At 42.5% G+C, this 522,904-nt stretch overlaps 5 protein-coding genes and 1 long non-coding RNA gene across 54 annotated transcripts; 3 read left to right on the top strand and 3 right to left on the bottom strand.

The window, feature by feature from the left end:
• Nucleotides 1-845: 845 nt before the first annotated feature.
• On the top strand, nucleotides 846-19,905 carry HELLS (helicase, lymphoid specific). The gene is made up of 22 exons (XM_072131043.1): nucleotides 846-1,005; nucleotides 5,610-5,728; nucleotides 6,374-6,496; nucleotides 7,536-7,589; nucleotides 8,106-8,142; nucleotides 8,470-8,525; nucleotides 8,621-8,662; nucleotides 8,781-9,005; nucleotides 10,751-10,933; nucleotides 11,108-11,251; nucleotides 11,334-11,530; nucleotides 12,623-12,719; nucleotides 12,822-12,983; nucleotides 13,558-13,706; nucleotides 13,795-13,933; nucleotides 14,768-14,851; nucleotides 14,925-15,044; nucleotides 15,994-16,110; nucleotides 16,493-16,652; nucleotides 17,913-18,009; nucleotides 19,425-19,501; nucleotides 19,623-19,905. The coding sequence occupies exons 1-22, from the start codon at nucleotides 969-971 to the stop codon at nucleotides 19,700-19,702; spliced, it is 2,499 nt and encodes an 832-aa protein (XP_071987144.1). The 5' UTR covers nucleotides 846-968; the 3' UTR covers nucleotides 19,703-19,905.
• Nucleotides 19,906-25,654: 5,749 nt separating this feature from the next.
• Nucleotides 25,655-68,328, bottom strand: PDLIM1 (PDZ and LIM domain 1). 4 transcript variants are annotated; one of them, XM_072131053.1, is made up of 9 exons: nucleotides 68,015-68,328; nucleotides 52,234-52,385; nucleotides 45,376-45,460; nucleotides 36,857-36,927; nucleotides 35,621-35,929; nucleotides 33,972-34,123; nucleotides 32,125-32,184; nucleotides 30,284-30,395; nucleotides 25,655-25,919 (listed from the first exon to the last, which is right to left on the bottom strand). In XM_072131053.1, the coding sequence occupies exons 1-9, from the start codon at nucleotides 68,108-68,110 to the stop codon at nucleotides 25,733-25,735; spliced, it is 1,224 nt and encodes a 407-aa protein (XP_071987154.1). In that variant the 5' UTR covers nucleotides 68,111-68,328; the 3' UTR covers nucleotides 25,655-25,732. The 4 variants fall into 4 exon arrangements, with proteins under 4 accessions (XP_071987154.1, XP_071987155.1, XP_071987156.1 ...); XM_072131054.1 differs by lacking the exon at nucleotides 32,125-32,184 and having other exon boundaries at nucleotides 68,015-68,321; XM_072131055.1 differs by lacking the exons at nucleotides 35,621-35,929; nucleotides 36,857-36,927 and adding an exon at nucleotides 37,176-37,366 and having other exon boundaries at nucleotides 68,015-68,305.
• A 10,271-nt stretch (nucleotides 68,329-78,599) lies between these two features.
• On the bottom strand, nucleotides 78,600-326,360 carry SORBS1 (sorbin and SH3 domain containing 1). Of its 39 annotated transcripts, none has more exons than XM_072130583.1 (40): nucleotides 326,230-326,360; nucleotides 283,290-283,348; nucleotides 247,956-248,026; nucleotides 207,995-208,071; nucleotides 189,214-189,266; nucleotides 188,878-188,946; nucleotides 184,009-184,044; nucleotides 181,646-181,741; nucleotides 179,233-179,346; nucleotides 176,284-176,310; nucleotides 176,083-176,195; nucleotides 172,243-173,010; nucleotides 171,464-171,808; nucleotides 170,662-170,800; nucleotides 168,984-169,013; nucleotides 163,421-163,596; nucleotides 161,453-161,516; nucleotides 146,681-146,755; nucleotides 143,296-143,349; nucleotides 142,869-142,998; nucleotides 140,935-141,049; nucleotides 134,993-135,076; nucleotides 131,474-131,539; nucleotides 118,812-118,904; nucleotides 113,726-113,763; nucleotides 107,820-107,989; nucleotides 105,530-106,948; nucleotides 104,058-104,143; nucleotides 101,146-101,313; nucleotides 99,190-99,236; nucleotides 98,229-98,343; nucleotides 98,027-98,152; nucleotides 96,498-96,692; nucleotides 93,692-94,387; nucleotides 92,189-92,299; nucleotides 89,414-89,512; nucleotides 86,330-86,389; nucleotides 85,722-85,912; nucleotides 83,509-83,621; nucleotides 78,600-82,657 (listed from the first exon to the last, which is right to left on the bottom strand). In XM_072130583.1, exons 5-40 carry the CDS (start codon nucleotides 189,221-189,223, stop codon nucleotides 82,590-82,592), a joined length of 6,306 nt encoding a protein of 2,101 aa, XP_071986684.1. In that variant the 5' UTR covers nucleotides 189,224-189,266; nucleotides 207,995-208,071; nucleotides 247,956-248,026; nucleotides 283,290-283,348; nucleotides 326,230-326,360; the 3' UTR covers nucleotides 78,600-82,589. The 39 variants fall into 39 exon arrangements, with proteins under 39 accessions (XP_071986684.1, XP_071986683.1, XP_071986686.1 ...); XM_072130582.1 differs by having other exon boundaries at nucleotides 283,285-283,348; XM_072130585.1 differs by lacking the exon at nucleotides 247,956-248,026.
• Nucleotides 172,677-173,525, top strand: LOC140106273 (uncharacterized). Its single transcript, XR_011850756.1, has 2 exons — nucleotides 172,677-172,811; nucleotides 173,399-173,525. It is a non-coding gene; the product is annotated as an uncharacterized lncRNA (long non-coding RNA).
• A 112,929-nt stretch (nucleotides 326,361-439,289) lies between the features above and the next one.
• On the top strand, nucleotides 439,290-461,457 carry ANXA7 (annexin A7). Of its 2 annotated transcripts, XM_072130962.1 has the most exons (14): nucleotides 439,290-439,450; nucleotides 448,117-448,168; nucleotides 449,078-449,243; nucleotides 450,194-450,484; nucleotides 451,115-451,155; nucleotides 451,680-451,697; nucleotides 453,254-453,359; nucleotides 453,450-453,544; nucleotides 455,488-455,601; nucleotides 455,810-455,980; nucleotides 457,317-457,487; nucleotides 457,711-457,786; nucleotides 459,246-459,358; nucleotides 461,057-461,457. In XM_072130962.1, exons 2-14 carry the CDS (start codon nucleotides 448,118-448,120, stop codon nucleotides 461,177-461,179), a joined length of 1,536 nt encoding a protein of 511 aa, XP_071987063.1. In that variant the 5' UTR covers nucleotides 439,290-439,450; nucleotide 448,117; the 3' UTR covers nucleotides 461,180-461,457. The 2 variants fall into 2 exon arrangements, with proteins under 2 accessions (XP_071987063.1, XP_071987062.1); XM_072130961.1 differs by lacking the exons at nucleotides 439,290-439,450; nucleotides 451,680-451,697.
• Nucleotides 461,458-465,649: 4,192 nt separating this feature from the next.
• Nucleotides 465,650-499,518, bottom strand: PPP3CB (protein phosphatase 3 catalytic subunit beta). Of its 7 annotated transcripts, none has more exons than XM_072131049.1 (15): nucleotides 499,305-499,518; nucleotides 487,781-487,981; nucleotides 487,030-487,154; nucleotides 486,237-486,348; nucleotides 485,321-485,466; nucleotides 484,054-484,193; nucleotides 483,897-483,974; nucleotides 483,702-483,796; nucleotides 481,184-481,309; nucleotides 480,810-480,887; nucleotides 477,542-477,568; nucleotides 475,342-475,426; nucleotides 472,949-473,046; nucleotides 468,920-468,949; nucleotides 465,650-467,601 (listed from the first exon to the last, which is right to left on the bottom strand). In XM_072131049.1, the coding sequence occupies exons 1-15, from the start codon at nucleotides 499,318-499,320 to the stop codon at nucleotides 467,432-467,434; spliced, it is 1,527 nt and encodes a 508-aa protein (XP_071987150.1). In that variant the 5' UTR covers nucleotides 499,321-499,518; the 3' UTR covers nucleotides 465,650-467,431. The 7 variants fall into 7 exon arrangements, with proteins under 7 accessions (XP_071987150.1, XP_071987146.1, XP_071987149.1 ...); XM_072131045.1 differs by having other exon boundaries at nucleotides 499,272-499,518; XM_072131048.1 differs by lacking the exon at nucleotides 468,920-468,949 and having other exon boundaries at nucleotides 499,272-499,517.
• Between the last annotated feature and the right edge of the window lie 23,386 nt (nucleotides 499,519-522,904).

Consider the following 522,904-nt stretch of genomic DNA (forward strand, 5'->3'; position numbering starts at 1 on the left):
TCTTAGTGAAACGCGCCGGGTAAGTAAATGTGCCCCAATGACAGCTAGTCTGGAGTAGACCCCACGTAGCCCCCTTTTGCTGTGACAGCCTAAAAGGGAGCTATCCCTATAGAGGTTCCAATGCAGCATGGTGAAGGTCCTAGAGAAGGTCCTGCTCCCCTTCCTAAGAAGACTAAGTGATGATAATACTGGATTTGACCACAGAGAAGAGATGCAGGAGCCATGTATTACTGATAAGTCTGGGGGTCATAAAGATAAAAGGTTGAGGGTAGCGTGAAGGATTGATCTCTGACCACCATAACCTCTCCCTCTAGTGTAGCACCTATCCCTCACCCAGACGATGACCCCGATTCTCCCTAATGTTGTGCCCGTTATATAGAATGCAGGCTGCCTAACGAGCCCAAGTGAGAGGCTTCTTTTACTAGTGACACTTGACCTTTGTCTCTCTTCTGTGGAATTCCCAACAATATATAATTTTTAAGCACATTAAAATGGCTGGAAACTAGGTCAACCACTTGTGTGAACTGGCTTTAAGGTGTACAAAATGTACTCCACACACTATAACCATATAATATTATGGCTAGTAACTCGGTAGCGCCCGCCTATGCTCGTGCAGGTGACAGCCTCTCATGGGGGACACTACACATCACACACCCCTCCCTCTATAACTAAATCCTAATCCTGTGAAGCCGAATTCCCGCGCTTTTTTTTCTGCCTTTCTCTCAGGTATTTCCACTCCCTCTTTCCCCCTCCCCCTGCTCTCCTCCACCAATCACACTCGCTCAGGCTCCGCTCTCGCGTTGTTTCCATTCACTTATCGCGATATTTGCGGCGCTGTTCACGGCCGCGGCACAGCACATGAAAGGCAGTGGGCGTCGCTATTGAGACTTGTTATAGCAGCAGACCGGAGGTTTTGGCGCCAGTTCTGATTGACAAGATTTCCCGCTATACTAAGGAGCAGCAGCAGCATGCCTGTGGAAGAGTTGTCCTCCTGCGAGCAGCCAGGTAACTGTTCACACTTCTGCGGTTATGTCGGTTTTTTGATAAATGGAGTCGTTTTTATCTGTTGATAACCATGAAATATGATGAACACAGGGAATGTCTGTGCTTCACCTCAGCCAGCTCCTTTGTGCTTATAATATACTGACTAGTTATTTCTGTTTCTTGACTCCAAAACGGCAGAGCTTAGTGGGCTTATGTTCACATTGTGCGGTTTTGTAGCAATGAGTTTTTTTTATCAGAATTGACTGAATTATTTACAAAAGTTTGCTATATTTCCATAAGACTATAATGGAGTCTTCAGTTATTGTCTGGTTACACAATTGCTGTTTGGTGGATACAATGTTTATTGAATCTTCCATGTTACATCATAAACAGCTTTACCAATCTGACCGATCCAGATAGGACAGTGATGGCATACCTTTTAGACACAGAGTGCCCAAAATACGACCAAAACCCGTGTATTTTTTGCGACAATTTAAGCAGTAACTTATTACTCACAGGTTGAAATTGTATAGGCACCTGAGGACACCAATACAGTAGAAAGAAGAAGTTTGGATTATCATTGTAGCTTCCTTCTAGGGTCCTGGGCTGCGTGGGACTGTAAGAGGCCTTGAGTCCTGCCTGGTGAACCCTGCCCTGGGGTGATGGTGCGGGTGCCCATAGAGAGGGCTCTGAGTGCCACCTCAGGCATCCGTGCCATAGGTTCCCCACCATTGAGATGGGCACTAGTGTGTTTGTAGTTCCAGCGCACGGCATTTGATTGCATCTGTTACTTTTCACGTGGTTATACTGACATCACTACAGTGTTACAAATATAATAAAGTGATTCACAGACCAAACACTAGTGACCTCTACAGGCTCTCCCTGGTAGTGTTCTTGAACTATACTAAGGCTTCTCCTGTCCGTACATGGTGAATAATCATGAACTAGCAAATGCCATTGATTTGTAGATTTATTTATTCATTTTTTTTATCTTTAGTGTTGTAGTTCACTAATAGGGTTAGATTTGATTAATTTTATTCGGCTGACATAAATAAAGGTTAATTTTTAGACCAATGGGTTTCAGTGACGTCCTTAAAGGAAACCTACCACTTGTAGTGGCAGGTTTCCGATGGAAATACCGGGCACCAGCTCAGGGTGAGCTGGTGCCGGAGCTTATTTTAGTTAGTGTTTAGTGTTTTTAAACGTTATAGCTGGCGCAGGCAGGTACCCGCTCGGCACTTGCCGTGCATGCGGCTCTCATTCACTTCCTATGTAGCCGCGTGCACGGTAAGCGCCGAGCGCGTACCTGCCTGCGCCGGCTATAAAGTTTAAAAAGTGTTTTAAACCGCGATACTGCGGTTTAAAACACTAACTAAAATAAGCTCCGGCACCAGCTCACCCTGAGCTGGTGCTCGGTATTGCCATCGGAAACCTGCCACTGCAAGTGGTAGGTTTCCTTTAAGGACCTTTTTTGTAAATAATATGGCAACAAGAAGGGAACTAATCTGTTCAAACAAAATACCTTTTACTATTTATTTTTGAGCTGTGGGTTGGTTCTGTGTGAGCAAAGTCTGTTGCAAAGTTGAGAAATGGGTGGCGATCCTGGAGGAAGGAGTATCTAGTTAAAGGAAATCTGCCATCAGATTCAAGCATGGATAAACCAGGGACTCGTAGATCCAGTCACTGGGACTGTGTTAATATTCTTATTTATCCATGGCCTCTTTCTAAAATCAACGTTTAAAATTTTATGCTAAAGAGCCAGCAGGTCTCAGGGAGGGCATTACCAGAACCCCTCTGTTCTGCAGTCTGTAATGCATCCCAAGGACAAACGTGCATGTCCTGTTGCTTGTGAGGGAATGGCCAGTGTACCCCGGACTACTGGCTTAAACACACAGAAAGTACCCTTGTATTGTTTCTTAATGGGAAAAACCCACCACTCATACGTCCTTTCTGGAAATGCCCTAAGGCAGTGAAGGGCAACCTTTTGAGCTTGGTGTGTCAAAATTCGCCAAAAAACCGAGCATAACTCGGGTGGTGTGTCACCTTGAGAAAAAAAAACATAATTTTGTGATATTTATAGTTTAAATAACAAATATGTATAATTATTTAACTTCTAGGGTACTTTAACCCTAGGTTGTCTAAGTGATCCTACCATGTACCAGTATGGCAGTATATGGGGATTTTCCACATCATCTATTTATTACAATGTGCAAATCGCACACTGTAATAGATCGTTTCAATCAGACACGTGTGAAAAGCATAGTAACCTGCAAACTTTGTCATGACAGTTCACAGGTTATAGCTGTAACGATGTCTTGTATGTATGATGAGAGTGGTTGTCCTCCCTCATCCCTGCTGTGGAGATGGTCAGAGTAGAGGTGACCTATCACAACAACTCCCCCCAGCACAACTATCAGGAGCTGCAGAGGAGTTTCTGGAGTTGATGGTTGGGTCACCTCTCCTGGTGCTGAGCCCCGGGATGATACCTGTGCTGACTGGAGACACGAGGCACAGCTCACACAGGGGGAAGGGCCGGCCCAGTGGAGGAAGAGGAGGAGGAAGTGCTGTGAGCTCAGTGCATGGCAATCTCTCAGCCTCCCGGCTACTTCACCTGGCCTTGTAGGAGCCGAGGATGAAACTTAACTCTCCGGCAGCCGCGTGTCAATGAAAATGGCTGGGTGTGTCAGCACTGACACGCGTGTCATAGGTTAGCCATCACTGCCCTAAGGCTATCTACACATGCATTGCAGAAATGGAATCCTACTTTGGAAACTGTAGCAGATAAGTTATATTCTGACAATCTTAAATCTGCAACATACATTGGTGCATGACACCTCATGTGCAGAGGGCCTTTAGGTATATTCGCATATATCTGTGCTGTCCATCAGCAGTTTCATGCTTGAGCCAAGAAAAACTGATCACCACCTGCTGCACCCATAGGGTAAGTATGTGCATCATTTTTGCTGGCCAGGGAACATTCCCTTACATATTAAAAGGCAATTAACCCCTTATGGACACGCGCCATAATAGTATGGTGCGCAATGGTTGTGGGTACAGGGTGAGGGCTGAGCCCTCTCCATAGCCGGTAAGTCTTTGCTGCATATTGCATGATTGGTGGTAGCTTTGCCCTGTCATCGGGAAGCGCCGATCAGTTGCCATAACAGTCTCGGGTTTTCCAAAGACCTGAGGCTGTCTCGTTTTAACCCTTTCATTACAATGTGCAATCAGCACATACTGTAGTGTGGCAGTATATGGTTGGATCGATCAGACAGCCTAGGGTTAATGTAGCCTAAGGAGTCTGAAAAATCGTAAAAATTAAAAGTTTTAAAAAACCTAAATTCAAATTGCCCTTTCCCTAGTCATAAAAATGGTAGCAGTGAAAAGTCATCGAAAATAGCACACAATGACACCACCAACAGCTCTGTGCACAGAAGCATGAGTTATTAGTGGCAGAAGATGACAAAAACATTTGTTATCCAGCAACCAACAGGCACCAGATTTCTCTGCGGTCCCGTTCACCCTGGACCTTGTATATAAGATGACGGCTGATGACTGGGTCAAGCGACAGCAATCCCATTTATTATACAGGCAGTCCCCGGGTTACATACAAGATAGGGTCTGTAGGTTTGTTCTTAAGTTGAATTTGTATGAAGTCAGAACTGTATTTTTTTATCATTGTAATCCCAGCCAGAACTTTTTTGGTCTCTGTGACAATTTGATTTTAAAAATGTTGGATTGTCATAAGAATCAGGATTAACACTAAAGCTTCATTACAGACGCCTGTGATAACTGTTACAGCTGATCATTGTAGCCTAGGACTAAAGTACAATAAATTACCAATATCCAGAGGTCCGTTTGTAACTAGGGGTCGTATGTAAGTCAGGTGTTCTTAAGTAGGGGACCGCCTGTATTTTGTTCTATTCCCTTAAGAAGGATGGCTTGACCATTATATATTCTTTTACCTCATGTTACCCCATCATCCTCATAAACTGTAAGCTCTTGTGAGCAGGGACCTCACTCCTCTTGTTCCATATGAATGTTTGTGCTTTGTCATGTTTTATTATGTTTGTATTTGTCCCCTATGATTTGTAAAGTGCTACGTAATATGATGGCGCTATATAAATAAATATTATTATTATTATTATTATTATTAATATAAAAAACCCCCTTTTTTTTTTTGTTAATGTATGAAAACTTTATAAAACCTATACAAATTTGGTATCCCCATGATCATGCCGACCCAAAGAATAAAGTAGACTTGTCATTTGGGGCGCACAGTGAAAGCTGTAAAATCCAAGCCCACAATAAAACAACGGAAATGCATTTTTTTTTTTTCACTGCATTTGAAATTTATATTCCCACTTCCCAGTACACGGCATGGAACATTCAATACCATTACTATGAAGTGCAATTTGTAACGCAGAAAACAGGCCGTCACAGAGCTCTTTACGTGTAAAAATACAAAGTTAGAGATCTTTGAAGGTGGGGAGTGAAAACTGAAAAAAACAAAGGCAAGGTCATTAAGGGGTAAAGAAGTTTTTGTGGTTAAATTAAACTTTTTGAATTACTTTTTTCTTGTAGAAATGTTTGAAAAGGCAGTTTATAATGTGCCATTCTTCCCTTAGTTTCTCCAGAATCTGAGATGGATTCGTCACTTGATGGATTGATAACTGCAGATATGATAAAAGAAGAAGAAAAACTGGAGAAGGCAGCTGAAGCGGCAGAGCAAAGGATGTTGGAGAAGGTTAGTAAAATGTTTCTCTGGTCTCAAACTTGACTTCACAAGGATTGCCTATCCTACCAACTCTGGATTTTATGCATTGTATAACTTTGTAGCATGGTATTGAATGGCTTGATGCATAAACAACTTGCCTCTTCATTCATTTGGTAAGAATGGGAACCCCATGCTTGTGATCTCTGGGGTTCTTAAGTGACAAGTTAATAGCGAACCTTCATCTCTAGGGAGTGTCTCAGTGATGGAAACCCCACAGATCAGAAGAACAGGGACCTGTTGTACCCTGAAACAACGAGAGATGCCATACTCGACTTTATCCATGGAGATGAATACAGCAGTCTGTGCATCCACTCTCGTCATCTTTGGGTACAATGGGTCCTTGATTGGTGGAGGACCTAGTGGTTGGACTCCCACAAATCAAATTTGTATTTCCTAACCTATGATTATGGGATAACATCCAAAGCTGATACAAATGTCATTACAGAATTTCTTTTCAATTTTGCCTAAATGAAATCTCAAAAAAAGAGACAAGGCGAGCCTTCCATGATTGGATGCAGTCACATAAATTAAAATGTAAATTTAGATGAAAACTGGTCTAATGTTATGAATTTTTTTTTTTTTTTTTTTTTTAATCCTTCTGCTCATCTTGCACAGGCTCGTGTGTCTTGGGAAAGAGATTCTAATGAAATGCGGTTTAAACGACTTCAGCATTTACTAGAGAAAAGCAACATTTATTCTAAATTCCTTCTGACTAAAATGGAACAGCAACAACAAGAGGTATGCTACCTATGAGTATAGATATATGTAGAGTATTTTAATTACAAACTATGTTTTAATGAAAATTGTATATTTGCTATACCTGCATCTTTAGTTTTCTACTCATTCTTGAGCATCAATGAGTAGCGCAGCATTGTTTTAATCACTTCAAATGTGGAGCTCATTCACGTGAGCATTGTTTGCATTGTTCTGCTGTCAGGGTGGAATCGATGGCAAACTGTACATTGGACATGTGAATTGGGCCCCTAAACATAAGGTGGTGAATTAAAGGAAACCTACCACTTAAAAGTGGTAGGTTTTACACGCATATACATGGCACCAGCTCAGGGTGAGCTGGTGCCGGAGCATATTTTTGTTAGGAGAACAAAGCCCCTATTGCAGAATTATAAGTTATATTAATTTATAACTCTGCGCACCACACTTGGGCACCGCGCACCATGCCCGTGCGTGTGCCGCATTCTGAAGTGCTGGAGAGCGGTGACGTCACCGAGCTCTCCGGCACACGCGTGCGTGCGCAACTTGGCACAGGGAAACAGGCCGTGCTAAGTTGCGCAGGCGCGCGTGTGCCGGAGAGTTCGGTGACGTCACCGGCTCTCCAGCACTTCAGAATCCGGTGCATGCATGGTGCGCTGTGCCCAAGTGCGGTGCGCCGAGTTATAAGTTAATATAACTTATAATTCTGCAGTAGGGGCTTTATTCTCCTAACAAAAATATGCTCTGGCACCAGCTCACACTGAGCTGGTGCCATGTATATGTGTGTAAAACCTATCACTTTTAAGTGGTAGGTTTCCTTTAAGGTATATCTACTACTAGGCTTGCTTAGGAATCCAGTTAATAATGTGTCTGCATTCATCACAGTGATGGCACAGGTGCAGAATAAACACTTCTACTGTGCATAAGACACAGCTATCTGCTAAAGATAAAGGGTTATCAATATTTGTATGCTAGAAAACACTATGTTGGATACTGTCTGGTTCTAGCTGTAGTATTCTGGTGAATTATTGGTTTCATTTGTTTTTCCCCCCATGTATTTACCTAGGAGATTATAAGGAAGGCAAAACTAGAAAAAAAGAAACTAAATCAACCTGAGAAGGTATTGCAAATACTCGGCTATAAATATTTGTTTAGTGTTAAATTTTCATAATTTGGTGATTCTTGTTTCCTAAAAGCGTTTTCTTTAACTTAAAGGGGTTGGTCTACCTATATGAGAAAACAGATTTTGGTTCAACTGATGTTTAAAATAAAATGGTATCCATTATGTGTGTACAATAGGGGTATTGCATTTGAACCCATTATACCTCAATGACAGTGTACAGAAGCTTGACCCCTCCTCATAGATGTTGTGTAACATAATCACAGCTGTTAATCCAGATTTTGCAGTCAAATGAGGCATTGGCACCTAAAATGTCTGGGAACTTTGGGCATTACCATATTACCCACACCCATAGAAGATATTGCTGGCTGTTGTTTGAGTGATAGGGCCCGAAAGTAATAGGTTATTTCGTATCAACTCTAGTACATAAAAAATATCCTGGAGAAAATATGTTATATTATTTAAAAATCCTTTTAATGTGTGTTTTTTTTTTTTTTTTTTTGTTTTTTTTTTCAGGAAGAAAAAAAGTCCACATCTAAAACTGCCAAAACAAGTGAGCTTACAATGTTCCTAGTCGGGTTTGTAGAATTTTCTCACATGAGCTTATTAGATCTCTGTATACAGAGAGAGAAATCTAAAAATCATAGTTGCAAGTTGCCACTGTGCTCCCTTACCAATCAAATGGGAGGTCCCATTGTATTGGTAACTGTTCCTCTTTCAAAGTATATGTCCCATTAAACCCTCTACAGGGTATTGGCTTTGGCTTAAGGTCCCTATTTTTGCAGACATAGTCCATTATTGTCGGTATATGTGCAAGCTACTTAATGATTTTGGATTATAGGCATTGTATAGTAAAATTGGATATTTTTATTTCTTTCAGCAAAGAAAAGGCAGCGGGAAGAAACTTACAGCATTTCAGATGTTATGTCCAAGGAGGTAAGCTTAATTTCTTTTTCAGTTTTCACCTAAATGTTGTAATGTACACTTATGACATACATATTGACAGAGGTAATTTTGTATCTTTTCTTAAGGACATAATTTCTGCATCCAAAAAATGCAAGCAAGACTCTGAGGTATGTAGGCTGCACTGGGATTCCTTCTGTCTAGTCAATATTATTCCCCAATCATATTGTGTATAGTGTATCATTTTTATTCCCCTTAATAATCTTTATATTCCCCCAATCCTCACAGGATGATGTCGCTTCCAACAAATTAACTGCAGAAGACCTGGAGCGAAATGGAGATTCCAACTCTGTTATTAAAGACCGGCTTTCCCAAGCTGTGAGACAAAGTGCTAAACATCTTCTTGATCCTGAGAGAAAAGTGAATGGTCAGCCAGTTCCTTACCAGCAGCCGAAGTACTTCATTGGTGGTATAATGCGCTGGTACCAAATAGAAGGCATGGAGTGGCTCCGGGTAACTTTGACTTGTATTTCCATAATCGTAGTATATTGATATATACATTTTCAAAAAGTGTTAAGTAAAGATGCCGTTCAAAAGAGCACACTGGCTGTTTGTGTGAAAGTAGCCTTACAGCAGTGATGGCGAACTTTTTGGAGACGGAGTGCCTAAGCTACAACCAAAACCCACCTGTATGTCGCAAAGTGCCAACATGACAATTTAAGCAGTAACCTATTGATCCCTGCTGTATCACATGTTTTAATCGAATTGGTGTCCTGAGTTCACCAATACGATAGAAAGATGGAGAAATTTGGATTGTAACTTCCCTCCAGGGTCCCCTGAAGAGGAACAATCGGTTGACCCAGAGCAGGAGCTCAAATGACAATCCATCTCTATTCACACATTCTTGCTCCTCCTGTAGTCCTGGCAGCCAAGGATGTCACTTTAAGATAGTGTGGAGCATGGCACAGCATGGGCTGTATTGGACCACAGGAGAAAGCCTGGAATCATATCTGGCAAACTCTGTTGGGATGAAGGCCTGGCTGCCCACAGAAAGGGCTCTGAGTGCCACCTCTGGCACCCTTGCCATAGGTTTGCCACCACTGCCTTAAAGGACATCTACCACTAGGATCAAGGATTGTAAACCAAGTCCACTGACATACTGGTGTGTGTCATTTCTTGTAGGCTCCACTTTTTCTTTTAGGCTTCCAATGTCTGTTTTTTCAGGAAAAAAAAGCTTTAAAGGGCACCTACCACCACGGTTCTACCTATAAAGGTAGATCGGGTGGTAGGTGGATGTAAGGGACGTGAGGATTAGCTCTTTTTAGCGCTAATCCTCACGTCCCCGCTATTTTTTACTAAACTTACTTACTTATGCGGCTACTGGGGCGGACACGAGGCTACACAGCGCGGCTACTCCACGCTCCAGTAGCCACGTTACTCCTTCTACCCTGTGTGTGCGGCGCGCAGCATCGGACAAGCAGGAGTTCTGCGCAGTAGCTCCGGCCTCGGAGCTGTGGCTACTCAGCCGTGGACCTGCGTTCGGGCAGGTCGCTAGCATGCATGTCGGGCAAGGGCGCGCAGCTATGAGGAGCTGCGCACCGAACACACAGGGCAGGAGGAGTAACGTGGCTACTGGGGCGTGGAGTAGCCGCGCCGTGTAGCCTCATGCCCTGCTACTCCCCGCCCCCAGTAGCCGCATAAGTAAATTTACATATTAGTGGAATAAAGTTACGTAAAAGTTAGCGGGGACGTGAGGATTAGCTCTAAAAAGAGCTATCCTCGCGTCCCTTACATCCACCTACCACCCGATCTACCTTTATAGGTAGAATCGTGGTGGTAGGTTCCCTTTAAACGACATCTACCACAAGAATGAAAGACTATATGCAAATGAGCCTGAGCGGCTCCAGGATCCATTAACACCTATGGAGTCTGGAGCCCCTCAGACTCGTTTTGCATAATTTCAAAACCCTTGTTTTGTAAAAAAAAAAAAAAGGGCATAAGAATAGCAGATACTGCCAGAGGGGGCACGTGCCAGTATGTCAATGTGCTTGGTTTACAATCCTTCATTCTGGTGCTAGATGTCCTTTTTAATGTTGGAAACATTTTTTTTTTTTTTTTTTTTTCCCCAAGTGCCAAGTTTGTGAAACTGCAACTCCCAGCATGCTTTGTTCAATTTTGAAAACTGCTGAGCTAGTCAAAAGCTCTTTATTTTTGCTCAATGTATCATAATCTAATGCCATTTTTATTTTTGTTGACAGATGCTTTGGGAGAATGGTATCAATGGCATATTGGCTGATGAAATGGGTCTTGGAAAGACTGTGCAGTGTATTGCCACCATAGCAATGATGATTGAACGAGGTGTCCCAGGGCCTTTCTTTGTCTGTGGCCCTTTGTCTACTCTACCAAACTGGTTGTCAGAATTTAAGCGTTTTTGTCCTGAGGTAAAAATAAACATTATTATTTTTTTTTTCTTTTCTTTTCTTCACACGGGTTTAATTATTGGTAAACTTGTACCATAGAGGAAAGTTCTGGTGTTTTTATAGGCAATAACATGAAAGATACAAAGTGCTGGTTACATTTTGAATGAAAATAATGTTTTGTAACATCTTTGGCAGATTCCTGTACTTTTGTATCATGGAACACCACCGGAGCGCCGGGAGCTGGCAAAGAGGATAAACAAACGTGAAGGAACTTTGCAAGTTCATCCGGTCGTAATCACTTCTTTTGAGATTTCAATGAAGGATCGCCAAATTTTGCAGGTACATTCACTTGCAAATTGCCGCTTTGGTTGAGTCTTCAACTTGTGTTTGACTTTTTTTTTCTTTTTTTTTTCCCTTATAGCATAGATCCTGGAAGTACATGATTTTGGATGAAGGACATAGAATCAAAAATATGAACTGTCGCCTCATTAGGGAATTAAAGCAGTTTCGGTCAGACAACAAGCTACTTCTCACTGGGACACCGTTGCAGAACAATTTGGCAGAACTTTGGTCTCTCCTCAATTTTCTTTTACCTGAAGTTTTCGACGATCTCAGAAGGTGAAAACCTTATATTGCTAGTGTGACATAATTACTGTAAAGTGGAAATCCTAGTTTTCTCTTTATGGTTATGCATCATAAAGAGCTGCAACTTTGGGCAAGGAGTGGAAAAGGTGGCATTGGAGAAGTCCTTCAGCTCACTTGCAGGAGGCCCCGAAATGCTGTTACGAGCAAGTGGATATGTGTGTTTGATTTTTATAGCTTGTAGCATCTTCAAATGCGCAGTTGTCTAGATTCAGAAGAACAGATTATAATATATACTTTTTTTTTTTTTTTTTTTTTTACGCTAGTGCAACAAAAGGTGGGGCAGGATTTATATGTATGGGTCTTGGCTATTGACAACACTCCCTTCCATAGAGAATATACAGCTGCCATATTCCTATGGCTGTCTGTATGTAGAAAGCACTTTACAAAAAGTGTCATCAATGACCGGTAAATTGTAACCCAGAATTTACTACTTTTGCAAGGCACCGGAGAGTCTATTGTGGAAATCAAGCTTTAATATACCAACAATCGCATATAGAAACAACTAACGGTCTGCAAGGGAATGGCCTAGAAATTCCTTAACTGCTTACATTTTGCAGCATATATCCCTCAGAGAAGTCAAACTGTGTTTAACATGCCAACAGATGTCACTGTAAGGTAAACTAACAAACTGTCTCCTTGGCTCCGTCCAAAAAATTTTTTTGGACGCTTAGTGTTACAATTGTGCTATATCTGATGACATCTGGTTTGTTATGAATGCAGTTTGTAACTTATTCAAGGAATCTATGCTGCAAAATCTAAACAGTTACTAAGGGATTTTTATGCAATCATTATTTTATTTATTTATTTTTTTTTGTGGTGTGTTATAGCTGGATTTCCACAATAGACCCTTTTGTTGCCTTGCAAAGTAAAGTCTGTGTTCCAATTTATTGGGCATCACTGAATTTTTTTTTTAATTTGTAAAAGGCTACAGACAGTTGTTCTAAGGACTTCAACACTTTAACTGTGTCCGCTTAATAATATCAATGTCAAATCACAACCCTAAAAGGATTTTTTTTTTTTTTTTTTTTGTTTTAATTAACTTTTCTTCTTTCTCTTCCCCTTTAGCTTTGAGTCCTGGTTTGATATTGCTGGTATATCACAGAATGCAGAAGACCTTATAGCTAAGGAAAGAGAACAGAACATTTTGCATATGCTGCACCAGGTATTGAATGTTTGCACTCTTATGAAGAAAAAAAGTTGTTGCATAAGACAAAATATTTCTAACAGCTTTGTTGCAGAACTGATATTTTCTCTTTGTAAATAGATTCTTACACCTTTTCTATTAAGAAGACTGAAGAGTGATGTAGCATTAGAAGTTCCTCCAAAGAGGGAAGTCGTAGTGTATGCTCCACTAACAAAGAAACAAGAGACTTTCTACACAGCTATCGTAAACCGGACTATTGTGCAAATGCTGGGAAAGGAGAAGGTACATGATTTGTGGCTTTATATATATTTTTTTTTTTTTTTTGTTTAGAAGAACCCTTTCCTACAACTTTATCACCACTTTCTAAGAAGTTGGCATGTATGGAATAATTTATCTACTTGGTGGCAGCTACAAACAGTCTCACCTTTTTAAGGCGGTGGTCCATCCGCTATGTTTAACAATAAAGTTTTCCCTTATTCACTGCAATGGGGATAAGTTGGGGGTGGGGGGTGTTAGTGTTGGGACCCCCACAATGTGCCGGGTGCCCTCAAATGAACAGAGCAGTGGGTTGCACAGGGGGCCTGCTGTTCTAGTCATATCTGGCGCTGACTGCGATTTGTCTACCAGTCTAAGCTATTTCGGTGAGTACCATAGACTGGAGCTGCGGTACTAACCTGCTGCAATCATTTGGGGTCAAACACTCACAAATTCTTTGTTAGTCACACAACTGGGACAGTCATGATCATCAACTTTGATTTTTCCTGAACAAAGCCATTAAAAGCTCATTTAAGCTCAAGGCAAAAACATTTTATTTGTCAAGCTTAAAGGCTTTCTCTTCTGATATTTAATATTGTAGTCTTCAGAAAGCTTAATTGTGGATTCCAAAGGAAGAGGAAGAAGGAAAAGTCGTAAAGTAGTGAATTACAATGAAAAGGAGACTCCAGATGAGATTGAACTACTTATTAAAAACATGATGAAGCAGCCGGTAGAAGTGGAGAAAGAAAGGTACGCTTCTGGATATAGCGGTGCAGATTCTGTAATTGGAGATGGGTTAGTTCAGCCAATTCTAAAATTGACTAATCTTCACCCACAGTCTTGCAATAGATGTTGCCATGCCAGTAGATGCAGAGGTAAAACTGCAAATGAGAAACACCATGATGCTACTACGAAAATGTGTCAACCATCCATATCTGATTGAATATCCTCTTGATCCATATACTCAAGAATTTAAGGTAAGGGGTTTTTGTTTAATGCTAAAATTCTAAGGGTCATGTCATTGGCCAATGCATGATTTGCCCTCACTACTGCCTTTCCTTAATTTTACATCTTGACTTTGTTTCAACACTCTTCCCTCCATTGAATAACATTTTATGGGAAGTAATTTGTTTGGATGCAAATTGGTGAAATAACCCCCAAAAATACAAATTTGGGGGTCTCATCGGTATTGTAATGGAATGAAGAAAACTCATTACTTGCTGAAAAACCTTGTGCCCTTGAAAGGGTTTTTCATTATACTTTAAGCAATACCTTAATCACTGACAACCTTCATTTTTGCTTTATAAGACTTCACCTTATTTAGAATTTTTTTTTCATACAATCCATATAAGCTGAAAGTAAAACCATAGCAAATGTAGGCTGTAGGCTTCGTCATGGTTTTATGACTTTAAAGAAGACCTGTCGGGTCAATAAAACACATATTAAAGCAAGCAGCTCCCTAGCCCTCCACCACTTTTTGGTACGTTCTGATAAAGCAATAGATTGAACAGCGCTGAACTTGGGAAGTGGTCTGATAGGACCTAGCTTACAGTGGTTCGACGTATTCATGAGGGGGCAGTCAGTGGCACTGCTCTCTACAACTTCAGGGGCACAGATCAGAAAGAGTGTGATTTGGGTCATCAGGAGTGCCTGGGGAGGTGAATACACTTCTTTAAAAAAACAAAAACAAACCCTGCTCCATCCCTCCATTTCCCCCCCCCCCCCCCCCATCTCAAGCAAAACCTTCATCCATATAAAAATCATATCATGGTGCTGAAACACTAAATCGAATTTGTTCTTTTTTACCCCAGGTAGATCAAGAACTGGTCAATAGTTCAGGAAAGTTCTTAATCCTTGATCGTATGCTGCCAGAGTTGAAGAAGAGGGGACACAAGGTAAGAAATCGGCTGTAAGACTAAGGTGTGTGTATCCTCCTCCCATTTAATTTTATTTCTACCTCTTTTATAGGTATTGATGTTTTCCCAGATGACCATGATGTTGGATATATTAATGGACTACTGCTACTTTAGGAAGTTTAAGTTTTGCAGGCTGGATGGATCAATGTCTTTTTCCGAAAGAGAAGAAAATGTAAGACGCTCCACATAATTGTATCTCGTTTCCTCCATTTTTTTAATATACCGTATAAGCTGAGTTTTTCAGCACAAAAAATGTGCTGAAAAACCTCGCCTCAACTTATACACAAGTCAATACATCACTTAAAAAAAAAAAAAAAAAAAAACTTTTATACTCTCCCTCCAGCGGCTCCACTTCTGGCTTCCGCGCCTGTCTTCTTTCTTCTGTGCCATGTGTACTGCTGACGTTTTACTATGCGCCGGGCGGGAGAAAACATGAAGCCAGAAGAGGAGCCGTGCTGACATCGGGGAGCCGTTATAGTGGTCATTAAAGGAAACCTACCAGTTAGAATGGCAGGGGTAAGCAGTAAGTACCGAGCACCAGCTCAGGGTGAGCTGGTGCCGGTGCTTACTTTCGATAGTGTTAATAACCGCTATATTGCGGTTTTAACACTGTTTAAACTTTAGAGCAGAAGAGGCTTCGGCGCTGCGTGCGGACGATCGTGCCTACATAGGAAATGCCGGAGAGGTTGCGACCGCGCGCAGCGCCGAAGCCTCTTCTGCTCTAAAGTTTAAACAGTGTTAAAACCGCAATATAGCGGTTATTAACACTAACGAAAGTAAGCACCGGCACCAGCTCACCCTGAGCTGGTGCTCGGTACTTACTGCTTACCCCTGCCATTCTAACTGGTAGGTTTCCTTTAAGTTAATTTGCAAACTGAATGGAAAATATATATTACTATGCAGTACAAGTTTTTATTACTTTAACCCTCTCAAAACTAAAAATTGCTACTATTTTGTGTATGTGGAAGTCGCCATCCTTTGGCATTGGGTCTAATTACTCATACATGGACCCTAACTTGGTCAACTTCATATGGATGCACTACAGCTTTATAACGTTCTGTTACATCATAAATTCTAAGCTGGATAACTTAACTTTTTGTAATTTTTTTTTTTTTTCGAAGATGAGAGAATTTAACACTGACCCCGAAGTGTTCATTTTCCTGGTTAGCACACGTGCAGGAGGGCTGGGAATCAATTTAACAGCAGCAGATACGGTTATCATTTATGACAGTGATTGGGTAAGTGTTGTGGAAGTATGGCCTGATCTGTGTCTACCACGGTTGTTAGACTGTTTTGCATCATAAATCTATATGATGCAAGGACTCCCTCCACTGCCCTGTCCTTAATAACTGACCTGTGCATGAGTTGGGGCCTTGGCATAAGTGCCTGGAAAAACCACCTTTAAAGACCTGTGATAAAATTGTATTAACCAAGTTTCTTTAGGAATGTATATGAAGTTAGGCATATGCAATTTGAAATGGGTAAAACGGTGCTTAAAGAAAACTTGTTGCGGAGTAAACAAAGCGTAATGACATGTGAAATGGTCCTTATTGAATACATTTAACATTTTGCATTCTGTAGAATGAAGTTGTGATTGTGTACACTTAACATTCTCTCTAGAACCCTCAGGCAGACTTACAGGCTCAGGACAGATGTCACCGCATTGGTCAGACAAGGCCAGTAGTCGTGTACCGGCTGGTGACGGCTAATACCATTGACCAGAAAATTGTAGAGAGAGCTGCTGCTAAAAGGAAACTAGAAAAGTTGGTGATTCACAAAAGTAAGTTTGACTTTTTTTATTAGTTGTATCCTTAACTGCTTCCCTGTTTCATTTTAACCATATTGACGTCTGTAACTTCATACTTTGGCGTAAGGTGTCCTTTTCTGAGATACAGGCTGACATTCTTATGTGCTAGGTAGTTGGCTGGCTAACTGTATGCGGGTGGAAGCTATGACAATTCATTTTCAACCCTAAGCTTATGTTTACTAATTTCGAAAATCTTCCGGTACTTCACATCTTGGAAAAGTATGTCTTCATTGGGGCATTTAAAATACACATCTACACCACAAAAGAATAAGACTGACACATTTCGAGCTAACTGCTATAGTCATAACAAGAAGTAGATAAAACAAACATTTTAACATACAATAAATAAATTCCTGACCAATAAACAAGCAGATGACATAATTTCCTTTGCACATTGTTCAGAAGGACCGAGTGGATGGAAAACACAAAATGGATACACTGATTGTGCTACAGTACTGTTTAGACAGAAAAACAAGCAAGTATATAAATAGTAGATTTTCGTATAAATCTTTGCAACGTCATTTATCCTGAACTTCATATCACTATTCATATATCCACCATTTCATTATGTATGAACTAGAATTAGGAACTCTATAATCGCGCTTGCGTTACGCTAGTTCTCATGTTTTGATGTAAATCAATGACGTTGGATATTATGTATAAATCTTTTCAAAAATCTATATACTTGCGTTTTCTGTCTGAACAGTACTGTAACACATATTTGGTGAATGTTGGTGAATCCATTTTGTGTTTTCCATCCACTCGGTCCTTCTGAACAATATGCAAAGCAAATTATGTCATCTGCTTCTTGTTTATTGGTCAGGAATTTATTCATTGTATGTTAAATGTTTTATTCACTTCTTGTTATGACTAAGAGCGGTTAGTTTGAAATGTGTCAGTCTTATTCTTCTGTGGTGTATACATGGATTTTAACGCTCCAATAAAGTCCTACATTTCGAAGATGTGAAGTGCCGGAAGGCTTTTCTAAATTTGGTGATTTATACAAGCGCCGCCCCGGTGAGCCTACCGTGCACACACTTCCTGGATGGCTGTTGATTGAGCTGGCGTTGGAGATTTGCACTCTGTGCTAAGCTTGTGTTCGGTTCAATAGATTTACCTAGTTATAAAGGGCCTCTTCTTGCTTGGCCAGCTTATACTAGAGTGTGTACAGCACTGTTCTGGAGGATTGTTAATTTTTAATCATTTACTTTTTTTTTTTTTTTTTTTACACAGATAAATTCAAAGGTGGCCAAACTGGGATGAATGTGTCCAAAAGTTGTCTGGATCCTAAGGAACTGCTTGAATTGCTCAAGTCTCGGGATCATGAAAGGTAGAAATCTATGAAGTCCATGCTATCTGATACTTCCCAATACCGACACATCTGAATCTGAGAAAGCTGCCGTTTTGAAAGTTTATGGCAGTGTGGGGGGGTGTGTGGTTTTTTTTTGTTTTTTTTCCCTATGCCCCTGGGGACCCTCCTCATTATATATACAGGGCACAAAGGCTATTACCTTGGGTGAGCCTGTGTGGATAATCTCCAACAGAGCAGCACTGTACTCCTGTTTTCCCCAGAAGTCACAAGGATGACATGTACGTGTCACTTCATACAGTGGTAAAAAAAAAAAGTTCACACTCATAATGTAAAGTAAATTTTCCATGAAAACCCATTATGATAAACAATGGACACTAGATCCAGGCACCATGACTGTGCTAAACTTCTATTTGTTATCCACGGCTTTCTTCTAAAATCGACTTCTAAATTGATGCGAATGAGCCTGAAGGGCTCTGGGTGGGGAATTAAGAGTCCTTCCCACGTTCCTGCTGCAGCAAGATTACATCGGGCAAAGTGAGTGGAAAGTGCTGGCGGGAAGCACAAACAGCCTTTGAAACTACAGAACATAAGGGGTCTGCCGCTCCCAGGGCCCTTCTGAATCATTAGCATTGCATCTACCCAGTAGTGTGTTGGGTTAACCCCTTAATGACAACGCCTCAAAAGGCTTTTAATACCAGGCATTTTTAGGAACTTTTTTTTCTCTCTGCTCTTAACTGAATACTTTGTAAATCTTTCATAAAGCTGTACTGCTAAAATATACATTTGAAAAAGTATTCTTGCAGAAACTTAAATTACAGGCAGTCCCCGGGTTAAGAACAAACCTATGGAACCCATCTTGTACGTAAGTTGAATTTGTATGCAAGTCGAAACTGTATATTTTATAATTGTAGTTCCAAATTTTTATTTTTTTTTTGACAATTGGAGTTTCAAAATTTTTTGCTGTAATTGGACCAAGAATTATCAATAAAGCTTCATTAGACACTTTTAAACTGATTATTGCAGCCTGGGACTATAATAAAGCATCCAGAGAGCTTCCCCAGAGGTCACAGTGGGCAGAGGGGTCCGTCTGTAACTATGGGTCATCTGTAAGTCGGGTGTCCTTAAGTAGGGGACCGCCTGTAATTCGTCATGCCAAACTCCAACAATCCTCACTTGGAAATATTTTTAACATTCATTTTCTTCCAGTTAAAAAATTGAAAACAGAAAACCTTGCCATAGTCACCTCTGTTTTGCCCCAGACCATATGTTGTATATAAAAACCACCCCCCACTCTAGGGCATTAATTTATAGTGGTCATAATGAGTTAATTTGGAAACTAAAAGGAAAAAAATGTATATTATGCAGTACAAGTTTTTGTATCTTCAATAAATTTTATTTATTTATTTATTTTTTTTCCTTCTTTCAATAATCAGAGAAGTGAAGGGATCTAATGGAAAAGCAATCAGTGACAAAGACCTAGAGCTTTTGCTGGACAGAAGCGATCTTATTGGTAAGTAACTTTTTAGGATTCAACTTGTAGTGTGTTTTGCTTTTGTTTTGATGTTAATTTCCATTGACAAATGCCTTGTATATAAAAAAAAATGTAACAAACCATCTTATTTTCTTTACAGCACAAATGAAAAATAACCAACCACAAGGAAAGAAGGGGCTCTTTTCCATTGTAGAAGATGCTGAAGAAGTCGAAGTGTGACTCCTGCTTTTTAACAACATGCTAACTAAGACAAATTAGTGATTTTTAATTTTGAGCGCTTGCTTATTGAGACTTTTTGAACCTAGTAAACCTTTTGTTCTTTTGGATTGGTGTAATTGCACTTTTATTGCCTTAATCTTCCTATGGAAGTTATTTCTTTGTTTGTATGTTGAAAGCTAATAAATAAATGTTTAATATTTCAATTCCATGTGATTTTCATGCATTCCAACCCCCCCCCCCCCCTGTAGAATGTAGCCATAGTTGAGATGGAACCTCCCTGGGGATGCTGTGATGCTACAAATGGCTCCTAGTTATCATGTTGCCCAGTATTTCTGCCCTTTGAGCTGGCTGCCATTGGTCAAGGGTGTACGTATGTGGAGGGGGGAGGGAGGGGCGGTTCTAGAACAGTTGTCTGATGACCGCCACTTCCCATGTAGGCGGCGTCCTGAGTCTCTCTCCCTGTGCAACAAAACAGCATCTGTGCTCCAGTTCTGGTGAAACTGGAAGTGTGGTGCTTACTGGGGTCCCAGGTGACGGGAGTTTTGATAAGCAGGAGCTTGCACAATGGTTACCTTTTTTTCCACCTCCAGTCACAGAATCCTTCTGAATCCTTCTGAAGTGCATTTCTGCCTATTTTCTTCTGGCCACGACCTGGTTTGTATCCTTTTTCACCACTACCTGCTCTGAGTTTAGATGAAGGGGAAGAGTCTTTTGATTTGGTTAGGGACCCTACTATGGTATGATTGTTGGTTCCTTTATGGTGGTGAGTATGGCATTAACCTGGCTCAAATAAATTGGTTCTGATGGCATCTTATGTATATTGTATTCTAGAGGGAAGAGACCCCTTGTAGAAAGTCTTCCTTGCCATTCAAGGACTAAAGTCCTTAGGGACCCTATGGATAAGCGGGCAGAAAGTTTTCATTGCTCATGTGAATCCTCATGGGCAGCATTTAAAGGGAACCTACCACCACAAATCTACCTATAAAGGTAGATCGGGTGGTAGGTGGATCAATGGGACGTGAGGATAGCCCTTTTAAGGTCTAATCCTCACATCCCCACACTTTTTTGTTAACTTTTATTAGACTTTTATGCAAATTTACTTATATGGCTACTGGGGCGTGGAGTAGCCGCATCTGAGGTTACACGAGGCGGCTACTCCACGCCCCGGTAGCCTCTTTTCCCCTCCTACTCACCATCTTCGGCGCGTAGCTGCGCGCCCTCGTCCAGCGATCCTGCCGTGTGCGCATGCGCAGAAGAGCAGGCCCGCGACTGCGCGGTCACTGCTCCGAAACAGGCGCAGGCCTGCTCTTCTGCACATGCGCAGACGGCAGGATCGCCGGACGAGGGCGCGGAGTAGCCGCCTCATGTAACCTCAGATGCGGCTACTCCACGCCCCAGTAGCCGCATAAGTAAATTTGCATAAAAGTTTAATAAAAGTTAACAAAAAAGTGTGGGGACGTGAGGATTAGCCCTTAAAAGGGCTATCCTCACGTCCCATTGATCCACCTACAACCCGATCTACCTTTTTATAGGTAATTGCTAATTCTTAAGTTCCAGATCATTATTAATGTGGCTTGTGCAGCTAGAGGAGAAAGTAAATAACTGAATACCATGAGCCACTGTTATGCAGAGGTCTTCTGAGATGAAGTAATGTCTGCTTTTAGCTGTTTCTTCAGGAGGGTCGCTAAGATTATTAGGTAGGTTGTCAGCATTTTCAAACACTTGATAGAAGAGCACAATGGCTTACAAGCTGGAATTGGGACTTGACCTAGACCAACCAGCTGTGTACAGTGATGGCCAAATGTTTTGCGAATGACACAAATATTATATTTTTCACATGATCTGTTGCCCTCTATGTTTTTATCACGTAGAGAAATGCAAGTGCAATCATTTTATGAGTAACAAAAGCTTTTATTGACAGAATGAGTTACTGCAGCAAGTCAATATTTGCAGTGTTGCCCCTTCTTCTTCAGGACCGCTGCATTTTTCCCTGGCAGCTCTCATTCAAGTTCTGGACCAAATCCTGACTGATAGCCATCCATTGTTGCACAAATGCTCGCATTTTATCACAACTTCTTGCTTGTCTCTTAATGATTGACTACAAGTTTTAAATGGGATTGAGATCTGGGGAGTTTTTTAGGCCATGGACCCAAAATCTCTGTTTTGTTCCCTGAGCCATTTGGTTATCACCTTTGCTTTATGGCAAGGGTCTCCATCATGCTGGAAAAGGCATTGTTGATCACCAAACTGCTCTGGGAGAAGTTGCCCTTGGACGGTTGGGAGAAGTTGCCCTACACATGAATGGTTGCAGGATGCTTTACAGTTGGCATGAGAGAAGACTGGTGGTATCACTCACCTTGTCTTCGCCAAACAAGCGGTTTCCCAGATGTTCCAAATATCTGAAAAGGGATTCGTCAGAGAAAATGACTTTACCCCAGTCCTCAGCAATCCACTTCCTGTACCTTTTGCAGAATATCAGTCTTCTCTCCAGAAAAAACAGAGACAGTGGCTTCTTTGCTGCCCTCCTTGACACCAGGTCTTGCTCCAAGAGTCTCGGCAGTCTCACAGTGCGTGCAGATGCTCTCACACCTGCCTGTTGCCATTCCTGAGCAAGCTCTGCACTGCTTGTAGCCCAATCCCGAAGCTGAAACACTTTTAAGAGACTATCCTGGCGCTTGCTGGTCCTTTTTGGCAACCAATGGAACCTCTCTCCTTGAATTCCTTGATGATGTGATAGATTGGTGACTGAGGTGCAATCTTTCTAGCTGCGAAACTCTTCCCTATTAGGCCATTTTTGTGCAATGCAATGATGACTGCACGTGTGTCTTTAGAGATAACCATGGTTAACTGAAGAGAAACAATGATGCCAAGCACCAGCCTCCTTTTAAAGTGTTCAGTGGTGTGATTCTTACTTAATCATGACAGATTGATCTCCAGCCCTGTCCTCCATCACCACCCGCACCTGTGTTAATGGAGACATCACTGAAACAATGTTAGCTGCTCCTTTTAAGGCGCCTGCAATGAAGTTGAAATGTGTTTTGGAGGGAAAGTTCAATTTCTAGGCAAATATTGACTTTGCAATTAATTGCTGTTCACTCTTTATAACATTCTGGAGTATATGTAAATTTCCATTATAAAACCTGATGCAGTAGTTTTTGTTAAAATTAACATTTGTGTCATTCTCAAAACTTTTGGCCATGACTTTAGTATTCCCTGTGAAGGGAACTTTGTTTGCTTTTTCCAGTACCCTGTCAAGAGTGGAGCCAGATAGGAAAATACAAACTTTCCTTTCTCCATTTTTTTTTTTTATATATTTTATTCCAAACTATAGAGACATAGGGCAGTGGTTGGAAAATCTTTTAGGAGAACAAGGGGCTTTGTTAAACCAACCATCTGACTTCTGGCATCATTGCTGGTTTGATTTGCTGACATCCAGGGTGGGGCAGGTTCTCTGCTTTTATCCAGGAATAGAAGAGGATTTCAGGGAGTAAGTGGGCCTTAACTTTCTTCCTTCTTAAATTATCTTTCATCTGTTCCTCCTCCTCTGTTTTTGGGCAGATGGTAGGTGTTCTCCTTATGGAGGGATTGGCAATTAAGGCCACCTTAATGGCGTGTGGAGACTAGTGTAGATGCTATCCTAGGGAAACAAGTATGTCCTACAAGAAGTCTAAACCTGATGTGGGATTAAGCCAAACCAGTATATCAATTCTAGACTTCTTGTAGGTCATACTTGGTGTTAAGGGGGCTGGTAAGGGGTATTCCCACAAATAGAAGTTTCTTAAATATACTTAGGATAACAAAATAATATTCTCTAATTCAATGTTGAGTTTCAGATATATTTCCAACATGTCTATCAATCCTGGTGTAAACAATTTTTAGTTGCCTCTGGTTTCTGATCCTGGATCTTCTGAGTTGGCAGCTATCTTGCCTGAGGCTGTGAAGAGTTGAGCTTTTCTTTCTCTTGTCATTCCAGGATGAACTCGCATTGATACACTGACTCCCTGCCAGCAGCCAGAGAACTACGAGCAGATAAGTTCTTTATTCAGGGAGGGGTATAGTATGATAGAGCACAGCTGTTTGTGTCATTGTGTGTAATATGCATCTCTTGGATCTAATCTCTGATCTGTCTCACCTTTGTGTTAGATACTAGTACAATGTTTGTATATAAACCTGTACCCTGATAACCTAAGCACATTGGGGGACATTTACTTAGAGTGTCGGTGTCTGCATTGGCTTTGTTACCGACCTGCTCTCGGAAAGAAGATACACATTTAATATTGTAGAGCTGTGCAGAGACATTTCTGTCCCCGAGCCCATTTTCTGTCCCCGAGCCCATTTTCTGTCCCTGGGACCAAAATCTGTCCCAAGCACCAGAAATGTGTCCAACAGTCCCTGCTAGACCAGTTTTCTTTTGGTCTACTTTCCGCCAGTTTACAGCGCCCAAAAATGGCTGTGACACATATTAATTCTGTCTGAGTTTCCACTCCGCCAAAGCCACGCCCCTTTTCGGAGAAGAGTCGGAGCAGACGGAAAAAGTCATTTTTTCTGTCCCCGACAGCTAATAAATAGGTCTGAGAGCAGAACATGTGGTGAGAGCGCCACAAAACTGGCGGAAACGCCATAGTAAATGTCCCCCATTGTCAGCACACAGGAGTCATAATCTGAACTTGCCTTCAGCACTCTTCAATGGCCCCGGCTTCTTTTGTCTTCTTCAGAATGGTATGTCTATGCTCTCTGCTGCGCACATCTGCTGTGATGCAACAGTCTCATTGGCTGATGACACGGCAGAGAATATAGACGTGCCTCTGCCGGAAATCAGAAGAAGTTGGAGTTGCGGGGTGAAGAGTGCCGGAGGGAAGTTTCATTTTTTTATGGGGCCTCCGCTGTGGACATATATGGGGGGAGCCCTTCTGGAGGCATCCGATTATTATTATCCGATTGGAGGGCTCTGTTGTGGACATTTCATTAATGGTGAGGAGGCTGCTGCTGGGCATGTTGTAAAATTGGGTACCTCTGTTTACACTTGCGTATATGTGGTATGTATATTTTTCCTAACTGTGAAAAGCCCAAAGACAAGGATACTTAATAGGTGTGTGGGGGCTATAGAAAAAGGGGTATTGTCGCCTTTTCTGTAAATGTCTTCCAGGGTTCACCCTATGATCCCTCTTCATACAGCATCGGCACCGTACATGTATTGCGTAGAGCTTGAAGGAGTTAATTTCCTTATTAGAGAACCTTCTAAACCTATTGAGGACATTTCAGAGGTTAACTCTTAAGACGGTTTTTCTAGTGGCTATCATTTTCACTTTTTTTTTTTCAGTCCACCCCCCCCCCCCTCCCTTGGGAAACATGTGACCTTTTCAAATATATGAATAACTCCCCACACTCAGGATTGGCTGTAGAGGAGCAGGGGGCGTCGCTAAGCCAACTGATGGGTGTTTTCATATATTTGAAAAGGTCACATGGAGGAGCTGTTCCCCAAGGGTGGGGGGGGGACTGCTCCTTTCCAGCCCCTCCCATTTGGCAACTGCCTAGTCACACAGCAGATGCTAATGAAAGGTACAATATAACATAACTTTTTTTTATGTAAAACCAATTTTTTATACAAAAAGACTTTGGCAGTGTATGTACTATGCTCTGTGGGGACTGGGGGAGTGCTAAAAATGGGTCTCCTGGTGACAGGTTCCCTTTAACAAGAATCACACTTGTAACTATTTCTCTATCCTGTATATAATACGCAGTATGTATATAACACCCCTGTTTCACTCCACCAAGGCACCTCTGTACAGTTATGTAACAATAGACACAAGTCTGTAATAAAGATTTTCTGTATTGAATATCAACAAAAGCAAAGATGAAAAAAACATCATAGATGTTGGTTTGAAATGAAAATCGTGTAAAAATTTCCACATCCCCCTCCCTCTCCCAAGATACTGTACTAATTTTCTTAAGAAGCTTTACTGCAGACATTCATGTTTAGCATTGAAACAGGCTACAAAATTTCGCTCATCAGCGCTGGAGACGGCAGGTTTATTTTGGGAATACTGTAACCACGTCATATCCTTCAGGCGGGGTCATACGCTCCCGGGCATGCTTTTCACAGTACATCTTATCTTCCACAAAGAAATGCCCCTTTTGTTTGAGATTCATTCCACAGTCCGTGCACACGTAGCACTCGGGGTGACGAGGCTTGTCCCGGATCTTCACAAAAATTCCCCTGCGAGGCAGAAAAAAAATAATTTTTTTTTTAAATCTCTGACTGTGCAACCATGTTTTCTACCTGTAGAGGGAGCTCACTGCGCAGGGATGTGTACAGCTTTCCTCTATACTGCTCCCTCTATGGAAAGCATCTTAGGAGGTTCTTGTACAGGTGACCTGCCCTGTTATATGGAATATAATTAATCATATTTTCTCTTATGGGATTATTATTTAATGGGTCAAGCGTTAAACAGCCGGGATCTCAGTTTTTCAGATCCCGGGTGCTACTGCCGAGCCTGGTTTGTGATGACACGGGACCTGATCTCCTGAAATTATCTTCTGATGTGCCGACGCATTGAGGAGGATAGTCAGAGCATTGATATGTGACTGTGGGACTAGAGAATCGGTAGCACCAAGCAGTGGAGACCTTTAACCCCTTCAGGGCGCAGCCATTTTATAGCTTAAGGCCAGGGCCGCACCTGCCATGAGGTGAGTTGAGCATCTCGCCTCAGGCGGAGCGCCTCCTGCTCAACAAGGGGGCGGCACCGTGCTCCACACGCCGGACGGGACCGCGTTGCAGCCCTCAGTCCGGCACCTTTCTCTCCGATGCTGCTGGCACCTTGCACCCGCCCACCGCCGCCACCTTGCGCCCACCCCCGCAGGCACTGATGTTCCGCCCCCCCTGCCGGCCTGCATCAAACTCCCGCATGCCGGCCGGCCAGCGCCACTTTCCAGCCGGGGACACCGTTCTCCCAGCCGACAATGTGCTCCCGCCTCCCATTACCCGCATACCTCCGCTCCCGTGTCAGCCCTGCTCCGCTCCCGTGTCAGCTCCACTCCCCTCCCGTGTCAGCCCCGCTCCCTTGTCAGCCCCCGCTCCGCTCCCTTGTCAGCCCCCGCTCCACTCCCTTGTCAGCCCCCGCTCCGCTCCCGTGTCAGCCCGGCTCCGCTCCTGTCCCCCCCCCCCCCCACTCCAGGCTCTCGGCTCCCTGCTCCGACGGCCCCCACTCAAGCTCCGTGCTCCCTAGCACCCCCCCTTCACCGGACCGGCTATCGAGTCCTCCCGCTCCCGGCTTCCCCACCGCGACACCACTGCTGCAGGACTGGGCGCCGAACACAAGAACACAACAGCGAGGTAAAGTAAATTTATCTTTGCATGTATATATGTGTGTATATATATGTGTATATGTGTGTATATCTATGTATATATGTATGTATATATGTGTTTATCTGTGTATATATGTATATGTGTGTATATATGTGTATTTGTGTATATATGTCTGTATTTGTGTATATATGTCTGTAGTTGTGTATCTGTGTATATATGTGTGTATGTGTATATGTGTGTATGTGTATATATGTGTGTATGTATGTGTGTATATATGTGTATCTGTGTATAAATGTATATATCTGTGTATAAATTATATATATATATATATATATATATATATGTGTGTGTGTATATGTGCTGTATCTACTGTTTTTATATGTGTATATATGCAGCATTTGTGATATTTATCAGGGCTTCTATTTTGTTCTACGTGGTGGTACTCTGTATGCATTTTATACTACTTGGTGGTACTCTGTGTCTATTTTATACTACATGGTGGTATGCTGTATGCATTTTATACTAAATGGCGGTACGCTGTATCCATTTTATACTACATGGTGGTATGCTGTATGCATTTTATACTAAATGGCGGTATGCTGTATCCATTTTATACTACATGGCGGCACGCTGTATGCATTTTATACTACATGGCGGTATGCTGTATGCATTTTATACTACATGGCGATATGCTGTATGCATTTTATACTACATGGTGGCACGCTGTATGCATTTTATACTACATGGTGGCACGCTGTATGCATTTTATACTACATGGTGGCACGCTGTATGCATTTTATACTACATGGCGGTACGCTGTATGCATTTTATACTATGCGACACGCTGTATGCATTTTGCATTGCTTTATTTTTACACCAAACCAATATGATGGATCTGGTCCTGACACTCCCTGATATATTACATATATGGGCGGGGGGGGGGGGGTGCCTCTCAATGGCTCGCCTCAGGCAGCAGACAGGCTAGGTACACCCCTGCTTAAGGCTCACCCCCATTATATTTTTGCATTCTGATGTGTCGCTTTATATGGTTATAACTTTCGAACACTTCGAAATTATTTTGTTTTCAGGCAGATAGTTTTACCACCTGAATAAGTTGCTGAATAACATTTCTCTTATGTCTGCTTTATGTTTTCATAATTTATTTTGATGTCTCGCAGCTTCCAAATGAAACATCAGTTTTCTGTATTTTCTAGGAGATTTCAGAATTGACTTTTTTGGGAATCATTATTGTTTTTAATGAAATTTGAAATATGAAATATATATCAACCCATTTTCAAATCTGCACCCCTCAAACTATCAGAAATTGCGTTTAGGAAGATTGTTAAGCCCCTGAGATCGTCATAGTAATTCTGCGAGGCGCGGAAGAGAAGGAGGGCCCTGCTGCTGCCAGTTTTGTCCAATAGAACTTAGTAGATTTTAGTTTCCCTATTGCCGCCCTTTTGTAGGCTATAAAATTTTAGTTTTTCCATTGGTGGGAAATTTTATCACTTTTTATTGCCTTTTTTTTGTGGGATGAAATAGGTAAAAATAATTTTTGGTGGGTTTTTAACAGGTTTTTTTTAATGACTTTCATTGTGTGGGTTCAATAATGACTTGCCTTGTATACTCGAGTAAAACTCACTACGCTTATACTCGAGTCTATGAAAAAACAACAACTCACCTTTCCGATGCCCCCCTGAAGGTCCTCTTCTGTCTTCAGTCATCCCACAAACCATGACTTTTTCCGCTTGCTGACATCATAGTGTGTACACCGCCATCAGCACACACTATGATGTCAGCAACTTGAAGACAGAGTAGGAGTGAAAGATAGAAGAGGACCTGCGGTGGCCATCTGAAAGGGGAGTACAGAGTTACAGATCGATGCCCCCCAAAAGACCAAGCAAGGGGGAAAGACCCCTGGTCAGCAGGTTAAATGCCACGGTCCTGCTGTTACACTGGGGTGTCAGCTGTTAATTACACCTTAGAGTTTAAAAGAGAGGTTCTAAAAAGTACCCATGGTCAGGAGAGGAAAAGTAGTGTGTGGTAATGCAGGGGTTAAATGGGGTTTAACCCCATTCATCTCAATACAGCTGAGCTGAAATACCAGCACAAACCATGGTCGGGTGGGGTGTTTTTGGAAGAAATCAGCTGTGTTTTAAACCTCCAGGCAACCCCTCTAAAGTAGCGTTCACACTTTAATGTTTCTTTTTACAAAAAGCAATGTAATTAGGCAAATCTTCTCAGCTCTTGTTTGTTTGGTGTTTCAAAACGCAATGTAAACACAGCGTTGACTTTATGTTAATGCATGTGTTAACATTAGCATTTTATTAACATTTCCTTTTACAAAACAGTGTTTTAACATAATGGGGCAGATTTACTTACCCGGTCCAATCGCGATCCAACGGCGCGTTCTCTGCGGTGGATTCGGGTCCGGCCGGGATTTATTAAGGTAGTTTCTCCGCCGTCCACCAGGTGGCGCTGCTGCGCTGATAAGCATCGGAACGCACTGGAGTTCACCGAGCCGGGCTGAGTGAAGGTAAGTGCAAGCTCCGCGACAGATTATATATTTTTTTTAAATGCAGCGGTTTTTCCGAATCCGTCGGGTTTTTGTTCGGCCACGAAACGAAAATCCCGGGGCAATTCTGGGGAAATCGGCGCAAATCGGAAATATTGTCGATAACATGTCGGGAAAACGCGAATCGGGCCCTTAGTAAATGATCCCCAATGTGTTAAAGGTCATCTACCACCAGAATAAAGGATTGTAAATCAAGCACACTGACATACCGGTGTGTGACCCCTCTGAAAGGATCCACTCTTTTTTTAGCTTTGTATGACCTTTAATAAAAGAGCAGATTTTGTCAGAGGGGGCGCACACCAGTATGTCAGTGTGCTTGGTTTACAATCCTTCATCCTGGTGGTAGATGTCCTTTAACATACACATTAACATAAAGTCAACACTTTTGTAAACACAAATTTTAACAGTAATGTAATTAGGCAAATCTCCACATTTACGGTGCATTTTGAAACCCAATACATGTGAAAAAAAACAAGAGGATAAGTCAGAGATAGGCTGACTGGCTGGAGTGATGGAATAATCAGGCAAACGGATAAGCTAATAAAAGGGTAGTGTACAACTTCTAGGGTATTGTACATGACTGCAATGACTGTTGTGCTTTTAACTTTGGATAAGTATTGCAGTGAGAAACCTGTGCCCTAATTATGAGGACAACATAGTAAGACATGATTAGTTATTGATAAACTCAGACTGTACTTACACAATCCCATTCCCGCAGTGATCACATATTGGCAGTTTCTGGCCACTACCGACTGAGGCCGCCACTTTGGTGGTAGGTGGTCTTACACTACGGAAGCCAGAAGGTTTCTCTCCTGTTCCAGCAATGAAAAGAATATAGTTAACCCATAGGTGCACAATAGCAGCAATAGATTTGCATTTTAACAAGTGAAATCTGTCGGCAATGCTTTTGAATTGTGATTGAAGAAGTTGTAGAAGACAGTATATATTAGGGTAGCAGTGACCAAGACCACAGAAACAATAAGCAATATGCTTATTGTTTCAGCAAACTTAAAGGTGGTGTCCACTTTCAGCAAATAATTGCTGTGTGTATGTACAGGCAGTCCCCGGGTTACATACAAGATAGGTTCTGCAGGTTTGTGCTTAAGTTGAGTTTGTATGTCGGAACTGTATACTTTATCATTGTAACCCCAGTTAAAATTTTTTTGGTCTTCTGTGACAATTGGATTTTAAAAATGTTGGTTTGTCATAACCAGGATTAACAATAAAGCTTCATTACAGACACCTTTGGTAACTGTTACAGATGTTTATTACAGCCTAAGGCTAAAGTACAGTAAATTACCAACATCCAGAGGTCCGTTTGTAACTAGGGGTCGTCTGTAAGTCAGGTGTTAAGTAGGGGACAGTCTGTATATAGATAGATATTGTTTGTGTTAAAAAAAAAGTTACACACTTGCTGTCATTCTATAGGAGGATTCATTGTTTACTTTTATTGGATATAAATCAGCCCCTGGTCATGTGATATCACACAGGTGCATGTCTCGTTAGTATCACAAAGTAATCAGAGATGTGTGTTCCCACGCGCCGCGCACCTGTGTGACATCACATGACCATGCTGAATGACTGAGGATTGGATACAGCAAATATTTTTTTAAAATTATATAACTTTTCGTTACACAAACAATATAAATCACAGGCAGTCCTCTGGCTTCTTTAGGTTTGTATGTAACTGGTGGCTACTTCTGACTTGCATAAAAGTTTGTAAAAAAAAAAAAAATACAATTATTTCACAATTGTAACTCCAGACAATTTTTTTTTTTGTCCCTGTGACAATTGGATTTTCAAAATTTTGTGCTGTCATCATGTCATTATCAATAAAACCTCATTACAGACACCTGATCACACCTGATCACAACTGATCATAGCAGCCTGGCACTGAAGTAATAGCATCCAGAGAGCTTCACCAGAGGTAGGCAGAGCGGTCTGTCTGTAAGTTGGGTGTCCTAAAGTCGGGGACTGCCTATATTTTGCTAAACATAAAAAGGTAGACACTACCTTTAATTTGATATTGCCTGTTTTCAGTGGCGTAACTAGGAGAGATAGGGCCCCCTAGCAGGCTACTGCATGGGGCCCCCTTCCCACTTAAAAAAATATACATATTAGTATACTCACACATATAAATACACTCATGTGCATATACACATACATACAGTGCCATATGCAACATGCTCACATACAGTGTATACAAACACCATCAGGTCGGATGACGGGGCCTCCTGACACTGCGGGCCCCATAGCGGCTGCTATGGCTGCTACAGCAGTAGTTACGCCCCTGCCTGTTTTACTGGTTAGTTTTTAGACAGTATTCTAATATTCATTAATTTTATTACAATTTTTTAACATCTGAAGTATATTGCAATTTGTCATACAGAGAAACAGACCTCGTCACTGCCATATCATATACACTGTACTGTCTTCCCTTTATATAGACATCATGCAATGAACCATAGGAATAGTGCACATGCTGACAGAAGTGAGCAGCTTTCACAAGCATGTGATGGAGTATTGCTCCACATCCTCTACCTGCATCTATAAAGTGTCCACCTGCAGGGCCTGTGAATACAAGTTCTGTGCCCTCAAAATCTGGCAACAGAAGAGAACGGTAAATCATTGTAACTATTATTACATACATCCTAACTGGAAAGAACTCGTGTGTACAGATAATTGATGTCAGAATATTCTCTCATTATCATTTATGGGTAAATTTAAATACTAATAGTATTTCTCCTTATATTCAAATGACTTATAAAAATATAAAGGGTGTGTACGAGATAAGAAAAACATGGGGTGTCCCTGCAATTGCATCTCAGTATATTTCACATTAAAGAAAACTCCAGTCAAGGCCAATTAATTGAATAATACATTGTACAGGGCTTGAAGGGAGAGCATGATGCATTTCCATTGTATTCCTAGAACCTGGAGTCATCCTCATAATTTAGGAAGGGAGAATTCATTGAATCAGATGTAAATAGACCTTTAAGGGAACCTGTGGATTAAGGTACACAATCTAACAAAAACTTGTTATCCAAGTCAGTGGCAGGATCACAATGATGTCTTATATGTTGGTAAATTCAGCTTATGCCGGAGAAGAATGTAGGTCATTTGTCTATAGCATTCAAAGGAGTCACAGGGGTGGACTAATGTCTTAATATAACATGACTTCTCCACCCTCATGACTCCTTAAAGATCATTTGTAAAGTTTCAAAATTATTTTTCTGGGTAGATCCAAGTCTCTTAGAGTATAGGACATCATTGTGATCCCTGTCCTGGATAACTTCTAGGAGGAGGTTTGGGGCTTAAATCCTCATGACCGGTTTCCTTGAATCAGAATATTTGGACAGGAGGAGTAAAATGGTTGATGGGATTAGAAGATAAAATGAAGGGGATAATCTCCTTTAGTAGGACTATAATAGGTTGAGTTCTGGCCATTTAGGGAATCAAAAGAAGAAACAACCCATGATTATATGAATTAATTGATTTTGTATAATACATTGAATTTAAAACATTTTATTTTGCACATACTCAAAGGTAAAAATATTATTAAAATTCGTAGAGCAGAAGATCCCCACAGGCTTTGGTTCTAGAACAGACTGGATCTTCTAGTATCCCATCCATTCCCTCCAGAAGAGAAGGTTGGAATTACTCCTGGCATCAATGTAAAGAACTGGGCACCCTACCAGCTAGATGGGCCGCTTATGCAACTGTGCATGTTACACATCAGTAGCAGTAAACAGTTAAATATTCCCCTGTTTCTAGGAAGAGAGGAAGTTCTTGTCATGGGGCAATTATTCTAGGGAATATTGCTTAAATATTTATCAAAGTCCCTGTTCTGAGGCCTTCATCATGTTCAAGGAAAACTACCAGTAAGTTTAACATAAAAAAATTACAAAATACAAAAAACTACACAGTGTAGTGTTCTTCTGTAATCTTGACAAGCTAGGATCACCTGGAAAAAAGACTTACAATTAGCAGACCAGACCGCGGGGACAAGATGTCCTGCGCTCCGGGCTGCTAATTATTGACGACTCCTGCGTGACATCACCTCCCTCTCCCATGCTGGGAGAGGGCGGTATCTATCTTGCAGGAGGAGTGAATTCACGCCTTTTGTGTGACGTCACTTCCCTCTCCCAACATGGGAGACAGGTGCGAGAGGCATAAATACGGTAATTAGCATACTGGAGCACCGGACATCTTGTCCCCGTGCTATGGGCTGCTAATTATAAGGCTACATTAACACAAATGTATGCGACCCCCTACCCTCTCCGCTGCAATGCATGGCGCACAGGGCCGTAACACGGGGAGAGATACATATATACATATGTCTTGAGACGGCCCATTTCTATTAACCAAGTCATTTAGCGTCAGCTTACCTTTTTCATCAGTCTCTAAAATATCTTGTAACACTAAGAAGGAGGCAGATTGTCTTGGAGGTTCATTTGACTCCTGATTTTCTTGCAACATCTTGTAAACCTCAGAATCTTTTTCAATGCCTCGAACATTGGCTGGTTGTTGTGGCTCTGCACTGAATCGGACATAAAAAAGATGATCAAAAGTTTTAGTATACTGTATATATTGTTTTTGTGCCTCGCAGAGGTTACATTTAACTGGTTACAAATGGGTCTTCTACTTAGTGGTTTGTGCCTGGTGTGACATTATGGAACTGAAAAACTTTTAAAAACACAGCGTCTCCACTATGATATTTCATTTTTTGAAAAGAAATTTTTTTTAAAAAATTAGCTTTTGATTGATTTGTAATCTCATCAAACCTTTAGGTATTTACAGACTGATCATTACTAGTATACTGGAAGTGAAAAACATTTATGTAGAAATACAAAACTGCATTTTATTAAACATTTGCATATTGATGATTTTGTTACTTACTTGTTACTCATTACATGTAAACATTAATTTGGGGATATATTTCTGGTTGTGCATTGCTCTAACTGTGTAACTATATAGTGAACAATTTTCTGTCTGTTGGACACAATAAACCAATATTTGAGAGCATGAATGATGAGGGAAGGTCCAAATGTGTTGGAGTTGTAAAACTGCATATCCACCTACTATAGTCATGGCAAATACAGAGCTAATCATTGTGGATTTCAATTTTCAACCTAAAATCTGCTGCGAAAATCTTCACCAGAAATTGACATACTAAGATGTAAACATAATCCGTTTCCATCCTCAGGGACATTACACAGGGATTTTCTAGATAGCTTCTATTAGTCAAAAGTTACAATATTTGTTATTGCTATTTTGGGTAATAAGGATTTCCCTTCCTCATTAATGAGACTTAGTATATTCGAGACTGTGTATAAAATGAATTTCACGGAACGAACACAGTTTTGTCCACTGTATGGAGTTGCTTCTACACAGTAGGACAGCAGCTCGGATTTGTGGAAGGGACTCCTTGCATCATATATCACTATAATGCTCTGAACAGGGGCATAACTTGAGGGGGTGCAGAGGTTGCGGTTGCACCCGGGCCCAAGAGGTTTAGGGGGCACTTATGGTGTCACTTTCCCATATGAGAAGACTATTACTATAAACCATACATTATAGTCGGGGGCCTGGCACAGTCTTTGCACTGGGGCCCATCAGCTTCTAGTTACGCCACTGGCTCTGACACCCATCCTTGGCGTTGTGGTTGATCTATGAAATCCAGCTAGTGCATTGTCATGGATTCATGGGCAAAGCATGTTGTGTTTCTCTGCCCTTAATCTATACTTTTCCCTATTGGATTACGACGGAATCTTGAGTCCTGAAATTCACCAACAATGTATCATACATAACAGAAAAAAAGCTTAAAAACATGCATATTTGGGGAAAACAAATGACATGTTGTACATTTTATATGCATTGCATGGTAGCACATTGACACAACAAGCACATGACATTTACACTGAAAAGCAGAGTCGTCTGTGATACGAGTATTACAGTGTTATAGTGAGAGGTAAGCACTGCCAGTCCACAACACACAGCATGGTGCCAGGTAATGGTGCACACAGGCAAAGGTTACCTGGAGTAAGTTGGGTTAATGGAAGAGATCTGTCCCTGCAATGTATCCACAATGTTTTCCTGGGAATAGAGCTGTAATGGGGAGTTAAACTGGTTGTGGGTGACTTTGAGTCCAGGAATATCCACTTCCACAGGACTGTTAGGACAGATCTGTGCTGCTTGTTTTAAGTCTTCGGGTACCACTCGCACTTGATTTGGGATAGAAGAGGTGCTGTGCCTCCTCTGTATAGGTCCAGGGTGAGTACGTGACTTGAGAGGGTTATAGACAGAAGCAAGGGGAGCTTGAAACATGGCAGAGGGAGAAACGGGACTGGAAATTCAGTATTCGGTTAAAGATCAAACACAGAGAGATGTTTAAGACAATCGGGGTAAGAGAAGGAAGGAAATTTAAAAAAAAAGTTAGTAATGTGATTACAGTTGGACACAGCAATTAATTTTTCTCTAGATCCTTTCTAAAGACCCTTAATAAAGTCAACCCTCTGGTTAAGATGAGTTATGGGAGCCATTCAGTCTGAATGAGCTATGATCAAAAAGTACAAAATTACTAAAAAAAATTATTTTATATTTTAAAAGGAGTATCACAGAAATGTCAGTAGTGCCAACTACAAGCACTGATATGCTCTATACTAGGTTAGAGGGAAACTGACAGCAATTTTGACCAAAGAAAGCTGTCAACTGTGTTAGCAGCTCTGGAGATGTGTGTATGCTTTTGTGTGTTTTGCTAGCAATAGCAGGACTCTGAAAAATACATTTTTATTCCAGGATTGTAGCTGGATTCTACAGCACAGTTACTCAGGTGGGGTGATGTGATGGGTTCAGCGAAGAGATATCACACACCAGAGAGCTTCAGAATCCAGCTACAATCCTGGAATATAAGTGCATTTTCACAATCCCACTGCAACTAACAACACACACAAATTTTTTTTCCCGAGCAGCTACCCAACACTTTCAGCATTTTGGGCCATACAGATGCCATTTAACTAATGTACACTTAAATGGGAAGAGGGGAGAAAGTTGCTCTCATACACCCCCAGTGGCGGATTCTCTCCCCCAAAAGATAAGAGAACGGGGCATTGGTTGACTATGATATTTAGAAATTCAGTCTATAGCCCAGATGGCAAAAACTTTAAAAACTATATTTTTCCGACTATTCAAGCCCATTAGAAGATGGCATCAATCTAGCGCAGCTGACTGGCCTATTGTAAACGTGTAGCAGATTGTTTTAAGGAGAAAGCACCTGATGGAGCCTGTTGGAGATTTTAGTGGCTGGTAAGTCATGCTGAAAGCACGCTGAAATTTGACAGGTCTCTGGTAAATGAAAAAAACATACGGTTAGTTTTCCATCCGTCAGTCATCTGCAGAAAGCTTAGGAATTAATAGGAAGAAAAGGTCAGGATTAACTGCATTTATACACAATTCATACTGCAACAATACATTGCCAAAAAAGGAAATCACATTGTTAACCTCATTATAAAAAAAAATAGACGCCATATTAAGATTGGAGGAAATATACTTTACATCGGACAGTCCAATAGCATCAATACAAGGATACTTACACTTGACTTTGCACTGGGGCACCAGAAGATTTGGTCTCCAATGTGTTATTGAAGTTTTGGATGTTGTCGGAGGAATAGAGGCCGGCTGGGTTGTTGTACTGAGCAGTGATCACTTTGGGGGTGTTGGAAGCGGAGGCGGCAGTGAACGGCAGAGCACTTCGATTGTGTGCACCTCCTATCTGTTTTATTTCCTGCATGCAAGGGGACCAGAAGGAAAATCAGAAGTGTCTCTAACATGCATGCGTGGAGTGACAAGACAGCCAGAATTCATGCAATGCACAACACCATGACTCCATTTATCAGCCAGTGAAGGAGGGTAACCCCATGGAAGACTCACAGACCCATCACTTTAAAATAATCACATAAAAAGGGCACCAAATTGATTCAAATAGAAAATGACACTATATAACAAGAAGGTAACTCCTCTTTTGACAACACAGTTGCCTGCACTACAGGCAATAGATGATATCAGAACTTATTTTTTAGAAATCTCTCTGTAGAGATCAATGAGTCACCTCCAGGCCATTGCTTTTTATGGTCAGGAGGTTGGTGTAACATATATCGCAAAATGCTGTTACCAGAGATCTTTATATATTTTTTTATATGTATACTATGAGGGCAAATGAATGTGTGCATTTTCTGGGCTGCACAGAACGGGCTAGGATCCTGTTACTTGTGGCCTATCTGACTTCGTGCCCCCACCGATGGCCATAGGAAGACGGACCTGCCCCATCTTTTATGGTGCGGGCAGTTGGCACGTTCCCAGGCTAGTTAGGCACGGTGGCTATTGGTGCATGCACCGGGATTGTGCCCAATACAGGCAGTCCCCGGGTTACGTACAAGATAAGAACAAACCTACAGAACCTAAGTTGAATTTGTATGGAAGTCGAAACTTATTTCATATTTGTAGCTCCAGACAAATTATTTTGGGTCTCTGTGACAATTGAATTTAAAAAAATGTTGGATTGTCAAAAGAACCAGGATTAGCAATAAAGCCTAATTGCAGATGCCTTTAATAACTGTTATAGCTGTTTATTGTAGCCTGGGGTTAAAGTTCAGTAAATTACCAATTACCAGAGGTCCGTTTGTAACTAGGGATCGTCTGTAAGTCAGGTGTTCTAAAGTAGGGGACCACCTGTAGAAGGATGTAGGGCTGTGAGTTAGCCGCAGTTTATACAGCTAGATCACAGTCTAAAACAAATGTCATGTGCATGAGGCCTTATGTTATGCTTCCCTTAACAGGAGAAATGGTGTCCACTGATTTGGAAACTGATGCAATCCTATGGGAACTCAAAGTGATGAGCATAGGCACATAACTATATTATTTACATATGTCTATATACATAAACTCCAAAGACTGCGGGCTATACATGTAGGTCATTATGGATCAGATATTTGTGGAACTGCATAGCCCTTTGATGGCTTTAAAACAAGTATATAGATATATATGATACAAGGATAATACGATATGGCACTGTGGTCTTGTGTGAAAGCAGGGAGTCCTTGTATCATATATAACTATTTACTAAGAATGTAGGAAACTGCACTAAAAGTGCTCTGCCTGTGTATTATGCTTGGTGCGACAGATTCATTAAGAACGTGGGCCAGAAATCATGAATCAGGCACTTCTCTGCACTGGCCTGACAGAGTTCACCAACTTTTTTTGTGGTGCACCATTAACATAGGGCAGTGATGGCGAACCTTTTAGAGACCGGGTGCCCAAACTACAACCAAAAACCACTTATTTATTGCAAAGTGCCAGCACAGCAATTTAAGCAGTAATTTATTTCTCCTTGTTCTTTGACAACTTTCAATCGTTCAGCCTCCTAAAGACACCAACGCAGTTGAAAAGAGGAGGGCAAATTCCCCTATCATTGTAGGAAGATTCTTTGAGTCCTGTCTGGTGAACTTCATTCTAAGGTTATGACCTGGGTGCCCACAGAGAGGGTTCCGAGTGCCGCCTCTGACACCAGTGCCATAGGTTCGCCACCACTGACATAGGGCTTGCAACAGACTTGGCATGTTAAATCAGGCGCCCGGTCCGACTGGGCCGTGGAACGCCCCCTAATTTGTGTCACATGGAGACTAGCACGACAAAAGGGTCGATGCGACACAATAGCGGCGCGGACACTTCTTAGATACCTGTGCAGGCAGTTTTCACTACAAAGAAAAACTGAAAACTGGTGCAAGGCCCTTAGTAAATGTGCCCCATTATGCATTAATTTTGTCTCCATTTTCAAGATATCTGCTTGCAGTTATGTAATAGAAACGTTCTGACTGACACCATTGTTTTCCACAGCGTTTCTACCATACAGCTTATGTCGGAGGCACATGCAGTAAAGGCTACATTCTTAAAAAGAGAAAAGTTGCCTTTTGTCAATTTTAAAAGTACTTTAAGTTTTTCCAATTTGTCTTTGGCATACAACATTTCTACCTGCAGAGACACTTATGTACATGAAAGGCTTAAAATGAACGTCTCTACAAGCCGCGGTCTCCTGACATTCCTTACCTATGAGGCAATTATGGCTCCGCTACATGAAACAATAGTCCTGTTATATCTTGTGCCGGCTACTCCATTCTTATCACACCTATCTGACACACCCTGGTTATTACATCATGTCTCTCAGGAAACTGATCAACAAGGACAAATACAGCAGAACATGACGCAGCCTCAATCACAGCTCCGCCATTAGCACTGAGCTGCTGTGTATGGGAATTCACAGGAAATTACACAGTAATAAACGTTTAGCCAAAGTCTCCAGTAAAAACTTGTATTGTCTATGTTACTGGCTGGTGATAAAAGCTGAGAGGTCACAATAAAGGCCTCTTCAGTATACAAGTATTAGCCCTGGGGAAGGGGGTATTATCTCGTGAAGCCTACATTATTGTCATCTTATGCCATAAATACCTGAAAAGTGCAGATCCCTTCTCAAGTGCCCTTTCTTATCTTGAGTCCATTAACGCTGTCTACTTTGAGACCACTGCAGGCTTGATACATTTACAAAAGCATCTCCTGGCAGACACAGATTAGTGGAGCAAGTCTCAATTAAACTTTATAATTTACCCCAATTCCAGTGCATTTATACCATAACATGGCTTTTTTATAGTGTCCACCCTATACTAAAGCTAATGTTCTTTATATTTATTAGTTATCTAATAGTATGGTTTCTCAAAAAAATTAAAAAAAAATCAGGTCAAACTCAAAGCAGTCCAAACCAGGAGGTCATTGAAGCTGTGATTGACTTCCTGGAGCCCTTTCCAGAATGCTCCAGTACTTCAACCAAGTCACAGCAGAAGTTCTGCCAAGACTAGGAGGCTCTCAAAAGTAGCCCCCCTCCTGGAGTTCCGGGAAGACTCAGACCCCTCATGCTGCACCAGGGCTCTAGAAGGGCGGCTACTTTTTGAGAGACAGAAATTCTGCTTTGACCATGACAAGACACCAGGCCTTGCTGGACTTGGCTTCAGGAGGAGAGATAATGCTTCCTAAACGTCCTGGTCTCACCACTCTGACCTGGAATCACCCCATTTATTTTGCCAAGTCCATACTCAGGGTATAGAAAAACTGGGTAAGTTTGGGGTTTTGTGGTAAAACTGGGAGGTAATGAAAGCTCTATCCAACCTTCTGTAGCCCTTTCCAGCATGGTCTATTTCCTCGTCTCGGTCACGCAACATTTTCTGTCAAGATAGGGAGACTCTCAAAAGGTAGCTGCCCTTACTGAGCTCTGACATCGCCCAGGGGAATGGGTCCGCCTCCTAGAATTCCAGAAAAAACACCGCCTGGCAGAGAGAACACCTGGGAACAGCAGCTCTGGTTCACCACCGGGAGGACCGGCTCCCTCAGGCTGAGTCAGGGCTCTAGTATGGGTGGCTACTTTTTAAGGACCTGGTCTTTAGAATACAGATTTCTTGATGTGCATCTGATAGACTTGAGTTTTATAAGACACAGCCGATCTGGATTGGCAGAGCTTTAAGAGTAAGTAAAGATCAGCATCCTCAACCAATTATGAGGGTCGTGTCTCAGACTACTTCAGACTTCCTGTACGCACCACAGCTAACCCATAGTCACAGATGATAGCTTTAATGAAAACTTAGGTGAGCATTAAGATCTGTGAAAACTAAGCAGAAATCAGACATAAAACTCCATGTGCACCTTCCAACTCCATAGTGAGGTGAGCATCCACAAAGCCGGGCAGAAATAAGACCTGCCCTATCTTTTGCGCTGTGGCCGACCATGCACCATCAATGGCCACCATTTGCAGACATGTGCATGGAGGCTTATATTATAAATAATAGCCAATAAATAAAAGTATTATTATTATTTCCTTCTCAGTTCATAGCTGGTCAGTTTTCAGTGTATGTGACGTCTGTAACGTATTCTATTATTGGAGTAGAAGTTCTTATTCTTGAAGGGAACCTGTCATCAGGAGCCCTTTTTCTGGCTCCCCCATGGCTCCATAGAGATAAGTGTACACAAATAGTTTTTATATTAAAACTGGCTTTTTCCTGAAAAAAAAAAAGATAAGTTTGACCTTTCTGTATGCAGAGCTGTGTCCCTAGGGCCATGGGCGTGGTCAGCGAGGAGAGGGACAGACATGTATTACGTCCTGAGGGGTCTAGGAGATATGGGGGACATAGGAGTGGCCAGTGAGGAGAGGGACAGACATGTATTACGTCCTGAGGGGTCTAGGAGATATGGGGGACATAGGAGTGGCCAGTGAGGAGAGGGACAGACATGTATGACGTCCTGAGGGGGGAAGCGATGGGGGGAGGAGATATGCAGGACATGGGAGGTTTTTGTTTTATTTGAAATTGATGCATTACGGAATGGTTTCCGGAGGGTTGGCGGGAACCACTCTCACTGGCCACTCCCATGGGATTAGGGACACAGCTCTGCATTCAGAAAGGTAAACTTTGATCTTATCTAACCTTTTTTTTTTCTTTTTAAATCCAGTTTTATTCTAAAAACTTTTTGGCAATGTGTGCACTATTTTCTATGAGGGCATTGGGAACCTGATGACAGGTTTTCTTTAAATATTTGACATGAATTCTTTAATAATAGTCATGTTGCCATTTTTAGTACCTTAAAGGTCACAGACCATTTGCCCTGACGGAGGGTATTTTAATCCTCTGTATTTTAAGACAAGTCCTGTGTTATGTGATAATGGTACGCATGTGTTATTGTTACTTAAAACATCTGTCAAAATGAAATTTTCTTACGTCCTGAATTGCAAGCAACCAAGTCCTACCATTTCTTACCAGTGAATTCCATACAATATTTGCTAACAGGTTATTTCTTTTGACATAATTAAGAAATACAATATCAAGAGACGGGTCAATTGTTACAACGTGTCCTCCTACTATAATGTATTTCATTAAGAATTTGTGTAGAACTATAGCAGAGACATATTCGGCTACAAACTAGAAAAAATGTTTTCCATTGTATTGTTGAAAATATAATTTATGCAAAGCGTGTTCATTAGACGTAAACGCTAACCTAGGATGACATTGTCATTTGTGTTAAAAAAAAAATTGTGATTGTATTTCTCTTGAAAACACACCATGACATCAACTTCTGACTGTCAGAAGGACTTCTCTTCTATGTAAGTTACATAGAAAACACAGAAAAAAATTGAATATGAGATTGTCATTGCTGCGCTGAATAAGTAAGGGGCACACATACAGTCCAGAAGAGGTGTATAATAGTTCTTGGTCAAAAACAGAATTTCCTTGTACAAAACCAATATCAAGTGCTGAAAGGGTTAAGCATTTGTGAAAAGAATATTAGCAATGACCATACCGACAATCCCATTCCATACAGAGCTTGTGCCATGCATGTAGAAGCCATTTATTCTGCATATTTTAGAAAATAAAATATATATAGAGAGGGGATTTTAATGTAAGAAGGTAAGAACCAATATAACATGCCAGCAGCCACCCCTCAACATGCATAGTGCAACTATAGTGTCTGCATAGGTGGTAATGATAGTTGTAATTATTCTCACCATGTTAGAATAATCTGTAAAGGGGTTGCACCTAGTTTGCAGGATACGGGATAACAAGTTGATTGGCGAGGGTCTGGCTGTTGGGACACTAACTACCGTATTTTTCGGACTATAAGGCGCACCGGATTATAAGGCGCACCATCATTAAATGCCTGCTAAAACGTCTAGGTTTATATAGAAGGCACACCGGATTATAAGGATGAATGACCAGCAGGTGGCAGACCTGTGCACAGTTCAAGGCAGCTGCTGTCTGTAAGTATGGTTCATATATAAGGCGCACTGGACTAGAAGGCACACCTTTGATTTCTGAGACAATCTAAGGATTATTTGTGCGCCCTATAGTCCGAAAAATACAGTAATTAGGAGAATGGGACTCCCAGTGATCCAGAGAACAGGGGTCCTGCCACTCCATTTAGGAGTATGGAAAGGCGTGAAATTGCTGTAAACAACACTCAGGCACTCACCGACGGTGAATGCAAGTGCTATGCTCGGCAATTTACAACACACTCATACTATTTAACGAAGCAGCATGTTCGTCCCGTCGCTCCACCCATTAGTGAATTCTGGATAGCCTTTCTCTGCATTGCGGGGTCCCATTCCTGTGATTGAAGTGAGTCCTAGCCGTAGGAACCTCTTTGGTCAGTTTGTTATCCACAGTCCTGTGGATAGAGGATAACTTGCAAACTTGATACAACCCCTTAAATATACAGAATTCTGAATTATTCATTCATTCTAGTAGTCAATTGATTGCAGGGTTACGTTTGCACAACTCCATATATTTGCGAGGTCATTTAAAGGGAATTTTTCACCATGAATATTCAGTCTCATCTGCAGATAGAATGTCTTACAGCAGGAGAAGACTCAGACTGGCCTACAGGATAACAGGTAAATCTCTCGGTGGGTCCAGCATACATCATCACTATCCACCATTAAGGTATCATGCTTTTGGTAGTATTCCAAATAAATGAAAGTGTCTGTAAATAGTCATCTATACTAGAACAATATACCGTATATACTCGAGTATAAGCCGACCCAAGTATAAGCCGAGGCCCCTAATTTTACCACAAGAACCTGGTAAAAACCTATATATTTTTTTACTCGAGTATAAGCCGAGTTTGGTTTTTCAGCACATTTTTTGTGCCGAAAAACTAGGCTTATACTCGAGTATATATGGTAGTCCTAAAAATTTTTTGATTGGTAAAATGAAAGACAATGAGATGGAAGCCCATCTGAACTTAATTCAGCCAATGGCATACTTTGGGCTTGGTTGGTGGGCATCATTTTACTCATCGGAGACTTCTGTTTTTTTTTTTTTTTAATTAAACTGATCCTATTATGGAGCAGAACACGGAAGACCCCAGATAGATTGGATTATAGATATAACTGCATTTGAGGCATTGCTTCTAGGGTTTAATATGTTACCTCACAGAGTTTTAATCAAGGTGCAAAATAGAGTAACTATTGGTCTGACAGACAAACACATATGGGGGAAATTTATCAGAAGTGTCTGAGGTAAAACTGTGACAGTTGCCTATGGAAACCAATCAGAGCTCAGCTCTAATTTTAAAAACAGCTGTGGGAAAATAAAATTTGAGCTGTGATTGGTTATCACGGGCAACTAGAACAGTTCTGCTCTCAGATACTTCTAAAATCTCCCCATAGTATAGTGTCTACCTGTACTGCCACACAGGATCACCACATGTGCATGGGCCTGAATGGTGTCCTGCAGTATTAGAAATATAATCCAGGCTTTTCATTTCAGTCATCAGAATGTGAAGATTAGTGGAAAGCAGCTGTTATCGCCATAGTAGATGTGAGCAAGGTTTACACTGTGCTAAGTCACAGCTGGGCCTCATATAAACACTGGATCATTAGGTAGGAAATGTACAATTGACTCAAACCAGCGTGACGCACAACTATACGGACATGTATATACATCAACTCAAGTGTAGAATCCATCATTCACCACAAACAATGACTGCACAACCTACAATGAGCTTCAGAGTCCTCTTGCATTGTTACAGCTGAACTGGTAGAACGTAAATGGTCTTAAATAATAATAAAAAAAAGAAAAGTTGATTCATTTACTGAAAAACTACGACCAGCGCCCGATGCTCTATAAATTTCACCATGCTTCTGTTAATATTGCCCAAAAAAAGGTTGCCTGAAAATACCACAGCAAAGGGTTAATGATGTACCTGAGGATTTGTCGCTAAATTCATCTTATATGGGTTTGTTTTGCCTTCTTCATTTACAAGAGGTGACCAGATTTTAGACTCAGTCCTAGAAGTATATAAAAAAAAAAAATAGATAAAAATAAGGCCATGAAATACATTGTAAAGAATTACTTTTAATTTTATGTATATAACTATAATAACAATAATAACTCTTTATTTATATAGCACACACAGCGCTGCACAAAGCATGACAAATCAGTCCCTGTCCCCATGGGGTTCACAATCTAAACAAACTTACAGTGTGTTTTGGAGTGTAGGAGGAAACCGGAGGACCTGGAGGAAACCAACGCAAACACGGAGAGAACATACAAACTCTTTGCAGATGTTGACCTTGGTGGGATTCGAACCCAGGACCCCAGCGCTGCAAGGCAGAAGTGCTATGCACCATGCCGCCCATATCTGCATATAACCAAAATCCGACTGTCTTGTGGTTGTATGATCACATAACACGTTAAGGCATTTATAATTGGGAGTCAATAGAGGGGGACTTGACTCATCATAACTTACTACATTGTGCCCTGCAGTATATATATTGTACCTACTGCACTATCCTATGGTTTTATATCTCAGATGCTTCCAGTTTCACCACAATCCTTCTCCTGGGACAAGAATTCTCACTTAACATGGAGGAATTTTTTATTAGTCACCAACGGGTCAGGATTTCTCAGATTTCTCTCTATATACATGTTAACAATATAAAATATTAATATTATCGACTAGAGTGACCATCAGGGAAGAGTCAGGAGAACTGCATGCTCAACTGATGGTCTATCAGTCCAGTGAAATTAACAGGTTCTGCTCTGGCTACTGTAATGGCCAACTTTTGCATACACGCACACAATAATATGATCAGCCATGTTCTGTCCATGATCTATAAAAAACACACCTGAGAAATGGCAATAATGTGCATGGAACCACAATATGAAAACGGTTTCATGCGGTCAGACAACCTGTCTATGTACGCTTGGGAACATGCCAGCAGGGCTATTTGATGCACACAACGGGGCAGATTTACTTACCCGGTCCTGTTGCGATCCCGCGGTGCGTTGTCCAACAAGGACAGGTCTGCTGCGATTCATTAGGAACGTGCGCCCGAGTTCCTGCATCCGTCACTTCTGCGCCGGAGTTCACCTGCTTCTTCCCAGTACTTGTAAGTGCGTGTCTTGCGACATAATTCTAAATGTTAAATCCCGTGCGTTGTCCGAATCCGTTGGGTTGTCCAACGGCCATGCCCCCCCATTTCTGTTGCATACACGTCGGCGCCGATGCGCTGATCTGATCGTGTGCGCCAAAATCCCGGGGCAATTTGGCACAAAGTGGAAATCGTCAGGAAACCCATCGAAAATGCACTCCGTGGACCCTTAGTAAATGAGCCCCTGTTTTAGGTCCCTTTCCTGCAAACAATTTTCTTGTACTAGTGTTGTCTGGTGGACAGAACTCTGACCCATTGAACCTTTGCCATCCTAGTGCTATCAGTTTTTCATTCCCAAATTTCAAGGAAGTAAATCTGAGCTGTGAAAATCTGACCACACTAGTATTACAAAAACGCATGGCTAGATAGTGCTAGGTCTGAAACCTGACCAAACTCATGGTATGGTTTTCACTGACCAAATTCTGACAATTTGACACTTGGTTTGTTGGCAACTGGCCTTGTTTTACTGTAGACAATCTTGTGGGTTAGTGCTAGAGTTTGTTTCTCAAGCGTTCTTTCCAGAGTGACAAGCAATGGGAACGAGGAGAGTAAAATACCAATGTTAACATTCGAAAAATAAGCCAGAGTGATAAATGACAGGATGTCTTGGAATCTAAAGGAAAAAATATAGTTCAGTGTAACGGCTTATTTATAACTGAATTACTGAGCGGTGCCAAGTCATAAACAGTCTCCAGAATTCCATGAGAACAAAAAATGTTATCTGTCAGAAGAAGAGAAAATTTAAGGGACCTCTACCGATTTTTTTAAAGGCTATGCAAAGGAGCAAATAGCAATAGTATTCTGATGTTAGATCTAATGTACAAAAATATATATGGTAGTGCCGGTTCACATCCATTTCACGAAGGGAACGGCAACAATCAGTTGTGTACAAGCCAAACATGCTAGAGGATTAAGCACCTAGCACAGATTGCTTCAACCGACCATCACCCACCTACCTAGATGGTCACAAGGAGAACCATTTTCAGCAGCACTAGCCAAAATTGCCCACTACCACTCTGTAGAACTCTACAGAAGATACTAAAAATGGCTGAAAATGGGGAGGGCGGGACTGGGGGTCTGCCGTTTTTGCAATTAGTGGTCTAAATGCTGAAATCTAATGTAAAACTGACATTGTTGGATATTTCCCAGAAGCTAACTAATACACCCTACAGTATTTTTTTCCCTTTACTTGGCTTTATACTCCAGAAAATAGAAAACATAACTAATGAGATGAAACTGCTACCATGTTTTGACACAGATTAAAAAGAACCCGTCAGGCAAATTAACCCCCTAAACTACGGTAAATATATTTTCATAAACTGCCATTAGAGAGCATTGCCTCTATCCCTTCATTGTCCCTCTACATGCCTGTAAACCTAAGCAATGAGGTCCTAAAGCTGTATGCAAATGACCTGAGAAATGTCCAATGAGATTATCATATTCAAGCTGTCCAGCTTATTCATAAGTGGGCGGCACAGCCACACCCCCAGGGCTTGACTAACAGCCTGTATAATGATGTGAGGTATAATGGTGTAATGGCTCCTCCATGTGCTTCCTGATGCTGGCGCCCCCTGCAGCCTGTGTGTGTATGAGATACTCCTATACACATGACTGATAGCCTGTATAATGGTGTAATGGCTCCTCCATGTGCATCCTGGTGCTGGCGCCCCCTGCAGCCTGTGTGTGTGTGTATAGGAGAGATACAACTGCTCCAGGCAGCCAAGTTATAGCAGAACATGTCAGGAACTTGTGTAGCCGATGTCTGTGTCTCTGTGTATTAGGAGGATGCAGCATGTCAGAAGATAAAGCACAGACACCAGCAATGCTTTACTATACATTACACACAGACATGAGCAGGGGGAGGAGAGGGGAGGGGTAACAGGGGTGACATCACTGCCTCTGACCATGTGACCAGCCTCATTTACATAATAAAGAGAATATGATTTTACAATGATTAATGTATGAATTGACTAAATAAAGGCTGGGATGGATCCTTGTGAGGTGGTAGTGGTGACAGAAATAGTGACAGAGACCTGATATCCTTTAAAGATGGATTGATTGATTTATTTACTATCAGTGTTAATGATTATAATTAATAGCTTATATATGTCCCCGCTTCTATGTTTTGTCTGAATGGTGTCCAATCAGTAAAGTACCTCTAAACATCTGTCTTTCATCTGAAGTAGAAACTGCATCCCACGTGCTGATCCCAATTTCAAAGAAGGTGCTCGTTCTTGCTCTACACAACAAAAGCCAGATATCCGTGGTCCAACAGATAAGTATTCCCCTTAGAGTAACTGCCGTGGATCCTTCAGTTACGTATCACATGTTATTCAAGCACCATTGCTCCATAGGAGGAAAAGATCACCACATCGTGTAGTCGAGTACACTTTAAAGGCGAACCTGTCACCAGTGACCCTCTTTTCGCCTCCCCCATGCCCCCACAGACAATTCATAGCATATCCCCAAACAGTTTTTATAATTTATAAAATTCTGTAATTTGTGGGTAATGATATAACTTATAATAATAATAATAATAATGAAATAATAACTTATATTAAACTTTACCTAGCTCTCTGCCGGCTGTGTCCCCTGGGCGTGTTCATCACACAGCACAGAGTCCCTCCTCCTCCCGTGTAAATTGCTCTTCTTCCTTTAAAAAAAAAAAGCCTCCTCCTAGTCACTGCCGATTGTCAGAAGAGGAAGCAGAGGCGGGGCAGGCCGTGACTGGGAGGAGTTTTTGTTTTTTAAAGGAAGAGGAGCATTTTACACAGGAAGAGGAGGGACTCGGCTCTGAGATGAACACGCCCAGGGGACACAGATGAAAGGAAGCCAGGTAAAGTTTAATAAAAGTTATCATTTGATCCACAAATGACAGAATTTGAATTAAAAAAAAACTGTTCGGGGATATGCTATTAATGGTCTGTGGGGGCGGATAAAAGGGGTCTCTGGTGACAGGTCTCCTTTAATACATTACACTCTCCAAAAAATGAGGCCTTGTATAAAATCAAGATTTCATTCCATGGGGGAGCTTGCTGTTCTTAGAATACAAGCTTGATTTCATACAAAGCCTTCTAAACACTCTTTTTATTGTGAGTATAATTTATTAAAGCTACTGAAATATTTTATATGTGTACTCGATTACACTATGCGGTGATCTTCACCTCCTATGGAGTAATGATGCTCGAATAACATCTGATCCAGAACTGAGGGATCCGCGGTAGCAGACGACTATCTCCTTCTCCACCACGTGGAATGCAGTTTTTACTTCAGATGAAAGAGAGGTAGTATACTAATTGGACACTATATATATATATATATATATATTATATATGACTATATGTTATATACTCAATTCCAGTGTTAGTTTGGTGGACACCCCCCAGCTCTGTTCTGTTAAGTGAGGAGCGGTAATTGAGAATGCGGAAACAGTCCGGTAGCCTATTATTGGTTTTAACTGGTACAGGCGGTCCCCTACTTAAGAACACCCGACTTACAGACGATCCCTAGTTACAAACGGACCTCTGGATGTTGGTAATTTACTCTACCTTAGTCCCAGGATACAATAAAGTCATATAACAGATATCACAGGTGTCTATAATGAAGCTTTATTGTTAATCCTGGTTATGATGACAATCCAACATTTTTAAAATCCAATTGACCCCAAAAAAATGTCTGGAGTTACAATGATAAAATATACAGTTCTGACATACAAATTCAACTTAAGAACAAACCTACAGAACCTATCTTGTATGTAACCTGGGGTCTGCCTGTAGTTAACTTTTTTTTTTCATCTCTGTGCGTTTTTTCCACAATATAATGATACAATATAATGATTATTAGCCTTTAAGGCAGTAATACATAGGACTCCACCTATAGACCATGCACCATAGTCCTATACAGGTTTCTAAGCCCATTACAGTCTGGAGTTCTCTGCACCATGCGGACTACACCTTTGTTACACTCATAAATAAATTTCTATTGCTTCATCGAAACACATACAATCCCAGAACAAACAACACATGGCTGGGATAACGTCCATAATAGAAACTCTTACACACTGTTTATCAAGTGCATATAACCATAGTAACAACAGACACACAATAGGTGCAGCGTATAAACCAAACTCTCCAGTGATGTATTCTGTTCCAGCCACAGGGTGTTATACAGCATATACATATATGTATATATATATATAGATCCAACAGGTTGGGTTATAAGTTATTTCAGGTATTTCTCGCAATAGATTGTCCCTTTTGAAGTGTTGGATAACATTTAATTGACCATTATATAATGTGTTTGTAGCTTAACTTAAAAGGGTATTCCGTTCCGGAGATTCTCATTTCATTTAATTCATCTGCCATATACATCTCTTCAATAGGATGTGATTTAAAAAAAAAATTATCCCGTGTGAATATAATTTCACATAGAAACAAGACTGTTGTCCTTGGATACAACCACTGCGCTACTGGAATGATTGAACATAGAAACAAATAGTTTTTGAACATGAAATGTCCGGGAGTTACTGCATGTCCCACAACAGTCCTATGATAATGAACACTGAATCCAAATGGTCGGGCGCCTCGATAGCAAATGTGTGGCCACCGAGTCTAGACTGGGGGAGTGGTCGTATCCTAGGTCAACTCTCTCATTTCTAAGAGAGACAACATGGCTGCATTTAGGGGAAGTTATTTTCACACAGGTAAATGTTTTTATAACATCCAATTGAAGAAATATATGTGTGTGTATATATATATTATATATATATATATATATATATATATATATATATATATATATATATATATATATTAGATATATGGTACATTAAATTAGGTGCAAATACCCAGATGGGAATACACCTTTAAGAGTTGCACCAGAGGGGCCTTAACATTTCACTTTGCCATACAAACATACCAGCACTTATTAGGGGCCTGGCATCTTCAAGCAACACCTCTGTGTATATGGCCTCTTACCATAACCTCTGTAAGAGCCATGCATTCATATACTAAGATTCCTCATATACTGGCAGTCCCCGGGAATATGTACATGATAGGTTCTGTAGGTTTGTTCTTAAGTTGAATTTGTATGTAAGTCGGAACTGTATATTTTATAATTGTAACCCCAACCAAATTTATTTTGGTCTCTGTGACAATTGGATTTTAAAAATATTGTCATCAGAACCAGGACGAACAAAAAAACTTAATTACAGATACCTGTGATAACTGTTATAGCTGCTTATTGTAGCCTGGGGCTAAAGTACAGTAAATTACCAAAATCCAGAGGTCCGTTTGTAACTAGGGGTGGTCTGTAAGTTGAGTTTTCTTAAGTAGGGGACCGCCTGTACTTATTTTACCAGGCCTGGAAAATGAAGATATATTCCTAAAATACATTTAGAATAATCGTCATGATTTTATGGGCTCTTATCCTCCGGAAGTAAAGCTCGGGATTCAACTATTTGCTGCACTTAGATACAATCATCTCCTGACAAGTCATGCTCCTGCGTGTCATGGGGGGGGGGGGGGGCACAGGAATGTACAGACTCGTGTTATTACATGACTATAAGCCATGAAATCAGAAAGACATAGTCATTGTAACTCAAGTAGGGTTATAGTTATCATGGATACCTGCTTATTGTGAGGCAGAGGTCATCTTCACATCCTTTGATTTTGTTTTGTGCCTCTAAATGTGTCATCCCATCTGTATTTTCTCCATCAATGGCTGTGACAACATCTCCGCTACATATATCAGCCAATGCAGCCTTACTCCCCGGCGTCACCTAGAATGAAGCACAATAACCACATGCATAAGTATATAGAGGAGATCTCTGTTGAAAATAATAATAACAATATTTATTTATATAGAGCAATCATAGTTCGTATCACTTTACAAATAATGTTGTATCACTTTACAGTCTATGAGGATGAGGGGGTGACACAAGAACTTACAGTCTATGAGGATGAGGGGGTGACACAAGAACTTACAGTCTATGAGGATGAGAGGGTGACACAAGAGCTTACAGTCTATGAGGATGAGGGGGTGACACAAGAGCTTACAGTCTATGAGGATGAGGGGGGTGACACAAGAGCTTACAGTCTATGAGGATGAGGGGAGGACACAAGAGCTTACAGTCTATGAGGATGAGAGGGTGACACAAGAGCTTACAGTCTATGAGGATGAGGGGGTGACACAAGAGCTTACAGTCTATGAGGATGAGGGGGAGGACACAAGAGCTTACAGTCTATGAGGATGAGAGGGTGACACAAGAGCTTACAGTCTATGAGGATGAGGGGGTGACACAAGAGCTTACAGTCTATGAGGATGAGGGGGTGACACAAGAGCTTACAGTCTATGAGGATGAGGGGAGGACACAAGAGCTTACAGTCTATGAGGATGAGAGGGTGACACAAGAGCTTACAGTCTATGAGGATGAGGGGGTGACACAAGAGCTCACAGTCTATGAGGATGAGGGGGTGACACAAGAGCTCACAGTCTATGAGGGTGAGGGGGTGACACAAGAGCTTACAGTCTAGGAGGATGAGGGGGTGACACAAGAGCTTACAGTCTATGAGGATGAGGGGGTGACACAAGAGCTTACAGTCTATGAGGATGAGGGGGTGACACAAGAGCTCACAGTCTATGAGGGTGAGGGGGTGACACAAGAGCTTACAGTCTATGAGGATGAGGGGGGTGACACAAGAGCTTACAGTCTATGAGGATGAGGGGGTGACACAAGAGCTTACATTCTATGAGGATGAGGGGTGGACACAAGAGCTTACAGTCTATGAGGGTGAGGGGGTGACACAAGAGCTTACAGTCTATGAGGGTGAGGGGGTGACACAAGAGCTCACAGTCTATGAGGATGAGGGGGTGACACAAGAACTTACAGTCTATGAGGATGAGAGGGTGACACAAGAGCTTACAGTCTATGAGGATGAGGGGGTGACACAAGAGCTTACAGTCTATGAGGATGAGAGGGTGACACAAGAGCTTACAGTCTATGAGGATGAGGGGGTGACACAAGAGCTTACAGTCTATGAGGATGAGGGGGGTGACACAAGAGCTTACAGTCTATGAGGATGAGGGGAGGACACAAGAGCTTACAGTCTATGAGGATGAGAGGGTGACACAAGAGCTTACAGTCTATGAGGATGAGGGGGTGACACAAGAGCTTACAGTCTATGAGGATGAGGGGAGGACACAAGAGCTTACAGTCTATGAGGATGAGAGGGTGACACAAGAGCTTACAGTCTATGAGGATGAGGGGGTGACACAAGAGCTCAGAGTCTATGAGGATGAGGGGGTGACACAAGAGCTCACAGTCTATGAGGGTGAGGGGGTGACACAAGAGCTTACAGTCTAGGAGGATGAGGGGGTGACACAAGAGCTTACAGTCTATGAGGATGAGGGGGTGACACAAGAGCTTACAGTCTATGAGGATGAGGGGGTGACACAAGAGCTCACAGTCTATGAGGGTGAGGGGGTGACACAAGAGCTTACAGTCTATGAGGATGAGGGGGGTGACACAAGAGCTTACAGTCTATGAGGATGAGGGGGTGACACAAGAGCTTACATTCTATGAGGATGAGGGGTGGACACAAGAGCTTACAGTCTATGAGGGTGAGGGGGTGACACAAGAGCTTACAGTCTATGAGGGTGAGGGGGTGACACAAGAGCTCACAGTCTATGAGGATGAGGGGGTGACACAAGAGCTTACAGTCTATGAGGATGAGGGGGTGACACAAGAGCTTACAGTCTATGAGGGTGAGGGGGTGACACAAGAGCTTACAGTCTATGAGGATGAGGGGGTGACACAAGAGCTTACAGTCTATGAGGATGAGGGGGTGACACAAGAGCTTACAGTCTATGAGGATGAGGGGGTGACACAAGAGCTTACAGTCTATGAGGATGAGGGGGTGACACAAGAGCTTACAGTCTATGAGGATGAGGGGGTGACACAAGAGCTTACAGTCTATGAGGATGAGGGGGTGACACAAGAGCTTACAGTCTATGAGGATGAGGGGGTGACACAAGAGCTTACAGTCTATGAGGATGAGGGGGTGACACAAGAGCTTACAGTCTATGAGGATGAGGGGGTGACAGAAGAGCTTACAGTCTATGAGGATGAGGGGGTGACACAAGAGCTTACAATCTATGAGGATGAGGGGGTGACACAAGAGATGTAAATATTTCAAACAATGTGGACACACTGTTCCTAACTAGTAACTTCATTGGGTCTCAGCTGTCCTAAGTACAGCGGTGTACTTAGAAGTAAGGGTCCCACTACTATTATTATACAGGGAAGGAGGGCTTGGTCTTTTGTTACCCATGTGGGTAATCGGCCAACCATCTAATGGTTACGGTTGTTGGATTTCAACTTGCACAATGTTTATGGGTTCAGATGTATGAGGTGTCAGACCAGGCCAACCATAACCTAACTTTGTAAAAGTGCACATTGTCTTGCCACTTTTAGGCACAGTTCACACCTATATCTAAACATTCTGTTAGTCTGTTTAAGGAGAGAATAAGGGAAACTAAAAATGGAAGGTGAAGTGAAGGTCTTCTATTCACCAAAGACTTTAATGGATCATCTGTTACAGATACAATCGGTCCCCTACTTAAGGACACCCGACTTACAGACGACCCCCTAGTTACTGACAGACCTCTTGGGATGCTTTACATTGATCCCAAACTGCAGTGATCAGCTGTAAGGTGTCTGTAATTGAGTCTTATTGAAAATAAAATGATTACCAGAAAGCATGGCAATTGGAGAGCAGCCAGAGGGGCAACTTAAGCCTCTGTTAGCAGCTAAACACCTGCACCAGATACATCAAGAGGCCGGGGCCTTTTTAAGCAGCCTAAGCTGCCCAGTCAAAATATGGAAAACCCAGTGAATTTGATTGACTGATGATTTAATGTGCATTGGACTCTTCAAACTATCTCTAAAGAAAATTTGGGTATGTTGGGAGATATGCACGATCTCATAGGGGCCCAACATGGGCTTCTTAGCATATTATCACTAAAATAAACATGCATGCTTAGCTGTGCCGAGCATGCAAGTATAAGTCTGCTTTAGATTTATGTAGAACCTTTTCTATTATTGTGCACACAGGACACATCATGGATAAGATTCAACAGGTTATTTCTAAACCATCCCATGAAATTAGACCCAAATAGATCCAAATGAAGCAGTTTTCAGCTATTTTGGCAGATCTATCTTCTCCATGAAACCAGTAATTCTTAGGCACAGCACAGAGGCACTGCTCAGGCTTCCCGACTGTGATGGATTGGGATCTTCCAGTTAGACATGGAAATTTCCAAACATTGCTTTCTACGGCTTTGTTGTAACCTGTATTGTATGTCTTAATATGGAGCAAAGCAGCACGAACAGCGTCTGCACCAAGTATAGTCTGACTAATATACAGAAACAGCAGGGTTTCCCTTTCCTAGGGTCACACAGGGACAATATGAAAAACCACCAATTACAAAAAAAAAAGTTTAGTTATTTAGCATTTTTAATATACCAAGTAAATTATCTGATGCTACAGACCCACTGACTTACATGTAGTGTGATTCCATATTGAGTTATGGACTGCGCTATATCATCAAAGTTCACAATCAGACCTTATGTTTAGAAATAAAGCACTTCCTAGAAGGGGAGCCAGGAGGTGGAAGGTGGAAGACAAAGGCTGCTATGGTGATATAGGAAATACCGGCCAAATAACATCATCTGTGCCACTCGCACGCATACACAATCTACTGTAAATGCAACTGTATATTTTAAGAAAATGTCCTGCTGGACATTACTGCATGCAAAGTCTAATTACAGGGAATTTCAATTTTTTCCAAATTTTTAATAATGCATCTCTACCCGGACTGTGCTCTTGCCTCCATTATTGTAATCAGATGTCCAAACACCCAAAGTCCCTTTACTTAGCTGATAAGTAGGCATGCAGAGAGATGGACCCCCACAAATAGTGATTGCCTATCCAGGGCTGCCATCTAAGGGAATAGTGGGGCAGCAGTCAGGAACCTGTCCAGGGAGGGCCGGTCCCCAGTGACCCAGTATCCCGCCCTCCTCTTTACTTCACATTGTACAGTGGTGGAATATAACCTGGAAGAACACAGGTCCTGAACTGGATCTCACCTTGTAGCTTTAGCAGATGAGCATGGGAGCCACTGTGAAACACTGTGACTTGACTCCTGTGAGGGACACTGTGACTGTTGGCTAACGCGGGGTAATTTAACTATTAGCTACTTTATGACCCCTGTCACTATATTGAATACTGTGTGTGCAGATGCAACCACATTGGCTACATTGGGGGCAGTATAACTATATTTGCTACTTCTGGAGCACTGTTACCATAGTACCTACTGTGGGGGCACTGTTATTATATTGGCTACTATACTAATGCGGTAGTAATGTCACTATATTGTGGCACCGTTGTGGCACTATTGATTTATTGGCTAATGTGGTGGCATTGTTACTTAATTTGCTACTGTGTGGGGTACCATATTGGTTGCATTGGTGACACCGGTACTATATTGGATACTGTGGGGACACCATTTCTACATTGGCTACAGTGGGAGCACTGGTACTGGGACACAAAGCATGTCAAATTGGTCCCTGTCCCCATGGGGCTCACAATCCAAACAACCTAACAGTATGTTTTGGAGTGTAGGAGGAAACCGGAGTACCCGGAGAAAACCCACGCAAACACGGAGAGAACATACAAACTCTTTGCAGATGTTGACCTGGGTGGGAATCGAACCAAGGACCCCAGCGCTGCAAGGCAGAAGTGCTACTCACTCAGCCACCATGCCGCCCTTACAGTTAGTTATGGTCAATCCTAATCCTATTAAAAGATAGAAATATAGTACTGTAGTAATATTTTTGAAACCTTATTGCGACAAACATTTCATAAATATATAGTATCGTTGAATAGGAGAAACTTGTCATATTTTCAGGGTAAAATGCTTCCCTCACCTCTTAGTTTGGCTCTTATCATCTTTCCCCCTATCTGCTTTTCACTCTTAACAAAAAAAGCTCTGTTGAATTCCCCCATGCTTTCAGGATAGACAGTAGCACCCTGAGGTGTCAGAATACAGAGAAGTCTATCGAGAGGGGAAGGGAAGCAGCGAGGCACAGCAGAACATATTATTTGCTTTAAGATGTCCACACAACTACTGCCAGACATCTCTGCATGAAGTTCCTATCCCAGGACAATGGAGGATCGGGCATAGATATACAGTATTTTTCGGATTATGAGGCGCACCGGATTATAAGGCGCACCATCAATAAATGCCTGCTAAACCGTCTGGATTCATATATAAGGCGCCACGGATTATAAGGCGCTCCGGATTATAAGGATGAATGACCAGCAGGTGGCAGACCTGTGCACAGTGCAAGGCAGCTGTTGTCTGTAAGTACGGTTCATATACAAGGCGCACTGGACTATAAGGCGCACCTTTGATTTCTGAGAAAATATAAGGATTTTTTGTGCGCCTTATAGTCCGAAAAATACAGTAAGTACTGTCCCATCATATCATAGCAGGTGACAATTCACAGCATAGATCACGTAGTACCACTAGCTATTGGTGGCAGTCTTATTGCCGCCCACAATCACAGCTGTTTGTCTCCTCTGGAATAAAATATTTGCTATGGATACAGTTAAAGGCATCCAAGTAAATTGCAGAAAAACAAAGGCCAAACTTTTCAATACAAGAATGAAGTGTTCAGCAGACCAGGCCGATCTTATCAGAAACACAAATAGCTTTTCCACAAGAACATTCCTTTGTCTAATCAGAGAATGTTTTCCGATCCAGGAACGGACCCAAACTTCTGAGAACTGCTTGCGACACATTGGAAATCATTACAATCTGGGAAAACCATCTTCAAAGTCTTTCCTTGTATTTACTGCTAAGGTCAGCTCCTAGTTGTCATGTTCACTACACAGGAGGTTCCTTAACAAGCCGAGGCTATATCCTAGAAGATTGCATTGCATAGATCTAGGACTAGTATGGGATGACTATACATGGTTATGGTGTTAAGATTCTGATCCAAACAATAACTACTGTAAGGGAGGAAAAAATCCACTCCAGGATTTTCCTGTTCGATTTTTAACGCAGATTTTGAAGTGGTTTTTGAAGTTGGGTTTTTAGCTCCTACTAATCTTGGTGAGTGTTACATGCAGATTCTGCCAGAGAAGACTTTTTATACCAGCAGAAAATATCAGCAACAAACCAATTTAAAAATAAGGCAGGAATTGCATTGTATCTGCAGTTTGCATTTCCACCTATGTATGCAGCTGTTTCCATTTCCGGTTTGATAGATCACAGAACCCAATCCTGATGAATGATAAGATTCTTATCCTTAATAAGACACCAGAAGTATGTCCCTACGTAGAGTATAGATCTGAAGATGGGTCATGTGAGTGACACACCCCCTGCAACCTCTAAACTTGACTCCTCTGAGGCAAAATATGACTCTTCTCCGCTCATTTTCACATTATTTTAGAGGAGATTTTTAGTTAAAAGGGATAGATTTCACATAAAAGAGGGAATTCTAGAAAAAACATTTGATACCCTGCCTTAGGGGGCTGCTAGTTTAATGGGGTAAAATCCGATGATCGCGATTCCCGGGAGCTGACGCATTCCCTTTAAACAAATCTGTAGGAATCAGGAATTTTCTATAATACATTACGGACATTACAGAGTTCATTTATCTTTAGTCAGGACATTTGTGCATGTCTTTTTTTTGCTTTTTATGGGTTTTGGTCTGGTTTCATCTATCTTAGAGCGTGATATATCAGGCATCTGTGTCTGTTAATTTTTTTTTATTTTTAAAGTCGCAGATTCTTCTGTAACCCTCTTCTAAACGTGTGCCTGTGCCTGCTCTGGACTGGAGTATCTGTAATTTGTGCCAAAATTTGGCCTTTTTTGTGTCTCCATATCTGGATTTTAAAGATATATAAGACGCAATACTGAGGACACGGCGCATCTAACTTTGTTGGGCGAGTGGAAAAGTAAATTTGGCCTTTTTTGTGTCTCCACATCTGGAAAAGAAAAAAAGTTTGGCTACAATATGTAAAATATAAGAGAAAAAAATAAGAAAAAAAAAAGCCAAAGTAAAATGACCCCCATTAAGTTTCAAAACAGACTTTATAAAAAGAGAACTAAAATACCATAAAGGGGCAGGGGAGGACGGAGTCATCCTCTTACGTTCTTAGATCAATGCCACTTGAAACATCAAGGTGCAATAATACGGCTAAGTAAATAAATAAAGACAGCAATTTACACTACATGGATGCGATGACTGCACGGATTGTGTGCTTAGAAGGTTGTGGGGTTAACGCAAACAAGTTTCACATTGTCATGAGCATAGCTGAGGAGCTATTGTCACTCTTCCTGTTTGTCACCGTGTACTGAACATTGTCACTTTTACTGTTTACTCAGTGACTCAGAGCTCCATGTAATGCTGAGCGGATCTGAGAATGGCCGTAAAGAAACCTGCAGCTGGGGCATGACATCAATTCACCTTCCAGGTGAGCTCATTGTCTTGCATTAGCCTCTTCTCATATACATTGTGCTAAACTAAACTAAAGTCACTCAGTATCAGAAAGATCTGAATGCAAAAACACAAAACCCATATATTATGTCAAACTAAAATCTAGGATTAAGATCTTTTATCCATGATTACAGAAACGGTGTGTAAATGGCTCCCCAGATCCTTACACCAGCAGTTGGTATATGGTGGGTCTCAACAGCAAAAGGCAGGATTGAAGTGGTGGTCACCATGAGGTCTCCATATTGAAAACTAACCATGGTCTAACCCCAAAAAGAACCTAGAACTTTCTCTAAACATGACACAGAATGGTTTCTGGGACACCAAATTCTCTCCTGCTAAACTACTGGAAATGGACCGGGCATTGGAAGAGGTATGTAATGAAGGTGCCACCTGTGTCTGGATGATGGACAACGAAACTGTGGGAGAAGCTTGAGCTTGTTGTCCTCCCCACGTGCTGTCTGTCTGAGCCTTCTGGAGTCTGTCCCCCATGTGTGCCAAGTCCTCACACAACCACTGTCCCCAACACCTTATAGAGCTAGATGCCAAAGACACCGCTAATTCTTGGCCATGAAAAAGACCATTCACATTTGTTTTTAACAGCCAATTTGCATCCGATCTTTCATGAAGAAAATGGATGAATCTCAAGACTGTATCCAAGCAAGGATCAATTTTTAACAGATGGCACTTGGATGCCATTTGAGACCCATCCGTATTTTCACTGATACCTTTGACTTTTATTGGACAATGGATCAGTGAAAACAATTTAGACTAGGACTTGCTCTACTTTTATACAGAACATGTGAAATAAAAAGCATTGCATTTAGTGCAGCCATTTGCATTCTCAGAATCTGTCCACTGGGCAAAATGCTAAAGGGGTAGTCCCGAGATTAAAATACATGACTGCTTTCTTTTAAAAACAACAACACATCTGACCATGGTTTCTTCCGGTATTGCAACTCAGCTGTAAAGAGATGAAAAGGGTTAGTTGCAATACCATGCACTATCCAGGGTCAGGTGAGGATATGCGTTTGGAAGAAAGCCACCATGTTTTTCAACCTCTAGGCAACCCCTTGCTCAGACCGCAGGCTGCCTATGCCAGGGGGGCTGGAGGACTGGCCGTGCTCTTTACCTTTAAGAGTGTGGCCCCTCCTGACCCCCTCCCACCCCTCCGTCATCCTGGTCATGTGGCCAGCTGATTCCGCTACTTGGATATTGCCCAGGATATTTGTGCAGGTTCTCAAAAGGCAGAACAGAGAAGGGCCCGCCATTCTGCCCAACTCAACCTCCTTTAACAATTTTTCTGCAACCATAAACTCATTATCCCTAACTGATTTAAGATTGCCTGACAACATCAAACCGTCATGTGGCACAAAGGGGATAATAAAACCATAGGTGAAACCATCAAGCAGCACTTTTGCCTCCCGCCTCAGATGGTAACGGTCTAGCCACAGCTGTATCTTTTGGATATGCACTGGGGTCCCCCCCCCCGGACGGAGGTAGCAGGTTTTGAGGGGGCTCTTTGCCTCCTAAAGCAGCGGAGGGCTGAATGCGCCCCGCCACATATGGAGCATTCGTGTTTGAATCTGCAGGAAGCAAAGAAGCGGCTGTGGCCTTCGTTGAAAAGCCAGCAGGATCCCGGACGTTTTGAGGCCGCCCAGGACTGTGAACCCAAGAAGGCTCCCGAAGGGATTCATCATCAACAAATCCTTGGCCGAACCGCCGTGTAGCTTCTGCGCAGTATAGATGGTATCCAAGTACACAAACAAATCCTGCGTGCAGGCAGGCTTCTGCTGAGCTACAATACTTGCCATAACCGCAAAGGCCTGTAGCCAGTTACTGAAGGTCCTAGCGATCTTCGGCTTTTTATCATCGGATATTTATTCCTGAGCGCGGAGCTAGCCCAGCCTCTTTGGACTGCTCCGCGCACAAGAGATACCCATCCTCCCTCCCTAATTTATATTTTGTATTCCCTGCTTGTATTTCTAATGTATGGTCGTTCCTATTTACTGCTTGTTCTGTTTTTAGTTTTAGTGTTCAACGCTATGTTGTTGTTGGTAGTCACAGCTTGGCCTGTGGTGGAATCTTGACCCTCTCGGCTTTTAGCTAAATCACTTAACGGACCAACAAGGATATGCCAGGCATGCAAGGTGAAGTTTAGGGAACGGGTATGGGTTCCCCACAGGTCTGTTTAAATTAGATATTGTTAGTAATAGAGCTGTGACCGACCCCCACCTTTTTTTCTAGCATAAGAACATAGGATGTTGCATATAAATACACACACACATAAAGCATGTGAATTGTAGGAGTGTAACATTTTATATATTCCTTTACATAGATTCTGCACCCATGACCCACTGTTATAACTACGTGTACAATGTTAATGAATTGTATTTACAAGAAGGATCTGACAACCAGATGTGATTTCTCAGGCCCGAGAAGTCTGGATGTAAAAAAAAGCAACATTGTGCAATACAAACAGAAACAGATCACACAACACAATTCTGTAGGAGAAAATATAACCCTTCGAATGTTTTCACAAACACAGTGAGCAAACCTATAATACTACGAACTGACTGCACAATACAAGTGCAGAGGGTACAGAGGCAATCACTGTAAAGACTAAAACTTAAGTTCAGGGTTTCTGGTTGGATTAGACAATTATTTTGTGATTGCTTATTCTATCTAGTAATAAATACAGCGGTGGCAGACATAGCAGCCGCTATGGGGCCCGCAATGTCAGGGGGCTCCGTCATCCGACCTGACACAATAAAGAATGGAGGATGTGCACCATTATATCTATATTGTACTGCACAAGTCCAGCATAATATGTATATAACATTTACTTTATATCTGTGATGTGTATATGCAGTATCTATATACACTGTATGTGAGTATGTTGCATATGGCACTGTATGTATGTGTATATGCTGTGTGTGCACATGAGTGTATTTATATGTGATTGTAACTTGCATGTGTGAGTTTACTAATATGTATATTTTTTGGGAAGGAGGGCCCCATGCAGTAGCCTTCTAGGGGTCCCTGTCTTTCCTAGTTACACCAGTGATCCCAATAGTCTAATCCCAATGACCCAACGATGCTGGGTTCTTCATATACTTCATATTGAACTTTATATTATTTATATGTTTATGAATTAACTTTGATTTTAAGGAAATGTCATTGCTTTATTGGTTTTATATACAAGCGGTCCCCTACTTAAGGACACCCGACTTACAGACAACCCATAGTTACAGACGGACCCCTCTGCCCCATGTGACCTCTGGTGAAGCTCTCTGGATGCTTTACTATAGTCCCAGACTGCAATGATCAGCTGTAAGATGTCTGTAATGAAGCTTTATTGATAATTCTTGGTCCAATTACACCAAAAATTTTGAAACTCCAAATGTCACTGGGGCAAAAGAAAAAAAATTGTCTAGAACTTCCATTATAAAATATACAGTTTCGACTTACATACAAATTCAACTTAAGAACAAACCTCCAGACCCTATCTTGTATGTAACCCGGGGACTGCCTGTATAATAATCAGCATATTTATCAATTATTTACCTATTTGATTATAGGTTTCCCACTTGGGTCTTGTAAAATACTATGTATGTATTGTATATGTATATATATATATATATATATATATATATATACACAAAAAAGGAGAGTCCGAAGCAGCACAGGTGAACTAGGGTGCAGCAGCCGTAGGTCCCCTGGCCAGGGTCCGTTTAGGTAGATGTAGGAAAGAGGCAGCACTCCAGGGTACCTGGAAACGGGTGAAGCTTTATTCCATGTGCAACACTCACATGTATATATCTGCATTGACAAATGGATAATCCCTTACTTAAGGACACCCGACTTACAGACGACCCTTAGTTACAGACGGAGCTCTCTGCCCACTGTGACATCTGGTGAAGCTCTCTGGATGCTTTATTTTAGTCCCAGGATGTAATCATCACCTGTAAAGTGTCTCTAATGACATTTAATCGATAATCCAATTGCCACTGGGGGAGAAAAAAAATTGCCTGGAGCTACAATTATAAACTATACAGTTCTGACTTACATACAAATTCAACTTTGGAACAAACCTATGGAACCTAACTTGTACGTAACCCGGGGACTGCCTGTATATAGCTTTTATTGTCAGGCCTTGATAATCTGCTGTAGATTTAGTGTGTGGATCTGTGTCCGGAGCTGCTGAATTCATTTTCATACTCATTTAAATATGGTTAAACAAAGATTCAGGATGTTATTAGTTTTGGGGGATTGGCTTATTTATTCATAGAGGTTCTTCAAAAAACAACACTGGATTCCAAAATTGTCTAAATAGATGGTACAAGTTGTATCTCTGTACAAGATTGTATCCATACTTTGGTAATATTGGTAATCCATTGGTTGAGCGTATTGTTTTCTTAAAATACCGTAATAGTTGTATGGATCTCCTCAGACAATTTTAGACTACAGGCAGTCCCCGGGTTACGTACAAGATAGGGTCCGGAGATTTGTTCTTAAGTTGAATTTGTATGTAAGTCGGAACTGTATATTTTACTATTGTAGCTCCAGACAAAAAAAAAAATTTGGCCCCAGTGACAATTGGAGTTTAAACATTTTTTGCTGTAATGGGACCAAGGATTATTAATAAAGCTTCATTACAGACACCTTACAGCTGATCATTGCAGCCTGGGACTATAGTAAAGCATTCAGAAAGCTTCACCAGAGGTCAGAGGGGTCTGTCTGTAACTATGGGTTGTCTGTAAGTCAGGTGTCCTTAAGTAGGGGACCGCCTGTATAGGTCCACTGGTTTGGGATGGAATAAACCTTAGAGGGGAACTTTAATCACTCCAATTTCTTATGCCAGTGTCTCTGTCAGGTGGGCGTTTTTTGACAGTAGCAGGTACCATGGCTCCACCCACCTGACCAATTGCTTGGAAAAACTGGGGGCTAGAGACCTATTGGAACAATGTCCGCCTCTGTACAACACTGTAGAATATGTTGGCATTATATATGAAATTAGACCTTCAAGACAACCACCAGCTTGTACAGTAGCTCTGTCCTCAGAAGCTCTACCTTTACTTTTGCCTTGAACTCATCCTTATAAATCTCCCGCCATGTGTTTTAATGATAACATGTACTAGCTAATAAGCCCATAAAATGGAAGATAAACTTGTATCACCTCTACAAGGTTGTTTTAAAGTCAACAATCAAGACATCACAACACAAGATTACGTTATTGTTTTGGGGTGAATTATAGGACATCTACCACCAGGATGAAGGACTGTAAACTAAGCACACTGATATATTGGTGTGAGCCCCCTCTGGCAGGATCTGCTCTTCTTTTAGCTTCTTATGCCCTGGTTTTTTTTAAAAAAAAGGCTTTTAAAATTATGCAAATGAGTCTGTGGGGCTCCTGGCTCCATAGGTGTTAAGGCAGCCTGGAGCCCCACAGGCTCATCTGCATAAGCCTATTATTTTTAAAAACAAGGGCATATGAAGCTAAAAGAAGAGCAGATCCTGCAAGAGGGGGCATACACCAGTATATCAGTGTGCTTGGTTTACAATCCTTCATCCTGGTAGTAGATGTCCTTTAAACCAGAATTGTAGCGCACCTCGCCCAGTATGTCACTTCATGATATTCTATGCTAAAGGCAATGGTGATAGCAATCTGTGTATGAATTTAGAGGTATACAGAGGTACAGTAACCGCAAAGGGGATGCACAGAACCTCAATTCAGTCATATTCATGGATGAAAGACTAAGAGATTTTGCACATTACCAAGAATTGTACACATGATATGTCTTGTCCTTTTTGATAGATTTGTACTTCTGGGCTTGCAAAACTGATGAGCTCACATGGATCTCTGCCAAATAATGTATATTCCTAAATCACCTTCTGAAATTCAAGATTACAGTGAAGACTCTGACTTCCGGAACATTTTGGGACTAGTAAAATATAAGCCCCTCAAACTATTGTTTGCTACTTTATTACTCTGCAAATTCTGATTTTGTTTGTATTTGGACCCCCCTAATCTGTAAAATACCGCCAGACTTGATTTCACTATATAAAGGTTTATTATTACATATGTAAAATTATGCGGCCTGCCACCTCATCCAATACCATGAGAGGGGTCAGAAATGACGTAGCACAGTGCACCTATTTAATACTCAGCTATGAGAATGTGAATGATAAGCAAACAAACGGATCAGCAATTTCCATTGCTCCCATAATAATGCATGCTGCCACTTCATTCAATATGTTAGAATGGGACCCAGTTGTATCATGAAAGGTGGGGGTCGCAGCAGTAAAACCCCCACCAAGCATATTTTTATCCCCTATACTGGGGGTAAGATATATTCACATACATACAGGGGCGTAGCTACAGTGGTAGCAACCATAGCAGCTGCTATGGGGCCCACAGTGTCAGGGGCCCCATCATCTGACAAACTAAAAAAGTGGAGGATGTGCACCATTATATACATATTATGCTGTACATATATGTGATGTATATGCGCTGTATGGTGTGTAACGAACACGAGTATAGAAATAAGTATATTTTTGAAGTGGGGCCCCATTCAGAAGCCTGCTATGGGGCCCTGCCTCTCCTAGTTACGTCACTGCATACATACAACATATTATGGCCATAGACACTGTATAGCCAAATGCTATAAGTGAATCCATAAATATCAGCATTCCCTATATCCACAAGTTGTGTGTGGAGGAGCAATTCAGTCCCCTTTACTTTAATGCAATACCAGAGACACAACCCATGGACAAAAATGGCGCTTTTTTTTTTTTTTTCTCAGGCCACTTACACGTGTTGCATTTGCTTTCAATCCTTGTTTGTGTGTATATATTATATATACAGTATCATACCACTTTATTCTCACTGCATGATAACCACACATGATAAGGGATTCATACTGGTGAGGTTCCGTTGCAATGTTTCACAACAGTCAGCTAAGACATTTTCATAATATGCAGATATTCTGTTGCAAAGATTCTTATAACAGCGCGAGATAAACTTCACTTGTATTAAAATAGGTTTGTACAATATTATCCGTAGGGCTCAGCACAGTTTAGCTGGGTCATTGCCTTTATGTCCATTTTGTGTCTCACAAAATGTCTTAAAATTGTCACATCTGACAATTTGTCATTTTCCCACTTTTCATTGACAGACAACTTACTCCAGGTTTATCTTGGGTGTGTATCCAGATGGAATAGACGGATTGAGGGTGATGCCACACATGGCGTTTTGAAACATGCGTTTTGCTTAAAAACGGACTAAAAACGGATTCAAAATGCCATGTGTGGCATCACCCTTATCAAGCGTGGCTTTCCAAAAAGTCACCCCAACAGCCCCCATGATAAATCTGTTGTGCCAAATACAGCGAAAGACTCTCCAAAAAACTGCAAAGAGGTCCTGCCTAATGGGAAATCTGCCTGACTGTGTCATTGGTTTGGATAAATACGTTCCCCATGACACTTTACTAATCTATCCGACTATTTAAACTACATCTAACAAAGTTTTGTAGCCGATTTGGGGAGATAAATGTAATGAATAACACCCTTCCAGGAAAATAGGTGCCTTCAGCAATTCCACAGTCGTGAATACCGGTCTCTCCCCGCCCTGTCAGTGCATTGTATAATCACCAGGTGTCCGCAGTGTCACGTAACCTTATAATGGACGGTTTTACACAGAGCTGATTGCGAAATTCTGGCCACATTTACAATTTTGCATATTCACAACCTTAAAAGAAGAATACACCAACTAATAGATTATGGAAAAGTAACTTCATTGAATCCCCCCCAGAGGTGCAGCTGTTAGTAAGGCAGACACTTACCCTGGAAATTGTTAAAGGTTGTTCAAAGTCTTTTCCTCCCACCAGCCTGAATCCCCAAGGTGCTGGCCCTTTAATCGTGATGCGCTTAGTTGCCATTATGAAGCTGCAGTGAATATATAGCGAAGGTTTCCTTTCTTTCAGTTCCTTCCAGGCACAAGCTGTGGATGTCCCTGTACAGCAGGAGCTTTTCCTGATTACTGAGGCTCCAGCACTCAGGGGTGTGGTGTCTGACAGCCAGGAACTCCCATACAAAGCTATGAGGCTCTACACAGGCACTGGATGTATGGGACTCTCTTTGTTTTGGGATGGCCCCGTAACATCCCCTCCCCTCTCTGACACCGCACTGTTTCCTTGTATGGAAGAGCAGGGATCCCAAACCCAGGGAATGTTTACTCAACTCTGCATTCCTGCTACCTCCCCGACACATGAGATCAGGAGCCATTGCTGCACCTACCAGGCACCCTGCCCAGCCAAACACCAGGGGACATCATCACAATCTGGGATACTGAGAAATATCACCAGCTACATTCTGCTCAGTCTATAAACTGCCCATATAAAAGGATGAGCAAAAAAACAAAAAAAAAGAAGTAAAATTAATATTGTAGAGATTTAAAGAGAATTTTTGATACATAATGTGCGATCAACCACAGCGATATACAGTAGCAGCGTAGTGGATGGGGTTTCTGTCAATGTAAATGTGTGTGAACCCAAAACATGGAGCTGTGTTCTAGCACTTACCGTAGCATTAGGCTGTAAGCTCTGAGGACCAGGGATTTTATTGTGCTTTTTATTGTAGAGTCTTAAAATCAGGACCTTGTTACATTACAAATTGCTTTGTTTCCACATCTTTACATATATACAGCAATCTGCTGCAGGACAGATGTGATCCAGGATGGTCAGGGAGTAATTGTCCCCCCCCCCGAGATTTAAAAAAAAAAATCCCAATAACATTGATACGAATAATCACGGCTGCTGTACATGCAGTTTTCTTTTTGCAGTTTTCCCACTTGAATTCTATGGTTCCAATGAAAAGAAAAGCTGGAGAAATCCTGGGTAGAGATGTGCAAACCCAATGTTCGCATTCAGCCACGTGACCCAAACATAATGCTAGATTGGCAGCTGAACATCCAATAAGGCAAATTGTCGCCCATTGCAACAAGCCTTGGCTATGATTGGCCAGGCTAGTTTCAATGGGCGTGAGTTTGCCAGATTGGCTGATCACCGCCAATCCGGCATTTTGTCCCAGCGGATTCCGAACATCGGGTCAACTCATCTCTAATCCTGGGTCACAATTAGTGGAGGCTTGCTAGGGTGATGCCACACGTTCCATTTTTGGACTTTTTAAAGCATGCATCTTCAATCCATTTAAAAACGTATCCATTTTTGACTGTTTACCAAGGTTTGGCTCTTGATAAACAGGTTCAAAGCAGCCAAACGCATGGTAAACAGTAAAAAAATGGATGTGTTTTAAAAAAAAACATGCGTTTTAAACGGACTGAAAACACGTGCTTTAAAACAGACCAAAAACGGGACGTGTGGCATCACCCTTAGAGTTGAACATTCACAATTGGAAAGTGTTTTTCTAGGGGTGTGGTCTTCATAAACAATATGGCATCAAATTAGTAAGAACTGAAAAGCTAACGACGAATCTGGATAGGGGGTGGTTTTGTAAAGGAGAGGAGGTTTCACTGTATAATTCTGCCATATAATTTCTGCTGTCACGTACTTACCTCACTGGAATAAAGGTTAAAAAGGGTATTACCATAGATGACTGCCCTCCCACACTAATTTTTTTCCTTACAGCGGATTGCTGCCATTCCCTCCACATAAAGCAGACAGTCCTATGTCATACTTTATACAGGACTGCCTGTTATCTATGGAGGGAGAGGCAGCAGTCCTATGTTAGTTTCAGAATAAATGAATAGATGATGTTAATGATATTTTAGCTTGAGGATCTTTGGTGGTCCAGGTCACTAATGTCAACCCAAATACAACACCAGAATCAAGTATAATACATCCAAACAAAATAAATAGGGCGGCACAGTGGCTTAGTGAGTAGCACTTCTGCCCTGGGGTCCTGGGTTCGAATCCCACCCAGGTCAACATTTGCAAATAGTTTGTATGTTCTCTCCCTGTTTGCCTGGGTTTCCTCCGGGTACTCCGGTTTCCTCCCACACTTCAAAACATACTGTTAGATTGTGAGCCCCATGGGTACAGGGACCAATTTGAAAAGCTTTGTGCAGCGCTGCGTAATCTGTGTGCGCTATATAAAGAATTATTATTAAATACGGTGTCGTCTAAAGAAATATTTACAGCTCCAATTACATTTTAAAAATATTCAGAGTGCCCCTAAATAAAACATACACAATGATCCCATATTAAAGGAAAAGTAAAACCACTTACCTCTCCTGTCCTCCTCCTCAAGCTACATTCAGATCATATCCAGTGATTGATGAAGATGGGATGATGACACATCCTCACAATTACAATTTTTAATCAATTACAATTTTTCCACACAATGGTTTAACACAGGGTAAGGCTGTTAAAAACATCTAGCATACCCCCCATTCATTACCCCATAAACATTTTGCATTCAACCCCATTCTTTACAATGGGCAACACGGCCATCCATTTTAATAGCCATATTGTGCAACGTACCATGCCATGAACAAGACGTAAAAAATATACAGCATGTCCTATTTTCTCATATATTTCCACTCAGAATGCCCCATAGAAGTCTATAGGAACGTATAAAATACGGGTTGTATATATGCGTACACCGTATGCTTCCGTATATATGTGCAGTATCCAGAGAGGCCAGAACGAGTGGGAGGCGCATTCTGTCAGCCATCCATCATTCTTAGGTCGGTTGCATGCGAGCAAGTTTGTTCTGACTGTGGGATTTACTGGCCCAACCATAGAACAGTTGAAATTCTTAGTTCAGATCCGGTAAATCCTGCAAACACACGAAACAGGTTTGTCAAAAGAAACTCACTCTTGTCCAGCTGTCCTTGAACGGGCGATTTATGGAGCGAACAAATGCAGTTGTGGCTTCAGTTTACCCTTTCAATCCGAAGAATGTTAATTCATTGAATTTTGACACTTGACGACCCCCACCCCACCCTCATCACCGTCTACACTCAGGTCACTCTGCAAATTTTTCAGAACATTGCAGAATATTTTCTTATAATTTATTTATGAATTGATATCAGCTGTGGATTAAAAATCTGCTGAACGTCGAATTTTTGATGCTGAGTCACAGCAGATTCTTCCTCAGTCTCAGTGAAATCTAGACCAAAATCCACTATTATTCTGCATATTTGTATTCACTGCAGAATTTTTACATGCACATCTTGTCCCTGTACTCTAAAAGCTCATGAAGGGAATACAGTAGATGAGGTTATGGAGGTACCATGGTCCATACTATCCGCCTGTTAGTACTCTACACTACAATATGGAAAACACTGGTAAGTTTCATCTGCTCTTCTATCGGGTAACAAGGATGAGAGCAGATTCCCTCCGGAGACATTGTATTGTTAGAAGACAGGGGGGGGGAAATTGTCTCAAGGGGGGTGGAAAAGGATGAGATCAGCTGCAGACAAGACATAAAGGCTTTGGAATGTCAGATATTGGCTAGTTTCTGTTAGAGTCTTAGCACCATGGGAGGCATTTATAAAACCTTTTTCGTTTTCCTTTCTTTTTTTGTGACTTTTAAACATTTTTGTGCCTTTTTTGATACATTTGTTGTTGTTTCACAAAGTATGCCATGTTTTTGTTTTATGTCAAAGTGGAGCGCCTGATTTCTCATAAGTTTCCAAATGTGGATGTATAAAAAGGTCACAAATTTTGGTGCAATTGCGAGTCACATTTTTTTCCCCGCAAATAATCTCCGTTCCAGAGCAGGCGTAGGAAAGGGGTTTAAACTCTATGCCAGTTTTCAGACAAAAGTCTCAAAAAATCCCACAGACTTACCTGCCTCATATATCAACCAATAAGATACATCCTTACAAAAAGTCCCAAAAAGTAGACACGTTTCCAGACTTATGTTTTCCCTCCCCCATGTTTTCCACATTAATTTTACAGACATTTTGCAAGCAACAGAAACTGACCACAATCTCCTGGTTTCTTTTTCGGTTTTACGCCGTGTTTTCGCTCTGGTAAGGGGAGGGGGTTAACCTTTTAGCCACAGCCCACACAATAATCAGCAGCAAAAAATGGACAAGCTACAGAAATCCTTTCTGTTACATACTTTTTACTCAGCACGTGGATGGAATTTGGATAAATCCCACTTAAATGTCACTGCATTGCATGCATCACGTGGAGACTACGTGTAGATTGGACAACACTGAACATAGGAAATAGTTCTGCAGCGCTAGGGCCTATTCCCTTAGTATATACTAGAGCTGCCTTCTCAGGGGAAATCACATCCAGCCATACATATTGGGGCTCATTTACTAAGGGTTCGCGGACCGCATTTTCGTCAGGTTTCCCGATGATTTCCGATTAGCGCTGTATTTAACAGGCTTTCACACGCCACAAATCGGGGGGCGGGCCACCGGACAACCCGACGGATTCGGAGAACGCACAGGATTTAACATTGTAAATTGTGTTGCAAGATCACCACTTACAAGCACCGGGAAGAAGAAGGTGACCTCCGGCGGACCTCAGCAGGGAAGCAACACATGCAGGATATTGGGCGCACAATGTTGGTGAATCGCGCCGGACTTCATATTCGTCGGACCGTCCGGATCGGGGATTGCGACAGGACCGGGTAAGAAAATGTGCCCCATTGTTGTCTGTAGCCATTTGGTCACCATCCACAGATATACCATTAGTATACACCATATACATGAGAATTCTGTGCAATATACCCCTTTCTTTTCTCTGTATGTCACATAGTCAAACTTCTGTTATGTTGGGGCATACAGAAACAGAAGTTCCCCTTAAATGTGTATAGGTTTACCATCATCCTTATCTAGCCTTAGGTTTCCTTTACAGCTGCTCTGTTAGGAAACTGATAAAGTAGCTCTCAAGTAGTTCATACAGACATACACTTTATATAGTATGTATGACTAGGGAACATAAAAAAAAACAGACAACTTCACCGACTACTGGGATAAACTGCACTGATAATATTGGTAGAGGGATACGATATAAACAACCAGAACAATATATGGAGTGGGGTGACTGGCTGGACTGAGGCTCCCTATTATATATGTAATAGGGAGCCATTCAGGTGCCAGAAGAGCCGGCTATTATTAGTGAGCAGAGCCTAGCAAGAAGAGCCGGACTTCCCATCACTAGCCAGCACCCTTCATTGCATCATGTGACGTTGCTATACTTCACCAATCCAGCCAAGCGAGAATTTTTTACATTTATTTTCAAAGAAACATCTAATAAATCTGGCTTATGTCGGCTCACCAGACACAACACATCCACGTTTCCAATTACTCATTCAAAATATACATTGGAAATTCTTTTATAAGCACAAAATCTATTAAAAATAGGCTACATTGCTTCTTGTTATCATTAGTGAAGTAGCTTGGCAGTTCTTTCATTGGGAAGCCTGTTGAACCATAGTGTAGTCACATGTCCAAAAGAAAAGATCATGACATTTTTGATCAAATTGAGGAATCTTTCCAGCAGGCAATTATGTCAGCTTAAAAGAGCAGCTGCAAAAATGCCTTGTCATAGCAGCAGACAAGTTTTTGAAGCTGCTGGTGCCTCCAATGTCCCCCGAACAACACGATGCAGGGTCCTTCAGAGGTTTGCAGCTGTGCGTATCCTGTGGACCTCCTCTATCCACTGCACACAAGCAGAAACGTCTCCAACGGCCCAAACAATACATGATGAGGGGCTTCAAAACTGTTTTGTTCACCGATGAGAGCCGTACAACGCTCAATGGTCCAGATGGATGGAGTGGAGGATGGCTGGTTCATGGACACCTCATGCAAACACGGCTTCGGTGCCAACAAGGAGGAGGTGGAGTAATGTTTTGGGCTGGAATCATGGGGAGTGAGATTGTCGACCCCTTTAGGATCCCTGAAGGGGTAAAGATGAAGTCCATAATGTATGTGGAGTTTCTCAAACAGCACTTCCTGCCATGGTTCAAGAAGAAGAACCGTGCATTCTGCAGCGAGATCATTTTCATGCATGATAATGCGCCGTCTCATGCTGCAAATAACACATCTGCATCTCTGGCTGCTATGGGCATAAAAGGGGACAAATTTATGGTGTGACCCCCATGCTCCCCTGACCTCAACCCCATTGAGAACCTCTAAAGCACCATCGAAAGGACTATCTATGATGGCGGGAGGCAGTTCATCATCCAAAAACTGACAGAATTCAAATGGACGAGAGAGTTCAGAAGCTCCTTTCGAACAAAGGGTCATAATGCTCATAATGTCACACATGATAATTTTTTTCGTTCTTAATAAAAATGAAAAGGTTGAAAAACAAGGTGTATACTAAACTAACAAATGTGTAGCAGTGTCCGAATACTGCGGACACCAGCAACATTGAATTTTACTTCACAAAGGCCAGACACCTCGGTGACACGTTTCTAACATTCACCGCGACACCAAAAAATTGTAAAAAAAAAAGTCTGCTCACTGATAGCAGCATGTGAGTCCTGGTCCGTGCTGAAGATCCCTCCTGGACTGGAGACGAGACACGATTGAAACTACCTATGTCCGAAATATAAGACTGCTCACGGTTATGAGGTTTCACCATCCATTGCATTGTATCTAAAAGTCAGAGACGAGCGACGCATGTGCAGCGTCTGTCTTCCCTTGGATACTAGAAAGAACCCGCGATAGTGGTGTGATGTAGGTGGTCAGGGGTGTGCGAGGCATTTGTCGTTCCTAGGTTACCAGCGAGAAGCTCTCAGCGGCAGGAACCTGTAGTTGAATAACGGCAAGTGATGGTAGTAACCCTAGGACGGTGTTCACCCAGATATTTATAAGGACAACGCTAATTTGGAATTAGCACAGGTAATTTTGTTTTCTGTTATATGATATATGGATACATATACAACCACAGATAGATAAAACACAATGAATATGACAAGCAATTGCTGTAGTAAGGATGAAAGGAAAAGAATAATCAGATACAAGATATGAGATAGAGGTTTTCCTTCTTGCCTGTTACTAAACTGTGTTTATTTATATTGTAGTCGGTATTCTTGTTGTTTTTATATCAGATTCTTTTTAACCAATACCAAAACTATGTTGCAGACACGCTTGCAAGAAAGGGAGGAGTATTCTGAACAGGTGCTGTAATCAATGGAAAGCTAGTCAGCCCTAGTGTGTGTGTGTGTTTCTGATTAGTTGTAACACAGTCATGAGGAAGAACGCATAGTGCCTTTGAAACGCGTCACTGAATATGCAATTTTTAAGCTGTAACATGAAAGAATTGTAAAGGGATCAAGGTCCACAAATAAAGTATGAAGTTTTATCTCACAAAGATTTGAGTACAAGTGTCCTGTTTGCTGGATCAACAAGTGTGAGTTTCATTCACCACGACACCTTGTGCCTTTCTACATGTGGTATGCTGGTATACTTACCCACACAATATGCGAGATGTATCAATCTGTCCACACAGAAATGCCTTGCGCCACATTTACAGACAGTTTTAAACCACCTTCAGACAGTTTTCCAACTTGTCCGAAAAAGCGGTGAGTCCTCAGAAACTTGGGGGTGTGGCCTGATAGAAAATGGCTCATGCATCAGAAAATTCTGTATTGTGGTACAACCAACTAGATGGTGCAAAGTACAACTCACCAGTCTTAGCCCTTATTCACGGATACCGGGCAAGAACAGGGCCGGGAGGAGGAGGGGTGAGCGTTTGTCACCACTCCTCCCTCAATAGACAGGGGCAGCGGCTGCCGGAGCCATTGCAATCTGTGGGGGCAGTGATCTGGTTGCAAGTCGTGCGACTAGATCAAGGCCCGCAATGCGGACGTGTGAATGTATCCTAATACTGCACCAGATAATCATCCAGCATCAGATTAATCTGTAGCAGCAGAGATCTGTCTAGTTCTACTCTGCACTGGTTTAATGATCGACATATTTATACATCTCCTCCGTTATATGCAGGTATGATCATAAGCTCTGGTCATGATGTATATAACTACTACATAAAGTTTATGAAATGCACATGGTGGTGCCACATAATTCTTGATAGGTGGGGGAATCTGGTGGCCGCATGGTTCATTGTGTGAATCTGTAAATTAAGCTTTTGAAACATTGGGGGCACATCTACTAAGGGTCCGGCGGACACATTTCCATCGGGTTTCCCAAATTTTTACATTTTGCGCTGAATTGCCCCGGGTTTTTGGCGACACAAATTGGGGGGGGGCGTGGACGTCGGACAACCCGGCTGATTTGGACAAACCGCGGAATTTAAAAATCAAATTGTGTCGCAAGATCAGCACTCACATGCACCGGGAAGAAGAAGGTGAACTCGGCGGACCTCAGCGGGGGAAGCAACACAGGCAGGAAATTGGACGCACGATCTTAGTGAATCGCAGCAGCTCCGAATCCTCGTCAGACATTCCGGATCAGCGGCGTCAACGGGACGGGTAAGTAAATGTGCCATTTTGTATGTACAAGTCATAACCCTGCTATGAACTGCACGATGCAGTGCCAGTAAGACAGTTATGCCTTGTGTTGGATATGAATTTTTAATAGAATGCAAAATTTTAAAGATATGGATATTATCAGCGATGCCGGGATGATTTAGCTTCTGGGCATTGCTCTTTTTGCCAAGAATTGTGGCATCATCTTTAATTGATGAATTTGTCACCAATCAGGTCAATGATTCTGAAGAATGGTGAATTAAGAGATTCCCTTCACAATACATCCCCCCTTCCTAATAATGACACCAGCACATCTCCTGCCATAAGCTTCTCACACAGAACTGTCTGATGAGCATGTGATTGCTAGAGAACATAACGGATTTTGTACGGCCCAAAGGCAAGATGTGTTCTGACTCTGTAAACATATCCTGTTCCTTGTGACTTCTCATACAAAATATCTACATCTCATCAATATTTATACGGCTTGTATACAAATACCTATAACATTGCTTATTGTGCTTTAGGTGAAGAGTATGTCAGCAGTAAAATATCATTGAGGATCTCACTGAACCTGAATATACAGAGAATTAAACAAATATTTTAATTGTCCAAAGTTTTCTTGATGGGGTCACAGTTGCAGGGCCCCCCACTGATTGCTAAAGCAAAGGGCACATCCATTCACTGTGCTGCCTTGTACTAGTTTGACTCTTGTCTGGTTCCCGTTGGAAAGCAAAATATGTGGAATGGATTCATAGAAAGTTGAAAGAAAAGAAAGATTTTCCTTTAACCCCTTAACACCACAGCCCTTAGCAGTTTTTGAGCTTCTATTTTTTCCACTCCAAACTCCATAACTCTTTATTTTTCCGTGTACACGGCTGTATGAGGGCTTGTTATCCGTGGGAAAAATTTGACAAAAAACACAGTTGCCCCATTTTATGAGGGCTTCTTTTTTACGTTTTTTAACTTTGTGGTTCAAATGACACCGCCCTTTTATTCTTCACAGAGTCAGCACAGTTACTGAGAAATTGCCATATTCTGACACGCATAATGTTTATATACTTTGTTGTACAGAGCTGCGTAAGGAGTCATTTTTGTGGGGCGAGCTGACATTTTTTGGAAACCATTTTGGAGAAAGTATTTATTGATTACTTTGTATACAAATGTTTGTGTGTGGAAATTGCAAAAAAAGTGTTAACCCCATAGGATAATAAATTTTATATTTTGACAATGTCTAACAATTTTATGATTTTGTTTATTTTTATTTGCCATCTTTATTTAAAATGTTATTAGTTTTTTAATTTGCAAATTTTTTTTAGGTCTCCCTGTCTTCTATTTTCTGTAGTTGCTGTGAGACATACTCCAGTGTGGACTGTTGAAGCACCATGAAGTCCAAGGATATGGTTCATAGATTACTGTATTTTTCGGACTATAAGGCGGACTATCTCAGAAATCAAAGGTGTGCCTTATAGTCCAGCGCGCCTTATATATGAACCGTCCTTACAGACAACAGCTGCCTTGAACTGTGCACAGGTCTGCCACCTGCTGGTCATTCATCCTTATAATCAGGTGCGCCTTATAATCGGGTGCGCCATATATATGAACCTAGACATTTAAGCAGGCATTTATTGATGGTGCGCCTTATAATCCGGTGTGCCTTATAGTCCGAAAAATACAGTACTAAAATAGACACCAGGAGGATTACCTTTTTTTCAGTTGTGTTACTGTGGCCATTTTTGCAAAAATGACGAGAAATGCGGCCATATTGTTTTTTTACCTTTAAATTAGCATCTTATAAATGAATGGGGAAACTATAATTCAGTTATTAATGAATCATTCTGACATAAGGCCTATTCAACACTTTCAGCGCTGTTAATGTATTCATTTGCTTGTGTTTTTTAAAAAAAACTTTTTTTTTTACATCTCATGGCTAATCTGTCTTATTTGATAATCGGGCACCAGTGTCATCTTTGGTTAACCATCACATCGTAAACAACAAGGGACAAGACGTATTGAATGCTTTTTATTATGATTCAAAATATAATGCACTGCAATAAGAAAACAACACAACATATGTTAAAGTGAGGAGCAAAGTGGTCACTCTATAAAGATGTATGTGTTTTTCGCCTATAGAGCCCAATAGGTAATGACTAACGTTACAGTGTGGTTCCCGATTCTTAACATAGTTAGAAATACTGTGGCATAAATGCATCTGCAGGAATAAAATATTAATAAAACAATGAAAAGTTTTTCTTAAAAAGGTGGTCAGTGTCTTGTCTTAATCATGTAATAGATATTTTGTGCTAAACACACTGGGCCTCATGTATAAAAACTAATGCAGAGAAAAAAAAACAGAGGTGTGGCCTAAGGCAACCAATCAGACATCAGAAGCAGTGACCTGATTGGCTGCCTCACTTTTTGTCCCCACTAGTTCTTATGAATCAGGCTCATACGGTGAAGTTATAACAAATCTCCTTCATTTAAATTAAAAACTTCAAAAAAAAAAATAATAATAATAATAAAGTAGCGCCTCCCGTGTTCCAGCTGCTGAATTTTTCCTCTTCAGTCAATTCTCTTAAATTAAAATTAGTTTTTTTTTTTTTTGTTTCTATACAAGATAACGTACATGTTCTTTACAAAGTCAAATATACATATTTACAGTCGCTAACCTCTTAGAAACCAATTTGATGTGTACGTAACATGGCAAAAAAAATAATCTTTAGTACTAGGAACACAGATAATATATATATATTTATGTATATTTATCAAAACATATTGCTAGTCATGCCAACATAGCTTTGTTAATAAATCGGTAGAAAAGCGCCAGCAAAAAAATACTCATCTTACATTATTAAATATACCTTAATATGACAAAAGGACATTCTAGAACTGCAAGGTGCAAACCTACAGTGTAGCTTCACTTGTCCAAAAACTTTTTATATGTGTGTACAGTATGTGACAGCATCACGAAAGCCGACATGGCAGAACTGCCTAACTTCTCTGGACTTTCTAAACCGGAACCTGTCATCTCATGTTACATCTATACTCTAGATGCGGACATCATTATACAGTATATAATAACATACATTGTTTTACTTGTCTTACATCTATACATAGAGCAGTGTATTTGCTGCAAATTCTATGTTAAATACCGATTTGCTGCAGAGGTGACGCAGAATTTAGCGTAAATTTGCAGAGCAAAATCATGCAGCAAAACCTGTAAATTTCAATGGTAACATCTCATTCACTTAACCAGTACAACAACCCATACGTAGAGATGAGTGGATCCGAAGTGTATTTTTGGGTTTGGTGTTCATGTGCGTTCCTCCCGACCAGGACATATTTCCTGGATTAGCTACCAATCCAGCAAATTAACACCTCTAACAACTAATCAATCTGGTAATATGTCCTGGTCGGGAGGAACACACAGGAACACCAAACCCAAAAATACACTTCGGATCCACTCATCACTACCCTATATGCAGTCATTGAATACAGGAATACAGCATACAGGGCAAATTTAGCTCCGAAATCTGCAGGATTGTAAATGCATCTCTTGGTTTGGACACCTGTAAAGTAAAACCTGTGGGCAGTAAGTACAACATTGTAGCTTCTTGTAAAGTGTGTAGTTTAGGAGAACTCCTTATGTTTGATTCAGAGTCTCTGTATCATATAATAAAAAAGTCTCCTAGACAATGACAAATTGGGAGATGGCAAGATATGATCATGTTCACATTCTTCAACTCATTCTAGTACAATGGACAGTAAGCTGAAAGTGTACCTGTGCTCTACACGCCATAGAGGCAGCCAGTGTTATACTTAATACTAAATACTGACCATTTATAGCAAGCTACAAGACTGCCGGTAGGTGGCTTTAGTAGCTGGTATTGTTCCTTGATATGGTAGACATGGAATGGTAGGGATTCCAATTATATGTGATAAAGAAAAATGCGTCAGATATTTGGTGGTCTTGATTTTAGTTTTACCATAATGAGATGAACACGAGGAATGTAGCAGCGGGGTTCACTCCTATAGGTATAGATGCACCGGAGGTAAGTGGGTGCTTGTCAGTGTTCCCAGCGCTCTCTAGAACACTTAGGTATTTTATATTGAAAAAAGGCTGTATTAAAAAAAGTCAGAGACAACACTCTAAATACGGACCAAATGTTCTTACAAATGTAGAATCCCCAGCTATACTCTGTGTGATCTGTACACCTACAATGGAAAATTTGAATTAGCACCCGCCGGGCACCAAAAAAATGATATTCCCCTTGCTACACCATCCAGACCAACTAAAAATACTGTAGAGAGACTCTCTAGTAAAACCAGAAGGGATATTGCTGGAATATATATGGTATCCATTGAATGTTGCAATAACTATAAAAGGCAAAACAGCTACAATATAACATGCCTAAGGCGCCTTACACCCTTAGTGGGTGTGATGTGTGCAGCTTGTATTACACTCGTAGAATGTGCTGGCTGGAACGTCCGGCCCGGTCACCGATCAACCGGAACCGAACTCAGCAGATCAGTTCTGTTCTGAATGGCAGCGCTCAGGCCGATCATTGCAGCCAGTACACGACGCATCACACTCACCAGTATGTAAGGGGCCTAAGGGAGAGCTTAAAGGAAACCTACCACTTCGGATAGGGCTTATAAGCAGCACATGCCATGCACCAGCTCACCCTGAGATGCTGCACGGCATGTGCTGCTTATCAGCCCTATCCGGAGTGGTAGGTTTCCTTTAAATGCATTCGCCACAAGGTATATACTGGATGTACCGAATGCTAGTACACCTTGTACAACAGCTATAGATCTAATATCTTACCAACCCAATCACCAGTTTAGGCAAGACGCATATGTAAAGTAAGGATTAGACATGCTCCAGTAATCACAACATGCACATACTATTGTAGACTATTCCAAGATGGAGAAATCCAGCGTGATCCAAACATCTTTCCATCCAAAGTTTTGGGCCCATCTCCTGAACTTGTATAATGCATACAGACACTAAATAGTGAGTCTGAAGAATCTCTAGAACATCTGGCCTCTATCTACATGACTAACCTTCTGCAATACCTAAGTTTCTCACTGTCTATATACTTGGACTCAATATGTAATACGAATGTTTGTCTCACATCCAAGAACGAAAAAGTTTGGGAACTTGGGGTAGTAGATGTTTCTTTTAAACATGAACACCCACCTACAGCCTGGTAACTCGGTCTCCTATAACATAGAATGTAACGATGACCAAATCATCTACTTGCTGCTCCAATGACCGAAAAATAGTGATTCCCACCATCATGATGACTATGGAACAGAAGTGAAATGTCCATTGCTCATCCTCTTGATTTAATTGGACATTTTTGTAAAATATGGGTCCAACGATACAACTTCTACTGATTCTGCGGTGCTGAAATGTGTGACCCCTCTATCCATATCTTCCCATGTAGGAGCCCTGGTGGTGTAGTAGCAAAGCATTGCCTGATGGCATGTGTACATCTGTAGCAACTCTGAGATACAATGTATCTCCTACTATGTGATACTAAAAAAGATATAAGCAAAATATACATTTTTTCTTTCATAGAAGTGATTGCAATTGCACATTGTTTAAGAAAATAAAACTATGGTGGCCTTGAGCAACCATTCTGTAGGCTGGCGCTTATCAGTTTACTGAAATAGAGGATCATAGAGAAAAATAAAAACTTTTCCATTTATAAAATGGCTGCCCGCACTACGTGTAGAAGACAGGTACACTTTCAGTACAAGATAAGTATCAAATGATAGATTTTCTGCTTTAGTGAAAAAACCATAAGGCAAAGTACTCTTCAGTGGCCGATTAACCCTTCTGTTGCCTTCTGTTAGATATTAGTACTTCTCGGCAGTACTGTCACATGTAAACCTCTTTGTGTAGAACCACATAGTTAATACATTCAGCAACGGCCTTCATGTAGCATAATACCAAGCAGCTTTAGTACTCTGTAGCCGTGTTCTGGATTCTCAGTAAAACACCGATTTAACATAATTGCCCGGAAATGTGCCGAACATCTTTGTTCTTCTGGATGTACCTGTGGAAGGATGAAAGAAAATCATTACATGTATGTTGACAATTTAACCACTCTTCTTACTTCAACAGGGTCATGGAGAAAATGCCCAACAAAAATCTGCCCCTTGATCTCATCCGAGTCCAGTTCAGAGAACTTCCAGAAAAATGCATATAGAAATAAACATGTGGGACCAAGCTTCATGCCTTAGGCCCCTTGACCATAACCGTATATGGCGGCCGTATGATAGCTGTATGCACGCCAGGATATGTTGAGCACTACGTGCGTCACCATACCACGCAGTCACCAGAAAAAAAGTGCGTGCTCTGTCTATCGACGCAAGAATGGTCCGGCAGTACAGCCCTTACGGAGAGGGGAGGGTGAGCAGACATTTTAACCCCTGATAAAGCAGACATTAGATGCTTATACAATGCTGGGAATGTGAATATATTTAATATAGCGCATGACTTAATTTCCAATGGAGGATACAGTCACTGTAGTATAAAGCAAGGAGCGGGTGTCCCCACATGACAAGATTTTGGAGGAAAATACAGACAAGGGGAACAGTGTGACTGTCTGTTATCTACTGATATCTTCCTGAATCGCGCCGGACTTCATCCTCGTCGGACCGTCCAAATCAGGGATCGTGACAGTACCAGGTAAGTAAATTTGCCCCAATATATAAATGAAAATGCTCCCATCCCTAAACTGAGATACCCATCTCTTCCAAATCCCTGATACACATGCATACCTGGCAGGGCCAATCAGTGCTTGTGTTGTTACTGATAAAGGGGATAAAGACATTTAATCGTATCCTCCATCTCTAAAATCCAATATTATTGAAAATAATATTAATGCTATGTGAGTGACCTTACCTACAAACCAGCCATCATCACACTTCTCCATAACATCAACAACATCTCCTTCTCTGAGCTCCAACTCATCATCATTTTGGGGTAAGTAACTGTACAAAGCCTGATAGGTAAACCTAGGATGTGAAGCAAACAGAAACTTTCAAATAAGGCAGATAATGGAAAAGATCATGTAATTCAATGTTACACATATTCTAGAAAGAAAATCACACCATTCATGGGATCCATAGATTGCTCTATTCTCAATTTACTCATCAGGTTACCCAAAATATTATATGTCATTTCTGAGGGGGGTCTAATATTAACATCAGCACTGACACTTCCTAAATGAATCTGAATGTGGGGAGCCCATAATGACCCTTGATGATCGGCTGACCAGCGATTGACGATCATCCTCTGTCTAGGGTTCGATGACATAAAAGTCTGAGTAGCGGAAAATCTAAAAACTCCTTTAGCAAACATATGAGGTAGGGTGTAATGTGATCAGTTACTACAGACTGATGTAACCCGAGTGTCTGAACGTTTTATGTGTTCGATAGGAAGACCACCAGTAACACAATACAGGGCTACCATAAATAACCCAGGCATTTCATATACTTTCCAGTAGAGAATAATGGTTTGACAAGCCCCTAATCTCGCATACCCCCAGGCAGCTGTGCGAGTATCCAGCATTTCCCGGCTGCCTTTCCTCTAATCTCTTCCACTCACTGAGACACATTCCTGCTGTGCTCACGTAGGTAATGGAAACAATGAGGCTAAATAAAAGGCATGCCATAGCGACTGCTTCCCAGTGGTATCTCCTATCCCACACAGAGGTGAAAGGTCAGCCCATGCAGGGTGACATCATAGATTTTTTTGTTGTTGTTGCGGAAATATTACATATCCAATGTAGAAGATGATTCAGCCCCACTGGAATTCAGTACTATGTTTAAGGTCATCTATCAGTGGAACATAAAATGTAATCAAATAAAATACCAAAAAAAATAAATAAATAGGAAGACCAGTTCACATCTCCGTTATTTTTATTAGTCATTTTGTATCAGTTATTGTGAGCCAAAAACAGTAGTGCAGACTTCACAGAATCAAAGTAAAATAGAAGGATTTGCACCAGTTTTGTGGGTTCAACCGCACCCGATTTTGGCTCACAATGCACAAATCTGATCACCAGTAAAGGGCGTTTTCTCATTATATCCACAGGATTCGATCTCTGGGACCAGCACCTATCTCAGGAATGGGGTCATCTGGTCTCCTTCCCGCAGCCAAGATGAAAGGAGAGTGTACTGCCTATGCTTGGCCACTCTCCCTTCAACTCAATGGAAGCAATGAAGATAGCCAGGAATATATGCTTGGCGCACCCATAGAGCTGAATCTAGAGTGGCCTTTAGATAGGACACAATGTACAATCTGTTCAGCTCCTCCTGCTCTATACCATGCTGCCTTTAGATAGGACACTATGTACAATGTGCTCAGCTCCTCCTGCTCTATAACATGCTGCCTGACGAAAGTCCAGTGTGTACAATCTGCGGTGTTCATTCTGCTATATAACCTGCTGCCTGCAGATAGGATACTACATATCAAGAGGGAAGATTTACTTACCCGGTCCATTCGCGATCCAGTGGCGCGTTCTCTGCGCTGGATTCGGGTCCGGCCGGGATTTATTATGGTAGTTCCTCCGCCGTCCACCAGGTGGTGGTGCTGCGCTGAAAAGCAGCGGAACGCACTGGAGTACACCCAGCCGGGCTGAGTGAAGGTAAGTGCAAGCACCGCGACAGATTTTTTTTTTAAATGCGGCGGTTTTTCAGAATCCGTCGGGTTTTCGTTCGGCCACGCCCCCCGATTTCCGTCGCGTGTATGCCAGCGTCGCTGCACCACAATCCGATCGAGTGTGCCAAAATCCCAGGGCAATTCAGGGGAAATCGGCGCAAATCGGAAATATTCGGGTAACACGTCGGGAAAACGCAAATTGGGCCCTTAGTAAATGACCCCCAATGTGCTTGAAAACATGCTACCTTCTGATAGGACACTATTTTTTTACCCCTGAAAAAGCACCGATAAAAGAGCTGTAATTTGGAGATTTGGAAAAATAGACATAGCTGCTTCCCATGATATCACATAGTGTTATCTGGAGCTACATATAGAATTGTATGTAAAATGAGTGTAATAACAGATCTATACATCAGAAAGGATACAAACCAAGTACATGGATGGAAACTTACGCATCTTGCGGCGTCTGACTCCTCTCTAAGCTGTCCCTTCTCTGCTGAGCCTGAGGTTGCTGGGAAATGATGAAACATTGTTTATTGTCATAGGAAGACACTTTGTGTCGATAGTCAAAGGGGTGAGAGATAGTACTGCAGTAACGGACTGATTTCTCTGCAATGCTTATAATCTCATTGCAGACAGCTTCCTGCCGACAGTCAACAAGAGAAAAGAGACAGCAAAAAGATGGAGACATTCCAGACAAGTCCAGTATGTAAGAGAAGTGGAGATCCCATAAGTCCATGTAGTGGAGTGCAGAAGTATCCCAAGGGTAAGCATGGAGAAACAGGCAAGATACAGAAGAAGGGAGAATTTAGTACAGATATACAGTAGATACAGTGCAGAGCCTGATGCAGTTAGCATGTTGCTGTTAGAAAATGCTCTTAATCTAGCAAAGAAATGTCGGTCATGCAATATTGCAGTGAGTTAGGATTCAAGGTGCAGGCGTAGCAGGAAAGAGAATATTACTTGGACCGAGAAACAGAGACACACGTGTTAACACAGACGGGAGTCAAATCAATGCACCGGTGGCCGCTCCGCAGCGGGCGCACCAAGGATCTCTTACCACATAGCTCTTTTCAGACTCTGTGAGGTCTGGTCCTGTGCTCAGTGTATGATGAGGTTGCTGTGGTCATCAAGCAAATTATAAGGGACACATTTAGCATGGGTAATCGGGTTACAGGGAGACACAGAAAGGCACACAATAGTTTGAATCTAAGACATTTCCAATCCAGTGGCTGCTGAAGGAGGGGAAAAAGTTTTTGTGGCTTTATGACACGCCATATACCAAATCAGGCCAATATTTGCTAGGCTCGATATTTGGTCCTGGTTTAATACTTTTGGTTATTTCATTTCTTCAGTGATTTTACTCGTCAGATTTGGTTAACATTGTGCCCCAGTATTAAACTAGAATGTAGAACTAAATGTCCATAAGGAATGAGTGACCATAGTGGCCATTATTTTCAGAGCTGGTACTGGTTCACAGAATCTGGTCACTTAGAGGGGTTGTCCGACTATATTAAAAACTCTACAGGTGGGCTGGGGAGGGCTGTTAAAAAAGATAAACCTTTACTTACCTCCTCTGGCGCTCCCGGTCTCCCATCAGAGCCATGCCCGTGTTTGTTTAAAGGGGAACGGCACTTCTGGTGGCCTGGCACGCTCACTGTCCCCTGTCCCTGTGCGGTATCAAGCTCTGGAACAGGTGCCATGTCCCTTTAAACAAACAGGAGCCCGGCTCTGACAGGGTCTGAGCCGGTGTTGGAGACCTGGAGCACCAGAGGAAGTCAATTTTTTTTAACAGCCCTCCCCAGCCCATCTGCTGGGTTTTTAATATAGTCTGAGAACCCCTTTAATATCAGGCAAGAGATCATTTGTTGTAGCCATAAGTTTAGGTGTCTCTTCATCTAAAACTCATTCTGTGAAGACTTAACAGTATAGTTAACACTCTAATATAGTATTATAGAAGAGGTGGGATAAAAGCACAGGTCCATCAAGTCCAATCTATAATCCGGTGTTGATCCAGAAGAAGACAAAGAAAAACTCTACGAGGTTTACTAGACAACACAAGTATCAAGTAGCCTTTAGTAACTTGTGAGCCAGTGCACCACACACAATGCCTCTTAGACACTATACTTGACAGAGGATCATCTTGAGTCAGGAATAAACCAATATTATTTAAAGGAAGAAGCAAAATGCAAAAACAGTAAAGACATAAAAATGGTGATGTAAAACAAAGATTTAGACAATGCAAATACACTGCAGACAAGCAGAATGAGCCATGTGCAGAAACCTGCAATATCTTGGATTAAAGTGGAGAATGTTATACCAGACACAAGCTATTAAATGTAAAAAAAAACCCACAATCTATGGTCTGACTCTCCATGAAAAAGAAGTTTCTTTATTTTGAACCTCGTAGTCCACATCACTGGTCCTTGGCATTGAATCGCAGAAGACACTGTAGACTTCATATGGTAAGTTCTGCTTGTCTGCTGTTTTATTTAGGAGTAAATAGATGATGACCTCATGACATAACCTTCAATACTATAGAATGTGACTTCTAGGCACCATATGTGTAGCCACAAATGTAATCCTCATGAGACAGATGTATGAATAAAATGTTTGGGTTGTAGGATGGCATTTTGTATACAATACAAAAGTAACTCAATCTTGATGGGAAACCTGTCACAAAGAAAATCCTTTCCAACCTGCAGACAGCGTGTCAGGAGTTTAGTAGAGTAATATAAAAGTTCATGATGGTCATAGTCCAGCGAGTTGCTCTACTGGACTGATGAATATCTCTGTATTGCCTCCACTCATGGTGAATGCTATTACTCACCAACTCTCTCTACCCAATAATACACTGAATATTTCCACACAAAACCATATACAAGCTCAGCTCCTCCTGCTCTATAATATACAGCTTACAGATATGACACTATATACAATCTGCTCTGCCCTTGCTGCTGTATAACATGCTGGCTGCAAACAGGATACAGTATACACTCTGCTCATCTCCTTCTGCTCTATAATATTCTGTCTGCAGATAGGATACCATGTAAAATCTGATCAGCTCCTCTAGCTCTATAGAACACTATATACAATCTCCCCAGATCCTCCTGCTCTATAACATGCTGGCTGCAGATAGGATACCATGTAAAATCTGATTAGCTCCTCTAGCTCTATAGAACACTATATACAATCTCCCCAGATCCTCCTGCTCTATAACATGCTGGCTGCAGATAGGATACCATGTAAAATCTGATTAGCTCCTCTAGCTCTATAGAACACTATATACAATCTCCCCAGATCCTCCTGCTCTATAACATGCTGGCTGCAGATAGGATACCATGTAAAATCTGATTAGCTCCTCCAGCTCTATAGGACACTATGTACAATCTTCTCAGATCCTCCTGCTCTATAACATGCTGGCTGCAGATAGGATACCATGTAAAATCTGATCAGCTCCTCTAGCTCTATAGAACACTATATACAATCTCCTCAGATCCTCCTGCTCTATAACATGCTGGCTGCAGATAGGACACCATGTAAAATCTGATCAGCTCCTCTAGCTCTATAGAACACTACATACAATCTCCCCAGATCCTCCTGCTCTATAACATGCTGGCTGCAGATAGGATATTATATACAATCTACTCAGCCCCTGCTGCTGTATAATAAACTATATACAGATTCAACACTATGTAATCTTTTCAGCTTCCCTGCTCTATAACATGCTGCCTGCAGATAGTTCCATGTGACAAGTTTCCTATAAATGAATATTTGAGATGCATTACAACAATGGGCAGATTCTTACGGAGAACACCGGCTGAAGTACTGTATAAAATCTATATGGAGCAAATAGCATCAAAAAAGATACAGAATACCTCATCCCCTATAACAAAATAAATGACAATGATATATATGTACTAATATAAGCTCGTGAAGCTCTATAAACATATAACACTTAGCAGAGCAATCCCAAGTACGTGGGAATCTATATTTCAGTATATATTGTGCCCTGATTGTATCCAAAAAATTGAAATATGTCAGGAAAATTCTTAAACCTGTAGTAAGAAGTAGTAAGAAGTAACAGTATTGCCTTAACAATAGCTTTAAATTGGGAACATAAATGTAATTTTCTTGGCCTTACCACAATAGAATTTGAGTTCATGGTATTAACCGGGGAGTCTGTAAGTCTTACAGGACTTTTAGGTGTCGGTGCGGTTTGTTCACCGTCAGATCTGCAGGGCTAATGAGATGGTGTAAAAGGACAAAAGATGCAATGAGAATGAGATGGAAAATGAATGCACAATACATAGATCATGTCATCGCCCAGCGTTCGCCAGAAGCCACACAAATCGCACAGCAACCACTCTATGCATGCAAGAACATCATGTACAACAGGAGGATGACCAATACATAACACTAAGCAAGGGCTCTCATGTCCAACATAGCAAAAATATACGATCAGGTTGTGGAATATCACTTTACTGTAAGGATTTCCTGGTAACCCCAGGATGACACTAATTAACAAGGTACAGCAATAGCTGAAGCTGAGAGTAGAGAAGATTGCTTACTGCTGGGGGTTATTACTGGGTTATTCCAGAAGTAACATATATGTCTACAGTATACACAAGACATGGAATATAAGTAAAATAATATACCACTTAAATACGACCAAATAATAAAAAAGTCCAGATCCCCCACTCAGCCCACTATAAAAAGAATTTCACCATTGCATTCAATGATACATGAATAAGTCTCAACAAACAACTAGCATATATAATCAGTAGCTGGATATTGAGACTTGTATATTTGATCTTAAACTGCCACGTTCTGACTTTGACATCCCGTCTATCGATGTAGATTATGGAATATTTTAGATCCACAAAATGACACATTGTTCATTATGTATGGTACAACTCTACGTAAAGGGAACTGAAGTACAAGAAGAAGGACCATATATACTCGAGTATAAGCCTAGTTTTTACCTAGGCTCTACCAGGTTTTTGTGGTAAAATTAGGGGCCTCGGCTTATACTTGGGTCGGCTTATACTCGAGTATATACGGTAAATGTTGTATTCTAATGATCATTACAACCAATAAAAATAAACACTCCCGGAAGTCCAATAGCAGCCACATGTGGAAGCTGTTACAGTGTTACAGAAGAACAAGCTAAGGTATATCATGAAATGATGCCCCCTTTCTTTTTTGTGGTTTTGTTTAATTTGTATATTGTTTAATTTGTGCATTTGTCATGTCTTGGATTTTTATAACAATTTGACATCTACGAGATTACAGCATACTAGGGGTACGTATTCCTTTTGTAATTATATTGCTGTCTATTTTTTTTTTTTTTTTTGTAATTGTAGAAACTCAAGAAATATTTAAAGGAAATCTACCATCAAAATCAATGGCCTCCTTTCTAAAATCAGCTTTTAAATTATGCAAATTAGCCTGTAGGGCTCCAGAGGGGGTCCCACCTCCCTCAGTTATTCTTCCTTCTGTGCCTAATGTAATGTCACACAGTAGGAGAGGGGGAAAGTGCTCCTGAACAGTGTAACAGTCTGTGAAGCCAGAGCATGGAGGGGATCTGGTAACATTTCCCAGAGCCAGCCTGGCATATTAACATAATTTAAAAAGTTGATTTCAGAAGGAAGCCATGGATAACAGATAAAAGAAGATTACTGCAGTCCCGGTGCCTGGATCTATTAGTAAGTGCCCCAGGGTTATTATACTGGATTTATATGGTAGATTGACCTTCATTTGAAAATGTAGCATTCAATTATCTAAAAAATATAGCATAAAATCATAATACATTCTTATGCTTTTAAAACAAACTAATATATAATAATAATAATAATAATAATAATCTTTATTTATATAGCGCCATCAAATTACGTAGTGCTTTACAAATCAATAACTTTAAGAAATACAATTCCTTAGATTATACATTCAGATGGTGTTTCTCATCAATCTGTAGAAGCGAAAACAGAGGAACTTCATAATTTGAGCAATTTTTTATAGAAGCAAACATGTCAGGCTCCCCTAATGCTGCCTATACCCTTTACATATCAGATACTCCTGATATATTTGCAGATACATCACATTGGCTTATCTATTATGGGCACAAAGGTTCAAGCACCTTAAAAACTCCCATACACATTATCTATCTACTTCTAGACTTTCCGGAATAGGACATTTTTAAAAACCTTGACGATGGGTCGGTCATTTGTCTGAACAATGCGATTCTAAGATTTAAACAAATTCTGAGATTCATACAAACTGAAATGTCCAATGAGCATTCAGTCACTGTATCTCAAGGATGCATTGAAGATAAGAATACAAACAAAACCAAGAGATCTTTAGGACTGTAGCCTTCACCTTTAACCCGTCAGCAGGTGAAGGTCTCCCAGGCCATTTCTATCCCCACAATCCTACAGATTTCATTTCCAATTCGTTGGTCTAGCCCACTGGTGGTGAACCTATGGCACCGGTGCCAGAGGCGGCACTCTGTGGGCACTCAGGCCATCACCCCAGAATGAAGTTCACCAGACAGAACTCAAAGAATCTGATTGAAAGTTGTCAATGAACAAGGAGAAATAAATTACTGCTTAAATTGCTGTGTTGGCACTTTGCAATAAATAAGTGGCTTTTGTTTGAAGTTTGGGCACTGAGGCTCTAGAAGGTTCACCATCACTGGTCTAGCCTATGGAGGTTCACTGTTAGACAAAGTCTCCTCTAGAACATAATGTTAACATCCTTCATGTTCCGGATATTATATTAGTATGTAGATCAGCATGAGACCCTCTGCTTGCGCCAGTCTTCAGGGTTGTTCATGCCGATAGCGGTTACAAGGGAGCGCATGCAGCTTGTGAGCAGGTGTCTTATGATATTCAAGCAGCAAGCTACACAAATCCATTACCTGTGACACACTGACCCTGCCTCTAGTTCTGGGAGGTGGCTGATTTGTGACAGGACAGGAGGACAGTGCAGAAGGATAGACAGATGAAGAGAGTGGCATTGTGTCTGTGGTCTTCAAAGGAGAGAAAGCTTGTCAGATAGATTTTATAGTGCAAGTCACCTTTATATGTTATGAAAAAAACAAGCACAATAAGGTGCACCAACGTCTATGCACAACGGAGACATTCGGTTCATGGATAACTAGTGTTTTTGGACACTTGGGTCGCCTCATTGTTTCCATTGAGCCAAGACAAAAGGTGACCTTCTACGGTTATAGTGTTAGGCCGCATTCAAAGTGACTTTTCAGAAAAAAAATTGGATTGTTGCTTCTTTAACCCAATTGTATAAAATGAGACATTTTCCCGCATTTTGTATAACCATTTATTCACAGTCCTATTTCTCCATGTTTGATACGAGAGATAAATATTAAGTGCTGTACCAAAGGGCTGGGACTACAAGCGCTAAGGTCACAATATGGAAAATCAACAGTAGCTTTGCCCAATTTTTTACACATCAAGAATTGACCAAAATTCGGTGAGATTTTGTGTCAAAATCACTTTTACTATTTGCATTGCAAAGAAAGGTACATTGAAGAGTAGCTGCCCACAACTCTGATGTGGAGCCAGCCCAAAGTTAAAATATAGGGGCTCATTTACTAAGAGTCCTGCGGCCGCACTTTGGTTGGATATTCTATCGATTTCCGTGTTACGCCACATCGCGCCGGGGATTGTGTCGCACGCGATAGGATTTTGGTGCATCGGCGCCAGCTTTCACGCGACACAAATCAGGGGCTGGCCGTCGGACAACCCGGCGCATTCGGACTACGTGCGGGATTTAGCATTTCAAATTGTGTTGCAAGACAAGCACTTACAAGCACCAGGAAGAAGGTTGAACTCCGGCGGACTTCGGCGGGGAAGCAACGGATGCAGGAACTCGGGCGCACGATGTTGGTGAATCGCACCAGACTTCGCACCATACGCATCGGGGATCGCGACAGGACCAGTTAAGTAAATGTGCCCCATAGTCTCTATTCACATCTGCATTTTTCATGGCAGACTTGCCAGATTCAGAAATGCGCTTGGCTATAATGGGGTCAGTCGAGTAGCCTCTGCCCTCCCATGACTACTAGGAGGCAAATGTTTTACAGCATGGTGTGACCCAATAATTTAGATATTATAACTCGTATAAATGTATAGCTATTTATAATGACAATTTGTTTTACATAAAATGATCAATGTGAATGGGCTGTAACACAACATGAACACTACAATTAGTTGGCAAGACACACACATTGGCTTCTAAATGTTGTAAAATTACTGGAGGTTACTGGAGGTGAGAATTAAGGGTTAGTAGAAGAGATAATGTGTTATATAGAGCAATTCATATAGAACTATAAAGAAAGTCACAAAACCTGAAACCTCACTCTGATGCACATGAGCGGAGAGCACACACATGCGCCATGTACCTTCATGGGACTGCCCTGAGATCTTTTCAAATCCTCCTGGACATCAGTGATGCTAAGAAGGTCCTTACAATACTCATCAGAGGAATGGGGATTTGTCTTAGTCTGTGGCCCTGCACTTCTCTTCATACATTGCATTGCCTGTGGGTCTCTTATAGTATCACTTGATGCTTTCCAGTTCTCATGCTCACCATTTTCTATTGAACATGCATCACTCTTGGACGTGTGCTGACTACGTAAGACGTCGGTGAGCTCTGAGATCAAGATATCACGAGGCGCAGCCATCTGCACTGGAGAGCCTCCATAACTGGAAGCTGAAGCCACAAACTTCTCATCGCTGTGCGGAGAGATGACATAACTAATTCTAGTAGAAGATTGTGGCCTGGAGGGGTACGTGGCCACTGAAGACAGGCCGGAGTTTGGGGTGGATCTACCAGAGGCATTACAATAGTGGAGACTGACAGATGGTGTTAGAGACAATGTAGGGCTGGCAGCGGCTGATGGAGTTATGTAGTCTATGGTACAAAGCATGGCGTCGGGTAATGGAGGAAGTGGAGGGGTCGAGGTATATCCGCTATTACGGGAAACACCCATTGTGAGTGAAATCCATTCAGATGTGATAGCCTGCACTTCTGGAGAGAAAGCTCTGCGAGAGGCATGAGGTGGTGTAGTGGTGCGTGGCCTGGCATAACTAGGAGACTTAACAGAATAAAAGGAAAGAAACAGAAGAAAAAAAAAAACATAAAAGAGGAAGAATGTAATGGGAAAAAAAAGGATAAACAAATATATCACAAATGATTGATTTCACTTGCTTTCTTGGGAGACGTCTCAATGGTCTCAAATTTCCATGAGCAAAAGATCAAAGTCTAATAGACAGAATAAGAATAAGCTGCAATGCCATGGTCATCCACCAGATGGAATATATGACTACAATCTTCTGTGTACAGTATTTTGTACATTACAGTTAAGTCATCATTGGGCTCAGGGTTCACACCCCTTATTGGTATTATAATTACAATACTGTGTAATATCCCATATAAATTGCATAGTGATAATTTCCAATAAGGAATTATGTAGGCTAAATAAATCTATATCTGCACATACTCTAAAATATACCCTCTACAGGTTTATCTGCTATTCTTTTAGACAAACCATGTATACTTCCATGAGAACCCTCACCCTCATACTGAATCTAGCAAATATATATAGTGGGTACAGAAAGTATTATTTTTCATTCTTTGTTTCATTGCAGCCAATTGACAAGATCCAAAAAGTTCCTTTTTTTTGCGCCTTAATATACACTCTGCTCTCCATATTGACAGAAAAAAAAGCCCAGAAATGTAGATATTTTTGCTAATTTGTTAAACAAGAAAAGCTGAAAGATCACATGGTCATAAGTATTCAGACCCTTTGCTGTGGCACACATATTTAACTCACAACCTGCCAATTTCCTTCTGATCCTCCTTGAGATGGTTCTACTTCTTTATTAGAGTCCGATAGGCACACACCTGTGCATGTCACGGCACATGAGAATCATTAGGTCTAAGGAACTGCCCAAGGAGCTCAGAGACAGGATTGTAGCAAGACACTGATCAGGCCAAGGTCACACAAGAATTTCTGCAGCACTCAAGGTTCCCAAGAGCACAATGGTCTCTATAATCCTTAAAAAAGAAGAAATTTGGGAGGACCACAACTCTTTCTCGACCTGGCCGTCCAGCCAAATTAAGCCATCATGGGAGAAAAGCCTTGTGAGAGAGGTAAAGAAGAACCCCAGGATCACTGTGGCTGAGCTCAAGAGATGCAATAGGGAGATAGTTCCACAAAGTCAATGCAGTCCTCCACCAGTCAGGGCTTTATGGCAGAGTGTGCTGACAGAAGCCTCACCTCAGTCCAAGACATATGAAAGCCACATACAGTTTGTAAAAAAAAAAAAAGAAGAACATTGAACCTTATAGTATTAATTCAAAGTGGTAACCATGGAGAAAACCAGGCACTACTCATCACCTGCCAAATACAATCCCAACAGTGAAACATGGTGGTGGCAGCATCATGCTATGGGGGTGTTTTTCAGGGACAGGATGGCTGGTTGCAATTGAAGGAAAGATGATGCGGCCAAGTACAGAGATATCCTGGATGAAATTGTCTTCTTGAGTGCTCCAGACCTCCGACTGGGCTGAAAGTTCACCTTCCAACAAGACAATGACCCTAAGCACAAAGCTAAAATATCAAAGCAGAGGCTTCAGAACATCTCTGTGTCCTTTCCTGACTGACCCAACCAGAGCCCTGACCTAAACCCAATTGAACATCTCTGGAGACATGTGAAAATGGCTTCCACCAACATTACCCATCCAATCTGAGGGAACTGAAAAGGATTTGCAAGAAAGAGGCAGAGGATTTCCAAATCCAGGTGTGAAAAACTTGTTGCATCATTTCCAAGAAGACTCCTGGCTGCACCAGCTCCATAGGTGCTTCTACTCAACACTGAGCAAAGGGACTAAATACTTATGATCATGTGATATTTCAGTTTTTCTTGTTTAATAAATTTGTAATAAATATCTCCATTTCTGTTTTTCTGACAAGATGGGGTGCAGAGTGCACATTAATGAGCAAAAAATAATAACTTTTTTGGTCTTATCAATTGGCTGCAATAAAACAATGAAAAATTTAAAGGGGGGTCTCAATACTTTCCGTACCCATTGTAACTACTTATAATGTTGACCCAGTGCTGAAAATATATCTAAATCAACAACTGGAAAAGATGTAATATTTGATGCACTCTGATATTCTCACTGCAGATAATGATACATACCTGAGGGGAAGCACTTGTGCTTCTGTTTGGAGAGTATGAATATGGCAGATCCATATAATCAGGTGCATTCTTTACACGTGGCCTCTTCAGGACATCTACATAAGTCACTGGAAATATACCTTGACGGTTAGTTCCAGATATCTTCCCTTCATACCAATTTTCATCCACCCTGCGGATCAATGTTATCCTTTCACCCTGCAAAGTTAAAACAAAGTATCAACTTTTAAGAAATGCTGAAGGAACTGTATGAAGTCATTATTAGGATAACTAATGGGACCCTGATGCAAAAAATGACATTATGATGAGAGAATATAAAGGGGTTGGCCACTTTACCGCAACTTTCTTTTAATATGTGTGTACATGGGGGTAGGGGGAGGGCAGGATATTGGGTAAATTACTACTATACACAATATTAAAAGTTCGGCACCACTTTCTTGATATGTAAAGTGAAGCCTCTTTTTCCTCATCAGCCAGCTACTAGGTGGCTAAAAGAGGTGTGGTTTTTCTTATCCCATCCAGCCTGGAAAACTTGGCATATTTTCCCAGAATCCCATAGTGGAGAATCCAAGGCTATAAGACTCCACACATCTACATGGTGGCCTTAAATGACAGTCTCCGTAAGGAGAACTCTGGCTGATGAGGATCAGGAAGTAGACATACCTGTCCATAAAATGGCTGCAGATGGAGGTCATGTGATCCCTATCTGTCCATGAACAATCGCCCTGCCACGACCACGATCTTATGTTCATGAATACTATCATAAGTTCCTGGCAGGGCAATTGTTCATGGACAGAGATCACATGACCCTCCATCTGTGGCCATTTCATGGACAGGAATGTCTAGCTGATGAGTTAAAAGAAAGAAAGCTTCAATTTCCATATCAACTAAGTGGTGCAGAAAATACCCAAGATCCTGCCCCTCCCCACTTGTACACCCAGTTCAAAGCATATGAGGTACAGATATATTGTTCATTGTATGGTAATTTATTGCATCATTTCTCCCTGATGATGACACAATGCTCCATGGAAACGTACGCAAATTTGCTCTTCTCCAGAAAGGTAGATGCCCATTACCTCAATGTCTAATACATTCAAAAGGACTAAGTATAAAAGCTAAGCCATAATCTCTTCCAAATGGAAACTTTTTTAGGCTTCACCTCTGTACTCCAAGTACAGGCCAAGAATGCATGGACCTTATTGTTTCAATGAGATGCCAGATCTTTGCTTTATATCCCCCACATTGGTTCCAAATCGTATAAAGTTATGAAAAAGCACAATACATCAATGGTTTAGAGAAACAAGTACCCGACAATTCCAAAAAAAATGGATACCTAGCCAATCACCAACCTTTAAATACTTCAAAACAAGCCATGGAAAGGGAATAACTTATTGACATGGAGTTCTGCTAGCCTGGTGCAGAATTCCAAATTATGTCCAGCAAACAATCTGTCCATTGGAATTTTCACTATAAATTTCCCAATCTTTCCACCCAACTGTTTAGTTTTATCAAATTAGGTTTCCATCCACTACCTTTTTGAAGGACATTTCCACCACAGTATCTCCATGAAAGTTAAACTTGGCGACAGCTTCTCCATATTCCAGAACTTGCACCGGTGGAGGTTTCTGTGGCTGTACTTTCTCGGTTTGTGGCAGTATCTGAAATAAAGAAGTTATAATATAAGAAAACGTCAAAGAATATTGGCATGTGAATCATGTATTGGAATGGACTTGCCTCAATATAAGATATAGGGAAGATTCCTGTCCTTCCATGGTGCTCTCCTTCAAACCAGTTCTGATCTATCTGCTTGTAAATATAGACGATATCCCCCTTCTGGAGAGGCAGCTCCCTATAAATAGGGGTCAAATGGTTTGTGAGTATTATATGATGGCTTTTTGATAACTTTTTGGAAGCGCTGTACTACACATTTATATCAAATTTAGGTTTTTATACTCCATAAAAAAAGAAATTACTCTGGATCATCTGTTATTATAACTATAACTTATTGTGTATTTATTGCGTATTATTTTTGTTCTTACTCCTAGAAATATGAATATATTTACTACTAGATGTTATTCTCATCATAGGAGTCTACCACTGGCTGAACCAATTAGGCAACATTGGGGCTAAAACATAGGCTTACGCTTCATGGACCATGAACTGGCTAGATTTCATGGACCAAACACAGTACAGGCAGTCCCCGGGTTACGTACAAGATGGGGTCTGTAGGTTTGTTCTTAAGTTGAATTTGTATGTAAGTTGGATCTGTATATTTTACAATTGTATCAGTTATAGCTGTTTATTGTAACCTAAGGCTAAACTACAGTAAATTGCCAACATCCAGTGGTCCGTTTGTAACTAGGGGTCGTCTCTTAAGTCTGGTGTTCTGGGGACAGGACTCCAAGCATCTTAGTGATTCAAATATACCGTTCCTTTAGCTTTTTATAATTTTTTTTTTGATCATTGTGATTTTCTCATAAAATACTTTACCTACCCTTGTACCAATCTACAAAAACAAATTTTGAAAACTCACAGAAAAACTTTTCAGATTATCATCAGAGGTTATACAACGCAGTCTGCCCTTATATTCAACTTGTCCTAACGTCAACCAAAAAGCCAGATCTTCTGCTGGCCTCCTAGGCTTTGCACATAAGATGAGAAGACTACACTTTCCCTTCTCCTCTTTCATACTTACTTCGTAGACTGTGCTTTGAAGTCAAACTTTGCTTTTGCTTGTGTCATCTATAAATAGGATAAAATGGAATGGACATAGTACATGTTAGAACAGCATACCAAACTATGAAAACCCAGGGATGATGCCACTTCTAGATATTAAGAGTTGATTTAGTGTGAGCTCTTAGTAGAGACAGAAATGTTCAGAGAAAATTAGCTCTTCTGGAGACACAGCTCATAGAATATTGATGTTTCATTAACATTTTGTGACACACGGAGTAAATTGGATATTTTAGTTTGAGGTGCTGTTATGTTAATAATTTCAGGAGATAATTAATAGAAGAACAACGCTTTCATCAGTAGAATTTACATAATAATGTAGAATTTATCCCCTTAATACGTTTCCCTTCTCCTACAATCCGGGGAATTTATGGCTGGATTGGGGATAGAGAAGTTGTATCAAAGCAGATACAAAGTAATGGCGTCATTAATGCCCATGATCTCTGACACTGCATAAATAAAATGAATAATGTATGGGAGAAATAAAATATTTAGAATTTATATAGAAGATGTATGGCCGCCATAAGCAATTCATTTGGGATACTGATAAAGAGAAGTTATCGTGGGTTTAGACTTTGTAGACATCATGGGAACTGACTATACAATGAAAGTTAAACTTCTATTAGCAAATTCGGATGCTTAATGTTCTTCATGGAGAAGCATATGTCTCAGCGGTAATTTCCTCTTAGTAGAAAAAGTATTATAGGCAATATGTTTTCTTATTTTGTGTTTAGTTTCAACATTTTCAGGTTCTTTTCATATTGTATTGTATATATTTTAGGGCTGGTATTTCAAACCCTTGATGGAAACCCTTACAAGGCATGAAAAAGTCACCCGTCGCAACAAAGAATTAGCAACTTTTTGCCCCATGCATGGTAGGGAACAAGCTAGGGCCATGCACTGGCCAGCTTCATTTTGTATAACCTGGTGAAATCCTACCTGGTGTAGATTTCAATTCCGTGTACAAGTGCTGCAGTGGGATTACTAAGAGGTCCAGGTGCGTCTATAATTAAGACAATGCTCCAGTCTTATTACATTGAACCCATTGGGGCTCATTTACTAAGGGTCCGCGGAGCACATTTTCGTCGATTTCCGTTTTGCGCCGAATTGCCCCGGGATATTGGCGCATCGGCGCCGTCTTGCACACAAGAGAAATCAGGGGGCGAGGCCGTCGGACAACCCGACTGATTTGGACAAGGCGCAAGATTTAACATTTAGAATTGTGTCACAAGGCACACACTTACAAGCACCGGGAAGATGAAGGTGAACTCCCGCGGACCTCGGCGCGGAAATCGACGGATGCAGGAACTCGGGCGCACAATCTTAGTGAATCGAAGACCCGAATCGTCATCGGACAACACATCGTGGGATCGCAACAGAACCGGGTAAGTAAATCTGCCCCAGTATGTCCAATGAGCAACATTTGTTAAAGTTTCATTAACATTCATGTGAATCAACACTTTCTGCTCTTTGTGTGGGTACAAAAGTTACAATCTGGTTAAAAAAAAAAAAATTACATGAAAATGTTATAAAAATGTTTGCACAAAATATTAAAACATATTGCAATGAGTAATCGATGACTTTGAACAATAGTTAGATTTTTAGACAACACAGATTGGTCAGTTTGTTAGTAGGTCACAATATATTAAAAAATAATTAGAAATCACATAAGAAAAAAAAAAGATTTTGTGCCATAAGGATATAAAAGTAAATGATCTATGGAATTCATGCAGTGGACACCCAAGCCAACATGCTGCTATGTAAGAAGAGTCCTCTATCACCCGAAGCTGGTGCAAAGCAAATACATAAAAGAAAGCTGATGGATGGCAATGGCTAGGCTACTAATGACTGGCTCTATGGTAGGGATGTGAATGGAAGATAATGGCCAAGCAGCAGTTTAATGTTTTACAGAACAGACCTCAGACCGAGATCTCCTTTTTGCTGAATCGTCTACATTTAGGAGGTCTCCAAATCGTTCATTAGTGATAAACTGGTGATGAGATGGGACAATCCCAGTGTGCCTCCTAGCAGCAATATCAGCTTCTTCTTGCTCACGCTTAAGTCTTCTCTGATCCTCTAAAAGTTTCTAAGATAAAAATGCCATTATTGGGCTTGTGAATAACTAGCTGTCAGCATAGTTATGGGCAACAGGACGAGCAGCAAGGGTTCAAACAAAGAGTAAAGACGTTATTAACCAATTCTTTCGCGACACTGTCTCTGACCCATAGCAGTGGTAGATGGAGCATCATGCAGGGGAGTTCCCATTGCCTTGGAAAACATATCCAAAGTTGCACCTGTAGACTTCTCAAGAAAGTGGCAACTAGACCACTTCCAAATCTGCTGATGCAAAACTCGGCAACCGGACCACCCTGTCTAACACCGCAGCTTCTACTTTTGAGAAATGACCAAAGACACTTGAAAATATCACTGTACCCAAAAAAAAAAATTTACAGCTGTTACTGTATGATTACCTTCAACTAAGGCCTCACCGCATAACCCGTTGTATATGTAGACCACAACAACGGGCCATTGGCTGCTCACACTGCTAATGCCAATAAAAAAAGACTGGCACTTTTATGGTGTGGCAAGGCATGATGCAAGCCTGGCCAAGTCTTACCAGGATCAAAGGGATTTTCTAGCTTTAGGCCACTGATCACCTAGGTCAGTGATGGATAACCTCTTAGGAGGCAGATTGCCCAAACTACAGCCAAAATCCCACTTATTTATCACAAAGGTCTGACACAGCATTTTAATTAGCAACTTATTGCTCCCTCCTCTGCCACCGCTTTCAATCGTATCTTGAGGACACCAAGGGTCCTCTTGAACAGGAACATTTTCAGGCCAGGAGCTCCAATGATAACCCAGACCTCTCCACACCTCCTTGCTTCTCGTGTAGTTCCAGGGAGCCCAGGAAGCTTTGCTTTAAACCCACATCGTGGACTACCCAGGACTGTAGGAGGTGCCATTGAGTCACTCAACCTGGTGGCAAACTTTGTGCTTGGATGACAGCCTGGGTGCCCGCAGAGATGGCTGCCAAGGTAAGACACTCGGGGGGCCCCCACCAACAAGCAGTGGTACCAAAGTCAATAAAGAGACAGTACTTCCTTCCAGCTTAGTCGTGTTGTGTCAAATGCTGGAGGCATCCCAAGGGGACCACCACCATTAATATGGTCAAACTGCAAAACCCCTTTAAAAAGGAAAAAACGCTGCTAAATTGCAATACATATAGAAGATGGAGGCTTCACAGTGAGCCAGTCATCATACATTCTCATTTATTTCTTTGGTCATTAGACAATTTGTAGAAAAAATGTAGAGAATCGCTGCAACAAATGCATTTTTTACATTTTTGTTTTGTTAATACCTACCCTACTCAAATGTACTATCTTACAATGTGGATAAATATTTTACAATTTATGTTCACATTCGACAGAGGATGAGACAGGTGTACAGAGAAATAAGAGATTTTGGCCTCCAACGACGAATGAACAATAAGATCATAGAACCAGGTTTGAGATTTTACAAACTGTAACCTGTCACCAGAGACCTCATTTCCACTAAAGACAGGTTTCAGAAGCCCATTTCAGACATTGCAAATATGTCTTTCTGTCTTTTTTGTGCATTTGCATTGCAATATAATTGTGTGTTTCAACTTACCTTGAACCCTCACAGAATCCTGTTTTGAGTAACAGTTTTATTTTGGTTTGGATGCATTTAAAAACTTGTCTGCTACTCACTCCTCAGTTCTCAGCCCCCACCTGTGTGCTCCAGCTGTACACAAGCAGAAAGGTGGGGACTGAGAGCTGAGCAGAGTCTGCAACACAGACAAGTCACTTGTTATTTTTTAAATGCATCCAAACCAAACCAAACCTGGAACTCAGAACAGGATTCTGTCAGGGTGCAAGTTAAATTAAAACACACAATTAGTTTGCAATGCAAATGCATAGTGTGTATAGTATGTATATATTGTATCTATACAAGTGCATAAATGTTTCTGATTGTAACTCACTTGTGTGAGTATACAAATATGTATATTTTAAGGGTGAAGGGGGAGGGCAGAAGGTTGCTATTCGGCCTGGTCTCTCCCATTTACGCCCCTTGTTAGCACTGTCTAAATGTAACTGGTAGAAAAACTTGCATCGCCTGTGGATTTTTCTGCTGATTCATGGTAAGACTGGTCATGTGTATTCTGGCCATTCTGGAGACAATGTACTTGATGCAATGTGTCAGGTTTCCATAGTATCTTGTATAGTCATGTAATACAACCAATATATTATACATACTGTGAATGCATCAGAATATGGGTCCAGTATGCTGCATAATCCAGACCCGATTTTATAACAACAGTATTGACCCGATAAAAGCAGCAATTCATCTAACCTCTGAAGAACACTGGGGTTAATAATTAAGAGCTACATACTGAGACGGACCTTCACCCATGAAATCCTCATACATCTGTTCCTGCTCTCAATACACATGCACACAAGAGTCAGTTCAGGAACTCTAAAGGTCCTGCAACCACAGATTAACAGCATGCAGAAGGGCACATCCTACATTCCCCCAAAAATCTTGATTCTTGTACAATACATAGGAAATGTAGGGGCTATTATATTCATACAGTCCAAGGCCCAAGGCAGTCCTAATCCACCCCTGCACATGAGGTATAGAAAATAGTATCTTCACTGTTCTATCAGCTTTACAAATAATAAAAAATAAATAGTATCACTTCAGTTTGAGATCGAATCTAAACATACATGTAAATATCATGCTACAAAAGTATCATACCAGCCTCATGCACTTGTATGTAGCAATAGTTCAGAATGGGAAGAGTACCTCTTTGCTGTCATAGCGCCGTCGCACATATTCTTCCGGGTGATCCATGTATTCGAGGGGGGTAAAATGTCTTGGAGATTCTGAATCTACTTGGAAAAAACAATGCATTTTTAATTAGGGCAATGAAATGTTAATGCTGGTAGCACACAGATGCCGAGAAAGCACACAGGACAGTGTAAAACCATTCCTAAATAACTATTTCACTGCAACCAAACTCTTCATAATGCTTGTTTGTGATCCCGCTATCATTGATTCAAACAGCATGAGAAGGGTTAAGAACCGATGGAAAGAAAAATTGACACAACACTTATGATGCAGTCTCAAACAGGACAAAACTGAATCCAGCAATGAGATGTCAAAATGGATAAAACTAGTTTTGGGAAATTATTTCTGCAGTTCACTTTGTTGGTTTTAACAAAATCTAGTCTCCTTTATTTTTGGGTAGACAAACATATATTAAGAGCTTAAAAGGGGGTTTCCAGTTTTACTGAAAAGGTTATACTGGGAGGTGTTGGTGGACATCAACAGGGACTGAGTTCTACTTATCGGCAGTGGTCATGTGACCCCCGTTCCTCTCATCTGGCTGCAGGGACAGGGAGGAGGAGGGAGGTTCCTTATCCAATCAGTTCCTGCTATCCAGGAATTTTCCAGGAGGACAAAAAAGGGCAGTCTGGTATAATACAGGAGCTAAAGTCATTGTCCCAAGATCACGTCTTGCTTCTGATTGCCGTGCCGAAGCCTCCACTACGGTAATCAAAAGAAGGGGGATCCCATGTTCCACATTCAAATGAAGCACATACTTTGTTGCTCCATTCACAGTATACAGAACCCATATAAATATATCCAAACTCAGCTCCTTTGATAACCATCAAACTTTAAAAAATGGAACAGCATGTGCATCTTCTATTCCATTCAAAGGGAGATAAAACCCAGTTTTCATAGTCTGTAAATGACAGTGTATCAGATATGTAAAGGAGAAAGACTAAGGAAATATTTGGTAGAAGCTAAAATGGAATATGTACAAAGCTACTTTCGATGAAAGGCTTGAGAATATTTAAATATTTCTTTACACTATTGAAATATAAAACTTTATCAAGAGACTCAAAGACATTTGGAAAGAGCGGACTTCTATTTCAGTGCAGTCCTAAGTGAGACGGCATTAAAAAGTATTCCCTAAAAATTTGGTGAGATTTATTGCTATACAAGGCTGTTTCAATCTCGAGGTCACTTTGTCAATAGCCAAAGAGTTGGCTTTGTAGTGATCTGAAATGTATCCATAGCTGAATAGACAAAAGTGTTTACGTTTCTTTTAGCATTGCACTCGAACAAATCCATGTACATGTCAGCTCAGAAGGAACACAGACGGGAAGCACAGATGTGGATTCAAGAGGAAATGAAGGTGGATGACAGGTAGAGATGGTCGGACACAAAGATGAAGTGTCACATATTGGAAAGATGCAGAAAAACTCCACCTCCAGTGACTGCTCCACCATCACTCGGCTGATTGTTGTTTGAATCCAAATCGTAACATAAAGGAAATGAGACAATATCTCCATTATTCAGAGAGTCAACACAATCATGTTCTAGATTAGCATTATCATGATCAAAATTGTTAACGTTCTGACAGTTCAGTCTTTCCACAATCTCGAATGAAGACTGTCGGGGAGGAAGACAAGGCTTCTCGTCAACTGATGGCTTAAGTAGGTGATCTACATGGCTTTTCTTGGATGGCTCAATAACGTTACAGTTTTTTTCTGAGGTATCTGAAGACTTTTTCGGACTGTCCTGTAGTGGCTTCTTTAATTTAAAAGGAAGTGGGCTTATTAGATAGATATTTCTTTGAATTATCTGATGCTCGGTAGATTTTGAGTTCTTGGCCATTTTCTTCTCATGCCTCCGAATGGTAGTAAACCTGGTGTAGGATGCCGGGCAGGAGCTCTTGCACGTGTTCATTTTATATTTTTGGGGTGGTTTATTAGTACTGTTGCAGCTGTCATTGGAAGTGTTGGAAAGGTGGTCAGTCTCATCTGTACACACGGAAAGAGTATCGACTAAAGCAACGTCACTGAGATCAGAGCTCATCTCTTCTACGTTACTACTAGGGGTGGAGGTCTTGTACAGAGGCAGCTGCATGTTTGCATCTTCAGTTTCCTTCAATGGACTCTCGAGAAGAGACTCCACAGAGCAAGCAGCCACCACTCCTGTTCTTGACTGTGAAGGGGTAGGGGATACACTTTGTCCATTGGATAAATCCAAGGAAGGCATTGACCGGGATCTTTGAATTAGTTGCTCGAAGGCCGTTACACGAGAAGATACTGTGTGCTTGGGGACATTTCCAGATGTTCCAAATTTAAGAAGGGCTCCATGCTTTCCTTCCTGCTCAAAATGGTTAGCAATATCTCTGACGTTGGAACAAGACAACGCATTTTGCAGTGAGGATCGGTTAATGTGGTGCATGTCGCGGTACATCATGTTGAATTCTGCGCCACCTGACTTGAGATTGGATGTGAATGAACATTTTGAAGTGTTCATGGTGTACTCTTGCAGGCTCATGGCACTGCCGGATTTTACCTTATAATCCTTGTAGGATTTCCCCAGCATATTATCTGGACTTCCTTGCCTTAAGCATGTTTGTTTGTTAACAAAAGATGAAGGTTCCAGCAAGTTCTCATAGCTCTGTGCTTTCTGCTGTGGCAGAGATGTGCTTTGCTTGTGCCGGGAAGGGTCCTGAGCAGGAGCTATAGGTTTGAATCTAGATGGTAGGATTTCACCTATACATGCTTTTGCAGCTGACAATGATGACTTCTGCTTATACAAGCTGCCTAAAGAATTACTACCACTACATGTTCGCTTGTTTAATGAGGAATGAGAAAATACATGAGCATTCCCACCTGCGGGGTCCAGATGCAAGCATGAAGAATAGAAATAAGGCACTAGGTTAAGGTTGCAATAATTATAGTATGCATGAATATGAAATCAACACTGAAAAACAACTGATCAAAACTACATGTTGAGATTTGTCTCAAAACTGCAAAATACTTCCCTACATTTTTAATTCAGAGATGTACAAGTCAGGTCTTCTAAATGACAGGGCCGATGCCAGTTCCCACTATAATTTGGGTAAATATGTTTTTCATTTATCAGAAGAAGTTGGACTACAAAGAGGGGACATCTTTGAATTTGTTACCTGCTGACCTACATACATTTAAAGCTAGCTTCAAATCCATAGCATTCCTCAAATTAGGGTTTGGGTAGACATTTAACATCTATCTTGCCATATTAAAGAAGTGTATAGAAAGGGGTGTGTGCGAAGGAGGAGTTAATGGGAGAAACACCAAATCTAATTGTCGTCCTAAAAACAATATTGACATGGCCCACAAGTTTTGATTATTGGGTTTTAGGACACCACTAATTGTTGGAACAAGGGAACAGAACCACTAATTTGTGTTTGCTCAAGGATAGCCTTAGAGCATTATTATTTGGTGACTTGTTGATGCATCACTTTAAGAGGGGCACAGATTCAAATATTAGACATACATAAAATCACCACACCGGCATACAGTAGATATTTTTAGTACAGTGTATTTGTTTTTCAAGGTGAGATATCATCAGCATTGCGACTTTGATTTCTAAAGAAAACTTAGTCATATTGACCTATGAAATCATCTCTATTATGAGTCCTGTTCATATGTAAGTAACTGTGCTGTGTTACACCCAAAAGTAAACCTGATAGGGTCACATAGATCTTTCTGCTTCACGTACCTTTATTGGAGGCAGAGCTGGAGGGGCGTCTGTTCAGGCCGCTCAGTCCCTGGAATGGAATATCTCCTCCTTCTAACACATTTTTGTAGATCTGCCTTTCATTCTCCGAGAGCGGAGGCTCTGGGGAGGTCTCTTTGGCCTGGCTGAAGTTGTAGCTAGGTGTGTATGAGCTGCATGAAGACACAAAAACATGAACGCACAGTGAGACAGGACTTGTTTCCCGGTGATTTCAACAGTGAAGAGATTTTTGGCAAATCCTATTATCCAGTTCATTAGTGTTTGTTTAATCGCTTTCATAATCTGGAAAGAATGCAAACGTGTGAAAGCAGTGGAGGTAAAGGTGCAGCGCCTCTGCAGGTCAAGTGCATTCACAGCACTGCTCAGATTTATGGGTCATGTTCTACTAAACTAGAAATTTTACTTGCTAACGCATAAATGGAATTTATTACAATTTTGCAAAACGTTAAGGAAATGAACTCAAAGAGCCACAAACGAGCTTGTGGAGTTGTGACATCAAAAGTGGGTTTCAAAACTGCCATGACATCACAACAGTGTTTGTGTCATATAAGCCGTTGTGACATCGCAACGGTGATTCATTGTCCAAGTAATGCCCCTGTGACATCACAAGTGTTTTTAGTTTAAAAAAATTGCGGTGACATCTCAACCTCTGTGGTCTATACAGGCGGTCCCCTACTTAAGGACACCCGACTTACAGACAACCCCTCGTTACAGACGGACCCCTCTGACCTCTGGTGAAGCTTTCTGAATGCTTTGCTATAGTCCCAGACTGCAATAATCATCTGTAATGTGTCTGTAATGAAGCTTTATTGATAATCCTTGGTCCCAGTACAGCAAAAAATGTTTAAACTCCAATTGTCACTGGGGACAAAAATTTTTTTGTCTGGATCTACAATTATAAAATATACAGTTTCGACTTACATACAAATTCAACTTAAGAACAAACCTCCGGACCCTATCTTGTATGTAACCCGGGGACTGCCTGTATATTGTTCTTTCATACTGCTGTATGTTAAACTAAAATTTGATATATTTTTTTTCATTTATACAGTATGCCATTTAGTGTAATCTTCCTGGGGGTTCAGCAGATACACATTTATTGTTGGATTGCTTTGACTCTCTACAGGGACTACAAACTCTAAAGTCAAACTTTCATCACATGATGGTCATTGACACCTTCACTCCTTTTACATCCCCACAGATAAATGGGACCATAGACATTTAGAAGGACACTTATGTCCCACCATTCACAAAAAGTATATTTAGAATATGGCCTAGTACTCACCTGTTTCAGAGGCTTCCACTATGCCCTTCTGTTATCATAGAGTATAATGGAAACCAAATACAGAAGGTGAAGACCTTCCATTCAGCTTCAATTACCCATAGGGTTTTATGTATCAAATAGCAACTTCCATTATAATTCCATTGGGCATTACCATTCTCATTAGGTCGCGTTTTTTACTACTGTCAGGATAATGCGAGAGCAAGAATATAGAAATACACTATTTCCATATTTACTGTCTACTTTGGCTAAACCGCCCTCAAATCATAAGTAGTCACAATTGGCTACACATTTATCCTGCAACTTCTAAGTAAGTCAATGGGGCACATTTAGTTACCCGTCTCGTTTACGAGGCTGATCTGGAACGTCCGACAAGGATTCAAAGCTGCCGCGATTCACTAAGATTGTGCGTCCAATTTCCTGCATGTGTCGCTTCCCCGCTGAGGTCCGCCGCAGTTCACCTTCTTCGTCCTAGTGCATATAAGTGCTGATCTTGCGACACAATTTTGAAAGTTAAATTCCGCGGTTTGTCCGAATCAGTCGGATTGTCCGATAGCCACGCCCCCCGATTTGTGTGGCATGAAAGCCGGCGCCGATGCACCACAATCCGATCGTGTGCATCCGATCGTGTGAAATATTTCGGAAACCCGACGGAAATGCGTCCGACGGTCCCTTAGTAAATGTGCCCCAATGTTTCATTTATAATTTATTATCTGTCTATTACACATACATATAGGTTACACATTTTACTCTACTCTTACTAAGCACTTTCATAGGGATAGTAGTTGCTAGAAATACAATTATGTCGAAAGACTGTAGTCAACTTTCTAGAGAATGTTTTTAAAAAACTGACTTTACATGGAATTTACATGGTTTGTCCTCTGCAGTCAGAAGTATATTTTCATATATGTAAGATTGCTCTGTCCCTTTCAGTGTGAGATAATTCATCCGTAGTGCGTATAAGCTGCTCAGAAGGTTGATATCTCTTGATTTACACTGAATAGAATTGAACAGCAGGCAGTGTATGAGAATACATGAAGACTACAGATGACAAATGAGCAAAATGTTGGGTAAGAAACAAGTCCAATTGGTTTATCTCACGATACAGACAATGCCATAAGATACAATACAATTTACCCAAATATATGATTGTCAATAGTTAATATTGACAATTATTATTATATCCAAATTAAAATAGATTAACTTTTTTTTTTTACATTATTCATATAGAACATTCTTAATATGGAGTTCTGGTCATCAATCTTAATGGGGGGGAATTCTGGAAGGCAAAATTAATGCAGCAGCTCTGTTTTACACCCTAAACACGGCAGATTGGTCTGGTACATGACCTCTCAACGCTTTGCATGATATAAAAATGGATCATTACTATAAGTTTATGAAAAGCCTCAGTGCCTTATGTGAAGCTAAAAGTCCCAGTAGTTGCGCATCAAAGTGGTTTTAACTCCAGTTCTTGTCATAGTTTACAAATCTTGCTCATTTTGTCTAAATGATTTAACGCTGCCAAACCCACACACATTCCAGAGCTGGCAGATACTTTAGGAATTAGTAACACGCTGAACATTGTAGCATTTACAACAAGCAAACACATTAGATAGAAGCACAACAGATATTACCTGACAGCAACCCCACCCAACAGCAAGCAGACACTGCCTTATACAGCATACACCAGCGCACACGTTACATAGGTCACTCATACACGGACAGCCACTTCTCTATTTATAGCTAGTTTTAATACATTCCTGTAGTGCAGTCAGCCGGGGAAATCACTAAAGGTTCTCCTTGGGGGGTATAAATGGTGTTGTTGCTACATTTGATGAAACAAATGGAATGTAGTTAAAGGAATTTTGTAGGGAAATGAAAATGTTACTTTTTACAACTAAAAAGGGCCCCAACATGATAAAATGTTAAATCTTAAGACACTAGGTAGTAAAGTACAGCTGGACAGCACCTGGACTGGAGAATCAGGGGATTGGGAATAGGTGGGACTAGTAACCAGCGCCATAGACTTGACCAGGGTAGCTTTCAACACATTGGTGCACCCTGGATACTAAGGCGGGCTTCACTTTTTGCAGAGAGAAAAACCATATATACTAGAAATACTATGCAAAGTTAATTTATATAGGATATACAGGTCCCCGGGTTACGTACAAGATAGGTTCGTTCTTAAAGGAAACCTACCATTTCAAATGGTAGGGGTAAGCTGTAAATACCGAGCACCAGCTTAGGGTGAGCTGGTGCCGGTGCTTACTTTCGTTAGTGTTATAAGTGCTATACAGACAGTCCCCGGGTTACATACAAGATAGGGTCTGGAGGTTTGTTCTTAAGTTGAATTTGTATGTAAGTCGAAACTGTATATTTTATAATGGAAGTTCTAGACAATTTTTTTTCTTTTGCCCCAGTGACAATTGGAGTTTCCAAATATTTGGTGTAACTGGACCAAGAATTATCAATAAAGCTTCATTACAGACACCTTACAGCTGATCATTGCAGTCTGGGACTATAGTAAAGCATCCAGAGAGATCACCAGAGGTCACAGTGGGTAGAGGGGTCCGTTTGTAACTATGGGTTGTCTGTAAGTCGGGTGTCCTTAGATAGGGGACCGCCTGTATAGTGTAAGTGCTTGGTACTTACAGCTTACACCTACCATTTGAAATGGTAGGTTTCCTTTAAGTTGAATTTGTATGCAAGTTGGAACTGTATATTTTATAATTGTAGATCCAGGCAAAAAACATTTTTGCCACACTGACAATTGTGATTTCAAAATTCTTTGCTAGAATTGGACCAAGGATTATCAATAAAGCTTCATTACAGACACCTTACAGCTGATCCCTGCAGCCTGGGACTATAGTAACATCCAGAGAGCATAGTGGGCAGAGGTGTCCGTCTTTAACTAAGGGTTGTCTGTAAGTTGTGTGTCCTTACGTAGGGGACCGCCTGTATGTAGGAATGCTATGCAGAGCTCATATATATGTAGGAATACTATGTCGAGCTCATACATAACATATACAGTATGTAGGAATACTTTGCAGAGCTCATATAAATTGAATATATGTAGGAATACTATGCAGTGTCCATATAGTTCTGTAGTTTTTATTGAAACGCAGCCACATCTACACATGGTCTGTGTCTGGTACTACAATTCAGGTCCATTTACATAAATTGGGATAAGATGCAGACATTGCCCGCAGACAGGATAATGTGTCTGGAAACATTGCAGCCATTTTTTCTAGTTCTGGAAAATCACTTTAATTGACTTTCTATGCATCTAAAATTAGTTTGAGAGACCCACTTTGCTCTGTATGTTAACTTAACCCAACAATTTCTAATAAATTAACCACTTATCACATTTGTATGGGGATAACCAAGGGTGTAACTTGAGGGGGTGCAGAGGGTGCGGTGGCACCCGGGCCCAAGAGGCTTAGGGGCCCATAAGGTCTCACTTTCCCATATGAGAAAACTATTACTATAAACCGTACATTATAGTCGGGGGCCTGGCACAGACTTTGCACTGGGGCCCATCGGCTTCTAGTTACGCCACTGGGGATAACCCATCCCAGGGAAAAGAAGAATCTGCCATGCTGTCCCCAATAATCTGGTTTCCCATTACTAGGACGCTACAGCTATTGACTTCTACATCTGTATCTGTATGGGCAGCTGTAGTCATCTTTACAGTGGAACAGAATATGTAAGGACCATATAAAATAAGAGAATATAGAAGAATATAATTGAATTGTTTCATTTACAGAACTTTACCGAAACAAACCATAACTTCTAAATGACACAATCCAGAGTGGAAAGTGTTAAAATGTAAGAAGAAGAAAAATCCACCCTGAAGTGATATATATGCAAATCCTGAAGATATTCTCTGCATAACTTAAGCTTTTAACAGAATGATTTACAGATCACTCAGTGCACCCCCCCCCCCCACCCGATTACGGAGACTGAAACCCCTCCAAAGTCTTTTAGGGATTTAATATTAGGTCAAAACATAGTGAGATCATCTGATCTGCTCCATATCCACCACTGAAGGAGACTTTTACAGTCCCTGTCAATCACAGAAGAAAGAACTCCATCAGGTATGAAGCCCTAGATGTAGCAGAGCCGAGTCTGTCATTAGATTTGAGGCTCTACTAGTGATTTGCAATTATAAAAATTGTGAATGAAAGTCATTTACTAATGCAATTTAGCAGAGCTGAGTTTATCAATAGGTATTGAGCAATTTGACATCTTAATGTGCGAACTTTGTTGTAAAGAGGGATATGGGTTTACCTACAGAGCCAAACACAGCACCCAAACCAAGGTGAAAAAAAATAGATTTTGCCCTATACATATACATTGTTATTACATCATCAGTATACAAAGCTAATCTGTAAATGTATCACAAGTGGCATCTACAATCAACAATGATACATGATAACAGCAGAATTGTATAATTAACCCATTGCATGCCTCAGGACAGATCTGATTATTTTGATGACCTATATACTAGATGGAAACATGAAACTGAAATGTGTTCATCTCCAAATAGGAATCACATAATGAAGCACAGAAACATAAATCTAGGCGAGAAATCATTCCCACTTACTAGGATGGAAGCTCGTCCGGGCGGCTCACAGCTGCATTCTGTAAGAATCCAAGAAAAAGTGGTCATTCAGATGGAGAAGAGCAGACAATATCCCCTAGAAGGCTGTGCATTTTGCCATTGTACCTCCATGAATGTATGAAAACTTTAGCCAGCGCAGTGTGCGCTCATGTCTGGAGGCAGCCAGCATTCAGGGCAGTCGCTTTTACAATGACTAGTCGCTTTTCATGTCTGTAAATGAGTCACTGCCTACAAAGCCAGCACAGGCAGATAAGCAGCTGGTTTAAGAATAGCAAGCCTGGAATTGTTTTCACACTCTTTCCTTGGAGAGGTGCAATCCCACATCAGAGTAAGACTCATCAAATCTGCAAGTGTAAAATCAGGTCTCTGCCATGGAAAATTATGCAGGGATGGCACCTTCTTAGGCGTTTCCCCCCCCCCCCTAACCAAGTTTCCTCCTTGTATGTAATAAGGGGATTAATAAAAAAAAAAAAAAATAGAATCATAAATAACTGATACATTGTGTATTTTTATAGGAGTAGAATCTTAGAAAGAATGAAGATACCTTACAAATGTATAATTGCTTAAATTTAAAAGGGATATTCCCATTTCAGCAAATAAATGTTATCGTTTGTATAATAAAAAGTTATACAATTTCCTAATATACTTTCTGTAGCAAGTTTTCTAGATTTCTGCTTGCTGTCACACTATATGAAGCTTCATTGTTTATTTCCAGTGGACAGAAATCGGACCATGGTCACACAGGTGCACGGCTCGTTAGATCACACAGGTGCACGGCTCGTTAGATCACACAGGTGCACGGCTCGTTATATCACACAGGTGCACGGCTCGTTATATCACACAGGTGCACGGCTCGTTATATCACACAGGTGCACGGCTCGTAAGTATTACAGAGAGTAATCACAGCTGTGGGTCATATGCATGTGTGACCATGGTCAGATTTCTGTCCACTCGAAGTAAAAGCTTTCTATAGAATGACAGCAAGCAGAGATCTAGAAAACCGCGAGGAATTGATACAGAAAGTATATTGGAAACATGCTAATTTTTCATCATGCATACTATAACATTAATTTGCCAAAATGAGACAACCCCTTTAACTCTATAAGGAGTTCTGTAACTAACTCAGTTTTCAGGTTTTATTGCAATTATCCACAGGACTGTACCCCCCAAACCCCTGTGTCAAAACAATGTCCATATTCCTAAGCAATGACTGTTACATTGGCTCTTCTGTGGGATAAAGTAGATCATGTGCCCCCTCCATAGACGTCAATGAGCCTTGGTCACCCATGACCATGTTACTATTTTAGCAGTTGTTATACCTTGGGCCACTTTTTTGTTGATGTGTTGCCCCTTCTGTTTCTTATAATTGTCTATTTGCCCTGGTTTTCTATTCTTTCAACCTTGAGACTAGACTGTTCACAAGATAGAAGGCCGGCTGCACCCCATGGAAACAGACTTATATGTTGGTCCATTCCCATGGACTGAACACATAGCACAGGACGGGTATCCTTGTATCATATAGAAATATGATGTAACGGCGTTGCAGTTCGCTTGCCAGATAGGGAGTCCTTGCATCACATTTCTGTATAATGCAAGGTCTCCTAGATCCCATCTATCTACTTAAAGGATACCAATTATTATGTAAATATTACTTTTCTTTTTGATTATTACTATGGTACTATGGACCAATTTACTATGCTTTGTGCAGCGCTGCGTAATCAGTAAGCGCTATACAAATAAATAATAATTATTATTATAGGTTGGAACTGATGGATTTGCATCTTTTTCACCTCTGTCGACTATAAGACCATATTTTAAAAGGTTATTCCTTTAAATGCAAATATAACCATTACACCGTCTCCATAAGTAGTAGTTGTATGTAATTAGTCCCTTACAATCTATTATTCCCATGGGAAATATTAAAGTAACCTTCAATCAATACCATGATGCTGTAAAAGGTGTTGGGCAAAGTATGTGGACTGAATCTCTTCAAACTCAGAAGATTCTCAAGGTTTCCAGTGCTAGGAATACAATGCTTTGTTCAATGTGTTATGAAGAAAATCACCAGCTGAATACTTTACTAAACAAATTAAGTCAAAGTAACAAATATGAGGGGAAAAAAAAATCTAAATTTTATAGTCCTGGATGCTGTACTATGCTGCATGATTTTGCTATATCAGGGTAACACATAGGAGTATATGCAACACCTGAAACCTGGAGGCTCTCGTAAGGCCCAAAAGTGTTTACCTTTCTGTTAGTTTTAGCTTGGTTCTAGTTTAATGTGTACTCTGGAGCAATGTGGGCTTTACAAGCTCAGTACACTTTAACTCTATGTAAACATTAATATCCTAATTGTATGTATGTGTGTATACATATGTGTCTATACTGTACTGTATATATGTGTGTATAATATGTATGTAGGTATGTATATGTGGTGTGTGTATACTGCATGTATGTGTATGCGGTCTGTGTGCATATGGTGTCTATATGCTGTATGTATATGCTGTGTCTATATGCTGTATGTATATGCTGTGTCTATATGCTGTATGTATATTTATATAAGTATATGTGTGTATAATATGTATGTAGGTATGTATATGTGGTGTTTGTATACTGTCTGTGTGCATATGGTGTCTATATGCTGTATGTATATGCTGTGTCTATATGTTGTATGTATATTTATATAAGTATATGTGTGTATAATATGTATGTAGGTATTTATATGTGGTGTGTGTATACTGCATGTATGTGTATGCGGTCTGTGTGCATATGGTGTCTATATGCTGTATTTATATGCTGTGTCTGTATGCTGTATGTATATATGTGTGTATATAGGAGTGTAAAAATGTGTATGATTGTAACTCACATTTATGAGTATACAATTATGCATATTTTTTAAAGATGGTAGGGGGCCCTGAAGTCTACTATGGGGCCCTGCCTAACCCTAGGTTAAAACGGCAACATGGATAGTTTTACCATAATTCGTGTAGACGCTGCATTAAATAGCTTGGATGTATTCCATAATTAGTATAGATTATGGCTGATGTGTAAATTGGCGTAGATAGGGTTTCTAATTGGTATGAAGACTGTTCCTAATTAGTGTAGAGTATTAATTGAAAAGACCATCAACAAACAGGGATCAAAATCCACACCATATAGGGACAGTATTCATACAAGTTGCTATCAATGGCATCTCCCTACCTTTGGAATAGGGTTTCTGTGTATAAAATAGCACCAGTGATAGCATATAGGTAGGTACCACTGCAGTGATCCATGGTGAGAAATTATGCCACACCCAAGCACCAGCAATTTTGGAGGTTTGGGGTATGTGGGCAAATTAACTACCCCCTGCTTAGCTTGCTGAGGTTGGGGGTCACACATGCAATTTGTGGTGGAGCCATTAGGAACCCAAAATATAAATGAAGGACAGATCTTCTCTCTTTGGTGCCCATTGTGTTTAGCATTGGCTAATGGTAGGAAAATCATATAACTATAGTACATTAAGCATGAGATCACAACAACTGGCAAAGTGCATACAAGTATCCAAAGGTATCACTTAGGTGCTATTCATTATTGCTTAGTACATACATCATACAGCATTGTCTGGAAGCCGATTATAGAAGCAATATTACTGATCAGCCAAAGCTGTGCAAGCACAAACAAGCAGGATGGCAGGACAGAACATATAGATACACATTTACAATATACAATAGAGGTGCCTCTTGTAGAACCAACAACAGGGAAGCCCCATCCACAGGGCAGGTTAAGCACCCTACATTTTGGCAGATATACTGTATACATAATGGGGTGATCGTTTCATTTTCAGTAAAATCCCGACACAAAGACTTGGTCTAGGAGTAAGGACGGGGAAGAGAAATTAATTGGGCTTCTAAATTCAGATTAAAGATTGTGAAATCAAAACGAGCTTTGGGAAATAAATTCCAGAGTGTTAATTGATTCCAGTAAATGAGAAGATTAGCTTTTAATAAGATTCTGCTACAAGGACCCACTAATTTAGAAAAATATGTACTTCTGCAAAGAATATTATGCTGGAGTGAAATGTGATATCACATTGAATAGAAAATAGAAAATGCTGTGGAAATGGGGCTGGCTAAGGTGTACCGGTACTTACCCTGTCATCCAAAGCATGACAGGTTATCTATATACTATGTGTCTACAGCTAGTCCAAGGACAGATGGTTACACCATTTCTAGATGCTACAACTGATACATTGATGTGCCATAATAATCAGTTGTAAGTCTCCGATCCCCTCCAAAGCCCATATCACACACAAAGAGCAATTTGGATAAATATGATTATAATGTGCTACATATAACAAAATTAGAGGTCTACGTAGATTGCACATTTTAGTAGCGCTCATGTAACCCAGTGTTCTACTCATACTCCCCCATAACAGTGTCATAGTGTCATCTATTAGGACACAGGCAAAACACTCTGTCCTGGTGGCCTCGCTACATTATATAGTACTATGATGGTAGGGGATTATTTCTACAAAGTATGTTTACAAATATTGTGCCTATCTGCAATGATAGTATTTCGCCAATTTCAGTGCCACTCCTTTACAGTGGTGGTATTGCAACTTATTTGTAAAAACTTTCATAGTGAGGACCTGCAATAGCAGACACAGTCCATGTGTGGCGCTGTTTCTGAAAGGAAGGAGACAGGTTTTTCTAACTCTGTGCCATCCTTGTAAGAAATGTCTACAAATGCAAATTTCCTACATAATATTATGGATGAGAAGCTGCACTATGAGATGGTTAATCAATCCATTGGGTTGAAGTTGTCGGGTTCTACATGAGAATACACCTTTACAGAAACACAATGACATGCCAGCCAGATGTTACAGTTCTCCAGGTTGACACATGCACAGACAAATTACTATGGATTCCTATAGAAAGATGCAGAAATGTCACATTGTCTGTACACATTCCACGGGCCAGGCTGCGGATGGGATTAGTGCTGTTATAACATAAGCCTTTCTTCATTCCACATCTTGCAGTAAAAGTTTGCTCTATAAGCGAATTGACAGTAGAAAGAACTTTCATACCATTTTACTGGAAGCTTTATAACACTTGTCCATCCTCTCTAAATCTGCATCTAACTCAGACTCGTACTGATAGAGGTCTTTCTCTAGCTCAGTCTAGTTAAAGAAGAACAAGACAATAACATACATTACACAGGATACAAGATCTCTGGAGGTCATTGTAGGACACACAAGCACTATACAGATACAATAGGATGCACAGGTTTGCCCATCAGTTTGGTACAATAACTATAAAACTACTGCTGAAAAAGGACATTTTATAGACTAAACATTGGAGAACACTCTGAAAACTTCATTATCTTCTTTAAGTACATCAAACAGATGTCAAATACGTTCTTTTCTTCCTTTATTACCAGGTATTACCTTGACAACGCGCAGCTAAATGCTTTCAATGCATCTATTTAGCCAGAATATTGTGAGAATCTTAAAGGGAACCTGCCACATGTATATTTACAACGTGTTATCACAGATAAAGTCATACACACAATTGTTCCTAAAATGTGTCCCTGCAACAATGGGGACAGTTCAAAAATGGTGGCAAAAAACAAAAATTGAAAACAAAGTGAATTCACCCTGCTCGGGGGACTGGTTCCCATGTTGCATCAGTACTTGTCATCTTCCGGTGTGTGACCAGAGGTGCCTCGGGGTCATGGAACCAACTTTGGCTAATCCTTGGACAACCACATGTTAAATTCTCGTGTCAAAGTGACATCCCATGGTCGAAGGAGGTCACAGATGTTAAAGACTGAAAATACCTGTGCACTATGGGAGCCAGGAGTTGGAGCAAGGTAAGTATACTATTTTTGCCCACCCCTGTGCCGCCCTGAGAAGTAGCTTGAGAGAATTCCTAGGAGAACCCTTTATGAAACAGATTTATGGATTCATTGCAACTAAAGGATGTAAGGCTGGACCCACATGGGATGTGTCCTCTGAAGATTGTACGTAGTTCTAAATCAGCAGTGGATTTTCCAGATTCTACTTCCCCAAAAAGATACCATGAAAATGGATTCATTTTGGTGGGAGCATTCAGAGGTAAAAAAAACTTTGGATTACAAAAAACAGAAGTCACTGGAAAAAAAAATCTCACAGCATAAACCTATATCCTGCAGCTCGGAAAACTGTAGGGGAAGTCACCTTGAGCTATAAGAGTTTTGTGCATGTTTGAGGTTGGTTCAAATCTGATCCCCTTGGGTCCTACATTTTACACGGACGCAATACTGAGCTGGTTACCGCGCTGTAAGAAGATCCTATGTGGACCTAGCCTATTGTGCTTCACAATGGAGGAACATACTATATGTAGCATCTTCAAGTTCATCATAATCTATAGAAGTCCTTCTTTTCATGTGTATTTGATATACATCATATGCAAAGATAATGTCTAGAGATGAGCGAACATGCTCGTCCGAGCTTGATGCTCGGTCGAGCATTAGGGTACTCGAAACTGCTCGTTACTCGGACGAATACTTCGCCCGCTCGAGAAAATGGCAGCTCCCGCCGTTTTGCTTTTTGGCGGCCAGAAACAGAGCCAATCACAAGCCAGGAGACTCTGCACTCCACCCAGCATGACGTGGTACCCTTACACGTCGATAGCAGTGGTTGGCTGGCCAGATCAGGTGACCCTGGGATAGACTAGCCGCTGGCCGCGCTGCTCGGATCATTCTGTCTCTGGATGCCGCTAGGGAGAGAGCTGCTGCTGCTCAGGGAAAGCGTTAGGGTGTTCTATTAGCTTACTGTTAGGCAGGAGTGATTCTCAAAGAACCCAACAGCCCTTCTTAGGGCTACAATAACGTTCTACTTTTTTTATTTTAATTTGCATCTTTTACCATTTTGTGAGGAATTAGCAGGGGGACTTGCTACCGTTGTGTTTAGCTCTTAGTGGCACACATATCCATAGCAAAGACCGAAGTGGGAAAATTCAGTAGGGGTTGGATTTCTATTAGGCAATAACTCAGTGTCATCTCATCTGGCATAGTAGTGTGCTTCCTTTGATACTTGGCTAGAAAATAGCCATAGGAGAATACAAACAGCTTCTTGAAGCCTACAGTAGCGTTCTATATATTTGATTTCTGGTTGATCTGCTGGTGGCTGTAGTTTCTGCAGTGCATGTACTTGCCAATTCTGAGCAATTTGTAGTGAGACTTGCGACCGCTGTGTTCTGCGCTTAGTGGCGTACATATCCATAGCAAAGGCCGAAGTGGCAAAATTCAGTAGGGGTTGGATTTCTATTAGGCAATAACTCAGTGTCATCTCATCTGGCATAGTACTGTGCTTCCTTTGATACTTGGCTAGAAAATAGCCATAGGAGAATACAAACAGCTTCTTGAAGCCTACAGTAGCGTTCTATATATTTGATTTCTGGTTGATCTGCTGGTGGCTGTAGTTTCTGCAGTGCATGTACTTGCCAATTCTGAGCAATTTGTAGTGGGACTTGCGACCGCTGTGTTCTGCGCTTAGTGGCGCACATATCCATAGCAAAGGCCGAAGTGGCAAAATTCAGTAGGGGTTGGATTTCTATTAGGCAATAACTCAGTGTCATCTCATCTGGCATAGTACTGTGCTTCCTTTGATACTTGGCTAGAAAATAGCCATAGGAGAATACAAACAGCTTCTTGAAGCCTACAGTAGCGTTCTATATATTTGATTTCTGGTTGATCTGCTGGTGGCTGTAGTTTCTGCAGTGCATGTACTTGCCAATTCTGAGCAATTTGTAGTGAGACTTGCGACCGCTGTGTTCTGCGCTTAGTGGCGCACATATCCATAGCAAAGGCCGAAGTGGCAAAATTCAGTAGGGGTTGGATTTCTATTAGGCAATAACTCAGTGTCATCTCATCTGGCATAGTAGTGTGCTTCCTTTGATACTTGGCTAGAAAATAGCCATAGGAGAATACAAACAGCTTCTTGAAGCCTACAGTAGCGTTCTATATATTTGATTTCTGGTTGATCTGCTGGTGGCTGTAGTTTCTGCAGTGCATGTACTTGCCAATTCTGAGCAATTTGTAGTGAGACTTGCGACCGCTGTGTTCTGCGCTTAGTGGCGCACATATCCATAGCAAAGGCCGAAGTGGCAAAATTCAGTAGGGGTTGGATTTCTATTAGGCAATAACTCAGTGTCATCTCATCTGGCATAGTACTGTGCTTCCTTTGATACTTGGCTAGAAAATAGCCATAGGAGAATACAAACAGCTTCTTGAAGCCTACAGTAGCGTTCTATATATTTAATTTCTGGTTGATCTGCTGGTGGCTGTACTTTCTGCAGTGCATGTACTTGCCAATTCTGAGCAATTTGTAGTGAGACTTGCGACCGCTGTGTTCTGCGCTTAGTGGCGCACATATCCATAGCAAAGGCCGAAGTGGCAAAATTCAGTAGGGGTTGGATTTCTATTAGGCAATAACTCAGTGTCATCTCATCTGGCATAGTACTGTGCTTCCTTTGATACTTGGCTAGAAAATAGCCATAGGAGAATACAAACAGCTTCTTGAAGCCTACAGTAGCGTTCTATATATTTGATTTCTGGTTGATCTGCTGGTGGCTGTAGTTTCTGCAGTGCATGTACTTGCCAATTCTGAGCAATTTGTAGTGAGACTTGCGACCGCTGTGTTCTGCGCTTAGTGGCGCACATATCCATAGCAAAGGCCGAAGTGGCAAAATTCAGTAGGGGTTGGATTTCTATTAGGCAATAACTCAGTGTCATCTCATCTGGCATAGTACTGTGCTTCCTTTGATACTTGGCTAGAAAATAGCCATAGGAGAATACAAACAGCTTCTTGAAGCCTACAGTAGCGTTCTATATATTTGATTTCTGGTTGATCTGCTGGTGGCTGTACTTTCTGCAGTGCATGTACTTGCCAATTCTGAGCAATTTGTAGTGAGACTTGCGACCGCTGTGTTCTGCGCTTAGTGGCGCACATATCCATAGCAAAGGCCGAAGTGGCAAAATTCAGTAGGGGTTGGATTTCTATTAGGCAATAACTCAGTGTCATCTCATCTGGCATAGTACTGTGCTTCCTTTGATACTTGGCTAGAAAATAGCCATAGGAGAATACAAACAGCTTCTTGAAGCCTACAGTAGCGTTCTATATATTTGATTTCTGGTTGATCTGCTGGTGGCTGTAGTTTCTGCAGTGCATGTACTTGCCAATTCTGAGCAATTTGTAGTGAGACTTGCGACCGCTGTGTTCTGCGCTTAGTGGCGCACATATCCATAGCAAAGGCCGAAGTGGCAAAATTCAGTAGGGGTTGGATTTCTATTAGGCAATAACTCAGTGTCATCTCATCTGGCATAGTAGTGTGCTTTGATACTTGGCTAGAAAATAGCCATAGCAATAGGATAGCATTGTTTGGTTTTAAAAACTCAAAAAAAAACAAAAAACACAAAAAAAAAAAAACACACAAAAAAAAACAAAAAAAGTAAAAAAAAAAATAAAGTTATAACTCTCATTTTAAAAATGTTTAACCCGAGGGCTAGGGGTAGAGGACGAGGGCGGGGACGTGGGCGTCCAACTACTGCAGGGGTCAGAGGCCGTGGTCCTGGGCGGGGTGAGACACCACCTGCTGATGAGGGAGCAGGGGAACGCCGCAGAGCTACACTCCCTAGGTTCATGTCTGAAGTTACTGGGACTCGTGGTAGAGCACTGTTGAGGCCAGAACAGTGCGAACAGGTGATGTCGTGGATTGCTGACAATGCTTCGAGCAATTTGTCCACCACCAGTCAGTCTTCCACGCAGTCCACCCATGTCACCGAAATCGCCACTCCTCCAGCTCCTGCACCTCAGCCTCCTCCCCCCCAGTCTGCCCCCTCCCAGGAAAATTTGGCATTTGAACCGGCATACTCTGAGGAACTGTTTTCTGGACCCTTCCCACAGTCACAAACCACTTGTCCGGTTGCTGCTGAGCAATTTTCCGATGCCCAGGTTTTCCACCAGTCACAGTCTGTGGGTGATGATGACCTTCTTGACGTAGTGGAAGTGTGTAAAGAGGTGTCCGACGATGAGGAGACACGGTTGTCAGACAGTGGGGAAGTTGTTGTCAGGGCAGGAAGTCCGAGGGGGGAGCAGACTGAGGGATCGGAGGATGATGAGGTGACAGACCCAAGCTGGGTTGAGAGGCCGGGTGAACACAGTGCTTCTGAGACGGAGGAGAGTCCTCGACCTGAACAGGTTGGAAGAGGCAGTGGTGGGGCCAGACGGAGAGGCAGGGCCAGAGCTGGTGCATCAGCGCCACTGTCAACTAGTGAAGCTCCCGTGGTGAGGGCTCTTGCGGCGAGGGCTAGATCTTCAGAAGTGTGGAGGTTCTTTAAGGAAACACCGGATGACCGACGGACTGTGGTGTGCAACATTTGCCAAACCAGGCTCAGCAGGGGTTCCACCACTACTAGCTTAACTACCACCAGTATGCGCAGGCATATGAATGCTAAGCACCCCACTCAGTGGCAACAAGCCCGTTCACCTCCGGCCGTGCACACCACTGCTCCTTCCCCTGTGTCAGCTGCTAGTCAGCCCCCTGCCCAGGACCCTGGCACAAAAACCCCATCGTCGCCTCCACGATCCTCCACAGCATCCACCAGCGTTCAGCTCTCCATACCCCAGACGCTGGAGCGGAAACGCAAATATAGTGCAACCCACCCGCACGCCCAAGCCCTTAATGTGCACATCTCCAGATTGCTTAGCCTGGAGATGCTGCCCTATAGGCTAGTAGAGACCGAGGCCTTTCGCAACCTCATGGCGGCGGCCGCCCCTCGGTATTCGGTCCCCAGCCGCCACTACTTTTCCCGATGTGCCGTCCCAGCCCTGCACCAGCACGTGTCAGACAACATCATCCGTGCCCTGACCAACGCCGTTTCTGACAAGGTCCACCTGACCACGGACACGTGGACGAGTGCTGCCGGGCAGGGCCACTATATATCGCTGACGGCACATTGGGTTAACTTGGTGGAGGCTGGGACCGAGTCTGACCCTGGGGCTGCTCATATACTGCCGACGCCGAGGATTGCGGGGCCTACCTCGGTCCAGGTGTTTCAGGCCTACTATGCCTCCTCCTCCTCCCACCCCTCCTCCACCTCCTCCTCCGAACTACCATCCGTGGGCACGGCGCCATCAGTCGGTAGCTCTAGGCACAGCAGCAGTGCCGTCGCTAAGCGACAGCAGGCGGTGCTCAAACTGCTGAGCCTAGGCGACAAAAGGCACACCGCCCAAGAGCTATTACAGGGCATCACGGCGCAGACTGATCTGTGGCTGGCACCGCTGAACCTCAAGCCGGGAATGGTTGTGTGTGACAACGGCCGTAACCTGGTGGCGGCTCTGCAACTCGGCAGACTGACACATGTGCCATGCCTGGCCCATGTGTTAAATCTGATAGTGCAGCGTTTCCTCAAGACATACCCCAATCTGTCTGATTTGCTCACGAAGGTGCGCCGCATCTGTGCGCATTTCAGGAAGTCCAGCCCAGATGCTGCCACTCTCAGGGCAGCGCAGCGCCGCCTCCAACTGCCCGCTCACCGACTGTTGTGCGACGTGCCCACGAGGTGGAATTCAACACTGACCATGTTATCCAGAGTTTACCAGCAGCGCAGAGCGATTGTAGACTGCCAGATGTCAACTTCCACCAGAACTGGTAGTCAGGTCAGTCAGCTTCCTCAAGTCTACAATGAGGAGTGGACGTGGATGTCTGATATCTGTCAGGTGCTGAGTAACTTTGAGGAGTCAACACAGATGGTCAGTGGCGATGCCGCCATCATCAGCCTCACCATCCCGCTGCTTGGCCTGTTGAAAAACTCTCTGGTCAGCATGAAGTCGGAAGCTTTGCGCTCGTCACAAGAGACGGGGGAAGAATATTCCCTTGTTGATAGCCAAAGCACCCTGAGGTCTGTTTCTCAGCGCATATCGGAGGAGGTGGAGGTGGAGGAGGATGAGGAGGAAGAGGAGGAGAATGTTGGCGAGACACAAGAGGGGACCATTGTTGAGTCCTTCACTGTTCAGCGTGTATGGGCAGAAGAAGAGGAGTTGGAGGAGTTGGAGGAGGAGGAAATGGACAGTCAGGCCAGTGAGGGGAGTGAATTCTTACGCGTTGGTACTCTGGCGCATATGGCAGATTTCATGCTAGGCTGCCTATCCCGTGACCCTCGCGTTCAAAGAATTTATTCCAGCACCGATTACTGGGTGTTCACTCTCCTGGACCCACGGTACAAGCAAAATCTTCCCACTCTCATCCCTGGAGAGGAAAGGAGTGTGAGAATGCATGAATACCAGCAGGCCCTGGTGCACAAGCTGAAACAGTATTTCCCTTCTGACAGCGCTAGCGGCAGAGTGCGTAGTTCTGCGGGACAAGTAGCGAGGGAGAGTAGGCGAGCAGGCAGCTTGTCCAGCACTGGCAAGGGTACGCTTTACAAGGCTTTTGCCAGCTTTATGTCACCCCAGCAAGACACTGTCACCTGTCCCCAGTCTCGGCAGAGTAGGGCTGATCTTTACAGAAAGATGGTGAGGGAGTACGTAGCTGACCATACCATCGTCCTAAATGATCACACAGCTCCCTACAACTACTGGGTTTCAAAGCTGGACATGTGGCACGAACTGGCGCTGTACGCCTTGGAGGTTCTTGCCTGCCCTGCCGCTAGCGTCTTGTCCGAGCGGGTTTTCAGTGCAGCTGGTGGCATCATCACCGATAAGCGTACACGCCTGTCGACTGACAGCGCTGACAGGCTGACGCTTATTAAAATGAATAAAGGCTGGATTTCTCAGAATTTCCAATCTCCACCAGGTGAAGGAAGCTCAACCTGAATAATTGATCCACTCCTCCTCCTCCTCCTCATTTTCCTCCTTCTCCTCCTCTTTGTACAGTAAAGCAGAGGAAACTGGCTATTTTTTGACAGGGCCCACTGGCTCTTGCTATAGTACTTCATGCATTTAATTTTTCTGGAGGGCCACCTACCCGGTCCTCTGTTTGAAACAATTTTTGTGAGTGCCACATACAGGCACTCAATCTATTCCATTTTTCTGGAGGGCCACCTACCCGGTCCTCTGTTTTAAAAAATTTTTTGGACTGCCACATACAGGCACTCAATCTATTCCATTTTACTGCAGGGCCACCTACCTGCTCCTCTGGTTTGAACAATTTTTGGGACTGCCACATACAGGCACTCAATCTATTCCATTTTACTGGAGGGCCACCTACCTGCTCCTCTGGTTTGAAACATTTTTGGGACTGCCACATACAGGCACTCAATCTATCCCATTTTACTGGAGGGCCACCTACCTGCTCCTCTGGTTTGAAACATTTTTGGGACTGCCACATACAGGCACTCAATCTATTCCATTTTACTGCAGGGCCACCTACCTGCTCCTCTGGTTTGAAACATTTTTGGGACTGCCACATACAGGCACTCAATCTATTCCATTTTACTGCAGGGCCACCTACCTGCTCCTCTGGTTTGAACAATTTTTGGGACTGCCACATACAGGCACTCAATCTATTCCATTTTACTGCAGGGCCACCTACCTGCTCCTCTGGTTTGAACAATTTTTGGGACTGCCACATACAGGCACTCAATCTATTCCATTTTACTGGAGGGCCACCTACCTGCTCCTCTGGTTTGAAACATTTTTGGGACTGCCACATACAGGCACTATCCAAATTAAATTGTCTCCATAGCAGCCTCCACACGTTGTCTCCATTGCTACCTCCAAAAGTCGTCCATATAGCTGCCTCCATACATCGTCCCTTTATCAAACGAGGTGTGTCAGGCAGAAATTTGGGTTGTTTTCATGGATTCCACATCAAAGTTGTTAACTTTGTCGCCACCCTGCTGTGTTATCCACAAAATATACTGGCAAACTTTTACCATTTAGGGATATTATTTCAGCGCTTCTTGCGCATCTGTTTACATTCCCCTCACCCGGCATATCCTAAACTTATAAGAACGCTACTACACTTGATCTTATACAAAAGGTTCTTAGAAGTGCTGTTTGGGGAGTAGCCTAGAGACAGGGGCTTGGATTGGCGAAAGCTCGCCTGGCAGCGGAACGCCAGCTCCATGCGCATCATGCGCTTCTTGCGCATCTGTTTACATTCCCCTCACCCGCCATATCCCAAACTTATAAGAACGCTACTACACTTAACTTGGTGCAGGCTGGGACCGAGTCTGACCCTGGGGCTGGTCATATACTGCCGACGCAGAGAATTGCGGGGCCTACCTCGGTCCAGGTCTCAAAGGCCTACTATACCTCCTCCCACCCCTCCTCCACCTCCTCCTCCTCCGAATTACCATCCGTGGGCATGGCGCCATCAGTCGGTAGCTCTAGGCACAGCAGCAGTGCCGTCGCTAAGCGACAGCAGGCGGTGCTGAAACTGCTGAGCCTAGGCGATAAAAGGCACACCGCCCAAGAGCTATTACAGGGCATTCCACATCAAAGTTGTTAACTTTGTCGCCACCCTGCTGTGTAATCCCCAAAATATACTTGCAAACTTTTACCATTTAGGGATATTATTTCAGCGCTTCTTGCGCATCTGTTTACATTCCCCTCACCCGCCATATCCTAAACTTATAAGAACGCTACTACACTTGATCTTATACAAAAGGTTCTTAGAAGTGCTGTTTGGGGAGTAACCTATAGACAGGGGCTTGGATTGGCGAAAGCTCGCCTGGCAGCGGAGCGCCAGCTCCATGCCAAGATCCAACTAACATAGTTTTAACTGCAGCACCTTTAATCTACTACTAGTTCACTGCCTCCATACATCGTCCCCTTATCAAACGAGCTGTGTCAGGCAGAATTTTGGGTTGTTTTCATGGCTTCCATGTTAACTTTGTCGCCACCCTGCTGTGTAATCCACAAAATATACTGGCAAACTTTTATCATGTACCGATATTATTTGAGCGCTTCTTGCTCACCTCCTTTGGTTCCTCTCTGCCACCCATTGGTTTGAAGCCTGAGTCCATTTAGGGTATGTCGCCATGACACTCTCTAGCCTGCTGCCGCTGCCTCTGCATGCCGTCCCCTATAGTGTCAGGGTCAATTATTGGATGTTTTAGATGCTATCTAGCTTCATTCTGTCACTCTGTCATGGCCATGCTGTTGCCCATAATTTTGGCATAATGGTGCGATTAAGCAGCCTCAGAGGCATCCATGCATGCTGCCCCTGCTGTTTCCTGTCCATTTCCGTGGTGTTTCCATCCTTTTCTGAGGTTTCCAGGTGTTTGGCCAAGCTTCCCTGTGCAGAGCCTTGGTCCCCTTGAAAAATGCTCGAGTCTCCCATTGACTTCAATGGGGTTCGTTATTCGAGACGAGCACTCGAGCATCGGGAAAAGTTCGTCTCGAATAACGAGTACCCGAGCATTTTAGTGTTCGCTCATCTCTAATAATGTCTTTAAAAAAAAATAAAAAAATTAGTGGCCATGAAAAGCAGCCATCCAAATGTGTCCACAATATTGATATGCATGAAAGTCATTAGTGAAAGTACAGCTGGTGTAACACTCTCTCCAGTTATTTCTATCGCCATATGAATAATTAATGAAGGCTGGAGTAATTATTTTTCCATCTTAATTACCCTTACATTCTGGTTGTAATCAAAATTTAAATTTTTTTTAAAATAACAGATAGATAGTAAAAAAAATAATGTGGGGTCGCCAGTGTATAAACAATGGGGTCTATGTATATGTATATTTTTGCATTGTAAGCAAATTATCTTCAAAATAAATACAAAGGGATACGATTGCTAATTTGGGGCAATTTTCCATTGTACCAGATGGTCCAATCTGCAAAGTGATATAAAGAGGGTAAAAGCAAAAATAAAGAATATGGATACATCCACAAACAACATATATATTATGGATTTCCAGGCATAAAAACCCAGTGTTTGTGATATCTGAAAACTTCATACTGAGCCGGCCAATCAAAAGCGTCAAAAGTATAGTTGTGATAGAATTAAACAGGACGTGTCTCTTGTCTTGGAGTTTTTGTTTTAGTAAATATTTGTAATAATTCTGGAGCTTTTTCCCCCCCTAATTCTAGGTTACAGTCCCTACAAGTACAGTTCCTTAGTCAAGTAGGTGTGTACACCCTTATACTTACCAATCACTGCTGACAGTGGCAGACGACACCAACTAGCCACACCCACTTGATAAACTAAAAATTTTAAGTTGGCCATGTGGGTGATATGTTATTTATGGACACAGAACCCAAAATGATAACCAGTGGGATCTGGCTTATTGTAAAAAAGCCAGGAAACTACCAACTATATAAGACGTGCACAAGTTTTTTTGTTTGTGCCTTCCTTGACAGTATTATTTATTATACATCCGGAGTATACAACATCGTAACCAAGCACATGTTTTCAGTATTCTAGCAGTCCAAATCTGTTTGCACTCAGCACGTTCCAGGAATGTTCAATGTTCTTCACACGTTGTCATCTTCTTCTGAATCTGCAGAGTTCACTAGACAGAGGGTAGATGGCCATAAAGATTCTAGATGCCGCCGATGTGACACTATGTAGAAAGTAGCCAACTACTGGTAATGATCATAGGTCACTGCTGGCTTCCTACAGTTTCGTTTTCCATTCCCTCTGCTGGGATCCGTTGCTTTTGCATGAAATAGAACCTGTCACAAGGGACCTCATTTTCACTAAAGACAGGTTGCAAAAACCCATTACAGGTTTTTCTAAGCATTTGCATTACAATATAATTGTGTGTTATAACTTACCTTGCACCCTGACAGAATCCTCTGTGTAGTACTAGGGGTTGGGCGCTGGTTTGGATGAATTTAAAAAACAACAAGTGACTCAGCTTTCAGCTCCCACCTTTGTGCTCCTGTACAGCTCCTCCCTCCCCCACTGATGTCATCTTACCAGGCTGTGACCTCTGTCAAGGAGCAGGAGGGAGGAGCTGTACAGGAGCACAAATGGTGGAGGCCAAGTACTGTGCAGTCTGCAGCACAGACAGGTCACATGTTGTTTTTGAAATGCTGCCCAACCCCTAGGACTACACAGAGGATTTTGTCAGGGTGTAAGGTAAGTTATAACATTCAATTATATTTTAAAGCAAATGCTTAGAGAAAGCAGAAAGGCATATTTGCAATGCAGGCTTCTGTAACCTGTCTTAAATGAAAATGAGGTCCCTGGTGACAAGGTCCCTTTAACAAAAATCTAACAAAAATTTTTAAGGTAAAGGGGTGCATAGAAAGATGCAAAAATTGAGCCATTTTGTCACATGCACAGCCTGCAATTCCATACAACAGAGGCGAAGGGTAGTTTACATACAGCAATTCTGTTTTTAATTTTAAAAGTTATTATACAGATTGTGAGCAAGAATTAGATGTGAATTTACATAGGATTTATTGAAAGTATTTAAACTTCTCTTTTTCTAGACTCATTTTGTATAAAGCTATATTTCAAGAATATTGCCTATATTTATCAAACAGTATTCTGATCATATCAGAGCAAAAATACAGGAAAGGCAGAATATGTTGCAATTTAAATTTTGTCTTAATATGAAGCTCGGACTCGAAATGATTGTGTAAGCATACAATGACATGATGCCATTATATATAGACTGCCATAATAAAAAGTAGCTTAAAAAGCTAAAAAAAATAAAATAAATAAAGCTAACCACACATTCAACACACAAACTGTCAGAAACTGCACCAGACTCTGTCAGACAAGATTAAGAAAGCATCTTTACCTTCCTATCCTCTACTTTAAGGATAGAGCAATCCCCCGGAGTATAATCCCAAATCTTTTTTGGAGGCTGATGAAAAGCAGAGGAGGAAACAAAGAAATGAAAAGAGAAAGAGAGACAAGATATCACAAGGAGTATGACTTTGAAAGTAACACATAAGTTGAGGCATCTGCACAAAGAGGAAAGTATAAAGAAGGAAACAAGCGAAAGCATGTCCCGTACAATATTAGAAGGGGGGGTCGGGAAGGCTAAGCAGCCATGCAGAAAGTTCTAAGATCTCAGAAATGAGGTTACTTTGGAGAGGTTTGAGGAAGCACCCGAACATGCTAGGGCAAGACCCTGCCTGAACACAGGTGACTTCACAGGGTCTACTGAGGTTCACCTGTAGTCCAGAAGGAGAATTCTAGCAATGTAGGGTCACCCGGTGACCACAAAGCGTTAAACTCCATTGGGTTATGATAGGGAAGAAGCTTGCAGATTTTTTTAGTACTCGGAGGATACTCATTGTTAATGCGCTTGAAGGCCACAAGTACCTACCACATTTACAAATGGCTGACATTCCATGATGGCAATGGAGGACAATGAGATAGAGCCAAAAAGTTGATGAAATGTGTACAGTCATTACAAAGTAGCTGTTAACTACAATTAAGTTTCCCTTTTCATGAGGTTACACAGCAACTATCTACATACAGTACATGTATGACCAGCATTCGTGAGAAGGTCACTTAGAACTGGAACCTACCGTAATTTAAAGGGGTTATCTGGGTATAAAAAGTTGCTTATGGCCGGGCTGGGGAGGGCTATTTAAAAATAATAAAGGTGTACTTACCTCCTCCGGCGCCGCTGATGTCCCGTACCGCAGTCTGTTTCATCCGTGCCCCTGTTTGTTTACAGGGGCACAGAAGTCGCGCACAGGGAGCTTCCGATCCGCGATGTGGCCGCCTCCTCCCATCCGTCCCGATCTCTCAGCATTGTAGGCGCTGGGAGATGGTGTCGGATGGGAGCTTCCGGACGTCCGGAAGGTCCCTGTGCACCCTTGTAAACAAACCGGCGCTCAGATGAGACGGACAGCGGCGCGGGACATCAGCGGTGCCGGAGGAGGTAAGTACACGTTTGGTATTTTTAAATAGCCCAGCTCGGTCCTAAGTAAATTTTTATACCCGGATAACCCCTTTAATACTAAAAGCACCATTATATGAGTGCACCCTCTATACTGCTAGAGGCCATGAAAGCCTTACACCATGGAAAACCTGAGAATTTAAGGCCAAGTACAGTTTACCTATATCTTCAACACCAATAGTGAGATGTGGCGATTTGGAAGAATTTTTACAATGGTGGCTGGGAGTTACTTTTAGAGAAGGGAATATGTTAGGAATGTAGTAAATTGTAGAGAAGGAGGAGCTGAGCAGATTGATATAAACTGTAGGTCTGTGGGAAGTTGTTTTTTTTAATCTAGTATTTTATGTATTTAATTCTCTGCTCATTCTGGGCCAAGCACCCCATAATAACCCCATAATAACTGGAGGGTCATATGTGAATAAACCCTTTATAGGTAAACCAGGGACACTTACTCATAGATCTAGGCACCATGACTGTATGGTAACTTTCTTATGTGTCATACATGGCCTTATCCCTTCTAAAATCAACTTTTAAAATGATGCTTATGAGGCCGAAGAGATATGGCCGGTTATATTCTAAAGGAGCACTTCCCCCCTCCTTTTGGTTGAGACTGACATGTGCTGCTGCAATGTAACTATGGCCTGAAACTAAGGGCTTCTCTCACATGCCCAGAGCCCTTCTGGCTCATTAGCATAATTTTAAAATTTGACTTTGGAAGGAAGGAGGCCATGGATAACAAATATTGGAAGATTACCACAGTCACAGTACCCGGATCTAGGAGTAAGTGTCCCTCGTTTATCTATATGAGGCAATCGCTGTCCTGCTGCTCCACCTATTCGATTATAAAACCAATCATATCATGCTTAATACCATCAAACAGATACGTTGTGTATGACTGTTCGTATACAGTGTTTACAACCTTTCTTATGGAGCCCGATGATTCTAATGGAGTATAGCGTACTCCATTAGAGTACTGGATGGAGCCCTGTGCATGTGACTGTTGGAGAGGAGCAGAGCAAAGTGTATACAACTGTTGTAGCGGAGTACAGAGTATACAACTGCTGTAGCGGAGTACAGAGTATACAACTGTTGTAGGGGGTAAATTATATATAACCGTTGTAGGGAAGCACAGTGTATACAACTGTTGTAGGGGGCAAAGTTTATACAACTGTTATAAGGTAGCACAGTGTATACAACCGCACTAGCAGAATACAGCGTACACAACTGTAATAGTGGAGAATAATGTATACAAGCGTTCTAGTTCAGCATTTTGTATACGGTTTTTCTGGTACATATGGTACATATAGGACTGTTTTACTGGATCAAGGTATATTCAGCAATTCTGACGACAGCCTTAGCACAAATGTAAAGCCGTCTCTGATAAATAAATCAAAGTGTAAAGGATAAAGCCATCACATCACACCTGAGTCTTTCTGAAGTTAGAATTTCACAGCATTTTCCATGCTTCAACCAGCAGCTGCTGAATTCGTTTTCAATAAATGCGCTCAATAATTTTTCCAGAGAGAAGCCAGTTGTGTGGTTGGGTAAAGATGTTAGAGGTAAAATAATAGCACTGGCTTGGCACAAACCATTGCTTTCAGTATTAGATGGAGAGGACGATTACACAGGCTACAGAGTCAACCCAAATGGCGCTGCCCTGCTGTATTAACCATAAAGCTTACTCTTTGTGCTAAGAATGTTAATTGTAAGCCAAAAGATAGAACCCAAAACATCTTTAAAAATCATATGAATTGCGGCGAAGGTTGATGGTCTGTTTGTAAATATTGCATCCCATCCATATAACGTATAACATATACACCTATCTTATAGAGGTTACTAATAAATTTACCTTTCTTATGAGGGTCTAATATTAACCACTCTTCACATTACATCCTGACCATTATGTAATTGTACTAATGCGATCTCTAGGCTTAGGAGAATCTCTATACAAATACTACTTGTTGCAAATATCTGAAACCAGAAGACGGAAAACTGCTGTGTGATAATTGAATTCGAAGACATAATCATTGTGACAACCGGATAAAGGAAATGTGATCAGAATAAATGGACACCAGGAACAGTGGGGGCTGGAGAATGGAATGACAACAAACAGGGTATTGAATGAAAGTGGATATTGCATCTGTACAACCGCTTTCTGGGTGGCTGAACACTTACTATATGTTAGTATAACAAGACAACCCACTAAGAATTTAATTAAAATAAAAATGATATATTCTAGTAGATAATATCTAAAACTTTATATTTGCATTGAGCTAGCCAATCCTATACCCAAGAAAAGGACCTTTGTTCTACCCACAAGCAAAAACACAGCTCGGCTATTGTTATTTTATCTGCAGCTATAACAAAGCACATGGTAGCTGATAATAGATCTATCCTACTTACCGGTTTCCCAAATTCCAATTCCGAAAAGAATTTATACCAAGGTTCATTCTTTAAATCTATCTCTTCTGGACTTTTATCCCGAGTCTACAAAGTTGATGACAGGGGAATGGAAGGAAGAAGAAGAAGATTATGAAAAAAGGAAGGAGGAAAAGGGGACTGTTAGAGATGCAGAATATGTTTTAAGCACGCCTTCCCACTGCCAGAACTGAAACGAAGAGAAGAGATTTATTATCTGTTACAGCGGATGGAACGGCGTACTGCACCCTGCATCTTTAACAGAACATGGATATGCAAGAACCAGAACTCCCAACACAGTTAGGCAGTCTGATGAAACGAAAGACAGAAAAATACAAGAGACATTTCAGTAAGATACCAAAATACAATGAATAAAGTGACAGCATAAACAATATAGACACAAAGGGAGCAAGGCAGACAACATAGAACAGAGGGTTAAAGTTGTGGCGGGTTGGTTTAATTCGTTCTAAATGTTTCAGTTTATTAGATAAGCAGGTTGAAATAATATTATATATATATATATATATATATTATACACTTAAAGGTAAGTAAGACATTCCCTACAGTATTATACCAAAACATTACCGTATTTTTCGGACTATAAGTATATAGTATATATAATATATAAGTATATAGTCCAGTGCGCCTTATATATGAACCGTACTTACAGACAACAGCTGCCTTGAACTGTGCACAGGTCTGCCACCTGCTAGTCATTCATCCTTATACTTAGGTGCGCCTTATATATGAACTTTTAGTTTTAGCAGGCATTTATTGATGGTGCGCCTTATAGTCCGAAAAATACGGTATATAGCCTAGATGGAGGAGCCCGGTTGTAGCACAATGTATGGCAATTACCAATAGTAATCCTTGGATGTCAGTGGTGAATAACAATGGTCAGCTCTGCCTTTATGTCTGGTAGAGTATATGAACCACTACTGAAGTTACGATACTGTGCTGGGACTATTTGTATCGGTCTGCACAAAAAAGCAGAAGCTTCTGTCTCCACATTGCCACAATTTTGGAAAGCATGGATTGTTTTGATCATATTTTCATGGAGAACTATGTACTATGCATCAAAAATTATTAGAACCCAGATGCTTGTAATATCAGTCAATCTCCCCCATAGTGGAAATGAATATGTTCTGGGCTTTTACAATGGAGCTCATCTAAGGAAATATAGATACAGACAATGTAAAGCATGGGAGAGGTGTAAAGAGTATTCACCACCAATGGTAATTTTAGGAATTTAGTGTTGAATCACCAATATATTGAAATTCTCATTTATGTCCTATTGGTGCAAATAGGAATTGTTCAAATTGGTACCAGCCAAGTATAACCAATAAGACAATAATCTTTAGATTACCTCATTCCTGCTTCCTAATATTATATTCCGATATGAGATTTCACATCCTGCTCTATGCTGATGAGGGACTAGAACCCTGAAACTGTTTTGTCGACAATTCTATGTCTCCAGAATATTATCATCATAGTAACTTCTTTGCATACAAAGTGTTGCAAGAAATTCAAGCTCCAAGCATTGTAGACCCATATGCTTCAATATAAAACCTCGGGAATTTCCATCCAGCTCTGCACTGTATTATTAGGACACTCCCATGGCTAACGGGAGTATAAAATTACATCAACCCACTTCTTTAATAAATGCTTTAGAGAGACTCTGAAAGGTGGAGCTGCATTTTAATATATGTCCGCAACGAAATTGGTGCCTAGCTGCTCAAATGGAGATGCCTTTTACTTCTACGAAAAACACACAGTCCAAGTTGTATACACCTCAAGTGCTTCAAAAAATAAAGAAATATGCAAGTTACAACCACAAAAGAACAGTAAGCTAATTTTAAACATAACAATAGTCTATTTTGGGTTCTCACCCTTAGATTTGCTACACAGTTCCATCTGTTCACCATTGGATATCACACACAGGATGTACATAGTTGGCAGCATTATAAGAATGTTGTTTATTTTGCAATGTATCATTTTGAATTCCTTCCCTGATTATAGAATGTTTTGCTTTTATGGTTATGAACATTCCTGTATTTTGTACTCTTTGCTAATGACCTACAAATTCCTTCGATTACCTATCCATAGGACCTAGAATACATGTCTGCACCTCTAGGATCCCCCGTGATCACAATTGAATATTTTGCATAGATATGTTGTACATGTGTTGTAGAAAAGCTTACTGTATACAAGTATTGCCGTCTATCTCACAGCTATTGTTAGCAGTTGCTAAGCAATAACTATGCTACTCGTCTTCGGCAGCAAGGTCTTTACTGATAAAAACGACTATCTATCCCTAAGTGTTCACCAGTATACCACAAGTGTGATAGGAATTCACTTAAAAAGGACACTCCAGTGACAGCCTATTCATTGAACTATATACAGGTGATCCCCTACTTAAGGACACCCAACTTACAGGTGACCCCTAGTTAAAGACAGACCCCTCTGCCCACTGTGACCTCTGGTGAAGCTCTCTGGGTGCTTTAATATAGTCCTAGATTGCAATGATCAGCTGTAAGGTGTCTGCAATGAACATTTATTGATAATCCTTGGTCCAATTACAGCAAAAAATTTGGAAACTCCAATTTTGTCTGGATCTACATTTTATAAAGTATACAGTTTCGACTTACATACAACTTAAGAACAGACCTATGAAACCTATCTTGTACGTAACCCGGGGGCTGCCTGTATTGTAATGGGCCTGAAGGGAGGAACATGACTCTAGGTTCTAGGAATACAATGAAAAGAAGTCTTGCTCCTTCCTTCAGGCTCTGCCACATTCATTATTCAATGACTTAACTATGACTGGAGAGTTCCTTTTACAATATGACCTCCATCGCAAAATGCCACAGTGAATATTAAGTCAGGAGAACCCAAACTGATGGGTAACCTAAAAAAAACCTAAAATATATGACAGGAAGTTTAGGGATTTCAATATTTACAAACGATTAACTGGCCAATGTCTACGAAGAATTGTTGTTTACATATGGCATTTAACTATTCATCATTATACCTTTCCATTATTATGTTATGAACTATAATTATTTATTACTTATCTTAGATGAAAAAAAAAAAATCATCAAACCACTGGTTCCACCTAGAGTTATAACAATGTGATTACAGCGATGGGACTAAAAGCTATGTGCAATGAAATAGTAACTATAGATCAGTGATGGCGAACCTTTTAGAAACAGAGTGGCCAACCTACAAACAAAACCAACTTTTATGTTGCAAAGTGCCGGCATGACAATTTCGGCAGTAAGCTATTGATCCCAGCTGTATCACAAGTTTCAATCCAGTCCTGTGGACACCAATACAATAGAAAGAAGATGGAAAAATTTGAATTATAGCTTCCTTCCAGGGTCCCCTGAAGAGGAAGAATCAGAGGACCAAGAGCTCCAACGATAATCCATCTCTATCCACACCTTCTTGTGTAGTCCTGGCAGCTGGTGCTGGAGTGAAGGCCTGGGTGCCCACAGAAAGGGCTCTGAGTGCCACCTCTGGCACATGTGCCATAGGTTTGCCACCACTGCTATAGATGATCAAATAGTGTTGATTTGTACCATGTAAAAATTTCCTGACACTAAATGGGTTGAATACAATATCTTACATAACAGTACAAGACAATGCAACAGTCTCATCCTTTTGTGGAACAGCAGTAAATGGATGGGAGCGTCAATGGCCCCTAAAGAATAAAGGAATGTAACAGAATATAGAAACAGATTGTCCACTGCAACTAATGGGGGTTTTGAATGGGCTCCTTTGTTTCCTAAACTAAAAGAGGATAGGGGTGGGTTAAAAGCATTATTTCACCAGAACAACTGAGGGCATATGAAGGTACACCACGATTTGTTGATTGTAGGGTCCTGTACCCCCCATGATGCCCAGAATGAAAAAAATGCATGACTTATAGCAAACCCATCTGCATGGATATTATGTCCAGTCTGCAGGCAGCATGTCATAGATCAGGATGAGCAAAGGCCAGAATTTTAAAGGACAAAACATTGGGGCAGATTTACTTACAAGGTCCTGTGGCGATCCCGCGGCGCGTTGTCCGACGAGGATTCGGGTCCGGCATGATTCATGAAGATCGTGCGCCCGAGTTCCAGCATGTATCGCTGCTGTGCCGAGGTCCGCCGGAGTTCACCTGCCTCTTCCTGGTGCATGTAAGTGCTTGATCTTGCGACACAATCGCGTTTTTAAATTCCACGGTTTGTCCGAATCCGTCGGGTTGTCCAACGCCCCGCCCCCCGATTTCTGTTGCGTGCAAGCCGGCGCCGATGCGCCAAAATCCGAGGGCAATTTGGCGCAAAACGGAAATCTTTGGGAAACCTGACGAAAGTGCATCCGACGGTCCCTTAGTAAATGAGCCCCATCTTCTGTAAACAGCGTAGCGACTTCTGCTCTATAACATTTTGACCCTACATATAAGCGGTTAACTTCTTCCTGCTCTATAACATGCTGCCTGCAGATAGGACACCATGTACAAGCTTCTCAGCATCACTTGCTCTATAATATGCTGGGTTCAGTTAGGACATTATTTACAATCTGCTTAGCTACCCATGCTTTATAGGACACAAAGGACAATCTGCTAAGCTGCTGCATCAGTGCATCAGATGTATAACCTGCTCAACTAATCCTGCTCTATAACATGCTTCCTGCAGATGAGCAGATTATACATAGTGGTTTAACTAATCCTGCTCTATAACATGCTGCCAGCAGATAGGACACTATATGCAATTTTCTCAGCTCCTCCTGCTCTATAACATTCTGCATGCAGATGGGATGCTATGTACAATCTGCTCAGCTTCTCCTGCTCTGCACATATCCTGCATCCAGCAAGTTATAATCTGCTCAGCTCCTCCTGCTCTATAACATGCTGCTTGCTGACTGGATCACATTTCAAATATGACAGGTTTGCTTTAAATACTGCAGATCCTTCAAACTTTTTCCCAGCACAGTTTCATTCTTAGCCTCCTGCTGTGCGAGGAACTCACAGCACACATCCCTGACCCTTTCATTCATGGGGTCAGAGAGTATAACAGAGGTCACATTCTCACCAACTATAATATTATTCCATTTAGTTATCATATGTGCTATTAACTGATTGGAATACGTCTCTCATCACTTATGACTTATCAATGACACAAAGCATGGTCCTAATACAGAAAACAATATAAAATACAAGAGCGGTTTACCAGGATCTATATTTTAGGATATTTATAGGCAACAATTACAAGAAAAACACAATCATTATATTGGTGGATGTGATGCATCAAAAAAAATCATGCATCAAAAAATTAGATGTGTGTTACTTATTGTCAAGTATAATATAGAAATATGCAGTTATTGGGAAAAAAAAAGAGTTAATACTTAGCGGCACAAGACAAATGACACACATTGCATTACACAGCTTTTCCCCCATAATACACTATACATGATCAACATCAGAAATATCAATAAACCACTAGAGATCATGTTAGAGCACAGATTATTATCAGTAAGACAGGTTACACAGTCTCTACAAAGACGCTGGAGGGACGGTCACTTTTTATAGAGGGCTGACCCCCATCCTAGAGACCTGATCATCAGTGGCGTAACTAGAAGCTGATGGGCCCCAGTGCAAAGTCTGTGCCGGGCCCCCGACTATAATGTATGCTTTATAGTAATAGTCTTCTCATATGGGGAAGTGACACCATAAGGGCCCCCTAAACCTCTTGGGCCCTGGTGCAACCGCAACCCTTCAAGTCACACCCCTGTGGATCATGGATCTAGACCATCCTGGAAAGCCCAATACCTACACTGAGGTTCAGTCCCGGTCCAGCTCGCTGTTAGTAACACAACAACGTCCACCGTGACCCTGTGCACACACACAATAACACTAAGCCCCGGCTTGTGAATTACATTACCATCTTCTCATTGACGAGGGCAGAGGATTTCCCCGGCTGGTACTCATGAATGCTTCTTGGCTCCGCTCTGTATTTTCTGGTGTCGACCTTCTTGTCTGGGGGATCCCAATCATTCCTGAGGACAAGGAAAGCAATTAAGCGTGAAACCTCCCTGTTACTAGGGAAACATGTGTTTTGGATGGAAATACTCCAGGGCAGCTAATCCTCCGTCCCGGCATTTCCATCTTCAGGCAGGGAATCTGCTTGAGTTTGTGGACACTTTTTGCCTTCTTATTTGTGTTCTTGAATGTGACGGAACAGATAGAAATTCTAATCGCCCCGTTCCCTACAGTAGAATGTCAATGACCTCAGACCCAAACTAATACGTGTTGCAGTCAGATACGCAGATGTTTCTTATTCTGTTCCCTGGATACTTCTCCTTGGTGAAGGGCCAGGCCATCTGAGGACTGGGAGAGGCCTGATTAACCCTTTCCGGCAACCTTCTAATAACGTACAGACTTATTTTTAACTCTGGAACAATCTATGAATGTCGCAACCCCAGATATGGCTGACTTAAAACTCTATACTCATGCCAAGTAGCCAAAAAATGACAAATCCTACATGGAAATATGTGCCTGTACCAGAGCATTGTGAGAAGAAATTATGTATCCCAAGTTGTACTGGCAAGACGACAATACATGAGTCCAGTGGCGTAACCAGAAGCTGATGGGCCCCAGTGCAAAGTCTGTGCCAGGCCCCCTGACTATAATGTATGGATTATAGTAACAGTCTTCTCATATGGGAAAGTGACACCATAAGGGCCCCCTAAACCTCCTGGGCCCGATTGCGACCGCACCCTCTGCACCCCCTCAAGTTACGCCTCTGCACGAGTGTTCCTAAGAGGCCATACAGGTCCACGTCAGTATCACCATGTACTGTCTGATGGATTCTCTCCATTAAATTCAAGTTAAAAATTTTGGAGAATTAAATCCCATGTGCTTGGTGCTGGCAGGAGAAGTATTAGGAAGCAAAGGACTCTATAGGAAAACTTTTAACTTTCTACAAACTATGGTTTAGAGAGAGTTTATGGATGTAATTGAATAGCGATGGGTGGAGGATCCGGAAATAATAGATTTCATAAAGGAAAAGAAATCGTTTTTTTTTTTATTTTAAAAATTTTAGTAAATACTAATAAAAGGAGCCAAATACAATGTATCCATCTTTATGGTTCTCTGGCATTCGTAGGGATCTCTGAACATGGAAAACTTTAAAAGGGAGTCTATCAGCAGTTGTGACCTTAAAAAAGGTATTGGTCCTAGAGATTTGTTTAATCAAATGCTTGTGTATAATGTTAGTGGCAGAAGGATTGTAAACAAACACATTGATATTCTAGGTTGTAGCTGGACTTTGATCTCTACATTCAAACTTCCTCTGCTGTAATATGTAACCAGAAGCCTGAAATTGCTCTTACAGAGGAGAGAAGCTGTGCTGTTTTCAGTGAAGAGATCTCACACAGGAGTGTACTGGAGAGTTCCACATCCAGATAAAACCTGGAGATTGCACATTCAAGGGTATGGTTACATGGGTCAGTTTTTGAAATTTTCAACCCATATTTAGGATTGGTGATTGATATCACGTTGCCACATGTCTGTACTGTTCTCCTATTAGAAGATTCAAGATGCATGTTGTGGCTTCTTCTATGTGACGTACATATGTATAGTGGTTGTTTTTGATATTGCAGCCTGGAGCCAAACACTTGAAGGGGACTGAACCATGCATTGTCCATGTTACCAGTGGTAATAACATCACCAGCCTGTGGCACAACATCTGTACTCACTGGGATGTTCTGATTATTAATAACCTATTCCAAGGACAAAGAAAAACTCCTAGAACATTCCTTTAATTCCTAAAGATCCCCCCTAAAATCTGATGAACATTTTTGTGTTAGGTCTTACCTTTCATGACCTGGCTTAAGTGAGGAGGAGCGTGTTGGTAGAGGTAAAGTAACAGATCTGCGGACGTTTGTGTCTAGGTCAATGTTATCCATCTCACTCTTTGATCGAGGTACTGAAGCCTGAGATTTTCCTGGCATAACAATAGAAAAAAGTCAATGTTGGGAGGATTTACAATATAGAAAAACATAACTTTGCTAATCTATAAAATTTTTCCAAATGAACACCGATGAGAACCCAGCCTAAATCTGTCTTTACAGGAAATAAGATAACTCCACTGGCAAATCCAAAATTCTAGCCCCAAAAATTCCCATCCTCTGTGTTTTCATAGAAAAAAATTTGAGTCATGCGTACAACATCGCCACCTTGTGACGGTCTGTAATATAGCACTGCATTCAATAGAGAACCATGCAAAACTTGTATTTCTTACCATCTTCTATGTATGAATGTCGCCCATAATTTGGATAAGAATCTGATTCCTCATCTGTAAAATAAATCAATATTTTTAAAGAACTGAAACATTGTATAGCAGATCTAAAATGATATAAATCTATCACAGCAAGAAGCCTCTGAAGAGTCATTAGCACACATCTGAAACATTAAAGAATGCTACATAACTGTTCCATATAGAACATGATTACAAATCTCTACTTGAGTGACCAGGTTACAAAGCTCCGGAATTCAGACCATGATGTTCACATGGAGATCCGAACCTCCATTCACATGGGATATGACTGCAGGACTGCATTGTGCAGAAATCAACATAGGCAGATGCCTTAGAGATTAGAGGAGGGGGATAGAGGCACCACAACCCACGAACCGATGACCTTCGATCCTTACATTAAGAAGATTGCTCAGGATGGAACACATGGGCTTGTTCTAGGTCTATAACTATAGTGCGGTTTCTATACTAGAGAGAAATTGTAGTAGTAGAGAGGCTGCTTGAAAGATTATATAAGGGAATTGTGAAATCATAATCCTGTATATAAACAATCAGTGCTTATTAGAAATGTATTTTATATCTCACTGCTTATGTAGCGACAACATATTCCCGAGCGCTGGACAGAAATCGAAATTATTCACATCAGACCTTGTCCCTATTGGGGCTCACACACTCATTTCCCTGATTTAGGAATAGGAACAGGGCATCAACAGAGTTAACAAGTCATTGTGGTGGTGCAGGTGGCACTATTTAAAGGTCGTCTACCACCAGGATGAAAGACTGTATGCAAATGAGTCTCGAGGGGGCTCCAAGCTCCATTAACACCTATGAAGCCTGGAGCCCCTCAGGTTCATTTGCATACAGTCATTCATCCTGGTGGTAGATGCCCTTTAAAGGGAACCTGTCACCAGGGACCTCATTTTCACTAAAGACAGGTTGCAAAAGTTTATTACACCTGCAGTGCAAATCTGCCTTTTTTAAGCATTTGTATTACAATATAATTGTGTTTTATAACTTACTCTTGCACCCTGACAAAATACTGGGGTAGTCCCAGGAGCTGGGCTTTGGTTTGGTTGCATTTCAAAAAACAACATGTGCCTAGTCTGTGTTACTCACTCCTCAGAGCTTGGCCCCCTCCTGTACTGCTCCATCTCCTGCTCCTTCTCAGAGGTCACAGCCTGGTCAGCCTGACATAAGTGGGGGAGGAACAGAGCTGTACAGGAGCACAAAGATGGAGGCAGCCTGCAGCTCAGACAAGTCACATCTTGTTTTTTGAAATGCATCCAAACCAAAGCCCAACCCCTGTGACTACCCAAGGATTCTGTCAGGATGCAAGAGTAAGTTATAACACACAATTATATTGTAATGCAAACGCTTAGAAATGACAGAGAGGCAGATGTGCACTGCAGGTGTAATAAGCTTCTACAACCTGTCTTTAGTGAAAATGAGTCCCTGGTGACAGGTTCCCTTTAAACTGTCATAGCTCCTTTAATCATCCTGATCAGCAGGGGTGCCAAGTGTTAGACCCCACTGGATTGATATTGATCGCCATACTCAATACCAGTCCCAAAAAAGTACAGTGGGGCAGATTTACTTACCCGGTCCATTTGCGATCCAGCGGCGCGTTCTCTGCGGTGGATTCGGGTCCGGCCGGGATTCACAAAGGCAGTTCCTCCGACGTCCAACAGGTGTTGCTGCTGCGCTGAGGACCATCGGAATGCACTGAAGTTCACCAAGCTATCGTGGGTGAAGGTAAGCGCTTGTTGAGCAACACTTTTTTTTTAAATGCGATGGTTTTTCAGAATCCATCTGGGTTTTTTACAGCCACACCCCCGATCTCCATTGCGTGCATGCCGGGACTGATGCACCACAATCCGATCACGTGCGCCAAAACCCCGGGGCAATTAAGGAAAAATCGGCGAACGCGAATTGGGCCCTTAGTAATGACCCCCAGTATGTTTTTTCCTCTTCCTCTTATCTGATCATTCTCACATAAAAAGGTATAAAAAAACAATACAAAAAAAATAAAAAATAAAACCAGAACGTGTAAACCACATACAAGATACACTAAACAGAATTCTTCCTCTGCTGTATTTCCTATACTGCCCTCTGTGGCTGATGACAGGAATTACATGGATGAAATTGAGATGCAATAAATTCTGAACGGTCCATATTTGCCTTAAATGTTATTACTACAGCATGCAACATCACAGACACCACCCCCAAAGCAACACCACATCTATCACGGGCAAACAATACCCAAATCAAGCCTAAAAGAGGTGAAAAAAAAGTTAGTGCAGAAATAATTCTCTTAAACTGGCCATATGCTAGAGATTTCAGAAAGCCTAAAATACTTAAAGGTACCTGCTCAAATAAAAGTGATAAATCAGCAGATTTGCCGACTTCTATGGTGTGTCCGGACAATGATGGCAGAACCATAAAAATCTGTGTTGGGTTGGTGTTTGTCACATTCTGATATCTCAAGTGTATGGTCAGTTTTAATCTTTGCAACTACCTTCAGAGCTAGGACTAGGAGTAGATACTGGAAACTGGTAGGTAGGAGTATAAGGATTGATCTCTGCAGCAGAGAAAAGCAGCACAGAACAGCAAATATACATGTACCTATGGTATTACTATACATGGTGACTATATAATGCCAACCATAGTAGCAGCACATCAGTGATGGCGAACCTTTTGGAGACAGAGTTCCCAAGCTACAACCAAAATCTACTTGTATGTCGCAAAGTGCCAACATGACAATTTAAGCAGTAACTTATTGATCCCTGCTGCATCACAGGTTTTAATCGTATTGGTGTCCACCAATACAATTGAAAGATGGAGAAATTTGGATTGTAGCTTCCCTCCAGGGTGCCCTGAAGAGGATGAATTCGGGTACCCAGAGCAGGAGCTCCAATGACAATCCATCTCTATCCAGCCCTTTCCGCTCCTCCTGTAGTCCTGGCAGCCAAGAATGTTGCTTTAAAATGGTGCGTCCTGGGCTGTATTGGACCACATGAGAAAGCCTTGAGTCCTAGCTGGCAAGCTCTGTGTTGGGGTGAAGGCCTGGGTGCCCACAGAAAGGGCTCAGAGTGCCACCTCTGGCACCCGTGCCATAGGTTCGCCACCACTGCACTATATTGTGGTTTCAGAACTAAAGACACAGGCCTTCCTGCTAGAACACGTTACAAGATAATGACCGTCTTCTTAATAGAGTTACGGCGATCACACAAAACAAAAACCATTAATATGTTAGAAAATATTAAGCAATGACCCCTGTTTTATGAAAGCGGGCACAGTCAGACAATAGCACAGACTGACTGCGGGGATTACATAAGCAAACACAAGTTCACTTCTCAAGCCGGTCCTCAGGTACCTTCTGCTGGAGGCTTGACGTCAGGAAGCTCAGGAAATATGTAAGTTGGGGTGTAAGGGTTTTCATCGGGAGAATCTAATGAGCAGTTACATTGAAGGAATAAAGAAAGAAGTTTCACGGACTGGGAATGAGCGAAACCCCCACAAGAGAGAAGTATTTCTGGAATCCATAGACTAACATCATGTGTACAAGCGGCCCACAAACATTGCTGAACTGTAGTGATTCTCAAACTAAAATCCTGCCTGTGTAATATCCTGCAGCATGTACCGAGTACTAGAAAGCTAACAAATCTATAGTCTGCAGGAGCTCAAAATCACCTTTAGCTATTTATGTACTTTTACAAATCTATAACCAACTTACCGGTAAATGGAACTTATAAGGTTTATATATAAGTTTAAGAAACTAAGCTACCAGCAGGTCTTTATCGATTGGGGGTTTTATGTCCAGTTTGCTTTTAGTAAGTCTCACATTACATGTTCCATTTTATAACATATCACATAAATACCTACTGAACCAAAATATTTTGACAGACCCCATAGACTATAATTTGTTGACATACCCAAGTCATGTTACATTGCTAAATAAAAAAGCACAGTATGACAGGTAACTATTAGTGATGAGCGAGTATACTCGTCCGAGCTTGATGCTCGGTCGAGTATTAGCATACTCGGACCGGCTCGTTGCTCGGCCGAGTATTTGCCCTGCTCGATAACGAGCATTTAATTAAAAAAAAAAAGTGAAGAACAGTAAAAAGATAAACATAAAACATTTAATTTAATTGTTTAATTGAATAAAACAGTGAAAGAACACAGTGCAGAATAGATTGCAGATGTTCGGGAACATCTGCGATCTGTTCTGGAGACACGCGTGCAGAACGGTGTTCTCCGCAATAGTATTTGAAGAACAATATGTGTGAAGAACACATTGCAGATGTTTGGCAACATCTGCAAGTTGTTCTCTACACATATTGTTCTTCAAATACTATTGCGGAGAACACCGTTCTGCACGGGTGTCTCCGGAGCAGATCGCAGATGTCCCGGAGACACGCGTGCAGAACGGTGTTCTCCGCAATAGTATTTGAAGAACAATATGTGTGAAGAACAACTTGCAGATGTTTCCAAACATCTGCAAGTTGTTCTTCACACATATTGTTCTTCAAATACTATTGCGGAGAACACCGTTCTGCACGCGTGTCTCCGGAACAGATCGCAAATGTTCCCGAACATCTGCAATCTGTTCTGCACTGTGTTCTTTCACTGTGCTCGTTCAGTTTGTCATTTTACTGAAAAATGCTCGGGTCTCCCATTGATTTCAATGGGGCTCGTTACCCGAAACGAGCACTCGAGCATCGGGAAATGTTCGGCTCGAGTAACGAGCACCCGAGCATTTTAGTGCTCGCTCATCTCTAGTAACTATACCTGTGCTGCCCTGGTAATCAATTGCATCTGTCTCTTTAAGAGGAACCGGTCATCAGAAATTGGCCTACTAAACTTTGACCAGTATTTTGTCAGCTGAGCAGTATCTAAATCATGTTTATTTCATAGCCCAGCTTGGTGGGATCAAGAAAATCAACTTTGAGCTCAGGTGTTAAGTGGTTGTATAAAGTCAGTGAGGCGGAGAGTTTAACACTGAAGTCAAGCTCTCCCCGCCTCTGAACACCTCCTCCCCTGTGATTGACATCATGAGCTGGACTTCAGGAGATCTGGTAATTGAGGTATGTGGATGCAGGGCCATCAATCACAGCGAAGGGGCATTCTGTGGTAGGGAAAGCTTGACTTCAGTGTTAAACCCTCCGCCTCCTTGACTTCGTCAAACCAATTTACACGTCACTTCAAAGCCGATTTTCGGGATGATGCCACCACACCAGGCCATGAAAGAAACATGATCTAGAAGATGTTCAGCTGCTTGATAACATAATGGGAGTGGTTTATTTGGCCAATTTCGGACGACGGGTTTGCTTTAAGACGCAGCAATTGTCAAAGCGTTTAGGGAAGGTGACCCGGCATTGGTACCACTCAGTACTAATGGTAGTACCACTGGTACTGATAGTGGTCATACTCCCTCCTATCCCCTATGGAGCAAGGACAGCTGAAAGACATTTTCTCTCCCAAAACAATTCGCAAACAAAGGGGTTGTCTACACTACAGGTTTATCCACTATCCACAGGAGAGGGGATACGTTTCCGATCAGTGGAGATCACAGTGGTCAGGGCCTGACAGATCATGAGAACTAGGATCCATTGTACCCTACATGTATGGATCAGACAAATGTCTATGGCAGCTATGGAAGTAGCCAAGTACTGTGCTCGGCCATCTATGTCAGTGCCATTGAGATAAATAGAGAGGAAGCTTCATGATCTCATGACTGGGGGTTCAACAGACACCCATTGTCGCGATTTGTGAGGGTCCTTTCGCTAGGACCCCTACATCCCTATCATTAAGTTATAACTAGAGATGAGCGAACATGCTCGTCCGAGCTTGATGCTCGGTCGAGCATTAGGGTACTCGAAACTGCTCGTTGCTCGGACGAATACTTCGCCCGCTCGAGAAAATGGCAGCTCCCGCCGTTTTGCTTTTTGGCGGCCAGAAACAGAGCCAATCACAAGCCAGGAGACTCTGCACTCCACCCAGCATGACGTGGTACCCTTACACGTCGATAGCAGTGGTTGGCTGGCCAGATCAGGTGACCCTGGGATAGACTAGCCGCTGCCCGCGCTGCTCGGATCATTCTGTGTCTGGATGCCGCTAGGGAGAGAGCTGCTGCTGGTCAGGGAAAGCGTTAGGGTGTTCTATTAGCTTACTGTTAGGCAGGAGTGATTCTCAAAGAACCCAACAGCCCTTCTTAGGGCTACAATAACGTTCTACTTTTTTTATTTTAATTTGCATCTAGTACCATTTTGTGAGGAATTAGCAGGGGGACTTGCTACCGTTGTGTTTAGCTCTTAGTGGCACACATATCCATAGCAAAGACCGAAGTGGGAAAATTTAGTAGGGGTTGGATTTCAATTAGGCACTAACTCAGTGTCATCTCATCTGGCATAGTAGTGTGCTTTGATACTTGGCTAGAAAATAGCCATAGGAGAATACAAAGAGCTTACTTACGCATACAGTAGCGTTCTATATATTTGATTTCTGGTTGATCTGCTGGTGGCTGTACTTTCTGCAGTGCATGTACTAGCCAATTCTGAGCAATTTGTAGTGAGACTTGCGACCGCTGTGTTCTGCGCTTAGTGACGCACATATCCATAGCAAAGACCGAAGTGGGAAAATTTAGTAGGGGTTGGATTTCAATTAGGCACTAACTCAGTGTCATCTCATCTGACAGTAGTGTGCTTTGATACTTGGCTAGAAAATAGCCATAGGAGAATACAAAGAGCTTACTTACGCATACAGTAGCGTTCTATATATTTGATTTCTGGTTGATCTGCTGGTGGCTGTACTTTCTGCAGTGCATGTACTAGCCAATTCTGAGCAATTTGTAGTGAGACTTGCGACCGCTGTGTTCTGCGCTTAGTGACGCACATATCCATAGCAAAGACCGAAGTGGGAAAATTTAGTAGGGGTTGGATTTCAATTAGGCACTAACTCAGTGTCATCTCATCTGGCATAGTAGTGTGCTTTGATACTTGGCTAGAAAATAGCCATAGGAGAATACAAAGAGCTTACTTACGCATACAGTAGCGTTCTATATATTTGATTTCTGGTTGATCTGCTGGTGGCTGTACTTTCTGCAGTGCATGTACTAGCCAATTCTGAGCAATTTGTAGTGAGACTTGCGACCGCTGTGTTCTGCGCTTAGTGACGCACATATCCATAGCAAAGACCGAAGTGGGAAAATTTAGTAGGGGTTGGATTTCAATTAGGCACTAACTCAGTGTCATCTCATCTGGCATAGTAGTGTGCTTTGATACTTGGCTAGAAAATAGCCATAGGAGAATACAAAGAGCTTACTTACGCATACAGTAGCGTTCTATATATTTGATTTCTGGTTGATCTGCTGGTGGCTGTACTTTCTGCAGTGCATGTACTAGCCAATTCTGAGCAATTTGTAGTGAGACTTGCGACCGCTGTGTTCTGCGCTTAGTGACGCACATATCCATAGCAAAGACCGAAGTGGGAAAATTTAGTAGGGGTTGGATTTCAATTAGGCACTAACTCAGTGTCATCTCATCTGGCATAGTAGTGTGCTTTGATACTTGGCTAGAAAATAGCCATAGCAATAGGATAGCATTGTTTGGTTTTAAAAACTCAAAAAAAAACAAAAAACACAAAAAAAAAAAAACACACAAAAAAAAACAAAAAAAGTAAAAAAAAAAATAAAGTTATAACTCTCATTTTAAAAATGTTTAACCCGAGGGCTAGGGGTAGAGGACGAGGGCGGGGACGTGGGCGTCCAACTACTGCAGGGGTCAGAGGCCGTGGTCCTGGGCGGGGTGAGACACCACCTGCTGATGAGGGAGCAGGGGAACGCCGCAGAGCTACACTCCCTAGGTTCATGTCTGAAGTTACTGGGACTCGTGGTAGAGCACTGTTGAGGCCAGAACAGTGCGAACAGGTGATGTCGTGGATTGCTGACAATGCTTCGAGCAATTTGTCCACCACCAGTCAGTCTTCCACGCAGTCCACCCATGTCACCGAAATCGCCACTCCTCCAGCTCCTGCACCTCAGCCTCCTCCCCCCCAGTCTGCCCCCTCCCAGGAAAATTTGGCATTTGAACCGGCATACTCTGAGGAACTGTTTTCTGGACCCTTCCCACAGTCACAAACCACTTGTCCGGTTGCTGCTGAGCAATTTTCCGATGCCCAGGTTTTCCAACAGTCACAGTCTGTGGGTGATGATGACCTTCTTGACGTAGTGGAAGTGTGTAAAGAGGTGTCCGACGATGAGGAGACACGGTTGTCAGACAGTGGGGAAGTTGTTGTCAGGGCAGGAAGTCCGAGGGGGGAGCAGACTGAGGGATCGGAGGATGATGAGGTGACAGACCCAAGCTGGGTTGAGAGGCCGGGTGAACACAGTGCTTCTGAGACGGAGGAGAGTCCTCGACCAGAACAGGTTGGAAGAGGCAGTGGTGGGGCCAGACGGAGAGGCAGGGCCAGAGCTGGTGCATCAGCGCCAAATGTGTCAACTAGTGAAGCTCCCGTGGCGAGGGCTCCTGCGGCGAGGGCTAGATCTTCAGAAGTCTGGAGGTTCTTTAAGGAAACACCGGATGACCGACGGACTGTGGTGTGCAACATTTGCCAAACCAGGCTCAGCAGGGGTTCCACCACTACTAGCTTAACTACCACCAGTATGCGCAGGCATATGAATGCTAAACACCCCACTCAGTGGCAACAAGCCCGTTCACCTCCGGCCGTGCACACCACTGCTCCTTCCCCTGTGTCAGCTGCTAGTCAGCCCCCTGCCCAGGACCCTGCCACAAAAACCCCATCGTCGCCTCCACGATCCTCCACAGCATCCACCAGCGTTCAGCTCTCCATACCCCAGACGCTGGAGCGGAAACGCAAATATAGTGCAACCCACCCGCACGCCCAAGCCCTTAATGTGCACATCTCCAGATTGCTTAGCCTGGAGATGCTGCCCTATAGGCTAGTAGAGACCGAGGCCTTTCGCAACCTCATGGCGGCGGCCGCCCCTCGGTATTCGGTCCCCAGCCGCCACTACTTTTCCCGATGTGCCGTCCCAGCCCTGCACCAGCACGTGTCAGACAACATCATCCGTGCCCTGACCAACGCCGTTTCTGACAAGGTCCACCTGACCACGGACACGTGGACGAGTGCTGCCGGGCAGGGCCACTATATATCGCTGACGGCACATTGGGTTAACTTGGTGGAGGCTGGGACCGAGCCTGACACTGGGGCTGCTCATATACTGCCGACGCCGAGGATTGCGGGGCCTACCTCGGTCCAGGTGTTTCAGGCCTACTATGCCTCCTCCTCCTCCCACCCCTCCTCCACCTCCTCCTCCGAACTACCATCCGTGGGCACGGCGCCATCAGTCGGTAGCTCTAGGCACAGCAGCAGTGCCGTCGCTAAGCGACAGCAGGCGGTGCTCAAACTGCTGAGCCTAGGCGACAAAAGGCACACCGCCCAAGAGCTATTACAGGGCATCACGGCGCAGACTGATCTGTGGCTGGCACCGCTGAACCTCAAGCCGGGAATGGTTGTGTGTGACAACGGCCGTAACCTGGTGGCGGCTCTGCAACTCGGCAGACTGACACATGTGCCATGCCTGGCCCATGTGTTAAATCTGATAGTTCAGCGTTTCCTCAAGACATACCCCAATCTGTCTGATTTGCTCACGAAGGTGCGCCGCATCTGTGCGCATTTCAGGAAGTCCAGCCCAGATGCTGCCACTCTCAGGGCAGCGCAGCGCCGCCTCCAACTGCCCGCTCACCGACTGTTGTGCGACGTGCCCACGAGGTGGAATTCAACACTGACCATGTTATCCAGAGTTTACCAGCAGCGCAGAGCGATTGTAGACTGCCAGATGTCAACTTCCACCAGAACTGGTAGTCAGGTCAGTCAGCTTCCTCAAGTCTACAATGAGGAGTGGACGTGGATGTCTGATATCTGTCAGGTGCTGAGTAACTTTGAGGAGTCAACACAGATGGTCAGTGGCGATGCCGCCATCATCAGCCTCACCATCCCGCTGCTTGGCCTGTTGAAAAACTCTCTGGTCAGCATGAAGTCGGAAGCTTTGCGCTCGTCACAAGAGACAGGGGAAGAATATTCCCTTGTTGATAGCCAAAGCACCCTCAGGTCTGTTTCTCAGCGCATATCGGAGGAGGTGGAGGTGGAGGAGGATGAGGAGGAAGAGGAGGAGAATGTTGGTGAGACACAAGAGGGGACCATTGTTGAGTCCTTTACTGTTCAGCGTGTATGGGCAGAAGAAGAGGAGTTGGAGGAGTTGGAGGAGGAGGAAATGGACAGTCAGGCCAGTGAGGGGAGTGAATTCTTACGCGTTGGTACTCTGGTGCATATGGCAGATTTCATGCTAGGCTGCCTATCCCGTGACCCTCGCGTTCAAAGAATTTATTCCAGCACCGATTACTGGGTGTTCACTCTCCTGGACCCACGGTACAAGCAAAATCTTTCCACTCTCATCCCTGCAGAGGAAAGGAGTGTGAGAATGCATGAATACCAGCAGGCCCTGGTGCACAAGCTGAAACAGTATTTCCCTTCTGACAGCGCTAGCGGCAGAGTGCGTAGTTCTGCGGGACAAGTAGCGAGGGAGAGTAGGCGAGCAGGCAGCTTGTCCAGCACTGGCAAGGGTACGCTTTACAAGGCTTTTGCCAGCTTTATGTCACCCCAGCAAGACACTGTCACCTGTCCCCAGTCTCGGCAGAGTAGGGCTGATCTTTACAGAAAGATGGTGAGGGAGTACGTAGCTGACCATACCATCGTCCTAAATGATCACACAGCTCCCTACAACTACTGGGTTTCAAAGCTGGACATGTGGCACGAACTGGCGCTGTACGCCTTGGAGGTTCTTGCCTGCCCTGCCGCTAGCGTCTTGTCCGAGCGGGTTTTCAGTGCAGCTGGTGGCATCATCACCGATAAGCGTACACGCCTGTCGACTGACAGCGCTGACAGGCTGACGCTTATTAAAATGAATAAAGGCTGGATTTCTCAGAATTTCCAATCTCCAGCAGGTGAAGGAAGCTCAACCTGAATAATTGATCCACTCCTCCTCCTCCTCATTTTCCTCCTTCTCCTCCTCTTTGTACAGTAAAGCAGAGGAAAATGGCTATTTTTTGACAGGGCCCACTGGCTCTTGCTATAGTACTTCATGCATTTAATTTTTCTGGAGGGCCACCTACCCGGTCCTCTGTTTGAAACAATTTTTGTGAGTGCCACATACAGGCACTCAATCTATTCCATTTTACTGCAGGGCCACCTACCTGCTCCTCTGGTTTGAAACATTTTTGGGACTGCCACATACAGGCACTCAATCTATTCCATTTTACTGGAGGGCCACCTACCTGCTCCTCTGGTTTGAAAAATTTTTGGGACTGCCACATACAGGCACTCAATCTATTCCATTTTACTGGAGGGCCACCTACCTGCTCCTCTGGTTTGAAAAATGTTTGGGACTGCCACATACAGGCACTATCCAAATTAAATTGTCTCCATAGCAGCCTCCACACGTTGTCTCCATTGCTACCTCCAAAAGTCGTCCATATAGCTGCCTCCATACATCGTCCCTTTATCAAACGAGGTGTGTCAGGCAGAAATTTGGGTTGTTTTCATGGATTACACATCAAAGTTGTTAACTTTGTCGCCACCCTGCTGTGTTATCCACAAAATATACTGGCAAACTTTTACCATTTAGGGATATTATTTCAGCGCTTCTTGCGCATCTGTTTACATTCCCCTCACCCGCCATATCCTAAACTTATAAGAACGCTACTACACTTGATCTTATACAAAAGGTTCTTAGAAGTGCTGTTTGGGGAGTAGCCTAGAGACAGGGGCTTGAATTGGCGAAAGCTCGCCTGGCAGCGGAGCGCCAGCTCCATGCGCATCATGCGCTTCTTGCGCATCTGTTTACATTCCCCTCACCCGCCATATCCCAAACTTATAAGAACGCTACTACACTTAACTTGGTGCAGGCTGGGACCGAGTCTGACCCTGGGGCTGGTCATATACTGCCGACGCAGAGAATTGCGGGGCCTACCTCGGTCCAGGTCTCAAAGGCCTACTATACCTCCTCCCACCCCTCCTCCACCTCCTCCTCCTCCGAATTACCATCCGTGGGCATGGCGCCATCAGTCGGTAGCTCTAGGCACAGCAGCAGTGCCGTCGCTAAGCGACAGCAGGCGGTGCTGAAACTGCTGAGCCTAGGCGATAAAAGGCACACCGCCCAAGAGCTATTACAGGGCATTCCACATCAAAGTTGTTAACTTTGTCGCCACCCTGCTGTGTAATCCACAAAATATACTTGCAAACTTTTACCATCTAGGGATATTATTTCAGCGCTTCTTGCGCATCTGTTTACATTCCCCTCACCCGCCATATCCTAAACTTATAAGAACGCTACTACACTTGATCTTATACAAAAGGTTCTTAGAAGTGCTGTTTGGGGAGTAGCCTAGAGACAGGGGCTTGGATTGGCAAAAGCTCGCCTGGCTGCAGAGCGCCAGCTCCATCCCAAGATCCAACTAACATAGTTGCAGCACCTTTAATCTACTACTAGTTCACTGCCTCCATAATAATAATAATAATAATCTTTATTTATATAGCGCCATCATATTCCGTAGCGCTTTACAAATCATAGGAAACAAATACAAATGTATTGTAACAGAGCACAACATTTGTATGGAACAACAGGAGTGAGGTCCCTGCTCGCCAGAGCTTACGGTTTATGAAGATGATGGGGTAACACGAGGTAAAAGAATATTTAACGGTCAAGCCATTCTTCTTAGGGAATAGAACAAAATATAATAAATGGAATTGCTGTCGCTTGAACCACTCAGCCGTCATCTTATATACCAGGTCCAGGGTGAATGGGACTGCAGAGAAGTCTGGTGCCTGTTGGTTGCTGGATAACAGATGGGAGGACGACACAGGACGGGTTAGTAGAAGAGTTAAAACTTCATGCAGTTAATGAGTGTTATAGGCTTGCCTAAAGAAATGGGTTTTAAGAGCACGTTTGAAACTTTGGAGGTTAGGTATTAGTCTGATAGTCCAGGGCAGAGCATTCCATAGAATTGGTGCAGCTCTAGAGAAGTCTTGGAGACGCGAGTGGGAGGTCCGCACTAGGGTAGAGGTTAATCTAAGATCACTGGCGGATCTAAGAGCACGGGTTGGGCGATAGACTGAGATAAGAGAGGAGAGGTAGGGGGGTGCAGCATTATACAGAGCTTTATGGATGAGGGTTATTATTATTTTAAACTGTATTCGAAAGGAGACTGGCAGCCAGTGCAGCGACTGGCATGAACTGTAAGCATACATGGTCCCCTTATCAAACGAGCTGTGTCAGGCAGAATTTTGGGTTGTTTTCATGGCTTCCATGTTAACTTTGTCGCCACCCTGCTGTGTAATCCACAAAATATACTGGCAAACTTTTATCATGTACCGATATTATTTGAGCGCTTCTTGCTCACCTCCTTTGGTTCCTCTCTGACACCCATTGGTTTGAAGCCTGAGTCCAATTAGGGTATGTCGCCATGCCACTCTCTAGCCTGCTGCCGCTGCCTCTGCCTCTGCATGCCGTCCCCTATAGTGTCAGGGTCAATTATTGGATGTTTTACATGCTATCTAGCTTCATTCTGTCACTCTGTCATGGCCATGCTGTTGCCCATAATTTCGGCATAATGGTGCGATTAAGCAGCCTCAGAGGCATCCATGCATGCTGCCCCTGCTGTTTCCTGTCCATTTCCGTGGTGTTTCCATCCTTTTCTGAGGTTCCCAGGTGTTTGGCCAAGCTTCCCTGTGCAGAGCCTTGGTCCCCTTGAAAAATGCTCGAGTCTCCCATTGACTTCAATGGGGTTCGTTATTCGAGACGAGCACTCGAGCATCGGGAAAAGTTCGTCTCGAATAACGAGTACCCGAGCATTTTAGTGCTCGCTCATCTCTAGTTATAACCTATCTTGTGGGTATGGGAAAACTTGAAGTGACTAGACAAACCCTTTAAGATTGTATTGGTGGAGGGTCGGAAGAAGTGGACAAAGCTGCTTTATTTATAATAACATTATCTTTCCTTGTACTATTAAAGGGGTATTACCATGAATGCAAGTTTTTATTTCATGATTCCTCTCAACGATTTTACCATTTGGAATCTTTGGATAAAATAAGATCTTACAATCTCCTGCTATAGCAAGCACAAGCTGTGATTGGCGCCAATTCACACAAACTTTTTGTATGTCACCTAAGTGAGGCTGTTGAGTTCAGCATGTGAAGTAGAGCTCACGGTTCTACTGGATCCTAACACAGTGATAGATTGGGGCATATTCACTTATACTGTCCAAAAGTTGACTACGGTAGTCTAGACAGTCTTAGCTTGCACCAGATGAAAGATTCATCAATGTGCTCAAAGATAAATCTGTCTCGATTTCGGGCTGTCTAGTCTCCGTTGCTCTAGTTTTACACCTTCTACTTGTTGGCTTAGTTCATGCAAAACAATGAAGACTTTCTTTTAAAATGAGATTGCACCCAGCAGTGAGAGCGTTGTGGCAGGACACATTAGAAGGTGGTACATACAAGTCTTGATGGCAGTTTCCTGCAAGCCCCATGATGTGAGAATCCTCTAATTGCATAATTGCATAATTATTAGACGAGAGATGCACTGTGTGACCTACACAGAGCGCCCCAGGCTAATTAGCATATTTTTTTAAGTCCTTTTTTTGTTTTTTTACAGGTACCCAGCTTGTCAAGCTTTTATGATACGGGACGGAATTGCTAGGAAGGTATGTATGTGTAGTGTAAATTGCTACATTACAAACAAATTTCCTTAAATGTGTTGCATGGTCCGACAGACTAATATCTATATGGCCACACCCCTTTTCTTATAGACCACCCCCATTTTGATAAGCCACACCCTCTTTTTTTGGATGAGTTGGAAAGGGCCAAAGAAAGGTTTAGAGGCCTTAATAAATGTGTTGGAAGGCATTAAAGACTGTTTGTGGCACAAATCCATTGTTTTTGGTGTAGGAGCAGTAAAAAATTCCCCCCATAATTGTTTAACTTTAGCTGTAAACCCTTAAAGGAAAGATTAGCAACCACATCTGACATGTAGGCAAACACCCAAGGTTGGATTTGCCCATAATGCACCACACACAACAAGTGTTTGCATCCTCAAAGATCAGGGTGCCTAGTGGAGGAATGCAGGTTTTAACAGGTTGCTAATATTGTATATATAAAAAAAACAACAAAAAAAAAAACATCATGGCCCAGATTTGCTAAAGCCCCGCTGCCAGTTTTCTGTTGGGCTTATTGTGATAACTGGTTTTATATGTATTTAATATTTATAATTTTTCTGTCGTGGCTGCACTATACCCGACGCAAAATTCTGCACAAAAAGGGGTGTTCCGGTGCACAGTCGGATTGTGCAACACACTTAGCGAGTCTGAAAGAAATGTTTTGCAGTGTTATTATAATAATTCCTTAATATAGCGCACACAGATTACGCAGCGCTACACAGAGCTTGCCAAATCATTTGAGGCCCCCAATGGGAATGTTTTGGAGTGACCCAGACCCAGAAGAAACCCACACAAACTCGGAGAGAACATACGAACTTGAACCCAGGACCCAAGCGCTGCAGGGCTGCAGGACTGTAGTGCCAACCACCGAAGCCACCGTTCTGCCCACTGTTTTTGATAAATTTGCGCCAATGTGTTGGGAAATGCTGCATGTGCTTTAAACTACTGCATTCCTTAGAATGCCAATACAGTTTAAACTTAATGAAGAGTAGGGAGCAATAGACCTGCTGCTCTGCCATTAAAAGTGAAGTTGTGAATTAAGGGATGCTGAGAGACTAAAAGGGGTATTCCCACGAAGACAAGATTCTTAAATATACTCAGTGAATTGCAAAATGTTATTTTGTTATACTGTTATTAACAAAAATACAGAATATCATATATATAATTCCAACCAGTCTCTATCAGCCCTGGTGTTTACAATTTTGGTTGTCCCTGGATATGACCATAAATCTTCTGACTATGGTCGGATTCTTCTTATGAATAACTTCTCCTGTCTACACACTGCAGGGCTCTATGCCTCCTGCCTTCCACCCCCCCCCCCCCTTCCTGCATTACAAGACCAGCTCAGACACGGGAACTTCCTGCCAGCGAGCAGAGACTTACTCTACTATCTACAGACAGATAAGGTCTTTATAAAAGAGCTGTGTATTTTATTGATTAGGTGAGGGAGCAGAGCTGAGAGTGTCATTGTGTGTTACATCCTTCTCATGGATCTCATCATCTCTCATCTCTGATCTGTCTCATGTCTCCTTTCCTATGTGTCAGATACTAGTAGAATGTTTAGAAACAAAAAAAAGTGTAGATAAACCCTGTACTATGAAAATCTAAGCACATTGTCAGCACAAAGCATCTCATAGCACAGAAGAATCATGTAGTGTCTTCGAGAGTCCCCGCCCACACTCTAGAATTTTACACTCACCTGTCTAGGGAGTGATAGAGCCAAAACAGCAATAAAGCTGACTAAAATTGTAAAGTAAGGGGTTACAAATTATCTTTATTGTGTAGGCATCAACTAGGGGATTCAAATTTGAGAACCTTTAACCATTCATGGGGACCCCATAGAATCATATCCAAACTTAAACAGTCCACTCCAGTTTTTAAGAGCGGACAAGAGATCACGCTATTAACTGGAACTAATACAATATGTGATAAACCTAAAATAGGATAACATGTACATCGTGACATCAACTAATCTATTCTCATGAAATAAGACCGCAAAATAAAAAATAAGTAGCCAATGAGTCTCATCTAAAGGTTAACATTAAACATCTTAAGTGTAACGGCAGGGCCAAGTTCCGCTGCTTTGGACCAGTAAATTACCACGACGTGGCGGTCCGTGACATCTGCGCACACATTTATCTCTGGCTAATACTTAATTGCACACAGATAAAGTCTTCAAATTAATTAGTTATGTCAGACATTCCTGCAGCGGAAAAACAACTGTGATTTATTAAAGATAAGAGGGCATTCTCTAGTTTAATGGCCTGGTGCCTAAAAACTGTAAACAGCGTATCAGCAACCAGGCGGCATTAAAACACAATTAGATTTCTAATGACCAAGATAATTACTTTGTAAATCACTTGTGACAGAGCAAGAGGACAGTGAACATAACAGAAAGGACACAACGATAAAGGATTCTGCTCAAAAGTTGTGAAGTGCATAAATAGGGTGGAGCTGCGGGTGATCTACTGAGAAACAGATGTCCACATAAAGAGAGTATTTTGGAAGACAAGTTACCATTGAGAGGGTTTTATAGAGGACCGGTCAGGGCGATTTGGGACACTAAACCACAGTTCCATAAGGACCCGTGGGTGGTTTAGTGTCCCAAATCACCCTGATAGGTTCCCTTTAAGAATAAAAGGACCCAATAGAAGGATCACAAGGGGAACTGGAAATGCACCTTATCAGTGGCGTAAATGGGAGTGGCAGGGCCCCATAGCAGGCTTCAGCATGGGGCCCCCCTTCCCACTTAAAAATTATACATATTTGTATACTCACACATGCCAGTTACAATCACACATTTATACACTTATGCACATATGCTCATATAGAGCATATACACACACATACAGTGACACATACAAACACACAGCATATATACACACATACAGTATATGCAGACGCCATACACCGTATACACATACAACATATATACATCACAGATGCAGCTTATATACATCACATATATGTTAGATACATATTATGATGTACAAAGTGCAGCACAATATGGATATAATGATGCACATCCTCCACTCTTTAGTGTGTCAGATTGGATGCTGAGGCCCCCTGACACTGTGGGCCCCATAGTGGTTGCTATGGCTGCTACCACTGTAGTTACGCCCCTGCAACTTATCACATACAGATTTTCCCTGCATACAACACTATTTATGAATCCCTTTTCGATAAACTATGATACTTTTTACAAAAAAAAAAATTGACAACGCGTTACAACCAGTTACCGTAATCAATCACATAAAGAGGCTGCACTAAATGTAGAAGTCAAATGATCCATAGTCAATCAATCAATCCAACCAATAACAATTAGTTACATGTATCTACATCTCAGTCATTACCTCTATTTAGCCGGTGGATCTGCTTGAACATGGTCTTGTACCAGTCCTTTGATCGTTCTGTGTTCTAAAGGAGATACAATGTTATATTAAGTGAAGGTATTTATTTACTATTAGAAGAATAAGTACCGTAATATATTATCACATATATGGCAATGAGGGAAAAGCAGTAACAATATTTGATTAATTGGGAATAGAGTCCCAAAATCAGGCAGCCCAGTAAAAGAAAACAAAGAGGGTACGTCTCACTCTGTAACCAGTTAATGAAAGTGTGTACAAGGCCCAAGACAGTATTTGTAAGTAATACTTCTCCTACATATCATGTGTGCAGCCTACCCTACCCTTATGTCTTAGAATACATGTCCGCAAATAAGTGGGAGCCATACCTAAAATGCAGTGTTCCTCTTCATGTATTGCTCCAGGTTAAATGCTCTGCAGTGCAAATACAGGAGCTCTTCAGCAGAATATGTACAGTACTTACTATTACTAAGAGCAGTGGGAGCAGAGTTATGTGCATTCAATGGAAACTTCTGTACAGACAAGCTTCTACGTCTCCTTCTACCAAATGGAAGGGGGGGGGGCGGTGGAGGAAGAGCCGCAGGCAACAGGCAGGCTTACAACTAATATATTACTGGTGTTGTTGGTGAGCTCAAAGCAGGAATCAATTCCCCAATTCTCCGGTCTATGGTCAATTTACCAATAATCAGGTTTTCAATTTACCCAGAATCAAGAGAAAATGTAGTAGTGTAAGCAATAAGGAAAATGCATTATGTATCTGTAGCAGCAAGGTCTACATAGCTAGTAAGGAGTCATAAAAGTTTACATTTGTATTCAACGTTAGAAAGTTAATCAATTTATATTAATTAAAGCTTTCTAATACACAAATTGTCTTGCAATTCTTAGAGCTTTCAAGATCACTGTGTGCTGTACAGGAATGGAAACCTTCTGGATGATATCTAAAAGCTTAAAGGAAATCTACCATTTGTTTTTATGCATTGTGAACCAAACATATCTTGAAAATGCTGTAGCAACAAGGATGCAGAAACATATCTTGTTTAATCCCTGAACTGAGTGGTTTTGCTTAAAAAAAACAATTATATAATTAAGGACCTTGGGAAAGCTGGGTGCTGCTGGCTGCCATACATAAACACATTATATGAAGCTTCCTGAACTGTCCAGACAGGACTAATCAACCTGTCAGGGACAACACAGTGATGACATATTCTTGGCTTATGTTTGTTCAGGACAAGGCTGGAGCAGTGCATAATTAGGGTGAGGAGAGTGGCAGGACAGCCACAGGAGCGACAGAGCCTCATTATCATAATTTTATAATAGATTTTTCAGCAAAACTGCTCAGTTCAGGGATTAAACAAGATATGTTTCTGCATCCGTGTAGCTACAGCATTTTCAAGGTATGTTTAGTTCACAATGCATAAAAACAAATGGTAGATTTCCTTTAAGCTTTTAGATATCATCAAGACAGTTTCCATTCCTGTACAGCACACAGTGATCTTGAAAGTTCTAAGAATTGCAAGACAACTTGGGTATTAGAAAGCTTTAATTGTAGATTTCCTTTAAAGAGAATATGTTATGGCAGACATGGTGTCTACTCTGTGTTCGGCATGTAATAGATTGAACTGGGTAGATTGATATAAAGTTTTTTGGGAATAGAATTTAGTATAACTTGTCATTAATCCATTTTGTTTATGAGTCCAGCTGTCAATCACCAAGCAAGCCCGCCCACTGGACTCCATAGAGTACAATAAGCCAAGGATAAAGTATTCATACTGAATACTTTCTCACAAATCTATGGATCACATCTCTTCAGCTCACGCTGATTTTTCTAGAATCTTTAAGCAATGCCTCGCCAATAAAGTAAAATTCTAACGTTTCACACTTGGTCTATTTGTTATGCAAACAGATTATTTCATCTACAAGGTCTTACAGAGACCAGCACAGGAGCAGCCTTACCCGGAGCGGTATGCCTATTTCATCCACAGACATTTCTCCTGTGTATTGAGGCGAGCGGACCTCTCTTCTTGTATTATCTACCGACTTTCTCTGCACCGGAGGATTATCCGGACGTCTCCACTCCTGGACTGTCACGGGCTCTGCTTTTTCATTAGGAGAGCCATCAAGCACAGGATCTGGAATAACAAAAAATTGTCTCATGACACTGTATAGTATGACTAGCGTGTTCCCAAACACGATAGAATACCTACGCTACATAATAGCAGTGCTAGAAATGTACAACCTGATGCTGAAACATACGTTCTGGAAATACAACTACCAATGTGTGATGACAACTATGGACCTCAATGCCAGTCTGACATTGTATACAACTATAATCCTCAAAGAAGGAGAAGAAAACACATATAATAATAATAACGTATTTTTCAGACTATAAGGCGCACCGGATTATAAGGCGCACCATCAATAAATGCCAGCTAAAACGTCTAGGTTCATATATAAGGCGCACCGGATTATAAGGCGCACCTGATTATAAGGATGAATGACCAGCAGGTGGCAGACCTGTGCACAGTTCAAGGCAGCTGTTGTCTGTAAGTACGGTTCATATATAAGGCGCACTGGAGTATAAGGGGCACCTTTGATTTCTGAGAAAATCAAAGGATTTTTTGTGTCCAAAAAATATGATAATTCCTTTATTTATGTAGCGCACACAGATTACACAGCGCTACACAGAGCTTGCCATTTACAATTATTACATGCAGTCTATAATAAAAAATAAAAGTAGAAATAAAATATATTTATTATTATAAATTGAACTTTATAATAAAGTCTTAATTTATAAAAATAAATTTAGAAATAAAACCTCCTTAAAAATATCCAAGATTACTCAAAAATGCACCTAAGTAACCACTAAGTGATATGAAAAATCCTGGAACACAGTGGCCATGATCTAAAAATGAGGCTATGCTGAGATTTAGTCAGTTAGGCACTTACAACATATTAAAATATTCACTATAAATGAGACTGGCAAAGATTAAAGCATTAAGACCCCCACTGATTTATTGTATGTACTGGAGGATCTACCCACCACCATCACAGCATAAGTGGGGGTTAAACATGTGAACAAACTCAACAGCCAATGGATTGCACTCCACTGTTTTGGAACTTCAGATACATCCACTGTAGGGTGTGGTACTGTGTGGGGCCCTGGAGATCAGGGGTGCCCACACAACCAACTGCATCTACACAATGTTGTGTACTGGTCTATACAACATGACATTCAGTGTAGCGGTGGTCTGGGCGGTAAGACTCCATTGTTGTCTGGAACTACCTATATCCTAGATCAGTGATGGGGAACCTTTTAGAGACCGAGTGCCCAAACTACAACCAAGAAGCACTTGTTTATTGCAAAGTGCCAACACAGAAATGTAATTCGTGATTTACACTCCCTGCGCTGTCACAGCTACAATGATAATCCAGATCTGTCCACACCTTCACACCCCATCCAGTAGTCCCAGGTAGCGCTGTCACTTTAAAATAGCTTTGTGCACAGCAAGTCCTGGGCTGTCTGGGACTGCAGGAAGATACCTGGAGTCATCTCTAGTGATGGCCTGAGTGCCCACTGAAAGGGCTCTGAGTGCCACCTCTGGCACCCGTGCCATAGGTTCGCCATCACTGTCCTAGAACCTCTCTGAGATTTCGGGGAAAAATGCCAAATCCGCCCCTGGATATAGTTGTGCCAACCAGCGCTACTTACCGCTATTCCCTGTTATTTAGTAAGTGGCACTGGGATGAAATATAAACCCCACTGATCTAACATTTAATCATATATCTCATATAATTTGTAAGTCACATTATATTTGTTGTATATGTTAATTGTATATTATTAAAAACTAGTTCTGTACTGTGCATAGCACTAGAGATATTTTAGGAGCTACTATCTAATACACATTTGAGTACTATATTAAGCCCATCGAGTCTCTTCCACTCATATTATTACATTTCCTAATCATGAGAGAGCGAGGTAGGTGAACGTTATAATCAGACCGGATATAGTCTGCTACAACCCTCATTATGATGAGAGCTAATCTCTTCCTAGTGACAGCAGCAATTAGATCTCCGATTTATTCCAGACATCTGCACATGTAGTAGGAATCATCTCCACAGACATAGAAAATTCCAGGCGGAGGCGTCATCAGAAGACATCCTGATTACTGGAGAGATTCTCCTTTCCAGAAAATGACCCTTTACTTTCTATATGTGAAGTGTTAACAATGAGCAGAGCCCCCTGATGTGATTATTCGATATGTCCGTTTTACTTTCCAATGTGTAATATCCACCAGAAGAGGGCAGCGAACAACTATGAAACACCAGCATGAACACTGCTGCTATTAGGACGTCTCACAACCCCAAAACCAGAAAATGATCAATTAAAGGACATCTACCACCAGGGTGAAGGATTGTAAACCAAGTACACTGACATACTGGTGTGTGTCCCCTCTCTGGCAGGATCTGCTCTTCTTTTAGCTTCTTACGCCCCTTGGTTTTACAAAAAAAGCTTTAAATATTATATAAATAAGCCTGAGGGGCTCCAGGCACCATAGATGTTAATGGAACCTGGAGCCCCTCATGCTCAATTTCATAAGTTTTAAACCCTTTTTTTTGTAAAAACAACAGCATAAGAAGCTAAAAGAAGAGCGGATCCTGCCAGAGGGAGTACACATCAGTATGTCAGTTCTTGGTTTACAATCCTGGATCCTGGTGGTAGATTTCCTTTAAGGAAACCTGAGAAATCACCAAATGTGTTATATATTATACTATTTGTTACATTTTATGTAATAAATCTTCACATTGTATGTTCATAGACGTCCTAATTGCCACTGTCTGCTCAGTATACGTGACATCCAGCATGCTGAAAAAAATGCAGCGGGTTTCGTTTTTCCATCCTGGTTCCAGCTAGAAAGCAGTCCCCAGGTTACATACATGATAGATTCTGCAGGTTTGTTCTTAAGTTGAATTTGTATGTAAGCCGGAACTGTATATTTTATAATTGTAACCCCAATCAAATTTCTTTTTGGTCTCTGTGACAATTGGATTTTAAAAATGTTGGATTGTCATTAGAACCAGGATTAACACTAAAGCTTAATTGCAGACACCTTTTATAACTGTTATAGCTGTTTATTGTAGCTTGGGACTAAAGTACAGTAAATTACCAACATCCATTTGTAACAAGGGGTTGTTTGTAAGTCGAGTGTTCTTAAGTAGGGGACCCACCTGTATATGCTCAAGGGAGGCCATTAGAGGCAACTACATGGCATCCAGCTCCAGCCTCCGCTGAGCATACAACACTGGGGAAACAACCACAGCGTAACTGTCCAATCGCTGGTTGCTGCCAATGTTCACCGCTCCCCCTTCTTTAATGGGGAGGAGCCAAACTGGAGGACATATTCCACTACATGAGCGCACATAGTAAGCCTTTAAAAGAAACCTACCATCAGAAATCTACCTATTACTGTAGATCTGAAGGAAGCTTCCTTTAAACCTACCAAAACCTAAATCTATCTATACCTAACCATATAATACCTTCTAAGCTAAGCTAAACTTTATCTATCTAATATGTAAGTTTTCCGGGGACGCTACTGGGGTGTAAAGTAGCTTGTCCGTGCAGTGGGAGAAAAGGCCCCTCCTCACCACAATAGCCTTTAAGATCCCTCTCTATTTGCACGTTCATGACGCGCTCTTTACACTGCTCCATCGGCGCTCTGTGCATGCGCAGTAGCTCTGGCACCAGTGCCAACGCGCACCCTCCCGCCGGCACCGATTCCTTAACTACTGTGCATGTGCAGAGCACCAATGGAGCGCTCGACAGGGGGAGCAGTGTAAGGAGCGCGTCTTGAACACGCAAGTAGGAAGAGATCGCCGAGGCTACTGGGGCGTGTAGTAGCCTTTACTCGGAGAGCCTCTCCAGAAAATTTACATAGATAGAAAAAAACGTTTAGCTTAGTTTAGAAAGTATTATAGGATTAGGTAAAAATAGATAAGGTTTGAGTGGGTTATTAGGTACCTACCATCAGATCTAATTTAATAAGTTTAAGTTTCCTTGAAAGGGGTTCTCCCATACGACATATAGATGACCCCTGACTTGTGGCCATGCATGCGCAGTTCTCTTAACATATTTTTGGAACTCCAATAGATCTAAATTTAGAAAATGCAAAAGATAATGGATGTGGGACCCTCGTTTTGTCAGTATGAATCCCAGCGGAGACAATAAGTCTCTTGGTCGTTAGAGAGCTATAACTACCTTGGAGGGTATAAGAAAGTAGTGATTCAGATCATTTCATTTGAATAATTGGCTACTTCAAATGAATAATGCTCTACCCAGTTTTCCCAAAAATAAGACAGTGGGGCAGATTTACTTACCCGGTCCTGTCCTGATCCAGCGGCGCGTTCTCTGTGGAGGATTCAGGTTTTCCGGCGATTCACTAAGGTAGTGCGCCCGATGTCCACCAGGTGTCACTGCTATGCTGAAGTCAGTTGGAGTTCACTGGAGTTCATGATCCGTTGCTGGGTGCAGGTAAGTGCGTGTCAAGCGACACTTTTTTGTTTAAATACAGCGTTTTTTCTGAATCCGTCGGATTTTCTGACGGCTACGGCCCCCGATTTCCGTCGTGTGCATGCCGGAGCCGATGCGCCACAATACGATCGCGTGGGCAAACCCGGGGCAATTCTGGGAAAATCGGTGCAAATCGGTAATATTCGGGTAACCTGACTGAAAAACCTGACTGAAAAACTTAGTAAATGACCCCCAGTGTCTTATATTGATTTTTGCTCCTAAAGAGGCACTGGGTCTTATTTTCAGGGGAGGTCTTATTTTTCCATGAACAAGAATTTACATTTATTGGTGAACAAAAAAATCAACCTCTCAAACATCTTTATAACTCTCCAAACTCTGAACTAATGGAATATTAGGCCCCAATCTCTCATGTTTAGCAATACCACTTTGCTTAAATGACCACTTCATGTCCATGTAGCTGCTTGTAGCATATTTGTCCTGCAACAGTCAGTGATTTTATTCCACAAATTCTTCACCCATGTCACAACCTATAATAGATCTACGAATACTAATGTATGGCGCGGGGGGAGATGTAGCAATGACCGCCGCTGGGTCTTATTATCAGGGGAGGGATTATATTGCTAAGATTGAACAAAATTGTACTAAGTCTTATTTTGAGGGGGTATCCTATTTTAGGGGAAACAGAGTAATCTGCAATGAAAAGTGTCACATTTCCATGGTTTTCTGTAGCAGGCAGCTATTGTTCCATAAGGGATTCCATAGCCAAAAGTCCAGCATGTGCAACGCCCTCCACCAACTGGTCCTCGCTGCTGCAAAAGACTCTAGAAAACACACTATGGACGGCAAACATGGCCACATTTTCTCTAAAACACATGCCACAAACTTACTGATGTCCTGTTAAGTTTACCAGCAATAATCAGATAACAATCTTAATGTGTAATAAACAGAAGAAAAAGCAAATAACAAGCGTGAATGGCATCAGTGTCATACCTGGCAGGCTACTAAGCCGTTTTTGCTGCTCTGTGGTAAAAGAAAGCAGAGAAATATGTGTAAGACAAGTGTCAGGTTATCATGCATGCCACATAAGAGAAATATGCAATAATGAGACTTAATAGTCTGTGACTGATGGATCGTAATGGCGGGTGACACAATCAGAGGAGAAGGGTGTGGAGCAGAGAGTGAATCAACAGGCAGTGATCTGGGTCCAGTCCATTAACATATATTAGGAAAAAGTCTAAGGAAACCAGGTAAACATTAATAAACGGTCCATATACATGCAGCAATTCTATGCAATAGATGGTGAACTCCGAAAAGATCACGATCACAAGATTTTACTTCTCCGAATCATTTCTACATTCCATCATGGAAAACTTTCCACATATGACTGATACATTTCACACATGAGGATCATTCTGTCATTTGTCGTTCAGCTATTAACCCTGTTCCCACAATGGGAGTCTCTAGCATCATTAAAAGTATTATTTTCCATTGAAAACATTCTCTGATGTGCTGCTAATAAAGAACAAACAACCTGGTTCTACAAGACCTATAACATTTTCTAACTAGCTCGAATGATATTGTGAGATTCTACAGACCGAGGTGTGGAAAGTGGGTGGTGAAAGGTCAACTAGCAATCTCCTGTCTACAGGAAAGTAATTACAGCCGATATTGTAAAATCCTAGGATAACCTTTTAGGACAAGAGGCATCCAGGCAGAGATAATTATCATATATTTGATATTCGCATATCTTTGTTAGCCATCATAGAGGCAATTTCTTCACAATGATCTGCCAACTTGAGGGAATAGAAAGAATTTTACAAATAAGTTATTGAAGTCTGGGGTCCAGACAAATAACGGGATGTAGGGGCGTCTATGCAGGAAAATATGGAAATAACCACCGCTCCATTCATACTTTATCTATACGGTTACTGGGGGGCAAGACAGGTAACAGAAACCTTTTATTCTGGAGGTCCCCCACATTAATCAGATATTGATGGTATATTACCTTCGTGAAAGGGGTTGTACCTATCCACAGCATAGAAGGATAACAATCTGATCAATAGAGATCCAACTGTTGGGACTCACAAGAACTAACCCCCTTGATCACGAAAATGGGAGTCCTGTTTTCACAAATTGCTGGAGTGACATGTCAATCATGTGTTCTGCTGCTCCGTTCAGCGATATGACATCATTATAGTATGATACCCATCTTGAGCACTCCAATAGACACATGATATAGCGATAGCGGAGGGCGGTGCTCCAATAATACTGAATGATGTGGCAGGACCTGGCGTTCCATCATTTAGCGAGAACATCAACTTCACGCTTGTGATCAGTGGGGATCCCAGCAGTAGAACCCCCATCCATCAGATTGATCGACCCCATTCCACATGATAACAATTAGACTTAGTCTAAGCCCTTTAAACACAAATTCCAACTCTCTAAGAAGCATCCATAAATGGAGTTGTTAGGTGGGCTCCTAACACTGAAGAGCCAGGATGCAAATATTTGTATTTTAGCTTCATTCACCTTCTTCATTAGAAAAGGGAGGCCAATACTACATTTCTCAAATTCCTAAAAATAAACCCTATAGAAACATATGGGGAGCGTAAAATGAAGACATACAGATGGTTTCCTTCATGTTTGCCAGTTACCCAGCTAACCTTACCTCTGTTATGCTGCAAAAGTACTATGGTGGGATTAACAGTGGTGGTAGAAGGATACACAGAAGGTTTGCTTATGGGTGCAAAAGTGGAAGGTTTATCATTGCTCAAGCTAGGAACAGGAATGTCATCTGCCACCAGCTCCTAAAAACAAAGCAAAAGTTATTTTATTACAGATCTATAAAAAAAAATCATAAATCAAATAAGATCTCTCAAAATTCCCCTGAAAACCAATAGTCCAGTGGCATCTAGTGACAACTGGGTTAGACGATCTATGTAGAGCAGTTTATGAAAAGAGTGACAAGAGGTCTTTAACAGTAACTAGACAGACATGCAAACACATGCAGTATCTAATGAAACTGGATCACTTCTCCGGACTTCATTGGGACAAGTAGGAAAATAAGCTTTGCATCGTCACGCTGGACAGAGACAACTAGACGCCTGTAGAGTCGCTCAAACTATGCAAAACAGGTGTGCTATCGCCTGAAGGGTGGAAGACATCCAGAACAGCATGACACACATAGCACAATTTGTTTACGTACAGTTCCATATAACGGTTCACTGTCTCGCATACCATTATATGATTTTCTCTCTGATTTATAGTAAGACAACCCCCGTTTCCAAAAACACACAAAAAAACGAAAGACATCATTCATGTTACAGACGAAAACCGTTACAATTAAGAGTCCATGCATCACAAAACAGAGGGAAATACGGTTAGTCATGCTTTCTGGTAGGAGGCAGGAATTGACCAGTTAGTAAGAAGTCTTATGTTGCCAGTACATAGCGAAGATATCAGCAGCTTACTGTGTGTAAGACGGCTCCACTGTTATCAAGTTCCGAGACTCTGTGCGAGTCCTCCCTTACCGGAGAAACCAGTGAAGGAGGCGGAGAGCAAGACGGTAGATTGTTTGATATAGAAAAATCGGGAGAGCTATGATTTGATCCCTTTTGCAGATGAGGGGGAATAAAATCATCGAGTGTCGGAAAAGCCAAGTTAGAGGTGACAAGTTCTGGGGAGGCTGAAAGTTTGCCAGCGGGTACGAGAGGTGGCGGTGGAGTGCTCGAAGTGGATTCTTGCTCTTTTTCAACTTTAACCTGGATGAGTGGGACTACTATAACCTCAGGCTGAGCTGTGACTGAAGTGCCATCCTGTGGGAAATAAGGTGTTGTTACGCACGGCGGAAACTGGATATACGTAAAGTGTGCAGCTGTGACAGGACATGCGTTCACATGTCAAATAAAATCATGCTGCCAAACGGAGAGAAGAGTGCACCACTGCCATACATAGAGCTAAACAATACTAAACATAAAAATAAAGTAAAACCGTCACAATATATACTAAATACAAATCACATCAAGAATTTTATATCAAGCCTTAACTCTCTGAACAAGAAAATGAACAGCGGAAAGTGCTGAATTACAGACAAAACAAGTAAAGGATTGTGCCGAAAGAGAGTATCAATTTACTGGAAACGTGACAAAAACGATTTCAGCTACACACAAAAGAGACAAAACAAGACATTGTTAGTGATGATCAAGAAATAATGGAAAGTCAAGGTGCGTAAAAATATGAAAACAAGTACCATGCCACGGAATCTCTGCGCCCCTGGGGCCTGTTTAGGCTTTGATGTATAGTAGGGATCCTTTGCAGTCATGTTGACACGGGCAGCAGGATGCTGTGTATCTGGCTCTGTGCGTCCCATTTCTCGTTGTAGAGGGCATTGACTCCAGAAAGTATCTATTTCACCATCGCTAATAGAATCTTTACTTGGGACAGGGTCAAAGAATGGCCTGGGAGGGATGGGAGGTGGGGATTTTCCGGTGTCTATTATTGAAGAAACAATGTTCGTGGCTGGTGATTTAGTTACATCAGCTCCCCATTCAGCACCCTCTGTTTTATCATGTGCAACGCTGGTGGGATTTTCAGATGCAGCTGGGCCAGTGCTGTTAGATAAACAAGCTACATATAGACTGCTGACCTTTTTATCGGCTTTGGGCTCATGACTCAAATTCATTCCAGCAACACTTCTGACTGCACCGCTTGACTCACTGGGCTGGTGTGGTGGTGACGTGTTTGGCAGCAGGGAACTACTATCGACATGCTCAACTTCAGAGTGAGAAACAGGGATGTGAGAGTGGTCTGCAGAGATTGGTAGGTCAAACGCAGAAACGCAAGTTGTAGAATAATTTGGTGCACCCGAAACATGCGGTGTATAGGGTTTGGGAGCACTAAGGTAAAGCCCATCCAAAATAGGCACTGATTTTAGATAAGAAAATTTAGTGTTAGTATGTGGACGCCATGCAAAACTCTCCTCTTTAGGAGGAGGAGGGATTGGAGGAGGAAGAGATTTCTACATGGTCATATGTAGATGAAAAAAACAAAAGAAAAGGGAAAAAATTATCAGAAAATGATGAGTATTACAAGGACACATGGAAACTTTAAAAGGCATAAATGAAGAAACGGTAATTTATGTGACTTGAAAGGAAGTTGCTGGTTGGATATAATAGGATGAAGTCATGTAAGGAAGGTCACATGCCAACACAAGACGGACAACATGGAAGGGAGAGAAAGTTCTACACATTTTACATCAATATACTTTCGCTTCACTCTCAAGATCCAAAATGCATAGTAAATTTGTGATAGTTTGGGCAAAGAATTCTGGTGCATTAATCTCTGTATATCTTACCTTAATTAAGATGAAAGAAAGAAACCTATTTTTTTATTATTTTTTTTTACAGGATCCCTCCTCATGAACAAATACATCATATTTATTTTGCAAAATAGAAAAAAGAAAAGCCTCAACAATTGTGTAGTAACGTACATCTGGACAGTATGGTATAGTAAATAAAGGCAGGATTTACCATTTATGCTCATCTTTTTAAGCACATTTTTATGCCGAAAAATCCCCCCTCTGCTTATACTCGAATCAGGGTCCCGAATGCCAAATAATTATTGAAGCTCCTGCTTTGGACCCCACAATCCTATTTAGGGGAGCCCCGAAGCGAGGCTCCAATGATAGTCTAGGCTTCCCTTTCTTGTTTCAAAAGTATTGTAGGCTGGGGGCGTTGCTAGGGTGGTAAATATCCAGGGAACGGGCCCCGATGCACTTTATGTAACACCCACTCCTAGACATAACCCCCTCACATTTGATTGTGCCAATAATAACTTTACGGACGGTATATACAGCTACAGAAACACAGGAGAAATCCCTATATATCCACAATGCCTGTAGGTGACGCGTCCTCCATCTTCTCCATTAGGCATCACCACATCTTATGCTCCTCATTGTCCCTACATCTTGGTTCCCTGACAGTGTTATCCTGCTGCTACCCCTAACAATCTCTCCCAAATACTGTAAGGCTGCGTTCACACGTTTGTATTGCCTGTTACCGATCACATGTGTTTCACTGGCAAACATAGGAGATCAAACTGAGGCATGTCCCCCACACAGCTACCTCCCCGTAATGTGCCCCAACACAGCTACCGCCCCGTAATGTGCCCCAACACAGCCCCCCCAATAATGTGCCCCACACAGCCCCGCCCAGTAATGTGCCCCACACAACCCCCTAGGAATTAATGTGCCCACACAGCCCCCTAGGAAGTAATGTGGCCACACAGCCCCCAGGAAGTAATGTGGCCACAAAGACCCCAGGAAGTAATGTAGCCACACAGCCCCCAGGAAGTAATGTGGCCACACAGCCCCCAGGAAGTAATGTGGCCACACAGCCCCCAGGAAGTAATGTGTCCAAAAAATCCCCCAAGAAGTAATGTGCCCAAACAGTACCCCAGGAAGTAATGTGCCTACACAGCCACTCAGTAAGTAATGTGCCCACACAGCCCCCTAGTAAGTAATGTGCCCACACAGTTACCTCCCATGTTTCCCCTGCCGATCATGTGATCATGACATCATTACAGGTCCCTCAGCCTCCGGGAGTCTTATTCTCCCGAAGGATAGGACCTGCAGGGGAAAGTAATGCACTTGTTCTAATCACAATCTGTGTCCGGAGGAGAGGGGAGGAATGCCAGGGCAGCTGCTGACCCCGGGAGATACGGACCTAGTGACGCCCCTCATTGTAGGATTACAATACTGTTGGAAACTGTTGGTTTCAGAACAGGGTACAATAAGTTAAATCCGACACACACTAAAGACAGAAGGGGATAACTGTATGGAATAATATGAACGGGAACGCAATAAAGTGATGTCCACACTTTAAAAGGTAAGTATTTTTTTTATTTTATTTTGCTGTGAGAGAGGTGTCAGCACAAAACATAAGGGAGTAAGAAGGAGGCACAAATATAAGAGGGGTATCAAAATCCATAAGGAGCAAAGAGGGCACAAATCATATGATGGGGCACTAAAACTGGAGGTGGCAGGAAAAAGCATTGAACTAACAAGGGGCACAATCCTATTGGGTCCAATACACAAAGTTGGGAGGAAGAACAGAAACCGGGAGTCAAGGGGGACTTCTGGCACTAAAGCTATTGTGGGAGGGAGGCACCAACTATTGTAGGGGGCAGGCCCCTTCTTGCTCCCAACTGTAGGCTTGAGAAGTGGAAGGGGCACAAAACTTTAAAAAAGTACTAATGCTGTGAAGAAACAAAACCTAAAGGGGTTGTCCGAGAGTAATAAAAAATAGCAAGGTGGCTGGGGAGGGGCTGCATAAAAAAATAAACTTGTAGTTTCCTACTCCATCTCTCACGCCGAGGGTCAGTACCATTACCCTGTTTGTTTACAGGGGCTTGAAAGCTCCACTGAGACAACTTCTGGGGGGCCAGGCACACCCACCGATCACCATGTAACCACACCTGCTACAGCGTTGGGACAGTGGTCTGGTGGGCATGCCCTGTTGGCCAGAAGTGGGAGAACAGTAAAAATTTAGGGAGTAGACACATGCCTTAACCACAGGTTATCCCACTCTCCATTTGCACCATGTGAATGGACTGGAGGTACAAAAGCTTGACTGCTACTCCAATCACTTTAATGGGACTTCTATTGATTTCCTAAAGACCCTTTAGAAGTGAAAGGGTCCTGGGATCAGACCGTGCACCATTATTCCATTAATATTGGGTGCTCAAGTGCACCTGTGGACCCCCGTGTTCACCACTGCTAGCAATCCACCCCCTGCATTTATCTCCTGTCTAGTGGTCCCTTAACATAGACATAAATGTACAATTACTTCAATAGGACATCCACCATTAAAAAAAAAAACTAGAGAACACCCAGCTAAGATTAGCAACTATTTTTTTCCACAATAGGTATGTAAAACTTAAAAAACTGCAAAACATGTTAATGATTTTAATGAAAAAATGAACAGCGAAAGAACAAAAAGGTTGCAACAAAGAACACAATCCATCCCCGGCAAAGAACAGAACTGAAGCCAGATGCAATATTATAGAATAGGTAGGGAGAGGCTTGCTGTACCTGTGACTTGTAGTCCGATGGGAGATTAGGACGCACACTACGGAATCCTTTGGCAGCCAGTGATGAAGATGGAGAATCCCCATTAGATTCAGCTACTGAGGGAGGCCGGTCATCTACAGAACAGTCAAGAGTTTCCAAATGTGAAGTTTCCAGTTTTCCTTGCGTTTACCCGAAATATACACCGATATAAAGTCTTCTTACCTGGGTCCTGTTCTGTCTGCAATTCACCTTGTTATACAGGCAAAAGAGAAAAAAAAAAAGATTTTTTTTATTATGTATATCCACATTAAGGAAAATGCGTATCCTGAGCTACAAGATTACTGCAGCCACCAGCCCCAACCAGGCTTCAAATGCAAGTGCCATAGTAACTGGCATTACATATCATGTCCTCACTGTTTCTGACCTTTCTGGACACAAAGAATTCTTTCATAGCAATAAAGGCAGAATTGTCCATTGACTCTGACACTATGAAAGGAGAAAAAAAACACAATCGGGTGGCTGAAAGCTGTGAACATGATGTGAATCAGTCTGTGTGAACTTAAGACGTATGGAACGGCACGCAAGAGTTTATAAACCCGTAATAAGCAATGAACTTCAAGTGTTTGACGTGACGCTAATTACAGATGGGGATCTGCATTCATATATATGTAGCTGCAGGGGAGATGTTCTGACAAGATGATTGAGACGTGACAGCACTCACCAAGACTTACGGAACAAGCATCTAAGTGGAGAAGCATTGCTACAGTATTATTCATTTCATCTCGTTGCTTAGAGACTTATCACACATTTCTGTAATTCACACTATTTGACTTAAAGGAGTTTTCCCACAAACGCAAGTTAGGCCCTATCCACGGGATAGGGCTTAACTTGCTCATCAGAGGGAGTCTAAGTGCTGGGACTCCCACAGATCACGAAAAGGAGGGATCCATCAGACCCCTCGTTGCTCCATCAGACTAATGGAGCAGACGGCCGTGCATGACCGTTCTGCTCCATTATTCTCCATGTATCAGAAATACCATTCTGGTCACAAAGTATATTTTACTATTGATTAAAATACTTATATTTTATCCAATACCTTAGATGCAAAATAGTTCCTTAAAGCATAGCTAAACTTTGTAAACTTAGTGCAGATTAGAACTGTAAACAGTGTGATAATATACTATGCTATAGATATAATATATATACATGGGTCCTTCTTTTCCCCTGTCTTTCGTATTATGAAGCTTGAGTAAATCAGCTTTCTGTCCTATATCGAATGACAACCTGGAGATAAAGGAACCCGTGTAATGACTTAAAGGGGTTATCCGGGTGTTAAAAAAAATACTGCGGGCCGGGCTGGGGTGGGGTGGGCTAGTTAAACATAATAAACATCTATTTACCTCGTCTGGCACTGCTGATGTCCAGCGCTGCGGTCCGTCTCCCAGCGCTTACAACGCTGAGAGATGGGGACGGATGGGAGGAGCCGTCCACATCGCGGACCGGAAGCTCCTTGTGCACAGCTTCTGTGCCCATGTAAACAAATAGAGGCACGGATCAAACGGGCTGCGGCGCATGACATCGGCGGCGGCGGAGGAGGAGGCAGGTACATGTTTATTATGTTTAACTAGCCCTCCCCAGCCCGGCCTTCAGTAATTTTTAACAGCTGGATAACACCTTTAACTCTTTACAGTCAATGGATATTCTAATCACCTCAGAGAGTCGCATCAATATAAATATTCTCTAGGTATGTATAGAGTTCATCTTGATCCTCTTTATCTGTTGCAAGTGGACAGAACTCTGTGCTTTCAGATACACTGCTCACTACAGGAGAAAGAGCAGTAAAAGACACAAAGAAGCTGCATTTTTTTAATGAAGTTTACTGTCATCACCTGCTATATTCATCTCTGAAATAAATTTAAAAATTGCTCAAAAACGTGGCATAGTGTAAAACTGAAGCACGGAAAATACTGCTTTTCCAGACACACAAAATTCTGTAATATATATTTTTCTAGATTTACTTCCAAATCCATGTAAAACATTTCAGTATCTCACAGCTTTTATTACGATTTATGGATATGGTGTAGAGAACCCAATATACATTAGATGTCAGAGATAAAATTACTAATCATGTCATATTTATAGGTCTCTTTCCTGATGGAAGATATCTGCGGAAAGATCAGGTTATTAGACTGCAAGATGTCCAAGTCCTTTATTCTCTAGGGAGATAAGTTACCTCCAGGGGTAGCTGGTAGCAGATTACTTGCCTCTCCCCAAATGAAAAAGGAACGAAGAACTAAATTTACAAAGGATCCAGGAGATCCGATCTGAGATTGTCTCATTTGTGCTGCCTCCATACGGCCTTCCTGACTAGCAGCACTGAAATAGCACTCTTCTGCATCCCTTACTTCCACTTACTGGCAGTTCATAGAGCCGCTCAATTGTCCCACTAATTCCCATTCATTTGGCCTGTCTAGAACATCCTACAGCTGCCACATACTATACTGTATGGGTTTTATGCTTTATTCATCAATAAATTATCAACTGTGATACAAAGGACAAGAAAAACTAATAAAATACATATAATTTAGACCATTATTAACTCTACGTCCTTGGGTTTTAACATGCCTGAAGCATACATAAACATCACGCTATGAGTCACAGCTTGAGATCATAATCCCTTTAAGTCAATATGTAACAAGTGCCAATTCCACACATTACAAGGTGATGCCAAAGGCTTTATTCAGCTGCCATAATGGATGGGTGTAAATGATCCATACTGCAAGAAAGTTTACAATGGTTGCCAAGTTTTTGGCAATGACAATAGTAACATTTCTTGATTCGTGTTAATTTTAATAACCTAATGTCATTGACGCATCATCATAAATGTTTGCAAAAATTCTGGAGATACAGGAATATAGTGGTAAGAGTGCAAACAGTTTTCTAGAATTCCTGTGAAGTGGAATGGACGGGCTGCAATACAATACATGGCCTGTGAGCAAGAGGGGCACTATTTTATATCTGGACATTGATATCTGGCTGTAATAAAAAGAGAATTCCATATTTTACTCTACAGAGTTCTTTGGAAGGGCTGGAACACACTTACAGGATTATTTCTAAAAGTAGAACAGCTTGACAAAATCAAAGTCAGCATTGCAGGCCATTCCAACTTACTTGGTGAAAGTTCAATGTCCAATGTGGATCTACTTTTCTGGATGTCCCCTTGTGGTGTGGTTGCCCGGAGGGTCACGGCCCCCTTTCCTGTGCATACTTTAGTAGGATCCACTTCTAAAATGGAGAAAAGAACGGAAAATGTGAATAAAGAGCGGGAGAAAATTGTCAAATGTAGCGAAGTTGACTAGACAGTCTTATGCTGCACTAGATTCACGGTGTCCGAAACTGGATGATAAATCTGGTTGAGTGTAACACTTTGTCCTACTTTGCACCATCTATTAGTTGATCTATTTAACCCCAGAAAACTGCAACAAAATTAGTTTTTTTTTTTTGCATATTTTTGGGCACATGGACTTCTCCACGAAGCCACGTCCCTTTTAACACACTAGTTGGAAAAGGGTAACAAAATGGCCTTAATAAATGTGGTGCAAGGAATTTTAGGCAGTTTTTTGGCACAAATTACAATACTAGCACGTGCAGCTTGATAAATCTCCACCAGTGCCTTCATTTTGCATTCAAATGTAGAACTTATAAAAAATAAGGCCTTTTTCGGACTCGCGTGATCCACGTCCGTACACAATCGATGATTTTCATAGCTAGCATCTTGATGTATCTTTTTTTTCCCCCATTTACAAGTTTTCACTGATCCATGGTCCTGTTTTTTTTAAAAAAAAACGGGACTGTCCCACTAAATCTGGGACGTTTGGGAGCTATGTAAAACTGTTCTGGTTGCCCATGGAAACCAATCAGAGCTCAGTTTTAATTTTATTAAAAGCTGTGTGGAAATGAAAGCTGAGCTCTGATTAGTTGTCATGGGAAACTAGAACAGTTCTGCTCTCAGACACTTCTGATAAATCTCCCCTGCAGGCTGCCATAGGCTGCATTTTTTACGGACATGCAATGGTGCATGCAACGCACCAGTGTGAAAAAGAATCCTAATCCAACAAGTAGATGTGATACTGCCAAGCCTTAGGACATCGGCTATCTTTCAGGCAAGCATGTTCAGCCAAAGGTAAATGGGAACAGTAAAGCAATAGGAAATGACACAAATGCAATATAAGACTTATGACAAGGCATGTAGAGCATTTATATTATATGATAGGACACTCAAAATAAATGTCTACATCTCCACAGCATCAATCTAAATCATCACAAACACCTAAAACTTTGTAACACTTGCTATCAGCAGAAATGGCTTTATTTTTTTTTTTTGCTCTGTTATTCACATATCCCTGCTACCTCTTCCCTTATTCCAACATCAATGTATTCAGCTGTAGTCTAATATATATCCTTCTAGACTCTGACCTACCAGGAACAAAATCAAAGGCAGCAAACAACATTTCTATAGTGGTGGAAGATCCTGCATCCTCCTTGAACCAAAGGAGGCTTTAAAGAGCATCTTCCACAAAAATGAAGGGCTGTATGCAAATGAGCCTGAGGGGCTCCAGGCTCCATATATGTTAGTCATTCATTCTGGTGGTAGATGTCCTTTAAAGAAAATCTAGCATCAAAATGAAGCACTATAAACCAGGGACACTTACTCATCATCCTTACTTATCGGTCCTGTGATAATATTCTTATATTTGTCGTTATCCACGGCTTTCTTCCTTCTAAAATCAATTTTTATAATGATGCTTAAGAGCCTGAGGGGCTTTGGGGGTGTAACCAAAACCCCTCAGTGCTGCAGATTCACAGGATGTTACAATGAGCAGAACATGTGTCATTCAACCTCCTGCTGGCTCCCTCTGCCTTTGAAATCTAGCAGCAGCAGAAAGCGTAGGGGGGAGAAGAGATCTGGTGTGCTCATTGTAAAAGCCTGTGTAGCTGCAGGCTCTGGAACCCACCCAGAGCCTTTCAGTTGTAATAGCATAATTATAAAAGTTGATTTTAGAAGGGAGGAGACCATGGATATATGAGTAAGTTTCCCTGGTTTATGATGCTTGATTTTGATGGTAGATTTTCTTAACAAATCTTAAAACAAATTGCAAGATGTAGTGTCCATAAACAAGGATATATTTGCTTTAGTAAAATGCAGCTGAGGAGCACATATGGGCATCAAAACAAGACAGCTTTCACATACAATAAAAACATGCATGTAGTCGGGTTTAGTCATATTGTAACAATTTATGCTGGTTTATACAATCTGTTTAATGTTATTAGTTTGAGACCATGCATGTCCATGCATGTATCGCAAACAAAAAATAAAGAAAGAAAAATACATGTCAAGTCATTTCAGTTCACTATAAAGATGGTGCCAACGTTCTAAAAAGGCCGATTTACAAACACATGGAAAAGCGTATTCATAGATGCAAAAATGCCAAGCATGGATATGAATGTAAAAGTAAAAGACACAATGCAAACATCGAAGTAAAGGCAGGATGAACACGGATTCGGCATCATTCCAAGCATATACCTGGAGTTGGCACAAGATCAGGAAAGTTTTGTACTGCCTTCACAGGAATGATTGTAATAGCAGAGCAAGAACGTGTACTTATAGTAGAGTCATCTGCTGAGGACACAAAAGTAACAATATAATACCTGAACGTCACACATGCCCCTAAATTCTTTATATCAACAATATTTCAATTGCCCTTCTTAAAATATTTTCATAACCACTGAAAATGTCGAAGATTATATCATAGTTTGCAGAGGCGTAACTTGAGTGGGTGCAGAGGTTGCGGTCGCACCCGGGCCCAGGAGGTTTAGGGGGCCCATAAGGTGTCACTTTCCCATATGAGAGGACTAGTATTATATACCATACATTATAATCAGGGGGCCTGGCACAGACTTTGCACTGGGGCCCATCAGCTTCTAATTACACCACTGAAAGTTTGTCCATCCTTACCTTTCCTCTTGGCTGGAGAGGTTTCGATATTTGTGTCAAGACAATGCTATCCTAGGGTATGGTGTTGTAAAATGTAAAGAATTGTCTTCGCGTGGCCACCCTCTCCTTGCATTGTGAATTGCAGCCGGTTATTAGATTTGTTATGATATTGTACTGAATTCATGAGAAATGGAAACCCTAACTACCATATATAAGCCGACCCAAGTATAAGCCGAGGCCCCTAATTTTACCACAAAAACCTGGTAAAACCTATAATTTTTTTACTCGATTAGCAGAGTTTGGGTTTTCAGCATATTTTTTGTGCTGAAAAACTAGGCTTATACTCAAGTATATATGGTAAATTTAATTTACCGTATATACTCGTGTATAAGCCGAGATTTTCAGCACAAAAAATGTGCTGAAAAACCTCGCCTCGGCTTATACACGAGTCAATTATAAAAATAAATACATTAATACTCACCCTCCGGTGTCCCCGATGTTCCTCGCGGCTCCCGGCGGCTCCCGATCCCTGTCGCGGCTCCTGGCGGCTTCTTCACTCTTCACTGGCCGGGAGATCGCGCTGGCCGTCGCACGAGTATATACGGTGTGTTGCGACGCTGTCGCCGCGGATGACGTCATCAGCGGCGACAGCGCGGCATCACAGTGTGCGACGGCCAGCGCGATCTGCCGGCCAGAAAAGAGTGAAGAAGCCGCCGGGAGTCGCGATGGGGATCGGAAGCCGCCGGGAGCCGCAACGAACATCGGGACAACGGAGGGTGAGTATTAAGTTTATTTCTTTATTTGTATAGGGGCTGCTGTATACTACTGAGGGCAGACTGTGTACTACTGGGGACAAGCTGTATACTACTGGGGGCTGTGCTGTGTACTACTGGGGGCAGGCTGTATACTACTGGGGACAAGCTGTATACTACTGGGGGCTGTGCTGTGTACTACTGGGGGCAGGCTGTATACTACTGGGGACAGGCTGTATACTACTGGGGACAGGCTGTATACTACTGGGGACAGTGCTGTATACTACTGGGGACAGTGCTGTATACTACTGGGGACAAGCTGTATACTACTGGGGGCTGTGCTGTGTACTACTGGGGGCTGTGCTGTGTACTACTGGGGGCAGGCTGTATACTACTGGGGGCTGTGCTGTATACTACTGGGGGCTGTGCTGTATACTACTGGGGGCTGTGCTGTATACTACTAGGGGCTGTGCTGTATACTACTAGGGGCAGGCTGTATACTACTAGGGGCAGTGCTGTATACTACTGGGGGCAGTGCTGTATACTACTGGGGGCAAGCTGTATACTACTGGGGGCAAGCTGTATACTACTGGGGGCTGGCTGTATACTACATGGGGGCTGGCTGTATACTACATGGGGGCTGGCTGTATACTACATGGGGGCTGGTTGGCTGTATACTACATGGGGGCTGGTTGGCTGTATACTACATGGGGGATGGCTGTATACTACACCCTCGGCTTATACTCGAGTCAATAGATTTTTCCAGTTTTTGGTGGTAAAATTAGGGGTCTCGGCTTATACTCGGGTCGGCTTATACTCGAGTATATACGGTACTACATCTCTACGTAGGATGAGGATTTTTCTGCACTGGACAATCCACATCTATTAAAGGAGTCCTCTGCCGATACACTGATCACAGGGAATGTAATCTGTTGGCAAACTAGGCGGCAACTATGTTCCCCAACCCATGAGAGTCTTTTTCGGCCACCTTTATCAATCTTCACCTAGTGAGGGGTCACAACTTTTATAAGAACTTTTCCATCTACTCCACAGAATTTGTCTGGAAATCCAGACTCTAATGACTGTTTTAGATAAAAAGGGGGGTACTGAAACTTATAAACCCATAATTTTCAATAGGTCAAAACTTTGCCCTTGTTCTTTCAAATGCCAATAATAATAATAAAAAAGTAATCAACCTACCAGTATGTTTTGGAGTGTGGGAGGAAAGCTGAGGATCTGGAGGAAACCCACGCAAACATGGAGAGAACATACAAACGTTTTTTTATGTATAGAGTAGTAGATTGTAGGCTGATAAATTATGTTATACTGCAACAAAAAAAAACTTGCAATGTGTTGGGTTTTTTCTTCCTATGACCTTCACAAGCAGATAAGCACAGCTGCTATATGCTACATAGTTTATGTTACATACATTTCAGCACACTTTGGATAAGGAAGCCTTTTTAACACTAATGTATTGTAAGTAGAACAAATAAAGTGTGTGAATTTTTATCATACAGCATTGTGCTATGAGCGTTTATTATTCCTGATAGAGATTTCCTTGTGGAGGAGAATCTGCATGAGTACCGTATATACTCCAGTATAAGCCGACCCAAGTATTAACAGAGGCCCCTAGTTTTACCATAAAAACCTGTGAAAACCTATTGACTCAAGTATAAGCCGAGGATGGGAAATGCATGGGTCAAAGCCTCCCCATTTATATAGCCTGCCGGACCCTGCCCCATAGTATATAGCCTGCCAGCCCATATCCCCCAGTATATAGCCTGCCAGCCCATATCCCCCAGTATATAGCCTGCCAGCCCATATCCCCCAGTATATAGCCTGCCAGCCCATATCCCCCAGTATATAGCCTGCCAGCCCATATCCCCCAGTATATAGCCTGCCAGCCCATATCCCCCAGTATATAGCCGCCCCCTGCCCCAGTATATAGCCAGCCCCCTGCCCCAGTATATAGCCAGCCCCCTGCCCCAGTATATAGCCAGCCCCCTGCCCCAGTATATAGCCAGCCCCCTGCCCCAGTATATAGCCAGCCCCCTGCCCCAGTATATAGTCAGCCCCCTGCCCCAGTATATAGTCAGCCCCCTGCCCCAGTATATAGCCAGCAGTGGGGGAAGCCGGAAAGGTGAGTTTTGATATAGTTTTTTACTCGAGTATAAGCCGAGTTTGGGGTTTCAGCACATTTTTTGTGCTGAAAAACTAGGCTTATACTCGAATATATACGTGTATTTATATTTATGTGTATTTATCCACTCCAACAATAGAGAACTTGTGAGACGGACTTGGAGAACGTATCATCTGGAAGAAGTTTGAAAACTCCTTGGATCCAAGAGCTCCCTGGAGCAGTATTGTTCTTCTAACACTGATGTTGATATTCATATATATATATATATATATATTGAATAGAATGCAACACAGCTTCATACAAGTCCACCATGTGTATAGGGCTGTATGCCATCAATGACATAAAAAGTTTGAGAAATACTCATGTATTATTGTTGTATGTATTATTTATAAAATGAGCCAACAAGTGACTCATAGTAAGTAAAGCAATCAGCCGGTAAATCATACTAATGAGCTAAATTTCCATAATTAGTGGACATCTCTGAGCGCATAGTCTACATTTACTTTTAGGATATTAATGTCTAAAAATATCTAAATAATTGCGCCTAACAAGCAATAATAGCACCAAACCCACTAAATATATCCAATGATACATGGGAATACACACAAACAGCAATGGACTACCACGGTGCTGATTGTACATCCTCCCTCCTTGCTACTTCTTACCATTCCCTCATCTCTAAATTCCTACACTCCTGCAAAGCCATGTCACCCTATTGTATTATATGACACACATATGGGGGGGGGGGGGATGGTATCTAATACAATTAACCCTTAAATAATGATTCTATCAGAGTGAAAAATAAGTTTTGAGAGGGGTTATTCCCTCAGGACAACTTCTATAAATATCAAGTCTATGCAAAATAACCCGTCATGCAAAATAACCCCCTAATCTAAATATATTTTCATAAACTGCCATTAGAGAGCATTGCCTCTATCCCTTCATTGTCCCTCTACATGCCTGTAAACTTAAGCAATGAGGTCCTAAAGCTGTAGGCAAATGACCTGTGAAATGTCCAATGAGTCATTAGCATATTCAAGATGTCCAGCTTATTCATGAGTGGGAGGTACAGCCGCACCCCTAGTGCTTGACTGACAGCCTCTACAATGATGTGATGTACAATGATGTGAGGTATAATGGTGTAATGTTTCCATGTGCTTGGTGCTGGCCACACCCCCTGCAGCCTGTGTGTGTATAGGAGAGATACAACAGCTCCAGGCAGCCATGTTATAGCAGAACATGTCAGGTACTTGTGTAGCTGATGTCTGTGTCTCTGTGTACTAGGAGGATGCAGGATGTCAGCAGATGCAGCACACACACCAGCAATGCTTTACTATACATTACACACAGACGTGAGCAGGGGGAGGAGAGGGGAGGGGTAACAGGGGTGACATCACTGCCTCTGACCATATCATTTACATAATAAAGAAAAGATGAATTTATAATGATTAATGTATGAATTGACTAGACAAAGGCTGGGATGGGATCCTTGTGAGCTGCTCCAACAGGTAGAGGTGACAGGACTAGTGACACAGATCTGATGACAGGTGTCCTTTAATACACCTTCATGTAGCACGCAATGGCACTCATCCCGGAAGACTTGGACCAATGGCCCGTCATCTTAAGGGAGGCCATGTACTAGCTGAAAGAAGCTTCCAAAAGGTAAAAAAAACAGATAATCACAGCATAATTGTGATTCCTGGTGGAAGGCAAGAGAAAGTGCTTGATGGCGTGAAACGGCTGTCGTCTGAAAGCCTCTGTCTGTACCTGTACCCTGCATGGCTGTTTGGCAAACTTTTAAAGGGGTTGTCCAACTATAGCAAAGGTCAGGCAGGCGGGCTGGGACGGTAAGTTTAAAAAAAAAAAAAAAAAAAAAAGAAAGCTGTACCCACCGTCTCTGTTGCTCCCAGGGTGCCACAGTCTCGCTGGTCGTGCCCCTGTAAACAAATAAGGGCATGGAAGCTCCGCTGAGTTTGGCTGTATCCTGCTGTGAGTTATGGGGACGGGTCGGATTGGAAGCCGAACTCAGCGGAGCTTCCGTGCCTCTGTTTGTTTACAGGGGCACCGACCAGCAAGGTGGCGGTGCAGGACAACTATCAATTTAAAAAGGTTCTTCATCAAAATCAGATCTCCACTGATCTAATATTGATTATCAGATCAGTCTACAGCATTTACTGAGCAGCCTCACGGTTATAGCTAGCAATGATCTGGAGCAGGGACTAACTACAGCTGTAGTAGCCGTAGCAGCTGCTATGGGGCCCGCAGTGTCAGGGGGCCTCAGCATCAGATCCGACACACTAAAGAATGAAGGATGTGCAACATTGTATACATATTATGCTGCACAATGTACAGCATAATATGTATATAACAGTGCACATCTTCCACAGTACACAGCATGAAGTGCCGGGGGAGAGGGAGGGCACAGCATAACGACTGCACTCATCTCTAATTCCTGCTGTGTACTTCCTCCTTGTGGTTAGTAGCTACTGGGGTAGATCTGTGTAAGTGCATAAATGTATATAACAGTGCATAAATGTGTGTAAGAGTGTATAAATAGGTATATTTTCTGAGAGTGCAAGGGAGCCCCATTCAAAAGTCTGCTATGGGGCCCTGCCACTCCTAGCTACACCACTGATCTGGAGTGACTTGTTGAGGGTTAAAGAGTGTTTTAGACATTTTCTATGCCGATCATGAAGTTGTTATTGTTGGTCTATTATTTGTTTGCAATACAAATACAAAACCAGTAATCACTAGCTACATTTAGATGGACATCCCTTCTCTTGGGAAGGGGATGCAGTGGTATAAATTGGCATCATAACTGGTTACCACTTATTGATCTAATATATGACTCTCTGGGGGAGATTTATCAGGACTTGTATTCCAGATTTCTAGCATGCAAGCCTTGAAATAATCACAATTCCTGGCACACAGCCAAAGAATACTATTAGTTTCCCCCTTAAGCCATGGTGGAAAGGTGCCAGGCAGCAGTGGGCACAGGCAGGGGCGTAACTTGAGGGGGTGCAGTCGCAACTGGGCCCAAGAGGCTTTGGGGGCCCATAAGGTGTCACTTTCCCATATGAGAAGATTAGTACTATAAACCATACTTTATAATTGGGGCACAATTCTACATCAGACCCGGTTTGGCAAAGAATTGACTGGCAGTGCTGCTGCCCACTGGATTAAGTAGGGGGCTATAGCTTTGTGATAAATCATATACGGTATGGGGCTTACACCAAACCGTGCCGCACCATGTGCTTGCTTATGATAAATCTCTCCTTCTGCATCTATAATTGGCTACCAGACATTGTCCATTAAAAACAATATCAAATACCTATGCTTCTATTTGTAGCAGAGTACAAACTTTAGAAAAGCCCCATGTTCATTTACATAAATCGGCTCCCAAACATGTCATTTGGACATAATACTAAGGTCTGGGGAATCAAAACAGGATGTGATATACCTACTGGATTGTTACTGACCACATTCTATCTGTAAGTGAGAAGCTTAATGTAAAGAATATCCCTAAAACCGAGAAAACATGAATCCATGATATATGTATCCTTGACACGCACATTAAATTGTGCCACATTAAAAGTTCTAAAAATAGAGATAAAATCCAATCATATTTTAAAATGACCAAATAAACAAATTCACGTGTAGATTTTCCTGTTTCCCGTCTGTTTATTTAACAGAAATGGTCTTGACCGCTTGGAACAATTGTATTCAGGAAACCTGAGGGACTATGAGGAATGAAATGCCGGCAATGTATACACCAAGATAAGTAATGGTTATCAGAAGAAGTAGAGAATGTTACCCGATGGCTGATCCACCTCCTTCTATAAAGAAAATCCAGAGTATATTGAACAGTTACACAACGTAAAAGTTGTTTCTTAAATTCAGACGATTGCATATTGGAATTAGAATCTCACCTTTATCTTGCATGTTGCAATTTGAAGTTATTCCGTTGACCACATTGATAGATAAGCGGACATCATTATCTGCATTAGAGAACATATTGGTCAGTAGAGCTTTAGTCACTATTCAGAAACTGCTTACACTCACTCACTCGCTACTGGGTGAACTATGACTATCAATCATCAGGGCTCTGCACAGTAAAATATTGTTGTTATTACTAATCCAGACGGGATTATTTCTCTCCATTCCATATCCCAACTAAAGAGTGAAATGAAAGTATTCCACTTAACTAAATAAAGTGACCCACCACAGATCTAGTAAGAAAAGAAAGAAACAAGACGACAACTCACCAGAACTCATGCTGCGAGGAGTACAAATCTTCTCACCCAGTCTTTGCTTCTTTCTGTTTTTAGAAAAAGAAGAAAAAGCGACAATGTTTATCTCATGCTGGACTATGCTCAGCCTTCGTCAACATCACATTCTGTCATAAGTTAGAAGGTATGTAGCAAATCTGCCAGCAGATATTACCATGTATGGCGTCCCCGTCTCCCAAACTCATAAAATCCCATCCTGCCTATTCAATACCAAGGAAGATGAAGTCATGAAACTGATAGTCTGCCGTTTCACATGCAAGACCAGGATACATAGTACACCTATATTTGTAAGACTGTCTCATGCAGGAATTCTCAGCATTGTAGACTTTGCATCAAGTTTACATAGTTTATACGGTAGAAAAAAAAGACACTTTCCATCTAGTTCAACCTAGGAAAGAAAGGGATTGGATGAGGAAGGGATTTAAAGGGAAACAATTCTATATAATATAACCATCAATGTTATTTAGGTGTAAAAAGGCATCTAGACCCTTCTTGAAGCTCTCCGCTGTCCCTGCTGTGACCAGCGCCTGAGGCAGGCTATTCCACAGATTGACAGTTCTCATAGTAAAAAAGCCCCGTCGTCGCTGGTGATGAAACCTTGTTTTCTCTAGATGGAGACAGTGCCCCCTCGTCTTTTGATTTGATTTAACCTGGAACAACTTTGCACCATATTTTTTGCATGGACTATTCATATATTTATATACATTAATCATGTCCCCTCTCAGTCGTCTCCTGTAGAGATTAAATACATCTAGTTGGTTTAATCTTTCCTCATAAATGAGGCCCTCCATACCCCTTATCGTTTTTGTGTCTCTTAGGCTACATTCACACAAACGTATGGTGGATGTATATACGGCGTATATATACGTCCCTGTACATCGCAATGGCCTCACGGGAGCTGTACCGTCTTTCTACGGAATATGGCCCCGTGCACTGTGTATTTCTATGCAGAGGGTCAGGGGTGAGCAGCACTTGCCCCCTCCTCCTCTCCCCCGGCACCGATGTATGCTCGCCATACTACGGTACGGCGCGCATACATCGTGTGCATGTAGCCTTAGTTGAACCCTCTCCAGCTCCAGGGCAGCATTTTTATGGATTGGTGCCCGGAACAGAATATTCCAGGTGATGCCGAACCAATGCCTTGTACAGTGGAAATATTACATCCCTATCCCAAGAGTCCATACCACTTTTGTTGATAAAGTATTTTCAGAGAAGAGAGCCAAACACAAATGTATTGCATCCATAGCTACTGTTCTAGGTAACTTCAGGATAATCCACCAGGATGAAGGATTGTAAAGCAAGCACACCGACATACCGATGTGTGCCCCCTCTGGCAGCATGTACAGTTCTTTAAGTTTCCTATGCCCTTGTTTTTAAGAAAAAGACTAAAGACTATACAAATGAGCCTGAGCCTGAAGACCCTCAAACTTGTTTGCATAATTTTAAAAGCCTTGTTTTGTAGAAACCAGCAGCTAAAAGAAGAGCAGTTCCTGCCACAAATGGCACACACCAGTATATCAGTGTGCTTGGTTTACAATCATTCATTCTGGTGGTAGATGTCCTTTGATGTAGATTTTGAAAAAAATTATTCACTTATTGAACTTTTTACTCTCAAAATTCTGCGCTTTGCTACTTGTTAAAGTACAAAACATTTTTATCCATAGCCAAGGCTTCCAATATGGGCCCATTTCTTTTGTCTTAATATCTTATATCATCAGTCTACATTTCGTACATATTTCTTTAACATAACAAACGCGTTAGGAAAGTATTTATTGTATATAGACAACACTGAGGCTAATGGGCATAGGCTGCAGGGCAGTGGCTACAGCAGGAGCGTATTTGCATACAAATGTTGGTTTTCCCAAGTTTAGAAGGATGGGGGATAATAAGGTGATCGTGTGGGTCTGACTGCTGGGACCCCACAAACACGAGAATGGGGCCCATGGAAATCTGGAGAATGTGGATACTGTTCTTATTAGTGGGTGGAGCAGTAGGCTGATCACATGCCCTGCCACTCCGTTCTAACCTGACAGTGCCGTAGATGGGCGAACTCTGTGGCTGCTCCTCCTGCCAATAAATCAATTAGTTAGAACAGGATCCGAATTGTGAGGGTCCCAGCAGTCTAATCTACACCAAACACTCTATTATTCCCTAGATAGGGGGTAACTTTTAAACTTGGGACAACCCCCTTAACAAAGCATGTGTTCTGATCTCTCAAGGTGTCTCTTGTAGCTCCAGTTGGCTCATCTGATATTAGCGACTATTCAAATTAGGCCAGCTTCAAACTCACTAGATGTGCCTACGGTAATGACTGGCCCAAATGCTGAACAACAGAACTGAACTCATTATGCCAGCCATACTCTATCTGCCCTGTAGAGAAAACGATCCTCATACGATCCCTGTCCCAGCGGAGCAGGTCGGAAATCGTCGGGATGTCCAATCGGAAGTGCGGTCCGCGGGCCCCTTAGTAAATGAACCCCATTGAGGGCGGCACGGTAGCTGAGGGAGTAGCACTTCTGCCTTGCAGTGCTGGGGTCCTAGGTTCGAATCCCACCCAGGTCAACATCTGCAGAGAGTTTGAATGTTCTCTCCGTGTGTGCGTGAGTTTCCTCCAGGTCCTCCGATTTCCTCCCACACTCCAAAAACATACTGTTAGGTTGTTTAGATTGTGAGCCCCATGGGGACAGGGACCAATTTGACACGCTTTGTGCAGCTCTGCATAATCTGTGTGCGCTATATAAATAAAGAAGTTATTATTATTATAAATGTGTGCCAGATATTGAGACACAAAATAATTGTGTATTCCTTGTCACTTTCAATTTAGGTTGTCTTTTGTAGGACCCCTAAAGCCCATTATTGTAACACTGGAGGTTTTTTGGAACTCTGGTGAGCCAGTCTAACCTTGGACACAGATGTATACAAGATCTCTTTCAGGACCCTTAAAGGTCCTTTAAAGATCCTTTAACTGCATAAATAAACACCAACAAATGGGACGCCACTCCTTCACAAAGAAGCTTTGTCCCGGTGCTGTATGTAGGCAGTAAACGTCAAACCAAAAAAATTTACTTTTAGGTGTCCCATTTTTAACAGCCTAAGGTCCATGGTTTTAAAGCTCTCTGATCAGGAGCTGTTGATATCTGGTGTCTTTCACTATGGGTCACACAGAGAAGTCCCTACTAGGTCATAGATAAGCACGGCAAAGTTATCATCTTCATATATACATTAGTTGGAAAAGTCCAAACAATCTTAGTGATGACAGATGGAATGAGAAATAAAACTATTTGTAAAGAAACATTTCTAGAATGTAGATCTGGAGCTTATTACTTGATATCAGATGAATTTTATAATTTAGCGCTTGTGAAAAGATCAACAGGATAGATGAAGAGAAGTGGAATTTTACAAAACTTTAAGAAAACCTCCTGAAACTTAGTTTGAATAAATCTGGTAGGGCTCCTCGGATAAGACTGCAGCTATGATACTAAACACAGCTCTCCTATGGAGAGAAACACAATTACAGCAATAAAATATTCTCATGCAGCTGAACTTCATCTATGGATATTAAAAGGCTTCTCTGTTAGTGCATGGAGCACAAGGGATTAGAGTAGAACAGTCAATTTATATAATCTCCTATAGTGGCCCAAGTACAATCAATACTGTGCATTAATGGAGTCCGTAGGTATAAATCACAGCACAGAGTCATCGTAGCAATGTATAATTAAGGATACATTCAAAAAGTCAATAGACATGCAGGATAAAGTGAGAGTTTTGTTAAAAACACTAAAGCCTCTTGCGTCATGCCTCTGAATTTGCAAGAACAGGCGGACCCATAGAATAATAGATAAGAATAGGAAAGTTTGAAGCTTAGACAAACTTAGTTTTTCACAGGTAATAGTGTATAAACTGTATTCAAATTATATGTATTTTTAACCTTCTGAGATCTTAGATGGGTTTTTGACCATCTACGGCAGTGATGGCGAACCTTTTGGAGACTGAGTGCCCAAACTACAACCAAAAACCACTTATTTAATGTGGAGTGCCAACATGGCATTTGAAGCAGTAACTTATTACTACCTTTTCTTCCACGTCTTTCAATCGTATCGGCCCCTGAGGTCACCAATACAGTTGAAAGAAGGAGGGCAAATTCAGGCATCATTGTAGCTTCTCTGCAGGGTCTCTCTGTAGAGGAAGAATGGGGAGTCCAGCAGAATGACCTCCAAAGATATTGCAGTTCTGTCAGCGCCTTCTCACTATACCTGCAATTCCAAAGAGCCAATGAAGTGTCGCTTTAAAATAGCGCTGAGAGCAGCTTCTCTTAAGTTTCCTGGGACTGCAAAGAGATTTGGTGGATTTGGTCCTATTTTGTAAACTCTGTCCTGGGGTGATGGTCTGAGTGTCCACAAAAATGGCTCTGAGTGCCACCTCTGGCACCCGTGCCATAGGTTCGCCACCACTGATCTAGGGGAACAGTGCTCTGTACTATAGAAACTGTGTTGTATAGTATTATTCAGGAATGGAAAAAAAGTTCTCTCTCTTATATACCAACTATAATTTTAAGACACAATGTGTCTACCTGTGTATACAGTAGTACTGGAGTGCATGGGATGAATAGTAATCTCATACACACAACGTGCAAAAAATCTGCAGAGGAACCATTAGTTGTGTGTGCAATGCAAAGGTTGAGCTCCATCCACTGGATGTGGCAGAATAGCGGTAGGATCCATATCAGAACCAAGCCCAGGTCATCTTGTTTCTAATGCTTCTGTAATATCTGCTTCTGTAAGTCTTGTAGCCACTCCTCAACGTGTGTAGATATCCTTAGTGTAAGCATAAGTTGTTCCTCTATACTTTTCGACTACTTTGGATTCCCCCTTGTCTTATCCACAATTGATGTTTCTTTATGTGGTCTGCTGTATTACATAGGTCTACACTTAGCTCCCTCATCCACTAGTCATGTATCAGTAAATTTATCTATACAATTAACAAAGATTGATCACCTAATCAATGGATAATGCAAGTTTGCTGTCGGCCATGCCATCGGCAGTTGCTCCAATCACCACTACAATGGGCATTACCCACAATCCAAAGAAATTTTGTTACTTCTTCCTCAAAAGTCTATAAGATTGTTTTATGAAGATCGGTGAATGCTGTACTCATAGTCTCATAAACAGTGAATGGGAATTAAGTACATATACCTGTCCCCTGCGCCATTCCTAAGAACTGGATTTTGCGACTCTCTAGTGTAGGAGTCGGAGATGTGGGCACCCACAATCATACATCAGCTATCCTACGTTTAAATAACTTGTTTTATATATAATAGACTGTAAGTTCTTGTGAGCAGGGCCCTCACTCCTATTGTTCTATATGGCCCCAGAGAGCAAAGTGAAGGGAATTAGTCAACTCTACCAGACTATTAGCAGATCTCGGAAGTAGAATGCTGGCACTACCGTGATGGAAACATGATGTACCCATTATTTTAAGTCAAAGTGGGCTATGGATTTTTGGTAAATATATTGTTGGCCCTTTTACCCTTATCCACCCAGAGCTTATACTCCAAAGGGTCAAGTCGTTTCACCCCCCCCCCCCCCCGGGTGGAGATTGGTGTATGTTAAAGTGGGCTATGGGACACCACTGGTGTCCACCATATAATGGATCTATATTTAATTCTACTGCTATTGCAGAACAGAACAATGAAACGCATTTCAACAAAGCAGAACTTCTCCTATGAAATCCGAGAAGAGTGGCAAATACCTCCTTTGCCATCTATTCCACCACATGATGTAACGTTGGTTCATAAAGTATTGCAACCAAAAAAAGTTCCAGCATTCTCTAAGAAAGAATGTAATTGTCAGTCATAAATGCTAAGACAAAACCACAGGTTTTTCAGTATCTGGACTGATAAAATACAATGCATTCTGGTCTTACCTCCCACGATTCATTTCATCATACGTTACATGCTTTTCCGGCATATTTCCAGTTATTTACCAAGGATGAGAAGGAACGTGCAGCTCACAAATGACCTGTAGTTTAGAAAAGCCTCTTCCTACTGTACATTTAAACGCCCCCTTCCCCAGCCATCCTCTTCTTTGCTTAAATTAGATTGGTTTCTTGGTGATGTCATCCCGTCACTGGCTCCTTCACAATCAACCACTGCTTTTAGCGGCATGACATTGTTTTGACTTTGACATCAACCAGACGAAAAGCAACATATGTAGAATACCATGTTCTACAGAAAGTGATTACTCAGTATCTAGAATATGAAACCTGTCAGTAGGATACCGATTACTAGTGCAAAGTAAACTGAAGAAGGACCCTATCGATGGTGTCAAAGGAATATTTTCATTAGCAAGGAGGAGATCAACAGACAAAGCTCAGGTTTCAATGGACAGATTCCAAAATAGCTGGCATGTGATCCGGACATTGACACTCACATTAGTACAGATTCCAGCAGTGGAAGACCAAAGCAGTGGCGTTTACTGTATAATCTGCTGTCTCCTGGGGGACACTAAATCTATAAGTCAATGTGTGGTCCTGGAAACATGTCATGTAGGGATATATGGTCAATGAGTTATATACAACTACAAGACAGAAATAGGAAAAAATAAACTAGACTGGACAAGATAATGGTTGTCGTTTCATAGTTAGGGGCTTAAAGGAAACCTACCGCTTTATAATGGTAGTTCTAACCCTCAAATACCTCGCACCAGATCAGGGTGAGCTGGTGCCGGAGCATATCTTCATTAATTACAGAAACCGTTGATTCCTTTATTAAACTGTTTTATACTTTAAGCGCAAGCACGCTTCAGCGTACCATGATACGGCTCGGTGCACCATGCACGCGTCAGTTCGCGCGCCTGATTAGGAAGTGCCGGAGAGCCGGTGACGTCACCAAGCTCTCGGCACACATGCACCTGCGCAACTTCGTGTGCGAAGCCGGCCGTGCGAAGTTGTGCAGGCGTGAGTGTGCCCAAGAGCTTGGTTGACGTTACCGGCTCTCCGGCACTTCCTAATCAGGTGCACGAACGGTCGCGCACATGGTGCGCCAAGCCGTATCAGGGTGCGCCGAAGCGTGCTTGCAACATAAAGTATAAAACAGTTTAATAAAGGAATCTGCGGTTTCTGGAATCAATGAAGATATGCTCCGGCACCAGCTCACCCTGATCTGGCGCGAGGTATTTGAGGGATAGAACTACCATTATAAAGTGGTAGGTTTCCTTTAATTTCCCTGTGAGTGGAAGTCAGGGCAGAAGTTAGACCTATGAAGTGGAAGAAGCACTCACTAGAACATATGATCTCTGAACGACAGGAATGTTGGTTGTCTGCAAAATCTAATATTGATCATTAAAATTTCAAATCTCAGAAAACCCACTTTAAATTCCGCCTCCTCCATTTTGCCTGTAATGAGTATTTTGGGCCTTTCTTTACAATACCTTCATATAAAAAAAAATTTAACGCTTGGTTATATAAAAACTAAAACTAAAAGAAGAGAGCAGAGTCCAAAGCAAATACAGTAACTGACTTGTTAACTACGTGAAGAATGATGATCCTTTGATTTGATGACAGATCGTGTTTTCCCATCTAAACTCTCTGGTAATAGATCCCTCTGATATAAAATCTGCGGTGGGGTCCTATTGGTTTCTATTACGTCTGCTGAACATAGTGTCCTCGGTTAGTAAACAAGCTTATGACAGTCTAGCCTGTCTCCTAGTGATAAAAATGAACACATTCAGATGTCATGGAGCCATATGCTATGCTAAAAGTATAAATAACTTTAGCACCACGTGGGATGAGATTAGTGTCCCATTAAAAAAGATCAAGTGGGATTTGTGAACAAGAAGTTATTGAAATAGTTTGGATTTATGGCTATACAACAATTGGTAGTATAATGTTTTAGAAATAATTTGAGCAAAATCCTTGTCAACAGCTCATCACATTACTCTCCACAAGTTTTTTTTTAATACGACTACTATTATATCCCTAAGGAAGGAGAGGTCAACCAGTTCTTGTAACGGTATGCAAATGGTTGCTTTTTATGACTTCTATTACCTTTGCAGAGGTTTTAGATTAAACTTTACAGTATTAGCAAATATAAGGTAGAACATTTTAGAATGTTTTTATGCCTTTTTACTTGTTCTTCACTAAACCTTTGCTAGTTAAGCAGATTACCTTTTCAATAGACACGGTTACACCTTTATTTTGGGGGAAACAAAGGGGAACCCCACTCTGGACCATCTATATTTAATAAAAGTGAAAGACTCCTACATTTTAGCAAAGTCTTGTCACATGGCGACTACCCACGTAGGGGCTCATACACCACTTTACAACTTGGTAGTAGGGAGTGGTACTAGAACACTCAGAAGTTTATACAGTATCTCCCTAGGACTCTGAATTGATAGAATATAGTCCTATATAATTTAGTCTGAAGAGAAAAGGTTATACAAAAAATCTTACGTAGCCCAAAATTGCATCAATAAAAACTAGGGCTACAAATTCTTCAGACTGCTACATCAATAGAAAAAATTATGAACAGTGAACAATATGAACAAACCCACCCAACAAGCCACATGCGGTCTGTCAAGCCATGAAATGTAGTCCGCACCCAGCTGACAGTCTGTGTCCAATGAGCACATCCATAACTGACGAAAGTGGTCATTGTTTCAGATAGCTAGGAAGTGGTCAAGTGCAGTTGAGAGGTCCTTACTGCTCCCAGGTTGTCTCCTGCAGCTCCACTCTGACCTCTGACACTGGTTCCATCAGTCAGTTTTTGACGTTGACCCTCTGCTTACTGATTTTGCTCTTGACGTACCCTCTCGTCTCGACTCCGGCTCATTTACCACTCTTTTGTGTTTTAGGTTTATCGGGCTGTTCGTGTTTCCCTTCCCGCACTTATCTAGTGTATTCCGAGTCTTCAAGTAGTCGCCGCACGGTTTAGCGTGGGGGGGGGGGGCTATAGGAAGGGACAGAGATTGGGGCAAGCTCAGGGCACACTATCCCCTGTCTTTTGTGTTACCCAACCCTAACACAAGTACTAATATTATTGCTGAACTGTGGGGTGGCATTTTGTGCTGTACTGTGGTTGTTGTACTGTGGTTGTTGGATTGTTGGTTCATCTAGGATGCCGGTTACTGATGGTGCCCCTTAACCACTTAAGGACGCTGGGGTTTTTTTGCTCTCTTTTTGCTTTTTTTTGAAGTGGACCCACTGAACCACCGAGAACAATGATATAAGCAGATACCTGGGAGCAGAGTCTAAGTGGTACCCAGTTTTCACCAGAGCCCACCGCAAAGCAGGTTGGGCTTGCTGCAGCGTGGTACCACCAGGTCACTCCACAGGGCATAGTGCAGAATCGTAAGGCAAAACCATGGTTGGGACAGGCAGGAGGTCGAGACAGGCAGACAGGGAGCAGAGTCAATAACGGAACCCGGGTCACAACAGGATTCTGTATACAAGCAAAGGGCATCAGACAAGCTTTCTCTAAGACTGTGAGGCACAAAGATCTGGGGGGGGGGGGGGTGCGGGGAGAGGCTGGGTTATAAGCGATTCTGGGAATGGGCAGCACCAATCAACGGTGCACTAGCCCTTTATATCTTTGCAAGATGGGGACGCGCACGCACGACCACCGAAACAGCAAAGGGCACAGGCAAGTCCTTCCCTTCCTTGGTTGAACTTGATGGACAAGTGTCTTTTTTCAACCGTATAAACTATGATACTATGAGACGAAGGCCGTGCTGAAGCACGGAGAGGAGTATGGGTAAGCCCACGACCCAAGACATGGTTCGCAGGAGCACCCATGACACTCTTTTAGTGGTGCTAAATGTAGGATTCTCAATCCAATGTTATCCGTTCAGAAAACATGGCACACACAGAGATTATTCTTTCCATTTTATTTCAGTTTTACCCACATGCTAAAGCAAGATTTAACTTGACAAAGGTTGCAATGCCCGAAACGTCGTCATTTTTAAAAAATCTTTTGTGCATACCTTTAATTACTTATACGTCATGGTGAAGGCTATATTATTTGAAATATACACTCTTTGTCTAACTGTAAAATAAAGACGCCCCCTCTAGCTAGTGTCATTGATGGGCATTGGTGGTTTAGGAGAAAAGGGATAATGGAGTTGTTCAGTTCAATGCCACCTTTGTAATGAGAAGTGGGTCACTGCTCTTCCTCATTGTCCTTTTGTCTGTCCCAAATGGTATAGTCTCTCAGATGGCAGAGAACCAGCCAGTGACTGTGTAAAATAATCTCTGCGTTTCATGTGAGTCCCTTTCTCTTTAAATCAGTTTATAAGTAGTCTGGTAGCCTGAATAGCCCCCACTGTGTGTCCTTTGGAACAATTCATAAGGCAACGAATGATAGGTGATGATGTTCCTGAGTCAATAAGTTCATGTTCCATGTTGTCCACGGATAAGGGCTCCTTGGTTAGTAGTAGGTATTACACAAGTTGTGTACATGAATGAAGGACAGGAATTTCAGACCTCCCCCTAGGTGACCATTCACAACAAGTCCTCCTGCTTGTTGATCAGTTTTTCACATAAGTCTTTGACGTGACATGTCTGATCCCTGGAATTGTCTCCTAATGACCTTGAGAATGGTCTTGAGCTTCCACAGAGTTGGTTTAAGTCTCTCAATGATATTCTTCATTGACATGTTAGATGAATGATTATGTGGACTCATATCAAAGGGGGGTAAACTAAAAAGTATAAAATAATCAAGAAGAACTAATGTAAGAAGCTGGGAGAACTCTTGAGAGGCTTTCATTTATTCAAATCAGGCCTAGTAAAAATTGGAAAATATAGTATTCTTACATAATGTCCAAAGTTTTTCCCCATGTAAACCACTGACTTCCGTTTATTGCTACGACTAGGGGCCAAAACAAGCTGTAAGCAGGGGAAAGTTTTTGGCCCATTTCGGCCTGGTAGCGATGTGAGCGGTGAGGGCTGCTCACCCTTTCCACTTCTGACCTTACAATAGCCATAACTTATGTACTGCCATATTCTTACATCCATACTTGTGGTGTATGGAGCCGAGTAATATATTTTTTGGTGGGACGTTTTAATTGATACCACCATTTTCGGGACTCTAAGCTCTTTTGATCACTTTTATTAAGTATAGTGAAATAACAAAAAAAAAGTGACCTTGGGATGTTGTTTTTCTATTACGGTGTTCACTGCAAGGAATAATACTTTCATTGATCGGGCAATTTTGTATGCAGGAATAACTCCCATGTTTATATGCGATGGTGTTTGAACCATAGGGAGGTCTGATCCCTACTACTGTATTTGGCAATAAACTGGATCTGCATTAGACTATTACAGACAGCTATTGCAGCCATGGAGAGTCAACACACATTTGACTGCAGCACTTAAACGGTTAACACCCTCTCCATACATCCAAAACCAAAAAAAATTAAAAAGTCATATTTAGGTTTTTGTTTTACCTTCCAAAAAATCTGTCTGAGGCTATTGTGGGACAAGGAATTGGTCAAACCATAACAAGTGTCCATAGCAATCCTTCCCTTGCATGCCATCCTTACATAAAAGGTAATTATACGCTATTTCTAGAAGTTCCATATACTTCACATTTACTGCCAGGAAACTACATGTTTGTACAGCTGCAAATTCTATGATGTCTTAATAAGGGTAAATGCAAAGAAAACAGACAGGGCACATAACCGGGTGATTATAGCGAAGGTGAACAAAGATGCCAGGCATGACAGGAAATTCTGCGCATACCATACGGAGACATTAACACAACTTTCTAATAAAGATATTCTCTGTCCAAATCACGGGAATACAAAACCACAACATTTATGAGCATTTTTCAGATTTAGGATGGCAAAACATAGCGGGTTACAAAAAAGAAATCAGAAATGGAAAAAAACATCAAACGTGCCAGGCTTCACTCAATGTTCCTTCTAGTACCAGTTTAAAAGAAACCCAGCCCATCCACAGCAGGAGCACAGACCATAAATTAGCGGAGTTCCGTGGTCGCAACAGTAGTCTATTTAGTATCACATCCTCACAAGGTCATGGCACATTTTATGTACATTACAGGTATCTTATTATAAAAAGGACACCACCAGGATAAAGAATTGTAAACCAAGCACACTTACATGCTGGTGTGTGTGCTCTTCTTTTAGCTTCTTATGCACCGTTTAAAAAAAAAAAATCTTTCAAAATTATGCAAATAAACCCTAGGGGCTCTGGGCTCCATTGCTGTCGATAGAACCTGGAGCCTCTAAGACTCATTTGCATAATTTTAATAAAAAGCTAAATAAAGAGCAGATCCTGCATGTAATGTCCATTCATATTTTTCCTCCTATGATTTACATACAATGCAAATGTAAACAATTTAATTATACTTTTTCTGATAATTTTGGAACTATAAATTAAAAAAAGAATTTTTGTCAAATATGAGATCTTGTTTGTGAATTTAGTTTTTTAGTGTGTTGGGAGTGTTTTCTTTTCTTACAGTACGCTACCTCTTGGCTCTGTATATAGTAGGCCAAGTGGGTGTTACCCTGTCAGAGAGTACCCAATCAGCACTGCAAGACTGTACAGGGACACACCCCCAACTGGTAACATGCTCTTGGTAATTTACTCATAGTTCGAAGAACAGATGAGCAATACAAGAATTTATAACAGGTCAACTTTCATAACTTATTGGCCAAGCAGAACACATTGCATGGAGAGTCACTTGTCAAATGGCAAAAAGTGGAACATTAACTTCTTAACAGAATGCAGGATATTGGATATAGAGATGTTAACACTTGGTGGCAGGAGGGTAATAGACACACAGCCACGTTATGATACCTGTGAAAACAGTGTCGGACTGGGATGTCTTAGGCCAGTGATGGCTAACCTATGGCACTGGTGCCAGAGGTGGCACTCAGAGCCCTTTCTGTGGGCACCCAGGCCATTACTAGAGAGGACTCTAGGTATCTTCCTGCAGTCACAGACAGCCCAGGACTTGCTGTGCACAGAACTATTTTAAAGTGACAGTGCTACCTGGGACCACTGGAGGAGTGGGAAGGTGTGGACAGATCTGGGTTATCATTGTAGCTCCTGCGCCGGCCCTGACAATTCTTCCTGTTTATGGGACCCTGGAGGAAAGCTACAATGATCATCCAAATTTCTTCTAATTTCTGCTTTATTGGTGTCCTCGGGGTGCTAGTATCAATGAAAACTGTGACAGAGAAGGGAATATAAATCAATAATAAAATTTCTGCGGTGGCACTTTGCGATAAATAAGTGGGTCTTTGTTGTAGTTTGGGCACTCAGCCTCTATAAGGTTCGCAATCACTGTCTTAGGCCCACCAGAGAAAATTAATCTGGGGCCTAGTCTGCATTATCTGCCAGGAAATAGATTCTAGCTGCTTCCAAATTGGATTGCTTTCTGTTGGACCTCTGGGGTTCAGTATTCAGTAGGGTTGAACTAGGGCCCACCGGAGAATCCTCTGGTGCTCTGGTGGGCCAGTCCGACACTGTGTGAAAACATCAGCAGGCAGATCATTGTAACACCACTTCTGTCCAGCTTTTAGTCCCAGTCCAATGGGCTAAGAAAATATTGTGTAAAACACTAATTCCGTAGCTGTGGGTGGTCATGAGCTCAACAAAACACACCGCATCTAGAAGCCACTTGTACATTTCAGTTTCTTTATGTTTTGTAAAGTTTTGCTCCCACTTTGCAATTGACGACATAAATACAAACCTATGTCCAATTGTGACGTTTAGGCTCCTTTCAAAATATGCCAAGGACCTTAGGAGGTCTAAAAACAACATAGTGGCTGGAGGGCTTTAAAGAAAATTGCTACATAGGTCTTGAGGTTACCATTGAAGTAGGAATTTCTTTTCTAGGGAGGCGGGTGCTCTTGGAATTTGGTTTGGCAGAGATTAGTGGTGGGGAACAAGGGTTTAATAAAACAAACAAGTCACAATTGCCAACATCCCTCTAATGCAGTGAGAAGGCTCAGCGATTAATTCTAGAGCAAATAAACCACAAAAGAAAAGATGTCATTTAACCCATGTACGGTCGAGCGGTATCTAGTAACATGTAGAAGATATAGTTGGACTGAGACCTCAGCAGCAGGGACGTAACTTGAGGGGGTGCAGAGTTTGCGGTCGCACCAGGGCCTAAGAGGTTTAGGGGGCCCTTATGGTGTCACTTTCCCATATGAGAAAACTAGTACTATAAACCATACATTATAGTCGGGGGCCTGATACAGGCTTTGCACTGGGGCCCATCAGCTTCTAGTTATGCTACTGCTCAGCAGCTTCTATGTGATAGAAGCCAGACACCCTCAAGTTTTTCTTAATTAAAGGACACCTGTCATCAGGTCTCTGTCACTACTACCTGTTGGAGCAGCTCACAAGGATCCATCCCAGCCTTTATCTAGTTATTTCATACATTAATCATTGCAAAACATATTTTCTTTATTATGTAAATGAGGCTAGTCACATGGTCAGAGGCAGTGATGTCACTCCTGTTCCCCCTCCCCTCCCCCTGCTCATGTCTGTGTGTAATGTATAGTAAAGCATGGCTAGTGTGTGCTGCATCTGCTGACATGATCTCTCCTCCTAATACACAGACATATTCTGCTATAACATGGCTTCCTGGAGCTGTTGTATCTCTCCTATACACACACACATGCACACACAGGCTGCAGGAGGCGTGACCACCAGCAAGCACATGGAGGAGCCATTACACCATTATACAGGCTGTCAGTCAAGCATTGGGGGTGTGGCTTTGGCCTCCCACTCATGAATAAGCTGGACTGCTTGAATATGCTAATGACTCATTGGACATCTCACAGGTAATTTGCATACAGCTTTAGGACCTCATTGCTTAGGTTTACAGGCATGTAGAGGGACAATGAAGGGATAGAGGCAATGCTTTCTAATGGCAGTTTATGAAAATATATTTAGATTAGGGGGGTTATTTTGCCTGACGGGTTCTCTTTAAAGGGTCCTTTTTCTTATTATTGTAGATTGTTTCCCTGGGGGCAGCACCTCTGGAAGAGACGTTGTATACCTCATTATTGTGGGATATTTTTGTGAGTTTCCTTTCTGTGGCTAGCGTGTATGCATGTTTACCCCATCATGGTTGGATGCACATGTGTTTATCCTCCTATGGTTGGTCTGTGTTTGCTTTTCTAGGTCTAGAGTGTTTATAACCGTGTGTCAACCTTTTTCTATATTTGGGAAGACAAGTGTCACTGTTCTGCATTTCTGGAACCTTACATGTCATCATACAACACAACAAGCTGTATTACAGGAGATGTCAGATTTAGTAAATAATTGCTTTCCCCATAATAAAAAAAAAAAATTCTTGATATTCTTTTCAGATAAACTGCACAATAAGAAAAGAGAATACACTGGAAGTTCATACAGCAAAAAGTAAAGGTATAACAGAATTTAAAGGGCCGTTGTCATCTTACAATTTTATGGTATGTATCTACGGTAGGTCAAAACATTGAAATAGTTGGCGCTCTTTTCTTGCACTCCTATCAATGAAAAATCAAAATATGAAACTACCGTATGTTTCGGACTATAAGGCGCACAAAAAAATCCTTTGATTTTGGACTATAAGGCGTATAAGGGACGCCTTATAGTCCACTGCGCCTTATATATGAACCATACTTACAGACAACAGCTGCCTTGAACTGTGCACAGGTCTGCCACCTGCTGGTCATTCATCCTTATAATCAGGTGCACCTTATAATCCAGTGCGCCTTATATATGAACCTAGACATTTTAACAGGCATTTATTGATGGTGTGCCTTATAATCCGGTGCGCCTTATAGTCCAAAAAATACTGTATTTAAAATAATTTCTAAAGGATTTAAAATATTCAGATCAATCAAATGTTGGGGTACTTTAGGCACATATAAAATCTTTATTCATGCTTATTATTGGTTGCATCACAGGAATAGCTAGGCTATGACCAAGGCCTATGAGCCGTAATATCTCATGTAGTTATTTACTAACAAAGCATCAAACCAATTTAGATCGTGTCATGTGGAAATCGATCTTCCAGTCTACATACTTCTTCCACTATTAAATGACCTCACTTACTATCCTGAGCCGGTGAAATGAAGAACTCCTATTATTTATGTCATAGCGCCAAGCTGTCATGTTTGGCAGGTGACTTGCAGACAAGCGGTAGTGAAGGAGCCATATGATCTTGGAGACTTCAAATTATCTCTTAGATATTTTAATGTCTCTGTTGACATGACCATTATAGACCCTTGTGGAAGTATCTGATGAAGTATCTGATGAAACATCTGATGAAACCCTTGTGGAAGTATCTGATGGATATAAAAATACTACATAATCATTATATTACTGACCAGACATGGAGATATCGACAGAAAGATGTAATAACCTGTAACATGGGTAATTAATAAGAGTCATATTAAGACTACAACAGTAGTGGTACCCACAATCCCTCCAATCCTACTGAATGCTTGGTTGGCTGGAGCTATTGCTTATGATTATGAAGGGTTGGGCATAAAAGAATTTAACATGAAAAGGGATTTCCCACTAAACAAGGATAGGCTCTAACTTGCTGATCGGTGGGGGGTCTCAGTGATGCAACCCCCACAGAACACTAGAACTAGGGGTCTGATGGAGTCGGACATCTGACATGGATGGCGTACGGATACAATATGGACTGATCACACACATCACGTCCACATTTGTTGCAGTTGAGCAGTAGACACGTCCATCTGAATGAGCCCTCATTTTTTGTCTTCTAGATTTTTATTCATTTCAAGGAAACCTACCTTCTCGGATCTACCTATTAAGGTAGATCCGATGACAGGTTCAACTAATGAATGACGTGGGAGCCCTTTTTAGGGCTAATCCTTGAGTGGCCTCTAACTTTATAAATCTTTTATCACCTAATCTGCAAATATCTGAAAGTTTACTGGGGCGTGGAGTAGCTGGAGCTGAAGCTACACGGCACAGCTAGTCCACGTCCTAGTAGCCTCTTTGGATCCTCCTATAAAGAAATCTTCAGGGCGCAGATCCTGGTAGCTGCGCGCACTTGTCCGCGCTCTGCATAGAATCTCTATGCAGATTTGGTGACTGCCGGCTCTGCATAGAGTCTATGCAGCACGCAGACGAGTGGGTGCCGCTACCAGGAGCGGTGCACTGAAGATCTCAGAGTAGGAGGATCCAAAAAGGCTACTGGGCGTTTAAAGATTTATAAAGTTACAGGCCACTCAAGGATTAGCCCTAAAAAGGGCTCCCATGTCATTCATTAGTTGAACCTGTCATCGGATATACCTTAAGAGGTAGATCCGAGATCATAAGTTTCCTTAACTGTATTATATGCTTAAAATATAATAATCATCTCCAAAATAATAATATTCATGTCCTTAATAACAATAAGATCCCTCTGTATACCAGCATTTTCAGCCTGTGTCACAGTGTAACAGTGAAGCTCTTAGTTACATAAAATCCTCCCATAGACAGCCAGTAAGCCCATTAGTGGATAGAGGCTCTGTCCTGTATCTCTATAGCAGGTGGAGTGTGGAGTTTGTGGGTTCAAATCCCAGGGTGAGCAAAAATTCATTTAATTGAATTAAATAGAGACCTTGTGTCTAAGGAAGCCCTGCGAGATGTAGAGACCACATATATGGACAGATGGTTATATCTCCCTGATGATGTGGTCCCTGTTCTGCACCTAACCTGACACATCTACACAAAAGGATTCCCTGCCCGATGTCTCCTCCCTGCAGACAGATACAAGGAGTCTGTAAGAGTCATTCAGTACCGCAAGTAACAGAAACCTGGTATTGAACCATTCTGGCTTTGAAAGTATCATATAAGTACCGAGATTTTGATTTATCGTGCCTTAGGCACTTCCCAAGATAAGCTCGGAGCTCTTATTCAATTGATCTGTGGGGGTACCATTAGTGAAACCTTCACCGATCAACAATTTAGTTCCAATCCTGTTTAAAGGGCCTAACTTGTTTCATGGGAAACCCCCTTAAAGTTACTTAATAGGAAATTCCCGGAGGAAACCAGTATTTGTCAAAGTCTCCCCAATCCTCTATTTTTTTTGGTCCACACTTTGGCCAAGTTGCTGGTGAACTTTACTTCCCGAGTTCTCCTGATACAGTAAAAATGCTCATAGATGTTCCAACAGCCATTTACGGTCTATGGCATGTCATCAGTAAGTAGCATCCCCCAGGTAAGTACCAGAACAGGAGCTAGGATCAGTTTATGTGCCAATCTATGCTTTTCAAGAGTTCTTCTGGGACCAGTTGACAGAAGACAATGCAGCACACCGTGCTTGACTTCCTACTAGGCACAAAGATACAGACCCCACGGTGGCTGTGTTTGGTATTACAGCTGAGCCTCATTTACTGGAATGGAACGGAGCTGCACACAGACCATATCACACATGTATATGACATCACGGGCCTGTGATTCGGAAGCCAAATTTACAGGAGCACCATGACCTGTTCCAGCAACTGTTCATCAGGGTTAACAGTCACCAGACCTCCGCTGATCACTACTCTGCATGATAAATAATAAATGACAGAAACCAAAAATACCCCTTCAAAAGTGAGATTGAAACTAAACCAAAGACAAATACATTTTAATATCTTCTTAAAAAGCGAAACCAGTAAAAGGCCTCCACCTTTTTGCTACACCCCAGTCTCAGCACCAAGAGGATTCATGTGTCCCTTCTCCTTCACAAATCATAACATTGTGCCTCTTATGTCTTGACAATCCGTGTACTTACTGTGCTTCTTCAGGGTTATCACACCATTAAACTTTCTAATCTGCCTTCCGGAAACACATTCATTACTTCATCAAGTTCTAAAATGAGATAGAAAAAACAAATACTAATTATAAATATAAATGCAAGTTCATAGCATGGGTATAGCAGATCTAATTCCATACAAATATTCAGAAACATAGACAGGACCACAGGTACGATACATCAACTTTACCCCCAAAAGGTCTCAAAATAGGCAATTACACATAAAGACAGAGAGTTTTATGAATGTTGTATAAGTATCATGGTACAAAAACACTTTTCATCCATGAAGGAACACTACACCCATACACACACATAAAGAAAGAGATGTGAACAGAAAAGTGATCATAATTTAGCAAACCTTACACCAACAATAGTTAGTGTTGTGGTCCATAACATATATATCAATACTGGAATAATTTTATGTATCAGGGTCAACAGCGTTATATTAAATGGAACCTGTCACCAGGGACCTCATTTTCACTAAAGACAGGTTGCAGAAGCTTATTACACCTGCAGTGAAAATCTGCCTTTTATAAGCATTTGAATTACAATATAATTGTGTGTTATAACTTACCTTGCACACTGACAAAATCCTCTATGTAGTCCCAGGGGTTGGGCTTTGGTTTGGATGCATTTCAAAAAACAACATGTGCCTTGTCTGTGTTACTCAATCCTCAGATCTTAGCCCCCACCTAAGATGACATCAGTGGGGGAGGGACAAGTTTTACAAAAGCACAAAGATGGAGGCAGCCTGCAGCTAAGACAAGTCGCTTGTTGTTTTTTTGAAATGCATCCAAACCAAAGCCCAACCCCTGGGACTACCCCAGGATCTTGTCAGGATGCAAGAGTAAGTTATAACACACAATTATATTGTAATGCAAATGCTTAGAAAAGGCAGAGGGGCATTTTTGCACTGCAGGTGTTATGGGCTTTTACAATCTGTCTTTAGTGAAAAATGAGGTCCCTGGTGACAGGTTCCCTTTAAGGTTGATGGAGCTTTAGGAGTTAGAATTTAGTCAGCTTCCCCTACACACCCTTATTTTATTAAGAGACTTATCTCTGGGATCATATGTGCAGAAGCAACAATGCTTCCATTGCAGGAGAGAAAGTATTACATAATGGGGCTCATTTACTAAGGGATCGCGCTGCTCACTTTTGTCGGACTGTGCGCCTTTTTCGGGGATTACATGTCGCACGTGATCGTTTTTGGCTTACATGCAACACAAATGGGGGGGGGGGGGCGTGCCATGGATGGATCCCACTGATTTGGACTGAGCGCGGGATTTAACATTCAAATTGTGTCGCAAGACAATGCACTTACATGCACCAGGAAGAAGAAGGTGAACTCTGTGGGACCTCAAGCGAAGTGCAGGATATCGGGCGCACAATCTTAGTTAACAGCAGCACAGCGCATTCTAGTCGGACAATGCACTTTCGGTGAACTCCAGCGGCCGGGTAAGTAAATATGCCCCAATGGGTTTTTAACAAATCAGACCTGGGCAGGGAGTCCCCCGTACCCACACATGCAGTTTCTTCTCAAGTTTGGATAGCTTAATGCAAAAATACTTTACAATCTAAAAAATATATTTATACAAATCCAGTACTTTTTTGGTTTGTCAATGTGTTCCTGTTTTTTTATTATTATGTGGCATCGTTAATTAAAAAAAAAAGTAGAATTTTATGGTTCAATAAACTTTATTGCGAGCGAGAGGAAAGCCTACAGGTCAGGCACATGTTCGGGTCGCAGCCCCATATTTAGTTATGACATAGCATCATATACAAGTAAAAAAAAAAAAAAAAAAGTAGAATTTTATAGCGTAGCAGTACTTTCAATAATTTACACACAAGCTTCAGTCTTAAATTCCTCTTACAAGGATTACGTGACAACTTGAGTGCTCAATAAGACTTACACTGATAGACACAGAAATTCCAGCAACCATGGTAGCATTGATTATGGGATGTAAAATGTGGCTTTCAACTTTTTATGTCTAGAACAAATGGGAATATGATGTCCTCTGTACTACTCCCTTCACCATGTAATATAGAAGTGGCAGCCATTAAAAAGCATTTTTTACCTTATACGTGGGGCAAAGAATAAGGTAACCTCTGTGTAAGTTCATGATGTGTATGACATTAGGATTGGCTGCTGACAATGTTCACTCCTCCCCAGGGCTGGATTAAGGGGCCCCACCTGTCAGCGACTCAGCTATACTACATGAGCTGACAGGCTATATACTACTGGGGCTGGCTGGCTTTATACTTCCAAAAACATTGTTGGAAGAGTCCCAATCAGTTTGCGCCCAGGTGCACTTACCACCCTTAATCCGGCCCTGCTCCTCCCTGTCAAATTCAATGGGGAGTGTAAGGCCCCTCAGCATGTCAGTTCACTCCCGGTGTGCAGCGTTCGGGCCGTGCGTTCCAGGCAGCATGCGTTGCGAGTGCGATGCGAGTTCATAGCATCACACTCGCAAGTGTGGAACGGGCCTAACTGGGATACATTTGTGCCTTACATTGTAAGGACATCGGGAATCCTCTGTTATATATAAATTGTAATTGGCTTATTTGTGTATACTTCTTATATTGTACTATACATAATTTGGACATGCACTAGCATCACCAGACTACTGAAGTAACAAAGATTTAGGATCTAAGCCACCGTACTAAAAAACAGTTTTGTGACCTATAATGAAAAAATAAAAACAAACAAACAATTTTTCCTTGGGTTATAATATAGGGGTACATCTGGTGCCTTGCCTCCGGCACTCTCTCCTGATAATCCCAGTGGGCAGCCGCAATGCATACAGTAGCAGTCGCAAGTCACGACTTTGACAACAGTTTTCATGAGTGTCAGCCGTGATAAATCCTCCCCATAATGGTAGGTACATTATAAGTCAATAACTGATGAAGTATAATGGCTTATTTACAGTAGTTCTTTAATAGCTGCAGATGACTACTCACTGTCATCCTATGGTTAGAAGAGACGACCACTAGAAATAATAATAATAATAATTTATTTATATAGTGCCTACAGATTAGGCAGCGCTGTACAAAGTATGTCAAATTGGTCCCCCCATGGGTCTCACAATCTAAACAGCCTAACAGGAGGTTTTGGAGTGTGGTTGGAAACCGGAGGACCCGGAGGAAACCCACGCAAACACGGAGAGAACATACAAACTCCTTGGATCATCACTCCAATAAAATACATGTAAATACCCTATTGTGTGCCTCCAGTCAGGAGGAGTATGGACCCAGTTTAGTAAAGTTGATGATTATTTTTATACCCTGGACAAACTGAACTATGTAAGATGGGAACACTAAAAGAGCAAAAATAAATAGTTCAGAAGTTCACATCAGAGGAACGTAGTGGTGTAGAAGTACTCTGGTATAGAATATTCTGTTCCTGCTCCACAAACTCATAAATACCCAACTAGCGGAAAAAGCACTCAACCCTGCAAAATGTAATGTGCCATGATGTCCTCCTTCTATACAACAGTAAATGGACTACTTGCCATTCACTATACAATGCCAGCGCAACGCCTGGCAGCTGTGAGCAGATTTTACACAAAAGGAAGCAAACAAGGCTTGTTTTGAGCAGAGCCGTCATTCCAGTGCACTTGTTCTGTGAATTGTTTGACCATCAGCAGAGTTTATAAACCCACTGACATTAACATTGTGCTTTCAACCGCTCAACTTCATCAAGTAATTTACTGAAAGGTTTAACAAGATGACCTAATATGGCAGAAGAATGCAAATGGAAAGAGTAGTAGCAGACGGAGAACGCTGGAAGGACACAGGAAGACAGTGCTGCTATCTACCCAGGGTCCTGATAAACCTTCATAAATGGAAAGGCTAATGACAAGAGAATAACTATGTGTCCCTAAAGGATTCTGCTCCAAAAATCATAATGAGAACAGGAACAGGACAATTAACACTAAGCTCACAATTTATTATCTAGATAAACACCCTGTGCCCTTTCTAGATCTAGGACACTACATGTAATGTTGGCAAGTCTTGACGATCCAGACTGGGGTGACTGACTTGGCACTGCCCTTTATATCTACCTGGATATAACAAGTGACTGAAGTGCCTACTAGAGGCTAATGCCTTTTGTCCTTACCATGCACACTATGGGGCACATTTACCTAACAGTCTCGCTGACGCCGCCGATCCGGAATGTCCAACGAGGATTCGGGTCTGCCGCGATTCACTAAGATCGTGTGTCCAATTTCATGCATGTGTCGCTTCCCCGCTGAGGTCCGCCGGAGTTCACATTCTTCTTCCCGGTGCATGTGAGTGCTGATCTTGCGACACAATTTGGTTTTTAAATTCTGAGGTTTGTCCGAATCAGTTGGGTTGTCCGACAGCCATGCCCACAATTTTGTGTCACATACAAGCTGGCGCCGATGCGCCAAAATCCAATCGCGTGCGCCAAAAACCCAGGGCAATTCACGGCAAAACGGTAAAAAGTAGATAAAACCCGAAGAAAATGCGGTGTTCGGACTCTTAGCAAATGTGCCCCAATATCCCCAGTATGTTGGGAATAATAAATTAGAGTATATGGCACATCCCATATTCACAGTTCATGTTAAAACATGAGATTTGATCTACAGGCAGAATGTTATAAAGCAGGAGGGACAGAGCTGATTGTACATAGTGTCCTTTCTACAGGCAGCATGTTATAGAGCATGAGGAGCTGAGCAGATTGTGCATAGTGTTTTATCTACAGGTAGCATCTTATAGAGCATGAGGGACTGAGCAGACTACATATAGTACCCCATCAACAGGCAGCATGTTACAGAGGATGATGAGCAGAGCAGATTTCACAATGTCTAATGCGTAGGCAGAAAGATATAGAGCATGAAGGACTCAGCACAATGTACATATCGTGTTTCCATGAAAATAAGACAGTGTTTTATATTAATTTTTGCTCCTAAATATGCACTAGGTCTTATTTTCAGGTGAGGTCTTATTATTCCATGCACAAGAATTCACACTTATTGTTGAACAAAAAATCAACATCTCTAACATCCTTAAAACTCTCCAAACTCTCAATTTCATGCTGAATTTCCGGACTCCATTTCTATTAGAATCATTGGCCCCAATCTCTCATGTTTAGCAATAGCACTTTCCTTACATGAGCCCTTCTTGCAGGGCCGGCCCCAGCACAGGGCATACTCGGGCAAGTGACTGGCCCAAGGCCGAGGGGGGCCTACATAAGGCTGTACATAAGGAATCCATGGGAGTAAGGGGGGTTGTACCTAATTAATCCATAGGGAGGGAGGGGAACTTAAAAGGGGACCTACCACCACGATTCTACCTATAAAGGTAGAACGGGTGGTAGGTGGATGAATGGGACGTAAGGATAGCCCTTTTTGGGCTAATCCTTACGTCCCGGCTATCCTTTTGTAAACTTTAATCAGTTGATATGTTAATTTAATTAAGCGGCTACTGGGGCGTGGAGTAGCCGGACATGAGGCTACTAGTCGCGGCTACTCCACGCCCCAGTAGCCTTGTTCCTCCACCTACCGGGTAATCTTCGGCGCGCAGCTCCTCGTAGCTGCGCGCCCTTGTGCGCCCGGGTGCGCGGCCGTAGCTCCGAGGCCGGCGCTACTGCGCATGCGCAGATGCCGGGTGCTCGGACGAGGGCGCGCAGCTACGAGGTGCTGCGCGCCGAAGATTACATGGTAGGCGGAGGAACAAGGCTACTGGGGCGTGGAGTAGCCGCGACTAGTAGCCTCATGTCCTTTTACAAAAGGATAGCCAAGACGTAAGGATTAGCCCAAAAAGGGCTATCCTTACGTCCCATTCATCCACCTACCACCCGTTCTACCTTTAGAGGTAGAATCGTGGTGGTAGGTCCCCTTTAAGTAAAATAACCATGAGGAGGCTGTTTGGGATAATAAACTAGGGAATATTTTAGAGAACAGGAGACTGTTTTAGTTTCTTAAATTTCTAATGACACCATGCGAGTTCACTGCAAAGGGGCCTACTGAGGCTCTGTCGACCAGGAGCCTAATGAAATCTGGAGACGATCCTGCCTTCTTGTCCAGGTAGTTACCGCATTTACAACATAACAGCCTTCAACCATGTCACAACCTCTTCCAGCATCTAAAACATCTGCTAATACTGATGTACGGCTGTTGGGGGCAGCTCCTTCATTGACAGCCGCTAGGTCTTATTTTTAGGGGAGGTCATATATTTCTAAGCTTGAACAAAATTGTACTAGGTCTTCTTTTCGAGGGATGTCTTATTTTAGGGGAAACAGGGTAGTATCCTACAGGCAGCATGTTACATAGCAGGAGGGATGGAGCAAACTGCACACAGTATTGTTAGCAGCAGATCATTCAGGACACAGTCCATGCCTTAAACACAATGATTTAGAACAATAAATGACAAGATATTTGAATATTTTCCCCTACAAATTATATCTGCAATGAAATAATAATAATTTTTATGCATGTATATTTAAACATGCTTGTGAACACGAAGAAAAAAAAATACATTTTAAAGATGACAAGAGTGTAAAAAAAATTATATTATGTTCCAAAGGAGAAAAACCCAGGAATATAAGTCGTTCCATCAGCTTACAATTGAATTTATTTTGCAACCTTTACTGTACCCTGGAAGGAAGATTAAAATAGATACTAATAGCTTAAAGATTAACTGGAACTTTGGCACTGGCCTTCTGGCAGGAATAATATAGATTATCTATGTTTGAGTAGACATAAAAGACATACGGACCTATTTTAAGTAACTTCACAGGGAGAAAATGAGAATTCTTTAGAAGTAGACAACTTTCTAACATTTGAAGTAATCATTACATCCTGTAATAGAAGCCAATTAGACCACAACCCAAGGAGGAAAGACAAATAGTACAATGCCTCCCATATCTATGTACACAAAGATGGTGTGCAAATAAAGCCTCAGAAATAGAAATGTATATAAAAAAAAACTACCGGTGTAAAGCCATATAGACATAAACAAAAAAAGAAAAAACGCACTTCGTATTCAAAGTAGCCAATGCCAAGGACCCCTGACCGCAAAAATGAGGAAGTAAAAAGTATAATCAAATATAATGGATTAAGTTTCATTAATTTACAGCATCAAAAATGTAAAAATAAAATAATAAAAGAACAAACAAACTACTAAAACCCAGAGGTCAATTTACAAATAATGCAACATATTGGGGCTCATTTACTAAGGGTTCGCGTATCGCATTTTCGTCAGGTTTCCCAACGATTTCTGATTTGCGCCGCATTTAACCACGTTTTTTGGCGCACACAATCTGATTTTGGTGCAATCGTGCTGACTTTCATGCAACGCAAATCAGGGGGAGTGGCCGTCGGACAACCTGACTGATTCGCACTACACGCGGGATTTAAAACTTCAGCGGGGACTTCAGCGGGGAAGCAACAGATGCAAGAAATTGGGTGCACGAGCGCATGAGCGATCAGGGATCGCGACAGGACCGGGTAAGTAAATTTGCCCCATTATATTGCTTAGTGCTCCATGAATCAAAAATTCTCCCAGGTAAGCAAAAAAAAAAAAAAAATCCAACATATGAAAAAAATTCTAGCATGTTATGCAGCAAGGATTGTCAAACTTTTTTTTTCGTAATACTTCCTGCATACATGTGATAATATAACAGTAGGAGGAGACCGACCACAACTTCGATCTCTCATGGCATCAGCGATTACAATCACATAATCGCTTTAGTCTAAATCAGACCTCAAAATTTTTCCAAATCTCAAATTCAGGCATACAGATCATATACAGATTGATCGATATGAAATAAAGCATCAAGATTTTTCAGCACATTGGAGTGCCGGTCTTATCTTTACTATTTTCAAGTTTACATGGAGACCTCCGACAAATCTCTCTGGACGACTTGTGCACCGGACTACACTGAGGAGTTGGCGTCCTACATTTAATGGTTGACGTGAGTGAGCGGGCAGCTCAAAACATTTTTTTCTCTAATATAGATCAACCCTCGAAATTCAGAGCACACCCAAACAATCAAACCCCAATGAGTAAGAAAGTCTGCAGTCTGAGGAAGGAGGAAGGGTAAATGTCCTTTGTTGCTCAGGAAACAGATTGCCAGAATTAACTTTACAAAAAAATGCCATTTTGGCATCAGCAAGGCAAGCCAATCAAAGCAAACTGGAATGTATTGGTAAACACCATATATAATCCTTTATGGAATTCAGCACAATGTAAATTGCACAGAGCAGTTTTATGAATGGGAATTATCTGAAGACTTTGATGTATACAAAGAAAACTTTTCTGCTGCCAAATAAAACGATGAATGTGCATTTAACATATTTTACATTACAGAAACATAATCAATGGAAAATGCCTGCTGAAAACATGTCTTGTTTTGTGCTAAAGAAAGGATTTTGCCTTGTTTTGGTATTTAAATGAGGTCATGGTAAAGATATCTCATGGGACAGAAGATGAGTCACATGTCATAGTGCCTGAGAAATTCACAAGCTTTGCAGTTTTCTTTTTTTTTTTTTTTTTTTTATTTACTATACAGCACATTCCAGGAAAAAAACAAGACAGAAAAAAAAAAAAACACACGAGCAAAAATAAACTTATATGAGGTGTCCACTTTGCAAAAGCAGATTCATCGGAAAGTAGACCAACGAATCTTTCAAAACCCTGGAGAACAAAATAAAATAAAGTTCTTCCAGATACGCAGTGGACCAAAAAGGAAAGAACATGTGCGTCTTTATATTAAAAGTGCATCGGACCAGAGGGTCTAGGAGTCAGAAGTTTTTGCATCAGTTACATGAGTCCTGTATGTTGACAGGACACTGCACCAGGGATGAGCTTTCAAGCAACATAGTGCAATTTAACGCAAGGAGTCCCTGCATCCTTGCAGGACAATAGCGTTGTTCTATATCCATGTGTTCATTGCAGCATGGACTCCTTGCATCAGAAAAAGAAAGATTGTGTAGCTCACCAGTTCAGCTGTTCACATGTGCTGGGGATCCACAAAGACGTATTGCAAGTCCTTAAGCAAAGAAAAAAGGATTCCGCACCATTAAAGGATAAAAAATTTCTTGTCCATCCAGACTTTATTGAGATAAGATTAAAAAATGTATACATGGCATACCCCCTGACCCCGTAGAGGAAAGAAAAACCTACGCGTTTCAGGTACGCATGGTACCCTTAGTCATGGTCAATTTCCTTATGGTGGACGCCGAGATATGTACCCACTCCTCAGGTAAATTCTGATCACCTAACCTCGGTGATCCTGAAAACGTGGGACAGATCACGGAAACATAAAACCAACAACACATAAACAACACATGTGCATAAATTACAAGCCAGGGAAGCCCAGAAGTGTTCGGGCGCCGTCAGTCTAAGCGCCTCCGGCTGTTTTACAAAGCTATTATTTTATTAATATTTATTATATTTATTATCAAATTAGCATCCGATTCTTGTTGGAATGTCCGCCCCGAATGCTCAGAGACCGAAACTGAACTTAGCTTGTCAGTTCAGTTTCAGCCTCTGAGCTTCCGGGGAGGACATTCTGGAAAGCACCAATTTCAAGTTTGATGCGACTTCGACGCATCAGACTCACTCGTGGGCAATAGACTTAATTGTTAGTCAAACGAAGATATCCAGAATGCCATGTCTATATAATATTGGCTAAAGAACTAGTCACAAACAAATAAAAACCTTCAAAAACAAGTATAAAAAAAGTAAATACACGTCATCATCTCTTTATAACATAGTATACATGATATCTATTTATATATGTGGATATGTGAACATACTGTAAATGGAGGCCTGAGTTGGAATGTAAACTACAAATGTCATCTCCAGCCATTCAGCGAGACACCCTGGGAGTGGTTCCACCATTGTCTTTGTGCTCTCATGCATATCCTCTTGCTGTCAAACATAATCCAACTTCCTCGGCGTCTCTGATCTTTTGACCATCTGTTGCGCTTTTAGCTCACAAAGTCCAACCCTTGTACAAGATCACAAGCCTGTTAAACCCAGCACTGCAATATATAGTATTAGAAAAAAGTTACATAACAAGTCCTGTCCACAAGAGATGGTACATGAAGCGCCAGCTTCATGGAAGCTTTGTATCTTATGTTTTTGAGATTTTAGATGAGATATGAAGGAAGAGAACTTACAGCCGCTTATAATTGAGAAACATATCAATAGAAGGAGGTCTCATTCATTAATGATTGGTTTCTTAAATTAAGAAATAATAGAAACCTTAGTTGAAAGTGGTATGAATACTATATTATCACTTACAGCTTTACACAGAAAAGATACAAATGAAAACCAGATACAAGGGACAATACACTACATTAGGTACACGTAATATTTTTATGCAAAATGTTATACCTGCATCTATTTGGTAACACACACCACCTTTTGCACTTGAAGTTCACCGAGAAAGATGTTAGAGAGTCAAATTATCCAAATATTCCATTCAATAAATCACAAAAACATTAAAAAGACAGACATAACTTTTCCCTAAAGATCCAAAAATGAGGCAATCTTTAATGGTCACCTACAACTGCAAAGTCAAATCCCATCACTTCTTGTGGGGCCCTTTAAGAAGTTCCAATGACATTTTCAGAACGTACTATTTTTCACTAATCTAGCGTTGTCCTGCGTTACAGACTGACCACACTGCTGTAGATGGGATTCCTTGCATCATATGAATCCCCAGCAGCACTGAACTGTGATTGCTCATAGGTTGATATGATGCAATGAATGCTGTCTCCAGCAGTGTGGTCAGCCCGTGACATAGGACTTGGCATGGTTGGTGATCATGCGCTGAGTTTAGGGAAACCGCCCTTACATGGTGAACCTGAGCCATTTTCAAAACATTTTAGAATTGCCCTCAGGCGCACATAAGCCATCAATATAGAAGAATTCATTATTCAGTACAATTCCAAAAACAAACAAAAGAATAAGTAAACTATGCATCATTAATGGACTGATAAAAACTTTAATGAAGTAACATGTTTTTGAGAAATGTCTGCCAAGCAAAGATCCATGTGAATGTACTAAAAAATGCAGTAGGGATGCCAAGGCATAATGCGACACTCCCCTTAACCAAAACACACTCAAACCTCAAATAGTTATAACCTCAATTTGTTAAAAAGTAGTAGTTGTATAACAGGAATAAGAAAATGAAAGCAGATGCGGTAGATGTGAACATGCACATGCCACATGGCTATACAACGGGACGGCCGCGGAAGCCACGGCACGGGAACGCGGAAGCCACGGCACGGGACGGCGGCGGCGGGAGCCACGGCACGGGGCGGCGGCGGAAGCCACGGGACGGCGGCGGGAGCCACGGCACGGGACGGCGGCGGGAGCCACGGCACGGGACGGCGGCGGGAGCCACGGCACGGGACGGCGGCGGGAGCCACGGCACGGGACGGCCGCGGCAGCCACGGCACGGGACGGCCGCGGGAGCCACGGCACGGGACGGCCGAGGGAGCCACGGGACGCCCGCGGGAGCCACGGCACGGGACGGCCGCGGGAGCCACGGCACGGGACGGCCGCGGGAGCCATGGCACGGGACAGTCAAGATATCTATATTGTTCTCATGTGGAAGTGGTCATTACTCCTATATCATTTAGGTCCTGTCCTTTTTTGGAACAGCTCATTTTAAAGACAAAACTGTTCATTTCCATAGACCCGACTTAATTAACATTTCATTTCACATTAGGATGTATTACAAATCTATAAAAGCCACATTCTCATCTGTAAGGCAGGTTAAACAAAAGTCACATCTGCGTCCAGCAGCAATGTAAAAGACTGAATCAATAAAAGTGATTGGAGTTAAAAACCCCAGAGTGCTGAAATTGTACAATGTCTCATTACTGTATCGAGCTAAAGTAGTTGGAAAGCTTAGAACAAGCAGAAGACATAGACCTAATGGGCCCAAGAGAAATAAAGGAAGGCACCAGTCTGTGATCTCTACAAATATATTATGTCATTGTCCCAGGCTGGCTCACAAAGAATAATACCGCTGGTATAAGTTTAGAGGTTACTTCATTATGGGCGTTCCTGGATAGGATTATTTAACGGCTACTGGCGACTTCTGGTATAATCATAAATCCCACAGACAGCACAATGTGTATCACGCTGCCTTTAGCCATATAGAATGGGGAAAAGTGGGTTTTTTTCAGGGAAGGGTATTTGTTTAAAGGTGAGATAATGGATACAAAAGGAACAACTATAGCCATACCTACAATACACAGCCAGCCCCCTACTTAAGAACACCCAACTTATAGATGACCCCAAGTTAAAGACAGACCCCTCTGTCCCCTGTGACCTCTGGTGATGCTCTCTGGATGCTTTACTATAGTCCCAGACTGCAATGATCATCTGTAAGGTGTCTGTAATTAAGTTTTATTGATAATCCTTGATCCAATTAGAGCAAAAAAAATTTAAAATTCACATTGCCACTGGGACCAAAAAAAATATATTGTCTGGGTCTACAATGATACAATATACAGTTTCGACTTACATACAAATTCAACTTAAGAACAAACCTATGGAACCTATCTTGTATGTAACCCAGGGACTGACTGTAATGTATAAATTAGCTTTATATTGTTTCAAGCCATAGAAAAGATGACACAATGCAAAACGTCGATCCAGGTGCTTCATAGGGATCACAAAAAACTCAAATGTATTAGAGAAAACTTTATCTCATGATATTCATTAGGGTTAAAGAGTAAAAAAAAAAGGCAATGCATTTTCAGATTTCAATACAATAGATTTATTATGGTATGGGGAATTGTAATGTAAGTGTTCACACCTCTACGACATGGCTCATCTAAATGAGATCTTCTATCCAAACCATTTTCACATTGACATGGTCAACCTGTAGGGATGATAACCACTTGTTTAAAGGAAACCCATCACTGCTCACATGATGAAACCACACAAGCACACCACTTCCTGATGCCGGCAGATACTTAGGTTAGGTACAGCAATCTTTTGTTTACCAAAAAAAAAATAATTTACTCACATGTGCAAATTAGCCCTCTGGTGCTACCCCCTACGTCTTTAGTCGTCTGATACTTTCCAAATGTGTAAATTATTCACGCCTCTTTCTTGCTAGCTGCCCTTCTTCAGGTGCCGAGAACCGTCCAGCTGCACGAGTCCATGTGCCCCTAACCCCACAGCAGTAACCCATTCATCAATGATACCGAGTACATCAGCTTTTAGTAGCAAGCACCACATTGACCTTCATACATATCCAATAATATTAGAAACCACCATAGAGCTGGAGAGAAATCAGATTTGTGCCCACCGTTCACTTTTGCAGACCACAGCTTTAGCCTTACCGTCTTCAAAAAATAAATAAATAAATTGCAAACATAGACTAACATTACTGCCTTGAGAAAGCGCCGAGCGGCGCGAAACGGCCCATCGGCTTTGCGGCACTGCATGCCTCCCTGTGTACCACTTTTTGTGAATAAAGAAGACATTTTCACGAGAGTGCCGCTTCTTCTCTTTATCTGCATTTGGACTCTTGGATTGTTCTTTGAAGCTGAAGCATGACCACAGGGATTGTTACCAAATCCTCACCTCCCCCACCACCCTCCTAGCCGTGATACACTGTCCGGCCCATGGATTGACTGTGCCTGCACCGTTTCTGTTCTTATTTTTCGACAATAGACTAACATTACTTCTCCTGCTTAAGTAAAAAAAAAATAAATTAATATGGGACCAGTATGCTCAAGGCTATATTCACACGAACGTATGGGGGACGTATATATGGCCGATATACGTCCCCCATACAACGCTATGGACTCACGGCGCCCAACAGAAGTGGTACCCCGTAGAAAGATAGGGCATGTCCCATCTTTCTACGGAATACTGCGGCGTGCGCTGTATATTCCTATGGAGAGGAGCGGGGTGAGCAGCGCTCTCCCTCGGCACTGCCGTTGGCCGCCGTGCTACGGTACGGCGGGCAACGGCAGTGTGAATGTAGCCTTAAAGTTATTTGTGGGACTACTGCCACAATTGTTGTTGTGGGCACTTTCTGCACACTTAGGGAAAAACCTTCTGTTTTTTTTATTACTGAGCTTGACTGTGCCTAACTTAGCCATTTTTTTCATAGTGCACAAGATGATAACACTACTGTGGGCCATGCTCCTGCCCTATTCCCACTGTAATGGGCAGTGGAAAACTTACATTCGTTTGAATACTTTGGATATTTGAGAATGGAAAGATTTCTTTTACGCCAACAAGCCTTCTATAATAACCTTCAAAAGTAACTCTCTGTATATGCACATTATGAACATCATGTCTGGAACGAGACATTCTGCCTTCACGAATCCATTCAACTCCTGTTTACATCTGGATCACTGAGAATCTCATTCCAGGTTTGCCAGATTTGCCTATTACTTATAGGAAATCTACCCACAAAAATCAAGCATGAAACCATTGTAGCCCCTCATGCTCATTAGAATAATTTTAAAAGTTGATTTTAGAAGGAAGGAAGTATGGAACAGAAAGAGGAATGCAACAACTTTATATTAGATACTCGTGTAGAAGACATCCGCAAGACATACTAAAAACATACTGTGCTTCAATAACGTTGGAATCAATAGCAAGTATACTCAGCTTATGTAACACCAGCATAAGTGAAGGGAAGATGGGAACAATATTCTCAAAAAGGAAAACAATGTGAAGCTTGTCTGAAACACAAACACATGTAGGAAAAAAAGTGGGAAGCCTCAAGAATCCTGGCCGAAACCTTCAGTGTCCCGATTGGGCCAAGTCTCCGCTCTGATTTTTATAAATATTTTCTTCTGTCTTATGATCCAGAATTTAACTCCAAAGCAAAAACATAAGACTAAAAGTGAAAAAAGCCAAAGATTTTTATTTATACAAAGAAAGATATATAGCATACGGTCCTACTATAATACTACACCTACCGGGAATTTTATTTATATTATATTTTATTCACATATAATAGGCAATATTGTGAAACTACACACATATACATGCTGCATACATCACAAATAGAGAAGGCATGTCTTTTTCAATAGAGGGAAAACTATCATCTAAAGGTAACAGCTCATCTCCTTTCTGCATACTCACAAAACTCTTATACAATTAGATGTACATACGCAGAAACCTAAATTAAAGCTACTTCAAAACCTGTACCAGGCTAACCAACCATAATGTAGGATTTACAGGTCTCTGTAGATGAAAGGATTTTGTGGGCTCCTTGGTCCTCCACTGACCAGGGTCAGTGTGAAAGGTCAGTAGACCCCTGGGCCACAGAGCCTCAGTGGGCCCCTTTGCAGTGAAATCGCACGGCTGCATTTAAGATTCAGAAACTAAAACAAACAGTCTTTTGTTCCCAAAAATATTCCCTAGTTTATCATACCAAACAGCTCATGGTTATTTTATATCATGAATCTTATATTTTTCTGATCTGTTTTTAATTTATGTATCAGCTTTTGATTTTAATGAATTAAAAATAAAATTGTGGACCCACTATGCCACTAGACTAGTTTAATTTTATATCCAAGAATCAGGAATAAGATGGATTCATACAATAAAGACTTGGTGATTAACAGAGTAGCTGAAAATCTGCAGAACCAAACACTTTGGCAATGACTAGAGTACCCATGGACTGATACCACTCCTATGTGCAAACTGGGCTTTTAAACATCTCAGCTGCAATGGGGCTCATATTGAGGGTCTGAATTGCGCATTTTCGCCAAGTTTCCCGAATATTTCCAATTTGCGCCGAATAGCCCCAGGATTTTGGCACACACGATCGGATTGTGGCGCATCGGTGCCATCTTTCATGCGACAGAAATCGGGGGGCGTGGCCGTCGGAAAGCCTGATGGATTCGGAAAAACCGCGGAATTTAAAAAAAAAAAAAAATGGTGTCGCAAGAATAGCACTCACATACACCAGGATGAAGAAGGTGATCTCAGGCAGACTTCAGCGCAGCAATGACACCTAGTGGATATCGGGCGCACGACCTTAGTGAATCCCTGCAAGCTCCGAATCAACGGTGGACAATGCGCGGGATCGCGAATGGACCGGGTAAGTAAATGAGCCCCAATGTGTATGAACCCAGGAGCAATGGAACAAAATACTGTCGATTTCAAAAGTGTCGATTTCAAAAAATATAAAATTAGTGAGTAAAAATGTCTCTTCCCAAACTTTAAAAAAAAATAATACAATTGTATCGGAGAAATGAGACCAACATTGATGCCCTGGATGTCAACTTCGACTTTTCGAAGTAAAAAATAAACACTAAAAGCCCCAGAGAAAAGCTTGAAACCTTATGGCATTTATGTAGAATGACATTTTGCACACAAAATATAAATCTTTAAACCGGAAACTATTCCTGTAAATCAGTCACTACAAAATGTGAGGTTAGCCTCCATGAGTTTTTATTACTAGTATGGGGTGCACATAACTATGTAAAGATGTGCTTTTGAAGGTCCATTAGGATGATAAAAAGCCGCCTGGCCATGCACTTGTTATCAGCATAGGAAGTCTGCAGTTCATCCTAGAGAAGATCCTCCTCACAGTCACAACCTACAAATATATAAGTACAGGGCTACATTGTACAGCTGGTCGGCAACGAAGCTCAAGAGGAATGGAAAGCAGATGTTTTACCGTACTTTTAGAAAGATGAAATAAGGATTTCTACTTAAATTAGTGGTACGGTATGTATTGTGATTACTAACTCATGAGGAGTCCAAGAAACAAGATTTTTTCTCATCTCCTCCCCCTCCCCTCTATAAATTCCGATGCTTGTGTGTAAAGATACAAAAAGTTCAATGGAGTAATGGAGAACCAGTAAACCTATTTGACATTTTAAGGTTAAGACAAAGTTTAGAGAATATCAAGAAAGGGAAACCAAAAAAAAATATTTTTTTTTTTGATGACTTGCACTCAAGGGTGCATCAGACATGGAGCAAGTTGAGCTTCTTGCCTCAGACTGAAGGAAGGTGGGGGCAGCATCAGGGACACAGTCACATGCTACAAAGCAGGACCTGATAAATGAAAATAGAGTCTCTTCACACCTGATATCAGTACGGGGCCCCATTCACACTTGCGTTTTTCACGTGCATGTTCTGCACATGGTTTTGACGTGCAGAACTTGCATTACACTCTGACCCATTGTAATCAATGAGTTTTTGCAGACTTTAGATAATGATCCAATAAATGATGGACATTTACTGTATGCCTTGTCCATTAATACTCTCTAGTGGTTACGGCACATAAATACCATATGACATCCCGGTGGCATACAGGATGTAATATGTTCGGACAGCTTAACAGATCCCTTTAACTGAAAAGTCACTAGTTTTACCCAAGCATTTTGCCTACTTTTTGCAAACAATAATTAAAAACCAACAACTGTCAATTCAGCCATTGGCGAAACATGCAAAATGACAAGCTCCCCAAATATTTATTTTTTTCTTTAAACTTTCAGAATATCTTGTAATCTCTTGATATAGTACTCCAGGGACCAGATGTAAATCACAATCCAAATCTCTAAACTAAAAAAAAAAATTTAATAACCATAAAAAGTTATAAATTACTTAAGAAATGCAAAGGATAACAGTCTAATCTCCCTGTCCTCAAAGTAGGACCTTGAGGTTCTCCAGAGTTCACAAATACTTGATCCCTTTAGATAATGTTTTCCTTTGCATACAAAAAAGTCATACTTTTTGTTTCTTTGCCTGGAAAGATAAAAGACAGCTAAATAGTAAGAGAATTAAATGTAACTCTATACTCACCTTTAAGCATTTTACTGTATACTGGATTTATATTGAAAAAAAATTGTATATAATGCTTATATCTTCCCGACACTGACTTACAGTATATATCCAGTATTCTGGTCCAGAACTGGAATTCCTCATCATTCTGGTTACTTTATTGTTTGTATTGAACATCCTCTGATAAACTGTATATTAGGAAATGTAATTCTTATACTTCGCTGTTCGGGTTTCAGATATTTCGCAGTGGTCCTGAATTATACTATTAAATCATAGAGGGGAAGAGTTCCAGAGCTCTCCACCTGCGCCGCGGGCACTCTGCCGCTCTCCACCTGCGCCGCGGGCACTCTGCCGCTCTCCACCTGCGCCGCGGGCACTCTGCCGCTCTCCACCTGCGCCGCGGGCACTCTGCCGCTCTCCACCTGCGCCGCGGGCACTCTGCCGCTCTCCACCTGCGCCGCGGGCACTCTGCCGCTCTCCACCTGCGCCGCGGGCACTCTGCCGCTCTCCACCTGCGCCGCGGGCACTCTGCCGCTCTCCACCTGCGCCGCGGGCACTCTGCCGCTCTCCACCTGCGCCGCGGGCACTCTGCCGCTCTCCACCTGCGCCGCGGGCACTCTGCCGCTCTCCACCTGCGCCGCGGGCACTCTGCCGCTCTCCACCTGCGCCGCGGGCACTCTGCCGCTCTCCACCTGCGCCGCGGGCACTCTGCCGCTCTCCACCTGCGCCGCGGGCACTCTGCCGCTCTCCACCTGCGCCGCGGGCACTCTGCCGCTCTCCACCTGCGCCGCGGGCACTCTGCCGCTCTCCACCTGCGCCGCGGGCACTCTGCCGCTCTCCACCTGCGCCGCGGGCACTCTGCCGCTCACCACCTGCGCCGCGGGCACTCTGCCGCTCACCACCTGCGCCGCGGGCACTCTGCCGCTCACCACCTGCGCCGCGGGCACTCTGCCGCTCTCCACTTGTAGCAATATTCCTTATGCATTGCACAGGAGAGCTGAAGAAACTGAGAAAAGTGCTTCCATCACCACTACTACTTATGTATACAAATACTATTCTAATATTGTTACTTATTATGTTATCATTACAACATTTGTCTTCTCAGCCATTTACTAGCTTTATATCAATGGACAAACAAATTAGTATAATAACCTGAGAAACTATTGTTGGTTTAATTGTAGTCCCTAAACGACCATTGTGGGTTAACTGAACTTTAAGTCCATGATCCCCCTTTATTTCAGTTGGAAGTGTAAAGGATACATGTATCAAGTAAGCTAAACATGTCAACTAAAATAGGAAATGTATGCATGCATCATAGTGGAAGGCATTTCATATATACATTGGGAGCATAGTTCATACACAGTCTGCATAGTTTCACATCTTCCAGCCCATTACATTCTTACAGACATCTGAATTATACCAAATGTTGCCTTGCAATGAATATGCAGCAGCTTACTTTAAAATTTGACTCAGTTTCATTACTGTTTTTGCTCCTATCACCAGTGATGGTCTGTGTAAGATTCCAGAGTGTGGGCGGGGACTCTAAGCAGACACATTATGACCCCTGTAGTGCTGTGCGCTGACAATGTGGTTCAGGGTACAGGGTTTTTCTACACTTTCATTTACCTTCTGAACATTCTATTAGTATTAGAGATGAGGAGATCCATGAGATGCATATTACACATGACTACTATCACAGACACAGCTCTGCTATATCTCACCTATAACACATACTGTCAGATCTGCTGTGCCTCCCCTGGATAAAGATCTTATCTATCTATAGCTTTACTCTCCTCACGAGTAGGCGAAAAGTGAGTGTGTGTGTGTCTGTGTGAGCTTGTCCTAGAATGCAAGGGTGGGGGCTAAAGAGATAGAAAAGCTCAGCTCAAGTGTTTCAGACAGGAGAGCAAGATGTGTATCCGACCATAAACTCAGAAGATTCAGGGTCGGGTCCAGAGGCAACCAAAATTGTGTACAACAGGACTAATAGAGACAGGTTGGAATTATATCTGTGAAATGCTGTATTTTTGTTAATGACATTGAATTAGAGAATGTGTTATTTTGTTATCTTGAGTACATTTAAGCAATTTGTCTTCGTGGGAATACCCCTTTAACAAGCATATTGCAGATTATATGTATGTGTAAATATTTAACAGCGGTCTTCCAGGAATGAGGAACTACTAAACTCTGAAAGATGTGAAGTGCGGAAACTTCCTAAGGTACTTGAGGGTGCCGTATGACCTCCAAGATAAGCTATCAAGGTCAAACAGCCATACTCGGTTATTCCCTGAGAACTTGGCTCAAGGACAACATTTAGACACTAAAAATTCCCAAAGTTCCTAAGTTCACATGTTAAGAATTTTCCTAAATCCACTGTTTATTTCACTAGCTCTTCTGTGTATGTGCTCACTTTTCCAAGTCCAATCCATAAAACTAATGAATACCCTTAATATTCCCAAGGAAAGCAGGGCAGAAAAAGGAATGAGGTAAATGGGGGTTGTTGGGTCCCCATTAAGATGCATTGGATGGGGATGAGTGCAGATTTTCCCTATTCCATGCAAACATTTTCTTTAAATCCTCAACTACTATAAACTATTGAGACAAACACTAACAAACTGTGTATGTTACATGCTATATGTTTTTAAAGGCGAAATCCAAAAAAAAGTGTATTCACCCATAATAATAGGGTTTTAAAATGCCCTTTTTAAAAGTATTGTACTACACAATACATACTTTACATCAAAAATCCACATTAAATCTTCCACGCATGAAGCTGATTATACAGTGCACCTTTCCAGGGAAATTCCCAAGCCTAAAAAAAAACAAAAAAACTTCTCTTTGGCAATGTTCCCATCTTAAATAATGAATACAATCTATATTAATTTGTATGCAATTTTCACAATGTTCCCCAAGAAGTATTTCAAGATATGTGATATATGCACATGTGTGATGTGAGGTCTTCCCCACTGACTATAAAATTTCTCAGCCATATTTAATAGGTAGAGACCGAATTGAATGTTCAGATACAAGTTAAAGCTGTAGCTAGTGGTGTAACTAGAAAAGACCGGGTCCGTAGCAAAATTTTGGTTGGGGTCCCCCCCTCTATTTAAAGGGGTTTTCCCATCTAGACTGTGTAGAACTTATCACCAGGATATGTCAAAAATAGGTGATAGATGAGGGTCCCACCTTGAGTAGAGAATGACAGCACATGAGACTCACTCATATCTATTATCTATTTATAACATGTCCTGTTGTTATGTCATAGGGCAGTGATGGCGAACCTTTCAGAGATCGAGTGCCCAAAATGAGACCCGAAAACCATCAGCTTTTCCCCAAGTGCCAACACGGCAATTTAGGCAGAAACAAACTTTTTGCTCCTATCCATCCCTGTCCACACCTTTTTACTCTTCGGACAGGACCAAGCAGCACAGGATGGGTCACTTTAAAATATCAGGGCACTACTTGGACTGCCTGAGACTGCAGGAAGATGCCATGTCTGGCCAACTCTGTTTGCCTGGGAGACAGCCCATGTGCCCACAGAGATGCCTCCGAGTGCCATCTCTGGCACCAGTGCCATAGGTTCGCCACCACTATCATAGGGCGTTTCCCAGCCAATGCAAAACTTGTGTCACTAACTACAAGGCTGTAACTTCCCTAAACTATACCAAGTGCAGGTGTAGCCTGGAAACTAGCGGTTATTCTGCATTTAGTTCAGCTAGGCCACATTATGTAGGACGCCATAATGTGTTAAAGTCTACGCTGGAAGAAGAAGCCCCTCCTGGCACCTTGGGCCCCATAGCAGCCGCTATGGCTACTTTGCTACTAGTCCAATGCTGCCATAAAAGAAGGCGAAAAAAGGTCCTGAAGATGCCATTCTATTGCAATGCAGTTTTACTATAAAGTTACCATTAATAAGTTTAATAAGACTCCCACCAAATGTGACTTAGATATTTATTGCCAGTCATATAAAATATATGGCAAGGATAGGGAAATTAATATGGCAGTGGATTTCACATTTGGTGGTTGGATATAGGTCGATGACATAGACAACAGAAACCTACTATAATAAAAAACATTTATAAACACAGTTTCCTGCTGTGTGAAAAATTCTGCAAGCGCTGAACATATCCATTTTACTGCAGAACAGGGTCAAGGAAGGAAGAAACCAAGCTGTATTGTCAATAAGATAATGTATACAGTAAGATTTCTAGGAACCAACATGAACAGGACCCTCCAGGTGGTGGACATCTGTGTTATGGAATGTATAAAGTATACAGTACAGTCCATCATCCAACTACAAGAAAACACCATTATATAGAGGTGGCGCAATATTGATAAGAGACTTCGATCTGATAGAGGTATCTCGCCATACAAATGATCATATATGCTAGAATATATTCTATCACATTTGCAGCAAAATAAATTTTTTCCGTTTTTGGTGACAAGGCAAACACAATTTAAAGGGGTTGTCCAAGATTTGAAAAAATATTTCCAAAAACATCAACACAGCTGACAATGATTCGAGCTGGTATCACGATTCAGTTGTATGTAAAACGCAGCCAAGTTGCAATATCACCCACAGTGGCTGGCGTATAGCTGTTTTTAAAAAAAAGCATCCATACTGTAAACCGTAAAAATCTCTTTAAGGAATTAACCTTGCTACCTAAAAGGGAAGTGATCAACATAATCCCACACTCCATTTATAAGTACTACCCATTCACAGACAGCGTTTATGAAGAAACAGTGAAAATCTATATTTTTGTGCATTCCATATTTGGCGTTTCACATTTTCCATAGTAATAACACTATTGTAATTCTTATACTGGACACCAAGTGCAGATTTTTTTAATTACTAGAAACATTGTAACTGTCTCCAGTAATTATAGGCAGACACATTGTCCTCTATGCAGAGCTTGAACCGGAAAGATTCATTAGTCATACAATGTAACTGTAATACACTTACTAATTGCTGATTGGAATTCCTTGCATAGTAAAAGACAACGAGATGTATAGATGGACACGGCCCCTCGGCCGCCTTTGTGTCAGCTATAATAGGAGGTTTATGCCAGAAACGCCTGTCATTTCTAACAGTTCGCTGAAGACTCCCATATGTGGTTAAGTACATTTTGAACAAACTGTGGGAGAAGACTGCAGGGACATCCCCTGGAGAATAATTAACTTGACAAACAGAAAATGAATCATCTCCCTGTCCCTGTTCTTTGTAACAACTCTAGACTTTGATGCGTCTTCCCTTCTCTGTCTGTAATTTCCCTTTCCATTAGAATATACAAATCACAATGTATACAACAAGGTCCCATATGTGGGTAACATGCTCGCTATCCATTTACACTAGTTCATTTAGACAAGTCATATTAGATCAGATTCCAACTACATGAATTTTTTTTAATGAATCTTAATATAGCAAAGGAATCACTACCGTATATACTCGAGTATAAGCCGACCCGAGTATAAGCCGAGGCCCCTAATTTTACCACAAAAAAATGGGAAAATATATTGACTCGAGTATAAGCCGGGGGTGGGAAATGCATTGGTCACAGCCTCCCCAGTATATAGCCTGCCAGCCCCTGCCCCAGTGTATATAGCCTGCCAGCCCCTGCCCCAGTGTATATAACCCCCCCCCCCCATTGTGCAGCACAACAATACCATTGCAGCGGATGGATCGCACAGAAGATCTACGGGGGCCGCCGGAAAGGTGAGTTTTGATTTATTTTTTGACTCGAGTATAAGCCGAGTTTGGGTTTTTCAGCACATTTTTTCTGCTGAAAAACTAGGCTTATACTCGAGTATATAAGGTAATTCATTTTAGAAACACCAATGATGATTGCACGGTTGATTCAAGGAGTTTTCCAATGCTCCAAATTCTGACCACAAGAACAAAACTCAGTCTATCTTAAAAGAATTTTCCAAGAATACATTGCTCCTGCTTTCAATTCCTGTGTTGCTACAGAACTTTTGATTTCAGGTCATGAGACAAATCTCAATTGGCCTCAGACACAGGACGCCATTTCTGTTTTCCAGGGGACTTCTTGTGTTGTGTTCGAGGAGGCCACTCATTAGACAATGAGGGTCCAGTGTCCCCTCAGACCTTCCAAATGGCACAGGGTCCGAAACCAGGAGTAGCAGAACTGTGCAGTAACTGGGAGCGGGATAAGTACCGTATATACTCAAGTATCAGCCGACCCAAGTATAAGCCGAGGCCCCTAATTTTACCACAAAAACCTGGTAAAACCTATAATTTTTTACTCGAGTATAAGCAGAGTTTGGGTTTTCAGCGCATTTTTTTTGCGCTGAAAAACTAGGCTTATACTTGAGTATATATGGTATATGTTCTCCTTTTTCTTATCCCAACCCCTTGTTTCTACAAAGTAGCAAAGAGAACCTTAAATTTCAGGATAATTATATTATTGTTATTATTACAGCCCATCTTCTAGTAGGCACACTCCGTTTTCCTGTCTATATGACAATGTTTCATCAAGATGACCCACTGAACAAGCCACAATCCGTTCCAACCTTTCATCTAAGAAAGGATTTCCCTTAAATAATTAGCCATTTGTTTTCCTTAACCAACGTGAAGGTATAAAATTGCTGGAGATCTCGAAGCGCCGAGTCCAGGGCCTCACAGTATTGTGTTCAGTCGGGTTTCTGCTCTTACACAAACACAGTGTGAAATGATAACAATATCAGCCTTTTCCTCCAAACACAAAAACTTAAAAGAAGACTTCAGGATGTTTGAACATGTGGGAAAGAGAGCAAGGAGGACATGACATCACTGCCCTCGGTACATACACGGCTGGACTAAACTCCATTTCCTGCTCTAGGTCATTGGGGCCATGCAAAATAAAATTGTTTGTATGACAATAGTGCATTAAAATGTACAGAATTATCCCATTATAGATAGGACAACATGGAACAGCACAGGCTAAGAGATACCACGAAATTCCAGCCAGGGCTAGAAAAAAGCAGGGCCCCATAGCAGACTTGTGAATGGGGCGCCCCTTCCCGTTTAAAATTTATATATATATATATATATATATATATATATATATATATATATATATATATATATATATACACACACACACACATATATATATATATATATATTTATTAATTAACCTTATTATATTAACATATTATATATTAACATAATATTAACACATATATATATATATATATATATATATATATATATATACATACACACACACATACACACATACACACATATACACTATATACACACACACATGCATACATCACATATGTTATATAGATATTATACTGTACAATGTGCAGCATAATTTGTATATAATGGTGCACATCCCCCCATTCTTTAGCGCCAGGTCAGATGACGGCGCCCCCCCCTCCCCCCCCCCCCCCCCAACACTGCGGGCCCCATAGCAGCTGCTACCACTGTAGTTATTCCCCTGATGCCAGCCCATTGGGAAAGTCAATGCTGTACTTGAATGTGTGGCCATCATGGTTCTGATGAAATGCATTGGACCAACATGAACTTTGTGTGAAGTAGGAATTTTAATTTGTAACACAGAGGGAAACAAATACATCCATATTAAAGGACTCTAAAATGATAAATGATAATAGTTAGAAACTCCATATAAATTGGTGTTCGCTAAAGGAAACATCTGCTGACAAGACATTATGGACAAATTTGGTTTGATGGTGCCATGTTGTGGATTTGTCCATTTTAAGGTCCATGAAAGATAAAAAGTGAAGTAACTGCAACTTAAGGAAGCATTCTCTTTTTGGGCCTACATCTCTAGATGAAGAAAGCCTCAAATACATGGCCAACACTATACAAAACTCTCTAATCCTGCGAGCTGCAGGACACGGGTCACTCAAACCACATCATTTTTTAATAGCTTTTTATTCCTAGCTTTCCATACAAATTACACTAATGCTGGGATAGCTTGTGGATCGCTGTGTGGAAGCAATGGCAGAATTGTGCCAAAAACAATCAGATTTCGTCTGGTTTATGATGCTCGCAGAATTGCAAGGAGATCCTGCAGCCATTCAGTAACATGTGTACATAGTCTAAGGTTACCTGCACACAACCCACGATCAATGGCCATAAACGACAGACTTGTGGTTCACTATTTGCAGCCCACGTGTCATGACAGCATGACCTGCTCTAAAACTTGCAGCTCGGGCAGCCAACTCATACATCAAGCTGTGGAAACCACGCCTGTGTGTGAGCCTACTATAGTGAAACAATAGCCATCACCAATGCCAAAAACATGCATATGTAGCCTTCATGTCATGTGTATTGGGGCCTCCTATACTCCTGTATAGGGCTGCTGAAATACAACATGCCTATCCTTTAGTTCTCAATGGAGATCAGGGGAGTTGGCAGCTACTTATTCCCATTATCTTATGGAGAACCCATACATACTTTGCAGAACATGTGTAAGGTCAGAAAATAAGATAAATAAGAAAATATTCATTTCTATAAAGTCACTTGGTGACAAAATCACATTGTTGCCCCTTGTTGTTATACTATGGCCTTACAAGACATTGTCATTCTTTAACATCCAAAGGCTGATCTACAATACATTTTTCATCTGGGATTTGTAGTGCAACCAGCTATAAATTTCCATCAAAACTTTCCCAAACAGGTCCAAATATGATGATTGTCCCCTATACACAGCATAAAAAAAACAATCTGATCTGCAGAACAATCTGATCATGAGGGTTCTAGTGGTCAAACCCCCAACAATCACAAGAGCGGACCCCCTACCCACCGATCACAAGAGCGGACCCCCTACCCACCGATCACAAGAGCGGACCCCCTACCCACCGATCACAAGAGCGGACCAACACCCACCGATCACAAGAGCAGACCAAAACCCGCCGATCACAAGAGCAGACCAAAACCCACCGATCACAAGAGCAGACCAAAACCCACCGATCACAAGAGCAGACCAAAACCCACCGATCACAAGAGCAGACCAACACCCGCCGATCACAAGAGCGGACCAACACCCGCCGATCACAAGAGCGGACCAACACCCGCCGATCACAAGAGCGGACCAACACCCGCCGATCACAAGAGCGGACCAACACCCGCCGATCACAAGAGCGGACCAACACCCGCCGATCACAAGAGCGGACCAACACCCGCCGATCACAAGAGCGGACCAACACCCGCCGATCACAAGAGCGGACCAACACCCGCCGATCACAAGAGCGGACCAACACCCGCCGATCACAAGAGCGGACCAACACCCGCCGATCACAAGAGCGGACCAACACCCGCCGATCACAAGAGCGGACCAACACCCGCCGATCACAAGAGCGGACCAACACCCGCCGATCACAAGAGCGGACCAACACCCGCCGATCACAAGAGCGGACATATGGATTAGTCAAATATCAACTCTGTTCCAATCCTATGCGGATCATTGACAAATTGCAATGGCGCATTATTTCACGATCCTTTTAAGCTTCAACTATACCCAGGTGAATGTACAGCAGTGATACGCTGGATCAAACACAATGGCAATAACTCTATAGAGATGTAATTGTTTCCTTTTGTACAATCTGCTTTATAAGAGGTTGAGATGTCACCCAGACATAAAACAACTCTGGCCCTATTTATAGGCTTAATGAGCTTCTATTACAGAATATAATAAACTTATGAAATTAGAGTTAAATTAGAGTTAATTGTACACAAGCCTTGGTCATTCATGGAAAATCTAATAGCTGCGGCTCTTGCCGGTAGCATATAATACAACACCAAGTACATAAATTAGAAGATGATGCAAGTAGTATCCATGTATGAAGTACTAAAAATCCTTGTCTGGAATAGATGTCACTTACATCTATGGTATGTAGTTAGACTCCGTAGTATTATAGCGTATATATATATATATATATATATATATATATATATATATATATATATATATATATATATATATATATATATATATATATATATATATATATATATATATATATATGACAGGGTGCCAATACAGATACAGCCAGATTTATGTGCAAATGGTAAAAGTCAACCTAATGTTATCCAACAACAAGAACAGTAATCAAAGAACGTATGATGGGTAATGGATGATTACATGATGCATGTTTGCCTCTAGCAGAAATCTCAATAAAGTCCACCCACCTGAACTGTATGGTATTACCAGTTACATAGTTTATACGGTTGAAAATAGACAACAGTCCATCAAGTTCAACATAACATAACCGTCAATGATATTTAGACGTAAAAAGTCATCTAGACCTCATATAAACCAGCGTATATACACCATTATGTCCTTATTTTGCAACATTTTGCCCACAAACAATATACAATTTACAGAAAGCAACGTGACCCGACATCAAATCCAAGAGGTTTTTTTTCTCTCTGTAACAGTTTCCAGCCGTCTTCACATTCCTCCTCCTGAAATCCAGCTACTGAGCCAGGTGTACAGTATCAGATTACTAATACATATATACATAGCTGTTCTTAGAAAGACATGACCTCATATAGTACAATCATCAGGTACTGTTTAATGCACTCATATCCATGAATTGGCCCAGTACAACCGGAAGAGAGGCACTGTAACTTTCTGAAACTTGAAAAGGCCAAACATGGAATACGGAGCATCGGAATATCTGACAAGCGAGGCAACTCCCAAGGAGGGTATCCCATCAAGAACACCAACATCCATGTAACCATATTAGGTGATCTAGATATCTGAGAAAAGGAAACCATTATCTGAAAGCAGAGACAACAGGAAAACGACACATGAAAGGATTATCGTATGTTGTAGGCAAATAAAATAAAGGCACCACTTTGATAAGCAATCTCATCTGTCTTCCAAAGACCATTGAAAGATGACCCCCGCCCTGGCATAGATATGGTAGTGTCCCATCAATCCCCCAATAGATTATGTACTGTATGCAAATTTAGGTTCAAACCTCCTTTTGACCTGGCGTCCCCATAAAGATGTCTGCCAGTGGTTTAAGAACACATGAACGCTTGGCCGAACAGAGCGTGCATGTGTACAGGGCAGAATTTTGGAGCAAAAACGGTTATATTTAAACCAACACCTATTGAAGGTATACGACATCTCGAGAAGCACTAATGTAATCTAATCTGTCTTGGTAAGTACTTGGTGTGTTTGATATTCACATTCTTTAGGGCTTTCCTTTTTTGGAATCCATTACTACAAGTTTTATCTAAGCTACGGTGAAGTAGGTGCCACATTCCCCCTATGTTTACTCTAATGTTACTCAGCACTCTAACGAAAACCGCACCCCCCAAAAAAACTGTCAGCAACTATATAGTATCTGACCTGTAATGCATTTGTTACTTTAAAGGATGAATTTTAATAGACAATCCTTGATATTTTATGGATTCTTATCAAACCTAATGAAATGTAATAAAACTTTTTGAGGCTGTAAATAGGAACAACCTATTCTAAGTGCAGGTCAACAATATCCATAACCCAAAAAACTCTTTTAGTGCAGTTAAGTTTTACTTACTTACCTGGTCCCTGCACGATCCCTGAGGTGCGTTGCCCACCGGAACGCCAATCTGCCGTGATTCCTAAAGATCCTGCGCCAGATTTCCTGCATGTGACGCGTCCCCGATCAGGTCCGCTGGAGTTCACCATCTTCCTCCCGGTGTATGTAAGTGCATTGGATGTGACACAATTTTAAATGTTAAATTCTGTGCGTTGTCCGAATCGTCAGATCGTAGGGCGGCACGGTGGCTGAGCGAGTAGCACATCTGCCTTGCAGCACTGGGGTCCTGGGTTCGAATCCCACCCAGGTCAACATCTGCAAAGAGTTTGTATGTTCTCTCCGTGTATGCGTGGGTTTCCTCCGGGTCCTCCGGTTTCCTCCCACACTTCAAAACATACTGTTAGGTTGTTTAGATTGTGAGCACCATGGGGACAGGGACCAATTTGACATGCCTGTGCAGCGCTGCGTAATCTGTGTGCGCTATATAAATAAAGAATTATTATTATTATTATTATTATTATTACTATCGTCCGTCGGCCCACCCCCCTGATTTTTGTTGCGTGAAAGCGGTTGGGATTGCGACACAATCCGATCGCATGCGTCGCAATCCCCAGCACGATCCCCGAAAACGTCGGAAAACCTGACGGAAATACGGCCGCGGGACCTAAATAAGCCCCAATATCTTAAATGACAACATGTTAGTATCATAGGAAAAGACATACAAGTCCAACCTATAAATCCCAACAGCAAAAAAGAACCCCAGGAAAGCCAAAAATCCTCTATGTTTTATTTAGCAGAGATAAAACCTAACATAATTGCAAACTGCTGTCTTGCATAAAATGTGGGAAGTAAGTGAACTACTGTTGTCTCTGAAATAACCCAGGCATATGACAATCTTGTGATGGAAAGGAAACACGTACATGTAAAAGATTCAATAAAGAACTATTACAAGTAATGAAATCACTCGGTGACCCGCCATACATGTTGAGACGTTATTCATACCATGTAAATCTTGTTAACTCCCTATTACTCAAATACCAGATGCTACACAGTCATTAATATGAGCAGAACAAACATGTGCTCATGGTCAGGGAGCTAACGGCTTTAGAGGATGAGATAAGACGACTCAGCAGGTAAGAAGATGGTCACATCTATCCAGAGTCATCAAATGAGGACCATAAGGTACAAAGAATCCATCTGCCAAGGGACGAGTTAGGACAGTTGTGGCGAAGCTATGGCACGGGTGCCAGAGGTGGCACACAGAGCCCTCTATATGGGCACCCTTGCCTTCACCCCAGGGTAGAGTTTGCCAGACAGGACTCAAGGCCTCTTGCAGTCCCAGGCAGCCCAGGACCCTAGAAGGAAGCTACAATGATAATCCAAACTTCTTCTCCTTCTTTCTACTGTATTGGTGACCTCAGGTGCCTATACAATTTAAACCTGTGAAAGAGCAGGGAGTCAGAAGTTACTGCTTGAATTGTCGCATTGGCACTTTACCAAAAAAAACATGGGTTTTGGTTGTAGTTTGGGCACTCGGTGTCTAAAAGGTTTGCCATCACTGGGTTAGGAGATTCCCATGTAACCCAGGTATATTGGTGCCTCCCATCTCTGACACTTTAATATACTTATAGCAGTTTACATCTGGGCACACCCCTAGTCCATCAGATAACATTGCACTAGATAGTCCTAGGTTTCCTGCACATGAAAGTGGTGATTCTGAGCCCTGAAAAACTAACATTTTGTTAGTTTTTTTAGTTTTTTTTTTTTAACAGCTGATTTACATGAGACTGGCATCCATTTTTCACGCATCCACGTAAAACTAGAGTCTTTGAGGAGACTTTTTTCCAGTTTTTTAGCAAATTCTTTTTCCATGCTGCGCCTTATTTATTACCGTAAATGTCAGTGCCACAATATTGGACAATTCCTGCACTTGCGCTTTTTTGGGTGCAGCTTTGAAATTCCCATATTTTTCCTGTGCTCCTAGTTTACTGACACTTTTGTTGGCAATTTTTTGGTGCACAGTTAGAGCTGCAAAAATCTGGTCTATAGATTTCTATTTCGCCTTTATGAATGTGGAGTTAGTGTATATCAATTTCCGGTGCATGCCAATTCATTAACCCCTCATGCCAAAAGCTAACATCCTAGCCTAAATTACTGCATGGTTCATGATGACCCAAATACATAGGCCCTGTGCCAAAATTGATGAATTTCTCCCTTTGAGTGATCGGTGAAAGGCAGTTCTGACTGGGACATCCACAAATTTTTTACGGATGGGTCACACAGGTCATTGAAATAATGGTTGTGGGCACTGATCCATCCGTTATTTTCAGAAGGCACATGGTTGCCCTAAATGCAATACTTTTTAATGGAACAGACCTTCGGAAACACATTTGTTTGAAGCAGTTTGTATTTGTGGAGAAATATATCTTTCTGCAATGTACATTCAAATTATTAATGACCAGTTCAAAAGTGTTAGATAATCATTCATAATACAAGAACTTTTTTTTACTTATGTTTTTGTGCTCGAGTTTGAAAATGTATTTAAAAAATTCTCACTTGCCATATGACCCTTCAGAAGTTTTGTGAAGATTCTGTCCTGTTCACTCCCTACGTCTCTATGCCAGTGCCTACTGGAAGTGTTGCTAAGGTATATGTAAGACACTAGCGGCCCTTGTACTAAGTGCACAAAATCTCCACAAGTAAAGAGAACTAACATTGGGTCAATGAATTACTATGTAGTACAGCACAGATAAAATTATGCTTCTAAATTTAAAAAAATTATATATACTGGAGTCCCCCTTTAATCATACCTAAATGACTAAAACAGCATGACACAGTATAAAACAACGTCTGGTCCTTAAGATGTAATCCCCCACACGTCATTCACTTAAACATGTTCTTGGGTTACAGCGATGCATTCCCAGTGCTGAGCCTAATAAGGTTCTGTGATCTGCAGTCCTTTTTATGGAAAAGATTCTAAACTTGGAATATTTTTCCAGGAAAAAAAAAAAAGTGAAAGTCCCTCTGCTCCAGTAGTTAGGATCTCCTCTGTGAGAACACAGCTCAGCTATTTCATTCCAAGTATATCCCAACCATATAAAACTACTGAAAAGATCTGTCTGCCTTCCAATAAATACAATTTCCATAATTGTCCTTTGGGGCGTTAAACGTCGTTGTTTAAACAAAAGGTACATTGTTTTCAATGTCTGTTCTTTTTCTTTCCCCATCGCCAACACCAAAGTTAATACCTGTCAGGCGTCTAATCATTAACTTCCATAGCCGGAGTGAGACGTGTACATATGGCTGGAGGGCTTGCATTTAGTGCTTATTATTATTTTGGGGATAAAAAACAAAAAGGTGACTTGTCTTTTATACGCCAAAATAGAAAAACAAACTGCAAATGACTGCATAGATTTTTAGGCAGCGATCCAATGCATCTATGGGGATTTGAACTATTTGCTGAGTTTAGCAAATGTCGCGTGGTTCATATGTAAAGTCAGTGTCTTGGCTATTACAGATAAACAAAGCAAAAAAGTAGATATTTCAGGTTTCTTAGCAAAATGAGTATCTATTTTTTTTTCTGGGCCAATTTCTTTTGTTGTTGTTGTCATGTGACCACACCTACTTGTTGGCATACACTTCCAAATGTTTTACTTTCTTGCACATATGGTAATTTTTATCTTGTTTTTTTTTGGGGGGGGGGGGCAAAACACAAATTGAGCCCCATGAAGAAGTTCTTTTACTGGACGTACTGCTAAACCCGACTCTTCATGTTATATAGACCAACTCCGCAGGAAAGACCTATTCACACATGTATAATGAGCAGACACAATAGGGAGACTCACACCCTAATGGAACATACAGATGTGTGTGCAAAATAACTGGATACAATGTATTCCATCAACAGTAATGAAGATTCCATTCATACAACTACGACCACAGGCAAGCAATGAATGATCTCAAAAAAGCCAGCTCTCCACCAGGGATACCACATGTTCTTGGTAACATATGCAAAGCAGCAATTGACAGACTGAGAAACTAGATCCTAGAGTTTGTAAAGAAATGTACAGTCTCCAATGCAAGCGTACCCGCCAAGCAGAACAAATAGGAAACTCATTCCAAAGAACTTAAAGGCATTGCAGAAAGTCAGGGCACTTACTTTATCCTTCTAAGGAGCGCATTTGCAAATCCAGAGGTTGTAATAGGATCCCTAGCAGGATATCAGCTCCGTGTAGTCCCTTACTACGGCACAGCAAGGCATTTGTTCATTTAAACACAGACAAACAGCCTGACACACAAACCATACTGAGATTCCAGAGAGGCAGCCCTCCCAGATCACCGGCACAGCCCCTTCATTAGAATACAGGCTGGGAAAAAAAAAAAAAAACCCTGGGATTCCTAATGGCTGCAGAATCGGGAAAAAAAAAAGTTGTTTTTGGACTCTAGACTGTAGTGTAACCTGTAGTCCCTGCGCTAATACACTACAGAAGTCACTTTACACTTTGGACCTTAAGAAAAAGTTATGCACTTTAACAAAACATAACATGATTTTTTTATTATTTCATAAACAATTCAACATTATCTACAGATGTCAGTGGGACATATAGAGGTTTCCAGTGATTGGAAAAATTCTTCATGGAAGTTGTTTTTTTGCCAATGCTAATATCATTCTCAGAGAATAGGTTAAAGGATTGACCATATTACTGGTCATTTATCCTATAATTTCACAAATTTGGGACATCGTGCCCATATATCGCATGGCCGGATCAAGTGAATAGCATGCACCTGCATTACCAAAAATAAATTTTATGAAGAAGCAGCATTGCATGTCCGAATTCACACACGCAGGAGTGTAGAATATCATACATGAAATTGATCACCTATATTAAGGGTGGAGGATCAATACGTGGAACCTAGAAAACATTTCAAAGGATTGACCCACACATGGAGTTTTTGCAGAATTTTTTTTTATTCAATGCCAGGAGTGGATTCAGGCTGCATTCACACGTTCAGTTTGCACTGCATTTAGAAACCCAATTGCATATGCGTTTCCATTGAAACATAAGATCGGTAACCAGTACCCAGTGTTTTGCATGTAAGCATTACAGAACACCGATTGCCAACATGAGATCACAAACATGAGTTTCAAAGGAAAAAAATATGCGATTGGACAGAGCTTCACTCCACAATATTTACACCGACATTTGTGAACTGCGAGTCTGAATGCAGCCTGAGGGTCCATTCACACGCGGTATGCTCGCCGTGCAGGCATACCGCAGTGTGCTGGAGAGGAGGTGACCCCTCCTCCCTCCATAGAGAATAGCGGCGCACGGCCGCACACACGCCAAAAGATAGAGCATGCTACATGTGTGGCACTGTATCTGCGCCGCGCCGCTATTGCAGTCTATGGGGACGTACATGCGGCCGCAAATTTGCGGCCGCATGTACGTCCCCGCAGACGCCATGTGAATGAGCCCTGAGACAGTGTTTACACGTGGAGTTTAGATTGTGACACAATTGAAAGGCTCCACCCCGATCACACATTTTAACATTTCATGAGCGCTTAGTTAATGTGCATTAAACGTAACATTAACTCAATAAGTGATCAGGAGTGAAACCATTTAATAGTAGTTAGTTCCTTTATTTTTATAAACACAAGAATAAGTAGTAAGTAACAGATAAGTGAGGTTAACCAAGACAAGCTTATGCCAATATTCCCAACAGTCAATAAAGTAACATATTAAACGAAGTTTATTCAAAAATATTGGACAGAAATGGGCACAGCAGAATAGAATAACACAATGATAAAGACATGACGGTTATAAAATTTATGCCCAATTATAAATTAAGCATCGTATCGTTCACATATGGCCTTTCTGATGTATTTTTCCCCCCTTTTGAATGAGTTTTGGTTACGCTGTGAAACGCATTGCAAAAAACACATAGGGGAAAACGCATGCGTTGTGGTTAAAAATAATATACTTTTATAGGATGCCTTTTCCTTTATCCATTTCAAATGCATTTTGAAACACAGCAAACTGGCACATTTGAACAAGGCCTTAACCCCAATTTAAAAAAAAAAAAAAAAAAAAAAATCAACCTTCCTCCCAGACCAACCCTTCCCCCATCCCTAACCCTACAAATAAACAAACCCCCCCCCCCCTTGACCCAAAAGAGGCAATCAGCCAGAGTGTTTAGTTACTTAACCTCCTGCAAGGCTTTTATCCTGCTCCACATCCAGTGAACCTTATCCACTGACCACAAGTCCAGCAGCAGGCATGCACAGCGACAAGTGGTCACATAAGAGCATGAACAGAGTCACATTACGACTTGCAAGTTGCCGCAACCTGGCAGCGACAGACATCCAATACCGCTATTTCATTAGTTAAGAGTGGAAATTTGTCGACTTCCCAAAGCAGCCAGTGAGAGGGACACAAAATATCCAGCAAAGAATTCCCCTGCCTGTCCTTCCAATGGATTGTATCATTCCCCATTCCGAAACCATATCACATTAGGGAAATACCAGTTGAGAGCCGTCACTGTGTGTGTAAAATGTTTGACCCGTATTGCCCCCTTTTAATACATTTTCTTTGCTTTTCCCCTTTAGCATCATACAATAGACCACCATACTTGTTTGGTTAGATAAGGCCCCATAAGTAAATATGTATGTTACTAGGAGGAACGACTCAGGAGTGGAAAACCATGAAAAATCCAACTTATTACCCTCATTCAGGGTCATTAGACAATGGCTGCCCTGCCGCTGTCCTTCATGCTTTTCACAGGGAATTAGCCCTTTGTTTGCAGTATTTATGGTGCCTGTTATCTGGTCTCCACATTTGAGGACTGGATTGTGTCCCTCTCGTGGCCTCTGTGTTATGTTTGCCAGGGCTCAGTTATCTCTTTCCCACTCTTCTAATGCTTTCCTCATCGCCATTACAGGTCTAATAGTGTGAGCCATCACTGGCACAAGTGCTCGTCTCCAAACTAAGGCGCTCTCATTGATTTTCTTCCTGGATCTAGTATCTTGTCACACATTTCTATCATGGATTGATGTCCGGATACAGCCTTTGTTGTGTCTCCTGCTCGGATAACACCAGGCTGTTTTCACTGCTGCATTTTTCAATCAATATCTTTTATACGGACATCGATGGGACGTAAGAAAACAAGAACACTGTCAACTCGGGTTAATGTGGTTAGAAAATAAACTACTACATAAGAAAACAACAGATGACAACTGACTCTAAAGAGTAGATGAATCCCAGGGACTGAACACATTGCACAGGACTCCCGGTACTGCGGTGCCAGCACTGTAACAGTTCTTATAGTATCGGCGCTGCAGTTCTGCTGGCAGGCAGGCAGGTAGGTAGTGTGTTCAGAAAAGGACCTGTGTTAATAATTAATACTGGTATATTTTTGAGTATGGGAGGAAACTGGAGGAATGGGAGGAAACCCATACAAATACGGAGAGAACAAACAATCTCTTTACAAATGTTGACCTGGATGGGACTTGAACCCAGGACCCCAGCGCTGCAAGGCTGTAGTGCCAACCATTGGTGTTGTGGTCCAATTTCATGGCACATCGCACACATGGCACAGGATTGGGATGCAAGAACCATCTATCTGCCAGCTGAATTACAGCGCCGGCATTGTAAGAGTTCTAACAGTACCAACGTCGCAGTTCGGCCGCCAAACATGACCATGTTCACATACTGTATTTTTACTGTGTTTTGGTGGTAAATAGTGCCAGCCTCTGCACTGTAACAGTGTTATCGCTGAGCCCTCTGCCAATATGATCAATAGTATCTTTGTTTTATCACACAATGTACTGTACTGTAAGCACAATATTCATCTGAAATATCAGAAAACAAAGGAAAAGCAGACAAGTGTAAAACAAGAGAACTGAGCAGGGTGTAAAAAGATTCCAAGTTGTATTTACGGTAGATATCAACGCTGTATTTCTTAAAGGAGTATTGTAATAATAAGATAACATTTATGTATGCTAGATTTTTGGGCGTGGGACGACTTATCACGTGAATGAGGGTCCCATTTTGATATTGTACCTGTGTTTGCGAATTGAGCCATCCCACAGGGAACGGAAATAGATACGGATGCCACATAGACCCCAAATACTTACCACGGATCCTGAGAACATCACACATTTGTGCACATGTACCCTTACTCTGTATGTAATTTCTATAGAAGGATGCTTGTTAGCACAGACCTATACATTCGCACTGTCAGTGATAAGCAGAGGCAATGTGGATGTGTCAGAAAGACCATCTTAAGGATGTGATATATGATGACAGGGAGAAAAAAAAAAACTAAATATGTTTTCCTTCACATAAGGTTTTGTTCTGAGCACATTAAGGATCCTGTCCAATATACAGACATGAAGTGCGTGGTACGGAAACCAGTAAATTGATTCCATACATTCAGGAAGAACATTCCAGCTGAGGCTTCTCTGCACACTCCTGTTCATTTACACTACAGTCGCCTTCTACTCAAGCTGCACCAGCAAAATAACGTAGAAAAAAAAAGGTAATTTGGTTAGTTCTATGTGCTTAACCCCATAATCATTATATCCTATTAGCCTTACAAAAGTGATAGACTAGTCAGGAGAAAGGAGGGCGCTACTGGCAGATTGCAGCTTCCTGTATCTCAGTGTCTGCATGTGGCTAAATCTCAGATAATCATTATTCAGGGATCGTGGCAGTCATTTCATTTTTAGAAGCTTTGTTAGTTGGGGATTTATTAAATAACTTTTTAACAATAGTTATAAATCTAAGCAATTTTCCCTTATTTATATATACAAGGACTTTAAAAGTTCTGTGCACTTTCCACTTTGCGGTCAGACTTGTGAACAAACTCCTGACATTTCTGCTTACAATAAACCAGCACAATTATGAACTGTAGCATAGGGTAGGCGACTGTGTCCTTATGTTCTACAATTAACATCCCAAGATATTGGCAATAAAGCATGGGCTAGCCTTTACTCCTCACACCCTGCATTCCTGCGGACACTTGGGGTACATTAACTCACCCGGTCCTGGATCCATACTGTCCAACGAGGATGAAGTCCGGCGCGATTCACCAAGATCGTGCCCCCGATATCCTGCATGTGTCGTTTCCCCGCTGAAGTCCACCGGAGTTCACCTTCTTCTTCCCGGTGTATGTGAGTGCATTGTCTTGCGACACAATTTGAATTTTGAATCCCGCGCTTAGTCCGAATCATTCGGGTTTGCCCGACGACCACGCCCCCTGATTTGTGTCGCATTAAAGTTGGCGCGATTGCGCAAAAATCCGATCGCGTGTGGCAAAAAGCCACTAGTCGAAAACCCGACGGAAATGCGGTCCGCGGACCCTAAGTAAACGTGCCCCCTTGACTTCTATGGAAGTCTGAGGTCCAAAGACGAGAAAAAGATGATGCATGCTACATTTTATTTTGCGCAGATTGCAGGTCTGTGAAAATACTCTAACATGTGAAAAGCCACATAGAATGCAATTGGCCAGTATGCCACCCAAGATTTTGATGGATCGCATACACAAGTGAAAAACACCATAGGTCCAACTGGTTGTCGTTACAACATTGTTAGGTATCACCTTTATTAAATTTATATATCCTTTAAGTATAACAAAGTTTCAAGGTATAAATTTGCACACAATTCGCTACATACACCAGCACCTTTTACATTGATCTTAATATCACAAAATCCGTGCAACGCTCCTGATGTGGTGTGTGTCGAGAGTGAAATCTACTTGCTTGTTGCTGGCACAGATATCAGACCGTTATCATTTATGGTATAAAACTATAAATTAAGATAAGGTTAGCTGCGGCTGGGGGTCCCACCTACACTGGAGCCGGATGTTCAGAAAGGTGTGACGTTTGCACATAATATTTGGCATAAATCTATACTGCCTTCTCAGGAGTAGAGATGAGTGGGCCCAAATGTTAAGTATGGGTCCAGGGGTGTCCTGCATGCTATATGAAACCTCTATCTACTAGCCATGGCTGTGATTGACCAGTGGGGGACAGTAGACAGTAACTCAGACTTATTGGCGGCCAGGCAACCAATCCGGCAAATTGACACCCCATTTGCCGGATTGGTTGCCTGGCCGCCAATAAGTCTGAGTTACGCAGGATGCACACAAACCCGAACTTAAAAAGCAATCCCACTCATCTCTACTCAGCAGTCATTCTTTACATCCTTACCGGTCTAATTTTAAAAGTTGATAACATATATTATCCACTATAGGCAGACATTTGGGAAAAGGCTGATTGTGGTGTCCTTCAATGTCTACTCTCATTGACACTTCTGTAACTCGCAAGTCTTAAGTTCGGACAAGTTTTATGTACATTTTCATACAAGCATAAATAGCATCACAGAGTTTTATGAACAATTCATTATTATTCTCAATGAAGTGACTTGCACCAAAAACATAGGAAATAAAACACTGAACTAATCAGGAGCCGGCAGCCACAGATGATGTACTAGTTAAGTAATGATAATGGCAGCAGTATGCATCACTGTCCATTCCTGCACGCCATCCAGAATGACGACAATGCTGGGGAAATTATGTGAGCGTTTGATGAAGACGGCACAGAGAAATGAAGATCCAGGCAGCAGCCGGCAGCATTATAGTCATAAATAATTGAATAGAAGCAGCTCACCTTACTTGTACAGCCATAGGAGTATGTCAGGAAACAGGTGTCTCAGTGTTGCCAGTGTGTTACCAAAGAAACTACAAAATAAGATGGGAAATGGCTTATTCTATTGTGTAGATAGAGGTAATGGAGCAAGCAGCAATAGAGGACGACATGAGACACAGAATGTTCTAGGGAAGATCGGGCTGAATATAAAACAAATAAAGGTAAACATATAGGGATCATTTATCTTAGGATTTTTATTTTTTTTCTCTCATATTTACAACTTTTTTGTCCACTGACAAAGTCTCAACCCAGGGTCGGCTCTAGGTTTCAGTAGGCCCCTTGGCGACAGAGCCTCTGTGGGCCCCTTTGCAGTAAACTCATAGCGGCATTAAAAATTCAGAAACTAAAACAGTTTTAGTTTCTGTTCCCTAAAATATTCCCTAGTTTATAATACCAAACAGCCCCCTCATGGGTATTTTACATAAAGACCCCCTTACACCTTATGGATTCATTAGATACAGCCTTATGTGCGACCCCCACCAGCTCTGGGCCCTGGCACTTGCCCAGGTACACCCAGTGCAGGGCCAGCACTGTCTCAGCCTGTCCTTTGGTGTCACACGTGGGTCTATTCTCAATGAAAAGATGTGATCTGGTGGCTCTGGAGAAATTCAGATCTCCTAATAGGAGTTGTAGAGGTTAAAATTAAAAAGCCATTTAGACAATGAAAAGACGGGAAAAGTGAATTCATTTCAGTGAAACAGTTGTCCCTATTTGAGGTGTTAGTTCCTGTTTAGAGCCAAAGCAGGTGTCATTTCAAACAAGCTCCATTAAAAAATTTGACTTATTTTAGAATGATAAAAAACACAAATATTCCATCCCTTTTTAGAATGGATGGCACACGACCAAACTAAACGCAAGACCATTTAACTGACTGTGCAACCAATTCCCTTAAAAACTAGAGCATGTCCTGGTCTCTATTCAGAATGTTTTTCCTGGATCATTCAAATATAGTTAATTTGACCTTTATCCAATTTGACCTTTATCACAGATTATTGCCTCGTCCATGTGCAGATATTAGATAACTGCCAATCACTATCTTGCACCCACATGTGATAAGACAGGTATTATGTATCATTTGTTCTCTTTTTGAGACCTTTTTTGAAGTTGGCTGAAGTCAGGTTTTCTTTGTCTCTGTTTGGCGGGTTTTATGACTTTGCAACTATTTAGGTGCCTTGATGGGAGCATGGTCTCAGTTTTACTTTGTTTTGTACCTAAAAAGTCATCTGCTCTAAAAAAAAAAAAAAAGATGCAAAGAAAACGTCTTGGAAAGATACATTTAGGAACACACAGACACGCCCACCAGCTAACTTCTTAAAGGGGTTTTCCCACAAAGGAAAGTTAGGCCCTACTTGCTGATCAGTGGGGACATTGTTGCAAAAATGCACCCAAACAACCCCCCCCCCCAAAAAAAAAAAAAAAAAATATCAGAAATCCACAAAAAGGAGAAGAAAAAAAAAAGGTCAAAATAAAGATACAAGTCCCCCACAGTGAAGAACTTTTTTTTACTATAAAGTAATAAATGTTATTCAGTTGCATACTGGGAAAATTCTCATCCAAATTCTGCCTGGGAATTGTGTTTTATGCATTGCCAAGGAGAAGAATCCATGTGAGACTGATGACATATTCTGTGTGAAGGAGTTAGTGCTGCAGACACCCTCGTGTATGTAATGGGATGACTCTAGAAATTACTGTAAAAATATGAAGCTACCAGGCAAGTTTAATATTAGTATGTTTATTGATCAATGGGCTGTGGACTTACTGCTCAACCAGACAGGCTGAGTGACCCTAATTTTCAAACAATACACCATGTAGAGGGATATAAACTTCATTTTGATAGGATCACAAGGCCAATTATCTCTCAGTGTGACAAGGTACCAGGTCCAGGTACAAGGTCCAGCCAGCCCAGGTAGGTGGGGAAATGGTGGTACAAAAAGTTCAGACAGAGAATAGTCAAAGAACAGTCAAGTTTCAGGGCAGGTGGTGTTGTAACTGTTTTTGGATACAAGCCAAAAAGGTCAGGGTGTCCAGCTATAATTCAAAGTGCAGTTTTGCAGGGATAGTCACATGTGGGGCAAAATGCCTTCTAACTTGTCAGAGATTGCAGAAGGAGGCTTTTAAATGGTCCAGATGCAGCATGTATAACAGGTCAGCCAAAGGGAGAACAACCTACATCCTGACAGGACGGTGCTACAGCCAAGGAAGGGGGGGGGGGACTACGGCAGCCTGGAGAATGCACTAATATAACAGCTATAGATGTCAATTATAATTATATATACATAATAGTTTAACATACGTATATAATAATAGTATACATAATAGTGAGAGCTTGTTTTTGGTAGGATTAAATTGATTTTTTTTAATGGCCTTTACCATATGGGTACAAAAATTATTGACTGATAGTTCAGTTGAGGCAGCTATGAATGTAGCGATACTGTATTGGTGTAATTTTATGGCACGTAAAATCAGAGAAGGATTAAGATTGTGGGGGCCTCAGGGCACAAAATCTGGTGAAAGCCCCCCACAGAATGTATCCCACACAGGGTACATATTTGACGCCCATGTAATAGGTAGGGTCCCCCCTTAGTCAGTAATCCATGTAAGACAGATTCCCCCCTTAGGCCTCATGCATAAAAACGTGTAGGCACAATTTATGGCTGGATCACGGTCCCCATAAATGTCTACAGTGCCCCTGTAATTAATATACAGCCCTCCCATAATTATGAAATATACAGCCCCCAGTAATAAATATACAGCCCCCTAGCAATATATATGTACAGCACCCCAGTAATATATACAGCCCTCCCGTTATACTTAAAGCCCTCCAATAATTATAAAATTTGCGGCCCTCCATAGTGAATAACTAGTCCCCAGTGTATAATATAGCAGCCCCCAATTAAAATAATAAATCTGTACTCACCTTCTCCATTTCCCTGATGGGCAGCAACCTCCTCCTCTTTGGAGATGCTGGCATCCTGCTGCAGGTGACGCAGGGTGTGATGTCACTGAGTGCTGGTGCCAGGATGCTGCTCAGTGCTCTATGGCTCTGCCATAGACACAAGTGTACCAGCTACCGCCTGGTTCTCTGAACCGGGTGGTGAGCCAAACTTGTACTTGTACATAGTATGCAATTTGGGGAGGCCATGTGACCACCCAAATCACCCCCCACTTGGTGGGGGCCCAATTATGGGCAAAGGAAGTGCAGAAAAGTCAAGCAAGAATCGCATACTTTGAGTAATTTATGGAATATTTGGTCAACACATTTTTGTCCCATAACTCTATGGATTGATAAAACGAGAAGCCTTGCATCATGAAAACATTGCCTTTTATGTAAAATAATGAAACAATTCAACAACTTACATTTTGTTGTCCACAAAAAAGGAAGCCTCAGATAACACACACTTACTATACGTATTGCACATTGTAAGGATGCATACAATTGCCAGTATATGATGTAAACATAACCTAAGCAATTTTAGACACTGGTGACCTTCACATGTATGTTGAGACGTGCCCTTGCCCTCTCTCTTCCACCCCTATCTAATGGTAAAAACAATTACGTAACATTTAATATCAATGGAAGGCATAACTTTACATACATAGAATTCTACAGTAATTATTTGCCTTGGCTTCCTATTTTAAAGGGGTTATCCCATATAAATAAATATGGGGCGGGCTTTTTAAAAATAATAAATGTGTACTCACCTATCTCTCAGCATCGTAGGGCGCTGGGATATGGAGTCAGATGTGAGTGGCCGTGCCAGCCGGAAGCACCAGAGGAGGTGAGTACATGTTTCATTTTTAAAAAGACCGCCCCACCCCAGCCCTAAGTTATTTATTAATCTCGAATAACCTCTTTAAAGGAATACAAGGAGAAATTATCCAAGTTTAGGATTGTATAGCAGCAGCCAGTGATTTCCATCCATGTAATGATTCATCTCTGTGTGTTTTAGCAATAATCGCTCTTTTCTGGACGTTGGAGGAAACACCTGATAATCATCATGCACTGTCTTGCAGATCCTTTGTAAGGTCACATCTGGCTACAACACAATGCAGGTTGTTATGAGTTGTCCAAAAGTAAACCTTTCCATTCTGCACTACATGGAGGTATGATAACTATAGAGAATGCAGAGATGGGGGGGAATTTATTACACACCGGCACACAAGCATATGACAATTGTCATGCCTCCACGACCCGGTGTATGCATCAAGAGGCTCAGGTTGACCTGGCGTAGTTTTGTGTAAAAGTCTGCAAACTAAAGTTTTGAAAAAGTTTGCAGGCAGAGGATTTTACAAAATATGCAGGCAAGGGTGCAGGAACGCTCTGTGCTAACCTACTTTGCAGCTGGTCGCACCACTTCACGGCCCTGCCCACACTACCGTATTTTTCGGACTATAAGTGCGCCTTATATATGAACCGTACTTACAGACAACAGCTGCCTTGAACTGTGCAAAGGTCTGCCACCTGCTGGTCATTCATCCTTATAATCCGGTGCACCTTATATATGAACCTAGACGTTTCAGCAGGCATTTATTGATGGTGCGCCTTATACTCCGGTCTCCTTATAGTCCGAAAAATACTGTACTTGCAGGTGGCGCAGTTGTAATAATAAATCACAAATTTCACAAGAATTTGCTATTATTTCAGGGCTTCTACACCTGAAACTGGCACAGAAGAACTGATAAATCTCTCTCACAGTGCCGGGGGGCCCAGATGTATCCATTATAGATAGGTGGGTAAATACTGTGACAGATTTTTCATAGGGGCACAAAAGGTTAAAGGAAATGGAACATCAAAATCAAGCATGTACAAACTAGGGACACTTACTCATAGATCCAGGCACTGTGACTGTGGTTTGTTATCCATGCCCTCTTTTTAGCTTGGAAAATACTTTTGAGGCGTTTTACCATTTTAACAACACAGTGGTTTATCCATCAGGAGATTATGGCCCAACCTTCCCTAATTGTGGATAAGTTCTCACTAACAAATGGAGCGGCAGGACCAGCATGTATGCATGCGCAACTACAGCAAGCACAATATAAAGTGCGACAATAGGACACACAAGAAGGTGGGTCAGCAGGTACTACTGGGGTGTGGAGTAGCCTTTGGTAGCCTGGATAGGCTAATATACACTCCAATAGCCTCAGCCAATAATGTGCATATATCCAAGATAAAGTTTATATCAGGTATATACTGGATGCACTGCAACCAACCCAGGAAGGTGCAGAACATGTGATGTGGACATGTGAACGGACTGATTAACCCCTTACCAACGCACGCCGTACTAGTACGGTGCTCGTCGGGTCCCGGTGCATGGAGAGGGATCGCGGGCTGAGCCCTCTCCGTAGCCGGTAAGTCTTTGCTGCATATTGCAGCAAAGCCTTGTCGGTAACACCCGAGATCGGTGCTGGCAATGCTGGAGGCTGCTTCAAAAAAATTGGTGGCGCAGCATCCTCAGTGTTACTTACGAAACTTCGTTTTCTGCTTGTGCAAAAAAGTCTCTGCAGTCTGCCAATGATTTCAATGGCAGAGGGATTTTACCATGTATTTTTCCTGAGAAAAATCCATGGCAATATCCTCGGTTTACACTTGCCCTTTAAGGATACCATTTGATGCATTATGAAGCAAACATACCTTGGGAATGCTGTAGCTACAGTGATGCAGAATCTTATCTTAGTTAATCCCTGAGTTGAGTCATTTTGTTGTAAAAACAATTATAACATTCGGGACCTTGGGAAAGCTGGCTGACATAAACACATTGGACACGGGAGCTTGTAATTACAAATGGAGGTTAGTCAAGACATGACTAAGCAACCTGAGCTGGATCACACATACACAGCAGCTGGGGGATTGTGCAGCAAGGATTCTGCCTTCAGGCACAACCCAGGGTTTACATCATCCTCTCCTGTAGTAAATAACTAATGTGCTAGAAGAAGCGCCGAACCAGCCATAGAAGCGACAGAGCTCCATTATTATAATATTATATCTGTTTTATCAGCAAAACCACTCAGCACAAGATATGATCCTGCATCAGTGTAGCTACAGCAATCTCAAGGTATGTTTGCTTCATAATGCATCAGAACAAATGGTAGGTTTTCTTTAAGGAATAGTAAGTCTAAAGGGCAAACCCTTTAAGGTGCCACCTTGAACCCTCCATTTGAGAGTGAGCAATGAAGACGAATAAGCCGAGAACTAAATAACAATCTAAGTATGTCTACATTACCTTGAATTTTATATTTTAACAATACTTTAATAAATATTAAATACTTTCCATATCTTCATATCGGAAACAAGCAAACAGTACTGGACTATAAATGCAGAAATATTTTCTGACAACTGAAAGCACAATAATACAATTCAATACTCAGCGCTATATACAGTTCATCTCTATTTGCTGTACAAAATAAAGATCTAGAAAGGAAAGGTTTCATCATTGTTATCCGGACCAAAACTTCCTAGAATTCACAATTTGCTTGGCCACGTTCTGACCCTTAGAAAAAGTCAACATTTCAGCAATGCCGAGAATTTACTGTGTGGAGAATAAGGGCTAACAGGGACCCCTAACATGAATAAACAATGCATAATAATCCATGTGAGGAGGCTATAGGAATATCCGGTGTTTCACAAAGATACAATGTGTCAGAGTCACTTATTACAAATGGACATTCCTAATCTTTATTGGCAGGACAAGTATTTACTATAGTAGTAGCAAACGTGATTCATGTTCACCATTGTTTATGTGAAACCTGGGCAACTAAGGGCTCAAGCACAAGGCTGTAATACAACTATGAAACTGCATTATGGCTTCTATATATCTGTACAAGTCCGCTACAGTCTATCCCCTGGATTCTATTTCTTGTATTCTGTTAGATTGCATAGAAACTGAAAAATACCGTATATACTCTAGTATAAGCAGAGGTACCGAATTTTAACACACATCAAAAAAATGGTAAACCTATTGACTCGAGTATAAGCCTAGGGTGGAAAATACATTGGTCACAGCCTCCACCCCGTATACAGGCAGTCCCCGGGTTACGTACAAGATAGGGTCTGTAGGTTTGTTCTTAAGTTGAATTTGTATGCAAGTCAGAACTGTATATTTTATAATTCTAACTCCAGACAATTTTTTTCTGGTCTCTGTGACAATTGGATTTTAAAAATGTTGGTTTGTCATAAGAACCAGAATTACCAATAAAGCTTCATTACAGACATCTTTAATAACTGTTATTGCTGTTTATTGTAGCCTAGGGCTAAAGTACAGTAAATTACCAATATCCAGAGGTCCGTTTGTAACTAGGGGTCATCTGTAAGTCAGGTGTTCTTAAGTACGGGAACGCCTGTGTAGCTATTTAGCCCCTTGCCCCCAATATATAGACTGTCAGCCCATATCCCTCAGTATATAGCCTGCCAGCCCATAGCACATGTCATCTTCTTGCTTCAGATGCTCCGCTGCATCTCCGGGTACTTTTCGGTGCCTCTTCTACTCCTTTGGCTCCCCGCGCATGCCTGGCACACACAATGACGTCAGCAGCTTGCCGACCTCATTTTCGAACCGAAGGGCCTGAAGATGAGCAAAAGAGGCACCGGAGCTTCCGAAGCAAGAAGGGGACCTGGAGAACGCGTGTCGGAAAGGCGAGTGCAGCGTTAAACTCGAGTATAAACCGAGCTTGGTTTTTTCAGCACAATGTTTGTGCTAAAAAAAATACCTCTGCATATATACATTTTTTTATATATGATATATTTGATTTACATGCGCAGTGGGACAATGGAGCCTTATTGTTTAGAATCGATGAGGAAGAAAAATTACACAAACAAATAATATTTTAAGAATTATTCCAAATATGCTGTCTTCATAGTAGATGGTAGTATGGGTTCAAATGTGAAGCATATTAAACATATGAAGCCTTACTCAATATACATGTTGGGGTTTGTCCAGCCACAACAAGTTAGCCTCTATCCACAGGTTAATGTTAATGTAAAATAGTAGAGCTGTGAAAAGTTGATATGAAAGTCTGACAAAACTCTGACAATTTACCAATCAAAAACACCCAATTTTACATTCAGTTTGTGGCCAATTGTCCTAAGTGGGGGGGGGGGGGGGGGGGGGTTTGGCATAAAAGGTTTGCAAAGTAGCTTATATTTTCTTGTTGCATAAGACCAGAAAAGGTAAAATGAAATAAAGGTATTCTTTTTCCTGGAATAAATCAAAAGCCACATCTTGCATTTCAGGCGCATGGAATGGAATAGGAAAAACTCAGTTTAGAAATCATGCTTGCGCTGAATGTATTTTGTTGTGTTAAGAACAATACACTTCACTCAAAAAGCGGCAGGGAATTGCTGATGGCGACTTTAGAAGCCGGTGACTACTGAGACGCACTGCTACGGGGGATACAAACAACAAAACTGTCCTTAACTATAGGTCACAGCCACAGAGCTGCTGTATGCACATTAGAGCTATCCTATGCTGTATGTCTATTACAAGCTGTGTAGTCATCAACACTTACAGCTTAATTAGAAAATTCATAGAGTTATGCATATATTTTATTTTTTTTTACTATGGGAGATAAGTTTCAAAGTTACAGATTCCCTATTTCCCCAAAATTAAGAACTAGTGCAATTTATCCAAGCTTAGAAATACAAGACCTACTTGGAGTCATTGCCACATCTATCCCCACACCACACATTAGTATAAGTCGATCATTTAGATACTGCAAGAGGTTGTGACATGGGTGAAGAATTCATGGGTTAAAAATTAATGGGATAAAAATCCCTGACTGTTGCATTGCAAATCTGCTACGAGCAGCTGCCTGAATAAGTAGGGATCATTGAAGGAAAGTTCTATTGCTAAACAAGAGAGAATGGGGCTAATATAATAATTCTTTATATAGCGCACACAGATTACGCAGCGCTGCACAAAGCATGTCAAATTGGTCCCTGTCCCAATGGGGCTCACAGTCTAAACAACCTAACAGTATGTTTTGGAGTGTGGGAGGAAACCGGAGTACCCGGAGGAAAACCAAGCAAACATACAAACTCCAAGAGAACATACAAAACTCTTTGCAGATGTTGACCTGGGTGGGATTCGAACCCAGGACCCCAGCGCTGCAAGGCAGAAGTGCTACTCACTCAGCCACCATGCTAATAGAAACAGGGTCACAAGAAATTCAGAGGTTGTAGAGTTATAAGGATGTTAAAGAAGTTGTTGACACAATGGTCTTTTAATAAGAAAATAGCTTTTTTGATAATAAATTGCAGGATTGTTAAATTTACCATAGATTGTTGTACATAGAACTAGAGTCACAAGACTTTCTTGATGGAATTCAGAGGTTTATACTGATGCATGTGATCACATGACTTCAGCATATTAATAAATATTGATTTTTTTTTCTATTCAGCAATAAATGTGAATTCTTGTTCACGGAAAAATAAGGCTTCCCCTGAAAAGAAGACCGACTGCCTTGTTATGAGCAAAAATTAATATAAAGGACACTGTCTTATTTTTGGGGAAACACCGTAGGTAGGAGATAGTCATATAGAAATTGTGTTTTATCTGTGAAATATATCCAGTATAAAAAAAAAAATAAAAAGATCAAGGAAGTGCCCAGTTTAACAACCCAAATGGCTTACGGTAAGTGAAGTAATGGAGAATCTAATGGAGAATTTTCCATAAGAGGGCATTCCTGCAGCTGAGTGGAAACTTAAAGGCCATGCATTCTCCACTGGGGATTCTGGGAAAAGTATAAAAATAGGTTTTCCAGGGTATTATAAAGAAAGTCTTTTTCAGAAAGTCTAATGCCATAATGTGGCTTATGGTAAAAAAAAAGTCCAGATAAATAATCTTTGCCTAAATTCACTGACAGGTGATAGGGAGACCTTTACAGTCTGTAAGGTGGATATACAATGACCATTTGATTAAAAAAAAACCCAAAAAAATAATATTTACTATTAAGGAACTACGCTCATTGAACATTGCTCTTGATCGGCCTGAAGCCCATTCTAGAGTGGGAGGAGCTGAGCATATGAATATTTATTTAGTATAAATTGTCATCTATATCATACATTGGGGCACATTTACTAAGGGTCTGTGGACCGCATTTTTATCGCATTTTAACTGGGGTTTTTGGCGCACGCAATTAGATTTTGGCTTTCATGCGACATAAATCGGGAGCATGGCCGACGGACAGCTCGACTGATTCGGACTAAGAGCGGGATTTAACATTCGAAATTGTGTTGCAAGCCATGCACTCACATGCACCGGGGAGAAAAAGCTGAACTCCGGCGGACCTGAGCGGGGAAGAGACACATTCAAGAGATTGGATGCACGATCTTAGTGAATCGCGGCAGCTCCGAATTCTCGTCAGACAACGCACCTCGGAGACTGGGATGGGCAAGTAAATGTGCCCCATTGTTCTTGCCTTAGGCCAGTGAGTATTCCTTCAAGAAATCTTCCTATTGGATTAGCATAATGGTGAACCTAGTCACCTATCAAGCCAAGGTCTTAAAGGGGTTGTCCAGTGGTTGAAAAACATGGTTCCTTTCTTCAAAAATTAGGTCCACAGCTGACCATGGTTTGTTGTGGTATTTCAACTCAGCTGTATAGAAATGAGTGAGACTTACAATATATCATACTATCCTTAGACAGGTGACGTGCTATTTTCAGGAGGAAGCTGGAAACATTTTTTTCATCCTCTCTAGGTTTATATGATTCTGGGATGGTGCAATTCAATATATTGATGCGGGTTGATTTATTATTTATTTTCAAAGACATGAGTCCCAATATACATGTACCAAATCCATACCACCCAAATGTCCCGGATTCAGTGGGACAGGCCCAGATTTGGAGCTGTGTCCCAGCCAGTGGGATGTAATTTCCCTGGACATGAACAAAAGAGTTGCATACAGGGATAATTCAGAGGATCTCTGTGCCTCTCCTACTGCAGTGTGTAGGCCTGTTGTTATGATGTCATCAAGAAGAGCAATCTTTTCCTACATGTGCTTTATTTTCTAAAATAATAAAAATTATAAAACTACAAAAAAGAATATAAACAAATATGACAACAATAAAAAGTCAAGATTGAGATGAACAACATGGAAAGATGTAGTGCATTCTCACTTTTGATGTAATCAATATCTGATTTAATAAAAACCTTGATATGAATATTTCAGTATACATTATGCTATTCCTTTCTGTAATAATCATCACCAGCTTTGAGAATCAATAGTCATTTTCAGCTGTAATGAGATGTTTAGTTCTCAAGGCACAATAGCTGGAACACGGACAAGTTTCTAATTCCAGGTGGAGCATTCAGTGATCCACAGCAGTGTCAAGTTTTCCAGTCCACTAGGCACACCCCGCCAACCATTGCAAAATAGTTACTGACACTTTGATTTGGCATCTACATGCTGCCACCACTTTCTCAGAGGTCAGACACAACATTTTATTCTAGATAGAAAGGAAAGTCTTTTATCTGGTAATTACATGTAACGTATCAATCAACTAAGGGTGGCTTCTAGTGGCATAACTAGGAGAGACAGAGCCCCATAGCAGACTTCTGAAGGGGACCCTCTTCCATCTTAAAAATATACATATTATCCTATATACATAAACATACAGTTCATCACTTATACACACACATGTATACACTGTTACACACATATAGAGCATATACACATCACATATACACATACAGTGCCATATACAGACATACAGCTTATATACACACATAACGTACTGTATATATACACACACACCATACACCATATACACATACAGCATATACACATCACAGATACACACAAATATACAGCATATACACTCACCGGCCACTTTATTAGGTACACCATGCTAGTAACGGGTTGGACCCCCTTTTGCCTTCAGAACTGCCTCAATTCTTCGTGGCATAGATTCAACAAGGTGCTGGAAGCATTCCTCAGAGATTTTGGTCCATATTGACATGATGGCATCACACAGTTGCCACAGATTTGTCGGCTGCACATCCATGATGCGAATCTCCCGTTCCACCACATCCCAAAGATGCTCTATTGGATTGAGATCTGGTGACTGTGGAGGCCATTTGAGTACAGTGACCTCATTGTCATGTTCCAGAAACCAGTCTGAGATGATTCCAGCTTTATGACATGGCGCATTATCCTGCTGAAAGTAGCCATCAGATGTTACAGAGTACATTGTGCTCATAAAGGGATGGACATGGTCAGCAACAATACTCAGGTAGGCTGTGGCGTTGCAACCATGCTCAATTGGTACCAGGGGGCCCAAAGAGTGGCAAGAAAATATTCCCCACACCATGACACCACCACCACCAGCCTGAACCGTTGATACAAGGCAGGATGGATCCATGCTTTCATGTTGTTGACACCAAATTCTGACCCTACCATCCGAATGTCGCAGCAGAAATCGAGACTCATCAGACCAGGCAACGTTTTTCCAACCTTCTACTGTCCAATTTCGATGAGCTTGTGCGAATTGTAGCCTCAGTTTCCTGTTCTTAGCTGAAAGGAGTGGCACCCGGTGTGGTCTTCTGCTGCTGTAGCCCATCTGCCTCAAAGTTCGACGTACTGTGCGTTCAGAGATGCTCTTCTGCCTACCTTGGTTGTAACGGGTGGCGATTTGAGTCACTGTTGCCTTTCTATCAGCTCGAACCAGTCTGCCCATTCTCCTCTGACATCAACAAAGCATTTCCGCCCACAGAACTTCCGCTCACTGGATGTTTTTTCTTTTTCGGACCATTCTCTGTAAACCCTAGAGATGGTTGTGCGTGAAAATCCCAGTAGATCAGCAGTTTCTGAAATACTCAGACCAGCCCTTCTGGCACCAACAACCATGCCACGTTCAAAGGCATCAAATCACCTTTCTTCCCCATACTGATGCTCAGTTTGAACTGCAGGAGATTGTCTTGACCATGTCTACATGCCTAAATGCACTGAGTTGCCGCCATGTGATTGGCTGATTAGAAATTAAGTGTTAACGAGCAGTTGGACAGGTGTACCTAATAAAGTGGCCGGTGAGTGTATACACCACAATGTGCAGCATAATATGTATATAATGCTGCACATCCTCCATTTTTTAGTGTCAGGTCAGATGACGGGGCCCCCTGACACTGTGGGCCCCATAGCGGCTGCTGTAGTTATCGCCTGGGTGGTTTCTCTTCTAATTAGTGGATATGGACAATGGAAAATAAAGAAAATATTTTATAAGGGGTCTATAATAGAAGGCTTGCGAATCATTAGTAACCCTATACCATGTTATACAGTTTAAAAACTACATATCTAAGGCTATTTATTGTATACTTGAGGATGAAAGGTTCCCAGATTTATGCAAGTTCAATCTTTTTTTAGTATTGGCATAATAATAATAATTATAATATTATTTATATAACGTCATCATATTCCATAGCGCTTTACAAATCATAGGGGACAAATATAATAAAACATGACAGAGCACAAACATTTATATGGAACAAAAGGAGTGAGGTCCCTGCTCGCAAGAGCTTACAGTCTATGAGGGAGAATGGGGTGACACGAGAGGTAAAACGTTTATATAATGGTCCAACCATTCTTCATAAGAGAATAGAACAAAATATAATATAATAAATAGAAGTGCTGTCGCTTGACCCAGTCATCAGCCGTCATCTTATATACAAAGTCCAAGGTGAATGGGACTGCAAAGAAGCCTGAAGCTTGGTGTCAGGTGGTTGCTGGATAACATACTGGAGGAGGACATAGGATGGGTTATAAAGAGAGAGTTTACACTTCATGCAGCTAGCAAGTGTCCTGCCTAAAGAGATGGGTTTTAAGAGCATGTTTGAAACTTTGGAGGTTGGGTGTTAATCTGGGGCAGAGCATTCCATAGATTGGGTGCAGCTCGGGAGAAGTCTTGGAGACGCAAGTGGGAGGTTCGAATTAAGTTAGAGATTACTCAGATCATTACAGTACAGAGAAGTGTCCCATGTAGCAGTAAAGAAATGCAGGGGGAGGGGAAGAGACAGTACAGATAAGTGTCCCATGTAGCAGTATAGAAAAGTAATAATAATAATAATTCTTTATAATTGCTTAACATTAGTTGGAAATTTTTTTTTTGCCTTAGGCTGAGTCTATACCAAAGCAAGAAACAAAAATCCGTATACCCAATCTACTGTATGTAGCAGATGGGCTATGCGCTGTTCCCAAAATATCCCATCCAGCAACTTTGCGCTTCTTGGTTTCCTTATGAAACAAACTTGCGGGATAAATTCAGGGGCATTTGACGGTACAATGTATATTCAAGGTACAAAGAAAATTCTAATGAAAACAGATGCAAAATATAATAAAAGAGTTCTATGTACACTCACCGGCCACTTTATTAGGTACAACTGTCCAACTGCTCGTTAACACTTAATTTCTAATCAGCCAATCACATGGCGGCAACTCAGTGCATTTAGGCATGTAGACATGGTCAAGACAATCCCCTGCAGTTCAAACCGAGCATCAGTATGGGGAAGAAAGGTGATTTGAGGGCCTTTGAACGTGGCATGGTTGTTGGTGCCAGAAGGGCTGGTCTGAGTATTTCAGAAACTGCTGATCTACTGGGATTTTCACGCACAACCATCTCTAGGGGTTACAGAGAATGGTCCAAAAAAGAAAAAACATCCAGTGAGCGGCAGTTCTGTGGGCGGAAATGCCTTGTTGATGCCAGAGGTCAGAGGAGAATGGGCAGACTGGTACGAGCTGATAGAAAGGCAACAGTGACTCAAATCGCCACCCGTTACAACCAAGGCAGGCAGAAGAGCATCTCTGAACGCACAGTACGTCGAACTTTGAGGCAGATGGGCTACAGCAGCAGAAGACCACACCGGGTGCCACTCCTTTCAGCTAAGAACAGGAAACTGAGGCTACAATTCGTACAAGCTCATCCAAATTGGACAGTAGAAGAGTGGAAAAATGTTGCCTGGTCTGATGAGTCTAGATTTTGGACATCCGGATGGTAGGGTCAGAATTTGGCGTCAACAACATGAAAGCATGGATCCATCCTGCCTTGTATCAACGGTTCAGGCTGGTGGTGGTGGTGTCATGGTGTGGGGAATATTTTCTTGGCACTCTTTGGGCCCCTTGGTACCAATTGAGCATCGTTGCAACGCCACAGCCTACCTGAGTATTGTTGCTGACCATGTCCATCCCTTTATGACCACAATGTACCCAACATCTGATGGCTACTTTCAGCAGGATAATGCGCCATGTCATAAAGCTGGAATCATCTCAGACTGGTTTCTTGAACATGACAATGAGTTCACTGTACTCAAATGGCCTCCACAGTCACCAGATCTCAATCCAATAGAGCATCTTTGGGATGTGGTGGAACGGGAGATTCGCATCATGGATGTGCAGCCGACAAATCTGCGGCAACTGTGTGATGCCATCATGTCAATATGGACCAAAATCTCTGAGGAATGCTTCCAGCACCTAGTTAAATCTATGCCATGAAGAATTGAGGCAGTTCTGAAGGCAAAAGGGGGTCCAACCCGTTACTAGAATGGTGTACCTAGTAAAGTGGCCGGTGAGTGTATATGTATATTTAGGACAAAGTAAATCTCAGAACAGTTTAATGGACAGAGGCTTCCCATAACTAGCATTCCCAGGAATATTCGGAAATTCAGAAATTGGTGAACATATGAAGACAAAAAATAAATTTATGTAGTCACAAGCCAATAAGTTTCTGTAAAAAGTCCAGCTTCAGATTTCAAAATCTTTAATTACAGCCCCAATTAATAGAAAGTGACTTGCACATTCTGAGGACAGACTTAGCACAGTCACTTGCTTCTCTTAAATAGAAGCTGGAGTTTGTTGACATTCTTTATTCTGCCTCCAAAAATATTTCAGGGTGACTCCCATTCAGGGAGTTCACAGAATTCAATTACCGTATATACTCGTGTATAAGCCGAGTTTTTCAGCACAAAAAATGTGCAGAAAAACCTCACCTCGGCTTATACACGAATCAATGAAAAAAAAAACAACTTACATGCTCACCTCTCTGGCGCCCCGGTCCTCGCTGTGGCTCCTGGCGGCTCCTCTTCGTTCTTCTTTCTGCTCCATTAGCCGGCAGAGACGCTTTCTTGCAATCTGCCGGCTTGCGCAACCCTATGACGTCATCACCGCCGCATCATAGTGTTGCGCCGGCAGATCGCAAGGAAGCGTCTCTGCCGGCTAATGGAGCAGAAAGAAGACTGAAGTGGAGCCGCGAAGAGCATCAGGGTGCCGGAGGGTGAGTATGTAAGTTGCTGTTTGTTTTAATGTGCTGGGCGGCTGGCTGTATACTACAGGGGGCAGGCTGTATATTACTGGGGGCTGGCTGTATACTGCAGGGGGCAGGCTGTATATTACTGGGGGCTGGCTGTATACTGCAGGGGGCAGGCTGTATACTACTGGGGGCTGGCTATATACTGGGGGGGGGCTGTGACCAATGCATTTCCCACCCTCGGCTTATACTCGAGTCAATAGGTTTTCCCAGTTTTGGGTGGTAAAATTAGGGGTCTCGGCTTATACTTTCGTTGGCTTATACTCGAGTATATACAGTACAACAGTTTTTTTTTTCAAACGGATTAGGAACTTTTTGGGCAACACACTAGATTTTTTTTTCCTTCTAGATTTGGTTAATCACACCACATATTGGGTAATAGCATAGCTATTGCAAACTTGAGGTTGAACCCCAAACCCAATATCAAATCCTGATATAAACATGCATCTGGTGCCTAAGGGTTTGCTCTGGTGCCCCACCAGGGCCTAGAGGCAGAATACCGAAGTGGCTGGCGGTTGCGGCCTAGGGCACGTTGATGTCACGGTGCTTCGTATGGGGACCGGAGGGCTGTTCTACAGCCTGGCAGGTCTCCAGCAGGTGGAGTGTGCAAGAAATATGGAGGGAGAGGCTGAAGTACATTTTTCTCCCTGGGGAAACCCCTGAACATCTGTAAGATGAGTCCCTGGGTAATGGATGGGGAAGCCCGTGGTGCTAAAATGCCGTATCCAGGGATCAGACGGAGGCAATGTTGTGCACATCAACTCACAGTTCTTCATTGAACAATGGGTAGCAGGCAACTGTAACATGTTAAAGGGTATCTAACAAAGTTGTGTTCTTGAAAACCCTCAACAGAAGTTAACCCTGAAAGAAAATCGTGGAGGAAGTGCTGCAAACAATAATTCTTCAACAATTTTTCCACAAGGCTGTAAACTGAATAATTGATGAGGTCTGTTAAAATTTAGCACATAATCTGTTGTTAACAACACCGATTCCAAACAAGAGAAAGCACTACAGTCAGCACAGAGTAAGGGCTCTTTCACATTGGGGGAGATTTATCATTGATTTTGCTGGGCTTTTTTTGTGTAAAAAGTTGCAGAGGGTTTTTGCGACTGATTATCGTGTAAAAGTCGCACAGCACTTTTCTCGCAGCTTCACTATACTGGCATAAACATGGAGCTACTGCTAGTGCAACGCCGTGCAAAGCCAGATTTATGACTTGCGCCTTTTTTAAAAAGTCACAAAGTTACTCCAACCCCCTGCTGGTTTAGGTACAATAAACCTTACTCATCCCCTCCCCCCACTTTGTTGAAAAGTTCAGTGCAGGCACTGCCTTCTCCCATCAATAAATTCTTTCCCTAAAATTTTTATGCCATTGTCTTAGTTGGCCCTGCCCATTGTGGGGTGCGTCGAATGTTAAGAAGACCTGAAGTTTCCCCACACAATGCTCACCGATTCTGGTAAGGACAAGGACTTCCTGTCTGCTCAGGTTGAGATTTGTAGACACTGAGCTGTCAGTCAAAAGAAGGAGGTAGGGTCCACTGGCAGCCTAGGGAAAACTTGACTCTTCTCTTCAGAAGCTGACTCAAGTCTACTCATTTCCATGTCATAATAAAGGGTGAGGTGCCTCAGCGGCAAAAAAATTTTTTTTTAGGTGATATGGGGAGGACTTTTAACCCTTTAACAGCAAGTATTACTTTGTGAATGGTAAATTCTGGTGACAGGACTTTATGCACATGAAGAACCATTATCTTTTATGGTGCAAAACATGTAGCCCATACGTCTTAATGAAAATCCTCATTATAAAAGAGAAAAGTTGTTTTGCTATAGGTGCAGTTAAATATTTAAGCACATGAATAACCATCATCTAACTGTAACCAGATTAACTTGAAACATGCAAATGTCTGGATGTAGACTGCAGTAGATAGATCCGTTCTCTCTACACATCGTTAGAATGGGGATTGCTCTTGGCCAGTATGCAGCACTCTCATATTACACTTATAGTGCGGTGACTCAGTGTAGACCCGGGTAATAATATTTCTGCAGTCCACATAGCAGTAGCCAGTGATAATCATACACACATTAACAGCTGCGGCATCCTGCTTGTGAACGTCTTGTCTTTAAAAGGCAAGGAAGACACTGGTTATTGGGAAAGTCTTTTGCATTACCAGTTAACATTCCTTAAATGGCTCTTTATAATTATTCCAAACCACATTGTTATCCCATGACATTACAACAGGAAGCGACATTCAGATTTATCTTCAGTATCCAAGGCCTTAGAATAGCCAGGATATAGTTATATAACATCCCATTGTTCTACTGCACAATTAGTCAACCAAATCCATTGGAGGGTTCGGGAGGAAGAAATTAACTAAATTTCAGAACCATTTATCTAATTAAATATTCTGTCTCCATGGAAAGAGAGACCGCCGATGGCCAGTTATCATGGTCTATATGGATCATGCAATTAGATGGTGAAGGAGGTGTAGGCACAGGTTGTATTTAGTCTTGAGCCATGGATCACTGGTAACACTGGAAAAAGCATCTCATCCCGCAAAAAAAAATGCCATCACATGGCCACAATAACGGAAAAGCTAAAATGTTATAGCCTACAAAAGGGGCCAATGAGAAAACTAAAATCCTGGCAGCTGCAGGGCGCTCCTTCCCTTCAGAGCCTCGCTGTGCACCCATAAAACAAGAAACGGCCACATGTGGGGGGCTCTGTACCCGGGAGAAATTGCATAACAAACTGTATGAATTTTAGGGCTAAATGAACATTGAACCGACAAAATTTGACCATTCTAAATTTCACCTCCATTTTGATGTAATTACTATAAAGACCTCAAGGGGTTAACAATCTTCCTAAAAGCTGTTTGATAGTTTGAGGGGTGCAGATTTGAAAATGGGTTGATTATATAGGGGGTTTTGATATTAAATATGTAAAATTTAATTCGAAACTGTATTAATCAAAGAAAGGGGGGGGGGGGACTCTCAGAATGTTTGCCGTGGTCACCCAAGAAAGTCACCCAAGAAAGTATAACACAAATTTATTACAAATTTTTCAAAGAAGGAGTATTATGGAATCTTTTTGGTGTGTTTGTTTCTTCTGCACTGGTGATCAGTCTATAAATATGAAAGGGGGGTATCCAATATAAGGTAGCAGAACTCCGTAATCAATAGTGATATTTTATTTAACCGCTGGTACATACAACGTTTCAGCTATCTCCATGTAGCCATTCTCAAGCATAGCAAACAGTGATACAAGGCGAGTTTATATCCCCCGCAGGATGTGACATCATCAGTGAGAAACAAGTTTAAATGACAGTTCATATAAATACATATCAATTCACATTATACAGTGTTGTCAGAATTATAAATAGTGCCTGTGTAACAAATCCCATTATGTATAAAATGTTAATACAAAGTTACCAATGGACAGTCTGCCCGGCGTGCCGTCAAGCCACAGTTTGTAAATACCACCAGAGCGCATGTCCAAAAAGGCTGCTAGGTAACCCAACTCACAAAAGATGATTCATAACATAAATTACAATCGCACACGGCTAAAATGCGACTGACAGCGACACACAGCAAGGAAGGACCAGACCTTATGTCGATGGAGTTGTGATACCGAAGTGACCGGCCAGGACCCCGCAATCTCATCCATGTCACTCAGCATTGTCTAACTCTCGGATATCAACCAAACTCTCACGAGAACCATCAGACGGGTTCAGAGCCATCTTGGAAGTGGATATGCGCAAATTAATTCCATGCTAAGGTAAGTACAAAGAAGTAGTTTCCACACCAGTGTGATGGGTAAAGCCCGCTTAACAAAAAATGCTATATACATGACAGGCTCTTCATCCTTGAGCCCTTATGCATCTACTTGATTATCAGATGGACCGAAAAATCCATTTGTGTTCATCGTTACCATAATCCCATTGGTCGGGATCTCATTCCATAAGCACTGGCGGGTAAAGGGAAGTATATGGTAATGGCATACACATCAGTAGCGTACACAAAAAGACAGCAGCCAACAGGTTCTGTAGTCCAAAGACATAGTATAAATAAGTGGCTGACGGTAAGCACTAGGGTCCGATTGTCAAAAGGCTTAATGTGAACTATTGATTACGGCCCCCTGCATCTGCCACCAGAAAACAGGACACTGGACGTCACAGCAGAGTCCTGCTGCCCAGGGGTCACTTCACCCATGGCTCCCAATGGAGAACAGGAAACTTTATCAGGGTAAGTAAAATATGGGTGACCCTATTAGCATCAAATTAACCAATCCTCCCTTTTTTTTCCCCTGCAGCTTAGTCTCCTCAGATTGACTACATTTATACCCAGCTGCCAATCACAGGCGAACTAAGAAGCCAACCCATGGGGCAGGTGGGTAACCTAAGGGATTCCCTCCTGTGCCCTTAGAGGGCCCTTAAGGTCTCTTTTCCCCATAAAAAAAACAGTTCCATTAAGGATATATTATAATTGTGGCGCCTAATGTAGAGGATTGATTTTCATTATGGATAGGTTGATTATAAGCTGAATGCAATTTAATGAAATGGGAGAACAAAGGGAGGTTAGTAGAATAACATCCCTTTTGAATAACCAAAAAGACAAACAAACAGAAACATAAACTTTGGTAAAACTCCTACATAAAACTACAGGAAACCCATGAATCATTTTAACATGGGAGCTGAGCATCAGTGCATAAATATAATAAAGTTGATATTTTATTATCTTCATATTACGGCTGAGAAATTACACTGCTTAAAAATGCTGATGATGCATATCCAGTGATCATCCAAACTGCATTAGTGTGGTAACAGTTGTTGGCACCATTTGCAACCCATTGGCGCACTTTGCCACGCTGATCTACATTGCTGGAGATGAACTGCTTTATTGTGATGCAACAATTATTATATTGCAAGACATGTCTTTGAATACATAAAAGTTCTGAAAGTAATAATTGTCTAATGACAGTGGACAGTTTACTCGTGCTTATAACATAAGAATATAATTTGCCGAAATAGACATGTCAGTAGTAGTGACAGGCCGTCCATCAGTAGTGCCTGGGGAAAGTGCCAGGATTGCTGATCATTGTTGGAAGAAATTGCTATCCAAGGAAGAACTACAGTGATATTAGCAGGCAGTCTTCAACAATAAATCTGCAACAAGCTCTGCAAAACAGCTTAATAATTTTATCTGCCAGATCTCACAACCTTAAACTATTTTTTTTTGCAACTTTAACACTCTACTCCATCCGTCGGCCCCACCCACTTCTCTCATTTTAGCCGGGGACTTTCCAAACTAGACAGCATCAGGGATAGCTTCAATTTACAACCCTTGCCAGGCACTAAAACCACCAATTGTCTCTCTCGTATAAGCACTTTTTCTACCATTACCGATGAGAAAGTCTCCTCCATACTGTCAAGTTCACACCTACTTGTGCAGTTGGACCTTATCCACAACCTTAACTCTCCTCTTATCTCAGCTCTAACCTAACCCTCTTCCTTTAAACATGTAACTATCACACCTATCTTTAAAAAGCTCTCTCTGAATCAGTCATCTCTGCCAACCTATCGCAGCATCTCAATTCTTACGTTTGCTTCATGGAAGCTCATGGAACAATCCTGTCAACCTTGAATTAGTAACTTAATTTTCCTCCAACTCACTCTTTGACAAGCTACAATCTGGTTTCTGACCTCTTCAATTTACTGAGACTGCCCTACTAGAGTCTCTACTCTCTGCCAAGCACTACTCTTCTTTCCTTCTTCTTAATGTGTCCTCCGCCTTCAACACTGTGGACCATTTTATCCCATTGTAAACTCAATTATCCTTTGGCATCACTAATCTGGTCCTTTCTTGGATCTCGCCATCTCTATCCAACCATATCTTCAGTGTTTCTCTGCCTCTTCAACTCATTGTCCCCTTGTTTGGGTCCACAAAGGCTGTCTTAGGGCTCCCAGAACAGATCTAACGTCACTCCTATACCGTTTTAGATCCATGACCAAAACAACTCTTTTTGAGCCATAATTCAAAAGTGTATATCAGACATATGCTCCGTCGTAATTTTTCTTTCTCAAAAATAATATGGACAAACTTTTCCACATATAGCACACCCTCCCAGAAGACTAATTATTCCTTGCCTAGGATAGCTCATTCAATAATAGAGAACCTAGGGATTCGAGCAGTTAGAAATTATAAATACAAATCTCCCTATATTCATTATAGGCAACAAAAGTAGTAGAGCTTAAGCTAGCTATATTTACAACTAGGGACCCAAGTGTGTATGTTGACTCTGAAAAAACCTTGGTAGAGGTACAAATTGAGCATGTGTGACTGCTGGCAACTAGTGGACTCACCACCAAACTAGTGGGTTTCTTTCGTAGGTACAAGTGACCGTTGTGACATCACATGAGCTCCACACAAGCCTAATACTATCCACAGCTGGCTTTGGAGAGATTACTTTCTTATCCGAAAGAGGCACAAGCGTTGTCACACACATACACCTTCAGCATAGACCCCAATGTTCTTCCTCTATGGCGCTCTAAAATGAAAAATTAAAAACCCACTCCCACCACGGAAGTTTTTAAAACTTTTCGGTTCCGCACATATATCTCCAGTAATTGACAACACAGACATAGCTCTGATTTTATTACTTAAAAGAAATAAAAGTTAATTTTTATACATTTTTCTTTATTCTGATCTAAAGACCTCTTGTTTGCAGAAATGCAATTTGAGTAAACCGACACAATCCCTGGCGCGATCCCCGAAATGTCGGAAAACCCGATGAAAATGCGGCTGCGGGACCCTTCGTAAATAAGCCCCAGTGAATTGAGTTTGTAAATTATGGTTAGTATTTTAAAGCCATCCACAAAAATATCCCCTTCAAACATCTGTGACCTAACCAGGCGATACCATCCCACATGTAATCTCCAATCCTTAAACTCAAAAACCCACCTGTTAAGAATTGCCTACAACACATAATAATTCGCCTGCTATGCTCCCCTATCTAGTGTTACCATCTACCTTTCCATTTAGATTGTGAGTTGTCACAGGCAGGTTAATCTTTCCACCTGTTCTAGTGTACTCTAGTGTTGCAAGTTTTATACCCATTTGTGCTTGTCGAGTTACTTTAGCCGAGATGTTTAGGGGGAAGCCACTGAAATAGGTACAATTCATCTTTAAAGTTTTCATATTCATTAAAATGCCAATCAACTATGGATAATTATATCCCTGCTTTCATCTATAACATCTCAGAAATGATTCATTTACAAACACGCTCATAGTTTTGCAGACGAAGGCAACAATCTGTTAACACTAGTTTACAAGCAAAGTTAGTAAAAATTAAACTGTGGTTAGGAATGTATTTTATGACACTAGAGCTCTATAAAAATACAGGCTGTTTATAGTGTAAATATAATTTGTCAGCCCTGCCTTAGGAAACAATTTGTCCCTGGTGGGGTGAAGAACCCTCCTTAGACGAGCATCAGTTATGGACTGTTTTTGGTGTTTTTCTCTCAGGTTATAGAGGCATAACACTAGTAATAATTATATTATTATTCCCTAATCCCGATTATTTTCACCAATTACAAAATTAGAAAAACAACATTTAAAATTGTATGTGCTTAATAACGAAGTTTGTAAATTTGTGAGAGAAGCCTGGGAAAGTGAGAATATGTTGGTTTTGTGCAGAAACAGATCTTTGGATCACAAAGTTGTAAGATGGGAGACAAAAGGAAAAGACAAGGGTGCTGACCCTGGTGTAGTATGTGGACTTGTTCGGGCGAATCAAAATACTGGTGAAGGAAATGTCCTTACAGCATTGAAGGGAAGTAGTATGCACACGAGCTGAGATCTGATCTAGCCCAGCCGGCGCACTCTGTGATGTCAGAAGCTGTCGCGGACTTGGTGCCGACGAATGTGAAGAAAGAAGAGGCGCACCTGCGCCATGAAGATGAAGAGGAGCAGCTCCGGCCATCGAAATGGTGAGTAGTCAGTTTATTTTTTTTTTTGTATACCCGAGTATAAGCCGAGTGGGGAATTTTCGAGTATATACGGTATAGTTCCACAGAATAATAAGATTTGTAATTGTCATTAAGCCATCTGTAATTAAAAAATTTTCAGACTCAAGTAGATATCTCTCATACACATCCCAATGAGAAAAGGAGATATTACTCCCATATCTTTGTAGCACAGCATCAGAAGCAGTGTAGAGGCCATTATACAGCAGTATTTTCATCCTCAAGACTGTAAGCCCTTGTGTCACCCACTCATCCTCATAGAATGTAAGCTCTTGTGTCACCCCCCTCATCCTCATAGACTGTAAGCTCTTGTGTCACCCCCTCATCCTCATAGACTGTAAGCTCTTGTGTCACCCCCCCTCCTCTTAGACTGTAAGCTCTTGTGTCACCTCCTCATCCTCATAGACTGTAAGCTTTTGCGTCACCCCCTCATCCTCATAGACTGTAAGCTCTTGCGTCACCCCCTCATCCTCATAGACTGTAAGCTCTTGCGTCACCCCCTCATCCTCATAGACTGTTAGCTGTTGTGTCACCCCCTCATCCTCATAGACTGTAAGCTCTTGTGTCACTCCCTGTATCCTCATAGACTGTAAGCTCTTGTGTCACCCCCTCATCCTCATAGACTGTAAGCTCTTGTGTACCCCCTCCTCATAGACTGTAAGCTCTTGTGTCACCTCCTCATCCTCATAGACTGTAAGCTCTTGCGTCACCTCCTTATCCTCATAGACTGTAAGCTCTTGTGTTACCCCCTCATCCTCAGACTGTAAGCTCCTGTGAGCAGGGCCCTCACTCCTATTGTTCCATATGACTGTTTATACTCTGTAATGTATTATTAGATTTGTTTATGTCCCCTATGACTTGTAAATCACTACAGAATTTGATGGCGCTTTATAAAGAGGATTATTATTATTGACCGGTGCTGCTGTGTACACTGACCTAGGTAGACAGTAGAACAAGCAGCAGTATCTTCATTTGCATTTCCAGTTGTTATAGGAAACAGAAAAAAAACTGATTTTTTTTTTAGTGATGCTGATACCTGTGTGAATACTGACAGATTTCTGCGAGTGCGCATCAGTGGTGGAGGGGAAAATCCTCTTAATGGGGTCTAATCTTATTAAAAATAAAAAATAAAAACACAACACTGTCCAGCTACAGCCAGAGAGGATAAATAAATCTCTAAAAAATGAGGGATGCAGGACACAGCTTCATTCACTTCTATGGGACTTCCAGAAGCACTTATAGAACTGCAAGTCCCAGGAGTGCCATCTTATAAAGGGAATCCAGGGGATCTTTTGGGATCTTGTTTTGCTGATCGCTGCAGGTCCCTATAATGGGATCCCCTGAAATCAGACATGAATACCCCATAGACATCAATGTAAATTTTATGTCAGTGTTTATTCTCAGTTAGGCAATTATCCGTTATCCATTCATTTGTTTTCAAATGCAGAAAAAAAGTACTGACGCCTCCGTTATTTTTCCTGTCCAAAAAGTGCATTCATAACAGATTCAGACGGTCTTACCCGTCCTGTTGACGCCGCCGATCTGGAATGTCCGACGAGGATTCGGAGCTGCCGCGATTCACTAAGATCGTGCATCCAATTTCCTGCATGTGTCACTTCCCGGCTGAGGTCCGCCGGAGTTCATCTTCTTCTTCCCAGTGCATGTGAGTGCTGATCTTGCGACAATTTGGTTTTTATATTCCGTGGTTTGTTCGAATCAGTCGGGTTGTCCGACGCCAACCCCCCCCCCCCCCCCATTTGTGTTGCATGCAAGCCGCCGCTATGCGCCACAATCCAATCATGTGCGCCAAAAACCTGGGGCAACTCAGCACAAAACGGAAAAATTTGCGAAACCCGATGGAAATGCGTCCGACAGACCCTTAGTAAATGTGCCCCATTGAGGTTTATCTTGTTGCTTTTAAATTTGTTTTCTATGTTAACAAGCCCCATGATATATTAAAACACTTTGCATTATTGTAAGATGGCGTTTTCCCCTGATGAGTCAAAGTATATCAAAAGATCTCACAAATAATCATCTACTAACCAACTGCTATGCAATCAATGTATAGAAACCTTTTTGACAACTTTCCAGGGATCTTTCTAGTGAAAGATTGGCAGCTTGTATGTTTAGTCTATTAGCTGGAGGTCTTTAGAAGTTTATGCAAAATCTAGAAAAAGCAACAGGAGGTTTGGATAAGCTAAACACATACACGTGTTTGTATGTTCTTCACTATAATCAGATTTTCCTTAAACCTCAATCCCCTAATATAGTGAAGAAAAAAAAAAAAAAGATATCCTCAGTGTAGTGTCAGAATATAGAAATAACACTTGCATATACAGGCGGTCCCCTACTTAAGAACACCTGACTTACAGACGACCCCCAAGTACAAACGGACCTCCGGTAATTGGTAATTTAGTGTACTTTAGCCTTAGGCTACAATAAACAGCTATAACAGTTATCACATGTGTCTGTAATGAAGCTTTATTGTTAATCCTGGTTCTTATGACAACCCAACATTTTTAAAATCCACTTGTCACAGAGAACAAAAAATTTAGTCTTGAGTTACAATTATAAAATATACACTTCCTACTTGCATACAAATTCAACTTAAGAACAAACCTACAGAACCTATCTTGTACTTAACCCGGGGACCGCCTGTACTGGAAACGGGATGCCCTGAGAACATCTCATACTAATGACAAATAATGGAAGCGCAGGGATAGATAATCAGATAAGAGCGTATCACTAGCTGCACAATGACAAGTGTCTTCAGCACACAATACTCTCTCTTTAAAAATTTTTTTTGATCTTTGATGCCTGAAAACTCAACTTACCGCATATTTCAGGTTGCATAGACTGAAGGGAGTCGGGTTTCTATGATATTTCCTGTAAATACCATATAAATTAAATACTAGGGAAACAAGTACACCAAATGAGAAATCGTAAAGAGAAGCTCAGTCACTCCTCGAGTTTCATAGTTCATAGCCCAGAGAAACTCTACACATCCCACATGACACTGGCACAATTATTAGAGGAACGTCCCTGTCACAAGCTTTCTCCACCCATGAGCCATCTTTCATCCTCCCTGGTGTGATGTGATGAAATCTAGGGAGGATTCTGTAAGATGTTGTGTGGTTTTTCTGCCATAAAAAGTTTTCAAGTTAATTTTATTAGAATCTTAATAAAGTAGTTTGAAAACATTTAACTGTAGTGAGATGGAGGTTTCTTTCTTAGAACGTTGTATTTTTATTTTGTGATTTATACTGGCAGTACATCAGGGTTTGGCTACTACTAACAAACTTTAAGAGGGCAAGTACATGACCCTAAAAGGGTCAGACATCGTGTACTTACCCTGGTAAAGTTAGGCTGCATTCACACGACCGTAGGGCGACGCATGTCCGGCCACAAGCTTCCGGCTGTACATACGTTCCTCATAGACGGCAATGGCCGCATGAAGTGATACCACTCTGTTAACGGGAAAAAGATAGGACATGTCCCATCTTTCCTGGTGTTATGGAAAGGGCTTATCCCTTTTCCTCTCCATCGCGGCGGACGAATGCCAGCCCGGCCGTAGCCGTGCAGGCATACGTCAGCGTGCATGAGGCCTTAGTATGTAGACATTGGGAGTAGCAGTTAACATGACCGGGACTTCCTGTAACGTTCCATGTTCGTCTGGCTTCCAGCGGATGGAGGGGAAACTGTAGTCACTAGAGATGAGCGAGCATACTTGTCTGAGCCGGATGCTCGTTCGAGTATTAGCGTACTCGAAACGGCTCGTTGCTCGGACGGGTATTTTGACTGCTCGAGAACGAGCTAATGATCATTTAAGTGAAGAACACAGTGAAAACAGTGAAGAACACATTGCATATGTTTCCATACATCTGCTAACTTAGACATTAGTGCAGGAAGGTGTTCTTCACTATAGTTTGTGAAGAACAATATGTGTGAAGAACACATTGCAGATGTTTAACATGGGTCATTCTCCTTTTTGAAGTTCCACGAATATTCCATTGAATAAAAAAAAAAACGAAGAAACAGGACTGACTTCCTTATTTCTCAATAAAATGACACATTTTATTGCAGAGCCTTGGTCCCCTTGAAAAATGCACGAGTCTCCCATTGACTTCAATGGGGTTCGTTATTCGAAACGAGCACTCCAGCATCGGAAAAAGTTTGACTCGAGTAATGAGCACTCGAGCATTTTAGTGCTCGCTCATCTCTAGTAGTCACCACTGAATGTACGAACCCCCTTGTTGAACACCATACTCATATCAGTTCTTAAAGCAGTTGGGTGATCAAGTTCAGGGAACGCATTGAGTACAGACTGTATAAGCCTCCTCCATCAGCTGGAAGCCAGAAGGACACGGGAGGTCACAGGAAGTCCCGGCAACTATAGACAAATCTATAAGGATCAGGAGAGGTAAGTCTGGAATGCTAATTAAGTAGACTATACAATGCTGGTTTTACTTTTAGGGGAGTTGGGAGGTGGTATACTTCCTTTAAATACCTCTTGAAGTTTTTAAAATAATGATGTACTAATAAAAACACAAAACTATAAACTTTAATATTAACGAATAGCAACATTCTAAGATTAGTTTCTTGCCCTTATACAACCCTGAGAACAAACTATATACAGATTGTACTTGTGTGGAGACATTTCCATCTGTGCTTCATGTTCTCAGCGGTGGATCCCGGAACATCAAACCACCTTATTGTATCAATGAAGTGCTCAGACTTCTAATCTTAAAAAGAAAAGTTATAAAATATAGAACACGTTTCAAACCTCATTGGACCAGCATAGAAAACATTTGGTGTATGAGGTAATGTAATCCAGTTTCTGGGAATGAGAGACAGACCTTGTATTCTTCTGTAGGGCATAGACAGACCATCTGGGGAAGCCGTGTAATAATATAAGTGATTCCTCTACCTGCCTCACACATGGAGGTATCATATATCTGTATGGTGATAGGTAAAGGACAATGCTGTTTTTGTGTACAGTATTTTTGTATATGGAAGCAAGCATGAAAAACCAGGGACATTAGGGCCTCACGCACACAACTGGACGCACAATTTGTACCCAGATCATAGCCCCCATCGAAGTCTGTGGCACTCAATCACGGTGCGGTGCACACATTGGGGGAGATTCAATAAGCCTTCTCCGACATTTTTCTTCCAGAGGAGGCACATAAATCTGACCCGAGTGCACCTTTGGGCATGTGGGAAGGATGAGCCACATCCTGCATTTTGCCAGATTATCTATGGATAGGGGAGGGGTGAGGAGTGCTCACACCTGGCTTACAACCGTGGTGAGCACATGGCCGTGTGCAGCGATCCTAAGGCTACCTGCACCCTAGGTTGTTTCATGCACAAGTGTCATCCGTATTTCTACAGCAGTCTCACTTCCACAACTTTTTTTTTTTTTAAAGCATTTCAATATTTTCTACTATGAAAAATACCTATGCCACACGGGTGTCATCTTGCTGGTGTCCAATATTGCGAATTGGTTGCTAGGTAACACAATCACGTGACTGGAACAGACATAATTTTGCAGCCTTTCATATTTTATGCAGGCTGGAAATACGCTAGACATACAGGTTACAAACGGACATAATTTGTGCCCACATGTGGGTGAAAAAAAATTGCACTGTGTTTTTGCTTCTAAAAAAAAAAAACTGTTGTATCCATGAAGCCTTACTGTGATAATCATCTTATATTTGTCATCCATAGCCTCTTTCCTTCTAAAGTCAAGGGGGTGAAAGAAAATCAGGGGGCAGGATGAGAAAGTGCAACGGTCTATGAAGCCAGATAACAAAAGGGCTGGAGTAGCCTCTCAATTTTAAAAGTTGATATTAGAAGGAATCAGGCCATGAATGACGATATTAGAAAATTACCATAGTCACACTGCCTGGATCTATGAGCAAGTATCCTGGTATATCATGCTTAATTTTCAAGGTAGATTTTCTTTAATCACACATTGGATTTCAACAAATCAAAAGATTCCATTTTGATTTTAATGCAGTCAAGAAAACATATAGCAAAAAAAAAAATGCATATAAATTCTCATTCACATTTTTAGGAAAGACCAAGTGTGTTCACAGATGTCAGCAGAATGTGTTCTGAAAACATGCCATGTCTTCATGTTATAAGCTTCTCCCATGTCATGCAAGTGTTTTACATGTGGTGCCCATATTCCTTGATATCAAAGTGCATTGGTCTGCTTTTGTGACAATTATAAAGCTTATATCTCTTTAATTCAGCATTTACTGAGCATGTTATGTTTGGTCCACAAATGGTTGCTAAAAATCTAATTATTTTAAAGGACACCTGTCATCAGGTCTGTGTCACTAGTCCTGTCACCTCTACCTGTTGGAGCAGCTCACAAGGATCCCATCCCAGCCTTTATCTAGTCAGTTCTTACATTAATCATTGTAAAATCATCTTTTCTTTACTATGTAAATGAGGTTGGTCACATGGTCAGAGGCAGTGATGTCACCCCTGTTGCCCCTCCCCCCTCCTCATGTCTGTGTGTAATGTATAGTAAAGCATTGCTAGTGTCTGTGCTTTGCCTAGTGACATACTGCATCCTCCTAATACACAGAGACACAGACATCGGCTACACAAGTACCTGACATGTTCTGCTATAACATGGCTGCATCCTGGAGCTGTTGTATGTCTTCTATACACACACACACACAGGCTTCAGGGGGCGCCAGCACCAGGATGCACATGGAGGAGCCATTACACCATTATACCTCACATCATTATACAGGCTATCAGTCATGTGTATAGGAGTATCTCATACACACAGGCTGCAGGGGGCGCCAGCAACAGGAAGCACATGGAGCAGCCATTACATGGAGCAGCTGTCAGTCAAGCACTGGGGGTGTGGCTGTGCCTCCCACTCATGAATAAGCTGGACAGCTTGAATATGCTAATGCTTCATTGGACATTTCACAGGTCATTTGCATACAGCTTTAGGATTTCATTGCTTAGGGTTACAGGCATGTAGAGGGACAATGAAGGGATAGAGGCAATGCTTTCTAATGGCAGTTTATGAAAATATATTTAATTTAGGGGGTTATTTTGCCTGACGGGTTCTCTTTAAAGGTATTGTTCAAGTGTCCATGAAAATTGGATAGCCTGATTCCAGGGAGTCAGGGCACTGCCATTTACGCAGCTTCTTGCATTAAAACCTTCCTTTTGTTATATTGCGTCTTCTCCTGTACCCTGCAGTAAAATGCTTCTTCATCAACACACAATTTCCTTCCAAACCATATTTGGCACAGGCTAGAGAATATGGCACTCACAAATTGGCTAATTAAACTTGCATTTTGCTTTTCTTGAAGCACACTAGTATTTCAGTCGAGAGGGATTCATTGATTTTTGCATGCAAGGCCCCACATATCCCAGATGGTACGAGTTTACATTTCTAGATGCAGACTGATGGTGGAAGAAGTGTTTTCCTGCTCATCTGGGAAATATTTAAAACAGTCGGTAACTGCTCTCGGCTTACAATATGAAATGTGTCTAGTGTCAGGTTTATACCATTTCTATCAGAAGTCGGCTGGATTAATCCTCATATGCAGGTGTGGTATTGGGATTGAAGCCAGCCCTAATTCTGGCCAACTTGGTCACCCCAGGCCGAATGATAAGCAAGCTGTGTGTGTGGGCCAAGTATAAAATGATTCTCCAGATCCAATAGATTTTTCCAGTATATTTCAAGAGTTAACAAAACCACAAAATTGGAAGTTAGAGCCATTTCTTTGAGTTTTACAGAATTTCCATTTAACTCTACAGTTAAATAAGAACACATGGCATGAAATAGCGATTTCTTATACATCTACACTCACCGGCCACTTTATTAGGTACACCATGCTAGTAACGGGTTGGGCCCCCTTTTGCCTTCAGAACTGCCTCAATTCTTCGTGTCATAGATTCAACAAGGTGCTGGAAGCATTCCTCAGAGATTTTGGTCCATATTGACATGATGGCATCACACAGTTGTCGCAGATTTGTCGGCTGCACATCCATGATGAGAATCTCCCGTTCCACCACATCCCAAAGATGCTCTATTGGATTGAGATCTGGTGACTGTGGAGGCCATTTGAGTACAGTGAACTCATTGTCATGTTCAAGAAACCAGTCTGAGAGGATTCCAGCTTTATGACATGGCGCATTATCCTGCTGAAAGTAGCCATCAGATGTTACAGGGTACATTGTGGTCATAAAGGGATGGACATGGTCAGCAACAATACTCAGGTAGGCTGTGGCGTTGTACCAAGGGGCCCAAAGAGTGCCAAGAAAATATTCCCCACACCATGACACCACCACAACCAGCCTGACCCGCTGATACAAGGCAGGATGGATCCATGCTTTCATGTTGTTGACGCCAAATTCTGACCCTACCATCCGAAAGTCGCAGCAGAAATCGAGACTCATCAGACCAGGCAACGTTTTTCCAATCTTCTACTGTCCAATTTCGATGAGCTTGTGCAAATTGTAGCCTCAGTTTCCTGTTCTTAGCTGAAAGGAGCGGCACCCGGTGTGGTCTTCTGCTGCTGTAGCCCATCTGCCTCAAAGTTGGACGTACTGCACAGAGATGCTCTTCTGCCTACCTTGGTTGTAACGGGTGGCGATTTGAGTCACTGTTGTCTTTCTATCAGCTCGAACCAGTCTGCCCATTCTCCTCTGACATCAACAAGGCATTTCCGCCCACAGAACTTCCGCTCACTGGATGTTTTTTCTTTTTCGGACCATTCTCTTTAAACCCTAGAGATGGTTGTGCGTGAAAATCCCAGTAGATCAGCAGTTTCTGAAATACTCAAACCAGCCCTTCTGGCACCAACAACCATGCCACGTTCAAAGGCACTCAAATCACCTTTCTTCCCCATACTGATGCTCGGTTTGAACTGCAGGAGATTGTCTTGACCATGTCACATGCCTAAATGCACTGAGTTGCCGCCATGTGATTGGCTGATTAGAAATTAAGTGTTAACGAGCAGTTGGACAGGTGTACCTAATAAAGTGGCCGGTGAGTGTACATCCTCTGCAGAGACCCAGGTCAAAAACCGCATCAGTGCAAAAACTTATTATCAAAATAAGATATAAAATACCGGTACAACAAATGTAATCATTCTATTTATACGCAGAGATGTTGTGAGGGTGTTGTGCAGTATAGGACACAATGTGGGAACAATAGAGGGACCTAGAGTGGCACAAGGTCGATGGCGAGGGTCTTGAAATATATGAGAAAGGCCTTCCTATGGCTGACGATGATCCAAATATTATTTATTAGTGTGGAACAAACTCTGTCTTAAAATACATGATACATTATATTTAAATGGTCACTTATTTTTTGCCCTAATCCATGCCTTTTGCTGTGTCCCTTACTCCAGCCCCACAAAATATGATTCCCCCCTTCGTGTCCTAAAAGCCCCTTCGTACTGTTCCCCTCTCAGCAGTTCCCCCTCGTATTATACCCCCACTTACTATCAACTTTTCATATTATAACTCCAAAGTTGCTCCCTCTGATAATGTAGTACCTCACCTCCTTGATGAAAAAAAATAATGCCTCCGCTGCACATTATAATTTATGTTAATCCACAGTTCTGTCCCCAACCTGCATTTTTTACTGAAGAGGAAAAAACTAAAACTACTTTTTTTATGATATCTGAACTGTAGACCACCAATAGAGTTCAAATATCATAAAAAAGTATGATCCATTGACTACAATGGGTCAATGTGCAATGCAAGTTCTGCGCGTCAAATGCAGGCGCAGAACATGCGCGTGAAAAACGCAAGTGTGGTAGGGGTCTAAGAAATGCATAATCCACAGTGCTGTCCCCAACATGCACAATATAAATTATAAAAAGCCATGAATAAATATTACTAGGTGGGCTACATAAGCCTTAATGGTTATTTTGCAGTAACAATCGGAATAATCCACCCAGATTTACTTCTGTATTTCATGAGTGAGCAGGATGTGCCAATAACTGGACGCTTTATCAATTTTACAAGTATAAAGCTTGACTGCCTTCTCAAAACACTAGATGGTGACAGATGAATAAGCGTGATCAAAGTATCAGCTACTGGAATTGTTTTATAGTGCTTTTATGTACATTTCAAAGGTCGTCCTTGGATAGAGGTTGAGGAATTAACGAAACGACCCAATCAAAAATTTTACACATACATATATACATACATATATGTACACGAGTATGAATATAATATCCAAATGACTCTGACCTTTTGTAACTGTATTTTGTGTATGTATTTTATAGCCGCTGTACATCCCCTGAAGACACCACTTGAAACGTGTAGCCCAAAATCCCTCAATAAATATACTTTTTACCAATTACAGACGCTGCCACCTCCGAATTATCCTCCAATGCTACCATCTTCAAGTATGCAATTAGGCACCGCTCTATAAATTTGTTTTCTCCTCATGGGGGATATATCACGATTGGGCACTTCGTCCGTCAATCGTGGGACTCCCCCAAACTGCAATATACCCAATATATCAAAGGCCAGATTGGAATTTAATGCCAGGCAAGACCAGGATCCTGACACAAGCTAAAGCAAATGTGCTATGCTAGGGCATACCGTATCTTTACCAGGCTAGGGCATACGTATACCATATTTTTTGGACTATAAGGCGCACCATCAATAAATGTCTGCTAAAACGTCTAGGTTCATATATAAGGCGCACCAGATTATAAGGTGCAACTGATCATAAGGATGAATGACCAGCAGGTGGCAGACCTGTGCAGAGTTCAAGGCAGCTGTTGTCTGTAAGTACGGTTCATATATAAGGCGCACTGGACTATAAGGCGCACCTTTGCTTTCTGAGAAAATCAAAAGGATTTTAAGCGCGCCTTATAGTCTGAAAAATACAGTACTTGTCCCACTCCACACCCCCTACCCACTTTTTCATGGCTTGTAAAACAATAAACCATAAAAGTGACATCTTTATCAGAGGTACGTTACCTTACATCAAAAGGCTGGAAGAATGCAGTGCAAGAAGTCCATTAGCAATCTGGATCAGTACAGCCTAAAAGAAACATAGTAAAAGACAAATATAAAACAGCATTAGAATAGCAAATTACGTAGTACAATAGAAGGGAAAATTATTCTTTATTTAGTTGGAGAAATGTTGGAATTATAATTACTGTCATTCTGGTTATAAGGATTATGCAGAATCGCTACCTAAAATAGTAACTACAGATACACAGTACATGATGACAGCTCTGAATTATCAAGCTTTCCTTTAATGAAGCAGAGAAGTTTCTATTGTTAAGTAAAACATCTTTAAAGTTTTATCTTCTTGATGATCGGTTTTTGATTAATAGTCGTTTCCTGGGCAGGGAAGCACCATATACTGAGTGACCACTGCTTAAAGGGAAACTACTGACATGTTTGAAATACAAAGAATTTAAATATATAATTTTTATTTAGCATTTCTCCAAAATAACCCTTAAATGGTGTTGGCCACACATAAGAAGGTTTATCAGAGTGGGTAAATACCCTAATAGGGTCACCTATGTCGTACTTATCCCGTTAAAGGATTATAAACCAAACACACTGACATACTGGTGTGTGCCCCCTCAGACAGGATTTGCTCTTCTTCAAACTTCTTATGCCCTTGTTTTAAGAAAAAGGGGTTTTAAAATTATCCGATTGAGCTTGACGGGCTCCAGGCTCCATTAACAACTATGCAGCCTGGAAGCCATCAGGATCTTTTGCATCATTTTAATTGCCTGTTAAACAAACAAACAGGCTTTAGGAAACTAAAAGAAGATCAAGTCCTGCTCACACGAGTATGTAAATGTGCTTGGTTTACAATCCTTGATCTTGGTTGTAGATGTCCATTAAGAGTTCCCCTTCTGCTCGTAGGACTTTCTGTTATGTCTCTTGTCCTGCAGACTTCTGGTGTGTCGGGGGGTGGGGGACGGGCACTCATTGGGGCTCATCTACCAGGGTCAGCGGATCGCATTTTCGTCGGGTTTCCTGACAATTTCCGTTTTTCACCGAATTGCCCCGGGATTTTGGCGCACGCGACCAGATTGTTGGCACATCGGTACCGGCTTTCATGCCGGGCCGCTAGACAACCCGATGGATTTGGACTACGCACGGGATTTAACAATTAGAAATGTGTCGCAAGACACGCACTTACAAGCACCGGGAAGAAGCAGGTGAACTCCGGCGGACCTCGGCGGGGAAGCGACACATGCAGGAACTCGGGCGCCCGATCTTAGTGAATCGCGGCAGACCCCAATCCTCATCGGACAACGCACCGCGGGATCGCGTCAGGACGGGGTAAGTAAATCTGCCCCAATGTATACCATTTATGATCATACTGTATTTACTAGCCTTCCTTCCCAACTCCTGATTTGGAAATCGTGTTCACAGAGGGGGCATTCATTTAGTGATGACCCTATGGGCACTTGAAAACACCAGATGTCCGCAGAACATGGGACATCACAACAGGAAGCCCCAAAAGTGGCTGCTGGTGGGTCATGTGACCAGCTGCTTCTACAAGTATAGAGTGCATTGTCCTTATGCTGGTAAACTTTCTTATTTTGTGGCCGACCACCTTTGATCAGAGGAAAGGTCCAATTGGATATTGCAGTTTAAAATAAGTTGGACAAATAATCTCTGTAATATGACTTGGGCCCCCTTGGATTTTTTGGCAAATCGAACTGTGGATTTACAGCAGTGGATAGCTAGGTGTATTCCAACTTTAGCAGCCTAGATTCAATAAAGCAGGTTTGCAGTGGTTGGTTCTCCTGCTTACTCATAGTAGCCAAGCTGGGTGTATGCATCTCACAGAAGCCTCTTCCCCTCTCCTCCTCCACAGGAGAGCATTACTTATATAATTCAAAATTCTGAAGCCATTGTTCCAAGAGAAACTTCAATGTTAAACACCAAATTGTACTGCACGTCTTAAAATATGAGTCACGGCTTTAGTGAGGAACGCTTACGACCCACACACTTCATTCTATATATTTAGCGTACCACACATATAACAGAACCTGTTCAGAGACTACAGTTGTACTGCTAAAAAGAAAGAAGAACATTGGGTTTTGAAACTTATTACACATCTAAAGGGAAATTAAGCAGACATATCACACTGCGAGGTGGTCACGTCTTACAAAGCTCGCTGCAGTTTTCTGAGTACCCTGCCTACCTATAAGTAGCTTTGCTTGGGGACAAAAGCCTTGGATAAAAAAAAAAAACTTAAGGAATGGAACAACTTACAGCAAAAAAGTCATGAAAAACAGAACAACCATTTCCCCAGTTAACCCCTTAATGACCAACACATCCAGGAGATTTAGAGACCGTTTTCTTGTGACACATTGTACCGTATATACTCGAGTATAAGCCGACCAGAGTATAAGCCGAGACCCCTAATTTTACCACAGAAAACTGGGAAAACCTATTGACTTGAGTATAAGCCGAGGGTGTAGCAGCCTGCCCCCGTGCAGCGGCTTCCAATCCTCATCGCGGCTCCTTCACTCTATCTCCTCTGGCCGGGAGATCACGTCGTCTATGATGTCATCAGCGGCGACAGCGCTGCATCACAGTGTGCGACGGCCGGCAGATCGCATGGACGCGACTCTGCCAGCTAGAGAAGATAGAAGACAGAAGAGGAGACACGGGGAGACGCCGGGAGCCGCGACAGGGATCGGGAGCCGCGACGAACATCGGGGACACCGGAGGGAGAGTATTAATTTTTTTTTTTATCATTAACTCGTGTATAAGCCGAGGCGAGGTTTTTTTAGCACATTTTTTGAGCTGAAAACTCGGCTTATACACGAGTATATACGGTAATTCATGATAGTTGAAAAATTTGAGTGAGAAGTTTTGCATTTCAAAACTTTCATTCAGAAAAAAAAACAAAAAAATTGAAATTTGGCAAAAATTCAGAAAAATTCTCCATTTTCAAAGTTTGAAAATTTCTGCTTTTGAGTCACATAGTCAGGCCACGCCAATAACTGCTTTAGGTTTCATTTCTGTAGGATTTTATAAAGCTTAGAACTTTAGGTTCGGTTTTTCATGAGAATCGCCCAATTTTGTTTTCAACCTTTTAAGCGTTTCACGTGGGTTAAAACAAAATGGAGATGCGGTTTTAAAATTGTAATTTTTGTCTAAATAAATGTATTTTTCAAAAAAATTGTATAAATTCAAAAAGAACAAAATGCACGGCAAAGTTTGTGATCCAATTTGTCCGATGTGCGCCAGTACCCCGTATGTGGAAGTAACCTGCTATGGTCTATTTAACTTTCTTGGTAGCATGGACATATGGACATTTATTTTTTGCGGGAGGAGATGTACGTCATAGGTACTTCAATTTGGGGAATTTATATCCTATTGATGAGAATTTATCTCTTTCCGAGTAGAGAAAAAGTAAAACACTATGGGGCAGATTTATCAAGCAGTCTGAAAGTCAGAATATTTCCAATTGCCCATGGCAACCAATCACAGCTCCCCTTTAAAATATTCATGAGCACTGGTGAAATGAAAGCTGAGCTGTGATTGGTTGCCATGGGCAACTGGAAATATTCTGACTTTCAGACTGCTTGATAAATCTGCCCCTATAGGTCCAATTATGGTTTAGATTTATTGTACAGGTAATTATGGACGTGGTGACACAAAATATGTGGGGGTTTTATGTGTTATACTTTATTAGATGTGTATATGGAAGTAAGGGGATTTAAACTTAATTTTTTAAAAAATTTTAAAAATGTTTTCTTTTTTTTTTTTACTTTATGACATTTTTTAAAACACTGATCGCTTGTTCAAAGTCCAAAACACTGCACTGCTTTACTAATGCATTGCAGTGCAGTGCAATGTAACCAACTGGGCAAGCTGACACATTGCTCAGTAGATTACAGCCGGGTACAGCCAGTCCAGAAACAGCACCCAGTGTGCACAGACATCGGGCAAACTTGTCCAAGCTCTCCTTGTGAGCTGGTGCCAGAGGCATGACGTAATAGTATAGCATGGGTCGGCAAGTCACAACCGCCCGGGCAGTACTATTATGCCAAGCGTTAGGAAGGGGTTAACATAAGGTAGCTATAGGTCTCCAGTAGTTTGCAAATAAAAAAAATACATCTATATATTTTGCAACAATGTATCCCTAGAATGTCTGTTGCCCTTAAGGGGTTATCCGGGTTTAAAAAATTTCTTATGGCCAGAAATCCCTCTAGGCTTGGCAAACTTGCTCACACCAGATCTACCTAGCCCCAAATTAGATACACACTATTTGTATGAAACATTCCAAAACGAAGTAAGCGAATCTTTATCCAGCCCAGTACTAAAATGGCAGGAAGACCTGGGAAGACAGATTCTCCCAAAGGAATGGAAAGTAGCTAGTATGTGGGTCAAAAAAGCCACAGCTAATGCAAATATGATGGAGGTACATCTGAAATGTGTCACCAGATGGTACCTCACCCCGGCAAGACTGGTACAAATATACCCCGAGTCATCAGACAGGTGCTGGAGGTGCCAGAAGGAAAAAGGAACAATATTCCATATATTCTGGTCCTGCCCAGTATTAAAAACATACTGGAAAGAGGTATTTCAATTATGCTCTAGGGCAGTGATGGCGAACCTTTTAGAGACCGAGTGCCCAAACTACAACCAAAACCCACTTATTTACTCCTTATGTGCCAACATGCCATATTAAGCAGTAACTTATTGCTATCTGTTCTTCAACATCTTTTAATTGTATCGGCCCCCTAAGGCCACCAATACAGTTGAAAGAAGGTGAGCAAATTCAGACTATCATTGTAGCTTATCTCCAGGGTCTCTCTGTTTAGGAAGAATGGTGGGTCTAGCAGGACCTTCTCACTTTTCAAGCAGTTCCAAACAGTCAATGAAGTGTCGCTGTAAAATAGTGCCGAGCACAGCATCTCATAAGTTGCCTAGGACTGCAGGAAGATTTAAAGATTTAATGGATTTGGTCCTGTTTAGTGAACTCTGTCCTAGGTTGATGGCCTGAGTGCCCACAGAAAGGGCTCTGAGTGCCACCTCTGGCACCCGTGCCATAGGTTCGCCATCACTGCTCTAGGGTAACCAAAAGGAAAGTGACAATGAATCCAGCACTGGCTCTTTTGGGCTTAGATATAGGAACAATCCATTTCAAGTTCAGGAGACTTATAAACCATTTCCTCATGGCAGCAAAACTTTTAATAACAAGACAGTGGAAATCAACTTCCTCTCCTAAGATAAGTCACTTAAGCGGCATTCTAGCAGAACACTGCGCCTTTGAGAGGCTGATAGCGTTGAGGAATAAAAGAATCCCAGCTTTCCAGGAAATGTGGAGTCCATGGATCATAATGCACCCGAACCTATCTCCCATAATAAGAGGCCTGAGTGAGTAAGAAGGAAAAAAGGGAAACAATGTAAGGTAAAAGGGGTGCTATTTCTTCTTCCCTTTCACATACTGAAATAGAACAGCATATTAGCGATATGAATGTAATGGTACACACTCTCTAGGATAGAGGCCCCAAGAAGCAAAAGAGTGATATTGCGTGCCTGCTAGTTATAGTTATATTTGTTTTATACCTTGTTTATTCTAGTCTATATATCAACTTTTTATGTTAAGTCTAACCTCAATAATGAAACCAAAGGTGTAATGAATGGTGTTAAGTCAGAGCACAAGAAATCGTATGGAAACAGACAAACCATTTGAATACACACGTTCAGAATTACATGTTCTTTATAAGATAAATAATGAAGATGTACAATGTTTGCACTTATTAAGGTTATGTCAGCACAAGAGATGTCTCAGGCAAAGTACCTATGCCTACCTAACAAATGAAAAGAACAAAGTATATTATGTACATTCCTGTATATATTTGTCTGACATGTAATGTTATTATAAAAGAAAAATTCAATAAAAACTTATATTTTAAAAAAAAATTTCTTATGGCCGGGCTGGGGAGGGCTATTTAAACACAATAAACATCTACTTACCTCCTCCGGTGCTGCCGATGTCCCGCGCCGCGGCCGGTCTTCTCTGTGCGCCGGTTTCAGTACAAGTGCGCACAGAGAGCTTCCGGACGGCCGGAAGCTCCCATGCGCACCATTTCCCAGCGCTTACAACGCTGAGAGATAGAGACGGATGGGAGGAGCCGTCCACATCGCGGACCGGAAGCTCCCTGTGCGCGGCTTCTGTGCCCCTGTAAACAAACAGGGGCACGGATCGAAGGGACCGCAGCGCGGGACATCAGCGGCGCCGTAGGAGGTAAGTCCATGTTTATTATGTTTAACTAGCCCTCCCCAGCCCGGCCATAAAAATTTTTTTAAACCCGGATAACCCCTTTAATACAATAATTCAAGAACATCTTTGCTGTGTTTTATTAGGCTATTAGTCCTAAAAATATATTAATAAATTCACAGTTGGGCGTTACTATTCCCCTCTGTAACAATCCCTGCATTTTCTAACATTAATTAAAAAGCATAATGTTAACGCCCAGCACTGCAGTTCTGAGTTGAGGCTTTTAGGACATACCGACCTACTACTTGGGGCCTAGGGTCAGTCATCATCGATCTCTTTAGCCCTAGGGCAGTGGTGGCGAACCTATGGAACAGGTGCCAGAGGTGGCACTCGGAGCCATTTCTGTGGGCACTCAGACCATCACCCCAGGACAGAGTTCACCAAATAGGACCAAATCCACAAAAACTTCCTGCAGTCCCAGGAAACCTAAGAGTTGTTGCTCTCAGGGCTATTTTAAAGCGACACTTCATTGGCTGTTTGGAATTGAAGGAATAGTAAGAAGGTGCGGACCTCTTTGGAGGTCATCCTGCTGGACCCAACATTCTTCCTCTACTGAGAGACCCTGTAGAGAAGCTAAAATGATGTATGAATTTGCCCTCCTTCTTTCAACTGTATTGGTTGCCTCAGGGGGCCAATAGATTGAAAGATTTCAAATAACAGGTAGCAATAAGTTACTGTTTCAAATGCCATGTTGGCACTTCACTGAAAATTAGGGGATTTTGGTTGTAGTTTGGGCACTTCGTCTCCAAAAGGTTTGCCATCACTGCCCTAGGGCAACCGTCCCCCTTTGCCTCCGTTTCTTTATTCTTTCATTTCCTGCTAAATACTACCATCCTGTTGTGTGAATCTCTATTCTCCGCCTGGAAAACACCCTAGTATCCTTGTAAATATGGTCCATGAAAGTTCAGTAGTGGAAGATGGGTCAAACACTATTACCTGGTCCCCTCCATTAATGGTACATCATTCACTGGCAAGTCCAATTTGGGACAAATACATTGTTTACTTTACCCCAGATCACGAAGGGTTTACATAAGTGTTTGTGAGTCTCAATAGCTTCACTTTAAACATTTCATGAGGATATTGCATCCTCAACAATTTCACGCTGAAGAAATTACATCTACTGGATATTTAGATAATAGCAGAAATTGCCAATCTGGCTGAAAGTATTAGCGTTCTAGGTGCCAAAACTTCCCCGTAAGCACTGCCAACAGAACAGAGACACGGTTACTGTGCCTGGAAGTGATTTTTATTATTCTACAGTTTAGATTACAGTATAAATTAAGACAATCAAAGACTGTGCATAAATCAGTAGTACAGCGTTTACATGAGGAATAACACTTTTGCCAGGGTCGTATTTATACCTCGGCACCAGGGGCACAGGGTTTTTTGTTTTTTTTTCTTAATTTGAAGGGACATACAAATGTGCACAAGAACCATTTCAGGACCTTTGATGGTCCGCCAAGGGTCCCGAAACCACAGATTGAAAGCAGACAGAAGGGACATATCCTTCATTCCCTAAGAAGCAAATTCTAGGACCATATGTAGGAAGTGAATTCCCAATTTGTAGGAGCTATAATAGTCATACAACCCAGGGCCCATGGCAGCCCTAATCCAACCCTGTTTGTTGGAAAAACAAATTTTACTTAGCTTGACAAGCCAGTTATAAGGAGACACCAGATTACTTTGGCCAGTTATTGCCTTGTATCCAATATGCAATGAATTATTAGTTTATATTCTGTCATCTAAGATAATGCATTATCTAATACATAAGTATTATACTTTGTACTGAATGTGGTTAGCCAAGACTTGTGTCCTTAGTCACGTAATGTTCAAGTTTGCAATATTTAGATCTCATTCCAGGTGACTTACAGAACTGATTTCTATGAATAATTGCTGTATGATAGTCTATGCTTGAGTAAGTCTACTGTCATGGAAGCTCTGCTAAAACTAGGCTACAATCCAAGAAAACATCAGCCGGAGTGAAGGACGGAATAAGTTTTTACTCACAGACATTATTATTAACAGTATACAATATTGTATAGGTTACCAACGAGCCCATTTGGTTTTTCCAAAACGTCTATCACTATGTATAAGAGCCAGTTTGCCTTGTTTTCTAGCATTGTTTTATAATGTTGTATACTGTGGTAAACAAGGATGGAAAGAATCCCGCTGAGCAACATATCCCAATGTATGAGCATACAGAGGAATACATTGTAACCCCCCATTGTAAGGACACATCGGGAATCCTTCTGACATATCCTTACAACTTAGAGCTACAACAGGACCAGATAATAGGAAGTGCACCTGGGGCATGAGTCCCAGGGCCCCCACCAGTCATCAGGAGGAGGAGACGCCCATGATCCTTTCTCCTGCCCCGATTCTTGCTCCTTGTCACCCTAGCCACAGCCAGTGGGAAAGCGCCTTGTGGGTGAAGGATGGATCTTCCAATATGCATTCCCAGGATATAGGAGTAGTACCCCGACGTGCAAGGTGTGCATTATGAGGTTCTGCAGCAGCTGAGGTGTGCATTATGAGGTTCTGCAGCAGCTGAGGTGTGCATTATGAGGTTCTGCAGCAGCTGAGGTGTGCATTATGAGGTTCTGCAGCAGCTGAGGTGTGCATTATGAGGTTCTGCAGCAGCTGAAGTTCTCGATGAGCTGTGATTTGAGGACTCCGTCGTTAATTGGGGACAACCTCCTGTTTTGCACATCCGCCTCCACCACCCTCTATGCAGCACTGAGTGAATAAGAGATCTGAACATAGCCATGTAAAGCATCCTAAGGCTTCTCTACAAAGGTTTAGAAACCTTGGATTTAAAAAAAAAAAAACAAAAAAAAAACCCATGCTTAACAAAACGAAGGAAAAGTCACCAAAAAAGCAAATAAAAACAATAACAAAATATTATTTTTATAAAATTTACAGGGAACTTACGTTTCCTTTTTTATAGCTGGGGGTAATCACTTACAAATGCTCTCATGAGAATACTAATGTGATAATATTACTACTCTACAGTTTGTTTGTTTTTTATTTTTCTTTCTTTTGTGCCGTTTCAGTATGTCCTGTTATGGAGTCATTCGGCTCCATTTGGCCAGAGCAAATAGCTGAAGGGGCACATTGCTTTACAACCAGCCAGGAAGAGGGGCTGGACAGTGAGTCTCCCAAACCCCAGGGAGTCTCTTTTTGATCAGAGAAACACAGTCTTCACCAAGTGGGGAAATTGACACCTTAGGCCAGAGTGTGGTTTAGGAAGGTGGATGAAAGAAACAACAGACGGTGTGGTTTTTTCCCTCCAAAATTCAGACAATGGGAAATATCATAGCTGTCCATAACTAGGGCATAATTCATAACTATGGGTCCCCAGTTACACAGGACACAGTTATGGGGTCTAGAAACATGCTTGTACCGAGTTTCAAAAGCCAAGCTGCAGAGGAAGTCATCCAATGGCAGAACAACCCTGATATTACGCCAAGACACCCCAAGTTTTGTATGGGTTAAATGGGAATAAGGTACCTGGTTGAATGGAAGCAATGGCACCATTGTGCCATCTTCCAATCATAAGTTATGGTGTTTTAATAAACCCCCAGACCCAGAAAGTACCTCACTGATGGGAGGGGGATAGAAAAACTCCCCCTCACAGTGACATCAGAGCCAGGGGTGGGGGTCAAAAATCCCCTGGGTTTAAATTAGTGAAGCAGCCACATGGCTTTGGTTCAGTTTGGGGAACTCTATTCACTAGAAGACTGGTTCGCTCTCTATGCCAAATAACTTCTACCTATTTCACTAGCAAGAGTTTTTAGTTTCCTTTTTCCCTAACTGTTTGTAAGTATCGTATGTGTATTGTTTTTAACTTTTTCATTTTAGCTGACAATTTTATTCTTTGAGTGTACTGTATTTTTTTTATGTATATTAAAGTGTTACTTTAGTAAGTCTCCGCTTGTAGCCTTAAAGAATCCGAGTCTCCGAAGGGAATTACGTTACCAAAGGTCATTTTTAGCATAGTCTATGTAGTAAGTGATTGCATGTGCTGTGTGAATTCATCAGTTTAAGGCTATATTCACACTACCGCATGGAGGACGTATATACGGCCGACGTATATACGGCCGATATACGTCCTCCATAGACGGCAATGGGCGCACAGCGCCCTACGGGAGCGGTACGGTGCAGCACACGTGCGGCACCGTACTGCTCCGAACCTGGGAAAAAGATAGGACATGTCCTATCTTTTCCCGTAATACGGCGCCGTGTATCTCTATGGAGAGGGGCGGGGGTGAGCTGCGCTCATCCCCTGCTCCTCTCCGCAGTGCACATCGTGTGAATGTAGCCTAATATAGTATAAGTAGTGAGTGCATGTGGTGTGTAAATCATCAGTGTGCATTGTCTGTGTGGTTGAGGTGCCTACGGCCTTCTTTCCGTAAGTAACTCGTGGGTGGTGGCAGTGGATTGACTGGGTGCCGAAATTGCGTGGAGTAAATTTAGCATTAGGACGCCATTTTGTGGAAGTGGGCGGAGCTTTAGGGTTAAATTCTGGGACTCCATAGAGTAGGTACACCCTTTGTGTGAACTCCGGTGAGTGGGGTTTGTGACATAATCTATTTCAATTATTACGTCTTTCATCAGGCCATTACTATTTGTATTAATTATCAAGTGACATTAGGATTAAAATTTAGTTTATTTCACTTTCTAATAGACTTATAGTTTTAATAGCAATCGATCAGCCATTAACTAAAATTGATTATGTGACGGAGATAATAAACCCAATTCACCATTTGCCTCAGGACATTGTATTTGCCTCTAAAGATAAACATTCTAAGAGCCACAACCTATCACCGTGATCAAAACAGGACAAGATGTAAAACTACAAAAAGCATATAACCACATGTAATGTCTTCAGACAAAATTTACTTGCTACGGAATCACGGATTACATGGAATGAAGATCACACAAAACAGTTTACTATAGAATTTTGTATTTCATATTGCATACTACTGAAGCTTCTTTTGCATTTGTATTGTACATGTACAAGAAAGATCCTTCAGGACACTTCAAAGGTATCCATAGGCCATCGTTAAAGCAACAAATGCTAAAAAGTGATGATTTGTGCTCCATTGGGCCAAGTTTCAGCAATATAGATTTACTTTATGGCAATGGATGTAAATCAGTGTACACCAGACATAGTGGGGATTTACACTTACTGGCAGATTAAAGCCTCCCTTGCCCAAAATGTTACCCCAAACAACAGCTTTCATTTGTAAAGAAAAATTCACCTTGAACATTCACCTAAACAAAAGGTTCCAGAATTTGGTGCATAATTGTAATCTCCTATGATGTTAACTGCATTTCTCACTAAATTCTACTTATTTTGAAGTAAATGGAAACCAGTCACCAGAAAGATAGCCCCAACTAAGTAAATTTTCTAAATAGCCTCCTTATTCCATACATTCAGTATATGTCCCTATGTTTTATAGATCTATTATAATTTAATCTCATCCCTCTGACCCATAGTATGCTATCCTCGACTTTAATCCCCTTTGGTTTGAAGTCAAAACTACAGCAGGTGGCGCATGCGTTATCATGCCACGGTGGGTGGCGCAGGCGCAGCAGTAGGGATGGGGAAAATAGCTCGATCCCGACATCCAATGTGTACCTCTTGCTGCTCCGGCACATGGGTCCCCCGCCATAGTTTGACTTCAAATCAAAGAGGAGTGAAGGGGAGGAGAGGCAGAGGGTAGTGCCCAGACCAACATTTCTTTGCATACACTGGAGATAAGAGATTAAAATTATAAAAGATCTATTAAAACATGAGAGGACATATCTTGAATATGGTTACAAAGCGGCAAAGGAGATTATTTAGAAAATGTGCTTTGTTGTGGGATCCTTTTCTGGATGAAAGGTGTCAAATGAGTGTTTCCAACAAGTGTAGAATTGCCACTATAGAGGGTGTTCGGCAAGAGTAAAGGGGCATTGGGGAGCTGCAGGTGACCTGTATATATTTGACTGACCTGGTGACTAGGGATCACCACCTTCGTCTTAGTCTCCAAATGGCTGAAAACCTCCATTCAATACACTTATTCAATGAGATTCGGCCTTCTCTTTTGTCCAAGTTCTTAATAAAATTGCTAAAAGACTAGGAAACAATTTTAAACTAAACAACCTGAATTCCCCCTATTCCCCCCCGAATTCCCCTATTTCACTCTAGTGAGGACTGCGGATTTATATTCCCAATGTCATGGCATACATCTGCACAAGACATGGTCATCAAACAGGTCACGGAGGTCAATGGTTGGCTGCAGTTCTCTTATGCACTTGTGCTGATCATCATCAATGGAGGTAGTAAATACAGACTGGTAAAAAGCACAGAAATATTTAGTAAATTTGTGCTTTACAAAATCACAATCATGATCAAATTTTTGAGAACATGGTCTCCATGGTTAGAGATGTTCCATCCTTTTATGGGATCCTCTACTACATCATTCACTTCTTTGCTTAGCTGGAAGGCTCCTCCCACTCCCGTTCCTTCCACCCCCACCTCCTAGTGATTCCTTATATCAGAACTATGCCCCCCACACCTATTCTGTACATTTGTAATTATTCTGTATACAGGCGGTCCCCTACTTAAGGACACCCGACTTACAGACGACCCATAGTTACAGACAGACCCCTGTGACCTCTGGTGACCTCTCTGGATGTTACTATAGTCCCAGGCTGCAATAATCAGCTGTAAAGTGTCTGTAATGAAGCTTTATTGATAATCCTTGGTCTCATTACAGCAAAAAAAAACCCAATTGTCACTGGGGCCAATTTTTTTTTTGTCTGGATCTACAATAATAAAATATACAGTTTCGACTTACATACAAATTCAACTTAAGAACAAACCTCCGGACCCTATCTTGTACGTAACCCGGGGACTGCCTGTATTCATATATTGTAATATATGTAATATAAGCAAAAAAATAACCATAAAAAACATTGATTCATCCCAAAGCCTGCTTTTGAAGCACTTTACACCACTGTATACACTCAGAAAGCTCTAATAAATATATAATATTATTTACACAGTTGAGTGAAAGCAAATCAATACAGCTGCAACAACACAGACACATTTCCTGCGCTGAAAAACCTTTTCAGCTTTGGCACTTGCTATGCGTAAAGCATTTCTCGTTTGGTAAGGGAACAAAGATTTCACTGCAAAAAATAAAAACCATACTGATCATTTACAAACCGCAAGTATTGGAAACCGAGTAGCAAAGGAAGAACAGGCAGAAGACATATGTTAATGTTGCATAAAGGTGGAATGACCTTTAGAAGTCTGAAAAGCCTTCACCACAAAAGACATAAGAGCTGATACAAAAGCAATTCCGTTGCTCCCGCAGTCACTTATAGAAGAAAAGATGAACATATAAAAATAAAAAAAAATATTAGCAGCACTTACAACATTTCCTCCTACATACAGCGGTCTGTGCTTTGCAATGGGTACCCATTAGAGATGAGCGAGTATACTCGTCCGAGCTTGATGCACGTTCGAGTATTAAAAAGGTACTTGAAATGGCTCCGGGGAGCACGAACGGAGACACCGGGGAGCACGAACGGAGACACCGGGGAGCACGAACGGAGACACCGGGGAGCACGAACGAAGACATCAGGAAGGGCAGAGAGATCGGGGAGACACCAGTGGAAGAAGAGGAGCGGATCCCGGGACAGCGTATCTCCCGACAAGTAAGCAGATGTGCCGAACATCTGCAATCTATTCTTCACTGTGTTTTCACTTAAATGATCCTGTGTTCACTGTTTTTATTCTATTCTTCACTGTTCTTCACATCTGCTAACTTGTCGGGAGATAATATACGCGCGGAACAGTGAAGAATAGATTGCAGATGTTTGCACAATCCGGTAACTTATCAGAAGACATTCTTTTTCAATTAAATAACACATTTTATTCCCGAACCATGGTCCCTTTGAAAAATGCTCGAGTCTCCCATTGACTTCAATGGGGTTCGTTATTCGAGACGAGCACTCGAGCATCAGGAAAAGTTCGTCTCGAATAACGAGTACTCGAGCATTTTAGTGCTCGCTCATCTCTAGTACCCATCTTAAGCCACATATCAGATATGGGATCACCATTTTATCATACTTTATTTAATCCCTTCCCGCCGCAGCCCTTTTTCGTTTTTGCGTTTTCATTTTTCACTCCCCACATTCAAAAATCTGTAACTTTTTTATTTTTCCATGTACAGAGCTGTGTGATGGCTTATTTTCTGCATAACAAATTACACTTCAAAATGGTGGTATTTAATATTCCATGCCATGTACAGGGAAGCGGGAAAAAAAATCCAAATGCAGTGAAATTGGTAAAAAAAAACGCATTTGTGCCGTCTTCTTGTGGGCTTAGATTTTACGGATTTCACTGTATACCCCAAATGACATGTCTACTTTATTCTTTGGGTCGGTACAATTACGGGGATACCAAATTTGTATAGGTTTTATAATGTTTTCATACATTTAAAAAAAATTAAAACCTCCTGTACAAAATTTGGGGGGGGGGGGATTTTGCCATCTTCTGGCGCTAATAACTTTTTCATACTTTGGTGTATGGAGCTGTGGGTGGTGCTGTTTTTTGATGACGTTCACAATGTTATCATTTTTAGGACTGTACGAACTTTTGATCACTTTTTATAGAATTTTTTTTTTAAATGGCAAAAAAGTGGCATTTTCGACTTTGGGCGCGATCTTCTGTTACGGGGTTAAACGCAGTGAAAAACCGTTATCATATTTTGATAGATCGGGCATTTTCGGACGTGGCGATACCTAATGTGTTTATGATTTTTACTGTTTATTTATATTTATATCAGTTCTAGGGAAAGGGGGGTGATTTCAATTTTTAGGTTTATTATAATTTTTTTATTTTAACTTTTTTTTCATTTTTATTTTTACTATTTTTCAGACTCCCTAGGGTACTTTAACCCTAGGGTGTCTGTACGATCCTATCATATACTGCCATACTACAGTATGGCAGTATATGGGGATTTTACTACTCATACATTACATAGCACATTGTAATGAATGGGTTAACCCGAAGTAGTTACCATGGCGATGGATCGCCGTTCCCCGATGACGTCACGGGGAGCGACGATCCACGGAAAGATGGCGGGACCTGACCCGACAAGTCCCATTATTTGTATCACAAAAATATTTCGACTATAAGGGGTTGTCTTGACATTAAAGGTTATCCCCAACCCAAACTTTCTGATAAGTGGATGTTAGTGATATATTCCTCTACAGTGACCATTTTGGACCAAGAGAACCAAACTGCGGCCGTTTTGGATCAAGCGGCCATTTTAGTATTAGCCGGGGGTCATGCTGACCACTATTCAGCTATTGTCACGATTCAGCCATCTTTGTGTAACCTGCCTGTAAAAGTTTCTCCTTGACACTTGTTATAGAGAATTGTCATCCGGCCTGTTCTTCTCCTGATCTTGTTTTGGTTAGTAAGAAGATTTTGGAGTCGTTCTCAGCAAATTATGTAGCTGGGATAATATAAACATGTCTGTGAACAAGGCCTGGGAAGAGAGTACACAATTCATTAACCTTTTCAGAGAATGTCCTGGTAAAATTCATTATGGCCAACAGCATTGTAGTATTCCATCTCCTTGCCACGCCCCTTTTGATAGTTGCATATATCCAACAGAAGTTTGATATGTGGCACTGCGCACTAATAAACTGGGGAAGAGATTCTACATTCACTAAGAGACTGGTGAGTCTTGGGTTTTGTGCTCTCGTCCCGGTACCGGGCAGCCATGAAAGAGTTAGAAAATCACCTTTACAACTGAAGTAAGGACTGTTTTGAGTCCTAGATAAAAAATCTCTATCATTGAGGTCCACATAACCCGAACCCCTCACTGCTCACAAAATTGTGGGCCTTGCACCTTCTAATAAATCTGGTGGCAGGTGCAGTTTTATGTCCCCATTGTCATTCTCTAAAGGACAAGTACTGTACTTGACCATCATTGCCAGTGTAATGGAAAGCAAATACAGCAGCACATCTCCATTGTTTTAGAGAAATGGGACCTCTGTTCCTTTGATCAGTTAGGGTCCCATCAGTTAGATGCCTATCCTGTGGATTAGGTTATAACATTTCATCCGGGGTCAACCCCTTTCAGCTGAAAGGTTAAAGAGGACTAGAAATATTATATAGGAATTATGACCACTATGTTGTGTGACCGGAATTATTTTCAACAAATTTTATCAGAAGATAGAGTTAAAAAAAAAAAAATCTAACTTTTTACCCTGAGAAATATTTGATGTGAAAATACAAGAAAAGAACGACATCAAGAAACTTGCCACAAATGACTTTTTATTATGAATGATTCCAAAAAAACAGGCATAATGCTTTAGTATTAGATGTTATTTCATGCCTGCAGTTTTAATGAATAGGGTATATCCCCTCTGGACTGCTTCCTTTTTATAGGCAGAACTCTAAGCCTGAATTGATCAGGGATCCACCGAGGGGAAATTTAGCACAACAGCTGCTTATTGAATTGCATATCATACATTGTTGTGCAGTATCTGCTAGAACAAAAGCAAATCAAAAGCCACTTTGATCCCAGAAGGAGATGATCCTGCTATGTAGTATATGGGCCAAATTCAGAGGTGCCTAAAGCTATATGTACCTGTAAGGCATGCACTTTGCACATTTTGGTGATGGCACACGTGGCAATTTGAACACGTTTTTGGGCCGTTTTTAAGCTGTCCCTCAAAAAACACATGCGTCAAAAAATGTGTGCGTTTTTGCAAAACACGTGGGTTTTTTGAAAACGCATCAGTTTTTGGCCAGTTTGAATTAAGATAATCTGTCAAACTTGTCAAAAACGCATGCGGTTTTTGGCGGACACGTGTGCCATCACCCTAAGGGTCCGCGGACACACTTCCGTCGGACTTTCCAACGTTTTCGGGTTTTGCGCGGCTGTGACAGGTATTTAACAGGGGATTGTGTCGCACGCGATCCGATTGTGGCACAGCTGCGCTGGCTTTCATGCGACAGAAATCGGAGGGCAGGTTGTCGGGCGATCTGACGGATTCGGACTGAGCAAGGGATGAAACTTTCAAATTGTGTCGCAAGATCAAGCACTCCGGCGGTGAACTCCTGTGGACCTGAGCGGGGAAGTGACACAAGCAGGATATTGGGCGCACGATCTTCGTGAATCGCAACAAAGTGCATTATTGCCAGACAATTCACTTTCTGTGAACTCCTTCGGATGGCTAAGTAAATGTGCCCCATTGTGTGCAGCCCCAAAATCAGCATCTAGCCACAGTCCTATCAGAAAGTATAACAGCCTAGAAGACCTTTCTGCTATTTTGTGGATTAAACTTAATGAAGGCCAGATGTTCTTTAATTCCTAAATGAATCACAAGGGTATTTCCAAACAACCCATGAGAAATCCACAAAGTATATATTTGTAATTAAAAATAACACTAATGTTTCACTGTAAAAAAAAAAGTCACAGCAAAAACTTTTTTCCCCTACTTGGAAAGCAGCCTAGTGCCAGGCAAAATGACATAGCTAAGTGGTTATATGATTTATCTCCGAAGGAATTTCTAGTATCAGATGGAGCTGTCTGCTAGACCAAAGCAGGACTGCTGGAACTCCACACCAGCCTATCCCACTTCATCTGGAAGTTGTGTTATATAACCACAGACTGACGATCTAAGCAGTTTATACAGCAAATATGTAAATAATAATTAAGATAGGACTTACATCCAGTAGAGTAAGGGGGACGCTGTAAGATACAGGCAGGAGTGAAACTTGAGGGGGTGATGTTTAGCAGGGAAGAGGGAAGAAGGGACTCCTTGGATAAGAGACCCTTGCCCAGCATTGCGGTCAGCCCATGATATGGGACTCACTCACTGATCACAAAAAAAAAAGTTTTTCTGACCCTAATAACTTATTCATACTTCAGTGTACGTCATTTTTTTCCAAGATGAGCTGACGTTTTCATTGCTAGCATTTTGAGGGCTGTGTGACCTTTTGATCACTTTATTAAATTGTTTATGCAATGTAAACTGGTGGAAAAGTTTTGTTTGGGAAATTTGGGGGCATTTTCTGTTACGCGGTTCACCGCCGGCAATAATTGTTCTCCTATTTTGATAGATGCTGTTTATTTAGTTTTATATCAGTTCAAGGGAAAGGGGGAGACTTGAATTTTTAATTAAATAAAACATTTTTAAATTTTCTTCACATTTTTATTTTTTAAAATATTTTTTTAGACCCTCTAGGGTAATTTAGCCCTAGATGGTCTGATCGTCCCTACCATATACTACAATGCTAGTGAATTGCTGTATATGGCGTTTTTAAAATGGGATTCTTTACAATGCGCCACTAACACATTGTAACAAATCTCCAGAAACCGTTCGGCACTCTTAACGTACAAACTGGCAGCGTCAGGGTTAAGTTCCTGTTCTTTTATAGAATAATGAACCGTTCTATCATAATAGGCATAAACTATCAAACAAAAGCCAATTAATAATGTTTTCATTTGTCCACAAAAAAAATTCCATACAGAGGACAGTCACTTGTAGAAATGATTTTTGTTCATTATATTTAAAGTCGGAAAAACTCATTCAATTGTATCGTAACCAATCTCCATGTTATTTAACTTTTAAAAACTCAATAATATACTCAACAATATACAATAGTCACGTAACAAACTTTCTTTTTCGCACATTTTATCTGAAATCTAAGATAGACATAAAAACACATGGACATTAGTCGAAGGCTATGCTCAATTTTACAACTTATTCTTTAGTTGTATCTAAAATTAAGACTAAGGCTGGATTCACACTGCCCCTGCACACGGCAGTGCGTGGGGGCAGGAGGAGGAGATGAGCGCCGCTCACCCCCGCCCCTCTCCATAGGGATATATGGCACACAGCGCCGTATGCAGTGTCCTATCTTTTGACGCGGTACGGAGCCGGACGTGTGCTGCACCGTGCTGCTCCCGTAGGGCGCCGTATATCGGTCATGTATATGTCGCCCGTATATATACATCCCCCATGCACCAGTGTGAATGTAGCCGGGCCAGGAATTAGGGGCCAGGGCAGCATTGAAACAGTAGATTTTGAGAACCGTTGAGGGGAGCCTTGCTTCATAAATGTTTAACTCATTCAAAGCCATCTAGTTATCATATATAATCTGTGACCACTAATGACGTCTACATTATTTACTTTTTATGTCCAATGTTAATACTTTTTCTGAATCTGTTTGTCATGTGGAAGGGCCACCTTGCTTTCCTTTCTCTGTGTAACTCTAGGGAACTGTGCAAACTGTAAGGTAATATGAACAGTATCTCTTTATTCACAAAGACGGCCATTCTACTCACTGCTACACTCACTTAATCTTATTGCTAATGCATGCCACATCAATATCCATTCCCTAGTACAAAGTGGCAGGGGTGCTTGGCCTTGTCCCCAGGTGGTTGTGCTCTACCTCCTCAGAGAGACATGCTTAACCGTTACTGCCGTCTATGCCATCTTGGAAGACAAGATGCAGGATGCTCCGTAGGGCTTGTCGATCCGGTGACAGACATCTAATTTCTACCATATTAAAACTAGTTGATGAAACAGATGCAACAAAAAAGTAAAATGTTAGAAGAGTGAACATTTTTTACAGCACTAACCAATGTTACATACTGACGGAGGGGTGTTGTATAACCAATAATACCAGAGGGAGAACACTGGAAATAGATTTATCAAGGGCCAAAAGTCACTTTAGTAAAGGTGGGTGGCAGCTGAGCTCCAAAGACACACAAAAAAATTGTTGCAATTGAGTTTTTCTTTTCTTTTTTCCTGAACTTATTACATAAGAATGTTCTTAAACTTAACCAAACCCTTCAGACAGGATAGGTCAACCATGTAACGTGTATGGAGAGCTCCAAATTTTCTAGTATCTGGGACATTGGCCAAAGCCAGAAGTATCTGGCTGCTGCTTGTTTTCCCCTCTCTCCTTAAGCATTCAAGCAGGTGGGTATAGGGGAGTCGCTTTGTATGTTTTCTATAGACAAGTGTCTGTAAATAATCACAGTCCTCCAATTGCTGTCCCCAAGATGTACCTACTGTATCTTTTTCTTCTCATCAACGTGATGCTTTTCTATGCCAACAAAACGACTAAGAAGCTGTGTGCTCTCCAAGTGAAGCATTTAAAATAAATAGTTAAAGAAAACTAAAAGTAGTTCAGCGTTCCATCAATAGACACAAAAGCAACAAGTGTTACATGTTGAAAGGCTTGTGGCAAAACCGGACCATACATGGATTGAGAGAACTTCGGAGCTCGGTGCCAAGTCGTGCACTGGAATGACATTCTTTTTATATAAACAGTCAGAAGCAAATGTACAACATAGAGGCTCATTTTTTATACAACTACAAGAAATGTGTGTGTGGGGGGGGTATAAATCCTGTGCTGAATCATAGGGCGCTGACTGCTTCTGCATAAAAGGAAATGTATTCAATATAACATAACCTACAGATTTATCTGCCTCGCATCAAACATTCAGAACCTGTTTTACATTCCAAGGAAACAAAGCTGGACTGTTAGCAGAGAACGTCGCTGCTACCTACTCACAGGAAGACGTCCACCATGAAACCACATAGGGGCCATCAAGGAACATTTGGCACATATATACCCAACTACTCTTCTTGGGAATATTGCTGAAATAGTAGTTTTGATGTGATAAAATGGCACGGTTTAGTTCCAGGAACCCATACAAAGAAACTACAAATAATAATAATTCTTTATTTATAAAGCGCACACAGATTACGCAGCGCTGCACAAAGCATGACAAATTGGTCCTTGTCCCCATGGGGCTCACAATCTAAACAACCTACCAGTGTGTTTTGAAGTGTGGGAGGAAACAGGATGACCCGGAGGAAACCCACGCAAACACGGAGAGAACATACAAACTATTTGCAGATGTTGACCAGGTGTGGTCCAGGTGATAGAGGGTCTGGTCCTAAACAGCTTCCTGACATAAATGTTCCTGTACCACTAAAGTGTACCGCAGCAGATTTTACATCCAATGATAGATTCATTCATTCCTATGTGCTAAGCTCCCTCTGGTGGTGGCTAAAGGCAGCCAGTTTTATAGATCACTATGTAAAAGGAAAACAAGAGGAAGCTCTATAAAAGGGGACTTATTAATGTATTGAAGAGGTCTGGTATAAATACTTCGAACAATATGGTGTTCAGAATGAGTGACTTAAACCAATTTTTTCAGAAACTGAAGGCAAGAATAGTGTGGTCTTGTTGCAATACTAAGAGTTGTATTGCTAATTTTTGTGTAACATAAATTATGACAATCCAAAAAAATTTTTTTTAAAAATTGTATTTTTATTTTGTTTTAATCATTTATTAAAGGGGATTTCTCACGAAAGCAATTTATGGTATATAAAAAGGATATGTTATGAATTTCTAAGATGTAGACACCTATCTTTAAAATGATCTACTCCAGACTCTTTCCTACCTCACTGAACGCACATCCATGCTGCCAGAAGGGATATGCAGCAATATGCATCCATGAGACTTTTTTTTTGTGTAACTGGTTTACCATAAATGCCTTTCATGGTTAATAAAACCCCCTTTAGTGGTGGCAAAAATGTTATTTGAACACTTTGAAACGGAAATTCTGTGACTGCTATTAGCATAGCACACATATCTATAGGTTACCATAAAAAGGAAGTATTGTTTATCATAACTCTCATACAGAAGTATGTGATGATAGTTTCCGTATATAAAAAGTCATTTCTGAACTGCATTATTTATCACTGAAGTATATCAGTGCTTTGACATGAGTAGTATCCAAAAATTTAGGGAGGAAAAATGCTGTGGTATATACTGTACAGAACAGATAATTTTTTTTTTTTACACTTTAAAAACAGTGCTACTGTTATGTGTGGCCTTTGGCAGGTGTGCAGCTGCCTGTTCTACATGCAGCATGATATAGAGCAAGAGGAACTGAACAGATTGTATATAGTGTTCTATCTGCAGGCAGCATGTTATAGAGCTGGAAGAGTAAGCAGATTGTACATAGTGTCCCATCTGTAGGCAACATGTAAGGGTGATGTCACACATGGCATTTTTAGGCAGTTTTTATTTAGTGCGTTTTCTGATTGTGAAAAACGCATGCGTTGCCAGTTTTTAATTGCGCAAATTCGGAAAACCGGACAAAAACGCATGCGTTTTTAAAAACAGATCTGTAAACGCACTAACTATAAACGGCCCAAAAAAGCCATGTGTGACATCACCCTTATAGAGCAGGAGGAGCTGAGCAGTTGGTACAGAGTGTCTTGCATGTGGCATGGCATTTGGTTTTTTGTATACACTCAGGTTACACGTCGAGACACTGAGTGTACACTTACACATTGACATATACAGGGAGACCGAGGCAACGTTGAAAAAGGTGGGATGAAAAGCTACGTCTTTCTTGCAATAGTAGGCTAGGGGCAGCGGATACAGTGTATTGCATCCCTCCTCTAGGCTAGCAGAGTGGATACATCGCTCAGCAGAATGGAGGACCCGCTAAGTTCACTGTTCACATAAGCATTCAGTCGGATACATCTGAAGTATGTTGTAAGGACACGTAGGAATCTCCCCACATATCTTATTACTATGTACAGTGGTAGCCAAAAGTATTGGTATCCCTGCAATTCAAACAGATAATATTGTTTTTTCCAAAAAATTATTGCAATCAGAAATTCTTTGGTATTATTATCTTCATTTACTGAGTCTTCAATGGAAAACCTCTAAAAGTATTGTCAAAAAGCCAAATTGGATATAATACCGCACCAAACATAAAAAAGGGGGTGGACAAAGTATTTGCACTGTTCAAAAATAATTTTGATGCTTCTTTAATTTGTGTAATTGACAGCACCTGTAACTTACCTGGGGCCCCTTACAGGTGGGGCAATAACTAAATCACACTTGTAGCCAGTTGAAATGGATTAAAGTTGACTCAACCTCTGTCCTGTGTCCTTGTGTGGACCACATTGAGCATGGGGAAAAGAAAGAAGACCAAAGAACTGTCTTGAGGACTTGAGAATCAAAATTTGAGGAAGCCTGAGCAATCTCAAGGCTACAAGTCCATCTCCAAAGACCTGAATGTTCCTGTATCTACCGTGCACAGTGTCATCAAGAAGTGTAAAGCCCCTGGCACTGTGGCACCTTCCTAGATGAAGATGTGTAACCCCCTGGCACTGTGGCACCTCCCTAGATGAGGACAGAAAAGAAAAATTGACGAGAGAATTTAACGCAAGATTGTCCGGATGGTGGATAAAGAACCTCGACTAACATCCAAAGAAGTTCAAGCTGCCCTGCAGTCCAAGGGTACAACAGTGACAACCTGTACTATCCATCGGCGTCTGAATGAAAAGGAGCTGTTTGGTAGGATACCCAGGAAGACCCCACAAAACAAAACTTTCCTGACAAAGCCTAAAAACGCTTTGGGAGAATGTTCTCTGGTCAGATGAGACAAAAGTAGAGCTTTTTGGGAAAAGGCATAAACAGAGTTTATAAGGGGGAAAAAAAAAAAGCCTTCAAACAAAAGAATGCGGTCTCTACAGTCAAACATGGGGGAGGTTCCCTGATGTTTTGGGGTTGCTTTGCTGCCTCTGGCGCTAGAATGCTTGACGGTGTGTATGGCATTATGAAGTCTGAAGACTACCAACAAATTTTGCAGCATAATGTAGGGCCCAGAGCGAGAAAGGTCTCCTTCAGAAGTCATGGGTCTTCCAGCAGGACAATGACCCAAAACATACTTCAAAAAGCACTAGAAAATGGTTTGAGAGAAAGCACTGGAGACTTGAGTCCAGACCCGGAACCCATAGAACACCCATGGAGAGATCTCAAAAAGGCAGTTTGGAGAAGGCGCCTTCACATCTCAGGGACCTGGAGCAGTTTGCCAAAGAAGAATGGTCTAAAATTCCAGCAGAGCCTTGTAAGAAAGTCATTGATGGTTACCGGAAGCGGTTGTTTGTAGTTATTTGGTCCCAATACTTGTGTCTGGCCCATTTTTGGAGTTTTGTGTAAAATCAGCAATGATTTCCTTCTCTTTTGTGTTTTTTCAATGCAAGCCAAATAAATGAAGATATAATACCAAAGAATTTCTGGAAGAAAATGAGTATTATCTGACAGAATTGCAGGGATGCCAATACTTTTGGCCACAACTGTATTGCACAAAACATGATGGGAACCCAGACTTTTAGAGGAGCTGTTGAGCAGATTTACTGACACTGTGTCCATATATGTATATACTATGTATATGTATATACTGTCTCAGTGATTGGCAGAGCAGATTTGGGTGCCATCAATTCAGGACATACAGTATCAGGTTAAAAGGGGTTATCCAGTTTTCACACAGAAAAGCGATGTGAGTAATGGAGCAGGTGGCAGCACATGGCCGTTCTGCTCTTTTCATCTCTATGGAGCTGCCGGAGATCGCCGAACACAGCGCTCAGCAACTTCCGCCAACTCCTTTGAGATGTATGGAGCAGAGTGGTCATGTGCGGCCACCTGCTCCATTACGCTTATGGAGCCACAAGGGGTCCAACGGAGGTAAGCGGGACTCCTTGTTTTCTTTATCTGTGGGGGTCTCATCACTGAGACCCCCACTGATCAGTAAAGTTAGGCCCTACCCTGTGGATAGGGCCTAACTTGTATTCAGGGGGAAAACTCCTTTAGGGTGATGGCACACCGGGCATTTTGAACACTTTTTTGGCCCGTTTGTAAGCAGTCCATTGAAAAACACATGCGTTTTTGACCAGTTTGAATTAAGATAATTGGTCAACCCAGTCCAAAAAAAACATGCGTTCTTTTAACGGACTGCTTAAAAACGGGCCAAAAACGTGTTCAAAACGTCACGTGTGCGATCACCCTTAACATCATTGGTTGAGAAGCTACAGGTTAAAGCATCAATATACGGTAAAAATATTTTCACAATAACATTTTCCAAATTTAGCAAAACTAGCTTAAATATATGCTAACTTTTCATCAAACTAATTATTATACAATGTTTTAAAATGTGTTATATTTCTTATTAGAGGAAACAGTTTTTTTTTTTTTCATTTTAATTGGCTCTTCTCATGTTTTGCTCTTCTGAAAATTATACTAAACTGCATTATGCAGTGTGGGAGGATGGCTACAGGGAAGGGGGAATTATACATGGTAGGGGCGTAACTAGAAGCTGATGGGCCCCAGTGCAAAGTCTGTGCCAGGCCCCTGACATAATGTATGGTTTATAGCAGTGGTCCCCAAACTACGGCCCGTGGGCCACATGCGGCCCGCGGACCGTTTTTATCCGGCCCCCGCCGCATCCAGCGCTTGCAGCGCCAGCGGCTCCTGCTGAGGCCCGCGGCAGTCGGGCAGGAGCCTCCGTCCGTCTGGACAGGAAGCTCCTGCCCGTCACTGAATAATGCTCGACGCGGCCGATGCGGCCGCTCGAGCACTATTATTACAGGTGGAGCGATGTGGCCGGAAGACAACCCCGGCGCACATCGCTCCTTGAACCTGGGTGCGCGGCCGCGTGATGACGTCATCACGCGGCCGCGCACCCCTTCCCGGCCGACAGCAGCCCGAAGATAGAAGACTCGGGAGCCGCTGCCAGAGGTGAGTATAGGATTTTTTTTTTGACCAGCAGCAAATATATTTTGGCGACCGGGGGGGCCCTGGTATGAAAAAAAATAATGATGGAGGGGCAGTATAGGGAATAATTAATGGGGGGGGGGGCAGTATAGGGAATAATTAATGGGGGGGGGCAGTATAGGGAATAATTAATGGGGGGGGCAGTATAGGGAATAATTAATGATGGAGGGGCAGTATAGGGAATAATTAATGATGGAGGGGCAGTATAGGGAATAATTAATGATGGAGGGGCAGTATAGGGAATAATTAATGATGGAGGGGCAGTATAGGGAATAATTAATGATGGGGGGCAGTATAGGGAATAATTAATGATGGGGGGCAGTATAGGGAATAATTAATGATGGAGGAGCAGTATAGGGAATAATTAATGATGGGGGGCAGTATAGGGAATAATTAATGATGGAGGAGCAGTATAGGAAATAATAATGATGGAGGGGCAGTATAGGGAATAATTAATAATGGAGGAGCAGTATAGGGAATAATTAATAATGGAGGAGCAGTATAGGGAATAATTAATAATAGAGGAGCAGTATAGGGAATAATTAATGATGAAGGGGCAGTATAGGGAATAATTAATGATGGAGGAGCAGTGTAGGGAATAATTAATGATGGGGGGCAGTATAGGGAATAATTAATGATGAAGGGGCAGTATAGGGAATAATTAATGACGGAAGAGCAGTATAGGGAATAATAATGATGGAGGAGCAGTATAGAAAATAATTAATGACGGAGGGGCAGTATAGGGAATAATTAATGATGGAGGAGCAGTATAGGGAATAATTAATGATGGAGGTGCAGTATAGGGAATAATTAATGATGGAGGAGCAGTACAGGGAATAATTAATAATAGAGGAGCAGTATAGGGAATAATTAATGATGAAGGGGCAGTATAGGGAATAATTAATGATGGAGGAGCAGTATAGGGAATAATTAATGATGGAGGGGCAGTACAGGGAATAATTAATAATAGAGGAGCAGTATAGGGAATAATTAATGATGAAGGGGCAGTATAGGGAATAATTAATGATGGAGGAGCAGTATAGGGAATAATTAATGATGGAGGAGCAGTGTAGGGAATAATTAATGATGGAGGGGCAGTGTAGGGAATAATTAATGATGGAGGGGCAGTGTAGGGAATAATTAATGATGGAGGGGCAGTATAGGGAATAATTAATGATGGAGGGGCAGTATAGGGAATAATTAATGATGGAGGGGCAGTATAGGGAATAATTAATGATGGGGGGCAGTATAGGGAATAATTAATGATGGGGGGCAGTATAGGGAATAATTAATGATGGAGGAGCAGTATAGGGAATAATTAATGATGGGGGGCAGTATAGGGAATAATTAATGATGGAGGAGCAGTATAGGAAATAATAATGATGGAGGGGCAGTATAGGGAATAATTAATGATGGAGGGGCAGTATAGGGAATAATTAATAATGGAGGAGCAGTATAGGGAATAATTAATAATAGAGGAGCAGTATAGGGAATAATTAATGATGAAGGGGCAGTATAGGGAATAATTAATGACGGAAGAGCAGTATAGGGAATAATAATGATGGAGGGGCAGTATAGAAAATAATTAATGACGGAGGGGCAGTATAGGGAATAATTAATGATGGAGGAGCAGTATAGGGAATAATTAATGATGGAGGTGCAGTATAGGGAATAATTAATGATGGAGGAGCAGTATAGGGAATAATTAATGATGGAGGAGCAGTATAGGGAATAATTAATGATGGAGGAGCAGTATAGGAAATAATTAATGATGGAGGAGCAGTATAGGGAATAATTAATGATGGAGGGGCAGTGAAGGGAATAATTAATGATGGAGGGGCAGTATAGGGAATAATTAATGATGGAGGGGCAGTGTAGGAAATAATTAATGATGGAGGAGCAGTACAGGGAATAATTAATGATGGAGGTGCAGTATAGGGAATAATTAATGATGGAGGGGCAGTATAGGGAATAATTAATGATGGAGGGGCAGTGTAGGGAATAATTAATGATGGAGGGGCAGTATAGGGAATAATTAATGATGGAGGGGCAGTATAGGGAATAATTAATGATGGAGGGGCAGTATAGGGAATAATTAATGATGGAGGAGCAGCATAGGAAATAATTAATAATAGAGGAGCAGTATAGGGAATAATTAATGATGGAGGGGCAGTATAGGGAATAATTAATGATGGAGGAGCAGTATGGGAAATAATTAATGATGGAGGGGCAGTATGGGAAATAATTAATGATGGAGGGGCAGTATGTGAAATAATTAATGATGAAGAAGCAGTATAGGAAATAATCAATGATGGAGGAGCAGTATAGGATATGTGCAGTGTACAGAGGAATTTCTTATTATTTTTTTATTTTTTAACTTTAGTCCGGCCCTTCAACGGTCTGAGAGGGACCGTGAACGGCCCCCTATGTAAAAAGTTTGGGGACCCCTGGTTTATAGTAATAGTCTTCTCATATGGGAAAGTGACAGCATAAGGGCCCCCTAAACCTCAAGTTATGTCCCTGGTAGGGGGACATTATACTATATGGTGGCTAATAAGCGGGACATTGGGAATAAAAATCTACAGTGTGTGCAGTATAATTTGTCCCCATTTCTCTATCCCAAAAGTTGGGATGTACAGTCCACACTTCAAGGACCCCCACCAGTCACCAGCATGTGTTTCTCACACCGAGAAACAATTTGAATATAGTCAAGAACACACAAAGCCCTCATTTTTGCCATTCTCGGTGGAAAGGGTTGTCAGGACTCTTATACAAATGTATCGTAAAAAAAAAAAACGATCATATGTTTTCACTGCAGAAGCTCCACTGAGAGATACTGAATATACAAGAAGTCACCAACTTATCACATAAATCAAGTTGCCGTTTTACATGTGATCATAAACCGACGGCTCAAATGAGATGATTCACCATTTCAAGGGAGAAGACAACGGATCTGTTTTCATGCTCAGACAGCCATGGACCATGGATACAGCTGCTGCTCATTATATCTGGCTTACACGGAGCATCTGAGAGCAGTATCACACACAGGCTGTATACGAAGAATACTCTCTAGGCTCTTTTAACCAAACTACTTTCTATGCTCTGCGGGTTTTAACCTTTTAACATTACCCCCTATTGGTCGTTTTTGAGTTGCATCACAAATTCAGAAACGTTTCTGCAACATCAAACTCTTCTGATTATCAAACGTATCCCACAGCTCTAAATGATTTGTATGTCAGCAATATGTATTGCAGATACCAATGCAAGCAAAAAAGGGACAGGGACTGAAAAATAAATAAAAAAGGCAATCCAGGACTAGCAATAGTATTTATTCAGTATATGTTCACCTAATTAGAGATGAAATTTTTCCAAAATCATAATTTCCGTAAAACATTTCATCACCGATTATTAAAAGGGTTGTTCACTTTCAGCAAATTATAGATTTTGAGAATTATAATAAAATAAAGTTTCCTATATTCTTTCTGTATCTCAGTTTTCTATATCCCTGCTTGCTGTCATTCAACAGGAAGCTTCACGGTTTACTTCCTGCACAGCTAGATAGAACAAACAGCTCTGATTATTGTGCAGCGATTCTATGCACCCGTGTGAAATCACAAGACCAAGGACTAGTATATGTCCACAGGACGTAAACAATGAAGCTTCAGGTTGAATAACAGCAAGCAGAGATATAAAAACCCATATCAATTAATTGATGAAAGTGCATGAAAGAAATACGTAATGGCCAATTCCTTGAAGACAGTTGTTAAGAGCCTGTTCAGCAAACAGCACAACCAAAACCAGACTTGGTGCTAGCTGTCAGACAGGGCAAGAGGTGGCTACCTAACCCTGCAATGTCCCTGCAGGCTAAAACCCTGCCTACAGCAGATAAACCACCCTTATAAGAGCAAAGCAGCTATCCGGTACCTGATTATGGACCATCAGGGCGCATTCACATGATGCGTTGCGTCGTGTTGTGGGTGGCGAATTTGACGCATTCCACTGGCTTCAGCCTTGATCACATGCTAAGGTTACGTTGCGTTTTAGCAGATGCAGTGGAAACGCAATGTAACCTTAGCATGTGATCAAGGCTGAAGCCAGTGGAATGCATCAAAAACGCAACCCACAAGGCGACGCAACGCATCGCGTGAATGCACCATGCAGGGCAAGAGTGAAACTTACTTTGTCTGGAAGGTTGCTGGATGGGGGAGTGGACAGGTAATGGGAAGCCAGACAGACCAATGATCACACAAGACACTGAGAAGCAAACAACAAATAATAGACTGACAAGCAATGTCAGACAGAACCAGGTCCAATCAAAGATGGCAGCCAGGCACCAAAAGAATAGCGGGAGAATGGTCAAGTAAATGTGGCTGAGGTCGGATACACAGAATAGCAAAGCAAAAGCATTGGCAAATAGTGGAACTGCAATAACCAGCAACCTCCAACGGAATTGGGCAGAGTATAAACGGAGTAATGGACGCCACATGAAATCTGATCCCATTCAGAGAAATTCAGCGAGTTCTGACAACAGTATATCAATCACTACAATAATACAGGCCCTGGGTTCTGTCCAAATCACAGTACAGTAATAAAGTTATGAAATCTGTAAGGTAGAACTTTCAGTCTTCCCTCTGTCTCCAACACATCTCCTTGACCTCACTCCCTCCAAATACTACATCATATCACTAAGATGCTATTCTAGTTAGATGATTCCAGCCAGGCTCCTTTCATTTGCTAAGCCTGACCTCTTCACCATTATGAATACGGTTCTCTCATAGGATGCCATTTTTCCAATAAGTCAGTATGTTAAGCTTCTGCCAAGTTTTGTTTTTGAACAATGGAAACATGTAGACAGTGAAAATATCTGAAGCCACCAGCGCTCAGCTGTGAAGTAGTAAAGCTGAACAGCTGGAGTGATGAAGCATGTAAATCATCCATGCCTGGGAGCAGCATATACTACAAGCCATACTTGTCCTAAAATCCGTAGACTAACTTTCTGTCATTATTAAGTTTCCATGATAACGCATCTATAGAAAAAACATAAAAACAACATGGGTAAAGCAAATGCGACATACAGTATTTTTCAGATGATAAGGCGCACCGGATTATAAGGTGCGTTATGAATAAAGCACTGCTAAGACGTGCATATATAAGGCGCACCAGATTATAAGGTGCATTATGAATAAAGCACTGCTAAGACGTCTAGGTGCATATATAAGGCGCACCAGATAATAAGGTGCAGGCAGTTTCCCGGTGGCTGCTTGGGTTAGAAGGGGGTCAGGGGGCGTGGTTTGGATGCTGAGCGGAGAGGTCGCATAGAGAGCCTGCTCCGCCACCAGCTCTGGTAAAGAGACTCTCCACAGCAGTGACCCAGCGACCGTCAGCACCCCCCAAGTGCATGCCTATATGACATGACGTAGAGAAGAAAGAATGCCCCAGGCCCCTGCAAACTCACGGACTTCTATAGTTCCACTGCGGTAGATCCGAGCCAAGATGGCGCCGATCGCCCGCACACCCGAGCGGCAAGCTCACAGAGAGCAGCCAGAACGGAGGAGAACGTGAGAGACACCCCGAATAACCGCAGATCGTATTCGGCACCATCCTCCCCAAGCAGCAGCAAGGACACAGCGGTCAGACAGGGAGATGACACCAGGTCAGAAGGGGGTCCGTGCGGACGGCAGATGAAGATGTCCCGAGGTTCGTGCTATGGCTATGTGGCCCGGAGCTCTTGCAGTTTCATATATAAGGCGCACCGGACTATGAGGCACACTTTCGATTTCTAAGAAAATCATAGGTTTTTTTTGTGCGCCTTATAGTCCAAAAAAATATGGTAATTATGTAAACAGTTGAAAAACCCTCTATGGAGTGACTAATGATGTGTGAATGAAAAGTAGCAAAAAGAAATAAAGTTTTAAAACTATGCTAATGAGCCAGAAGGACTCTGGGGGCTTTACCAGAGCCCCTTCATGCTGTAGCTTAACAGGCTGTTACACTGTTCAGGAGCACTTTCCCCTCCCACTGTCTGAGATTACAGCAGACTGCGGGATGGGGAGAGAATGCTACAGCGTATGAAGCTACAGCATGGAGGAGCTCTGGTAACACCCCAGAGCCCTCTGGCTGATTAGCATAATTTAAAAGTTGATTTTAGAAGGAGGTCATGGATAACAAATATAAGGTTCCAACAATCACTGGGGAACATGTATTATCGTATCTGCGCCTAAAAAAAATGCCGGGTTCTTTTGCTTTTTTTGGGCGCAGGATGGTTGCGGATCATTTATAATGAGTTTGCGCCAGAAAGAAAGAACAGATGTTTTCGACTATCCCGACTCCTCTGTCTTTTTTTGCCACAAGTGTGCGTGTCCTAACTTTTCCACATTATCCGTCACATTTATGTGTATTTTGTCGGCAATTTTTGGCACACAATAGACCAGGGAAAAATGGTCAGAAAGCAAAATGAAGGCGCAGTCCATGTAAAATTTTGGCGCACATCTCATTGATGTCGCCATTTTTATGGTGCTCGTCTGATTATTACCGTCTATCCCATTATTTACTTACAGCCGTGCGCCACTTTAAAACATCGGGCTGCGCTTTCCGGAGACCGATCTCTGCCTAGTTAGATTTTGGCATTACAGTTTATCACCATTCACTTCAAGGGAGTTGAGCCAGATTACCAGACAAATCTCATGGGCAGGTAACCGAGGTCACCTAGATGATCAACCATTTCGGTTTTGTACATTATAAACATTCAATACAACTTTTGAGGTTTCTTGTTTTAAAACTTTTCTAGGCCTATTACCAGAATGAGAACTATTTAACAATCAGCCCTGCGACTCAAGATACAGATCCAAGAGAAGCCCAGCTACTGTCTACCAGGTAACGTGATATTAAAGTAAAGCGTAAAATATTTACCAGCTCCCTTCCATTATTAATGATGCCTGGAGCGGCAGGACAGAGTCTGAACAGTGCCGATCCATTTATTTGGAGAAGCAAATGCTCCTACTTCATAATACCCTACAGCAGTGATGGCAAACCTTTTAGAGACCGAGTGCCCAAACTTCAACAAAGGCCCGCTTATTTATCGCAAAGTGCCAACACGGAAATTTAATTTGTGATTTATACTCCCTTCTCTGTCACAGTTTTCATTGATACCAGCCCCTGAGGACACCAATAAAGCAGAAAATAGTCCCAGGTAGAGCTGTCACTTTAAAATAGCTCTGTGCACAACAAGTCCTGGGCTGTCTGGGACTGCAGGAAGATACCTGGAGTCATCTCTGGTGATGGCCTGAGTGCCCACAGAAAGGGCTCTGAGTGCCACCTCTGGCACCAGTGCCATAGGTTAGCCATCACTGCCCTACAGGTTGTCTGAATATGACACAATACTAACATACAATTTTTTAAGACCACCTATTTACTAATATGAAAATGCCTTTTGTGTTCTTTGGGTTGTTATTGTTACATTTCCCCAATATTTTAGGGTTTTGTCATTTCTTATCGCATTATTTGTGTCCGTTCAACTTGCAGCACAATATTCTCATTTCCTCCTTGGAAAACCCCTCTTTTAGTACAGTATATAAAGAAACATCTATTTCCTACTGAACCCACACGGACCCTTACAGACTTTTAAAACTTTGTGGCAAAATCATATAGATTTCAGACCAAAGAAAATGTTAGAGGTGGAAGTATAGGGCTATCCACTACCACCCCTAGATTTATCTATTAAACCCATAAGTATACAGAAAAAAATTACAAATACATAACATCATAAAAAACATTTTAAAACTTAAAAATATATTTTGTCCATTTGAATATAATAAAGTTTAAATATGACAAATGCATAACATCATAAAATATATTTAAACTTTATTATATTCAAATGGATATAATATATTTTTAAGTTTAAATGTTTTTTATGATGTTATGTATTTGTCATTTTTTTTTCTGTATACTTATGGGTTTAAAAAAAATCATATAGATTGTATATCTGTCTGTGGACTGCAGGTGTGTGATTTGGAGTGATAATGTTTCTCAAAAAAATAAAAAGTATTCTCAAAAATGTCTAATCCAAAGTGTTGCTAAGCAACTTCCAAAAAAAGAGAAATCTCACGTCACGACAATCCGTTACATTTCTACGTTGAATACACTGCATGAAAAGAAATAAAATTAGGGCCAAGAACCTGATCATTAGGATTATGGCGAGCTTCATCACTGCCTATGTACTAAGTGACATGCAGATGAAAAAGGGGAATTGGAAGAATCTCCGAAATCTCAATACCAGTAGTGCTGTGGATGCATAACTTGTTATTACTGCACGGTGGCTGAGGGGGTAGCACTTCTGCCTTAGAGCGCTGGGGTCCTGGGTTCGAATCCCACCCAGGTCAACATCTGCAAAAAAAGTTTATATATTCTCTCAGTGTTTGCGTGGGTTTCCTCCGGTTTTCTCACACACTCCAAAACATACTGTTAGGTTGTTTAGATTGTGGGCCCCATGGGGACAGGGACCAATTTGACATGCTTTGTGCAGCGCTGCGTAATCTGTGTGCGCTATATAAATAAAGAATTATTATTATTACTGCAGTAAAGTTACAAAAAGTAAGCATTTTCTCTGTTTTCGCCACTTCTCAAATTTAGAAAACTTCAAAATTTGAAAGAGATTAAATTCAATAGCTATCCTTCAATATTATATCTGAGGTGGACCAATTCTATAAATTGTTTGAACACTTACTAACTCCACTTTTAGGGTCCGTGGAATTTTAGATGCCGAACTCCTTACACTGTAGTGATGTATGAAGCAAGGAGTCCCTTCTTCCCTGTGGAACAGCAGCGCCAAACTGGAATCATGCTTGTAAGAAGGGAATCCTTGAATCATATAGAACTATGATGAACAAGTCCCTGAATCTGTGGTCGGTTCATGAAATCTAGCCAACTCATGGTCCATGTTCCACCACAATCTACCACAGCTTTGTGTGTTTGGCCTTAGTAGTCTCAGTCCATTCACTTTAATGAGATAAAGCTTTAGTAAGGTGTAATATCAGGCCTTGCTGCTTATAAAAGTAGGGTATTGTACCAGATTAACATTCAGCACTTCCTTAAACAGTGAAGAACCAATCTAATATTAGTGATCCTTAGGACTTCCTTAGGATAGGCCTTAAACTTAAAAATCCAGGTTTGCGGACTCTAGGAGGTATAGACCAGATTGAGCAGTATTGAAATTGTAATAGGTAGGAATCACTATATTATGCTACTTCCAGGTCATTGGGCTCCATTTTAATTATTAATGGAATTCAATATTTTCTGTAATTTAATATTTGACTGTTGTTATTGGTGTCAGTTCCTGTTACATATCTGATGGCATACAAAATATATGCAAGTACATATAGGGAGTAAACTAAACTACTGGTATTTCTTCACACCAGTAAAATCATCTATACTCCCATAATTGGCAATTACATGGATTCATTAAAGGGAACCTATCACGAAGGACCTCATTTTCTACTAAACACAGGTTGCAGAAGCCCATTACAGCCACATTGCAAAGATGCCTTTGTGCCATCTCTGAGCATTTTTATTATAATATAATATATATGTGTGTTTTAACTTACCTGGCTAACTGACAGAATCATCTGGCAAGTCCCAGGGTTTGGTTTGCTTTGGTTTGGATGTATAAACAAAAAATACAAAAAAAAATGTTAAAAAAAAGTGTCATCTGTGCTGCTCACTCCTCAGCTGTCAGCCCCCACCTTTCTGCACCTGTAAACTCCTCCCTCCGCCCCTTCACTCACACAGAGAGTTCACTGCATGATGAGCTGACATCAGTTGGGGAGGAAGGAGCTGTACAGGAGCACAAAGGTGGGGGCTGAGAGCTGAGGAGTGAGCAGCACAGACAAGACATGCTTTTATTTTTTTTTAAATGCTTCCAAACCAAAGCAAATCCAAGGGACTCAATACAGGTTGCTGTTAGGAAGCCAGGTAAGGTAGAAACACAATTTTATTGTAATGAAAATGCTTAGAAAAGAAGCATCTGGATTTAAGAGAATCCAGATAGCTTAGGGCAGTGATGGCTAACCTATGGCACTGGTGCCAGAGGTGGCACTCTGAGCCCTTTCTGTGGGCACTCAGGCCATCACCAGAGATGACTCCAGGTATCTTCCTGCAGTCCCAGACAGCCCAGGACTTGCTGTGCACAGAGCTATTTTAAAGTGACAGCTTTACCTGGGACTATTTTCTGCTTTATTGGTGTCCTCAGGGGCTGGCATCAATGAAAACTGTGACAGAGAAGGGAGTATAAATCACAAATTACATTTCTGTGTTGGCACTTTGCGATAAATAAGCGGGTCTATGTTTTAGTTTGGGCACTCGGCCTCTAAAAGGTTTGCCATCACTGGCTTAGGGTAAGATTATAAATAAGTATTCAAGTGAAAAAAGTTAGTGGTCCTCTTTATTCCATAGCACAACGTACTGCAACATTTTGGCTCTATGTTTTTCAAGCCAAGTGATAAGTGTGAGAGGCAGACATGACAGGTAGACAAAAAAAAAAAAAAATCAGTCACATGACTGCATGGTTCCCTCCCCCCCCCCATTCAAATATCCCACAGTAAATTTTGTACATAGGGTTAGGGTAAGACAAGACCCCTAGTTACAAACGGACCTCTGATAATTGGTCATTTATTGTACTTAAGCCCTAGGCCAGTGGTGGCGAACCTATGGCACGGGTGCCAGAGGCGGCACTCAGAGCTCTTTCTGTGGGCACCTGGGCCATCACCCCAGCACACCAGACAGGACTCAAAGAATCCTTTCAGTCATATATTAAATTTATATTTACTTTGCTACTTGGGACTTTAGATAGAGGAAGAATGTGTAGACAGGACCAAATTATCTCTGGCGGGCCTTCTGCTGGCCCCACGATTCTCTGTGTACAGGGGGACACTGGAAAGAAGCTAAAATGATGCAAAATTTTCCATCTTGTCCTCAGGAAGCCAATATGATTGAAAGTTGATGAAGAACAGGGAGCAATAAGTTACTGCTTTAATTTTTGGTTGGCACCTCGCAATAAATTTGGGGGGTTTTGGGTTGCAGTTTGGGCACTCGGCCGCTAAAAGGTTCACCATCACTGCCCTAGGCTACAATAAACATCTATAACATTTATAAAAGGTGTCTGTAATGAAGCTTTATTGCTAATCCTGGTTCTTATGACAATCCAACAACATTTTTAAAATCCAATTGTCACAGAGACCAAAAAAATATTGTCTGGGGTTACAATTATAAAATACAGGCAGTCCCCGGGTTACATACAAGATAGGGTCTGTAGGTTTGTTCTTAAGTTGAGTTTGTATGCAAGTCAGAACTGTATATTTTATCATTGTAATCCCAGCCAGAACTTTTTTGGTCTCTGTGACAATTGGATTTTAAAAATGTTGGGTTGTCATAAGAATCAATATTAACACTAAAGCTTCATTACAGACACCTGTGATAACTGTTACAGCTGCTTATTGTAGCCTAGGAGTAAAGTACAATAAATTACCAATATCCAGAGGTCCGTTTGTAACTAGGGGTCGTATGTAAGTCGAGTGTTCTTAAGTAGGGGACCGCCTGTATACAGTTCAACTGAAGAACAGACCTATCTTGTACGTAACCTGAGGACTTCCTGTATGTCTAGCACAATTTTAATTGCTTTGTTAAATGACTGCACAATATTGCAAAAAATAATTATTTTACTCACAGACATGAGTGTAGCTCCAAATGTAGTATCCACCGTGTCAGGAGAGCCCAGACCAGTCGGCACACAGTAATCATCAATAGGGGCTCATTTTTAGGAGATATCTAAACACGCACCTATGACTATGAAGGAGGCTCGTCCGAGTGACAAACACAGACAAGCATAGTGCCGATTATCACACATCCAAAATGCACCTTTGTGTCTGTGTAGCCTAAGGATACGTCCTGGACAACCACTACATTTGGATTTTTAGCAGAAGTCTGTTTTTCTCAACCCTCCTTTTCTGTGACAAGACACTTCTGTCCTTTATGTGCCTCTTTCAAAATGTAAGTCTTGTTTTTTTTTCACTGCTCAATCTAAAATGTCTTATCTGAAATAAAAGAAACGTTTTTCCTTTAAATGTCACTCAATTCCACAAATATGAAATAAAAAATATTCTCGGCAGGATGAATATATATGGAGTTGCCATGGAGACTAAAAATATAATCATTTTCAGGTCAACAAGTGCTTGCACAATACAAATATTTGCTTCCGAAGAAACATTGTTTCTTAATTTGAAATAAATGTTATTCTAAAAGGGAACCACTTCAGGGGGGCTGTAATTTAACCCCTCCATGTTTTCATTTGTAAAAAAATGTTCTTAGAGTACAGTATTTTTCGGACTATGAGGCGCACCATCAATAAATGCCTGCTAAAACGTCTAGGTTCATACTGTATGTAAGGTGCACTGGACTGTAAGGCGCACCTGATTATAAGGATGACTGACCAGCAGATGGCAGACCTGTGCACAGTTCAATGCAGCTGTTGTCTGTAAGTACGGTTCATATATGCACTGGACTATAAGGCGCATTAATTTTACCGTAATTTTCGGACTATAAGGCACACAAAAAATCCTTTGATTTTCTCAGAAATCAAAGGATTTTTTGTGTGCCTTATAGTCCGAAAATTACGGTAAAATTAATGTAGTTACTATTAAACATTCAGATAACTAAAAGGAGAGCAGAAGGTCTGCAAAGTCAAAGATACACAAAAATGTTTTCAGAAACAGTGGAAAAACAAAAATGAGTGATGTTTGCAACATAACACATTGATAAAATTGATGAGGCGTACATAACAAAAATTTTAGAAAAACACATACATTCCCTACGTACAGAAAGGCTTCTGTAGGTCTGTTTAGGACTCAAGACCTCCTCCTGCAGTTACAGGCAGCCCAGGATGTGCCAAGTTCAGCACTATTGGTAAGTGACTTGGAAGTGCAGGAGGAGCAAGGAGGTGTGGATAGAGCCGAATTATAATTGTAAACCCTTCTCCGTACCTGTGATTCTTCCTGTTAAGGGGATCTTAGAGGGAAACTACAATAGTAATCCAAATTTCTCGTTTTTTCTATTGTATTGGTGGCCTCAGGATGCCAATAAGTTTGAAACCTGTGAGTTACTTTAGTTACCTTAAATTGGCATTAGGCACTTTGTGAAAAAGGTTTGCCATCACTGACTTAGGTACTTTAACCACATACAAACTCGCTGCATGAGCGTCCAGCATTTACCACATTGATTCCAACACTCCAGAACTGAACTGCATGCAGAGTTCAGTTCAGCAGTTCTAAATTAGGTATGGTAAATCCCCCATGTACATGGAGAATCAGTGCGGTTTATTACTCGATGAGTTTTCTGAAACATGGTTTACAGAATTTATTTTGGATGAGATGGTTCAGGGTGGAAGTGGAATTCATTTCCGTCAATTTGTGTTGAAAGATTTAGTGCAGTTCGGAGAAGCTGATCAGGTAACAAAACAATTTACTTTCAAAGAAAGACTAGCAAAGATCTAAAATCATACACCTCAAAAACTCACATTGCTCAAAAATGTCCACCTGTCCATAAAAAGCTTACCAATAGTGGAGCACATCTATACATCATTTCTCCATACTGTCCATGGCACCTCAGAACACAAATTGTAATTCCATGTACATTAAATCAATATTCAAATGCTGACTATCGTTAAGCTAAATGGTTGAAAAATCTGGTGGTGGACCTGATAATAAAAGAAAAATAAGTAATATCCCTTACATCAGTGGTGGCGAACCTATGGCAAGGTGGTACTCAAAGCCCTTTCTGTGGGCACCCAGGCCTTCACCCCAACAGAGAGTTTGCCAGATAGGACTCAAAGCTTCCTCCTGTGGTCCAAGACCACATGCCATGCTCAGCACCATTTTAAAGCAACATCCTTGGCTCCCAGGACTACAGGAGGAGCGGGGAAAGGTTGGATAGAGATGGATTAACGCTGGAGCTCCTGCTCTGGGTCCCCTGATACCTCCTCTTCAGGGGGACCCTGGAGGGAAGCTACAATCCAAATTTCTCCATCATCTTTCTATTGTATTGATGAACTCAGGAGGCCAATACGATTAAAACCTGTGATACAGCAGGGATCAATAAGTTACTACTTAAATTGTTATGTTGGCACTTTGCGACGTATAAATGGATATTGGTTGTAGTTTGGGCATTCTGTCTCCAAAAGGTTTGCCATCACTGCCTTACGCTACAGTTGAACTGCTACAATGTTACAACGCTTAGTGTTGGTCTTGAAACATTGGATTATTATTATTTCAGTGATATTTTGTATACACAGAGGCACACTTATATGTCTACATACAGGCTCTGAAGTCAGGTATATTCCTGATTCAACATAGCAATGGAAAAAACGCAGGCAGCACTCCAGAACTTCAAATCAAATGGTGATTTACCGAGATTGTGGCAACGTTTCGGTGTTAACCGCCTTTTTTTAAGGAGGACCCGTCACCAAAAAAAAAAAAATGCAGTTTTTGAAGACAAAAGCAGGTGGGAATCATAATGGCTGAGGCTCCAAATGTAAAGGTGCCACAACGCTTTCCTTTTTTTTTTTTTTTTTTTAATACACACCAGGCTTGGACATTAAAAAACATGGACATCTGACAAACTGAATGTGTGAATGCAGCCTGAAGGTTTCTTGTGAATTCACCCTAAACATTGCAAAGACAAAACTGTAGGTGAAATTCTGCAACATAAATTGACATATTATAGATTTAGGATTTGTATCACAGGTGGAATTCATGCTTGGATTTTTCTGAAGAATGCGGATGAGATGTACTTGAATGTCATCCCCTTTGGTAGAAATGTAAAAGGCTTCATATTTTCTACCCACAGCTATACGTGAAAAATCTGCAATATATCCATCCTCTGTGGACATATCCAAAAGGAAATGTAAGCTATTAGCAGCAATCTCTTGTTAAAAGTAATTTAAAGGGTGCAACTGTGTCCGTGTGCTTTTCCATTATAGCATATGTCCAATTTTAAATGCATACTACTTTTCAGGAGGTAGAAGTATACAGGCAGTCCCCTACTTAAGAACACCCGACTTACATACGACCCCTAGTTACAAACGGACCTCTGGATATTGGTAATTTATTGTACTTTAGCCCTAGGCTACAATAATCAGCTGTAACAGTTATCACAGGTGTCTGTAATGGAGCTTTAGTGTTAGTCCTGATTCTTATGACAACCCAACATTTTTAAAATCCAATCGTCACAGAGACCAAAAAAAGTTCTGGCTGGGACTACAATGATAAAATATACAGTTCCGACTTACATACAAATTCAACTTAAGAACAAACCTAGAGACCCTATCTTGTATGTAACCCGGGGACTGCCTGTAACCGATATAGGACACTTAGGCCGGTTCCACACTTGCGAGTGTGATGCGATGAACTTGCATCACACTCGTAACGCATGCTGCTCGGATCGCACGGACCGAACGCTGCAAACCGGGAGTAAACTCAGCATGTCAGTTCAGTCCCGGTGTGCAGCGTTCGGGCCGTGCGATCCGAGCAGCATGCATAGAAGCAAGTGTGGAACCGGCCTTAGGTTGATGCCACACATTGCATTTTGAATCTATGCGTTTTGCTTAAAAAGGGCCAAAAAATGAATTAAAAAACGCCATGTGTGGCATCGCCCTAAGAAAACCTTGTTTTTCTGCAGACCAGGTAAAGATGGTACAGAAAAGTCTTGTCCTGTTAATGTGTAATAATTACATTATGTAAAGGATTCATGTAAATTTCCATCATTTCCTATCTTTAGCATGAAGCTCACCACATTATATAAACAGGTCTAAGCTTGAAGTACCAGGCAGAATGATGCAGGGTGCCCACTGTGCTGAAGTTACAAGATGTAATCATTAGACAGACGCAGCTCGTGTTTTATTTAAATTCTATTTTGAGCATTGGAGCAGCGAGCATTGGAAACAATTGCGGTACAGCAAGCAAATGACTTGCACAGTGATGTAGGCTCTGCAGCACATTAGAAAAAAACATTTCACATAATAAACAGGAGCGATTCTAGGAAGCATTCCCCATGCACCAGCAGACCAGCTGACAGCTCTGCCATTAGAATGTTAATACATGTTTCCATTCAAGATGTACCGTAATATTAACACTCTGCAGTTTATGGATGTCAGATATATTAACAGCATGTAGAGGTGATGGAGTCTGCATTCAGTCCACACTACAGCACTGAATCCCTGAACACATGGCCAAAGCCTCATTACTCAACTCCTGGTGCCTGTCACATTCATTTTTCTAAGCAGTTAAATAGACAATTCCATTTGCTGAGTGAGTGCATCCTACAAAGACAAAGGCAGCTTAATATCATTGTATACATGGAAACAGGCTGTAGCCAAGACCTGGACCTCTGCTACCCATTGCAGTCCATGCATTGCTGACTTAGTAAGTGTTTATCTGCAGTCTCAGTAAGCAGAAATCCACATGCCTGCAAGCACCTGGAGCAAGCAGTACACCCCATAGAGCACTGGGCATTTATAGCATCAGCCTTGTACATATTTATCAACATAAATTATAAATATTTTGAATGATATTACTATTTTCATAACCTTTGATCCCATATTGTAATAATCCACGGAAGAGATCAGAGAGGATCCATAATAATACAATTGTACATACTGAATATTGTTAATGTATGATATCAAAGTCTGTTTATTATTTAGATACATTTGAAACAATGTTGCATTCAATAACAATATGTTCTGGGAATTCCATCTATACAGTAATAGTTACAGATTCTCCTCCATAAGCAGAAACTCTGGAGGGGAATTGCCTAGGATCAGGGTATGACTGCAGTGGCTTCATGGTGACACTGCTGGGGCTGAGCTGGCACAGGGTCTGCAGTCTGCATTGCATGCACAACAAAGGGCAAGTTCTTAGCAGTAACTTACCTTGTGTGTATAATGCAGTGTCCTTGCTGGGAGCACACAACATGCTGCTGTATTATTCTGCTGGTGAAGCCCAGCTCTGACTTCATTGAAGGCATCAGTGTCCTCCACCAATCATATGAGGTCCCTCCCCCCTATTAGACTGGATCTGGAAGCGTCCACTGTGCTGGGGGTGTGTGTGCTGCACTCAGCTGTGCACATGGAAGGCTCCCAGCACTAGAGATGGAATCCCAGAACATTATTCAGGACACATAGTTACAGGCAGTTACATACAAGAGAGGTTCTGTAGGTTTGTTCTTAAGTTGAATTTGAATGTAAGTCGGAACTGTATATTTTATAATTGTAACCCCAACCAAATTTTTTTCCGTCTCTGTGACAATTGGATTTTAAAAATGTTGGGTTATCGTAAGAACCAGGATAACAATAAAGCTTCATTACAGACACCAGTGATAACTGTTATAGCTGATCATTGTAGCCTGGGACTAAAGTATAGTAAATAACCAACTTCCTGAGGTCCGTTTGTAACTAGGGGTCGTCTGTAAGTCAGGTGTTCTTAAGTAGGGGACTCCCTGTATATCAAAATTTAAATTGCCTACATGTTTTACATCTTCTTAGAATTTGCAAACAATCATGAGTCCCACTGATGCAGCAGCATGTCTTGTCATAGGTGCATGCACACACAAGTGAAGGGAACAAATACAGATTTATAAAAACATAATGGGGCACATTTACTTACCCGGTCCCGCAGTGCATTGTCCGACGAGGATTCGGGTCCGGCGCGATTCACTAATATCGTGCGTCCGAGTTCCTGCATGTGTCGCTGCTGCGCCAAGGTCCGCCGGAGTTCACCTGCTTCTTCCCGGTGCATGTGAGTGCTTGATCTTGCGACACAAATCCTTTTTTTAAATTCCGCAGTTTGTCCGAATCCGTCATGTTGTCCGACAGGCCACCCCCCAATGCGCCAAAATCCCAGGGCAATTCGGCGGAAAACGGAAATATTCAGGAAACCCGGCGAAAGTGCGGCGCTCGGATCCTTAGTAAATGTGCCCCAATAACGTATAACCAATCTTTAACCCCTTAATGACGCAGGGTTTTCATGTTCATTTCTCGCTCTCCACCTTTAAAAATCCATAACTTTCATTTTTCCGTGTACAGAGCTGTGTGAGGGCTTATTTTCTGTGTAACATATTTTACTTCTCAGTGATGCTATTTATTACTCCATGGCATGTACTGGGAAGCTGGAAAAAAAATTCCAAATGTGGTGAAATTGCCAAAAAAAGTCACTTTCTTGTGGGCTCAGTTTTTACGACTTTCACTGTGCGCTCCAAATAACACCTCTACTTTATTCTTTGGTTCGGTACAATCACGGTGATACCAGATTTATACAAGCTTTTATTGTGATTTAATACATTTTCAACAGTTAAACGAATGTGTCAAAATACAAAATGGGGGTTCATCGCCGGCAATAACCCTTTTTTATATTTTGATAGATTGGCCATTTTGACACGCAGCAGTACCTAACATGTTTGTAATTTTTACTGTTTTGTATCAGTTCTAGGGAACTCAATTTGATTTTTTTTTTTATTATTATTTTTTAAACTTTCTGTTTACAATTTTTTTGACCCTCTAGGCTACTTTGGATGGTCTGATTGTTTTTACCATATAATGCAATACTACTGTATTGCAGTATATGGCATTTTTGCACACTATTAATTACAACGAGTCACTGGCTCATTGTAACAAAACTGGAGATGCCATGCAGCCTCGGGTCTGACATTCCAGGGAGCGACGTTCAGAACAAAGATGGCGACGCCAGGGGCGCACCTACCATGGGGCGAGTTGAGATTCTCGCCTCAGGGTGGCAGCGCCTTCTACTGGTTGTGAAGGGCGGCATTTTTAGCAATGAACTTAGGGACCTAGGACTTGTCACTGTACAATGGCTGCCTGTGACTGCAAGAGCAGAGCATCCACCTGCCTCCCACCCCTTATACCCCTCCTAGCCGGCTCCCAGAGGCATAACAACAGGGGCCCTGAATGGACGCCCAGCCATCTAATCCACGGGCGCCCAACCTGCCTTCTTCATCTGCGGCAGCCCGCCCTTCACATCCACAGCTGCCCACCCATTTGATCTGTGGCTGGTCCCGACCAACTCAGCCCTACTACACCTGACCAACTCAGCCCTACTACACCTGACCAACTCAGCCCTACTACACCTGACCAACTCAGCCCTGCTACACCAGACCAACTCAGCTCTAATACACCTGACCAACACAGCCCTGCTACACCTGACCAACACAGCCCTGCTACACCAGACCAACTCAGCCCTGCTACACCTGACCAACTCAGCCCTAATACACCTGACCAACTCAGCCCTACTACACCTGACCAACTCAGCCCTGCTACACCTGACCAACACAGCCCTGCTACACCAGACCAACTCAGCTCTAATACACCTGACCAACTCAGCCCTACTACACCTGACCAACTCAGCCCTACTACACCTGACCAACTCAGCCCTACTACACCTGACCAACTCAGCCCTACTACACCTGACCAACTCAGCCCTACTACACCTGACCAACTCAGCCCTGCTACACCTGACCAACTAAGTCCTGCTACACCTGACCAACTCAGGTCTAATACACCTGACCAACTCAGGTCTAATACACCTGACCAACTCAGCTCTAATACACCTGACCAACTCAGCTCTAATACACCTGACCAACTCATCCCTACTACACCTGACCAACACAGCCCTGCTACACCTGACCAACTCAGCTCTAATACGCCTGACCAACTCAGCCCTACTACACCTGACCAACTCAGCCCTTCTACACCTGACCAACTCAGCCCTTCTACACCTGACCAACTCAGCCCTACTACACCTGACCAACTCAGCCCTTCTACACCTGACCAACTCAGCCCTACTACACCTGACCAACTCAGCCCTACTACACCTGACCAACTCAGCCCTGCTACACCAGACCAACTCAGCTCTAATACACCTGACCAACTCATCCCTGCTACACCTGACCAACTCAGCCCTGCTACACCAGACCAACTCAGCCCTGCTACACCAGACCAACTCAGCCCTGCTACACCAGACCAACTCAGCCCTGCTACACCAGACCAACTCAGCCCTGCTACACCAGACCAACTCAGCCCTGCTACACCAGACCAACTCAGCCCTGCTACACCAGACCAACTCAGCCCTGCTACACCAGACCAACTCAGCCCTGCTACACCAGACCAACTCAGCCCTGCTACACCAGACCAACTCAGCCCTGCTACACCAGACCAACTCAGCCCTGCTACACCAGACCAACTCAGCCCTGCTACACCAGACCAACTCATCCCTTCTACACCAGACCAACTCATCTCTGCTACACCTGACCAACTCAGCCCTGCTACACCTGACCAACTCAGCCCTTCTACACCAGACCAACTCAGCCCTACCACAACTGACCAACTCAGCCCTACCACACCCGACCAACTCAGCCCTACTACACCTGACCAACTCATCCCTACAACACCCGACCAACTTAGCCCTGCTACACCTGACCAACTTGGCCCTGCTACACCTGACCAACTCAGGTCTAATACACCTAACCAAACCATTTTGCCACAAATAAAAATGTTAATAAAAAGCAATCATTTGGATGTAAAATCTCTATAATTTTTTGCTGTATAAGATGATGTTTCCATCAATACCATTTTACTTTAAAAAGCTCCATAAGTATGAGAAAGTCCTACATATAAGTTAGAATATTTGGAGTCTCCGTAATCTTATTGACCTAAAGATTAAAGGGGAGATATCATTTGGAGTGCACAGTGACAGCCGTAAAACAGTCCACAAGAAAATGTCGCAATTACGTTTTTTTTTTTCAGTTGTGCTGCAAATGGAATTTATTTCCACTTTTCCAGTGCACAGCATGGGATATTAAATGCTGCCGTTACCAAGTATACATTAGTACTGCAGATAAAGCTGTGTTCTAACTTTATTTTCTCTTTTGTAATGATACGGTGAGAGAATTCACAATGAATCCCACTCTATATGTCGCGGTAAGGGTGATGGCACACGTGGCATTTTGAACACGTTTTTGGCCCGCTTTTTAAGCAGCCCGTCAAAAGACGCATGCGTGTTTGAATTAAGATAATTGGTCAAACCTGTCAAATGGATGCGTTGTCAAAAACGGATGCTTTTTCCAAAAACGCATGCGTTTTTCAAAAACGCATGCGGTTTTTAACAGACTGCTTAAAAACGGTCCAAAAACGCATTCAAAACGCAACGTGTGCCATCACACGTGTCTTTCTGAAGTTTGCCTCAGGCAGCAGAAAGGCTAGGTACACCCCTGGGCGGCGTCCACACATCCGCAGGGTGATTACCCGAAATCAGTGTTAGCACCAATAGCGGGTAATAGCGGTGGGTGTTTGAACTGATTCAGCCTCCGCACCTCTCTCCCCGTCTGGTTCCTGCCCTGACTAGAGCTGATGAGCAGGGAACAGGATGCGGGCTCAGTTCCTGTTGCCTGCACATGTCTCTGCTGCGCTTTACAGCAGCAATGTGAAGAGGCAGCTCCTCCCCTGGCTGGCCAGCTTCCCTCCTCCATCACCTCAGCACTATGGGAAGAGGAGAAAGCAGCTGGGAACAAGGAAAGGTAAGTTGCTAAATTTTTTCGTGAGGAGGACAGGAGGCCACCAAATGAGGGGAGGTGGAGGAGGAAGGAGGTCACTGTATGAGGGGAGATCGAGGAAGACAGGAGACCACTATATAAGGGGAGATGGAGGAGTACGGGAGACCACTATATAAGGGGAGTACCCTTATTATATTATTAGGGGGGGGGGGATTAAAGGCACTCCTAGACAGTATATTTATGGGAAGATATTAAAGGCACTTCTGGATAGTATATTATTGGGGGGGGGGGGTTGTTAAAGACCCTCCTGGACAGTATATTGGGGGGACGGAATGGCCTTTTGTACAGTATATAATGGGGGGGGATGTGCCCCTGGATGGGGCCCTGCTGACTACATATAGATTGGTGAAGGGGGGCTGTTTTGCTGCTTTAAAGGAAATCTACCATTTGCTTTTATGCATTATGAACAAAACATACCTTGAAAATGCTGTAGCTACACTGATGCAGAAACATATCTTGGTTAAGCTGAGTCGTTTTGATGAAAACAAATCATAAAATTATGATAATGAGGCTCTGTCGCTCCTGTGGTTGCTCTGGCGCTCTCTTCACCCTAATTATGCACTGCTCCAGCCTTTTCCTGCCCAGCATAAGCTAAGAATACGTCATCACTGTGTTTTCTCTGACAGGCAGAAGCAATCAATGGCCGCACCATTCCCCAGCTGCTGTATACGAGGCATCCAACTCAGGTTGATTAGTCTTGTCTGGACAGTTTAGGCAGCTCTTTTATGTACGGAAGCCAGCCTGCACACAGCTTTCCCAAGGTCCTGAATTTTATATTTGTGTTTTGAGCAAAACCCATTCACTTCAGGGATTAAAGTGTCTTCTCAAATCGGCTCTGGCAGTGTTTATTCCAACTGCAATTAGCTTATTTAATAGTAGCTCTTGGCTGCTCTTACAGCTGTGTAATTTCTTTTAGCCGACTATCCCGACTCCTCCGTCTTTTTTGGCGCAAGTGGGCGTGGCCTAACTTTTCCACATTATCCGTCACATTTATGTGTATTTTGTCTGCATTTTTAGGTGCAAATTTTGGCGCACAATAGACCAGGAAAAAAATGATCAGATAGCAAAATTAAGACGCAGTCCTTGTAAGCTTTTGGCGCACATCTCATTGATATCGGCATTTTTATGGCGCACAACTCATTAGTTACATCTACCCATCAATTACTAACAGCCCTGCGCCACTTTAATACATCGGGCTGTGCTTTCCGGAGACTGATCTCCGATGCTGACAGTCGTGCTTGCGCCAGAATTAGTAAATCCCCCCCGATGTCTTTATATTGTAAGTGACTGTGGAGTTTTTAGGGGCACAGTTTTGAGATGTGCTGCACCAAGCTGAAGGCTTGAAGTCACTGACAGAGAAGTAATATCCATACAAATTCCCTGGCGAGATGATACAGCTTTTTATGAAAACATTTACAATGAGTGGGTGTTGATGACTGTTCTCCACAGAGGTAATAGCTTAACCATTTTATGTTGGCTTAAAGGGGTTGTCCTTGTTTAAAGGGTTTGATTTTCCCACTTCGATGTCCCAATCAGGCTATTTTACCCTCTAAATGGTGATTTTCCATTGCATGTCAGACATTCTAACTATAGAATTGGAGTATCATCTAATGAAGCATAAAGGAAGGTGGTCAATAGTCCCCAACATTCCCCGTTTGCAAAACTAGGCTTATATACTCGAGTATAAGCCTAGTTTTTCAGCACAAAAAAATGTGCTGAAACCCCAAGCTCGGCTTATACTCGAGTAAAAAAAAATATAGTTTTTACCAGGTTTTGGTGGTAAAATTAGGGGCCCTCGGCTTATACTTGGGTCAGCTTATACTCGAGTATATACGGTAGTTTTATTCCCACCCCAAGAACACCCACAAAACATCTAAGAAAAACAACCTTTATTTTTTTTATCCTGCCCACTTTGTGAACCATCCCAGGAAAAACTGGAGATTTTGGAATCATGGTTGCTCTTATAGTTGTATCATTGCATTAATAAACGTCATCATTTATTTTCATGTCATCCCCGTGCAGATTTATAAAGCCCTTTCTTGCTGTGTCGGGATGGAATACTGATTAGATAGAAGCCCCTTTTTTTCTCACTGGCCATAAGCCAAGACAAAAGTGAATTAATCTTCAGTTTTTCAGATGACTGAACTATTCTTCCATTTCTCTGAATAAGTTAACCCTTTGCACACTCCGCAACTGTTTTGTTTTCAAGAACTCAAGACATTCTAGAAAATGTTAAAGTGTCGTTATTTTGTCCAAATTTGTTAAAACTGGTAACTCCATCAGGAAAATTCTGTGGGACCTATTGTAAAGAGACTGTAATAACGCTTTATGAAGGTACGGTGTCGCCCATCTCGACTTCATCCTCTGTTCTTGGTATGCGGCTGAGGAGGGGCTGAGTGTGTCTATTCGGTCCTCTCTTGTACATTGCCAGTGTGAACATGAGTTTAGGTTTCTGGATGTTTGGATATACAGGTGGTCCCCTACAGGTGAACAACTGATTTACAGACGACCCCTAGTTACAAACGGACCTCTGGTAATTGGTAATTTACTGTACTTTAGCCTTAGGCTACAATAAACAGCTATAACAGTTATCAGAAGTGTCTGTAATGAAGCTTTATTGTTAATCCTGGTTCTGATGACAATCCAACATTTTTAAAATTCAATAGACATAGAAACCAAAAAAAATTTTGCCTGGAGCTACAATTATAAAATATACAGTTCTGACTTACATACAAATTCAACTTAAGAACAATCCTGCAGAACCTATCTTGTACGTAACCCGGGGACCGTCTGTAATTGCACCACACCATCTATTGCTCCAGCAATAGTTAAGCCACTGTTAAGCTCTGCTCCAATCACCTGAGACTCTGGCTTCACATTAATATCATGCTCACATTTAGATCAGAGCTTGTTATAGTCCTTAAAGGAAACCTACCACTTGAAGTGGCAGGTTTCCGATGGCAATACCGAGCACCAGCTCAGGGTGAGCTGGTGCCGGAGCTTATTTTAGTTAGTGTTTTAAACCGCGGTATCGCGGTTTAAAACAATTTTTAACTTTATAGCCGGCGCAGACAGGTACGCGCTCAGCGCTTACCGTGCGCGCGGCTACATAGGAAGTGAAGGAGAGCTGCGTGCATGGTAAGCGCCGAGCGCGTACCTGCCTGCGCCGGCTATACAGTTTAAAAAGTGTTTTAAACCGTGATACCGCGGTTTAAAACACTAACTAAAATAAGCTCCGGCACCAGCTCACCCTGAGCTGGTGCCCGGTATTGCCATCGGAAACCTGCCACTTCAAGTGGGTAGGTTTCCTTTAATCTTGCATAGCTCCTCACCCTGTTTCAGACTTTGTTATTGCGTTTCTGATATCCTGTCTTTGGAGTGTTTCATTGACCTCTCTTCCGTGGAGTGATACTGTAAATTGTTGCACGCACTGTTGTGACCATTCTTACCTGTTTGGATTGTTTTTGTCCTTGTCTATGTATTTTGCTCATTGGTGTAGGGAGGGACTGACGCCCAATTACTGGCAACCGCTTAGGCCGGCGGCACACATGGCGCTTTGAACCTGTTTTTGGGCCGTTTTTAAGCAGTCCATTAAAAAAGCATGCGTTTATGAAAAAGGCATGCGGTTTTTTGAAAATGTATCCATTTTTGACCGGTTTTACCAATATCTTAATTAAAATGGGTCAAAAATGGAGGAGTTTTCCAAAAAGCATGCGTTTTTCAACGGACTGCTTAAAAACGGCCCAAAAACGGGTTCAAAACGCCATGTGTGCCGCCGGCCTTAGGATGGATTGAGTAAGTAACTAGGGCTGTTTAGAAGTTCAGAATCGGTGCCCACTGTTGGACTCCTGGTTTGTGCCAGTGAGCAACTAAATGTTAGGGTTGGGTAACACAGAAGACAGGGGATAGTGTGCCCTGAGCTTGCCCCAACCTCTGTCCCTTCCTATAGCGCCCCCACGCTAAACCGTGGGGTGACTACTTGAAGACTTGAAATACACTGATAAGTATGGCAAGGGAAACACAAACAGACTGACAAACATAAAACACAAAAGAGTGGTAAACTAGCCGGAGTCACAACGAGAGGGTACGTCAAGAGCAAAATCACTAAGCAAAGAGTCAACGTCAAAAACTAGCCGAGGTCACAACAATACAGATAAAGAAACAGAGCAAGTCAAACCTAATGCAGCAAGCGAGTGATGAAGGGATTTCAAACACTGGCACAGGTGACTAGGGAAGCTGCAATTTATGCAGCCAGAACTCCACCTCCAGAATCTGATAGGAGCTGGACAACTTCTGGGAATTAACCCCTCATGGTGAAGAACAACAAAGCACAATAGCAGGCACCATGCAGAAGTACCACAAGTCGCAGCAGTTCAGAACACAACTCCTAGACAGCGCAAGGTCTTAACAGCCGCTGCCCGGGGCGCACGCCAGAGACCGCTGGTAGCGGACGAGAGGTGGAGTTTGCGCAGATACGCACCGGAGGTCGGAGAACGCTGCTAGCACCACCAGAAGTCCCAGCATTCTCCCCAGCGAACCTGACACTAAATTCACACTTTATAAGCACAGTATTTAATAGATTCCAATTAAGAACCTGTATCATAATTTAGAGCCGGAGTAACTTCACTGCTATTAAATATCCCAGAATTCGACTTCCCAATCCTGCAACCATGACTTGATATTTTTAGCAGAGACACTAGAAGTCCATGTAAAATATTTTTGCAAGGAATAAAAACTTCATAGTAGACAGGTAATGGGAAACTCCCTGGATTTATACAAACATTCCCTGTGTTATACCCAATGGTGAATACTTATACTGTATATAATTTGTTTTTATAGCACATAAAACACGCCTTCTGTTCTTGTTATGGCAAATATCTACTTTTTCATGACTTTTTTTTTGCTGACAGTCCCTGAAATTCACCAGATGGACTATGACTTGACGTTCCAGATGGAGACAAATAACCAGTTTATTCAAGTATTTCTAAGAAATGCTCTGTATTTGCCAGCTGCCACCTATTTGTCCCGATTTCATTAAACAGTAATTGAATTTAGCTTACTTTACAATGTCACAGTACCCTAGTAGGCAGCAATGAATAGCCTTCATTTGTTTCCGAAACGAAGTATACATCAGAATTTTCTTCAGTAAAATAAGGATGCATTCTCTGTAAAGAATGGAAACAGAAATGACACGTTTAATTTAGAAATGAAGGGTTAAAAAAATAATCTTGGTAAATCTTAAAACAAAATCTAGACAGAACGCATAGATTAAAATGTGATCATCTCTATCATAATAGTAGATTTCTATTCTTCATTTCTATTTACCGTAATACATGTAATTACTTTATGCTTCCAAACGCTGACACCCTTAGACTTGTGACTGATGTCTATAATGTAGACTCTTAAATCAAATGGAAAAGAATAATACACACATAAATAACTCAACTGCAAAATGCATAATTCATGTACCGGTAGTTAAACGCTATGGCAAACAAGAGAGCAGATACAATGGGGGTCATTTACTAACGGCCCGATTCCCGCTTTCCCAACATGTTACACGAATATTTCCGATTTGCGCCGATTTCCCCTGAATTGCCCTGGGATTTTGGCGCACGCGATCGGATTGTGGCGCATCGGCGCTGGCATGCACGCGACGGAAATCGGGGGGCGTGGCCGAATGAAAACCCGACGGATTCGGAAAAACCGCTGCATTTAAAAAAATAAATAAATCTGTTGGGGAGCTTGCACTTACCTTCACTCAGCTCGGTGAACTCCAGCGTGTTCAGTGCAGCAGTGCCACCTGGTGGACGTTGGAGGAACTACCTTAGTGAATTCCGGCCGGACCCGAATCCAGCGCAGAGAACGCGCCGCTGGATCGCGAATGGACCGAGTAAGTAAATCTGCCCCAATGTTCCATTAAAAGTTCTTTGATTGTGAAATGATTGGTGCGTTGTCCGACAAGGATTCGGGTCCGTCCCGATTCACTAAGATCGTGCGTCCGAGTTCCTGCATGTGTCGCTGCTGCGCCGAGGTCCGGAGTTCACCTGCATCTTCCTGATGCATGTGAGTGCTTGATCTTGCGACAAATCCTTTTTTAAATTCCACGGTTTGTCCAAATCCATCGGGTCGTCCGACGGCCCACCCCCAATTTCTGTCACGTGCAAGCCGGCGCTGACGGGCGAAAATCCGATCGCGTGCCCCAAAATCCCAGGGCAATTCTGTGCAAAACGGAAATTGTCGGGAAACCCGACAAAAATGCGTCAATCAGCCCCATTGTATCAGTTTTAGTATTAATTAAACAAGTCAGTCAGAGTACACTAAAATCATTCATTACTAAAAGAGAAGAAAATTTGTATAGTGACATCTGAAGCTTTGTGGTCGTTCTACTATTCATCAAATACAGGCAGTCCCAAGGACACTCCACTTACAGACGACCCAAGTTACGGACAAACCTATCTGCCCACTGTGACCTCTGGTGAAGCTCTATGGATGTTACTATAGTCCCAGGCAGCAATGATCAGCTGTAAGGTGTCTGTAATGAAGCTTTATTGATAATCCTTGGTCCCATTACAGGAAAATATTCTACAATTATAAAATATACAGTTCCGAATTACATACAAATTACATACGAATTACATACAAACCCAAGATAACCTATCTTGTACATACCCCGGGGACTGCATGTTAACATCCACAGGAAAGCAGAAGATGTAAAGGAATGGGAAAAAAGAAAGTATTCTTACCCTGCTTCAGCTTCCTGTTCTCGCATTGCTGCAGTACTTCTGGTTTTCGGCAGTTCATCCAGCTACAAGTTCAGGGGGTCACAGGTCTCTTTGTTCCTCCAATTTTTTTTGAGATTCCTCAAAAAAACCTTTTGGCAAGCTGTTTTTTTTTGTGCTGTAATAAAATAGCATTCTATTTCTTTTGGCATGCTGCCTTCTAGTAGTAAGGATGAAAACACTTTAAATATTTGACAAAAATGTGGGGTGAATCCAGCCTTCCTTCCAGCTTTTACTCACCGTAGCTTTCTTAAAATGGCCACATGAATCATTCATGTAAGTGCTTTATGTCATATTGGGATTGTTATTATAGAAATGTCCGGCAGCCTCTGCAAATGATGACACGTTTATGGCTGTAGGTTCCCTTCTCTGATAAATCTGTTACAACATACATCACTGCAAGTAACTTTCACGCTGACACCAATTTTTCTAGTCCAAGTCATGTGTGGAGTAGGGATGTGACATTTTTTTTAATTTATGCCTTTTATGTGACTGTTTAAAAAAAGTTGCATTTCATAAAGAAGTCTGAATGTTTTTCGGAGCAGTAAGGAATACTTGCTCGTCATTCCAGCTTTACTTTTAGAAATGAATTCAGGTGTGCGTGTATCTATCTATCTATATATATATATATGGGCACATTTACTTACACGTAGCGTTCCGGAATGTCCGAAGAGGATTCGAAGCTGCCGCGATTCACTAAGATCATGCGTCCGATTTCCTGCATGTGTCACTTCCCCCGCTGAGGTCCGCCGGACTTCACCTTCTTCTTCCCTGTGTATGTGAGTGCTGATCTTGCAACACAATTTGGTTTTTAAATTCCGCGGTTTGTCCGAATCAGTCAGGTTGTCCGACGTCCACGCCCACCGATTTGTGTCGCATGCAAGCTGGCGCCAATGCGCCACAATCCGATCGCGTGCGCCAAAAACCCGGGGCAATTTAGAACAAAACGGTAAAAAGTCTGACGAAAATGCCGTGTTCAGACCCTTAGTAAATGTGCCCCAATATGTCTGGTATGATATATGTCCGGAGGAAGATTTTACTTTTAGATGGAATACAATTCACATATCCCAGTCACAAGTCACAGACTAGACCAGCCCATGCAAATACAGAAATTTGGTATTGCTCTAGTCATATTGATCATTATAATAAAGATAACATATAAAGATAACAAAAAAAAGCAAAAAATCAATTACATAATTGAATTTTTTTCTTACCCCCCCCCCCCCCACACACAAAAAGGTTGATTATTTTTTATGAATAGGGCATAACCACCTCAAAATAGTATCACTGAAAAATGGGGGTCATTTACTAAGGGCCCGATTCGCGTTTTCCTGACGTGTTACCCGAATATTTCCGATTTGCGCCGATTTCCCCTGTATTGCCCCGGGATTTTGGCGTACGCGATCGGATTGTGGCGCATCGGCGCTGGCATGCACGCGACGGAAATCGGGGGGCGTGGCCGAGCGAAAACCCGACGGATTCGGAAAAACCGGCGCATTTAAAAAAAGAAATGTGTCGCTTGTGAAGCGCTTACCTTCACTCAGCCCGAGCCGGTGAACTCCAGCGCGTTCAGATGCTTTTCAGCGCAGCAGCGCCACCTGGTGGACGGCGGAGGAACTACCTTGATGAATCCCGGCCAGACCCGAATCCAGCGCAGAGAACGCGCCGCTGGATCGCGAACGGACCGGGTAAGTAAATCTGCCCCAATGTGTCTAATTCTGAAAAAAATAAGCCCTCACATGGCCACATTAAACTAAAAACAATTAGTTTTTCAATTACAATGAATCGACTAAAAACCACTTACCGTATTTTTCGGACTATATGGCACACAAAAAATCCTTTGATTTTCTCCGAAAACTTTTAGTCCAGTGCGCCTTATATATGAACCATACTTACAGACAACAGCTGCCTTGTACTGTGCACAGGTCTGCCACCTGCTGGTCATTCATCCTTATAATCAGGTGCGCCTTATAATCTGGTGCGCCTTATATTTGAACCTAGACGTTTTAGCAGCCATTTATTGATGGTGCGCCTTATAATCCGGTGCGCCTTATAGTCCGAAAAATACGGTAATCCTGTAGGGTAAAACTGGTTGCTGCAATCAGTAACGTCCACATGTGGGGTTTATCGATACTTGAGAGAAATTGAATAGCAAATTTTGAGATGGGTTTTCTCTCTTTATCTTTTGTGAATGTGTACATTTTAGGGCTAAATGACAATATTACTGACAAAATTATACCATTCTAAATTTCACCCCCGTTTTTAATTATTATGAAAATCTTAAAGGGTTAACAATCCTTGTTAAAGTTGTTTTTAATAGTTTGATGGTTGCAGATTTGAAAATGGGGTGATTCATAGAAGGTTTCTAATATATATTAAATCTCCTTGGAAATACAGAAAACCAGTTTGTAGGCCGTGTGACCTTGTAATAAAATGTTAGTTAGTAACAAATTTTGGTGGTAAAACTGTCTGTATGAAAAGAAGACAATTTTTTGGAAAATGTTGCCAAATTTTTTTTTTTTCATAAATAAACGCAAAACATCAACCAAAATTTACCACTAACATGAAGTACAACATGTGATGAAAAAACAAACAATCTCAAAAGTTAAAGTGTTCAAAAGTTATATCCATAAAAAGCGACAAATGTCAGATTGCAAAAAATGGGTCTTAATCTTAAGCTACCAAATGGCTGCATCCTTTTGGGGTTAAAGCTGAGTGAAGAGGAGCTAGCTGCTGGGACTCACTGTCCCGCCCCATCCCGTCCCCCCGCCTAAAGCATCAATGTAATCTGACACCTCAGTGATCTTCTGTCTGTTCTTCTAGCAAGACGGAATTTAGTAGAGATTCTAAATTAAAAAGCAGATCTGAAAGAAGCAGGAGGGATAAGGGAGTGAAAAAGGAAGCCCCTATGTCTGATAAGATATATTACTAACAATCCTGTATTCCCTTGTACTACAGATTTGACCATTTAATGATTAGAACAGCCCTTCACACACTGCACTTTTGTCCACCTGGTGTATAGTAGGGCAGCACGGTGGCTGAGTGAGTAGCACTTCTGCCTTGCAGCGCTGGGGTCCTGGGTTTCGATTCCCACCCAGGTCAACATCTGCAAAGAGTGTATATGTTCTCTCCGTGTTTGCTTGGGTTTCCTCAAGGTCCTCTGATTTCCTCCCACACTCCAAAACATACTGTTAAAATTGTTTAGATTGTGAGCCCCATTGGGGACAGGGACCAATTTGACAAGCTTTGTGCAGCGCTGCGTAATCTGTGTGCGCTATATAAATAAAGAATTATTATTATCTCAAAGCAGTTGAGTTGGTGCAGAATTTTCAAAAAAACTCTGTATACTGTATCATAAAGTGATTGAACAAGATGTGTTTACAGGTTAGAGGTAGGAGATGAATTTGAATGAATGATATTACTTAAAAAAAAGGTGAATTGGTAATTAATGGCTATAAAAATGCAGCTGAATGTGAAGATTGTCCTAACTAGATCCAAATAAAGGATCTATATGTAGAGAGCTGATACTGTTTCCACTTGCACGTTAATGACTCTCACATTGAACGCTCTTCTCCACATTGATTTTGTGACAGACATTTGTAGCATCAGGCACCCGCTTTTTCATCTCCACTTGAGAAGGTGGGTCACTATACATTGTCACTTAGTAAGTAAAATAATACTTATTAGAAACTAGAGAACTTGGAAATGCAATTGTAAAGATAGACAGGCTCTGTTGTTCTGAGTAGTCAAGACTATACAACAGAGGAGCATATGCTGCCATCCTGAAAATGTACAAATGATTGAATTAGTGATATGTTATTCATTATGAATAGTGATGAGCAGACCTGAACTGCAAAGTCCATGTCTGTAGCGGATTTGGGGGGTTCGGCACCCACGGAACCTTAGCATCCACAGACATATCCTTTGTAGGCATACCTGTGATTGGCTGGGCTGGACAAGTGACACTGCTGTATTAGAGCAGGGTCACATATCCAGACACCAGTTCACACAGGAGCAGTGGAAGGACCCAGAAATAGTGATGGAGGTATCGGATGTTTGCTGGTGTTCAGAAGTAAGGAACTCATCAAACCAATTTCTTATGAAGATATTTTATTGCAACGCGTTTCGGCTCAGAGTCCTAGCCTTCGTCAGGCATCGGGCAGCCTTTCGGATAGATTACCCAAAGTGTTTCAAAAGCGCTGCAAGGTGTGAGTATACACCAGTTATTACCCTGACCACCTATTTTACGTACTACACTAGGAAAGCGCTTTCCCTCACATTTACCATACACTTGGAGTTCCCACGTTCGCCATAGATGGTCTCCAGGTTTTGTCTACATTTCACACAGGAGACCGAGTGAAAGAGAGGTTGCTGTTCTTCATAGTATCATTCAGGCATATCATTTATTCCTCTTTGCTGACTATTAGTTGTGCTGTATAGTTAGGTGCACTTCATATCATTTTTCCTGTATGCCATCTATGAAGTGTGCCTGTGGAAAAAGTGCCTGGGAATTCTATTGACCCCATATGGGTAGCCCCAAATAATTATGCCCCTCAGGTCCCAGGCTTTGTGGGCCACCCTGGGATAAAGTTTGACACGGCAGGGTTCAGAGCAGTGAACTTTTTAGATTTTTTTTTGATGATTAGCTAATAAATGTCATGATATTCCAGACAAATCTCTATATGTTGGGTTTTTTCAGCACAAAAATGATGCTGAAAAACTCGGCTTATACCCAAGTATATACGGTAGCTAAGTTAAAGTGTTGAAAAGTTATTACCGCACTGGTCAGATTAAAAAAGAAATGGTTGAGCCTTAATGTTCAAACTGGCTGCATCCTAAATGGGTTAAGGAGCCTCTAATGGGGCTACAGTTACTTCCCAGTTGCCCAGTGTCCCAGTCACCTTCCGATAACAAACAAACAGGAACGTATAAGTGAGAAGCTAAATAGCTGGTGCTAAAATATATAACATGTACCTACAAATACTGTAGGGGGTTTATTGTAGGGATTATATAATGGTAGTATTTATAAATATTTAAATTTTGTTTACTTTTTTCATGTTGGCTTAACCCATCATGGGAATGCTTAACCCCTTAAGGACGCAGCCATTTTGTAGCTTAAGGCTCAGTCCCATTTTTTGGATTCTGACCTGCGTCTCTTTATATGGTTATAACTTTTGAACACTGTTACTTATCAAAGCGATTCTGAGATTGTTTTTTCCCCACATGTTGTACTTCATTTTAGTGGTAAATTTTGGCTGATAAGTTTTGCGTTTATTTACAAAAAAAAAGAAAATATGATAAATTTTTTGAAAAATTTGCCATTTTCGAAATTCTAAATCATTGCGTTTTCAGGCAGATAGATTTACCACCTAAATAAGTTGCTGAATAACATTTCCCATTTGTCTACTTTACATTTTCATAATTTCTGAAATGTCTGGATAATTTATTTTGATGTCACGCGGCTTACAAATAGAATATCGCTTTTCCGGATTTTCAGAATTGACTATTTTGGGGATAAATACAGTTTTGAATGAAATTTTACATATTTAGCATCAAAACCCCCTATATAATCTACCCATTTTCAAATCTGCACCCCTCAAGCTATCAGAAACAGCTTTTACGAAGATTGTTAACCCCTTGAGATCTTCATAGTAATTGAATCAAAATGGAGGTGAAATTTAGAATGGTCATATTGTTCCCTTATACGTTCATTTAGCACTAAAATTTACACATTTCCAAAATATAAAAAGAGAAAACCCACCATACAATTTGTTCTGCAATTTCTCCTGAGTACAAAGACCCCCCACATGTGGCTGTGACTTGTTTTATGGGGGCACAGCGAGGTGCAGAAGGGAAGGAGGGCGCTGCAGCTGCCAGGATTTTAGTTTCCTCATTGGCCCCTTTTGAAGGCTATAAAATTTTCGCTTTTTCGTTATTGGGGCCATGTGACGGCATTTTTTTTGCGGGATGAGATGCTTTTTCCACAGTTACCATTTTGGGGTTGGTATCCCCTATTGTTGAAAATTTAGGAACTTTTTTTGAGGGCAGGAGTAGAAAAGCATCAATTCTGTACTGGATTTTTTACTATTTTTTTTTTTGGTGTTCACCGTATAGACTAATAATCATGTTATCTTTATTCTATGGGTTGATACGATTACGGGGATACCAGACACGAATATATTTTCTTACGTTTTACTAAATTTGTCAAACAAAACCCTAATTTGGGGAAAAATCTATCATTTATGTATTGCCGTATTCCAAGTGGCATAACATTGTTACTTTTTTGGCTACGGAGCTGGTTGATGGCTTGTTTTTTGCGGGACATGTTGTACTTTGCACCAGTATCATGTCTGAGTACATATGGTTTTTGGATCACATTTTATAGCATTTTTTGTGGGATTGAAAAGGTAAAAATCATAATTTTTGGAGGGTTTATAACAGTTTTTTTTTATGGCGTTTATCGTGGGGGTTCAATAATGATTTACTTTTATTCTACGGGTTGTTACGGACGCGGTGATACTATATATGTGGGGTTTGTGTTATGATTTAGACTTTTTTTTTTAGTTATATGTCTCTTTATATGTTTTGGGGGTTTGGGGCATTTTTAGTGATTTATGACTTTATTTTTTTATTGAATAACTTTTTTTTTTTTACTTTTTCACTTTTATACCATGGGACATGAACAAGCAATCATCTGATTGCTTCTTCATGATAATATTCTGCAATACTGATGTATTGCAGAGTATTATCAGTGTCAGCCTATGCACTTGCATAGGCTGGCACTGTGCCAGTAAGATGACGTCACAGACGCCATCTTACCGGCAATTCTTGCAAGTAACTCTGGGGTCCAGATCGGACCCCAGAGTTGCTATAGCAACGATCGGCGCCCCCCGAAAACGGTTCGGGGGGGCCGATCGTGGGGGAAAGACCCCCCAGATGCATGTTAGATGCCGCGGTCGCGCTGACTGCGGCATTTAACGGGTTAAGCACCCGCGATCGGAGACAACTCCGATCGCGGGTGTTACACTGGGGTGCCGGCTATTAGTTACAGCCGGCACCCCGTGTTTCCCAATGCCGGTTCGGCTCTGATCCAGAGCCGAGCCGGCATAAGCGCCGTGGCGGATATATCCGCCACTGAGCGCTAAGTCACTGCGCTCCGTGGTGGATATATCCGCCACGGAGCGTGAAGGGGTTAAAAACAAAATAGTTAGTGGTAGGAAAATAATGTGAAAAGTTCATCTGAACAGATCTCAGCATTTGTATTGCCACACCTATATCCAAAGTGTTGCCACGCCCGTGTACTGTACATGTGGTTTTGTTTAATCGCACAAATTTACTCCAGATTGTCTACAAAAGTTGACTTGTAAGTTGTACATAGTGTTAGAGGGTTTTGGAGCTATAATGTGCTCTAGAGGCCGGTAGAGGAGCCTTATTTCATAGTCTATAAGCAGTTTTCAATCCCATTGGACATTCTTTCACCACTGATCGACCAAAGGACACTAATCTATAATAACTAATCTGGATCCCATTAAAGGGATTGCCCAAAAGGTATTAAAAGGTGTACTGGCTTTTTGATGAAAGATTCTGACCTAAAGAAGAGGTTGAAACACGTTGGGGCACATTTACTAAGGGTCCGCGGACCGCATTTCCTACGGGTTTCCTGACTATTTCCGATTTGCGCCGCATTTAATAGGGGTTTTTGGAGCACGGGATCGGATTTAGGCGCAATCTCGTCAACTTTCATGCGACACAAATCGGGGGGAGTGGCCGTCGGACAACCCAACTGATTCGGACTAGACGCGGGATTTAACATTCAAATTGTGTCACAAGCCATGCACTCACATACAACGGGAAGAAGAAGGTGAACTCCGGCAGACCTCAGTGGGGAAGCGACACATGTAAGATATCGGGTGCACGATCATAGTGAATCGCGCCGGACTTCATCCTCGTCAGACAATGCACCTCGGGGATCACTACAGGACCGGGTAAGTAAATATTCCCCGTTGTCTTATTCAATACACTGAGAAATCTAATCATTTTGCAGTCGTCTTTTTACCACTAGGCTGAGCTAAGATTTCCAAAACCTTCTTCAATGGACTCGAACCATTCAAGAATAGCAGAATACTGTTGAAAAAACAACACATTTTAACTTCTTTAGTTCAGAGTTGAAGCTCCCAATATGCAGGCACATAATTTGGATAAAAGAGGGAAGGATATTTCATACCCTATCTGTGGGTTATGGTAATTTAGTGGAGTAAAATCTGGAAATAGGTTCGCTTAAAGGGGTATGCCCATCTCAGCAAATAAATGTTATTGTTTGTATAATGAAAAGTTATGCAGTTTTCCAATATACTTTCTGTATCAATTCCTAACAGTTTTCTAAATCTCTGCTTGCTGTCATTCTAAAGAAAGCTTCATTGATTACTTCCAGTGGACAGAAACCTGACCATGGTCACACAGGTGCATGGCTCATTATATCACACAGCTCTGTATATTCTCTGATACTAACGAGCTGTGCACCTGTGTGACCATGGTCAGGTTTCTGTCCACTGGAAATAATCAATGAAGCTTTCTATAGAGTGACAGCAAGCAGAGATCTAGAAAACTGTTAGGAATTTATACAGAAAGTATATTTGAAAACTGCATAACTTTTCATTATACAAACAATAACATTAATTTGCTGAAATGAGAATACCCCTTTATATCCTTACTAGAGATGAGCGAGCACTAAAGTGCTCGTCTCGAATAACGAGCCCCATTGAAGTCAATGGGAGACTCGAGCATTTTTCAAGGGGACCAAGGCTCTGCACAGGGAAGCTTGGCCAAACACCTGGGAACCTCAGAAAAGGATGGAAACACCACGGAAATGGACAGGAAACAGCAGGGGCAGCATGCATGGATGCCTCTGAGGCTGCTTAATCGCACCATTATGCCAAAATTATGGGCAACAGCATGGCCATGACAGAGTGACCGAATGAGGCTAGATAGCATCTAAAACCAATCCAATATCCAATAATTCCAATAATAATAAAATCCAATAATTGACCCTGATACTATAGAAGACGGCATGCAGAGGCAGCAGCGGCAGGCTAGAGAGGGGCATGACGACATACCCTAAATGGACTCAGGCTTCAAACCAATGGGTGGCAGAGAGGAACCAAAGGAGGTGAGCAAGAAGCACTGAAATGATTTCCTATGTCAACAAAAGGTTGACAGTATATTTAGTCGATAACACAGCATGGTGGCGACATAGTGACCAAGTTCCATAACGTATCTAGTGAAACACCCGAAAAATGAGCCTGACACAGCTCGTTTGATAAGGGGACGACATGTGGAGGCAGCCATGGAGACAACTTCCATGATTAAGAGCAACAGTATGGGGCATCCATATTGCTTCTATGATTGAAACTTCAGGTCTCCAGCATGGCGGCGACAGATGGGCCGAGTTCCATTATGTATCTGGTGAAACACCCGAAAATTCTGCCTGACACAGCTCGTTTGATAAGGGGACGATGTATGGAGGCAGTAAAGTAGTAGTAGATTAAAGGTGCTGCAATTAAAACTATGTTAGTTGGATCTTGGGATGGAGCTGGCGCTCCGCTGCCAGGCGAGCTTTCGCCTATCCAAGCCCCTGTCTCTCGGCTCCTCCCCAAACAGCACTTCTAAGAACCTTTTGTATAAGATCAAGTGTAGTAGTGTTCTTATAAGTTTGGGTTATGGCGGGTGTGGGGAATGTAAACAGATGCGCAAGAAGCGCTAAAATAATATCGGTAAATGATAAAAGTTTGCCAGTATATTTTGTGGATAACACAGCAGGGTGGCAACAAAGTTAACAAGTTTGATGTGGAAGCCATGAAAACAACCCAAATTTCTGCCTGACACAGCTCCTTTGATAAGGGGACGATTTATAGAGGCAGCTATATGGACGACTTTTGGAGGCAGCTATGGAGATGACGTGTGGAGGTAGCAATGGAGACAATTTAATTTGGATAGTGCCTGTATGTGGCAGTCCAAAAAAGTTTTCAAACCAGAGGAGCAGGTAGGTGGCCCTCCAGAAAAATTCAATAGATTGAGTGCCTGTATGTGGCACTCCCAAAAATTGTTTAAAACAGAGGACCGGGTAGGTGGCCCTCCAGAAAAATTAAATACATAGAGTACTATAGCTAGAGCCAGTTGGCCCTGGCAAAAAATAGCCAGTTTCCTCTGCTTTAGTGTACAAAGAGGAGGAGAAGGAGGAAAATGAGGAGGAGGAGGAGTGCATAAATTATTCAGGTTGAGCTTCCTTCACCTGGTGGAGAATGGAAATCCTGAGAAATCCAGGCTTTATTCATCTTGATAAGCGTCAGCCTGTCAGCGCTGTCAGTCGACAGGCGTGTTCGCCCATCGGTGATGATGCCACCAGCTGCACTGAAAACCCGCTCGGACAACACGCTAGCGGCAGGGCAGGCAAGAACTTCCAAGGCGTACAGCGCCAGTTCGTGCCACATGTCCAGCTTTGAAATTCAGTAGTTGTAGGGAGCTGTGTGATCTTTTAGGACGATGGTATGGTCAGCTACGTACTCCCTCACCATCTTTCTGTAAAGATCAGCCCTACTCTGCCGAGACTGGGGACAGGTGACAGTGTCTTGCTGGGGTGACATAAAACTGGCAAAGGCCTTGTAAAGCGTACCCCTGCCAGTGCTGGACAAGCTGCCTGCTCGCCTACTCTCCCTGGCTACTTGTCCCGCAGAAGTACGCACTCTGCCGCTAGCGCTGTCAGAAGGGAAATACTGTTTCAGCTTGTGCACCAGGGCCTGCTGGTATTCATACATTCTCACACTGCTTTCCTCTCCAGGGATGAGAGTGGAAAGATTTTGCTTGTACAGTGGGTCCAGGAGAGTGAATACCCAGTAATCGGTGCTGGAATAAATTCTTTGAACGCGAGGGTCACGGGATAGGCAGCCTAGCATGAAATCTGCCATATGCGGTGAGTCCCAACGCGCAAGAATTCACTCCCCTCACTGGCTTGACTGCCCATTTCCTCCTCCTCCTCCTCCAACTCCTCTTCTTCTGCCCATACACTCTGAACAGTGAAGGACTGAGAAATGCTCCCCTCTTCTGTCTCGCCAACATTCTCCTCCTCTTCCTCCTCATCCTCCTCCTCCACCTCCTCCGATATGCGCTGAGAAACAGACCTAAGGGTGCTTTGGCTATCAACAAGAGAATCTTCTTCCCCCGTCTCTTGTGACGAGCGCAAAGCTTCCGACTTCATGCTGACCAGAGAGTTTTTCAACAGGCCAAGCAGCGGGATGGTGAGGCTGATGATGGCGGCATCGCCACTGACCATCTGTGTTGACTCAGCACCTGACAGATATCAGACATCCACGTCCACTCCTCATTGTAGACTTGAGGAAGCTGACTGACCTGACTACCAGTTCTGGTGGAAGTTGACATCTGGCAGTCTACAATCGCTCTGCGCTGCTGGTAAACTCTGGATAACATGGTTAATGTTGAATTCCACCTCGTGGGCACGTCGCAAAACAGTCGGTGAGCGGGCAGTTGGAGGCGGCGCTGCGCTGCCCTGAGAGTGGCAGCATCTGTGCTGGACTTCCTGAAATGCGCACAGATGCGGCGCACCTTTGTGAGCAAATCAGACAGATTGGGGTATGTCTTGAGGAAACGCTGAACTATGAGATTTAACACATGGGCCAGGCATGGCACATATGTCAGTCTGCCGAGTTGCAGAGCCGCCACCAGATTACGGCCGTTGTCACACACAACCATGCCTGGCTTCAGGTTCAGCGGTGCCAGCAAAAGATCAGTCTGCGCCGTGATGCCCTGTAATAGCTCTTGGTCGGTGTGCCTTTTATCGCCTAGGCTCAGCAGTTTGAGCACCGCCTGCTGTGGCTTAGCGACGGCACTGCTGCTGTGCCTAGAGCTACCGACTGATGGCGCCATGCCCACGGATGGTCATTCGGAGGAGGAGGTGGAGGAGGTGTGGGAGGAGGAGGAGGCATAGTAGGCCTGAGAGACCTGGACCGAGGTAGGCCCCGCAATCCTCGGCGTCGGCAGTATATGACCAGCCCCAGGGTCAGACTCGGTCCCAGCCTCCACCAAGTTAACCCAATGTACCATCAGCGATATATAGTGATCCTGCCCGGCAGCACTCGTCCACGTGTCCGTCGCACGGGAGGTGTTTGGGCCGGGGTCCTGGGCAGGGGGCTGACTTGCAGAGGCAGCAGATGACACAGGGAAAGGAGCAGTGGTGTGCCTGGCCGGAGGTGAACGGGCTTGGTGCCATTGAGTGGGGTGTTTAGCATTCATATGCCTGCGCATACTGGTGGTAGTTAAACTAGTAGTGGTGGAACCCCTGCTGATCTTGTTGTGGCACAGGTTGCAAACCACAGTCCGTCGGTCATCCGGTGTTTCTTTCAAGAACCTCCAGACTTCCAAAAATCTAGCCCTCGCCACGGGAGCTTGACTACGTGAAACATTTGGCGCTTATGCACCAGCTCTGGCCCAGCCTCTCCGTCTGGCCCCACCACTGCCTCTTCCAACCTGTTCTCGTCGAGGACTCGCCTCCGTCTCAGAAGCACTGTGTTCACCCGGCCTATCAACCCAGCTTGGGTCTGTCACCTCATCATCCTCCGATCCCTCAGTCTGGTCCCCCCTCGGACTTCCTGCCCCGACAACAACTTCACCACTGTCTGACAACCGTGTCTCCTCATCGTCCGACAACTCTTTACACACTTCTTCCACTACGTGAATAATGTCATCATCACTCACAGACTGCGACCAGTGGAAAACCTGGGCATCGGAAAAGAGCTCAGCAGCAACCGGACAAGTGGTTTGTGACTCTGGGAAGGGTCCAGAAAACAGTTCCTCAGAGTACGCCGGTTCAAATGCCAAATTTTGCTGGGAGGGGGCAGACTGGGGGCAAGGAGGCTGAGGTGGAGGAGCTGGAGGAGTGCTGATTTTGGTGACATGGGTGGACTGCGTGGAAGACTGACTGGTGGACAAATGGCTAGAAGCATTGTCCGCAATCCATGACATCACCTGTTCGCACTGTTCTGGCCTCAACAGTTCTCTACCATGAGTCCCAGTAACTTGAGACATGAACCTAGGGAGTGTAGCTCTGCGGCGTTCCCCTGCTCCCTCATCAGCAGGTGGTATCTCACCCCGCCCAGGACCACGGCCTCTGACCCCTGCAGTAGTTGGACGTCCACGTCCCTGCCCTCGTCCCCTCCCCTAGCCCTCGGGTTCAACATTTTCAAAATTAAAGTGTAAACTGTAAATTTTTTTGGATCTTTTTGGGGGTTTTTTGTTTTATTTGTGTTTTTTTGTGTTTTTTTTTTTTTACAAAACAATGCTATCCTATTGCTATGGCTAGTTTCTAACCTACACTGACAGCACACAACTGGATTTTGTGCTGTGCCTGATGACTTTGAGTTATAAAAAAAAATAAAAGTAAAAAAAAAAAATCAGCAGACTGTGCCTAATTCAATCAAACCCCTAATAAATTTTCCCACTTTGGTGTTTGAGATGGATATGTGTGTCACTAAGAGCTAAATATAACGTTCCCAAGTCTCTCTGCAAATTCCTCACAATATGGTACTAGCTACACTACTAGTGCCAGCAAGCCCAGCCACAAGCAAACAAAAAAAAATACAATATAACGCTATTCTAGCCTAAGAAGGGCTGTTGGGTTCTTGTAGAATCACTCCTGCCTAACACTATTCTAATAGAACACCCTAACGCTTTCCCTGACCAGCAGCAGCTCTCTCCCTAGCGGCATCCAGACACAGAATGATCCGAGCAGCGCGGGCAGCGGCTAGTCTATTCCAGGGTCACCTGATCTGGCCAGCCAACCACTGCTATCGACGTGTAAGTGTACCACGTCATGCTGGGTGGAGTGCAGAGTCTCCTGGCTTGTGATTGGCTCGGTTTCTGGCCGCCAAAAAGCAAAACGACGGGAGATGCCATTTTCTCGAGCTGGCGAAATACTCGTCCGAGCAACGAGCAGTTTCGAGTACGCTAATGCTCGAACGAGCATCAAGCTCAGACGAGTGTGTTCACTCATCTCTAATCCTTACATGTTCAATGGCTAATAGCGTCTGAAGGTCCAGGTCAATTTTATTTTCAAACATCTTTACATATCATAACTTCATGTGTGAAGTATCAGGCCACAGTTAATGAATATTATGGACTACGTCTTGAATAGATGATTGTTTCTCCACTATGCTTGGTTTCATTTGCTTTTTAGTTTAATTATTTGCTTTTTTCAATCAAAAACAGATTTCCCCTCCTTCAGCTTCCATTTGTAGCTTTCTTTCTGGAATGAAGGCTGACTTCTTATTTGTAATTCTTCAGATGCAAAGAATTGTGTTTTTTGTCAGTTCCTGAGTACCAGCTGCGCTCCTATCTCATGAGTTAGTAAATCAATCATCCTTCCTCTTCTAACCCTTCTATTTAATTCACACATAGTTGTCCCATTGCATTGTCATCCACGGAACAACACCAACAAACAAAACAAAAAATAAAACTTATTAAACATTCATGACAAAATTTTTGAAGTTGACAAAATTTAAGTTGTAGCCACTGGATGAAGCAAGGTTGTAATTCAGCAATGAAAAACTGAATAAATTATCTGTTTTTCAAGGCCGAGAATGGGTCTGGTCATGAGCATATAGGGGCACATTTAATTACCCGGTCCAGTCGCGATCCCGCAGCGTGTTGTCCGACAAGGATTCGGGTCTGCCGGGATTCACTAAGATCGTGCGCCGAGGTCTGCCAGAGTTCACCTTCTTCTTCCTGGTGCATGTAAGTGCTGATCTTGCGACACAATTCGTTTTTTAAATTCCGCAGCTTTTCCGAATCCATCAGGTTGTCCAATGGCCCACCCCCCGATTTCTGTTGCGTGAAAGCTGGCACCGATGCGTCACAATCCGATCGTGTGCACCAAAATCCCGGTGCAGTTCAGCACAAAATGGAAATATCCGGGAAACCAGACGAAAGTGCGGTGTTCGGACCCTTAGTAAATGAGCCTCATAGCCTTAGACCCACTGCAGTGCTCAGCCCATGGAAATGGGTCCGATCCCATGGATATTGCAAGTGATGGGAGTCCTTGCATCATACAGAAATATGATGCAAGGAGTCCCTGTTCAACAAAGAAGAGTTACAGCAGCATCATGTTCAACATTTCACATATTCGTAATGGTGAATAAAAAACTGATCGACGCAAAAACCTTCAACTGCTATCATCAGTCTCACTTTCTTGAGCTTCACTTTATTTATTGGAATATAATATCTTAAGTTCATAGAATTGTATCTCTCCTGCAGATGATATGTCAGTGACATGGGAATGGACAGGATGACTGATTGCATGATGTAAAGCACAAAAGTAAGAATCTATCACACGCTGTCATGTCTCTGGGTCCTGAATCCTTTTCTTTCAATTTCACAATATAATGAATACCATAGAGAATGTGTTATGGGCCGTGTTGGTTTCACAATAAATGCGTTAAGATGTCATTGTTGCGATGACATGCAGTTACACTGAGAAATTTGGCTTCAACTGAGAGGTCAGTGATTTATTGATATTGTATAGATCTTGCTCTTTCTGTTATTGCGCCATTCTTTGCATGCACACATGACTTTAAGCCTTACAGGACGCAGCCCTTTGCGTTTCTGTTTTTTTACTTCCCTCATTCCAACATCGTTTTTATTTTTACCTTTACAAAGATGTATGAGGACTTGTTATCTGTGGGACTATACTTTTTACTGGCACTATTTATTATTCCATGCAGTGTACTGGAAAGCTGGAAAAAAATTCCAAGTGCACTGAAAACGACAAAAAACACATTTTGTGGCGTATTCTTGTGGGCTCTGTTTTTACAGGTTTTATTCTGCACTCCAAATGACACTTTCTATTTATTTTTTGGGTCGTTCCGATCACAGGGATACCAGATTTATATAGGTTTTAGTAGATTAAAACAAATTTAAATCTTTTGTACATAAGAAAATATTTGCCATTTAGCCAAATTTTGAGGCCAATATCTTTTTCACACTTTGGGGTATGGACCTATGTAAGGTGTTTTTTTTTTTTGCGGTACCAATTTATATCAATTTGGGACTTATGTGACTGTTTAATCATTTTTTATTCAAATATTCATGATTGGAAAAATGGGGGAAAAGTGGTGATTCAGATATGTGGGCGCTATTTTCCATTACAATGTTCACGGCCGGGAATAATCTTTTTTATATTTTGATGGGACATTTTGGCGATACCTAACATGTTTATGATTTTTACTGTTTATTTATTTTTATATCAGTTCTAGAGAAAGGGGGGGGTGATTTAAATTCTTCCTTTTTTTACATATATATGTTGTTTTTTTATTTACATTTTTTTACCATTATTTCAGACCCTCTATTGTACTTTAACCCAACAGGGTCTGATTGCTCATACTATACACTGTAATACTGCAGTATATAGCAATTTTACTGCTGATCTCCAATAGCCTGCCATCTGCTGGCTATTAGAGATCATTACACATGGCAGGCATCTCAATGAGACTGTTTGCTGCCATGGCAACCGATAACTGCCCTCTGATGATCTCACGGGGGGCGGCGTTCAGACATCCAGCAACAGGACATACAGTAAGTCCTGGTGCGCATAGAGGTTAAAGGACTTCTACCACCAGGATGAAGAATTGTAAACCAAGCACACATAATGATGTGTGCCCCCTCCTGGAGCCCCCTCTGCTTCCTATGCTCTTGTTTTTTAAGAAGAAGGGCCTTAAAAAGTATGCAAATTAGTCTGAGGGGCTTCTGGCTCCATTAACATCTATGGAGCCAGGAGCCCATCAGGCTCATTTGCATAATCTTATAAGCCTTAACAAAAAAACCAGCGGATAAGAAGCTGGGGTGCCTACTCCAGTACTTTTTAACAAAGGCTCATTTGTTGCAGGCAAGATTTCTAGCAAGCCGGAATAACGTCAGCGAAGGGTGTTTTCTCGGTGGTGCCCCGGATTTAGCTAAAAGAAGTGGAATCATCCTCTACAGGTAACGAGCAGCGCTTATAGGACTTCTTAACAGCACTAAAGTGGTGATAGATGTCCTTTAATTTGCAATGATCTGGATGCTGTATTTTTCGGTCTATAAGGTGCACCGGATTATAAGGCGCATCATCAATAAATGCCTGCTAAAATGTCTAGGTTCATATATAAGGCGTGCTGGATTATAAGGCGCACCTGATTACAAGGCTGAATGACCAGCAGGTGGCAGACCTGTGCACAGTTCAAGGCAGCTGTTGTCTGTAAGTACGGTTCATATATAAGGCGCACCTTTGATTTCTGATGTTCATATGAGCTGGAGGAATGGATGGGGTAGATGGCCAGAAAGAGATTCCAGAGGTAAAGGGTTAAGTGCCCGTGACAGTGAATAACATCAATTTTTTAATGGATGGCACAAAGATAAACTTGGAGTATTACATGAATCCAGTGACAAGTATGTAATATATGGCTCAGGCACATGGGTTGTCTACTGCATTGTGTAAATTACTAAAGGTAATGCAGATATTGTACACTTAAGCTTCTTTAGATCCATTAGTTTTTACCTGTGTCTGTTTACCACCTAGTCTTTGTAACTTGCTTCAATGGAGGCTCTAATTCTCTCACTGGACAGCGGTCACATTTCTACACAGCTGCATGTAGAACAAAGAAATAAGCTGGAGAGTGCTGAGTGGGAGATAAGTGATGAGAATTAGCAGGAATGCACATACCTCCCACATCTTGTCTACTTTCTTCCATTACTGCATCTCTGTAATATATTGAGTTACACTAAAAATCTTTGCACTCTGTTTACTGCAGTGAAGATTCTTACCATGTCATTACTTTGTTTCCATGTTCACTGAAGTGCCTACATGAATTCCTAAAGTTCTCCACATATTGGAGAACTTTACTCTGCTTTTCTGTAGCCATATATAGATTATATAGATTTCAGACACCTTCTTCATGGAAATCATTAGGATAGGAACTTAGTCTGACATTATTTAATGGGATCATTTATCTCCAAAAGTGATAAATGTCTAATTGCAGGTGACACTACTTCTGAGATCTCCACTGATCTCATCCACATTCCTACTGAATGTATGACACTACTAAGGAGAGCACATCCATAGGGGTCATTTACTAAGGGCCCGAATAGCTATTTTTCGTCGGGTTTCCCGAATATTACTGATTTGCGCTGTTTTCCCCTGAATTGCCCCGGGTTTTTGGCGCACGCGATCGGATTGTGGCGCATTGCCGGCATGCATGCGATGGAAATTGGGGGTGTGGCCGTTGGAAAACCCAACGGATTCGGAAAAACTAGGAATTTTTCGCTTGACACGCGCTTACCTGCACCCAAGATAGGACGGTGAACTCCGGCAGACTTCCGCGCAGCAGCGACACCTGGTGGACATCGGGTGCACTACCTCAGTGAATCGCCGGAAGACCTGAATTCTCGACAGAGAACGCGCCGCTGGATCGCGACAGGACCGGGTAAGTAAATGTGCCCAATGTCTATGGGACTGGTTCTTTGATTTGCTGATGAAATGGCCAAAGTCATGCCCTGCATTAGAAACCTAGAGACTGTCAATACAAAAGACGAAGAGTTAATATTTCCCTTACAATTGTGGTCGTACATACGTTCCCCATACGGTAGTGTGGATGCAAGATTGTTCACATAAAAACAACAGACTCAAAACAACAACAATTTATGCTAAAATGTAATGTACTAAATACTCCAAAATGTTGCAATGAAAAAATAAAACACATCCTGCAAACCACAACTTCCAATTTCAACAAACAATAAAAAGTTCTAGTTACCAGTTATAAATATAATGGGGCTCATTTACTAAGGGCCCCGCTGACCGCACTTTCGTCGGACATCCTGACAATTTCCATTTTGCGCCGCTGAGACAGGGATTTAAAAGGGGTTTTTGGCGCACGCGATCAGATTTTGGCGCAACCGTGACACCTTTCATGCAACACAAATTGGGGGTGGGCTGTTGGACAATCCAACGGAATCGGACAAACCGCAGGATTTAACTTCAAAATTGTGTCGCAAGCCAAGCACTTACATGCACCGAGAGCAAGATGGTGAACTCTGGCCGACCTGAGCGGGGAAGCCACAAATGCAGGAAATCGGGCGCACAATCTAAGTGAATCGTGGCACAGTGCATTCCAGACTGACAACGCACTTTCGGGAACTTCGAGGGACCGGGTAAGTAAATGTGCCCCAATGTTTTGAAGCAAAAAAAAATCCATAATAATGAATATATATGAAAAAAAGATTTTGTCATTAGATTAAAAATAATTAAAATTGTGGCTTCTAAATTACTTTCTGCGCTGTGCGAAAATGCAAAAATCATTAGTCAAACATTATTTACAATGGGCAAGATAATACAATAAGGCTGTTTACTGCCAACTTGAAATGACTTCATTGTTATTCATCTAACAGTTTTATTATGTAGTAAATATAGAAAAAGACAGATTTATTATATTATCTGCCTGGAATCAAACTTTAAAAGTTTGTGGGTTTTCTGCAATATGCTAATTTGGAAGGTTAATGATGATTACTTGTGTCCTCTGCACTGATGATGTATGACTGACTTACCTCAGCAGTGACTTGCCACGTTGTGTTAAGGTCAGTGCTAAGACCCCTGGTTGGCTGCAGTGGTGACCAGCCATGAACAGCACATCTGGGGTTTTTTGTTAAAAAAGGTTCTTTTTGTCCCTGGTCTCTAATAAAAATCAGAATTCCTTGCTTTTCATTCTTTGTCAGTACGAAAGGGACTAATGTCTTCTGTAAACCAGATCCCCAAAAACCTAACACCTGATTGTCAAATACCGTCCAGTCCTTCTCACACTTTCTATGGGTCCCTTGCAATTTTCATAAAACCTAATTCTTCCCAGTCCCAGATAGTACCACTGACCCTTAGTGCATTAAGCTTATAACCCATGGCCGTTATAAAAAGGAGGATCAGACCATTTAGGGATCCTAACTAGGGATAGCCAACATGTTCAGGTTCTGCCAAACCTGAAAGTTCTGTTCGGCTACCGAACGCTCAGCCCCACTGTTAACCCCCCATGTGTGCTGCCACCGATCGTGGGTGTTACCCAACCTGCAATGTTAGTCACTAATCCTAACAGCCATTTACATTAACTATTTAAAATCTGAGGCCCTTTACACCTAAATTGTAGATATGATATTAGATCGTCCCCATAGGCTGATCCGCACAGGGGACCTGGTGCAAAGTCTGCGCCAGGCCCCCGACTGGCTTATATGGTTTATAGTACTAGCCTTCTCATATGGGAAAGTGCCACCTTATGGGCCCCCTAAGCCTCTTGGGCCCAGTTGCGACCTCACCCTCTGCACCCCCTCAAGTTACGCCCCTGGACTTCACATGTCTTCACCCACCTGTCTTTGGACATAGTGGAGGAGATATTTCATGTGCACCAGTTTTTAGTGGTGCGACATCCATTTTTCAAAAGGTGGCATCTTACAATTTCAGCCAATCCATAGAAGCACACCTACTTAGGGTACCTCAAAGTAATTCATACACTGACATGCTCAATAGTGTACCCTGGTATCCAAAACAGTGTACCCTGGTATCCAAGGGTAATACATTTTTAAAATAAGTAGAATAAATCACTAATGAGAACTTTGAAACCTCAATAGTTGTTAGACTTACCAGTCCTGTCATGTCAGTTCAATTGGTTACATGGTGTGGCTGTAGCTCACTATATACACTCACCGGCCACTTTATTAGGTACACCATGCTAGTAACGAGTTGGACCCCCTTTTGCCTTCAGAACTGCCTCAATTCTTTGTGGCATAGATTCAACAAGGTGCTGGAAGCATTCCTCAGAGATTTTGGTCCATATTGACATGATGGCATCACACAGTTGCCGCAGATTTGTCGGCTGCACATCCATGATGCGAATCTCCCGTTCCACCACATCCCAAAGATGCTCTATTGGATTGAGATCTGGTGACTGTGGAGGCCATTTGAGTACAGTGAACTCATTGTCATGTTCAAGAAACCAGTCTGAGATGATTCCAGCTTTATGACATGGCGCATTATCCTGCTGAAAGTAGCCATCAGATGTTGGGTACATTGTGGTCATAAAGGGATGGACATGGTCAGCAACAATACTCAGGTAGGCTGTGGTGTTGCAACAATGCTCAATTGGTACCAAGGGGCCCAAAGAGTGCCAAGAAAATATTCCCCACACCATGACACCACCACCACCAGCCTGAACCGTTGATACAAGGCAGGATGGATCCATGCTTTCATGTTGTTGACGCCAAATTCTGACCCTACCATCCGAATGTCGCAGCAGAAATCGAGACTCATCAGACCAGGCAACATTTTTCCAATCTTCTACTGTCCAATTTCGATAAGCTTGTGCAAATTGTAGCCTCAGTTTCCTGTTCTTAGCTGAAAGGAGTGGCACCCGGTGTGGTCTTCTGCTGCTGTAGCCCATCTGCCTCAAAGTTCGACGTACTGTGCGTTCAGAGATGCTCTTCTGCCTACCTTGGTTGTAACGGGTGGCGATTTGAGTCACTGTTGCCTTTCTATCATTCTCCTCTGACCTCTGGCATCAACAAGGCATTTCCGCCCACAGAACTGCCGCTCACTGGATGTTTTTTCTTTTTCGGACCATTCTCTGTAAACCCTAGAGATGGTTGTGCATGAAAATCCCAGGAGATCAGCAGTTTCTGAAATACTCAGACCAGCCCTTCTGGCACCAACAACCATGCCACGTTCAAAGGCATCAAATCACCTTTCTTCCCCATACTGATGCTCGGTTTGAACTGCAGGAGATTGTCTTGACCATGTCTACATGCCTAAATGCACTGAGTTCCCGCCATGTGATTGGCTGATTAGAAATTAAGTGTTAACGAGCAGTTGGAAAGGTGTACCTAATAAAGTGGCCGGTGAGTGTATTTATATATTATATGTGTTATTGAAATAGCTGTAATAGATGTTTTTTTAATATGTATTAAAAATGTGGCTCTAAGGAGGATAAAATCCAGAGACTACTGCTTGTCTGAAAGTCTAATATTGAAATTGCCAAGGTCTTCTGGAATGCAAAATGAAAATCTGGATAAAGAAATGTGAAGATTATTTTAGTCATTTAACTAAGATGTTCTGGCTAACCAACCTGAGAACGGGTAAATTGGCCATCACAATTGTATATCATGGCTGTAGTCGCAGGATGTGAATCCAAAGTAAAATGTTGGATTCAGTTGGATTAACTGTGCACTTTGTATCCCCTTGTGAGCTCATTGTATAGTACATGTGGAAATAGTACACTTACTCCAGACATCACACCATTTCTTCATAGTCATAGTTGTAAAGACATGAGCATGAATAGGAAATAAATCTGGCAAATATCCAGAAGAGGAATAATCCAAAATACAAAATGTGCTGCCATGACTTTTTTTTTAACTGGCTGGATAAAGTGGACTTTTAATCCCTGGGTTTATAACCATTAATATGGAAGAACTGGGAATGAAGCTCCCACTCCCATTCAATTGCATTCATGCCCTCAGAAAAGAGCAGAAAGTAAAAGTATTTTCACCACTCACAGTCACTTCATAATGGATGGTGCCACACAGACCTGGAATGGCTGTGGATATAAGTTTTATAGTGAAGAGGCTTAAAAGTGCATGGAGAGGCAGAAAGAATTAATAAATGTAGACACAGCAGTAAAAAGGCATGGTAAGAACAGCAGGGCCGATTCTAGGGTATTTCCAGCCTGAGGCGAAAATTTAAATGTGGCCCCCCCATCCCTACTTTCAGGATATGATCGGCCCACTGAATTTTCACATGTTTAACCCCTTAACGACTTGGCCTTTTTTAGTTTTTTCACTTCCATTTTTCACTCACCAACTTCAAAAATCTATAACTTTTTTATTTTTCCACATAAAGAGCTGTGTTATGGCTTATTTTCTGCGTAACAAATTGCACTTCATAGTGACGGTATTTAATGTTCTATGGCGTGTACTGGGAAGCGGGAAAAAAATTCCAAATGCAGTGAAAATGGTGAAAAACCACATTTGTGACGTTTTCTTGTGGGCTTGGATTTTACAGCTTTCACTCTGCGTCCCAAATGACATGTCTAGTTTATTCTTTGGGTCGGTACGATCACGTGGATACCAAATTTGTATAGGTTTTATCATGTTTTCATACATTTAAAAAAATTAAAACCTCCTGTACAAAATATATTTTTTTTATTTTGCCATCTTCTGGGGCCAATAACCTTTTCATACTTTGGTGTACGGAGCTGTGGATAGTGTCATTTTTGCGAATTTTGATGCCGTTTTCATTACTATAATTTTTGGGACCTTTTGATCACTTTTTATTAATTTTTTTATATTTTTCAAAATGGAAAAAAATTGCCATTTTCGACTTTGGACGCTATTTTCCGTTACGGGGTTAAACATAGTGAAAAAACATTATCATATTTTGATAGATCGGCATTTATGTATGGCAGTATATGTGGATTTTACTCCCCATACATTACAATGTGCAATTAGCACATTGTAATGCATGGGTTAAAACGAAGTAGCCTCGGGTGTTCGGAACACCCGAGGTTACCATGGCGATGGATCGCCGCTCCCCGTGACATCATCGGGGAGCAGCGATCCACGACAAGATGCTAGCACCGATCGCGGGTGTTACCGGTAAGCCTTTGCTGCAATATGCAGCAAAGACTTACCGGCTATGGAGAGGGCTCGGCCCGCGACCCGTCGGGAAGGGGTTAAAAAGCATTTACAACCTGAAAAAAAAAAACTGCTGATGACATTACCCATAAAAAAGCACTAGAAGCTGGGTAACCCTGCTACACCTTACTTTAGTAAGCAGCTCCTAGTGCTTTTTTATGGGTGACAGGTCCGATTTGAAATTAGTAACTGTCCCTCTGTGACACCACACGTGCTAACAGCCACTAGCCGGTCAGTGACACAGACAATAGTGGCATCTAGTACCTCACAGGTGACAATCTGCTCCATCAGGAAGAGGACATCATTACATTTTCTCCCGGCCTGGACTGTTGAATTTGCTGGCAGATGTCTCCAGCTCCCGGCACCACATCTCCGCACTGCACCAATAGAATACCACAGTCACCTACAGTATAAGGTCACCGAAATAACAGTGCTCCTAAATCATATAAACCTCTGAGGACACAACAAGCCTCTCTGCCCCCCCCCCCCCGCCACATACACACAGAGTGGATATAGAATCCACAATGTGACTCCTCTTCATTTATTTTAAAATTTATTTAAAAAGCTCCTCTCCCCCAATTAAATTATATTCAACTCCTATAGTTTCATTAAAATCCAACCCCTATATCCAGATTCTCCCACATGTCTAACTAAATACACATTTACCGCCCCAAACTTTTATTTAAATCGTGCAACCACTCACTTTAATGACCCCATATAAACTCCCCTCCCTTTTATATACAGCCCCCTCCTATACTTATATTATATACAGCCCCTCCTATATTTATACTATATACAGCCCCCTCCTATACTTATATTATATACAGCCCCTCCTATATTTATACTATATACAGCCCCCTCCTATACTTATATTATATACAGCCCCTCCTATATTTATACTATATACATCCCCCTCCTATACTTCTATTATATACAGTCTTCTCCTATACTTATATTATATACAGCCCCCTCCTATATTTATATTATATACAGCCCCCTCCTATACTTATATTATATACAGCCCCCTCCTATATTTATATTATATACAGCCACCTCCTATATTTATACTATATACAGCCCCCTCCTATACTTATACTATATACAGCCCCCTCCTATACTTATATTATATACAGTCTTCTCCTATATTTATATTATATACAGCCCCCTCCTATATTTATACTATATACAGCCCCCTCCTATATTTATAATAATAATTTTATATAGCACACACAGATTACGCAGCACTGCACAAGCATGTCAAATATTTATACTATATACAGCCCCCTCCTATACTTATATTATATAGTCTTCTCCTATATTTAAATTATATACAGCCCCCTCCTATACTTATATTATATACAGCCCCCTCCTATATTGATATAATCCTTTACCCTTAAGTTATATTATATACAGCCCACCTTGATTATATATGTAGTTAAATTATGGTTAAAAGCCACCCCCAGGTTATATAGTGTCCACCTAGCTTCCCTCATGTTTCCACATACACAGCCCCCCGTATACTTCCATATAAACAGCCGCCTTTTTATAAAATACCAAAGCAATTACTCACCTCCTGTCACACTCCCCCACTGCCACTCTCGTCCTCTGCACCTTCCCAGCTGCCTTGTGCTGCTCTGTGAAGGCACGCAGTCAGCTTGACGTCATTGCACGCTGCCCGAGTCCTTCAGAGCAACAGAGCGGCATGAACAGAAGGATCGCCACCCTGTATATTATTTGCGCCTGTCTCTTAAAGAGACAGACGTGATTGAATTTTTTCATGTGGCCACCCGAATCGCCCACATTACGCCCCCAAATTTTGCCACCTGCCTCAGGGCATGGGCATCTGCCGCCTGAGGCAAGATTTTCATCTCACCTCATGGCAGATGCGGCATGAAGAGGAGTACATGAGCCACAACAGACACAAGAGAGAAGGGCACATCTAGGTAGTACTACATAGTGCAGAAAGGCCAACAAGCACCACAGAAGGGTACAGAAGTGATAGTACAGGAGAACACAGTGGCCCAGGTTTACTAAAACAGTCTAAACTGTACTATGTGCAGTTTGCCTGTGTAGTGTACAGGGAGCACCAGATTCAGGATTTCTGGCACCCATTCTTCATGAATCTGGCACACCCTGTACTGCTCTGACAGAGTGCACCACTTTTTTTTGGTGCACCTATAAAATGGGCATGCGATACAGATCTGTCGTATTTTGCATGATGTTCATACAAAAAAACTTTCATAAATTTTTTTTTCCAGGTTTCAGCCCAAATTTTTTAACATCTGTGATCCAAATAATCATTATACACCTTGTTAAAATCTGTGAAGGGTGTAGTTTACAAAATTGGACCTTTTATGGGGGTTTTCACTGTTATGGTATTTCAGGGGTTCTCCATTTGCCAAACGGCGCTTCTTCCCTTCCAACTCCTGCTGTGTGTCCCCTAAGAAGTTTATAACCTCATGTGAGGCAATTCTGTGTTGAGGAGAAATTGTTAAACAATTTTTGTGTTGCAATTACTCCTTTTGCCCCATGTGGACACCAAAAAAAATGAGGGAAAAGTGAATTGTTGAGGAAGAAATATAAATTTTTCAAGGTTTCAGCCCACATTTTTGAACACCTGTGGGATCCCGATACTCATTATACACCTCATTATACACTTTTTTGGGTGTTTCCACTGTTCAGCTCTCTCAGGGGCTCTTGAAATGTATCATGGTAACAGAAAAGTATTCCAGCTAAACCTGCTCTGCAAAAACCTGGTGGTGCATCTTCCTTTCTATACCCTGCTGTGTGCCGATACAGCAGTTTGCCGACACATATGGGGTATTGATATACTAGAGGTAAATTGGGTATCAAACTTTGTGGAGCATTTCGGTATTTTATTAACTTAAAATGTGGACACTTTTGGAAAAAATCTAGATTCTAAATCTAAATCTTTCTTCTAAGCTACCATATTTCTTAAAGTTGGGTTTATATAGTTGGATGATGTTATGCTTGGATCATGGTAAAATAAAAGATTTGAGCTAAACCTTGTTGCACACAAATGACTGCATCTCCCAAGCCACTAACAACATATCCGTGGTCTGATACCCGTGTCTCAGAAGACCTCACACGCTATTGACCACAGATAAGACTACCCCAGCCACAAACTACCCAAGCCAGTTGGAATATGACCAGCTGCTCTGAGTTTTGGGAATAGGACAGTTAGTTCATACACTCCACCATGTGTGTAAGAGCCTGTAGAAATTAATTTGTCAGTGTGCTATCTGTGCTATCAACAGGGTTTTATCAAATTTCCCTAATGGGAAATAAAATCACAAGCAACAGTATTTTAGCTCAGGGATTTGCATCCTAATAGAAACACATCGGGGCACATTTACTAAGGGTCCGAACTCCGCATTTTCGTCAGGTTTCACGATTTTTTTCAGATTTTTCCTGAATTGCCCCGGGTTTTTGGCGCATGCACCGGCTTGCATGTGACACAAATCGGGGGGACATGAACTTCGGACAACCCGACTGATTCTGACAAACCGCGGAATTTAAAAACCAAATTGTGTTTCAAGATCAGCACTCGCATGCACCGGGAAGAAGAAGGTGAACTCCGGCGGACCTCAGCAGGGAAGCGACACATGGAGGAAATTGGACGCATGATCTTAGTGAATCGCGGCAGCTCCGAATCCTCGTCGGACATTCCGGATCGGGGGCGCCAACGGGCGGGTAACTAAATGTGCCCCATCCTCTCCATTACAGATGTTACTGTTTAGCAAATATTAGTAATAAATACAATACATATTTTATCTTTTAATGTTTTTGTACTCATACACTTGGATCTTATACTCAGAATGAAAACAACAATTATCGGCCAACTCAAATGTTTAAAATCTAAAAGATGCTGGAGGCAGATAACTTGAAACTGCCCAGAGATGCCATTGTGCATTCATTTCTCAAATAGAATTTAAAAGAAAATGCCAACTTCTTTCCCTTCTACTCATGTGGCCAAATATATGAATATTTTTAGCCTGTAGGATGTTGGGAAACAAATGCCAAAAGGTAGAATTTCACAATTTCCCTGGAAAACTCACACATCATTGAAATTTTTTTTTTAGTGTTACTAAAGTCTTTTGGCTCAAGAAATGCATTTAACATTTAATTGTAAAGAAAAAAAACTGGAAGTGACATTCCAGTTTAAACAAAAAATGAATATACATATCCACAATGGTTTCCACAGTCCTAGGCCATACATACTGGGGCTCATTTACTAAGGGCCCGCGCAGTCCCTCGTATATTCTATATGATTTCTGTTTTGCGGCGCATTTAACAGGGGGTTTTGGTGCACGCAATTGGATAACATTTAAATTGCGTCGCAAGCCATGCACTTACATGCACCGGGAAGAAGAAGGTGAACTCCGGCAGACCTGAGCGGGGAAGCAACACATGCAGGATATCGGGCGCTCGTAGTAAATCGCGGCACAATCCATGATCGTCAGACACTCTGGATCGGGGATCACTGTGTGGACAGGTAAGTAAATGTGCCCCACTGTGCTCTGAAAAGCTAACAAGCTCCCCCCCTGGGGATAGCTAGTAGTTCCAGTTAGGCCAAAGTCTCTTGTATGGAAGAAGTCAAGTCTAGAAGTCGTGTTGCTTGAAAAGTTTTATATAGTTGTGTCTTGGGTATGTGGCAATGAACTTAAGAACAGACAAGGCTAGGCTGAAATTACTTAAACCTTAGGCTGCTTTCATACAGCCATTGTGTGGACGGTCACAAGTTTTCAGGAGGATATATAAGTCCCCATAGATGGCTATGGGACCCGGCCACGGTAGAGTGTGCACATGTGTGCCACCATACCATGCACAGGAAAAAGATAACGTATGCTCAATCATTTCTTGTGTTTACGTCCGGGAGGGTTGAGGATCGCTTACCCCTTCTCTCTCCTGGCCCTGGTGGGCATCCGTTCATGTGCATGAGGCCTTGCCTGGATGTTTAAAACCTGCACTTGATGCCAGGTGATGCAGAGCTGCAGCCATGCTATATGTGTTTGTGTTCCTTAAGATTCGGTTACTTGTGTTGATTGTAAGCTCCTTTATTTTACACTATTCTGATGTGTCATACATTATTTATGTGTAAATGTATTTTATGTCTGATATTTGTTTTGAAATTTGCAACCCAATGGTGTATCCATTTAACGTAGTCTGGGAATAGTCGGGTATTTAAAGAAATTCTACCATCAAACTCAAGCATGATAACCCAGGGGCACTTACTCATAGATCCAGGCAACGTGACTGGTAATCTTCTTATATTTGTTATCCATGGTCTCCTTCCGTGTCTAAAATAAATGTTTACAATTATGCTAATGAACCTAAAGGGCTTTGGGTGTGTTATCAGAGCCCCTCCATGCTGCAGATTCACAGAATGTTACAATGAGCAGAACATGTCTAACCCAGACCCCTACTCTTCCCCTCCTCCCCCTAACTGTGTAATGTAGCAGCAGTTGGAAGTGCAGGGGGAGGGAAGAAGGGGGCTGCTGCAACAGCCTGTGAAGCTGCAGCATGGATGGGCGCTGGTAATGCTCCCCAGAGCCACTCAGGCTCATAAGCATAATTATAAAAGTTGATTTTAGAAAGAAAGAGGTCATGGATAATAAATGTAGTATGATTACCAAGATCAGGATCTATGAGTAAGTGCCCCTGTTTATGCTTTATGCTTGATTTTGATGGTAGATTTACTTTAGGATGCAATGCGGGGAGGGGCTTTTGTCGATCACAACTGAGTTTCAGAGGATACACATGCGATTGGTAACTAGCACTATGGGGGTCATTTACTAAGGACCCGATTCGTGTTTTCCCGACGTGTTACCCGAATATTTCCGATTTGCGCCGATTTTCCCTGAAATGCCCCGGGTTTTTGGCGCACGCGATCGGATTGTGGCGCATTGGCGCCAGCATGCACGTGACGGAAATCGGGGGCGCGGCCAATCGAAAACCAGACGGATTCGGAGAAACCGCTGCATTTTTTTAAAAAAAAGTGTCGCTGGATACGCGCTTACCTTCACCTGGAATAGGATCGTGAACTCCAGCGGACCTCGGTGGACTTCAGCGCAGCAGCGACACATGGTGGACGTCGGAGGAACTGCCTTAGTAAATCGCTGGAATACTCGAATCCACCGCAGAGAACGCGCTGCTGGATCGCGAATGGACCGGGTAAGTAAATCTGCCACTATGTGTTTTGCATGTAGACAATGCAATTCAAGAGATTCTTGTTACCAATTGAATTAATTCTCCAAAACGCAGATACGATCGGCACAAGCCCCTCCCTGTTCTAAATGCAATGATGCCTGAATGATGACTTTTTATACAGAGTAGAAGAACCCACATCCCAACAGTGACTATTTAAAAAAAAAATACAAAATTTCAATATACACTCACCGGCCACTTTATTAGGTACACCTGTCCAACTGCTCGTTAACACTTAATTTCTAATCAGTCAATCACATGGCGGCAACTCAGTGCATTTAGGCATGTAGACATGGTCAAGACAATCTCCTGCAGTTCAAACCGAGCATCAGTATGGGGAAGAAAGGTGATTTGAGGCCTTTGAACGTGGCATGGTTGTTGGTGCCAGAAGGGCTGGTCTGAGTATTTCAGAAACTGCTGATCTACTGGGATTTTCACGCACAACCATCTCTAGGGTTTACAGACAATGGTCCGAAAAAGAAAAAACATCCAGTGAGCGGAAGTTCTGTGGGCGGAAATGCCTTGTTGATGCCAGAGGTCAGAGGAGAATGGGAAGACTGGTTTGAGCTGATAGAAAGGCAACAGTGACTCAAATCGCCACCCGTTACAACCAAGGTAAGCAGAAGAGCATCTCTGAACGCACAGTACGTGGAACTTTGAGGCAGATGGGCTACAGCAGCAGAAGACCACACCGGGTGCCTCTCCTTTCAGCTAAGAACAGGAAACTGAGGCTACAATTTGCACAAGCTCATCGAAATTGGACAGTAGACGATTGGAAAAACATTGCCTGGTCTGATGAGTCTCGATTTCTGCTGCTACATTCGGATGGTAGGGTCAGAATTTGGCGTCACCAACATGAAAGCATGGATCCATCCTGCCTTGTATCAACGGTTCAGGCTGATGGTGGTGGTGTCATGGTGTGGGGAATATTTTCTTGGCACTCTTTGGGCCCCTTGGTACCAATTGAGCATCGTTGTAACACCACAGCCTACCTGAGTATTGTTGCTGACCATGTCCATCCCTTTATGACCACAATGTACCCTGTAACATCTGATGGCTACTTTCAGCAGGATAATGCGCCATGTCATAAAGCTGGAATCATCTCAGACTGGTTTCTTGAACATGACAATGAGTTCACTGTACTCAAATGGCCTCCACAGTCACCAGATCTCAATCCAATAGAGCATCTTTGGGATGTGGTGGAACGGGAGATTCGCATCATGGATGTGCAGCCGACAAATCTGCGGCAACTGTGTGATGCCATCATGTCAATATGGACCAAAATCTCTGAGGAGCTTCCAGCACCTTGTTGAATCTATGCCACAAAGAATTGAGGCAGTTCTGAAGGCAAAAGGGGGTCCAACTCGTTACTAGCATGGTGTACCTAATAAAGTGGCCGGTGAGTGTATATCATATCCATAAAAATGTATGTTTGGATTTTGACTTTGAAGTTGTGTGTTACTCCCTTGAATATGCCCGTTTACTATTTGTGTGTTAGCCAGACAAGTGATTGTAGAACCAAAGTGTTGCTATGGATTTGGCTTTGGGAAACCCCGGTAGTGGCGTCCAAGGGATTTTCTGGTATTCGCCCTTTAACCTTTATACTGGGATCTAAACTTTCATGCGGGGAATCTCTAGGTCAATTGGCATCATTAGCAACAGCTGACCTGTCACTTGTAAATACTAATGACACCAAAACATGATACCAAGTTGGAGATCGGAAATCATAGTCAGGCAAGCTGAGATGAGGGCTTGTGGAGAGAATTATTGATGTAAATACTCCATCAAAATCCATCACTATAAACCAGGGACACTTACTCATAGATTCAGGGACTCTGGCTGTTCCCCCTGCTCCCTCAGAACTTTCCTCCTTCCTCTGCCTGCTGTAATTTCACACAGTTAGAGGGGTAAGTGCCACTGCACAGTGTAACAGACTGAGAATCCACAGCACAAAGGGGCACCCCCCATAGCACTTCAAATCCATTGGGGGCCCCGGAAGGTTAGTATGCAAGTTTATTTTTTTAAGTGCTGGGGGCTGCCTAATAAAGGGGGTTGGCTACTAAAGGGGCTTGGCTTGCTACTAAAGGGTTCTGGCTGGCTACTAAAGGGGGGCTGGCTATCTACTAAAGGGTGCTGGCTGGCTGTATACTACAGGAGGATGGCTGTATACTAAAGGGGCTGGCTGGCTTTATACTAAAGGGGTCTGGCTGTATAATACTGGGAGCTGGCTGTATTTTACAGGAGGCTGTCTGGCTATATATTAAAGGGGGCTGGCTGTATACTAATTGGGGCTTGCTGGCTATATACTGGGAGGCTGTGACCAATGCATTTGCCAATCTCGGCTTATACTCGAGTCAGTGTTTTTTTTTCAGTTTTGGTAGGGGCCTCGGCTTACACTCGGGTCGGCTTATACTTGAGTATATACGGTCGGTTGATTTTAGAAGAATCATATTAACAAATATAAGAAGAATATCACTGCCACAGTCCCTGAATCTAAGAGTAAGTGTCCCTGGTTTATCAAGATGGTAGATTTTGTTTAATAATTAACAGGATATAGCCATAGGAGCCTTACTGCCTACAAGCAATACAAGAGAAAGACTTTTCAGTGATGTAGGGCAGCAGATGACTGGCACAGCAGAAATCTTATATCCAGGGGCGTAACTACAGCAGGCACAATGTCAGGGGGCCCCATTATCTGACCGGACTCAATACAGAATGGAGAATGTGCACCAATGTATCTATATTGTTCTGCACGTGTCCAGCATAATATGTATATAACATATACTGTGATGTATATATGCAGTATCTGTGATGTGTATATGGTGTCTGTATACACTGTATGTGAGTATGTTGCATATGGCACTGTATGTATGTGTATATGCACATGAGTGTATTTATATGTGATTGTAACTCGCATGCATGAGTATACTAATATGTATATTTTGGGAACGGGGAAGGAGGGCCGCTTGCAGTAGCCTGCTACTGGGCCCTGTCTCTCCTAGTTACGGCACTGCTTATATCAGCACTTGCAAAGTACTTGTGTCCCATTGTATTCCCATTTGTGTAATCACACAGGTTTAAATGCCTTGTTACATAACATACATACACGTGAACGGGAATTGCTCACAGCTTTTACTCTTAACTTAAGAGAGAGTTTTTACACTGTGGCACAATTTATTGTTGAGTCAGATACACCTCTAGTCTTGGCTGTTGTTCCGAGAGTCCTTTAAATATTAATAGACAGAGCTCCCGGTAGACTTTCAATCTCACAATGCGAGTTGGATTTCAGGCAGCACACCCCCCCCCCCAGGGGTAGTCTCACTGAAAGGTTGATGTATTTTGGCCACAACGACATGTGCTCAGAGCTGAATTATTGTGCAGCAGAACACAATGTTTCTGTCAAAATCTGACTAGATATCCTTTGTAGTCCAAAAAAAAAACCAGCCAAAAATGAAAAGGAATTTGAAAAGTGACACCAAGGGATGATTGCGGAAAATGTGGTTTTACAAAAGGTAAAGTTGGAGTCATCAAATCACATTTGATCCTGGATTATAGATACATAAGATGGATGGTGTTTTCTATTTTATTTGATCATATTGTAACTAAGGAATAACATGTTAAATGTTATGCATATATAATAAGAGCTTTTTTTTATTTGTATACAGTGGTCTCCCCCTAGTGGTGGCTACAGAAATAAAAAAGTATGTATGTTAAATTTGGGTCTGCGGCCCCAAAAATAAATGTTAGGTTATCTCCAGAAAATAATAAACATTTGTAAAATCTCTCTTTAACCCCTTATCACTGACACTAGTTTTCAGCTCAATGACCAGACTCGATTTTTCAAATCTGACATGTCTCACGATAATTGGTTATAACCTCGGAACGCTTTAACATATCCCGGTGATTTTGAGAATGTTTTCTCGTGATACATTGTACTTCATGTTAGTTATAAAATTTAAGTGATACGTTTTGTGATTCGTTCTGAAAAAAAGTGAAAATTTGGCAAAAGTTTGTAAAAATTCTTCATTTTCCAAGTTTGAAATGTTCTGCTTTCCAGACAGGAAGTAAAACTACCCAAAAAGCTTGATAAATTACATTTCCGGAATGTCTACTTTATGTTGGGATGATAATTTATGCTTCCGGTCATTTTTCTAGGATGTTATGAGGTGCAGAACTTTAGGTGCCATTTTTCTCATTTTCATGAAAATTGCCAAAACTCACATTTTGAGGAAAAACTCAGCTTCCAAGTGACTTTGAGAGGCCTAAATAATAGTAAAACCCCATAAATTACCCCACTATAGAAACGTCACCCCTCAACGTATGTAAAACAACTTCTATTAAGTCCATTAACCCTTTAAGTGTTTCACATGGGTTAAAACAATATGGACCTGCGATTTAGAAACTATGGAAGTTTTTTGGAAAATACATTCATTTAGGCCAAACTGACATTTTCAGAATAAATTAAATGATGAAATGCACTGCAACGTTTGACTTGGACTTGCTGTGGCGTGGTACCACGAGGTTGTTCCACAGATGTAACTTGCCCGCAGTGGCAGCCAAGGTCGAGGTACAAAAATGGCATGAAATCTCGTAGTCGGGGACAGGCAGGAGGTCAGGACGGGCAGGCGGCAAAGGAGCGAAGTCAGAAACTGAACCAGGGTCACAACGGAAATACTCAGAAACAGTGCAAGGCATCAAAACAGTTTTCTCCAAGGCTCAAGGCACAAAGATCTGGCAAGGCAGGAAGGGAGGTGTTGGATTTTTAAAGGCGCAGATGTTCAGCCAGCCACCAATCAGTGGTGCAATGGCTCTATAAATTACCGGAAGATGCCGCAAGCGCGCCTTAGGAGACGGGGACCCGCGTGGAGCTCGGCTGTGGATCCGGAATGAGGAGAAGTGAGTTGCGCTGGCGCCGCGCCTGCGACCCCTGGGGTACACGGGTGAGCCTGCGACCCGCGATTTGGGTTGCAGGAGCACCCGTGACAGTATCATAAGTCTGGCATTGTCTGTCTGTTTTTTGGGAGTTTTCTTGGCTTTTCTGCTGTTCAGATGTAGCAGTTTTTCCTTTTGGTCTTTAGTAAATTTTTTTGCCTTTTTAACACAAAAGTTGCAAAAAGTCTCCAAAAGTAGCAATTAGTTCCAAGCTATTTTCTATGCCTGATCAGATTTGATCCAAAATTTGCGACTTTTTAAAAAAGTTGCAACTTTCACATGTGGATTCAGATGATTACTCAGGGAACACTGCAGAAAACTAGACAATGGCAAACTTTGAAGGGAGACAGTTTTAGGAGCAAAAAAAGTCGCAAATGAGCACAAGCAGCATGAAAAGTCACAAAAATTGGAGAAAAAGGAAAGCTAAACGTTTGATTTATGTGCCCCAATGAGAACAGAAAGCAAAGACATCAATATGAAAATATCTAAAAAATGATAACTAGAGATGAGCGAACATGCTCGTCCGAGCTTGATGCTCGGTCGAGCATTAGGGTACTCGAAACTGCTCGTTGCTCGGACGAATACTTCGCCCGCTCGAGAAAATGGCAGCTCCCGCCGTTTTGCTTTTTGGCGGCCAGAAACAGAGCCAATCACAAGCCAGGAGACTCTGCACTCCACCCAGCATGACGTGGTACCCTTACACGTCGATAGCAGTGGTTGGCTGGCCAGATCAGGTGACCCTGGGATAGACTAGCCGCTGCCCGCGCTGCTCGGATCATTCTGTGTCTGGATGCCGCTAGGGAGAGAGCTGCTGCTGGTCAGGGAAAGCGTTAGGGTGTTCTATTAGCTTACTGTTAGGCAGGAGTGATTCTCAAAGAACCCAACAGCCCTTCTTAGGGCTACAATAACGTTCTACTTTTTTTATTTTAATTTGCATCTAGTACCATTTTGTGAGGAATTAGCAGGGGGACTTGCTACCGTTGTGTTTAGCTCTTAGTGGCACACATATCCATAGCAAAGACCGAAGTGGGAAAATTTAGTAGGGGTTGGATTTCAATTAGGCACTAACTCAGTGTCATCTCATCTGGCATAGTAGTGTGCTTTGATACTTGGCTAGAAAATAGCCATAGGAGAATACAAAGAGCTTACTTACGCATACAGTAGCGTTCTATATATTTGATTTCTGGTTGATCTGCTGGTGGCTGTACTTTCTGCAGTGCATGTACTAGCCAATTCTGAGCAATTTGTAGTGAGACTTGCGACCGCTGTGTTCTGCGCTTAGTGACGCACATATCCATAGCAAAGACCGAAGTGGGAAAATTTAGTAGGGGTTGGATTTCAATTAGGCACTAACTCAGTGTCATCTCATCTGGCATAGTAGTGTGCTTTGATACTTGGCTAGAAAATAGCCATAGGAGAATACAAAGAGCTTACTTACGCATACAGTAGCGTTCTATATATTTGATTTCTGGTTGATCTGCTGGTGGCTGTACTTTCTGCAGTGCATGTACTAGCCAATTCTGAGCAATTTGTAGTGAGACTTGCGACCGCTGTGTTCTGCGCTTAGTGACGCACATATCCATAGCAAAGACCGAAGTGGGAAAATTTAGTAGGGGTTGGATTTCAATTAGGCACTAACTCAGTGTCATCTCATCTGGCATAGTAGTGTGCTTTGATACTTGGCTAGAAAATAGCCATAGGAGAATACAAAGAGCTTACTTACGCATACAGTAGCGTTCTATATATTTGATTTCTGGTTGATCTGCTGGTGGCTGTACTTTCTGCAGTGCATGTACTAGCCAATTCTGAGCAATTTGTAGTGAGACTTGCGACCGCTGTGTTCTGCGCTTAGTGACGCACATATCCATAGCAAAGACCGAAGTGGGAAAATTTAGTAGGGGTTGGATTTCAATTAGGCACTAACTCAGTGTCATCTCATCTGGCATAGTAGTGTGCTTTGATACTTGGCTAGAAAATAGCCATAGGAGAATACAAAGAGCTTACTTACGCATACAGTAGCGTTCTATATATTTGATTTCTGGTTGATCTGCTGGTGGCTGTACTTTCTGCAGTGCATGTACTAGCCAATTCTGAGCAATTTGTAGTGAGACTTGCGACCGCTGTGTTCTGCGCTTAGTGACGCACATATCCATAGCAAAGACCGAAGTGGGAAAATTTAGTAGGGGTTGGATTTCAATTAGGCACTAACTCAGTGTCATCTCATCTGGCATAGTAGTGTGCTTTGATACTTGGCTAGAAAATAGCCATAGGAGAATACAAAGAGCTTACTTACGCATACAGTAGCGTTCTATATATTTGATTTCTGGTTGATCTGCTGGTGGCTGTACTTTCTGCAGTGCATGTACAAGCCAATTCTGAGCAATTTGTAGTGAGACTTGCGACCGCTGTGTTCTGCGCTTAGTGACGCACATATCCATAGCAAAGACCGAAGTGGGAAAATTTAGTAGGGGTTGGATTTCAATTAGGCACTAACTCAGTGTCATCTCATCTGGCATAGTAGTGTGCTTTGATACTTGGCTAGAAAATAGCCATAGCAATAGGATAGCATTGTTTGGTTTTAAAAACTCAAAAAAAAAAACAAAAAACACAAAAAAAAACAAAAAAAAGTTAAAAAAAAAATAAAGTTATAACTCTCATTTTAAAAATGTTTAACCCGAGGGCTAGGGGTAGAGGACGAGGGCGGGGACGTGGGCGTCCAACTACTGCAGGGGTCAGAGGCCGTGATCCTGGGCGGGGTGAGACACCACCTGCTGATGAGGGAGCAGGGGAACGCCGCAGAGCTACACTCCCTAGGTTCATGTCTGAAGTTACTGGGACTCGTGGTAGAGCACTGTTGAGGCCAGAACAGTGCGAACAGGTGATGTCGTGGATTGCTGACAATGCTTCGAGCAATTTGTCCACCACCAGTCAGTCTTCCACGCAGTCCACCCATGTCACCGAAATCGCCACTCCTCCTGCTCCTGCACCTCAGCCTCCTCCCCCCCAGTCTGCCCCCTCCCAGGAAAATTTGGCATTTGAACCGGCATACTCTGAGGAACTGTTTTCTGGACCCTTCCCACAGTCACAAACCACTTGTCCGGTTGCTGCTGAGCAATTTTCCGATGCCCAGGTTTTCCACCAGTCACAGTCTGTGGGTGATGATGACCTTCTTGACGTAGTGGAAGTGTGTAAAGAGGTGTCCGACGATGAGGAGACACGGTTGTCAGACAGTGGGGAAGTTGTTGTCAGGGCAGGAAGTCCGAGGGGGGAGCAGACTGAGGGATCGGAGGATGATGAGGTGACAGACCCAAGCTGGGTTGAGAGGCCGGGTGAACACAGTGCTTCTGAGACGGAGGAGAGTCCTCGACCAGAACAGGTTGGAAGAGGCAGTGGTGGGGCCAGACGGAGAGGCAGGGCCAGAGCTGGTGCATCAGCGCCAAATGTGTCAACTAGTGAAGCTCCCGTGGCGAGGGCTCTTGCGGCGAGGGCTAGATCTTCAGAAGTCTGGAGGTTCTTTAAGGAAACACCGGATGACCGACGGACTGTGGTGTGCAACATTTGCCAAACCAGGCTCAGCAGGGGTTCCACCACTACTAGCTTAACTACCACCAGTATGCGCAGGCATATGAATGCTAAACACCCCACTCAGTGGCAACAAGCCCGTTCACCTCCGGCCGTGCACACCACTGCTCCTTCCCCTGTGTCAGCTGCTAGTCAGCCCCCTGCCCAGGACCCTGCCACAAAAACCCCATCGTCGCCTCCACGATCCTCCACAGCATCCACCAGCGTTCAGCTCTCCATACCCCAGACGCTGGAGCGGAAACGCAAATATAGTGCAACCCACCCGCACGCCCAAGCCCTTAATGTGCACATTTCCAGATTGCTAAGCCTGGAGATGCTGCCCTATAGGCTAGTAGAGACCGAGGCCTTTCGCAGCCTCATGGCGGCGGCCGCCCCTCGGTATTCGGTCCCCAGCCGCCACTACTTTTCCCGATGTGCCGTCCCAGCCCTGCACCAGCACGTGTCAGACAACATAATCCGTGCCCTGACCAACGCCGTTTCTGACAAGGTCCACCTGACCACGGACACGTGGACGAGTGCTGCCGGGCAGGGCCACTATATATCTCTGACGGCACATTGGGTTAACTTGGTGGAGGCTGGGACCGAGTCTGACCCTGGGGCTGCTCATATACTGCCGACGCCGAGGATTGCGGGGCCTACCTCGGTCCAGGTGTTTCAGGCCTACTATGCCTCCTCCTCCTCCCACCCCTCCTCCACCTCCTCCTCCAAACTACCATCCGTGGGCACGGCGCCATCAGTCGGTAGCTCTAGGCACAGCAGCAGTGCCGTCGCTAAGCGACAGCAGGCGGTGCTCAAACTGCTGAGCCTAGGCGACAAAAGGCACACCGCCCAAGAGCTATTACAGGGCATCACGGCGCAGACTGATCTGTGGCTGGCACCGCTGAACCTCAAGCCGGGAATGGTTGTGTGTGACAACGGCCGTAACCTGGTGGCGGCTCTGCAACTCGGCAGACTGACACATGTGCCATGCCTGGCCCATGTGTTAAATCTGATAGTTCAGCGTTTCCTCAAGACATACCCCAATCTGTCTGATTTGCTCACGAAGGTGCGCCGCATCTGTGCGCATTTCAGGAAGTCCAGCCCAGATGCTGCCACTCTCAGGGCAGCGCAGCGCCGCCTCCAACTGCCCGCTCACCGACTGTTGTGCGACGTGCCCACGAGGTGGAATTCAACACTGACCATGTTATCCAGAGTTTACCAGCAGCGCAGAGCGATTGTAGACTGCCAGATGTCAACTTCCACCAGAACTGGTAGTCAGGTCAGTCAGCTTCCTCAAGTCTACAATGAGGAGTGGACGTGGATGTCTGATATCTGTCAGGTGCTGAGTAACTTTGAGGAGTCAACACAGATGGTCAGTGGCGATGCCGCCATCATCAGCCTCACCATCCCGCTGCTTGGCCTGTTGAAAAACTCTCTGGTCAGCATGAAGTCGGAAGCTTTGCGCTCGTCACAAGAGACAGGGGAAGAATATTCCCTTGTTGATAGCCAAAGCACCCTCAGGTCTGTTTCTCAGCGCATATCGGAGGAGGTGGAGGTGGAGGAGGATGAGGAGGAAGAGGAGGAGAATGTTGGCGAGACACAAGAGGGGACCATTGTTGAGTCCTTTACTGTTCAGCGTGTATGGGCAGAAGAAGAGGAGTTGGAGGAGTTGGAGGAGGAGGAAATGGACAGTCAGGCCAGTGAGGGGAGTGAATTCTTACGCGTTGGTACTCTGGCGCATATGGCAGATTTCATGCTAGGCTGCCTATCCCGTGACCCTCGCGTTCAAAGAATTTATTCCAGCACCGATTACTGGGTGTTCACTCTCCTGGACCCACGGTACAAGCAAAATCTTTCCACTCTCATCCCTGCAGAGGAAAGGAGTGTGAGAATGCATGAATACCAGCAGGCCCTGGTGCACAAGCTGAAACAGTATTTCCCTTCTGACAGCGCTAGCGGCAGAGTGCGTAGTTCTGCGGGACAAGTAGCGAGGGAGAGTAGGCGAGCAGGCAGCTTGTCCAGCACTGGCAAGGGTACGCTTTACAAGGCTTTTGCCAGCTTTATGTCACCCCAGCAAGACACTGTCACCTGTCCCCAGTCTCGGCAGAGTAGGGCTGATCTTTACAGAAAGATGGTGAGGGAGTACGTAGCTGACCATACCATCGTCCTAAATGATCACACAGCTCCCTACAACTACTGGGTTTCAAAGCTGGACATGTGGCACGAACTGGCGCTGTACGCCTTGGAGGTTCTTGCCTGCCCTGCCGCTAGCGTCTTGTCCGAGCGGGTTTTCAGTGCAGCTGGTGGCATCATCACCGATAAGCGTACACGCCTGTCGACTGACAGCGCTGACAGGCTGACGCTTATTAAAATGAATAAAGGCTGGATTTCTCAGAATTTCCAATCTCCACCAGGTGAAGGAAGCTCAACCTGAATAATTGATCCACTCCTCCTCCTCCTCATTTTCCTCCTTCTCCTCCTCTTTGTACAGTAAAGCAGAGGAAAATGGCTATTTTTTGACAGGGCCCACTGGCTCTTGCTATTGTACTTCATGCATTTAATTTTTCTGGAGGGCCACCTACCCGGTCCTCTGTTTGAAACAATTTTTGTGAGTGCCACATACAGGCACTCAATCTATTCCATTTTACTGCAGGGCCACCTACCTGCTCCTCTGGTTTGAAACATTTTTGGGACTGCCACATACAGGCACTCAATCTATTCCATTTTACTGGAGGGCCACCTACCTGCTCCTCTGGTTTGAAACATTTTTGGGACTGCCACATACAGGCACTCAATCTATTCCATTTTACTGCAGGGCCACCTACCTGCTCCTCTGGTTTGAAACATTTTTGGGACTGCCACATACAGGCACTCAATCTATTCCATTTTACTGGAGGGCCACCTACCTGCTCCTCTGGTTTGAAAAATTTTTGGGACTGCCACATACAGGCACTCAATCTATTCCATTTTACTGCAGGGCCACCTACCTGCTCCTCTGGTTTGAAACATTTTTGGGACTGCCACATACAGGCACTCAATCTATTCCATTTTACTGCAGGGCCACCTACCTGCTCCTCTGGTTTGAAAAATTTTTGGGACTGCCACATACAGGCACTCAATCTATTCCATTTTACTGCAGGGCCACCTACCTGCTCCTCTGGTTTGAAAAATGTTTGGGACTGCCACATACAGGCACTATCCAAATTAAATTGTCTCCATAGCAGCCTCCACACGTTGTCTCCATTGCTACCTCCAAAAGTCGTCCATATAGCTGCCTCCATACATCGTCCCTTTATCAAACGAGGTGTGTCAGGCAGAAATTTGGGTTGTTTTCATGGATTCCACATCAAAGTTGTTAACTTTGTCGCCACCCTGCTGTGTTATCCACAAAATATACTGGCAAACTTTTACCATTTAGGGATATTATTTCAGCGCTTCTTGCGCATCTGTTTACATTCCCCTCACCCGGCATATCCTAAACTTATAAGAACGCTACTACACTTGATCTTATACAAAAGGTTCTTAGAAGTGCTGTTTGGGGAGTAGCCTAGAGACAGGGGCTTGAATTGGCGAAAGCTCGCCTGGCAGCGGAGCGCCAGCTCCATGCGCATCATGCGCTTCTTGCGCATCTGTTTACATTCCCCTCACCCGCCATATCCCAAACTTATAAGAACGCTACTACACTTAACTTGGTGCAGGCTGGGACCGAGTCTGACCCTGGGGCTGGTCATATACTGCCGACGCAGAGAATTGCGGGGCCTACCTCGGTCCAGGTCTCAAAGGCCTACTATACCTCCTCCCACCCCTCCTCCACCTCCTCCTCCTCCGAATTACCATCCGTGGGCATGGCGCCATCAGTCGGTAGCTCTAGGCACAGCAGCAGTGCCGTCGCTAAGCGACAGCAGGCGGTGCTGAAACTGCTGAGCCTAGGCGATAAAAGGCACACCGCCCAAGAGCTATTACAGGGCATTCCACATCAAAGTTGTTAACTTTGTCGCCACCCTGCTGTGTAATCCACAAAATATACTTGCAAACTTTTACCATTTAGGGATATTATTTCAGCGCTTCTTGCGCATCTGTTTACATTCCCCTCACCCGCCATATCCTAAACTTATAAGAACGCTACTACACTTGATCTTATACAAAAGGTTCTTAGAAGTGCTGTTTGGGGAGTAGCCTATAGACAGGGGCTTGGATTGGCAAAAGCTCGCCTGGCTGCAGAGCGCCAGCTCCATCCCAAGATCCAACTAACATAGTTGCAGCACCTTTAATCTACTACTAGTTCACTGCCTCCATAATAATAATAATAATAATCTTTATTTATATAGCGTCATCATATTCTGTAGCGCTTTACAAATCATAGGAAACAAATACAAATGTAATGTAACAGAGCACAACATTTGTATGGAACAACAGGAGTGAGGTCCCTGCTCGCCAGAGCTTACGGTTTATGAAGATGATGGGGTAACACGAGGTAAAAGAATATTTAATGGTCAAGCCATTCTTCTTAGGGAATAGAAAAAAATATAATAAATGGAATTGCTGTCGCTTGAACCACTCAGCCGTCATCTTATATACCAGGTCCAGGGTGAATGGGACTGCAGAGAAGTCTGGTGCCTGTTGGTTGCTGGATAACAGATGGGAGGACGACACAGGACGGGTTAGTAGAAGAGTTAAAACTTCATGCAGTTAATGAGTGTTATAGGCTTGCCTAAAGAAATGGGTTTTAAGAGCACGTTTGAAACTTTGGAGGTTAGGTATTAGTCTGATAGTCCGGGGCAGAGCATTCCATAGAATTGGTGCAGCTCTAGAGAAGTCTTGGAGACGCGAGTGGGAGGTCCGCACTAGGGTAGAGGTTAATCTAAGATCACTGGCGGATCTAAGAGCACGGGTTGGGCGATAGACTGAGATAAGAGAGGAGAGGTAGGGGGGTGCAGCATTATACAGAGCTTTATGGATGAGGGTTATTATTATTTTAAACTGTATTCGAAAGGAGACTGGCAGCCAGTGCAGCGACTGGCATGAACTGTAAGCATACATGGTCCCCTTATCAAACGAGCTGTGTCAGGCAGAATTTTGGGTTGTTTTCATGGCTTCCATGTTAACTTTGTCGCCACCCTGCTGTGTAATCCACAAAATATACTGGCAAACTTTTATCATGTACCGATATTATTTGAGCGCTTCTTGCTCACCTCCTTTGGTTCCTCTCTGACACCCATTGGTTTGAAGCCTGAGTCCAATTAGGGTATGTCGCCATGCCACTCTCTAGCCTGCTGCCGCTGCCTCTGCCTCTGCATGCCGTCCCCTATAGTGTCAGGGTCAATTATTGGATGTTTTACATGCTATCTAGCTTCATTCTGTCACTCTGTCATGGCCATGCTGTTGCCCATAATTTTGGCATAATGGTGCGATTAAGCAGCCTCAGAGGCATCCATGCATGCTGCCCCTGCTGTTTCCTGTCCATTTCCGTGGTGTTTCCATCCTTTTCTGAGGTTCCCAGGTGTTTGGCCAAGCTTCCCTGTGCAGAGCCTTGGTCCCCTTGAAAAATGCTCGAGTCTCCCATTGACTTCAATGGGGTTCGTTATTCGAGACGAGCACTCGAGCATCGGGAAAAGTTCGTCTCGAATAACGAGTACCCGAGCATTTTAGTGTTCGCTCATCTCTAATGATAACACAATGAAGAGCGATTTAACCTTTGGAATCTAGTCAGAGGATTGGCTCGCCATGTCTAAATTCTCATAGATGAATAAGGCAACTTTGGAATCAGTATATCCCCCCAGGTCTTGTTGCCCATATCTAGGCTCTATCGTCCATTTAAAAAAATATGTTTCTAGTGACCAGAGCCAGGCAGCTGCTAATAAAGCAAATACAATTATGGGATGTATCAAGTAAGGAATAGATTCTCATGATAAGGACATAGTTTTGCCCTTCTACAAATCCTTGGTCAGACCACACATGGAATATTGTGGACAGTTTTGGACATCAGTGTATAAAAAGGACATTCATCTTAGAAAAAAGGATGGGAGACCTCATTACAATGTACAAATACCTGAACGGACAGTACAAGGATCTCTCGAAATATCTTTTTATACCTTGCCTTGCGACCAGGACAAGGGGGCATCCTCTACGCCTAGAGGCAGGCCGGCACCAGCACTGGGCAAATCCCGGGGGCCAGGGCTGCTGTGGGGCCCAAATATGGCTGTACATAAGGAATCCATAGGGGGTGAGTGGGGCTTTATATAAAATAACCATGAGGTGGTATTTGGGATGATAAACTAGGGAATATTTTAAGGAACAGGAGACTGTTTTAGATTCAGAATTTTTAATAGCGCTACGTGGATTCACTGCAAAGGGGCCCACTGGGGCTCTGTCACCCAGGGGCCACAATATCTACAGCAAGACGGGATATTGGCAAGGACAGAAGTCTCACTTCGATCGCCTCACACTTTCATCATCACCATGGGGGTAAGTGTGGAGGAATCAAAATTGTGGGTCTGGAAAAAGTTTTTTCAAATATAAGAGGAGGAAGTACAACTCCAAAGATACTGCAAAAAGAGACTAAGTGAATCTTTCAAACTCAAGCTATGACACCCAGAGGACTTAATGAGGAATTTCTTTTCACTGGATTTTACAAAAAATAATAAAAAATAAATAACTCAAGAACACAACAATTTAAAATAAAAAAATCACTTTGAGGAAGTTTATGCACGATTTGCACTTTAAACACATATATCCACATTCACTTTCCACCCCAGAAAGTGGCCATGAAAACTGAAGAAGAAAAAAAGAAGAAAAAAAATTGGAACCACAGACACATATTTATTGACATTCCTTTTGCACCGGTCACTTTAATATATCTGCACCAGGATTTTTTATTATGCATGGTGTGAGACACTGAAGGGGTTAACTGTGGATGGGCGGTATGTTTCCCCTAGGTTTGGCTTCTATGCAAGGCCTTAGTGCTGAGGTGGGTTTGTCCAGCACCTTGGACACAGGTGATGGGAACAGCCTAATCAGCCTGGATATAATCACTCAGCAGATCTGAAGTTGTTGTCTCTCTCTGGCAGGAGGCTGGAGGGCACGCAGCCTTGTTCTCTGGGCCTGGAGCAACAAAAGTGTTTTTGTTAGCGGTGAGTTAGAGAACCAATGTTTAGTTAGCACCCTGACGGGTAGGATATTGTTTTGTTTGGATGCCTGAATGTGAAGGCTGTTTTATTTTACTTTTGCTGCAATAAACGCAGGCGAGACCTGTTTTGGACTGTACCTTGGTGTCACTGTCTTGAACTGCATCACAGCACCCCGTTACCACAGTCTCTACTGGGCCAAATCCCCACAATGGCTATAATATGAATTGTCATAAGTTTAATGTATAATAACACTGTAACAACTTGACTATTAATGTAGTTTCTTTGTAAACAATGTACATGAAATAATAATATGCTTATGATTTTTTCGCTTCACAATTGTATGTATTCTAATGTGCCCATCCATGGTATAAGTCTCGCCCACCTCGCTTATGCATACAATGATACGTATCATTTCTCCCTTGCAGTGTGATGATCGCGGCATCACTCTCGCGATCGCTGCTCGGCCGCGCGTGTGCAGTCCCGCCCCCCCGAGTTGGAGGAGGAGGATCGGGGTGGCTGCACATGCGTGGTGGCCATGTGGCGACGCGGGAGGTTTGCGGCCATCGCAACTTCAAGCGGAAACAAGGTAAGAACGCCGGCCGTCATAGGGGTAATTACACATTTAAGTGTCCTGATATATATACAAAAGTGTACAGCTTATTTGCCAGAGGAAGCCACACATACGCGTGGGGCTTGCATCCACACTCCCCCCGAATGCAACTTTGGTAATATATGGCACTGGTGTTAGCATGTGATGATTCATATATTGGTAGGCTATCTTGAAGTTAGGATTTATGTGCTTACTTGCTTTTTTCCAGCCATAGATATTTATAAGTGGATTTTTGTGATTGTGTGTGACTGCATTATTATATTCAGGGGAGAGTGTGGGGGGTCTTTTGGTTGCATCATAACCATTCCCTCTTCTTGCATGAACTTACTCATGCAATTTTAAATGTTTTTATTGGTGTCTACAATAAACTTTGTATTTGTTATTTAAACCAATTCATATTTCTTTGAGGATCATTTGTACACACCACACTGGTTTGTTGTTGACATTGTTGTTTTTTCTGGTGTGGATCCTTCTTTACATGGACTGATTTGCGTATATTGCTACCTCTTACCTTACTCCAGGGGCCTACTGAGGCTCTGTCACCCAGGGGCCTACTGAGGCTCTGTCACCCAGGGGCCTACTGAGGCTCTGTCACCCAGGGGCCTACTGAGGCTCTGTCACCCAGGGGCCTACTGAGGCTCTGTCACCCAGGGGCCTACTGAGGCTCTGTCACCCAGGGGCCTACTGAGGCTCTGTCACCCAGGGGCCTACTGAGGCTCTGTCACCCAGGGGCCTACTGAGGCTCTGTCTCCCAGGGACCTACTGAAGCTGTGTCTCCCAGGAACCTACTGAAAAAAAACATTAATTATTAATCTTCTTGGCTGACCTTAAAGGATCTGTGTCTTTTTCCAACCTTACATACTATTATACTATGTTACTATTATATTTGTGCCTAGAAAGTTGTCCATAGTTTGTGAATCTCATCCTCTCCTGCATCAGTGATGATCTTCCCTAATGCAAATGTGAGAAAGGGAAGAAATTAGTGCTATTAACCATACATAATCTGTAGGTTTGTTCTTAAGTTGAATTTGTATGTAAGTCAGAACTGTATATTTTATCATTGTAATCCCAGACAGAACTTTTTTGGTCTCTGTGACAAATGGATTTTAAAAATGTTGGGTTGTCATAGGAACCAGGATTAACACTAAAACTTCATTACAGACGCCTGTGATAACTGTTATAGCTGTTTATTGTAGCCTAGGACTAAAGTACAATATATTACCAATATCCAGAGGTCCGTTTGTAACTAGGGGTCGTATGTAAGTCCAGTGTTCTTAAGTAGGGGACCGCCTGTATTGTGTTTAACTAAATTTACTTTAGCACTCTCCAAACTATGCATTATGGTTTTCTAATGGTTTTATGTCTTCTTAGTGTTCAGCTCCACAGACATGTCTGATACCTCCATCCTACCCATCTTCTAAATGTTCAATTGCTTTGATCTGGATCTGTGTAGGTATATAAACATCATGTCTGACTCTATAGTGCTACAATACTAATCGGGATTAACCTCTTGTTCTCACTATCTCTATTTCATACACTGACTTTCAAACAGGGGCATAACTAGAAAAGGCAGGGCCCCATAGCAGGCTTCTGAATGGGGCCCCCCTACCCACTTTAAAAATATACATCTTTATATACATACACATGCGAGTTACAATTAAATATTTATACACTCATGCACACACATATAGAGCATATACACACACATACAGTGCCATACACAAATGTAAAGCATATATTCGCACTTACAGTATATACACCGTATACTCATACAGCAAGTTCACATCACAGATACATCACATATATGTTATATACATATTATGGGTACAATATGCTGCATATTATGTATAGAATCATACACCTCTTCCACTCTTTAGTGAATGCCAGGGTCTCCTGACACTGTGGGCCCTATAGCAGCTGCTATGGCTGCTACCACTGTAGTTAAGCCACTGCTTCCAAACATATAAAAAGTAGCTGCTCAATGAGCAAAATTAAGTTCTCCTTATGTTTTATCAGATATATAATTACCCAATGTTTTCTCTGCTATTCTTTCTAGACTTCTATAAATAAATGGACATATTTGTGTTGGGGTAGTGTTACTGCACAGTATGCTCGGCCATAGAAACCCATGTCATGAAGCTTTTGTGCATTATGAACCTTCGCTCTGTAACTCCATGTAGCCCACCTCTCCATGGCTGTTTGGGCAAAACACGTCTACTAGTCAATAATACTACTTACAGCTGATTAGTATATATTTATAGTATATATTACACATAGTTATATATATATATATATATATATATATATATATATATATATATATACATACACACTACCTATATCGGTAGAACGGGTGGTAGGTGGATGTATGGGACGTGAGGATAGCCCTTTTTAGAGCTAATTCCCACGTCCCCGCTATCTTTTTAAAACTTTAATACCCTAATATGTACATTTTCTTAAGGGGCGTGGAGTAGTCGGACATGAGGCTACACGTCGCGGCTACTCCATGCCCCAGTAGCCTCTTTTCCCCTCCTACCCTGACATCTTTGGCGCACAGCTCCTCATAGCTGCGTGCCCTCGTCCGGTAAGCTGGCTATCTGCGTATATGCAGAACGGCTGACCCGCGGTTGTGCGCCCACTGCTCTGAAGCCAGAGCTACGGTGCAGAACTCCGGCTTCTCAGACGTAGCTGCGCGACGAAGATGTCAGGGTAGAAGGAGAAAAGAGGCTACTGGGGCGTGGAGTAGCCGCGATGTGTAGCCACAAGTCCGGCTACTCCACGCCCCAGTAGCCGCTTAAGAAAACTTACATATTAGGGTATTAAAAGATAGCGGGGACGTGGGGATTAGCTCTAAAAAGGGCTATCCTCACCTCCCATACATGCACCTACCACCCGTTCTACCATTATAGGTAGAATCATTGTGGTAGGTTCCCTTTAATTAAAATGGCATGTAACACAACTAAGCAGAATCTTGGCTTGTAGTGATGAAGTCCTACAGACTGTTCATAGATTTGTGTATTATCTGCTTGGCTTTTATCCAAAACATGTTTTGAGACTCTATGCCAAGAGAGACAAACACTCAAAGACTAGCTACTGGAAATGAGCAAATCTGTAAAAATAGCTGACATTTTTGTCAATGCACATAATGCCAGAGTGACAAAGATACTCAAACAGATCCTTAATTTAGTCTCCATTGTCTTTTATATTAACTTTAAAGGGTTTACTAAACTTTTAACCCCTTATCGACCAGGCCCTTTTTTCATGTTTCCGTTTCCATTCCGTACCTTTTTTTTATTTTTCCATATTCAGAGCTGCTTGTTTTCTGCATAGCAAATTGCACTTCGTAGTGATGGTATTTAATATTCCATGCCGTGTACTGGGAAGAGGGAAAAAAAAACCCAAATGCAGTGAAATTGGTAAAATCGGCAATTTCTTGTGCGCTTGGTTTTTCACAGCTTTCACTGTGCGGCCAAAATGACATGTCTAATTTATTCTTTAGGTTGCTAAAATCAAGGGGATACAACATTTATATAGGATTTTATTGTGTTTTAATACATTTTTAAAAAATTAAAACCTTTTGCACAAAAAAAAATGTCTTTGTTTCACCATGTTCTGGCGCTAATAACTGCAGTGTACAGAGCTGTGTGAGGTGTCATTTTTTGGGGGATGAGTTTTTGCTACCATTTTGGTGACTGTACGTCCTTTTGATTATCTTTTATTACATTTTTTTAAGGTGCAAAATGGTGGGAAAGTGGCGCTTTGGACATTTGGGCTCTATTTTCCGTATTTTATGTATTGATCAGACATTTTAGGATGCGTGGATACCAAACATGTTTGTGATTTTTACTATTTATTTTTATATTAGTTCTAGGAAAGAGGGGTGATTTGAAGTTTTAACTTTTTTAAAATTTTATTTATTTTTTAGAATGTGTTTTTTGTTTTTTTAACTATTTTTCATCCCCCCTAGGGTAATTTAACCCTAGGTTGTCCAGTTGATACTACCATTTGCTCCCATACTACAGCATGGCAGTATATGGAGATTTTCTACATGATCTATTACAATGTGTCACTATAGTGTAATAGTGTAGCGGGGGATTTTTTAAATTTAATTGGGAAATATTCATTATATGTCCCCCATGAGGTCATAAAAGAAACATTTTTACTTTTTTTTAATTCTTATTTTATTATTTGTTTTCCTTACAAGTAAGACTGCAACTGGGGCATCTATAAGAGCCCCAGTTAGATGGGAAAACAACCCCCCACTCCCCCATGGGGCGATAATGTCAAGGGCAGAGCTGTATTTGGTCAGATTAGACCAAGCAGCTCTGCTTAACTCTTTCAGAGCTGGCAACCTAGTCGGCACCTGTATTCTCTGCATAGTGCTACTTCAGCGCTGTGCAGTGAAGAACAAAGAAGGCAGAAGTGGTAATAAACTGCTTCTACCTTCTCCTTAGGGTCTCTGGCTGCCAGAAACTTGGTCCTGCTCTGGCAATTTGCTGTAGACTTGGGATCTTCACTGTCCGCTGTCAAAAGACGGTGGGCAGGCAGGATTGAGTTAAAAAATATGTGAACTTACAGTTACTTTACAAGCCAAATGGAATAAATGAATAGTTCAGATGGATAGGTAGGGTAGGTTGCAAGCTGTAACCGTCCTGGTAAAAAAAAGAGATGTTTTTGGTGGCGCTATTTCTCTTTGTATTTCTCCCTTTGTATCTCCGCAATACCAATAGTGCAGATGATGACAGTAGACTTTATGATCCAAATTTAAAGATCTTTCTTTTCTTTCCTCCTTTTATATAAATCAGCAACATGTTACAAAAATTCACTTGCACCAAGGTACTAATTAGCACAAAGCAGCAAAAGAGTTAATGATAAAGAAGGTAATGATGAATTGATATGTAAATTTAAATAAATATAAGTTATATATTATAAATATTGTATTATTATTGTGCAAGAATTATTAGTATTCAAATAGTTTGTGAATAAATAGTAGGACCTCACTCACTTCACTGCACACCTGGAAAATATATTCTGCTACTGCCATCTAGTGGTAATACAGTATTTTGCAAAGAAAATGGAGTGGATGAGATTTTTTTTTTATAATTCCTGGCACTTTTTGTAAAGCATTCATTGCGGAATGTTCACAGGTTTTTACGCAAAACTACACTGTGCTCTCCATAGTGTTGCCCGGAGGCACAGCTGCCCGACCAATACATGAGGAGGTCTAAGCCTCTTGATGTATCTGACGTGACTTGCATCATACGTCGGTATGATAAATCCTTGTAGCTCTGATTGAATTAATTTGAATAGACGCAGTGCAATATTTAATTTCCCCAGTGGTGGCGCTGCAGGATTGATCATCAATCTTATGTACATAACACATGAATCTTCACCAAAAGCAGATGCCAGAGACCTCATGCACATGACCATTGTGGCCGTGTGCATGTGCATGCAGGTGCCAATTGTATTGCACCATGTACACTGGAGTGTGATTGGAGCGTTAGCCACCACCTGACCAGGTAAATAAAAAAAACCTGGACAGGGAGGGGCAGGTCCTCTTCCCAAGTCAGTCAGTTCCAGAAAGAGCTAGGAACACATGCTCTGACCACAGGCATCTTAGCTCTTACTGGAGAGCACATCCTGTCACACAGAGCTAGTGCTAGTCCACCATCAGGGCTAACACTCAGCTAAACCCAGGACAAGAGCTGCAGCTTCCATAACTGGGCACAGCTCCATCCCAGCCTCTATCCACTACCAGGCTAGTGAAACAATTCCTGAGGACACCTCTCCATGACATAAACAAAGGGTCGTGTTCACACACTATATTATACACTCACCATGTGCACCACCTGTAAGATCTAGTTACTTTGTTAGGGAAAAGAAAGAGATGAGGGAAGGGAAAAGTTGTGAGTGTGTAAACTAAAATATAACTTTTATTAATTCTTATAAAATAGTTTCATATTTATTTCTGAAATATATCCAAAAAACTAGTCTGGCTCCACTAGTATCACCATACTTTATGATAGCCATAGAGGCTGTCAGGTGCCAGCCCAGGACAACTATACAGGAGTGGATCCCCTATTTCTTCCTGTTACTTTTCCTGTAAAAGTATATAACATCCCCCTAAAATATTTTTACATAGGGGGGTATTTGGGAGACAGAGTATTATCACTGTATATGTAGCAGCGAGATGCCACTGCACAATCTCCCCTAGAAGAAGCCGGGGTGACCCGGCAAAACACGTGTTGGGACACTGTTTGTTATGATGCCAGAGTTTAGGGACCAGTAATTGAGAGACAGTTTATTCACGTTACCTCATATAACTGAAGATCGCTTGCCGCACATCACTCTACTCCTGTCCTGCAGCATGCTGGAATACGGTTCTAATGGCTGACAGGCTGCCGATCAAGTAATGACAGAAGTTCTGCGATACAATGCGGAACAATGAGAGCATGTAAATTCATCCACATAGTGTAGGCTGCTCTATACCACGCCACAGCATTAGGTGCAGAGATTGCCGTGTGCAGCTACTCGTTACAAGCTGGGAGCCTGCAGCTGGGAGCACGGCATCTCTATACTCTATATACCAGTGGTGGCAAACCTATGGCACGGGTGCCAGAGGTGGCACTTGGAACCATTTCTGTGGGCACTCAACAGACAGGAACAAATCCACCAAATCTTCCTGCACTCCCAGGCAACTTAAGAGACTCTGCTCTCAGCGCTATTTTAAAGAAACACTTCATTGGCTGTTTGGAACTGTGGGAAAATTTAGAAGATGCGGACAGGGCTGCAGAATCTTTGAAGCTCATCCTGCTGGACCCTTCATTCTTCCTCTACAGAGAGACCCTAGAGAAAAGCTACAATGAGAGTCTGAATTTGCCCTCCTTCTTTCAACTGTATTTGTGGCCTCAGGTGCTAATACGATTTAGAGATGTGGAAGAACAGATAGCAATAAGTTACTGCTTAAAATGCCATGTTGGCACTTCACAGTAAATAAGTGGATTTTGGTTGTAGTTCGGGCACTCGGTCTCTAAAAGGTTCGCCATCACTGCTATATACTCTATACTGTATTCAGACCGAGTGGCAGAGTGCAGATGCAGTGGAAGTAACGGCGCTATTGTATACACATGTGTCTGAGGCAGCGATTTTGAACTATATAATGAAACCACGCTACTGCACAAGTAAATTATTGTACTGCTTGTTAAGGTGTTTTTGTGCATATACAATATTAGCACTAGATCATATTTACTACCAAGTGAGGGCATACCGCTGCTACATATACAGTGATAATACTCTCACAAATACTCCCTTATTTTAGGGGAACATTATATATTTTTACAGGAGAAGTAACTATACTCCTGTATAGTTGTCCTGGGCTGGCACCTGACAGCCTCTCTGACGATCATAAAGTATGGTGATATTAGTGAAGCCATACTAGTTTTTTGGATATATTTCAGAAATAAATAAATATGCAACCATTTTATAAGAATTAATAAAAGTTATATTTTAGTTTACACACTCACAACTTTTCCCTTCCCTCATCTCTTTCTTTTCCCTAACAAAGTAACACCTCTCCATGACCACTCCAGTACCAGTTCTGCTGTGAATCGTTGTCTGCTGTTGGTCAATAAAGAACCATGAGTTATTTTGCACAAGGTTGCCTCTGTCTGATCCCTGGATAAGGCTGTACCACCAAGGGCTCCCCCATCCATTAGCCAGGGACATATATTACAGACATTAAGGGGTTGCCTCATGGAGAATCCAGTACATCAGCCTCTTCCTCCATATTTCTTGCACACACCACCCGCTGGACACCTGCCAGGCTGTAGGACAGCTCTCTCCGGTCCCCATACCAAGCACCATGACCACAGCATGCCCTAGGCCGCAACCACCAGCCACTCCGGTATTCTGGGCCCCAGCTGCCTCCAGGCCCCAGTGGGGGATGTTGCACATGCCCTCAGCTCTGCCTCTGCATTTCCCCTTTTCTACCCTTCTTTTACTATGCTGCCATCTTCCCTTCCCCCTCAGTTTTCCATGCCACCCTGGCTGGCATCCTCTTAGTTTAATCCTTTAAAAACCCATCCAGTTTGCATGTTAAGGGTCAGCCTTTTTTTAAAAATCTGACTAGTGTCTCTTCATGTCGTATTTACTTTTTAACACTTTAACTTGTCTGATTTTGAGAATGTTTGCTTGTGACACATTGTAGTTTTTATCAGTAGTATAATTTTGATGATTGGTTGGATTTTTTTTTTGTAGAAAACTTTTGCCATTTGTCTTCTTTCTACACTCACCGGCCACTTTATTAGGTACACCATGCTAGTAACGGGTTGGACCCCCTTTTGCCTTCAGAACTGCCTCAATTCTTAATGGCATAGATTCAACAAGGTGCTGGAAGCTCCTCAGAGATTTTGGTCCATATTGACATGATGGCATCACACAGTTGCCGCAGATTTGTCGGCTGCACATCCATGATGCGAATCTCCCGTTCCACCACATCCCAAAGATGCTCTATTGGATTGAGATCTGGTGACTGTGGAGGCCATTTGGGTACAGTGAACTCATTGTCATGTTCAAGAAACCAGTCTGAGATGATTCCAGCTTTATGACATGGCGCATTATCCTGCTGAAAGTAGCCATCAGATGTTGGGTACATTGTGGTCATAAAGGGATGGACATGGTCAACAACAATACTCAGGTAGGCTGTGGCGTTGCAACGATGCTCAATTGGTACCAAGGGGCCCAAAGAGTGCCAAGAAAATATTCCCCACACCATGACACCACCACCACCAGCCTGAACCGTTGATACAAGGCAGGATGGATCCATGCTTTCATGTTGTTGACGCCAAATTCTGACCCTACCATCCGAATGTCGCAGCAGAAATCGAGACTCATCAGACCAGGCAACGTTTTTCCAATCTGCTACTGTCCAATTTCGATGAGCTTGTGCAAATTGTAGCCTCAGTTTCCTGTTCTTAGCTGAAAGGAGTGGCACCCGGTGTGATCTTCTGCTGCTGTAGCCAATCTGCCTCAAAGTTCGACGTCCGTCGTAACGGGTGGCGATTTGAGTCACTGTTGCCCTTCTATCAGCTCAAACCAGTCTGCCCATTCTCCTCTGACCTCTGGCATCAACAAGGCATTTCTGCCCACAGAACTGCCGCTCACTGGATGTTTTTTCTTTTTCGGACCATTCTCTGTAAACCCTAGAGATGGTTGTGCGTGAAAATCCCATACTGATGCTCGGTTTGAACTTCAGGAGATTGTCTTGACCGTGTCTACATGCCTAAATGCACTGAGTTGCCGCCATGTGATTGGCTGATTAGAAATTAAGTGTTAACGAGCAGTTGGACAGGTGTACCTAATAAAGTGGCCGGTGAGTGTATTTCCATAATTTGTTTTACATTTGCATATTTTTTTACAAATTTTGGAAGGTTTATAGTTTTAGTAGCAAGTTCTCAAACTGCATGCACCACTAACTCCTCCAAACTTGCGTGTACTACTACATCCTCCGCACACGGCGTGCACTACTACATCTTAAGTTTTAAAATATTGGTCCAAGGACCTCCCTTATCCTTGCAGAAATGCAAGAAATATGACAATATATTTCTAAATATAGGTCCCGACCACCAGGGCCACTCAAATTGGTCGTCACAGAAGCAGGAAGCACTCACATCTGATATATTGGACCCGGAGCGCGAAGGAGTTAACATGCTTCCCCTCTCCCAATTCAATCAGTTTACCATACTTCCTAGCTTTTAATCTCCATATTTACTATATCCCCGCCCCCCTCTTAGATTACCATAACCCCATTTCGTGGGTCACGTCCTTCTCCTTTGACCATGCAATCTCATCTCCCCATCAGTAGATCATACCACTATTCCTCCTATTTTCCAAGACCACCAGCTTTCAATCTCCTTAGTTTGCCATGTTATTAAAGCCTCCCGGCCCCTACAGTTTAACATGGCTCCCAGTTTACCACCAGCTTTCCTTCCCCTTCAGTTTACTGTGTTCTCAGCTATCCCTAATTTTAACCTGCTCCCCAACTCTACCTCGGTTTACCCAGCACCACCACCCCCACTTCATATTTCATTTTTAGCCCTCCTTGTGAGGATACGTTGTTGGATTACCCGCAAATCCTTAAAACCGAGGCCTACGATGTATCCCACTATACATTCCCAGTATACATTCTCCTCCATATAAGGACTATAAATTCACTGGGGTACTCCCAGAGGGTATGCTCAGTAGGGGCTGGGGGGGGGGGGAGCAATAGAGCACCCATCCCAAATAGGCTATTGTGGACTCCACTAGCAGAAGGAATCAAGATGGTCCATCTTGTGTTTTCTCCAGGATCTGAAATATACTGTGCAGACATAGGAGAAAAAGATGCCTGTCTGCCAGTATATGTCTAAGTTCAGCCTATACACTGGGAGTATCCATAAAGCGAGATGTGAATGTATCCTTAGTTCTCTATATCCCACTTTCATTTCTCCTTACTTTATCGTGCCCCTACAGCTTCTCTTTCCCCAAGTATAACTATGCTGCTCCTACAGCTCCTCATTCCTGCTGAAAAGCTTGTCCGTCACAAACTGCTGATATACTTCCAGTGCAGCGCTTACTCTTCTGGTCCTGTAGCATATGTAACGTGTCATCCTCTGTCCGCAAAGTGCGGCTGAGAATTCCCTGATTGTGAAGGCTCGCTGGCTACCTTAATTTTGCAACACACCTGTCAGTCTCCTGCAGATTTGCTCAGTTTCTTCAGTAGTTACTCCACAGTGATTGACTGTATTCCTCTCCAATGACCTTTGATACAAGGACCATGATTCTGTAATAAACTCAGGAAGGGAACATTCACCATTTGTCCCCTACTTGCCAACCCGGCAAGCACAGCTAGGAAAGGGGGTTTTGTCTCATGGCCCAATATCTCTGTCTTTATCACCTGTGCAATCGCAGAGCCTGCATTACAGGCCCCTGGTAAGGATCTAATAATAGCCCTATCCTGAGACATTAGTTTATGTCACATTCTGAGATCAGAGGAAGATCCTGCTCAAAATTTGTGAAGCAGCTATTTGATGGCTCCTGAAGATGCAGATAGAGTTGTGCTCTTAAGTCGGGAAGTACCTCTTGTCTTCCAGGACAGCTTCTAAAATCGGGGACTGTCCTGCTTAAAGGGGTATTCCCACGAAGACAAGTTTCTTAAATATACTCAGGATAGCAAAATAACACATTCTCTAATTCAATGATATTAACAAAAATATAGCATGTCACATGTATAATTCCAACCTGTCTCTATCAGTCCTGGTGTACACTATTTTGGTTGCCCCTGGACCCGACCCTGGATCTTCTGAGTTTAGGGTCGGAAGAACAAATTGGGGCACATTTACTTACCTGGTCCAATCTCGATCCAGCGGTGTGTTCTCCGACAAGGTTTCGGGTCTGCCAGGATTCACTAAGGTCCGAGCGCCCGATGTCCACCAGGTGTCGACGCTGCGCTGAGGTCCGCCGGAGTTCACCTGCTTCTTCCCGGTACATGTAAGTGCTGATCTTGCAACACAAATACTTTTTTAAATTCTGCGTTTTTTCCAAATCTGTGAGGTTGTCCGACGGCCACGCCCACCAATTTCTGTCGCGTAAAAGCCAGCGCCGATGTGCCAAAATCCGATCGCGTGCACCAAAATCCCGGGGAAATTCAGGGCAAATTGTCATCGGAAATCGTCGGGAAAACCGACAAAAGTGCGCGATTCAGACCCTTAGTAAATGAGCCCCATTGTTCTTCTGTCTGACGCTGCACTAAGCTGAGCTGCTCTCTGCCTCCAGCCCCCACCCTTGCATTCCAGGACGAGCTCACACTGAGACTTCCAACCGGCAAACAACAACATTGTGAGGAGAGTAAAGCTGCAAGCTACAGGGAGATAAGATCTTAATCCAATGAAGGGGGAGGGAGGCAGGGCCGTTTCTGCCATGAGGCGAGGTGAAGTCCCCGCGACAGGCGGCAGTTAGCGGACCCCATTTAAGAGCGGCATTTTGCCGCTGGTAGCAGGGACTTGCCAATGGCTGGCAGGTCCATGCCACCTGTAAAATAAATTACATCGCTGCCTTTAAGGCGACAATGTAATTTATAGGCAGAGGGGTGCAGCACATAGCGCCTGTGCCCACCGCTCTGCAGGACACAGGTCAGCGTGATGACGAGTGGGCACAATACTGGGGGGGCTGTGTGGGCACCATTACTTACTAAGGGGGCTGTGCGGGCACCATTACTTACTAAGGGGGCTGTGTGCGGGCACATTACTTACTGGGGGGCTGTGTGCGGGCACATTACTTACTAAGGGGGCTGTGTGCGGGCACATTACTGAGGGTTGCAAAAGTAGAAATAGTTGGGGCTACTCAGCAAACACTTCCCACCTGCAGATGATTTCTAAAAGCTGTGCTGTTGGGTAGTTTGGAGTATCACTAAACAAGAAAAAATAGAAAATTCCAAAAAGTATCCAAAGCACCAGCATTCAGCACATCCTATTGGAGCTATATACAATATGAGGAAAGATATGTCTAAAATACTTTATCTTTAATACAAATCATAAAAAACATAAACAAGACCAGTATATGTAGCTACATACAGATGATAAATTAATTACACAATCCACAATAAAAAGGAATATGTGGTATAAGATATTGCTTATGAGATCTTATTCCGTTGTAGGTAACTGTTCACATTCCAACCATCAAAAATTCAAAGCGTTTTTAAAAGTCACATAACATAAAATAAACAACATTCTCCACTTATTGCACTGATAATGTTTTCAAGTAATTTGCACTCTGGATAATATATTCACACTTGTAGTGTAACGTTCCTGTAAGCAGTGTCGTAACACTTTTTTTTACTTTTATCAACAGATAAATTGCAGCCTTGTGTTGTAAAGAATGCCCTGTGTAGTTTCCCAGTAGAGTTTAGTGCTGTGGTAGGAACAGAATGAGATTCACACAATACTCTGTTGAGATATGGTTCAATATGTTGTTGTATGTAGTAAGTGCATCAAACACCACAAGATCAGTGATACATTCTCATATCTTATGTCAGCAACATGTTTCTTTTAGTTGCAACAATGAAAAATGAAGATGAGATGTGGTAACGTTACTCACGGCCCCTGCTAAGCACTTTGTGTAAATGTGTATCTACTTCGGCGTTGACTGCGCATGCGTGGAGGCCAATTGAATGGTTACGGAGCTCCGTTTCTTACGACATGCCGTTTCTGTTGAGAGTAATTCCAACTCATCAGCTCTCCCGGTTTGCTTTGGACATCACGCTGTGTTTCCTCTTTTCAAAGAGATTTCCTTTTCTATGAAACACAGGTGCTGTGCGTGGGGAATAAAAGTGGATTCAATGGAGACGTGCACTTGCTGTCAAACGCGTTTCGGAGGTTCTCCCTCCTTCCTCAATGGCTAACCTTCCTTGTGTGCGTCCGTCTCTTTTATACTTATTTCCTATAGAAAACAGGAACTAGATTTGGCAAGATCAAAAAATGGAAAACAGGAACTGGATTCAGTAGGATCAAAAAGTGTACTGGATTTCTCCATTTAGAATGGTCTCCATTGATACATTTCTCATATGTTTATATTGCACATAGTTCTGAGATGGTTATAAGGTGCTCTACTGTGTGTTGGATATTATACACCAAGAACTAAATATTCTTTGTATATATATATATATATATATATATATATATATATATATATAACAGTCACATATTGAATATTAAATACACATTATGCACATGAGTGTAATGAAAATGGACATGTATTTGTGTCTATTACATTGAAATATAGGAATATACCGAGACAAACTAGATAGAATAAATTGGATGAATAAAATGAATCAAAAGAAAATGCTGAATTTCCGCTGCATGGATGGAACTAAGTGGGGGCATGTGTGCCGAGTAGCAGCCGGACGCATATCCCCAGTCAGAACCCCCCAGACAGCAGAAAGCCAGCAAAAAAGAGTTTACAAAAAGAAGTCAAGATGTCATTACCAGACAAGCCTCCCATAGTGTACACCAAAGCACAAAATCTGAACAACAAAGTAGACCCTACAGTTAAGAACAAATTAAGTAAGGTTGATAATGATAAAATGACTTGTTTGGGGTGCAAAGTTACCTCATTTACGAAACAAAAAAATGTGTGTAAAATCCACTAGTAATAATTTTGAAGTAGAAATTAAAGAATTTTTAACTTGTAACACAAAAGACACTTTCTACATTTTGGAATGTCCGTGCCGGTTACAATATATAGGACGAACCTACAGACCTTTGAAAGAAAGAGTTGGGGAACACATTAGAAATATTAGAGCAGGCTTTGTCAACCACTCTTTGTCCTTACACTATTCAAAATTTCACAATAATTTTTTTAGTAAAAGAGAACATTAAAAGAACAGTGCATAATAAAATATCCCAGATGTTTACTGATGTTTTGCTTGTAAGAACACATTGAAAGAACACTATTCTTCACTTTGCAGGTGTTCGCGCGTGTCTCCCGCTAAGTTAGGAGATGTGCACGAACATCTGGAATGTGAAGAATAGTGTTCTTTCAATGTGTTCTGCACTTAAATGGTCCTGTATTCACTGTTTTTAATGTTTTAATTCTATTCTTCACTTTGCAGATGTTAGCGCGTGTCTTCCGATAGGTTCGGAGATACGCGCGCACAGCTGCACAGTGAAGAATAGAATAAAAACAGTGAACACAGGACCATTTAAGTGCAGAACACATTGAAAGAACAATATTCTTCACATTCTAGATGTTCTGAACATCTCCTAACTTAGTGGGAGACACGCGCGAACACCTGCAAAGTGAAGAATAGTGTTATTTCAATGTGTTCTTACAAGCAAAACATCAGGAAACATCTGGGATATTTTATTATGTAATAAAAATACTGTTCTTCACTTAATTTAATGCTCGATCTCGAGCCGGTCCGAGTATGCTAATACTCGACCGAGCAGTATACTCGGACGAGTATACTCGCTCATCTCTAGTTACCACATTTCATCTCCATTTTTCATTGTTGCAACTAAAAGAAACATGTTGCTGACATAAGATATGAGAATGTATCACTGATCTTGTGGTGTTTGATGCACTTACTACTGTGAGACACTGAAGGGGTTAACTGTGGATGGGCGGTATGTTTCCCCTAGGTTTTGCTATTATGCAAGGCCTTAGTGCTGAGGTTTGTGTCCAGCACCTTGGACACAGGTGCCTAATCACTCTGCATAAATGGCTGAGCAGAGCTAAGAGTGTTGTCTCTCTGAAAGGAGGCTGGAGAGCACACAGCCCTGACCTCTGTGCCTGGAGCAGCGACTTATTTTATGTACTAGTGGTGAGTTAGAGAAACTCTGTTTAGTTAGCACCCTGACAGGTAGGATTTTGTTTGTTTAATGCCTGAATGTAAAGGCTGTTTTATTTTGCTGCTGCAATAAACGCAGGCGAGACCTGTTTTGGACTGTACCTTGGTGTCACTGTCTTGAACTGCATCCCAACACCCCGCTACCTCAGACTCTACTGGGCCAAATCTCCCACATATGGTGCTTTGGATTGCGGGCAGTTTAAAAGACACACACCTGAAAGGCTCGCTACATCCTGCAACATTGCATGGCCTGGGTGAAAGCAGCAGGCAAATTGCAGGATAAAGCCAAGATGGAGGACTTTATTAAAGCCATGCTCCAGCAACAGGAGGAGAGATCCCGCCAGCAGCAGGAGGAGGCCAGAGCTAATTGGCAGCAGCAGCAGGAAGAGTCCCAGGCTAATCGGCAGCTGCAGCAAGCCATGCTCCAGCAACAGGAGGAGAGGTCCCGCCAGCAGCTAGCCATGCTCCAGCAGCAGGAGGAGAGGTCCCGCCAGCAGCATGCCATGTTCCAGCTGCAGGAGGAGAGGTCCCGCCAGCAGCAGGAAGAGTCCCGAGCCATGTTCCAGCTGATGATGGAAAAGTTTTCTGGCGTTATGGCAGCACCGCAAGCGATGACTACTGAGGGGTCCCATACTGGTTTGCAAGGTTACCCGGTTGTCCAGCGTTGCGCACGGGCTGCAGTACAAAAGGCTTTACAAAAAATGACGGCGACCGACGACGTGGAGGCGTATCTCACTGTGTTCGAGCGAGTAGCTGAGCGAGAGGAGTTACCAGCTGAGCAGTGGGCAGATGTCCTGGCACCGTTCCTGACGGGCGAAGCGCAGAAGGCTTACTACGACCTGAGTGAAACGGAGGCCCGTGAGTACCCCCAGCTAAAGGCGGAGATTCTGGCTCGTCTTGGGGGTCACCGTTCAAGTTCGTTCCAGCCGGGTCCACCAGTGGGCATACTCAGAAAAACTACCCCCACGCTCCCAAATGCATGACCTGATCCATCTTGTCCGGAAGTGGCTACAACCAGAGGACTGCACCCCAGCACAGATGGTAGAGAGAGTGGTTCTTGACAAGTTCACCCGTTCTCTGCCCTCTCGGCTCCAGCGATGGGTTGGACAGGCCGGTCCCACAAATGCTGAGGAACTCGTGTCCCTAGTAGAGAGATATCGGGCTACAGAGGATCTTCTCCTTACCTCTCCCACACGAAGCAGTGCCAGTGACAAGGTCACCAAACCATCTGGCAAGACTGCTACTGCGGAAAAGGGGAGGCAGGTCAGGTTGGGAGGGGGTTCATTGGGGGGCGTGGATACCCAGAAACCCAGTGAGGCTCGTGACAGAGGTCATAGCCGTATCCAGTGCTGGCGATGCCATGAAATGGGCCATATTGCTGCCAACTGTCCACTGTCAGTGGAGCCAATGGACTGCAACCAGACCCGGCGAGTGTCACTGTTTGCCCGGCCGGTTCTGACAGCCGAGTCGGTCACGGATGCAGAACCCCAAGTGTGTATGGTCACAATCGGGGGCCACACAGTGGAAGCGTTGCTAGACTCAGGGAGTCTGGTCACCCTGGTGCGGGGAACTTTGGTTGATCCTGGACTATACAGTGGGCGGAAAGTGGGAGTGTTGTGTATACATGGGGACACTCGCGAATATCCCACTGCTGTCATCAAGGTATGTCCGGCCTTGGCCCCTTGAACCCTTTGAGGCCAATGTTCCCACGCCAGCAGTAGGGGTGACCCCATGTGATGAATTCTCTCCCCTAGAGGTCCTAGCTGGTGAGGTTGAGGGCCACGAGGAGGTAGCCGACCTGCTGGACCTTGAGATTTCCCGTGAAAATTTTGGGGCTGCACAGCTACAGGACCCTACCTTATATAAAGCACGGGAGAATGTTAAAGTGATAAATGGAGTACTCCAAATACCAGGGGCTGACAAAATATACCCCCGAATGGTGATTGTTGGGGAACTGTTGTACAGGGTTGACCAGGTACGGGGTGAGGAGGTTGAGCAACTTGCAGTACCCCAATCTCACCGTAGGCTGGTGCTAGATTTGGCACATAAACATGTGCTGGGAGGGCACTTAGGTGCTGAGAAGACCCGAGAGAGGATCCTGCAGAGATTTTTGTGGCCCGGGGTGTGGGAGGAGGTAAACCGGTATTGTAGCTCCTGCCCTGAGTGCCAACTTACTGCCCCGGTGTCCCACTTCAGGAGTCCTCTGGTCCCGTTACCAATCATAGAGGTGCCGTTTGAACGGATTGCAATGGATTTGGTTGGCCCCATAGTCAAGTCCACAAGGGGGCACCAGTACATCCTGGTTATCCTGGACTACGCTACGCGATATCCAGAGGCAATCCCGTTAAGGAACACCTCCTCCAAAAACATTGCTAGGGAGCTGTTCCAGGTATTCTCCCGCACAGGCCTTCCCAAGGAAATCTTGACTGACCAGGGAACCCCATTCATGTCTAGAGTAATGAAGGAGATGTGTAAATTACTCCAGGTTAAACAGCTCCGCACCTCTGTATATCATCCTCAGACAGATGGCCTGGTCGAGAGGTTTAACAAGACCTTGAAGGGGATGCTAAAGAGGGTGGTCAGCAAAGATGGGAAGGACTGGGATTGTTTGTTGCCTTATTTGATGTTTGCCATACGTGAAGTTCCCCAGTCCTCCACAGGTTTCTCACCCTTTGAGCTTTTATATGGCCGTTCCCCACATGGGCTTTTGGATGTAGCTAAGGAGACCTGGGAACAGGAGAGGACCCCCCACCGTAGTGTGATTGAACACGTCTCCCTTATGCAGGACCACATAGCGGCAGTAATGCCCCTTGTAAAGGAGCACATGACAAGGGCACAAGAGGCCCAGTCTAGGGTCTACAATAGATCAGCCAGACTCAGGACCTTTAACCCAGGCGATAGAGTGCTAGTTCTGGTGCCCACCGTTGAGAGTAAGTTCTTGGCAAAATGGCGAGGTCCATATGAGGTCATGGAGAAAGTGGGGGAGGTTAACTACAAGGTATCTCAGCCGGGGAGGAGGAAACCCGAACAGATATACCACGTGAACCTCCTAAAGCCATGGAGGGGAAGAGAGTCCCTGATGGCCGTGGGAGTAGAAAAAGCGCCTGTCCCCAAGAAGGTGACACCGGAGGTAGGTGTACCCGATGCCAAAGTGCCTGAAGTACGGATCTCGGAGTCCCTCTCCAGGGCCCAGATTCAGGAAGCGAAGGAGTTTGTGCTCCGAAATGTTGATGTGTTCTCTAAGTTACCGGGTCGTACTACAGTCATCAAGCATGACATCATAACCGAACCCCACATCCGGGTACACCAAAAACCCTACCGGGTCCCTGAAGCGCGCCGGCTAGCCATATCCGAAGAAGTCAGGCAGATGTTAGACCTGGGGGTTATCGAGGAATCTAAAAGTGACTGGTCGAGTCCTATTGTGTTGATTCCCAAACCTGATGGTTCCCTAAGGTTCTGCAATGACTTTAGGAAGTTGAACGAGGTGTCCAAGTTTGATTCTTATCCTATGCCCAGAGTTGACGAGTTGATAGAACGACTTGGACAGGCTAGGTTCTTCTCCACCCTTGACCTGACGAAAGGGTATTGGCAGGTACCCCTTACTGACAGGGCTAAAGAGAAGACCGCTTTTGTTACTCCTGATGGGCTTTTTCAGTACGTGGTACTCCCCTTTGGGCTACATGGGGCTCCCGCCACATTCCAGAGGTTAATGGATCTCGTGCTAAAACCTCACCGGAGATATGCCTCGGCCTACCTGGATGACATCATTGTCTTTAGTAACGATTGGGAGAGTCATCTGGCCAAGGTACAAGCAGTGGTAGACTCCCTGAAGGCAGCAGGGCTGACAGCGAACCCCCAAAAATGTGCACTGGGTCTGGAAGAGGCCCGTTACCTGGGGTACCGTGTTGGGCGAGGTGTCATCAAACCTCAAGTAAATAAAGTGGAGGCGATCCAGCAGTGGCCACGACCTATGAGCAAGAAGCAAGTGAGGGCTTTCCTAGGCATAGTGGGCTACTATCGCTGATTTATTCCCGATTTTGCGACAATAGCGGCACCCCTGACTGACCTGACCAAGGGTAGCAGGGCGGTGATGGTAAAGTTGAGTGAAGAGGCTGAGGGGGCGTTTCAGCGACTTAAGACGGTATTGTGTGAGGGACTGGTACTGATCACCCCTAACTTCACCAAGACCTTTATTGTGCAGACTGACGCTTCTGACGTGGGGTTAGGGGCTGTCCTGTCCCAAGTAGTGGAGGGTGAGGAACATCCCGTGACATTCTTGAGCCGCAAGCTCACACCTCCTGAAAAGAACTATAGCATAGTTGAGAGGGAGTGCTTGGCGATAAAATGGGCTCTGGAATCCCTGAGGTATTACTTGATAGGGCGACAGTTTACACTAGTGACCGATCACTCTCCCCTCACCTGGATGAGTCAGACCAAAGAGAGCAACGCCAGGGTCACAAGGTGGTTCCTAATGTTGCAGAATTTCAAGCTCACGGTAGAACATCGAGCAGGAAAGCTGCATGGGAATGCCGATGCCCTGTCTCGTACCCACTGTCTGATGGCCAAAAGTGTTCGCCCCCACAGGGTCAAACAGAGGGGGAGGGTATGTGAGACACTGAAGGGGTTAACTGTGGATGGGCGGTATGTTTCCCCTAGGTTTTGCTATTATGCAAGGCCTTAGTGCTGAGGTTTGTGTCCAGCACCTTGGACACAGGTGCCTAATCAGTCTGCATAAAATGGCTGAGCAGAGCTAAGAGTGTTGTCTCTCTGAAAGGAGGCTGGAGAGCACACAGCCTTGACCTCTGTGCCTGGAGCAGCGACTTATTTTATGTACTAGTGGTGAGTTAGAGAAACTCTGTATAGTTAGCACCCTGACGGGTAGGATTTTGTTTGTTTAATGCCTGAATGTAAAGGCTGTTTTATTTTGCTGCTGCAATAAACGCAGGCGAGACCTGTTTTGGACTGTACCTTGGTGTCACTGTCTTGAACTGCATCCCAACACCCCGCTACCTCAGACTCTACTGGGCTAAATCTCCCACACTACATACAACAACATATTGCACCATATCTTAACAGAGTATTGTGTGAATACCATTCTGTTCCTACCACAGCGCTAAACTCTACTGGGAAACTACACAGGACATTCTTTACAACACAAGGTTGCAATGTATCTGTTGAAAGTGCAGATTGCACACTACAACATTTTTTCAAAAAGTCAAAAAAAAGTGTTACGACACTGCTTACACGAACGTTACACTACAAGTGTGAATATATTATCCAGAGTGCAAATTACTTGAAAACATTATCAGTGCAACAAGTGGAGAATGTTGCTTATTTTATGTTATGTGACTTTTAAAAATGCTTTGAATTTTTGATGGTTGGAATGTGAACAGTTACCTACAACGGAATAAGATCTCATAAGCAATATCTTATACCACATATTCCTTTTTATTGTGGGTTGTGTAATTAATTTATCATATGTATGTAGCTACATATACTGGTCTTGTTTATGTTTTTTAAGATTTGTATTAAAGATAAAGTATTTTAGACATATCTTTCCTCATGTTGTTTATAGCTCCAATAGGATGTGCTGAATGCTGGTGCTTTGGATACTTTTTGGAACATTACTGAGGGTAGCTGTGGGGGAAATTACTGGGAGGCTATGGGACACATTACATTGGGGTTGTATGGGGGAAATTTTGGGGGGATGTATGGGAAACATTACTGGGGGTAGCTGTATGGGAGACATTACTGGGGGTAGCTGTGTGGGGCACATATACAGCTGAGACTGTATACGGGTGGTGGGGCAGCTGAGACTGTATACGGGTGGTGGGGGAGCTGAGACTGTATCCAGGGGGGGGTAGAGGAAAGGCTGTGTATTCGGGGGGGGGGCGTAGGCTGTGTATACAGGGGGGTAGGGGATGAGGCTTTGTATACAGGGGGGTAGGGGACGAGGCTGTGTATAAATGGTAGAGAGGAGAGACTGTGTATACAGGGGGGGAGTGGCTGTTCATTATTGGGGAGGCTAATTAGGGCACCTAATTGAATTGCTCTATATGCTCTAATTTGGGTGACTAAAGGATGTTTTTAGTCACCCAGGGGTGCGCACGCAGGCACGTACGTGCGTGCGCCGGGGAGGGGGGGCAACATTTTCAAGTTTCGCCTGAGGCAGCAAAAAAACTAGAATCGGCCCTGGAGGGAGGCATAGAGTAGAGCTGACAGTATGTAATGGCTGTGATAGAGTGGAGAATGTCATGTGTAATATGCATCTCATGGATCTCCTCATCTCTCATCATCATGTCTGTTTAGAGAGCCACACTTTTTTTTTACACTGGCCATCACTGAGTGATAGGAGGTAAAATAGCAATAAAACTGTAAAATTGTAAAGTAAGGGGTTAAACATGTTCCTTTCTTTATGTAAGCATCAGGAGGGGATTGAAATTTGAGAATGATCTTTCATGGGCAAACCCCTTTAAGTTGGGAGTTAAGACTCTACTGTCTATGGCTTATTATTATTATCGGGAGAACAAAAGGATCAAGTTGAAATCCAATTGCCTGATACTTATCCAATTTCTTGGTGAGCTTTAGACTGCCTGGTCTACGTTAAGAGTGTGGAAAATGTGGGATCTCCTTGTGCCGGATATACCACCCACAGACCCATGTACTACAACATCCCTGCACGCCGAGTGCATTGCTTAACCACAAAGAAATTCAAGGACTACCCTGCTTTCTTCTGTTATGGAAACATTTCAGTATTGCAGTATGATGCACATCTATGTCTATGTACATTTCTCATGCTTGCATTTCTTGTTTGTGTTTATTGTATTTTACCTAAATGTAGAATATTCTGTTTTGGGAAAACAAAGGTGAGTTTTTTATTGTTCGACTTTTATCCTATCATGGCTACAATGTAAATGTAAAGAAACTATTCTTCATGAGGAACATCAGACCTTTGTTAAAATCTGGAAACCTTAGCACAATGCGCTCTGAAGCTCTAATACAGGGGTCCCCAAACTTTTTACACAGGGGGCCGTTCACTGTCCCTCTCAGACCACTGGAGGGCCGGACTAGTTTAAAAATAAATAGCGGTACATGTGAATACACTGGGCCACTTCTCAATTATTATTTAATATACTACACCCCCTTGTGAACTATTTTATATATTGGGCCAATTTAATCACTTTATTAATATTTATATCGGAAGTAGCTTCCCCGCACCGAGGTCCGCGCACGGCGCACCATGCACGTGACCGTGTGTGCGCCTAAACAGGAAGTGGTATCGCGTATGATGCGCCGAGCGCGGACCTCGGTGCAGGGAAGCTACTTCCGATATAAATATTAATAAAGTGATTAAATGCTTTAACCCCTTAAGGACGCAGGGTTTTTTCGCTCATTTCTCGCTTTCCACCTTCAAAAATCCATAACTTTTTCATTTTTACGTGTGCAGACCTGTGTGAGGGCTTATTTTGTGCGTAACAAATTTTACTTTCCCGTAATGTTATTTATTTTAACATGCCGTGTACTGCAAAGCTGAAAAAGAATTCCAAAAGTTCTTGTGGGCTCAGTTTTTACGACTTTGACTGTGCACTCAAAGTAACAGCTCAGCTTTATTCTTTGGTTCGGTGCGATTGCGGTGATACCAAATTTATACAGGTTTTATTGTGTTTTTCGGACATTTGGGCGCCATTTCCCGGCTCGGAGGTCACCGCCGGCCGTAACCGTTTTTATATTTTGATAGACCGGGCGTTTTGGGACGCGGCGATACCTAATGTGTCTGTGATTTTTACTGTTTATTATGTTTTATATCAGTTCTAGGGAAAGGGGGGTGATTTGAATTTTTAATATTTTATTAATTTTTTTTATTTTTTAAACTTTTTTTTCCTTTTTTTTTCACTATTTTTTAGACCATCTAGGGTACATTAACCCTAGATGGTCAGATCGTTCCTACCATATACTGCAATACTTCTGTATCGCAGTATATGGCATTTCTGCACACTATACATTACAATGAGCCACAGGCTCATTGTAATGGATATGCAGAAGCCATGTATCCTCGGGTCAAACGAAGACCCGAGGCTACCATGGCAACCGATCGCCGCCCCCCCGATGACGTCCGGGGGGGCGGCGATCGTAACAAAGATGGTGGCGCCCGCGCGCCGCCGTCTTTTAAATGCCGCCGGCGACTTTGCCGGCGGCAACGGAGGGGTTCATAGCCGCGATCAGTGCAAGCACCGACCGCGGTTATTAGCGGTGGGGGTTTTCTGCAGTATGGAAAAACCCCCACCTTTGTATGAAGAGGACTCAGCCCGTGAGCCCTCTTCATACACTCCGTAGAGCTATGGCGCAGAGCGTTAAGGGGTTAAAACAGTTGTGACAGGACCAGGGGAAAAGTGTTAAATGGTGTGTATGTTTCCCCTAGGTTTCTGTCCTACACTATCAAGGGAGCCAAAACCTGGTCTGGAGGACCTGGCTGCTGCAGTTTGGAGTGTAGGGCTTGGTCCCTACTCCGCTCAGCCACTCCAGGTGTTTGAGGTTATTGGGGCTAATCACCAGCAGCTCTGAGATGTTGCTTTAAAAAGTCAGAAGCTGCACAAGAGGAGCCGCTCTATGCTCCTGGGAAACCTTATGGGAGTTGCCAATTGCTGTATGCTGTGGTTGGGAAGCTGTACAGTAGGTACAGTTTCTTGGTAGTGAGGAAACTACTGTATTGTATAGTTAGTGGCCAGACGGCCTAGGATTTTATTTCTGTATTGTTTTTGTTTTTCCATTTTTCCTGCTTGAAGTTAATAAAACTGGTTTATTAATTATTTCCTATGCTGCCCCCCACCATTAATTATTTCCTATGCTGCCCCTCCACCATTAGGCCGCGGTCAACACGTACTGCTAGGCGTCCGTCATAAAGCGACGCTAGCGCACAGGGGGAGGTCCTCGACCCGAACGCTCATGCTTTTCCAGGGAAACGCATGCGATTGTTAAGCCGATCGCATGCGTTTTTCTGGAAGCGCATGTGCGTTCGGGGCCGAGGACCTCCCCCTGTGCGCTAGCGTCGTGTTATGAACGGACGTCTAGCGGTACGTGTGACCGCGGCCTTAATTATTTCCTATGCTGCCCCTCCACAAACGTTTTACAGCTGTTTAGAAAAATAAAAAACCCTTTACTCACCTCTGGCTCCCGCGTCTGTTTTCTCCTGGCTGCTGCTGGACATGTTCAAGGAGCGATGTGCCCTGGGGTTGTCTTCAGGCCACATCGCTCCACCTGCAATAATAGTGCTCGAGCGGCAGTTTCCGGCTGCATCGAACACTATATAGTGAGGGGCAGGAGCTTCCTGTCCGGACGGACAGAGGCCCTTGCCCGACTGCCGAAGGCCGGCTCTGGTCGGATGCGACGGGGGGGGCGTAGTTTGAGAACAATACTGTTCTAGTTTCTCATGGTAACCAATCAGAGCCCAGCTTTTATTTTATCAACTGTTGTGGAAAAAAGACAACTGAATTCTAATTAGTGGCCATGTGCAACTAGAACGATTTTGCTCTCAGACACATTTGATAAATTTCCCTATCCTTTGTGCAGCTCCTTCTCTTATTCCAAAATCTTACATACTCTACAGTGTGGCTCATTTACTAAGGGTCCGCGGATATTCTGACAATTTCAGATTTGCGCCACATTTAAAAGGGGATTGTGTCGCACACAATTGGATTTTGGCACCGGCTTTCATGCAACACAAATCGGGGGGCAGCCTGCCGGACGATCCAAAAGATTCAGACAAACCGCGGAATTTGACTTCAGAATTGTGTCGCAAGCCATGCACTTACATACACCGGGAGGAAGATGGGGGAACTCTGGCGAACCTGATCGGAGAAGCAATACATTCAGCAAATCGGGCGCACAATCTTCTTGAATCGCGGCACAGTGCATTGTCGTCGGACAATGCACTTTCGGGATCTCCTCTGAACCAGATAAGTAAATGTGCCCCAGTGTCTAATAAGGTTGGGTTCACATCACGCCATTTGGCATATGTCGCAAGAACACATCAGAAGGATTGGATTCTGATATGTCCTTATGACGTATGGCATACATGTATCCCACTGTATGCCTATACAGTGATATAGGTCGCTTGGGGAGGAGTAGTGTACATCGGCAGTAGCCAATGATTGGATGCTGCTGATGAACTTTGTGTTCCCCGAGTGATGTCACTGTCCTAATACGGACAGTGACATCACCAGTTCCTGCCAAGCGACGCATGCGCTCGGTGAGACTGTGAAGAGGGAAGCAATATGCTGCATCTGCTCTCCACAGCCATCCATAGCCTCTGTCCTCAGGCGGAGGCTGCAGGATGGAAAAATGTATCCTGCATTTTGTGACGAATAGAGCATTTAGTGTCCAGAGGGCGGCAACAACTATGTCTGCCACTATTTGTCAACGTATACGCTAAGTGTATACGTTGTGTGCTTTCCCGACGTATACAAATAATGTGATGTTAACCCAGCCTAAGGGTGCATTCACACGCTGTGCGGGCATACCGCCGTGTGCTGGAGAGGAGGTGGCCCCTCCTCCCTCCATAGGAGGCAGCGGCGCACGGCCGCACACCAGGGAAAAGATAGAGCATGTTCTATCTTTTCCTGGTGTGCAGTGCCGCCATTCCCATCTATGGGGACGTATATATGCGGCCGGAGATTTACGCCCGCATGTACGTCCCCGCAGATTGCGATGTGAATGAATCCTAAGGAAGATTTCTCAACAAAACGTGCGAGAGTAAAATAGAGCGGTTGACAATAGCTTGTCATCAGGCAATTGCAATCATTTTCCAAAGGGAAAATAGAATATGGTCCAGTTTTCCTTTGCACTAGTTTTGAAAAGCCTTTGCAGTGCACATTTTTCTCTGTAGGAAATGCGTGCACAATGGAACTACAAACAAACCAATAGACTTCTATACAGAATTCAGCAGAACCCGTTAGACTAGATCGTATACCTATTGAGTGAACAATTTTCTACAGCTATAAATCCTTAAAACATAATTATCCATAGAAAATAGTGTGCCCTATCATGTGCAACCCAATTGTGCCCAAAACACTGAAAGAAGACCTTCCAGTAACACCAGAAAAACAAGTTTTATATCCACGACAAACTGGAGCATTGTTAAGCTTTTCTTATGTTTTCAGACGACATTACAGCAAGTGAACTTTGATCTTAGCAACTCACAATATGTTCCAATAACTATCCATGGTTATCACTGGGGATATATTGTGCTGGGGATTTCCACTTACAATGAAATTTGTCGCTGCTACTCATAATCTACGTGGGAATTTATTTTTTCCACATTAGTAATGCAGTACCGAGAAACACACATTACATCTTGTAACCTGATCCATTGTAAAGCCAGTTGTTCCTAAAAGGTAAACTAGCTAAAAGCTGCAAGGTCTCTGCATAACAGTAGAAGGCAAAAAATATTTGAAAGTACCGTATTTTCCGGGCCATTAGGCGCACCGGAATATAAGGCGCATTAGTCTGATGCACCTTATATATGTAATAATTCCATATATAAGGCGCATCGGACTATAAGGCGCAGGGTCGGGGGCGTGGCGGAGGTCCGGGGGCGGAGCGGAGACCCGACGGGACGCGACGCCGAGAAGAGACGCGGCGACGCGGGGAAGGTGAGTGGGGAAGGTGAGGGGGAGGTGGAGGAGGGCAGCGGACCATACTTACATAGGTCCCCGCTAACGGAGACAGCAGATCTCCAGCGGGAACTGCAGACCACGCGGCAGAAGTTGTTCGTGCTGCGTGGTCTGCAGTTCCCGCTGGAGATCTGCTGTCTCCGGTCTCCGATAGCGGGGACCTATGTAAGTATGGTCCGCTGCCCTGTGCCATACATAGGGCGCACCGGACTATAAGGCGCACTTTGGATTTCCAAGGAAATCCAAGGCTTTTAAGTGCGCCTTATAGTCCGGAAAATACGGTAATGAGATTTTCCACCATTATTAGTGATGTAGTGATGGTAGTTTTCTTGCTGCCTAGTGTAATGTCAGGGTAAACTAGGAAAAACACTTTGACCAGCACTATGGAAAAATAAAAAATATTTTGTAATTTCATCCTGAATGTAGTCCCCGTTCCAGTGGAATAGTCCTGGATTTTCTGTGCGGTCCTGCTTTCGCAGAGGACAGGAAGTATGATATGTCCTGAGTTGTATTATATAATGTGGGGAGCTACAGGATGGGAGCCATTATACAGAGGGGACCACGGCTTTATAGCCGGTGTGTACAGCTGCCGCATATAGGACAGAGAAGACTGCTGTACATATGGTGGAGCGGGGAAAGGTGAGTAAATTTTATTTTCACAGTGGTATACACATCAGGGGTGGGGCAGTGGCTGCCGGCTAGTATGTGGGGGTGGGCACTCAGGCTAGTGTGTTGGAGCACTCTGGCTTCTGTGGGGGGGGGGGGCACTCGGACTATTGGATGCTGTGGGGACACATTTAGTTAATTAAAGATATGTTAAGCTTTGTGGTTGCCCTCAAATGGCTGATTGTGTTATTAATGCTGTATAAATGGAACTATTAAACAGCTCGATTAGATACATTTATACAGTAATAAAATTACTTTTGGTCCCTTTAAGGCAATCATAAGGCTGATGTGGCACCAGGGAAAAAGTAGTTTGACACCCAGGAGTATTATATTAGTATTAATTATTATACAGTTATATCAGATAGTTCAGTTTCCAATATGCAATTGCTGACCTCAGAGAAATAGGAATGCCCTGCCTTTCTGATTCACAGTGTAGGCAGATATGCCAAGCGTCTTACAGTAATTTGTGGTATAGGGGAGTGCCAGATAATAAATGCATTAGAAAAGAATTGTATTAGCTTTGCTCGCACTACATATAATGCATATAATATATATATATATATATTGTGACACAGTCAGGGGTTTGTTGCTGGATGGGAGGTATTATCCTCTCAGCTTGTGTTGCTCAGAGTAATGCAGCAAGCTGAAATCAAGCACCGGACCAAACTTCAAGCACCGGTCCAAACCGGGTTTTCAGGGTGTTCCAGCTAACAAAGCTGAGCTGGAAGTGTGCACAAGAGAGTGGAGTGAGCTCTAGTCTCGGAGGGAGAAGCTTGTTCCAAGAGCAAACACGTGTCCTGTCTAGGAGGACAGGTTGGCTGTTTTGGACTTTAAATGGACTAAGTGCTATGCAGCAGCTTCTGCAAGGTGTGAACTTACACCAACAATTTGGACTATTTGTGAAGACCCTGCTACTGGGTGAGAAGGCCAAGCCTGGTCTGTATGTTTATGTTTTAAACAAGCATGAAGACAATGCTGGATTTTTGTTCCATTTGTTTTGTGGTGTGAATAAACACTGAACTGAACTGAGAACTGTCTCTTTCCCTCTGTCTGCGACCGCTACCTAGCTTATACCTGAGCAATACCCCACAATTGGTGGAGGATGCGGGCAAAACGCAGTGAGGGTGGTGCAAAACCGGAGTTTTTTTTCTGGGCACCATTGCATGTCGTGGATTAAACCTGCAAAGTTTCAGCTAGCATCACTGGACAAGATGGAGGAGCTGATTAAACAACTTGTGCAAGCTAATGTTCAACAGCAGATGGCACACTCTGAGGCTATGCAGGCCCAGCAACAGACTAACGACTTACTGCTACAACAAATAAAGGCGCTGCGTGAGACTCCAACAGTGGTGACCCAGCTACAGCCTGCGGCCAGAGAGAGAGTCCGAACTGCGCTGAGAAAGCTGACAGCGGAGGATGACGTAGAGGCCTTCCTGGCGGTGTTCGAGAGAACGGCAGAGCGTGAGGGGCTGCAGCCTGACCAGTGGGCTGAAGTGGTGGCCCCGTTCCTGACTGGCGATGCGTTAAAGGCATATTTTGACCTCACTCAGGAGGATGCCCTGGACTACAAGAAGTTGAAAGGTGAGATCCTGGCACGCATGGGAGTCAATGTTTATGTGCGGGCCCAACGTGTATATCAGTGGGGGTTTGTGGAATCCCGAGCTGCCAGGTCTCAAGCTTATGACCTACTGCACCTGGTAAAAAGGTGGCTTCAGCCTGAGACTTTAACCCCAGCCCAAATAGTGGAGAGGGTGGTGGTAGACCGTTTTGTGCGCACTCTGCCGGTTGCCATTCAGCGCTGGGTAGGTCAAGGTGACCCAGGTAATTTAGACCAGCTGGTTGGTCTGGTCGAACGTTATATAGCCACCCAGGACTTTGTGCGGGACTGTACCCCTACGCGTAAGCCACCCCGTCCCTCACCCCCACTTGCAGTGACTGAGGAAAAGCCCCGACCTTCTGCTGGGAGTAGCTCCCCAACGATGTCCAAACAACGTTCCACAAAGATTCGTGAGATCCCCACACTCCGCTGTTGGCGCTGTCATGTCCTGGGACATATGGCTGCAAATTGCCCCTTGGCCTCCGAACCTATGGACTGTGGGTACGCTCGCCGTACTTCCTTCTATGCACGGCCTGTATGTACCGCTGACGTCCTGGATGCAGATAGGGCACCTCCCATGTGCCCAGTGTCCGTTGATGGGTGCAGGGCTAATGCATTACTTGACTCAGGGAGCCTAGTGACCATAGTACGGGATACCCTGGCGCTACCCTCTCAGTTCACTAGTCGCAAGGTTCGAGTATTGTGTATTCATGGAGACTTAAAAGATTATCCAACCGCTCTGGTGGTCATAAAAACACCTGCTGGGAGGAAAGTCCACGAGGTGGCAGTAGCATCAAATCTGCCCTATGACCTAATTATAGGAAGAGACTTTCCATTATTCTCTGCACTATGGCCATCGTTACTGTATGTCAGTCCCCAGGGGTCAGGGAGAGCAATAGCTGAAGGTCATGTTCCAGACCTAGAACCAGAACCTTGGGAACCCGAGGCGGAAGGGCCAGCGGTAGGGGTGACCGCCACTTCGGTGGATGATGGGGAGACACTACCAATGAATGTAATGGTTGGGGAAGTAGAGGACTTGCCGCCAGGCCCTGAATTGTCAGACTTAAACGTCTCTGGTGACAATTTTGGTACGGCGCAACTCCGGGACCAGACTCTGTCCCGAGCCTGGGGGAATGTGTTAATGGTTGAAGGTGAGCCACAACAACCAGGAGCTGAGGCAGTTTTTCCTCGTTTTGTGGTTCACCATAATTTACTGTATCGGGTCACCCAACTACGGGGTGAGAATGTTGAACAATTAATAGTGCCTCAGGCATATCGTAGGATGGTACTGGATCTTGCTCACCAACATGTTTTAGGTGGACACCTTGGGCCGCAGAAAACCCAGGACCGTATACTACAGCGATTTTACTGGCCCAGTGTGTTCAAAGAGGTGGAAGAGTTTTGTAAGTCCTGTCCGACCTGTCAAATAACTAGCCCCCAGCAGCACTTCCGCAGTCCCCTAGTACCCCTCCCAATTATCGAGGTACCTTTTGAGAGAATTGCCATGGACCTTGTGGGACCAGTACCTAAATCTGCTAGGGGTCACCAACATATTTTAGTTGTCCTTGACTACGCAACCCGGTATCCAGAAGCAGTGCCACTGCGTCATACCTCTGCCAAACTTATAGCTAAGGAGTTAATGGAGATGTTTTCAAGGGTTGGGATACCTAAGGAGATTCTGACAGACCAGGGGACTCCCTTCATGTCGAAGGTCATGAAGGAACTCTGCAAGTTGCTGGGGATTAAACAGTTAAGGACTTCAGTTTACCACCCCCAAACAGACGGCCTGGTGGAGAGATTTAATCAAACTTTGAAAAATATGCTGAAAAGAGCAGTGTCCAAGGATGGAAGGGACTGGGATCTGCTTCTGCCCTATCTTATGTTCGCAGTGCGAGAGGTGCCCCAGGCCTCTACTGGGTTCTCGCCCTTTGAATTACTATATGGCAGACATCCCCGAGGTTTGCTGGACGTGGCCAAAGAGGCATGGGAGCAACAGCCCACTCCGCATAAGAGTGTCATTGAATATGTCACTAAGATGCAGGAGCGGATGGAGACAGTGTTGCCCCTTGTCAGGGAACATATGGAGGCGGCTCAGCGAGCCCAGAGTCAGGTCTACAATAGAGTAGCCAAGGTGCGGAGCTTTAACCCAGGAGACAGAGTCTTGGTTTTAGTACCAACGGTAGACAGTAAGTTCCTCGCAAGGTGGCAAGGCCCTTACGAAATTCTGGAAAAGGTAAGCAATGTAAATTACAAGGTACATCAGCCAGGGCGACGGAAGCCAGAGCAGGTCTACCATGTCAATTTGCTAAAGCCTTGGAGAGATAGGGAGACCTGCGTTGGGAGCACCCCACAGCCGGTATGTTTAGGGGAAGGGAAACCAGTACCTCCAACTGTTCCCGGGGAAGCGGCTGCCACGGTGCGCATTGCTGACAGCCTTTCCCCTAAACAGGCTCAAGAGGCCAAGGAGTTCATTAGTCGGAACACGGACGTGTTCTCTGACCTCCCTGGACGTACTTCCGTAATCCAACATGACATTGTCACGGAGCCCCAGGCAAAAGTCCGGCTAAAGCCGTACCGGGTGCCCGAAGCTCGGCGACAAGCCATCACGGAGGAAGTACAGTTGATGCTGCGGCTGGACGTAATTGAAGAGTCAAGAAGTGAGTGGGCAAGCCCAATAGTTTTGATACCCAAACCAGATGGGACGCTACGTTTCTGTAACGATTTTCGTAAACTGAACGAAGTGTCCAAATTTGATGCTTATCCCATGCCCCGGGTGGACGAGCTAATTGAGCGCTTAGGACGGGCCAGGTATTTTTCTACCTTGGACCTCACTAAAGGGTACTGGCAAGTGCCCTTGACGGAGGCTGCCAAGGAGAAAACTGCCTTTATCACACCTGAGGGACTATTTCAGTATAAAGTGTTACCCTTTGGCCTGCATGGCGCCCCGGCCACGTTCCAGCGTTTAATGGACATTGTGCTTCGTCCACATCGGCGTTACGCGTCAGCGTACCTCGATGATATTGTCATTTTCAGTGCTGACTGGGAGAGTCATCTGGCAAAAGTGCAGGCTGTAGTAGACTCCCTCCGTAGGGCCGGGCTAACTGCTAACCCAAAGAAATGTGCCATAGGGCTAGAGGAGGCACGGTACTTAGGCTATATCATTGGGCGTGGAGTCATCAAACCCCAGATGAATAAGGTAGAGGCAATACGGAGTTGGCCACGACCTGTCACCACCAGGCAAATAAAGTCATTCCTGGGGATGGTGGGGTATTATATGAGATTTATTCCCCATTTTGCTACTGTAGCGGCTCCATTGACAGGGCTCCTGAAGGGACGTAAGACAGTGATGGTTCGCTGGAATGACCAAGCGGAGAAGGCTTTTTCCGCTTTGAAGTCGGCCTTGTGCGGGTCACCAGTCCTGGTGACACCCGACTTCCAGAGGGAGTTTGTAGTACAGACCGATGCCTCTGAAGTGGGCCTCGGTGCTGTACTATCTCAGGAAATTAATGGGGAAGAGCATCCTGTTGGGTTCCTGAGTCGCAAGCTCACCCCAGCCGAAACCAGGTACAGTATAGTGGAGAGGGAGTGCCTAGCCATCAAGTGGGCACTCGAGTCTCTCCGCTATTATCTGTTGGGGAGGAAGTTCCGACTGGTGACTGACCATTCACCTCTCAAGTGGATGAGCCAGGCCAAGGAGAGGAATGCTCGGGTCACCAGATGGTTCTTGTCTCTACAGAACTTCAAATTCACAGTGGAACACAGAGCAGGCCGACTACAGGGGAATGCAGATGCCCTGTCCCGGGTGCACTGTCTGGCGAGTGTTCATCCCCTCAAGGTTGAACAAAGGGAGGGGGTATGTGACACAGTCAGGGGTTTGTTGCTGGATGGGAGGTATTATCCTCTCAGCTTGTGTTGCTCAGAGTAATGCAGCAAGCTGAAATCAAGCACCGGACCAAACTTCAAGCACCGGTCCAAACCGGGTTTTCAGGGTGTTCCAGCTAACAAAGCTGAGCTGGAAGTGTGCACAAGAGAGTGGAGTGAGCTCTAGTCTCGGAGGGAGAAGCTTGTTCCAAGAGCAAACACGTGTCCTGTCTAGGAGGACAGGTTGGCTGTTTTGGACTTTAAATGGACTAAGTGCTATGCAGCAGCTTCTGCAAGGTGTGAACTTACACCAACAATTTGGACTATTTGTGAAGACCCTGCTACTGGGTGAGAAGGCCAAGCCTGGTCTGTATGTTTATGTTTTAAACAAGCATGAAGACAATGCTGGATTTTTGTTCCATTTGTTTTGTGGTGTGAATAAACACTGAACTGAACTGAGAACTGTCTCTTTCCCTCTGTCTGCGACCGCTACCTAGCTTATACCTGAGCAATACCCCACAATATATATATATATATTTTTTTTTTTTTTAGAAAACTTACTACACAAAAATCCCTAGATACATATGTTACCATGACAAAATGCATCAATTTAAAGAGGTTGCCCAGGTTTTGCAAAAATTAGATAACTTGCCTCGGGGAGTGTCTGTAAAAACAGAAAAAAGTTTCCCCGCACTGCCGCCCATCAATGCCCTGCTCCTGTTTGTGTACAGAAGCAGGCAATGACGTCCAACTACTTCTGGTCGCCTGGTACAGCATTAGATTTTATGCTGTCCTAGGCGCACAGCACTTGACAGCTGGACGTGCCTGCCTTTGTAATCAAAGGCACAGCACTGACGGCCGATAATGCAGGACAACGAGAGCGACAGAGGAGGTAAGTATAACTTTTTTTGTTATAAAAGCCCCCTACTGCTTTTATGGAGTTCAGCTACAGTGATATTGGGGTTCTTCTTTACCTCTATCACCAAGGCTCTTGATTGCTTAGTTTGGCTGGACGTCGAGGTCAAGGAAGAGTTGTGGTTGTCTCAAACTTCTTCCATTTAAGGATTATGGGGGCCACTGTGCTCTAAAAAACCTTGAGTGCTGCAGAAATTCCTTTGTAACTTTGGCCAGATCTGTGCCTTCACAAACTTTGTTTCTGAGCTACTTGGGCAGTTCCTTAGACCTCATGATTCTCATGTGATCTGATATGCATTATGAGCCGTGAGGTCTTAAATAGAGAGGTGTGTGCCTTTCCCAATCAAGGCCAATCAGTTCAACAAAACACAGCTGGGCTCCGATGAAGGAGTAAAACCATCTCAGAGAGGATCAGAAATAAATGGACAGCATGTGAATTAAATATGAATATGTCACAGCAAGGGGTCTAAATACTTATGAACATGTGATATTTCAGTTTTCTTGTTTAATAAATTAGCGAAAATATCAACATTCATCCCATATCAATATATGATTGTGGGGAGTCGCAATTGTTGGAAACCCCCCAGTGCAATCTGAGAAAAGCCCATGTCTGGACTTCATCTAGTTACTGGTCCATCTAGTTAACCAACCGGAAGACCCAAAGAAGTCAATGGAACACAGGGCAGATGTCCATCTTGTGCTCCGCTGCCTTCTATGGACTTCCAAATCTGCACAGAGCACAGCCAAAACTGTGAGGTCCCTGTGCTATGCAGCAGATACAAGGAACTTACGATCCCCTTTTCTAAGGATTGCAGGGGTCCAACAGCTGAGACTCCTCGGATTCATATATTTATCCCCTATCATGTGGATAAGGAAAATTAATGATGCAACATATTTAAAATCACCTTCCATTCATGTTTCTCTCTCGTAATATTACCTAGATCACCTAAGGTTACATTACTGGAATTGATATGTCTCCAACTACAAACTCTACTACTGTCCTGTGTAAATCCTCATTGAAAGTTATTCTATACTGTATGCTAACTGTACAGATGGTTTGTCTATAGTCGACGTTTGTATTGGAGTCAGCGTTTGCTTTCACCTTAAAAATTCCAACTGAGAGTTAAACATTATTCTTGGAAAAAAATGTGAACCTGTTTATGATGGAAATTGTTCCTTCAAAGTCCAGGCTGCTATCAGCATGGAAGCACCCAGCTCAATAATGTAAACCTGTCATTTTCCTATTGTTCGTTTTCCAATATAACTGCGTAACCCTGGAAAATATTGTTCTTCAAGTCTTTTAAGTTTTTTCACCTGGCAATTTAATGAAACGCTATAATTGTATAACTAGAGGACCATAGTTACACCCATAGTGCAGGGTAAGTCATAAGAGTTTAAGCCATTTATTTCCGAAACAAAAGGGGAAAATTATATATCTGAATACAAGCAAGTAATCGGTGAGGGGTCATATCTTTTACGTTATGCAAGGAAAGCTGTTATACTGGATCAACGACAACTTTTTTTTTCCAATGAGAAGGTGGCCATGTGGCACATCAAAGAAAACCCAGAATTGTCCCAGAAATTACTGCCACAATCAACATTTGCAAAATCTCTTCTGGTTCAAAATATATCAACATTCTTGAAGATTCTTGATCATTCTTATTAATAATTACAAAGTGTACAAATATTGCTACAACTGATAAGTTTGGCTGAGATTTATCCAATTTTTATGGGCACCTTTAGGACAAGGGACAGACCTTCTTCAATTGGATGTTATTAAAAAAAATGTTCCTGTGTGAAGCTAATTCCTCATAAATGTAGTTATTTTGTCCCTTAGAAACCAGATAGCTTCCTCGGATACGACCACTTCATACTCTGGCAGCGGTGGCCAGAATTGCGCTATAGAGTCCTGCCAAACCACCAGGATTCAGCGTTCATTACCACAGGACGGCTGTGCGACTTGTAGTAACTCCCGAACATTTTATATACAATAACCTTTTGTTTCTTTGTGCACTCAATCTATCAGATGTGGCCGTATCCAAGGAAGCTAGCTCGTTTCTAAGGGACAACATGGCTACATTTATTAGAAATTATCTTCACACAGGAACATTTTTTTAAATAACATCCAATTGAAGAATTGTTTATATATGGCAGATTAATGAAACTGAATGTAAGTGTCCAGATGAGAATACCCCTTTAAGGAAAGCAATAAGCGAGAAAGATAAAGCGTTGAAGGTGCTAAAACGTGAAGGTAGTGATGAGGCATTACAGGATTATAGAGAGAAAAATAAATCCTGTAAAAAGCAGATAAAGGCCGCAAAAATAGAGACTGAGAGAAATATTGCCAGGGAGAGCAAAAATAATCCCAAATTATTGATAAGTATATAAATGATAAGAAACTAAAAACAGAGACTGTGGGTCCCCTTAGAAATAACATGGGGGTCATGGTGGAAGGAGATGAGGAAAGGGCCAATCTACTGAATGTCGCCTTCTCAACTGTCTTTACCCAGGAAAATCCCCTGGTGGAAGACACAATGAGGAATAATGTTAATTCTTTTTATAATGTCAACAGTTTAACCCAGGAAGAGGTACGGCGCCTCCTCGCAACCACTAAGATAGATAAATCACCTGGGCCAGATGGCATACACCCCCGGGTTCTGCATGAATTATGTACGGTGATAGACAGACCGTTATTTTTAATATTTGAAGATTCACTGAGGACTGGTTATGTTCCACAGGAATGGCGCATAGCAAATGTGGTACCAATATACAAAAAGGGATCAAATAGCGATCCTGGAAACTACAGACCCGTGAGTCTAACTGCTGTGGTGGGGAAAATATTTGAGGGGTTTATTAGAGATGCTATCCTGGAGTATCTCACTGTGCATAACCTTATAACCCAGCGTCAGCATGGGTTTATGAGAGATCGGTCCTTGGTTTCTACGAGGAGGTAAGTTCAAGACTGGATCTGGGGGACGCTGTGGATGTTGTATATCTGGACTTCTCAAAGGCATTTGACACCGTGCCACATAAAAGGTTGGTATATAAAATGAGACTGCTGGGAATAGGAGAAAATCTGTGTATTTGGGTAAGTAATTGGCTTAGTGATAGAAAACAGAGGGTCATCATTAATGGCACATTCTCAGATTGGGTTGATGTTACCAGTGGAGTGCCACAGGGGTCAGTATTGGGGCCACTTCTTTTTAATATTTTTATTAATGACCTTGTAGCGGGTTTACACAGTCAAGTTTCAATATTTGCAGATGATACTAAGCTGTGTAAAGTAATAAATACTGAGATCGATAGTTTAGCATTACAGAGGGATTTGTGGAAGCTTGAGGGATGGGCAGAGAAATGGTTGATGAGGTTTAATGTAGATAAATGTAAAGTTATGCACTTGGGCCATGGAAACAAAAAGTATAATTATGTTCCAAACGGTCAATTACTTGGTAAAACTGAAGCTGAGAAGGACTTGTGGGTATTGGTGGATGGTAAACTTAATTTTAGTGACCAGAGCCAGGCTGCTGCTGCTAAAGCAAATAAAATTATGGGATGTATCAAGAGAGGAATAGATTCTCATGATAAAGACATAGTTTTGCCCTTATACAAATCCCTGGTCAGACCACACATGGAATATTGTGTACAGTTTTGGGCACCAGTGTATAAAAAGGATATAGTAGAACTGGAACGGGTGCAGAGGAGAGCAACCAGGATTATTAGGGGAATGGGGGAACTAGAATACACTGACAGATTAAAAAATTTGGGATTATTCAGTTTAGAAAAAAGACGACTGAGGGGAGACCTCATTACAATGTACAAATACCTGAACGGACAGTACAAGGATCTCTCCAAAGATCTTTTTATACCTCGGCCTGTGACCAGGACAAGGGGGCATCCTCTACGCATAGAGGAGAGGCGATTCTACCATCAACATAGACAAAGGTTCTTTACTGTAAGAGCAGTGAGACTGTGGAACTCTCTGCCGCAGGAGGTTGTTATGGCGGACTCTATGTACATGTTCAAGAGAGGCCTGGATGACTTTCTGGAGAGAAAAAATATCACGGGTTATGGGGATAAAACATTTATTTAATTCTTAAAGGTTGGACTTGATGGACTTGCGTCTCCTTCCAGCCTTATATACTATGATACTATGATAAGTAACATTGTATAGAGTTGTAATGGATGTTATCCAGAATTGTCAATAGCTTGATTGTACTGTCATTTGCAGTGGAGGGCAGTGAATAGACTATTAACATTGAAGGTGGTCTAAGACAATAAATGGTTACTGGTAAAATAATTTGTGCTCTAGGGCAGGGATGGGTTTAATAATAAAATTTATTACCCCGGATGATGCAGTGGATTTACTACTTTGGGCCTCTGTGCAGCAGGCTATGGGGCACATGTTCTTACCAGTCCGCAGAGTTCACTGAAAGGGCATTGTCTGATGATCATGCACTCAGCCGCGAATTAACTAAGAACGAGCGCCTGATATCCTGCATGTGTTGCTTCTCCGCTCAGGTCCGATGGAGTTCACCTTTTCTTCGTGGTGCATGTAAGTGCTTGGGCTTGTGACACAATTTGAAAGTTAAATCCCGCGCTCAGTCCGAGTCAGTCAGATCGTCCGACGGCATTGCATGCAATGCCGTCCAAATACGAGTGCAAGCCCCTAATAAATACCTGTCCAAGCCGTGCTATTCCCGAAAACGCTGGAAAGTCCGACAAAAGTGTGATCCGTGACCATTAGTAAATAAGCTGTCCACTAGAGTGAAAATTAGCACTGCCTGTATTCTACAGGAAAGCCTTAGAAGATGGAGCCTTCTCCGCTGACTCTAAGGGAGAATCCTCAACATGTTTCAGCGGAGGGTCCTCCCGGTTAGTACATTACAAATGGGCTCTCTTTAGAAGTGGGATTCTATAAGAGAAAAATGTAACCATAAGTCCCCAAGTCTCCATGCTTATACAATACTGATCACCAAATTGCACAGTGATTGGTGCTCATTCACAGCAGCCCATTTAGACAGGGTGCTGCAAAGAGGATGGGGGAGGGATAATCAGTATAGATTGCTTGTTGGTCTGCATTCTACCCCCACAAAAAATGCGCTGAAAAACGTCACCTCGGCTTATACATGAGTCTATTCAAAAAATAAATTTATATACTCTATATACCCTCCGGAGCCCCGATGCTCCACGCTGCTCCCCGATGTCGGCGCGGCCCGTCTTCTTTCTTCTGTCATGGACGCGGCCATGTTATCTTTCTGGCTGGCGCATACTATGACGCGGCCGCGTTATAGTATGCGCCTGCTGGAAGAAAACAAGGCCGCGTCCATGACAGAAGAAAAATTTTGCGCCGCTGTGACAGGTATTTAACCGTGGATTGTGTCGCACGTGATCGGATTGTGGCGCAGCTGTGCTGGCTTTCATGCGACTGAAATCGGGAGGTGTGCTGTTGGACAATCTGACTGATTCGGACTGAGCGCGGGATTTAAGATTCAAATTGTGTCGCAAGACAATGCACTTACATACACCAGGACTAGAAGGTGAACTCTGTCGCACCTGAAGGGAAGCGACAGATACAGGATATCGGGCGCACAATCTTCGTGAATCGCGGCATAGTGCATTCTGGTCGGACAATGCACTTTCGGGGATCACGAAAGGTGAGTAAATGTGCCCCATTGTGCCATCATATTCTGTCACCTGTAACTTTTCCACACTTCAGTGCTGTGCAGAGTTGTGTGTCATTGTTTTCAAGATGGGATGGCGTTTTCATTGATACCATTTTGAAAACTGTAAGACCTTTTGATCACTTTTTATTAAAATTTTTAGAGGAAAAATGGCAAAATGTGGCATCTTGGACATTTAAGTGTTATTTTCCGTTACAGGGTCCATCGCTGGGAATAGTTGCTGAAATATTTTAACCCATTCAGAACCTTATCCCCCCCCCCCCCATTTTTTAAATCCTCCCTATTTTACTATAAGTGGTTATAGCTTTGGAACGTTTTAACATATCCAGGGGATTTTAAGACTGTTTTTTTAATGACACATTGGATTGTCATTTTGGATGATATCTTTTGTGTTCAGTTATGGAAAAAAAAACGGAAATTTGGCAAATTTTTTAAAAATTCTTAGTTTTAAATTCTCAACTTTCAAGCAGATGGCCATAGCATCCAAATGAATTCATAACTTACATTTCCCAAATGTCTGCTTTATGCTTGCAGGGTTTTATAAGATTCCACTTATTTTACTGGAATGTTATGAGGCTTAGAATTTGCATGCCATTTTTCACATGTTTATTAATTTATTTGTTTATTTTTATATCCGTTCTAGGGAAGGAGTGCTAATTTGCATTTTTAGGTCTTTTAAATTTTAACTACCATATTTTTCAGACTATAAGGCGCACCATCAATAAATGCCTACTAAAATGTCTAGGTTCATATACAAGGCGCACCGGATTATAAGGAGCTAGTTATTATAAGGCTGAATGACCAGCAGGTGGCAGACCTGTGCACAGTTCAAGGCAGCTGTTGTCTGTAAGTACAGTTCATATGTAAGGCGCACTGGACTATAAGGCGCACCTTTGATTTCTGAGAAAATCAAAGGATTTCTTTTGCGCCTTATAGTCCAAAAAATATGGCACTTTATAGACCCCCTATACCATATACTACAATACTACAAAATCAGGTGTCTCCCTAATCATTCTAACTCAATGGACAAAATTATTGTGCCATTTTACCACATAATGATTGGCATGAAAAATAATACATGTACAGATGTTGAAATTCTACCAGCATATGATTTTGTCTCATTTGGGAGGCAAAAAAAATCCTGACCTCCATTTGCGAATCATGGTATAAAACTTGATTCTGGGTTTTTCTACTTGACCATATAAAGTTGTTGAAGACATATTGCCAGACATATGACATATGTAAGGTGACATATGTAAGGTGACATATGTAAGGTTCTACAATATGTATATTTTTTTCTTCCCTGTATAAAAAGTGATATATACATGGATTTATAATATTACTGTTATTCGACTGGAAAGCAACTGTCAGACGATCCTTTGCTTTAAAGAGGACCTTTCACCAGCTCACTTATATGAAGAGTAGCATGCTGCTACTCAGATTCAGGGGCACTTTGAATTTTCTTTCTAGCCCCCATGGTTACAGAGATATTAGTCCCAGTATCTGACCATTGTCATCTATGTTTGGTCAGAGAGGAGGAGGAGCTGGGGCTGGAGATGTTATGCTAATGCAACAACTCCCACCGCGGCCTAGCATTTTCTTGGGGCCTGGAGGCAGCCTGGGCCCAGAATACTGGAGTGGCTGGCGATTGCGGCCTAGGGTACGCTGATGTCACTGTGCTTGGTATGGGGACCGGAGGGCTGTCCTACAGCCTGGCAGGTCTCCAGCAGGTGGTGTGTGCAAGAAATAAGGAGGGAGAAGCTGATGTACTGGTTCTCCCTGGGGCAACCCCTGAGTGTCTGTAGGATAAGTCCTTGGGTAATGGATGGGGAATCTCCTGGTGGTAACAGCCATATCCAGGGATCAGATGGAGGCAACGTTTTGCAATTTCAAAGATCAGCCATTAAAAACTATGGAAAAAATCTCACCACAAACACAATAGATAAGAAGGAAAAGAAATATAGTGAAACATCACTAGCTAGATTTATCAAGCTGTCTGAATATTTCTAGTTGCCCATGGCAACCAATCACAGCTCAGCTTTCATTTTTTTACAGTGCTCATTAATATTTTAAAGGGTAACAGTGATTGGTTGCCATGGGCAACTAGAAATATTCTGACTTTCAGACAGCTTGATAAATTTGCCCCAATGTATCAGAACTTAAATGGACTATATTAAAAGAAGTAGAAGCCAGCGATAAAGAAGTTTTAAAAAAACGCTTACTCCAACAAGAGGTCTATTGGATTTATGAATTCAAAACCCTTACACCTAAAGCTATAACCGAAGACTGTAACTTCAATGTATTTTTGTGCGAAAAATTGATTGTAGATATTAGAGATTTCTGATATTTTTTACTTTTTAAAAGTTTTTTTAAATAAATTTCATTTTGTATTTTTGTATATTTAGAGTATTTTGTATACCGTATGTTAACTTTATAAATAATAAATATGTTGTAACTGTATATTGTGGCGTAAAAAATGTCAATTTATCACTAACTCCACTTTAATATGCAACTTACCTGTTTGATTCATACTTACATATACTTGTGTATAACTACCGAGGAAATGTTTAGATACGCATGTCTGAAGAAGGAGGTGTGATCTCCGAAAGTCATGAACAATGCGAGCACCATCTCTGCTAAAACGCTACTAATGGATTGAGGTTCCTTTTCCGGAATAACCTGTGAAAGGTCTCCATAAGCCACGGAACAGTGAAGTCTCCATCGGGAATTGTGACTGCACAACCCACACTAAAGATAAGGACATTTTGTAAACTACTAAGAGGTGTATCCTCCAAAGAAGTTGCCAAAAATAATTTTATCTTTTTTATATTCTACTTCATGCTCGACATTGTAAAGAATTGCTAAACTCGATAAAATATGATTTTTTTAATGATATCTGTGGTGGTCAGTCGTGTTTTTCAAATATATACCCTTGGATAACGAAAGGAATCCAGTACTAACCACATATATACTCTTCTAAGAGAATATTGCCGAATTTCTATATTTATTGAATGTATTAACCCTAAGCAGGGCCAGATTATAGGGAGGGTCTCCAGGGCATGTGCGCCAGGGCCTCCACGACTTCGGAGACAGGGGGGGCCCCAGCAGAGGTGCTGGTTCGGAATAATCCTGCCAAAACTGTAGCAGCCAGGGAGCCAGCAGCCTGATATTGTCCCTAATACAGCAGAACAGAGCAGGTGATTACAATCCCCTCTGTTCTGCTGTTTGTATGTTCTGAGAAAGAAGCTGCTGCAGATGGAACGTACCAATAATTATCTCCCCTCCATTTTTGAGGATAGATAATTATTATGTCCAGTAGTTTTCAGCATTACTCAGTGATGCGACTTCCTGCTTAGACTGAAAAAGTCAATAGCAGGGCAGCCCTGTACAGAGATAAAGAGGAGGAGGGTGAGGGGAGAAATTCGGGTTGTGTATATATCTATGTATTCCTTGGGGGCTGTGGATATTTCTATGTATTCCTAGGGGCTGTGGATATTTCTGTATATTCCTGGAGTTGGCAATTTGTATATATCCAGGGCCGCATCTGCCATGAGGCGAGATTAAAATCTCGCTTCAGGCGGCAGAATGCGGGTCCCTGTAAAGGGCGGCGAAATTCGCCGCTCTAAAGTGGGCGATTTGGCCGTCCATCAACGCCCCAATCGCCCACCAGCTAAATAAATCGCGCCTGTCTCTTTAAGACACAGGCGCGATTTATATGCCGAATCCGTTCTAAGCAGTGACAAAGGCGTCATGACGTCACGCCGCCTGTGTCGCTGCGCTGAGCCGCGGCTGCCGGAAGAGCCGCGTGAAGACCGGAGCCGCGCCGAGGGAGCAGCTGCCTGCAGGTGAGTATGATTTTTATTATTTTTCATGTATTTAATTAATTAAATGTGGCTAATAATTAATACTGGGGGGTGGGGGGGGCTATATATATCATATGGGGCCAGAATTATTTTATACTGGGGGGGGGGGGAGATGGAATGCTATGTATTTTATTTGGGGCTATAATTATTTTATACTGGGGGGGGGGGTGCTATATATATTTATATTATTTGGGGCTATACCGTAATTATTTTATACTGGGGGGAATGCTATATATATATTATTTGGGGCTATGATTGTTTTATACTGGTGGGATGCAATATATATTATATGGGGCCATAATTATTTTATACTAGGGGGGTGCTGTATATATTATATGGGGCCATAATTATTTTATACTAGGGGGGGGGGGTTTCTGTATATTTTATTTGGGGCTATAATTATTTTATACTGGGGGGGCACTATATATATTATTTGGGGCTATAATTATTTTATACTGGGGGGGGGGATGCTATATATATTATATGGGGCCAGAATCATTTTATACTGGGGGGTGCTGTATATATTATATATCACTATATTACTAAGCTGGGGGGATGTATATGGGATACAGTATATCACTAAGCTGGGGGGGCTGTATATATTATATATCACTATATCACTAAGCTGGGGGGATGTATATGGGATACAGTATATCACTAAGCTGGGGGGATGTATATGGGATACAGTATATCACTAAGCTGGGGGGATGTATATGGATACAGTATATTACTAAGCTGGGGCTGTATATGGGATACAGTATATTACTAAGCTGGGGGGATGTATATGGGATACAGTATATCACTAAGCTGGGGGGAAGTATATGGGATACAGTATATTACTAAGCTGGGGGGGGGCTGTATATGGGATTCAGTATATCACTAAGCTGGGGGGATGTATATGGGATACAGTATATTACTAAGCTGGGGGGATGTATATGGGATACAGTATATTACTAAGCTGGGGGGATGTATATGGGATACAGTATATTACTAAGCTGGGAGGGGACTGTATATAGGATACCGTATATTACTAAGCTGGGGGGCTGTATATGGGATACCGTATGTTACTAAGCTGGGAGGGGACTGTATATGTGGGGCAAGATTTTATCCCTATATAATGAAGGGATGTGTTATATGTGGGGTAGCGTGCGGTCAGTTGTGTTGTGAGGGGTATATATTATTTAGGAGCACAGTGTTGTTATCCAGGAGACTTCATACTGTAAGTGACTGTGGTATTTTTAGGGACGCCGGGTGGAGATGCTACACGGAGCTGAAGATATCTGGCCGTGAACTCAGCCGCGATACGTCATGGATTGGAGAACCCGGAATAAAGTCCTCCTGATGGAAGAGATTGTCATCTATAAGGTACTAGATGCCACTAATGACTCCAAGAACCTGTAGTCAGGTTAGTAAAGTTTGAGGATTTACTTAACAGGGGGGGGGGCAGCATTTTAATAATCGCTTCAGGCCCTGTATATATCTATGTATTCCTGGGGGGGGGGCTGTGTATACATCTATGTAAACTAAAAACATATAAAAATAAAGGTTCAAATCATCCACCTTTCCCTAGAACACAAATAAAAAAAAAATACACAACCATAAATGTTAAGCATTGCTGTGTCCCTAAATATTCGGCCATTCAAAATATAAAAAGGGTTCTGTAATGTAAAATAGCATCCAAATGTACAAATCACCATATCACAATAATTTTGAATAAAAAAGAATGACACCATAAACAAGTCAATACATCAGGTATGAAAAAGCAATTGGTTTCAGAACAGGCCAAAACATAGATACTTTCTTTTTACAAAAGGTTTTCTTTTTTTTTTTTAAATATTACAACCTTATAAAACCTATAAAAATTTATTATCCCCATGATGGCACTGACCCAAATACACTAGAAACTAAAATAACACTAGCACGTACAGTAAATAAAAAGAAGATATAGGATTTTGAGGTAAATATACCGTAATATTAGATATTGTCACAGGTGTCCCCGCGATCCTGGTCATGGATCGCGGGTACACCCGCGCTCCCGTCCGTGGCGGTGTCTCGGCCCTGTCTCCGGACTTACCTTTCCCGGCTCCTGGTCTTCAGCGTGCAGGCCGCACGACTCCTGCCTTCCTGGGAGCACGCTCCTGCTCCTAGGGCACATGTGCGGTGACCCTTCTACACTTAAAGGGCCAGCGTCCTTTCCATTGGCGCTGGTCACTCTATATAACCCGGCGGTTTCCTTCACTCTCCGCCGGATCTTCAAGTCTTCCCAACTGAAGTGAAAGCCTCCTGTGTGTACCCCGTGGTCCTGTTCCTTTGTGTTTCCCTGTGGTCCCTGTCCGGTGGTCCACATCCTGTGGTCCGCATCCTGAGGTCCGTGTCCAGTGGTCCTTATCCTGTTGTCCATTCCCATACGACTGTGCTCCTGCTGCACCGTCCAGGGTTCCAGCCCAGTGGTGACCTCCTGCCTTCCTGTGCTTCTGCCGTGCCTTCCAAGGTCCCAGCCCCGCGGTGTCTTCACTCTGTACCAGCGTTACCAGTGCTCCTCTGCGTTCCTGCTGTCATCTCAGGTTGTGACTGTTTCCTGCATTTATTACCTTGGCTGCCACCGCGGGTCCCATACTAACTCCCACGGCGGTCCAGAGGGTCCACAGACTCTGCCCTCAGAGACTTTTCCCGCTTGTCCCCCCGCCAAGCGTGACAGATATCTATTTGGTAGCAGCAGAACAGGAGTGATACATTTTTTAATATTTTCCTCTGAATCAACTTTCACCAATGGTTCTTAATTCAATAGTCATTAAGATTCATTAGTTGAGACAATTTGCCACATCTAAGATTCGCTTTTGTACTCTCATAGATTATTTATACTTCATTAAATACTTTATTTTCTAGGGGAGTGAGTCTTTTCATTTTACAGCTGTACATCTTTTGTTTTGGTCGCATTCTTGATACAATTTACGTGAAAGCCTGTTTTTGTCAGTAATATTATGGTAACGGGAGATTAACCATATTTCTCATTCCTGAATGTAATTCTATTGTTCCACAGAGAATGACTCAGTTATACAACGCCTTAAGTATAGCTGATGCCGTTTGTCATACGCCAAAATATAAAAACCTAAACATAGTTGAGTTTTCTTCTGTCTCTAAGGTTCTTGTTATATGCGTCATACACAGCATACTAACAGCTAGAATCGACACATACAAAATGCAGTACAGCAAGGTAATGGAACCTTTCAAATATAAAACACAGACAACAAAATTGACATGTTTAAAGGAAATCAACCACTGAAAAAACACACAAAAAAACTATAAATACTCACCTCCACTCCTCTTTATCTTGATAATGGCGCTGTCTGTCGCTAGTCTTGACACGCTGGGATCACCTAGAAAGGAAAGTTAGAATTAGCAGCATGGATCGCGGACACAAGATGTCCGGAGCTCTGGGCTGCTAATTATGCACACCCTGGCACCTCCCTCTCCCATGCTGGGAGCATGGGAGAGCGAGGGGACGTCATGCAAGAGGCACGAATTCACGCTCCTTGGGTGACATCATCTCCCTCTCCCAGCATGGGAGAGGGAAGTGGCGGGGATGTGCATAATTAGCAACCCGGAGCAGGGGACATATTGTCTCCGCACTCTGTGCTACTAATTATAACTTTCTTTTCTAGGTGATCCCAGCGTGTAAAGACTAGCGATGGACAGTGCCGGGATCAAGATGAAGAGGAGCGGCAGTGAGTATTTATAAGGTTTTTTGTGTTTTTTTTCTGTGGTTGAATGTTTTTGAATAATAGTGAGGAGGATCAGTGTAATGGAGTGCAGAGGAGTTAAAGTCTAGGCTAGTGTATCCTTTGACCCTCTTGAAAAAAAAGCCTTGAAGAAGGCACTAATGGTACCCCGGGAAGATTTTTTTAGGCCTACATGATGCTTTGAGATAAGAAGGACTAGCAACACTAAACGGTTTACCTTCTCCTTTAACCCTTTAATGCCAAAGCCACTTTTTACCTTCCTGACATGCCCCATTGTTTCAAATCTGCCCTGTGTCACTATAAGTGGTTATAACTTCGAAACAATTTAACATATCCAAGTGATTTTGAAATTGTTTTCTCGTGACAATTTGTACTTCATGTTAGTTGAAAAATTTTGGTCACATATTGGGGGTCATTTACTAAGGGCCGATTCGCGCCAATTTTCCCTGTATTGCCCCGGTTTTTAGGCGCACGCGATCAGATTGTGGCACATCGGCGCCGGCATGCACGTGACGGAAATCGGGGGCGTGGTCATACGAAAACCCGACGGATTCGGAGAAACCGCCGGATTAAAAAAAAAAAATGTCGCGGGACATGCGCTTACCTTCACCAAGTATAGGATCGTGAACTCCGGCGGGCCTCGGCGGACTTCAGCGCAGCAGCGACACCTGGTGGATGTCGAAGGAACTGCCTTAGTGAATCGCCGGAAGACCCAAATCCACCGCAGAGAACGAGCCGCTAGATCGCGAATGGACCGGGTAAGTAAATCTGCCCCATTTGTGCGTTTATTTATGAAAAAACTGATATTTGGTGAAAATTTGGAAATTTTCCACCCATGATGTAGTACTACGTCCAATGTCGGTTAATTACAGTCCTGTGAAGCATCTATTAGGGCTGTGATACAGACGAATTGCCATATCTTAAACAGGATCCCTAATTAATGGACTTAACGGCATCTAGACCCCTAGTGTAATTTAGAAGATGTCCGATTGGTTTAAGAGTCCAATTGGTGTAGAATAGGGGAAAGTGGCAGAGAGTACTAGGGCCAGAAGCACCTCAATATGTAGAGGAGATCAGCTCTATAAACATGATAAGTCTTTCAAACCTAAAGGAGAGGGGAAATAGCTGCTGAGTGTGTGTTTAATTTGTTAGGTGGGATAGTGGACCCGAGTCTGTCATTGTGTCTTATATCCATCTCATGACTCTGTTCTGTCCTGCTAAACCCTCTGATCTGCTAAACCCTATACTATGATAATCTAAGCACATTGTTAGCACACAGCATTCCATACATGAGTATAGCACAGAGGAATCAGGAAGTGTCTGCTCAACTAGTGCCTGCCCACACTGCTGAATCTAACACTGCGCATCTGATGCAGTGATAAGAGCAAAAGCAGCTATAAAACTGAGTAAAATTACATAGTAAGGGGTTAAGTTATCCATATCATGTTACCATCACTTGAGATAAAGATCTAATAACTTTTTTCATGGGCAGACTCCTTTTAAGTGTCATAGGATCTTTTGTCTAAACTGGTGATATTCAACCTTTTTGTAGCAGAAAAACTCCTAAAACATGTTTATTCTGACTAATAAAGGAGGAGTCCTGTAATGAGGGAACCATGTATAGGAACGCAGAAAAGACACAGAGCCCTAATAATGAACCCAGCAATCTCGCTCTTGATACTTACTTGAAACTACCATAGGCGGAGGCCAGTAATTGATCAAAAATCCTTTCCTATGCCAAAGTGCAAAACACGTAGACAAGACAAAACAGTACAAATAGATAAGAATGGTGCTCAGAGCCAGGTCATAACAGAGAGAGCAAAGGAAGTACAAAATCACAAAAATGGCAGAGTAGTCTCTGTAGTGCAGGAAAACATGTAGCTAACAAGAAAAACTCTATAGGCAGCAAACTAAGAGGGTTGGGCAAGACTCTTATATAGTTTCAATAGTGATGGGGCAGAATAGGGCTATGACGGCATCATACGAAGCTCTAACAAACCTACTATTCCGATACAAACCCCCCCTAAAAATCCTGCTTCCTATTCGGACTATAGCGGTGTGTTGGCAAAGAGCCCAGATGCTGGTTGGGAAGGCTGGCTCCTCTTCTTTCTCGCTTAGGACCCCTCTCTGGCTAAACCCATGGCTCGCCCACTTCATCTCCCTCCCAGGGTGGACAATGTGATGATCAGCTGGGGCAAAGTTTTTAGGTCAATTGCTTTCCTTTACAGAGCTACGGAACAGGCATGCCCTGCCCGCCATAGCCTCCTTTCACTACACACAGTTGTGCCATGCTTTTAGGACTCAGTTTGACTCCACTAGTCTGATAACTAACTTCTCCAAATTGGAAACCTTGTTGGGCACTGAGGATCTCCCTAAGACGGATCTACGGTCTCTTGCAAGCAGAGGGCAACAGACCCTTTGATAAAGCTTTTGAATGCTGGAGGAGTGATATCCCTGACCTGACCTGAATGGAGGGAGGTCGAACTCTCTTACTTTGATTCTGTGGTGAGTGCAAGGGATTTTCTAATAGTCCAAATTTCTACATTGGGTATATTTCATTCCTGCAAGATTGTTTCGCATGTGGCTTACGCCTAAAGACTTATGCTTCCGTTGCCAGGCTGACACTGGGTCCTTCCAGCATTGCGTATGGGCCTGCCCAAAGATCGCTGCTTTCTGGTCAGATGTCCTGGAATTCCTAAATACACACTTTGACTTCCCAGGCTTAATGTCCCCCATGGTATGTCACCTGGGAGTTATAAATGAAACAATTAATGGCCACTATGATGAGATCTTCTTCCGGTATACCCTATACCAGTGGTGGCGAACCTACGGCACGGGTGCCAGAGGCGGCACTCAGAGCCCTTTCTGTGAGCACCCGGGCCATCGCCCCAGCACACCAGACAGGACTCAAAGAATCTTCCTGCAGTTCCAAGCAACTTAAAAGATTCTGCTTTCAGTCATATTCTAAAGTGATACCTGCTTCTCTACTTGGGACTGTAGGAAGAGGGAGGATAAGTAGACGCGGCCGAATTATTTTTGGAGGACCTTCTGCTGCCCTACGATTCTCTGTGTACAGAGGGAAACTGGAAAGAAGATAAAATTATGCAAATTTTCCATCTTGTCTTCAGGAGGCCAATATGACCGAAAGTTGATGAAAAACAGGGAGAAATAAGTTACTGCTTTCATTTTTGGTTGGCACCTCGCAATAAATAAGGGGGGTTTTGGGTTGCAGTTTGGGCACTAGGCCGCGAAAAGGTTCGCCATCACTGCCCTATACTATGCTCAGAAAGTAGTAATAAATGTCCTGGAAAGATTAATAGTACCATCCCTCATTATTGCTCGGTGTATGTCAATAGTAAATGTCCCTAAAAGTTTGATCTCATCTGGTTCAAATGCTGTGAGAATCCTAATACCGCCCTTTAAATATTCTGGCAGTGATTTGATTTCATAATACAGTACAGGCAGTCCCCAGGTTACGTACAAGATAGGGTCTGGAGGTTTGTTCTTAAGTTGAATTTGTATGTAAGTCGAAATTGTATATTTTATCATTGAAATTCTCGACAATTTTTTTTTTTGCCTCAGTGACAATTGGAGTTTCAAAATTTTTTGCTGTAATGGGGCCAAGGATTATCAATAAAGCTTCATTACAGACACCTTACAGCTGATCATTGCAGTCTGGGACTATAGTAAAGCATTCGGAGAGCTTCACCAGAGGTCACAGTGGGCAGAGGGGTCTGTCTGTAACTATGGGTTGTCTGTAAGTCGGGTGTCCTTAAGTAGGGGACCGCCTGTATAGGAGATTGTGTATGGTGTTATGGTTGTGTGTATGAGTGAATGTCTTGTGTCTATGTATTCTCTGTTTTAATTGTTAGGACTGATCACAATTACTCCGGCCCAGACTATCTGATATGTTAATTCTATATTTGTCAATATGCTGTACCCATTGATATATACTTTTGTTTACTCATATCACTGTGCACATTTGGAAAATAACACACTGTGGTCAGCTGTCTTGTTATTTTGTTTAAGTGTATTGTTATTAAAACTTAAAAATGCATAAATAAAAATGTTAAAAAAAAAAATCTTTTTTGAGTGAGATACTGACCCGTGCTGCTCCACTTTTGAAAGTTACCTACCTGTTGTCAGGTCCTTTAGACCAGAGGTCCCCAACCGCCGGTCCGCGGACCAGGACCGGGCCGTTGGAGTTCATCAGCCGGTCCGCGGAGGGGCGGCACCGGCCAGCACTGAGCTCCCGCACCTGACGGGACCATGTTGCAGCCCTAAGTCCAGCACCTTGCGCCCCGACGCCGCCGGCACCTTACAACGGCCCCAAGACCCTGCCGGCACGGAGCTCCCCCCCCCTCCAGGCTCTCGGCTCCCGGCTCCCCCTGCCCCCGCTCAAGCTCCAGTCTCCTTTCCCGCTCCCTCCGCTAACGTCCTCCCTGCTCCCGTCTCTCCGCCCCCGGCTCTCCGCTCCCTCCGGTTCCCGGCTCTCCGCTCCCTCCGGTTCCCGGCTCTCCGTCCCCCGCTCCCGGCTCTCCACTCCCGTCTCAACCTGTCTCTGCTAATGCCCCCCCTTCAGGCTCTCGGCTCCCTGCCCCTGCTCAAGCTCCACGCTCGACTACTGCTTCCTCCGATCTCGGCTCTACGCTCCCGGTTCTCGGCTCTTGGCCTACCCGCTTCCGGCTCTCCGCTCCCGGCTCCCCTTCCACTCCCGTCTCAACCCGGCTCCGCTAACGTCCCCCCCTCCAGGCTCCCGGCTCCCTGCTCCCCCTGCAGCTCCAGGCTCCCTAGCCTCCCGGCTCTCACGACCTACTCGCTCCCGGCTACCTCACCGCGCCACCACCGCTGCAGGACAAGGCACCGAAATTTCCAAGAACACAATAGGTAAGTTTACTTTATCTTTGCATATATATGTTTAATATGTGTAATATGTGTATATATGTGTAAATATATGTAATATGTGTGTGTATATATGTGTGTTTGTATATATGTATATGTGTGTGTGTATATATGTATGTGTATATGTGTATATGCTGTATCTACTGTTTGTTTAGGTGTATATATGCTGTATGTATATGCAGCATTTGTGATATTTGTGATATTTATCAGGGCCATGTACTCGGTATGCATTTTATACTACTTGGCGGTACGTTGTAACTTATTTACAATACTTGGTGGCATGCTGTGTGCATTTTATACTACATGGCGGTATTCTGTATGCATTTTATACTACATGGCGATACGCTGTATACATTTTATACTACATGGCGATATTCTGTATGCATTTTATGCTACATGGCGGTATTCTGTATGCATTTTATACTACATGGTGATACGCTGTATGCATTTTATACTACATGGTGATACGCTGTATACATTTTATACTACATGGCGATACGCTGTATGCATTTTATACTACATGGCGATACGCTGTATGCATTTTATACTACATGGCGATACGCTGTATGCATTTTATACTACATGGCGATACGCTGTATGCATTTTATACTACATGGTGATACGCTGTATGCATTTTATACTACATGGTGATACGCTGTATGCATTTTATACTACATGGTGATACGCTGTATGCATTTTATACTACATGGCGATACGCTGTATACATTTTATACTACATGGCGATACGCTGTATGCATTTTATAGTACATGGTGATACGCTGTATGCATTTTGCATTGCTTTATTTTTACACCAAACCGATATGATGGATCTGGTCCGGACACTCCCTGATATCTTATATTATAAGCTCCACCCCTCCATAACCCCACCCCATATGACCAAAGCCCCGCCCCCACCGGGCCATGGAAAACTGGTCTAGCTTAAAGCCGGTCCCTGGTGCAAAAAAGGTTGGGGACCTCTGCTTTAGACCATGTGGAGAGACTCTCAATTCTTTCTTCCTTGAAAGATCCAGATAGGAGGAGAGAATAAAATTTAATGTACCCTATATACCCGAGTATAAGCCTAGCTGAATATAACCCGAGGAACATAATTTTACTGAAAAAAAGTATATAAATAGAAGCCGAGGGTGGAAAATGCATTGGTCACAGCCTCCCCCCTCTAATGAAATGCCCAGCAGCCTCCGCTCCCCAATGAAATGCCCAGCAGCCTCTGCTCCCCAATGAAATGCCCAGCAGCCTCCGCTCACCAAAGAAATGCCCTGTGGAATTCCTGCTTGGTAAATATTTCTGCATTCTGCTATTTTCTCCCACTGATAAAATGCCCAGCAGCCTCCCCTCAATAATGTGGAATTCCATATTGCATTTCATTAGTGAGGGGAGGCTGCTGGGCATTTAATTAATCTGGATCCGGCTGGACATTCCCAGATGTCCTGGTACATCACCTCTATCGGCATCCTCTGGATGGAAGGGGGGATCTGGGGGCACGATGTTAGGGGGCCAGAATGTTAGGGGGGGGGGGGCAAAATATGAGGGAGAGTTGGGCACAATATGAAAGAGCCACAATGTGACAAGGGACTGGGGGCATTCAATGTGAGGAAGAGATGGGGGGGCATTAAGTAACAAATAATATTGTGTGTGTGTGGGGGTCCGTGTGTGCAGTCCGTGTAAAGTTGCTGTATGGTGGCACGATCCCACAGGCTGCACACAAAGCAAACGAAGGGAGTCTTTGCATTGTATAGAAATATAATGCAAGGACATTCCCTCTGCCGGACGAAAATCTACACTAGCCATTTATTAACCATTCTAGTTCCGGCAAAGCTGCTCGGCTGTCAGAGGGAACATTCCTGCAGTACATTTCTATAGTGTACTGTGTGCACCCCGTGGGATCGCGCCACCATACGCCATATTTACACGGGCTGCACAAGTACGTGTGAAACAGCCCTAAGGCTCACCACCGTTGACGTAGACTTGACACGCTTTGAAGACCTATGTTCAGGTGCCGCTCCCCTCCGACACAACTTTTCCATTATTTACAATATTCAGCAGAGAGAACGGCTCTTTACTCTCACTTTTAAGTCCTCTATCAGTTCCTTTTCCAAGAAGGCAATTATAAGTTGTTGTCCAGGTGGTATCTGGTCCAAACTAAGCTTCATTCCATAATTCCTGAAGCTGACCCAACTTGCTGGCGGTGTGGCCTGGAGGAAGGGAACCTGTCACCAGGGAGCTCATTTTCACTGAAGACAGGTTGCAGAAGCCCATGACACCTGCAGAGCACATATGTCTTTCTGTTTTCTCTAAGCATTTGCATTACAATATAATTGTGTGTTATAACTTACCTTGCACCATGACAGAATACTCTGTGTAGTCCCAAGGGTTGGACTTTGGTTTGGATGCATGTGTTTTTGTACGTTTTTAATTGCGCACATTCGGAAAACGCATGCGCGCGACCGTGCGTGCACCTTATTAGGAAGTGCCAGAGAGCTGGTGATGTCACTGAGCAGACTCACACCTGCGCAACCTCGGGTGCGAAGCCAGCCAGGATAAAAATTTGAAGTTGCGCAGGCACAAGCGTGCCCGAGAGCTGGGTGACGTCACCGGCACCTCCTAATCAGGTGCATGCACAGTTGCACACATGGTGCGCCGAGCACATATTGTGGTGCGCCGAAGGGGGGTTGTAATATAAAAAATAAAACAGTTTTAAACGGAATACGGCGGTTTCTGCGAATAGTAATGATATGCTCCGGCACCCTGAGCTGGTGCAAGGTATTTGTGGGTTATAATTGGCATTTTTAAAGTGGTAGGTTTCCTTTAAGAGGCCAAGTGCTGATGATAGGTTCCCTTTAAAGGTCTGGAAAAATAGATAGAAAACAAAAAAAACTTTTCATGATTAAAAAAAAAGCGAAACCGCACGTGGCAGTGTGTGGTGGCGGTGCTTAGCCATGACTCATGTAATAGTGGCCATTACAGGGACAGGACTGCTCTGGTGTAATCCCGGGGGGCTCAGCTCCAGGATGTCTCCAGGACGCCCCCATTAGCCGCTCCCAGTTCCCGCCCTGCACAAGTCTCTGTGGAGGGAGACGTCACGGTGCGGGCGGAACCTTCTCATCTTCCGGGTCGCATTACATTTTACATATTTACCTCCCACCCTCCGCAGGGAGTTGTCGTTGTCGGCTCCATCTTGGCAGCAGAGGCTCCTGTCAGCCTCCTCTTGGCTCAGCTTGCGGCGCTGCGGGACGTGTGAAGAGGTGAGGCGGCGGCTGCGGCAGCACTTCTGGGTGGGATGGAAACTTTTTATTTCGGATGACTGCAGCACGTAGTGTCAGTGCCCGTATGTAGTGTGAGGTGTAGCAGAGCTGACTGTGTGGTGTCCCTGTGTAATGGGATAGTGCAGTGATAGATAACACACTCGGCTCTGCTACATCTCGCCGTGTAACCCTGTGCTGGTGCTCAGGATAAGATGGCAGTGCTGCAGTGCACTGGATGTACGTCAGTGACTGCTAACCACACCCTAGGGTGATTCTCTGGGAGAGGGGAAAGTTGCAGAACATGTTATGTCTTCCCACTACAACCTGCGTGTGTAATAAACCCTGGTGACGCTGATGTAGCAGAGCTGACAAGGTCACTTGGCCAAAGGTTAGACCTGTAGCTGGTTACTCGTGACTCTACTCCGCATGGAAATTCCAAAATTGGGGTCGGAAAAGGCAGGGTCTATACAGCCACTTCTATAGATTTGTTTCCATCACACAATACAGTCACATCAGGAATCTGGGACCCTTATCCTTGTGATCAGACCCTCCCTTACCCCTTCCCCCCCCAGAGTACAAGAGTTGTTATTGCGGAAATCCCCACTTAAAGGGGCTGTCCACCTATAATCCCCCACCTGATGTGACTTTAGGTGCGGAGTGAAGCCATCACACGCTAGTGGGGATAATATCATAGGGACAGGACAATTGTGATGCCCAACGTGTCATCAAGAAGGTATCACAGCACACGGGAGCGCACATTCCTCTATCCGAATTCTTGCTTTGAGGCGTCTTGTAGGGGGGTTTGGAATGACAGGCATTTTAAAAGGGATTGATAATGTATCTGGATTTCTTTGTGAAACGACAATGGGCTCATCAGAGGTCACATCTGTAACGGGGACGTGTCGGGTCACGTATGTTATTAGCTGAGGTGACAGTGATTTGGGAAGGCTCTTCTTTTTTTTTGGTTTTCCGTTGTGACTTGTAGAGACTCTTCCGAATGTTCTGAAGGGGAAACAAAACTAATACAAAGCAGCGTGTTCTATAACAGAGGTGCGGTCTGTATTTTGCATGGTTCACACCGAAAACTTTTCACAGGAAATCCAGTTCTTGTGCGGTGGAAGTGACCGGTCTGTGACCGCTGGGGGCTGCATCTCATAGAGGTGAATATAATGGAAATGCACGGGTGACCTGCTGTGACATTCATATAGGGCACACGGGACCCCTGTCATTGTTTTTAGTTTCAAATGCTTTTGGTGTGTACAACCGGAAATATCCTGATGTACGCGCTAATCGTGTCCATAATTCACAAAAAAATGTTATTCCTTGAACCATTAACTTTCGTGATTGGGTTCAATACCGTATTTTTCGGACACAAATAATCCTTTGATTGTCTCAGAAATCAAAGGTGCGCCTTATAGTCCAGTCCGCCTTATATATGAACCGTACTTACAGACAACAGCTGCCTTGAACTGTGCACAGGCCTGCCACCTGCTGGTCATTCATCCTTACAATCCGGTGCGCCTTATATATGAAGCTAGACATTTTAGCAAGCATTTATTGATGGTGCGCCTTATAATTCTGTGTGCTTTAGGCTACATTCCCACTGCCGTGAGCCCGCCGCACCGTAGCACGGCGGGCACACGGCAGCGTGGGGAGAGGAGGAGGAGGAGGTGAGCGCAGCTCAGCCCTGCCCCTCTCCATAGCGATGTATGGCCGCGGCGCCGTAATACGGGAAAAGATAGGACATGTCCTATCTTTTCCTGGGCTACGGAGCGGTACGGTGCCGCACGTGTGCTGCACAGTACCGCTCCCGTAGGGCGCCGTGAGCCCATAGAAGTGTATGGGGGACGTATATCGGTCGCATATACGTCCCCCATACTGTAGTGTGAATGCAGCCTTCTAGTCCAAAAAATGCGGTAGGTTTTATTGAGGTACAACAGGCAAGCATAATGCATATGGAATGGAAATGGATCACTGTACATTGGATATTACAGAAGTGATAATTTTGGAGAATAGCTTAGTGGACAAGCTCGCAGTACGGCTTCTTTCACATGAACGGAGGCTATGCCCTGACCGGGACCTGGGAGTAGCATCCTTTAGGTGGAGAGATGAGCATTCCTCACCCCTCCCCTCTCCATAGGGAGCTATGCTGCCGCCCCATTATATAGTTCATGGGTCTTTTCTTGATATCTTGAATTTCTACTCTCCTATCAAATGCTATAGCCCAAATCCTGAATTGTCACGCCTTTTCTGTGTAGCTACAACCTGTTATCCTACTGTGTGAGGATAGCCCGAGGGCCAGGCTATTCTACCAACCTTTCCAGTTCAGCTGCAAAGTCTGCCATGGCTCATTCATGCAGGTATGTGCTCACTCACACGGAGTATCGGGCATTGGGTAGGTGCTTGTGTGTAGGTTTTCAGATTGTAAAGTGCAGCAACGTCCCCAGTCTCGTTCTTGTTTGCTATAAAGACGATCGATACTACGGCCGCTGCTTAAACATGACTTATTACCTTTATCATGCACCTATAACCTGGCGTGACCCGCCTATATGTGTATATGCACCCAATGCTCTATGGCGTTTAGTAGGAATAGGTCTTAAAATATAAAAAGCAACATCTAGTAATGTACTACTTCTATGTGATGTTCATAAGAGACTCAGGAAGCATCTTGGACTGTGTGCTTTAAAAATTTGAAAGAAAATGTATCATCAAAATCAAGCCAGGACATTTTCTCATTTTCGCTGGTAACTTTCTTATATTTGTCATCCATGACCTCCTTCCTTCTAAAATCTATTTTTTATGCTAATGAGCCAGAAGGGCTCTGATACACCTTATCAGAGCCCGTCTATGCTGTAGATTCACAAGCTGTTACACTGTGCAGGAGCACTCCCCCCACCCCTACCATTCTGAAAGTGTTGAGGGAGCAATGGTGAGGAGGAGACGGCATGGAGAGACTTGGGTAATGCCCCCCCCCCCTCCCCAAAGAATTTTAAAAGTTGATTTTAGAAGGAAGGAGGCCATGGATAACAAATGCCGGTTTTACTTGCCGGAACAAGACAAGGGGAGTATAATTTTTTTTTTTCTTCTGAATGCTTAAAAATGAAACTGGGCCATTTGGGACACTAAACTACCAGTCCATTAGGACCTGTGGGTATTTTAGTGTCCCTAATTGCCCTGACAGGAGATGTATCGAGTTGTGTGAATGAGCCAAGAGGAGGGCTTACATGAGCGAAGAGATCTTACATGGGAGACCAGTCCAGCTGCAATCCCGGAATATAAATGTACAAGCAGCAATTTCTTAAACTGTCTCTAGTAGTGAATGGTTGAATGGTGCACTGCCTTTTTAAAGCAGCAGTTTTCTAAATATGCCAGAAGTGCAACATGGATGCCAGGGCTGCAGCTCTTGGGGTAATAATGTATAGCAGGGCTACCACTTTTCTTTCCTCTGTGCATGCTCTTGGTGGTCCTTGGCAGATGCAAAAAGAAAAGTGGTGATTGAGGTGATTTCTTCAAAGTTTTAAGATCTTGTGAGTCGCCCCAACCGTGCCCCTGTACTGTGCACACCATACAAGTCCATTAGATCTCTGCTGATTACCAGGCGTTGTAGTGCTGTAGGGTGAGGTGTCGCTGGCAACTTGTGAGCTTGTTAAAGCCCTGGGTTCATGTTGTGTTGCACAATACACAGTGTTGTCACACCTACTGTTAATTATATGGTAACGGCAGAAGCTCAACAGAGGGACTGCTGCAGAATCTCTTTAGCCAGTGTTTACTTTTCCATTGTTGCATTAGAGGTGTAGTTTTAAGGTTTATCTCTTCCTGTTTTTTTTTTTTCTGGAATTCCATTAGTAGGAATTATTGTGCACTGAACACAGTGAATACAGACATTAGCAAGTAGTTAAACGGACTTGCAGTAAATATGTTTTACCATACATTTCGGAGGTCCCAATAACGCCTGTAGAAGCATCATGAGTGTTTGCACAGGTAATTTTATTTCTTGAAAAAAGTCTAGTGCGTACAAATACGCATGAAACTTATCTGACGGGGTTGTGAGCTGTAGCTAATTCATTCGGACGGAGGCACAGATTGAATGTAGAACAAAAAATAAGGCGTGGAAGAAAAATTTTCCCCTCTCCCAAAGGCACATGTTTATCCAAAACTGCAACCAGCCATTGCCCGGTCCTGAGCAGTGTCTGCCATTTTTGCGGTGGTATTTTTGGTTTCTGTGGAGGATTTTTGTCCTTAGCTGTGCATTTTATGCTTTTGTGGTGGTTACAAGCGCAACCTACAAGGCCCCTCCGTATCCATTCTGCATATTGTGCACATAGCTAAGGGGGAAAATATAAAGTATAGCTGAATACAGGCAGTCCCCGGGTTACGTACAAGATGGGGACCGGAGGGTTGTACTGAAGTTGAATTTGTATGTAAGTCGGGTTGCTGGTAACTAAGGATGCATTAGCTGGTGCGATCTCACGCTTCCTTAGTTACCTGGAATCTCCGGCTTCTAGTGCACTGGCTTGTAACTAAGGAAGCGTGAGATCGCACCAGCTAATGCATCCTTAGTTGCCTGGTTCCCCTGATACTGCCGGCAATTACTTAATTAATATCGGCAACGGATTGCGATCCCCGTCACCTCCATGGCCGCTCCAGCCTTTCACTGGCTGTGCCCAATAATCCCCGTCACCTCCATGGCCGCTCCAGCCTTTCACTGGCTGTGCCCAATAATCCCCGTCACCTCCATGGCCGCTCCAGCCTTTCACTGGCTGTGCCCAATAATCCCCGTCACCTCCATGGCCGCTCCAGCCTTTCACTCGCTCCGCCCAGCGATCCCTGTCACCTCCATGGCCGCTCCAGCCTTTCACTGGCTGTGCCCAATAATCCCCGTCACCTCCATGGCCCGCCCAATGAGGAGGTGCAGCGCTATTGAAACCCAGAAGTGGACTGTGCATGCCCCGAGCGCCCCGTTTGTATCTACGGGTTGTCCATAACTCGAAACTCTGTAAGTCGGGATACATTTTAGCAGAAGGTGCCAGTCGACAGTGAGGCAAAACTTCATAAATCCTAAACATCAACAGCAAAGCAGAATGACATGGACCAGTGCACAATGTTCCAGCTTCCCGTCCTGAAGCAAATACACGAGGTACCACAATGATTTTTACAATGTGTAATTATTTTAACATGATGATGCAATGGTTCCAAAATCATTGTACGGTAATTATCCATGTTACAAGACAATCAAGTGTATTACATCATCCATGATCATATATAAGTGAAGCTTTACCAATTCACTTATGTACAAAAAAAATCATATTATAGCGCTATATGTGTCCACACTAAGGGCTAATACACAGGTGTCAATATTTAACAATTACGGCATCACATGGCTGACCATAGTGATACTGTGTAGCCAAATACCGCGTTCCTATGCACCCTTTATTGTGATTGTGTGTACAGTATACGCCCCTGCTATAATAAGACAGCACTGTGCATGCCGCTCACCTACTCCAACAGGCTTGAAGCCACCGCAGACATACAGTCATAAATTTGGGAGCAGTCCCGATGTTGCTGTTGGGATGCGCACCCTGGACATATTTCCAGATTTCTGGACAGTCAATGGGACAAACTGATGCCCCTGGCCATGGCTATGATTGGCCAAAACCCGAACAGGAACATTGGGTCTGCTCCTTTCTATTTGCTAAGCTTTGAAAGATCCAGGAGCCTAGATACAGTCCAGTGTCTTGTAGTTTATGTATCTTTAACATAATGGCCACATTTAAGGTGCGGTCACACGTACCGCTGTGTCTGTAATCGCAGTACCGGGGCGGCCCTAGGCCTGATCGCAAATTCGCTTCTATGGAAACTCAAGCGTTCGGTAACCAGAACCCGATGCAAAGCAAGGTCTGCCTCCCGGACACTAGCGCTGCATTTGTAAACCACACGCTTTAAAGAAAACTTTCAGCGGTAAAAAGATTCTCCATCACTGAACTCTCACCTGACGCTATATCACATGGTTTATTTCTTCTGTACATTATACAGGCAGTCCCCGGGTTACATACAAGATAGGGTCTGTAGGTTTGTTCTTAAGTTGAATTTGTATGTAAGTCGGAACTTTATATTTTATCATTGTAATCCCAGCCAGAACTTTTTTGGTCTCTCTGACAATTGGATTTTAAAAATGTTGGGTTGTCATAAGAATCAGGACTAACACTAAAGCTTCATTACAGACACCTGTGATAACTGTTACAGCTGATCATTGTAGCCTAGGACTAAAGTACAATAAATTACCCATATCCAGAGGTCCGTTTGTAACTAGGGGTCGTATGTAAGTCGAGTGTTCTTAAGTAGGGGACCGCTGTACTTTTTTTTTTTTTTTTTTAATAAAGACTCATTTTATTAAATGTCCCCAACGGGACATCATAACGGCCTATGTACATGGTGTGGGATCCTTTTCTATGCTGCACTATTTCTTATAATTAGTAAAGTAATCAATAAATGTTGGTAAATTGAACAAAATAACTGGCAAAATGTAACTCCTCTGTCCTATAGTTGAATATAGTCCTTTTTTACTTAAATATCCCATTCATAGAGTTACCCTCGCACTCTGGTGCACATTATAGTCCGAAAAATACTCCCCTGGGCCTGAGGCAGTATCTGTCTCCACTATTGGACCTCCCAGGTGTTCTCCCTCCATTATACCACAACAAGTTCTTGTACACAGGAGCGGAGTTTATGGCCCACACCAGAAGGACAGGACAATCTTGCTCCAGGAGCTGCTGCTGATATCTGGTTGTTATTCCCACCCGGCATAACCTTCCATTATCCTTTTATGATCCTCAGCAGGGTGTGGTGTTCACCCGGTAAGCTTCTTGATATTTATTAGATGTGAAAGTGAATCTGCTATAAAAATCTATCATGATTAACCAGGGACATTTACTCATAGATCCAGGCACCGTGACTGTGGTAATCGTATTATATGTGTTATCCATGGCCTCCTTCCTTCTAAAATCTACTTTTAGTATGCTAATGAGCAATACTAGAGCTTTTCCTTGTTGCAGCTTCATGGGCTGTTACACTGTGCATGTGCTCCTCCGCCACTGTGTGCTGCAACTTCCTTTGCCGTCATGTGAGCAGATCCTCATGGAGCGGATGGAAAATGTAGGTTTTTGTATGCAGCAAGATAATTTCACTATTTGTGTGGTGGAACCTAAGATTTGTATGGAGCAATCATACAAAGTCTGTGTCCTTACTGTCTAATGTATTAAGACTCTTTTCTCAGTGTTTTTCTTTGTCGTGTCTACTGTAATTTTGTATTGTGGGGTCTTCTGATATTCATAGAATCTGAAATTAAAAAGGGAGTTATAATCTCATTTGTCATAGTTCTAGGGACTGTTGTCATTTTCAAAATGGAACAGAATTGCAAGTAAAGTTTGTATCCCCCTCAACACTGTGAACCACAATGAGGGAGATTAAGTGCAAACTACAGCGTAAAAGTGTCTGTACCACATTTTTAACGGGGTTTTTGGCTCTCTTACGACTACCTCGAAAAAAGGGGCGTGGCCTTGCACCAAAAATACTGCTGATCTGAATTTCGTCTTAACTTTCTGACGTAATGTAAGCCAACTAATAGGAGGCGCAGAGTAGGACTAGACAGTCTTATACTAGGACAGATTTATCATCCAGCACCAGACACTTATATGGATCTGGAGCAGAATAAGACGCTCTAGTCTAACTCCGCACTGTCTAACCTTGGGACACATTTTATAAATCTGCCCTATTGTGTATGGACTGTAGACATTGATGTCCCGGACAGGTGCAGTATGCTCTGCCAGCCGCGGCTTACAGCTAAAAATACATTCTGGGAAGAGCAATGGTGTGGGAAGTAATAATCGTGTGTGTTTTTTCTTTTTTTAATAGTCTGTATCCACGTTCTCATTTTAAAGGACACCTGTCATCAGGTCTCTGTCACTTGTCCTGTCACCTCTACCTGTTGGAGCAGCTCACAAGGATCCATCCCAGCCTTTATGTAGTCATTTCATACATTATTCATTGTAAAATCATCTTTTCTTTATTATGTAAATGAGGCTGGTCACATGGTCAGAGGCAGTGATGTCACCCCTGTTCCCCCTCCCCTCTCCTCCCCCTGCTCATGTCTGTGTGTAATGTATAGTAAAGCATTGCTGGTGTCTGTGCTTTATCTGCTGACATGCTGTGTCCTCCTAATACACAGAGAGACAGACATCAGCTACACAAGTGCCTGACATGTTCTGCTGTAACATGGCTGCCTGGAGCTGCTGTATCTCTCCTATACACACACACATGCACACACAGGCTGCAGGGGGCGTGGCCACCAGCACCAGGAAGCACATCATTATACAGCATCACATCATTATACAGGCTGTCAGTCATGCACTGGGGGTGTGGCTGTACCTCCCACTCATGAATAGAGTGGACAGCTTGAATATGCTAATGCTTCATTGGACATTTCACAGGTCATTTGCATACAGCTTTAGGACCTCATTGCTTAGGTTTACAGGCATGTAGAGGGACAATGAAGGGATAGAGGCAATGCTCTCTAATGGCAGTTTATGAAAATATATTTAGTTTAGGGGGGTTATTTTGCCTGACGGGTTCTCTTTAAGTTGTAATTCCTATTATTTTCTGTCCTGCAGAATGTCGTACCAATACCCTTCATCAGGTTTCCCCGGATATCCCGGCTATCCAGTAAGTATCAAGTGATACGATGTACTCATGCAAATTGGCTTTGCATGTATTTAAAATACATTTGGGCAATGTGAAATTCAATACTATGCAAAAAAATGGGGGGTGTGTGTGTACAGAGCAAGCTAAATAGTGCTGAGCATTTTACTCTGAGGGAAAGGTGAATATTTTACATTTAAATGCTTTTTGGTTAAAGCACGGTGATCGCCTCTAGGGTTTTATATGTTTATAAAGCATGACAAGTGGAGTAATACAGGTAAAATGCAGAATAAGGATTACAAAACCTAATAACGCTATATCCCTATTGTCTTCCTATAGCAATCATAGCCACAATAATAAGAGACAAATTATTTTTGTCAAAAAATGCATAAATAAGTAAACTCCCCCCAGTAAATATCACTAGTAAATGGAGGTCATACATTAATGTGAATTTGGCATAATGAAAGGCACAAACCTTTGGGATTCTGAAAAGGGGTTTTGGCAGAGAGGAGGCGGAGCCAGTGGCAGGAAGGAGGCGGGGCCAGACTTGCTAAATTTCGCGATGTATGCTCTTTGTAATTTTCCCCAATCCACTGCTGTAGTCAGTAGTAGCAAGCTGTGCACTTAACACGGTGAGGCCTTTGTTTGGTCAAATATTAGGAGCACGTTACACTGGTATAAGGTCTTGTCAGTCTTGATGTGTCCCCTATATATAGAAGAAACAATAAGGTAATTCAAGGGGCAGTTGCAGTTGTGCCTCCATTTTTTTCTTTTTTCTTATGTTTCCTGTTTATGCTTTTTTTTTTTTTTTTTTTGTTTTGTTTTGTTTATCAGAAGTATTTACTTAACAGACACTTCAGGGACATCCTTTATTAAAAATGTTCATTGTATTGCAATTGTATAATCCTCCCGCATCTTTATTTCTCTTTATAGGGAGCTGACCCGTCGGCATACCCCCCTGCTGGGCAGCAGGCATACCCCGGTGGGCAGTATCCTCCTGGAGGTGCCTTCCCTCCTGCAGCTGGCGGAGGATACCCTGCAGCTGGTGGTTACCCAGCCCCTGGTGGCTTTCCTGGAGCCATGCCATCCTATCCTGGAGGCAAGTTTTGTCTAATATTCCATATATATATATTTTAAATCTTAAAGGGAACCTGTCACTAGGAGACCCATTTTTAGCACTCCCCCAGTCCCCACAGAGCATAGTACATACACTGCCAAAGTGTTTTTGTATTAAAAATTGGTTTTACAGAAAAAAAGCTATGTTATATTGTACCTTTCATTAGCATCTGCTGTGTGACTAGGCAGTTGCCAAAAAGGAGGGACTGGAAAGGAGCAGTCCCCCCCCCACCCTTGGGTAACATTCATATATTTGAAATGGTCACATGTTTCCCAACAGCGTATGTACTATGCTCTGTGGGGACTGGGGGAGTGTCTCCTGGTGACAGGTTCCCTTTAAGCCACATTTGATGTGTTTTGTGACCATTCCATGTACTGTAGTGTCCATCTCTTTATCCAGACAGTCATTGGGTCTTTATCACTGTTACAGATTCCCCTACACTGTTCTTCATCAAACTAGGAACCATGCTTCTGGTGTCATTTTTAAAAAAAATCTCCTCTTTGAAGTATTTTTGTGCTGTAGGACCCAATATATGGGCAGAAAAAGAACTAGTTAGAGATGCAGATAAATATCCAATTCCTGATTTATGTATTTTACTACCTGTATTTTCATTTTTGTGGCATAGTCCTGATGCGATCCTGAGAATCTTATCTTTGAAATGACACCAGAAGCATGGTTCCAGGTGCTAATAAATTCCACAATCGCACGAACCTTCTGCAGCTTCTCAGTATGATGCTACTAAGCACATTTTGAATGTGACTTTGGATGCATATTCTTAGATAAAGCTGGGAAAAAGAGGTGCCTTTCTCTAAAGAGATGTATTACTAAGCTTCTTGTAGTCACTTGTTTGATAGTCAGTGGGCTGTTGGTATCGCTGGTGCTGTTATTTTATTTAAATAAGAGGTTTTTTTTGTTTTTTTTTTTCCCCTTAGCTCCTGGATATGGAGCGCCAGGTCAAGCTCCTGGGTATGGTGCTCCTCCTGGTGCCCCTGGTTATGGAGCACCCCAAGGTGTACCTGGGTATGGTGCGCCTGGTTTTGGGGCTCCTCCTGGTGGCTATGGAGCCCCTGCTGCTGGAGGATATGGAGCACCTGCAGCTGGTGGCTATGGAGCACCTCCCGGTGGTGCACCAGGTTATGGAGGATACCAGCAGCCTCCTTCTCAGAGTTATGGTGGTGGCGGACCAGGGCAAATGCCAGGACAAGCACCCGGACCAGTACCAGGTTGGTGGATTCTGTCTATAGACTATTCATGACACTTCTGGGTGACACACAGACCGAGTTTTACACTGTGAACACGGCCATATGAAGCTCTGATGTAATAAATGTGGAATAGCTAATAGATTTTCTTGTGGGTTGTATCAGATTCCCTGCAGATAATTTTTCCTCCAATCTTTCCTGGAATGCAGCAGTGTTCTTAATGCAGTGATCTCACCCCATGATCAAATTTTCTTACTACATTTATGTTTTAATGGCACAAGAACAAAGCTTATTTTATAGGACATGGGATGGAGAACTCCTGATTTGCAAATAAATTTGCAAATTCAGGACGACCCATGTTAAGTGATATGTGTAGCCTCCCAGCAGAGCGCAGCGCCTGTCTCTGCACATGAATAATTTACATGATCAGACAGGAGCTATATGACTGCAGGTGAGATGGGATGCTCAGACTTCTCCTTACACTGACCAGACCTCTGTAGGTTGGAACTCTTTGTTTTGTACTTTGTGTTTTGTACACTTGGATGGACTGCACTAAAATATCAACCAATATGTAGATAGACTGTGGATATACATATTGTACAGTTACTTTAGTTGCTTTTCGATTTTGATGTTTGTGGCTTATTTGTTTTCTAGGTGGATTTCCATCAGGACCGGCACCTGGACAGCAACCATCTGTATGTATTACTTTATTTTGGTAATATTAAATGGTTTGTGTTCAAAATAAATTGAAAATATAAGAGAAGCTCCCATAGAGTGGACCCGGGAGTAGTAAATGGTTACATAGTATCCATGTCTCTGCGGTATGTATGGCTCTTGTTAGTGGAGAAACCTGGGGGTCACATAAGGGGTTCTGCAAGTTCCCTGTGTAGTAGAGCGATGATGTGCATTCTCTGCACTGCTCTAAAAACTTTGGGGGACCTGCAGACCCCCGTTCTGATTTTTGGAAAAAATGGATACAAAACAATTGGACATCCTACCAATTTTGGCTATTAAGCTATTTATTTTTGGCTATTGGCAAGGGGCCATGGATAGAACAGGAGAATAACTTTAACAATGAATGTGATTGTTAATTGTGACACATTGCTAGTATTTCATGAGCAGATTATTACAAAATGAAAAGATTTTTGTGAAATTAACCTTTTCATTAATGACCAAGATTGGCAGATCTTAAATTGTGGCTTTATGTTGCATATTCTAGGTTAGTGCTGAGTATCAGGTAGGTGACGCCTTGCTGCTCTTGGGCACAATGTGTGCGGCGCATGCCTAGAACTTTAACTACAAGTATAAACGCTTCACGGTTTTTTCATATTTTGGATTTTGAGTAATATAATCACATTTTGTTTGGAAACTTTTATCCGTAGACCGCAGATGCTTGTTTTTTTTTTTGAGATTGTGCTTTGCAAAAACTCAACGACTTCGATGTATTTGTTCCTGCCCCTAATCTTTCCTTCATTGTTTTCCTAATTGCCCTTTTCGGTGTAAAGCCTGTTGGAGCAAGGTGACTGCATGTGTGTGTACTGGGTTTCTTCAAACTGTATAGAAAATACAGCTGCATGTTTGTACGAGGAACATCTCACATACTCAGTGCTGTTTTTATTTTGTGTTTTCATCTTCTTCTTAGAAAGTTCATTCTGTATTATCATACAACTATAATATGCTAAAACTGCACATTTATCAGTGCATAGTAAGACCATAGACACTTGAGGGTGGTCAGTCCGTGTATCCCGGACCGGACTCTGTACATCCTCATATACAGAGTCCTGTGTTGTGTGTTTTTTTTTGTTTTTCCTTGTTTTGTTTCAATAAACTCCTTAGACTGAGTGGCAGAATCCGACAATTATCAGGTAACACGCGATCCAGAAGATTTTCTTGTGGCTCAAAATCCATTCTAAGGCCCCTTCCACACTTGCGTTTTTCATGCGCGTGTTCTATGCGTGCTTTTGACGCGCAGAACTTGCATTTCACTCTGACCCATTGTAATCAATGGGCTTTTTCAGACTTGTATTTCACATGTGCGTGTTTTTTAACGTGCGTTTAAATCTCGGCATGCTCTACTTCTGCAAGTCACGCGCGTGAAAAACGCACCATACAAGTTTATGGAGATGCATCAAAAACGCATTGCACTCTGAGACACATGCAAGTGCAATCCGTTTTTCACGCATTAATTGCCATAGAAAAGATAGAGCTCAGTCCTGAGTCCTTTTCATGTGCGTTATCTGCGCGTGATAAACATATTGAAAATGCATTGAAATTGCATTGAAAACACGTGAAAAACTGGGACACTGAACAAACTCTGACTGAAAACTGATTGAACTCTGATGCAAAATGTGCGTTTTTCACTGACCAAACCCTGATCGCAGCCTGGTCAGACCCTGACGTGATCTGCAACGCAAGTGTGGAAGGGGCCTCAAATTGCCTGTGCAATACATAACCTTTGGACAGGTGTGGTGCTGAACAATCCTGAACAATTCTTTTGTATGTCTGTCCAAAGCAAAGAAAAGGTTAATTTAGTGTTTGTTAAAAGTGGAACATTTTATATAACAATTGGACATTTTGGTTCTAGTTCAAGAGCTTACACTTGGTGTCTGATATTAAATAGCCAAATTATATTCCAGAGCCTCATCTTGCATAAATGTCTGGTCTTCCTCATCATAGAGCATCATGGGAGGTCCTGTAGTATATAGTAATGTGAATAAACCTAGTCTTTTCATCAGTCCTGTACATATCTTGATAGTGCATTTCCTCCTGTAATGTATGGTACTTGATTTCCAGCCTTTCGCTGCAGCAATGACTGCCACTCAGGGGACTATCAAGCCTGCAGCAAACTTTGATGCCCTGGCCGATGCTGAAAAGTTGAGGAAGGCAATGAAGGGATTTGGTATTTATTTCACCTTTTGTTTAGTTGTGTTCCCTTCATTTGCTTTGGTAACCTCTTACTATTTATAACTCGCTTGTGTCTTTTCCACAGGGACGGATGAACAAGCCATCATTGACGTTGTTGCCAACCGCTCCGCTGATCAAAGACAAAAGATTAAAGCCGCATTTAAGACCGCTTATGGAAAGGTAAGGTCATCAGGAAGACAAGGGGTCTGGACAATCCCCCCTGGACTTTGTCAATGATGATTTGCTCCTTCTGAACAATATTTGAATGCAGGTGAAATAGAAGTCCAAAATATTATTTGCTTAGGCAATTTCTGTGCAAACATTGCGGCCATCATTTTGGCTTCTGCATCTGATCTAGAGTGTTCAGTTCTAGTGCTATGATATGGTGTATATTGGAGTTCGATCTCTCACTATTCCACCATAAGGCAATATAGTAATACTGTTACCATCTCTCAGCTTCGCACAGGAAGGCCTCATGCACACATTGTTCACATGACTAGCATATTTCATCCTGTTTTTCTATGATGGCTGTGTGTGACTTGCTGAAGAGAATTCCTTGACTCTGCTACCTCCTGTCACTACTGTAGAGAAATGATGCCCCCTGTCAGTTAGAAAGCTGGAGATGCGGCTGAGCTGGGAGAACATGGATATACATAGATGACAAGTCAGCTTTACAAACACACTGTGGAACTTTACAGGCATGGGGAGGAACAATATAGGGATAGCCGTACTGCTCATGTTCATAGTTTTCAAAACTATATAATTTAATTTTAGTGTGGGAAAGTTTAACTGACAGATTCTCCTTAAAGACTAGATGAGTGGTGTGTCTCTGCTATGAGCTGACCTACCTGCACACGTCCTCATTCACTTTTATGGACTCATGCATTGGGCCGTGGGATCCATGTGCATGCTGCCAGACCCGCAAAAGATAGAGCAGGTCCTATGCCTGGTTGTTTTTCATCTTGGGAAGTTATTAATTTCAATGGTCATTGGCACGTGAGTGGAGCTCACCAAAGATTAGCCCATGGGATGCAAACACTCCTCTGGAAAATTGGCGTCCTGTATGGCTGTACGTGTCGTGTGCAGGTAGCCTTAAAGGACATCTACCAGCAGATTACTGGTGGTAGAGTGTCCTAAAGAGGCTGCTTGTTCTATCTCTGTGTTTTAAAAGTGCACAATTCTGCAAGCCTCCTGCTGTAATCTGGTGGTAGATGTCCTTTAGGGTACATTGACACTGCCGTATGGGGGGACGTATAGACGGCAATGGCCGCACGGTCTGTCACCATAGCCGGGAGAAAGATTGGACATGTCCAATCTTTCCCTGGAATACGGCGCCATGCCCAATGTTTCTCTATGGAGAGGGGCTGGGGTGAGTGGCGCTCATCCCCCTCCTCCTCCTCCTCATCTCCCAGCACCGACGTGTGCCTGCCATACTACGCTATCTCCAGGACTCCACCTATGTATGTACACCTACTGGTTCCCAATCAATCAGCAAGTATTGTAATGTCCGACAGATAGGAAACATTTGATTTCTGACTGTGTCAATAAATGGAGGCCTCGAGGATATATTTAAGTACATCTGTATACTTGAGGAAAGATTAATATATCAGTAGTGTGTCGGCTGTTATCATGAGAGAATGAATAAGATAGAAGTCAGTTTACTGAGCTGCTGGAATGACTAATTTGTTATTGATGTCAATATGCAGAATCGCTTGATGTTTATAAAAGAAACCCACATCAATGTCTGCGTATAGGTGAGAATCCATAGACTGTATGCAAACAGCAACTTTTACTCCCCACATATTGAACACCGGACTTGTGACTTTAATAATCTCTGGACTGGTGGGTGATGCCATTCTGCCCCAACACACCAGTGATCAGGGGAAGGTTGATGCTCATTCGTCAATATGAAACCATCTCCAAGTTTGTAGGAGAAATGAGGGGGGGCGGTGACACTGGGTTTTGGAAATGATTCTCCACAACTGATCGCAATTGTTGTATTTGGCAGAGCTGATGTTTGCCCTATAAAAGGGGACACATCATCTTGGCATAAGTAAACGGGGCATGCAATTTCTGTGTAATTTCTGTGATCATATTTATTTATTTTTTTTTACCTTTTTTAGGATTTGATCAAAGATTTGAAGTCTGAACTAAGTGGCAACGTGGAAGAACTCATCATCGCGCTCTTCATGCCACCGACATATTATGATGCCTATAGCTTGTACAATGCCATGAAGGTAACGTGTCACGTCGGGGATTGTACGTCTGTGAAAGCTTTTTCTTGGTCAAGCCAAGTATATTTATCTCCTCTAATACTATGATCCAGATCCTACCAGGCCTATGGTTCTGAAATACCGAAAATAAATTGATACAATTAGTTTTGCAGTAGACTCGCATGTAGTTCTAATTTTCTTACAGATTTTTCCTTCTTCTTCTCCTTTCTAGGGTGCAGGAACAAAAGAAGGTGTGCTCATCGAGATCCTCTGCTCCAGGACGAATAACGAAATCAGGAACATTGTTGCGTGTTACAAAACAGATTTTGGGCGAGATATTGAAAAGGACATTCGATCGGATACCTCTGGTCACTTTGAGAGACTTCTTGTGTCTATGTGCCAGGTGGGATTGATAACTCTTACTATGTTGTGCTGCGCGTGTAGTTGCTGAGGGGCTGATAACATCTGCGTTGTGATTTAATATACATTTAAAACCCTAAACATCGCACAGTTGGCGATTTATGGACACTTATTGCAACTGATGTATCTTAGAGTAACTAAAGGGGAAGGTGATCTCTAAAGGTGTTTGTTTAAATTTCACCCATATGCAGTTGGTGCAGTGCATTTCACTCATCTACACATCTGTAGGTGACCCTAATAGAATATTCATCAAATAATTATTCAGATGTATTTCATGCTAACAAAAGGGGACGGCTAGTTTTGCTGGAGTGAGTGTTGCTGTATCAAATGATTGAACTGTGGCACACTGGCTTAGAAAGTGGAGTCACATTTCACAACCATCCGATTGACTTCCCAAATTTATCAGTGAAAAGAAGTAAAAGCAGTTTTTTTTTTTTTTTTTTTTTGGTAGATGTTTGGATTCCCTTGGGATAAGGTTTTTCTTAAGACATTGGGTATAGGTCAGAATTCCATTGATGTTCTGATTAGTTAGAGGTAATTCCACAAAGGCAAAATTCTTAAATATACTCAGAATAACAAACTCACTGTTTTATCTGTGAAATGCTGTATTTTTGTTAATAATGCCAACCTGTCTGTATCAGTCCTGGTGTACACAATCTTCTGACTATGGTTGAATTCTTCTCATGAATAGCTTCTCCTATCTGCACACTGCTCTCTGCCTTCTAACCCCCTCCCCTGCATTACAAGACCAGCTCAGACACAAGCACTTCCTGCCAGCAAGCAGCAATGTGCAGAGACTTGCTGTACTAGCTACAGCCAGATAAGGTCTTTGCCTGGGAGGGAGGCATATAACAGAGGTGTCTGTTATAGGTGCGTTAGCAGAGCTGAGAGTGCCATTGTCTAATCTCTGATTTGTCTCATCTCTTTCTATGTGTCAGATACTAGTAAATGTTCAGAAACTAAACTTTATATAAATCCTGTACCCTGAAAATCTAAGCACATTGTCAGCACACATCATATCGCAGCACAGAGGGATCATGAAGTGTCTGCTTTGAGTAAGATTCCAGGGTGTGGACGGGGACTCTGTTTTATTGATGTTTTTAATCTCCTATCACTCAGTGATGGTCAGAGTAAGATAAGGGGTTAAAATTATCTCAAATCTGAATCCCCCTAGTGATGATCACAAAATAAAGAACTTTCTTTCATGGGCAAACCCCTTTAAGTTATAAGGAACAACCTCCATGTAAGAATTATTCTTGGTCATATGAAGTTCCATATACTAGCTGCTTGTTCCTAAGATGTGTCTGATGTTTTCTCAGGGAAATCGAGATGAAAGTCAGAATGTGAATATGCAACAAGTTGAACAAGATGCCCAACGTCTTTACCAGGCTGGAGAAGGAAAACTGGGAACAGACGAGTCTTCCTTTAATTTGGTGCTGGCCAGCCGCAGCTTCCCACACTTAAAGGCAGTGTCCGAAGCCTATGCCAGAGTAAGTACATAGCTACATTGTATACAGCACATGTCATACAGAATGCTACACACTGCCTACTTGTGTCTTCTACAAGTGCCTGCTTCTTCATGTCTTCTAAAAGCCGTGCTAAAACCATTTTTGCTTTATTTAACCCCTTAATGAATTATTTTTTTTCCCCATTCCGAATATAGTATTTTAGTCCTCATTGTTCTAAAGGTAACTGTTTCTTGATCTCTTACAGATTTCAAAGCGTGACTTGATTAGTGCCATAGGAAGAGAATTTTCTGGACATATAGAAGATGGATTAAAGGCAGTTTGTAAGTAAATGCACTCAAAGGAGTACCAGCAAGACACTTCTGCAGCCCTCTTTCAATACAAAACCATTTAACATGAAGGGCTGTTGCATCGGCCAACCACATTGCTGATGACGGGGACTCCAAGCATCATATTGATATGATGCATAAAGTCCCTGCTTCTCTGCAGAACAACATGATTACACTTCAGTGCCCTATTGCAGGGAAGAAGGGACTCTTATAGCACATCACTATGATGCTTTGAGTCCACTCCTCTGCACTGTGGTTGGCCTGTGAAACAGACCTTACTTGTCTGAAATGACCCAAGGGTTGTATTGCAAGGTAGAATTTAAGCCAGACACATAATCTAAATAGGTAAATGCCATTGTCAAGAGTTTTGACACTTGTATAATATAGTATTCCACAAGTATAATATACTTGTGGAATATAGAGCATGTGGCTTAAAAAAAAAAAAAAAAAAAAAAGCCTGAATTTTCAAAAATAGCTCTACTTTTAAGGCTGCTCTCATCCCTGGAGGTTAAAGATCAAGTCTACCATGGGCTCCCAGTTACTGCCCCATGCTGTTTTTACCCTTGTGTAACCACTGGTGTCGAGCTGGTGCTCTGCAGTTGCACACCAGGTCATATCCAGAGACGGGACCCATAATCACTCAGCTTACTAACTGCACACTTTAGGCCAGTGAGGAAATTACTGAAGAGATGCAGTTGCTTAAAAGGAGGATTTCTATTATTTAGCATATACCGTTTATACTCGCGTATTACCCGAGTTTTTCAGCACAATTTTTGTGCTTAAAATTTACCCACTCGGCTTATATTCGGGTGTATATTTATAAATAAATAAATTGGTATTCACCTTTCTGACGGCCCGGGCAGCGGCAGGTCTGCGGCAGCTCCCTCTGCAGTGCCTCTTCTTTTTTTCAAGCCAGCGACAGTCCGCAAAGTGCGCTGGCAGCGGCTGACATCATGGTTGTGCGCACGGAGCTGTCGCCGGCTTGAAAAAAGGCGCTGCAGAGGGAGCTGCCGCTGCCCGGGCCGTCAGAGTGGTGAGTACCGTTTTTGTTTTATGACCAATGCATTTCCCACCCTCGGCTTATACTCGAGTCAATAGGTTTTTCCAGGTTTTTTGTGTTAAAATTAGGGGTCTCGGCTTATACTTGAGTATAAACGGTACTTCCAATAGTCAACTTTATTATTCTTCAATATCCTTTTAACTTTACAGTAGGGTACACTAAAGCGAATACACTTGTTGTGGAAACAATTATCCTGGGATTAGAACAATTAAAATGATTTTGACTTGACAGTGTTTGTTTGTTTTTGGGGTCTAGATTTATGATTTGCTGTTTAATTCCGTGCTACATGCATGAGGTGTCATTTCCCGATTTTTCTGTTGGGATCTTGTATTTGCTTTATCCTGCCCTAGTGACGGACCACAAGTTCTGTAATAATACTTACTCTATTTCCAGTGCAGTGCGCCATAAACCGTCCAGCCTATTTTGCTGAGAGGCTTTACAAGTCCATGAAGGGAGCAGGAACCAGAGACTCGACTTTGATACGAGTGATTGTTACCCGCAGTGAGGTAGGTTTCTGGTAACTTACAAATGTTCAACAGTCTCAAAAAAAAATATTTTCATTTCATGTAAACGGGGTGAGGATTAAGGGCTCAGACACAGCCTTCAAAATACTTTCCCTGTACACAACTCCAATAATGCAGCTGTACTGGAATGTGTGATGTGTCCCCTATACCAGTGGTGGCCAACCTTTTATAGAGATAAAGTGCCCAAACGCCAAACCAAAGTCTATGTAATCATTGCAGAGTGCCAACACAGCTATTTAGCCTAAAATTACAGATAATCCCATATATATTTACCCATACAAGATAAACACCACCATACTGATAATAAACAACCACCATCACCAATAATATCACTAAGCACGAGCAAATACAGTGAGGGACGCTGGCAATATGAAAATATGAAGGATTGTTGAATCCAATTCGGCAGGGGGTTTGTAGGGCAAAGTGTGCAGTTACAGTGCAAACACCCTCCACCCCACAACAGTTACAGGGAATCAGGCAGGAGAATTTACCATCAAATAACCACATATGTCAGTGGCACATATAGTGCCTTTGGTCCGGAGCTCTGGGCACCTGTGCCATGCTGTCAGTGAGGGCAGTGTAGTGCGCCCGGGGGTTACTGGCAGCATCGCACAGCGACAAGAGACCTAGGCCAAGGGTAGTATATATGTGGCCATAGACATGTGTCATACCGGGCAATTTGGGACACTAAACAATAAGGACCTATAGTTGTTTAGTGACCCAAAGCCACCTGACTGCTGCCTTTGAGATGCACACAGAGCAGCTCCTGCTCCACTTAGCTGTATGGAGCTCAGTGCCCGGGCAGTTCTGTCTCCCTCTCCTCGTGTTCCTGGGGCGAGCACTGACCTGCTGCTGTGTCTAAGGCAGCACAGAGGAGGTCAGATGCAGCCTACAGTGAGACATCGCTGGAGCTCTCGGCAGCTTTTCCTGCCTGGCCAGTTTATATAGATGGCAGTAGAGATGGTGGCTGTGCCCTCTCTGGCACGCATGCCATAGGTTCGCCACCACTGACCTATACTGTGCGCAGCTATACCAGCACAATTAATCAGAAGATGACACTTTGGCCCACTTATCAAAAACAGTGCAGTCTGTACTACGGTATGTGTGGTGTGCAACAGATTTTTTTTATTTTTTTGACCATGTAAAAACTTCTGCTATTGTAAGGTAACTTCCCTTGGTAAACTGTTTAACATGCCCTTTTAGGTTGGTAGCAGCAGGACTGTAAAATGCATTTATATTCCAGAATTGTAGCAGGACTTGGAACACTCTGAATAGATCTTACATGTCACACTAATGCGCACAGCCCCTGCACTACTCATGTGAAGAGATTAAAATACATTAGAGGGCTCCAACTCCTGCTATACAATCCTAGCATGTAATTCCATTTTTACAGTCCTGCTGTTACTAATATGAAAGGTATGATTAAACGGAAACACTCAAAAAAAAAAAAAATTGTTTACACAGATCTCTACACTGGAAGTGTTCCCCAGGTATTTCTTGACATGCTTAAAAAAAAAAAATATATAGAAATTGGTTCTAAGTGTTAAACTCCCCATTGTCACACACTTTAGCCAATTGTTCTCACGAATACATTCTTGCACAGTAAGCACCTGCCAGTAGCCTATGGGCGTCTCTGGCTGCAGAAATCTTATTATTGTGCCTTTGCTTCTCTTGTTTCAGATTGATCTTGTGCAGATAAAACAAGCCTTTGTACAGATGTACCAGAAGAGCCTTTCCTCCATGATCCAAGGTGATACAAGTGGAGACTACAGAAAGCTGCTTCTTGCCATCACTGGTCAATAGGGTCCAGCCTCTGAGTGCAGTGTGATAGGGGTTAACGTTATATGGTATCTGTTTTGTTACCCATCAAATGTTTATATATATATTACAAAAAAAAACACTTCTGGTATTTTCTCAACCTTGTCCATTGCTAGGAAACTAGACACACTCTAGGCATTTTTTTAGTACTTGATTCCTTCAAGAAATGTTACTTTGTACTTTACAACAACAATGTTATTCTAGTCCTCCCCGTACTCTGCATAATAGCATGAATAAATGTATAATCCCTTATTTTCTACCTACACGTGCTGTGTGTGTACTATGTTCTGGGCTGCACACTGCCACCACACGTTACAGGAATTTACTGCAGGATAATAGATATTTTACACCCGTTTAAAAATACAGGCCAAGGAATACATAAGAAACAAGCTACAGAGACTGGAGCAGATTTTCAAGGTCACAGGTTGATCAGCTATTGGGAGAGGTCATCAATATCAGATATTTGATATATTCTGTGCCACATACATGAATGAGAAGCTGTTCTCTTGTGATCCCCATTAGAACAATGGACTCCATAAGTGGCATTGCTACACAGTGTACATCCTGTGCCATGTATGCTTTCCTTATTATACTGCTGTGTGGGGTGTGTGAAAATTGCTCATCTGGAAGCCCAGATTCTGGATCTAAATGAGCAAGTATCAAGGCTGCGGGCAATTGACAATATGGAGTGAAGTCTGCTGCTCCTGGAGCACAAACTCTCTGGGGAAGATGGGTGTGGGGAGGGAAGTATGGAGGTGCAGAGTGAGGGGGCAGCTAGTTGGGTAACATGTAGAGGGAAGAGTTGCAGGGAATTCACCCCAATAAGTTTGCCAGGCTGGCGGATGAGGGGGATATCAGCTCTGGGGTAGCAATGCTGAAGCAAGACGTGGCCTCTAGCAACCAGGGAAGTGTCTAATGGGAATACAGACAGGTGCTGGTAGTGGGCGGCTCGATTATTAGGGGAACAGACAGGGCAATCTGTCACAAAGACCGTGCATACCGAACAGTGTGTTTGCCGGGCTGGTGAGGAACCAGCGGTCATGGTCCACATTGGCACTAATGACAAAGTAATTGGTAGGTGGAAGGTCCTTAAAAACGATTTCAGGGAATTAAGCCATAAGCTCAGGGCAAGGACCTCAAAAGGTAGTTTTCTCTGAAATCGGGGAGGTAAATAAGTGACTCAAAAGTTGGTGTAGGAAGGAGGGCTTTGGGTTCATGGAGAACTGGGCTGACTTTTCTGTCTGCTACAGGCTCTACAGTAGGGATGGGCTGCACCTCAATGGGGAGGGTGCAGCTGTTTTGGGGGGGGGGGGGGGAATGGCTAGAAGCTTGGAGGAGTGTTTAAACTAGAGACCTGGGGGGAGGGAAACGATCTACACTACACTTGTGCAGGGCAAATAGACAGAGCTGGGAAGAAGAGTCAGTCCATGGGGGAGGAATTGGGGCTGGATTAAGATTGGGGCATAAGAACAAAAGGAATAGGGAAAACCATATAAAGTGTATGTACACAAATGCCAGAAGCCTCACAAACACAATGGAGGAACTGGAACTCTTAATGTTGGAGCGGAAATATGATATAGTGGGTATCAGCGAGACATGGCTGGACAGTAGCTATGACTGGGCTGTTACTATAGGTGGTTTAGGTGCGGAGACGCAAATGCTAATGTGGAGTCCCTATGGGTGGAGAGAAGGGAATAAAATATTACTAGGGGTTTGTTATAAGGCTCCAAATACAATGGAGGCAGCAAAGGAAATGTTAAGTCAAATGGATGCGGCTTCAAAGCAAGGTGAAGTACTAATCATGGGGGACTTCAATTACCCAGATATTGACTGAGGGGCAGAAACATGCTCACAACTAGTCCTGGAGCCAACAAGGGGGGAGGGGGCACTGCTGGACCTTATCCTATCAGGTCTGTTGGTTAGGATATCAAAATTACAGGTTGGGGGAACCTGGGTGATAGTAAAGCGTAATACATAAATTATATTACAATCAACTAAGGGAAGACCTTAAAGGCATGGGACAATGTTCTCAAAGACAAAAGCCAATGTGGTTAACTAGTCTTGTAAGGAAAGCAATAAGCGAGAAAAAACAGGCGTTTAAAAGGTGCTAAAACGTGAAGGTAGCGATGAGGCATTACAGGATTATAGAGAAAAATGAAACCTGTAAAAAAAGCAGATAAAGGCCGCAAAAAAAGAGACAAAATGTGGGATTATTTTTGCTCTCCCTGGCAATATTTCTAAGTATATAAATGATAAGAAACTAAAAACAGAGAGTGTGGGTCCCCTTAGAAATAACATGGGGGTCATGGTGGAAGGAGATGAGGAAAGGGCCAATCTACTGAATGTCGCCTTCTCGACTGTCTTTACCCAGGAAAATCCCCTGGTGGAAGACACAATGAGGAATAATGTAAATTCTCTTTGGAATGTCAACAGTTTAACCCAGGAAGAGGTACGGCGCTGCCTTGCAACCACTTAGATAAAATCACCGGGGCCAGACAGTTATTTTTAATATTTGAATATTCTCTGAGGACTGGTTAAGTTCCACAGGACTCGCGCATAGCAAATGTGGTACCAATATACAAAAAAGGATCAAAATGCGATCCTGGAAACTACAGACCTGTGAGTCTAACTTCTGTGGTGGGGAAAATATTTGAGGGGTTTATTAGATGTTATCCTGGAGTATCTCACTGTCCACAACCTTATAACCCAGCGTCAGCATGGGTTTATGAGAGATCGGTCCTGTCAGACTAATCTGATTGGTTTCTACTAGACCAGACTGGATCTGGGGGACGCTGTGGATGTTGTATATCTGGACCTTTCAAAGGCATTTGACACTGTGCCGCATAAAAGGTTGGTATATAAAATGAGACTGCTGGGAATAGGAGAAAATCTGTGTATTTGGGTAAGTAATTGGCTTAGTGATAGAAAACAGAGGGTCGTCATTAATGGCACATTCTCAGATTGGGTTGAGGTTACCAGTGGAGTGCCACAGGGGTCAGTATTGGGGCCACTTTTTAATATTTTTATTAATGACCTTGTAATGGGTTTACACAGTCAAGTTTCAATATTTGCAGATGATACTAAGCTGTGTAAAGTAATAAATACTGAGGTCGATAGTTTAGCATTACAGAGGGATTTGTGGAAGCTTGAGGAGTGGGCAGAGAAATGGTTGATGAGGTTTAGTGTAGATAAATGTAAAGTTATGCACTTGGGCCATGGAAACAAAAAGTATAATTATGTTCTAAACGGTCAATTACTTGGTAAAACTGGAGCTGAAGGACTTTGGGATATTGGTGGATGGTAAACTTAATAGTGACCAGAGCCAAGCGGCTGCTGCTAAAGCAAATAAAATTATGGGCTCTATGAAGAGAGGAATAGATTCTCATGATAAAGACATAGTTTTGCCCTTATACAAATCCCTGGTCAGACCACACATGGAATATTGTGTACAGTTTTGGGCACCAGTGTATAAAAAGGATATAGTAGAGCTGGAACGGGTGCAGAGGAGAGCAACCAGGATTATTAGGGGAATGGGGGAACTAGAATATAATGACAGATTACAAAATTTGGGATTATTCAGTTTAGAAAAAAGACGACTGAGGGGAGACCTCATTACAATGTACAAATACCTGAACGGACAGTACAAGGATCTTTTTATACCTAGGCCTGTGACCAGGACAAGGGGGCATCCTTTGCGCCTAGAAGACAGGCGACTCTACCATCACCATAGACAAAGGTTCTTTACTGTAAGAGCAGTGAGACTGTGGAAAAAATATCACGGGTTATGGGGATAAAACATTTATTTAATTCTTAAAGGTTGGACTTGCATCTTTTTCCAGCCTTATATACTATGATACTATGAACACTGAAGTACAACGGTGTCCCAATGTTAACACATCAAATTACACTTAAAAAAAAATACACTTTCAAACCAGCCAAATGCATGGTAATATAACAGATGCATTTAAAACCACCTTGTGTGAACACACCTTGAACCAGCACAAAGCGCCCATTGCCAGATCTCCCCAAGTAGCCACTAAAAAGCTGAAGACTAATATCTCACATATAGTTTGCCTTGTATGAGCGCTATTCTTCTCCATGCAAATTACAAAAAGATTAAGAGGATATGCAATAGAAGTAAAAATTGGAACAATTGGACCCAGCGATCAATCACCAACAAGTTATTTTCAAAGTTTACAATGCAAATTTAAAGGAAATCTACCGTGATAATCATGATTATCCAGGGACACTTACCACAGTCACGGTGCCTGGATCTATTATCCATGGTGTCTTTCCTTCCAACATCACTTTTAAAAATTAAGCTAATGAGTCTGAAGGCCCTAGGTGGTGTTACCCGAGCTCCTTAAACATGTCATACCTTTATATCATTCTAGTAATACATCCCAAGGTAAGACGACACTCCTCTCTCTCTGTGCTGACAAACTGCAAGAATCATTTATTGTTAAATACATTTTTGTTTTATTTGGGAGAACATCATACATTATCGCCTGCAAATAGGTTGCATATTGTAGAGGAAGAAGTTTGGCAGTATTGAAGAAACATACATGTTATCATAGAGGGCATACACATCTAGAGAAGGTTCTTGATGGAGAATTATACTCGGTCGTTTTCTTGCAGGGTCATGTGGCCATTTTAAGGTTTGTTTTTTATGCCAGAAGGGATTTTTTTTTTGTTTTCAATTCTAGATTCTTATATTAAAAAGCAAGAGGGCAGGAACATACAAAAATCGACACACTGTTCAGAGCAGCGGCCCATGCACAAAATGTATCGTGTGCTACAGTTTTTATAAAACTTTTTAGATAATTCAGAACATGCATAAAATTCCGACCTGGATGAGGAATATGTACAATTTTGTGAAGCATGGTAATGATCGGGAGGGGGGGGGGCAGGAGGGAGAATGGATTTTTTTTTTCCCCAAGTGATGTTTCAAAGATGAATAGGTAAAATGTCAAAATATATACCAAAAAAATACAATGGAAATCAGTACATTTCATTTGTGGAACAAAAGTAGTAAATTGTTTGGAGTTCAAACTTAGAAAGTCCAGCAAATATCAAAAGAAATGAACATGCAGTCTTGGATCTTACAGTCACTAATGTTGTAACGGTTGGACAGCGCAACTTCCTTATGTTCTGCATAGTTTGGCTGTGCAACGTCTATGCAGAAATAAGCTCAGTAAAAACCCCTTCAGCTACGCCGTCCTGTGATCAGCCATAGAAGCAACTTTAATACTCACAATAAACTAAAGTATCAATAACATCTATGTAACCTATAGATGCACTTTCTGTGCATCATAGGTTTATATATTAAATATTTGCAAAAAAGAAAACATGCATACACAAAATACAATGCCAAGCTTTACAGACTTGATATGAATCAAAATTTACTTTAACAGAATGTACATTGCTCAATTGAAAGTACCCTAGAATGAACAATCATGACTTTTTTTATTTATTTTTTTTTAATTTTAACCTTTTTGAAAATCCTTTATATTTTAAAGGGATGAAAAGAAGAAAAAAAAAAAAATAAATCTCCACAAATTTTGGGCACAAAGTATTGAAATTAAATATATCGCTTTTGATCTGTGTTCAAGTAATAAATGTTCCTATGTAGAAATCTTTTCCGTAATCCGTTAAAACTAAAAAATACAGTGACTATATAATACATAATCAGCAACATCTAAATCGATACACCTGAGGTCAGCGCCAGGAGAGCCAACGCTTATTTTGGCATTGCGCTTTGTAGGATAGCAAAGCGCGTCTCGCAGCCTCGGTATATGTAAGACAAGTCTAATCTTTTAAAGACATTTAATAAACAAATGTCTTTTTTTTTTTTCAATAAATAGCGGATTTAAAGGGATGGACTTAAATTCTGATTTGGGAAAAAATCTAGCTAGTGAACATAATAAACAGATTTCCATTTGTAAACTTAAGTGTCGACAATGATAAGCGTGAGATGCTACACTAGATGCGCCTTCATGAAAAACAGCCCAATGCTTTTCCCATGATTCAAAGCCCATCGACAGGCAAGTTCTGGAATTGCCTTGGTACGAGTCCAGATCTTAGAATTTGGATTTATAGTTTACACACAGTAATCTGCTGCATTTCCCGGGGGCTTTGAGTTGTCTTCTAGTGGCCCTTGGATATTGAAAGCTGTTCTATCACAAAGCATGAATCTAGGACTTCTCAGGCAAGGTGTGAGACATGGAGATGGAGCAGTCACTGGGCGTTGTTGTTACCAGTCCCGTTATTTTCCTTGGCATTTACAGAGTTAATACCGTCTTGCTGCCTGGCGTCTTTCCGGGGAGGCATCCTTTCATTGATCCTGTCCAATCCCTTTGCTTCTTCAAAGCTGCAGATTTTATGTTGTGGAGAGAATCCTCGTATTGCTTAAAATGCAAATGGGAAGAAGTTAGTGAAGGATCAATGTTCTGGAGAGTCACATGTAATATTAATCCTCCCATGAAACAGTGGAAGGAAAAAATGCAAACTTGACCGCAGTCACACACATAAGGCGCGTGCCATCCTCCAGCAAGTTTGGATCCTCTGCACTGAAACTCGGAATCTAGAACCGATTTTCAACTATTATAACAACAAAGAATCTTTGGCAGATTATAACAATAGCATGGGACAATCTGTATCAGAACAGAACTGGCTACAAAGAAAGGGAACGATAATGCCCCATTCATATGTGTGCTTGGAGAATGCCCTAGCGCATCTATATATTAAAGCTGCAGATTAATGAAGGAGGTTACAATAATCCATTTTATGGATGGAATTGCTCTGAAGGGTTTCAAAAAATGACATATGTGGGGAAAAAAAAAAAACAGTTAACGTTTGGGGGAGGGACAGGATTCGTTTAGCGTGTGGCTAGCTTGTAATGCTCTAGAATAAGATCACTAAAGAAAACTATCATATTTAAGGGAATGTGGAGTGATAAAAATTACTACAGAAAGTGGCAAAATAAGGAGGTTTCCTTGCTTCCTCTCAACAGAAAAGGATATATTAAAAGATAAGTTGTTCAGTGTAACCACATCTGTGTGTTGATAGACATCTGTGAAAATGCATTTGTATTCTAGGATTGTAGCTGGACTTTGAGAACGAATGTGCGAGGTCTCTCCCCTGAACATAAAATAGTCACTGCTGTAGCAAGCTGTTCAGTGAAGATCTTGTCAGTGTGTTCCAAGTCCAGATACAAACCCGGAATACAAATGCATGTAACAGTTCTGCTGCTAACAACATACACAAAGGTTACAAAGATGTGCATTAAAAAAAAAAAAAAAAACAAAAAAAAAAACAACACAGATCAGTTTACAAGAGCAGCTGCTTCCACTAGAAGAGAAGGGAATAGCACCTTGCACCACCAGAACAGCTGTACAACCACATAGGAGGAGCAAACCACAATAAATAGGACTTTGGGTCATGCAGAAAGAGAAGAAATGGATCTAGACATATCAGATCTTTCCTTCCACAACACAGAACACAATATACACACAAAAAGTTCTAGTGAAGCGCAAATACAGGATCAAAGAAAAGGAAACAGAGCCAACATACTCTACAAAACCATGCCACAAGGAGGAGAGAAACACAGGGAACAAAGCTGGAGGAGCTCTGGTTGTGCAAGTTCAAACTGGATCAGAACCACATATAACAGTTGACTCCCCAACCCAAAGAAATCTCTGTCGATAGTAGAGACACTAAGCATACCTTTATCAGCCTCAATTGCCTCAACTGTGGCTGTACAGAAGTGAGCAGATGCATGCAAAATGAATGAAAAAGATGAAAAGTGTAAAATCGATAACAAAAAAAAAAGGCAATGACCAATTATAAACCCCCCCCCCACCCTCCAAAAGTCTGTGTCATACATATATTCACTTCTAATACACAGCAGATGCATTTCACACAGCAGGTCAGTAAGATTGAGAGCAAAGATGAAAAGAAAAATGCATGTTACATTAATACATTATGTGGGAAAATGCGGTTTTAGAAATGTTTATGACATGTACAAACAAAAATAACTTTACTCATTACTTGTGCAATTCAACAAAGTAAAAACATTATGATTTGCATAAAATGATGACAGGATAGGTTGTATTTGTAGAGCACCGCTATACGTGCACATAACCCTGCCCGGAACACATAAGGGCCAGTTCACACCTCAAATATCTCATCAGTTATTGTGGGACACAGAACAAGTGCAGGTCTTTCCGTTATACTTTACTTCATGCGATGAAACCTAGAGATGGGATCTGGCCCTTTGAGAAGGACCGGACAGTACAACAGTCCTGCACTCTCTGTTATAGACACGCACTAACCATTCGGTAAGCAAAATAAATATATCAAAACCATCTAGAAGAAATGGATCGTTAGTCACGAGTAATAGATCATCAGTATTAGCAGAAGCAGACCAGGTTTTAGACTGCAGTTACATTGCACTTGCTGCTGGCTTTGGGGCCTGAGCCCAATTCTTGTGTCACTGCATGTGATCATATGACACACAATGCACCGGATCTCATCAGTACCGAGTGGAAACAGTAATGTACATTCATATGTAAACTCTAGGACCATCAGATGTTACCATAATAAATTGTTGAACTGACAGATAAGGGAAATTTGTTATAAGACTGCAGGACGTGTAACTAGACCCTTGCAATGTAGAGTCCAAACCCTTCCACTTGGTGATTCCTTTCTTTCCCCCTCAAGCATAAAAAATTCCACCATCTTGTTCCCCTTCGTGTCCATTGTGCAGACAAGAAACAAATGAGGAGGTCAGACAGACCTTATCTATTCATAAACGCCCACCATGATGGTAAGGGGAACTGCACAGTGTTACATATCAGACACATGATAAGAGGGCAGCAGCAGTACCACATGTCCTGTCGGGGAAATCCCTGCCAAAACCCTCATGTTATAGTTAATGGGTGACCCATCAGAAGTAAAAAGCCTCAGCAGAATCCGGACTATAGCTGGGCCAGTGTCATGTCTACAATACCAGATGACACATCCATCTAAAGTTTCAGCATTCTCCATGTCTTGTTGCTGTACTGATGGTGATCATATCATAGGGCTCTTATTACATCCCCCACCACCGCTATACATTAGTCTGTATGATATTATATGTTGTATGATAACAGCAACAGGCTAGTATATGCTTTGTATAGGTTAGGTTTGTGTACCTTTATATTAAAAATATTCCCTGACCAGTGTTTTACGACTACCACAATCATTGCCAAGGGTATTGCCACTAGATAGTAAAGCTCCTGACAGAGCCTAGACCTGTGAAGATATTATCTGTGTGTATGGGTAAAGATGTTAAAACAGCTTTTCCCTTCCATTACTTTACACCACAAACACAATTTCTTCTTCCCATAACACAATATTGCCCATGGTACCCAAAAGCAAATTTTCTATTTACTAGCCGTCTAGTAGAATTCCTTTAACCTGGTATTTTAAGGATTTAAAAAGCGCTTAATTATCAAATATTGGGGCTTAGGGGTTGGCCACTTTTCCTCATTTTTTAGAAATGTGTGTGGAATTTAAGTTGAATTTGTATGTACGTTGGAACTGTATACTTTATACAGGCAGTCCCCTACTTAAGAACACCCGACCCCTAGTTACAAACGGACCTCTGGAAGTTGGTAATTTACTGTACTTTAATCCCAGGCTACAATAATCAGCTGTAACTGTTATTAAATATGTCTGTAGTTAAGATTTATTGTTAATCCTGGTTCTTATGACAACCCAACATTTTTAAGATCCAATTGTCACAGAGACTGAAAAAAATCTGGTTGGGGGTTACAATTATAAAATATACAGTTCCGACTTACATACAAATTCAACTTAAGAACAAACCTACAGACCCCATCTTGTATGTAACCCAGGGACTGCTTGTAATTGTAACCGCAGGCAGAGTTTTTTTGGCCTCTGACTATCGGATTTTAAAATTGTTGGTTAGTTAGTTACTAACATCCAGAGGTCAGTTTGTAACTAGGGGTCGTCTGTAAGACGGTCGTTCTTAAGTAGAGGACCGCCTGTATCCAGCTTTCTACGGGTAGTGTAAGTACCAACACCTCGGCGCGACAATGCTGTGGCTGCCAAGGGTGTATATCTGGTCGTGCGCATGTTCGGCGAGGATCGGAGGGTACAGTAGCGCAACACAAATGCCCGAGGTACCAGTAACAGGGCATCTTTGTCGCATGCCGGGGGAGGTGCCGGAATTCCCTGCATCCTCCTACCTCGCGGCAATTGGCCGCTTGCATCTGACTCTGGTACTCAATCTTGTGATTGGACAGTAAGGGAGGCTCGTCAGCACTATGCCGGCCGTGCATACCGCACGGATGTTGTGTTAAAGAATACCCTAGAAAAATCTTGCCTAAACTAATGGACCCCTGGAGAATTTCTGGCAAAAATGAAACGCGTAGGGTCCTAGGGTTTAGATGTGCAATTATAGCTGAACATAGGTGTAGATAGCTGCAATCGTATGCACTGGGCTCATCCATCCTGGTAACACAGGCTAAAATTGTCTGAGCAGTAACAGACCAGAAGTGCAACACCCATCAGCTATACCATATGAAAACACAGTGGATGTGACAGTAATCCCAGTCACATCTGTGCTGTGGATTTCATGTTTTCCTATCACTTGTGTCTCACTTTGTTAAGCTGCAGCAGTTGTAACATTGTATTGTAACACTACCAGGCAACAACTGCAGTGATACACAATAGCAGCGATCTGCTGATACAGTCACTCAGTATCAAAAGAAACAAAGCGGCGGAAAGTCACACAAAGTATCTGTCATTCACAGTCTGGTCTAAAATATTTTTAATGAGAGAAATAAAAGCTATGTTTTATTTTTTATAAAATTCACAGTGAACTTTATACAGCTTTCTTGATATATAAACAGGAGGCTTCACATTTTATGTATCAGGAAAGCGGAGCAGATCTCTTAATAGATGTATATTGGTAAATTAACTCATGTTTTTTTGGTAACGAGGGGCAGGCTATTAGGTAAAGTGGCCAACCCCTTTAAAGCAGATAAAATGAAGCAGGATAGAAGATAACCCATTTTATCACAAGTGTTTGATAACGGTCCCGTTGCGGTTTTATCTACCGGATTAAAGGAACTTCCGTCAAACTCCTTTTATAGTAATTTAATGTTACATATAGTATTTGTTGTTCCTTGTACGCCATGTGAGATACCCTTACAAGACACGACATTACTTATAAAGAGAAGTACATTGCAATTCCTAGAACACATGTCAATCCACATGAACCCTTAAAGGAGAAAATGTCTATTGGTTAAACAGAAATCGAGTGTTATACACATACTGCAGAATTATCATGGAAAGGCCAGAAAACCCCACACACTTTGAATGGAGAGGACAGAACACCTCACCAGAAGACATGTATTTACATAGAAGACTTGACGTAACACTTTGGCACATACTACCAGGGTACAAAACTATAAATTACTGAGATTTGGCATCAGACAATGGGATTAGTCTAGTTTAAATTAATCATTAAATAGTTTTCCCATTATTAATCTAATAGGAAACTGCTAGAAAAACTTTGTACTCTGGTAAGGATGTCCAGACCTCATTGCATAGTAACAAGTGACTGTGCAGTGCTCTAGCATAAGCTGGAAAGACAGGAAAGCAGCAGAAATCCCCAGCGTGTGTTATGTATGGGGTCGCATAGAGTGTGTGTTGTGTGCGGTACAGCAAGCCGTTTGTCATTACCACTTTGTAATGTCTGGCGTCCTCCGGCCAGCACCCCACTGGGCAGCATTCCAGTTGGGGTTAAACCCTTCAGTGTCAGAACACTTTCACTTTCCTCCCTAGAAGACAAGACAGAGATAACACCTGGATCAGAGGATGAACACAGATATTACACACACAGTAACCAGGTCTGGAGAGCAGGCAAAGTGCACACAGAGGAAATGTAACACTCTGCCCATTACAGACGGCAGACACCACATGCTGGGACAGCTTCACAATCAAGAGAGAGTCAACCATAAGAGAGGTAGATGCTTTTTTAAATGATATATTCCCAGGTAAGGGGGAACTACAGACCTGAATCACTGATTAGAGGATATACAGACCTATACGTACTACAGCAGGGTGACACTGGTATATTACTTGCTGTAACTGAAAAATACATTTCTTCCTATTCCTCATTAATCCCAAGATTGCGATCCATAGGGATCACAGCTCAGTATAGCAACTGAAAACATTAGGGATCACTTTAACCTTAGGACCGGGATGAGTAACCTTTGGCACATGAGAACACCACTCAGTAAATGCGGTGGCTGTACACATTATGTAATGGTGGTCACATCCCGACAATTTAGCAGGATCCTTAAACAGTCAAATTGCTATGATGAGATTATAACCCCCAAACCTACTATCTGGGGGGAAACAGGGTTATAGCATCCAACGTGTGTTGTATTTAATCTCCAGAGGTGTCTGCAGAGGAAATATAGACTCATTAGAGGGAGGAGGGTAATGAGCACTGCTGAGGGTCTAGATAACACAGCCCTGTTACACTGTACATACAGATAAGGCTCTGAATCTCATCTATCATGTCCTGGAAACTCATTTAAGACATTTTTGTAGCATTTTATGCCAGGTAATCGGAATTAAGTGGTGCAAAACACAATAAACATACAAGGAGGTCAAGAATCTTTTGTCCTAAAGTATAAAGGGAAAAAAAAAAAAAGAGAAGAAAAGATCCGAAAGATCATGCAGCACAAGGTGTCAAGATATGCTCCAATTTATAGGCAAGATGCAATCCTGAGCATTGTACCCACCCATCAGCCGTCCACTCTATGTTACTGACGTCTAGAGTAATCCCACGAAGGACGTCTGCACCAGCTCATTCCAAGGTAAGTAACCAAGGAAAAATATACCAACGTTGGGTGTTAGCTGTTCCCATAAAACAGTTTTGACAATTTCTGATAACCAAGACTTCATTTTACTTCTCTAACAATTTAACATGAGATAATCATTAGAAAGTCATCCTGTCCAAAACCCTGCAGCTGACATTTTTTCCAGCCTAATACGGTATGTATTAGATAGCACTGCACATACAACTATGGCGCCACATGAAACCATTAAAAAAAATATATAAGTAAAATGTACCGTATTTTTCGGACTATAAGGCGCAGAAAAAATCCTTTGATTTTCTCAGAAATCAAAGGTGCGTCTTATAGTCCAGTGCGCCTTATATATGAACCGTCCTTACAGACAACAGCTGCCTTGAACTGTGCACAGGTCTGCCACCTGCTGGTCATTCATCCTCATAATCCGATGGGCCTTATATATGAACCTAGATGTTTTAGCAGGCATTTATTGATGGTGCGCCTTATAAAAGAGTAAAAATGTTGTCTGTGAGGATGCATTTGGAAAATATGAGAGAAATGACAAACAACCTAACATCGCCTCTGAAGGTTACATATCACCTCTGAAGGTGGCCAAACCATTTTGCAGGTATAAAGCCTCTTTCACACACGTGTTTCTAACATGCAGGCGCTTTCAATGTTTAATGTTTTTGTTTTGTTTTTTACATACACGCAAGTAACTCTCGGCAGGCTCTTCTTTTGCTAGTAAAACACGTGAAAAACATTTACTGTCAGATTTTGTCAAAGTCTGACCCTACTTGCAAGGATCCTAATTGAGGAATGTCCTCCCTCACCCCCATGAATGTGTGGGCTTCAGATGTGCTGGTGGCTGCGGTTTCCTGGTACCTATTGGCACAAGCTAAGCCTCAGGTGGTGCCGTGGGCCGCATTCACACATGGGGAGGCGTTATCCCTGAACACAAACCGCGAGTTGGCCATTAAGTGTTAAAAATAGTGATAAGTCGTCAATGGCAGCACAGTGGCTTAGTGGTAAGCACTACAGCCCTGCAGCGCCGGGGTCCAGGGTTCCACCCAGGTCAATGTCTGCAAAGAGTTTCCTCCAACTCCTTTGGTTTCCTCCGACACTCAACATACTGGTGGGTTGATTAGATTGTGAGCCCCATGGGGACAGGGACCGATCATGGCAAGCTCTGTGCAGTGCTGTGTAATCGGTATGTGCTACATAAATAAAGGAATTATCATCATCATAAAGAAGCATCGCCATAGGACTTACCTGAGCACAGAGAAGACCCTCGCCATCTTTCCAATCGCCCGGATTTTGTTCCTGATGATTTCTTTTCGGGCTGCAGCTGTACCTACTTTCAATGGAATAAGGAAAAATCTCAAGCTCAGGAATAGACGTTTTTACAGAAGATAACAACAAGTGTTACACAAATTTCAACACGCCACCACACACTTTTCAAAGTTTGTGTTCACAAACTTACAATTGTTTTGGTTAAGTACACCGATAAAAGCAAAATAAAAACAAACCAGAGCTAAAAAAAAAAGAAAAAACACCGACTGCAGAACTGTGGGGTGGGGGTGGGGGATCCATTCTTGCGGTCATGAGCTTCAGTCAATTGTAGATTTGTATAATGTGAACAGGTGACATTCAGAGGACAAAGCTGGAGTGTTAAAACATTGAATGATCCTTGATAAGCACAGAAATGTATGTGGAAGAGATTTACACGGAACATAACTACGGGTTAACGGGCGTTTGGACAAAAATGATGTAATTTGCCTTCTGTATTTCATTTTTCTAGTCCACTCAACTGTAATGAGAACAAAATGTAGAACATTGTAGGTAGATGCACATGTGTAATGTCAGCTAGAGTAGTAGCTTTATTTAATCCCAATTCAGTATCAGTATGAGGCAATGTTTATGGCAGTACTACAGCTCCATACATGTTACAAGTTGTACAGATCTCTTCTTATATGACATACAAGCCTATGGGCGCCACCATTGCTGCCTGCAGATAACTTATTTATAGTTATATAAAAAAAAAAAAAGTTAATGGGATTTCTACCATAAAAAGCAGCCCATTGAACTGCACAACTACAATATGAAGGGTTTCCAAGGCAAACAGCATAAATCAGCAAGACTTGGAGCTCTCTAGAAGGCGGCCTAGCTGTGCTACATAGACAAGGCTCTGCTGTGTGCATGAGGCCTCCTGCTCAAGGTCGTGCGCTTCATCCAGGTGAAGCCCCGAGCCTGATGGAGAAGGGGGGTGTTGAGTGCTTCTCACCTCTACATGGGAAGCTGAGCAGCCGTGTTGCAAATCCAAGAAACTTTTCAGTGGTGGTGATCTAGGTGCCCATTACAATCTGATGAGTCATAGCTTTTTATGAAACTAGAGGCATCGCTTCATACAGGATAGAATAGGGATTCCTTCTGGAATCTATTATACCTTGTGTATATGTCTGTGATGAGAACATTCCATTTTAACTAATGACTCACTACGGGCAGATTCACACGACTGTGCCCTGGTTGGATTTCATGGACCAACCAAATGCATCACTGTGATATATGATGCAGGGAGTCCCTTCCCTGGCATTGGTCAATTTGTGAAATGCAGCCGGTGCACAGTTCCTCTCCATGTACCACAGTCCTTTGCGGTCGAGTGTTCACTCTTGAATGTTCCAATAATGTCAAAATTAACTTTTCATAGTAAAAAAAGGAAAATTGTATCAACAAATAAGTAATACAGTATGCACAGACAATTGCTGCATCTAGAAAAAAAAAATAATGCCTAGGTTTTATCTTCTAACAGGAATATGTATAACCCCCCCCCCCCCAAAAAAAAAAAAAGAAAATACAGATCAACATAAAAGATGAATACATTAGGCTATTGTGGTCTATGATAATAATTCTTATACTAAAGATATACAATTACTTTACTCATCTCTGACTAATATAGCAACAGCGCATCCAGTCTCCCTCCCCAGAATCCCTCACACAACAATCTATATAAAGTGATAAATATTGTTTGAGAACACATACATGCAGAATGTAAAAGGGAAAAGAAAAAAAGGTAAGTACTAAAACCATGAAGCAGATTCACACACAGGTGAGAATGTCCCCCACCCCAGTCATGCAGGGCCCACAATACAGATTGTAAGATACGGGACAAGGAGGATGGACTCTACGAATGGAGGGAATAGAAAGAAACATAGAAGAGAAAATGCCATGCACAGAAAGACAGATGTCTAGGAATATGACTTCTGACAATGCAAAAAACGCAAATTAAATACAAAATGCTTGCGGTAAAAAAATTTAAAAAAAAAGTCTGAGCGATTAAAAAGGAAGAAAATAAAATAAAAAAGATGCTACACTGGATAAACATGTAACATCATTTCAATGTCTCGTGTAGCAACTTCAAAAAAAAACTGGGAAGGTCATATTTCAAAACAATGGAGCTCTGTCTGGTCTGTACCTTTTCTATTGCCATATATGAGTCGTTCTTCAGATGGAGAGTCCAGAAAAAAAGGAAGTGAACGATGGAGAAATAGGTGAGTGAGACAAATAATAAAAAAAAAAATAAAGATATTTTACTTGGCAGCAGCAAGAATGAGGGTGGACTGGCAAAAAAAAGGAAAGGAGGAAAAACTGCAACTCTGGGACTCTGGATAATAGTGGCAAGAAATTGATAAGATAGCAGGGCACAAGAATTTACAGGTTGTTAACCCCTTAATGGCCACAGAGCCATCACGTGCGGTTATAGGTGTCACTAGACTACATCAGTGGGGGGTTAAGTGGAGAATATCTAATAAAAGTGCAAGTATCTAGAAAGGCGAAGGTTACACATCTTTACATGCCATCAGCAGCGCAAGATTTCGGATCACGGGATAATTTGTTTAATTAAGAAAAAAAAAAAAACAGCACCCAAAGTGGGAATATAGTATAAAACAGAGTGACAGCCTGCGTCACTTGCCTGCTATTATAATATGGAAGGCAGACTGCATTAAAAAAATAAATAAATATTAGAGAAAGTTTTGCATGGGAATGGGGACATAGTAACAGCGTTCTGTGCGATGGTGAAATGGTCACTATTCTAGCAATGCAAATACTAACATACAATGATCATGACAGATCCGGACATGTGGTAGCACCAGGGAATAGAAGAAGCTGAATTATACGCCAGCACAGCAAGTCAAGCAGGCATTTGTGCTTTACAATATTGCACCAAGAAGTGGGAATGTGTAAGACAGACAGCGGTGCACTGTACAGATGGCGGCTGCTCTCAGGACATCGTTTTTTCATTAGGTATAAATATATACATGCCCATCAGAATTCACACTACATTTACATTTCACAGTTTAGAAAAGGACTATGGGCACATAGATTTATACTGTGATCCGAAGTGAAGACAGAGGTTAAGCTAGTAACAGCAGCTGATACACAAGAATATTCTAATGACCACATTCTCCCACAAGAAAAAGACACAAATACTGAAGGCAAAGAATACAATTACTTTGGAAATTTACATCACAAATGTAATGTGTAAAGTGGTTTTCCTAATGACACTCACAATCTAGATAATAAATGCTTGATCCCCGAGGAGCCCCCACGACCATCCATTCAGGGCTCTAGATTTCCCCCATTCCTCCTCACAGCGCAACTACATTGAGGAACCATTAGAACGGAGCAGTGGATCCTGCATTTGCCCGCTACTCCGTTCAGTTCTTATTTTTTCTTTTGTTCATTTATATCTGATATGATTGTTCTGTCATTGATTATACTGTACTCTGCTGCTGTAACACTGTGAATTTCCCCACTGAGGGACTAATAAATTATCTTGTAAGAGTTAAAAGGGGTTGAAAAACATGGCTGCTTTCTTCCAAAAACAGCTCCACACCGGACCCTGGGTAGTGCGCCCAAGCTCTTTTTGACCTGTTTTAATTAAGATAATTGGTAAAACCGGTCAAAAATGCATGCTTTTCAGAAAAAAATGCATGCGTTTTTTAACGGATTGCTTAAAAACGGCCCAAAACTCCATGTGTGCCGCCGGCCTGTCTACACACGTTGTCACGAACGGCCCTCGTGATCAGAGAATGAGGGCCTTTCGTGACACACATCTCCTAGACTTACCGGCCCAAACGCTGTAAGTTCAGCTGCTCTGCATTTGGATTCACTTAATTAGGAAAACCCAGCAGTTTGCTTGCATGAAAAAATTCATACTGCCTGAGGCTGCGGTCACACATGCCGCTAGCACTGCTAGCGGCATGTGTGATTGTGGCCTTAGGTCACGCTCACATATGTGAGCGAAGACTGAGTGTGGTCATGCAGTGAGGAGGAAAGGGGTAAGCAAGACCACTGATTGATTGATTCTCCGATCATCACTAAACTTATCACCTAACCTGTATATTAAATGTACAATTGTGTAGTTAAAAAGAAAAAAAAAAAAAAGGATGAAAAAAAAAAAAAGGAAAGATAAAAACATTTTTTGTTTAATGTTATTCTAAAACAGGAAACCCAACATCACAGCAAGAGATTGTTCTACTTGTGACAGCAACAAAATAATCATTAAGTGAGAAAAAAAATGATACATAAACTATACACTTCTCCCACTTTAGGTTTTTTTTAAAAAAGTTAGGTCTCTGTTCACATTCTGTTTAGAGGTCAGGTCAGAGAAAAGGGTTGCCATATAAAGGTTACAATGTATCAATCTGTATAGGCCATGTTGTATGGCACTGTAAAGCCTACTACATCATTCTATCAAGCAAAATAAATTGTGACAATAGCTTTCCATATGTTCACTACATAATGTGAACAAAGCCCAAATAGTCTCCACCACTGCCACTTCAGGACTTTCTGCCAAAGTACATAGTGTTGGCATGGGAAATCCTTCATTATCCCCCTACCCCCTCAGACTCCACATTTTGTTTTCAGAGTTTTGTGACCTTTTACAGCCAACCACTGATTGGTTGATTGTCACATTTCCATGGGGGAGCACTGAATGCAGTCATCAACAAGGACCACGGAAGATTTGGCCCAGTAGTACTTGGCCATACATGAAGTTGCTGACCAGACACCTTGTTTAAAAAAAGCTAAGGACATGAAGGGGATGATGTGGAAAGCTGTGATCCCGATTTTCTCCACATCCCATAAGGAAATTCAGAGGAGGGCAAATTTAAACCAATGACTTTGGTTTTGTTGATCTCAAAGATCTCTTGAATAATATTTTAAGTGATTTACAGCACAATTCATATCACGTAATGATTTCTGGTACATTACAAAAGGTGGATAATAAATGCAAGTCATTCTGCCATAAAGAAGATCATACAAAAGGGAGGTTCAACAGAGAATCTAAAATAGAGCTAAAAGGTGAGCTTAACTGGACTTTAATGTATGGAAGGTTTCCTTAAGTTACAATAACAAGGGGCCCTAAGAGACTGACTGCTGCATTGTTTATCCGAAGTTTGATAACGGAAGGGGGAATGGGACCTGTCAAACACTGGTGTGAACTGAGCTTTATCAATTTATAGGACGGTACCCCTTTAAAGTTATATTCTCATATAGCTGAATAATGTAGAAAAAAAAAAATTTCACAGTCATGAATTCAATCTATAGTCATAGGTTAAACTATTTAATTTAAGGCTTAAGGAAAACCCCAACAACACAATAAATGCTTAATGTGTCACCAATAGGAGTTTAGGGTAGAACCCACTGATAGTAACTAAAAAAAATTGCAAAGTTCCTACCGTCAAACTGGTCTTCTCCTTCAGTCATTAATTCATCGTCTGAGCAAATACTCAGAACGTTCACAAGCATCTCTGTTACTGTATAACCAGAAGAAAAATGGTTTACACATTAGAGGAAGCATCACAGATATATAATTACATAATGCTGTTGAATAATCTGAATAATCATACAACCGCAAATTAATTTTCTTTTACATTAAGATTAATAAGAATAACGTCAGGAAGGTAAAAGATGGCACAACGTATCTAGTGATGTAATTGTACGGATGAGAAATTAAGAACAGAAACAAAATATCACACATGTAGTAAATGGACAATTTTTACCCAAATATAAATTTATTTCCAACTAAAATGTAAAGTGATCATTGCTTTACCTTTTTCACCAACAAAGGGCAAGGACCAGGTGAAGACGTCCATGAAGTTGGGCAGCCAGTACGGGTGCGGGGAGCAGTTAAACTGTCGGATGTTCATCACATTATTTTCATATTTTAATACAGCAGCTGCAATGGTAGTGGGGAAATCATTAGAGGCAGAAACCCCCTAAAACGAACCATAAAAGCAATTAATTTTTCATTTTCACTGTCAATTGATCAGGAAGGAGCCAGCAGTAGAAAGTCGTTTTTTTTTTTTTTAGCAAATGTCACCAGTAAATAGCCCGCCGGCCCCCCAGTATATAGCCCGCCAGCCCCTCAGTATATAGCCCGCCAGCCCCTCAGTATATAGCCCGTCAGCCCCTCAGTATGCCAAACATATAAAAAAATAAAGTCAGTACTAGCCTTGCCAACACCCCCCACGGGTCTTCTCTCCTGCTGTCCAGCAGCGGCAGGTCCATGCGACTCTTGCGGCGCACAACAACTGCTGCTGCTACCGGACGAAAGAAGAGAAAACCTGCGGGGTGCGTCAGAAAGGAGAGTATTTTCTTTTCTTTTTTTTTTTTACTGAAGTGTAAGCAGAGTTTGGGGGTTTCAGCTCATTTTTTGTGCTGAAAAACTCTGCTTATACTCGAGTATATACAGTATATAATTCTATGTTCTACACATGATAATAGGGCTCTGTCAAACCCCAATAAACAGTAATTCAGTAATATGCTTTACAGTAGTCTGTTGGCCAAAGCAGCAATTCAGAATTACAGTGGTCCATGAGGCAAGCACTATGCACATAGAGGGATTTAGTGGTGTTGAACCCCCCTATCTCACTTGTTCGCGGGTTGTCCGAGTTTTGAAAAAAAAAATATATGTGGCCGAGAGCGGGCTGCCTAAAACAATAAAGCTGTACTTACCTTCCGGTGCCCTCCGGTATCCAGCGCTGTGTCGCTCTGGGCGCCATGTAAACAAACTGCATTCAGCTTCCGGCCGGACACGACAACCTTTCGGCCCCCATGCACAATGCTGTGTATAGGGACGGATAGGCATACCCGGCCACGGCCGGCCGGAAGCTGAATCCAGCGCTGCTCCGGCGGCCATGGTTGTTTACATGGCGCCCGGACCGGAGCGACAGTAGCGCTGGATACCGGAGGGCACCGGAAGGTAAGTACAGCTTTATTATTTTAGGCAGCCCGCTCTCGGCCACACATATATATATATATATATATATATATATATATATATATATATATATTTTTTTTTTTAAACTCTGACAACCCCTTCAAGGTGGTGACAGCTGCATCCTCTACTAAATCTTGAGCTTAAATATAAACCCTTACCAAATTTGTATGATAAAATTAAGAATGGTTTACAGCACATTTTTGGGAAATTGTACCACAAGTCAGCCAACTTTTAGGAGGTGCAAAGTTAGACTAGACTATTCTTAAACTACGCCGTATTTAGCATCCAGCATTGTATACTATGATATATGTGGTACAGCACAAGCCTGTCCAGACAGATACTTTAGATAAATCTACCCAAAGCCTTTAAAATGTGTTTCTGGGTTATTGATATTGAGCCATTTAATAAATAGTTTAGCAATATCAGATAGCTGGGCAAAACCTAGCACCCCAGCAACCAGCTTTTCACAAACTAGGTGTTAATCAGATATGGATAACCTATCCTTTGGATAATTTATCAATATCATTAACACAGAAAAACACCAAGTCCATAATGCTAGATATGGAATATCCAGTGAACTTGAAAAGCTACATTCACATCACAATTTTTGTATATGTTCAGTGAATAGACCAGAAAAGCTCCCGGCATATAAACTGAACATATCAACAAAGGCGGAGGCTTGCTTTTTGCACAGTATATGTCACTTCCAGCAGGAAACAATGGATGACCAAACTGCTCAGTTTTGGAGAGAAGAGAGTACTCTCAGTTAAGGACATTAGGGGCCATGGGGAAATGATGCAACAATATGGCCTACATTTCCCGACACCACAGAGCGCACGCTGTGGGAGTTTCTCCAATTAAGTAACTCTCCCTATAAAGGACAGTCAAGTTATTCAGGAAATACCCTGGACAATCACTAGCATCTGCAAATGTTCACTTTCAGGGGAAAGATGACGAATCACACTATGGGATTCCCACTCCTACTCTTTCAAGCCAGATGATAAATCCCACTCTATGAGCACACAGTGGGATATGATCGTGCACTCCATTGTGGCAGCTTTTCTCATAAAAGTGTGTTTGCAAAGACACACCAAAGTTAGGAGCTGTAAGCAGGACTCCAGTAAATGTACTGATCTAAATATCTGTATACCAACTATGGGACATCCTTACATTATATTTCTATCTAATGCAGCGATTCCCGTCCTCTGCACTGTGGGATTTGGCCACCATATACACGTATAAGCATGTATACTCTGACTGCACACGTCTGCAAGAGCCCTTACTGCTACCTTCTGAGGGAATTTAAGCAATTATAGATATCAGCGAAAAAAAAAAATAATAAGCATACCTTTATTATTATAGACATCTAAGTAGTTAGGAGCTGAAAATATTGTTATTAAAGAAGGAAACCCCGTTGTTTGACTTTTTCTGTACATTCGATAACTGCATTAAAACAAAAAAAAAATATATTTTACCATAAACAGAAAGGCCAAAAACGACAGTAAAATGACTGAATTCTATACATTACAGAATATAGTCTTACCCAGCATCTTGTGCTTCGTGCGCTCTGATGATTGACAGCAAATTGTTAGTAAGCAAAAACTCACATACAGCTGGGTAACTGCAAACAAGAAGAAAAAACTCAATATGATATACAGTCCAAATTATGGTGCCTTTGGCGATGGAAAGAGGTCACATACCTATAAAAGTAAGAGCATCCTCTGACTGTATTATGACTGAAGTGTTCCTGTGACTTCTCGTTACCAAAATCTTCTGATGGGTCTGACCACAATAAGTCGCACATGGGGCCAAACGCTGGAGGTTCTTTGAACCTGTCTAACTACAACCAGGACAGTATACACATGTTACAATACTGATGTAAGAGCAACTCTCTAATAAGTCAATTGGAAAAGAAGTCAATGATTTGTATCAAGTATAAAATTTGTTAAAAGAATAAAAAAAAAAAAAAAGGAAAATCAAACAAGTTTATCAATATCTCAGCTTACATACTAGAGTTAAAGAGGACCTGTCACCCAAATTTTCGTCACTAGGAGCTGCTCCTAGTGCTTGAACAAACTCCGCAGTGTTAGAGTGATAGCGGTCCGATGTATTCATGAGGGGGCAGTCTGAGGCGCTGCCTCTTCCCCGGACCGCCCCGCTCGCTGCATAGGCCGGCAGTGACTGCCGTGCGCCCCCGGCACCCCTAGCCACGCCCCAACCCCGCTTTGCGAGCTGTCCGACAATTGCACTGTACTCCGCCACAGCGTTAGATAGCGTTAGCGAAGGTTTTTGGTAACGCTATCACTCTAACACTGCGGCGTTTGTTCAAGCACTAGGAGCTGCTTACTTTAGTAAGCAGCTGCTAGTGCCAGAAAATTTGGGTGACAGCTCCTCTTTAAGGGTAACACACAGAAGTTAAAAAAGGTGCAGTTTAAAAACATAACTAAACCTTTAAAAGAAAATTATCTTCTTATTTCAGAAATGGTGCAGATTATAATAGTAAAGCTTGTAACGTAGATGATTTAAGAACATTTCGTCCATCCAGAACATTCAGGCAACCACTGCACTTTACCATTAAGGGGTTTAATCACCAGTATAATAAGCTGCATTACATTTGTTCCCCAAAGTTATCAAAGCTGCCACCTGTTGCACCAACCCATGAGCACCCCGGAGTCAAGGGTGGGTTGGGCCAGGAGATGCTGCAGTCCGTCTTTGGCTACAATAAAGACTGCCGGAGCAGTAATAGAACGTCAGTTCAGACAGTCTGCTCATACACAGGGCCTTGTAAACCATGGTCGTGTACACGACCACAAACAAAATGTATTTGTCGCATAGATATGGTGGATCAAAAGGGAAAAGGTCCCCGATTATTTTAGAACATATGCATTACATATATTATACAAATAATTTTTTGAGGGGGAAAAATTACAAAGCTACACATACAGAATATTTTACCAAGATACTCACTCTTTTAATGTCATCTAAAGTGTGTATTTCTGGAGAAAGACCTCCATGGACACAAAGAAATTGTTGGTTTAAAAGTGCAGCTAAGGGAAGACAATCAAATGCTTCCATACAGGCTTCATAAACCCTTTCTGAATATTTAATTTTACCTACAGAAAAAATAAATGAAACAGTTTAGTGCTGAAATATTGGTCTTAAAGGAAATCTACCAACAGCAATTACCTCTTACCTGCTGGTGTGTGCCCCTTCAGGCAGGATCTGCTCTCTTTTAGCTTTTTTTTTTGCACTTGTTTTTAACAAAAGCTTTAAAAATTATGCAAACAAGCCACTTTTTAAAGCCTTTTTTCTTAAAAACAAGGGCATAGGAAGCTAATAGAAGAAGGGGCCCAAACCGGCAAGTGCTTCATCTACAATCCTTCATCCTGGTTGTAGATTTCCGTTTCTCCGTACTGGAAGGGATTTTACAAAAACAGCAAAATATTACAAATCTGAAAATGTTTTTTTTTGTATAAAACTAGATGAGTACTTGGGAGGTCTGTAGAAGACTACAATTTGATGTCAAGTTGTTTCATGGAATACAATGTTATCACATCTGATCCTCCTTCAACAGTAATAGGTAACATAATAGGATACACAGAAATCAAATATTAAATAACCACTCCAATAAATGTATCTTTTCCTTTATGTTCCCATGAGACCTATATTTATAGGCATAAACTTCTTATCACTCTTACTTCTGCCGATCACATTATATAGAGACATCATGGGATTTACAGCAATGCAATATACAAATCTAACCATCATGATGTGCTCGGAGCTGGAGGAGGTTGCACACCAAGGAAAGATGGAAATTGATTTAAAGTTCATCCGTGCAACTCAAATAGAAGCTTAGATATAATCGATAAGGGGTCGTACTTACATTCTTGTTTAAAAGTGAAATATTCTGTAAGGTGCCTGCATTCGTGATTGCCTCTCAAAAGAAAGAGTGTATTGGGGTAGAGAATCTTCAGGACCCATAAATATAACACACACTGTTGACAACAAAGAAGAAAATAAACAATCAACCTACCTTTTTCTGCAGAAAGTTAACACAATTGTCTTCACATTTACCAAATGCTACCACAGATTATTGTAAACAGACAGATATACATATAGGGGCTCATTTACTAAGGGTCGCACGCCCACTTTTATCGGACTGTGCAACGTTTTCGGCCAAAACGGCTTGCACAGGTATTTAAGAAGTGTGTGCGCTGGGATTTTTGTGGCGCAGCCATTGGACAAACTGACTGATTCGGACTGAGCACGGGATTTAACTTTCATATAGTGTCGCATGCCCTAGCACTTAGATGTACCACTAAAGGATGGTGAACTCTGTGGGACCTGAGCGGGGAAGCGACACATGCAGGATATTGGGTGCACAATCTTAGTGAATCGCCGCACAGTGCATTATAGTTGGACTTTGTGAACTCAGATGACCCTGTATGCAAATGTGCCCCATAGTCTTGCACTGCACAGTGCCTATAGTTAATTTTCCCCCTGTATCATCAAACAATTGAATAAAATGAATCTACATAAAATGTACAGTGATTTTGTAAACACAAATTCCATTATGTTCCTTATCACATTGATAGTTATGAAGCAGACACAGTGACATCAATTAAGCAAAATAACATGTGTATGTCAAAACAGATTTCTATTAAGTAGTATTTTACCTCTATACTAAAATAGCCTCGGTCTACGTAGTCACCCAAGAAGAGGTATCTTGTGTTTGCTGGCGATCCTCCCACTTCAAACAATTTCATCAAGTCAAAGAACTGCCCGTGAATGTCACCACAAACTGGGTAGAGAGAACAAACCATAAACATCAGCAAAAAATAAACACACAATATTCACAATTTTAAATAAAATGAAAACATTTGTAACAATTCTCCCATTGTGAGAAAGATCTTGCGAAAAGTTAGGAATGTCAGACACAAAGCTAAATTTTTAAGGATTAGGGGTATTTGCATTTAAAATATAAGAATTTTTCATTCTGCTTGAGGTTAAGATTTGCCATCTAAAATTATTTGTTTCCATGCTACAGAAGCCCACGAAAAAGCAATAGTTTAGGTATAAGTAGGAGACACAATTACATTCATGTTAATGATACATTGGGAGAGATTTAATATGGCTTCAACACCAGTGTTCTGGCAGCGAGGGCATGTAAATCATCCCTTCTCCGCCACTTTGGAGGTTGTGGGTGTGCAAGGGGCAGAAAACCAGCGGAGACTATCTCCATGAGAAAAGACCTGGTCTAAGCGGACCAGAGCCACTTAGTAGATCCACACTGGCAGGGGGCATTTTAAGACTGACAGTTTAAACACCAGTCTTAATAAATTTACTCCATTGGATTTTTCTTACAGGGTAGAATAATGTAACACAAACTCAGAAGGTGTACCCAGCATATAGGATCCTCTATTTCACCTGTTATAGGTGCTTCAACTTCAATCATCGTCTTCTCCCTCCGTAAGATTGCAGCACCCTCATTGATGATCCGAAGTGCAATTTCTTCATCTACACGGCCTTCTTTTATCAAGTGGTTCTTCAAAACGTCCACTCTGGGTTTTCCATCAATATCAAATACTTCGTCGGACGTTAGTCGATGTGTTGGGGGGAAGGGGACAGCTGCAATAGCAAAACGTATTAATATAAATGAATAAAAACACAAAAGCACAGGACTTAACCTTACTTAACAAAAGACACACAGGAGAACACTATGGCAAGAGGAACACAGCATCTTCAGCTTCCTGAAGCTTCGGTAGGCAACAGGTGATCCAACAGGGGTTAACGTGGTATTACCCTATGGGAGCAGAAGAACCATGTAATGCGACAGGTTCGTTTTTTATGGTTGGAGGAAGAGGGAAGCCGCCATGTATACCAGAGAAGAGAGCATCACTGTAACTCCCATAAGCTCTAATAGAGGGACAAAACCTTGGTATAATCAGCTCCACTTACCCTCTGTTTTAGCACTGGCTCCTAGGACTGGCCACTAGAAGTTCCCCTTATTAAACATACAAAAGATTCTGCTGTTTATTTCCACATAAAAATGAAAATCAGCCGCACTTGTGGAAAAGTCAGAAGCTTCAGCAACTAATCAGCTGCATGTGAATAAACCCTTACTAGGATGCGCCGTATGAGTGACAGGAGCCGACAAGAATTTAATTATTGCACCCAAAACACAGAACATAAAGACACATGCACAATGACTAAAGCAAACACTGGGTCACTTTGTCATTGGTCACACACAACCCAAACATAAAGACACCAGAGGCTGTGTAAAACTGACCAGAACCGGCTATTTCCAAACAATACTGAGTGGGGGATCAGGTCTCCCTATGGCAATCGCAATTTGGGTATGTAAGGTATTATTGAGAAGAGAAGAGACATTTTATGCGATCTAATACAGCCCGAGAATCACGAAAAGAAAAAGTTTGTTCCCAAACATTGTCCACAAGGCAACAAGGCAAAAATCAACTGATGCTCGTTTCTCACCCCATTAAATCTTTTACAGCAGCCAAAAAACCTTATAGTGAGGAGGTGCTGCCAATAAAAAGAAATCTGCTAGGAGATACGCTATAGTAATAACCACTAACAGTACCCTACATAGTTTACATGAGCTGGTGTAAAGACTGCACACGTGGGTGCGGTGCCCACTGTTTGTTTACAGTGGCAGGCACGCTCCGACTGCTTTGGTCCTCCTCCTGTCACCCCCACCCATCCCCTGCCGCTACGCTTGATACACAATTAAACCAATGCTGTATAAGGTGTGGCTTTAGGGGACAGGTGGGTGTGCCAGACAGGCAGAAGCAGTCCGAGTGGAGCGTGCCTGCGTCTGTAAATAGGGGCATAGCACTGACAGACTGTGGCATGCAACACAGTAGCTCTAAATGAGGCAAGCCTGCTGTTTTTTGTTGTTGTTTTTTTTTTTTTACAGCACAGCGGACCTCCAGTAACAACCTCAATAGCCTTTTTTCATTAGCATAATGTACAACAAATTATTGTTAAAAATTATCTCCCCCTTCTAAAATCTAAGATTACTATCGCACCAGTGCCTGGATCTATAAGCAACTGTCCCGGATTTATCATATGGATTTTGATGGTACATTTCCTTTAAATATAGAAGATAAAAATATGTCACAGACCAGACATAAAACTACCTAAGGGTTGTACTAACATTCCTTCAGAAAGGTAATATTACTCCTCTTAACATTTTTCAGGAGTAGTTTTAGAAGGAGGAGTCTAACAAATCCAGTAATGAAATAGGTAATGCATAAGCATATATAGTGTTAAAGGAAATCTACCATTAATTTGATGCATTAAGAAACAAACATACCTTGGGAATGCTGTAGCTACACTGATGCGGAAGCATATCTTGTTTAATTCCTGAGCTGTGTGGTTTTGCTGAAAAAACTATTATAAAATTATGATAATAAAGTTCTGCCGCTTGTGTGCTCTGGCTTGGAGCTTTTCCTCACACATTAGTTATGCACTGCGCCAGAGGATGATGTAATCACTGTGTTGTGTCTGACAGGCAGAAGTAATCAATTGCTGCACCATCCCCCAGCTGCTGTGATCCAGCTCAGGTTGATTAGTCCTGTCTTGACAGTTCAGGAAGTTCTGTGTAACATGCAGGATGAAGGCAATCGAGCTTTCCCAAGATCCTGAATTTCATAAATTGTTTTTTTCAGCAAGGATTATTGTTTTTTGCTCAGGGATTAAACAAGATATGCTTCTGCATCAATGTAGCTACAACATTCCCAAGGTATGTTTGGTTCATAATGCATCAAATGGTAGATTTCCTTTAATGGACGGATATTTATGAAAGAAAATTAATACTGCCCATTTTCCCTGCTTAAAGAGGACCTGTCAGATCTGGGACATTAAACCTCTAACAGGTCCTTATGGACCAGTGGTTTAGTGTGCAAAATCTCCCTTTAGCAATCCCTATGTGACACTATTAAAATAAAAATGTCTATACTTACCTTGTTCCGGTGCTCTCCGTGCCTGTGCAGTTGCATAGGGAAGCAGTCATACTACAACCAGGCCTCACGGCGCATGCACCATATTTACAAGGCTTGCACAATTAAGCCTGGGTGTACAACTCCAGCTTTACTATGTGACTGCAGGCCGTCCGGGAGTACAAGAGATCCGAGGTATCTCTTCAGACCCATCTGTAGACAAGTATAAAGGCTATTTTTCTTTAGAAAGCGGGCAATAGGGACTTTGTTAATCACCCTGAATGGTCCTCTTTAAGTAACCAATTCAATGAATTCTTATAATCTTTCATTAATCCCTTGAAGCAAAAAGCCTTAATAGTACTAGGGCGGGTGGCAATATTAAAATACTGAAAACCTGGTGGCACGTGAATGACCCCATATAAGCCTAGAGTGCCACTCACTGTGACATAGTGCAATATTTTAGTATATGGCAGCAATCATCAGACCCTCTAGGGCAGTGATGGCGAACCTTTTAGCGGCCGAGTGCCCAAACTACAAGCCAAAACCCCCCTTATTTATCACAAGGTGCCAACCAAAAATGAAAGCGTTAACTTATTGCTTCCTGTTCCTCAACAACGTTCGATCATATTGGCCTCCTGAGGACAAGGTGCAAAATTTGCATCATTTTAGCTTCTTTCCAGTGTCCCTCTGTACACAGAGAATCGTGGGGCCATCAGGAGGTCCTTCAAAGATAATTCATCTCTTCTTCTTCCTACATTCCCAAGTAGCGAAGTAAGTATCACTTTAATATATAAAAAATAAGGAAAAGAAATGCTTATGCTCACCCACAAAAATGCATGTTGAAGGTTGCTCCGTGCTGGATAGAAGATGGATGGCGCTTGGTCTAGATCCAAGGTAAGTAGCAGAGGAAGAAAAGAGGAGAGAGATATCCACTCTGTCCGCACTGGTGTAAGGTTAAAAAATGTTCAAAACAATTTATTCAGTTCATCAAAAAAGTTAAAAACAGCACAACATCACAAGAAAAAAAAAATGCATGAGATGACGCGTTTCGGACAAAACAAGGTGTCAGTCCTTAATCATACCTGATTAAGGACTGACACCTTGTTTTGTCCGAAACGCGTCATCTCATGATGAACTGAATAAATTGTTTTGAAAATTTTTTAACCATACACCAGTGTGGACAGAGTGGATATCTCTCTCCTCTTTTCTTCCTCTGTCACTTTAATATATGCCTGAAAGCAGCATCGTTTAAGTTGCTTGCAACTGCAGGAATATTCTTTGAGTCCTGTCTTGTGTGCTGGGGTGATGGCCCGGGTGCCCACAAAAAGGGCTCTGTGTGCCGCCTCTGGCACCCGTGCCATAGGTTCGCCATCACTGCTCTAGGGCTAAAACCGTAAAAAAAAAAAAAGTTATAAAGTAAAAAAAAAAAAAGGTTCTAATCACTCCCTTTCCCTTGAACTAATATAAAACTAAACAAAAAAATATAACATATAGGTTTTACCTCTTCCCAAAAGTCCCAATCTATGCAAATACAAAAAATGTATTCCCTAAGGAAAATGCTGGAAAAATAGCAAACAAATGTCCCAGTCGACACTTTTTCATCATCTTGTATCACGTAAACAAAAAGAAAATATAATAAAAAGTGATCAATAGGTTGTACAGCCCCCAAAATAGCAATGTAAAATGCATCATGTCCTGCAAAAACGACACCCTTCATAGCTCCGTACGCTGTAGTATGAAAAAGTTATTAGCATAAGAACAAGGTGAAAGAAAAGAAATATGTTTTACAAATATATAGATTTTTGTAAAACCCTTTTTCTCTGGTGGTGGTGGTGGGGGGGGGGGGATATACATTTTAAACTTTTATAAAGATCACAAAACAGTGAAACAGTGATCGTATGATAACTACCCATTGAATCATTAGTGATTTGCATACAGGGATGTATAATATGTTGGGGCTGCTATTAGAGGGGACTGATAATATCAGCCCTGTCACAGTACAGGATCAGGAGATCAGTGCGACAGCCTAATGCTGCGAACACAGTGCCAGTGGAACAAGCAGGACTACTTAGCCTTAGCAGTCATGTGACCGTAGCTTTAGCGGCCTGCAGTGAGCAACTCCGCTCCGGTCACGTGACCAGAAGTTGCAGCCGTGAGTGACAGGAATTGGCTGCAGCTTGCGGCCGTAACAGAGGGGAGAAAAGAGTCCCATGCAGATTTATTTGAAAAGGACTTTTTTTAAGTAGTAAAACTGCTTGTACAAGCATCACAGACACTTCGTTACCACTACCTCTGCTACCGCCAAATAATTATACTGTACTAAGAAGGTGATGTACAGCCCTCGCCACTTATATGTACCAAGAGACACAGCTGTTTCTAAGAGCCAGAGACAAAATGCTATTTTAAGTAGCTAAAATGTAAAAATAGAATTACAAGGTTTAGGAGGATCATTTAAAAGAAAGCCCAAAAAAAGGGTTTTGATGTTTGCACCAAGACCATGGCCACACAACAAAATGTCACATGATATTGTCGACGTCACTTGAGGCCAGCTCCTGCATTATTCTGTCAGTCTGGCAATGTGGCGACATGACACAAGTGTCTCTAGTACAGATTGTTCAGGCACGTCAGATTGGTAGCAGGAATGTGATCAAACAATCAGCACATACTACAGAGTAACCACCTCTCAGGTGCACAAGTCAGATTTTCACATTCACAAAGGTCAGTAATAAAATCTGCCATATGTAAACATACACAAGTTTGTTTTCATAGATTCAGATATGGGAAAATGCACACAAGTTGAGCATGATGGGTTTTTGTTACATTTTGTAAAAATGCACCTGTGCCTTAATCTAATCAGACTCTGTATGGATAGATCAACTATCTTTGTATATATTAAATCCAGAGATCTGTCAGACCAGAGGCATACAGTGGTATGAACTTGGTATGAGCTATGGGTCAATGTGCATGAACCTCAGGGTTCAGGGGTGGACAAAGCACAGAATACTTTAGGATCCAATAACACTTAAAGAGGGTCCACCAGCAGTTTTGACCCCAAAAAGCAGTACACAGTGTTAGATAGCTCTCCTAGAAGTTATGTGCAACTATATCCCAAAGGTCATTGATATTCATGGATTGTAGCTGAAATGAGTGTACTATAGTGCTTTCTAGTGCAAGATCTCACAGCATATAGCCCCTACCCACTCTTCTGCTCTGAGTAAGCAGAGAAGGCATCTGGATAGTTATTATAGCAAATGAGAGGGATGGTGCTGAGATCCAAGAACACAGCAGTGTGAGAACACTCCCGATGCTTCAGGTCCAGCTACAATCCTGGAAAATTAACTGTCCTGCACAGTCCTGCTCCTAGTAACATCTCTCCTGAGCCAGCACCCAATACTATCTTCTAGCTCTGCGCGGTCAAAGCTGCTGATAGACCCCCTCTTGGCACAAAAAAAGATATTGATCACACTTGTCCGGAAGAAGAGATACATCCTACTTATCTAAAAATCTGTAAAAAAACTTGTAAAAAACAAAAATCCCAACAAACTAGCTGTCTATTCTCCAAATCTACCCAATGACTTCAGAATAATGATCAGAATAATGATCTTCATAAGACACTGGTGCAGTTCATACTAATTTGTGCAAAGAGACTGTATACTTAACCCCTTCCCGCAGAATCACGTCATGGTAACCTCAGGATCCTGTCAGTATGCGGTAGCCGGGATCCCGACTATCGCGTTCCCGCCTGTTTAACCCTATAGACGTGCAGTCATTGTGACCGCGGCGTTTATAGTGCATTGGCGTGTTGACGATTTGGACCCTCTATTCAGGGCATGGAGGTGCCAATTGTTGCCATGGCAACCCTGAAGACCGATAAGGACCCCAGGGCTGCTTATAGTAGCAGCCTGTTAGGATCGTGCTTACAGCACAATCTAACAGTGCAGCTGTCAGCCTATGCAGAATGCATTGGCTGACTATGTAACACGCTACAATACATTGTTTTATTTTGTCCCAGGATGGGACATGAAAAAAAAAAAAAAAGCTAAAAATAAAACTGTAATTAACATTATTAGAAAAGAATAAAAGTCCCCCGAAGTCCCATCCCATGCAATAATCAAATAAAACATAAAAAAGTGAAAATCACCCAAAAACCACAACATATTTTGTATCACAACATCCGTAACAACAACAGTACAAAAAATGTCACTGAAAGCGTACGGTGAATGCCGTAAAAAACAGAAAAAAACTCAAAATTATGAAATTTTCCCATTTGACCTCATAAAAAGTGATCAAAAAGTAACATTTACCCCGATATGACACCAAGTCAAAGTACAGCTTGTCCCGCAAAAAAAAAGCTCTAAAACAGCTCTGTAAACAAAAAAAAAATCTAAATGTTAAACCCATTGTTACATGGCGATGCAAAAACAAGCCAATTTCTCATAAAATTTGTTCTATATTCTGCAAAACAAGTAAATCATAGAAAAGCCATATAAACGGAGTATCGCGGTAATCACGATGACCCATAGAATAACAATAACACATTATTTGAGTTACCTTATATACTCGAGTATAAGCCTAGTTTTTTAGCACAAAAAAATGTGCTGAAACCCCAAACTCTGCTTATACTCGAGTAAAAAATATATAAATTTTACCAGGTTTTTGAGGTATAATTAGGGGCCTCGGCTTATACTTGGGTCGGCTTATACTCGAGTATATACGGTAATAAAAATCTGATTATTTGTACCTGAAAAGTGGATCTCAACCACACAAAAAATAATAATCTCCCATATGTCCAAATTACAAATAAATAGACATTTTATAGCCTGTAAAATGTGACAATGCAAATCCGCTCTGAATGGCGCCTCCTTCCCTTCTATGGCCAGTCGTGTGCCCATACAGCAGTCACCACCACATATGGGGCATCCTCACACTCAATACGCTTATGCAATAAAAGGAGATTTGCCCCAATTGAAGTAATCCCAAAGATCAAGAATAAGATTTTATATTTCATGGTCAAACAACATTTTCTCTCTATAAATTGTGGCAGTCTATCACATACCAGCAAACACTTCAGCGCCAGGAGCAAAATGGTTTGATATGCCACAAATGTCTAAGCCTGAGAAGAGCAGTGCCCAGGCCCCAAATCCTAGTGTAGTTGCCCAAATGATAACATCTCCGTTTTGTAGTCTTTTAAGAGAATTTAGTATTTTTCTACACTGCAGACTCCTATATTAAATAGGTTTTTCATCTAAAGTTTGCAGCAGAATATCCTCGTTTTTAACGCACCAAAACACCAGTAAGTGACTCGTGCTGCAGATTTGTCTTTGTGCTGTAAATGTTCCATGCTTCCTATAAATGGGATTTGTTGATATACCATCTATGATGCTGTAAACCTCCAAGAGATAGCCACCTTTGAATTTGCGATGACTACATACATTGGGGCTGTGCGCCAGTTTTCTGTCAGACTTTGCATGTGATTTTCAGTGCAAACTGCTTCCACATGTATTTAACTATTCTTCAAGCGACACAAATTTCGGCATTGAAATGGTTGTACCGATGCTCAGTTGGATCGTGCACCACATTTAACATGCAAAGTCTATCAGAAGCGTGTCGGACACCCCATGTTAGGTGCACTCTGCCGGGGCAGTGGAGAGGGTGCCAGATTCATGAATAACGTCACAACACATCAAACTGCACTATAAGGTGCGCTGCAGACTTCTTTTCATGTCCCAAGTAAGTAATAGTACTAACCTGTCATATAATTGTCATACAACACGTCCAATTCCTCAAGCAGTAACCTGAAAGGCAGATGTTACTGAAGATCACAGGTATAGTGCACCTGATACCAAGGTCTAAACCAGAACATTCCCAGTGACTGGAGCGAGATATATCACTCGGTGATATGGATAATCAATACATTCCATCAGACTGTCATATGACTGGTGATGTCCCTCATAACTATACAGTGCAGGCTGTAAATAGAGACTGTCTCTAGAGCGTATGCTTTTAAACATGACCTGTTACCTCGCTACACATAGCCGTTTCAGAAAATAATCAAGGGACCAATTTTTACAATGGTCAGACACTCATCAGCCATCTGATTTAGAAGTATACTGGAGATCTCCTGTAGCATACAACATCATTTCTGAAGCCCAGATCTGACACACACAGAATTCATATGTTAAAATATTATATTTACAAACCAAGAAGGTAACAGGTAGTATCACCCTGCACATACACCACTCTGTGTACACTCCTGATGCTTGCACAAGGATTTGGCACACCACACGCTACAACTAGCAAAACATGACATAGCAGCCAGAAGTTATAAAGATAAAACAAAAATAAATAAATACGATTATATTGATAAGGAATTTCTTATTATACAAAATAAGATACAAATATGATCTCAAAGGTATGGAATGCAAGTACACAGAGGACAGACCAGTTCTGAAGGGACAGTAGACATGTCCGGATTGGCATGAGATGAGGGCATAGTCTGCTGCCATTCAGTGTCAGTATATAGGGTATGGCTATAGAGCGGGTAATATGGCATCCTGTATAGCAGGGTGGTTAGCATAGGATCAGGGTATAGTCCGCTGCCATACAGTGTCAGTATATATGGTATGGCTATAGAGTTGGTAATATGGCACACAGTATAGGAGGGTGGTTGGCATGAGCTGAGGGCATAGTCTGCTGCCATGCATAGAGGCACATTAGATTGTATAGCATGCAGTTACAGTATATAGAGTATGGCTATGGAGCGGGTAATATGGCACACAGTATAGGAGGGTGGTTGGCATTGTCTGCTGCCCTGCAGTGTCAGTATATGGGCTATGGTTACAGAGCAGGTGGCACCTAGTATAAGAGGGTAGTTGGCATAGTGTGCTGCCATGCAGTGTCAGTATACGGGCTATGGTTACAGAGCAGGTGGCACCTAGTATAAGAGGGTAGTTGGCATAGTGTGCTGCCATGCAGTGTCAGTATACGGGCTATGGCTACAGAGCAGGTGGCACCTAGTATAAGAGGGTAGTTGGCATAGTGTGCTGCCATGCAGTGTCAGTATACGGGCTATGGCTACAGAGCAGGTGGCACCTAGTATAAGAGGGTGGTTGGCATAGTGTGCTGCCATGCAGTGTCAGTATACGGGCTATGGCTACAGAGCAGGTGGCAACTAGTATAAGAGGGTGGTTGGAATAGTGTGCTGCCATGCAGTGTCAGTATATGGGCTATGGTCACAGAGCAGGTGGCACCTAGTATAAGAGTGTGGTTGGCATAGTGTGCTGCCATGCAGTGTCAGTATACGGGCTATGGCTACAGAGCAGGTGGCAACTAGTATAAGAGGGTGGTTGGAATAGTGTGCTGCCATGCAGTGTCAGTATATGGGCTATGGCTACAGAGCAGGTGGCACCTAGTATTAGAGGGTGGTTGGCATAGTGTGCTGCCATGCAGTGTCAGTATAGAGGCTATGGCTACAGAGCAGGTGGCACCTAGTATTAGAGGGTGGCTGGCATAGTGTGCTGCCATGCAGTGTCAGTATATAGGCTATGGCTACAGAGCAGGTGGCACCTAGTATAAGAGGGTGGTTGGCATAGTGTGCTGCCATGCAGTGTCAGTATAGAGGCTATAGCTACAGAGCAGGTGGCACCTAGTATAAGAGGGTGGTTGGCATAGTGTGCTGCCATGCAGTGTCAGTATATGGGCTATGGCTACAGAGCAGGTGGCACCTAGTATAAGAGGGTGGTTGGCATAGTGTGCTGCCATGCAGTGTCAGTATATAGGCTATGGCTACAGAGCAGGTGGCACCTAGTATAAGAGGGTGGTTGGCATAGTGTGCTGCCATGCAGTGTCAGTATAGAGGCTATGGCTACAGAGCAGGTGGCACCTAGTATTAGAGGGTGGCTGGCATAGTGTGCTGCCATGCAGTGTCAGTATATAGGCTATGGCTACAGAGCAGGTGGCACCTAGTATAAGAGGGTGGTTGGCATAGTGTGCTGCCATGCAGTGTCAGTATAGAGGCTATGGCTACAGAGCAGGTGGCACCTAGTATAAGAGGGTGGTTGGCATAGTGTGCTGCCATGCAGTGTCAGTATATAGGCTATGGCTACAGAGCAGGTGGCACCTAGTATTAGAGGGTGGCTGGCATAGTGTGCTGCCATGCAGTGTCAGTATATAGGCTATGGCTACAGAGCAGGTGGCACCTAGTATAAGAGGGTGGTTGGCATAGTGTGCTGCCATGCAGTGTCAGTATATAGGCTATGGCTACAGAGCAGGTGGCACCTAGTATAAGAGGGTGGTTGGCATAGTGTGCTGCCATGCAGTATATGGGCTATGGCTACAGAGCAGGTGGCACCTAGTATAAGAGGGTGGTTGGCATAGTGTGCTGCCATGCAGTGTCAGTATAGAGGCTATAGCTACAGAGCAGGTGGCACCTAGTATAAGAGCGTGGTTGGCATAGTGTGCTGCCATGCAGTGTCAGTATATGGGCTATGGCATGTAATGGAGCACATACAGCAGTGACAGTAGCAGACATGACAGCAGTGGGGCCCACACACACACAGTGACAGCTCCTAAATCAATGCCATGATGTAGCGGCACGGCGGAGCAGCTGGACTCCCAGTCATCCGTCAATATCCAATTTCCCCCTGTAGGATTAGGCCAATAATAACAGCAGGTTTCATGGAGGAATCCCCTGCACGGCACAGCACGCCGCCCGCAGCATCCTCCTGCGTGTAACAATGGCTCCCGGGCCGGGAAGGTCAGCAGCCAGTGCCGGGCCTGTCATGTGGGGGACTCCCGGCGCTCAGGCCCCGTCTCCCCCGGTCGGGTCTATCAGCTGCGGGGCCGCCATCTTTATTATTGCTGAGGAGGGAGACCTGTCACCCGGACGGGGGACACCAGAACCGGACACGGCAGGAGGGGAAGGAAGGGGAGGTCACAGCGACACAAACGAGACTCACATTTAATGGCCCGCTCGGTGGTGGAGTGTTTACCGTCCTTGGTGGACATGGTTCAGGCGGCGGGGCCTCTCCCTGCTACAGTCACTCCGCGGCGGCCTCCTCCTGCTGCTGCTGGCGGCTCGGGGCTTTTTCAGGGAGGGAGAGGCGAAGGGAGGGGGGAAGGAGGACTGGAGCGGGACACAGCTAGAGCCTGACGGTGGCGGCTGCTGGCAACATGGCGGCGGCAGCGCAGACTGTGCGGCTCACACGGCGGCGCGGGAAGGGGGATGTCCCGGCCCAGCATGCATCGCGGCGGCTCTCCCTCACAGGCCGGGAGGAGCGCGGCTGACGGATGGATGGGGAAGCTGTCACCTCAGCTAGCGCGCACTGACACACAGCCACCAATCACATCCCGCCTGTCATACGCTTCACAGGTTAGGAAATACTAGCAGTGGTTTGATTGGTTGCTATTGACTGCAGTGTCTTTCTACTGAATTGTTTTGAAACGTGATTCAAAGGCAATAAAGATGGATCAAGACCTAAATGGTTGCTTTAGGCAATTAGCAACACATATTTTCCTCTGGCATTGCGTTTCCTAGAGGGGGGGGGGGGGAGATGAAGTGCTTTGCCCCATCGCATATGAGTTTCCAGTGAAACGTGTGGCCGCAGCCTCACCAAGCCGGTAGTTCCAAAACACAAGTGTCTGGGGGCAAGGGTGAACGTAAACTCTCTGCAGCCTGTCAAGCTATGTAGAATTGCGCTCCTCCATCCATAAATATTAGCTCCCAACTGTCCCAGATTCGGAGGGACAGTCCCGGTTTATCGTCAGTGTCCCATATTGCCAAGTGTTTGGTAGAATGCCCCGGGGACCACAATATAAGGGAGGACAGGGTACACCAATATGAGAGAGGATAGGGGGACCACAGGCCACAATATGAGGAAGATGGAGGACAAAGGAGCACAAAATGAGGCAGAGTGCAGAAAGCTCGGGTATTATAAGTTTGGGGAGATAAATAAATGTGGGGAAACAAAAGAAATGGGGGATGAAATTAAAGAGGGGTATTATATGATGCTGAATTGAATTATGGGGTATTGGGTTAGAATTGAGTTGGCCACAGGAAGGGGGCACTGTACCATTAAGGACCATGTTAAACTATCTTTGGAGGTAGGACAATGGGCATGGTTTAGAAAAAAAGGGGAGAGACTTTTTGTCCCTCTTTCTCAAGAGTTGGGAGATATGATATTTTTTTAGTAAATGGGTTCTCCATGCAGTGTCTCACACTGGTGCTGACATTGGGCTTTGTGCCAGTTTTCTGTCAGACGTTTAAGAACAGTTTTGTGGTGCACCTGCACTAGGCATCATGCAACACAAATTAGGGGGCGTTCCCATGCTCAGTCGGACCGTGCGCCAGATTTAACATGCAAGTCCAACAGAAGTGTGTTGCACTCCCCATGTCAGGCCTGTTTAGGGAGGGCCAGATTCATGAGCTCAAGTCCCACCCAGGTCAACATCTGCAAAGAGTTTGTATGTTCTCTCCGTGTTTGCGTGGGTTTCCTCCCACATGCCAAAACATACTGGTAGGTTCATTAGATTGTGAGCTCCATGGGGACAGGGACTGATTTGTGCTCTGTGCAACGCAATCTGTAGATGCTATATAAATAAAGAACTATTATTATTATTATTATTAAAGGACACCTGGCACTAGTCCTGTCACCACTACCTGTTGGAGCAGCTCACAAGGATCCCATCCCAGCCTTTATCTAGTCAATTCATACATTAATCATTGCAAAATCATCTTAACTAGCGTTGTGCCTAATATAGCACAACCCTATCTGGTGAGCCTCAGTCCTGTTGATTATCTGTAACATCACCAGCTATGTTTAACTAAAAATTACTATTAGCGCAGCTCACCCCCGCCCTCTCCATAGCGATATATGGCCGCGGCGCTGTAATACGGGAAAAAATAGGACATGTCCTATCTTTTCACCGGGCTACGGAGCGGTACGGTGCCGCGCGTGTGCAGCACCGTACCGCTCCCATAGGGCGCCGTGACCCCATAGAAGTGTATGGTGGACGTATATCGGCCGTATATACGTCCCCCATACATGTGTGTGAATGCAGCCTAAGGATGTATATGTATATTGTAAGGATGTATATGTGTATTTCGCAAGATATTCCACTCTCCCAACCTTTTTGATACACCCTGTATAATAGTGAAGAGAATTTCTACATTTCCTGTTCATGCACCGAGTGAACTCCAGGTCAATCAGGTTGCATTAATATATATTTTTATATCTTTGTAGGTGTATTTCGAGTGTACAATCTCCAAGGTACAGCAAGTGGTATACACAGGAGGGAAGAAACCTGTAGTATTCAGCAGAGATTAATGTAAGCTGCCTAATAGCTCCATAGACTCCCTATAGACAGACAGATGCAATAGGAAGCAATGTACAGGCCCAGCCTGTTGTCATCACAACACAGGAAAATAACATGTTACTGAATAATATGTTACCTATAAGCAGGGGATTGTTACAAGTGTCACATGCTACATTATATGTCTCTATGTTCAAGACATATCAGACTGATTCTTATTGAGAGAATAAAGAGAAGTGTAGCTTTTCACGCACTACATAAAAGATAGAGGAAACTTGTAAAAGGGTTTACATTAGAAAACTCTCATACAAAAGTTACAAATCTTGTTATAAGCTTAATTTGCAACTTTCTCACTTTCCAAGAAACTGATGAAGTTTAGCAGGGAGAGTTGGGGTCTGGTTTATAACCCAGCCAATTTACACAGCGATTTTGGGGTCAACCACATTGACCCCACAGACATGATACAGGTTGTGTAACCTGGACAGCACAAACTGCCGGGATTGGCCCTTTAACCTGTTCCTGCAGTTTTTTATCTTGCTTGTTTCAAACTTACTTAAAAACCTTTTAATATGGTGTGCCTAGCATGGTAACTACTAATAAGGGATATATATATATATATGAGTATTTATGTGATTCACGACCAACCATGGTTTTCTGTATGAACCCTAAGACATAGCCTGGGCCTATCAGCCGGAGTTTCAAAGAAAAGACTAGTAAGGCCGAGCATAAGTCTGTTTGGTGCTAGAGCTACATAGCATGCTACTGGGTGATTGTTGAAAGACAGATGAGGATGAGAATAAGCCTTCCTGCCGGCTGGTTATAGTGTGTGAAACTGTAAGCAAGTGAAGAGTGATGTGAAGTAGGGTAGTTCAGCTGCAAATATTAATAGTAAATAATGGGTAGACCTTTTACAACTCACTTTCATTCTGAGAATCAGCATGTTTGCTCCATTGTTTTCACAGACCCATTCATTTTAATGGGTGAATCAGTCCATGAAAATGTGCTGCATTTCCCATATACAAAAAATATTGTGCATTCAGGGTCGGATAATGGGGCACATTTACTTACCTGTCCGCTAAAGTTCACAAAAATAGCATTGTCCGACAATAATGCTCTGTGCCGCGGTCTTTATTGTTAAAATGGGAATATAACACTGGATCAGTCAGTATGCAGTCCATACAATCAACGCGTTTCAGCAAGACCAGTATGGCAACTCCTTACTCGTGATCATGAGGCTGCATGCTTTACTAGCACTTCAAATTTGCAATCTCGTATTTCCAAAGATCATCAGTAGGTTGTTGCACGTCATTTTGATATATCTTAGAGGGATTTATGGGTTATAGTTTTTTATGACATAACCCAGTATGTTTAAAATAATGGGATTTTATGTTTCATTTTTCCAAGCAGCCACTTTGTTTGGCAATACCTTGAAAAAGGTAGAAAATCTCTTTTACCAGACTGATAACATTTGCTAGACATGATTTTATACCGATGTAAATATGTAAAATACTATACTATATCACAGCAGAATGTGATATGACAACCAAGTAGATGCTTAACCTTAAATTCTTGACCTCCAAAATAGACTGAACCAAAAAAGAAATATCAATATACGAACATATAAATAGCAACAGCACTGATGGAGAGGGGATCCCTTAGCCAGAATGCTGATGACATACAGACTGTCAAGCTATGGAATGCTGTGTCTTCTAGAATTCTTCATAAGGAAGAAATGCCCTTGTACATTCCATTGAGGTTGAGTAGGACCCTTGTTAAATAAGACAACCTAGGAAGAATTATGCTACCTCCTCTATCCATAGACTACTCCATACTGACAGCAGTTAAAGAAAATCTATCAAAATCCAGCATGATAAACCATTGTGACTGTGATAGTCTTCTTCTATGTCACAACTCCCTAATTGCTCTGAATGGGATCAGAATTCAGGCTTGTGTGCTTAAAAACCACACCCTGTGATTGACAGCTCCCTTTCAGGATCTTTTCCTAGGGAAAGCTAGGTGTAAGTTTGAGCTCCTTTTGTGTATAGCTGTGGAGTGAGTGATGGATGGCTGAACCAGTGAGTGCTGGGGGAAGTGTCCATTAATCCCTTTTTATTCTGCCCAGTTCCTTCAGAGGGTGTTGGTTATTGTAATCCTACTCCATGCCTTTGCAATACCTTATAGTCACACTTCTATTTGCTGTTCCGTGTATCCGACTTCAGCTATGCTTAAAGGCAGTGGCGTAACTTGCAAAGTCTGTACAAGGCCCCTCACTATAATGTATGGCTTATAATACTAGTGCTCTCATATGGGAAAGTAAAACCTTATGGGCCCCCAAAACCTCTTGCACCCTCTGCACCACCTCAAGTTACGCCCCTGCTTAAAGGGAACCTGTCACCAGGAGATCCATTTTTATCACCCCCTCTCCCCCCAGTCACCATAGAGCATATTACATACACTGTCAAACAGTTTTTGTTTGAAAAATAAGTTTTACAGAAAAAAACATAAGTTATATGTTACCTTATAATGCCATGTGCTCTGTGACTAGTCAATTCGCCTCCTGGGAGTGGCTGAAGAGGAGTAGTTTCCCCCCACCCTGGGGGAAACGCTGCATCATAGTGTGCGCCAGTCAGCAGTGCACATGGCCGCGCCTCTGCCGGGTAATACAGCAGAGAGAAGATAGAAGAAAAGCTGCACAGAGCATGGCGGAGGCGCGTCGAGCATCGGGAGCACCGGATGGTGAGTATGTAAGTTTATTTTTTATAGACTCGCGTATAAGCCGAGGTGGGGTTTTACAGCACATTTTTTGTGCTGTAAAACTCGGCTTATATACGAGTATATACGGTACCTTCTGAACATACTAAAAGTATCTGACAGAAACAGAGATGAGACAGATCAGAGATGAGATACATGAGATACATATTACACACAATGACACTCTCCAGCTCTTGCTACATGTCAGCTACAAACACATTGTTAGATCTGATGTGCCTCCCTCCTCCTCCCTGGATAAAGAACTTATCTGCCTGTAGCTTGTAGTTCACCTCTTGCTGCTATTATCGCAAGAAATCAGTGTGAGCTCCGTCCTGGAATGCAAGTGGAGGGGCCCCTGCAGGGAGCAGAGAGAGAGGATATTTCAGCTCCATGCCGTCAGACAGAAAAGCAAAATGGCTGCCGAAGTCAGAAGATTCAGGATCGGAAACCAGGGGCAACTGAAATTGTGTACACCAGGACTGGTAGTGCTGTATTTTTGTTAATAACAGTTGTCAGGGTCAGTGGTGTGGACCCACTGAACCACTGTGAGCAATTACATAAGTTGACACCTGGGAACGGAGTCTAAGTGGAATCAGAGAAATTTAAATCCTGCGCTTAGTCCAAATCCGTCGGATCCTCTTGACGGCCCACCCCCCGATTTCTGTCGTGTGAAAGCTGGTGCCGATGCGAGGAAAATGCTTTTGGGGGACCCTTAGTAGATAAGCCCCAATATGTTATGGGCGCAAACTGGTGGGGGCCCTTCCAACAATATTTTTGGAGGTATATAGCCTGTCAGCCCCCTGTAGTATGTAGCCTGTAATATGTAACCTGCCGGCCCCCTGTAGTATGTAGCCTGCCAGACCCCTGTAATATATAGCCTGCCAGACCCCTGTAGTATACAGCCACCAGTCCCCTGTAGAAAATGGCGATTTCGGCAATCTCCCCCATCGAAGGCAGCTGTTTCTCACTGATACAGCTGAAATCCTAGACCCCTATGTGCGTTGCGGGCGGCCACGGGCCGCTGCGCACTGCACACAGAGACAGTCTGTGACTCTGGTGGGGCCCCCTTAAAAAGTGAAAGTGGTGGGGGCCACGGGGCTCGAGCCCCAGGAGCCCCTCCTTTAATCCGGCTATGTTCATGAGCACTGGTAAAATGAAAGCTGTGCTGTGATTGGTTGTCATGGGCAACTAGAAATATTCTGACTTTTAGACAGCTTGATAATCCTGCCCCACTGGGTTTGGAGAGCACTTAACCCTCGCCTACCTCTCAGGCCAGCACTGCCAACAGAAGATATGTCAATATTAAAAAGTTTCTCATAGTCATTTGTCCTTCTGATTTATGTACAGTTTGTTGAAAAGTTAATATAACCTTGGGCTATGGCCTCTTTTCATAGAAATCTAAGTTCGGATGGGGTAGCAGAAACAAAACAGACAGTTGAGGCAAGATGTGTTTACACAACAGCATTAGACAGAGACTGAGCAGTGTCAATAGCAAGGTCAGGGGACAGGCTATATATGTGCTGGATCAGAAGACAGCTAATGTGATACTGCTCCCACATTTCATTATTCACTAGAAACCAATGAACAGTGCATCTGGGCCCTCTATAATGCAGAAAATGTACACGGATAGTTGCAGAGCATCAATGTATGTCAAGGTCATCTGCATAAACCGATAAAAGTAAATAGGGGCTTGTGCTAGCCGCTAACAACGTCTAGAACATGACCACATTTTTCCACCCATAATGGTAGAACAAAAATCCACTGAAGTAAGACCCAGATTACCTTCTTACAGCGACTTAATATTATTTTGTAGATTTAGTAATAAAGGGAAAGTACTGAGTGGCTACTACATGGATAGTAACTTGTATTTTGTATATGTGCAGTTCTTTAATGGGACCATACCAGTGCCTGGTGTTTTCTCTTGCAGTGTGATGCTCTATCCCCATAAGTAATAAACGCAGAGGTTCAATAAGAAGAACAAAGTGTAATGGCATTTACCACAGGCTTGTTCTTTTGTCTTTATTCATACTCACAACAAAACATGTTAAAAGTCCTCATGGTAATGGATACAAGTGAAACCAACAGCCGTTTCACGCTAAGCAGCACTTCATCCGGTTCTCTTGTATCATAAACAATTAAGCCACATTGGGGGTCATTTACTAAGGGGCCGAATCGCGAATTTCCGACGTGTTTCCCGAATATTACCGTTTTTCCCTGAATTGTCCCGGGTTTTTGGCGCAAGCGATCGGATTGTGGCACATCGGCGGAAATCGGGGGCGCGGCCGTCGGAAAACCCATTGGATTCGAAAAAATCCTGTGTTTTTTTTTTTAAATGTGTCGCTTGACACGCACTTACCTGCACCCAGCCTAGCTTGGTGAACTCCGACGGACCTCGGCGGACTTCAGTGCAGCAGCGACACCTGGTGGACATCGGGCGCACTACCTTAGTGTATTGCCGGAAGACACGAATCAGCGTCGGAGAACCTGTCGCTCGATCGTGAATGGACCGGGTAAGTAAATCTGCCCCATTGTGTCTTTTTATTCCCAAAACAATTCGCCCCTTCTTGTTACTCAAACACGATTGGTCTGTAGTTTGATGTCAGGCTCCAGGGGTAATGGACCAATTGGACCACTGTGGACGATGATGTAAGCTGACACTTGGGACCAGAATCTAAGTGGCACACAGTTTTCACCAGAGCGTCCCGTCCACCCGCCCCTCCCGTCCAAGCGGGTTGGACTTGCTACGGCGGGATACCACCAGGTTGCTCCACAGGCACAACTTTGTCCGCGGTGGCAGCCAAGGCAAGGTATACAGGCGTTAGGCAGAATCGTAGTTGGGGATAGGCAGGAGGACATAGCAATAGGTAAAGGCAGGCGGAACAGGGTCAAAGTCAATAGGAGAACTGAGGTCACAACGGGAATACAGAACAATAGCATGAGGCATCAAACAAGGCTGTGAGGCATAAAGATCCAGCAGGGTGTGCAGGAAGAGGCCAGTTTAAATAGCTTTCTGGGAAATGGCCAGTGCCAATTAACAGCGCGCTGGCCCTTTAAATCTGCTGGGGACGCGCATGCACAGCCGACGGACAGGAACGAGGACAGGTGAGAAGCGCGGGCGCTGTGCTGGCTGACACAGAGGGGCCGGGTTGAGCCCACATTTGAGAGTCATTGGACAAACAACCTGTCCTTTACTCTGCACAACACTAAGAAACCAATGGTTTATTATTGTAGATTTAGACCTTATCCACACCATGTTATTCTTGCCCATGTGCTAGCCGTTTTTTGCAATGGATACCACACAGCCCCATTATTTTCTGTGGGCCCATGGCAGTGCATTCCACCGCCCTGTGCATGAGCTGAATGTCCGTGTGCCACAAAACATAGAGTAGATCCTACTCTGGGCCATTTTGCAGCTTGGGCAGTGTTTGTTATCGGCGGTGTAACGAGCACTCAACCATCAACAGAAGACCACAAACACGGGATCACTATCCTGCAAAAGCACACATTTGCGCACATGTGGCCTTATCCAGTGATTTACAGAAGATGTCAACTCTAAATGAAGTTCTATAGTTTCCCATTTCTCCTTCATCAAGCCCAGAAAGGCATAGCAACTACTTCTAGATATGACTGCAGAATGAAAAGCACCTTCTCCATAATTTTCCAACACATCTACACCTGCTTTGCAAATTCACCATTCATATTGCCCCAGTGTATCTCCTGACCTCTGGTAAGCCACAGGCCTTTATCAACTTATGAGTTACCAAAGTAACAGACAAGATGAACAAGGTTTAAAGGAAACCTACCACATGGAATATACCATCCGAAGTAGATCTGAGGGTAGATTCCTCCTGCCAGCTTCTGCCCTAATCTGTAATTCAATAATCCTGGAACCTAACCTACCTAAAACTTTATTTTAGTTATGTCAAAATTAACTGCAGAGGCTACTGGGGTGGGGAGTAGCATTAGCTCCCAGTGCCCGACCAGGTACACGCCCCAGTAGCCTCTGCAGGTAATTTACATAATACTAAAATAAAGTTTTTAACAAATTAGGTTGTCACGGGTGGACCCGCGACCCACATCGCGGGTCGCGGGCTCACCCGTGCCTCTTGCTCCCCGCAGGCGCCGCGCCAGCGCATCTCACCTCTCCCCGCTCCCGAGTCCCGGCCTCGCTCCGTGTGCGCGACACTTCTAGGAAATTTAAAGGGCCAGCGCGCCATTAATTGGCGCAGGCCACATTGCCCAAATCTATTTAAGCCTGCCTCTTCCTGCAAGCCCTGCCGGATCTTTGTGCCCCACAGCCTTAGAGAAATCTCTGTTGCGATTTGCCTGCGTTCCAGTGTCTCCTGCGTTCTAGTGTCTCCTGTGTGCCTGACTCCCTCTGTGTTCCTGCGTTGCCTGACTACCTCCGTGTTCCCGTGTTCCAGTGTCCCTCCGTATTGCTGTCGTAAGTTCTGTGTTCCCGTACCCTTCTGCTTGGACCTCCTGTTGCTGACCCCAGTTTGGATTCTGACGTTGCATCTCTGCCGCCTGCCCTGACCCTGTGCCTGGACTGTGACCCCGAGCTTGACTGCTGTTTCTGTACCTCAACCTTGGCCGCCACTGCAGACAAGTCACGCCTGAGGAACGACCTGGTGGTACCACGCCGCAGCTTGTCTAACCCGCTTTGCGGCGGGCTCTGGTGAAAACCGGGTACCACTTAGACTCCGGTCCCAGGTAGTGGCTTGAGTCATCGTCTGCAGTGGTCCAGCGGATCCACATCCCGCAAGCCTGACATAGGTTATGTTCCAGGATTATTACATTACAGGGTAAGTCCTAATATTGACTTGTATTGCCAGTAATTAATGTTTTAGTATGAGTTTAATATGTGCAAAGGCTTGTAAGTTCCTGGACTACTACCAGCTGGCTTTTATGAGAGCAGTTTTAAACAAAGCTTGTTTTTTATTACTCTAATTATCTATGTTCATATGATATTGGCATCAGTATTAACATTAGCAAGGTGATGTAACCATATAAGCTTAAAAAGTGTTTATACATGGCAGCCATCCAAATTCATAAAGTCTTTTATGTCTTTCCCAAAGTTGAATATTAGTGAAAACGACACTGATTTTCCAAGTTGAATAATGTAGATCAGTTACATGAGATCCATTGATGTGGTAGTGTGAATGTGTCCTGCAGCCTCTTAAATTCATTATTGAACGGTTTTATAGATAAAACAGTTTGACAACCTGGATATCAACCAAAACGGTTTCCAACACAGAAAACACATGACGTTTTAGTACTTTTCTCTAATAGCAAATCTGCTCTGTAATGTCATAATAAACCCCCTGCTTTTGTATGACTTGACTTCAGCTTTACCTTGGTTGTTGGCTCCTGCGATCGGTGCTTAGCGGAGTACTAGTACGGTGCCAGCGCATCCAGTGCATTGTGTGTAACCATGTCACGTCACATGGTGATATCCCGATAGGACTATAATAATAGAGTCTGGAGAACCTCCAACAATCGGACCGGTGCTGCCTTATGATCACTGCCATTGGCCAGTAAAGTCTGGCTGGCCAATTGCAGCGTTTTGGGGCTGAAAATGAGGTTTTATCTCCTACTTCTTCCAACGGCACTATTTTGGTTTGGTATCACTATTACACTGTATGATCCCTATCTGTTCCCTCCTGCATCCTGTATATCCCCTGTGTGATTACCCTTGATGCACATTATCTAATTTTTTCTGTGTGACGCTGTGCAGTTTATTAAACAGAAAGAGTAGGACAGCAATCCACAACAATTCGTCCCGAATGATGGTGCTCGCAGCTGTGAGTTCTGGTGTTCAAAACTCCAAATTGAGCATAGTAGATGGAGAGAGCCACAGCACCGAAGCAGTTGGGTGCTCGTTATCTAATTTTTTTTAGTGCACATTATCTAATTTTTCTGGTGAACATTATCTTATTTTTCTGTGTAGAATGTCTCAGAAGGCATACAACATGCCGGCCTCCGACACAGAGTCATCTAGCGGGGATGATGTCCCCCTCTACCTCTCCTCTTCCTCATCTTCCAGTGACCTGCAAGAGCCCCAGAGAAGGCGGCGCATGGTTTATGCTGGAGAAGTGCCCACGACTTCTGAGGGAGAAGTGCCTAGGACTTCTAGGGGAGAGAAGGCGCCATAGGGTTCATGCTGGAGAAGTGCCCAGGACTTCTAGGGGAGAAGTGTCTGGGGATTCCAGTGATCCCACGTGGGTAGCCCCAGATAATTATACCCCTCAGGTCCCAGACTTTTTGAGCCAAACCTGGAATTAATTTTGACACGGCAGGGCTCAGACCTGTGGACTTTTTAATTTTTTTTTTGGATGAGAAGCTATTGAATTTAATTGTAGTCCAGACCAATATCTACGCTGCACAGCATATTGCCCAAAACCCCACTTCATCTTATGCACAACCCTACAGATGGACCCCTGTCACAGCAGCAGAGATGGAGAAGTATTGGGGCAAATGGGGATTGCAAAGAAGCCATCAATCCGGGACTACTGAAGCACAGACATTCTGTACCACATCCCGATGTTCCACATGATGATGAGCAGGATGCATTTTGAAGCCATCCATAAGTTTTTGCACTACACCGACAACACACAGTGTGCCCTCCCAGAGATGACCCCAGTTATGATCGTTTGTTTAAGGTCAGGCCCATATTAAAACATTTTAGTGCCAAGTTTGCCCAGGTATATGCCCTTGAGAAACATGTGGCCATAGATGATTCCCTGGTACATTTTAAAGGGAGACTTCAATTCTGCCTGTACCTGCCCAATAAGAGGGCAAGATATGGCGTGCAGATGTATAAGCTGTGCGAAAGTACATCAGTGTCTGCCTACAAAGCCAGGGTATATGAAGGGGATGACTCCACTATAGTGCCCCCCCCCTCTTCCAGGTAATTACTGCGAAGATAGGGTGGGATTTGGTGCACCCTCTGCTGGACCACGGCTACCACCTCTACCTGGACAATTTCTACACCAGAACTACACTATTCAAGTGCCTCTCTTCCAGAAATACTGCGGCATGCGGCATTGTACGCAGAAATCAGAGAGGTCTCCCTAAGGCGGTGCTTGGGCAAAAAATTAGAAGGCACAAGACTGCCGTACCAGGGAGAGCACGCATCATGATTTTTGTGTTTGTCTCCCATGGCAGGAGTTGGGCACAATATGGATATTTTTTACTATGCACTATCCAATATGCATTTTATTTGGGGTGCACCTGTGGAGTTAAAATGCTAATTATACCACTGGATTAATTCATGAAGAGGTGTAGTTTCCAAAATAGGGTCAGTTCTTAGGGGTTTCTACTGTTATGGAAATTTAAAGAAGATAAATGGAAAAAGGTTTAAAAAATAAAACATTTTTGGTATGACCTTTTGTCTAAAAAGTAGAACATTCGAATCTTTGAAAATTGAAATTTGAAAAAAAATTTCTGACTAAATTATTGAATTTTTACTCCCCAAAAAGTAACTGATCATCTACTAATATCACAGGCATAAAGCTTTGAAAAGTTATTACCACAGGAAGAGACACTGGTCAAATTTTTAAAAAATGGACTGAGCCTTAATGTACAAACAAGCTGTGTCCTTAGGGTTAGAGTTAAAGGCATTGTCCAGGGATTCTCATATGAAGAAACAGTATTGTGATTGTGCTTGGCAGTGGATCTCAGCCCTATTATCAAGTCACATGATAAATGGGCATGACACGATAGCGACTTGAAATCTGCGCTCACCAAAGTACCACAACTGCATTGTACCACGGATATGTGATCAATTTTTAACCCCTTAAAGGGATTTCTGTCGCATGAAAGCCGGTGCCGCTGCGCCAAAATCCGATCGCTTGCGACACAATCCCCTTCTAAATCCCTGTCACAGCAGCGCAAATCCCGAAAAGCATGAACAGTCCCATGGAAATACGATCCGTGGACCCTTAGTAAATAAGCCCCTTTATATCACTATATGGGAAGCCCAGCCTACGGCACCCGAGTGCCTTAGGGACAGTTCATACATGGGTAGGACCGCTAGCGCCAAGGGGGTGTGCATAAATTAAAGTACCAGGCTCCCTGAAGCGCTTGGGTGATGTAGCCTGAGTGCACCAGGGTAATTTGCTATAACTTTTATAACTCTGTATTTCTGCGAACACGGCATATAAAGTTATAATAAAAGAAGTCCTGAAGAAAATTAGGACACATCTACTATTAGTAAAACTGATGATAGATGTCCTTCAATGCCACGGCCCTTTTTCAATTTTTTATTTTTATTTTTTATGTGTACATATAATATTGTGCATTATGAAATGACTAGGAAATATTATTCATATAGTGTATGTATGGTGGTATCCAACGATGGTGCTACAGTATATACTAATTTAACACAAAAACCTATAGACTCGAGTATAAGCCCATTGGGGGAAATGCATTGGTCACAGCCTCCAGCCAGTATAAAGCTAGCCAATACCCTTCCCCCCAGTATATAGCCATCCAACCTCTGCTCCCAGTATACAGCCAGTCAGTTCATGCCCCCAGTATACAGCAAGCCTCTTGCTCCTAGTATATAGCCAGCCAGCTCATAACCTCTAGTATATAGCTAGCCAGCCCATACCCCTCAGTATATAGCCAGCAGCCCCTGCCCCAGTATATAGCCAGCAATCCATGCCCCCTAGCATATAGCAACCCAGCCCCCTGCTCCCCAGTATAAAGCCAGCATGCCCATGCACCCCAGTATATAGCCAGCAGCCCATACCCCCAGTATATAACCAGCTAGCCCCTGTCCCAAGTATATAGCCAGCAAGTCCCTGTCTCCAGTATATAGCCAGCTAGCCCCTGTCTTCAGTCTATAGCCAGCCAGCCCCTGCCCCCAGTATATAGCCAGCAGCCTCTGCCCCAGTATATAGCCAGCTAGCCCCTGCCCAAGTATATAGCGAGCAGCCCCTGCCCCCAGTATATAGCCAGCAGCCTCTGCCCCCAGTATATAGCCAGCAGCCTCTGCCCCCAGTATATAGCCAGCAGCCCCTGCCTCCAGTATATAGCCAGCAGCCCCTGCCCCCAGTATATAGCCAGCAGCCCCTGCTCCAAGTATATAGCTAACTAGCTACTGTCTCCAGTATATAGCCAGCAGCCCCTGCCCCAGTATATAACTAGCAGTCTCTGCACCCAGTATATTGCCAGCAGCCCTTGGCCAGAGTATGCTCAGACTATTAAAAAACAGGTCCTCTTCTTTCTTCCGGTCTGTCTTTGGGTCCCCTTGCGCTGCCGACACACAAACTATTACGTCAGCTGCTTGCGCCGCTGGCTGACTTTATAATGTTGGTGCCTGCAGCACTCAGGGACCCGAAGGCAGAGCTGGAGGTCCGGCAGCCAGAAGAGGACCTGCAGGCGGCGTTGGAAAAGTGAGTACAGAGTTCTTTATTTTATAGACTTGAGTATAAGCCGAGGTAGGTTTATTCAGCTCATTATTTGTGCTGAAAAAATAAGCTTATACTAGAATATATACGGTAATCTGTTATCTAGTCCTAGTATAGCAGTATTACTCATTTATTGTATGAAAGTATTCACTTTTCCCAATACAACACTCCTACAGTACAACGTTCATATGACTAAACGTGATGACCTATGAGGAAAACTTATATTAGTCAACTGTACCTTGATAATTATTTTTATGGCATCACAACTGGTGATTATATTCAATAATTTTTTGTTGTTGATCTTTCGTTAACACTGAGCAACTATCCTTCCGATGACTAAAAAATTAGCAAATTATGAAAAAACTGTCAAGTTTAAATGGGTCTTTAATCGGAACAAATTCATACCTATTTCCAGGAATACTTTACATACAGATCGGGATTTCTATTTAACCCTTTACCAAAGTGTAGCGTATTAGTACGTCGAACGTTAGTTGCGGGGATATGGAGAGGGTTCACGGGTTCACTCTATACAAGGTGAGTGTTTGCTGCGTATTGCAGCAAACACCTACCGGTAACACCTGCGGTGGCACATTGTAATAGATGATTGGTAAAATCTCTATATATACTGCCATACAGTAGAATGGCAGTATATGGTAGGATCAATCAGACAATTTATGGTTAAAATACCTTAGGGGCTCTGAAAAATAGTAAAAAAAAACCCATAAAAATTCAAACTCCCTTTTCCCTAGAACAGATACAAAAATAAATAAACAGTAAAAATCATAAACAGGTATTTCTGCATCCCAAAGTGTCCAATCTATAAAAGATATAGTTATGTTTATTCCCAACGTTTAATCCTGTAACAGAAAATATCACCCAAAAGTCTAAAACACAACTTTTTCACCATTTTGAAACGTACAAAAAAAATTTCATATAAAGTGATCAGAAGGCAGTACAGTCCTCAGAATGGTAGCAATGAAAGCATCTCACACAGCTCCGCACTAAAGTATAAAAAAAGTTATTAGTGCCAGAAGAGGGCAAAATGAATTCTCTTTTTTGTAAATGTTTTACATTTTAACCCAATAAAACCTATAAAAATTCCCACAAACAATGACTCATTTGTGATCAATATATCCACATATACACTGAGGCCAGCTGAGATAGCCAGATGGACCCATTCCAACTAGACATGGACATACACAGGTTTTACAGGCAATTGATGATAATACCACACACGTTACCCTATCTCAACCTTCTAATACTAATGTGATGACGGTAGTATTAAGAACCTGGGACTTAGAAGAAAAAGTTCTGATATGCCCCCCAGGAACATCCCGTCAGTGGAAGCATATGTTACATTAGTCACTAGAGACCTTGAACATTTCCGTCACGAAGTACAACTGGGTTACTTTAAGTCAAGTAACAACATGAGCAACTTGGACCGCCAAGCATTGCGGTCTCTCCTAGACAACAAGCCCCTAGCTGACAAAGGGGGTGTCCTGGATGTCAAGGACAAAAAGGACTATATACAGGAAGCTTATCGACAGCTAAGAGACCAGGAAGTATATTCTCCACTTCCCTGTAATCCCATCCATCAAATCAAGGAAAAGGTATCACCAGGTATCTAGAATTAGGGACCATTGATAGCTCCACATTTAAATTTCTCACTGTAAGAGATTTTTATGATTCATGATTCAGTGGTCAACATGACCCCCGGCTAAAACTAAAATGGCCTCCTCTTGATCCAAGATGGCGTCTGTAGACGAATATATCTCTCACACTCACCAATCCACATCCAATCACTCCGGTTTTTTATATGCTCCCAAAAGTACACAAGACTATGACCAATCTACCTGGCAGACCTATAGTGGCATCTACAGGCTCCATCCTATCCCCACTATCGATTTTACTTGAGGCATCAAAACCACTTAGTCCTTTTTACTTGATACCAACTCCTTTCTACAAGTCATCAATGCTATAACCCTGATACCAGTTGGGAGCTATCTTGTAAATTGGGATGTAACCAGTCTCTACACTTCCATACCACACACAGATGGCATTAGATCAGTTGGATTTTTATTACAAAACAATCAAGTCCCTTCCACGCAAATTGACTTTGTCATTGACATATTGAAGCTAGTCCTCCAAGAACATTATTTCCTATTTGAGGACCAATTTTACCTACAAAAACAAGGTAAAGCCATGGGGCCAATGTGGCTCCCCCTTATGCAAATTGTTTTATGAATAACTTTGAAACTTGTTTTGTCTATAACAATAACTTATTTGTCCAACACGCTCTGATTTGGAAACGTTATATTGACGATATCTTTTTTAATTTTGGGGGGGCCCATTGGACACCTTTTTGGCGTTTCATGAACTCATTAACTACATATTACCTATATTACACTTAACATCCTTGTACTGATCTCCCCACAGCCCATGGGGACTGGTCCGTGCACCACTTAATCATTAATACCTTCCGCTCCCCACGGCGCTTGCGCGGCTCACTTGCTTTCACTTGCTGACTTGCTGTAGCCCCCATTGGGCATATATCATCTATATCATCTCCCGCCATCACACAAGCTGCAGACACATCCAGAACGTGCTATTGCATAACACATATCGCGTCCATTTCCTTTTACTCTTATCGGTGAGTTTTTGCTTGTTTTTTTTTTACTGTATACCTCCTGGATGATTTTCTTTCCTTTTGTAGGTACTTGATATAGGCCACAACAATACTTATTCATCCCTATGTGTACCTGGTACAGCTTATCATCTATATGTACTGTGATTCCATAATATGCATATCTAGTCACTCTGTGATCCTCATAATACTCCATATACCTGGCCTATGATACTATCCTTTGATAGACATAGGGGCAGATTTACTTACCCGGCCCATTCGCGATCCAGCGGCGCGTTCTCTGCGCTGGATTCGGGTTATGATGGTAGTTCCTCCGCCGTCCACCAGGTGGCGCTGCTGCGCTGAAGTCTGCTGGAATGCCTTGAAATACAGCGGCCTATCCTGGATGAAGGTGAGTGAAATTTTCGCCGCATTTTTTTAAATGCGGCGGTTTTTCCGAATCCGTCGGGTTTTCGCTCGGCCACGCCCCCCGATTTCCGTTGCGCGCATGCCGGCGCCGATGCGGCACAATCCGATAGCGTGCGCCAAAATCCCGGGCCAATTCAGGTACAATCGGCGCAAATCGGAAATATTCGGGTAACACGTCGGGAAAACGCGAATCGGGCCCTTAGTAAATGACCCCCATTGTATTCTCTGTATTACCACCTAAATGTCCTTGCTTTGGACATCATGATGTTGTTGTGCATAGGAATACATATATTCCCGTGGCCATCTGTTATTGCCTACCATTGTAATTATACTCTCATCTTAGTGTTACATAGTTATATGATTGAATACTGATCTTCGATTATCTCCTTTGTACATAAATGTACATATGTATATACTCTCCTATCAGTACTTATGTTGTCCTATTATCTCCTTGTAGTGCTTGACAAAGGCCCAGGGGGCAGAAACGTCACACTGTACACTACTGTACCTATAATAAACATCAAACTGCATTTGAATACTATTGTGCACAGCCTTTTACATTTGCATAACTTTGAGGGGTTGGATCCCGAGACTGTGCCACAGTCTACATCAAGAAGTGCTTACTATTTACCTACAATACTGATAGATTTTTTATAGTTACAACTGTTGGCCACTATAGGGAACTTCATCTGTTTTTCAATGTATAGAAAGATTTCGAGTTGCTAAAAAAACTTTTACTGGAGAACAAGTTTTGAAAACAGAGACTATACAAAAAACATAAAGTTATCTGGAACAGTATATGAGTCCGCCATCATGATATCATCAAAGTTCCTATCCACTGCTTCAGCATTGGAGATAGGTTTGCCTCCAGTTCCTACTCTCCAATGGGATGTGTTTTATATGAACACAGAACAAAGCTGAAAGAGAACAATAAATAACAGCTTTTGTAAAACATATGGAATTTGTGGCGAAAACAATAACTTATATTAAAGTTTACCTGTCTCCCCACCAGCTCATGTCCTGGGTCCCGATGCAAAGCCCCGCACTTTTTCTCCCAAAAACGCTTGTCATACAGCACTTTGAAAAAAAATGTCAGCTCCATGCTGAACATGCTCATGAAATTTTATGAAAACTGTTTGGGGATATGCAATTTATTGTGTGTGTATCATGGAGAGGTTCAGAAAGTGTGTCAGGCAGGGGTGTCGCTAGGGCCCGGGCCCCAATGTATATGTACCAAATTTTCAATAGTGTATCTTGTACATAACCCCCTTCACGTGTGGTTGTGCCAATAACAACTGTACCTAGAAGCTACAGATAACACAGGAGAAATCCCTACCTATTACATCTATCACAAGGTGACGTGTAGTTGTTTCTCGATCTTCTCCATTAGGCCTGGCATCACCACGTCTCATCTTCAGCCACGGGTCACCCCTGTGGAGTTTACCAAACAGACATCTTATGTTCTTATGTTCCTTACTCCTCCGCTCTCCATATGAAGTCGTGCAGCCAGACTGTTCTTTCCAGAAAAATCTTTTTTCCAGCAATGGCACGGTGGCGCAAAAGAGTGCTCACCATACCGGGGACTCCTATGGCAGCTGTATGCCACCAAAAATGCCCCCTGCAATGTCCTCATTGCAGGACCTCCGCAGCCCCCTATACTGTCCTCATAGCCCCCAAAAAGGTTCTCTGCAGCCCCCTTTCATATCCTCATAGCCCCCTTTCAAGTCCTCATAGCCCCCTTTCATGTCCTCATAGCCCCCTTTCATGACCTCCACAGCCCCCTTTCGTGTCCTCTTAGACCCCTTTCATGTCCTCATAGCCCCCTTTCGTGTCCTCATAGCCCCCTTTCGTGTCCTCATAGCCCCCTTTCATATCCTCATAGCCCCCTTTCATGTCCTCATAGCCCCCTTTCATATCCTCATAGCCCCCTTTCATATCCTCATAGCCCCCTTTCAAGTCCTCATAGCCCCCTTTCAAGTCCTCATAGCCCCCTTTCATGTCCTCATAGCCCCCTTTCATGTCCTCATAGCCCCCTCTCATGACCTCCACAGCCCCCTTTCATGTCCTCATAGCCCCGTTTCGTTTCCTCATAGCCCCCTTTCGTGTCCTCATAGCCCCCTTTCGTGTCCTCATAGCCCCCTTTCATATCCTCATAGCCCCCTTTCATATCCTCATAGCCCCCTTTCATGTCCTCATAGCCCCCTTTCATATCCTCATAGCCCCCTTTCATGTCCTCATAGCCCCCTTTCATGTCCTCATAGACCCCTTTCATATCCTCATAGCCTCCTTTCATGTCCTCATAGCCCCCTTTCATGTCCTCATAGCCTCCTTTCATGTCCTCATAGCCTCCTTTCATGTCCTCATAGCCCCCTTTCATGTCCTCATAGCCCCCTTTCATATCCTCATAGCCTCCTTTCATGTCCTCTTGTTGAATCACTCCTGCCTAACACTATTCTAATAGAACACCCTAACGCTTTCCCTGACCAGCAGCAGCTCTCTCCCTAGCGGCATCCAGACACAGAATGATCCGAGCAGCGCAGGCAGGGGCTAGTCTATTCCAGGGTCACCTGATCTGGCCAGCCAACCACTGCTATCGACGTGTGAGGGTACCACGTCATGCTGGGTGGAGTGCAGAGTCTCCTGGCTTGTGATTGGCTCTGTTTCTGGCCGCCAAAAAGCAAAAGGTGGGAGATGCCATTTTCTCGAGCGGGCGAAGTATTCGTCCGAGCAACGAGCAGTTTCGAGTACGCTAATGCTCGAACGAGCATCAAGCTCGGACGAGTATGTTTGCTCATCTCTAATCACCAGGTATCTAGAATTAGGGACCATTGATAGCTCCAAATTTAAATTTCTCACTGTAAGAGATTTTTATGATTCATGATTCAGTGGTCAACATGACCCCCGGCTAAAACTAAAATGGCCTCCTCTTGATCCAAGATGGCGTCTGTAGACGAATATATCTCTCACACTCACCAATCCACATCCAATCACTCCGGTTTTTTATATGCTCCCAAAAGTACACAAGACTATGACCAATCTACCTGGCAGACCCATAGTGGCATCTACAGGCTCCATCCTATCCCCACTATCGATTTTACTTGAGGCATCAAAACCACTTTGTCCTTTTTACTTGATACCAACTCATTTCTACAACTCATCAATGCTATAACCCTGATACCAGTTGGGAGCTATCTTGTAAATTGGGATGTAACCAGTCTCTACACTTCCATATCACACACAGATGGCATTAGATCAGTTGGCTTTTTATTACAAAACAATCAAGTCCCTTCCACGCAAATTGACTTTGTCATTGACATATTGAAGCTAGTCCTCCAAGAACATTATTTCCTATTTGAGGACCAATTTTACCTACAAAAACAAGGTAAAGCCATGGGGCCAATGTGGCTCCCCCTTATGCAAATTGTTTTATGAATAACTTTGAAACTTGTTTTGTCTATAACAATAACTTATTTGTCCAACACACCCTGATTTGGAAACGTTATATTGACGATATCTTTTTTCATTTTGGGGGGGCCCATTGGACACCTTTTTGGCGTTTCATGAACTCATTAACTACATATTACCTATATTACACTTAACATCCTTGTACTGATCTCCCCACAGCCCATGGGGACTGGTCCGTGCACCACTTAATCATTAATACCTTCCGCTCCCCACGGCGCTTACGCGGCTCACTTGCTTTCACTTGCTGACTTGCTGTAGCCCCCATTGGGCATATATCATCTATATCATCTCCCGCCATCACACAAGCTGCAGACACATCCAGAGCGTGCTATTGCATAACACATATTGCGTTTCTCCTCATAGCCCCGTTTCGTTTCCTCATAGCCCCCTTTCGTGTCCTCATAGCCCCCTTTCGTGTCCTCATAGCCCCCTTTCATATCCTCATAACCCCCTTTCATGTCCTCATAGCCCCCTTTCATGTCCTCATAGACCCCTTTCATATCCTCATAGCCTCCTTTCATGTCCTCATAGCCCCCTTTCATGTCCTCATAGCCCCCTTTCATGTCCTCATAGCCCCCTTTCATATCCTCATAGCCCCCTTTCATGTCCTCATAGCCCCCTTTCATATCCTCAAAGCCCCCTTTCATGTCCTCATAGCCCCCTTTCATGTCCTCATAGCCCCCTTTCATATCCTCATAGCCCCCTTTCATGTCCTCATAGCCCCCTTTCATGTCCTCATAGCCCCCTTTCATATCCTCATAGCCCCCTTTCATGTCCTCATAGACCCCTTTCATATCCTCATAGCCCCCTTTCATGTCCTCATAGCCCCCTTTCATATCCTCATAGCCCCCTTTCATGTCCTCATAGCCCCCTTTCATATCCTCATAGCCCCCTTTCATGTCCTCATAGACCCCTTTCATGTCCTCATAGCCCCCTTTCATATCCTCATAGCCCCCTTTCATGTCCTCATAGCCCCCTTTCATATCCTCATAGCCCCCTTTCATGTCCTCATAGCCCCCTTTCATGTCCTCATAGCCCCCTTTCGTGTCCTCCACAGTACCCTGTAATGTTGTCCACAGCCCCCCATTTCCTCATAGCCCCCATTAGCCCTCAGCCGCAGGTAACGTGCCCCACAGGCCCCCCCCCCCCATGTCCTCATAACCCCCTGTAGTAGTCCCCACAGTCTCCTTAATGTTATTCACAGCCTCCAAAGCACGGGCCCCGGATCTTTTGACCTAGCGACGCCCCTGGTGTCAGGTGACAGGTTCCCTTGAAGCTCCTTCTAGTGGCCAACATTAAAATGAATGAAAAACAAAATGCTCCCAAAAATGTGTGCAAAAAACTTTTTACTTAAAGGAAATCTACCATTAAAATTTGAGCATGATAAACCAGGGACACTTAGGCCCCTTCCACACTAGCGTTGCATTTCACGTCAATGCAAAAGTGAAAAAGTGACGTTTTTGGCTGCGTTTTTGTTCCATTTTTCCTCTGAGTCATTAGCGTTTTTGTCTTTTTCACGCTCGTGTTGTTTGCATTTTTCTTGCGTTTTCGGTGCGTTTTTCACGCGCGTTTTTTAAATCACATTGTCTCGAATAACGAGCCCCATTGAAGTCAATGGGAGACTCGAGCATTTTTCAAAGGGACCATGGTTTGGGAATAAAATGTGTTATTTAATTGAAAAAGAATGTCTTCTGATAAGTTAGCAGATGTATGCAAACATCTGCAATCTATTCTTCACTGTTCCGCGCGTATATGATCTCCCTACAAGTTAGCAGATGTGAAGAACAGTGAAGAATAGAATAAAAACAGTGAACACAGGATCATTTAAGTGAAGAACACAGTGAAGAATAGATTACAGATGTTCGGCACATCTGCTTACTTGTCGGGAGATACGCGCGGAACAGTGCGAACAAAATAGCATGTGAAGAACAATATATATGTGTGTGAAGAACACATTGCAGATGTTTCCATGTGTTCCATTGCGAGTGCTATGCGTTTTTGATGCGTCTCCATAGACTTGAATGGGGCGGGAAAAACGCGCGTGAAACGCAAAAGTAGAGCATGCTGCGATTTTGACGCGCGACAAAATCAATGCACGCACGTGAAAAAAGACGCAAATGAGGAAAGGCCCATTGGAAACAATGGGACAGAGTGCAATGCAAGTTCTGCGCGTCAAAAGCACGCGCGTGAAAAACGCTAGTGTGGAAGGGGCCTTACTCATTACTCACGTGGTAATCATTTTGTATTTCTTATCCATGGACTCCTTTTTAAAATTATGCTAATAACCCAGAAGGGTACAAGGCGTTGTTATCAGAGCTCCGTAACTTCACAGGCTATTACACTGTGCAGGAGCACTTTCCCATTCTACTGTGTGCTGAAACTTCCTTTGTAGCTGTGAGACAGTGTAACATCATGTGAATCCGCAGCATGGAAGGGCTCTATTAACACCCTTAGAACCCTTTTGACTCATTAGCACAGGGACGTAACTACAGCGGTAGCAGCCATAGCAGCCGCTATGGGGCCCACAGTGTTAGGGGGCCCCGTCATACTATCTGACACTAAAGAATGAAGAATGTGCACCATTACATACATATTA

This window comes from Engystomops pustulosus, chromosome 11 (assembly GCF_040894005.1).
Source record: "Engystomops pustulosus chromosome 11, aEngPut4.maternal, whole genome shotgun sequence".
Taxonomy (NCBI): Eukaryota; Metazoa; Chordata; class Amphibia; order Anura; family Leptodactylidae; genus Engystomops; species Engystomops pustulosus.

Bases quoted from the DNA above. Each gene is read 5' to 3' on its own strand.
- PPP3CB (XM_072131045.1), bottom strand. From the start codon at position 499,320: ATGTCCACCAAGGACGGTAAACACTCCACCACCGAGCGGGCCATTAAA. The intron at 481,310-483,701 runs GTATGCTTATTA...CTACCATTGCAG, and splicing joins AGATGTCTATAATAATAAAG to CTGCTGTATTAAAATATGAA. The intron at 477,569-480,809 runs GTAGGAACTTTG...CTCCATCTGAAG, and splicing joins AGGAGAAGACCAGTTTGACG to AACGACTCATATATGGCAAT.
- ANXA7 (XM_072130962.1), top strand. From the start codon at position 448,118: ATGTCGTACCAATACCCTTCATCAGGTTTCCCCGGATATCCCGGCTAT. The intron at 453,360-453,449 runs GTATTTATTTCA...TCTTTTCCACAG, and splicing joins GAAGGCAATGAAGGGATTTG to GGACGGATGAACAAGCCATC. The intron at 457,488-457,710 runs GTAAGTACATAG...GATCTCTTACAG, and splicing joins TGTCCGAAGCCTATGCCAGA to ATTTCAAAGCGTGACTTGAT.
- SORBS1 (XM_072130574.1), bottom strand. From the start codon at position 195,203: ATGCCGGAAAAGCATGTAACGTATGATGAAATGAATCGTGGGAG. The intron at 131,540-134,992 runs GTAAGTAGGATA...GCTTTTCATCAG, and splicing joins AATTGGAATTTGGGAAACCG to CCTCCAAAAAAGATTTGGGA. The intron at 101,314-104,057 runs GTACTCTTCCCA...TTTTTATCTTAG, and splicing joins GGCGCTATGACAGCAAAGAG to AAACTTTTAGAGGATCAGAG.
- PDLIM1 (XM_072131053.1), bottom strand. From the start codon at position 68,110: ATGGCAACTAAGCGCATCACGATTAAAGGGCCAGCACCTTGGGGATTC. The intron at 52,386-68,014 runs GTAAGTGTCTGC...GCTTCATTCTAG, and splicing joins AACCTTTAACAATTTCCAGG to GTGACGCCGGGGAGTAAGGC. The intron at 35,930-36,856 runs GTGCTTTCTCCT...CTGAATTTCCAG, and splicing joins TCTCCAACAGGCTCCATCAG to TCCCGTTTCTCCCTCTGCCA.
- HELLS (XM_072131043.1), top strand. From the start codon at position 969: ATGCCTGTGGAAGAGTTGTCCTCCTGCGAGCAGCCAG. The intron at 7,590-8,105 runs GTATTGCAAATA...TTTTTTTTTCAG, and splicing joins AACTAAATCAACCTGAGAAG to GAAGAAAAAAAGTCCACATC. The intron at 10,934-11,107 runs GTAAAAATAAAC...CATCTTTGGCAG, and splicing joins TTAAGCGTTTTTGTCCTGAG to ATTCCTGTACTTTTGTATCA.